Raw genomic sequence first — 576,716 nt, 5'->3', positions numbered from 1 at the left:
GCACTGCTTAACTAGAGCAGCTCAGGGGTGGCAGTGGTGTGCACTGGGGCCAGTGCTGGAACCGTGTCCCTGTAGCTCTTGGGGGAGGGGGAAGGGCTCAGGGTTCTGTGCGTGCGCTGCTCTTGCCGCTCCTCCAGGTACCTCCCACGAAGCTCCCATTGGCCGCGGTTCTCTGTTCCTAGCCAATGGGAGCTGCAGGGGGCGGTGCCTGGAAGGAGGCAATGCAAGAAGCATGACTCCTTCCCCTTTCCCCCTGGCTTGAAGGGGTGTGCTGCCAGCTGTTTCAGACAGCGGCATGGGGCTCGCAACACTACAGGGGGCAATCCCGCGGGTAGGCAGAGGGATGGGGGGGGCGGGTCACAGGCAAGAGTCCCATGGGCCACATGTTTGAAACCCCTGAGCTAGAGGAGACTGTGTGTCTGCTCCTGGCTTCCCTGTTTTTTATATAGGGACAGCTGAGGCCTGATTGGGGCATGGCCTAGCTGCGGCTGCTTCCCCAATCAGCCTAGTAGCTGCTTCCCCCTGCAATAGCCTTCTCCCAGGGCTGTCTTTATACCCCTCAGAGCAGGAGTGGGTGACCACCCCACTACAGATGCATAAACAGGGGAATCTTGAGTACGTTATTTTACCTCCATAGTTGACACTGGTGCAACTGCTACTGGAATATTGTGTTCAGTTCTGGCGTCTACAATTCAAGAAAGATGATGATGAATTGGAGACGGTTCAGAGAAGAGACCCAAGAATGATTAAAGGATTAGAAAACATGATTTATAGTGATCGTCAAATAGCTCAATCTGTTTAGCTTAACAGATAAGGTTAAGGGGTGATGTGATTACAGTCCATAAGTATCTACAAGAGGAACAAATATTTAATAATGAGCTCTTCCATCTAGTGGAGAAAGGTATAACGCAATGCAATGGCTTGAAGTTGAAGCTAGACAAATTCTGACTGGAAATGAGGCATACATTTTTAACAATGAGAGTAATTAAACACTGGAACAATTTACCAAGGGTCATGTTGGATTCTCCATGACTGACCATTTTTAAATCAAGATTGGATTTTTTTTCTAAACCATATGCTTTAGGAATTATTTTGGGAAAGTTCAATGGCCTGCATTATACAGGAGATCTGACTAGATAATCACAATGGTCTCAGCTAGCCTTGATATTATGAATCTATGTATGCAAGTCTGGTGCATTTACTTTTGAAAATATAACCCTCTATCTCACAATTATTTTTCCCCTGCATCACATGGCTCTGTGAAAACATTCACTAAGGAAGTCTTTTATCTTCACTTTGATGTTTTAGTTGCTCACATATCAGTGGACAGTGGGGAAGTTTAATGAAAGGCTTGAAACATCCATTGACTGGGCAAACCTCCTCAGACAAGGTCCTCATAATTAAAACTGTTCTTGGTATTTCAGGCATTTTAAATGGCAGATGGCTTCAACTGCCAAGCTTCTTCAGTAGTCCAGGCATCACACAGATGATTATAGCTAAAAGATAATATTAATCCCAGTTAGTCTGGAATTAGGGCTGTAAAGATAGCCTGCAGTCCTGCTAAGAAATGCCACTCCTTCAAGACTGATAAACTTGAAGATGTTTTCTCTTGGAGTTTTGCAGGCTTAGCTGCACTACAATCTCCACAGTTTCTGTACATAACTCCTTATGTTAGCCTCTCTTCATGCTGTATTTTCTATATCCCAATATTCCAGGAATGCCTTTATATCCTCCTTCTGCTGGTTTCCTGGAGATTTATAATCCTGATCCCCAAAATTTGGAACTGGATCTGAACATCCTGGATGTTTGGAAGTGACCAGATTTGGAACGTTGGTTTATGCCTATCTTGACCTTATATGTTTGCATTCAGCCGTTTTTCTTTTTTTAGATATGTCTTTGTCTAATTTATCTAGATTACTATTATAATTTTAAAGAATAATTCATACCATTGCCTGACACACTGTGAGATGTCTTTTTCATCTTCCCGTGACTCCTGTTTTCCATGCACAATATTTCTGTTTGCTGTGATCTTGGGTTTTTTTTATTCTAAGTTTGTACAACATCATTATTTTCATCCATTTATCTTGTTACCTTTTCTAACAAGCCATCTTCCTTCGTCCGTCAGGTTCTTTCTTTGCAGGTCAAGGAGTAGGACAATTGTTATGAATAGTCATCATGAAAGCGTGCAAAATTCAGAGCCCTCAAAGAAGCTCGTATAATGAAGGCAGAATGAAATGAGGTTAATGGAAAATGTCATACAGCTGCTTATGATAATAAGGCTGATGTACAGAAAGAAGGGTAGTTTGTTTAAGGGACAGGTTTAAGAATGAGGAAGTATGAGTTATGTTGTAAATAACTGGGCTACAAATTTACCCTAATTATGAGCTCAACTGTAAATAGTAAGTGTAAGTTCATAATAACCTATAGCAGCAAATGTTAATGGACAAAGATACAGAAGCAAGGCAAGCTAAATTAGTCCAAACAAAAATGTGTTAACAAGTACTGTGTTAAAATTATGACTGGTAAACAAAAGGAGTAGCAGACAGGAAATCAATGAATCAAAATTGGTGTTTCAGAAATTAGGCCTGCTGGTGGTCAAAACAGTGAGAGCATGGAGTATTCCACCCAATACGCCCTTTTGGGGTTCTTAAAAAGAAGAGATTTTGGGGAAAAATTAGTAGAAGAAGCAGTTTTCTGCCAACACCTGCTGCAGGGAGCTTTATCATCATGGCTGCCACCTGACCATCTCCAGGGACCCTGGACCTTCTTCATGCTAACTCTGAGAGATATCCTGACTGGGCTAGGCCAGAGTGAGGGACCCAGGGTAACACTGCAATCTCCACCGGTTATGGCTAAATCCTGAACACCATTGGGGATGTGAGCCTTCATCTCCTCCCCCTCCCCCTGTCTTTTTCCTTCCCCAACTTATTTGTTTTTTTCCCTATAATTTTGTCTTCTGTTTAATAAGTCTGGCTTAGCCATCCCAGACCACATGTTTTGCAATGTTGGTGTGAGCGTGTGACCAAAGAGGCAACTAAAAGCAATGCCCCAAACAGTCCAATGGTGGTATGAGTTTGCCAGGTCTAGGAGTGGCCGATAAGACCATGTGATTGGCTTGTGTTTCTCCAGCAGGGAGGTTGCAAGTGAAAGTAAGCACCGGAGGCAGAAGCTGCGTTTTCCATCTTTGCTGTTCTTTTCTCTCCCCTTTTGTGTGTGTTTGTCTTGTTTTGTCTTCTTAGGAAATGGGATTGGACTTTAATATTAATAACAACAACTCCAGCCCTTTTCAACTAACTTCTTCTCTGCTCCCCAGAAAGGACAGTTATTACAATCTTTCATACCATCTCTATGTCTGTCAAAGAAGGCAGGTTTTCATTGTAAAAACTCTTGTCCAGCTAAAGGAAAAGGGAACGAGGGATGTTGTTAAAATGAGAGCCTTATTTAATACTTCACATCTCAAATGCTTTAACAATTTTTCCTTCTTTTCCACATCTTTAAGAAAAGGTTACAAGGGTTTTTAATGGTGTGTTCACCGGGTTGCTCTGCAGGCTGAATTCTCTTTATACAAAACCCAAAACTTGTTCACATCTGTTTAGTGTTGGACAGTGACCGGATTATGTTAACAACTTTGTCTCTTTTAGGCCCAAATATTCCATATAAATTAATACAACAGTTCTATTCCACAGGCTTCCTGGGTGACCTTGAGTAAGTCACTTAGGTATTGAAAGGGTATTTGGGCACTTTAACACTCATTGAAATCAATGGATGTTAGGCTCCTAAGTCACTTTTAGGGTCTGGCCCTTAACCTCTCTATGCCACTGAGTCCTGATTTGTTAAATAGAGATATTAATCCTTTCCAAGATGGTGTTTGAACCACTTGGGGGCTAGGCCTATCTCTTTGTTCTATGTTTGCACAGCACCTAGCACAATAAGGTCCTGGTCTGTGTCGGGGGCTCCTAGGAATAACTACATTACCAAGAATAATAAATATACTAATGAGTTGTAAAGAACTAATAGCAAAAACATATCCACACCTATTGTAATTATGCAAAGTGTGGGCCATTGATGGTGGTTTAGAATCCTGATGGCTCCCATTGACTAGGACAATTGGTTGTAAATGACTCTGTTTGCTTGCAAGCCTTCCTGACCAGCCCAGGAAGAATGGAGGCTGGGGGAGGGGGAGTCTCACAGAACATGTGACCATGTCACATGATGCTGAAATCCATCTTAAATCTGGTACTTTTCCATTTAGAAGGAGGGGTGGGAACCCAGAGAGACAAAAGTTTCCCGTCTTGCACCAAAGCTATAAAAGGGGGTGGAACAGAACAAAGGGGGCTGCCAATCATCAGAAATCATGTAGTTATCACCTGAGCTGGAACTAACAAGGACTGTACCAGGAGAAAGGATTAGGCCCAGACTAGGAAAGAGTCTAGTCTGTGAAAGAAGTTTATTGGAATATCTCTGAGAGTGAGATTTACCTTGATTCAGTTTCTTAATGTATTAGGCTTAGACTTGCGTGTTTTGTTTTATTTTACTTGGTAACTTACCTTGTTTTGTCTGCTATTACTTAAAACTACTTAAATCCTACTTTTTATACTTAATAAAATCACTTTTGTTTATTAATTAACCCAGAGTAAGTGATTAATACCTGGGGGAGCAAACAGCTGTGTCTCTCTCTCTATCAGTACTATAGAGGGCGGACAATTTATGAGTTTACCCTGTATAAGCTTTATACAGAGTAAAACAAACCTATTTGGGGTTTGGATCCCATTGGGAACTGGGTGTCTGGGTGCTGGAGATAGGTGACCTGCTAAGCAGTTTTTGGTTAAAGTCTGCAGTTTTGGAGGCATGGACTAGACCTGGATCTGTGTTGCAGCAGGTTAGCATGTCTGGTTCAACAAGGCAGGGTTCTGGTGTCCGAAGCTGTCAGGGAAAACGGGCTCAGAGGTAATATCAGCACATCAGGTGACAGTCCCCAGGGGGTCTGTGACCAAATCTGTCACAACTATCTTGGATGGGTTTTGGCTCTTCCACTAACAATCTGAGGAAGACCATTGAAACGAAGATGTTGATTAAGAGGAAGATTGTCAAAAGCATCTATAGATTTTAATGACAAAAGTCAGCGGGACTTGTGCTCCTAAATCCTTTCAGGAGACATTTTCAATTTTTTTTAATATTAACCATAAATTAATATTAAAAAAAATTTGTTTCTGATTTTGGGAGAATGTCTAACTAGGACTTGCCTGTTCCTAGTTACAATCAGCCCATAAACATAACAGAGCAGTCAAGCCTTTAACCAAATAATGAACAGTATTTAATATAAAGAGTTTTTTAAGTTTCATGGAGAACTGATGAGAAAGGACTGGCTGTCCAGAATGGACAAGTTCCAACAGCAGCATAAGGTATGAAGCTCTCCCTAGCAAACTACAGCTAGAGATCAGCACCAGCCTGGACATGTAAAGTTAATGGCAAGTAATTGAAGCTTTTCATTTTGGAATTGCCTAAAGGACAAAAATCTACATTCAGTATTCATTAATCACTATTAGCTCTGTGCGAACTTCCTATCCTGTCAAAATATCAATCTACCAAAGCAGATATTTGCTGTACCTTGTTTCTTTTATCTGTACTCATTTGTCACATCCTGCTAAGCATTTTAATTGATTTTCATTTAAAGGCAGCCTTCCTGACACTAATAACTATAAATGCAGCCATAATCCTCCCTGGGAGAAGAAAACTTGAGAGTCAGATGTAAACCTCCTTCTCAAAGATTTTTCAACAGAGAGACACAAAGTTTTGCCAAAACTATCATTTGGCTTTGCTTTAGCAAAGCTAAGCCAGCACAATACATAGTTCTAGGCATTCCTTACACCAGGGCTGCCAAGAGGATTCCGGCGGCCTGGGGACTTCGGCAGCGGGGGACCCCCGCTTTGGCGGTAATTTGGCGGTGGGGGCTCTTTCTGCTCGGGAACCCGCCGCCAAAGTGCCTTGAAGACCCGCGCCGCCCCCCTTCACCCACCAAATTACTGCCGAAGCGGGACCCAGCACTTAGGCGGCGGTTCCCTCTTTGGCGGTAATTCGGAGGCGGGGGATCCTTCTGTCTCAGAGCAGAAGGACCCCCCCGCCGCTGAAGATCCGGAGCAGAAGAAGCTCCGGGGGCCCGGGCCCCGTGAGAGTTTTCTGGGGCCTCCGGAGCGAGTGAAGGACCCCACTCCAGGGGCCTGGGGCAAATTGCCCCACTTGCCCCCCCCAGGCGGCCCTGCCTTACACTGAATATTGTTCTTTTGTTTTTTAATCTACTAGGCAAAATGTTTGCCTGCTAATTGGAGTAACTGGATTGATCCTTTGTGCAATATCCAGGTACAGCGTTTTTCGCCAACATCAACATGGTCAAGAGACATCTACATAGAACACATCACCAGACATCAGCAATACCACGAGGGATGAGCTGGAGTTTCAATGAGAAATGCAGCGCGAAAAGTAACTGAAATACTTTCCCCATGGATTGTATTTCCCAAATGGACAATCTACCCTAAATGCTCCAATTACTGAGGGACAATCTACACTCATTCCTATATTTGCTTTCTACAACCAACTCTCTGTATAACTTTTCATAAATGATGTACCTGAGTATTCAGATTCTAATATTTAAACTGTATTGTTAAATTTATTCACCTTAATTTGGGTTATTGCTGATAATGCACTATATGTATTTTATGACTTTAAAAACAAACTTTGTATTTGTGGATAATCTAAGCACTTTACCCAGACATACAGACACTTTTCTTAACCTGTGTACTATATAATTTTTTTTTAACATTTGCCTTAATAAAATTTTAAAATTTGTTCATTGCCAAAACTGCAAGGTATTTACAATTAATTTTTTTACAGCTTCTAAAACACTCCAGAATTCAGCAGGAAAATTAGAAACCTCATTGCTCAACACACATGTTCTAACAGGATCTGCATCATATGTGAGCCATTCACCCAGGCTGAGGCTGCTATAGCTTAAGTGTTCTGGCTCTTTAAAGTTTCACACTCAAATACCATGCAAGGTGTTTTATATTTTATATTTTAAACCTCCAAGGTGTTGAGCTACAGTGTAAAGAGTTAAATTAATCTAAGTTACAAATCAGCATTTATTTCTGTCTTAGCCCATCTCTGTTCTGCAGGACCAGTTGACATATAAGGGAACAGTTTGAAAAAGTGGTGCACATACAAAATCTGTGATCAGAAAGTCTGTCAGCCCCTCCACTGGAGAGAGGAAGGGTGGCCCCATGGTTAGGGTACTAGCCTGAGACATGGGAGACTACTCTGATCCAGATTACTTGGGCAAATCACTTAGGCCAGTTTTTAAAGGTATGTAGGCATCTAAAACTGCAAATAGGCATCTAGTGGGATTTTCAAAAGTGCCTAAATGCCTATCTCAGTTAACAGAATTAACAGAATTATGTACCTGGGCACTTCTGACACTCTCACTGGGTGCCTATCTGCCTCTTTAGGCACCTAAATACCTTTAAAAATCTAATCTTTTCTCAGTACCTCACTTCCCATCTGTAAAATGGGGCTAATAACATTACCCTACTGCACATGGAGGATAACTAGTGCTTCCCTTCTGTGTGTCTGCCTGTTGTCTCTTGCCTGGCACTTGGATGGTAAATTCTTTGGGGACTATTTTTTTGTCTTTGTTTGTATAGCCCCTATTACAATGGGGTCCTGGTCCATGCTTGAGGCTCCTTGGGGCTACTCCTATACACAAAGTAAAGAATAATATATATATGATATATTCTTATATATTATATAAAAATAATATATATATTATATTTGGACACCATCAAATTAGGCCTGAATAAAGATTGGGAATGGCTGGGTCACTACAAAAAGTAATTTTCCCTCTGCTGATACTCACACCTTCCTGTCAACTGCTGGAAATGGGCCACCTTGCATTGGCCTTGTTAGCACTACAAAAGTAATTTCCCCTCCCTTGGTATTCACCTCTTCTTGTCAACTGTTGAGAATAGGCCACTTCCACCTTAATTGAATTGGCTTGTTAGCACTGATCCCTGCACTTGGTAAGGTAACTCCCACTTTTTCATGTGCTATAATATATGTTCTTCTTACTGTATTTTTCACTCCATGCATCTGATGAAGTGGGTTTTAGCCCACGAATGCTTGTGTCCAAATACATTTGTTACAGTCACTAAGGTGCCACAAGGACTCCTTGTTATATATAAATACTGTGTCATCAATCCCAAAGTTATAACACACTTAACTGAGATTTCAAAAGTCATTTAAAGGAACCTTCCATGCCATGTTGTTACAAGGGGAAGACTTGTAACAATCGCCAATATATGTCAATAATTCTTGACGCACAGCCCCATCAATGATGTAAGCGCACAGCAGAGCTTTTGATCACCTAAAGTTTTCCAACTACTAGTCTAACAATCATTTGAAAGCTCTAGTGGATTTGAATTACTTCCAATAGTTTAGAGGGACACCTTGAAACTTGGTGTTTCAAGCAGTTCATATGCCAACTGTTGATCCACATGAAGTGCCTCACAAATTTCACTTTGATTTTGGGTTTCAAAATCAATAACACCTGAGATTGTCTTGGTCTGGTATACAAGTGGAGAGATTTTACATGAAACCATAAATTGGCTCATGTTTGCAAATCTTTCAGTGAACCTGAGCTGAGTTTAATATTTTTAACGAGAGTCAATAGAAAGATTTAAAAATTTGAAATTTCAACATAATTTTGGTGTAAAATATGGAGAAAAAGTCACATTTTTCTGTTTTTTTGACCAGCTCTCTGTGTAAGGAAATCTAAACGATGAAGTTTCATGTAGTTTCACAGTGATTATATCATTCATCCGCTTACAGTGAGCATGCTTTAGCATTAGGATTTCCCTTGTCTGTCCAAAAATGATTTATTACAAATAAAACACATATCACTTTCTTATGCTGAAAGTAAGAAACAGAACATGTCCCTAAACATCTTTCCTTAAGAGTTACAAAGTAACTTTTAGATATTGTACAGAACAACATTGGGCATCAGCATTTTCTCCTTTCAACTCCCAGGCAGAAGTGAAAGTAAGCCGGTACGGTACGGTACGGCGTACCAGCAAGAGCCAGTACACTGTGCCGGATTGGACCGGCTTCCGTGGCCATGATTTAAAGAGCCCAGGGCTCCAGCTGCTGCGGGGAGCCCTGGGCCCTTTAAAGCGCCATTGGAGCTCCAGCAGCCACGCTTGGTGGGGATTTAAAGGGCCTGGTGCTCCTGCCACTGCAGGGAGCCCTGGGCCCTTTAATTCGCCCCTGAGCCCCAGGGCTCCCAGCAGAGTGATTTAAAGGCCCTGAGGCTCCCAGATACAGCTGTAGCCCCAGGGCCTTTAAATCTTGAAAGGCCCCACCTCTTCCAGTTGAGGCCACACTTCTTCATGTTGAGGCCACGCCCCCACTTAGGACTCCAGTGTACCGGTAAGTCCTTTAAGTTACTTTCACCCTTGCTCCCAGGATACAATCAGAAACCACTCAAATGCACTGTGCTCTATAAATATGCAAGTTTTTTTCCAAGGCCTTTGGCCAAATTCTGCCTATTGTTACATTCATGTAACCACACTGAAGTCGGTAGGGTTGCACATGTGTGACTATGGGCAAAACTTGGCCAGCTGCACTGATACAGCCTGGCTGCCATCTGAACCAGGTTTCCTCCTGCTTTTTGATCAGACCCAGGCCCAAAACCACAGGGAGCGTTTCAGACCTGACGATTTGTAGTTACACTTTCTGACATTTGGGTGAGTGAACTTTGGATTTGAAGTTCTAGTTCAGGCCCATTTCTAATGAGAATTACATCATTGTTGCAGATACTGGGCCAGATTCTCCAGTCTGCCAAGGCCACTAAGCAACAAAGAATGGCCTTATACCAGACAGAGATTCTGAGTGGAGATTTCCTCTGATGGTTGGGGAATCTACAACTGGCATTGAACTGGTGGATGCAGCATGGCTGCCTCCTGTGGTAGCTGTCACCTCACTCCCCGCACTAAGAGCATGTCAGGAGTAGCCTGGGGGCATATTGGAGATGGGAGAAGTCCACCATGCCTGATCTTTCCACGCAGCAGCACCAGCCTCACAAGTTAGGCTATGACTCTCCAATACATCTGGGCACAGCTTGGACATAGTGGAGAACTGGTGCCATTATTACCAATTATATCAACAGTACTAATAGCAAAAACATATTCACTAGTTTCAGAAATAATAATAAAAAAGACAGAAAATAAAAAAATATACATTGCTATTTCGCTTTGTTAACTATTTGTTCCACACCACATTGTTCTTCTAAAATAACTACAATCAGACTCTTTATTTCTGAAGTCCCAGCTGAATTTCAATAGGTTCTCTTTGCCTGATGAAGAGAAATAATTGTGTCCCTCTTGAAAAGATGATGAAGAAGACTCTTAAGGACTCAAAACAGCCGTCTGTCATCATACACTCTTTGAAGCCACCTTCAACAATGTCTCAAATGCCAGATCCACTTTCAAAATAAAGTTCTTTCTAGGGCTGTGCCTTAAAAATGTGTAGGGAATTGTACTATGTAGGGATTACAGTTAAATTAGATGCCTCTTTAGATTAGATTTTCCCCCCCAAAAAAACCCCATAATAAAGATCAAAGTCTTGTCTATGCATAAGAAGATGGAATTAAGATGTAGCATCCAAGTCAGATTTTACGGTTGAAGACACACACCAGGCCCATCCTGCAAGTTCCTTCTTGTACCCTCAAAATCCTATTACCAACCCAAAAGAGCTTCTGCTCATAGAGTGTGTCAAATGCAAGTGCAACAATCGTGAAAACTCATGGGGTGTAATTATTTTCAGTGATTGAAGAACACATTTAAAACTCAGTCAGTGGGAAATTCACTATTTCCATTCCCCAGGGATTCCAGTGACAACATTTTCTTCATTTTCCATCCACTTGAGGTCCCCCCAAAATCACCTGAACTACTGAGTTTATCTTGGCATCAATGCTTTGAGTTTAGCTTGGTTCAAGGAGTTACGTGCAGGAGCAGAGTTCCTCTATATGGAGTAACTTGCAGGGTAGGGGCCTAATATAGCACATTCAGGATTGTAATATTCCAGCACAATGTAGGACATTTGGGGACAGATTCTCATCTGTGAGGAATTCATGCTCAGTTAAGCTGAGGAGGAGTAAAGTGTCTCTAAGCCACCTGTAACAAAGTTATTATGCTGACTGGAGAGTGAAGGTTTTTTGGCTCACCCACTGACAGGCCCAAAAGAGCACATCTCCTCCCAGATGACCAGGCTCCCTGTGTGAGGAGCTAATTTTGAGAGGAGGCTACTGGGTATGTCTGTTCTTCCTCTCTCTGGAAGAGAAGGATATTGTTTAGCTAAAGCAATAGCAGGAGAGGGATCTGCCTCGGTACCCTCTACCAGTAATAAACAGGTGTAGCTCTTGGGTTACTGAACTCGTGTCTCTTTATCTTTATCTTGAGGCCTGTGTCTGTTTGTATTAATTTGCAATAAGTATTGATTGTAAATTTGCATTCCTTTCCAACTTCCGCCTATCCTGGGGCCCTGGGTCGATTCACTTGTGTTTGCTGTGAATTACTGAACAGGAGCCATTGTACTGTAACATGGCCTGAAGCTCTAAAACATTTCAATCAAAATGTCTTGACATTAATGTTTTATCCTTATGTTTGTAGTGTGGGTTTTTCCATAAGGGTATATATGGGGAGATGGAAAGGTCAGAGCTGGAAAGGCTCTCGATATTTCAAAGGACACTCTGTGTAGAGAAAGAAACTGAGTCCCTTCTTATAGGAGCAGGTAGACATGGTAGCAAGAGAAGGCATGGATGGAATGTGCCAAAAGGAAGCTTTGAGTTTTGTTTCAGTTTTAAGACAAACTAGTGCATAGGTAGGGAGATAAAGGGTGAAACAGCTTACAACAGGATAAATCTGAAAGGCCAGAAAGCCAGGTAGAGGTCTGTCAGTACTATATAATCAGTACTATAATGGGGGCTCTGGGTGCCAAGGTGGGCCACCCCTCTTGGCCCAGTGTGGGGTTGTTACACCCCATCACACAGTCATCAGGTTTTCCTGCTAATACAGGCAGTTGCAGCAAGCTGGGCTCCAGTCCCCTGTTGGGGCTGCGTAAACAAATAGTCTGTGGCCCCTGAGCCTCCGGGTTAGGTCTGACAACCCCAGCTGGAGTCCTGGCCCCCTTGGATGGGGCAGAACAATGACCAATCCGTAGCTTCTGGGCGGGGCAAAATGAACAAGCAGTCTATGGCCCCTAAGCATCCTGGCCAGGGCAGGCAGTAGCAACTGTGGAATCAGCCCCCTGGGCAGGGCAAAACAGCAGTCAGTCCATGGCCCCTGGGTGGAGCAAAACAATCAGGTAATCTATGGCCCCTAAGCATTCTGGTGGGGAAGATAGTAGCAATTGGGGGAATCAGCCCTTTTGGGAAGAGCAGACCAGCAATCCAATTGTAGCCCCCGGGCAGGACAAAGCAAACAAGCAGTCTATGGCTGGGGCAGGCAGTAGCAATAAGGGAATTGGCCCCCTGGGCAGAGCAAGGGTAAGTCCACACTAGGAAATTAGGTCAATTTTACAGAAGTGAATTTTTTGAAATTGATTTTTTTTACAGTCGATTGCATATGTTCACACTAAGCGCATTAAGTGGCTAACATCAACTTACGGAGCGGTGCACGGTAAGTAGCTATCCCACAGTTCCTGCAGTCTCCACCCTCCCTCCTTCGAAATAAAGTAACTATTGTTTTGAAACCATGCATTCTTTCTTTATTAATTAAAAAAAAATGAAATAATGGACATAGTAGCCCAGATGGGGTGGGGAAGGAGGGAAGGACAAGGCTACATTGCTTATTGTAGCCACATTAAAAATCAAACTATTTGAATGACAGCATTCTGTTGCTTGGGCCATCTTCAGGAGTGGAGTGGCTGGGTGCCTGGCGCCTCCCCCCCGCATTCTTGGGCTTCTGGGTTAGGAGGCTATAGAAAATGGGGAGGAGGGCAGGTGGTTATACAGTGGATGCAGCGGGGGTCTGTGCTCTTGCTGGCTTTCCTGCAGCTCCAACAGATGCTTCATGTCTGTTTGCTCCCCCATTAGCTTCAGCATCACGTCTTGCCTCCACTCTTCATGCTCACTTAATTCTTTCCTGGCCTCTGCCACTGAATTAAGCTGTGCCCTATCAGTGCGAGAGGACTGCATGAGCTCGGAAAGCATGTCATCGTAAGTACATTTTTTTCGCCTTCTAATCTGCGATAACCTCAGGAACGGAGATGATAGGGGGAGCATAGTAACATTCTACACTCTACGATTCTGGGGACACTGCAAGGTCACCTGTGCTGCTGAGTTCGCCACGCTGACCAAACAGGAAATGAAATTCAAAAGTTCCCAGGGCTTTTCCTGTGTACCTGGCTAGAGCATCGGAGTTCAAAGTACTGTCCAGAGCGGTCACAATACAGCACTCTGGGATAGCTCCCGGAGGCTAATACCATTGATTTGCATCCGCACTACCACAAATTCGACCCAGCAAAGTCGATTTTAGTGCTACTCCCCTCACCGGGGAGAAGTACAGAAGTTGATTTTAAGAGCCCTTTAGATTGACAGAATGGGGTTGTTTGTGTGAAGGCATTCATTTTTAAATCAACCTAATGTGGCTAAATTCGACCTAACCCCATATTGTAAACCAGGCCCAAAACAGCAACCCTTGGGCTGGGGCAGGTGGTAGCAATAAGGGAATTGGCCCCCTGGGCAGAGCAAAACAGCAATCAGTCTGTGGCCCTTGGGCAGGGCAAAACAAACAGTCTATAGCTCCTAAGCTCATGGGCTGGGATGTAGAGCAGACAGCAGCCATGCCTTGTGGCACGTGTGGGTGGTAGGGGAACCCAGCCCCACCCTCTCCCCGGGTTCCAACCCAGGGCCCTATGAAGCCAGGGAACTCCCCATTAGAGTTTCAGGCATCGGTCTCTACCACTTTCCCTGGGTCACTTCCTACCACAAGTTGCATCCAGCTGGTGGTGGCTTGGCTCCCCTGTCAGTCTCCGCAGTCAGTGAGTTGTCTGCAGCGTAATCCGGGTCCTTGGGCTCTACTACCTGAAGCGTCACAGGCACCTCTACAGGAGCCTGCAGTACACGTCCTTCCTCCCCCATAGCCAGCCCCAACTGAGCTGGGCTGCTTTCTTTTATCTGGCTCTTTCACCTGGAGCATGTGAGGCAGGGAAAGGGGGCGTGGCCTCTTGGGCCCACAGTGACTGGTCCATCCCCATTGGTCAGGTGCGGGGTTAGTCACTCTGTCACAAGCACATCATGTTCTTTTAAAAGTTGCATGTGACAGCCATGCCTGTTTTTTCCTCTCAGATAAACAGGGTTTTAGTTTTGTTCAGATGTCTAAAGAGTGAAGTCAACATTCTTAGGCAAAGTAACCCCAACCTGTTAGTGTCTGCAGAGCAGAGGTATATTTTGGTGCGCTCTATTCTAATTAGAAGGACAAGAGAAGATATCTAAACCTTTGTTTAGATTCTCTCTGATACACTCAGAGTTTAGAGAGAGACATATTAGCTGGAAACGGACAATGTTTATGGTCTAGAGTATAATTTCAGGCACAGCCCTGAACAAAGTGTGGTGTGTAAACAGCCCCACTTCAAGAGTAGCCCAAGGAGGCACAGTGAGTCACAATTTCCATCCTTCTTACTCTAGGAAGTGCCATTAGTAATTTACGCCTGGCCTATCCTAACATTAAATTAGGATACTCCTTTGTCCTGGCTCAGTTGCACTGGCTAGAGAGGTTTTTAAATTAATAAAATATATTATCTGAATAAAGGTTAATTTGTACCCTTCCTTCCTGAGCATCACACATTTAATATTTGGCAATGTTGTGCTGCTAGAGGCTCCAGGGAAAGCTCAGAGGAAAGAGTATAATTATTCTTATTTCTGAAAGGTTCACTCAGCACACTGCAGGATTGACTGTCCCCTTGATCCTTTAGTCCTTGTCCCTGACAGCCTGGAAATAAACACAGATGCGGTTTTAATTCCAGCTTACTGCTCTGTCCTCTTAATAATTGACCATGGACACACCTGTCATAAACAGATGGTTAAGGGTTAATGTCTCTTTTACCTGTAAAGGGTTAACTAGCTCAGTAAACCTGGAACACCTGACCAGAGGACCAATCAGGAGACAAGATACTTTCAAATCTTGGTGGAGGGAAGCCTTTGTCTGTGCTTTTTGGGTTTTTTTTTTTGTTCTCTCTTGGATCTAAGAGAGACCAGACGTATATACAGCCTCTTCTGTTCAATTTAGCAAGTACCAGTTAGAAGGCAGTTTAGTCTTTTGATTGTTTTCTTTATTTGCAAATGTGTATTTTGCTGGAAGGATTGTATCTCTGTTTGCTGCAACTTGTATTTGTGCTGGGGGGAGGATTCTCTCTAGTGTCTATAAGCTGAAAGACCCTGTAACATTTTCCATCTTGATTTTACAGAGACAATTTTTACTTTTTTTCTTTCTTTTATTAAAAGCTTTTCTTTTTAAGAACCTGATTGATTTTTTTTATTTCTTGTGTAACACCCAAGGGGAGGGGATCTGCACTCACCAGGGAATTGGTGGGAGAAAGGAGAGAAGGAGGGAGGAAAAGCCTGATTTCTCTCTGTGTTAGGATCACTGTCTCTCTCTCAGGGAGAGTCTGGGAGGGGGAGAGAGGGAGGGAAGGTGAATTTCCTCTCTGTTTTAAGATTCAAGGAGTTCAATCACAGGGATCTCCCAGTGTTACCCAGGGAGGGGAGAATCTGGGAGGAAGAAAGGAGGGAGGAATGGTTTATTTCCCTTTGTTGTGAGACCCAAGGGGTTTTGGGCCTTGGGGTCCCCAGGGAAGGGTTTGGGGGCCAGCAAGTGTCCCAAAACACTATATTTTTGGGTGGTGGCAGCTCTATCATTTCTAAGCTAGTAATTAAGCTTAGAGGGGTTCATGCAGGTACCCCATCTTTTGGACGCTAAGGTTCAGAGTGGGGAATCATACCCTGACAACACCTCTTAAACATTCAGGATACTGACGTAATAACTCCCTGGTGCAAGATCACTGGCTTTATCCTACACTGAGAGCCTTCATTCAGTCCCTCCAAACACGGCATTCTGGGAAACCCTGAAAGCAACTTCTGGGGTGTAGGTGTCAGCACAAAACCAAAGCTGTAATGGCAGGAAAGCTGCTGTGTGGACACAAAATGAGCCAAATAACCTATAATAAATAGTTAAGCTGACTGTGACTCTGATTACACAATCATGGCTGTAGCTGTAGTGTGATCAAGATTTGAAACTGGTGAGGGGAAGGGGAAAACCATAACAAAACCCCATAGAATCATTGCTTTTCACTGATTCAGACCAAAGCATAAATTATATATAATACCAGCAGACCTGCTAAGACTTAGGAACAACAGGCACAATCTATATTTCCAAAGATTTATTATGATTAATTATTATTATTTTATTATTTTGCTTTTCTGAGACTTGAAAATATTATTTTACAGTTTAAGGGAAATATATGTTTTGTTTCCCATTTGCTGTTTTTTTCTTCTCGAGGCTGGGCCAGACGGGAAAGGTGTGAGCACAACAGACAATCTACATAGACTGTAAGCTTGTTGGAGCAGGGACTGTCTTTTTATTCTGTGCTTGTACAGTGCTTAGCACAATGGGGTCTTGATCCAGCACTATAATGCAAATAATGTATAACAACAATAATAGTATTCTTAGGGTGAAATCCTGGCCCCACTAATTTCACAGCAGCCAGGATCTCACCCTCAGTCTTTTATGACCTTAATGGGGTTAGGACTCTGAATTTCCAAAGGATAGTTTTAGATTTTAAATTTGTTTCAAAAATTTGGCTTCATTCCAATTTTAAAAATCCCCTAAATTTCAAAATTATCTGAGAAAAGGAATGGTGCTCCCAGCTCCAAGACAGTCTACCTGGCAGGCTGCCCCAGGGCCATAGATTGTGGGAAATCCTGTAGTCGTTGGTCCTGGGGCAGTCCACATGGCAGTCCGCCCAGAGCAAGAGATCCTGGAAACCTTGGCTCCTCTGAAGCCTGACTGGTGGGCTGCCAAGGAGCTGGGCCGGGGAGCTGGCAGGAAATCAGGCAGGGTTTTGTCAGAACTTCAGTGAAATCGAATAATCTCTGCACAATGTTTCGATTTCACGGAATCGACAGTTCTAGTGGATAACTCATGCTAACTCTGCAGCAAAGATATGCTCTAAAAGTTAGCTGGGAACCTGGGTTCCCTTTTCATTGCCCTGCAGCTTCAGCAGGCACATTAACAGTATAGTCACATCCCTTAACTTAATCCAAAGGAAATGAGAGAAGTCAGTTAGGTACCTTGGGCACAGACTTCATTTTGATGCAGCATCACAACAGTATTGATGGCAAGTCTTCAGAACTGGGAATCAGGAGAAAGTGTTTGTGGGGTTTTCTATGTATAAAATTTCAGGAAAATATTAATTTTTATAGAAATTGCATCATCTTCAAACCCTGAAGGCAGATTCCAAATGTGTCAGCAGCTATAATCAATAAAGGAGGGTTAAATGAACCTTTAGGGTATGTCTCCACAGCAAAGTAAAACCCATGGCTGGCTGTGACAGCCAACTCAGGCTTGTGCTGTGGGGCTGTGTCATTGTTGTATAGACTTCCAGGGCTCAGGCTGGAGCCCAAGTTCTGGGATCCTCCCACCTTGCAAGGTCCTAAATCCCAGACTCCAGCCCAGGATTGGGAGTTTATACAGCAATGAAACAGCCCCACTGCCCGAGCCCAGGCCAGCCACAGGTGTCTAGTCACTATGTAGACAGGGCCAGCTTCAGCGTTTTTGCCGCCCCAAGCGTCAGAAAAAAAAAAAAGAAGCTGTGATTGGCGGTACTTCAGAGGCGGCTCTACCCTGCCGCTTCATTCTTTGGTAGCAATTCGGCGGCGAGTCCTTCCCTCCAAGAGGGACCCACTGCCAAATAGTTGGACATACTGCCCCTTTCCATTGGCCACCCCAGGCACCTGCTTGCAGTGCTGGTGCCAGGAGCCGGCCCTGTGCGTAGATAATACTCTTAGACATTCCAGCAGTGGCTCAGGAATTGACTAGTTACTCATCTCTAGTTGTCATGGTATAATTCCCCACTCTGAACCTTAGCATCCAAAAGGTGGGGTACCAGCATGAATTCCTCTAAGCTCAATTACCAGCTTAGTACTTGTAGCGCTGCCACCAGCCAGGAATTCCAGTGCCTGGTACACTCTGGACCCCCCAAAACCTTGCCCGGGGACCCCCAAGACCCAGTCCCTCTGGATCTTAACACAAGGAAAGTAAACCCTTTCCCTCACTGTTGCCTCTCCCAGGCTTCCCCTCCCTGGGTTATCCTGGAAGATTACTGTGATTCAAACTCCTTGAATCTTAAAACAGAGAGTAAAATTCACCTTCCCCCCTCCTTCTCTCTCCCCCTCCCAGACTCTCCCTGAGAGAGAAAGTAATCCTAACACAGAGAGAAATTAAACTTTCTCTCCCCCTTCCCTCCTTTCTCCCCACCAATTCCCTGGTGGATCCAGACCCAGTCCCCTGGGGTCTCACCAGAATAAAAAAACAATCAGATTCTTAAACAAGAAAAGCTTTTAATTAAAGAAAGAAAAAACAGTAAAAATTATCTTTGTAAATTTAAGATGGAATATGTTACAGGGCCTTTCAGCTATAGACACTGAGAATACCCTCCCAGCCTAAGTACACAAGTATAAATTAAAATCCTTTCAGCAAAATACAAATTTGAACTCCTTCCAGCCAAATACACATTTGCAAATAAGGAAAACAAACATAAGCCTAACTTGCCTTATCTACCTAGTACTCACTATTCTGGACATATAAGAGACTGTGTCAAAGAGATTGGAGAGAAACCTGGTTGCACATCTGGTCACTCTCAGAACCCAGAGAGAACAACAACCAAAAACTAACAGCACACACACAAAGACTTCCCTCCCTCAAGATTTGAAAGTATCTTGTCCCCTGATTGGTCCTGTGGTCAGGTGACAGCCAGGCTCACTAAACTTGTTAACCCTTTACAGGCAAAAGAGACATGAAGTACTCCTGTTCTATTAACCCTTAACTATTTGTTTATGACACTAGTGCACTATGCTTTATCTTCAGTTAATTACCCAGGGCTAATTGCTGACAATGAGAATGACAATAGCTTGGTTAGAGAGGCAAGGTTGGCAAGGTAATACCATTTACTGAACCAACTTCTGTTGGTGAGAGAGACAAGCTTTTGAGTTTACGCAGAACTCTTCAGCTTAAAATCTTGACTCTCTCACCAACAAAAGTTGGTCCAGTTAAAGATATTGCCTCAACCACTTTGTCTCGTTAGTATCAACACAGCTACTACAATACTGCACACAAGTAGGGTGATCATTTCTTAAAATTTAAAATTAGTTTTCCAGAGAAAAAATAAAGATCTGGGACTGATGTACAATCTCATGCTTCCTCGGAGCCTGCTCAGTGTTTTCCAGAACACAGGTCTTAAACCAGGTCTACTGCATGCTGCAAATAGGGGATTCTGCTACCACGTGATAGCCTAAGTGCTGCCCCTTTGCAAATAATATAAGCCTGATTACACAAACAGTTTTTGTGGGAACATCCAGTATTTTCAGGGTTTGTTTACAAAGGGCCCCTCAAGATTGGGAAGACTTAAGCTCTTTAATGAGAACCAAAGGAACAGATGTTCCTTCTCCATCCTCAAGGCAGAAGTCTGCAGAAGAGCTATGGATCCTTCATTGGCTAGCAGCATTTTGTTTACTCTGGACAAGGTAAAATGCTCAATTGTTTGAAACAACTTTGGACAAGCATAAACATACATCCCAATGAGGAAGCTGTCCATTTCCCCATCTGGGGCTTTATTTTTTAAACATAATGTAAAATAAAAAAATATGGCAGCATTTGCCATAGACAAAGCACTTGCATGCCTCCGGTAGGGTGTATTGCTCTCTGCTCTCTTGATTATTTTCTGCTGCATTTTGACTGCTAGCCTTTCAGTTGCATGAATCAGATTCAGGGAGTATTGGGGGTGGTGAAAGATTTGAGTGAATGGACACCATTTGACTGACTCCTGTATACATTTCAGCAGGATTTCTATTCGCCCAGGTAGCAAAACAATCCAGGTTTTTATGTTAAATAAACAAGATCTCTAAAATGAAAGAATGAAGATTAATTCATGGGCCAGATCCTCAGATGATGTAAATCAGTGTAGTTCCATTAAAGTTAACATGTGGCTCTTCATTTTTTTCTGCTCGTAATACAAAATAACCTTAATAGTATCAAAAAGTTGGGTTTAATCAAACACACAATTTCAGACCTCTTCACATTTTCCCCTTCCCAGACCTTTGGAGGGTTCAGTCCAAGAAAGAGTCAAACTTCTGCCCTTACATTGTTTCTGGGATTCTGCTAACATTTTAGCTTATTTGTACTAAAAAGTGGCTTTTTAAAAAAGAAATTAAAAATAATATTTCACACATTTATGGCACATTTCATCCAAGAATTTCAAAACACCTCAATCTGACAGGACTTCACATTGTCCCTATAATGTAACTAATTAGTATTATACGCATTTTACAGGTGAGCAACCTGGGTACTCCGAAACAATAAGGCTCTGATCCTGCAAAGGGATCTACCGGCACTGTCCTGTATGCAGGACTCAGCAGTAGGCAAGAGTGTTCCAATGTGCCATCTTGCTGCCCAACACCTTATCACTGGGAACAAGTCCTTCAGCCTGGATTAGCTCAAGATCAATTTGGAAACACAAAATCTCTTGAATGTTTAATTGACGTGATAGTTACAGTATGGACACACAGATGGATCAGTCAAGTGGCAGGGTTTCACAGATACAGCATGAAGCTCCAAACAGGAGAAACCACTAGCATTCTTGTTTATTTGGTCTAACCTGGGAAAAGGCTGATTTTCTCTGGAGTCTGTAAGGTCAATAGGGAACTGCAGCTGCCTAATGAAATACATGCAATCAAGGGAGAGTTCGCTTATCATGAAATTGTCTTTGATTATTAGACAGTGACTGATGGTCTCACTATGGTCTGGGAATGTGCATACCCCTCCACCCTTTCAGTGATTATTCTTGCTGTTCTCTTGGCCTATTGGCCTTTTAGAAGGAAACTTTGGTTTAAAAAAGAGTGAAGGTGGCCAAGTGTGTTTCATTTTCATTCATTTCAGGTACAGAAAGAAAACTCTCAAAGAGATATGCAGTCATTGTGCTTCAAAGTCCCCTTTGGCATGGTCCAATGCCCATTACAATCAATGGGAGTCTTTTCATCGACTTTCAGTGGGTGCTGGATCATGTACTATTCAAGGAATGATATTTTGGGCTATAAACCCCCAAATTTGTTGTCCCTCCGAAAGTGGTTGCAGAATTCATGCATTTTCACTGCTGTTCCTCCCTCTTCCAAGTTCTTGCTAGAGCTGCTCAGAAATGTTTTGATGGAATGTTTGCCCATTGGAAAATGCCAGTTTGTCAAAATCAAAATGTTCTACAAAACTAGGCAGCTGCCCATCCATCCTCCCTCTCTGCTTCCTCAGGAGCTTGCCTGGTGGGGAGTTTAGGAGTCAGGGCTCCTACACACCCAGGCTCCTTGTTCTTCAGCAGCCCACCTGACTGGTCACTGAGGAGTTGGGCAGCTGGCTCCCTGGGCTGCCAAGTCCCCTGGCTGCCTTGCTGTCTGGGCATCCAGAGGGCCAGCTGGAAACATTAAAAAAATCCATTTTGGGGTCTTCTGAAATGGACTTTTTCAATTATTTCCATTCAGCAGGAAATTTTGCATTTCTGACTTTTTGTTTGGACCCAGAATGATTTTTTGGGGCGGGAAATGTGAAATTTTGTTCAGGAGAGAAATTCTGATACCTAACCAGCTGTAGCACTTATTGCATTTCTCCTGGCTCCATTTTGTCATGCCTCACAAGGGATTTGAGAGTTTGGAAAAGCAGAATTGTCCTATGGCAAGGAGAGTATATATTTTTTCAGGAATGAGTGACCAAAATGCAAAAGGAGATATTTTATGAATGATTGGTAATAAAGGTACTGCAATAAACACACAGTTCATCAGACACTCGGGCATGAAGAATAGATCAGAAAGGTCCTGTTGATCTAATCTGGCCCTTAAATATAAAGTTCAGCCCATAAACCACAGTGTAGTCTCTCTTTTGAAACAAGCCAAATCATTAACAAGAGACTTTTATACTGGGGAAAATACCTCATCTGTCTTTCTTTTCATATGTCAGATCTTCAGCTGGTGTATCCAGAGTAGCTCCATTAACTTCAATGGAGTTATGCTGATTTACGCCAGCTAAGGATGTGGCTCGTACTTTTAAAACCATCTTTCCTGCCATTTTTGCTAACTACCAAATAAAATTGTTCTTTAAATGAGGGTTTGTCTCACAGCCTATCTCAACCTTTGTCTTGATCCTGCTATGAAGCCTGGTTTAGGCTGTGTTCCAGTCACAGCCATTTTCATGATAAACTCTTTTGTCATAGACCCAGAAGTGGTGACTTACTGTCAAGATAGAGCAAGTGAAGAAGAGAGAGAAAGCTCTCATTTAAACACAATTGCAAGAGCAGCAGCAGGCGAAATCGACATAAGAACTGGAATTAGAGTAAACTGCTTTTTGATTAATGCTCTTTTTTCAAGTTTATCCCAGTGTGAAAGACCATCCCTTTCAAACTTTGCCTCTTCCCTTTCTCTCATTTCACACATCCCAATTGTGTTCAAATGTTGCCTGTCCTTCCTCCAAAACATTTCTGAGATCAGTCCTTTTCTTTCTATCCAGATACTCTAAACTCTCATCCACTCTCATCATATACCGACTCCATTATTATAACCTCTTCCTTGCTGGACTCCCTATCATTCCCCCCACCTCCAGTCCATCTAAAATGCACTGCTGAGATCATCTTCCTTGCTTATTGTTCTGACCACATCACCTCTCCTCTTTGAACACTTCCACTGGTTTACAATGGGAAGTTGGTCATAACCCTAACTACAGAGTTGTTACTGGTGGCTTCCTAAGAATATGCTGAAGAATGCAGTTTTCAGAAGTGTATGAGCATCAAGAGACTTAAATGAACTTAGCTCATGAATGAGACCACGAACAAGCAGTGACCTTCGCAACACAATGGTTTGTTGCAGCAGCTGTATTAGACACAGCACTTTTACATTTAATTACCAGGCATTTGAAGCGGCTTCCTAATTTTTTTTTATACTGAGCAAGGGCTCGCTTGGAAATATACAATGTCTGTTTCATAATCATTGAAAGATTTAAGCACCATAGGAAATTAAATACAGAAATAAGAATTCATAAAATAATAATCACCCCAAACTGGTCATTTCACAGTTTAGGCCAGTGATCTGTGCTAACCTCAGTAGTTTTAATATGTAGATCTCCATCACTTGACCAAGGAAGGTAAATACCATTATCTTCATCCTACTGATGGAGAAAGTAAAGAGAGATGTAGTGACTAGCTCAGTAGGGGAAGGAGGGGTTAGATGGGTGGAGCCTCAGAGGATGGCAGGAAGCTTCATTAAGAGAAGGGGAGGAATTTTGGGGTGGGTGAGGATTGATTGGGAACAGGGTGAACTTCAATAAGGAAATGCGATTAGGGAGTTAACAAACCTTTGGATAGGACCAGGAGGCTACTGGGGCTCCCCTATGTGATTCCTGTACAGCTGTTTACATTCTGTAAGACTGATGTCATGTCCAGGGGGCATCTCTTCCTGATTCCTTACTGGGCCTTTTGGAACAATCAAAGAAGAGACTGTCTTCAGAAGATGCATCCTTGGTCTTACACTGCATCCAGACTACAGGAGTTCATGGAGTGATGGGCAGAGACTCATGCAGTTCAGACATGATAAATATATTTGGAAGTCAGGTACCTTGCTATCAAGTCTCAGTGCCTTGATTTAAGGTGCTCACAGCAGCTGAGGACACAAAAATACCAAATAGATTAAAAATGATACATTATATTTTGTACTTTTCTTCAGCCTCTTTCCTGAAGAGTAATGATTGCTAATGAAATGGACATACATTTTCATATAAGTAACAGTGCAGTTCGGAGAAACTACTGTATCCCAGACTCATGATTGGCTCCCTTTTCTTTTTCATTCCTTTTCATTACAGATGGACCTGAACCAAAAGCCCAGATTTGAACTCCTCCAGGAATTTTGGGACATTCAGAATCCCAGCCTGAATTTGAATTGTTGAGCATAAGCCCATCCTTAAAGCTCATAGGAACTGACTGAGCTGCTTTCTTTGTCCTCCACCAGTGGGTACAGCTAAGATCATTGCCAGGAACTTCAAAGAGGAAATCATTGAAATATTATTGTAGTTTAAATTTCCATTTTCCTCTTCATGAGCCATAAATTAATGTGATTCTGTTAAAAAAAAGTCTTAATTTAAATGTGGACCTGGGCTGCTGATCTTTAACTGACAACAAATGGTTCTTTATCTTGGCTTTTGATTGCCAAGATGTATTTAAATCAGTCCACATCTTTCATTGAAATGGCCCTTCCAGTCAAGCTGGTTTAATTTCATGCTTCACTTCACAGCCACAACTTCATTGTACACATACGTTTGTTCCCAAATCTAGCTCTTCTGTGAAATATATTGGCCTCTGCTACAGAATTGAGTTATGCAACAAAGAAAACCCCTGGAGTATCCTTGCCTAGCATTTCACAAAGACATGTTAACACTTAACATGGAGATCTCTAATTGACGGTCAGATTGCACCTTGTTTAGTGTGGGTGAGCAATAACTTGTGCAACTGTAATCATTAATGGAGTTCATCTGGATTTACACCAGTATAAGGAGAGTAAAATTTGGCCAAAACCAAACAGCACTTTTCCCTTCAGGTACTGAATTAATACGCTAGTTGATGTTGGGATACTGCAGTTTGTGAGGGCTTTCATTAGATGAGATGTAAGATCAAGGTGCCAGACATTTCCGGTTATTAAAGAGCCCATAAAATTTTCACATGAGGAGAAATGATAAGTTATTTAAGCAGAACATCCAGGTTATCTGGGTTACTAAAGTTCTTTATAACACCTAAATTCCCCCAAGTTAAATTGGTAATGTTCTCTACTAACTGTTCTGCTGATGTGAACTGTTAGGTGGTTGCTGTGTTTTCAGCAGCAGAGGCTGTATTTCAGCCATGGTGTCACAGCCTGCTCACTGCTATTGCACCCCCTCTTGGTCAGTCTGGGGAATAGCTGAATCCAGGTAAAAAGCCTCCTTTCCACCTCTTGGCACATGCACACCGTGCCTTCTCTTCCTGGCTCTCAGTCAGGCAAGATGATCTATGTTCATGGCTTAGCCTCTGGCCAAGTCACATGTGTCCTCCCCTTCCAGCGTATCAAAGTCTCTTTGATGAATAACTCAGGCAGTCTTCCCATTCACTGCCCAGCTGGTCCCACTTCCCCAGGCCTTCCCTCTACTCTAAGTTCCAGCTTAGGGACCCGCTAATCAGGAGCCTAGGTCTATTCTATTCTGCACCTTACTGCATTTTCCCTGAGTCTTTCCTAACCTTCTGGCTTCCACCCCCAAAAAACCTTCTCTGGGTTTGCTAGCCTCAAAACTCCCCTGCCAGGGAGTAACTGTAGGCTGCTTTAGGCTCTGTAGCCCCAAAACACACCACCCTTCTCCCACAGAGTCCTGTCCTTCCTTCCTTGCATTGCATTGCATTGCACAGCATAACACACCTGCTGCCAACTTCCTGTCTTTATAAACCCAGCCCAGCTCGTTCCTTCTCAGCTGGTGGGCTCCTGCATTATTCAGTCAGGGAATTACTGAAACCACCCGATTCCCCTCAGCTGTGGCCTGTCTGGTTAATTGGTCCCCTTCTTAGCCTACATTAACTTCTTCAGGGCTAGTGTGGAGTAAACACAATCACAGATGACTAAGTGGCTTCTGTATGTGTACTGCATAGGAAAGCACATCAGGATGAAGGGTGCTATATATGATCAAAGTAACAGTAAAGAGGTCATGAAATTTAGTATTTGAATTCACTAGTATCTGCTGTTGGACAAAGGGTCCTGGAGGTGGAAAGTCTCCAAGCAGGGGATAGGAGATAGGACTTCTGAAGTAGTCAGTGCTGGCCAGAGAGGGCACCTGGGTGCTTTTCTTCACTAATAGTCTCAATAGCAATAAGAAAGACCAGATAATCTATAGTATAATGGTATGGAGGTAAGAGAAGGGTTTTTTGCCTTCCTCTGCAGCATGGGGCACGGGTCACTTGCTGGGGGATTCTCTGCAGCTTGAGGTCTTCAAACCACAATTTGAAGACTTCAGTAACTGAGACATAGGTTAAGGGTTTGTTACAGGAGTGGGTGAGTGAGATTCTGTGGCCTGCATTGTGCAGGAGGTCAGACTAGATGATCATAATGGTCCCTTCTGACCTTAAAGTCTATGAGTCTATGGGCACAGGATACTTTTTAAATGCTTACAGTCAAAGCAGCCCTAGGCACCCCAGAACCTGTTCTTACAGGGGTCAAATTCTCAAGGGCCCCTCATTTCAAGCAGTGTTTCCTGGTGTTTTGTTTTCCCCCCAGCTTCTGGGAGATGCAAGGCCCTGACCTTGGGCCAACTCTGCATATACAGTTTCTGCTCTTCATTTGGTTGACTCACTGTACTCTTGTCTGTGACTGGCATCTCTGATCCCCTGCTTATAACAGACAAGGTTAGAGAGTTGCTCTGCCTATTGAGAGGGACTAACTGAGTGGTATATATATTCCTCACTCTCAGGTATACCCTGACATAATCCCACAAATTCATTCCCTTCAGTGAAACCACCGAGTGGACTGAATGAACACTAGGCTGTTCTACGAGTGAAGTCTGCATGACTGCATAAGAACATAAGAACATAAGAACGGCCGTACCAGGTCAAACCAAAGGTCCATCTAGCCCAGTATCTGTCTAGCGACAGTGGCTAATGCAAGGTGCCCCAGAGGGAATGAACCTAACAGGCAATGATCAAGTGATCTCTCTCCTGCCATCCATCCCCATCCTGTGACGAACAGAGGCTAGGGACACCATTCCTTACCCATCCTGGCTAATAGCTATTTATGGACTTAACCACCATGAATTTATCCAGTTCTCTTTTAAACACTGTTATAGTCCTAGCCTTCACAACCTTGTCAGGTAAGGAGTTCCACAAGTTGACTGTGCACTGCATGAAGAAGAACTTTGCAGTGTGATAAACTTTTCTAGTTTGTTGGCACATATGGAAAAAATAAGAACAGCCTTTGTTTCAATTCTTTAATAGAAGGATATTTCAGGATATTGTGGGGTCTGAATTTTCACATTCTTTCCCAACACTAACAGATTCCTCAGTAATGTAGTATGGTACCAGTCATTTGGCTAATGCCATAAGTTATGGCTTACTAACTGTAGTCATGACAAAGTGCATCATGAAAAATGTTAGCACAATCAGCTCATTCCATTTCCCCTCTGTTTCCCACCCCCACCCCCTAAGTAAATAAATAGATGCTGGGGCATATAGCGAACTATTAAACCAGCAGAGCTGGGGCTAAGTTCCACAGACCCCTGGCTCCCAGTCCATCGTCCTTCCCCCCTGCCATAATTAACAGCCCTGCTAAATGAAGTTCTCTCTTTGTCTGCAGAACAAGCCCCCTGCAGTACATGCTCCTCTCCATTGTCTTGCTAATGGGGCGCAGCCATTTCTAGGAGATGGACCTGCTTACAAGTCACTTGTTCCTTCTGCTCATTGTGCCATCTTAGTGGCTTTTCTGGTGATATGTGCCTGTATAGGTCAGGTCTCATCTGCTAGGCACTATCTGAATAGGTACTGCTATAATTACTGTTATAATAATTCTGGACTAGATCTTCTGCTGGTGTAAATCAGCACAGTTCCTTTGAATTCAATGGTGCTAAATTGGTTTATACCATCTGAGGTTCTGGCATGCTACAGTTTTAGGAAGGTCACACGTAGCCCTCTAGCCTTCTGCAGTTCGTGGTCAGGTAAAATTCTGATTGACTTCAGAGGGAGTTACATGCCTTTAAGAACTGCAGCATCATGACCAATGTGCTAAACATCACCATGTGAAAACAGGGGCTTTATTTTATGTAGCTGCACTCCAAAAAAATGATCTCTTATAGATGCAGAGTGAGATCAGTACTGTTCCTCATTTGCCTCTCTCTCTACAGTTCACACATGCACTGTTCAGAATCCAGTCCTCGCTAAAAGCCAGATTATTCCACCCTCCTTCATGCTTGAATGTTTATATCAGACAAAGTGAGAGAGTTGCTCTACCTCAGGGATCAGCAACCTTTGGCATGCGGCTTGCTAGGCAAGCCCCCGGGTGGGCTGGGCCAGTTTGTTTACCTGCCACGTTCACAGGTTCAGCCGATTGCAGCTCCCACTGGCTGCGGTTCACTGCTCCAGGCCAATAAGGGCTGCGGGAAGCAGCATGGGCTGAGGGATGTGCTGGCCGCCGCTTCCTGCTGCTCCCATTGGCCTGAAGCGGTGAACTACGGCCAGTGGGAGCCACAATCGGCCCCACCTGCAGATGCGGCAGGTAGACAAACAGGCCCAGCCCACCAGGGGGCTTACCCTGGCGAGCCGCATGCCAAAGGTTGCCAAACCCTGCTCTGCCTATTGGGAGGCAATAACTTACTTCCAAATAATTCCAAATGAGACTAAGGAATGACGTAGCATGAGTAATAGGGGCAGAATCTGGCCCTGAAAGATTTCTGTACTTTCTTCTTTGCTTTCTATAAATAACAAACTCTTTGTGCTGGCCTGGCATCTCTTCTCCCTGGAGAAATGGACTGACTAGAGGCAGTTTAATTACAGCCCTCACAAGACATGGCTGGGCAGGGAAGGTCATGCTGCTTGGATCTCAGCTTATGCTCAGTAACATCACAGAGTCTGGTTCTTAATAAACACTGATATATACCCAAGCTGTCTGCTGGAAGAGAACCTTTGAACAGGAATAGTCATTGGAGCAGTGCAAATGGAAGGGTCCCAATGAATGAAAGCAGAAGTCACCAGGGATTTCCCTATACACATCCCCTGAATTTCCCCAATACTCCCTGCCCCAGTTTTGTTAACTAGTTACATGCAGTGTTGCCAATTTAGTGATTGTTTGGAAATTTGAATTGAAATTGAAACACTGATACACATTTTAAAAGCATATAAAGTGATAAAATAGATGTATCTGAAAAAGTATAATAGATTTGAAAAGTATGAACATAGACTAGCTTCCTAATACAGCTGTTGTTTTTTATGACAATGTCAGTTGTCGGAGAAAAACTCAGTTCTCGCTTTTTGTTTGAGTGCAGCAAAATCAAATACTTTATTATTTCTCCAGCAATTGCAATAGAGGGAGGGAGTGTCCTAGGACACAGAGTCGCCCCAGTCCCAGACAGATCTCTCAACAGGTAAACATTACAGCAAGCATTTATACCTTTGTTACAGACAATAACAAGCAATAATACAGACAATAATAAGCAACAACTGCATTTTGTTTATACATAGGCCATCCTGCTATCTTATTTTTCTCACTTCTGGAAGGTGCTAGTCTACATATTTGGTTATTAGTGTAAGGTCGTGACAATTTCTCAGACAGTTCTTTTCCACTCGCCTCACACTATCCTCGCTTCTACAAGTCTCCACGTTGTTAGGGTTACAGCTGGCCTAACTCTTGCTAACAAACTGACATGCATTAAGATCCCCTACAAATCCTTGTCAATTCTTTCCCTTCTTCCACACAGTGAATTCATTTCGGTGATGTTGGCCAACCTAATAATTTCAAATGATGATTTGTAAGCAAAGTCTAAATGAGCTCTTCCTGACAGCTAGTGATTAGCTGGGGGCTGGAGGGAAAGGACCAGATTGTATTCAGGACCAGATTGTATTTACAGTCACACCAGGCCCACCTAGGTATCCAGCAAACAGAGCTGCGTTGCCCAAGTGATAGATTTTGGCAGGGGTTGGGTTACAAATCACTTGAATCGGGGGGAGGGTAATGAAATGTTGTTATTCTTATTGCATGAGTAAAAGGCAGTAGAACTGTACTTGGCCTGTGCTGACTGAGGGTATCAAGAGAGAGGGTGGGGACAGGTGTTTTGCTTGATGGTCTGCCTGAGTCATAAGTACTATTTGACCTGCCCCTCTCCACTCTTTAAAGCCAGAGCTGATTAGGCGCCATAGATAGTCTTTTGTTTTGTTAAGTGACCACTACAGCTGAAATCACTGATAATCAGGTCTAAGTGCTTATACTTGCTGTGGGACAGTGTTCCTGTGGAAGAGACAGCACCGTCTGCACTAGCAGTGAGGTTCCCCCACTGAGAGCTCAGCTGAAATTGATGAGAACTGGGTGGAACCTCAAGAGGCCAACTTGCAGAGGTCACAGTGGCAGGTGGCAGCAGAAGATGCCTGCGCAGGGCCATTGGCAACAGAGTGATGGAGTGAATGGTGGCACAACGAACAACACTGGCCAGAGTGAACAGTGAGCAGCTGGAGGAACGAGTAAGGTGCATTCTTGCCCCCAACCTGGCAGGTGAACTCATGGGAAAGTACCTCTGAACTCTGAGTCTCCACTGACCAAAGATAACACCGGTGAGTGTTAATGAGGCTGTTAAGAATGCTGGAGACACAACAGAGTTCATGCGAACAAACATGGCTGTGGCATCACACTTTCTATTTAAGCAAGAGATACCACACACTACAAACTGGAGGCTAATGTTAAGTGCATTGTCACTTGTTCATCCTGAAGTTGAACACTGGTTCTCAACAAGACCAGCAAATGCTCACTAACTTTCTGCAAGAAACTCAACTGACTGGCTAGAAGCATGTGGTACAACAGTGGAAGACTCAACAGTTGAAAAAATGAAGAACTCTCTCATCACATTCAAAAAATTTGCATACATGGCTGATGAATGCACCAATGCAAATGGGCATCAAGTATTAAGTCATTGTGTACATTATCTTGATGTCAGGGGTAGGACAGTAGATGCATTTCTAGATATTCAAGTTATAGAAGACCCATCAGCGGCATCTGTGACAACCCACATCTTAGAAGAGTTAAATGCTTGTCAATTGGACCCTAAACAGATGGCTGCTTGTGCATTTGATGGAGCTGCAAATTTTTCTGGAAGACATGGTGGAGTACAAGCTTTGCTCAGAGAAAAGTGTAACCCTAATCTCTCCAATACACACTGCAGAGGCCATCTACTTCAACTAGCTTTAGTGCAAGCTGCAGACTCTTCAACAGACATTAAAAAAGCTATAAATTTAATGTCTTCATTATATTCTTTTTTTTCAGCAAGAGTCCATAAAGACTGAATATTTTGGAAAATATAGAAGATACACTGGGACTGAAGTTCAAATTAGTCCAACCTGGGAAAACCTTCTGGCTTTCGCATAAGTGATCCTTGGTTGTTCTCTTAAAATTACTCCAGCCATTATTACTGGCTTTGGAAAGTATCTACCAAGATGGGATGGATTTTAGTAGTGAGGCTGGTGGATTACTTTTGCTACTATGGTCAGAGAAGACTATTGCCATTCTCTCTCTTGTAAATTGTGACACACTAGGGAGCGGGGCGGACTGACCTGTGAATGTCGTCTACTTTTACTGGGACTGTCTGCATGGGGAATGGGATAGGAGGGAGTGACTTTACTTGAGTGACGATACCTAAGCCTGTAACCTGAGTCGGGAAGGGGAGGGTGCCAGGTGACACCTTCTGCCCGGGAAACTGGACAAAGGCTGGAGAAGGAGCCAGGGGAAGGCTGGGTAAAACTGCTGAAGGGGGGTTTGCAGTTTGAAACAGTCTGGGAAAATGGAGGGAACCCCAAGGCTGGGGTCTAAGCACCTTACCCCCGTTCCCTCCGAGGGACTTAACTAAGGGGTCCTGGTTGTGTCTACAAGCTCTGTTTGGAACTATGTTCCTGTCATCTAATAAATCTCCCATTTTACTGGCTGGCTAAGAGTCATGGTAAATCACTGGAAGTGAGGGTGCAGGTCCCAGACTCCTACACACTCCGTGATATAAGTCTACTGTTGAAACCACTTGGGTCATTAAACAATGCCATCCAGGCATCTGCTACAACAGCAATAGAAACTGTCCAGCAATAGAAACTACATTTGGATCAACCAGAAAAAGTATCCATTGAAAAAGTACTTGAAGAAGCAAAGACTTCAGGCCAGAAGTTGACTAATGAAGGCATTTATACTGAAGCCTTAAGTGAAGAGAACAAGAAGTGTTTGTTAAGATAACTGAAAAAGTACACAGACTTGATTCTTAAAAATCTACCACAGTGACTTCTAGATTCTACTCAACCTCTATGTAGTTTTTACAGATCCCTGTCCTATAAAACATTGACAGTTGAGTGGAGTGAGGCACTACCAGCAATGGGGCTGCCATGTGCTCAGGACAGAATAGAGAATTTGAACACATAGTGGAATATCATATGATGAATGAACGAAGATTTGACTTCAACTTCTTTTTTATCATCACTAGTAGCTCGACCTGATCTTTATGCCATGTTGCCCGGAGTGAAAGAAGTAGGAATTCATCTCTTACTACTCCCAGTTGAGTGTTCTTTTTCATCATTGAATAGAATGTTGTGTTCTGAAAGAAGTCGTCTTCTGTCGGATCATGTGAATGAACTAATGAGCATATCAACTGAAGGAATGCAAGTACCAGACACACGAAAAGCTACCAAAGATGAACACAATGCATTCAAGAAGTTCATTAACAGAGTTGTACAAAATTATAACAAGAAACCAAGAAGGATTAGATGTAGTGCTTCATAGGAGGCTTGAGTAGCCAACTTTAATGTGTAATGATTTTAAAACATGAGTTAAATCTAATAAAATGGTCATGAAACATTTTTCAGTTTTTACTATCGTACCATACTGCCCATCTTCAGCCTCATGGTCTCATCCCTTATCGGCCCTGACCCCACTTCCCCCCGCCCTTGAATTTAAACACCTCCTGTAATTTCAATTCCTGGGGAAAACAGTGGGAGTCACTGAGTGTCTCTCAGCTCAGACTGAACATTCTCACAGCAGCTAGTGTGTGCCTGTAGCATTTGTGCAGATGATACATAGCAAAGAGCAGCTGGCAGGCTGTTACATTATTTCCTGTGACACAGAAATGATGTGGGGGAAAGAAAACTCAAGAAAAGAGCTCCTCTTTCCATTCTCAGCTGCTTACTCTGAAAATAAGACTGTATTGTTGGCTCACAACGTTGCTGTGCGAGTCTGAAGGTAACACCAGAATCATTGCTGCTGTGTTCTAATGTGATTTCCAGCTGAAAATGTTGATAAGTTCCAAGTGATGAAAGAAAGTAACAGAAATGTCTCAGATAATGTAACACCACAAGTGAGATGGTTGTCATCAGTGTCTTCTCAACACTAAAAATACTTTGTCTCCCTTTGATGTGTTCTTTGAAGTGCGGCTGGTTTGGATTTCTTGGTGTGCTGTGGTATGCACCTTGCAAATTGGAAGCTCATATTTATCAGCACCTCCTAGACAATACATTACTGAAGAATACAGAAGTATGTATTTTATGATTACACCGCAGACAACTACAATGCAGTGGTGATGTCTGCTTGCTTTCCTTGGTGCTTCCCATGAAATGTGATACTTATTCAAATCCTCTTTCCAGTAAGCGCATCTCCTGGGTTAAAGCAATGCTTATCACCAGCCAGAGTCATCTCTGGAGATCCCCTCTGGAAAAACTGCAGCATGTAAACATGCAGAACTGCTGGGAGGGATAATGTCACTGAATAAGTCTTTAACTCGCAACCAGAAAGTGAGACAACGCAGAATTCCTCTGGCATATGTTCCACTGTTTCTGTGGATACAGATTCTCTGATTTTATATGACAAACATTTCAGACCTATTTCTAATTTTCAATCTGCTGCATAAGCGATTTCTAGAATGTTCAACTATAATCTTACTTGTAGCCAGACCTCTGCGAAAGTGTCAGCTTTTTAAAAATGAGAAGACAGGATTTTTTTTAAAAATTGAAATTATGAATGCTGCTGATCATGTTATAAAAACGGTGAGCATGGAATATAATTTTTCAATAAGAATGTTTCCACAGAGAAAGCTATGCACATATGTTTTTCTGGGATGTATCTATTTTGGCGGTTGTTTCTGGAGTGACAAAGCTTCACTTTCCCACCTATTATTGTTTATTATGGTGTTTTTTAAAAGGACTCTCAACCAAGACCAGGGCCCCATTACACTATGAACTCTACATACATATTATAAGAAACAGTCTTACCCCAGATAGCTGCCAAGCTAAACGAACAAGACAGAGGGTGAGAGAAAGGAAGTATTACTATCCTCACTTCACAGATGGAAAACGGAAGGTCAGAGAAGTTAAGGGACTTGCCAAAGGTCAACAAGAAATCTGTAGCAAAGTTGGGAGCTGAAGCCAGATTTCCTGAGTCCCAGTCTAGGACTTTACCCATGTAGCCAACCTTTCAAGGTAGAAGTGGAGTTTGCTCTTTATTTTCATACTTTATATTTATCATATATGCCCAATTACTTCTCATGAGAAAGGCCTTCCCAGTATAAATGATCCCCACCTCATCCATTCCACCCTGTGGCAAAATGCTCGAAAAAGATGAGCCTTTCACCATGGCCCCAAAGCTCAACTAACTCTGGCTTTTTTGAGTAAGCTAGGCAGGTGAATTCCGGAGTCCAAGATCCTCTGATGAGCATGTCCCAGTCCCAATCCCAGTCCTCATATCTTTAAGTCTCAGAATGGTTGCATCATCTGTCTTCACAGAGATGCCTGCTCAGCCACAGCATGCCACAGGAAGGGTCTGTCATGGGGTGCTCTACTCACCACTGGATCGCCTCTTCGTGGCCACAGCCAGGGATTAGCTCTGCCAATCTGACTCCCCTTCCTGCAGATGTTCTCTCTCTCAGGACTCAACTGGTCCCCCTTTAGGTCTTGGGCTCTCTGGCCTAGTCACTGTAGTTTTCACCTTCTAGGGCAGGGCGTGTGGGAGGGTTGAGTACCAAAGCCTCTCTGCACCCATCATCCCAGGCAGTGTTCCAATTCCCTGCCCCTCAGTGATGTCACTTCCTCAGCGGCTAGTAGGAGATCCCTCCCCTCCCACACATACACGCACCCTCTTCTCCAGGTTCCAGCCTAGGGACCCTACAACCAGTCACTAAGGTCGGCCCTGTCTCACTCCTTACTGCTATTTCCCAGGACTGCTTCCTATGTGGCCTCTATCAGGTTCCTTCTCCACCTTCCTCAAGGTATGCAGTTCCCTCTAGGCCAAGCTCCATGCTCTCTCTAACCTCTAAGGGAATGACTGTAGACCTCCTCCCTGCCACCCCTTTCTGCCCTCAGCTCCCTGGCTTTATACAAGCCCCACCTGTTACTGTCCAAATGAGCTTAATCTTTTAATTAGTCCTCATTGCTCCTTGGTTTCTCTTCCAGTTGCAGTTTAATTGGCCCACCTAGGCATCTTAACCCCTTCAGGGGCAGATGTGGGGTGCACAGCCCATTGCAGGGCCTATGTCTGGCACTGAAGGCCAAGTGTGATGGGCCAAGTTTGGCCAAGGCAGAAGTCAGAAGTCCACATTTACACAGAACAAGTGGGCCCAGTAACCTATACTCCTCAAATGGAAGGGCTGCAACTAACAGGCTAGAAAAGAAACTATGGAGGAGCTTCAGAGCAGCTTCATACCTAGCCCTGGGTTGAGGAGGAATGAATTTCACCTTTCCAACTGTTCCATATTCTCCCTGTATAGACCCCAAATACTCACCAAATACGTTTTATGACAGCTGCCTTCATTATCCTCATCCCACTCTTAAATTTACACCCAAACTCAACCAAGCCAGTATGGGCCAAATCCTTACCTGGTGTCAAATCTACACAGTTCCATTGAGTTCAATGAAGCTACTCTGATTTACATTAGCTGAGGATCTGGTCATATATATCTTTTGCACATGCATTTGTCTGCTCTGAATTGGATATAAGACCCCTCTTCTCCCTTGCATGAATTACATGAATTAACTGTTTTTTAAAACTATTATACAAAATTGTGTATTGTGTCTGCAGGGGCCAGGCTCCAGAGACTGAGTCTATAAGGAATCCCTTAGTCAACTTTTTGCCAAAAAGAATAACATAGAGTAATCCCTTTTATTGGTAACAGACAGTGCAGCTCAAACAACAAAGGGATGAGGAAAAGTCTCTGCAGAAATGTAGAGCGTGAGATCTGTTAATTCTGGGGTGAAGTCTCAGGGAAAGGATGGACAAGAAACATGAGTTTGTTGCATAGACTAAGGTACATAGTTCAAGTTTATTTTGTTTCTTAAACTGATTAGGATATAGAAAAGTTGAAATGAATAAACATTTTTCCTCCCCAGAGCCTGCTGTCCTCTTTAGAATTGGGTGGAAAATGTTGAGGAAAAAGTAGGGCTGTCAAGCGATTAAAAAAATTAATTGCACTGTTAAACAACAGTACAATACCATTTATTTTAAATATTTTTGGATATTTACTATCTTTTCAAATATATTAATTTCAATTACAACACAGAATACAAAGTGTACAGTGCTCGCTTTATATTTATTTTTATTACAAACACTTGCACTGTAAAAAACAAAAAAAATTTTTTTTTCAATTCACCTCATACAAGTACTGTAGTGCAATCTCTTTATCATGGAAGTTGAACTTACAAATGTAGAATTATGTACAAAAATGCATTAAAAATAGAACAATGTAAAACTTTAGACCCTATAAGTCCACTCAGTCCTACTTCTTGGTTAGCCAATCACTCAGACAAGCAAGGTTGGTTACAATTTGTAGGAGATAAAGTTGCCTGCTTCTTGTTTAAAATGTCAGTTGAAAGTGAGAATGGTTGTTTGCATGGTACTGTTGCAGCGGGCATTGCAATATATTTACATGTCAGATGCGCTAAAGATTCATATGTCCCTTCATGATTCAACCACCATTCCAGAGGACACACATCTATGCTGATGATGGGTTCTGCTTGATAACGATTCAAAGCACAGCAGACTGACGCAAGTTCATTTTCATCATCTGAGTCAGATGTCACCAGCTGAAGGTTGATTTTCTTTTTTGGTGGTTTCGGTTCTGTAGTTTCTGAATCAGACCATTGCTCTTTTAAGACTTCTAAAAGCATGCTCCAAACCTCATCCCTTTCAGATTTTAGATGTCACTTCAGATTCTTAAGCCTTGGGTCAAGTGCTGTAGCTATTTTTAGAAATCTCACATCGGTATCATCTTTGCATTTTGTCAAATCTGCTGTGAAAGTGTTTTTAAAACAAACATGCTGTGTCATCATGAGACTGCTATAACATGAAATATATGCAGAAAGCAAGTAAAACAGAGCAGGAGATGTACAATTCTACCTCCAAGGAGTATAGTCACAAATTTAAGTGACACATTTTCATAATGAGCATCATCAGCATGGAAGTATGCCCTCTGGAATTGTGGCCAAAGAACAAAGGGGCATATGAACCTTTAGCGCATCTGGTACATAAATATCTTGCAACGCTGGCTACGAAAGTGCCATGTGAACGTTTGTTCTCACTTTCAGGTGACATGGTAAATAAGAAGCAGGAAGCAGTATCTCCTCTCAATGTAAACAAACTTGTTTATCTTAGCAATTGGCAGAATAAGAAGTAAGACTGAGTGGACTTGTGGGCTATAAAGTTTTATACTGTTTTGTTTTTGAGTGCAGCTATGTAACCAAAAAAAAAAAATCTGCATTTGTAAGTTACACTTTCATGATAAAAAGATTGCCCTACAGTACTTGTATGAGGTGAATTGAAAATTACTATTTCTTTTGTTTATCATTTTTACAGTGCATATATTTCTAATCAAAAATAATAATATAAAGTGAGCACTGTGCACTTTATATTCTGTGTTGTAATTGAAATCAATATTGAAAATGTAGTTAAACATCCAAAAATACATCATAAATTTCAATTGATATTATATTGTTATAAGTGTGATTCATTTTTTTGAGTTAATTGCATGAGTTAACTGTAATTAATTGACAGCCCTAGGAAAAAGCATTGTCAGTGAAATATTGAAACTTTATTTCACAAACATTGTCACTTTTTTTTTCTGTTTTCCAACTACTCAAGCCTAAAAGACCATAAATTACTGGTAGGGGAGAGGATATAAAAAACATAGTCATGGCCTACATTTTTGAAAAGCAACTAGATATTTTAGATGCCCAATTTGAAGTGCATGAAAAGGGCCTAATTTTTGAAGTGGATGCTCAGCACTTTCTCAAAGTCAGGCCCCAAAATAAGGTGTCTCAAGTTGGGTACCCAGAAACGGAGGCATCTAGAATCAACAGCCATTTCTGAAAAACTAGGCACAGCTTTTTATAATTGTGAGTACACCATTGTGTATGCGAAAATGTATGTATATATTTTTCACAAGCAATTACCATGTTTGTGCAATTGTAGTAACTATCTCGAGCAGTGTTTCCCAAACTTGGGACGCCGCTTGTGTAGGGAAAGCACCCGGCGGGACCAGTTTGTTTACCTGCTGCGTCCTCAGGTTTGGCTAATCGCGGCTCCCACTGGCCACAGTTCGCTGCTCCAGGCCAATGGGAGCTGCTAGAAGCGCAGCCAGTATGTCCCTCAGCCCACACGGCTTCCAGCAGCTCCCATTGGCCTGGAAAAAAGGGTTGTTCTCCTGAATAGAGGTCATAACTACTGCAGCAGGACTCACAAATGCCATAATTGTACATACACTTGCATAAAGTATTTAATATTCTAAAACTATGGTCCGTTCATTCTTCTCTAAGTACTGGTCTGAGTGTGGCCCAAGTCAGTAGAAAGATTGTTGAGTGGGTTACGTGAAATGAGCTGGTATTTTTAATCTAGGGCCTTGTTTGGAGGATGTCATCACAATTGCCAATTTATTGGCAGTAGCACCAGAGATACCTAAGGTTGAATGAAAGTGGAGACTGAACTACCATCTTACACCTAGAAGCAGGCTGACAAGGCGAGTAAACTACTAATGCTCATTTTGTATTATTCTGCTGGCACAGGACTTCAGTCTCTAGGGCTGTCAGTTATGAACATCAAATTTACTTTAACTAAATCGATTTCACAAAAAGCATACTTCACTGCAAAATAAAATCTAGAAATGAAAGAATGAGCAACCTAAAGTCAGAAAAGCAAATGCAGCTTGCCCTACTGAGTTGGTCTTTGCCATTTCTCACATATGGTGTATCTACACTACAAATGAAGGTATGACTGTAGTGCTGGCATGACTACCCACAATAGCTTTAATCCAGCTGGCACTGGTAACATCTGTAGTGAAGATGTGGCAGCATGGGCTTCAGCACAGGCTAGCTACCCTAGTACAAGCCCACATGGAATCCTAGTACATACTTGGGTTGCTTGACCATGCTGAAGTCTGGGCTACCATGTCTTCAATGCTATTGTTACCTGTTCTAGTGGGATTAAAGCTAGTATGGGTATGCCTACCTGTGCTACATTCACACCTTAATTTGCAGTCTAGACATACCATTAGGTAGAAAAAACTGCAAAACTCTCCTGACTGCACTGAATTTGTATAAGGGTCATGCATCATATAAAGGTTATGCATCACTGCAATGGAAGACAATGTATACTTACTTATTGCTCTTAAAAAAAACACATTATTTTTATCTAGCACAAACCATTGACAAAGTGTGAGAACAGAGAATGACCATAAAGACCTATTGACTCCTGTGTTTTGGGAAGAGAAACTATTTTATTGTTGACCCTTCCATAAGGGTGTCATTTTACAGTGGGAATCAAGCAGTGACCCACCAACTGCAAGACAGGAGTTGCATGTCTGTTACTCTGTGCGATTGAGTCATGACTCACGGCACATACACACCAACAAGTGGACTCCCCAGGTTCTCAATGAGCGAAAATATGGAGAGGAGAAAAGCTTTCCCACCAGCAGGCATTTATTTGGTGCCCTAGTGTCAAAACCTTCACATGCAATAATTCCCATGGTCTGCTTCCATGCCTTCCTTAATTGCTTTTCATTTCAAAGCTGAATTTGCAATGATGAGAAAAAACCATGGGGACAGCCCAGAGGGATGGAGGCTGAGGAATAACATCTTTCATCACGACTTGTATTATGATCCCTAGTATGACAAGTCTCTGCTGTTGAGCATCCACCCACGTCCTGCATATTTCTTAAAAATATATCTCTTAAATAGACAAAAACTTACAGCTGTGTATGAAGACTTGTGCTCACAAGATTCAAATGTTTTCCACATGCAGGGAGATGTGGCAGGTCTCAGCTCATATAGTATATTATGGCTTTTGAAGGACTGTGGGAGAGAGTCAATTATGAAGCCAGTTAGGAGACTTACAGGGTGAAAGTGTTAGACCCATTTAGACTCTGATTTAGCAAAACATTTAAGTATGTGTTAAACTTTAAGCATTCAAGTTCAGTGTGCTTAAGTGCTTCACTGAATAGAGATGTGATTACTCATGTGCTTGAAGTTACATATGAGTTTAAATGCTTTGCTGAATCAGAGCCATAACAACTGAAGTGGAGAAAACATTTGTAATACTACTTCATTCATTAAGGGGCAGATTGTGATGCTCTTATTTATGCTGGTGAAGTCAATGTGAGTAGTTGCTCACCAACTTGAGCTCCACAGTGTGGCCCTCAATAATTTACAAACACACCAGGAGAGAGAGAGAGAGATGGTTATCAGATAACAGAGCTTACCTTCCAGAGCAGCCTCAGGTCCCATGACCTTCGACTGAAACTAGAGCTGATCAGCATATTTAAAAGTGAAGCCCAAAACACTTAGCACTTTAAATCTTCAAGACACTTTTTACTCCCTAAGAAGGAGTCAAATATTCTGATCAGAGATGGAAAATTTGAGAAGAAAAACCAGGTAAAGAGGGAAGTCAGCGCTGGGATCAGCACGGAGAAGTTTTATTCCATAAAAGTAATAGTGAATTGACCAGGTGGTTCATAATGGGATAAAAATTAACAGTTGACTTCCACACACAAGCCCTGTTGCAGAACATGTGCTGAAACTGCAGTCAAAATGGAAATCGCATAGCTGCAAGTATGCAGTGTTGTTATAGCCATGTTGATCCCAGGATATTAGAGAGACAAGGTGGGTGAGGTAATATATTTTATTGGACCAACTTCTGTTGAAAACCAACTTCCTGTTGGAAGCTTGTCTCTCTCACCAACAAAAGCTGGTCCAATAAAAGGTATTACCTCACCCACCTTGTCTCTCTAATACCTGCAAGTAGCAGCCAAAATAGTGAGGCATCCACTAAAATAGTTCATTGGAACATTCCTACAAGCAAAGTTCGGTAACTTTTTTTCTTACTTCATTAAATGCCATTAAAAAAAAAAAAGCATTCACCCGCACAAAACTCCCCCACCAATATTTGAATCCATAGAGACACATACATTAGCAGAGCATTCTGTCCCAAAATATTTGAACTATATCTAATGATCCAAGAAAACATACTATTTTTTATTCTCTCCACTTAAATACATCTTGTTGACTTCACAAGAAAAGCAAGAGAGAATCTTGCAGCTCCCTATTAAGTAGCTTGCAATCACCCAACTAAGGACACAGGATTTCCCACGTTGGGCCAGATCACTGGTCCAATCCCATTCTTCAGACAGTACCAATATAGCACTTATGTAGGACAGAATAGCAAAATCAGAGATTGCTCTTCATATGGAACAATGACCACTGACATCAGTGGGAGTGTTCCATTGACTCCAATGCTCATTAGATCAGCAGAAGCTAGTGATAGCCACACTGCAGACTCATTATGTTGAAGCCACTAGCAATGGACTCATGAGCTGAACTCTTGAAATGCAGTGAAAACAAATATGATTGTATAATACATTGGCTTCTTACTTGGCTGTTTTTTGGGCCCTCAGCACTGATTTCATGGTGGCTATAGTGCTGCCTGCCACATCTCTCCTCCTCTTTCTTGTTTCCAGTGGATGGGCACTTCCTAACAGCCTCTGGCACCAGCTGGAGCATCTGGAGCAGAAATTAATCTTTTCCTGTTTTAAATTATATATTTAAATTTATGTTATTTTTTAATAGCTGGTTTGAAGAGAGCTGGAGCCAGTTTCTGGGCTGGGATGATATCCTCTGCTATATTTGGAGGAGGAACAGTTTGTGGAATGAAGAACTATATTTGGGTGGCTAGGGACTTCCATGATGCAACTGCCTACCCTCAAAATGAAGGGAGTCTATGGTGCATTATGGGATATGTAGTCCAACCAGGAGCCCAGTGTATAGAGGAGAATAGGAACATGACACACACAAACTACAACTCCCATGTGCATTTTGGGGACATTTTTGAAAAGTAATATTTCAGCATAAGGGCCAAATAGTTCAATTTAAATTTTTTTGCTGAAAAGTTAAAATATTCTGTGAAAAACACAGACAAATATATATATTTTTTCATATTTGTAAAAATTTTCTGTGTGGGCAAAAAAAATTCTGAACAGCTCCAGGTATTATTCCAAGGCCTCTGAAATCCATGAGAATATTTTCATTGGGTTTGATGGGCTTTGTATGAGACTCAGTCCCTCTCATCCCACTTAGGCCTACTGAGAGCTAGAATCATTATTAGAGCTGGGCAGAAAATGGTTTTTCTATCCCATAAAAATTTTACGTTTTCAAAAGTTTATCCCATGCCAGATTGGGACAAAAAGTTGAAATCTCAAGAAAAAAAAATCCCTAACTGAAAATCTGGGGGAAAAAATGCTGTTCAGGTCTATTGAAACAATTTATTTGATAGTTTTTGAAATATTTCATTTTCATTTCAACCATTTTAATCAAAAATTTAGTCTCATTAACTTATTTTTTTAAAACAAAAAGTCATTTTGAACTGAAAACTGGATTTTGTTCATTTTGAAAATGTCAAAAAGGGAGACTTTTCACAGTTTTGAAGCTTTTTTTTTTTTAAAAAAAAAAAGTTTGAGTAGAGAAATAAATCCAAACAAACCCTTTCCTGCATAGAGATTCAGTGTCAATGAATTGGCATGTAAGCCATGGTCCCATATCCTGTGGTGCTCTGCCTGCTCTAGCAATGGCTAGGCCAACTGGAGGTTGTTGAGCCTGCTACAGCCATGGCTAAAGGAGTTGAGGCTCATGCATTAAGATCCAGCAAGTCCCAAGTTCCACTCAGTGAGGTTGGCGTTATAGGTGTCTTTCAATGAAAAGTGTTTTGTTGAAAAAATCCTAAGCATGTTCCTACCTTGCTGATAGACACAGTCTATTTTCATACTTAGGTGAGCAGTCACAACCCTGGCTGATGATTTACCACCCATTTCTATTCAATTGCAGTAAGGTCTGTGACAATATTAAAAGAATTGTGCTGCTCAGAGCCAGTCACAGACCCTTTTATTTATAGCATGTATCTGTCTAAAAGCATATAAATTATTTAAAATAATTTGTACATAATCTCAGTCAAACAAAAGAGAGAGAGAGAAATATGTCTGGGTGCTGGGTGAGCCTGGGAAAATTGCAGAGCAGTCTTGCTTTTTTAGGGGAAATCAACTCTCTGGATTTACCCAACTCTGGATTCTGAGTCTGGAGTTGATGAAGGGAAAAAATAAGCATGTGAAATTGCTAGTCTGAGATGCACCAAGTAGAAAGAACTCCAAATGTGAAATATTTAATTATCTTAGCTTGAGAAGCAGGAGGTTCTCTCCCATAGGAAAGAATCTCTCCCATGTAGCTATCACAAGCAACATGTGGGAAGGAGCAGTGGCAAATAAATCAGATTGTCAGGCCAAAATAACTTCTGCTGAACAAAATGTTGCAGCCACGTGCTAGGTCAGTGGTTCTGAAAGCCAGTCCGCTGCTTGTTCAGGCAAAGATCCTGGCGGGCTGGGCCAGTTTGTTTACCTGCCATGCCTGCAGGTTCAGCCAGTCATGGCTCCCAGTGGCCGCAGTTCACCGCTCCAAGCCAATGGAGGATGAGGGAAGTGATGCGGGCCGAGAGATCTGCTGGCCACCCTTTCCGCAGCTCCCATTGGCCTGGAGCAGCGAACCGTGGCCAGTGGGAGCTGTGATCGGCCGAACCTGTGGACAGGGCAGGTAAACAAACCGGCCTGGCCCGCCAGGGTCTTTCCCTGAACAAGTGGCGGACCAGTTTTGAGAACCATTGTGCTAGGTGATAACAAGAAGAGATGGTGCTTGGTGAACACAGAGAGTTACAAACACACCTAGCAAACATGACTGCATGTCCGTGCCTGACTGGTGAAAAGATCTGTCAATCAAGACCTAGCCTGTCTCTAGCCACCTGTCAGATCACAAAAGCTCTTGCTATATATATTGATGCAAACTGGCTACTAATCCCAGATTTCTAAACATTTTATCACATAATCCACTCCCCCTTCTGTTCCTCTTCACTTCTGTGATGCTATTAGAAAGGAAAGAGTCCCTGAAAAGGGGTGTTGTAGATTTTCTGTGCTCAACAGATGCTCACTCTCATCATTCCCCTCCTTTCATCTGGCCACTGATGCTTAGCAACCAGAGATCAAGCTCATCTTGCACACACCGCGCATACAGCCTCCGACATCAGACCTATTGGTCATCAGAGGCAAATCACCAAGCTGTAATTTACTCTAAGTCTTCTCTTAACACATTAGTCACCCTGTTAGCTCCAGCTGTTTTGAGAGGTGCTGGATGGGCTTTTTAATTTTTTTCCTCTTTTAAGGCTTGTGATTTGATGCAGTTTCTCTTTCCCCTCTCTGGTGATAGAGCTGGAAATTTGGTAATAATCAAAGCGTTCTTGTCTGGGAAACTAAAATAAGGCAGCAAGAGTGGCTGCTGGACCCCTTTGAGACTGCTGAGAAAGAACTGAAAGGAAGTGAATCTTTACTCCAGCGTGGATGATTTCACTAGGGTCTTTTGGTCTCCGATGGAAGAAGCTTTAATTAGTAAAAATCACAGAGAGGTCAAGAGAATCCCAGTTACCACCCAAAACATTTAGTAAAGTTGTCATCTATTTGCTGTGGTTTGTGATTGACAGGGTGAAAGTCATGCTCCTTTTATTCATTTTGCACCAAGTTCTAGAAAATTTTACAATCTCTGCAAACTTAAGTAACAAGCAAACCTTGTGGCTAACAACCTTAACCCTTAGAATGGATGGTTGTCAGTCACTAACCCACTACTGTAAATAAGCTCCAAAGGACAGATCCTCAGCTACTGTAAATCAGCAAAGCAACACTGGAATTAATCACACTAGCTGAGGATCTGGCCCTCAGTGAAGCACTTATGTGTATCCAGGGACCTCACGAATTTCTGCTGAAATGGAGACACTTTTCAGACCACCACATAAACATAAATAAATGCCTAAAGTGGGAGTTCATAAGGTAAGGGAAGAGACGAAAAGCCAGTCACTCCTCAGAGGTATGACACTATCATGAGCCCATGTGACAGAAAAGCGATGGAAAATGAAAGTCAGTTTCTATTCTAAAGTCCAAAATATTAAGAAGAGCCGGAAAGATGGTCTCTTCAAATGACTGGAAATAGTAAAACGACTTTCCATTAAAATGCAAGGAGGCAAAAACTATGCATGACCCTGTGAAAAAGAAAAGTGATATCAGCAATAGAATCACATCATGTAGTAGCCCCAGATCAGAAATGGACAACATGGCAGATGGATACATGCATAGCACCCTAGCACACTGCAGAGCTATGTATTGGGTAGGTGCTTACATACTGTATCCACCACTAACAAGTGCTATTTTACACTCTTTGTGGTTTGTCCTGCCCAGAAAGTATTTTTAAAGGTGAATTTGTGTGTAAGGGAGCACCGAGGAAGCAAACTATAAATACTTTTTCTACCTCTGAGGCTGGCATAAAACAAGACTGATTAAAAAAGAAGCAAATTAAATCAACAGAAAGAGACTGCAGAAAGAATCACTCATCATGGAATTTGATTTGCACGTTTGCTCTAAAGTAAAATGCAGGGGGAAAAAAGACAAAAAGAAACAATGCAAAAAAATGCTTTTCACACAGAAAAGAAAAAGGCAACTTCTGTGTCACACTGGAAGGTGCTGCAGTTCCAAGTGCCCATGTGACACCAGACTTCAACTTTGAGCTTCGTGCTCTCTCTCTCTCTTCATCCACTTTCACTTTTGCTAATCTGCGCTGGGTGAAAAGTATATTTCCTCATTAGCACGAACTCTCTAAGCAAGAGGCATTTTGGCAGTTCTGTCCTTTGAGGAGAGAAGCCACTGGATTTTCCTAATGGTGCTGAATTTATTCATGTTATCTAGAAAAGGGAAGCTCTAAGTGACGGTTTCCTTCCTATTGTATGTCCCACCCGTCTCACAGAAACAGCTATTGATCTAGTTTTCTCCTGGCTTTGCTTCTTTCAGTGAAAACATTCTTCTGAAGAGAGAGCACCTGACTCATGGAAAATTCAAAACTGGTAAGTATCTTCTCTAGGGCTAGAAGTACTCACTAAGAAATGGGATCATCATTTATTTTTGAGAGAAAATTGACACAAAAAACACATCAATCAAACACCCTTTCTTTAAAGCTTTCTACCTTTCTTTAAACCTTTATTTATCAAAGGTAAGCTAGAAGTAATGTATTAGTTATACAAACACTGGGTCTGATCCACTGTTCCATCCAGGCCCCTTTAAGCCACTCCAGTGTCATAAATAGGCCATAAACTAGGTGGAAATTGCCCCCAGGGCAAACTCCAGCAAAAGAGGACTTTCTGGCCATCACAGAGCTACCAGAATGGCTTGACTGCAATCCCCCTCCTCAGCCCCTGATGGACAAGGAATTCTAGGAGCAAGGCTGGAGTCCACCACACTTTGGCTGTTCTTGGCTAACAGATGGCCACTAATGACTCATTGCTATCAGAGCATAAATTGAAGCAGATGTAAGGCCGTTCTAACTTATGCTGGAAGCCAGGCTAAAAACATGGGAGACACAAAGCTGGCTGAAAGCTGCCTTTGCCCTCACTCCCTTTCTTGCTCCAAGACAGGAATGGAGGAATAGGGAATTAGGCCCCTTTTGTTATTTATTTCATTCCAAAGAACAGAAAAGAAAACAAGACAACCTACCTTTTCTAGGAGGAAAAAAAATTCAGAAATGTTCAGACACTTAGTTTAAAGATCTAAAGTTTTTAGCAAGACACAGTTCTATGTTACTGCTGTCTAAGATTGTAAAGGTGCCTAAGGGAGTTAAGCACTCAAATCCTACTGAAATTGAAAGTGAACTGGGAATTTTGGAATTCCCAGGTGTAATGCTTAGGGCATTTTCAAATTCTTTCACCCCATTACTGAGACTTTCCAGAAAATATGGGCAGGTATCTCAGCCCAAACAGCTTTAAAAACAAATGGCTCCATTCTCTTGGTAGGAATGAGTTTCAGCTCACAGAGTTTCTATGGGGAGCATGAAGAAACCAGAGATTCTACAACTGTTAATCCATGGCTCTCTCAAGACCCACACAGATAGCAAAAGACCTCTGGGAAGCAGGACTGGATTAACTTTTTGTGGGCCCAGCACCAAACATATTTGTGGGCTGCCATGGAGGCAGTGGAGCATGGTGTGGGGAGGTCAGTCTCCAGAGCGAGGGGCCAGCCAAAGGCAATGGGGTTTGGCATGGCAGGGGACACTCCGCTCCGCCCAAAGCGAGGTTGCTATTTACAAACTGGCAGTTGCCAGACGCACAGTGGCCTGCCTGGCCCTGTGCTGCCAGCATGCCCCTTCCCTCGGGGGCAGGCCCATGTCATACCACACTGCTCCCCCCACCACCCCCCGACTCCCTATGGACAGAGGTCTCCTGGGCCCACTATGCCCAGTGCCCCCCCAGACCCACCCACAAATGCACAGCACCCTGCAAAACACCACCCCTGCCCGCAGCCCCACCACAACTGCCCCCACCCCACACACAGAACCCCCACTCCCTAGTGCCCCAACACACACAGATCCTCCCTGCCCCTTCACAGCCCAGCACCCCCCATACTCCCAAAACTCCCATACTGCCAACCCCCCACTCCCCCAAGCTCTGCCTCCTGGCCACACTCACCAGCCCTACTGAGAGGCAACTGTGTCTGCTTGGTTGAGCTGGCAGCGCAGCCAGGGCTGGTCCCCGGGCCAGGAATGGCTCCATCCCCTCAGGAGTGGCACGATCAGCCAGGCCAGGACCTGCCCCAGCTGGGTTCCCTCAAGACGCACTTGCCTGGAGGGCCCCAGCCAAGCCCACCACAGTCTCCCCCCCCCGTCACCCTCACCTGGCTGAGACTGGCCAGGCTTCTGCACCAGTCCCAGGTGGCTCAGCTCTGGGGAGACAGGCAGGGACCCACAGGTGGTGAGAAGCAGAGACTGCCCAGAGCCGGAGGTGCACTGGGGTCCGGCCAGGGGGCTGAGAGGGGCCGGGGGTGGGGTCAGGGAGCGAAGAGGAGCCCTCGGCCAGCTGGCGGGCAGGCCGAGAGAAGCAAGTGGTGAGCAAGGGGAGCCAGAAGGATCTCAAGGTGCAGTACAAGCGAAGCGAGTCGTGGCCCCTTCTGAGCATGGGCCCAGCTCCATGGAGCCACTGGAGCCATTGTAAACCTGGCACTGCCAGGAAGCAAAGAATATCTGTATGGGGAGCTCTTTGCCTTCACTTTGCCACTTGGTTCCCTTGGCTTCTGTCTGCTCCTGGACAGCATAGCTCTTTTAGCAGCTGTGCTTCCAGAGGTCACCCTATCACAATTACCCTCAGAGCCCTTCCTGACTGTGGCTCCACAGCACGGAAAGGAAAGCAACATAAATGAATACATCCTCAGGCTATATTAAATGGCAATGCTGTTTCTGCAGGCCTGGGGGCAAATCCAGAGGAGTCAAATTCATAGAATATCAGGGTTGGAAGGGACCTGAGTAGGTCATCTTGTCCAACCCCCTGCTCAAAGCAAGGCTAATCCCCAGTTAAATCAAATTAGTCCCTGTCCATCCATTCCAGTTTCATGAAGCTGGAATCCTGTAGTGTAGAGTTAACAGTGACTTCCTCAGGGTGGGCTTAAGAGGTACACTTGTCATAGAAACAGAACTGTCCCCTTCTGAAAACTTCAGTGAGGTAACACACCAAGGATGGATTTGGCCATATGTGATTAAAACCAGCACTTCTTGTTTTCACCCTTTACTCTTTGACATTTCAGCATAAAGCAACAAGCAGGGAAGAATCTTGCAGGAGAAGAGGTCAGTGTGCCTTGTACAAAGTGTGGACAAATAGTGACAAAGATGGATAGCCAAGGAAAGGTAGAACAGGGCAAAGTGTTCAACCTAAAGCAATGGTTCTCAAAGCCGGTCTGCTGCTTGTTCAGGAAAAGCCCCTGGCAGGCAAGGCTGGTTTGTTTACAAGGGATTAAGTGCAAGGGATTAAGGTTTAAGATTTATTTTGGGTGATACTTCAGTGAAGCATAGGCTTTGTGTGGCCCCTCAGCATGGGGTGAATTTCATCCCCTGTAGCACCTAGACATTTTACCTGACCACCTGTCTAGGGCAGTGATCTCTCCCTCTCTCTCTCTCACACACACACACACACACAAACACTTCCGCCAGACTGTCTCGGTGTTTTTTGAACAGTGATTGGAGATCCCATGGAGAGAATAACTTCTTGCTTTCAAACAAAGCAGAAAGCTGGATGCCAACCTCAAAGCAGCTGCAATTTCTCAACAGCTGGTTGGTCCCTTCCTGGTGGCTGTTAACTTTCCAGCTTTCTATTATAGCCCCAATGGGTGCAGTCAAGCCCATGGAGTCAATGGGCGATTAGCAGTCTGCAGGTTTTCATGGGTTTGTTGGAATTCTGGTGAGGATTACAGAAGAACTGAAACATTCTGGTTACAGTATTTGCTGTTATTCAGGAAGTAAATTGCTGGGATGTGAAAATGAGGTAGCATGTCTGATTGCTGCTCTCCTCTGAGATTACTGAGAGACAAATTAGAGGAAGAAAGTCTTAATAGCAATCCAATATGGACTATTTCACTAGATCTTCAATTTCTTACTGAAGATTTTTTTTATTAAGTGAAAATCTCCCTAAAGGTCAAGAAATTCCTAATTAACACCCACGTGCAGTATTATGCATTCAACAGCACTCTCAGCTATTTGCTGCAGTGTAGGCTTTCTTGAGCAAAACTACTTTGGGGAGTTCTCCTCATTGCAAATAAATTACAATATTTTAAGGCCTAGTTCTATAAATGGAAGTAATAACCTTAAAACAGACTTTTTAATGGAAGTATTGTATTAATTACAGCCCAATTTCAGGAGAGATTGTTAAAAGAAACTAAGAAATCCCATTTTAGGATATTTGGGGAATTTTGCCTTCAGTAGGACTTCACCGCATCCCAACACATATGCAAATATTTCCCAGATTATCCATAATATACCTGGCACTGCACACTCATCATGGAGGGGGCGGTGGATTCAGAAAGGGAAGCCAGAAAGCAGGCTGTACTGGTGTAGGGAACCATGGAAGACTGTGTTACGGCCTAGCTAGAGTAGTTTCGCTTTCTCGGCGGCCGGTCACTGTAGGACACGCCACGCCAGTTATAACCCACTCTTAACTGGTTAGGACCAGTTTGCATGGCCTTCGGCCAAGGGGTGGACACAGACTGTGGAAAGCCCCTATTTGCTTATGTATGAGTTGTGTTTGTATTCTGTATATATAGCTGTATGGTCCCAGTCCCGCCCTTGGACTCCGTACCAGGCCGAGCTTCGATGCGCTGGGTTCCCCACCTCCATGACAGCAAGAGTCCCAGTTGCGGGTGTGTCACTTTACCTTCATTAAAGCCAATAACTCACAGTGTGTGGGGGCCTCGTTCTTGCAGAGCACCCTGGGTAGGCCCATAGCCTCCCAAGAACCTTACAACTGGTGTCTGGACAGTACGGCTGTTGAAAGATTTCATTCATATGTTTTTAGGGTGATCAGATAGCAAGTATGAAAAATTGGGTGGGGGTGGGGGTAATAAGCCTCTATATAAGAAAAAGCCCCTAATATCAGGTCTCTCCCTATAAAATCAGGACATCTGGTCTCCCTATATGTTTTGTTAAATGCATGTGATTTGATACAATACCAGTCAAAATAAATGAAGAGAGATATATAATGGCTCCAGGGCTGGATTAAGGCAACATAGAGCCCTCGACACACCATGACATGGCTCTGCCCAATATCATGGCCTCATCCTCCCTTTGGAGTGGTCATAGCAGTGGGAAGCCTTTCCCTCATAGATTAGGGGCAGCAGAATGAGTACCCCGCTCTAAGAAACAGGAGGAGCAGCCTCAGGTATCGCTTCTACCAACCCCAGAGAGGTTAGGGTGTCAGCAGGAGGACCTCCAGTACTTATCCCAGGACTTGAGGTGTCTCTTCTGGGCTGGATGTGCTGGGCCTTCTGCACTTTTCTCTTCCAACCACTCATAAGTCCTTGAAGAGAGAGCCCCAGAACATTGAGTGACTGGGGCAGTTCACACAAATATTGAGGTTCTGATGCAAACATATAACCCAGGAGCCAGCACTCTAGGCAGGCACCATTAGTGTCTGTTGCCTTAATCTGGCCCTGATTGGCTCATTCCTTAGCTTTGGCTGAGGAGCACACAATGCAACTCTGAAGAGGGACTTAATGCCACATTTGCACTCCCATGACCCTGGGCTGGCTGTGTGCTGGGCTGGTGACCCTGCATAATTTAAAGCAGCCCATAAACTCTTCTAAATTTCATCAGATGTGAAGGGTCTATTAAAGCAGCTGGAGATTGCTGGGGTGCAGGCACACCCAACCATGCCCTCTTTCATCTTTATCCTTTATGCCTGCTGCTGGGAGGTTAGTGATGTGTGAGGCATTGCACCAGTTCTATGCCATTCAAGGATCATCTTCTGCAGAAGTGAAGCTCCATGGCTGGTTAAGCTAGCTTAAATATTGTGTGCATCTCTCTATTTTTCTCTTTCCTGATTAATAGTCCTTGAAATAAATTACCCACTGCAGCCATTTTTGAGTATTGAGTTTATCCAGACTACTATGCTAAAGGCTATGATAGCTTTTGCCTAATTAAACAGAGTTTGTTTTCCAGAAAGCTAGAATAGTAGGGGTTTCTGAAATGCAGAAATACAGCACAGAGCATCTGCAGGCAGTGGGAGAATTTTTTTTAAGTGTGAAAATCTGTAGGAAATTCACATCTTAGACAATTGTATTTACTGCAGTTGTCTTACTGAAGTCCTAAAATATACAGGGTGTGATATGGCAAAGATCTGTAGGGATGAAACTACATTTACATGTGAACATGCACAACTTATTGTTTTGGAGGTAGAAGTCTGGGAAAATATTGACTTTAAACTGCCAACATCAATGTAGAGAGAGCTTTAAAGGAACAGATCCCTTTTTGATGTTAGTTATGAACTATGTTCTAATGCTGGAGAAACCCAGGGAGCCAGGGCTCCTAGAATAAAAAGGACATAAGACAGAGGTGTTGAACTGCATAAGACACAATGAAGATAGGAATGATTCAAAGGCATTAAATGGAAGAAGAACATTTTAAAAAGTAATTAACAGCAGAAAAAAATCTTATTAAGCACCTCTCTCTATCTTTAGGCAGATACCTAAATATCTTTGAAAATCTGGCTTCTGCTACACGAGACTGCAAAAAGACATATATAACCAAAGGTAAAGCCATGGAGAATGTAAATCCAAGACATCTAGCAGATGAATACTGGGGCTGATTCAAAGCTCACTGAAATTAGTAGGAGTCTCTCCATTGATGTTGTGGGCTTGGATCAGGTCCTCCCATCCAATACACACAGAGGTGTGTGTTAAGTGAATTTGGAACCAATTAGGTCATCTTATAAAGGTCATTGTGCAATATCTGGAAATATATTTAAAGCAGAAAACAAAGGCATGTTCCCAAGCTTCTGCTTCCACTCTTTGCTTTCATATAGTGATATAACTTTTCAAATAGACGCAGGAGAAATTAGGAATATAGGAACAGCTGTAGCAGGCTTCATTTAGTCCAGTATCCTGTCTCTGGCAGTAGCCAGTACTAGAAGCAAGAAATTCCATAAAGGACAAGTATGAAATAAATTGACCATGCGGGAAATTACTTCATACCCCAGAGCAGTTAGCAGTTACCTGATGCTGAAGTTTCACAGGATGCCAATGAATAAGAATCCTTTTGTTTTACAGGGAAACTAATATTTATAATTTTGTTTGTCCCAGCTAAGCAATCGGGTATTGTGTTGTGGTTAAAGGAATGGCAACTGAAGAAAATGTTGCTGTGGGTTTGTAGGAAACTGCGACTGAATAGTCTGGCCATTAAAGGTAGTAGTGCCTTGTAGTCAGTCCATGTGGCATGGCCTTTTAAGGATTTGAAAAGTCCAAACTAAGGACCTAAATGGGATGTGGAGGGAGAGGAAGCAGTTCTAGGTACTTGGGAGAAAATCCCGCCACTATACCTTTAAGGGCCTGGGAGCCAGGATCCTTGCAGAGAGGGAAAAAATGTAGGCTATTATCAGACAGACTTTCTCTGCTGCCCCAAAGAGGCAGAAGCCCTCTGCTGGTAGGAGAAAGGCTGGCTGGCAAAGGGGCCTCGAGTGACCCAGGATCCCACGATTGTCATCATCACTACTTTCAGAGAAAAGGCAGGCTATGGGGCTAAATAACTGCAATACAGGTGGATGTGTCCCTAGAGCAGGAGAGCAGGGAAGGTGGTTGAGGGTGTATGTGATGGCAAGGGGATAGACATAAGAACATAAACATAAGAACATAAGCACGGCCGTACCGGGTCAGACCAAAGGTCCATCTAGCCCAGTATCTGTCTACCAACACTAGCCAATGCCAGGTGCCCCAGAGGGAGTGAACCTAACAGGCAATGATCAAGTGGTCTCTCTCCTGCCATCCATCTCCATCCTTTGACAAACAGAGGCTAGGGACACCATTCCTTACCCATCCTGGCTAATAGCCATTTATGGACTTAACCACCATGAATTTATCCAGTTCTCTTTTAAACGCTGTTATAGTCCTAGCCTTCACAACCTCCTCAGGTAAGGAGTTCCACAAGTTAATTATGCGCAGCAATAAGAAGAACTTCCTTTAATTTGTTTTAAACCTGCTGCCTATTAATTTCATTTGGTGACCCCTAGTTCTTGTATTATGGGAATAAGTGAATAACTTTTCCATATCCACTATCTCCACATCACTCATGATTTTATATACCTCTATCATATCCCCCCTTAGTCTCCTCTTTTCCAAGCTGAAGGATAGTTGTATCCAAAAATACATCCTTGTCAAATTTTGCTCTCAGTGGCAAATTTTGACATGATATGCAGCAGTTTATACTTCTTTGTTTAAAATACGATCCTATTAAAATGTTCATTCTGTATTGCAAGAACAGGGAGCAATTTCTGTGCTTTTCTCTCTTTTATTCTTTGGAAACTATACCATATTAGGGATAAGAGTGTGTCATGCAATGGGACTATTTGTTTCAGTAACTGACACGATTAGTGACATGCGGTAGGGCTACAATATCAGACATTAAACTCCTGGTGTATAAAGCACATCTTTCCTGTAACACTAGGTTCTCAAGGTTTATCTTTAGGGTTGAAATAAATGGGCCGTTTACAATCAGATCTTATCAGTATCTCATCAGCCATAAACAAATTGTGGAGAGGAACTTTTCCACTTGTAATATCTGTAAAGAACTGTTGTCTGCTAGGAAAAGCTAATGAAAGGACCTGATGTGAAAGCTTGCCTGGACTCAAAAGGTATGTTTACATCAGCCCATAGCAGTGAAAGATCGATAGATTTGGGCTTCCAGGACTCTTGTAGATTAAGACAGTGCTTTGAAGTTGCAGCTTGGGCTCTGAAGCCCACTCCCCTCCTTAGGGTTCACAGCCCAAGGTCCAGCCCAAGGTGCAATGTTTAAACATTTATTTTTAGTGCATTAGCATGATTCCTGCAAGCCCAAGTCTGTTGACCTGGGCTGGGAGACTCATTGCTGCTGGCTGTGTAGACATACTCAAAAAGGAATATCTCAGGAGACCTCTCTACCCAGCGAACACTTTATTAGGAGTCCATGCAATCCGCTAGCTTGCATTGCAATGTTAACTGACCATCATTCAGAGGGCCCTGATTCACCAAAGCACTTAAGCACATGCTTAACTTAAAGCATATTCTTAAATCACTCTCTATTCAGCAAAGCACATAAGAATGAGTTTAACTTAAAAAACTTGCTCCTGTAGTAAAATGTCAGCAATCCATATATTTGCTCATTATTTATAAAGTATTTACACAATGTAAACTTTGAAAATCAAGAGCACAAATTTTAACCATTTCATCTTATTTGTTTTACATGGAAAAAGAGCAGTGGTAATTTCATGGAATGCTGTGAAATGCTTCATTAAATGATGGGAGAAGGTCATAGAGAAGGGAGGCAGCACAGTAGGAGGTGGCATCATTGATGAGATTAAGAAAAGGGAATCTTCTCGTCCCAAATCCATTCCTCAACTCTTACAAACAACACTCCTCCACAAATGCCCAGCTGCAGGACAGCTCCCCACAACAACAGACCAGATCCTTGGTTCCCACAAAGCTCCCTTTCTGTTCCAAGGGATCTTAACTGGCAACTGCAAATTCCCCCATGCTTGCTTTGCATCATTTGCTCCTTTGCATCATTTGCTCTATTGTACAGGGTGGGTAGAAGGCACATGAGAGGCAGGATGGGGTGGAGGCAAAGCACAAAGCACTTTGGTTATCCTGGTATATTCGAACAGTGCCTATGAACCATTGCAGCCACTGTATGTGACAGCATCTCCCTGGTTTTTCTGACTTGTGCCAGAAAGCTGAATTGGCCCCCACCCAGCCTCAGGATCAGGTGGCTCCAATACAGTTTAGCCTCCCCCACACCAGCTGCACCAAGCTTGAAACAGTGGAGGATTCAGCCTCGAATAAAAATAACTTTATTTTGTGATTTTAAACATACCTAGTGTTATCTTCCAACACAAAGGGGGAGAATCATAATTTCATGCTTCATGAAATTTGAGAAAGAGCAAGAGAGACAGAGACATCAATCAATCAGATACTACAGTGGTGAGCACCACAGAAAAGACCACAAGGAAATTAATAAACCCGTGTTCTGTACAGGGCTTGAATAGTGTGCAGTAAATAAAGCATGACGACATTAGACAATAAGGATATAACAAGATATTGAATAGCTGCTCATTCTATTGTATAGAACATTGGAAAAAAATCCCTTTTCAATTTCTTTTATTGTTGTCTCTCATTTTTGAGTAGTTGGAGAAGTAGCTGAGTAGTCCCATTTTCTGTCTAGTTTTATTATATATCTATCCATTTAAAGTAGACACTATAATACTCTCTTTCCCAGGAACCACAGAGCCAAAGCCAGCAGGAGGGTTAGAGGTGTTTGATAAGAGAATCACAGGGAGCTAGTGCTCATTGGACATTGGATATACTGAGCCAGTTTCAGCCTATGAAAAGTTTGCTGTGGGGATTTTGGGGGGAATATACTACGGTGTCTGGATGTGGTGTGAAAATAAATTAAAGGGATAGTGGCTGGAGACTTTCTGTTACATAGGAGGAGGTTGGAACCTGTGATGTGCTCCCTCTAAAGCTGTAGTTAAAAGGATGGACATCCCGATTCCCCAGGAGGCTCAAGCTATTATCACCAAAGGACTCAGTCAATATGAAGCCCTGCCTGTTCTTTCTCTACCAGAGGGCCCATACAGTAAGCATCATGCTAGTATCAGCCCTCATGATTTAAGGCTGTTCTGCAGCCGCAGGTCTGGCAGCTTTGCCTGCATTGGCCCTGCCGAGTATAGAATTTGACACAGTTTCTGTGGTTCTTTCATGCTGTCACACACTGCTCCATTCCACCAATATGTCCGCCACACTGTTGAGTCTGGTAGGAAATAGTTGGGTTTTCAAATACAATGAGTTTGTCTTGACAGTTTTCAGTTTTCCTGTGGGAGTCTCTAAACCCTTTCATCTCCTTTATACTTTTGTATTTCATGTATTCAGAAAGGTTCTCCAATTCTGGCTCCATAGGAGTGCAGATCTAACATTTAATTTTCTTATCCAACAGTTTCCCCATAAGCACTGGTACTTTCGCAACAGGTCTGTGCTACACTTGTGACATTAAAGGGAAAACAATCCCACTGATTCAATGACAGTGAAATGTTTGCATAACAAAGATGAGACTGACTGATAGATCAGTTCAAAGCTTGAAAAAGGGAAGTTGTAGGGAGATAAACAGTCCAATAAAACATATAAGTTAAGCTATTTTTCTTTTCTTTTCTGTTTGTTTAGAGAAGAAAAAAAGCTTGCATGCAGTTACAAAGATCCAAGTCCTGATAAGATCTAAAGGTGCTGCATAGACATGGATGATTACATTGATGAAAGCAAAACCCTTTCAAATATCTATTATTTACAAATTAATTTCTTTGAAAGAATTAGAAAACAACCAAGATTGCCAGGTGAAAGGACTCAATGAACTTACATGAGAAAAAAAATTAGAAGAGAGTTATTTTTAAGTACCTTTTAATTTCATATAGAAAAATGTGCCTGATTTTCTTCTTGGACACAAGAAATCAACCAAAAGAAAGAGACTTACTAATTGCCTAGGCCTTGATTTGACGAGATACTTAAGCACATGCATAACTTTAGGCAAATGAGTAGTACCATTGACTTCAGTGAGATTATATATATGCTTACATACATTGCTGAATTTGTCTCTATTACCTGGGACAGCAAATAGTCATTGGTCTTATTCCTTAGAAGAAAGAGCAGCAAGATCCTGGAAGGGCTAACAGTTCTACTTGGCTTCTTTTTTGCACATTGGCCAGGAACTAGGTTAAGAAAAGTGGTTCCTATTTATTGTGCTTGATAATCATGCACAACCAAGACTGCCCTTTGAAACAAGTTCTTTCAAGATGAATGCTTCCCTGATAAAGCTATGGGCCACATTCATACCTGGCTTAACCCCATTGGCTTTGATGGAGTTACTCTAGCAATGAATTTGGCCTAATGCTTATAATGCAGAGTAGAAGCAGGAGAAATAATAAAACAGAGGCTGTATATATCAGCCCTCTCTGAAAGGTGATGCTATAATGAAGACTTTGCAGAAATCTTAACCTTTGTGTGGACACTTGGCTACGTCTACCCTACAGGATAAATTTGAATTAGCTTAAACCGATTTTATAAAACAGATATTATAAAGTCGATTGTGTGCATCCACACTAGGCACATTAATTCGGTGGTGTGCGTCCATGGTCCGAGGCTAGCGTCGATTTCTGGAGCGGTGCACTGTGGGTAGCTACTGTAAAATAATGAGGCCAATAACGTCGATTTGCATCCACACTAACCCTAATCCGATATAGTAATATCGATTTTAGCGTTACTCCTCTCATTTTGTAGGAGTACAGAAATCGATTTAAAGAGCCCTTTAAATCGATATAAAGAGCAGTGTAGTGTGGACGGGTGCAGTGTTACATCGATTTAACGCTGTTAAAATCGGTTTAACAGCGTACTGTAGATCAGGCCTTTGACAGGTAGCAAGGTCTGCTTTTCATTTCTCGCATGGAAAATTGGTTACACAAAAGTCTTAACATTCATGCTATTTTTTTATCTTACAATTTCTTGAGTTCTGTAACATGTTGAAAACAACCAACCTTTGGTAACATGACAGTGATAAGACATTGATGTAAAAGTATTTATTGACAGGCTGAATTTTTGGTTTTCCTTTGATGGGTTCCATAACAAGAAGATTGTTTTCATTACCATATAGCTACTAAGGGGGCAACCCAATTCTCCTTACAAAGGAAGAGCTCCCATCAAGTGGACAGGACATTTGCCAAAGAAATAATGGCTTGAATTGTCCCAAACTAATTCCCATTAAAGCCAATGGCAAGACTCCCATTGATTTTAACGGAAGTTGGAGCAGGCCTTACATGGCTTATTATCTTGGGTCTGGTTCTGGTGGTAGGGTGGGAGAGAGAACCTCACTCTTTTGGGTGACAAGACTCAGCTCAGTGATGCTTTTTGTTTAGTTGGGGTGTTTTGGCTTAGAAATGCCTAGCCTGTTTTATGGCATGTCTGCATATGTGTATAAACTAACATTGGTTAAAACCAATTTTTGCAAGCCCTTCATACAATACTCTCTTTTTCTTCTCTCTCCTCTTGCTCATCCACACAAAAGCTACAACTCATTGGCTGCCAATTGTACCACATTTCCAGATTATATCACCCTTGCCATACCCCTCCTTTTTTTAGTTGATTTTTAAATGCTTTCCTCCCCAGGGTGGTCTTATAAAGAGGCCGAAGAGTCTCAGTCATACAGAAAAGTATTCTGGCTTGAAAGAAGCCCTATGACAGATACAGTAAGCCGTCAGCTGTTAGACAAAATGGTGCTGGTTATAGGCAGAAGCAAATCCTGGACACCTTTCACATACCAGCTCCCTCAGAGGCCCAAGCACTAGAATTTTCCTTGGATTTACTGGATAGAAAACTAAATCAGTGTGTGTACAGTTCAAGGTTTAAAGAAGATTACAAGAAATTGGCTGTTCCTTTCCAAGTATGAATTTGAAATCAGAGAGCACTACGTGCATCGCCGAGGTTGTGAAAATACCAAGCCATTCCAATTTTTTATTTAAAGAAAGCTGTTACTTCCTACCACCACAAATAAGCAATGCATTCCTGTGAGGGCTGCATGATCTAGAGCAATTAGTCCTATAGACTAAACCCTCCATCCTTACCCAGGCAAAACTCCCACTAACTGCGGTATTTGGCTCGTAATGTGGGTTATCATCAAATCACACGCCAAAGAGAATAGGTGTAAGATGAATGGTGATAAAGAGCAGACCTTTTGGAGTTTGAGGGCCAGACCCTGGGCTGCCATTGCAGATGTTTTCCATACTCCTGCCTGTGCAAAGCAACCCTAGAGCAAGCATAGCTGGCCACAGTTGAATCACTCCAATGCATAGAGATCTTCCAATAGTATAGAGTTAGTTGACAGAGGGACTAACTAGGGCTACCCTTTGCTCCAGTATCAAGTAACCTTGCATGGTTATTGGCAGCCAGTGTAATATAGAGCAGCCTTAGAGCAGTTAGCCCCAACTCCTTAGTTTCACAATGAGCTCCTTGCCCTTAGACAAGAATCTGTACCTACATTTGGAGTTACACATCACATGTGTTTCTTGAGTTACGCTCTTTCAGAAAAGAGCAATAAGGTGCAAAGACAGGAAAGATCTTCCCTGCATCTTAATAATCTCTAATTGCAAGCACAGATTATCTTTTCCTGTTGCCTTATATTATCTCCACATAGTATGAAACTTTGTCTTTTAGTGCCTGTGTAAACCCAAGAGAGGCTGGTCACTTACAGTACTCACATTCACACCTAGTGGGCTCCTGCCACTGAATGCTGCTCTTGGCCTGTTGATAGAAGAAACCTCCATAAATAAATTTACATTGACTAGGGTAATTGTTGAGCCTCCCCAGTACACCCAAACTGTAGGATGCCAATAACATGCCAGGTGTACGGAGGCAAGCATTGTAGGTGCTTCAGGAGCTAGACCTTGTGTTTCCCAGTAACCATTCAGATGCATGGACTAAGTGCAAAGATGTTTTATTAGTCCTGTCAGGAAAGGGGAAGGTTGCAGATGCCCTAGGTACAGAGGCTTAAACAGTTCCAGTTCACACTGAGTGATAGTGGTTCTTGTTTGGGCTTTTGGGGGGCAGTCCAACTGAGAGTTAGGACTCTTCAAGCCTAGTGCCTGGGGTGCCCTTGCCAGTCCAGTCTCGGTTCCAGCAAACAGGAGCTTGTGGGCTTTCAGATCAAGCTCAGATAGTGTCTCTCAGTGGGTCCCCTCTGTGATGGATCTCTACCCAGTCACCACTGCTCCCCGATAAGTTCCACACAGATCTGCACCCAACTGTATGTCCCAGCCTGTTCCACATGTGGCTCTGTCCACAGTTCCTGGGGCTTCTCTCCAGCTCCCTGCTGCCATGCAGTTCCCACACCCCAACAGAACCTGGCCGCTTCCTGGTTTAGGACCATTTTGCTTATCCAGCCAGGGGAAAAGGAAATGCAGTGGGGAAGCTGCTGATGGGAATTTTAATCCCTGCTTTGCATACTAGGTGCAAATCAGCAAATGTACAAATTAATTCACACCAAATATTTCCAGATCTACAGTAAAATGCAAAGATTACTTAGTGATGGTTTCCATATAGAGCACTGAGAATATAAGAGTTGTAATTCATTCAAAAAATATTTCCTGTATATGAGTTAGTGAGAAAATATCTGTCCCGGGGGAACTAGTAAAAATCCCAGTGCTTGAGTCATTTGTAAGTGAACTGGACAAGGTACTTGAGACTGTAAAACAGACAGTCCTGCTGTGGCATTGGGGTATAGGTAGAAAGAATTAAGGCCTAATGAATTACCTTTTGAAATCAATGGAAAGGCTCCTCCTAGCTTCAATGAACATTTGATTAGGTCCTAAAGCAGGGGTCAGCAACCTACAGCACGCTCTGGGGTTCCGGCTGCTGCCCCATTGCCAGCCGGGGTTCTGGCTGCTGGCCCCTCTCAGTGCCCGCTGCTGGCCTCGGACCTCCAGGGAACCCCAGGCTGGCAGTGGAATGAGCAAGCCCGTGGCTGAGACCCCGGCTGGCTGGAGCTGGCGGCCGGAACCCCAGAGTGGCGGCAGGCTGAGCAGCTCAGCCCACTGCCAGCCTGGGGTTCCATTCACTCAGCCGGCGGCAGGCTGAGTGGGGCCGGTGGCAGGCTGAGTGGCTCAGTCTGCTGCCAGTCTGGGGTGCCGGCAACACTCAATAGGGTGCCAGCAGCACTCAGCCTGCTGCCAGTCTGGGGTTCTGGCTGCCAGCCCCGCTCAGCCTCCTGCCAGCCTGGGTGAGCAGAACCCCAGGCTGGTAGCGGGCTGACCGGGGCTGGTGGCTGGGATCCCGGCTGGCAGGAGCTTGCAGACAGAACCGCAGGCCGGCAATGGGCTGAGCAGGGCCTCGGATCCCTGTCTGGGGTTCCAGCCACCAGCCCTGCTCAGCCCTCTGCCAGTCTGGGGTCCAGCTACTGGCCCTGCTCAGCCCACTGCCGGTCTGGGGTTCCATTCACTCAGCTGGCAGCAAGCTGAGCAGGACCCGTAGCTGGGACCTTAGACCGGCAGCGGGCTGAGCGTCTCAGTCTGCTGCTGGTCTCAGGTACTGGTCGCTGGCACCTCTCAGCCCACTGCCGGTCTGGGGTTCCGTCCGCCAGCTCCTGCCAGCCTGGGGTTCTGCTCACCCAGGCTGGCAGGAGTCTGAATGGGGCCGGTGGCTGGGACCCCAACTGGCAAGGGGCCGGCAGCCAGAACCCCAGACCGGCAGCAGGCTGAGTGCTGCTGGCACCCCAGACTGGCAGCAGACTGGGCTACTCAGCCCTCCGCTGGCCCCACTCAGCCAGCTGCCAGCTGAGTGAATGGAACTCCAGTTTGGCAGTGGGCTGAGCAGGGCCAGCAGCTGGACCCCAGACCAGCAGCGGGCTGAGCGGGGCTAGTGGCTGGAACCCCAGACAAGGATCACACTAAATTGATAAGATCTGCATTTTAATTTTATTTTAAATGAAACTTCTTAAATATTTTAAAAACTTTATTTACTTTAAATACAACAATAGTTTACTTATATAATATAGACATAGAGAGAGACCTTCTACAAACGTTAAGATGTATTATTGGCAAGCAAAACCTTAAATTACAGTGAACTTGGCACATCACTTCTGAAAAGTTGCTGACCCCTGCCCTAAAGGGTGCTCTTTTCCATCTCTAACTCTCATGACTTTTATTAAAACCTCCCTTTTCACAAACATAGGGCCAAATTTCACCCAGAAAAATGGATGTACAAATCCCATTGTCTTCAGTGGGGTTTTTTGCATGCATGACTTGGGCCTGTTAAAAGTAAATTATAAGGAATTGTCTATGGGGCTTGTTCATCTTGAAGGGCTGTTAGAAACTTCGCCAAACATTACCTTTTAAAAACTGTGTCTGTTTAACAAATCAGCATGTGGATACACATACAAGATTTTCTTTTTTGTTATGTTGGTATAGTGCCTAGCAATAGGCCCTTGATTCATGATTGGAGTCTCTAGGTGCTACCACACTACAAATAATAAATAATTTTAACATACACCTACACTGTGATGAAGAAGTGTTAAAAAATATTCACTCTTTTCATTTACATTTGAATACACATAAGCCCACAAGAGATTTCCTATTCTTTTCAAGTCCAAGCTCTTCTTATTAGACCAACATCACAGATTTTCTTTTAAGATCATTTAGTTTAAACAGTGTCTGATGCATTGAACTAAAGAATAGCCAAGCGATATCTCAGTGCCGGCTTAAAGAGTAAAATAAAGGTGGTTTTAGAATTTGTTATACACTTAGCATTAGAACCCGTGGGAAACTGGAACGCACAACTATAATGTAAGATGTGACTCCATTTGCCCTGTTCAAATAAACATTGGCACTAAAATTTGAGATTTTTCTCATGTCATGGGAAGAGGCTGTAGCTGCTGAGTTTGCAGGGCCAACAGAATTTCTCCCTCTCCTTGTCTTATATCTCCCTCTAGTGGCTATGTTGCCCTTGTGACTAAGGCATCATAATTTAAAGAAACAAACTGACCTAAGATTTCCATGTGACACCTTTTATCCAGGGCCATATTTACACCATATGTGCTCCGAGGTACAGCATCATCAGCGTCGTCCCCTTCCTTCAGCTGACCTTCATGTTGCACACCGTTTTAGAGATGTAAGGCACCCCTAGAATGCTGACACCCGTAGGTACGTGCCTACTGTGCCTAACTGGAAATCCGGCCCTGTTTTAACTGGCCCACACTTCAGCCCTTAGCCTCCTAACTTCCAGGATGTGCTGTATCTTGTTCTTAATAACTTTCTCTGGAACAACAGTTATGTCTAAAGTTTTGCAGTAGAAAGATCGAATTATACATCCTTGAGTGATGTAAATTTGAGAAACAGGTCTATCTTGCCAGGATCAAGAACAAATAATAATTTTCAACAATAGGCATGGAAAGACAAGAAGATATATATGAAAATAGTTTTGTAATAATAATATAATGTTGCCTTTTTCCTATCCTGATTTCTTTTAGGATTAGGTGACGAACAGGAGAAGCAGAAAGATTATGATCTTAAACATCATGAACTTGAAAGTCGAACAGCATATCAGAACTGAACTTCCATCTCATTAAAGGGATAGAATGGAGGGGTAATTTTGACCTGTATCCAAGATTCCAAAGGAATAAGACTATTTTAACATTCAAGCTGCTTCTTTTCCCCATTGTACTGAAAGGTTGTGGGTCAGTTGCAGTGGACCAGCCAATACAATCGCAAAAAAAAAAAAAAAAAAAGTTGTACAGTAAAGAATTTAGGTTCTGAATAATTAATGTCTCTTGCTCTTTTCCAAGAATCTTAATAATATGTCCACCAGCATTAGTGATTTTGCATCTTTTCATATGGCCATACTCTAGCTAATGCCCAAGCAGATAATTCAACAAGAATAATTTATCTGTCAAATTTCAATTTGTTATTGTTTCATATGCTCCATGATATTCTCAACTGTATTTGTTATTCAAAACGATTCATTTAATTTATTCTTGACTGATGCTCAGTCTTCTAATGGTTCATAAATTTTGAATGATAAACGCTCAGAATTTGCAAATCACACTGTATTTGTTAATTGTGTGAGTTGTGATATTGTTTCTGTTATCTGATTCATAATTGTCAATGTTACAACTGAATGTGCAATTCAAACATCATACTGTTTTGGTTAGTTATATAAAGCCTTCAATCTTACAGAAACAACTCCATCAGATTTGTATAGCTAACCAACACACTGTAAATTTCATATTGTATGTTAGGTAGTGTTATTCTCCTTTCACAAATAATTTTGTATTAGTTCTGTAACTAATCAGCACAGCAGGAATTCTCAGTGGAGATTTTTACAACGGGATATACAGTTTGAAATTCACTTTTGTTAGAGCTTACAACTTGGGCTCTTGAATGTTTATAGAAAGCAACTGGATCCCAGACATGCTCAGATTAACATTTGCTTTTGAGTTTGAACAAATATCCAGGTCCCCCTGATCATCACCATCACTATTTGCTCATATTGTGCAAACCACTCACATGGGTGAGCCTCAAGATGTCAGCTTGTTTCTGCATCTCTCAATGAGTAGGATGCTCCCCACACAAGTTTCATTTCAAAGATCCTGTTTGACTGTGAAGTTTCATTGCAGCAGAGCAATCTAATCATACTGAAATCTTTCTAAATAAAACTCTGTCATCATTTATGAAGATGACAATTGGTTTCTAGTAGTCCCCAAAGTGCCGAGTGCTATACAAACTCAAAGGAAACACAAGCCCTTCTCCAACAGGCTTATCACATTCACACATCAGTACGCATTTGTACTGAGCATGCTCACTTCTTCTGCCCCAACAGAATTACCGCTATGGATAACATAACTGCAGCTGTGGTAATTTGCAGGATGATGTGAACACTAAATGGGGACTTTTTTTGTCCATCCCTAACTTGACAGACATCACAGGAGGCGGCTATTCCCCTTTCTTCCCACAAGAAGACATTGTACTTAAGTTACCTCATTTGCTGTTACAGTTTCTGCAGATATGATAGGAAGCCAATACAGTCTCTCTGAGTGACAGTTCATTGCACAGAGCACTATGTTCTGCAGCCACAGGGGGAATTTCCAGTATCCTCTGCTGTGCTATAACTGCTTTTCTGCTTCCGTTGTCAGAAACCTTGTCTACACTGTCACTCGGCGTACCCTTTATCAACAAGCGGTCACGAGTGCCGACAGTGGTTTAACCGCTGGTGCAGACAGAGGAAAACCACTCTCAGTACTGTGCCAAGAAGTTCTCAGTAGGAGTGCAACAGGGTGCACCACCACAGCCTCAGTTTGACCCCTAATTTATGCTTCTTGTTGGGTTGTTGCCAGAGCTAGTGGAGAGGCTCAGCGTTGAATGGACTAGAGAGGGAACTACCTCAAGTTCGAGACATGTTGGTGAGAAATGGGGAGGGTGAGGAGGAAGAAGCCTGTCTGTGAATTAACAAAGAATGCCACTCGTCCAGACTGTCTGGATGCTGAATGCTACAAGTTCCTCCAGAATAGGGAGGGAGTCTGATTTGCCTAAAACAAAATGTAGCGTTTGAACCATTGGTGTTGAAGAGAATATACCATTCAAAATGCTTGCTGCATATGTAACCCACACACCTCCTGGTCTAGGGCATCAACATCAGAGAGAGAGAGACAGAGAGGAGTCTGCTCGACAGCCTTAGCTAACAGTTAGTTGGCTTTTAGCTCATGTGGTAGAGACTCACACACTAAGCTCCAGAGGCCCCAGGTTCGATCCCCCAACAACCAGAGTCTGTCCATGTTACAAGTGGGGGCTCGTCTAGGATTTCAACTGGGAAGTCTCTGAAGCTTGGGTCATGCTTCCGCAGCTAGGAAAAGTATGTAACTCACACACCTCCTGGGTGTGGTGTTCTGTCCCATCTAGTGGCACCAAGACCACTTAGAGAGATTAATGAGTCTGCTCTACAGCCTTAGCTAACAGCCAGTTGGCTTTTAGCTCATGCAGTAGAGGCTCATGCACTAAGCTCCAGAGACCCCAGGTTTGATCCCACCCTCCAATAACCGGGGTCTGTTGGTGTTACACATACTGTACAGCACATGATAGCAGCACCTCTCAGGTTTTGAGGCAAGCACCCACAGCTCAGACAGAAGCCTGAGTGAATTGCAGGCGCTCATCTCCTCTAAGACTTTAGCAAGGTAAGTTATCCAAACATCATTTAATTTGACCACTGTGACTCTCAGACACAAGAAGCTGGACAGACCTTATTTATCATGGCCTTTCTCATGGAGGATGCTCTTTAGAAGGCAGTTGAATATTAAAATACCCATCCTTTCCTCAACTCAGGTGGATGCTTGTGATAAAGTTAGTGATAGGATATGAAAAATGACACTGAAAGGCCTGGAGTTTTTTTGGCTGGTGGATCTAGTTGTTCGCATGCACCTACTTCTCAGGACTTGGCTTGATTACAAAAACATACCTATGAACATATACATACAGACAGGGCCGGCTTTATGAACTGTGGGGCCCAATTCAAATATCTGGCAGCAGTCCGGGGCTTCAGTGGCACTTCAGCGGCGTGGGCGGGGGGGTCTGCTCTGGGGCTTCAGCGGCACTTCGGTGGTGAGGGGGTCTGCTCCAGGTCTTCCATGGCGGTCCCCCTCCCCGAAATGCCTCAGAAGTCCTGGACCATCCCCACCCCCACCCCCAATGGGTGCCAGATGAGTAAAAAAAATTTTTTTTAATTAAAAAGGCGCCTGGGGTGCAGGGCTCTCTTAGGTGTGGGGCCCAATTCCCAGGAATCAGGGGAATCAGCCTAAAGTCGGCCTTGCATACGGATGCACATACACTCACACCTGCCCACCCAGATGTATACATGAAGTCCAGTTTGATTAATATTTGTTATGGCATGCACATAACAAGTGGACCTAAATATGCTTTATAAAGCCATGTGAGACCTTGCCTTCTTGAGGAAAACAAATCCCAACCTTCTCTAAACACAAAATTCACTTGACCAGCGCAGCTGTCCTGTCTCAAGAAGAGTAGGTTTTGCCTTGTAGACAGCAACTCCATTTTAATCTTGTGCATAGACTAATCTCTTTTTAAGGTCCTGCACCTAATGAAGCTTAGCGGCATATGATTACTTTCCAGATGGAGTGCATTCCTTAACTGACTTGGAACCTTCCTCTCCTGTCAGAAAAAAACACTTCATTGTCTGGCTCATCAGGGCCACGTTACTGAGGTGTGGTCTGTCTTGGTTGTAGGGACCACCAAAAAATTCTAGGCACTGTATTACTCTGGTGTATCTCATGCAGGGCTGCCAGTGAATAAAGAATATAAGAATGCTCTTGGATTCAAAGTTAAAGCCACCTTCCATCCAGCCAAAGTGATCAATGGTCTCTGTTATAATTTGTTATAATTTACAATAGGTGAACCTCATGATGTTCAGAAGCTCCGTTCAAAAAAAAAAAATGCTGAAACTACTCTGCACTTACCCAAACTTCTGTGGTCACTAGATCCAGCTGGAAACTTCTCAAGACTGTGTCTGTTTGTGAGATCCCCAACACTGAGGCCAGAACCTCAGTCAGGACAAATAAGCTGTGAGAATTCCATTTCTCATGGTGTTTTGTTGGTTTGCCCTCTGGTCCCAGACCAAAGCTCAGAATGAGGGGGAATGAATTATTTAAAACTAGTTAAACAAAACTGATTTCAGCCTCAGGAAATGTTCCCTTTCTGTTCAGTTCTGGCAGAGGTTCAGGTTGTTCTTATTTTATCCAAACCGGTTTGCCCATCTTTAGTAAATGCTGCTTTCTCGTGGGCCAGAGGCTGCACTATTGAGTTTCAGCGGATATTACAGTCGTACCCTCTTTTCACCCTCTTCTGAATTGTGAACTTAATTGAACTGTTTTTTTGGCACTCCTCACTCCTATCAGCCCAGGGAATGAGAAAGCAGGATGTAAATTAAACACAATTGTTACACAGCATAGTGCAGCAGAGCATAATCATTAGGCCATTGACTGGCCCCAAAATTCCATTTGATTTATAAACAATTAGCTTCTAAAGTGAGTGGCTCACTAGTTTTGTTCTGTTGTGTTTTTTTCCTGGAGCTTCCTATTTGAGAAGCAACCCCTCCCCTTCTTCTGTATGTCCCTTTAAGTGCTAACAACACAGTCCAATTCATTCAGTTACTTTGCGTGAAGAAAAGTACGACTGGTATCGACCTGATGAGGTCAGTGAGGAGTTTCTCTCAGCCTCTGTCAAGCCTTCCCCTGACATTAGAAAGATGAGAGGCTGTGTCAATCAAATATGTGTTCCAGCCACAAATGACATTACTTCCTCTCAGTGGTTGTAGCATTGTAAAAAAACAACACACTTAATATTCATGTCTTGACTTGTTTTGGCTTAGAAGGGATTTTGCTCATACAAATGATATTTCACCACGTAAATTTCTCTAGTATGGTGAGGCAAGGCTGCATGACTTTTCAAGAAAATATGGTATTTCTAAAGTAAGTGAGAAACACAGGGCAAAGTCCCAGTATTACAGAATGTCTTGCGGAAACAAAAGCAAAATATTACTATACCTATGTGATGCTCTGTACCTTGGGGGTACACTTCACATACCCATGTTCATCTTTATAAAATGATTGTGTGGAATCCAGTGCAAAGTTTGGCATGTTGGGTGTCTTCGGAAGGCTCATGGTGCACAGGGCATTGTTGTTACAGTAATGCTAGAAGTGTTATATCCTTGGGGGCAACAGCTTTAGGAAGAAATCACTGGAGACACAGAGAGCTGTAAACCTTGGAGCAGCCATTTATCGCTACACATAGAACTAACCAACAGCCAGCCAAACAGGCTGGGCTATCCCCTAATAATCTGACTCAGTTGCCATAGCAACACAAGATTCTATTACCATGACAACCAAATACACAAGAGGTTATAATTTCATGTATGTACTTATGAGGCTGAAACTGTATCCTCATGGCTTAAAAAAGCCTTGGCAAAAACTCTCCAAGAGCAGAGAGGCAGTTCACACCTCATCAGGGCAGATATGGGACAAACCCAGCCCAGCCTCACAGAAACAAAGGACGCTGGCCTAGGCAGCAACAAAATAATCTGTTAGACTCTCGAGGGAGTCACCCCCCTTTCTTTGGTCAGTTTGGAACTGTGACAAGGTAATGCTCACCTGAATCTAAAGCGGGGGGAAGGCAAGGCAAGAGAGAAGAAAGGACAAGGGAAAGACATGTGCCATGCTCTTCCTCTCTCTTCCACCTACATCTACAAACACTTCACCAAGCGACTGAAGCATTGATCAAAGGGGAGAGCCTGGCTGAAGAGCAACCAGGCAGCCTAGGGTGAGAAGTATCTAAGTTTGTAAGGACATTGAAAGTGTTAAGATCAGTTTAGAATGTATTTTGCTTTTATTTCATTTGACCAAATCTGACTTGTTATGCTTTGACTTATAATCACTTAATATCTATATAGTTAACATATCTGTTTGTTTGTTCTACCTGAAGCAGTGTGTTTGGCTTGAAGCATGTCAGAGACTCCCCTTGGGATAACAAGCCTGGTACATATCAATTTCTTTGTTAAATTGATAAACTCATATAAGCTTGCAGTGTCCAGTGGGCATAAATGGACACTGCAAGACAGAGGTTCCTAGAATTGTGTCTGGGACTGGAGATATTGGCTAGTGTCATTTGGTAGCACAATCCAAGGAGCAGCTTACATGCCAGAGGCTGTGCGTGAACAGCCCAGGAGCGGGGGGTTCTCACAGCAGAGCAGGGTAAGGCTGGCTCCCAGATTCAAGGATTGGAGTGACCTAGCAGATCACCAATCCAGATAAAACCGGGGGGGGGGGGCATCACAACCTATGGAAAACATGCTTGTGTATATAATCATAAGTAACAAAGAAGTGTGGTATCGCTCTTTATGGACTCAACTTTCTCTAGCTGTAATTAAATTTGAGAGTGACACTCAGCTGAGATGTTTTGTTTGATGATCATAACAATATTTTTTTTTGTCATTACAGCCAGAGGAGTTGCCAATTTCCCGAAACATATAATGTGTTTATTTTAGATCAATCATATTTAAGGTGGCCATTAGAAAGGCCGAGTTATCCCAGAGCACACCCACTGGATGAAGTTTAGGGATGTAGCATTTTGGAGGGAGAAGGCATAGAATTGCAAAATCCTCTTACAGACAGTATCCCAAATTTCTTATTCAACAACCTGATCCTGCAAGGACTGTCTCCCAGGCACAGTACTTACTACTGTGGTAGTTCCATCAAACAAAATGGGCATGGAACTTATTACGCTGACTGTCCCCGTGGCAGTCAATGGACTACTCGCAGTAGTAAGCACTACATCCTTGATTCATCAAGATACTTAAACATATGCCTAACTTTAAGCAAGCAAATAGTCCCATGATCTTATCGTTAAGTATGTTCTGAGGTACTTTGATGAATCAAGTAAGTGTGGCATCTTTAAAAAATGGCAGGCATTAATCAGAGGCAATAAAACTGACTGGCCTACTAAGTTTAATAATAGTAACAGGATAAAAACAGAACTATCAAAAATGACTATTTCATAATGGAATTTCTAAAGTGCATGAGAAGAAAGGAGAGGTTAGGGTCTCAAACAAAACTCAAAGATCATTCTGAGAGCAGGGAATTATAAAAGCATTACTTTTGTCCTGTAGCAAGCTGGTCTCAGAGCTAACTTAGCTCACATCAAATATTAACTAACAGTTTTCTTAAAAAAAAAAGAGAAAAAAAAAAGAATTTAACTGAAGAAAAGTAAATGTGGAATCAAAGTGTGACAAGCTGTCTTTTTTTTTCACTTTGCTATTACATAGAACCTCTTCTTTCCTATTCTTTATCTGCATTTTGTTTATTTAGGCTCAGTCCTGTAATTTGATCCATGTGGATGGATTCCTGCACTACACAGATCACCAGTGACATCAGTGGAACTCCATGCTGGCATAAGGGTCCACCCACAAGGGTCAGACTGCAGGTTGCAGTCCTCTGCCATCTGCTCAGTCTCATTTTATGAAGCTGGCAGAATGCCACAGTCACAGGATGTGGTATGACACAGCTGTGCACCCACAGTCAAAACATATTTCCATGAGAGCCATTTCTACCGCAGTGTGTTTCCTTTTGAAGAAAATAGGAACTCTCCAGTCTTTTATAATTAGTTGATGGTGAGGTTTCTTAGTTTATTCACAGCTATTAGACTACAGGTGACCATGCACAGCTGTGGGTCTGAGCCAAGAGTCATCAAGCCCAGAGTCTTTCTGGCAAACTATGAATTTCCACTGTGGCATTATTATAATTTTCATTTCATTATTGAGAATGAAGTTTCTTTGTACATTTCCCCCAGTCCTGTAATTAATCATCTGAAGAAAGGAAAAAACCCTACAGAGAAAGAAACACCAAAATATTTGATTATCTCATATAGTGATTTGCTCATTCCACTGAAAATTATTATGACTGAGACAATGAAATAAAATGGGATCTTCATCCACTTGAACTTTAATTTTATTTCTCTTTATAGGTTCAAAGGGAGCATGTGACAAAAGCCTACAAGTAGTTATTAAAAAAGTGACTAACAGAGGGCTAGCTGTTGTGGGTGAAATAGAAAATTACAGTAGGATCTTAGCAACAACAAGGATAACAGTGGGTGAATCTGCTCAGCATCTTAGTTGTCTGTACACAAATACAGGTAGTATGGAGAATAAACAGGAAGAATTGGAAGTTTTAAGTACATAAGCTAAATTGTGACTTAATGGCATCGCAGACACTTGGTGGGATAAATCTCATTACTGAAATATTGGTATAGAGATGTATAGCTTGTTCACAAAGTACAGTCGTGGAAAAGGGGAAGAGAAATGGCATTATACATCAAAAATATATTCACTTGTTCTAAGATCCAGAAGGAGGTGCAAGGCAGACCAATTGAAAGTCTTTCAGAGAAGATAAAGGATGAAAAAACAGGGGAGATATTATGGCAGAGGTCTACTAAAGACCACCAAATCAGGAGGAGGAGGTGGATGAGGAATTTCTAGAACAAATAAAAGAAATATGCAAAACAAAATACCTGGTGGTAATTTGGGACTTTAACTATCCAGACATCTGTTGGCAAAGTAATATGAGAAAACACAAAATGTCCAATAAGTTCTTGGAATGTGTAGGGGACAACTTCTAGTTTCATGAGGTGGAGGAAGTAACCAGGGGGACAGGAATATTTTATTTGATCTGACTAACAGAGAGGAATTGGTTACAAATCTGAAAGTTGATGACAATTTGGGGGAAAATGATCATGAAATGATCGGTTTCATGATTCAAAGGAAAGGCAGTAATAAGAGCAGCAAAATAAGAACAATGGACCTAAAATAAACCAGATTTTTACAAACTCAGTCAACAGATAGGTAACGTCCCATGGGAAGAAAATCTAAGGGAAAAAGGAGTTCAGGGGCACTGTTAGCAGTGCTGGGTTTACAATGGCTCCAGTGGCTCCATGGAGCCAGGCCCATGGTGAGAAGGGGTCCCATCCTGCTCCGCTTGCACTGCATCTCGAGATCCCGCTGGCTCCCCCTGCTCTGCTGGCTCCTCTTCACTCCATGGCCAGACCCAAGGGCACCTCAGGCTCTGGGCAGTGTCTGCTTCCCACTACCTGTGGGACCCCACATCTCCCTGAAGCTGAGCCGCTTGGGACGGGTGTAGAAGCCCAGCCAGTCTCAGCTGGGGGCAGAGACAGCGTGAAGGGCTTGGCTAGGCCCCTCTAGGCAAGTGCATCTTGAAGGAGCCGTCCAGGGCAGGCCCTGGCCTGGCTAATCGTGCCATTCCCGAGGGGCTTGAGCAATTCCTGGCCCAGGGACTGGCCCTGGCTGTGCTACCAGCTCAGCCTGGCAGACACTGTCACTTCCCAGCAGGGCCGGTGAGTGCAGCTGGGAGAAAGGGCTTGGGGGAGTGGTTCTGTGGGGAGTATGGGGGGGTGCTGGGCTGTGAAGGGGAGGGGAAGATCTGTGTGTATGGAGACAAAATCAAAAAGAAGTCTAGCTTACAAAATGAATTACACCTAGCAAAGGACATAAAAGGCAAAAAGAAGAGATTCTGTAAATACATTAGGAACAAGAGAAAGACAAAGGAAAGTGTAGGTCTTGGGAAAAGAGACCTAATAGATGAAATCGAGAAGACAGAGGTGTTTAGCGTTAACGTTTAGGTGTTTATTTTTGCTTCAGACTTCACTGAAAAAGTTGAGTGTGACCTCATTGTCATGGGTGAGGTCCTATAGGACCGGAGAAGGGCAAACATAGTACCTACATTTAAAGAGTGGGGAAAAGGGGACCCAGGAATTATAGGTTAGTTAACCCATCTTCAATACCTGGAAAGATACTGGGACAAATTATTAAGTAACCAGTTTGTAAGCAGCAAGAGGATAATTGGGTTATAAGCAATAGCCAGCATGGATTTGTCAAGAACAAGTCATGCCAAACCAACTTAATTTCTTTCTTTGACAGGGTTACTGATGTAGTGGATAGGGGGAAAGGAGTAGTCATGATATATCTTGATTTAAGTGAGGCTTTTGACACAGTCCTAAATGACATTCTCATATGCAAACTAAGGAAATGTAGCATTGATGAAATTACTGTAAGATGGGTACAAAACTGGTTGAAAGACTGTATTCAAATTCATTGTTCACTGTCCAACTGAAAGGACATATCTAGCAGGTCTCACAGAGGTCAGTCCTGGGTCTGGTACAAGTCAATATTTTCATTAACTATTTGGATAATGGAGTGGAGAGTATGCTTATGAAATTTGCAGATGACACCATGCTGGGAGGAGTTGATAGCACTTTGGAGGACAGAATTAGATTTCAAAATGACCTTGACAAATCAGACAATTGGTCTGAAATCAACACAATGAAATTCAGTACAGACAAGTGCAAAGTACAACACTTAGGAAGAAAAAGTCAAATGCACAACTACAAAACGGGGAATAACTAGGCAGTTGCATGCTGAAAAGGATCTGAGAGTTATAGTGGATCACAAATTTAATATAAGTCAACAAAGTGATGCAATTGCAAAATATCATTCTTAGGTGTATTAGCGGGAGTATCATATATAAGACATTATCCCTCTCTACTCAGCACTGGTGAGGCCGTAGCTGGAATATACCTCTGGCCACCACACTTTAAGAAAGATGCAGACAAATAGGGGAAGGTCCAGTGGAGAGCAACAAAAACGATAAAAAGCTTAGAGAACCTGACCCATGAGGAAATGTTAAAAAAATGGGTATGTTTTGTCTTGAGAAAAGAACACTGAGAGGGCCCTTATAACAGTCTTCAAATATGGTAAGAATTGTTATTAAAGGGAGTGTGATCAATTGTTTTCCACATGCACTGAACATAGGACAAGTAGTAATCGCTTTATTTTGCAGCAAGAGAGATTTAGTTTAGAGACTAGCAAAAATCTTTCTAACTAGAAGAATAATTAAGCACTGGAACAGGCTTCTAAGGGAATTCCCCACCATTGGAGGTTTAAAGAACAGGATAGACAAATGCCTGTCAGGGATGGTCTAGGTATACTTGGTCCTGTCTCTGTGCAAGGGGCTGGACTAGATGACTTCTGCATTTCTATGATTCTATAAAAAGTCTATAGAAAGCTGGGGAGAGGGGAGCATATTCTATATTAGGTAACACTGATTCTCTTGAGAGAATCAAGGCTATGGTATTGTACTAGATCTTCGATTTGGCCCTGTCCATTCTGCACTAGGTCGTGCAAAGAGGATGGTGAGCTGCCTTAATAGGGCAACTGGGAAATATCTTTGCATTGGGGGATTCCTATATGACATAAAGTCAGTATAGCTGGTTCTATGCCCCCAACTCTTGTCCTTCCCCAAGCACAGTGGCATACTGGGGCCTCGAGAATACAATTCTAGGCAGTGCAAGTCTTAAACTGCTCTGACTTTTGCCGGGAATTAAATTAGGATTGTGAGGAGGTGGATGCAGCAGTGTGGTGGAAAGGAACTTACGCTTCAGGTGCTTCAAGAGGAGATCAGATGTCCTTTCAGATCTGTCCAATCAAATTTCCTGAAACAATCCTTACAAAACATTACATTAGTTTTACATGGACTGTTGTTTCAGTAATCAATACCCATTGTTCTAGCATCTAGCTGTTAGGTTATAACCAGGATAATCTTGCCCTAAATGTCCAAGTCTATTGAAATAATAAAAAACTACAATGTCGGACTGTGAATAATTAATAGTAACACTATTTTGGTAAAATCAAACTGCGTTCTGTTGCAGTATTGAAATCTAACATGACTGTAAGGCAGTATCATGCTGCACCATGAACAGCTTGATCACAGGAGTTCCTAGAGGATATATTAAATCGATTCCAGTTATGCTCATATAATTGGAAAGATAATTCTAGCAAAAATTCTTCTTTAAACTCTTTTGATCATCTTTAGAAAATAGAAGTTTAACTGACATCAAACTCTTTTCATACTAAAACCCTGCACTCACTGATTTCAAGTTAAGCACAGCCTTAACTCGTAAGGCTGAAGAACATACATGCAATTTTTGTTGTGGGTTCTTCAGTTCTTCAATGTGAGACTGGGATTTCCCCTTCTAGTAGAAGATTCTCAATGCAGTCTGACAGCTTTGGCCTTTCATCTCTCATCATCAGGAAGTGTAGAGCCTCTAGCTAGAATCAACACTGAATAGCAAATTTCTTGCTGATCCAGTAACAGAGAAAGCTTATTTGGCATTAGACTCTCTCCAGGAAATAATTATTTGACTATATCAAAGATTTTTTCCTCTAACACTGTATCAGTCAACCAAACTGTTGACTTGCAGAACAGCTATACTGGGCCAAATTTCAGCAAGTGGCCCTGTGACTCAGTGCACAGGATTGCAGCACCTCTAGGCCCCCATCCAATTGTCACAACATCGGGACAGAGGAGCTGCCGGGCCAAACCTCAGTGGCGCTGTGACCCCAGATGCCAGGTCACAATGCCACTCAGTTTGGGGCCCTCTCAGACAGGAGGTCGGGGGCAAACTCTCTCTCCTAGCAGTGATGGCAGCAGTGCACACTCCAAAGGAGGCATGTCTGGGTGGGTTGCGGGTTGATCGGGCTCTTGCCCATCCCTGTGAGCCACTTAGCACCAGAATAGCAATACTGAAGATGGAAAGCAAATATGCCTATTCTACACCTGTTCTTATACGTGTTCTAGTAGGCACCACTTTGTTTCTGGGCCACTGAGCAGGACCGGCTCCAGGCACCAGCGAAGGAAGCAGATGCCTGGGGTGGCCAATAGAAAGGGACAGCACTCCGTCTGTTGTTGGGGCGACACGTCCAGGTGTTTGGTGGCAATTCGGCGGCGGGTCCTTCACTCCCTCTCATCCTCTTCAGCAGCACTTCGGTGGCAGAGCAATCTTTTTTTTTTTTCTTCCCCGCTTGGGGCGGCAAAAAAGCTGGAGCCGGTCCTGCCCCTAAGGGCATACATACTCACCCTCACCCCCAAACCCAGCCATACACTAACCCTAAGGGCTGTAATTTGTTTCTTGAATTGTAAATGACAACAAACTAAGTGACTACAGAAGAGCCTTGCTAATAGGCACTTCATTAATCCCCACAACAGGACTCGGCAGCCTCTTTTCTTCTCACATCAGGAGCATCTTGTCTATGAGGAGAAATTTGGGGATTTTTTGATCTCTCAGACCTCTCTGCCCAGAACTCAGTGAGATCCCCTTGGGTTCTTAAACATAATTGGATTATAAATTTAAAATTGGATTGTGGATGTTTCTGTTCCTTTTATGCATAGTTAGGCACTTATTAAGTACTTTGGGATTTCCTGGCTGGAAGCATTCTAAGAAAACGAAGTTTCCCATAATCCAGAGTTGCCAGCAACTGGTTTTTAGTCTCACCAGGCCCAGTGGTTTAATCAAACTGAATGAATGCCTGCCTTCCCACTCCCATTTTTTTTGCATTCAGTTGAAGCTGACTTTCGCTACACTCTGCAAAAGAAGGGAATATGTGGGTAAACCAGCGTGAGGGAGAGCTTAGTGGTTTGAGCATTGGCTTGCTAAACCCAGGATTGTGAGTTCAGCCCTTGAGGGGGCAATTTGGGGATGTACTTAGGGATTGGTCCTGCTTTAAGCAAGGGGTTAGACTAGATGACCTCCTGAGGTCCCTTCCAATCCTGATATTCTATGAGCAGAATAGACTTGTCCTTATATCATTGCCTTTTTAATTTACCAAACACAATCCAGGCCATCCCATATCCTTCAGTGGAGAATTTGTTTGCCATGAAAATAGCAGGGTGAAATGCTCTTTCTTGCAGTCTGTTTTGCCTTTCTTTGGCACAGAGAAAATTGGCTTATGATTTCTCTGCTTCAGAAGGACAAAGGAGACAACAGCTTTCCCTCATAATTAGAATCATATCAAGAAGCCCACCAGAGAGGCCAAACAAGTTCTGCCAAACAAGCCTCTAGAGCAGTGGTTCTCAAACTTTGGCACCCTGAGGACCCCACATTTTGATTTAATTTTTCTCACAGATCCTCAAGCCCTGTGCTCAGTCCCAGGCCCTGCCCCCAGTTCATCCCTTCCCCCAAGGCCCCATTCCAACCCTTCCTCTTCCTTGCCTCTTTCTTCCCCCTCTCCCAAGCATGCCCCATCCCCACTCCTCTCCCTCCCTCCTAGCACCTCCTGCGTGCTGCTGAACAGCTGTTCTGTGGCCTGCAGGAGGCACTGGGAGGGAGGAGGAGGAGGAGGAAGAATTGATCAGCGGGGCCAGCGGACCCCAGCTTGAAAAACCCTGCTCTAGAGCCTCACTATCTTCACCAAATCTATTCACTGGGAAACTGCAAATACCAGCATAGTACAAAAATCAGTAAGAAGAGCTAAAAGCCAAACTCAGGAGCAGATGAGAGGCAGTCCTGGAGCACGAGGAGATAGGAACAGCATAGGGCAGGCAGAGCAAGATAAGCAGGGGGAAGGGACAGGATGTGCTGCTCCACAGGGGCTGATCCAATGTCCATTGAAATCATAGGGAATCCTTTCCTGGACTTTAATAGGTGCTGGATCAGGCCAAACAGTGTAAGAGCAAGTGACAGCTAACCTCCCCAGAGTAGCAGGGAGAGTTCCCCAAATGTTCAGTCCTGTGTGAGGGTGCCACAAAGCACCCTGTTGCCCTGCTCCCCTTCTCCTGTAGTATTGTGTGTGAATATTCACTGTAGATACTTCCAGGAGCTCTTGGTGAAACAGTGAGGCTCCATACTACCCTCTATCATATGCTCACTTGTCATGAAACAGCCTAGAGCTATATATTCAAATGTGGCTGCTCAAGTCTACATCTATATTATTTGGAGCAGATTGAAACTTATTACATTTTATTTCAAAATGTTGATGTTTATTTTTCTAAAAATATTAAATCCCAGGAAAAAATATCACCCTTCTGTTGACCACATCTAATATTATTCTACTGCTGATATGGGATATTACCATTTGGAAAAAAAATAAGCAAAAAGATTTGCAACTTCCCTCAGAGATAAGTTAAAGAAAGGTTTAGGTCCTAACTTTATACACTCTCATCTGAAAACTTTGACTAAGCTTAGTGAAGGTCCTTGATAACTAATTGGTTATCTAGAGACATAATCCGCTCCAGTCAAAACATCTTTGTGGTTTTATTTACATATTAGGGAGGGGAAAATATTATGAGTCAGAAGAGGAGCTCTCATTATTATGTATTAAATAAGAACCCTGCCAAAGCAGATAAGACTCCACACACATTGGAGTACTTCCCCTAAAGCTGTCTGCAAGGCGTACTGCCTGACCCAGCAGAAGCCTGAAACTGCCTGGTTATTGTCACAGGAAAGTGAGCTGTCATAACAGTAATATGAGTATTAATTGCAGCACTTTTGTCAGGTACATCAGTAAAGCGGTGGCTACCAGCAAAGAAAATCCCCCCAAAAAACTCTGATAAGGTTCATCTAATGAAACCTCCAAAGCTGAATAAAGAACTCAAAGGAGCTTGGGAATTTTTACACTGAATTGCTTGTGTATTCCCTGTCAGAGGAAAGTGTTGTTAAGCCCAGTCTTCCTAGTTTTTAGTGATAATATAACTAATACTAATGTTACAATATTTTCTGTTCCATTGAGTCTTCACCTTGGGAAGAATTACTGTGGTTAATGGATGGTGGGGGTGGGGGAGCTAAGGGTACTGGTGTGGGATTGGGATCCTATCACTCCTGGTTCAGGATTGAGGCTCATTAGTGGGTGTGGGTAGGTGTGCATTGTTTCTGCCTGTGTTGTGCCTGTTCTGTGATTTAAGAGGGCTTCAGTTTCCAGGGCTTACCATCTGGTGCCTTTCACAACCACTAAATTCCAGAAGAGATGAGAAACTCTGGAAGAAATTTCATAGGTAGCATTAATGTTCTCTAGGATTAATTCATTCATGTTCTCTAGGATTAGTGACATCATAAATAGAGATGTTTGGGGTTTTGTTTTTTACTTTTTGTCAAAAAAAAAAAAAAAAGAAATCAGGAAATGCCAGAATTGAGGCTGCTTTTGAGTGCTTGCCTTTGCAACCTTGATAACGTTCTTTTAACATAGTTTTGTGTGTGTAATTTCCTGGGTTTTTAAAAAAGAAATCTGAAAAAAACAGAAATTGCATCATATTGACACTCTTGAGACATCAGAAAAGTTAGACCTTTTAGATCCACCACACAGATCTCTGACACTTGAGCTAACGGAGTAAATGATAGCAGTAAGGTTGCATCTTACACATGGACCAGCACTAGAAGAGGATGAGACAGACACTTTGCCAGTAGCTTTCACAGATATTTGCTGACAGCAGAGGAATGGTTCCACTCCAGGCCCTGGAGGTGAGTGGTCACTAGTGGTTATAGAACATTCTTCCTTGGTGCCAGCCCAGACTAGACCTCTTGTGCCCTATTCCCTTCAACCTGTCCCGATCCCATTTCTGTATCTTTCCCACCTCTGTCTCTTTGTCCCAATCCTATTTACCCTGCCTACACAGTGCCAGTCTCCATTACTCAGCCTTTTCAGCCCAATCCCAGGCTCCTTGCCCAGCCAGTCTTAGTCTCCCGCTCTGGGTTTACTGTTCACATCTCAGTCTCTTCTCACCACTCACACTCTCTCTCCCTCCCCACATCCAATCCCAGTTTATTTGCCCAGGCAGTCCCTGTCACATTTTCTTCCCCTCCCCACCACTCAAGTCCCAGTCTCATGAGTTTCCTTGACTCAAGTTTCTCTTCCCTCCTCTGTCTTTTTGTTTCCTTTGCATGCAAATTAGATGGCTTCCTCCTCCATGCTGCCTGGGTGCCAAGGGAAAGGGTACAGGAGAGACAGACTTCCTGCTTTCAGTTCTGGTGTCTGACACCACACCAGCCTGGAGCACCTGGGAGAGACAATTACAACTTCTCTTTAGCCCTGGGCTGGAGCATGCACTGAGGCCCATTGCTCAGTGAGGAGGGAGAAACAGTAACAGGAAACTTGGAAATGGCAGAGATGCTTAATGACTTCTTTGTTTTGGTCTTCACTGAGAAGTCTGAAGGAATGTCTAACATAGTGAATGCTTATGGGAAGGGGGTAGGTTTACAAGATAAAATAAAAAAAGAGCAAGTTAAAAATCACTTAGAAAAGTTAGAAGCCTGCAAGTCACCAGGGCCTGATGAAATGCATCCTAGAATACTCAAGGAGTTAATAGAGGAGGTATCTGAGCCTCTATCTGTTATCTTTGGAAAGTCATGGGAGACAGGAGAGATTCCAGAAGACTGGAAAAAGGCAAATATAGTGCCCATCTATAAAAAGGGAAATAAAAACAACCCAGGAAACTACAAACCAGTTAGTTTAACTTCTGTGCCAGGGGAGATAATGGAGCAAGCAATTAAAGAAATCATCTGCAAACACTTGGAAGGTGGTAAGGTGATAGGGAATAGCCAGCATGGATTTGTACAGAACAAATCACGTCAAACCAATCTGATAGCTTTCTCTGATAGGATAACGAGTCTTATGGATAAGGGAGAAGCGGTGGATGTGGTATACCTAGACTTTAGTAAGGCATTTGATACAGTCTCACATGATATCCTTATCGATAAACTAGGAAAATACAATTTAGATGGGGCTACTATAAGGTGGGTGCATAACTGGCTGGATAACCGTACTCAGAGAGTAGTTATTAATGGCTCCCAATCCTGCTGGAAAGGTATAAGAAGTGGGGTTCCGCAGGGGTCTGTTTTGGGACTGGCTCTGTTCATAATCTTCATCAACAACTTAGATGTTGGCATAGAAAGTACACTTATTAAGTTTGCGGATGATACCAAACTGGGAGGGATTGCAACTGCTTTGGAGGACAGGGTCAAAATTCAAAATGATCTGGACAAATTGGAGAAATGGTCTGAGGTAAACCGGATGAAGTTCAATAAAGATGAATGCAAAGTGCTCCACTTAGGAAGGAACAATCAGTTTCACACATACAGAATGGGAAGAGACTATCTAGGAAGGAGTATGGCAGAAAGAGATCTAGGGGTCATAGTGGACCACAAGCTAAATATGAGTCAACAGTGTGATACTGTTGCAAAAAAAGCAAACGTGATTCTGGGATGCATTAACAGGTGTGTTGTAAACAAGACACGAGAAGTCATTCTTCCGCTCTACTCTGCGCTGGTTAGGCCTCAACTGGAGTATTGTGTCCAGTTCTGGGCACTGCATTTCAAGAAAGATGTGGAGAAATTGGAGAGGGTCCAGAGAAGAGCAACAAGAATGATTAAAGGTCTTGAGGACATGACCTATGAAGGAAGGCTGAAAGAATTGGGTTTATTTAGTTTGGAAAAGAGAAGACTGAGAGGGGACATGATAGCAGTTTTCAGGTATCTAAAAGGGTGTCATCAGGAGGAGGGAGACAACTTGTTCACCTTAGCCTCTAATGATAGAACAAGAAGCAATGGGCTTAAACTGCAGCAAGGGAGATTTAGGTTGGACATTAGGAAAAAGTTCCTAACTGTCAGGGTAGTTAAACACTGGAATAAATTGCCTAGGGAGGTTGTGGAATCTCCATCTCTGGAGATATTTAAGAGTAGGTTAGATAAATGTCTATCAGGGATGGTCTAGACAGTATTTGGTCCTGCCATGAGGGCAGGGGACTGGACTCGATGACCTCTCGAGGTCCCTTCCAGTCCTAGAGTCTATGAATCTATGAACAGTTTCTCTGTGGGGATGGTGTATGTGCAGTGAAGTCACAGACAGGAGCTGTGAGGGGATGGAGAATGCTCAGTTGCTCTGTGAAATGGCACATGTACTGTCTGGTCATCACTAGTAGTTGTCAGAGGCACCAGCATGCATGGTGAGGATGGAATCTTCAGAAATTTTAGCTGCTAAAATTGAAGTCACTACTGAACGTGTGCAAACTGCCATTTTTCAAACTTGGCCAAATTCAGACAGATTTCCAGGAGCATGGCAAAAGGCACATCTCTGAGCCAAAGGCCACTCAACACCTCATTCCAAAATAAGGGGGCACTAGAGTTTTTCAAAGAAAAGGTCAACAGAATTTTTGAACATGAATGTAGCAGTACCGACTCACCGCCATGGCACCTCCTGCTGGTTGTGCTGAGAATTAGATCTCTTGGACCACCAGGGCACCTTTTACTACAGGTGTCTCACTCGCCGTTATTTCCACTTCCTCTACCATTTGGACCCATGTCGTTCCTGGATTGCAGCATCCTTTTCGGGACACAGCGCTCTGGCTGTGCCCCAGCTCACTGTCTCCCCCACTTCAGGGGACAGGAAGTCCTTAGACCCTCCACTTGCCTCAGCAGCCAATTGCAATCTCTAATCTAGCTCCTGGCTTCAGGGGTAGCCGGTAGTCTGGATTTAGGCCACTCTCCTCATTGGCAAGTAAGAGTAAAGAGAGAGGGCCCAGGCCCACTCGTTACTCTGGGTCCCAGCCCAGGGACCCTATAGCTAGCAGCCACTTACTGCCCCTCCTCCTATTCTGGCTGCCTATCTTGCCTGGGACACTTACCCCATAGCCCTAGCACCTTCCCTGCCCTTGCTTCAAGGCCTGAGTCTTGTTATAGTCTGCCAAGATCTCCCCTAGTGCTCCATTATCCTGCCCAGCAGACAGTTCTTCCTCTTTTCCCTCCAGGGAGAGACTAACCCTTGTGCTGTTGAGTAGCCTTTATATATGGACTGCTCCCACAAGTCTTCTCCCAATTGGCTCTCCCAATAAACCCTTTCCTTATCGATGAGGTTCTGCTCAGCCTCTCCAAAGCTGCCTTAACCCTTCTCCTGCCTGTGTGGGGCAGCTGCCCCACCACAATGAACAAAACAATGTATTTTCCCCTAGCCTCACTGTTGGAAACAGCTGAACTATTTTGACTGAACTTTTTCAAAAACAGTCAGTCTGAGGCAGATGCCAAGCATGGAAAGCTTTAGCCCAAACAGTTAAAGTTTGGCAAAGTTAGCAGCAACTGAAAATAGAGTCTTACAAAGGGAAGCAGCAAAGAATCCTGTGACACCTTATAGACTAACAGATGTATTGGAGCATGAGCTTTCGTGGGTGAATACCTACTTCGTCAGATGCATGTAGATGAAGTGGGTATGAAGTGAGTATTCACCCATGAAAGCTCATGCTCCAATACGTCTGTTAGTCTATAAGGTGCCACGGGACTCTTTGCTGCTATTACAGATCCAGACTAACACAGCTTCCCCTCTGATACTTTACAAAGGGAAGTGTCAGATAACCTTTAAAATGGTAGAACTACCATCCCTGCCTATAATACAGGCCAGCAGGAAAATATATTACCTGTCATAATCTGTGTTTCTCCCACAACAGCTGATGAAATAGCTAGTACTTAGATACTGCAAAAAGTGACCCTCCTTGCTTATGTAGAGGTGTTTCCTCTCATCAGTTTATTTTCATCATCTCCTGTCTTCCTCCTCTTCTTGTGGAGGAACCCTTAAGTGTAAAAGTGTTAGGGCTTTCCTACACTTACAAGGCTCCAGCAACACAGCTACACCAATGCAGCTGTGCAGCTGTAGTGCTTCAGGGAAGAGCCTACCTATGCCGAGTAGAGGGCTTCTTCCATTGGCATAGGTAATGTAACTCCCCAAGGCCACGTCCAGACTAGGTATTAAAATCGATTTTAGATACGCAACTTCAGCTACGGGAATAACGTAGCTGAAGTCGAATTTCTAAAATCGAGGTACTCACCCATCTGGACGGCGCTGCATCGATGTCCGCGGCTCTCTGTGTCGATTCCGGAACTCCGTTCTGGTTGATGGAGTTCCGGAATCGATGTAAGCGCGCTCGGGGATCGATACATCGCGTCCAGACTAGACACGATATATCGATCCCCGAGCAATCGATTTTAACCCGCCGATGCCGCGGGTTAGTCTGGACGTGCGCCAAGAGGTGGTAGCTATGGTAGCTTCTCCCATCAGCATAGCACTGTCTACACCGGGAGTTATGTCAGTATAACTACATTGCTCAAGAGTACGGATTTTCCAGTTATACCAACATAAGTTTCTAGTGTAGACCAAACCTAATGTAGATCAAGCTTCCACTCACCATTACCCTCTGCTTGTTATCAGCTCTTTTATTTTTTCTAGTTTCATTTTCCCCTTCCATTCACTTTCTCAGAGCCTCTCTCATGCTTTGGAGGATATAATAAAGGTGGAATTGTGAGAAATGTTTCACTTGAAGTGAGAAAGAACTAGTAAGTGATGTTGATTTTAGTTTATTTTAGAGATGTGCCCCATCTATGCATTTTGTACCAAAATCTGACCTTTCGAAAAGTTTTACTGTGTTTAAATCCAGGGTTCTCGAGCATGTCCTTATATAAACAGAAGTCAGCTGCAATGTTTAGAACCAGATCCAAACTTTCCCAAAGTTCAGGGATGTTGAGATCTGTGCGGTTTTTTTTTGTTTGTTTGTTTTTTTTTGTTTTGGCTCATCTCTAGTACAAACTCAAGCAGAGGAGTAGTTCATTAGCACTATCTTTATGAATATTTTTACTTCATAGGGCTACCCATGAAAATTTCGAGGCTGTAGCTAACTGGAGAGTTTGAAGTTTGAACTTATTCAATGGAAGTATTCACACTGGGCAAGTAACACACATTTTCCAAATGTTGCTACCAGGCCCACTTCTGGTAACCCAGCAGATCACACATGAACCTATGTGAATATGCATGGGTGTACAAGATCACATCAAAACCAAATCTTACCAATGCGTTTGCAACAAGATCCAATTATAGGAAATGTAGACTTTTTGAAGCCCAAACTTCTTCACTCTTGAGAACTAAAGTGCCCGTGTAAATTACTTCTAACATCAAAAAATCAAAAGCTTGCTTTGAACAAAACTTCAAAGAGTTCATACAACTCTACATTAAAATTTGTGCTTGTTGAATCACTACATTTCACTGCCATTTTCTCTACTATGACATGTACAATGATAGCTTTTAGGCAAATGAGAAATAAGGGAGATAATTACCTGTATATTTTTTCTGAGGGATGTAGAGACGTAACCATAAGATAACTAATCATTTCAATTTTGGCCTACTGTACCTACATGCAGATTACTGTGACAGAAACCTGTGGTAGAGAGCAGAATGCAGATCTCCAGCTCTGGCCTGTGCTTTAACCACAAGACCATCCTCTTCTCAGTTTATGAAAAACACTAAAAATTCTTTGACAAAAGCACATAGACAAGAACAACGTGACACAGATGACTGCCAATAGGGTCACTGATTTAGGTTCAGCCCAAGTCTGAGGTAATTGAAAGTCATTGTCATTTGAAGCCTAGTTATTTGCATATATAAAATGAGTGGTCGCACTCCAATTCCTGGTAGATACTACCACCTCTCAAAAATGAACCCCCATAATTCACACTAACTTGAAGCTCATTGGCAGCCTCACCCAATCACAAAGCCAAGGCATATATCCCAGCCTCTGACATATTAAATGTGTGAAGTGATCCTCACTTCTTTTTTTTTTATTTTTGCTTAATTTTAGCTCCCTTTTTAAAAACTTCATTCATATCCAGAACATCTTCTTGGCTTTGTCAGAGACCTTTCTGTTTTTTTCAGTTTCCCTGAGAAATAAGAGCAGCCATTGCTGTGGGTGAAACCTCCAGGCAGAAGCTGTAAGGCAGAGGTCCCCAAACTGTGAGGCACGCCCCATAGGGGGGCAAGGAGGAATGTTTTGGGGGGCACAGCAGGGCCCAGGCCAGTCCCCATGGAGGGCAGGGAGAAAATGCCACCCAGCTGTGTTCCTGGCTCTGGCCCTGGCTGCTGGCACTGGCTCCCAGCCCGACACCTGCCCCCATCCCCAGCTGTGGCCCAAGCCTCAGCCCCCTTACCCCTGTCTGCATGCTCCCCTCTCAGAGCCACAGCCCCACTCCAGGTTCAGCTTCTGGGGTGTGGACAGGGATAAGGGGAATGCAAGATAAAAAGTTTGAGGACCGCTGCTCTAAGGAAATCAGATAGCTCAAGTGGAACTCAGCAGCTTCTAGGAACTGTTGCCAACCCATGAGCAAGAGAGTAAGAAAACCAACCTCTTTTCTCTTCAGACTTTCCAAAAGGCTATAATCATCACAGCACAGATGGCTGACACTGGAAGGTTTCTCTGGCCTCTAGTGGAGCTGACGCTATAGTTTAGTGCCATTCTAATCTCCACTGGCCTTATTGCTCTGGTTTGTTCTCTGATGGAGCCCAGCTCTATAGTTCTGGTCCCTGGAGTTCTAGCTCTATGGCAACTGAAATTTGGAGAGATGTGGGCCAAGGATTATACAAACATGAAACTACCCTCTCCTCCCTAGAATTAGCTCCCCACAGATGGGAATAAGGCACAAGGTGGTATGAGGTAACTTGCAATACCACTGTGCCTGTTCTGTGAATACTTGTTACCTGGACTGTCTATCTGTCTCCCTACACAAGCAACAAAACAACCACTTCAACAACAAACAGAAACTAAGCATAGAAGAAAATAGAGACTAGCAAGTTACACATAAAAAAGAAACTCAATGCTTACATAGTCTTCTTTGCCTCCCAGGGGTGGGTGTACAGTGACCTGGGAAGGCTTAAGTCGAGTGACTGTGACACAGGGAGAATAGACAGTTCAGAAGTACTTCCCTAAGTTTAGCGAGGGTGCTAAATAGGAAAAATCATTGGGGTAATCAGACTTTCTTCCTCTTTCTGGTTTCACTTATGTGAGTGAATGTCTAGTCTGATCTTGCTTGACACACTTGACTAGAGATAGCAGGGTATGTAGTGATAAGAAGGGGAAGTTAATGAATTTCCATGTTAGTCAAAGAGTTTATCAGTCCACCTCTCTGCAGTGAGAAATTCTGAAAACTCCAAAAGGATTTAGCAAATTCATTTTTCTTCCCATCCCTCTGCATAACCCTTTGGAAAGAACAGTGAGGTAGGTACTGTCTCCTGCGAAGAGTGACATAAAGGGACATAAGAGATAAAAACACACGTCAGCATAGGCACCAACTTCCTGAATTCCCAGGGGATACATGACCCCCATTGTGTCCCAGGCCCTGAGCCCACTTCACCCCTTCCCCAAGCCCCCACCCTTACCCTGCCTCTTCCCGCCCCTGCTCTGGCCCCACTTGCCTCTTCCTGCCCCTCCCCTGCCTCTTCCTGCCCTGGCTTCTCCTCCCTAGTGCCTCCTGCACTCTGCTGAATAGTTGATCATGGTGGGTGGGAGGCTCTGGGAGGCAGGAGGAGGAGCTGAGCACCCATTATTTTTTTCCATGGGTGCTCCACAGAGCCTGCACCTCTGCATCTCAGAGAATTTCCTGAGCACAGGCATAGAAGGACCTACACAAACCCTACACTCATTCATCCCTTGGCATAGAAGCATGGCAGGGGAGTGGCTGAAGTCAGGAGGAGGCATTTTGAGGTCAGACAGGAAATGGTTGGAACACTCTGTGCAATGGCTATTCTGGAATGCAGAGCAGCCCACTGGTGACTGTGGGGAAGCTTCTGTAGGCGAGAGCAGCCTATAGGGCTGCTCTAACCAATTACAGGGGATACATCAATCCGTGGAGCAGCCCTGAACCTGGGCAGCGTAAAGTTGTCTTAGAGCCATCTTTCTCCTCCTCTGTCCAGTTTTGCACTTTCTTGGGAGGCTCAGCTCAGAATCTGGTCCCACGAATACAAAGTCTTCCAAAATCTTTATGTTTTCTTAACAAAAGGGGTTTGTTTTGTATATGTCACAGTGACAAGCTGAAGAGGCTTCTTGTTAAATTTCTGGTTCCCTGAAGCTGAAGAGAGGGCTGGGGTACTGGACGAGTAAGCCTCTGCTTTGCTTACTGACCCCTGCCAGATGCTAATAAAAATATTTCTGAAAAGCGTTTTTGTTTTTTTTAGCCTTGGAATACACCATATTGCCCTAAGTGACAGATATTTAAAAAACAAAATATAAAAAAGTAAACCTCACATAACAAGCTCCTAAGCAAGGATATCTCAGACCAATCTATAAGATCTACACACACACACACACACACACACACACACCCCATTTCATATTACACAAGCTGACTCTCATGCTGCAAACATTTCCAGTGAATGCCTTTGATGGTTTGTTTGGCAGGTGATTTGCCACCCTCTATATAGTTGTGATACTGAGAAACATTTCACTTAAATGGAAAAAACAAACTCCTCAATCATCGATCCGTCCTCTCTGAAAACACATGACCCCTTGGTTACCATGTAGGGTTTATTCTGGCTTTGTACTGGCTAAAAAGGAAAACTTTTGTGGGATCTTCATGTTAAAATACTATCAGAACATCTCTGATATAGTATTCATAAATCACATTTTCAGTTCTGCAATCTTTTCTCTGTAGCCTTTGAAAACTAGAAATGTCAACTACTTTGACATGTACACAGTTTTGAATGGCTGTTTTTTTAAAAATAATTTGGAATTGCTGAATGAATCTTTTTGAGCTGAGTAAGGATTCCATAGTTTCTTGTCAGAATAATAATGAAGACAACCTTTTCCTTGGAGCATGGCTATGCATCCTCATTCCTGTGGGGTTTGTTTCCTTCTTGTCACACACAGACAGTGACACATTCTGCATGTCCTGGTTACAAGGCTAGCTGCGCCTCGCATTCCTTCTCTAGTGTCTCTGAGAGCAACACTTCAGGTCTGTGGTCTTGTGCCTCCACTTCTCTCAGAATGGAAAGCCCATAATTCTAGTCTTTACTGGAGCAAATAGCTCAAGTTAGTATACTTGAGTTTCTCTACTCAAGTTAGCCTAGATTGTGTGATAGCTCCTTTAAGGGTTGGTCTTTACTGCATTGTTTGTTTGGCCTATAACTCAAGTTTTGCCAAACCCAACTCCTATCAACACACAAAAATCTCTAGCTCAACATAAATAGTGATTTAAGCTCCAGCTAACTGGTCCATTGGGGATAGAGTCGGGCATTAGGTTTAAGCCCAAGTATTGCTGAGGCTCAAGACAGTAATTCAGTGGGGATTCAGCAGATAGTTACAACAGCTTTTCACTCAAACTAGCTCACATGGAATAACATGCATGTACCACCTTGAGGTAACTGTTGCAGTGAAGACACGCCGTTAGACAAGGTGCTGTGCTCAGTGCCTTCAGTACCAACTGTGCTTACCTAGCAGGTTCCACTAAATTCAGATAGCTGTGATTCTTCCCTTCAGGAGCCTGTAACTACTGGATTACAGTGACCCAAAACAGCCTTCTTCAAATACAAGTATTGTTTATTTAACCATAGGAAAAAACCATAAGAGAAAGAGGATTTTTAAAATAATAAAAGGTCTACATACTGCTCTATTTTATCTAGGGTTGTAGGCAGACCTTACCCCAAGTCCCTAACTTCTGGGAGTCTGGTTCTCAGACCATTCCCCTTAAATCTCTCTACCTCCCAGTTCTTGAGGGCCTGACTTTAAATCAAGCCAAAGCTCTTTGTTCTCACTTTCCCACTTCAACTTCACAAAACCAGTTTGATAAGCTCCCAAAGGGTTAAGCCAGAGAATCAAAGCAAAACACCTTTGCAGTATCACTCAAGTGTTTTGTAACAACCTCACAAGTATTTGTTGAGAGAAGTCTTATCTCAAGTCAGAGTCTTGCCTCTCTGTTTGTTCCCCAGTAGCCTCCTGATTCTCATAGGTCATCTTTGAACCATCTCCAATTTATCAATATGCTTCTTGAATTGTGGACACCAGACTTGGACGCAGTATTCTAGCAATGGTCGCACCAATGCCAAATATAGAGGTAAACAACATCTCTACTCCAACTTGAGGTTTCCCTGTTGTGCATCCCAGGACCACATTAGCTCTTTTGGCCATAGTATCACCCGTTCAGCTGGTTATCCATCAAGATTCCCGAATGTTTTTCAGAGTCACTGCTTCCCAGGATAGAGTTCCCCGTACTGTAAGTATGGCCTACATTCTTTACATTTACATTTAGTTATATTAAAACACATATGGTTTGCTAGTGCCCAGTTTACTAAGTGATCCAGATCACTGTGAATCAGTGATCTGTCCTCTTGATTATTTACCACTCCCCTAATTTTTGTATTATTTGCAAACTCTAGCAGTTATGATTATATGTTTTCTTCTAGGTCATTGATAAAAATGTTAAATAGCATAGTGTCACAAACCAATCCCTGTTAAAATAAACACAATCATTTTTCACACATGTACAAAGTTAAGGCTTTGAATTTATGCAGTAGAAAAAGAATAAGTGATGCATTAATTGAACTGTATGTGAAGGATCTTTGGAAATGGAAGTATCAAGAGTGAAAAATGCATTCCAAAACTAAAATAAATTAAAAAAAATACTAAAGACACATACAAATTAGTTACCAGGAAGAAACAATGTCTTATCTGCATGATCTAATTAGTGTCTGCAGGATATGGGGAGGTGAACAACAACTTCCTCTTCAGGGCTTTTGTCAGCTCGTGTTGGTTGATTCCATATTGCATCAAAGGAGAAAAACCACCTGTAATGTACAGCCTAAAATTTTGTTTGAGACATCACAAAGTACAATGCAGCAGGGTTGATTCCACATTGCATCAAAGGAGGAAAAAACCCTGTAATGTACAGCCTGAAATTTTGTGTGAGACATCACATGGAGTCCTATGCAGCAAGAATATGAGAGAAGACAAGCCTAGACAGGAACTGCTTGCAGATCATGCAATGTCTTAAAATGATGGAATAGGTACAAATTGTACATCACATTAAGTAAAAAGAAGGTTTGAACCTGTAATTCATGGATACCTTTATCCCTCAGTGATGGGCACATTTACAAATGTGGCCTCAATTATGGATGTCGCACATTCTTGGTCCCCAGTTTTAAGCTTTTAGGCATTTAAATTTTGGCAACCAAAAATTTCAGTGCCCAAAATTAGGAGTTACTATTAAAAATTTGACCACTAGGGCCCAGATCCTCAAAGGTTTAAGTACCTAACTCCCTTTGAGGAACTGGACCTAGTTACCCATAGAACAAAAGCAAGTTATTTCCTAAACCCTAGAGATATATTTGAGGAATCACAAAGATATATGAATCAGATTATGAGGGGAAAGCTCCTGAAAATGTACCTGTAACTCCAAACAAGGAGCTTTTGTCTATCTAAGATGAACCTGTGAAGTCTGGCTTTTCATGATAGCTCCTGTATTCTCACATGGGAGCCACCTTCAAAGATTCCTCTGCTGTCTCTAACACAACCATGACACACATAAAAATTAAATCAATTGGTGCATGGCTATATTATGTGTTTTAATAGACAAAGAGCAAACCTGGACTTTCAGTCTGGAGGAATTAATTTTAGAGGAGTGAAAGCTACAAAGAAAAGAACAAATATAAAGTGTCTGTGAGAAAGTACTCTGTGTGTGAGGCTTAATCTGAAACAATAGCCATCTTGAATGTGTTACGCTGCAAACAGCCATTACAAATACATAGGTGTCACAGACTGTTTCTGCCAGCAGGAGTAGTTATATGTGTGGAAGGACATGCGGGGAGGGATGGGATATGAAAGGGTAAGAGGAAGCTGAGAAAAAAATAAAATATTAGGTAAGAGAAAGAAAATAGGTACCTTGGAAACAAAATTAAATTAAATTAAAAATGAGAGTGAATAGTTATATGGGAAATACAGCAAGTGAGGGAAAAAGCATAAAATTAAGGAGAAATAGAGAATTCCAGATGAAAACTTTTATAACAGAAAAGTGTCAAAAAGGATGAGGTTAGGTAAAAATAGTAAGCAATTATTAAAAATTCTTCAGAATTTTAGAAAAACATTGGGAAAAAGCGGTTAAGGAAACAAAAGGGAAAAAAGAAAGAAGAACAAAAATCAGGAGTTATAGTAAGTCCCCTTGTCCGAGCCTAAATTATTTTATAGGGAATAGTGAATCACATAAATATTTCTGTAAAAAGAGGCACCCTCATACATGCCCTGAAAAAGCAGTATCATATTTTAAATGCTTTGCCCACATTTTGTCATTTGCTGCCTGATCAGAGTGTTGAGAGGTTGCTTGCTTCCTCAGGAAAGAAAGACACAGATGGGGACTATCTGGAAATAAACTGTTGTATTTGATAAGGAAGATGAACTATAGCACACTTCATACAGAAGGCTAACCTGTTACCATTTTGATATGATAAAAAGAAAGGAGTCATTTTACTTCCTGATTTTGTTCGCATCCAAGCCTAAAAATAGATCCTCTTTAATTTCTGCTTTTCACTACAGCAATCTGTGACTTCTGCCCTTCGGCATTTAACAATGATGTTAATCCAGGGTGTGCTCATATAAAAGAAGGCAAGAGCAGAGTTCATGTGAGGCTTCTGGCCAGAGCTATGTAGGGTGATGAGAAGTCATAGTTTTGTTTTTTTGTTTATTCTTTCAAACAAGATTAAATCAGTTGCTGACAGACATGAAATGAAACTCCACAAGTCAATTTCTGCTCGCAGTTACAGTGCTTTAAAACTTGGAGTAACTCCACTGAACTCAATGCATTTATAACAATATAGTCGAGAGCAGTTTTGATACTTTAAAAAGGAGGGCCAACGTCATACAGAATGGACAAATTCTCCTAGGTGTTTAGTCTGAAGGTGGACCAGACCAGTAGTGACTGAAAACCATTATAATCTGGCAGCTGTTTGGTGGCCTGAGTGCAGAATGAGCAGGCGACTCTTTCTTGTTCTTAAAACAATAGAGGTCCACATTACATCACAGTAGAAGCAAAGTGGAGCTCTTGCTGGCAGTGTTAGCAGAAACTTAGAGACTGGAGGTTTCACAACCTACTCGCCTCTAGTGTTGCTGTCTCCAGATCAGGATGTTAAGAGCATAAGAACGGCCATACTGGGTCAGACCAATGGACCATCTAGCCCAGTATCCTGTCTTCTGACAATGGCCAATGCCAGGCACTTCAGAGGAAATGAACAGAACAGGCAATCATCAGGTGATCCATCCCGTTGTCCATTCCCAGCTAAGGCAAACAGAGTCTAAAGACACCATCTCTGCCCACCCTGGCTAGTAGCCATTGATGGACCTATCCTCCATGAATTTATCTAGTTCTTTTTGATGGCTGGTATGTGAGATAGGAATTGTTGGACCATAATGGCTGGACATAGTCTCCTGTTTAGGCTGCCAATCCAGCACCTTTAACAAACACAAAATCTGCATAGAACTTTAGAAAGAGAAAAAAGGTTCCTTCAAGCGGATTGAATTTGAGATACATTTAACAATCTACTAAACCAGAAAAGTAATGCCCAATTTGATTTTCGACCTCACTGATACTAAACTTTCTATGGAAGCTGAGACTCATAACAGGTTCCTCAAGACATCATTCGTTTTGCTCTGCCTGTGGATGATCATGATAACTGAAAGTTCACAGACCTTTGAAACACCAGTCAGGCATATCTGAAATTCCATCTCAAACTATTTAAAAGACATTCCACTGGGTTTTGGAACACAGAAGTGTAACAGTCTTATTAACCCTCCTGGAACATCTCAAAAAATCTATATAGAGACAATTCTGCATTTATATGTATTCAGAAGGTGGAAGCTTTATTTTCTCATTCTAAGTGCCAAATTTGGCAATCATTTATTGAGGAAAAATTGAAATTGAAATCAATGGGAGTTTTGCTTGATTGAGTATTGCAGAATTGGAACCCTTAGCGTTAGGGGCATTTTCATGGAAAAAAACACTTCTTCAGAATCTTTCTGACCTTACTTCTTATTCCAATTCTCAGGGGATAATCTTCTGTTCTTTTTATGACATCTTGATTTGCTACAGTGACAAGTACTCTAGTATGACATCACAACAGGAAGATTGGAGAGCAGGCAGTAGAAGTAGGTGAATTCCCATGAAACAAAGATCTACTTCCTTAATTATTTTGGAAAATGAGGAAAAGGAAAATATGTAAAATACCGACTGCAATACAGAAGTGGAATATACATTTTCCATGAGGGATCAGCAGCTCTTTATGTATAGCTTCTGAAGATAAAACTGCCCAGTTTCATCAACTTCTTTCTCCCCATCTGCTAACTAAACTGGCCTAAAATAAGACACCCCAATAAATAGTTTTTCCTTGTTTTTGCTTTTTCCTTAGATTCCAATTTAATTTATACATTTCCTTATTGACACTGGTATAGCTGTTAGAGCCAAGAACTACCTACCAGGAAACCTGAGTTCTACTCCCACTCTGACTCAGTTTCCCTGTTTGTAAGACAAAGATAACACCCACATTCCTTATGTATCCCAAAATCCCTGGTAGAAAGGCATCATCATTTTTATAGAATAGGTCAGGCTGTTGGTTTGCGGCCCAAACATGGGATCACTTCTATGAGTCATCACAGAATAACTAGAGGTTGGGATTCATTTGCAATGAGAGTTGGATGTCTAAATCCCATTAGTAGTTTTGAAAAGCTCAACTAGACAGCCCCACAGGGCTTGTCAGAAAAATGTCACTGAAACAAAATTTTGACAAAAATTAGGGGGGGAACCGTTTCGGGGAGCGGCTGCTTATCTGGTCTGTTTGTTTTCAGTGAGTGAGAGAGGGGTGGGGAGGGGGGTTGGAACTTGCAAGCCAGCTACTGACACAGTGTCGGCTCCAAAAATCCACTCTCTCTCTCCCCCACGCTCCCTGTCACACTCTACTCCACCCCACTCCTTTTGAAAAGCACATTGCAATCACTTGAATGCTGGGATAGCTGCCCATAATGCACCACTCTCAATGCGGCTGCAGATGCTGCAAATGTGGCCATGACAATGCGCTGGTAGCTGTCAGTGTGGATAGACTGCAGCGCTTTCCCTACTCAGCTGTACGAAAACAGGTTTAACTCCCAGTGCTGTACAGCTGCAAGTGTAGCCATACCCTCAGACACAAACAATTTAATTCCCGCTTCCCTCTTCCTCTGGAGGGAAGTCAACTGCATCAGTCCCTTTCCTGGCATATGTCTGCTCTGCAGCAGCTCAGCTGCACTAACTGTATGTGTTGAGAAGAGAAGGGAGACAAAGATGATACACCTCGATCCCTCCTGTTTTCTGCCCATGGCACTCAGTGGTTTAGGCCTGGTATATCTACACTTCAATTCAGGGCTGGTGCAACCACTAGGCAGATTAGGGCACCAAGATTTGGGGGCACTGCCGCCAATCAAGATGCTGGCTGCAGATCGCAGACTGTAGGGAGGGAAGACATATATGATAAGAACCACACTCCCAATGAATTGCTCTCCTGCCTTCAGAAAGTCAGAGAAGGCCTTTGATTTGATTGCTGTGTTGATAGGTACATTTACATTTAAAGTTTCGAGTGTGGTCGCAGCGCCAGCGCTGGGAGAGAGCTCTCCCAGCTCTGCACGTACTCCACATCCTCTATGGGTGTAGCTTGCAGCGCTGGTAGCCACACTCCCAGCACTGCGGCACTGTTTACACTGAGGCTTTACAGTGCTGTATCTTGCAGCGCTCGGGGGGTGTTTTTTTCACACCCCTGAGCGCGAAAGTTGCAGCGCTGTAAAGCGCCAGTGTAGCCATGGCCTCTGTGCTGTCAGTTCGGTGCAGCCAGGGCCGGCTTGCATGGCATGCTCAGAGAGCGGGCTGCAGGATTTGCAGGCAGAGGCTCTGCTCCCTGGGAGAGAAGGGAGGGACGCCGTGGCTGGCAGCTCTGCGGACTCTCTCACATGGAGGAGTGGCTAAGCCGCTTTAACCTACCTCCCTGCGCCTCAGCTTTCTACCCTCCTGACCCTGCTTCGGCGTGAAGGCCACGCACTCTCTGCCTCACAGTCCTGCCTGCCCCACACCCCCATGCCAGAGCCCGAGCCCGAGCCCAGCATTCAACTCCCCAGCCCCGGCACAGGACGGACTCGTGAAAGCAAAGCAGGCGACACGCTCCCATTGCCCTGTTGCAATTGCACTTGGCCCGCTGCTGCATGCCAGGGACTGGAGAGGAGACTGTCCATTTCACCTTGCGGATCTCTGAATCCTACCCAGCCTGCCACTCCCCGGCCAAACCCAGATTTCATGTCTGCTTCCCTACCCCTTCCCAGCCAAACCCTATCCTCCCAGTTACCGAACCAGTCTGCTCCCCTTGCACTCCCCAGCCAAACCCAAACCCCAACTGACCGAATCCAGTCTGCTTCCCTTCCTTATCAAACCCAATTCCCTCTCTGATTGAACACAATCTGCTTCCCTTCCCCACCTAACCCGATACCCCACTGACTTAACCCGATCTGCTCCCCTTGCACTCTTCAGCTAAACCCAATCCCCCACTGACCCAAACCCATTCTGCTTCCTTCTCCTCCTGGCCAAACTTGAACCATCATTGACCGAACCCAGTTTGCTTCCTTTCCCCTCCCCAGCCAAACCCAATCCCACACTGACCCAAACCCAGTCTGCTTCCCTCACCCACCAAACCCAATCCCCTAGTATGACGAAGTATCTGCCATTCTAATTTTATAAAAACAATGAGGAGTCCGGTGGCACCTTAAAGACTAACAGATTTATTTGGGCTTAAGCTTTCATGGGTAAAAAACCCACTTCTTCAGATGCATGGAGTGAAAGTTACAGATTGCAGGCATTATATAATGACACATGAAGAGAAGGAAGTTACCTGACAAGTGAAGAACCAGTGTTGACAGGGCCAATTAAATCAGGGTGGATGTAGTCCACTCCCAATAATGGATGAGGAGGTGTTAATTTCAGGAGAGGCAAAGCTGCTTCTGTAATGAACCAGTCACTCCCAGTCCCTATTCAAGCCCAAATTAATGGTGTTAAATTTGCAAATTAATGGTGTTAAATTTGCAAATTAATTTTAGTTCTGCAGTTTCTCTTTGAAGTCTGTTTCTGAAGTTTCTTTGTTCAAGAAAAGTGACTTTTAAAACTGTTATAAAATGATCAGGGAGATTGAAGTGTTCAGCTAGCTTTTGTATGTTACCATTGTAACGGTCTTACATACAATTTAATGGTCTTACATACAACTAGCTTTTGTATGTTACCATTCCTGAAGTCCAATTTGTGTCCATTTATTCTTTTACATAGGGACTGTCTGGTTTGGCCAATGTACCTGGCAGAGGGGCATTGCTGGCACATGATGGCATATTTAACATTAGTAGACGTGCAGGTGAATGAGCCCTTGATGGTGTGACTGATGTGATTGGGTCCTTTGATGGTGTTGCCAAAGTAGATCTGGGGACAGAGCAGGCAACAAGGTTTGCTACAGGGATTGGTTCCTGGGTTAGTGTTTCTGTGGTGTGGTGTAGTTGCTGGCAGACTCCTTGTTGTTTTTGTGGATACAGACTAACATGGCTACCTCCTGGTACTTGACACCATGCAAGGCTCTAATTTTATAAATTTTATTAACAACAATAATTTGGTATTATAAAGGTAGAATAACATGTAGTAGATTTTGATATGAAAGAATGAAGGAAGGAAGTGACGGTGTATTGTGTATAATGTATGTGATTTATTTTAAGATCCATGCTATGTTGTGCAAAGTGAAAACAATAATGTCAACACTGTCAGGTTATTCATTTATTTTTATTAAATGTGTAGTTTAAATAATGAAATTAATAAATTTTCAATTTGTATTAATTATAATGAACAATGCCATATTATGCAGTATTCATTTTTGAAAGTTTATAATAAGCGATGCTCCGGCGGGAGGGGAAAGAAGGTGGAGTTTCGCCTAGGGCGCAAAATATCCTTGCACTGGCTCTGCTTCAGTTAAGCACCCGTGGCTGGCCAGTGTCAGCAGATTTAGACTTGTGGGGCTTGGGCTGTGAAGTTGTAAGATTGCAATGTAGATATTCATCTTGAGCTGGAGCCCAGGCTTTGGGACCCTCCCTCCTTGCGGGTGTTTAATTGCAGTGTGCACATACCCGTAGTCTCCTGAGGGCTGTAATATTTTGGTCTAATTCCAGGTGTTTAGCTTTACGTAGAGGTGGCTGGGTGGAGTTTAATAACTTGGGAAATATAAATCAGGGTGATCTGGAGGTCCAATATGGCTTTAAAAACTCTATGACTCTGGGATAATGCTCTGCCTGCTCCACAACCCTTCCCTCCTGCACAGGTGAGGGGATAGAAGCTCATTGGTGGATGCTGTTTTCCCTGAATCATGCTCTGTAATGTGGCTAGCACAAGTAGAAGTGCAGGGGAAGTGGTTAACACCTCTTTACTCCACTGTGTGGCAATCCTCACATGACTTAGCCTGTTGTCAGCTATGACAATATAAACAAATATATCTTTGCCTCATCTTGATCTCTTCTCTCTTCTAGTCGATATCCAGTCACCAACACCTAGACATTCCAGCCATACAGCCCTTGTTGAACTTTTACCTCCTTGGCTCATCTTTTTGGCCCATTTGCAGGCATTGTACCTTCTGAAAGCAGCTACTTTTCAGACACTGTGAGGAACAATGACAACAATATGTGCCAATGTCTCTAAAACAGACTTGAAAGTGGCACTCCGTTGTATCTAGTTTTGTGGGGAAAACACAAAACCATACTGGTCTTTACAGCTGGCAACATCCTTCATGTTGCCCTCTCCAGTGTTTCAGTTCGAGTTAGAATTTTCTGTTCTTTTTCAGGTTTCATAATTAACTATAGATAAATTGGAGGGTGGGTATTTTTCACACTAATATTTTTTTAAGTAATTACAATACTATGGTTTCCAAATGGTCTTACATTCTTGGGTTTATTTATTCCCAGTTCAATTCACTCTAACACTGGTAGCCTGAATGCCTTCTAGTATGATCCTAGCCAAACTTGCAAACCACGTCTGGCTGGGCTTAGTCAGTATTTGAATATAAAATACTCAATGCACACCTAAGCCTGAGGTTCTCATATTGCTTTTAGGTTTCTGATTATACAGTTTAATTTGATTCTAACCAGTTCAAAATGTAACTTCTTAGCTATTAGGATCTGGGCATGGTGGGTAGCACAGTAATAGCTCTGGTTAACCACTTCTTTTGTTTCATCTAATTTCCTTTGGACAATTCCCTTTTCTTCACCAGCTTTTTATGAGTCTTCTCTGTGATACATTGCAGCAGTCACCGCTGTTGGAGATCTTTTAAATAAAGGAGAAGTATGTATTTTGACATACATAATGTTTTTGACATTTGAATTTCCCCAGAAAACCTCAGATACTACTTCAGGTTTAAAGGTCAGCATGATTTTTACCGTCTGACTGAAGGATGAGGAAATATGCCTGAAACTACACAGCAAGTGAGTGGAGTTGTGTTAATTTAAATGGAAGATATGGGCCAAAGGTGTTAACATAACTCTGTCACTGTCGAACATTAAACAGCGTTAAGCAGGGTTTGACATACAGATACTTTAGCCCGCTAAGTACTATGGCAAACATATTATTAAAACTATTTTATTTTTTATTAAAGGTAAAAGAAAGAAGAAAACAGTTGAAGTGTTTGAAATATAAAATATTAAATAAAGCTTTCATTTTATTTTTTGTTCCCTATCCCTTTAGCTGGAGATAGTTTTAGAAGGAAAAAACCTCTGGGTTTGACAATTTCTTAGAAGGTATAAAAGATGGTAATAACCATCCTCTTGGGGACAAGAAAAAATTAATAGAGATGTGTTGGAACTGTTGTTGCTGCTGTCTGACCCTGTTTCTTGTCAGGTGGTGTTCAGGATTCAGCTGGAGCTGGGGGAATGCAGTAGGGGCAATGTCATCTGGATCCCTGTCTCTGCCCTGGAGGAGGTGAGGCCATCCTTCAGGATTAAGACAAAGAAGGCCTGGCGTTCCAGGAGCAGGGTGCCATTTCAGATTTAGGGGAGGGGAACTTCAACTGTGATTCCAGGGCACCTGAAAACCCTAAGGTTTTTGGGTTTTTCCCCCCTCCAGATAATAACTTAGAAAATAGCTGACAGGAGCTATGGGGAGGCCAAGGCAGATTTTGGAGTGGCTATCGCCTCCACAACCTCCCTCTAGGAAATGGTGGGGGTGGCAACCACGACAGTGATGCTTGCTCCAGTTGCCTCTGCCTGTTCTTTCATTTTCCCGTCATTTCTTTCTTTAAGGTTCCAAAATGGAGTGGTGGGTGGAAAAGCCCATCCAGTCAATATTTTGTCCACCATCCAGACATAATATTCAATAAACCAATTTTGTTTAAGTAATTTCCAGACTCACATTTTCTTGATTACCAAGCATGATCTCAACACAGTTCTTGAGTTAAATCAGTAGGATTTTTTATTTAGAGTAATATTTTTTTTCTGTTTGGTTTCTTCCACCTGTTCCCCATTAATAGTTATTATTTTAGGTTATCGTGATATTTTATGAACTTGCACTCACTTTTTCAGTTGAACTCACAATGAAGATAAATTTGTAGGTTAATTATCACAACAGTAGTACCTAAGTAACTCAGTTACCCTACTGGCTGGGCCTCTGTTCCAACTAAGAGTACTGTCATATGGGCCATGTGATGATTTTGTAGATTTACTATTGTAGAGCAGTCAACAGTCAAACTTCTTAGAATAGACTAGGGCTTAGAGAAGCCTGTATGTCGACACAAGATAATATAGATTGTGTTTAGTTTAGCAAATGATGGAGAATGATAAGTTCTACCTGTGTCCAGCAGCTTCAGTAAAGAATACTTTTTGTATTCATTATTACCATGATCTATTACTTGTCAATGGGGATACGTGGAAGTATACCACAGATTTTCAATAGTCCAGACTGGTTTTGTTCTAATCAATAAGAAGTGTACCAACAACATCCAAAAAGATGACAAAATGTAGAAAACAATAATCTTCAGAAAAATATAGATAAGAGACCAGAGAAATAAACTCCACACACAACTTTGTAGATCAAAGCTCTAAAACAAATCTATTGACCTTTTGTAGCACCCATTGCCTTCCCACTCAAAACTTATCCTCAGACTAAGGTCCTAAGAAAGGGATACAAAAAAAATGTATCAGGCCTCTGCTCTGCTTTGTCTATGGCTTTAGACCCCACCAATAATTCACATTTACTGGTATATAAAATATAAACATAAACAATGTTTTCTAGTTTCTTGTTCCTCTTGAAATTCTCCTGGATGATGACATGGGGCCCATATATGGTACTAAATCTTGGTGTGTTAATAAGATATGTCTTTCTCTGTATGTTCTTTACTCCTTTTCATTTTTTCTTAACTATAAGCAAAGGAGAGATACTAAATGTTAATTATGGAACTAGGTGGATAAGTAGGATAAAAGTAGAGAAAGCAGGTGTGGAATTGCTCTTTCTGTTGTCAGTAACCTGGAGTGTCTTCCATCCAGGCAATCATTTGGCTGGCTGCAATAATGTGGAGCGTTTTATATAAAGGAGACAATTTAGTGTTTTATGTAATTAATATTGTAGCCCAATTTGTGTTACTGAATCATATACCTCTCTAATCAGGGGATTTTGGAAAGTACAGGTTACAGGAACATTATACTGGAAAAATGAGGTATTATTCATAGATTTTTAGATTTTAAGGACAGAAGGAAGCATTACATCATCTAATCTGACCTCTTGTATAACACAGACCATAGAATGTCATCAGTTACTGCTGTACTGAGTCCAAAAACTTGTGTTCAAATTAGGGTGACCAGATTTCCCAATACTATTTAGATCGTCCCGATATTAGGGGCTTTGTCTTATATATGCAACTGTACCCCCACTTCCCCCCAAAAAAGTGTCCCAATTTTTAACTCTTTCTATCTGGTGGTAAGACTAGTTAAAAGTTCATCAGACAGTCAGAATCACCAGCTGAGTAGCCCTTCATTTGCATGCACGGTGTACAAAGTATTCATTTATTGGGTAGAAGTGCAGGATTCTAGAACTGCGAGGCTCAAGAATGGAAAAATTGGAGAACTGGAATATTGAAGACACAGACACACTTAGGAGAAACATCATCTATATTATTTCAATACTGTTACAGCGAATAAGCTAATAGCCATGTTTGGAGGTACTAAATGTAGGCTAAACAAGATGCTTTTTGTGAAAGTTTTAATTAAGGAAAGTTTAGTGGCTAGAAATGTGGTTGTTGTGGTTAAGTATGAACGAGAACAATTTGCTCCAACTGCATGGTAGTTTGTAGATAACAGAAGATGCAACTGTGAACCAGGAAGACAATAAATAAATTAATTAACATTTGTTATGGTTCCTTCTTCTGTTTAATCACTTTGCTTTAACTTTACTGTGCTGTAGAGAGTTTTCATTAGTGGGAAAGAAGATGCCAAAAATACTGACTTGTATATTTTTAACTAAGTTAGCTGATAGATTTTGGGTGAGGGATACAAGCTCTGGGCTGGAGAGGAGGGTTGGGGTGTAGGATGGGATGAGGAGCATAGGCTCCGGCCAGGCAGTGCTTACCTCGGGTGGCTCCGAAAGAGACCGACACATCCCTCTGGCAGTGGCTCCTTGGCAGGTGGGTCAGGGACTCCCTGTGCACTGCTCCTGCCTGCAGGCACTACCCCCACAGCTCTCATTGGCTGCAGTTCCCAGTCAATGAGAGCTGCGGAGTCGGCACTCGGAGCAGGGGCAGCACGTGGAGATCCCCTGCCCCCCTACCAGGGGTCGCAGGGACATGCAGTCGCCTCCGGGAGTGGCACAGAGTGAGAGCAAATAGGGAGCCTGCCTTGGCCCTGCTGGGCCGCAGTACTTTTAGCACCTAAAATCTGCCAATTTGGCTTCAGTGTCATCTGGGAGATAGAGGGAGGGGGAAGAGTTGAAGAAGGCAGTGGGAGGAGTTGATCTGCGGGTCCTGTGGAACCCTGGAGTACCTTCGGGGACTCTCGGGGGTTTGCAGACCCACGGACAGTGGGTAGCACAGGCTGGGGGAGGCTTTGCCTACCCAAACAGCTAGGCATGACCCTGCCCCGCTGTCATGACCGCTCCCTGTGGCAGCGTGCGGCTTCAGTCCTCCGGCTTCAGACCCCCAATGCTCCGCTGGTGCTGGGGCCATGTGCCTTCCTGCACTCAGGAGTTGGATTGCCAGCCCCCCCGGCTGGGGAGGCTGGGGCCACGCACCACCCACCCTACCACACTCCAGGGTTGGGGGCCTACCTGGGGATTGAGTCGATGGCCATGGTGGGGGTGGGTGGGTCTGGGCTCCAGTGGAGGGCGGGGATGGAAAGCAGGGCTCAACTCTGGCGGGGGGAGGGATGGGGCAGGTCCTTGGGCAGAAAGGGTGGGGCTGGGAGCTAGCTTCCTCCAGCTAATGGTTCATGCACCACTCATGCGTGGACCCCAATTTGAGAAACGTTGATCTAGACCATACCTGACAGGTGTTTGTCTAATCTGCTCATAAAAATCTCCAATGATGGAGATTTCACAACCTCCCTAGGCAATTTATGCCAATGCTTAATAATCCTGACAGGAATTATTTCCTAATGTCCCACCTAAACCTCCCTTGCTGCAATTTAAACCATTGCTTATTGCCCTATCCTCAGAGGCTAATGAGAACAATATACCTCCCTCCTCCTTGTAACAACCTTTTATATACTTGAAAACAGTTATCATGTCCACTCTCAGTCTTCTCTTCTCCACACTAAACAAACCCATTTTTTTCAATCTTCCTTCATAGGTCATGTTTTCCAGACCTTTAATCATTTTTGTTGCTCTTCTCTGGACTTTCTCCAATTTGTCCACATCTTTCCTGAAATGTTGCATCCAGAACTGGACACAATGTTCCAGCTGAGGTCTAATCAGCACAGAGTAGAGTGGAAGTATTACTTCTCATGTCTTGCTAACATATCCAAGAATGATGATTGCTTTTTTTGCAACTGTGTTACACTGCTGACTCATATTTAGCTTATGGTCCACTATGACTCCCAGATCCCTTTCTGCAGTACTCCTACCTAGGTAGTCATTTCCCATTTTGTATGTGTGCAGGTGATTGTTCCTTTGCATTTGTCCTTATTGAATTTCATCCAGTTTGTCCAGATCATTTGGAATTTTAATCCTATCCTCCAAAGCACTTGTGACCCCTCCCAGCTTGGTATCATCTGCAAACTTTATAAGTGTACTCTCAGTGCCAATATCATCAATGACGATATTGAACAGAAGCAAACCCAATCCCTTCAAGACACCACTCAATATGACCTTCCAGCTTGACTGTGAACCGCCGTTCTGGTTGGCTGGGAGGGAAGGACGCAGGCTGCCCTGCTGAGTTTGCTGCAGGGCGCTCCTCTCCTCCGTGCCACTGCCTCCTACAGGACGGCCGGACCAGTGAATCAAAAAAACTCCAAAAACAAAAAAAAAACCCGTGGCCATGCCGCCCTAGGATTGGGTGGAATGCCACCGTGTAGAATCTGCCTCCCCAAGCATGAGCTTGCTCAGCTGGTGCCTGGAGCCAGCCCTAGATATACCACATCTACAGCTTCCCCACTATCCACAAGGCTTGTTACCCTGTGAAAGAAAGTTATTAGGTTGGTCTGACGTGATTTATTCCTGAGAAATCCATGCTGACTGTTATTTATCACCTTATTAGCTTCTAGGTGCTTGCAAATTGATTGCTTAATTATTTGCTCCATTATCTTTCTGAGTACTGAAGTTAAACTGATTGGTGTGTAATTTCATGGGTTGTACTTATTTCTCTTTTTATAAATGGGCACTCTCTTTGCCCTTTACCAGTCCTCTGGAATTTCGCCGAGCTTCTTTTTGAAGATAATCTCTAATAGCTCAGATATCTCTTCAGTCAGCTCTTTGAGTATTCTAGGATGTATTTCATCAGGCCCTGTTGACTTGAAGGCATCTAACTTGTCTAAGTAATTTTTAATTTGTTGTTTCCCTGTTTTAGCCTCTGATCCTACCTCACTTTCAGTGACATTCACTGTGTTAGACATCCAATTGCTACTAAACCTTTGGTTGAAAACGGAAACAAAAAAGTTATTTAGCACTTCTGCCATTTCCACACTTTCTGTTAATGTCCCCCCTCCGCCCCATAGAGTAATGGGCCTACCCTGTCCTTGGTCTTCCTCCTGCTTCTAATGCATTTGTATGTTTTCTTGTCACCTTTTATGAGTCTAGTTAGTTTAATCTCATCTTGTGCCTGGGCCTTTTTAATTTTGTCCATACATATGTTCTTATTTTATTTTGTTTATAAATAAATTGTGTTATTTGTTTATATTCATCCTTTGTAATTTGACCTGGGACTTTTTGTAGGACTCTTTTTGAATTTCAAAAAAGCCAGGGTGGTCTCTTGCCATAGTTCCTATCTTTCCTGTGAATGAGATAGTTTGCTCTTATACCCTTAATAATATCTCTGAAAAACTGCCAACTTTCTTGAACTGTTTTTTCCCTTACACTTGTTTTCCATGGGATCTTACTTACCAACTTCCTGAGTTCGCTAAATCGGTCTTCTTGAAATCCATTATCTTGACTGTGCTGTTTTCCCTACTACCATTCTTTAGAATCATGATTTCTACCATTTCATATTCACTTTCACCCAAGCTGTCATCCACTTTTCTTCCCCTTCCAGGCCAGGCACTGACTTCAGATATAACAGGGAAGACTAACTGGGCCCAAAGCCTCTCTTTAATCTCTTCCGTGCTGGCAGGCAGTTTCTCCACTTCATCACAGCTCCAGTAAAGAAAGTGAAATAAAATTGAAAAACCTTATTTTTTTCCAAAATGGCTGATGGCATAAAAATGCACATGTTCAAGAACAGGGGACAAAACAGAAAGGAGGTGTGAAAATCTATACAAAAACATATGATGAGTAAAGGTATAGATGTATAATTACTGTTGTTTTTCTTAAAGCCCCTGTGACAGTCAGGATCCCGACCTCCCAGGAGGAGAACAGTGTGACCGAATCCTAAAGAATAAGCAATTGAATCAGTTGATTATATACAATGTTATTGTACTATAAAAGTGTATTGAGTAAGGTCTTATGAAAGCCAGTGACACAGGGGATTAATATCATTGTGTGCTCTATGAACAGGCTGTATATAAAGAGGTATGTATGTCTGGTGGTAATATGTATTTAAAAGATGTTGCGGAGGGAGCAGATCAACAAGTTTGCCCTATATAAAGGAACGTTGTTTTGCCTGAATCTCCATTGTGAAATGAGCAAGGTGATGACCGTAACAATGCAAGTTCATTTGCATCTAAGTTCACAGGAGCAACAAATTTAGAGAAAGGTGAGGAAGACAGGATGGCATAAGCAGCAAGGGAGAAAAACCTTCATCTGGGAATTCACTTCAAATGAATACATGTCAAACAGGGACAGCAGGTTTGTATAATTTTTGGTGGTACCCAGAATGGGTCCAAGTCCCCCCACACACACGCACACCTGCCTAATGTTCTGGGAGGGAGTCTGGGTGCAGACTGTGGCCTGGGGCAGGGGTTTGGGGTGTAGGAGGGGGTGCAGGCTCTTGTTATGCTTATAAGAAGAACAGGGGATCTTTTTCAGGGGAAAAGGCAATATGCCGCATTTAATAATTAGCATATGCTTTCAGTCACACCACACACACACACACACACACACACACACGCACACACTGTCCTGTATGCTTGTCCCTACCTGTCACCACAAAACCTTTTGGCAAAAATACATCATTTAAAACGTGTGTGTAAAGCTAACTAAAAAATGTAACACGTGTTTTGTACAACAAACAATGTGTATATGTTACATCCTAAAAAACAGTATTTTAAAAAATGCAAGTATTAGCCAACCCCAGTAAATAAATGTAAATGTAATACCCGTGTATTATATACTAGCAATCACACATACTATTTACCAAAAATAAAAAAACCCCCAAAGCACTATAACCGCCACCCCGGTTAATTTCTCTGTTCCCTTTAGCCTAAGTTGGCACAAACTAACTAATCACTTGTCAAAAACAAAGGTAACTCAGTTTTTACAACAAACACAAAGGAATATAGGGAAGCATGTCATTCAAATATTACATGCAAATAAAAGCACATTAAAAATGTGCTAACTCTAGAAAAAAAACCTAACGGCCTATCACTGGTACAATGTTTTTACAGGCTGGTTCCTGTACCTCTAAGGGCATATCGTCTATGTTTCACCCATTACTAGTTGTGTTAATATTGTCCTGTGTTTGCTTGCTAAAAATGTGTTGTATGTGCTGTTAAACAAAAAAAAGTTTGTTAAATTACAACCACAAGCTCAAATTGCCTCTCAGCATATTGCTATAAAACAATTGTATAAAATATGACCCACTCAAGAACTGAAAAGGGGAACATGTAACAATAAAATTTTATGTTTGTATTTTATATGAATTAAAATTAAAAAAATAAAAACTAATAATGTAGCATGTTTTAAATGTATTGGTGTATAATTTATTTATATCCTGCCAGCCACCCTTTTTAAATAGCTAAAAGGAATGGCCTAATGGGCCATTGGTAAAAATATATCAGCCAAAATGTGTGTCTGTGCTAATTTCAAGGCAGTAACAAACCTTTAAGGGTCACCAATTTGTTATAGGCTTAGCATTTTAAAATAAGCAAAAAAATGCCATAATTGTTTTCTTTTGCATTACAACTTAATGATCCTATTCAGAATGTTCTGTGTAAATACATTTTGTTTTGTGTGCAAATTAAAAAAATTTGTATGTTAAAAATTAAGTGTACAGGCTATTGCTAAACCAGGTGGTCTAGGGAGGAACTGGAGACTGATGAAAGGGCACCAGGAGGCTGCAAAACGCCCCAGTTGAAATGTCTGAGGAGGGCAGTTTAACGACTCTAAAACTGAGACAGGCACCTATCAATGGGGACAAAATAACTGTAATTAAATGCAGCATGTAATAACTCCCTAAAAAACTTAATAAAAAAAGAAAAGAAAAATGAGAACAATTTTAAAAAACAAGCACTTGTCAAAAAACAATGGATTACAGCATGATGGTGCAAAACTTATTGGTCCCAATGAAGGAAAATCACTATATAAACATGGTGCCTTGCCATGAAACTTTGGATTCATCCTGCCAAGACTTCCCTGGGGAATCGTGTCTCAACTGACAGAACCCATCTCCTCCCTACCTGTGATCAACCTAGCTGGCCACTAGGTTGATCCAAACTCTGGACTGGTAAGTATAACATCAACTGGCGGGACAGTGTGTGTGTGTGTGTAATGTGATTGAATGCATATGCTAATTGTTGTATCTTCAATAAAAGCGGCATACTGCCGTTTCCTTTGAAAAAGATCCAGTGTGTTTCTTATAAGCATAACACTCTGGGATGGGGTTTGGGTGAGGGCTCTGGGCTCAGGCAGGGGTGGTGGTGTGGGGGACGGGGTGCGGGGTCTGGGAGGGAGTTGGAGTGCAGGCTCTGGGCTGCGGCAGGGGGTTGGGGTGCAAGAGAGGGTGAAGGGCAGCTCCCAAAATCGACCCACGCACCCCTCTGGCAGCGGCTCCTAAGCGGGGCAGCCAGGGGATGTCCGTGTGCTGTTGCCAACAGGCACTGCCCACGCAGCTCCCATTGCCTGGGAACTGTGGCCAATGAGAGCTGCGGAGTCGGCACTTGGAAACACCCTCCCCCCTGAGGCCGCAGGGGTGTGCCAGCCGTTTCTGGAAGTGGTGAGGAGTGAGTGTGGGCAGGAAGACGCCTTAGCCTCACTGTGCTGCTGGTGGTGGCAGTGGCAGCCGGGGGCCCTGCAGGCGGCAGGCAGGGCTGGGAGGCACTCTGGAGGAGGTGCACAGAGACAGCAGGAGGGGCCGGGTAGAGATTTGACCCCAAACATTGGTGCCCCCTGGGCCCTGAATATTCCTGGAGCGCGGGCATCATGGGCCCATATAACTCGCTGCCCCTGACTTCAAAGGTTTACTGGCCTATAAAAATACTGGATACTCTTTCTTGCCTGGAAGGCTGGAGATGCTGGTAACTTGATGTAAATAAGTAGGCTGCTTAGACAAAGATTCCAACTTGCTAAAATTAAGTTTCAGTCACTAAGAAGTGTGTTACTTTTGTTTTATTTGTAACCATTTCTGTCTCTGTTACTCTTGCTTAGTATCACTTAAATCTATGCTCATTACTAATAAGCTTATTCTTAGTTTTACTATAAACCATCTCAGTGCTGTTATATTGAAGTAAAACATGAGTTCTCAGCCAAACTAACAAGCTGGTGTGTTCATTGTCTCTCTGGAGACAGCTTACTTAATTTCTGTGAGAGTCCAGTGACAAGGATTGGACACTGTAGAGAGATGGGAACTGGGGTTCACTAAATGTTATCTGCAAGGCAAGGTTAAGACTGGCAGTCTTGAGGAATTTCCTGGTGAGGCGAACAGACTGGTGTTGCAAGCCTGACACACAGGTTAAGCTCCAGCAAAGCTGTCTCTTGCTGAGACAGAGGGGTAGAACATTGGCTTACAGATCTGGATGCCCTTAGGAGAACATCACAACTCATCTCCTAGATTCATAGAATTAAGTGTGAGTCTCAGCTTTCATATTTAAAAAGTAAACTTTTAAGTCCTGATGGTTGCAGAGAAAAGCTTAAAACTGTGACCCAAGTGCATCCTAAAATCTAAAAACAAAACAGAAGACAAACAAAAGTGAGCTACTTTTTAAAAAAAAACTCATGATTTTTGGAGAAATCTCACAATTTTTAGGCCTGCCCCATGGGTTTCGACTACTTGGAGTTGGCAACACTCTAATCCCACTCATGACAACATCTTTAATAAACCAAACATTCAAAGCAATTGCACATGATAAAGTCATATCATTACAGAAATTATAATCACTGGTATGCGCCAATGGTTTGCATGTAAAACATCTTGGCTTGCAAAATAGACTTTGCATCACCTCTTTCATTGTAATGTACCAAGGGTGTTAACATTTTCATTACACAGTAGAAAATGCCTTTAGCATTTTTAATGCTATTGGAATTTTCTGATTGCTTGTAAATGATGCAATACAATGCCTAGATAGATCAGTAATATTTTCATGGCAGGAACTGTTGTCACAGTTCAGGGAAACTGCACCTCTATTCTTCCTCTTCCTTCCTCAAGGACACCCACTCTAGGCTCATCCATCACCTCTTTTGGGTGGAGACCTATGTCTCTTTCCCTCCTGACTGGGTGTTTTCCCAGGCTGCATAGTTCCCTGCTTAACACTATGATATCCCTGGCTAACCAGATTGTCTAAACCAGCTAGCGACTACGCTTTGCTTTCTCTTCAAAGGATATGAAAATGTAATAATAAGCAGTTATAAATTACCACAAAGCTCTTTCTAAGCAAGCACATTTCTTATTAAGTTGAAAGCATTCCAGAGAAAGCACATTAAACATAATAAAAGAACATACATGAATGCTAAAAGCTTACCAGAGATCACTCATCAGTGTTATGGGGCCTCAGTAGGCCAAAGTCCTTCCAACATTCCCCAGGAAGGATTGGGGCCTCCTTGTACAGAAGGTCCTGTCTTTTGCTGGATCAGAAAGAAGACTTTGAGTCAGTTTACACTCTGGCTATTTATCCAAAAGTCCTTTCTTTGTCTGTTGGTCTCCGGGGAATCCAGTTGGAACCAGTATATGCTAGGCTTTCCAGGTGGTGTTACATCTCTAAGGTGTTAGAGCCTGAGTTAATTTCCCTAATCTCTGTTCTTAACTTCTGGTGGACCTGTGGTCACCCTCCCCCATGGAATTATATACAGTCCTTGTCCCACAATAATTCTTAATACAATAAGATCTCACAAAGATAACTGCAAAGATTTGCTGAATCTGTCACACTTACTACAGATTTGTACAGCCCCTAGCACACTGAAGCTCTGATCTTGGTTAGGACTCTAGACACTACTGTAATACCAATACTACTACTAATAATAATAATATTGCATTTCCCTCCCCAACCATTCTTTCTCTTTTATCTCTGATTTTCTTATTTCTTATTTCTTTTCAAAATACCAATAAAACACAGAACAGATGTGCATTTCAGAGTGAATTGTGCCTTCCTCAGACTTAGTTTTGCACACTTGCTTTATAACAACTCACCAGAAATAATCACTGTGCTTTGCATTGACAACCATGCCTTACTAACGGGACTACCTGAAATCCATAAGCACCATGCTTGATTGTGTTTTCAGAATAGTGCCCTTTTTGCTTGGTCATAAGATAGTATGATGAAATTAGCTTCCATCGAGATTAAATTATTATATAGTCGGTGCAAAACTACTGTACTCAAAGACTAGTTATCAATGTTTGTCAAAACTGGAAGGGCCTGTCTTTGGTCTGGTTATTTTCATGAATGATTTGGATAATGGAGTAGACAGTATGCTTATAGTATTTATGGATGACACCAAACTGGGAGGGGATGCAAGCACTGTGGAGGACAGGATTAGAATTCAAAACAACATTGACTAACTGGAGAGTTGGTCTGAAATCAACAAGATGATTTTCAGTAAAGACAAGTGCAAAGTACTATACTTAGGAAGCAAAACAAATGCACAATTACAAAATAGGGAAAAAACTGGCAGGACCTGGGAGTTATCGTGGATCACAAATTGAATGACAGTCAACAATGTGATGCAGTTGTGAAAATGGCTAATATTCTGGGGTGTATTAACAGGCATTTCATATGTAAAACATGGGAGGTAATTGTCCCACTCTATTTGGCACTGGTGAAGCCTCAGCTGGAATTCTGCATGCAGTTCTGGGCACCACACGTTAAGAACGATGTGGGCAAATTGGAAAGAGGTGCAAAAATGATAGAAGGTTTAGAAAACCTGACCCATGAGGACAGCTTTAAAAAACTGGACATGTTTAGTCTTGAGAAAAGGTGACTGAGGAGCAGGGTCGGTGCTTCCACTAGGCAACCCTAGGCAGTCACTTAGGGCAGCAGGATTTGTGGGGCAGCATTTTGCCGCCCTCGGCGGAACTTCGGTGACAAGGGGGGTCCTTCCACTCCTAGTCTTCGGTGGAAATTAGGCGGCAGGCCCTTCACTGGCTCCGGGACCCGCCACCCCGAATTGCCCCGAAGATGCAGTGCGGAAGGCCCCCCCCCCCCCCGCCGCTGAATGCTCAGAGGATGAGCGCTGCCCCCTAGTGTGGCAAAAACCCTGGTACTTCTTCTGCTGAGGGAACTGATGATAGACTTCTAATATGTTAAGGGCTGTTACAAAGAAGACTGTGATGAATTGTGCTCCATGTACATTGCAGGTAGAGGACAAGCAGTAATGGGCTTAATCTGAAGCAAGAGAGATTTAGGTTAGATATTAGGAAAATCTTTCTAACTATAAGGATAGTTAAGCTCTGAAACAGGCTTCCAAGGGAAGTTGTGGAATCCCCATCACTGGAGGTTTTTAAGGACAGGTTGGACAAACACCTGCCGGGAATGGTCTAGGTTTATTTGATCCTTCCTCAGCTCGGAGAACTGGACTAAAATGAGTTCTCAAGGTCCTTTCTTGCCCTACATTTTTATGACTCTATGTATTTTATCCTCTCCGACCTCTCTATTTCCTGTCCATACAGAAGAGACAGTTTTGGAGCAAATGAAAAGCAGAGACTTTTTGAGCTCCTGCAGCTGTACATTACCTGCAGACTATCTTGCTTGTGATAAAGTAGCTAGTGTGTAAAAAGCTACTTGATTGAAAAAGGGGCTTCTTAAAACAAGATTGTAGCTTCAGAAAAAAATGCAACAACCACATAAACAAAAAAAAAAAACTACACTGTGGTGTGAAATGCATACAGCTAAGAATGAGTTTATTTCTCCCCCTTCTGTATTCGCATCGTCTAAAAAAATTTAACTTTAAAAAAAACACTATTTAAACACCATTTTCATAAATGAATGCTCTGCTGCATATAGATCTAATGTGGACATTATAACTTGGACCTTAGCAACATGTCTAAGGAAGTCTGTGGCTGAGCGAAGAACAGAACCCAGTCCAACTACAAAACCACCCTTCCCTTTTGTGCTCTCATAATGACTCCAATCCAAGAAAGCAATCAAGCACATGCTTAATTTTTAGCATGCAAATATTTCCAGTGATTTCAATGGGACCTACTGTGCTTAAAATTAAGCACCAGTTTTTGTGCTTTCCTGGAGTGGGTTGATATTTCCAAAAGCAGAAACAGGCAAAACAAGAATCTTGTGAGATTACCAGCTGAATTTTACAGATCCAAGACATCTGGAAAAGCAATGGATTTCTGCATGTTTTTTTGAAACTTTTAACATTTTCCCATCACCAGTTCTATGGTCTTTCTTGTAAATATCAGGCAGTAACACACACTTGCTTGTGTACTACACTTGAAGAAGAAACCCCTCTTACAAGTCCAAGGATCCACCTCTGCTTCTCAAGGTGAGGTTTTCCTTGAATCTGTAGACAACCCTGTCACTAAGAAATAAGAGAATTTGAGGCCGCTCATATAAACCATTTGTGGCCTTGGGTACTCCATTCATGATGACAAATAAGATCCAACATGTGGAATAAATCAGGATTTATTCTGGGGAACTTGACGAAAGAAACCATGGAGGATGAAGTAGTTGGCTTAACCTGCTTAGTTCTCGCCTACTGTGAGTTAAGGTTCTCTTTTGTCCATGATCAGAGGACAGATTGAATGTTAAGTTTTGCTAACTGTTAAATATTGACAGTGAAACAAACTATTATTAGTCACAAAGCCAGATCTAATCTATTATTTATCACTAAATAGCTATTGCTGTGATATCTACCCAAACATGTACAGAAATCTTAGACAGACACTTGAAGTTTTAGAAAGTTTGGTATTATGAGCTTAAAATGACTAATGCAGTGTCATAAAGTGAGTGTGATGGCCATTTTAAATTTCTCAAGAACTTTTTATTCTAACAGAAACCTCAGCAAATTGTCACAGCCAATCTGTTTTATTACATTCAAAGCTATTCTGCATTACACTACTTTTCCCATCCTAACAGTTACCTTCTTTCTGCCCAAGATGAGCTGAGCTTGTCTTTCTTTACATCCTGCCAATGTGGCTTCTCAGCTGGGTGAAGAATCACTGCACACCAGTGAAACATCATTGAAGGAATCCCCAGTCCATACAAATCACCCTATTTGTTTCTAATTAGTCCGTCTGTGAACTGTCTAAATTGAAATAGCATCCATATTGAATAGCTCTGTTACATTAAGGTCAATCAATGGTCTCATGCGGCAGCTGGTTTCTTGTAAAGATGTGCCTTTTTCAGATGACATTCTTGCACGGATCAAAATATTCTTAACCTTTTTGAATGACTGTATCTAGTAGTTTGCCCTTCCTTTTGTACTCTCATCTTATAGATTACACATGCAGCAGCGTGGAGGACTGCCCTGTCTTTTGTCTTCTACTTCACTCACTCCCAGGAAGATCTGGAATATCCTTAACCATTTCTTCCAGTCCTCTATCACAGGGCATAATTCAGGGCTATAAAAGGTTATGTGATTCCATTATATATCAGTGGCTAAAACCCACTGATTCAAGGGGCTGCTATTACATACATCAGCTCTTAAATGAGCTTGAATTCCTATGATTCACAGAAAACTGTTTATACAAGAAGTATTGCGCTTAGTTCCCTGGATATAGGGCCAGCTGTTGAAGTTGTTCACCAAACTATTTGTTCCTGCATACTCCTATTCTACTGGCATCCACTTTTAAAAGAATTTGTTCACACTGCTCTCAGGAAGTGAACAGAAATCAGGGGTCAGATGGTATGATCCTAAAAAGCTTTCTGAGAAACAAGAAATTACTGCTTGAACCATCAAAATAAAAGGGTTAGTTCTGGGTTTTTCCTCGGTGCTTTCAGTTTGATAAGTTCAGTTTTTTTTCTTTTTTGTTGTTTTTCTTCATATCCTGGTTTAAACCATTTTAACTGTTCATTTTAATTGGTCGTCATGTTACACCCTGGAAATTACTGTAGCTCACTGGTGGATGAAATTCCTACAGTAAGCAAGCCACATAAAGGTCTTAGAACTGAGAATTAAGGTGAATAGTGCAACATATCATATTTATCAAATGAGAACAGGGCCGCCCAGAGGATTCAGGGGGCCTGGAGTCTTAGGCGGCAGGGGGACCCCCGCCGCCGAATTGCTGCCGAAGACCTGGCACTTCGGCGGTGGGTCTCAGGGTAGAAGGACCTCCCCACTGCAGGTCTTCGGGGCACTTCAGTGGCGGGTCCCAGAGCAGAACAAGCTCCAGGGGCCCAGGCCCCGAGAGAGTTTTCCAGGGCCCCTGGAGCAAATGAAGAACTCCGCTCCAGGGGCCCCGAAAAACTATCGTCGGGGCAAATTGTCCCACCCTCTCGGCGGCCCTGAATAAGAATGAAAATCACAGAAAGATATTGTAGAAAAAAATGCATTCCTTGTCCAGGAAGTTACTAACCTATGTTTAGATGAAAAAAAGCATACTATAGATGAGGCATTTTCATGCTTCAGTCCAACACAAGAAGATTGGTGTTGTCACTAAAACACTTCACTTGGTCCCAGCAGATCTGGGTCCAATTCCCATCACTGCCACATATTGCTTGTGAGGTCTTGGACAAGTCACTTAAGGAAAAATTTCCAAAAGTGTCTAATTGACTTAGGAGCCTCAGTCTCATTTACTTTCAAAGAGATTTAGGTTCCCAAGTGCCTAGGTCGCTTTTGAAAATGAGACTTGGCTCCTAAGTCTCTTAAGAGACTTTGAAAATTCAACTCCCTTTTCCTCAGTTCCTATCCATAAAATCTGGCTAACAATACTTCCTCTTTCCCATTATTGTCTGTTTATATGTAATTTATTTGGGATAGGGATTATTTCTTACTATATATAGACACATCATTTAGTACAGTGGGGTCTTGACCTTGGCTGGGCCCTCTATGTTACCATAATACTAATCAACCTTTCTGTTTGTATACTTTAGCTTTTAATTTTGTCTTTATAAAGCACTTTGGGATCTTTTGGCAGGAAAAGGCCAATCTATATGTAGATGTATACTATTTTATTCTTTACTGTAATTAGATGTTTGTTTACTGTAATTAGATGTTTGTTTGAAGATTTGACCTTGGTTAAATAATGACATATTGCACTGAAGTTTAATGATAAATTAAGGTAAGCCCTACTTCCTGGTGAAAGGGAGAAATTAGTGTTCAATAAATTATATAAAAAGTACAAGAGTTCCTTTTTCCTCATTGTTGTATTGAGAATAAAAGTGATATTATCTTATCATTGACATTAATCCCTGAGTTGCCTGCAGTGCACATCTGAACCAGGTATCGAAGGAAATTCCAGAAGAGGAACCCTAGTGATTCTACCGTTTACACAAGCCTCTCAGCATGTGAATGTAGCAGGAAGACACTGAGGTGGCAAGGTACTTGTTTGTATGCCATAACTGTGTGCGCGTGTGGCACAGGTGTGCACCACAGTTGCCAACTTTCACACAGAAAATAAGCACCCCGACTTTCACAATAAGCCCAAAATCAAACTAATCCCATTTCAAAACAAGGCCAAAACATGCCAATCCCTAAGAACCCCAACACTCTATGTGACTAGATCCCCCCGGCGTGCAGTCTGGGACTGCGGTGGGCCCACTGTGCACCCCTGACTCTCTCCCGCTCCCTTGCACCTGATTGCCCCCCTCTTGCCCCTTGCTGAGAGCCGATCAAAAAAAAGAAGAAGCAACAAGCTACAACAAGCAACAAACTACAATCCAAAAACTAGCCAACAAGCAACTCACAAGCCAATTAAGCCAAAAACAAGCCCAATTTCTGCATTTTTTTTCACAGGTTTGGCATGTCTGGTGTGCACAGAGCTGTTCAGAAAACAGAATTTCCATCCTGAGGAAAGTTTCACTACACCTTTCTGTTCTGAATTGGATTTGTAAGTCCAAATATTCAAAAATATAGTGGAACAAAAATTCCAAAAAGTTTCTAATCAGAGGAGTTGAAACCAAATAATTGTGACTTTTTGATCAGAATGAAATGAAAATTGTTCTTTCAAACTGACATTACAACATTAACTGTTGATTTGCTTAGTTCTTTTTAAACCAAAAATCTGGAATGATTTGACATTTTATGGCAAAACAAGAAGAAAACTGTCATTTCATTTCAAAATGCTGATTCAAAACATACATTTTGTTTTGACGTTTCTTGCTGGAAAACTGAAATTCATCAGAATTGAGATTTTCCTGTGAAAAGTTTCTGTTTTGATGAAGCCACATTTTTCAGTGAGTAAATTTTCTGTATGGAACATTTTAGCCAGCTTTATGTATGTACCTGTGAGCACATACTGTGTGCAGATGATCCTCTTATTATGTAATACTGATGCCCCTGATATCCTACACAGGACTGATGTACCTGTTTTCTATAGGACGGATATCCTCTCTGCTTTATGAGCTATACCCCATTTGCCAATTATTGTTGCCATGTTAGGAGATGGCTAATAGATTGAACAGATAAATTTGGAGCATTGTTTTGCTGTTTTTTTTAATCTATTATTTCTTTATGCATCTAACAATTGTGATATCTTTGAAGAATCAGACAATGTGATCTGCTGAACAGACAGACATTGGTGAAAAGGGAAATCACATGTAAAAGAAGAATTTTAAAGCAATCTACTTGTGTCACTGAGGGAAACTTATCAGAAAGTAACCACATAGCACCTGTCTGATGACAACATAAACCCCTGACAAAGTAGGTATTCACCCACGAAAGCTCAAGCTCCAATATGTCTGTTAGTCTATAAGGTACCACAGGACTCTTTGTTGCTTTTTACAGATCCAGACTAACATGGCTACTCTGAAACATAAACCCCTGTTCCCTTTCACATGGCTCTCTTTTTGGTGGGGTATTTAATCATCTTATTAATGTTAGGTAATTTTTTTTTCCTTTTGAGTCTTAGTAAAATGCCTGCTTCACCCCATTAAGGATTAGACAAAGCAAAAGCCCTCCCTTGTAAAGGAAATAATTTTCCAATCAGCTGGTTATTTTTAATAGAAAGAGGTATGTCTGGAATATTCCTAATTGTGGAATGATCGTATTTTACCGGGCTTTACTGGAAAGCAAAATAGTCTAACTTACAGCTTCCACCTCCCTCTCTCTCTCTCTCTTTCAGTGTCATAGAGGAAGTGAATAAAATGGTGGGACCAAATGCTCTCCTCTAAATTCCCCTTAAGAATATATGAGATCATAATGGAAAAACAGACTGACATCAAGAGATATTTTCACAATAACTATGGTTTGATATTTAAAAATTCCACTCTGATGGATCACAGAAGACTATCTAGGCATGGAAGTTCCACACAGATGTATCTGTGCTTCATGACTGCGATCCAGGATTCTTGACACACCTTGGTCACTATATTTTACTATTTGTTCTGTGTTTGGAATTAACCTAGAGCATGAGTGTATTATACACATTTATGCACACATTGTACATTCTATAAACATGTACATATTTACTGTTAATATTAATTATTATTATTATTAGGTTGATGCCCAAAATCCAGAACCAGGCTAGGCTGCATTGTATCAGATGCTTTATGTATAATATTTGATCATGTCTGCCTCTCAAAATGCTTACAATCTAAAAGAGAGAAGATATAACAAATGGATGATACAATTAAGCAGACTGGGATGGGATGAGGTAGACAAGGTAAAAAATCAATATATGATGTGCAAATCTTTAGCGAGTCATTGGCAGTGATCCCCTGCCCAGACATTATCAGGTTGCTGAATGCGTTACAGCAGAAAAGGATGTTGAGGCGAGACCGGAATGAGTATAAAATGGTGCATTTACAGATTTTGATTGAGAGGTTTTTTTTTACTTGTCAGGGAAGGTCGGGGAGAACATGCTAAAGTGCTTGTTGGAGAAGTGGAGAAATGGATGCTGGAGGCTGGTGTCATTGGTGAAGTGAAGTCCGGAGTTGACTTTGCTCAAGATATAGTTAGATAGATAGGGCTACTTTGCCACTTGACAAGCGTTGTTAAAATTAATCCACAAAGCCAAGACATTATCCTCCTTCAAATCTGTCCTTCAACTCAGCCCTGCCATGATGCTTACAAAGCATATGATGATGAATTGATAGTTCAAACACAGTTGATGTGCTGTGACTGCTGGTCTTTATGTTAATCATCGCTGTCTCCCAGCGACTTTGTGCTGTTCCTGCCTATTTGCTGTATTCACCTGTTGTTTTATCATGTTTTTTTGGGCTCCAAACCAGCAACCAATTGCACATGGGTGCATTGTTGCCCCTGAATGGAGCCCCACTGACGTGTGCTCATGTGCTGTCAATTGCAGGATCAAGACCATCATTTGCAACAATTTGCAACACCAGGTATCTTTTTTTTTTATTATATGTATGTCCACAATATGGCTTCAATTTCTGCTTGGGGCCTCGAGGTATGATAATTAATAAATAATAATAATATTATTAACAACTCCATGTGAGTATACCGTATATAGATGTATCACTTATTCATTTCTAGATTTTTAAGTTAACTGGAAAACAAACGGTTTCTTTCCTTAAATGATGTATATATTGGTTCTCATGTTTTTAAATATTACAATCATTCAGGTTTTGAATTTGTTTTGTAATAGAGCTTTTATTTCATATTATCATCCCTTTAATACTTAACAGCTAATAAAAGACTAAGTGCATTAACTTTCTCTCTCTTTCATAATATGAAAAATTCCAGGTCAAACAACATTGGAAGTTTATTTACTGTGCATTTTCCCCATCGCAAAAACCAGATTGTATATGAAAGACAGACAGAGAATGACAGCAGGAAAGGAAATGCCTCTGGCATGGAATAAAAGGTCATAGAAATAATCCTATTTCCTCTTCAAAGATTACCTGGGACTCCCAAACTTTTTCTTCTTTTCTTGTTATACCGCTATCACTGTGTAAAAAAGGAACTTACTCCACGTGTTGCAATTCTGTGGTATTGCGGTGAAACAAAGTATCTCTTTACTTTCAGAGTTTACAAATATAAAGGCAACCAGTGCCTAGCTGTTGTCAGATCCACAGAACGACCACTTCCAGCAGCATCACTGAACAAGTACCACTGGAAAAGGTAAGAAATCCTTCTTATTGCTCTATGGTGGAGTATCTCTATACTGGGGCATCAGAGAGCCAGTAAGAGATGAAGTTAAAGGATGCTAGTTATATAAAATACACCAATGCAAAAATAAATAAAAGCTGAAGATCTTTCAGTTTATATTCTTGCTAACGTAAAATACCCAAGGAAGTATGTTTAAATAGAGCCAGTTGTTATTACATTTCTCTGAAGACAGGGTGGTTTAATATACTTATACATATTGAGGTATGTATACACTGTATAGATTTAAATATTTACAGTTAATAGAACTGAAATATGTATATTATCAACATTTATGTTTTTGAGTATGAATTACACAAACATACAAATGACATAGCCAGATTCTTAACCGATCTAAATGAAGTCAATGAAGATATGCCAATTTACATCAACTGGCCCATAAGATATACGTGTTGTTCATACATCCCTAATCACAGGGGAGGTGTTCATACCGTGATTAGAGCTGATCAGATAATGGGTGTTCTTTCTGATGACAATGTAGATGAAAATGAACAAAAAAAAAACAAAAACAAAAACAAAAAAAAACAACAATGGTTTTCCATGGAAATTTTTTACTTTTAATCAAAAACACCCAAACACTTCTGTTCTGAAAACAGGGAAAACTTTGCAGTTTGGGTTTTTGTTTGACAAAAATTCAAAAATTTCCACAAAAACTAGACTCTTACAACGAAAAATGTGGTTTAGTTCAATATCTGATTACACAAAACAACAGTTCTGATGAAAAAATTTCAACCAGTCTTAAAAGTGATGGGTACCAATACAAGAACCCAGGGCTTGTCTACACTGCCATCTAGTTCAAACTAAAGGGAGTGTGAATAGCAGTACACACCATAATGCTGCATTATAATACCCCTGCATGGATGCTGCAGGTGCAAACATAAAAGTCCAGAGCTCAGGACTACAGTAGTGTATTAGTTTCATCCTGTCTATTAAAAATACAGTACAGAGGAATGCATACAGTCTGAATCTATGTATTTAAGGTTTCAGAGTAGCAGTCGTGTTAGTCTGTATCCGCAAAAAGAACAGGAGTACTTGTGGCACCTTAGGGACTTACAAATTTATTTCACCATAAGCTTTCGTGGGCTGTAGCCACAAGGTGCTGTTTTATGTATTTAAGGTGTCTCAATGGGCACACATGCTCTGGCCACTTTTGCAAATATAGTTATTAACAATTATGTGTTATTCACTTTGGTAGGATTTTTGCCTAAGAAAATGCCAAATAAAATACTTATCCAGCAACACTCTTAAGCATATGCTTAATTTGAAGCACATAAGTAGTCTCATTGGCTTTAAATGGAATTACTCACGTGCTTAAAGTTAAGAGTGTGCTTAAATGTTTTCCATGATCTGGGTTTAAATCCCAAAGGCCAAATCCTACATACTTTATTCCTGCCAGGAGCCACATTTCTGTCAGTGGGACTCCTCTCATGAGGAAGGACTCCTGATATGACTAAGTATGCTCAGAATGGGGTCTCTTGACTGTAAAGTCCTTGGGGCATGTACTGTGTCTTCCTCATACTGTCTAATGCTGAGCATACTAATAACTCTCAATCAATAATACCAATTACTAGCCTTTTTCCAAGCAGGCTTATTAATTTTTCTTTCCCCTACCCTCCACAGATGTCTCATCTACTCTTGGTCCTACTTTCGTTATTTTCCCTTGCAATCCCTCTGGAAGCAAAGTGGAGACTGAGGGAGAATGGTAAGCAGTCTGCATTTACTGAAAACTATCACTGGTTGAATAATTAAAAACAAATGTACTAACAAATATGTTTGTGAATAAAAGCAGAGTTGCATTCACTACAATCCATGGGCTCATATTCTGAATTTTTCATGCGTATTTGGATAATTGCTGGGTGTTCATGAAAAGATTCAGGAGTCCCAAAAGTTTCATGAAGTTTAGCAACATGATTATTCATCTGAGAATTCACACCAGAAACTGCCTTATTCCCTATTCACTGTTCTCCCGTTTCAAGAGTTTCAGTCATGCAATCAGGAAGCAGAAACTGCATCTTGTGACTTAAGTCACAACCCACAAACAAGTAATGAAGAGCAAATTGTCAATGTGAACATTTCATAAAAATAACCCAGGCCTGAAAATATTTCATCCTGACTATTCTGAGCAAATAACTCTGAATATGAATTTATTCAAAGAAACGCAGAATCACTGAACAAATTATTCACTCACAGAAAATGGAGCTAAATTCAGGTGGTCATATTTAATCCCTTTACTCACATTGACCAGCACCTTAGTCCACAAGTATCTCCACTGATTTCAGTGGGATTTCACAGGGTGGAAGCTGGTATTCAACATGAGTAAGAGGATCACTGTCTTGCCCATAAAGAACATTATTTGTAATGAATATTTCAACCACTTCTGTTGATAGCTTTAGGTTATAAGACTATGCTGTGGTTTCCCTAAACAACATTAGGGGCACTTGAAACTAGAAGTTTTTCTGCCACAGCATAAAAACTACACCTTTGTGTCTTTGGGTACCTCTCTGGCATTTCCTGATGCCTATGCTTCTCGATACTCACCGGCAGATTGGCAAGCCTCTAGCTTCATGTATTTGTACATTCATGACTTTAATAAGCAGTCTCCACTGTATAATGTGATGAGATTCAGTGTCCTATTATTAGCAATGTTATCTGGCTTAAGCCATCCCTTTGGTAATGAAATCTCCTGCTGAGAAGCTCTCTTGGCTCATCGCTGGAATTGATGCTTTCTTCTAAGTTCAATTGTGGTGCTTCCTAAACCTTCAGTACAGGGGCGGCTCTAGGAATTTTACTGCCCCAAGCATGGCAGGCAGGTTGCCTTTGCATGCTGCGGGAGGTCCCTGGTCCTGCAGATTTGGTGGCATGCCTGTCGGAGGTCCGCCAAAGCCGCGGGACCAGCGGACCCTCCACAGGCATGCTGCTGAAGGCAACCTGCCTGCCGCCTTCGCGGCGACCGGCAGTGAACCCCCCGTGGCTTGCCATCCCAGGCATGTGCTTGACGTGCTACTGCCTGTAGCCGCCCCTGCTCCAGTAAATGTATTCTGTGTCCACTTGCAATGAAAAACACAAACCCAGAGGACACTAATGACAACAGGGGCTCATGTGTCAGTGGTAGAAGAGAAAGGCCAGATAGGTTACGTGGGACAATGGCTGTATTTGGGGAACTGGTGTCAGTGAAAGTGCAGAGGGAGGTTCTTGACCCTGGCAAGAATGAAGTGGATTCTTGAGTTCTACTCCTCATTCTGTTCCTGACTAGCTGTATGAATTTAAGCAATTTACACACACATATCTTTGGCCTTAATTGCTGCCCCCCATCACCTGGAAAAATCTAGCAAGAGAAGGCCGTAAGGAATTAAAATCCACTAAGATTGCTTAATGAAGTTTTCCTAAATTGTTCATGAAGGGGAGTTTCTCCCAGTCTGGAGCAAAGGGCTCCACAGAGTGACTGAGGAATATTCAAAGGGTCATGACTATCTGTTGGAATCCTTGTACCTCTGCTTTGGAACCATCTCTCCCCTAGCAGTGACTTCATTGGTACCATGCTGAAAGGGCAACCAGATTTTCTACAGGAAAAAATAATGCCGCATCAGACTGTGGGGCTTTAGAAGGAGGCAATACATACTCCTGGCTTTCCCTTTGCCCACCTGCCCACTCCCCAATCACAGATCCCTCACACTGCAGAGAACTCTCCATGGAATCCATGGGAGTACAGTGCCAGAGAGGTGCTTCACTCCTCGTTCTGTGAGCAAGGACTGAGATCCAGTAGTCCTTACTCATCAGAGGAGTCCCACTGAAGTCAGTGGGGCTACTTGCAGGAATAAAGTGAGTAGGATTTGGCCTTTGGGCTTTAAACTTGGATTATGGAAAATATTTAAGCACGTTCTTAACTTTAAAAACATGTATAGTCATGTTTAAAGCCAATAAGACTATGTGTGTTCTTAAAGTTAAGCATATGTAGGGAATGACTGGGCCTTCTCTGCCTTGATTTCCCTCTTTGTGAAATGGGGATAATGATATTAACAGCTTTGCAGGGCTGCGACTGTGTCAAATTCTCTGAGACTCTGATATGAAAATGATTTCTAAAGTGAAAATAACTCTGATTGCTCATGATGGTTTGGATGGATTTTTATATTTTCATTTAAAACCTGGAAATCTTTGCCAAAAAAGACAATGGGCCTTACTGTTGTTATTCATGCCAGTGGTATTTTGCCAGTAGTTTCAAGGACAGCAGTGCTGCGCCTAAGATGGAGCTTGATTTTACCAGCACTTTAAACTTGACTAACACCCAACATTTATTTCCCTATAGTGTATGTCATAGAGTCAGAGTGGACTCAGGAGGCACCAGCTGAAGAAGTGGAGCTCACCTGCAATTTATCTGAAGACCAACCTATGTCAGTCTACTGGATGAAGGATAAGTTAAAAATAGGAACTGACAAAACATTAGTCATTTCAGTCAAGGAATTTCCAGATGCTGGCAACTACACCTGTCACAAAAGTGATACCCATGAGATTTTAAGCTACTACTTTTTCCTTATTACTAAAAAGGACTCAAGTAGGCAAATATCTAAGTGGATTCTAAAAAGTTTTAAAGGTAAGATAATGGGGCAATATGATGTTTTTTTCATGTACAGTATGTGCCCTAACATCGCAAAGGAAAAAGGAACTCATTGGAAAGAACCACTGTAAATGACCAATGAGGAGGATTATAATCTTTAGCATGGTACATCTTCTAAGTGTTGTTCAGGCATTAAAGGGCAAATAATGCTCTCTTCTACATGGGTGCAGAGGTCCCCATGTGCAGCAGAACCAGGGAGCAGGATCTGGGGAGTCCAGCTATGTATGGGGTTCCTATATGCTGTCACAAAGGATGAGTTGGGACCATGACAAGAATCTTCTGATTCTTCCCATATGGAGTGGGGGAGAGCAGAGGAATGCTAAAGCTACTCTACCCTCTAGGCTGGAGCAGCAACCATGGAACAACTTCACAACATGTGGGGGAATGACTGTTCTTCCCCTTTGCCCTAGCAGCTCTCATCAGTGCCTAGCTAAGTCGTTCAAACGGCTTGCTGAGGAGAGCATTTGCCCCTAACTAATTCATCTTCATAAAGCAGAGATTACGTGTCTTAGCCTAAAACTGCTGCTGAGCCAGGATTAAAACCCAGTAGTTTGGGATCCTAGGCTCATGGTTAACATACTGGACAAAGATACATCTCCCAGAGCAAGATATCCATCTTCCTGTTTTCCGCTTGGACCACTAAACATTGTTAGAAGGGTGGAAACACTTCATTTATAGACATTATTCCTATCCTCATCATGATAAAACCATCTTTGAAATGTGTAGCAAATAGCACGGTGAGCAATCAGAGAAATGAAATCATTTATTGAAGATATTGGGTTTGTTTAAAACAATTGTTTTAATAGATGGGAAATATCCTATAAAAGAAGTGAACAATCTCCGGGAAACACAATGGCAACATAATCTCTAAGGGTCACTTTTAGACACCAGCAAACTTCCAGGCACTATTCAGCTGACGAGTATATTGTGCATTGTTTTCCTGGGAACAAAATCAATACCTGCCAGCAGGATTTTGTAGAGTTACTGTTTTATCTTACTGGTCAAACAATTATTTTTATAAAATATATATTTTTTCTCCCTCTTTCAATCTAGAGCCAAACAGCATGACATTTTTAAAATGTGAGGCAAAGAATTACTCTGGGATTTTCATATGCTCATGGAAGACAGAAAATGAGAGTCCAGATGTGAAGTTCACAATCAAAAATCTAGAAGGGTAAGAGCTTGTACTTTCCTCAGCCACTTCATTAGGATAATAAGGCCAGAATACCCCTCTTTGTCAGCATGTGGAAGGGATACTACAAAAATAGTTGGTCACCTATCGCATGAACTGGACCAGGGGAAGGCCACTTTCATCATTTGAGGATGTGGACCAGCACATTGGATATCCTCTACAGGACAGTCCCTTCTAGGCCCACCAAATTAGTGCATGGAAATCTGGTCAGGAATTAATATATCTTAGAAGTTTAAGAACTCCCATTGGATCTTCTCTGCAGATGCTGTAATGTAGCTGCAGAGTGATTCAGGCAGTAGAACTGCAGGCGAGGAGAGGAATTTCAGCCAGACATAGAAGCAAGTCATCTTGCAGAATCCTTCTCTCCAGATCCACTGGCTGTATGGAGTTGGGAGATCAAACACTATGTGCCCACAGCATTCTCCCGGTCAAGGACCCTGAGGGGAATACTATGAGAGAAACCTCTTGGGGATTTCCTACCTCCCACTCCCCTCCCATGGGTTTCTCCAAGGCAGGGAGTGCTCTGGCCCAGTGTTACTTTTATTTGTTAAAAGGGGAAATAAGCACAAAGCATAATTTGCTCGATGCAAAAATACAGTCAAATTCTGGTAGTATTGTGTGGTGTTATTTCTTATGGAAACATACTCAACTTCACTGTTTCCTTCAGCTGGGTTTGGGAAAGGGGCTGAAGAGTGAAGTTAGATATTAGGCCCTCCACACTAGTCAATAAATAGTGTCATTAAAGAAGAGACTGTCTTTAATTTATGCCCAGAACTCCTATTGACATGGGAGTCTCATGTACCGAGACATGCTATTTATGACACAGCAACATTATCTTGTCCAGTGACATGGTGTAATTGAAGTATCCGTAAGCAGTGCTTTATTCAGAGCTCTCCAGCATTTCCATTATCACTCTCTGCTTTGAATTCAGAACTCAAGAGGATGCGTCTGGAAGTGTAATCTGTGGAAGCCCTGTGCCTCAACGCTATGAACTAGAGACAACGTACACAGTCAGTTGTCAGAAAACCAACCACTGCCCATTTGCTGAGGAACACCAGCCCATTGAGATGTTCCTGGAGGTTATTGATGAGACACAATATGACAACTGCACCAGCAGCTTCTTCATCCGAGATATCAGTGGGTGGATCAGAAATCAGCTTTTATTTTTAAGTGTATAAAGCTTGTAGTGAATTCAGTGATCCTGAGGGACAATAGTGCTGATTAATGAATTTACGGCTCCAACAGTAATGGCTTCCCCACACTACCTCTATGTCACCAGTGTTTCTCTGACCTCACCTGAGAGCTGAGAGGGATTAATGCTTAGCCCATGATAACTGTATTCTAGGCTGTAGGCTTCCCTCCCCTTACCGGAGTAAAGAACAAAAATTGGCAGAAACTAGGAAGAAGTTGAGGCACAGGTGCCAACTGTTGGTGCTCTGTGACTCAAGCACCCACGGAAAAAAAAATAGGAGGTTCTTGGCACCCATGAGCCACAGCAAAGGTGGCAAGTATAAGAGGTTTGAAAAGGGGCAAGAAATGCTGGATGGGACCCACCTTCCCTTGAATGCCCACAGCATTTGGAGTGCTGCTGCTGCTGGAAGCTTCTGTCAAGTCAGGGAGCCACCAGCACCTGGACTGTGGCCCCGCCTGTGCTCCACCCTGAGGCCCTGCCCCCACTCAGCCTCTTTCCCCCGTAGCCCCGTCCATGCTTCAGCTCTTCCCCCCCCCCGATGCCCTGCACCCACTCCAAAAACACCCACAGGAGCCCCTCTAGTCCTTTGCATGAATTGGGAGTGCCACAGTACTAGAAGAGCCAGGCTGGGGAAGGCAGAGAACAGAGCCAGAAAGCAATCACCCTCTGTGGCAGGCTCCCCTCTGAAAAGTGCAGATTTCCAAGTGAATATCTGCATGGGTGCTTGGAACATCACATACCGCAGACATCTACTCCTGTATATCACTGCCCCAAAGGGGAGAAGGATCTTGGGTACACAGAGATAGGCAGATCAACCAGAAAGTTGCTGCTGAGCTCATCACACTGTCATGGGAGAAAGGGAGGTTGGCCACCACCCTGTGCATTCTGAAGGTCAGCAGAGTTTGAGGCTGGGTCCCTTCCCTTTGTCTTCTGCAGCCCTCTAAATCCCTTCATCCTTGAGGGGTCTTATAAGGGGAACTCTGTGAACATATCCCTCTTCCACAGGAGGGTACAATATAGTCCCTAAACCTCAAGCACACTCTTGGCCCTAATTTACTATGGTTTCCAGCAGCCATTTAACTGAATAATTGGTGCTAATAAAGCACAATGAGCTGATACTATGTAGCTAATGAATGCTAATGCAGTCTTTATTTTCTCTTGCAGTAAAACCTGACCCACCCGAGTGTGTGCATGTGGTTAAAAATGGCACAGTGACTTGGAAATACCCCAGAACATGGAGTACACCAGAGTCTTATTTCCCTTTGACATTTAAGGTCAACGCCAAAGAGAGAAACCCCAGCAAAAACAAGGTATTTTTAATGGGGAGTTCTCATTACTCTTAATGTGTGTATGATGCGGCCTTTTAAGAACTTGACCCACTTCCCATTTCATCTACACAGTAGCACCCAAGTAACATGGATTCAAACACTGTGAAAGCGGGTCAGTCTCAACATTTCAGTAGCAGGTTCAGTGATTCCTCTATGTATCTGATCTAACCATGTTGAAATTACCTAGTGATTTCAGTAAGGAACTTTGTCAGAGTAGGATTGGAGGGTTTGTAGTTTGAATAATGCTTTGGGACCCACTGCAATGAAAAGTACTCTGTTAATGTAGGATATTATTAGTATTTAGTGATGTTTTTACACTGAAACACCTCACTGGCCTTTAATTACCCATCTCAGTCATGTGCTTGTAGCCTAGATGTTTTTATGATATAACTCTCCAAGCCATCCTGTTATCTCTATTATGCTTTCCTCTTTTACCCTTCCTGCCCAACCAATTGTTTGCTTCACCCAGCTGTTAACTTGTAAGATCTCTGGGGCAAGGTCTTTCATAAACTATACGTCCATGCAACGTCTCTGGGGCTCTAACCTTGTTGAGGTCTCTAGATGCTAACCTAATATAAATATATAAATCTGCTATTGACATATTTTCCAAAGAGCACCATAGAAGTCATCTACCCCAATATGACCTATCTCTACACATGAAAGATAATCCTTTAGTATTATGTCTTTGCTATTTGCCCAAACTTCAGGTCTCATAGTCAGGGATCTTTCTGACCATGAGACAGTCAAAGTGAGTGCTCTACTTCAGGATTGTGCCAAGATGTCATGTCTACTATCCAGTACGGGAGAAAAGAAGATCTTGGTAGTGAGGTGGAGGGAGAAGAGAAAAACAAAGCCACACCCAGCATTGGACAGTCATGTTAACATGAGAAAAAAGTATCTGTTGATTTAGGATTATTAGGCTTTGTGGATCCTGAGCTGGGGAAAATCCACAACCTTTTCCTACACCAAGGACAAAGGCAGCCTAAGTTTTGCCACACTGAGTTGCATGTAGTTTGGTTGCACGTTCACAGTTCAGATTTGCACAGAAGAGCTCTTGCTAATAGAGTGAAAATCCAATGACTCATGCTCTCACACTACCCAAGAGGCCAGAGGATACTTTAGTCTTTGACAACTGCTTCCCAGTTTCCAGCAGCATATGATTAAGCAATACTAATTTTTAGGGAGACATAAAATAGATTTGTTTGCATTGCTAATGCACCCGTGCGGGTTAAACACAACAACTACTATGTGGCAATTTGCCCACAGGGTAACACCAAAAATCAGTGGCATAGCTAGGAAAAGGACCTGCCATCTTCTGTCTCCCAATCCTGGGCCTTGACCACAGAGATATACACTTGTAGCTATGAATTCACTTAAGAATAATTCATCAGGAAATACACACAAAGCTATAATATAGAAGTATTAAATAAAATCCAATTATATAAAATATTCGAAGAAATAAAAAATGAATATTAAAATTAAAGTATATGGTCAATCAATAAACTAAGGGCCCATTCCCACATTCCCATTAGAGTTCTATTGTAAGTGAAGTTAAGTGCAAAGATTAATAACAAGATAATATCCATGTGGGGCCATGAGTATGAGTCTACATTATGGCTTTTATCCTGACATTCTGACTTATAAGCTTATAAGAGAAAATAAAGCAACCTAAATGATACTCATTCCACTTCATGAACAGACCTAACAGGTTAAAAGATTACTTTGTTAAGTAAAAAATGAAGAAAGTGCATACCAGCAGATGGAGCCATCGCCTTAGTTATAGTTCTCGGTACCAAGGAAAGGCCTCATTAAAAATATAAAGGTACATGCTAGCTTTACAAGAGCTCTTTATAGAAGCTGCATGTCCACCAATGGTAATCACACTATGTAAGGACATGCCAGGGTATTTCAGATCAGTTTGATTCTACTTGTAATACTTTCCTTTCTGCAAAAACTTCCTCTTTGCTCTGATACAGCAGCGATAACTAATATGAGCACATTTTCATTTTTGTCACAAGATCAACTAGATAACTTTAACTTGATGTTTGAGTAACTTCTGCTTGACACTTACAATCCATTGACTGGACTATGTTTTTGTTCACAGTTTTATGATACTGATGAACAGTTCATTCACTTGGCAACGACAAGCAAGCTAGAGAAGATTTACATCCAGGCCAGAGATCGGTATTACAATTCATCTTGGAGTGACTGGAAACTCTGCAGGTAAAACTCACAGCACCATTTATCACAGAAGCAGATGTGACTTTTGACGACATGGAAGTAGTGGAGCTATGCTAGCTTATTTTTCTCAGATATTGGGGTTTTTTTTACCCCCTTACTACTGCCCTATTAGTAGTCCTGAGTGAAAGAAGTTGTTTCTTGAAATATCTTTGAGGGAAGAAAAGTCTATATAAATATGTGACTACAATGTCCAACACAGGCTATCATTCTCTTCCTTCAAAAGCCCTGGAGAAATAATTAGAATTCATTTACACTAGACAGGAAACATGTATCTAGGGTTCACCTGGAACAGTTAATGCTTAAAAGTACTCTCTGCCTAGCTAGGTATTTGTACTGTGTCCTTCAATGAAGTATATGAGTATAGGACTGCTGCTAATGCACTGCCAGAACATTGATCTTTTGTCTCCCTCTACTGACTGGTCTATATAAGAGTGTAAGAGACTGCGCTTGTGAACTTAGCAGGATCAAGTTATATTAGTAAAGTGAACTGGTGTGAGACAGATGCAAGCTGCCTCAGTCTAGTTCTTTTGGGTTAATCAATGATAGTTTTCCAGTAGAAACAGTCCTAAGGAGGCCCTGAAGTAGAGTTTCTTGTTTGTTCTAGGGGAATTCTAATTCTAATTATTTCCCCAGATAGTACCCTTTGTTTTGCTGAAAATGGAAGTCAACACTGTTGTCTTTTCGGAGGCAGGTCAAAGATATGGGAGTGATGGCTCCCTCAATGGACAAATAGAACAGGCTGGGGAAAAAATGGAAAAACTCTTTTCCTGTTTTTAATTGAAAAACACCTGGACTTCAAGGTGTTCAGGCCCACACTTCTGCATCACATGGAAGCACTTGTGTAACTTTGGTCACATGAGTAATCCCACTTAAATTAAATAAATAAAACTATACTGGTCATGTGGCAGATTTTCAAAGGTATTTAGGCACCTTAAGATACAGATAGGCACTTCTGAAAATGTCACCAAGCACCGAAGCAAGTTAAGTGCCTAACTTAAATTGAAATCAATGAAATTAATGGGAGATAAGTGCCTTGCCTACTTAGGCACATTGCAAAATCCTACTAGGCATCTACCTGCATCTTTAAATACCCTAAATGCCTTTGAAAATCAGGCTCTATCTTGCAGAATTGGGGGCCTGGTGTTTCAGCAGCTGAGCCAGAATGGCATAAATTTAATGGGAAGTGGACTGAAAACTTATGCCTGGGGAATGTTAGATAATTTTTGTCTCAATCTTCTTTGTCTTACTTTATAGTAACCAGTAAGAGATTTCAGGGAAATGACAGAGGGAAAGCCCCCAAGAAGAAAATGAAACAGACAAAAGACAAGAAGTTAAATATGAATGAGAGGAAAAACTGCATCTGAACATTATTAGGAAGCCGAGACGCATATATATACATATATTGTATTAGATTAATATGATGACAATGATTGACCCAGCTCTTTTATGGCACACACCAAGTCAAATTGAAATGTATATTTATAATTTTTTTGATATATTGAAATACTGTCAGCTACAATGCTTTTTTACATATTATAATATTGCATCTATATATTTATTTATGTATTTATTTATTTATTTGCTCAGTATGAAATGTTGTAATTTCAGATGATGATATTTATTAGCTGAATATATGTGTGTATTAATTTATACAGAAGGTCACTTACTGTGAAGACAATTTTTATTATTTAAGTATTTATTATTTATAAAATCTATTATTTAAATTAAAAATGCTTTAGCATGGAAATCATTGGCTGCATGAAGCAGCTGTGTATTATTATATTTCATGACCATATCCAGCATCTTAGCTGATAGCACAAATTTTAGCTTACAGTCCTTGAAATATTAGCTGCTGCATTTAGTCAGTTGTATTACATGTTCCCTTACATCATATTGGTGTTCAGCTGGAGAACATGGTAAATGCTGATGATGCTAATACTGTCAGAGTAGTAACCTTAGGGCCTGATCCAACTCTGACTGGAGGCAATGACTTCATTTGGCACTGGATCAGGCCCTGACAGATCTGTGTTCGATTATAAAGAGTACTACTATTGTCTCTCATGGATGGAAATGTGAGTTTTGTAGGCTATACTGCCTGCCCCAATAGTCCAACGTCTGCTGAGTACAATAATTTTCAATTATGCTTTGCTTATCTTCTATTTGTGACTACTGAACAGCCAATGCACCATTTTGAATAGTACCTTTTTGATGGCAGCATTCATTCAGATTTACCACATAGTAGACAATTAACTCACAGGGCATGTGGTTAAGAATCTGCAATCAAAATGGATGTCAAAATAGAATATTTAAACATTTAATTATGATGCATCTGATATTTCAGAAAGTTACTGCTAACAGATTTTATATGCAGCTGTCAAGTGTTTGACTAATATTTGGAGATTTGTAGAATAGTGTTTTACAATATTTTTATTTTTCATCTTACCACCATCCCAAGGTGTGCTAGGCTTCTTCACAGAACCCAAGGGAAAATCTGGTCCCTGTCCCTAATTACTTACTGTGTAAGGCCACAAATTCAGGAAATAATATAAACACGTACTATATTCATCCCATTTAAGGCTTCTTCCAAAGCCTGTTGAAGTCCTAGAAAGAACTTCGTTTGTGCACATGCTTAATTTTTGTCTGTGTTTGAAATGATTTAAAAGATTTAAACATTGAAATGGGGGGGTATCTGATATTTCAGAAATCAGTTTCTAACAGTTTCAGGTACAATATTTACTGATGTTGAGGGTATATATTTTGCTTTTGTTACTAATATTATTGATTTTAAGGTCTGCTGGTAAATTTTTGTCCTACAAATGAATTAAAATGCATTTGAAAAAAGTCTTAGTTTATTTGTGGTCTTATAGTATAAATGGTTAACACCACACTTACTATCTAACACAAAATACAATTTGTTTAAAACAAACAAAAAGAAGTACTACTTCACACAATGCACAGTCACCCCGTGGAATTTGTTGCCAGAGGATGTTGTGAAAGTTAAAACTGTAACATGGCTGAAAAAAAGAACTAGATATGTTCCTGGAGGATAGGTCCATCAATGTCTATTAGCCAAGATGTTCAGGGATGCAGCCCCATGCTCTGGGTGTCCTAAGCCTCCAACAGCCAGCAGCTGTGAGTGGACAACAGGGGATGGATCACTCAACAATTGCCTTGTTCTGTTCATTCCCTCTGAAGCATCTGTCATTGGCCACTGTTGGAAGATAAGAATACTGGGCCGGATGGACCATTGGGCTGATGGAATATGGCCGTTCTTACGTTATGTTCATTCATTACCAGTGCCTCCAAAACAGCTTCTGTTATTTTACTAAATCAAAGACCCCATTCGTAGCCTACAAGATTCCACAAGACTCCACAGCACAGTGACTGCTGGTAGTTAGCAGTCTGCTCCAGGACCTGTTCTGCAGATTGAGAAATTACTTCTGAATCTGAAGTTCATAGGCCTCTCTGGTCAGATTTGTGACTGAAACCAGGTTGATATAGATCTTGAGGTTTCTCTTGTTACGCTACTGTAGTGTTCCAGGTTGACTTGACATTTGTTCAGCAGACAGCAGGGATAAAACTCTGGCCCCACTGAAGAGAATGGGAGTTTTTCCATTGACTTCACTGCAGCCTGTATTTCACATATGGAGATTAAGGGCTTGATCGCAGTAAGGCCCAGACAAAGGCTATGATACTATACTACTGAGCTGGTAAGCATCCAGAGTTATGATCCAATAGGGTGAATTAAATTGAGGGGTCAGGCAGTCTAGGATGCTGCTGTCCCAGCTTATGCCACAGAAGAGTGAATAGCTGGTTGTGAGGAATATCATTCAAAAGCAGTCATGTCCGTGACTGTTCATCACAAGGCTCTTAAGCACAACTTGAATATGCCACTGCTTCTGGATGTAACTAAAAAATCTAAAATGGTTGCTGTGAATATAATGGACTTATTTTCAGAAATAACTGAGTAACCCTAGCATGTTGAAGTCATGTCTGGATATCAGCTCTAGAATTAGGACCATGGTCACTGATGACTCATCGATAGGGTGACTATACATCCCATTTTGGCCTGGACGGTCATTTTTTTAAGCCTTGTCCTGGCTGTCCTGACTTTTTTGGCAAAACTGTGCATTTGACCCTGTGGTGAGGCAATGACTCACAGACGCAGTGCCTCCTGCTGGCCATCTCGAGAATTAGCTCTTTCCAGCCCAGAGCACCCTCTGCAGGCCAGTGTCTCGCCTACTGGCCTCGTGTCCCTCCCAGACCCTGGTGCCCCTTTATCTTTGGGTGCTGCCCTCTAGCAGTGCCCCACACTCTGGGTCTCCCTTCCCAGGGGAATCCCCAACTCTCTGAACCCACCTTGCCTCAGTGGCTACTGTCAGTCATTATCTAGCCCCGACTCCCTGGAGCTGACTGCAGTCTGTAAACCACTCATCAGCAGCAAGGGGGTTAGGGCCTGCTGCCTTTGCCTATCTCTGGGCTGCCCCAGTACTTATTTGGCCTTTTTAGCAAGGCCTGCAGCCTGGGATTTTTCCTGGCTGGAGCTCCCTCTGCCCTTTCCCAGCACTGTTCCACCTCAGGTACGCTTCTCAATTCCCAGGCAGCCAGGTCCTTCTTTCTCAGGAAGCTAGAGAGAGAAAGTGTGTTAGCTTCTGGCCCACAGCCCTCTTATAAAGGTCAGCTGGACTCTGATTAAGCTGGCCACAGTTTGGCTGCGTTTCCCATCAGCCTACCTTTTCCCAGCTGCAACCCGCTCCAGGGCTGCTTTAACCCCTTCAGGGCCAGAGCGGGGTGACTACCCTGCTACAGGCCCATTTCTTCTTGCCAGCTGATCAGTTTGTTAGAGCAAATGGGAAAAATGCAGAGTTTTGCCAAAAAAGTGGGTTGCGACCCCTAGCAGGGTGCAGAGGAATGTGTGTGGGGAGGGAGAGGCAAGGGGCAACACCAGGCCTACATGGGAGGGAAGGCTCAGGAGAATGGCTCGGGCCAGGCCAGCCCCACGTGGGCAGGTGGCAGGGGGTCTTGGGTCTGCCCTGCATGCAGAGGGGGGCCTTGGGCTGGCCTTGTGCAGGCAGGCAGCAGGGAGTGCCTCAGGCCAGCCCCACCTGGATGGCAGAGGGCCTGGGATGGCCCTGTGTGGGCAGGAGGCAGGGAGGGCTCAGGGGAGGGCTTGTGCGGCTGGGGGAGGGGGGAAGGGAATTTGGGCTCAGGCCCGAGTGGTATCCCATTTTCCCTTTGGGAAAATATGGTCACTCTAGTCATTGAAGCTCTCCAGTTCAAAGAAGAGCATTATTAAGCAAAAATGACTGAGACTAGAAAGTGTAACATCAATAAGAGGCACACCTTAACTATATGTAATACTTCTAGCTCTACTTATAATGCTTGGCACTTACATAGCATCTTTTGTCCCAGGTTCATTGTTAAAATATTAGTATATTTTGGTATCCACAAGAGCACGATCAAATCATACAGAAGCATAAATAATATAATAATAAATATGTTAAAAGAATTTACAAACCAGCTGCACTATACTGAACTATTTGCCTAGGATTTTATCTTTAAGGGAATCAGAAAATACAAAAATGAAATCAAAACATCAGCTCTTATTTCCGCAGGTGGCTTTGCTCATACTGAAGGGCCAGTTAAGTCTGCCATGGATGGAATCCTCTTCTCTCACAGAGAAAGGATCCTTTCATCCTCCCCAGGGTGTGAAAGCAGGGAAAACTGACCTTCCTTTAGGCAAAAATCCAAATGATTCAGCATAGGCCAGTTTCTTAGGAAATACATAATCGGATTCTCAAACTACTCTGTTCCTAAATTTCTTTGAGTAAGGCTTTGCTACTTAAGGCTCTGATCCTGCAATTCATGACACATGGTCGGACTGCTGTATCCACTCACATGCATCAAAGTGAACGATAAGAGCCTGTGCTCTGGTCTACATACAAACATGCATAAATATAACTAACTGAGTTTTAACTCACATCATTTGAGTGTATTCTACTAACTGGGTGTACACAGACTTACGTTAAAACAACAAAAGGTATGAATTCAAACTGATTTAGTTATTTTGGCACAAGTTGAGGTGCAGACAAGTTGTAAGTTTTTATTTGCAGCATGCCCCCAACTCCTTCAAGCAACTTGCTGCCCCCAATTAAAGGCACAGCCAAATGAGTGGGAAGCATTCAATACAAATGGACTCTTTCTGGAATGCAGGAAGACAACATCCTCCCATGTGGAACAAAAATACATGGAGCTGCTAAATTAATGCTTGTAAGCAGCATACATGTGTTATATTTGACTTGCAGTGTACAAGAACATATATTAACTATTATGCAACGTGCCACTTATATGATGTTCTATCCACCCATGTTGTGTATATAAAATGATGACATACATTCATTATATATGAAATACATACTTTCTGTCTATGTGGGTTTGTCAGATCATATCAGACCCATTAGAGGTGATAAGCTTTCAGTCACTGAGTAATTCCTCCCCCTCCTCCCCAAGATAACAAGACACAGGGATAAGAAGGTGGAAAAGGTAATATACGGTAACAAAAGTATAAAATTATGGGACAGTACACAATTAAAATAGAGCTACATCTATTCAAAAGACTATTTAAGGTAAAATCTTGGTCTCATTGAAGTCAATGGCAAAACTCCCGCTGACTTCTGTGTGGCCTGGATTCCACCCCTAGAATCTAATACAAATAGTATATTTACCATAAGTTTCAATGATAGAGGTGCTAATGAGATCAATTCAGATACTTGAAAGTAACTGTACCAAATAAATATGAACTCTCATTCATCTACAAAAGATATTTTTTCCCCTGGCTAAAATCCCCCAACCAACCTCAGATCTCTCAGACCTTTCTAGTCTTTTACATGCATCTGAGGAAGTGGGTATTCACCCACGAAAGCTCATGCTCCAAAACGTCTGTTAGTCTATAAGGTGCCACAGGATTCTTTGCTGCTTTTACAGATCCAGACTAACACGGCTACCCTCTGATACTTGAGACCTTTCTAGGTTTGTAATAATAGTTAATGAGAATGAAGTATTCATTTTTATGCAGCTAGCAAATGATAAATCTAAATGTCAAATGTCGGTAGTAAGATGAGGTTCACACGAAGCATACTGCAGCAAACAGGAGGCCTCTGCAAAGCTTACCTGCTCCCTAAGATGAAGCATTATTTGAGTAACATGAATATATACTAGTTGTTTTTGCTGGCATTGATTCTAAGAAGTCTTCTCATGTGCTTAAAAGTACACGGGTTGTGCTGAATCAGGGCCCTAATGGATGCTGTTTAGAGAGTTAGCTTGTAGCTGTATTAAATTTTGAGGTTTTGCAGCTTGACATTATCTCACTTCAGAAAGTGAAAGAGATATAGACCTGCTTTAGCAATTGTATTTCAAAATTCAGGGAAACTCCAGAACTTAGATGATCCCTCTAGATTCAGTTAAAAATAACTAAGCCTTGTTGTTTTCAGAACCTGTACTGAAGGCATGTACTGCGAAGTGGCATAGAACAGGCATATGGAATTTTTGCTAGGGTAAGATAAATACCCAAACACTAAAAACAAATCTTTAGAGGAAACCCCCACTCCCACCCTCCAGAATGATCCTTTCTTTCCTTCCTCCTTTTCCACAAAGAAATTCCCACCTCACTTCCTGTCCCAGTTCAGAAGATTACAGACAAGAAAGAACATTTGTGATCTCTCTCTTGGTTCAGTGGATTAATGTTGTCATTGCAGCAGCCAGAAGAATCCAGAATTCCATACACGGAGCAATGAGGCAAGAGAACATAATGAAATGGGATTGAATTAGGGAGATTTCCTCATGCCCAAGTGCGGGGGAAGCAGTGCATTCTCTCAAGCTACAATTTCAAAGTTTCATTGCATTCTTGAGTGCCTTAGTCTTGCTCAAAAACTAAGCATAAAATGACCACCTTCCATTTTCCTCAGGCTTTGCTTATGTTGCTTAATGTTGCCACATGTCAATATCAGAGAGGAATCAGAGCAGAAAACATTTATTCAGAATTCTGCTCAACTTTGAGAGATTCAGTAAAAAGGGGACCCAAAGAAGGATCCACCCCCATTCCACCTTTTCCAAAACAAAACCTGATTGACAATCCAAACCAGCATCGATTTTAGTCAAATCCTATCCTTTGAGAATGTACTTTACAGAGAAGTGCAAAGAGATCAAAACTCAGAATACAGAAAACTTAGGACTTCTGAGAAATTCAGAACATTTAAATGAAGATGAAGCAAAAGGCAGCAGAAGTAAAGCGAATTTTGTCTCCCTCTACCTGTTGTTTGCTGCACAGTGTTTCTGTCCTTCTCCCCTCTAAGTAGGGAGTTGGGATCTGACAGGGTCTTTTACTTGCTCCACACTTTCCTAAAATAATCAGGAGCAATAATGTCAATTCACCAAACAAAAGGCCTTCAGGCAAAGCAGACAGCTTGCTGATCAATACTACTATTAATCTCTGTGCTCTGCATATGAGCACAAGTCGGTAAGACCCATGGTCATCTTCCACTTAGGAGTATTTTCAGTTTGGAAATGTATCCTGGGGTTTCTGTGAACTAATGGCAAACTGACTCTTGCAATGGTAAAACCCCAAGCCCTACTGTGACATTCAGGGAATAGGATCTTTTTTGGATAATACTGAATTTGTGATTGTGCAGTATCTGTTTTGTGATGATGTGTCCATATAACGCCAAATGTCAAGTCCTTTTTTTACTGCAGATGGACTCAAACCCAAATATGGGACCTAAACACTCAGTCCTCATTGAGCTGTGTGGAAGTTCAGATCCAGATCTCAACTCTCAAGCTCTGTTCCATCTGGAGTTTATACCAATATCGTAGAGCAAAGGGAGAATGATACCCATTCACCAGCAAATCATTACATTTTGATTTGTTTTAAGAAGCCCAAATGATACACCATTTGTTGCACTGGAAGTACTGAAGATTCAAGGAAGTGTGGGGGGATGCAGGGAGAAAGTTACCCTTAGTCTCCCCGAGAAGACAACACTAGATAAGGTGGTGAATACTGAATAATTTGAATAGTTTCCACCAGCTGTTCAATTCATCTATTAGCTCCTCTTTAAGGTAGTGTGTTCCTTCACCTGACTCACATAGTGATGTTTCTGGTCCTTGATTTGACAACTGAAACTTACTAGCATCAGAATAATGAAATATAAGTATAGAATGGCAAGTACTTCTGTGATGCTCTTGCTTCCATGAAAATGGTGTATTTGTGTGAAAAAAACAAAACAATCTTTTCCCAAACACCCGGGAAAACATTCCTAATGAGTGGATAACAAGCAACATGAACAAGGTCAAACCAAACAGCTGTTCAGAATTCAAATGACTGTTTGTAGGCCAAATATTTGCAGCTTTCAGCCAACATACCAGGCTTCCCAAGCTCAAAAAAACTGAACGCATGAAATTCACAAGCCAAGGGCCACATTCCATCATTTCTATCCACAGCTGTTGAACTGAACTCGTTTCTCAAATTTGGAGACACCAAATAATTTAATCATTAAACTCTCTTGGGGTGAATCATCTGGAATATGCCCAATGGGAACCAGTTTGTTCCATTGTAAATCCCCCTTCGGGGACTGGTGTACACCCATGGGCGTCAATAAGGCACTAGCAGCCACCAATAATGAGCCACCCTATTGAGTCACTGCTTTAAAGGTGCAACATGCTGGAAATGCAGTAGTTAGTTGGGAAATGGAGATTGTCTAACATGCAATACATCTCCCTTATCCACAAGATCCAAGCTCTGACTCCTGTGATGTGTATAAGTATAGGGGTAAACACATTCAGACAAGGACATTGCTTACAAACTGGCACTACCTAACAGGCACCACCTCTCTGCTCATGCCAATTACCATGTCAGGGTGATTTCACAGTCATGGTGACTGCTGCATATATATACGTAAGCTTTGGGTAGGAGATTTACTTAGCAAAGCACTGACTGATGTGAAAGAGACCAGACACCCAGCTCCACCATGAAGATGACGGGAGTCTTTTTACTCCTCACTCTGGCAGTTTTCTGCTTTTCTGGTGAGTACATTTTGTTATTTCCTGATATTCTGGAATAGCTGGTGATGGCCTAGTGCATTATCCCCTGGATGATGTAGTTAGCCCAGCCCAGTTTCTAGGCAGAGAGATGAGAGGGAGCCTTAAGGGACAGATGCACACACTGCTTAGGGGAGTTCTTCTTTCCAGGTATCAGTGCAGTAGCTTATTCTCTTTCCGTGCATGTGGAAGGAATAGTGGAGCCTGACCAAGTGTCCATGTTTAGATGCTGGAAGAGAGCTGCGCTAGCAAGTGAACTCTTGTGGACTACTTAACAAGCAACATCTCAGCATCTTTAACAAATATGAGCAAAGGGAACCTATTTCTTGCTGGTGGTGCAAACCGGGGATGTCTCCCATTCTGTGGTTAAAGGGTGAGTCTGGCAGTGAGAGCTTGATTGATAGAATCCTCTAATGGTTGGAGATATATTTGAGAGACCAGAGGGCTCCAGGCTACAGTGTGGTAAAATATTGAGCTGGTCCATCCCGCAGGAAATTCCAAAATTTCAAAATTAGTTTTTAACCCAAATTGGGACAAGAAGTTGAAATTTCCAATTTTTTTCCCCACACAATGGAAATTATGAACATTTTTAGTCTGGAAACATCAAACTGCCCTTATTAAAACATTCATTTTGAGACTATTGAAACATTATACCATGAATACTAAGTACAATATTTTTTATAAAATGTTAACTTTAGTATTACATTATATTTACATATGAAAGGTGAAACAAGCCAAGAAAATCGGAATGTACTCCATTTTGATTTTAAATTTATTTGGTATTTTTCTTTTGAAACCTTTCAGTTTTGACAAAGCGCTGTTTTCTGACAGAAAACTGTTCTGTCAATTTTTTTTTTATTGGTTTCAGTAGTTTACTACTGGCATTCTAAGATAAAAATAATGATTCTGTCTTCTGGATTTCACAGTGCATCTTGTCTTAGATTGCAAGGTTTTTGTAGCAGGCACTGCCACTCTCTTTGGGTCTTGTTCACAGCCAAGTACACAGCTGGCACTAAACAGTTAATAAAATTAATGACATCTTGCCTTTTAGAGGAGGTGGCCTGAATCTGATTCAGTTCCAGGATGATGCAAACATGGGATTTGGTAGTATACAAGAGACTGAAATTGATGCAAGAACTATGTGTAACTTTTGCTACTACATATTTGATCATTGGTTGTGCTAGACAAGAGAGTTTTGACAGAGATCTAAGAGTGTTAATTAATGTTGGGTCACACTCAACAAACTCTATGACATTGTAGTTTGTGAAAACCATTGACGTCTCTCACCTATTGGAAGCCACGACTGTTACAGGAGATGCCCAACATATACACATCCCAAGAGAAAGAAAACGGTGTCATTCCAAGAACAGCTGATTTCTTCTTTATAGTGTTATTATTTATATTAATGTTTCACTTGGAGGACCCAATTGAGATCAGAGGTGCTGAACATACATATAATAAGGAACAGACCCTGTCCCCAAGAGCTTGCAGTCCATATAGACAGGACAGATCCAGAGTGAAAGAAAGACTTTATTATTATCCTCACTAGTGACCTTGATACTAGACCTCACTAGTGAGGATAATAATGAGGAAATCAAGGCTCAGAAAGATTAAGTGACTTAAGAAAGGCCACAGAAGGAGTTTATAGTAGGACTAGGAATTGAGCCTGGGTCTCTTAAACCTCAGCCTGGCATCTTAACCATTAGACCATCCTGAGTTAACTGAGTAGTAAGCACAAAACTGACTCCCTTTAATCTTGCTTTGATGTGTTCATTTGACTGAAAGGGGCTTCGTTCCCTCTGATAGGCAAAAACTGTGCTAGATGCTGACACAGAATTCAAATATCCAGAAGTAAATAACATTTGTTAGTAGGCAAAAACTGTGCTAGATGCTGACACAGAATTCAAATATCCAGAAGTAAATAACATTTGTTAGTAGTTATAATAAGTCTTGATAAATGTATTGTATTCAACACTGAAAAACACTGCCATTATTTACCTCAAAGGAGGTAATATTTCATGAATGACCCACGAATACAGGAAACCTCTCAGTAATATTTACTAGCTACAGTTAATCCAAAGTAACAGTGGCTTTTTGTGGCTAGCATGGCACAAAGCAACCAATATGAACTGGTGAATCTGTCCCCAGGTGTTTAACTGAATAGCCTTCAAACATTTTGCTTCATTTGATCTTTTGTGTCTGTGATTTTGTTCCAGGTGCTGCCAGTCAAAATGGGAGCCAGGTGAGTTATTTTCCCTTGATCAAAAATAAATGGTTTGGAATGATTGCAGAGTCAAGATCTGTGGCAGGAAAAACAGTAAAAATTAAATGGGAAGTATTTGAAAGAGTAAAATACAAGAATGCTACAGGATCCAGACATGCAATTTTCATACAGTCAGACTAATAGCATTCAGGTCTAGATTTTTTAAGATATCTAGGCATTGCTGCACTCAGCATTGCAGTTCCAAATAAATTAATGTCCTAAATCTCATTTTTAAAAGTGACTTAGGCACTTAGGAATCTATATTCCATTGACTGTCAAGTGGGTCCCATATCCCAAACCATGTGCCTGAGAGAACTCCACTTACCTCCAATGATGTTCCAACCCCATTGAGGAGGCAGGAATAAAACCCACAAACAAATGCTGCACTCAACAACAAACATTTTCATCTGAGCAAAGACAAGCCCTCGGGTTTTACTGGGGATGATTCGAAGATGGGGCAGCTATAGGGAGTCACCTATACACATCCTCCAGCTAGTAAAATGTACCCAGTCCCCAACCCCTGAATATCCAAAATAATGCTCTCCAAAGTGATTAAGAGTCCAAAAAGCCACCCAGTCCCAGTCCCAAACAGAGTACCTTCCAACCCTTGCAGTGGTGCTGGGGCTTTAGTCCAGCGTGAGTTCGGACTGCTGCTGAGCTCTGGTCTCTAGTGCATGGACTGGTGTCAGTCTCCTTAATCCCTGTGCTGGCTGGGACTCCTCTGCTGTGTCCGGGCTGCTCTATCAGCCTGGCTACAGACTTGGATCCAGGTCAGCTCCTCACAGCCATTGCAGCAGTTCCACACCATTCAGTCACAGAGGACACCCTCGCCCCCATATGCCTGCCAGCTGGCCCAGAACCAATTAGTTGGCCTACAGCCAGTCCCTCATCCTTGTTGTGGAGTGACAGTTCCCCCCTCCAGTGAGAGGCAGGCTGGCAGCAGGAGGCCAAGGGTGGAATTTCCTCCCAGGCTCTAACTAACCAGAGCTCAAGAAGGTGGAGCATTTCTAGGGAGTGACTTCTTCACAGTTATAAAAAATGTTTGGGTGAAATCCTGGCTCCGTGATGGAAGTCAACATAAATCTTGCCACTGATTTCAACGGGGCCAGGATTTCATCCTTTGTCTGCATCTTACCCATCAACTAGGATCTTGCATTGTCACAGGTAAATCCATGTTAACTTCATTTAAGGCTCTGATCCAGCAAAGCACTTAAGGATATGCTTGAGTTCAGTGGGACTGCTCATATGCTTAAAGTTAAGCATGTCCTTAACTGCTTTACTGGGTTAGCAACATACTGAGACTTTATTTCTTGTGGCTCTCAACTTGTGCCAATAAAGCACAGCTAAGTCATGTGGTGCCAATCATATAGGAAGGGGTGATGGGGTTCTCCATCACTGCAGCTATCCTCCAGTTAGCATCAGCAGATGAGTAATCCAGAGAGATAGGAGGAAGAGTTTTCTCCTTAAACAGGGGCAATACAAGGATGAAATATTTAATAATCACGAGTCTTTCCTAGCGTCAGACGAAAATCCAGTTTAAATTGCCTAACCTGACAAGTTACAAATTGTGAGTCAAGCTTGGCAGACCCAATCTAGGCTTGTTTCACAGTTTGTAGGGCCTGCTGTCCTCCTGGGCCTTGCACCATTGCTCTGAAAACTAATACATTTGGATTCCAACCTTCAAAGAAAAGGCACTCCATCATCACAGGACCTCCCTTAAGAATAACCTGCTTCTAATCTCTAAAAATTCATACCTAGGCATTATCAGCAAAGTACCTCAGCTAGACATAGCTATCACAGTGGGTTTAAGGATAGAAATGGTTCCAAAGGTAACCAGAAGCCAAATCACATGGAGTTTTCAAGATTAAAACCATTACCTTGAATTCCACATGGGAGTAGATGAGAAGCCCATGGAGTTCATGTGTTTACAGAAGTAAGATCAGGAATGACACTTCGCTTGGTTGGAACCAGTATGGACCTTGAAGCTGGGTCAGGAGCTGTTCTGGCTTGGGAAGGATAGTTCTTTTTCTAATTCTGCCATCCTCAGTTTTATCCCCGGGTCCATAACTGATGCAGCAGTAAGGTAGATTTAAATTGGGATTCTTCTTTCTACAATTTCTTTTTATGTTTAATAGCTGCACAATTGAATGAGTCCTGCCTGCAATTTTGCCCAGCTAGCTCTTCTCACAGTTATAAGATGAGTTGGAAGCTGCTACTTTCAGGGATCCAGGAGACTGATCACCCTTTGAATGAATCTAACATGTCCTCAGGAACCTGACCTTCCCCACAATAAAGAGCAACTCACAACTAGGGTTGGTTGAAAACTTTTATAACTCACATTTTTTCAAAGAAAAACAAGATAATTTTTTCATGGGAGTTTTCACAAAACATGTTCCCATTTTCCCAGCAGCTCTACTCCCTACAGCCCTCTGTGTGTCCATTCCTTCAACACAGACAGGTTCGAAGGGATAGCAAACTCTAGAAAGATGTTATACACCTGGCTCTGCTGGTGGCAGATACTTCTCAGTGGGAAAAATTGGCTTGTTGTTTCCATTGTTTTAAATACTCCTGATAGATTGAGAGCCAGATCCTCAGCTGGTGTAAACGTGGGTAGCTCCACTGACTATGCTGATTCACACTACTTGAGGATCTGGCACAGGGAGTAGGTAACCCCATTATTATTGTAATTGTAGATCAAAGAAATGAGGAAGGAAATTTTAAATAAAATGACATTATTTTGTTTATAGGTTGACTGCAGTGAATTTAAGAATGTAGAGAGAGGTAGAGAGACCTACTGTTCAAAGATCTACCAACCTTATTGTGGCTCTGATGGCAAAACCTATAAGAACAAGTGTTCCTTTTGTGCAGCAGTCACGTAAGTACAGAAACAAGGAACTGCTCCTGAGGCATTAAAACTTTGAAAAGAATTGATTTTTCTGTCACTTCTATAGATCTTATTATCCCATAGCGTTGCCCCCATGTTCAGAATCTCTATGTGTTTGCCTATTTGCTCAGTTTCTATAGAGCTTCTCTCAGTAATGAGACCAAATTGATTAAAATACTGTTCACTAGAAGTCAGTGGAGAGCTCCTTATCTCAGCAGAGATTAGAGACTAGACAATCAAAAGGTGAGACCACAGAGCTACATCTCCCAAATGAGGCATTTGCTAACAAGAAATCTGGGACGCTAACAACTTTGTATAGGATTGATAAGTATTGGAAGTGTCAGAAGAGTTTACTCATGAAATAAGAATAAAAAGTCTAAACAAAAAAGAAATCCACTGTAGTTAGGAGCCCTCCTGTTTCGATCAGGGTTGATGCAAAGGCAGAGTATCATTCATGGATATAGTACGGGTGGTGGCCATCTTGCTGAAAATTAGTGTCAGGCTAAATTCTGTGGTCTTTTATGTGTGAAAACATCCCCATTGATTTCCCAACAGTATGGCAACCCAGGCTCATACAGATAGTGAACAAATTACCTTCCGGGCTGTTGAAGAACTTGAATAGGAGATAAAAGCATTAAACATTAGATATTTTCCACCATTTGTGAACCCAAGATGGCAATGTCTTAATTCTAGAGATAGGCAAACCAGATTGTCTGACATATGGAGTGACGCAACCTGTGTGCAAAACTTGAATCCCAGTTTCCACATTTAGTTAAAGTATAGTATATTAATTTAATTTTCTTGCAACTCTGGGCATTGTGGTTTTGTACAGAATCCTAAGAGAAAAAATTCTGCAACAAAGGAGGCAGTTTTTGCAATATTTCTGGCTCAACATCATAAGAGGAGATCCTTCTCTCATGAGATTTCCCATCGAAGTTTGAAGGCCCAAGGGGTTTGATAGTTCACATGAGCATCTATGCTATAATCTGTGAGGGGAAAATAGCCAAGGAATGGCTCTATCAATCTAGTAGAAAACTACAGATTCTTTGTTCACAAGTGGGTCAGTTGGGGACTTTAGTCTGTAACATCAAGTTTACTGCCTCTAATTTCTCTGTGTCTTCATTTTCTCCTAGGAAAAGTAATGGGACATTGAGTCTGAAGAAAACTGGTGAATGTTGAATGAATCCCCATTGTATCTGAGTCTGAAAGTCCAGATTACACTATCTGTATCCATTATCGGTTTGGATCATATCACTGTCTCTTGAGTTTACTTTATTAAACAAGCAAAGCAGGAGAAATTTTAGTCCATTGTTTCTTGTCAAGAAGAAGGGATTATGGACTGTAATGCTGTGTATGAGTTCTTTTCAGTATATAGAAAATAATTACAGAGCAGTAATTCCAGAGAACAAAAGATATAATACTGCTATGTTCATGATATACACACAGAGAAGTTAGATAAAAACATAAAATACCCTTTCTGGAAGGCTGCAATGTAACACTAACACTATTTGATATTTTTAGAAATCAGAACCCTAGCACACAAGAACCCCAAAACAGAGAGAGAGAAAGCAGGCTGCTTCCTAAAATAGAAAGGCTCACTCAACCTACCATACTCTAGGCAGACTCTCTGCAGACTGACTGCTGCTGGACCCCAATTACATGCTTTCTTTCAGAGCCATCTAGCATGCAAACAGGACCAGAAATTAAAGTGATAGCTTTGTCAAACAATCTCCACTTAAGTTTGATCAGTAGTGGCTCTTTTTCACCTCTGATAAGCTGGCTTTACATGTCTCATTTGTAGCCCTGAACAATTGTCTGGTTTGCTCTTATACTTTGGACTATTACTGCTTTACTGGGCTCTTGGATCGTTTGTTTTGGCTTTGTTTGTTCCCCTTTTCATTTATCATCTGTGAATATTCCAGGCAATGGGTTCACTAGAAGAAATGTTCATGAAAACTGAGAATGTTTAGCAGATTTTTTGCGGGTGTTAAGGGAAAGCAAATTTTGAGCTTGAAACATATCAGTCTGGTTCAGAATAAAGCACTGATAAAAACTGCAACAACATGAAAAAAGAGGAAGAGATCTCTCTGCCCTTATTCACCTTTTAAAGGTGAATGAATTTGGAAGACAGACAAACAGACAACACACCAAACTCCTCATTTGTCAATCCAGACCATCATATTGAGGAATCGGCCTTAGCACACTGTACAGTGCAACAGAATGACTGATGGTGAATTTCACAGTCAAAAGGAAGAGTTACAACTGGGCTTTGTGAATGGGGCACCTACTGAGAAGAGCACTAATAGATATTGAACACAGATCTGACAACCATCCCCATCGTGAAAATAACAGGTGTCTTTGTTGTCTTCACTATGATGATAATTTGGCTTCCTGAGTGAGTAAGTTTTGGTCCCCTTTGTTGTGACGAAAAGGCAACTGACAGTGTAATCATCTGTTGCTAACAAGCCTCAATTAACCTCTTCAAGGCCCCAGACAAGGAGAAGGAGGGCACATTAGTGACGGGAGCACATTCTATTCTACTCTAGGAAGTCCTCTCTGCTGGTTGGTGGGTCACCACCTATTACCTTCTCTATTCTGTTGTGAAGGCTGGAGCTAATTGGCTCCCAGGTGTGTTAGACTTAGCTAGAAAGTTTGGAGGTTGGCAGGGAGGAGCATCACTAGGACACTAAACTCTGGATACCATACTGAGCCCTTGCAATGATGTATCTGTAAACTAAGAATATGACCAACTTCTTCTTAATCCTTTTTTAAATGATTGGTGCAGAAGGAATGTGTCCTCTGTTGGTGCTGTGGTTTTAGGGTGAGGGTACTGGGCTCAAGGGGTGAGAAAGGAGGTTTATCAGATGGGTTTTGGTAAGTCATGTTTTCTTGTCTTATACCAGTTTCTTTGTTTGGGGGCATATTCCTTGGGTTCTGTTTTAGCATCTCCAAGCTTCCATCCTCCACTAAGGCAACATCTTGCATTTTAGAAAGTGTGAGTTAGTGCAAGACTGTGCATAGACATAGGTGCCGACTCTGGGTGCTCCAGGGCTCAAGCTCCCACAGAAAAAAATAGGGGGTGCTCACAACCCACCAGCCACAGCTGTTTGGCAGGGTGGTTGATCAGCTGTTTGGCAACTGGTAGGAGACACTGTGGGAAGGGAGGAGAGCAGCCCGTGGTGGGCTGGTGGCAGGCCTTGGGGGAGGGGGCAGAGAGGGGATAGGAAGAGGTGGAGTGAGGAAGGGGTGGAGCAAGGGTGGGGCCTCAAGGGACGGGACAGAGAGAGGTGGAACACCCACTGGGAAAAATAAAAGTAAGCACTAGTAATAGAGGAAAGTGGTAGCTCAGTGTAATATTTACTGTCATCTATAGGCTTTTTTGCTTCTCTTATGGTTTACAGCTACTATATCCAGCCACATATGAATAAAAAATGTTCAGCTGAGAATCGAGGGTGTTCATTCATTTTGAGTCATACACAATCTGTAATATTGCATATTGTGGAGATCATAAATATACAGAGCCCTTTGTCTCACATCTGGAACCTTCTGGAAATCCAGATTATTTAAGAGAGAGTTCAGCCTCATGTGCAGCCTTAGACATTAGTGCTGAAACAAGCTGAATAAGTGGCTAATTCCAAGAAGAACTGATTCATCTCTGGAAGCTGTTGCTGAGGTCATTTGAGACCAAGTGTTAATTTCACTCCCTGGAGCATATCTTGCCTATGATTAGCTCACTCCTGCAGAGAGGACATCCAGGAGAGTGCTGCTGTAAGGCTGTGGCATTCTGGACATTGCTTTGACATTATTTCAGAAGTGATTGAAGTAAAAAATAAAACCTAAATCAACATTCTGAATTCTTTGAAAGAAATATCTTTAGGAATCCACAGCTGGCATAAATCAGTGCAACTCCAGTGAGGTCAACAGAACTATGCTGTTTTATACAAGCTAGAGTGTGTCCTCAGAACCAGCTGCGCAAAAACTTCTAGTGGAACAGTAAATCCTGAGGAATGTTCTCTGTCCAACAATAAACAGATCCAGTCATTATGTACTAGAGTCATTTACAGCTCCATTCTCATCCCATTAGGGCAGAAATGTCCATGCCATGTTGTTCGCTGGGATAGGTTTCATTCCATTTTTTGATAGATGAGTGTTTTGAATTTAATTTCTCTCCAACATTGTATCATGCATGTCTGTGTGTTTGTTCCATGAATTGCCAGTCAGGATGATAAGATGAGTCCACTTATTACTGCTACTCATCTATCACATTTCCCAGATCAGTATAAATGGGTTGCACCACACTTTGGTTGAGATCTCTATGTATGAGAAACACTAAAACCAATAAGAAAAACTGGAAGGAATCAAGCAGGAAAACTACCCCAGTGCCATCAAACCAAGGGAGTAAATCGCTGTGGTCCAGCTATCCATGTAGTCAATACAATCTGTACTTAGACCGTATGAGATACAAAGCCAGATCCTCATCTGTCATAAATAGACGTAACTCCATTAAAATCCCCAAAGCTACATTGATTTCCACTAGCCAAGAATTTGGGCCACAGAGAGCAACAGAGAAGGGCAATGGGTACTGTTTATCTTGAATTTTCTCTTAATCTTACACGAACTCTTCTGGAGCTTTTATTCAATAGCTCTGCATTTCAGGGCCAATTCCTTGTATGTGTCAGCTCTGCTAGCTAGTTCATACCAGTAGAGTTGTGCCATATCAGATATTACATGTAACAGAAAAGGCTGTAGGGTCATCCCTTCCCCCTCAACCCTAGATAGTACTGAAACTCTTGTCCCACATGACCGTCAGCGGGCGAGTTAGTCAGACAGACAGGAGGCCTTGCTTTCTCCTCACAGGCAGAGAGGAAAAGAGGGAAATCTTGAACCTGAGTGTATAAAATTGGACCAGAATGAGAACCATTTATCCACTTCTCTGAACTGTGGAGCCATAGAAGAAACAGGTGGCAAAAATCATCTAAAATGTTATAATATTCTCTAGCTGGGAGGTGAACGGGGGTACCTGCAAGCTACCACTAGATGTCACTAATTGCCCAATGGTCTACCAGTCTGTTTGCAGCACTGATGGTAAAACATACAGCAACAACTGTACGCTTGGTGGACCAATCAGGCAAGAGCAGAAATAAATGACTAATTCTGAATGAAAAAAAATACTCTCAGAGCTGATCCACCCTGAAGCATTTATTTCCCCAACATGTGGCCACAAACCAGATGGTATATTTATTGGTAGCTTTTTGTGGATGGGTAGGTATGTGCTAGAGGGTGCAGGATTCAGCAATTTCTGTGAAGTTAAAATGATTCCACCAGAACAAAATAAGGCTGTTTCAAATTCATTATAGATCATTCCCAACCCAGTTTATGAAGCCTCTGCAAAGAGCTGTGTATCAGTTTTGAGCAGGGAGACAAGGAGACTTGGTTTTCCATCTCCTACACCTTGTAGAGTCACTTACACCAATAAAAAGTAGGGCTTGAATACTGCAATTTTGACTTGGTAGCATTTTGTATCCACTTTGCACTGGCTACATGACTATACAAGGTGCAAGGCAATGGAGAATCAGGCCAGGAAGAGGTGCCATAGGGAAATGAACCTTTTAAAAATGAGTGTACAGGCCATTAAATGCAGAGACTCATAGGCCAGCCATTTTCAGATATATTATAGAAAAGTGTTAATAGACCTTGGGCAAAACTTTGAAAAACAACTTAGAGATGTAGGAGCCCAAGTCCCACTGACTTTCAAGGAAACGTAAGCACCCAAATAACTTTTGAAAATAGGGGCGAGGCTCCTATGACACATAGGTGCTTTTGAAAATATTACCCCTTGACTAATTGTATTTTGGAATAAGATCTTGAAAAGCCTATTGTAACATATTTCCCCAAGAAACCATTGGTGCTGCTCTTTTCTTAAAACGCTTTTTAATCTCTGCTAGCATTACTGTGTTGATGACTGCTGGTGGTTACCATTTTGCTGAGAAATGATAGCTGTAGTAACCTTGGTTTTGGTTTTTGTCAGGCAGATTGTAGCTGGCTTTAGCTGAAATTGACTAGTAGAACAAAAGATTTAGGGGGAGACTTCCAGAGGAACAGAGTGGAGTCAGGTGCCCAGCTCCCACTGAAAATCAACGTTAGCTAGGTGTCTAACTCCCATTTGTGCCTTTGGAAATCTCCCCTCTAAATATTAAGCCATAATATCCAAAGGCTTCCAATACCAGAAAAACTAGATAGGCCTAGTGGCAGGAGATCAAAGGAAGAGCACCATCAAACCTCTATGTTGAGATTATTCAGTTGAACAGTATATAAATATTTGGGGGTCGAGGGAGAGTGGGGGATGAGAAGAGTGAACTGTTTTATCTGAAATTAATTTTTCCTTTATAAAAAAGTCCAGTAGAACGGTAGTAAAGAATTTTTTAAACCAGTCTGTAAGCTTCTGTAGCAGAGATATTAGCTATCCAATTGTATGGACTGGTTTAAGATTCTCTAGAAAGGTTCTCATTCTAATTCTGTGGGTTTTTAGTTCAATTTCTACAGAACTCTATTAATTTTATCCCTATTAAATTGTATAGGACTCATCTATAAGGGTTCTACCCTCAAATACATGTGCACAACTCTCAAAGTCCAGTTGCATATCTGAGGGCAAAATTTGGCCCATCATGTATGAATAAGTAGCATCTATTGGATTAGTTCACTGGAAAACTTGAAATGTTTAACTTACTGATTATACATTTAGATCATTCTCTCTCTCTCTTTCTGTGTTTCTTCTGCAGGGTAAGTTGTGCAAAAATTAACATGAGGAACCCTGCTGCAGGTCTGAGGATGAATGAAAGTGCTTTCACTTTCCACAAGCAGATCACCGCACAGAGACACATCTCTGCTCTTTTCAGGCTGATGGTGTCACTGTCTCTTAATTTGCTTGTTCAATAAAGCATACTAAGCAAAACTGTTTGTCCGTTTTCATTCAGAAAGGGAATGTGGTCTTTGATGTCTCCTACAAACTCTTTCCAGATTATTGGAAAAGCATTAATTAGCATGGCTGGTCAAGAAATTATTTTCTTTTTACAGTAAAAAATTTCAGGTTTATGTCAAAAAGCTGAAAACCCAAAGACTCTCATGTACATTTCTACGTATGTTGCAGATGCTGCTTATTCTCAGTCTGGTTTCCCTACAGTGGAAGAGTGTCTCCTGATGAAGCCGTGGAGCCAAAGACCGCAGCTGTCTTTTCCAGTTCTCCTGATGTTTGCTGCCTTTGTCACAGTCCTAGCTACAAGGCATATTTTAAAGCAGGCTAGTTACCCTTATCCCTTGCCAACACTCAGTATGAACCTGGTGGACCTTACTGTTCACAGACACAACTCCAGCACTTTTTGTCCCTTATGAGATTCCCCCCGTCTCGCCCCAGCCTAAAGTAGCTTTGTTATTACCTTGTCTCTAGTCAGATTACACGCTTACCTTAAAGTGGTTCTGGCCAACAGACCACTCTGCCCTGCATCTGTGGGCAGTTATAGGGACTCTGGCCCCTAGGCTGTCCTACCCTGAACGCAAGGGCACTGTAATTGATTCTGGCCAGTGGGCCGTACTGCCCTGACTGCAAGGGCAGCCATATTGTCTGCAGTCTCTGGGTTGTACAGCTTTCAGCCTAAAGACAGTCAGGTAGACTGTAACCATGTTGGTATCACAACTCCTCCACGCCCCAAAGGAGGACAGGGTGTGCATACCGTGTGACACGCTTCCTCACTTCCCTAGCCCCTCATCAGATATAACTTGGTACTAAGGAGAATCTGGCCCTGTATGTGTAAAAACAACTCCATGGAGTTCTATGGATCTAAGACTGGTGAGGTAGAGAATAAGGCCCTTTAGAGATGTTTTAATTCTCCCACTATCCCCTCTAACCTTTTAAAAATACTAAAAAGCTTTTCTCTTCAGCAGGGCCAACTACACAAATCAAATGCAGAGTTTCCAGGCCAGCCCACTGTGGAGAAGTTATGAATCAAATGAAAGTTAGGAACATTTTCAAAAAGGAAATGGACAGGTCAGTTTTCAAAATACCATAACTTTGATTCACCTTTTTTATTTTAACCAAAATTACAAGGAAAATGTTACCCTAGGATGTGCTCTACATGCAATATTTCGAGATCAGATTCCTGTTTTGAGAAGGGACAGTAAAAATCAAGCTTATAGTGGGAATCTAGCCTCAATCTAATGCTGCTTCATAGCAAACAGGAAGGGTTTCATGGAAGGCCACAAATCCCCCTTTAAAGAAAAAAGAAAAATAAAGAACTTTACAGAATTTACTTTACTGAACAAAGAAACAGAGATAGTGATGCAAACTGCAAGCGCTATATAGAAGAACAAATAGAGAATGTGCTTCTACATAGGGACTTTCTTACGGAAATTCAAAACAAGAAATCCATTTTTATGCCTTCTTTTTCTCATGACATGGTCCAAGGTGTTTTAAGCCAAGTTTTCCACATGTTGCCCTAAAAGAGAGACACACGGACAAAGAGATAAGACAAGACACAAAGATTTCAGTGGCATAGTCTTGAAGGGAAACCCTCTAACCTTTCCCACTAAACTTATGCAGATAACAGTAGTTATTCACATGGGCTAGATCAGATTCTGCCCTCACGTGTGCACACTGGCATTAAGGGGAGTTGTGAATGCATATTGACTAGAAGTTACATTCATTCAAAAATGCACTCTTTCCTCAACACTACCACATTCCCAAAGCAAGCGCACACCATGTAGGAAACAATCATGCCAGCATGGCTAAGCCATGGACTGTTTTTATGTTTATTGTACAGCTCCAAGCATAGTGTAGCAGCTAAGCTAATAATAATAACTTATTTACAATTTGCACTTTTAGAGAGCAACACTAAAGGCATCCATCCTGCTTAATATTGATGCTTTATAAGAAAGCACTACCATAGCTGAATAGCCCCAGGCACTACAGCTAGCACTAGTGATACTTCTCTGTTTGGGTGGGACTATTTCTGTAGGATTTGGTGAAGTGGTGCCTTATAAGGGCTCAGTTTTAAGCATGACGACTGCCTCCAGTGTTACTTTCTAAAATGGAAATTGTAAGTAAAACTTACTTTGGAACTATTAAGAAGATGCCATTTGCTTTCCTTGCGATACTGGACTCCATTTTAAGAAATGGAGATTTCAAGGTATAGAAATAAGTACTGAACTATGAAAACCTCTTGGGGCTGCAATAATGGGCTGGAAATGTCATGAGAAGAGGCCATCTTTAGCTCTCAGGGGAGATGAACAATATCAGCCTCTGTCAGGCTCCTTCAAAAGTTTTGCTTTCAAGTAGACTGGGAAGGGCAGAGATCGTAAAAACAAAAAATTATTATGAATTAAAAACAAACTTTCTCAGTAAGCTGATTGAAAGTCATGGGAAAAACATTTTCCAGTGAGAACAACTTTTTGTTCTTTTTCATAGAAAGTGGTCTCTATACACTTGTCGATATTCATTGAAAAACCCACATTTTTCAGTGAAAATAGATTTTTTTTGTGTGAAAATGTTCCAAAAAGTCATGTAAAAAAGTTTTAGTGGAAAATTTCCTATCAGCTATTACTCTGACCTTCAAAAAGTTTGATTCAGTTTTTGTGGAGGTTTGGAACATTGCTTATTGTCTGATGAAGAATCAAAGAAAGAGCTGATATCTTCTACCACTGAATAAGAAATAGAATTTATGAGAATAGAAAAACATTTTTACCCCTGAAATTACTCTGCCCAGTCAACTTCACTGTAGAGCGTCTGTTTAGAACCTCTTCTAGTCCCCCTATCTGGCTTCCTTCTTCATTTTTAAAGAAACTGTGCTGATATTTTCAGTCTCGAGCTGGTCAAAACTTTCTGCCAACACACATTTTCAATAGAAGGGTTTTCAATTTTTTTTGACAACCCCCCCCCCAAAAAAATCAAAATAAATTCTTGACAAAAATTGTTTTCACCAAGAACTTTTTCCGGGGGCTAGGGAGAACTATTTTCCAACCTGCTCTGTCTCATTTTATTCAGTTAGGTTTGCTCATTCCCAGTGCAAAGAGATTTCCATCCTGAGCGAAGAAGAAAATGAAAACATTTAATATTTTCATATGAACCATTTTGTTCAATTACTTTAGTTCTTTTAAAGCCAGATGGCAACTGATTACAGTACACTGCTACCTCAATATAATGCCACCCGATATAACACGAATTTGGATATAACGCGGTAAAGCAGTGCTCCGGGGGGGCGGGGCTGTGCACTCCGATGGATCAAAGCAAGTTCAATATAACACGGTTTCACCTATAACGCGGTAAGATTTTTTTGCTCCCAAGGACAGCGTTATATCAAGGCAGAGGTGTATCTGGTACTGAGCACCCACCAGGACTGGATTTCCAATTAGGCACAGTAAGCATGTGCTTACACACCAGTGTTAACTACCGTATATACTCATTCATAAGCCAAAATTATTTATTAAAAAAGGGAAGCATCAAAGAAGGGGGTCGATTTATGAACGGGTATAGAGAGGGGGGACACAGCCCCCCCAACAGAGGGGTCAAGGAGAGGCAGCACAGCCAGCAGAGCCAGAAGGGAAGAGGCGGGGCCTGAGTCTCTCTTCTTCTGGCCACGCTGCTCTCCCCCTGGCCTCCGAAGCAGCTGCAGCTCTGGGGCTGGCAGGCTGCAGCTGTGCTGCCCAGCCTGCTGGAGCAGCTCTGGCCAGGCCAGAGACATCCTTCCCTGGCCTGCCCTAGGTAAGGTGGGAAGGAATGGGATGGGATGACGAGAGTGTGGAGGTCTCGGGCTAGGGAGTGGGGCGTGGATGGGTTACACTGGGAGGCGTCATGTGGAGAGGTCCCAGGTTAGGGGTGGGGTCATTTGGGGAATGGTCACAGGGGTTACTCCCCTGACCCTCAGTTTCTCCCCCCAAAAAAAAATTCCCCACCAGTTGCTGTCCTGGCCTGTCAGGGTAAGCTGTTGGTGGGCTGGGACATTTTGTTTTCTTAGATTTACCTCTGTGCCTGCGGACGCGCAAGGTAAACCAATCGTCTCGGCCCACCAGAGGCTTATCCAGATGGGCCAGGAGCGAAAGTTTGCCGACCCCTGAATTAAAGGGTTGGCTTATGAATGGGTCATAAAAAATTGCCATTTTTACTTATCCATCTTGCGGGGGTCGGCTTATGATTGAATATATACGGTATGTGATTTTCTAGCCCAGTTGAGCTATTTTTAGCTGTCGATTACCGGAGTTATTTAGCAGTTGTGAGTTGTGGTATTTTGGGCTGTTTTGCTACCACTGTCCATGCTGCCACTGGCTGCACTGCTAGGGAGTTCTTGGGAAGGAGGGAGCCTGGCGGGTGCATTTTTTCCTTAAGTGAAAAGCCACAACATTCTTCTTGGAGCCAGGTTAGGAGGCAGAGTGGGCCACATAGAACTGCTGGGGGCTCCAGGCAGAGCCACATAGGGAGGCAGAGGGGACGCTGAAGATGCTTTGCCTCGGAGCACAAAAAGTATAAATCTGGCTCCCACACAGCTGAGTGCTAATAACACTGCTTTTCAGCCAGATGACTGCCAGCTGTACATTTTAAGAAAGCAGCTGGTCAGATTCTGACCCGTTTATACCATTGTAAGTTTAGAGGAGCTCTATATGCACTGGTATAACTAAGATCAGAGTCTGACTCAGTGAACCTGAAGAGAGAAGTGGAAAACTCAGGATCATAGCAGGTTTTCCTTTATTATTCCTAATCAAAGAAGAATCTGTTCTGGTCATCAGTGGGCAGGATTGAACCTCAGGAGCTAAATGCATGAGCCTCTAGTCCATGAGCTAAAAGCCAGTTAGCTGTTAGCTAAGGCTGTAGAGCAGCTGGCTCGATCGATCGATCTCTCTCTCTCTCATGAAGTTGAATCCATTTGGCTTTGTTACAGGACAGCTTTTCCATGTCAAAGCAATTGCAGAATAAACTTAAAAAACCTGGAAGCAGATGAGTAAATTGAGGGGTGCTGCTCCTATGGGAGGAAAACCCTTCTGGAAAAGGCAAATAGATTAGCTCTGAGTGGTGTTTTTATTACTCTGCATAAGCGGTTTATTTCAGTACTCACCTCATGGCTCTGCCAAAGTAACAGGAGTTTCTATAAGTTCTGCCATCAGCCGCACAGACACATTCTTGGACTGTGGGGCACAAGATAGGATCATTCTTTGGGTCATAATCACATTTTGTCTGCAAATATAATAATATATCATTTTAATTCCCTTTGCCATCTTTTCCTCCTATGGCTCTATCCTGACTTGCCAGTTCTCCTCTTTCTGCCTCTAACACTAATCTTACCAGGTCCCATGGCCATAGTGTCAGCCTAACTTGGGATGCTAGCTCTTTGAGACATAGGCTTTTGTCTTCCTCTTGATTGTACAATGCCAAGTACATTGACAGTGCTCAGTAAATAATAGTAATGTCGAGGGGGGGGTAAATCCAACATCAGAAGTAAGACCTGTTTCCCCCATCACCACCAGCAGAGCCAGACCTGTGAACAGGGGAACGACTCATGAACCCAGTCCATGCTAAGGGTGTATTTGGAGGAGTGAGGTAGTGTTATTTTTGTGAAGTAGTTCAGGTTCCCAAAGATGCATTTAACTGGGTTTCAAAGGGTTAAATGCTGCTCTTCCCACATCTCTCAAATTGGCAGCTCTCTGTTGGACCAGCAACTGAGGTGGCAAAATTGAAGGGATTTTTCAGTTACAAAGGTTAAAAATCTGAAAAAGCATAAAGGCAGGAGAAGCCCAATTCATCCTTTTCTCCTAGTGCACCAGCTGCAGACAGCATCTGTAACTAGGAAAGGAGAGTTAGTTCAACCAGAATAAGAACCAGGCCAGACCTCAATCTAATCCCTTATCGAGACTGACCCAATCCTTTAGTAAGGTGTGTAGTGCTTCCAATTAGTGACGGGCTCCTCTTAGCCCCATAGTGTCACTGTGAGTTAGTCTGGAAAGATCTTCCGCAAATTTTCTGGGATCCTACTGGGAAGGGAGTTGTAGGAAACATTACCTGGTTGCTGGGTGAGGGTTTGGGGGATCAGGAGTCTGATGGGGAATTTGGGTTGCAAAGAGGAATACTCTGGGTCTTTGGGGGGAATTGTGTCAAATGGACAGTGGGGATGCCGTCAAGGGAAGGAAGAAACTCCACGCAAGCCTCTGGGAGTATGTATGAGGTGACACAGGGAGAAAAGAGTGAGATGGGTCTATCAGGGAAGTTGCTGAGGAGGAGGAAAGCATTTTTGAATCAGGAACATCCTGAATTTTTGATGCGTATTGACAGTGTACTGAAGTGCGGGACACAAGAAATAGTCTTGTCCATTGCTTCTGAGGTCCAGTGAATAGGGCACTGGGCTGGGAGCTAGGAGACGGGTTTGAGTCCCAGTTCTACCACTAACTGCAAATCACTTCCCCTCTCTGCGTTTCATTCAAAACCCCTACTCTGTACGGCAGGGGGATATAAATGGTCCCCAATATGCCCCACCTCCACAGATTAGGGTTAAAGATTTTACCTTTTCTTTCCCTACATAGACACAGGAAGGGAAAAGTCTTTATTCTGGTTGTTCTGATTTATCTGCTGCTGATGGAGATGTAGGAGAGAGAGACTCTCACAGCCTTCTGTCTGATTTGTAACATGAACTGGCTGCACTGTACTGGCAGTAACTGGTCATTTGACTCAATGAACAGAAGAAGTCAGTCCCCAGTATCCAGAATCATGTGTAATGGGAAAAGATTCTTCCTAATAAGGTATATAGACAAACAATGATTTGAAATTTCAAACTCTCTCTTTGATATTTTCCCCATCACTTCCCTTCCGGTAGCTCTTAGATTCTCAAACAATCCAGCCAGGTATTGTATCACATCGAATTATGCATGGGAAACAATGGTCTGACCATGTACACCAGTGCAACTGAATCCCAGGGATTTACTCTCTCTGTTTATGAGTACCAAGGTAGTCCCTTTTTGATGATCCCAGCCTCTTCGTTAGCTATTTTGAGGGGGGAGATGATTCCAACACAGAGTTCATGATCACATAGTGCTTACAAGGGTCTCTTGAGACAAGGGAATGTGAGGGTTCAACAACAATAAGAGCTGGACTCACCTTGCCCTCATGACTGGCAACATCGGGAACAAAATCACAGACATACCAGATAAAAATGAGGGAAAACATTGGAAAGAAATTAAATGCAAAACATGCATCTGTCTGGAGCAAAACTGAATGCAGCTTCTAACCTAGCAAATACCAGGGAAAGCAAGTTCCCTGCACTAATGAACCACACATAAAGCTGTACGTCTTGTTAATAAATAATGGCTGCATTTAACGAAGTTCATTCTTCTGGCTTTGGTGATCCATAAAATGTTGCATTCCTAGCAAAATGCTCAGAAAACAATAACAGTTGCTAAATATTGTGTATTTTTTGGCTACTTGGATCATCTATTGAGTCTGAATATTTAAAATGAATGCTGTCACTGGTATAGTCTGTGACATCACAGCAAGTGGAGCAGGAACCCCAATGATGCCCTTTTTCAGGAGAATGGGATCATTACACACCACTAATAAGGGGAACCTGCAAGATAGTAATAGTCACACTAAATCTATGTTAACTCTCTGCTTTACAGGCATCTAATGCCCACTGAGGTCAATGAGAGGCTTTCCATTGACTTTAGTGGAGCTTGGCTCTGGTCCATATATTTTAAAAATGACATAAGGAGAAGATGGAGATAAGTCTATGCTAAGACACATAAATGCAAGATCTCACTTTGAAGCCCAGGAGCCCGAGTCCTGTTGAGGTTCCAAAACCTGGACATACTGTCAAACACCAGCAGCCTTCTCAACAAAGTGAAGGAGAAGCCTTAGACTGAAGAACTAATATATCTGAATGAAGAACTTCAGAGTGAAGTGCACTCCCACAACCTCCTTCTCCTTGCTTTTTGAGGCCAGGACAAGATTAATTAATGCTGGCAGGTGGCAGAGAATTGGGCCACCCCTCTCACTACAGGGGTTAGTAAAAGTTACTCACCAGAGCAGCAGAAAGCTGCCAGAATAAGAAGCACAATGACACCAGCTATCTTCATGGTGGAGACAGTTGCTGTCTCTCTGTTGAGTCTCTGCTTAGTGGATTTCTCTTAATAAATTCCATGAGTTGAGCTCACATTGTGTGTGTGCTCACATTGTGTGTGTGTGTGTGTGCTCACATTGTGTGTGTGTGTGTGTAGAACTCCAGATTCTTCTGTTTGATTATGAAATCACCCTAGTGGCTTGGTACTGCTAATGCAAACCAGAAGATTTTTGAGGAGCAGTTCCCAACTCTCAGGAATGCTTCCTTATCAATATAATTTCTAGAAAATCAGGATGAGCATAAGTTACATTCTTGATCTTTGCACCATGGAGCTTGTCAACAAGATTTATTGTACAATCAGTAATCCTCACTTCAATCCCACATGAATATTTTCATGGAGGTACATTTCAAAAGGAGCAACTCTACAGAGAGGACAGCAATTTCTTGCCATATTTACATCTTTATTGAGTCCCAGTCTCATGCACATTTCCTTGCAGTGGGGGGTTTACAATGGATTGAGTTATATTCTGATGGATTTATTCAAAATAATTTCACCATGAGAAATGGTTACCAAAGCAATTTGTTGGTATGACATTTATTTTCAAATAAAATTAGGATTTGGGTCAGCACTGGTGTATGGATGAAGTATAAAGCAGCAATTCTCTTGTATCAGTGAATGATGTATTCTACAAAAACATTTACACAACAGTTTGTGGTGTATTAGGATTTTTCAGAACATGTCAGTGAATGGATGAGAATGTGTTTACGTTGCATGGGTGAACATGTTGAAGAATACAGATGAACAATGATTGTTTAACATCCCATAAGCATCTAATGGAGACTGGCAATCAACAAAGGCCCTTCAAGTACAGTCTAATGTCACATAATGTCTAATTAATTTTTTTCAGCTCTTCTTCCCTGTAAAAAGATGTAATGGAAATGCAGGTGAAGAATGTGTTAGCAGGTGGCTGAGCCTATCATGGCGGACTGAATCCCTCTCACTCTTAGAAGCAAAAATGTGCAGACAAGGGAACATTATTTTCTGCAGGAAGCAGAAATACATCAAAAAGACATGGGAGGTTTGAGGTGTAAAATAAATATAGTAAATCCCAAGAGCATAAAAGCAATGAATGAGGAACTCCTAGAGGAACAGGGGTAAGAGAGAAGAGTGCAAGGCAGGGAGCTGGAGGAGCCTATCACAGCTCCCTGCTTCCCTGCCTTAGCCCTCGTCTGGGTATAAATTAGAGCAGTCTTGAAGATGTTTCAACTTGTGGCAGCCAGAAACAGAGCTTAAGGGGCCATCTGCCAGTTGAGCAAAGCTGGAGTGTAATGCATGTTGCCCCCCCTTGCCCCTCCCAACCTCCCATTGTGAGGAGGGTGGCATAATGCATCCAGACACATCAGTCCTCCCAACACTGGAGATTCCCTCATGCTGACAGAATCACCAGGAGAGGAGTTAGGGCCAGATTCCATCCCCTTTGTGCAGCAATGGCATTCTGACATTGGCAAAGAGATCTGAAAGATATCTGCAATTCACATAGTCACCTTCGTGCCAGGATCCAACCCAGAGTGAATTTTTATGGCTGAATAATAAACTAATTGAACGGTGGCATGTAGAATGAAAATACCAACCTAACTTTAACTGCTGGTATTGCAGTAGAGGAAAGTATGCCTTTTGTCCAGAAACAGAGGGGTTAAAATTTATAGCACTGAGGTCTTTACTGAAATTCTTTGAAAATCCAGTAAAGTTACTACCATCTCCCCAATCTGAGGGTGAGATACTGTAGATAAGGCATCTGTCCAGGGGAGAATTACAATGAAAAGTCCCTCCAAGTGCACCTCTAGGCCAATGACTCAATACTCCTTGCCCTTCTTGAAATTCCTCCTTAGTTATCTTGATTCGGTTACAACAAGTGACACTAGCTGGATATACACTTAAGGGGAAACCTCCCCAGTCACTAAACACTAAAATAATCTGTAGAAAGATAGAGAGAGTGTGTCAGTCAGAACCAATAATATCAACAAACCCAGCCAGGCACAAGAGAAAGACTCTGTAACAACCTGATACCAAGAACTAGTCCTACATTTGTGTGTGCATTTAGTGCTCATGAAAGATTGTCCTTTGGGCCATACCAGAGCAGATTCCCTCTCTATCTGCCTTAGCCTTGTCCTAAAGGTATGACCTCTAGGAGTGAGAGAATAATTCAATTCCTGTGCCACAGTCTGCTGTGCTGAGATTGCCAACCACGGTGTCCAATAGTTTTAGTTGTGCTGGCATGCTGGTAGTTTCTGTGATCAGGACACCTGCCCTTGAGGACGTGGTCTGAGACTCACCAAACTTATTTCATAATGGTCACAGAACAGCCAGCACATGGTAAGAACTTTGGGTCACTACTGACCTATGCTGGATTTAAACTGGGAACTAGGATGTAAATAGTTCGATAAGAGACCAGGCACTGAAGGAATAAACTGGACTGTGACACAGAGAAGGGTTACACAGCACCTGTAGGCACAATGTAAAAATCCATGCTAAACTTAAAGAAGTGACTTTGCAGAAATCCCCAAGCAGCACACTAAACAGATGTAGAAACCGGGGAACATGCAAATATTGACAGGAAGGGATGTTCCTTCAGAATTCTCCTGAAGAACTGAGCTGTATTGCAATACGCAACCATGAACTCTGTACTCAGAGCTGAGCTTGATTTTCCACAGTGTTGAGCACCCAAAACTCACACTGCCTTCAGCAGGAGCAGTGGATGCTCAACGCTTCTGAAAAGTAGGGCAGTGTAATGTGGCACTGTCCTTTCAACCAACTTAAAGAGTTCTAGTGACACTTCATGCCTTGGTAGAATCTTAGAATCACCTAAAAGCAACTAGAGACAATGGGAGCTAAAAGTAGAGGCAAATTCAGAAGTGCATGTAATGGAGACCTTTAGTGTAGCTTCAATGCTGACATGATTGGAAGGAAGAGTACATTATATTTTCTTAGATGAACCTGTGTATTTGTCCCAATAATATTAAGCAGATTTGTTTCCATTTTAGGTTTCTAGACATCGTTTACATTGTCTGGAATGACCCTGGCTCAGAATCCTTCACTGTCCAATCATTTCCCTCTTCAATTAGTGCCATTCTGTTATATTTATCATATAAAATCCTCCTTTTCTGAATCATCTTTATCCCCATTCTCCTCATCCCATTGTTCTCTCCCTCCCTCCAACCAATCCTGATACATCCCTTCCCACAACTTTCCTTTCCTCTGAACTCCCTTTTTTCTTATTATTGAGCCCAATGCCAGACCCTTCTTCATGCCCTCAGATCACAATCAAGTTCTCAGATGATCTCCTCCACCCTGAATTTGGAGACTCCTTCTGTTCTACCAGTTGTTCGTTATCATAATGATTCTCCTACCAGTCTCTCTTCCTTGTTCCCCAATCCAATTTCCTTACCTCTTGAACAGTCAAATCTTCCACTGCTGGCATTTCCAATGAATGTTAGGATGTCAGCAAATCCAGCAGTATCTGCAAGGTCATTTGTGGTCTTCCAGCCTGGTAAGCTAGTGTGAGAGTTTCCCTGGGTCAGAGGACTTAACTGCATTTTAAATCATATGATATGTGAGAGTTGAAGACAGCAGCAGACCTGAGCCAAATCCAGAATTCAGGACCCAAACTTTGTTTTTTGTGGATAAGGTACAAACTCACAAAAGGTGCCAAATTAAAACTCCTAAGTAACATAGGTGTAACCCGCACACCTCCTGAACGTGGTGCTCTATCCCTTCTAGTGGCACTGAGACCACTTAGAAATTAATGAGTCTACTACAGGCTTAGCTAACAGCCATGTGACTTTTAGCTTATGCATTTAGCTTCAGAAATCACAGGTTCCATCCCTCCCGCCAATGACTGGGGTCTGTCAGTGTTATATAGGCAATAGTTACAGACCAGGAAGACTGACTGGCATTACGAAGGCAATCCATAAGTATAGATCAGGAGATCGTTTGAAAAATTCTAGCTCTGATAGGTCCTGAATGGGAAAAGTTAGATCCTGTGAGATACATTTAAAATTTCAGCAAAGGTACAAGGGATAAAGGATTAGGAAGTGTGGGGGGAACTTTGTGATCAGTGAGTAAGCTGATTATGCAAGAAGGGGAGTGTGGATAAGAGGGTTGATGCAGATAAGAGTAACTGGATTCAGGGTGGATGTTCAGTGCAACTTTTAAGTACTTTATAAAAGAATCCAGTTTATTCAGTGCTAGAGCAGATGGTCAGTCCTCTTCCTACTTTATCTAAACCAGTCCCTCATCCCTACATTTAGATAGATCAACCAAGCCAAGAATCTCCTTGAAAACAATAAGAGAACTATTTGTTCAGCCACTTTCCTGTTCCATCACCTGTGGCCCTGCATTGTCCTGCCACTCACCTGTGTAATTAAAGCCTACACAGTCTTCATTCACTAATCACCAACATTTCCAATATTCAGTGGCTGAAGCTGGTCTTACCCTGTACTTAAACACCTGAATCAGAGTAGGCTGATTTTCAAAGGTGCTGAGCACCTTCAATTTGCATTGACTTCAAGTGGAGTTGCAAGTGCTCTGCCCCTCTGCAAACAGTAACAGATTTAAGAGACTAATAAGCCCAGGTTTCAAAATGTTGACCTAAGGTTTGGAAGGCATTTTGAGTTTCCCAGCTTTTAATTTGAGGAAGTCAAAATGCCAAAAGCAAAAGGTAAATCTGATCATGCAAAACAACTCTCGCATTTCCCACAAAGCCTGTTGATGCTATCTTATCACTGGTTGCCAGCAGCAAGAGGAAGCTTGAGACTTCATGGAGAAATATACCTGTGGTTGTCGCATACCATAGAGAAGATGATAACCTGCAAACCCCTACAAGTGTCTGCTGAAAAAATGTTGAAGCAGCAAGATAATCTGGACAATCAAGTCTGTGGAATGGAGCAATCACTTGAAACAAAGGATGGCGGGAAATGGAAAAACGATAAGTGACATGGCCGAGCTAATGAAACAATCTGTCAATGGATGGAGCCCAATGGTTCCTGTTCCAGGGTTCAGACACTGCAAAATTAACAGATATAGACAGAAATGGGCCTATAATAGAAGACAAAGGAAATCCCATTGGACTCAGAGGGCCTAATCCTAAAGTTTTAATACTGTATATTGAAAAAGATCCCATATATCAGTGGAGTATTAAATTGTTGCTTCTCACAATAATAATTTTCTCTTTTACAGCTATCCTAGATCTATAAGATAATACAAACACATAGTAAGAGACAGTCCCTGCCCCAAAGAGATTAGAGATGGACAAGAAAGATAAAGGGTGGGAGGCGAAAAAGAAGACTAGTGAAGTGACTCGCCCAGATTCACCCTGAGGGCAAGAAGCTGACTCAGAACCAGAAACCCCAAGTCTCTTGACTCCCAGTACACTGATAAGCTCCTGAAAGACAGCAAAGGCAACAAAAGAAGTTACCTACTGCACCACAGGACTGCTGCTCTGTAAAGTATTCAGACCTCAGTCCCACGTCTCAAGCTACAGGCTAATGAAAGGAGTTAGAATGGAGTTAGAATGGTGAAGCATAATAGTGTGGTAGATATATTCATTGCTGAGTTTGTAAAAATAGTATTTTGGGGTTCCTTAGTTCTCAGTGACCCCAGCTCAAAGGCCTGATCCTGCTTTCATTGTCATCAATAACAAACCTTCCTGTAGATTTAAAGTTCTGGGATACAAAGTCCCTCCGTTTACAACAAAATTTGTTTTTACCTAATTGCCAGTGCTGCAAATTTACTGTGGGATCTGAAAATTGAGCTGTGTTCCTTCTAGCTCATGCACTGTGGCCTGCAATAAAGACTCGATAGTTGCTCTCAGTTACACTCATTGTCTTCATCTTCACTCAACTACAGTTCTGCAACCCCATTAACTGTAATAGGTTGACACAGCTGCTACGGAGAGTGAATATTACTCCAGCAATTGGAACTTGATGAATATTTCTCCTAATGGTGTTAAAGCCAGCATAGAATCTAGCTGTGTCTCCTATAGCTGTACTAGCTCTGCTGTGCTAATAGGAGTAAAATGTAACAAAAACTATTATTTTGTTGATAAAGACAACATACATTATTATTTATTATTAATAATTACTACTACACAGTAGTGTCAAAAATGTGCTATGTGCTGTACAAATATATAGGCAGATAAATCCCCTTTCTAAGAGTTTATAATCTAAAAAGATTAAGCAACAAAAAAAGAGAGAAGCAAAGGAGTCAGAGTAATATAGGCATAGGTCTTGCAGGACTGCTTATAAACATGCATACTCACGTGTGTGACATCAACTGACTTCAGTGTCCTTTAGATCAACCCGAAAAGGAGCTAATTTAACGTAAGTATGGTCATACTGAGTCAGACCAATGGTCCATCTAGCCCAATATCCTGTCTTCCAACAGGGGCCAGTGCCAGATGCTTTAGAAGGAGTGAACAGAACAGAGCAATATTGAGTGATCCATCTCATCCAGTCCCAGCTTCTGACAGCTGGAGGTTTAGGGACACCCAGAGCCAGAGCATGGGGTTGTGTCCCTGACCATCTTGGCTAATAGCCATTGATGGACCTATCCTTCAGGAACTTACCTAATTCTTGTTTGAATCCAGCTATAATTTGACTGTGCGTTGTGTGAAGATGCACTTCTTGAATAAAAGTTTGCCATTTTTACATAGTCATTTTTTCCAAGCAGAACAGCTTAAACCTGCTGTTCAAATGCTGAGAGTGCCCTCATGCAGCCATAGCAACTGGAAAACACTTCTGATGAGGAAACATTAGGTCAGCACCTGTCATTGCTATAGGCAGAACATTATAAGATCCTGTTTTCAGTTGTTTGTAACTTTGCCAAACTTTAATCACTCGTGCTGAAATTAACTATCCTAGATGTCTGCCTCAGACTGAAATTATCTGAAAAGTTTCAGATAAAACACATTTGCCATTTACAACAATACAGTTAGAAGAAAAAATGTGTAGTTTTGTCCATCTTAAAAAAATTCATCGATTTCATTAAGAAGCCCCAGCTCCTCCATACTTTGGAGGAAGGCCTTGAAATTTGGTCGGGGAGGGGAGTGAGGAGGTTGCCCTGGTGTCAAGGCTGTGCCTTTTGCTGTTTCTGTGAAAATCTGCACAAATTTGACCAAGTTAAGAGTGTCTGAAAATCTAATTTTCCACATGCTCAGAAGAGGCTTGTTAGATTTGGCAGCTAAATTCACCAAAGATTCCATCTGCACTGAATATGCTCTGTCCTCTCACAACTCCTACACCCTGAATGCACAGCACATGTGTCATCCCCACAGAGCTTGATATTCCATTCAAAGGCTATGGAGCTGAGCAAGACTTTCTCTGCAGTTGCTGCTCCTCTCTGTTCCAGTGCTGAGCACAGGAACTGAGGTAAGGAATATTGTCTCTCCTGTGTTCTCAGTGCCCCACTTGCTGGCACTCAGCATGTGGAGAAGAAACAGCCATACTCCAATGCAGAAGGGTAAGGAATGTAGGGAGCCAGCAGGGTGAAGCAAATGGATAAGAGCAGCAGGAGAGGGGAAACTTTGGGGGCACAGAGAAAGAATGGGCTATAACCACTAGAAAACCTGTCCTTCCAGAACCTGGAATTGAATCCAAGAATCCTGAGTTTCACCATTCCTTTGCTTTCAGCAAATAGCTGTGAAACCCGCTGGCAAAGCATCCCATTCTTCACTACTGCTAGTCCACATCAAGGATAACAGCCTACTATTTCTACCAGTGACTACTCTAGCTCAAAAGGTAGAGGTTTATGCTGTAGATTTAACAGTCCTAATCCTGCAGATGACCCACATTGGGAGTTGCTATGGTTTCATATAATAGAATTTTTTTTTCAGTTTGTATTTTTAAAATTAGTTCATTACACTGAAAGAACAACGTTAATAGAATGTTCAAGTTGCTAAGTCAAGCCCTTAGAAGCTAAGAAATGCCAGAATTAAGGTCCCCTGTGCAACCTTAGTTCGTCTCCCTCGTGTGCATGCCTTATGATGCAGTCTCTAATTACATGATCAGATAATATTTTTTCCACAGTACCCTGCCTGATTTAGTGCACGGCATGGATAGTATTCTGGGAATGAATCAGGGTTGTATAGTGAATGAGGCAGTTGTCTGGAGGATCTCAGCCTTGTTTGTCCAAGAAGTTGGAAGGTGTGGGGTGATTGATGGAGGGAAATTCAGGAAGAGAAAAGATGGTCTCAGGGTTTACATATTTGAATGTCACCCTGGAGAATTGAATTGGATCCCTGTCTCTGTCACAGAGTTCCTATGTAGTGCTAGTCAAACTGCTTAAACCAGTCTCTTCACAGGAAGTTACTAATTTGTGTGTTCCTCATTCTCTGGGTGCCCAATATGAGATGCCTATGATCCGATTTGCAGATGTGTTCAGCGTTCACAACTGCAATGGACACTGATTGGAGCTGTACTTTGAACATATAAAGTACAATAAAAATGCTAAGTATTGTGAAAAATCAGGTCCTAGGGCACCCCAATTAGTGGGCACTTGTGGCAATATGGCCTGAATTTCTCAGTTCCTCATCACATGGGGATAAAGATACTTCCTAAACTCACAGTGATGTTGTGAAGATAAATTTATTAGCATTTGTGAAGCATTATACTGACAGTCTCTGTGAAGCTGATGGCCTACATCCCTTGCTTCATAGAAACACCCATCAGGAGATTAAATTTTTTTTATGCAGAGCAAGATTTGGATTGTGTGCTTTAAATAAGGCTATACACTTCTGTGGAGGATAAAAAAAATATTGCGCTTTCATTGAATAAGGAGGGGCCCTTTGGAAAATGTAGTATGTGATCATATAATTAAAGATTGCATAGACAATCTTAATTCTGGCATTTGCTAACTTCTAAGTGCTTGACTTTGCCACTTGAACATTCTTTTATTATATTTTTTGGCTGTGATTATATTAATGCTATATACCTGCAGAGTGTTCAGCCTCATCCAACACTTGAGAGTGTTGCACGCTGAATTATTGTAACAGAGCGGTCTGCCTCTTTAAGGTCCAAGGAGCAGCCAGCCCTGTTCTGGAAAGGAGCCAAGCAGGTGTGGGGAATCATCTGATCCAGCTGGACAGCATTTAGTGATTGGGGCTAATGATTCCCAGCTAGGGGATGTAAAAAGAGCTCCAGGGTACAAAGAGGGCTTGGCTCATGAGAAGGGTGGAAATGTGCTTTCCTGTGGCTGCAGCAGAAGGTTGCAAGAGGGTAGAAAAGCCTTATGGACACCCCTCCCCCATGCTAGGTGAAAGTCTAGTACATTAACCTATTGGAAACCTAAAGACCATGCAATCTTAAATGAGGAACAACACTGTTGCTTTTGATTAGTTTCTCTTCTCTTTTAATTTACCTTTTTTAGGGATTATACCGCTCCCTGAGAAAAGGGCTACTCTCTGAAAGGGGTGTGGCCAATTTTTGTCCTAAACTGGTCATGGGTCCACCACCGTGCAACTGAGTTTTGTGGCACGATGGTAGTCTGTGATGATCAAAATAATCTGGTGATTAAATTTCCCTGCCCTCTGTAGTCAGTCTCAAATGTGCCTCTTTGGGTAAAGTCATGACAATTGTTAGTCTCTGCTATCTACAGGATTCAGGGTCTGACTCCTATTTTCTCCATTTTTCAGGGAATGCTGTTGAGGAAGGAGCATTCCTCATTAGGCAGGACAGCCTCTACAAACTTTGTCTAGGTTTCATTTTCCATGACAAATTAGAAAGAGCTTTCACAATCAAAGGGGAAACATCTGACTTCTTCGGTGTCTATATACATGTACTCCGTTTGTGGAGTTAACTGTAAGATCATCAATAGAGCTGATCCCTAATCTTCAACACAGATTAAACCATTATCTCCAGCATGAAGGAAATCAGGGTCTTAATACTCTCCATTCTGGTATTTTTCTGTTGATGCTGCTTCTGGGCCCTGGAAAGAGTTCTGTCTTGACACTTGCTAATCCTCTCAAATCAAAGACAGATACTCAGGATAATGAATATCTTTAAACAGATTAGGGTGTAACTGAAAAATCAATCCAGATGCAGTGTAAGTAGGTGCAAGACAAAATGCTACAAAAATATGTTCTTTTGAAAATGAGAGAGACAAAAGCTGGATGAGGAAATATCTTTTATTGGGCCGACTTCTTTTGAAATGTCCTTCCAGGAATACCTTTTTGTTTAGTTAAATAGTTAAATAGTCAACTATGCTCTTATTAGTTACTATCTTACAGTCTAAATTTCCCATACACATAGTCTTAAGAGAAGTAAACCGTCACACAATAAATGTGCTGAATTAGGCAGCTACATTTGGATATTCTGCAGGTAGATTTAGTTTCATTTCTGTCCAGAACTTTACTTCTGTTGACCTTTCAGGGCTGCTTTTCTTGCAGATACTGCCAAACACCCAGGGCTAAAGTCAGTATTGCTCTTTCTGTTAATTATCACCTTCTGCCAATCTTTGGTTTAAGATAAATGTTTTGTGATAACATTGTGCCATGATCTCTGTTTTGGAAAAACACTAAAACCCAGGATAAAACATGGGTTCATCAAGTGCCATGACACTGAAATTGTAAATCCCTTTGATCCAGATACATGGTTTCTATACAGTCAGAGATTAATGTTTGTGACATAGTGTTTCATTAGTGTGAAATACAGAGAGCAACCAGGAGATGAAATAGTGAGAGGAATATCAGATAATCCTCAAGAATCCAGTTGTTTTCCATTCCTAAAAATGATTACTCTTCTCTGCACCCGATTCATTAACTAGACTTTTTTTCACCAGCTTGGAGAATCCTTTCTGAACTGGTATTTAGTAGTGTAGGCACCTTATTCTAGGTGAGAGGCCTCTGAACTTAATTGGGAGTGTTCCAGTGAGAGAGATCTGAGTGCTGTAATCTAGCCTTGGAGAATACAACTCTGTAGATAGGTGAAATCACCCCTGCGGCACCTCCTGCTAGTTGTCCTCGGGAATTAGCTCATAGCCAGCCAGGAGCACCCTCTACAGGCTAGTGATCTGCCTGTCCTCTGGCTCTATGTTCCTCCCTGGACCCCACTGTCCCTTTAGCTGGGGTCCTACCCCCTAGCAGTACCCCAGCAATCTGGGTCTTCCCTCCCTTGGGAACCCCATCCCCACTTTGCTTCAGTTTTGGTTACTGTCCAGTCTCCATCTAGCCCCCATTCACTGAGGCAGACTGCAGTATCAGCCACTCATCACTAGCAAGGAGGGTTTGGACCTGCTGCCTTAGCCTACCTCTAGGCTGCCCTCCTGCAACCCTCAGTACCTCTTGCCTTCTACTAGGCCATAACCTGGGGCTTCCAGGCTGGAGCTCCCCAGCTCCTCTACCTTTCCCCAGCCCTGCTTCACTCAGGTATCTTGTCTCTAGCTCCCTACAGCCAGACCCATCTCCCTCTACTGGCAGAGAAAGACTGTCTGGGCTTCTGGCTCATTGCCTCTTATAGGGGCCAGCTGGGCCTGATTGGGACCTGCCCACTGCTGAGCCTGCTTTCCCCCAATCAGTCCAGGCTTCTTGCCCCAGTCATAGACCTCTCCTGGGCTATTTTAAGCCCCAAAGGGCAGGAGTGGGTAACCACCCCATACAAACTCCCATGAGGCTTAGGGAGAGAGGGGCTTCTAGGAGATGCAGGGAGAGCATGCCATAGGTTCTATCTTGGGTAGGGAACTGAGATCCTGGTTAGGGGAGTGGAGGTTGCTTTGAGAAACTCTGTCCAAGTTAGGAGCTGCTGCTAGAAAGCCGGAAGCTACTGCTGAAAAACTGCTGAGGTTATTGCTGGGCTTTATTGCAACTAGGGTAACAACTGCTGTTGTGCCCAGAACTGACTGAAGTTGGCATGTAGTGAAAGCAGTGTGAGTAACCACCCGTTGTTGTTTGTGAAAGTGCTTGCAGGGGAAGGGGGACAGCAAGGTTACCATAAGGGGTCTGATCAGAGAGGGTATGTTCTTATTGTCTAGCCAGGATTACTGACTTCTGGTTAGAACAACACCCATTTTGCAGCTAGGCCCCTTGTTGCTTAGGCTGGACTGCTTTACTGGACCAACTGAGTGCTGTCTGTAGCTTCAGGATCTTCAAGTGCACCCATGCAACTAGCCAGTGCCTAGAACTCTGACATTAAGAGGAGTTCACGCACAGGGGCAGGGTAAATGGTGTCAGGGTAAATGTGAGTTGGTTATGTTTCAATTTACTTCTGTAAATGTATTTATTAATTGATTTTGTGATGTGCCTCCTGAGTTAAAGTGGCTGTTTATATCATGTTTTTCTAAATTGTTACGTAAAAGTGTGTTATCTACTGGCTATCTATTGTTTATAATTGTACTTTGGGATTAGAGCCATTTCATAGATTAGCTCAGTTTACCAAGGCATGCCAGGACCAGCTGGAAGCATTGACAAGATTAATGTCCTTTGTAAGTGAAAGGACTGCAGCAAAGGGGTGGCTAGAAGATTCCCCTCTATCCAAATCCTGGGATACTCAGGATCTCCTTTACTCTCAGGTGCCCAGGCACACAGGTGAGTGCTGCCTGCTCCCGAGTAACTAAGGAAGGAAAGAGGGACTGGGGCTTATAACAGTTTTACTTATCAGGGCTGATTTCTTGTATTTACTAGCTCTGATGTTCAGTTAATGCCAATGAAACTGAGCTGGGTCACATGTTACAAGTTATGGCCCTGATCCTGCAAACATTTCATATGACTAAAGTTACACATATGCTTGTGTGTTTGCAGGATCAGGACTTCTGTATGAGAGGCTGAGAGGGTCCCTCCTCTATCATAATTCAGCAACTCCTCTCCATTGTCACCAGCTGTTGATCAATCTGGATACACAGGAGTGTGACTTCCCCTTTTCCCATTGTGATCAAGAATAGTGAATGGGTGAATTCTAAAGTGTCACTTCCTGTCTTAAAGTGGAACTGGGGGCAGATGTTTAACTGGGTTGCAGCCTGGTATACATCTCCCAGAAAGTCAGACAAGATGTAAACCTTTTGGACAGGGCCAGCTCCAGGGATTTTGCTGCCCCAAGCAGCGCGCCCTCCCCCTGCACCAAAAAAGCCATGATTGCGATCTGTGGTAATTCAACAGGAGGTCCTTCACTCCGAGCAGGAGTGAGGGACCCTCCGCCTAATTGCCGCTGAATGCCTGAAAGTGCCGCCCTGCTCCGGAGTGGCCGCCCCAAGCACCTGCTTGATAAGCTGGGGCCTGGAGCTGGCCCTGCTTCTGGGGGCAGTCCAATCCCTGCCAATAATAATCTTGCTCCCAGTGATTCCATGTGACACCCAACGATAACCTATTGTTGACATGGAAGAGTACTGGGTGTCCCATATTGAAATAGGACACATGCAGAAAATTAGTATTTATTAAATCCTTGCCATTTGAAATAAGTCCCTCATTTCAGAATACCTGTTAATGTCTATAGCAAAACTAGGCTATTTGGGCTCCTAATTGAAGCACTCACATACCTGCTTAATATAAAGCACCTTAAATCCCATTGAGTTCAATTAATCTATATTCATTTACACCTGCTAAGAATCTAGATCTGTCTCTAATCTGTCCCCCTATTTCCCTCCAGGTCAAGTGGTAAACTCCATTTTAAGCATTATGACAAATGTTGAATATTTGATACTGCTGATCACTGAAAGCCCACTACCTAGCACCCTACACAACTCTAGTCTACCTCATCCTTCCTTGCTTCTCCATTACTTTTCAGTTGGCCCGGAGCAGCGAACCACAGCCACTGGGAGCCGCGATCGGCTGGACCTGTGGACGCAGCAGGTACACAAACCAGCCCAGCCCACCAGGGGCTTTCCCTGCACAAGAGGAGGAACAAGTCTGGGAACCACTGCTTTAGCAGATCCAGACTTATTCTCTGCTCATCCTATGCTTCTGATAGTATCACTGTCTCAATCTGCTTGTTCAATAAAGTAAACCCAGCTGAATTTTTTGTTTTTACTAGGGTGTGGGGAAGGGGTATTGTTTCTGATATCTCAGAGTAAGTCTTTACAGTAAACAGGAAAGAAAAAAGTTCCCCTTGTAGGATTGACCACGATGAGCTGACCTACGTTTAAACACAACTTGCCCTCTCTGCACTAGATGCAAAGTCTTTTTTAAAATTATTAGTTGATATGTGTTAGCTAACGTGCTTTAAAATGCAACCTGTTTTTCTAGTGTAGACATAGCCTGTGTATCAGAGCATAGTCCTGAGTGCTCCTATTAGACATGTAGCTTTGCTACTTTCCTGGTTCCTTGTTAGCCCAAGATAATTTTGGTCTCCTTTTGCTTTTCCACTCCATTTCTGCCAGATGGGTTCTGTTTGCTGATCTGATCATCTCAACTGTTCTTCAGTTCCATTCTAAAAGGAATGTATCTACCTTTTGATACATGGATGGTTCCATTGGGAGAATGACCTTGGGAAAGTCATTTCACTTCATTGTGCCTTGGTTTCTCCATGTGTACCATGGGGGTAATAACACTGATGATAATAAATCAGTTATCAATTTTTTTGTTTTAGGGTTGTATTAAAAATAGAAATGAGCAAATGAATATCAGCAATCCCTACTGGCCACCATTATCAGTTGGCAGCTAAAAGTTGGGCAGTGTAAACACTATTCCGACAAAATACTTCCACCCCCTAGGCCATGGCTACACTGGCGTTTTACAGTGCTGCAACTTACTCGCTCAGGGGAGTGAAAAAAACACACCCTGAGTGCTGCAAGATACAGCGCTGTAAAGCGCCAGTGTAAACAGTGCCCCAGCGCTGGGAGTGCGGCTCCCAGCGTTGCAAGCTAATCCCCATGAGGAGGTGAAGTATGTGCAGCACTGGGAGAGCTCTCTCCCAGCGCTGGTGCTGCGACCACACTTGCACTTCAAAGCACTGCTGCGGCAGCGCTCCCGCGGCAGCACTTTGAAGTTTCGAGTGTAGCCATACCCTAGCGGGGTTGCCATTGTCGACAGGAGAGCGCTCCTGCCGACAATGAGCCATTTACACTACCACTTGCCCCAGCAAAACTTTTGTCTTGGGGGAGGGAAAGAAGGGAAGAGGATTTTTAAGCACCTGTGAATGACAAAAGTTTTGTTGTTCAATTGCACCGTAGACAAAGCCTAAGGGCTAGTCTACACTGGCTTGTGTAGTCATGGCACAGTGCTGAGAGCTCTCCCAGCACTCTAAAAAACCCACCTCCATGAGGGGCATAGCTACCAGCACTGGGAACGTTACACTGGTGCTTTACAGCGCTGAAACTTGCTGCGCTCAGGGGGGTGTTTTTTCACCTCCCTGAGCGAGAAAGTTGCAGTGCTGTAAAGTGCCAGTGTAGACTTTAAGATACACATAGGTGATGAGGAAGGATCTGAATGAGAAGAGGTTAATTACTTCATAGATTAGCTCAGGAAGGGTATTCCATGTGAAATGGGCTATGTGGACTGGAAAGCACAAAGATGTTTGCAGCAGATTAACTGTCATTTACCTTTTACATTTTATAGAAATGTCCATGTCTTTATTCTTCACCTGTGGGAGAATTTCTGAGTAACAAGGCCTTGTTTAAAGGCATTACCCATGCACATTTTAAAATTTGAACAGTTAACATATATTTGAGCACCTTGTGACAGAGACTCAGGCCTTGGCTACACTGGAGAGTGGCAGCGCTGGTAGTGGCTTTACAGAGCTGCAACTTTTTCCCCGTCCACACTGGCAAGGCACACACAGCACTGTATCTCCCTGGCTACAGTGCGGGTTATACTCCACATGGACGAGAGGAATAAAGAGAACAGCGCTGGTGCTCCAGTGTAAACAGCGATTAATCTTACTATGCTGTAACTGACCTCCAGAGTTTTCCCATAATGCTTTTAACTAAAGAACTCTTTGTTTTGTTGTGAACTCGAGGCTCCAGGAGCTGCTTATCTGAAAAACAAAGACAGCTATTGTTTGCTCGAGCAAAGGCAGGCAGGGAATGTCCACAGCTAGTATTTGCTTGAAAAGAGAAACAGCTCGGCGGGGATGGGGAGGGAGTCCATCGGAGCAGCTGCTTATCTGGTCTGAAGGCTATTTGCATTTAAGAGTGAATGAGAGAGCGGTGGGGGAAGTGGTTGGAATTTGCAAGGCAGGGAGCTGACACAGTCGGCTCCAAAAATCCACTCTATCGCTCTCTCTCCCCCAAGCTCCCTGTCACACTCCACCCCACCCCCCTCTTTTGAAAAGCACGTTGCAGCCACTTCAATGCTGGGATAGCTGCCCATAATGCATCACTCCCAACACCACTGCAAATGTGGCCACACTGCAGCGCTGGTAGCTGTCAGTGTGGCCACACTGCAGTGCTTTCCCTACACAGCTGTGTGAAGACAGCTCTAACTCCCAGCGCTGTACAGCTGCAAGTGTAGCCAAACCCTCAGAACATTCTGTCCTTACTGGTTAGATGATTATTCTGTACTGGAGAGACAGCCATGGTATTATTACCATTACATTTTCTGTGTATACTTATATATCAAGTCCAGCATTAATTTGTCAGAAACTGAAAACACAAATGCAGTTTACACTGATGAACAAGAAAAGGTGCTTAGGCCTTGGCTACACTGGAGAGTTGCAGCACTGTAAACCCACCACCAGCGCTGCAACTTACTCACCGTCCACACTTGCAAGGCACATACAGCGCTGCATCTCCCTGATTGCAGCGCTGGCTGTACTCCTGCTCTGCTTGGGGTATAAGGATTGCAGCGCTGGTGATGCAGCACTGCTCCGCAAGTGTGGCCACCAAAAGCGCTGCAATTGGCCTCCAGGGTATTAGGAGTTATCCCAGAATGACTGTTCAGCCACTCTGCTCATCAGTTCGCACTCTACTGCCCTGGGCTCAGGCGACGGGTCCTTTAAATGCCCCAGGAATTTTAAAAATCCCCTTCCTGTTTGCTCAGCCAGGTGTGGAGTGCAATCAATCAGTGAATCTTTCCAGGTGACCATGCCTCCACGTGGCAAATGAGCCCCAGCATGGAGCAATGGCAAGTTGCTGGACCTCATCAGTGTTTGGAGGCAGGAAGCTGTGCAGTCACAGCTGAGCTCCAGCCATAGGAATTACGATACCTATGGGCAGATCTCAAGGGCCATGCTGGAAAGGGGCCATGACCAGGACGGGGTGCAGTGCAGGGTTAAAGTAAAGGAGTGCCTATTGCAAAGCCCGAGAGGGAAACCGCACTCTGGTGCTGCCCCCGTGACCTGCCGTTTTTACAAGGAGCTGGACGCGATATTTGAGGGTGACCCCACTGCCAATCCAATGACCATGATGGACAATTCAGAGCGGGAGTGGGCGGGGAGGGAGTTGAGGAAACCAAGAGTGAGGGTACTGGGGTGGGGGGAGACACCCCAGAGTCCCAGGAGGCATACAGCCAGGAGCTCTTCTCAAGCCAGGAGGAAGGTAGCCAGTCGCAGCAGGTGGAACTAGTTGGAGAAGGACAAGCAGAGGAGCGGGTTCCCGGTAAGCAGCTTTTAGTTTCAGGATGCAAATGTTTCGGGAGAGGAGGGAGGGGGCTGGGCTGCCTGCATGCATGCCTAGATGTGGAATAGCCCATTGATATGGTCTATCACGTCTCTGTAATCGGCCTCTGTAATCTCTTCAAAAGTTTCTGCCAGAGCGTGGGCAATGTGCTTTCGCACGTTTATAGGGAGAGCCACTGTGGTCCTTGTCCCATTCAGGCTAACTCGTCCACGCCACTGTGCCGCGAGGGGTGGAGGGACCATTGCTGCACACAGGCAAGCTGCATAGGGACCAGGGCAGAATCTGCATTGCTGTAGAAGACCCTCCCGCTCTTCCCAGGTTACCCGCAGCAGTGAGATATCTTCCAGGATTAACACCTGTGGGAAATGGTGGGAGAGTGTTCAGCGTAGGTGTCCCCTGCAGCATTTTGCTCTCCTCAACGCACAGAAACCCCATACACATCCCAGAAGCAATCATTCCCCCTTCCCAGGTTACCCACAGCAGCAAGATATCTTCCAGGATTAACTCCTGTGGAAAGTGTTGGGAGAGCGTTCAGTGTAGGTGCCCCCTGCAGCATTTTGCTCTCCCCAATGTACAGAAACCCCTGCACATCCCTGAAGCAATCATTACTCACCATTTCCTGCCTCCTGTGGGTTAGGTGCGCTCTGTTTGGTATGGGAAAAGTATGTTAAAGTGAAGACTGTTAACTCCTTCACTGTGTGGGAATAACTGTCTGGGTGAGATTATAAACAATGCAGCCTGTGTCCTGTTTTAACTGTTCCCATTTTTGTCTTTCGAACAGTGTCCTTGACTACTGCACTGCCCATATCATCCACTGGGCAGAGGCTACAAAACCTCAGGAAAAAGCCATGAAAAAGCAAAGAGGACATGCTTAAAGCAGTTATGGATCACTCTGCCAGAGAGAGTAAAAAACTGCAGGACTGGAGACAAAGGGAAAGCAGGATCCGCCAGAGAAACGCAGCGGCTAAGAAGAAAAGCACAAAGCAGCTGATAAGCATCCTGGCTCACCAAACGGACTGTATCCAGTCACTTGTAGCCATGCAGGCAGAGCACTACCGTGCCAGCCCCCCTCTCATCCCAAAGTTCTTTCCCTTGTGCCCCAATCACAGCTCCAAACCTCCTTCCCCAGCATCCAGGTTCTTACCACCACCAGCTGCCCCCAACACCTGTACGTTCACCAACCAGCCCTGAGAACTATGACCCTTACCCTCTGCACTCAGCCCCCATCACCATGCAGTATTTTCATCCTGAAGTGCAGCAGTCATTGCACAGCACTCCGGACAGGACATATTCAAATCTGTGACTGTACAGTTCACCACCCTACCCCCCTGCCCTTTTAGGTTCCCACAATGTTGTGTGTCTGTCAAGAAAGTTATTTTCTTTTCAATAAATGAATTCTTGTCTTTGAAAACAGCCTTTATTATTGCAGAAAGTGAAAGATACCATAGCCCAGGAAAGAAGCATGCACTGCAAATCATTTTAGGAAAAACAGATTCCTACTATTGTCACCACTGCACTTCACTCCCGTGCAAGGCACCAAACATTACTGTTGGTTTTCAGCCTCAAATTCCTCCCTCAAGGCATCCCTAATCCTTGCAGCCCTGTGCTGGGCCTCTCTAGTAGCCCTGCTCTCTGGCTGTACAAATTCAGCCTCCAGGCGTTGAACCTCGGAGGTCCATTCCTGTCTGAATGTTTCACCCTTCCCTTCACAAATATTATGGAGAGTGCAGCACTCGGATATAACAGCAGGGATGCTGCTTTCCCCCAAGTCTAGCTTCCCGTACAGAGATCACCAGCGCCCTTTTAAATGGCCAAAAGCACGCTCCACAGTCATTCTGCACCGGCTCAGCCTGTAGTTGAACCTGTCCTTGCTCCTGTCAAACTTTCCTGTATACGGTTTCATGAGCCAAGGCATTAACGGGTAAGCGGGGTCTCCAAGGATCACAATGGGCATTTCGACGTACCCTACTGTGATCTTCCGGTCTGGGAAAAAAGTCCCGGCCTGCATCTTCCTGAACAGGCCACTGTTCCAAAAGATGCGTGCATCATGCACCTTTCCAGGCCAGCCTGTGTTAATGTCAATGAAATGCCCACAGTGATCCACAAGCACCTGGAGAACCATAGAGAAATACCTGTTCCAATTAATGTACTCGGATGCCAGGTGGGGTGGTGCCAGAATAGGAATATGTGTCCCGTCTATCGCGCCTCCACAGTTAGGGAAACCCATTTTTGCAAAGCCATCCAGAATGTCCTGCACGTTCCCCAGAGTCATGGTTCTTCTTAGCAGGATGCGATTAATGGCCCTGCAAACTTGCATCAACACGATTCAAACGGTCAACTTTCCCATTCCAAACTGGTTCGTGACCGATTGGTAGCTGTCTGGAGTTACCAGATTCCAGATTGCAATAGCCACCCGCTTCTCCACTGGCAGGGCAGCTCTCAATCTAGTGTCCTTGCGCCGCAGGGTGGGGGCGAGCTCTTCACACAGTCCCATAAAAGTGGCTTTTCTCATCCAAAAGTTCTACAGCCACTGCTCATCATCCCAGACTTCCATGACGATGTGATTCCACCACTCAGTGCTTGTTTCCCGAGCCCAAAAGCGGCATTCCACGGTGCTGAGCATTTCCGTGAATGCTGCAAGCAATTTAGTGTCACACGCGTCAGGCGACTCGATATCATCGTCTGACTCCTCACTGTCACTTTGGAGCTGAAGGAATAGCTCAGCTGCCAAATGTGATGTGCTGGTGACAGTCATCAGCAAAGTCTTCAGCAGCTCGGGCTCCATTTCCCACAGAAATCACGCTGCACAGAGACTCACAATGGCGCCAAACATGGACAGAAAAACTGTGACTGCTGGGATGTGAAGCGATGCACCACGGGGCATTGCGACAGGAAGCAGAATGACCTGCACCCTTCCGTCCCCTTCCCACAACCCAAGGCGCCAAAATGGGACGAAGTGCTCTGTGGGATAGCTGCCCACAATGCACCACTCCCAACAGCGCTGCAAATGCTGCAGATGTGGCCACGCTGCAGTACTGGTAGCTGTCAGTGTGGCCACACTGCAGCGCTTTCCCTACACAGCTGTATGAAGACAGCTGTAACTCCCAGCGCTGTACAGCTGTAAGTGTAGCCATGGCCTTAGATCCCACAGCAATAATCTTGGGGGGAACTTCAGGTCTTTAAATCTGAAGGAAACCAAATGCCAACAACAAAAAGTGAGATCTGGTAGTATAAATTCTCTCAATCACAGGTCTCTGCTGTGCAAGGCAGCATGTGGGGGTGCCATCTGTGATGCAGTAGGGACTGTCTGTGTGGGGAGTGGGAGAGCAGGGGAGGACTTTAGGGGATGGACGATGCCAGGGCCTGTAACCTGAGCTAGGTAAGGGAGGGGAAAGGTCAACACCTTTGCCCGGGAAGGGGACAAAGGAAAGGACTGGCAGGAAGGAGGCAGTTTGAGTTTGGGTTTGGGGCTGTGTGGGCGGAATTCAGGGTATCCTAGCTAGGATCCAAGCACCCTGAAAGCCCAGAAGGACTTGACTAAGAGGTCCTGACTGTGCCTGCAAGCTGTGCTGTAACCTGTGTTCCTGTTGTCCAATAAACCTTCTGTTTTACTGGCTGGCCGAGAGTCACTGTGGGTCCCCGGAAGAGGGGTGCAGGGCCGGACTCCCCCACACTCCGTGACACCATCTTATTGCAAAGGGTCCCACAGCAACAGGATACCCTGAGCCTGTCAGGTCTCGCAGGGGATATGATTACCACATATACTAACCCAGTGAAGTGAATAAGTTGCAAACTCCTACAGCATTAGCTAAAGAAAAGTCTGAAGTGATGTCAGAGAAAGTAGACAGTTGAGTGAAGCAATAACGGTTGGTTCTGATGCAGGATGCTCAAAGGGGAAGGCTCCTGGTGCCCTTCTCTTCCTGTGCATCAGCATAACGTCCAGATTCAATCTGGCCTAAAAAGTCATGATCCATCTAAGGAACAACATACTGTAAGAAGGATGAACTGTGAAACACAATTGAAGGGCATCACATCTGTCTTCCAAAAGCCAGGAGTGTGTCTTGGTGCAAGAACTGAAAAGTACTTTTGATGGTGAGAACATAGAAACACTTCAGGCCATGCTGTCCTAACTACCATTCAATACACTATATTTTGCTAAATTGTAAGCCCCTTGTCAGAGGGTGACTGAGCTTTCAAGAAAGGTGGGATTAGTCCTTTTTATGACTACACAGTTGTGTCCAGGTTATGCCTAATGAGGGGTGGGGTAATGCCTGGGGTTGTAAAGAGACATGTGGCAGGCTCATAGTAAGGGAGTGCGGGGGAGGAAGAGAAATAAAGGAAGGAATTACAGAAGGGAAACTAGTGTCAGTAGTGGGCTATTGTCATGTGGGGGTACTCTGGATGTGGTGACCTGGTTACACCTCTCTATCTGTGTGTGAGGCATAGATGGAGCAGATAATGTTCTCTATACTTTGGCCTCCCTGTGGAGCCACTGTAAGAAATATGCCCACTGGGAGAAATAGTCTAGTTTTTACTAATGTTAATGTCTGTTTTTTAAATATATGATTTCGGGCATGTCACACATTTGATGCAGTTTTCAGGGAACTTGGTTGAGAAAGAAGCATTCTTCTGAGACTGGGGCAGACCCATAAATAGCCTTGTCGGGGTTTTATTGTCAGTGACAAATTAGAAAGTTTCTCACAATCAAAGTGGAGAATCAGACTTCTTATATGCGTTTACATAACCGACAGATTAATCTGTGGTGTAGACTGTGAGAGCCTCTATTGAGCAGAACAGTAACAGACTGAGCTCAAACTAAACAGCCATAAAGATAACAGATGGCCTAGTGCCCCTCTCTCTGGCACTTTTCCTCTGTTTCTCAAGTAAATAACGGTTGCTGCAGCCTCACAGAGCCCTGTGTCTGATACCTGTAGCCCAGGGATCGGCAACCTTTGGCACGCGGCGCACCATGGTAAGCCACCTGGTGACCAGCACATTCTTTGGCCTGCGCTCGCAGCCTCCATTGGCCTGGAGTGGTGAACCATGGCCAGTGGGAGCCACAATTGGCTGAATCTGTGGATTTGGCAGGTAAACCAACTGTCCCAGCCCGCCAGAGGTCTTACCCTGGCAGGCCGCACGCCAAAGGTTGCCAATCCCTACTCTAACCCTTGGGAAGGGTTTGATATTAAAAACAAGTTCCATAGAATGCTTATTGCTAAAAAGAGTCTGATTTCTTTTTGAAAGATGGGTCTGATTTTTAAAAGGGCCTCAAACTGACCTCCAATTTTGCATCCATAAATAACTGCATTATCAATTAATTGTGGACACCAATTATGGCATTTCTGTGTCTGATTTTGGGACTGAACTTAGATAGATTTAAACAAATAACTATTCCTGCAATAAACTTTGGATATAAAAGTATCTGTAAAATTGGGTCCTAAGCATAAAGCTGAGTCTCTGGCCAGTAACCCACCAGCAATTATTCCAATCCCTCTTGGTGCTGAAGGGTCCTGGTGCCAGGTGCTATGTAGTCACAGGTGAGGGGAGAGCTGACTCATTAGTTGAGGAATGGTAAACAATCAAAATGTCAATAGGAAACAATTAGAATATTATAGTAAACAATCAAAATTCCCTCCATGATTTACTAAAGTGACTGCAAATCTCCATAGCAACACACTGGGCTCCTTTTTCCTCTCACATTGCTATAAATCAAGAGGGATGCCAATGAAGTCCATGGAGTTACACCTGTGTGAAGTGGGTGTATATAACAGAACAATCAGGCCTCTGGTGGATTAATGCAGGAAACCTTCACTTGGTCAAGTTTATTGGGTTACAAAACTTCATTCAATCTTCCTACTGACAGAGTAATGTTTTTAACTCAATGTCCAACTGATATTTTCTTTCATTTTATGTCTTGTTTGTGTTTTGGTTCCAGGCGTTGCCAACCAGGATGATGAGTGAGTCCAGCTCATAGTTGTTTATTAATTTATGCTTTTCCTCAACCTGTGGTTGGTGACAACACTGACCATTATATCTGAGTTGGAAAAACACTAAAACTCATGGGAAAAGTGAGATGAATAAAGCAGCCAAAACTAGTCTATTGCCATAGGCATGAGAATAAATTTCTGGGATTCAGGTATGTGGGTTCCAGATATGTGAAAGTCATGGACAGTTGTTGTATGGGATACAGGCTGTGATTAGAGTGTGAAGTGCAGAGAGAAATAGAGGAGGTGAGATGTTAAGAAATCATGAAGCTTTTAAATGTTTCTAATTTCTGAATCTTGCTTGTTAACCAGAATCTTTCATCATCACAAGTGAATCTTTCTGAAACGGACATTTGATAGTTATGCATATGAGGCATATCTTCTGAGTTTATGAGCTCTGTTGTCCAGTTACTGCCAACATCTGGGTCACACAGTACAAATCATACACTTTAGGAAAGGCTGTGAGCATCATATGGAAACACTCCCATCCTTCAACTCCAACAGAGAATGATGAATCCATAGCAGTAGAGGGAGTGACTTGTCCCCAGTGCCACTGGGAGACCCATCTTTTCACACATCTTGTTACACTGGAAGAATATCTCAACCAAAGAAAATGGGCTTTGTTGTTGCTCATATTTAACTCCTCCTCCTGAGAGAGAGGAGTGGGGTTGACTAGTCTGTCTCAGAAAGAAAGTGTGTGGGGGGATGGATGATGCTTTGGTCTGACTGATACTGAATATACAGAGCAAGATCCTCAGTTCAAAGGGGTCTTAAACCTGGGGCTTGAAAAAATCTCTTCCAATGGGAAGAAGCCAACAGAGCTTGCTCTGTAATACCCACTCCTCTGCCTCTCTCCCCCCCAGTATGGTGGCCACAGGCTAGCTTTCTGGGTACTCTGAATTCTACTTTGGCATTGTGAACGTTCCATCACCTCTGCTCCTCCATTGTTCTTCTGTGCACAGCTCTTTTACCCTCGTTTTGGTCAGTTGAGGCTTAACATTTGTTCCACTGAAAACTACTCATAGTTTGACAGCAGACAGATGCAGTAAATATGTCAAGTGTTCCTGCATTGCTTCTTCTATAGCAGGGGTTCCAAAACTTGGTTTGGGGCTTGGTCAGGGTAAGCCCCTGGCAGGCCACGAGACACTTTGTTTACCTGAGCGTCCACAGGTATGGCTGCTCGCAGCTCCCAGTGGCCAGGCCACTGTTCCTGCAGCTCCCATTGGCCGGGAACAGCAAACCGTGGCCACTGGGAGCTGTGAGTGGTCGTATCTGCAGACGCTCAGGTAAACAAAGTGTCTCGCGGCCCGCTAAGGGCTTACCCTGAACAAGCTGCAAACCAAGTTACCAAACCTGGTAACCCCTGTCCTACAGAAAAGGAATCCAGTTCATGTTAGCAGTATTGCACTTTGTTCTCAAACTGTGGTTTCCCCCCTATAAACTGGAAAGATTGTGTGAGACATTGGAGACCAACCTCTCTGTTTCTCATATTGATAATTAATAGTCAATATGTAATAATTTGTTGATCATCAATAGCCAATTAACAGCCAGTAATTGATCAAATTTTAATTGTGGTTATAGTTTTGATGAGAATGATTGTCTTGAGTTTAGTTTTGATTAATAATAAAACTCAGATACGTCAGCTTTTAATTGGATTTTATTGATTAAAAGATAGTAAAGACAGGACATTACATGGAGAGGTCTACAATTACTTACAGCCGTAGAATACCTTCCCCTGTAGTTGTCTCTGACAACCTGCTTCCAGTCTGCAAATGATCTCTTCCCCCTTCACAAATTATTTCCTTGTTACTCCTTTTTCTTTACCACAATGACCCTTAACTACTTCCTCCTTTTGGTAAATACTTCTTCTTATCTTAGGTTATTTCCTAAGTCCTCTGTTCCCTTGTAACTTTCCAACTGTCTCAACACTTGGTAATTAGTCATTGTTTATTCCCTTATTTGGATCATTTTATTCGTTATGCATTTTGCACACATTTTGTGGTTAGTATTACTAAAATATCTGTTACAATAAGTTCAAAATACACGGTTACTGCTTGGTACAATTCCAGTCCTCATAGTTAGCCAAACTGCAAAGCATCATGGGACTTTAGCTCCCAGGCAAGTCTTAGATTTTTCCTTTGGCCTTAGATGGCAGGCCTTTTTTATGTTTAATCTCTCATGGCATGTATCAATCAGAGGAAACTGAAAAAATAGTCACTTCCCTTTTGGCTAGCAATCCCCAGGTAGCATCCATTGGGTTTCTTTCTGTCACTTAAAAAAACAAGAGCAAGAATGATAATTCCCAATAAAGGTTGGTATAGTATGATCTTATGTTTATATTAGGGCTGTCAAGCGATTGAAAAAATTAATCGGATTAATCATGTGATTAAAAAAATTAATCACAATTAATTGCACTGTTAAACAATAATAGAATGCCCTTTATTTAAATAGTTTGGATGTTTTCAACATTTTCAAATACATTTATTTCAATTACAATTCAAATTGTATAGTGCTTACTTCATATTTCTTTTGATTAAAAATATTTACACTGTAAAAAGCAAAAGAATAGTATTTTTCAATTCACCTAATACAAGTACTATAGTGCAATCTCTTTATCATAGAAGTTGAACTTACAAATGTAGAATTATGTTAAAAAAAGTATTCAAAAACATAACAATGTAAAACTTTAGTGCCTACAAGTCCACTCAGTCCTACTTCTTGTTCAGCCAATCACTAAGACAAAAAAGGAGATACTGCTGCAGATATTTGCAGGAGATAATGCTGCCTACTTCTTGTTTACAATGTCACCAAGGCATTCACTTGGTACTGTTGTAGCCAGAGTCGCAACATATTTATGTGCCAGATGCGCTAAAGATTCATATGTCCCTTCATGCTTCAACCACCATTCCAGAGGACATGCATTCATGCTGATGATGAGTTCTGCTTGATAACAATCCAAAGCAGTGTGGCCCAACACATGTTCATTTTCATCAACTGAGTCAGATGCCACCAGCAGAAGGCTGATTTTCTTTTTTGGTGGTTTGGGTTCTGTAGTTTCCGCACTGGGGTGTTGCTCTTTTAAGACTTCTGAAAGCATGCTCTGCATCTCATCCCTCTCAGATTTTGGAAGGCATTTCAGATTCTTAAGCTTTGGGTTGAGTACTGTAGCTATCTTTAGAAATCTCACATTGGTACCTTCTTTGCGATTTACCAACTCTGCAGTGAAAGTGTTCTTAAAATGAACATGTGCTGGATCATCATCTGAGATTGCTATAACATTAAATATATGGCAAAATGCACGTAAAACAGAGAAGGAGACATATAATACTGCTCCAAGGAGTTCAGTTACAAATTATTTAACACATTATTTTTTTAACAAGTGTCAACACCATGGAAGCATGTCCTCTGGAATTGTGGCCGAAGCATGAAGGGGCATACAAATGTTTAGCATATCTGGCATGTAAATATCGTGCAATGCTTGCTAAAAAAATTCCATGCAAACTCCTGTTCTCACTTTCAGGTGACATTGTAAATAAGAAGTGGGCAGCATATCTCCCATAAATGTAAACAAACTTGTTTCTCTTAGTGATTGGCTAAACAAGAAGTAGGACTGAGTGGACTTGTCGGCTTTAAAGTTTTACATTGTTTTGTTTTTGAGTACAGTCATGTAACAAAAAAAATCTACATTTGTAAGTTGCACTTTCAGGATAAAGAGATTGCACTACAGTACATGTATGGGGTGAATTGAAAAATACTATTTCTTTTGTTCATTATTTTTACAGTGCATATATTTGTAATAAAAAATAATAATATAAAGTGGACACTGTGCACTTTGTATTCTGTGTTGTAATTGAAATCAATACATTTGAAAATGTAGAAAACATCCAAAATATTTAATAAATTTCAATTGGTATTATATTGTTTAAGAGTGCGATTAAAACTGTGATTAATCGTGATTAATTTTTTTAATCACAATTAATTTTTTTTAGTTAATTGTGTGAGTTAACTGTGATTAATCAACAGCCCTAATTTATATATAGGGTAATGTCTAGAGAACCTAGAAACTCTACTTTCATGAAGTGCTTGATGAGAGAAGACTGTGTACATGGAGGAAGGAATAAAGCCTGAACGTTGAACTGTTTTGGTTCTCTCTCTTCTTATGCTTAACAGTGAACATATAGAGAGAGATTTAATCAGGAAAATAATATAACCTCTGAGGTAAGTGAATCTGGGCAGTGATACTTAGGGAGGCAAGAACCTGAGAACTGCTTAGACAGGATCCATCATTTTCCTCATCTGTTCTATTTGTCATCACTTTAACAGCTGCAGCATCCATGGGTATGTCAATGCTGAATATCTTGAAATAGTGCCAGATAGACAAGGATCAGATCCTGTACGACTATAAATCAACAGCAACATGTTGAATTGAACCTGGAGCAACTGAATGTTTCAAAGGGGGATTAATTCTGAGCTATGAAAGAAAGGTAACTGTCATCTTGGAAACTGGGGGTTGAAGCTGAACAGTCCATTTTAAGAGATTTGGAGTATGCTAGGAGATACACAGCTATCAGCCAATACATGCTGCATTTCTACAGCGCTGTTGTAGGGGTGTGAAGGAACCTAAAGGGTTTCTGCAACAATGCAAAGACAGTTTACAGAGTGGTTTATGGGGCCCATAATGAAGATTTCCACAAAAACCTGTACATTATCAGACTCACTGTAGTCAGTAGTTTTTTGTTTTGTTTTTTTTTGTCGTGCATCAACCCACAATGCTTATGAAAATGCAAAATTGTTTGGGACAAAAGATCAAGAGGGCAAAGGGGACGTTGAGAAAGAATGTATCATTCCAAGCACACTGGGACTTCCTCAAAAACAACTTGTTCTGGTATCCAGTATCATTGGTGGCTTTTGCATGTGATTTCCTAATCAGGATGGAGGTTCTGGCCTTGGGTATAAATATATGAGATCTCCCTCTGGGTGTACTGCATCTACTGAGCAGAGCGGAGCAGCTAACCTAGACTGAGCATCTCCACCATGAAGACAGCTGGTGTCTTCATGGTCCTCACTCTGGTACTTTTATGTTGCTTCTCAGGTGAGTACTCTTTGCTATAGCCTCTATAGAGCCATGTGTTTGCTGCTTCCTAGTCCTCTGGACTATTAAGGTCAATGATATTCTTGTTTTTATGAAGAATCCTGAGATCTAGTCTGTTTTGCTTGGACAGTAGACAATCCAGGGAACCATAAGAGTACAGGATAGTGTTAATGTCCTTTAACAAAATCTCCCCTCTCCCATGGTGCTGTGAAATGTACCATATGACAATTGGTTTCAATTAGAGATGGTGGTAAAACATTCAATATCAAAATATCAATGACGTTCAAAATTCCAAAAAACTTGGGGAAAAAATCAGCAAATTTTTTGGGGGAAATTCCCCACCACCACCACCTTCATTTTTCAACCAACTATAGAGAAGATAGACATTTTTCAAGTTTTTGAATTTTCAGTTTTTTAAAACATTTCTTATTAAGGCAAAGTTAAGATAAAATGTTAACATATTACATCATAAATTATTTATTAAGGATCAGGTTAATATTCAAATAACTTGGATACAGATGCCGTATGTATAACTGGGACATCAAATTTGTGAAAGGACTCGTTCCAAAAAGAATTGAAATAATTTTGTAAGATGTTACTGAGAAGACTAAATATTAAGGACCTGCTTAACATCCAATGACTTCAATGGATTCCTAAGCATTAAGTTAACTTCCTGGCTTATAATTTTCCTGCCTTATTCCCACTCCTGTGCACGACACATCATGTAGAGCACTGGATCCAGGCACTGAGAACTCCTAAATATTGCCAATGACTGAAAAGATTTTTGAATAATCAGGCTTAATAGAAGAAAAAAAAATTCAAAAGTTTTAAGGTGCTATTAGTTACCCTGCATCTTCAATGGAGCAGAAGGCCTGAAAAATATATAGTAACATTAAGCAAATGATAAGCTCTTTATTATATTTTCAGATGGTGCAAAATACCACATATAGCCCATTTATTGCAGAAAAAGAGTTCAATGGACATTTTTCTTGAATTAATGCTTATAACTTGATTTCCGTCACAGGGATTTGTCTTATTGTATGTTGAGTATCCATATTTTTTCTCTAGGTGTTGCCAGTGAGTCTTCGAATCAGGTTAGTCCAGCTCTTCCTGTTTAGTAATTTTCACTTTCCCCTAATCATAGTTAGGAATTGCATTGTGGCCAACTTTTCCATGTTGGAAGAAACACTAAAACAAGTGGAAAGTGCTCAGATATTAGTGATGAGTGCAGTCTAGGAACCTACATCTAACAGAGTAGTGGACAGGACTGGGTTAATCAAAAAGCAAAAATGACCCCAGATATTATCATTATTGGTATTAGTTATTATATATTGGTATTGTGGTACTGATATTTCCAGCTGGGGGATAGGAATAGTTATTTTGGGGGTGGATTAAAAAGTTCACTTACTATAGGAAAGAGGATATCCCCATGTGTTTCATATGGTCAGTTACTAAGTTTACCACACTGATAGTCGATAGTTCCAAAATGACCAGCATTCCTAATATACCGCTAAAAGAATTAACAATAACAGTTATCATCATTCATTCATCTATATGTCTAGAAAATTATATATTTACAGTTGCAGAATGATTGTAGTGCTTTTCCAGAACCACCAAAGGGCAAAACCCTTCGCTGTACATAGTGTTTTTCCTTCCATATGCTTTGTTAACTACACAATACTTATAGAGCATCATGGAAATGCAACTCTCACTTGGGCAGAGAGTAGTTCCAAACTACAAAGCACAGTGCACCAGAGGTAGGGAGGAGAGAAGTACTAGCAAAGACACATGGAAAAAATCTACTCTCACCTGTGTCACAACTGTTCTCCATATAAATGCCAGGGTTGCCTTTAGGGGGTAGCAAGCACAGCAGTTACCTGGGGCCCCATGCCAGAAGGGTCCCTGTGAAGCTACATTACTCAGACTTCAGTCCTGGCTGGCCGGACTCAGGGCCCTGGTCTTCAGCCCCAAGCAGTCGGGCTTCGGCTTTCTGCCCTGGGCCCAAGTGAGTCTAATGCTGGTCCTGTTTGGTGGACCACCTGAAACCTGTTCATGGCTCCCCGTGGGGGCCCAGACTCCTGATTGAGAATCATTGCTCTAATACACCCCAAACGAATTAACAATAATAGTTATCATCATGTATTCATCTGTATGTCTAGAAAATTATATATTTATAGTTGCAGAATGATTGCAGTGCTTATCCAGAACCACCAAAGGGCCAAACCCTCCTCTGTAAGACAGAGTACAGGCCTGTCTGTGGCACCAATGGTGTGACATACAACAACAAATGTTTTTTGTGCCTCGCCAAATGGTGAGTAAATAGATCAATATTTTCTATTAGTAGTAGTTAGATCTACTACGGCAAATGATAGAGGAATGCTGAAAACAAAGTGTGGTCAGAGAAGATTAATATCAGGGGTAGGCAACCTATGGCACATGTGCCAAAGAAGGCACACGAGCTGATTTTCAATGGCACTCACACTGCCCAGGTTCTGGCCACCAGTCCAGGGGGGCTCTGCATTTTAATTTAATTTTAAATGAAGCTTTTTAAACATTTTGGAAACCTTATTTACTTTACATACAACAATAGTTTAGTTATATATTATAGACTTATAGAAAGAGACCTTCTAAAAATGTTAACATGTATTACTGGCATGTGAAACCTTAAATTATAGTGAATAAATGAAGAATTGGCACACCACTTCTGAAAGTTTGCCGACCCCGGATTACTATGAATATATCTGTCTCAATCGCATATTATACATCCCATGTACTTCTGTGTAATTCCACAGTGATCTTATAAGATGTATAGCTGTGCAGGGACACTCATTTTGGACCTCTTTTTGTGTTTCAAGGCAAACTGGAGGCAGGCTTAGCTTACAACATGAGGAAGTTTGTATGAAAAAAGTAAAACCAAGTGTATTCTATTTTTCATTTACATAGTGTTTTTCCTTCCAAATGCTTTACTAACTACACGATATACATAGAGAATCATGGAAATGCAGCTCTCACTTGGGCAGAGAGTAGTTCCAAATTACATAGCACAGTACCCCAGATGTAGGGAGGGGAGAAGTACCAGCAAAGACACATGGAAAAATCCTACTCTTACAAAAAGTCATGGGATCTGTAATGCTGACTTAGAGGAGACAGAAACTTGGTATGCCAGATCTCATCACCCCCAACATAAACCCCACCACGCTCACTCCTTCCTGCCCCCACCTCTCCTCCACACACACATTGACTATAGGCAAGTGATTTGTCACCTTTGGAATAAAGAAGGGCTGATCTAACTGATAGTATTTCCAGGCAAAAAGATGTATTTCAGGGTTTCAGTTTAGAACACAAAGCCATCCCCTCCTCCTGAAAGCAAAATATATTCCAAATCCCAAGGCTGCCAACACATTAAAGAGGAGTAAACCAAGATGTTTATAAGAAGGAATTGTAAAACTCTATTAGTAGTATTCATGAAGTCTCTCTTCATATTCTTGTACTAATGAGAATGAAGTAAACAGTAAGTGAACTTTTTAATCCACCGCCAGAATAAGTATTCGTATATTTCAGCTGGAAATATCTTTACACTGTGAAGTCATTGACAGCAGTTGGCTCCAACCAGGTTCAGAGCTTCACTGTGTTATGGCACCAGATAAGGAGATGCTGTTCCTGCCCTGAAATGCTTCTAAATCTCCACTCAAATAACAACTTCTTTGTTTGGCAGATTGATTGCAGCAGATACCCACGAACAAAAGACCCACGCAAGATAGCCTGCCCACGGAACTTTGAACCTGTCTGTGGAACTGATGGTGTCACTTATAGCAATGAATGTGTGCTGTGTGTAGCAATCTTGTAAGTTCTTGGAATAATGGAATCAATGGAAAGAGATGCTAAAGATAGTTCTCTTGTATAAGCATTTTCTTTAAGCAGGGATATATCAATGTCCTGAGGTAGCTGAGTAACTTCCATATTCTTTTGACCTCTCCTAGTTATCCCCCATATTCCCAGGACACCATACCTAATATGATCTACTATCATCTAGCTTATGGGTTTATCTTTATGTATGCACAAAATCACAAATCCCAAGAATGCAATGGGAATCCATGGCTGGTTAACATCAGATCCATGCTCACTTCCATCGGGATGATGATCCTCACACCCCCAGTAACTTCTGAGATTGTATCAAAGAGAGAATTTGATCGTTGCAAATCATCCCTCTGAAATATTCCATATGTTCTTAACTGTTTCTGTAATTTCATAGTGAATTTTGAAGAGTGTTACTCACCAAATATACAATTTTATTAATTCACTGACAATAATTGTCTTCTCTCTTTCAACTTTTCATCCTGTAGAAATGGGGCTAACATAGACCTGGCACATGAAGGAAAATGTAAGGAGAAGGTAGTGGCACATTTCTCTCTTTTTTTGGTTATCACTAAAATTTACACTTAGCGCAATCTAAACATCAGTTACAAAAATGAGATAATACTTGAGCCAAAGATACATGGAAAAATCCTACTCTTACAAAAAAGGCCTTGGGATCTGTAATTGTCACTTAGAGGAGACTGGACCTTGATTTTCCAGCTCTCATCACCCCCAATACAAACCTCACCTCCTCTCCCTCCTCTTCACACTACGCCACACCACAACACAACACACCACACACACATTAACTATGGGTAACTGATTTTTCACTTTTGGAAGAAAGAACGGCTGATCTAACTGATAGTATTTCAGCCTCTGATTCCAGGATTTCAGTTTAGAACACAAAGCCATCCCTTTCACCTGAAAGCAAAATATATTCCAACCCCAAGGCTGCCAACACATTAAAGGGGAGTAAACCAAGACGTGTATAAGAAGGAATTGTAAAACTTTATTAGTAGTATCCAGGTAGTCTCTCTTCCTATTCTTGTACTAATGAGAATAAAATAAACAGTAAGTGAACTATTTAATCCACCACCAGAATAAGTATTCTTATATCCCAGCTGGAAACATCAGTACACTGTGAAGTCATTGATAAAAGCTAACTCCAGCCAGGTTCAAGGCTTCACTGTCTTATGGCACCAGATAAGGAGATGCTGTCCCTGCCCTGAAATGCTTCTAAATCTCCACTCAAATAACAACTTCTTCATTTGGCAGATTGATTGCAGTAGATACCAACGAATAAAAGACCCACGCAAGATAGCCTGCCCACGGATCTATGCACCAGTCTGTGGAACTAATGGTGTCACTTATGACAATGAATGTGTGCTGTGTGCAGAAATCTTGTAAGTCCTTGAATATTACTTTTGGAATAACTGAATCAATGGTAAGAGATCCTAAGAATTGTTTTCTTGTATAAACATTTTCTTTATATGGGGATATTTCAATGTCCTGAGGTAGCTGAGTCCCTGATTCACATCCATATTCTTTTGACCTCTTCTGGTTAACCTCTATGTCCCCAGGATGCCATAGCTAATATAATCCACTATCGCAGGGGTGGGCAAACTTTTTGGCCTGAGGGCCACATGTGGCTGGGGAAATTGCATGCAGGGCCATGAATGTAGGGCTAGGGCAGGGGGTTAGGGTGCAAGAGAGAGTGTATGGTGTGGGAGAGGACTCAGGGCAAGGGTTTGGGGGCTCAGGGCAGAGGGTTGAAGTGCAGGAGGGGTGTGGTGGGGGCTCAGGGCAGAGAGATGGGGTGCAGGAAGAGTGTGGGATACAGCAGGGGGCTCAGGGCAGGGGGTTGGGATGCAGGAGGAGTGCGGGCTGTGGCAGGGGGCTCAGGACAGGGGGACTCAGGGCAGGGGGTTGGGATGCAGGGTGCAGGAGGGGTTCGAGGTGCGGGCTCTGGCTATGGCTCAGCGCTGCTTACTTTGAGTGGCTCTGGGGTGGCAGCAGCATGCAGCGGGGCTAAGGCAGGCTCCCTGCCTGCCTTGGCACCGTGTCGCTCCCAGAAGTGGCCAGCACCATGTCCCTGCCGCCCCTGGGGGATGGAGGAGCAGAAGGCTAAACACGCTGCCCTTGCCTGCAGGTACCTCCCCCACAGTTCCCATTGGCCGCAGTTCCCTGTTCCCAGCCAATGGGAGCTGTGGAGGGCGGTGCCTCCAGGCGAGGGCAGCACGCAGAGCCCTCTGCCCCCTCCTGTCCCAGGGGCTGCAGGGAGGTGGTGCTGGCCGGTTCTGAGAGCAGCACAGAGCCAGGGCAGGAGTTTGCCCACCCCTGCACTATCCTCTAGCTCAGGGGTTCTCAGTCTTTTACTTTCTGAGTCCCCCTCTCCCCCCAACATGCTATAAAAACTCTATGGATCAGCTGTGCCAGAACTGGTTTTCTGCACACAAAAGCCAGGGCTGGCATTAGGGGGTAGCAAGCAGGGCAATTGCCCTGGGCCCCATACCACAGGGGGCCCTGTGAAACTAAGTTGGTCAGGGTTCAGCTTCAGCCCCAGGTGGCAGGTGTCCTGTGTGGTGGGGCTTTGACTTTCTGCCCAGGGTCCTAGTGAGTCTAATGCCAGTTAGGCTTGGTGGACACCCTAAAACCTCATCATGGCCCTCCAGGGGGCCCCAGACCCCCGGTTGATAACCATCACTTTAGCTAAAAGGTTTATCTTTATGTATGCACCAAACTACAAATCCCAGAACACAATGGGAATCCATGGTTGGATAACATCAGATCCATGCTGACTTCCATCGGGATGATGAGCCTCCACATTCCCTATAACTTGTGAGATTATACCAAAGAGAGAATTTGATCATTACAAATCATCCCTCTCAAATATTCCATATGTTCCTAACCGTTTCTGTAATTTTATAGTGAATTTTGGAGATTTTTACTCACCAGGTAGACAATTTTATTATTCATTGACAATAATTGTCTTCTCTCTTTCAACTTTTCATCCTGTAGAAAGGGGGCTACCATACGCCTGGCACATAAAGGACAGTGTATGGTGAAGGTAATGGCACATTTTTATTAATTATCATTAAAATTGACGTGTCTCACAGTATAAATACTGGGTACAAAAATGTTGATAACACTTGATAGATGGGAAAATGCCGCTCTTACAAAAAAGGGTTTGGGATCTGTAATGGTCACTTAGAGGAGACAGGAACTTGATTTTCCAGATCTCATGACCCCCAACACAAATCCCACCTCCTCTCCTTCCTCCCTGCTCCCACCACCCTTCCGCACACAGATTAATTATAGGCAACTGATTTATCACCCTTGGAAGAAAGAAGGGCTGATCTAACTGATTATGCTTTTTTCAGTGAAGCAGATGGTGTTTCTTATGACAGTGAATATGGTGGTGCTTGGAAACCATGATGATTGGGGCATTTGAATGATTTATTATACATCAAAGAGATGGGTTGGAAGTATGTCCTGTGTGGTAAAAGGAAAGCTGGGGAGATATGAAACATGGGTTCTATTCCTATTTATGTCACAGACTTTCTGCGTGACCTTGGGAAGGTCTTAAAATCTCTCTGGCCCTGATTCTGCTTCATGAAGTGGCCAGTTCATGCTACAATGGCAGCATAATAGAGATTAAAGATCCCCACAGAGTACTCCTGTATAAATGTTTTCTCCACACCCTTCTACATTGTTGGGAGGTCTTATAATATCTGTAGCCCTGATTATACTTCATGACATGGTCCGTTTATGTCACAGTGGCAGCATAAGGGGGTTTAAAGAGCCTCTTTACTCCCATCTCAAAGTTTTCTCAGCATAGTATCATACTAAAGTAATAACTGTGCGTGCAGAAAAGTAGGAATGGAGAATCTGACCCACTCTGACTTTTTTTCCCAATATGTAAAATGGCAATCAAATGAACTACTTCCTAGAGAAGCCTCATTGCTTAAAGAAAGGTGCTATGTTAGCTCAATAGAGTCTTACAACAGATGACTTATTACTCCCAACAATAAATGTGGTTAGAACGTTATATAACTACTTTTGCAGGATGATTGTGGTGGGTATCCAAAACCACAGAAGGGTAAACAGTTTGCCTGCCCATTGATTTACCGCCCTGTCTGTGGGACAAATGGCATCACATATAGCAACAAATGTATCCTGTGTGCAGCAAGATGGTGAGTAAACTTGTAAAGAATTTCTTGTCTAAAAGTCATTGCACATTTGGTGCAGATAATGTGAGAAAGCAGTTCCCAATTATAATGATATTGGGAGACCAGGTGTTAGTGGGACAAAGCACTCTTTAATGTTTTTTCTATGAACACAGGGCAGGGTTTTCATTGAAAGATCTGACTAGGTCAAACCTGTCCTGCAGATGCCAAGGACTAAGAATATGATGGTTTCAAACTGGAAAAATTGGCAAAACATGCCAGTTAACTGATCAAGATATTAGAGAGGATTAATATGAATATGTCTGTCTCAGTCAAATGTCTTGTACTATACAGTCTATTTCCTTTATGTTTTTACATGTGACAATGAGATGTTTTACTTTGAAGAAATACACATTATGCTTAATTTTTCTCTCCTCAAGGCAAACTGGAATCAACATTGGCATAAAGCATGAAGGAAGATGTAACCGCAAGGTAAATCTACACGTATTATATTAGCACTATATTTGCTTTTCCTCCCAAAGACTTAACAAACTACAGTATGTACACATAACCCCAGTCATGCAGTCGTCACTTGGGTGGAGAGCCGCAATGAATTTGCACACAGCAAACTAACCAAGTAGTAGGGGTGGAAAATATTGACTGAGGAGATATGTAAAATCTTACTCTGACAAAAATTGTAATAAAATCTTAAATGTTCATGCAGAGGAAAGAGGACCATCTGCTGATTCTGAGAGACCTACGCATAGTAAATGGTGGGGGGGAACTAAATTTATCTACCATGCAAGAATGAAGGACTCGGTGGAATTTTATCTTGTGAAATCTGAATCAAATAGATAATGTTTAGATTAGAAGGAGTTTTGGAGAAGTTGCTCATACAAGACTGTTGCATTGAGATCATTATCTCAATTTTCCCCTTGTTCTAGTTAAGCTTTTCTATGTCACTCATCCTAACAACTCTAAATATTGTCTCTCTTTCTCTCTCTCTCTAGATCAACTAACGGAAGAATTGGCATAACATAGAAAATATTCTGCTTCAGTATAAATGATAAATTCTTATGATTGCTTTATGTAAAGATATAGTTATCATTTGTCCTGTCCATCCAGCACTCCTGATGGCATTACCATCTTGAATTGGTGGTTCAATAAAGCAAACTTAGCAGAAATGTTTGCCTTTGTTCTTTTATCAGCACAAAACATTATGGGGTTGCTTGAGGGAATCATTGAATAAACAAGCTTTTCTCTTCATTCTCTATAAAATGAATAATCCAAAATTAAAAGAATCAATTTGATAATAAACGGGTTCTGGGATTGGATTCTAGGGGGGAGTCCACAGAAAACACACACAGTGGAGGACCTGAGTTAATATCAATCTTCCCCTGGAATCAATCCAGGGAGCTGCTGATCAAATAGTAATCCAGGCTGCACCCATACATTCACCTTTCCCTCCCCACCATCCCCTTAGATTGCTACATTTTCATCATTCCTTTTATGCTGGGTAAATGCTTTGAAGGTATGGACGGATTTCTGGTAACGAAAAGCTGTGCCTCCAAGATACATGCAACACTACTCATCCAAATTAACTTGCCAGCCATCCTTAAAGGTGAAGTGTGCATTGCATATGCTAAGGGGTATATTTTCATAATCCAAGAGAAATTAGATCTGTTAAATTGTTGATGTCCTAAGCAAACATCTAAAGACCTAAAATTAAAATCTTAGCAAGATACTTTCCTGTTCTGTCACAATAGAACTTGTTAAAAATCTTTTATTTCCAACATAATGGTCTTAGATTTCAGTTTTTTTAACGTTTTGAATCTGCTTTATATAGTTCTTGTATTAAATTGCTGTGGAGGTGGTTTGGGAATGGAGTCGTTTGATTCTGAAATGAACGGTGCCAGGAACACATCAAAAGAAATGACCAGGGATGAATGTAATATTAAATTCTTACCGGTACGGGGGCCGGCTCCAGCCCCCGGAAAGGGTGGGGCCTCGGGTGGAAGGGGCAGGGCTAGGGTGTCAACCTCCCCCAAACAGCCCATCCATGCTGCCTGGTCTCTGCCACCCAGAGCTCCGGGGGTGATTTAAAAGGGCCCAGGGCTCTGGCTGCTGCTGTGATAACGGCGGCCAGGAGCCCTGGACCCTTTTAAATCTCTGACCTAGGGCAGCTGCTGCTTTTGCGCTGCCCATTCCCCCCCACCTCCCGCCAGTGGCTGGGGGGGGGGGCAAAAGTGGCAATGATGTTAAAGTGCTGCGTACAGGCTCACACAGACCCATACCAGCCCACTTCCACCCCTAGAAATGACACCTCATTCCATGATGCTCTTATGCCTTTATAACAGCTGAGGGATTCCTGCACACAAACAACTTCAGTGATGGGAGACAGAGGTAGGACTAGTTGAAGATACAGTACTATGCAACCTCAATTCTCCAAATCTTATAGGAGGCCTGGAGTAAGTTTTGATAAGCAAGGTTGTGGATTTTTTATACCATTAGCAATTAAATAGCTATTAGGAGATATGGAATTCTGAGTAACAGATGTTCAGAGACTCAAGAGTCTACAAAATATGCAGAACATATTCTAGATTTTACCCCATGCAAAGTTCTGACACTTCTATCCCTCCATAGTAATTAATACTAATTCCCTCATGGGACAGTCCCATTTATCATTAGCAAAGGAGCTGTCCCCTTCTTTAGGACTATGTATTCTTCCAAGAAATGAGAAGTCAGAACATGTCATTCATAGGCAAGGGAGCTTCTGGTGAGTTTTCTCTGTAGACTCTCACTCTCACGTATTAGTCACTTTGAATTTCTGGCAAGAAGCAAGGCATGCAAATTTTGTTTGCCAAGTAAAGTTCGGTTCTTGTTCTATGTCTTTCCACATACTCAATATCCTAATATCCAGACACTAGCTGTATCTGCGCTTGGGAGACAGTTAGCATGTATGCTACGCTGGTGCCATCTAGTGCTGCAACTAATGTTCTGTCAGCAGGTTCTACATTTTAAATTTCTACAGAACAGCAACAAAGAACAGATTTCTTTTTTCAGCAGAGTCTACCAGCTCCTCACTGCTGGTTTTCGCTGTTCAAGGATGCAGATACCTCCAGTTCAGACCTTACATATCAGTGCTACTTCTGGGTTCATGGGAGCATTGTGCGTAGTGAGAGATTGTTTGTCTTTATGGGAGACTGCAGGTTCAACCACAAGTTTTCCTCTTAACCCACTCAGTAAGCAGGCCCCAACTCATCATTGTCATCAACTCATTTTGGCACCTCCTCCTTATCCTCATATACATGGTGAAGCACACAACATACCCCAATCACGTATAGGGAATTGAACATTTTATTAAAGCTAATGTTTAAAAAATTATGTAATACATAGTTTGAGAAAAGAGTGTTTGTACATCTGGGTATAGTGCTTAGATTATCCACAAATACAAAGTTTGTTTTTAGAAGTCATATGATACATAGAGTACGTAACCAGTAATAACCCAAATTTAGGTGAATACATTTAACAATACAGTTTAGATATTAGAATCCAAACACTCAGGAATGTCACTCATGAAAAGTTGTACTGAGATTTGGTTGTGGAAAGCAAAATATATCAGAGTGGAGATTGTCCCTCAGTAATCACATGTAGGGAATTAAACATACTACAGTCTAAATGAGTCTATACCCAACACTATTTTGCTTGCAGTCAGCCAAAGGTACATTCCACCATCCTGCACTTGCTCAATGTGTCATTAAGGAGAACAATGGACTAGCTCGCCCAGATGGAAAGAGGCCAGACATCTAGAGCACCTCGCCAGCGCATCCTGTATAAGTGTCCATGAATGTACCACGGTGTCCACAAGAGCTTATGTAATGATGGTATCATATCCTTTCCCATTAAGATACTCACTTGCTTCAAATGGCATTCAGAGGATGTGTATTTAGGCATGCCACCAATCACACCTCCACAGCTCAAGAACACATCCATGCAAACACCACAATTATTTCAGGGATATTTCCAAATTTTACAAACCTGGCCTCCAGCACAGCGTTAATTGCCTCATGAACTTCCAAGACTACTGAACCAGCCATGGATTTGCAAAGCCTGAAATGATTACCAACAGTTCTGTTAACAGCCTGGAGTTGCCAGCTTCCACAAGGCAATAACAACGTGCTTCTGGACCATTACTAACTCTTTCATCTGGATGTCCTGCCACTCCAGGACTAGGGCAAACTCCTGACATTTTTGGGTTCCTCATGGGAAAATCCTGGGCCCTTACTGGTCATCCCATGTTTCTAGCACAATGTAGTCCACCACTCTGCACTTGCAGTCCTGGTCCAGAAGCAGTGGACTGCATGGCTGGGGAGAATCCACCCTGAAATACAGTATTGGTTCAGTCCAAATCTCCATGTCCGCATGATCCCGATCTGTTGCTATACTTCCACGTGTTACTGCAAGTCACTGCCTCTGTCTTCTCCAGGCTAACAGCCACCTCTGAAAGGCTCACTACCATTTCCTAGCAGCACTTTCTGCAGAGACCCACCAAAGAAACACTGCCTTCATAAGAATCAGCAACTTTTGCTCCCAAGCAGAATTCATACCTTCAGCACTATCACACCACCTCAGGTCCCACCAGGAAATGAATTTCCCAGGCCTAGATCATTTCCACCCACCGTCCCCAGAGTGGGCGGCTAATTTGTCTCAGAACACCCTGTGAAAGCAAGCATAGAGTGACACAGTGAATTAGGGCCTGGGGACATATTGGATATGCACCTTTGTATCTGTATTATCTCTCACAACTAGACAGCGCTCTAGTGCTGATGTGGGACATGACACTAGCATTCAGTATAGACAATGTGATTGCGCTCTAATGAGTGAGGCTACTGTGCATAGACTAACTTGCAATTGTTTAGCCTGTTGTTAGTCTGAGTAAAGACATAGCCACAGGCTTTCCTACTGCACACCATTAAGTCTGGTTATTTTGGCCCTCTCTACACTGCTTAATTTGTACCAGAGCTGAGCCTCGGCACTTCTAGGCTTGGCAGTTCATAGCACCGGCACCTCTGGGCTTGCCACGTCACTTATGAAAGTAAAAAAGTTACTTGAGCCCTGGCACCTCTTGCATTACAAATTAAGCACTGCTTCTCTTGTGGTGGCTGGTCCACACATAGAGGTTGATGAACCTGCTACATCTGTTGCCAAAAGTGGTGAGCTCTTTAATTCTGGTAATAACAGCCCATGATTTTTAAATCCAGCAATTCCAGTTCAAGTCCCACTGCTGATAACCCACCCCGGAGCATCATATTATACATGCAGCATTTGCAGAGTTCCCAACCTAGCCAGGTCACAGTTTTCAAAAGTGGACAGTGATTTAGGCTCCCTCATTTTTGGGTGCCCAAACCTGAGACATTGGGTCTTATCTCCAGAGGTGAGAAGCACCGACAGCTCCCATTGAGTAGGCCCAATATGACTCATATTGCACACCCAAAATATAGGGCACTACCCAAAATCAGTGACTGCTTTTCAAAATATGGCTGTAGATTTTTAAGCTTTCCAGTGGATTATTTTGTATTGCATGCTACCTAATTTAACGGGCATTTAAAGTAAAATAAATACTCAAGTTGTTTGTGAAATTCTTGTAGGGCAGAAAAAAACTGATGTTTGTAAACAGGAATAAGAAATATCTATTTATAGAATCTCACAGTGCTAGGCTAGCCCTAAGGATTTTAGGAAAATTTGGAGAAAATAATCATTAAAATCTTCCAGTACGTAAGGGGGAGAGCTGCAAATCTTTGAAAAATACAACAAATTATTTTACTTTGGTTTTGCCTTAGATGTTACTGAAAGACAGAGGAGGCTTTCAGAGCAGTGAAATATATGAACAGAAAATTGAAACCTGGCGGGGCTACCCTCTGTGAATTTTGGAGAACACCTTGTATGGCAGGACTATCTCATTGCCCTACTTTTTTAGAAGGTTTTGGAGTACAGAGGGGAGTTGCAGATTAATTACTGCTGATTCATTGGTTCAGGTGTGGCTTGTTAGACACCACTTTTAATATAAAGGAGATGGGAAAAGGCTTCTAATAGACAGTCCAAGTGTTTAGGGGCAGACAGAATATAAAGAAGATAGAAAGAATCGCAGAAGCTGCTAAACCTGAGGAGTAGAGTTAGGCTTGAGTGGGGGAAGTGCTTATGGTATTAGTTTGCAGTTGCCCTTTTGTTTATAAATCAGCCCTCAGGAGGGTGATTTTTTTGATTTTCTGAGTATGTTGTTTCTATCTGGAGCTCGCTGGGCACTTTTCTAGCTTATATCCTGGCAAGGGGGAAATGTTCACAACTGATTTTTTTTTTTTTAACCTGCACAAAGTGTTTCCCCATTATACTGAGGGCCAGATCCTGACATCAACAGGAGTTGAGGATGTTCAGCATCTTGCAGGATTAGAGCTCTACAGCACATTTTCTTAACTTAATACACAGTAATGATTACACCATGGACACATGTATCATCTTAGGCCCTCCAGGGAGTTCCTGAGGTATCAGCACTACCCAGGCGTTCTCTCTGAATTCATTCTCTTGATCCATTTCCCTTGGTTTCTGAGTGATCTTACCCCATTAGCGATTTCTTGCTTCCCCCTTATCCTTCTATATTGTGAATGCCTCACATGGACTGTAGAGTTCTGTACAAAGGATGATGAGATAAGTGACATTCATTGAGTCCACAAATCCCCATGGCAGCCAGTCAAAACTGAACATATTTTCACCTACTGTCCAAACACTGGTCACACCAAATAACAATGTTTCACAAGCCATGACACACTCATAATGTGATTCATTTTGAAAATGTCCGTTAGAAAAAGGGGTCTTAAATATAAACCCATCCTGCTGAGTGTCATGTTTTGATGTAGGACCAAATCATAGTCTACATAGACTGGCTACTGTACTTCACCAGCCCATGCCAAGGAATCACTGATAAAAATGTACACAGTAGCAGAATTTTTCCAGTTTTGTGGCAGTAAACTGGAGATAATTGAGTGTAAATCTCTGCTGTTGATCAGAGGCAGGGTCACTCTGTGACACAAACTTTCCTCATACTTTCTGCAAATTATGTTTTGAAATAAACATTCCTCCCTGCCGGCAACTGCCTGCAGAGAAATTCCCATGTCAGTAATATCTTTTGCAGGTGATTTGCTAATTCAGATCACGAACCTGATGGCTTATATAGATATGCAGAACTATATATATCTGTGAACACGGTCGGGGGTTAATTGCAAGGATACCTACTCAGCAAAGTACTAACAGAATCAGCACAGACCAGACACCTGTCTTCACCATGAAGATAAAAGGTGCCTTTGTGTTCCTTTCCCTGGCATTTTGCTGCTTCATTTTAGGTGAGAAGTTCTCCCTACTCTGCATCTTGTATTAACCCAATGACAGACACTTCTGGCAACAGAAATCTTCACTATTAAATGATAATGTTTCTTTCATTTATTTTCTTAAAGAGAAAATGAAGGTAAACATTTTGAAAATTGGGTGTCTAAAGTTAGGCACTCAGTGCTAGATTTATAAAGGTTTTTAGATCCCTAAAGATTCAGCTAGGTGCTTTTGAAAATCTCACTAGATAGTTCTGCATCTTTAGGTGTCTAAATAACTTAAAAATATGGCCCTTAGGGCTTGATTTTCAGAAGTGCTGCACAGCCTAAACTCCTATTGAAGTCAATGGGAGCTGCAGCTATTGAGCATTTTTGAAGATCAGGCCCATAGACCCTAAATAAGTGGTCTGATTTTCAGAGGTGCTGGCCAGATCTCATTGAAGTCAGTGGGAATTACAGGTGGTCAGCACCTCTGAAAATTAGACCAGTAAGTTTGAAACTTTTGGCCTACAGCCCTATCGTCTATGTGAGGCGTGGCACTTTTTTGGAATTTGTGCCAGTGATCTTGGCCAAAATTTTCCCTCCCCTTCTTTGTGCAGTGTGATGTGCAGCAGTTGACTATTGCTTTCCACCCTACAGGTGGCTGCACTTCAGCACTAGGTATTGCTTGTAATGTTTCTGGGGATTGTATGGGATGAAAATGTAATGACAGGAATTTACATAGACTTAAATAATTTAGACATAACAGAAATCAACAATTTGCATTCCGCTATGGCTAAGCTAGTTTTTGCCATGTTTTAAAGTTCTTTTAGTTTCATTCTGTTAGATGTTTTAGTTTCACTGTGCTTCTCCTTAGCAGAACATAACTCCTAAAATAATCAGTTATGTGAAATAATAAAAACTGCTTATTAATAAAATTAATAAACAACCCATAAATGCCAGTAATATTAGGTGACGATGTTTGCTAAGTTAGAAAGTGCATTCTGTTTTACTACACACAGATAATTACATTTAATCTCCTTCAAAGATTTTGTCTTATTCTTTCTTTCCTATCCTATAAGCATCCTTACAGCTCCATAGTTAAGGGTTAATTGAAATTTGCAACTAAAGCAGGAATAAAATACCTTTGTTAGACACTTAAATGATGCAAATTATTTTTTAAAATTTACACACCTGCTCTTTTGGGATCATTTAAATTTTTTACAATAACTTCTAGGACACACTCTGCTAACTTTCAAGAGTCCATTTTAAATATTTCCTCTTGTAATGTCCATATTTAATATAAAGAAATATCTACAGACAATCTCAGATCATTGGCAGTATTCATATTTGTCTATTGATGTTTTTTTCAGGAGTCACCACTCAAGGTGGGAGTCAGGTCAGTACAGTTCTTCATGTTTATTAATAGTAAATTTCCTGGGATCTCTGTCTACAGACAACATTGTGGCCAAATTCTCTGTGTTGGGGAAACTCTTCTCTCCTAAAACTATGGGAAAAACTGGTTGCATCAAAAACTAAAACTATCCCATTGCTATTAAAATTAGAGGGTATACCTGCGATTCAGATAGATGGTCTCCACACAGTCAGACTGATTACTTTCATACACTATTTTAAATGACACAATCTCTGGTTAGAATGTGTGAGATACAGAGAAAGAATTGGGGAAATATTTTAAAATATGACATCTTAAACTTTGTCTGTTGCAACAGCGAGAAAGATTTCTCTCTATACCATATTTAATTAAAATTATTTACTTAACTGACTTGAAACTGTCACATATTGAGGTTCTTCTTAGATTTTAGCTCTGGGTCTTTGTCTTCTGGTTTATTGTCATTAGTCTCATTATGGCAGTGACTTGTAACTGTGAAAAAAACAACAATGACCTTCTCCTGTGAAATATCTGCAGTATTTTCCTTTTCTTCCAGCACAAATGAACTACTTTTTCCTCACCCCATTCTAGATTTAGGAAACTGTGAAAAACATTGCCCCTGTGTGCTTTCTCTTCTCAAAAGAACAAGTGAAGAGTGAAAAATGTCCACTCAAATGTCACCTTATTATTTTTGCAGCCTGGCTGCAGTACATACAAAAATCCAGATGGAACCTGGATAGGAGGCTGTCCAAGGAACTATGCACCAGTCTGTGGAACAGACGGCATCGCTTACAGCAATGAATGTTTGCTGTGTGAAAAAATCTGGTAAGTACTTTTATTGTTTCTTTGATAAAGTGAAATCACTGGTGTGAGCTACTAATAACAGCTTTTTCTATTGAAGTATTTTGTTCATAGAGGGAAACATCAATTTCCCAAGGTCTCTTATCTCTTATTATTTAATATTGATGTTTTTCTAATGCACAGATCAGGATGAACTGCCCTTTGTTTTGATTGTGTTTAATACCCATCTGTCCTCTTCCACTTACTTTCCAACATTGCCCAGCCCAGATCCCCAAAGGGACTTTTATGAATACTTAAAATGTCAGAGTCACTGGGACAGAGCGAGTAAGAGAATGAACCTATAGACTGGTAGTTAGAGCATGCAGCTGAGAGACAGAGTGTTCAGTCCCCCTGCTCCAATGACTCTTCAATTTTTTATCCACAGTGGAACAGCTTCATCAGGGGGACTGAGGGAGCCCTCATCAGAATATCCCACCCCTCTATAGTTAGAGCACCTCTTGAGAAGTGTGTGAGACCCTAGCTGAAATCCCTTCTCCCCTCTCAGGCAGAGGAGGGATTTGAACATGGGTCTCCCACATCCCAGGTGAGTATTCTAACTAAAGGGCTAAAAGTTATAAATTGGGGACCACTACCACTCCTCCAGATTTTGAACGGGACTTAATCCCAAAGGCAGTCTCTGAACATGCTTATTGGATTGGGCCCCATACAGGCAGGTGAAAGGCTTTCTTCCCCAGTTTGTCAATCACTCTGGGGGTTAGGTGGGTTTAGGAAGCAGTATGCATGCTGAGAGACAGAAACTTAAGCACCTAGGGATATTTATCCCTCGAAATTTAGGAACCCAGTGAGTTTAAGTGCCTGCAAGGTTTGGTGGGAATTTTGTGGATCACAGTGGATCCTAAAACTGGGACTTAAGCACCTAAATCCCATAGTTCAGTGCCTAAGTCTGGCATTTAAGCACCTAAGTTCCTTTGTGGATCTGGGCCCCAGTGTCTTCTTGATCTGCTTTATGCTCTAGTGAAGATGTTCATAAATTCCACAAATTACAAATCCCTGAATGTGGCAGGAGTGAGAGTAAGAAAAGGGACCACCTGGCTAATTTAAACCTAGCCAATGAGCACTACTGCTTGATAACCTACATGATAGAGAATGAAAATGAATAATGACTGGACCTTTGCCAGAAAAACAGCACGTGTGTTTCCTGTACTTTTTTTTTTTTAATACTCTCTGCTTCAAACTGCTTACCCAGTAATATATTTTGTTTTTTATTCACCTTTATGTAAAATACTCCTGCCCGACTTTATTTCTACTGATTTTACTCTTCCTTTTTTAAAATCTTCTGTTTTGTCATCTCTGAATTTTCTTTTCTCCAAACAGTTTAAGTGTATCTGGCTTAACTTCTTGCTATCAGATTTATCATTCTACACTGCCCCTTGTCCAAGGAACAAATGTCATTCCTGTGGGACAAAGCTCAGATGTGTACTTCTTAGTGGCTCAGTTCCTCCCATTGGGAAACTGGCTTTGCTCCACTGATGTCTATGTTGATTTGTAACAGCTGAGGACCTTTCCCCATGATCCATATGGGCTTTTACAGTCAGGGCCAGCACTTCTATTTAGGCGACCTAGGCGGTCGCCTAGGACACCAGGATTTGAGGGGGAGGCATTTTGCTGCTCTCGGCGGAAATTCGGCAGTAGGGGGTCCTTCAGCGCTACAGGTCTTCGGCGGCAATTCTGCAACGGGTCCTTCACTCGCTCCGGGACCCGCCACTGAAGTGCCCCGAAGACCGGGAGCGTGGAAGGACCCCCGCCTAGGGAGCCAAAAACCCTGGCGCCGCTCTTGTTTACAGTTCACTGTCATGTCCAGTAATGGCATCATTTCTCCAACTCAAATCCTATCTCTGCCACATACATTCCTCTCATCATGTCCTGTCTCTCCTGCCCACGTATGCACATTGTTCCAGAACATCTCCCTCCAGGGCATGGAATGTGCTACCGTTGCTGTTCCTGCTGGTCAGGGCCAGCAGACAGGTGTGTAAGGGAGTGTAAAGCTGCCGGAACTAGATGTCTTCTCCTCGCTGCCTGCCCTGTCGGGCTGCATTGAGAAGCACAGTAGGGTTGAGGAAGTCAGCAGGAGCAGTGAGAATGGGACTTGAAGGAGGGGGCTGTCATAAACAGATAGCTAAGGGTTAATGTCTCTTTCACCTGAAGCACCTGACCAGAGGACCAATCAGGAAACTGGATTTTTTCAACTTTGGGTGGAGGGAATTGAGTGTCTGAGCTTTTGTTTTCTGCCTGCCTGCTTTCTCTGAGCTTTGGAGAAGTAGTTTCTTTTTTCTAGTCTTCTGTTTCCAAGTGTAAGGACAAAGAGATCAGATAGTAAGTTATATGGTTTCTTTTCTTTGGTATTTGCATGAATATAAGTGCTGGAGTGCTTTGATTTGTATTCTTTTTGAATAAGGCTGTTTATTCAATATTCTTTTAAGCAATTGACCCTGTGTTGTATCATCTATATACAGAGAGAACATTTGTACTTATTTTTCTTTCTTTTTATATAAAGCTTTCTTTTAAGACCTGTTGGAGTTTTTCTTTACTTCAGGGAAATTGAGTCTGTACTCACCAGGGAATTGGTGGGAGGAAGAAATCAAGGGGAGATCTGTGTGTTGGATTGCTAGCCTGATGTTGCATTCCCTCTGGGGGAATAGGAAAGTACTTTTTGTTTCCAGGATTGGGAACAGAGAGGGAGATTCACTCTGTTTGGATTCACAGAGCTGGTGTCTGTGTATCTCTCCAGGAGCACCTGGAGGGGGGAAGGGAAAAAGGATTATTTCCCTTTGTTGTGAGACTCAAGGGATTTGGGTCTTGGGGTCCCCAGGGAAGGTTTTTCAGAGGGACCAGAGTGCCCCAAAACACTCTAATTTTTTGGGTGGTGGCAGCAGGTACCAGGTCCAAGCTGGTAACTAAGCTTGGAGGTTTTCATGCTAACCCCCATATTTTGGACGCTAAGGTCCAAATCTGGGACTAAGGTTATTACATGAGTGGCAGCCGGTGGGATGATATAGACAGAATCCAGAAGCCAGTGGAAATAGTTTATTTTTCTCTTCTCTGCTAAGGGCTTTTTAGCAGAGAGAAGCAGTTGGTTTTAAAAGGGAACCAGAGAGAATTTTTTTTTCTGCTCTCTCTGGCAGTTTGTGGCTTGCATGTTAAGGGTCTTTTGTCATGCAATAGCCCTCCCATTAGGAGGCAAGTACCAGCACTTATAGGCATGCAAATAAAGTGGTTTTTCTGGTTTCCCTTCATTGAACATTAGCTAGAGAGAGAAAAGGAAAATTAGCTAAAGGCACTGTTGCTAGGCAGACTTCAGGAGGCAACAGAGAACCTGCAGTTCAGAAGATAAACACCGGAGGGCACCCCAACACAAGAAAACAGGAACCATGACTTCTAAGGCAAAAATTGACGCCGAAGAACAAATCAAAGAAGCTGAACACAGGCGACAGATGGAGATGAAAGAAAGAGAAGAACAGATCAAAGAGGCAGCCTACCAAAGAGAACAGGCAGCCAAAGAGGCAGCCAAAGAGGCAGCACACAAAAGAAAACTAGAAGAAGAAGAGGTGGCCTACCGAAGGAAACAAGCAGAAGATGAGTTGGCCCACAGAAGGAAGCAAGAAGAAGAGGAGGCGGCCCACCGCCGAGACATGGAAAAACACCAAAAAGAAATGGAAAAACAACAAAAAGAGAATGAAGAGAAGGAAAAACAGAGAAAACATGAACTGGAGATGGCAAAAGCTGGGCTGCCTGTGCCAGCCAACCCTAACAACCCGGCGCCAAATATTGCTCCACAGCACAGGAAATTTCCCACCTACAAGGCAGGTGATGACACCGAGGCCTTCTTGGAAAACTTTGAAAGAGCCTGTCTTGAGTACAGCATCCCCGAAGACCAGTACATGGTAGAATTGAGGTCACAGCTCAGTGGACCTTTAGCAGAGGTGGCAGCTGAAATGCCTAAGCACCAAATGAATGACTATAAACTTTTTCTAACCAAGGCCAGATACAGGATGGGGATAACCCCAGATCATGCCCGTCGGCGCTTCAGAACCCAAAAGTGGAAACCAGAGGTGTCATTTCCCAAACACGCCTACTACATTGCAAAAAACTATGAGGCCTGGCTAACAGGAAACAACATTCAAACCTTGGATGGTGTTCCTGAAGACATCACGCGGTACATACAAGATGGAAACCCCAAGAATATCGCTGAGGCGGGGGAGATTGGAGCCAAATGGATGGAACTGGCAGAAAGCAAGAAAGCTACTGTCAAGGGGAACGATTACCCCAGGGGGCACACAGACCATAAACCCTACAACCGAGGACAGCCAAAGACCCCACATACCACCCAAGTAAAGTCACAGATACCCTACCCTTCAACCTCACCAGTCTCCAGTAACTCACCTCGGCCCAGTGACCCATCAGATGGAAGATGCTTTAAGTGTAATGAACTGGGACATATCAAGGCCAAGTGTCCCAAGAACACCATGCGAGTGCAATTCATTACACCACCATCACACCAAAGATCCCCAGGCCCGGATGCCTCTCAAATACCCTTGGAGCGAAGGGAAAATTTGAGAGTGGGCGGAAAGAAGGTTACTGCTTGGAGAGACACGGGGGCACAAGTGTCAGCTATCCACCAATCCTTCGTTGACCCCAAATTCATCAACCCAAAGGCCAAAGTTACAATTTACCCCTTCATGTCACAAGCTGTAGACTTGCCTACAGCTCAACTGCCTGTCCAGTACAAAGGCTGGTCAGGAATGTGGACTTTTGCAGTCTATGACAATTATCCTATCCCCATGCTACTGGGGGAAGACTTGGCCAACCAGGTGAGGCGGGCCAAGAGAGTGGGAATGGTTACACGTAGCCAAACCAGGCAAGCTTCCAGACCCATTCCTGTTCCTGAGCCGTCCACAGAGGCCCCGTCTGTGTTACCAGAGACCCAGACAGAGGTAGTGGACCCGGATTCCATGCCAACCACTGAAACAGCCACAGCACCTCCAGTCCCAGGCCCGGAACTGGAACAGCAACCAGCACCAGCCATTGCAACCCCATCTTCAAACTCAACGCCAGAGGGCGCCAGCGAGCCAAAACTGGCAGAAGCAACAGACAGCCATACCCAAAAGGCTCAGCCAGAGCCTGAAATACCCTCAGGTGCACCAGCGCAGAGCGGTTCACCAGCAACGGAAACAACCCCATCACCTACATCGCTTCCAGAGGGACCAAGCCCAAGTCCACAGTCTGAGGAAGAACTGGTGACCCCAGCCTCAAGGGAACAGTTCCAGACTGAGCAGGAAGCGGATGACAGCCTTCAGAAAGCTTGGGCGGCGGCACGGAGCACCCCACCGCCTCTCAGCTCTTCTAATCGATCCCGGTTTGTTATAGACCAAGGACTTTTATACAAGGAAATTCTTTCTGGTGGACACCGGGAAGAATGGCAGCCGCAAAAACAGTTGGTGGTTCCAACTAAGTACCGGGGGAAGCTCTTAAGCTTAGCCCATGATCATCCCAGTGGCCATGCTGGGGTGAACAGAACCAAGGACCGGTTGGGGAAGTCCTTCCACTGGGAGGGGATGGGCAAGGACGTTGCCAAGTATGTCCGGTCTTGTGAGGTATGCCAAAGAGTGGGTAAGCCTCAAGACCAGGTCAAGGCCCCTCTCCAGCCACTCCCCATAATTGAGGTCCCATTTCAGCGAGTAGCTGTGGATATTCTGGGCCCTTTCCCAAAAAAGACGCCCAGAGGAAAGCAGTACGTACTGACTTTAGTGGACTTTGCTACCCGATGGCCAGAAGCAGTCGCTCTAGGCAACACCAGGGCTAACACTGTGTGCCTGGCCCTAACAGACATCTTTGCCAGGGTAGGTTGGCCCTCTGACATCCTTACAGATTCAGGGTCTAATTTCCTGGCAGGGACCATGGAAAAACTGTGGGAAACTCATGGGGTGAATCACTTGGTTGCCACCCCGTACCACCATCAAACCAATGGCCTGGTGGAAAGGTTCAATGAAACTTTGGGGGCCATGATACGAAAATTCATCAACGAATTCTCCAATAATTGGGACCTAGTGTTGCAGCAGTTGCTGTTTGCCTACAGGGCTGTACCACATCCCAGTTTAGGGTTTTCACCATTTGAACTTGTGTATGGTCACGAGGTTAAGGGGCCATTACAGTTGGTGAAGCAGCAATGGGAGGGGTTTACGCCTTCTCCAGGAACTAACATTCTGGACTTTGTAAGCAACCTACAAAGCACCCTCCGACACTCTTTAGCCCTTGCTAAAGAGAACCTAAAGGATGCTCAAGAAGAGCAAAAGGCCTGGTATGACAGACATGCCAGAGATCGGTCCTTCAAGGTAGGAGACCAGGTTATGGTCTTGAAGGCGCAACAGGCCCATAAGATGGAAGCATCATGGGAAGGGCCCTTCACGGTCCAAGAGCACCTGGGAGCTGTAAACTACCTCATAGCATTTCCCAATTCCTCACTAAATCCTAAAGTGTACCATGTTAATTCTCTCAAGCCTTTCTATTCCAGAGACTTACAGGTTTGTCAGTTTACAGTCCAGGGAGATGATGCTGAGTGGCCTGACGGTGTCTACTACGACGGGAAAAAAGACGGTGGCGTGGAAGAGGTGAACCTCTCAACCACCCTGGAACGTCTGCAGCGGCAACAAATCAAGGAGCTGTGCACTAGCTTCGCCCCATTGTTCTCAGCCACCCCAGGACGGACTGAACGGGCATACCACTCCATTGATACAGGTAATGCTCACCCAATCAGAACCCCACCCTACCGAGTGTCTCCTCATGCCCAAGCTGCTATAGAACGGGAGATCCAGAACATGCTACAGATGGGTATAATCCGCCCATCTTCCAGTGCATGGGCATCTCCAGTGGTTCTGGTACCCAAACCAGATGGGGAAATACGCTTTTGCGTGGACTACCGTAAGCTAAATGCTGTAACTCGTCCGGACAACTATCCAATGCCACGTACCGATGAGCTATTGGAAAAGTTGGGACGTGCCCAGTTCATCTCTACAATAGACTTAACCAAGGGGTACTGGCAAGTACCGCTACATGAACCTGCCAAGGAGAGGTCAGCATTCGTCACCCATGTGGGGGTCTATGAATTCAATGTCCTTCCTTTCGGCCTTCGAAATGCACCCGCCACCTTCCAGAGGCTGGTAGATGGTCTACTAGCTGGACTGGCAGAATTTGCAGTTGCCTACCTCGATGATGTGGCCATTTTTTCAGACTCCTGGCCCGAACACCTACTACACCTGGAAAAGGTCTTTGAGCGCATCAGGCAGGCAGGACTAACTGTTAAGGCCAAAAAGTGTCAAATAGGCCAAAACAGAGTGACTTACCTGGGGCACCAGGTGGGTCGAGGAACCATAAACCCCCTACAGGCCAAGGTGGATGCTATCCAAAAGTGGCCTGTCCCACGGTCCAAGAAGCAGGTCCAATCCTTCTTAGGCTTGGCCGGATACTACAGGCGATTTGTACCACACTACAGCCAAATCGCTGCCCCACTGACCGACCTGACCAAAAAGACCCAGCCAAATGCAGTTAAGTGGACTGATGAGTGTCAAAAGGCCTTTACCCAACTTAAGGCAACGCTCATGTCTGACCCTGTGCTCAGGGCCCCGGACTTTGACAAGCCATTCCTAGTAACCACAGATGCATCTGAGCGTGGTATAGGAGCAGTGCTCATGCAGGAAGCAACAGATCACAACTTCCATCCTGTCGTGTTTCTCAGCAAGAAACTGTCTGAGAGGGAAAGTCACTGGTCAGTCAGTGAAAAGGAATGCTATGCCATTGTGTACGCCCTGAAAAAGCTACGCCCATATGTTTGGGGACGGCGGTTCCAACTACAAACTGACCATGCTGCACTAAAGTGGCTTCATACTGCCAAGGGGAACAACAAGAAACTTCTTCGTTGGAGTTTAGCTCTCCAAGATTTTGATTTTGAAATTCAACACATCACAGGAGCTTCTAACAAAGTAGCTGATGCACTCTCCCGTGAGAGTTTCCCAGAATTCAGTAGTTAAAAAGTGTTCTTAAAATGTAGAAGTCTGTTAGTTATATACTTAGGAGTATATGTAAAGGCCTATGTGTTGTATTAATCTGTTTATTTTCAAGTTCTAGAAGGAAATCGCCGCCAGTGAGCTTCCCCACTGTCTGCAATTTGGGGGGCGTGTCATAAACAGATAGCTAAGGGTTAATGTCTCTTTCACCTGAAGCACCTGACCAAAGGACCAATCAGGAAACTGGATTTTTTCAACTTTGGGTGGAGGGAATTGAGTGTCTGAGCTTTTGTTTTCTGCCTGCCTGCTTTCTCTGAGCTTTGGAGAAGTAGTTTCTTTTTTCTAGTCTTCTGTTTCCAAGTGTAAGGACAAAGAGATCAGATAGTAAGTTATATGGTTTCTTTTCTTTGGTATTTGCATGAATATAAGTGCTGGAGTGCTTTGATTTGTATTCTTTTTGAATAAGGCTGTTTATTCAATATTCTTTTAAGCAATTGACCCTGTGTTGTATCATCTATATACAGAGAGAACATTTGTACTTATTTTTCTTTCTTTTTATATAAAGCTTTCTTTTAAGACCTGTTGGAGTTTTTCTTTACTTCAGGGAAATTGAGTCTGTACTCACCAGGGAATTGGTGGGAGGAAGAAATCAAGGGGAGATCTGTGTGTTGGATTGCTAGCCTGATGTTGCATTCCCTCTGGGGGAATAGGAAAGTACTTTTTGTTTCCAGGATTGGGAACAGAGAGGGAGATTCACTCTGTTTGGATTCACAGAGCTGGTGTCTGTGTATCTCTCCAGGAGCACCTGGAGGGGGGAAGGGAAAAAGGATTATTTCCCTTTGTTGTGAGACTCAAGGGATTTGGGTCTTGGGGTCCCCAGGGAAGGTTTTTCAGAGGGACCAGAGTGCCCCAAAACACTCTAATTTTTTGGGTGGTGGCAGCAGGTACCAGGTCCAAGCTGGTAACTAAGCTTGGAGGTTTTCATGCTAACCCCCATATTTTGGACGCTAAGGTCCAAATCTGGGACTAAGGTTATTACAGGGGCAACTTTAATTGTCTTCTTAGCAGCCCTGAGAGTAGTGCCTAGTAGCCAGGAGGAGAAACCTTGCCCATTCCTTGCAGCCCAGCTGACTTTACAACTGAGATGAGCGAGAGAAATAGTGGAGCAAACCTGTGAATGCCATTCCATACACTTAAACACTGGCAGTTACATGAGCCTCTCAAGACTCTCTTCCATTGCTCCCAAGTTATCATTCTTGGGAGCATAGTATATTCTTCAGTTAGTATGAATGTGTAACTTCCAATAGTGTTGGTGTGGAATGTATTTTTATAGATTCTGACTAGGGTGACCACATATCCCGATCTTATAGGGACAGTTCCAATTTTGGAGTCTTTTTCTTATATAGGGTCCTATTACTGCCCACCTCCGTCCTGATTTTCCACACTTGTTGGCTGGTCAACCTAACTCTGACTTGGTTTCTTACTGAAGAATCAGACTACAAGTCCCAGGACACGCGTGGGCAGCCTGTGGATGTGGCTGACTAAGGAATATATAGGTTCATATTGGAACAAATGGTAAAACATATAATAAAAAATGTATATGAACATGACTGGCCCACTCTATTATCTCAAACTGTACAGTTTATGTTAATCTAACTAATTTAACAGCATCCTTATAACAGTTTTTACTCTTCAGGGTGACAACCGGGTACTTACTCATAATGGCTAATCTTTCTTCCTCTTTTCCAGGGAAACTGGAGTCCCCATTGGCATAAAGCACAAAGGAGAATGTTAGCACAATGGTAAATCCAGGGCTGTTATTGATTAATTCGGTGTTAGTTTCCTTTATTTAATGTGTGGAACAGAGGACTATTTGGAACATTTCAATGCTCTGGACTAAGGCATTGAGTTCATTTTGTCTGTGTTATAACTGTCTCTTCTCCCCCTCTAGGATGAATAATGGATGAATTGGTGTAAAGCACAAACAGGAGGTGTTGGAAGACCTCTGAGCAAAGACAGTCTCAAATCATCCTGTGCACCAGGGGTTCCTATTGGCTTCCCTGTGTCTCCTTATGTTTGTTCAATAAAGTAAACTAAAAAGGTTTTTCTTTTTATTTTATTTTTCAACACAAAGCAGTATATGCTTGGGGGTGGGAAATCATTAAATCAACAACTGATTTTACATATCAGCCTTTATAACATAAATAAACCACAGATAATAAAGTATGTTCAATAATGAATAGGCTTTGTGGTTGGATTTATCTAGATCTGTAGGAAACTGTCATAAACAGATAGCTAAGGGTTAATGTTCTTACACCTGGAAAGAAGTTCCTGAAACACCTGACCAGAGGACCAATCAGGAAACCAGACTTTTTTCAGATCTGGCTGGAGGGAAGTTTTGGGTGTGAGTCCTTTGTCTTGAATCTATCTCTCTCGGCTATGGGAGGATTTCTATTTCCTGCTTTCTAATCTTCTGTTTCCAAGTTGTGAGTACAAAGTTGGTTTGTTGTTTTGTATTTACATCTCTATAGTTGTTGGAGTGCTTTGAATTGTATTCTTTTGAATAAGGCTGTTTATTCATATTTCGTTTAAGCAAATGACCCTGTATTTGTCACCTTGATACAGAGAGACCATTTTTATGTATTTTTCTTTCTTTTTATATAAAGCTTTCTTTTTAAGACCTGTTGGAGTTTTTTCTTTAGTGGGGGACTCCAGGGAATTGGTGGGAGGAAGAAGTCAGGGGGAGATCTGTGTGTGTTAGATTTACTAGCCTGACTTTGCATTCCCTCTGGGTGAAGAGGGAAGTACTTCTGTTTTCCAGGACTGGAAATAGAGAGGGTGGACTCCCTCTGTTTAGATTCACGGAGTTTGCTTCTGTGTATCTCTCCAGGAACACTTGGAGGGGGGAAGGGAAAAGGTTTATTTCCCTTTGTTGTGAGACTCAAGGGATTTGGGTCTTGGGGGTCCCCAGGGAAGGTTTTTGTGGGGACCAGAGTGCCCCAAAACACTCTAATTTTTTGGGTGGTGGCAGCTTTACCAGGTCCAAGCTGGTAACTAAGCTTGGAGGTTTTCATGCTAACCCCATATTTTGGACGCTAAGGTCCAAATCTGGGACTAGGTTATGACAGAAACACACATAATGGAGATCTTGAGTCAATAGCAAGTTTCCACTGGGATCAGTCCACATGGATTGATGAAAATAGATATCCTGAATGAAGAAACACGAATTCCACCAACACACTTTGGCACAGACAACTATTAGGATTGCAGTCACTGACTTTGTTCCTGTGTTAAAATCTTTGAAGACAACGTATGACCATTTTTCAAGTCAAAGTTGTATGCTTGATCATGATTTTTACAAATGTGTTCATTATAATTTTTTCAGACATAGCTTATATGAAGAAATGTTATAGTTCTAGCTATTCGTTATTCAAAATTTGCTGCAAACTTGTGAGAATGGTCACTTAAGTCATACGTTATTGTTTCTGTCCCACACTAGTTAAACAAACACTTTGGAACTGTTGGCCAAATAGGGCCCGTTTCCCCCTGGAGCTTACCTAATTACACCAAGGAGGCACGGAGGACAAGAAGACGGGTACCACACCTTTATTCTCGTTCAGCTGAACGGGTGTTTCTTCTCGACTAGTGCCAGAGAAGAAGAACACACCTTTCATGGGCGAGATGAGCCCCTTTTATAATCAGCAACAAACAACTTTAGTTCTCATCCCGTTTACGACATTATGCTGACCTATAGATAACAGGTTACACAGAATACATGTATTATTTTGGGGAGGGGGATACAAGAGACATCTGTTGCGGATACATTTGTCATTTTGAAAGGAGTATAAGGTACATGCCTTGACCCTCTGGCATTAAATGTCTTTGGGGATACATGAGAAAACAGCTGCATATATTTACGTGTCAAGCGGGCCAATTAGTAAATAGTTGACATGGCTAAATATGAGATTAAATGCCTGTCCTATCCTTGATCCTCAGGTTCCTTTTATCATCCAAATCCCTAGGCCCATCCTTTAGCTAAAAGCAGAAGAGGCAGAAGCCGAAATCGCAGGCCTTTTTAAATCTTAGGCCTTTTCCATCAGAACTACTTCTGCTTCTCCTCCAAACAAAGGTATTGTGTCACAAACTGAATTTTGTTTCTTGATTAAAAGACTCTCTACAAACCCCAAATTCCTTTGCTGTGAATAGTCATATGCATAAGACCTTGCTCAGATGAATGCTTTGGGCAAATGAACAGAAAAGGACCTGTGCATGGGTGGATTAAAATCTGTAAGGGTACTGTGCACATGCTGCCAGCTGTCCACTTTCATGGGCTAAGTGGCAGCGTCTCTGCATCCACTGGACTTTCACAATGCACAGGAGAAAATCATGCACAAGCAGGATTAGAGCCAAATCCTCAAGGTAGGTAAGCCCCTCGCTGCTTTTGAGGATCTGGGCCTCTTTCTCTTTCCCTCTCCCCAAACAGCCTGGGCCCGGACACTGGAGTATAGATGTACAACACAATTGTGAGACATCAGCTCTGTGCCACGCTCCAACCTGGTCACCTGCCTACTCCCTGCTGGCCTTGGGCCCTGGGGAGCTGCCCTGCCCTGTACAGAGTGGGGGCTGGAGGCTGAGCCTGGCAGCAGTGGTACAGGAGACAGATAGGTTTGCTGGGGCCTGAGCCTGCTCGTCCAAGGCAGTAAACCTGGCCTCCACCAGGGAGTAACAGACTGAAGTGGTGCTGGGATTTCCCCCAACTCCCTCCCATCGCCCACACAGAGACGCCATTCGCCCGAGGGCAGAGAGGCCACACCTAAGATGGCGGCGATTGGGCTGCAATGAGAATATCCTAGAGGTGCCGCATCCAAGATGGCGGCGCGGGAAGGCCACAGAAAGGGTTGATTTTCCCCCGTTGTGGGTTCAGGGACCGGAAGCGTGGCTGACGCTAGCGGAAACGGAAGCGCTGGGTGGCCGGAAGTGTCTGTCGGGATTATCCCTCCCCTCCGCAGTCACAATAACAGGCGACACTGGCGGCCAGGTAAGGGGCGGTGGGGCTGGGAGGGGGAGGTTTAGGGTTACGTACAGCCGCTCTGGCTCGCTGCACACGCGCCCCCGGGGGCAGGAGGGAGGCGCTGGGCCTGGCCCAGTGGAAGGGAGAGCGGCGCGTGCCTCCTTTTCCTGGTGGGCGCCGCGGGCGGTGGCCGAGGCAGCGATCGCGGGCAGCGATGACCGTTGCGGGCGCTGGGGCTGGCGGCCGTTGGTGCGGGGGTTGGCTGACTGACCTCTCGCCAGGGCCTGCCGCTGGGAATGGGGGAAGGGGCCCTTTCCATCCCCAGCGACCTGAGGGAGACCCGCGATCTGGGTGACCTTTTCCCTGCTGGGGTGGGTCGCCTCTACCGTGTAGAGCGAGTGTCTTTCTCTCGCTCTCTCCCCTTCCTTTGGGATTTGCTTCCCCGTCTCCCCACCGTCACGTACTGCGCTGTAAGTGCATGAGGCTGCCCTGGGAGACCCTGCTTCATCCCTCTTGGTGCCGTGCTCTGCCTCATCATTCCAAACCTGGGCAGGTGGAGGTACTTTCCAGTTACTCTCCCTTTTTCCTTGTTTTTCTTCCTAGTTACTTCAAAGAAAGGGAATTAAATTTGAATAATGTAGCATCACAACATCAAACAGGCCTGAAAAATAGTGATGCCTTCTAAATTACCACCTGGAAAAGGTGGAAAAATCAACTTAGAGACAGGATGCAGTAGAAAACTAAGCTCACACAAAATAACTTATAGGAGGATGTCTCCTTCCCCCCCCCCCCAACCAAAAAAAAGTCTCCAAGCAGCAGACATATTTAATGTGAATATCAAAGATACACTAGGAGACGAGGATTGCTGATTATCTATCGTACATTGCCTTTTGCCTACTGCACTAAAAAATTTATAGGCATTCTTTAGGCTCAGCTTACCCCATAACAGGAATATCATAGTAGATAGCATGTGGCTATTGTCTCAAGTGGTACTCCTTAAGTAGTCCCTGGTGTCAGCATATATTTGCTCCCCTTATCTTCCAGGTCAGTGCTACTATGTCAACTGATAAAACCAAGTTTTACAATACTTAGACCAGCAGTTTGTTCTGGGTTGTATTCTTCTTTTCAAACTGTCAACAGAATTGACAGCTCACTGATTCTACAATTGCTGTTGTGTTTGAAATGGCTCAGTTTGTTTCCCAAAAGAAGGCTAAGTTGATAGTTCTGGTTGTTACAAATCAAAACGGAGTTTTCTAAACTTCTCAAGTTGAACACAGAAGTCACTAATTGAGAATATAACACATCAAACCATTGTTCATGTATTATCACTTTTTTTACCTTAACTATATTAAAATCAAGAAGAATAAAATTCTCTGCATTTTCTGCCTGCTTTGCTTAAATATCAAAGGAATATGTACGGATTGTTTAGAAGAGTCATTTGTTCTAAAACAGCAGAACTAAAATAGTGAGAATGTGTTAGTTTTTAAAACTTGTATGTAGAGACTTATTCCCTACAATCATTGCCTAATGGCCCATATGCTGCTCTATGAAGATTACATAGTTCTGGGTGACCAGGTATTTTGTGTCTCAGTGATGAGATCTAATTCAAAGCACAGACATCACCAGAAATGTCAGGAGCTGCTCATGTAGACTAACTCATACCTTTATATTTTCTGCACTGGACTCCCACAAGTGGAGGTGGCTCCTTTACTTCTCTATGGAGCTCTTCCCTGTTTTCCTCCTCCACTTCAAACTACTGACTTACCCTCTACTTGACTTAAATCTTCCTTTTCATGCGTTATCTTATATCAAAGCAGCAAAGAGTCCTGTGGCAGCTTATAGACTAACAGATGTATTGGAGCGTGAGCTTTCGTGGGTGAATACCCACTTCGTCGGATGCATGCACATGCATGTGCATCCGATGAAGTGGGTATCCACCCACGAAAGCTCATGCTCCAATACATCTGTTAGGCCTGTAGCACCTTACAGACTATTTGCTGCTTTTACAGATCCAGACTAACATGGCTATATCAGACACTTTTTTACCTTGAAATATCTTAAACTCTGTATAAAACTAAAATGTTTTCCATTCTCTGCTGCTGTCTGTCTGTCTGTCCTCCAACTGGAGGAATATGGTGAAATTCACTTGGAATCCATATAACATTGCAAAACTTGGATACCCATTTATAAAAATCTGTACCAAAGCCCTCCAGTGTCTCTGGATCCTATTTGGGAAATCTTGTCTTACAGATGTTCTGGGTGGCTCAGTTGGGATCCTAATCCTTGCCTGTTGGTTGGTAATAAAATATTTAGTTGGCCTGTGTGTTCCTCTTTTTATGGAGGTGTAAAGAGTGTGTGATTTTGTGGGCTGTTGTGAGAAGAGTACTGTGATCTTACAGTTACAGAGATGCTTATATTTAGAGGCTTTAAAAAAGGATCCTGTCACTTTAAAAATCATACAGTTAAAGTAGATTTGTTGCAAACAACCTTAATATTAATCTGACAATTTTATAAACTTATCTTCCTTGGTTATGTTATGAATTTACTACATGCAGTAATCTACCAGGCTGGGCAAAATAAATAGAATAATCTCTCATTTGTTTATGGGCCATTTCTAGTCAATTTCACTCTCATACACTTGAACAATGCTGCAATATTTCAATTGAAAATATTGTAACAGATGGATATATAAATAAACATTTCTGTTGATATTGGGATTTGTAAAAGCTAAGTTTTGTTACACCTACAGTATATGTAGGGCAAAATATGACTTAATATCTCTTGAGGGGAAAGAGGGTAGTATTACCTAGGTGTGCATTGTATGATTTCAGAATTTAGAATGCTGACAAATTAGCTATTAAATAAAAGCCTTTTCATCATTAGATCTCAGTGACATTCATAATGTTTTGAGGTTTTCTGTCTGATACAAAATTTACATTTGGTGAACACAGTTTTTCTCTAATCTGTTCTAAAATGCTCTTCATATGCCCATCGACCTGCCTTTGAAATATACTGACTTCAGGTTAGGACAGTTTATCAGTGCTAAACCCTTCAGTCCTTTTAAAATCTATTCTCCTTCATCTGCAACTTAACCAAAGAAGGAAGAGAACCAAGATCAGTTAAATGAACTGGTTGTCAGCAGCTGAAGACCCTAGGTATTGGGAATATAAAGAATGAGGGGAAATCATGTAATGTACTATTTGTATTGTGTCTATTGCTAGAATCACAGTAGAAATACAATATGTAGTTAAATGATAACGTTTATGTCATAAACCTAGTCCCAGATATGGACCTTAGCGTCCAAAATATGGGGGTTAGCATGAAAACCTCCAAGCTTAGTTACCAGCTTGGACCTGGTAAAGCTGCCACCACCCAAAAAATTAGAGTGTTTTGGGGCACTTTGGTCCCCACAAAAACCTTCCCTGGGGACCCCAAGACCCAAATCCCTTGAGTCTCACAACAAAGGGAAATAAACCTTTTCCCTTCCCCCCTCCAGGTGTTCCTGGAGAGATACACAGAAGCAAACTCCGTGAATCTAAACAGAGGGAGTTTACCCTCTCTATTTCCAGTCCTGGAAACACAAGCACTTCCCTCTTCACCCAGAGGGACTGCAAAGTCAGGCTAGTAAATCTAACACACACAGATTTCCCCCTGACTTCTTCCTCCCACCAATTCCCTGGTGAGCTGCAGACTCAGTTCCCTGGAGTTCCCCACTAAAGAAAAACTCCAACAGGTCTTAAAAGAAAGCTTTATATAAAAAGAAAGAAAAATACATAAAAATGGTCTCTCTGTATTAAGGTGACAAATACAGGGTCATTTGCTTAAAAGAAATATGAATAAACAGCCTTATTCAAAAAGAATACAATTCAAAGCACTCCAGCAACTATAGACATGTAAATACAAAAGAAAAAAACAATAACCCCTATTATTTTTATGATCTCTGTACTCACAACTTGGAAACAGAAGATTAGAAAGCAGGAAAATAGAAATCCCCTCATAACCGAGAGAGAGTAGGCAGAAGACAAGAACAAAGGACTCACACACAAACTTCCCTCCACCCAGAGTTGAAAAAATCCTGTTTCCTGATTGGTCCTCTGGTCAGGTGCTTCAGATACTTATTTCCAGGTGAAAGAGATGTTAACCCTTAGCTATCTGTTTATGACACGCCCCCCAAATTGCAGACAGTGGGGAAGCTCACTGGCGGCGATTTCCTCCTAGAACTTTAATCTAAACAGATTAATACAACACATGCACTGTTACATATACCACTAAGTATATAACTAACAGACTTTTACAGTTTAAGAACACTTTTTAACTACTGGATTCTGGGAAACTCTCACGGGAGAGTGCATTCGCTACTTTGTTAGAAGCTCCTGAGATGTGCTGAATTTCAAAATTAAAATCTTGGAGAGCTAAACTCCAACGAAGAAGTTTTTTGTTGTTCCCCTTGGCAGTATGAAGCCACTTTAGCGCAGCATGGTCAGTTTGTAGCTGGAACCGCCGTCCCCAAACATATGGGCGTAGCTTTTCCAGGGCGTACACAATGGCATAGCATTTCTTTTTACTGACTGACCAGTGACTTTCCCTCTTAGAGAGTTTCTTGCTGAGAAACACGACAGGATGGAAGTTGTGATCTGTTGCTTCCTGCATGAGAACTGCTCCTATACCACGCTCAGATGCATCCGTGGTTACTAGGAATGGCTTGTTAAAATCCGGGGCCCTGAGCACAGGGTCAGACATGAGCGTTGCCTTAAGTTGGGTAAAGGCCTTTTGACACTTATCAGTCCACTTAACTGCATTTGGCTGGGTCTTTTTGGTCAGGTCAGTCAGTGGGGCAGCGATTTGGCTGTAGTGTGGTACAAATCGCCTGTAGTACCCGGCCAAGCCTAAGAAGGATTGGACCTGTTTTTTTGACCTTGGGACAGGCCACTTTTGGATAGCATTTACCTTGGCCTGTAGGGGGTTTATGGTTCCTCGACCCACCTGGTGCCCCAGGTAAGTTACTCTGTTTTGGCATATTTGACACTTTTTGGCCTTAACAGTTAGTCTGGCCTGCCTGATGCGCTCAAAGACCTTTTCCAGGTGTAGTAGGTGTTCGGGCCAGGAGTCCGAAAAAATGGCCACATCATCGAGGTAGGCAACTGCATATTCTCCCAGTCCTGCTAGTAGACCATCTACCAGCCTTTGGAAGGTGGCGGGTGCATTTCGAAGGCCGAAAGGAAGGACATTAAATTCATACACCCCCGCATGGGTGACGAATGCTGACCTCTCCTTCGCAGGTTCATCTAGCGGTACTTGCCAGTACCCCTTGGTTAAGTCTATTGTAGAGATGAACTGGGCCCGTCCCAACTTTTCCAATAGCTCATCGGTGCGGGGCATTGGATAGTTGTCCGGACGAGTTACCGCATTTAGCTTACGGTAGTCCACGCAAAAGCGTATTTCCCCATCTGGTTTGGGTACCAGAACCACTGGAGATGCCCATGCACTGGTAGATGAGCGGATTATACCCATCTGTAGCATGTTCTGGATCTCCCGTTCTATAGCAGCTTGGGCATGAGGAGACATCCGGTAGGGTGGGGTTCTAATTGGGTGAGCATTACCTGTGTCAATGGAGTGGTATGCCCGTTCAGTCCGTCCTGGGGTGGCTGAGAACAATGGGGTGAAGCTAGTGCACAGCTCCTTGATTTGTCGCCGCTGCAGACGTTCCAGGGTGGTTGAGAGGTTCACCTTTTTCACGCCACCGTCTTTTTTCCCTTCATAGTAGACACCGTCAGGCCACTCAGCATCATCTCCCTGGACTGTAAACTGACAAACCTGTAAGTCTCTGGAATAGAAAGGCTTGAGAGAATTAACATGGTACACTCTGGGCTTTAGTGAGGAATTGGGAAATGCTATGAGGTAGTTTACAGTTCCTAGGCGCTCTTGGACCGTGAATGGCCCTTCCCATGATGCTTCCATCTTATGGGCCTGTTGCGCCTTCAAGACCATAACCTGGTCTCCTACCTTGAAGGAACGTTCTCTGGCATGTCTGTCATACCAGGCCTTTTGCTCTTCCTGAGCATCCTTTAGGTTTTCTCTAGCACGAGCTAAAGAGTGTCGGAGGGTGCTTTGTAGGTTGCTTACAAAGTCCAGAATGTTAGTTCCTGGAGAAGGCGTAAACTCCTCCCATTGCTGCTTCACCAACTGTAATGGCCTCTTAACCTCGTGACCATACACAAGTTCAAACGGTGAAAACCCTAAACTGGGATGTGGTACAGCCCTGTAGGCAAACAGTAACTGCTGCAACACTAGGTCCCAATTATTGGAGTATTCGTTGACGAATTTACATATCATGGCCCCCCAAAGTTCCATTAAACCTTTCCACCAGGCCATTGGTTTGATGGTGGTACTGGGTGGCAACCAAGTGGTTCACCCCATGCGTTTTCCACAGGTTTTGCATGGTCCCTGCCAGGAAATTAGATCCTGAATCTGTAAGGATGTCAGAGGGCCAACCTACCCTGGCAAAAATGTCTGTTAGGGCCAGGCACACAGTGTTAACCCTGGTGTTGCCTAGAGCTACTGCTTCCGGCCATCGGGTAGCAAAGTCCACGAAAGTCAGTACGTACTGCTTTCCTCTGGGCGTCTTTTTTGGGAAAGGACCCAGAATATCCACAGCTACTTGCTGAAATGGGACCTCAATTATGGGGAGTGGCTGGAGAGGGGCCTTGACCTGGTCTTGGGGTTTTCCCACTTTTTGGCATACCTCACAAGACCGGACATACTTGGCAATGTCCTTGCCCATCCCCTCCCAGCATGGCCACTGGGATGATCATGGGCTAAGCTTAAGAGCTTCCCTCGGTACTTAGTTGGAAACACCAACTGTTTTTGCGGCTGCCATTCTTCCCGGTGTCCACCAGAAAGAATCTTCATGTATAAAAGTCCTTGGTCTATAACAAACCGGGATCGATTAGAAGAGTTGAGAGGCGGTGGGGTGCTCCGTGCCGCCGCCCAAGCTTTCTGAAGGCTGTCATCTGCTTCCTGCTCAGTCTGGAACTGTTCCCTTGAGGCTGGGGTCACCAGTTCTTCCTCAGACTGGGGACTTGGGCTTGGTCCCTCTGGAAGCGATGTAGGTGATGGGGTTGTTTCCGTTGCTGGTGAACCGCTCTTCGCTGGTGCACCTGAGGGTATTTCAGGCTCTGGCTGAGCCTTTTGGGTGTGGCTGTCTGTTGCTTCTACCAGTTTTGGCTCGCTGGCGCCCTCTGGCGTTGAGTTTGAAGATGTGGTTGCACTTGCTGGTGCTGGTTGCTGTTCCAGTTCCGGGCCTGGGACTGGAGGTGCTGTGGCTGTTTCAGTGGTTGGCATGGAATCCGGGTCCACTACCTCTGTCTGGGTCTCCGGTAACACAGACGGGGCATCTGTGGACGGCTCAGGAACAGGAATGGGTCTGGAAGCTTGCCTGGTTTGGCTACGTGTAACCATTTCCACTCGCTTGGCCCGCTTCACCTGGTTGGCCAAGTCTTCCCCCAGTAGCATGGGGATAGGATAATTGTCATAGACTGCAAAAGTCCACATTCCTGACCAGCCTTTGTACTGGACAGGCAGTTCAGCTGTAGGCAAGTCTACAGCTTGTGACATGAAGGGGTAAATTGTCACTTGGGCCTTTGGGTTGATGAATTTAGGGTCAACGAAGGATTGGTGGATAGCTGACACTTGTGCCCCCGTGTCTCTCCACGCAGTAACCTTCTTTCTGCCCACTCTCAAATTTTCCCTTCGCTCCAAGGGTATTTGAGAGGCATCTGGGCCTGGGGATCTTTTGGGTGATGGTGGTGTAATGAACTGCACTCGGATGACCTTCTTTGGACAGTTGGCCTTGATATGTCCCAGTTCATTACACTTAAAGCATCTTCCATTTGATGGGTCACTGGGTCAAGGTGGGTTACTGGAGACTGGTGAGGTGGAAGAATAGGGCGTCTGTGGCTTTACTTGGGTTGTATGTGGGGTCTTTGGCTGCCCTCGGTTGTAGGGTTTATGGTCGGTTTGCCCTCTGGGGTATTCGTTTCCCTTGACAGTAGCTTTCTTGCTTTCCGCCACTTCCATCCATCTGGCTCCAATCTTCCCCGCCTCAGCGAGATTTTTGGGTTTTCCATCTTGTATGTACCGTGTTATGTCCTCTGGAACACCATCCAAGAACTGCTCCATTTGTATGAGGAGGTGCAGTTCTTCCAAGGTTTTAACATTGTGTCCTGATATCCAGGCCTCATAATTTTTCCCAACGTAGTAGGCGTGTTTGGGAAATGACACATCTGGTTTCCACTTTTGGGTTCTGAAACGCTGACGGGCATGATCTGGAGTTATCCCCATTCTGTATGTGGCTTTGGTTTGAAAAAGTTTATAGTCGTTCATTTGCTGCTTAGGCATTTCAGCTGCCACCTCTGCTAAAGGTCCACTGAGCTGTGGCCTCAATTCTACCATGTACTGGTCTTCAGGGATGCTGTACCCAAGACAGGCTCTTTCAAAATTTTCCAAGAAGGCCTCGGTGTCATCACCTGCCTTGTAGGTGGGAAATTTCCTGTGCTGTGGAACCATAATTGGCGAAGGGTTGTTAGGATTGGCTGGAGCCTGTTGCTTAGCCTTTTCTAATTCCAGGGTCTGGCGGTGTGCCTCCCTCTGGAGTTCTATCTGTCTTTTGTGGGCTGTCTCTTCTTCTTCTTGTTTCCTTCTGTGGGCCACCTCTTCTTCTTCTAGTTTTCTTTTGTGGGCTGCCTCTTTGGCTGCTTATTCTCTTTTGTAGGCTGCCAGTTTGATGCTTTCTTCCTTTTCTTTCAGCTCCACCTCTTTTTGTCTTTTTTCCAGTTGTTGCCTGTGTTCAGCTTCTTTGATTTGTTCTTTGGCCTCCATTTTTGTATTGGGAGGCATGGTTCCTGTTTTCTTGTGTTGGGGTGCCCTCCGGTGTTTATGTCTGAACTGCAGGTTCTCTGTTGCCTCCTGGGGTCTGCCTAGCAACGGTGCCTTTTTCCCTTTCTTCCTCTAGCTAATGTTTTCAATGTAAAGTAAACCAGAAAAACCACTTTATTTGCATGTATATAGTGCTGGTATTTGACTCCTAATGGGAGTGCTATTGTGTGACAAAAGACCCGTAACAGCTCCTTAATGGTTTCTTGCTTAATATGCAAGCCACAACTGCCAGAGAGAGCAGAAAAAAAAATTCTCTCTGGTTCCCTTTTAAAACCAAACTGTTTCTCTCTGCTAAAAAGCCCCTAGCAGAGAAAAGAAAAATATAATATTCCTACTGGCTTCTGGATTGTATCTATCTCACCACTGCCACTCATATCATAACCCTAGTCCCAGATTTGGACCTTAGCGTCCAAAATATGGGGGTTAGCATGAAAACCTCCAAGCTTAGTTACCAGCTTGGACCTGGTAAAGCTGCCACCACCCAAAAAATTAGAGTGTTTTGGGGCACTCTGGTCCCCACAAAAACCTTCCCTGGGGACCCCAAGACCCAAATCCCTTGAGTCTCACAACAAAGGGAAATAAACCTTTTCCCTTCCCCCCTCCAGGTGTTCCTGGAGAGATACACAGAAGCAAACTCCGTGAATCTAAACAGAGGGAGTTTACCCTCTCTATTTCCAGTCCTGGAAACACAAGCACTTCCCTCTTCACCCAGAGGGACTGCAAAGTCAGGCTAGTAAATCTAACACACACAGATTTCCCCCTGACTTCTTCCTCCCACCAATTCCCTGGTGAGCTGCAGACTCAGTTCCCTGGAGTTCCCCACTAAAGAAAAACTCCAACAGGTCTTAAAAGAAAGCTTTATATAAAAAGAAAGAAAAATACATAAAAATGGTCTCTCTGTATTAAGGTGACAATTACAGGGTCATTTGCTTAAAAGAAATATGAATAAACAGCCTTATTCAAAAAGAATACAATTCAAAGCACTCCAGCAACTATAGACATGTAAATACAAAAGAAAAAAACAATAACCCCTATTATTTTTATGATCTCTGTACTCACAATTTGGAAACAGAAGATTAGAAAGCAGGAAAATAGAAATCCCCTCATAGCCGAGAGGTAGTAGGCAGAAGACAAGAACAAAGGACTCACACACAAACTTCCCTCCACCCAGAGTTGAAAAAATCCTGTTTCCTGATTGGTCCTCTGGTCAGGTGCTTCAGATACTTATTTCCAGGTGAAAGAGACGTTAACCCTTAGCTATCTGTTTATGACAGTTTAACATTGACAACTTATGGTGTTTCGTAACATTAACCACCATAAAAGCAGCAAAGAATCCTGTGGTACCTTATAGACTAACAGACGTTTTGGAGCATGAGCTTTCATGGGTGAATACCCACTTCGTCAGATGCATATCTGCTTTTGCTACTTTTACAGATCCAGACTAAGACGGCTACCCCTCTGATACTATTAACCACTATGTTTGCAACAGATGATTTTGATAATAATTTCGTATTTTTACACACTCCTTGGTTGCAATTTTCCATGTTTAGTCTCAACCAAAAGATGAATTTTAGTTTGTGGAAAACTGAAGAAAAATCTGTTGTTGCATATTGTGAAGCTAGGAAACACATTTCCTACAAAACACTTATCACAGAGAAATGATAAAAGTTGACACTAGACATGTTAGAGGACACAGTCCACTTAAAATCTAATCAGCTTGAAAAAGTTAACTCAAAGTATTTTCGTGTCCACCTGCTCTGAGTCTTATTGCCACTTATTTGTTCTACAATCATTTTCTTGTTGTGGGAAAGACCCCCACAAATAGTTTTGTATTATTTGAATTAAATTGAACAAAATCTTTCATAAAAATAATAATTTGCCATCATGATCAGGAGAAAGTATAGGCCATCCAAAACTTGTGTATATCACGGTTTTGGAGTTTTTACACTGTTTTTCTTGCCGTCTGGAAATTCTAAACTATCATTAGTAAAATGTTTTCATCTCTTTCTGTTGAAAGTTAAATCCATGACAGAGTTAACTGGTTTAACAATGCTCTGTCAACATAACCATCCAGAAAACAGTCTTGAACTAAACAGCAGCAATAGCAAGGATGTGAACTCTTCCTACCTCATGCCATTCATCTCTGTGAGGTGTCAACTTAATTAGAGTTATTAAACATGGCACTTTTTCTTTAAAACCAGACAAATGAATGCAAAAACCGCTAACATTTGGTTTGGATTATTTCAGTAGAGAAAATACATCATCATTAACTCAGCCATATTGCACATTAGATATAAAATTATGGTGAAACAACATTTACAGACATATAATAAGATACAAATTTAACAATAAAAGTAGAGATTAAATGTATGCAGCATTGCTGAGTTAAGAACTTTAAGCAAGATTGTAAGAGCTTTTCCTTTTTAGGGCAGAATAGTACACTGAAATGTGTTCACTTTGGTTAGTAATTGTCTGTATCTATTTTTCCATGAGATGTCTTTGCTCATTGATATGTGGGTGGCAATTCCAGAGACATTTTATTGTTTTCTAAATTAGAAAAAGGCTACTACTGAAGCGATTTATAATTAAATTACTGGGATATTTACATAAGAGATCCAGGTGGTATTCTGTTTACTAATTTTACTCGGTTCAAAGAGACTTTCTAGTTAGTCTTCATTCATTTGCCTGGAATTTTTTTCCAGCTTCATACACAAGGCAGATTGATTTATATCTTGCCAGATCCACTTTTTAGTTGATTCTTTTGGATAATGACATTCTGGAGTTAATTTTTAGTGGCAGATTTTGTTGAGTCCTTCTGTAAACTAATGTTCATTACTCTGTACCCTTTCTCCTGCCTTTTGTCTTTCAGTTGCACTGAATTTGTATAGCATTGTAAAAATTGATCCTTTTAATCAGAAATCATTGCAAATATGGGGCCTCGACGGAAAAATGTGAAACCGTGCTCCGTGAGTAGGGAAGTCTCTGAAACTACCAAACTAGATGAGCCAAAAGATTATATGAACCAGCTCTCACATGAAGTACTTTGCCATATCTTTAGGTAAGAAGCTGTATTTTTTGTCTCCCCATCCCTTCCACTTTGGTATCTGTGAATAAAAATCAAATGACAGGCATTCAGAAAATAATAGCTATGCCACTAGTAGTTAGATGGGAGTTAAATTTAGACCTCCGTATTTGTGGATGAGGTTTTGCTGGACAATACAAAGGAGATGTATGAGATTTCTTTCTTGTGGAACTCTACCTTTATTTGTTTTGTTAAAACTAAGCACATAGGTGACACTATGTAAATAAGTTACCTTTCCAGAGAAACATGCTTCATATTCCTTGATATAGTCATGTATCCTGAAAACTAACTTATGTTAAAATTGCTATTAGGATCATGTAGAAGCAAGCAAAAGAGCGGAGAAACATTATATCTTTTATTTTTTAAGTTAAGTTTGACTAAAAAAGTCTGCAAGTGTACAATGATGACAGATAATAATTTGCCTTAGAATGAATATTGTATCTTTTTATACCTTGTAGATGCTTGTCTAAAGTTTGTCGCATAACTTTGTTTCACTTGTACAGATTCCTATACTATTAGCACAGCAATCTTGCTGTTCAACCTCTCCTACAGGTTTTAGACATGATCGTGTTCCAAGGTGTGCAGCCATGCACTACAGTGTCTCTGATAAATTCAGTTACTATGCATACATTACAGGAGATGCAGTGATACATATCTGGGTATATTGGAGCAGCATTGACCCTGCCACTGAGAGTTTTAATCAAATGCTTCATTCCATTTAAAAAATAAATGGAATACTCTAACTACAATTTTACAGATTCTCTTTGACTTTGAATAATGTGACTGGCATGTCAATAGCTTCCTGACAAGTTTAAAATGTCACACAGATTGCAAGTATGTTTGTGGGGCTAATGCAATGACAGCTGCTACTAAACAGATCCCAATTTACAATGAACTAGAGAATTAAAATGCACACTTTAAAGCTATAAAGTTTCCAGATCTTCATGTATGGCAACTTTGCAAGAAAGGAAATAGGTCCCTACACATTCTAAAGCATCACAAAGTCTCCCGTCTCTACCTCAGACCTGTATCGACATGGCAAGGCTACTGTTCTGTTTTTTACCTTAAATGCATTGGCTGCCTGATGAACAAAATGCTACCCCTTCTGCCTAGCCACATTACGTAGGTTGCTACAGTACTATCTGAAAAATCTCATTTGAATCCATTCTTTTCTAGATGTTAGGAATGTCTGGGTTTGTATAGTAATTCTTTGGATGTTCTTTGGTGTGAGAGAAAATGAACTAAAGTCTTTGATGAGCAGAGTTTCTTTCCATCCCAAAGGTACCTTCCCCTGCAGGATATCATGTGCATGGAATGCCTCTCCCGGAAGCTGAAGGAAGCAGTGACTCTGTACCTGAGAGTGGTGAAGGTCGTGGACCTCTGTGCAGGCCGCTGGTGGGAATACATGCCCACTGGTAAGTAGTACACTTCATGTGGGTATTATCTTAATGGGGTATTGATGAGACCTTGCTGAGCTATGATATCATTTATACACAGTCATATGGGATGTGCTTTTCGAAAGCAGCCAAGAAAGATGAGTGCTTATCGCTCACTGATTTTCAGTGGTAGTTGGTGCCTTCCTCCCTTCGGTACTTTTGAAAATCCTGCCTGTATGTGTGTTGAATACTACAGTGATGAAAATGAGGCTGCTCCGTAACAACTTGTAAATAATGTATGTTTGTTGTAAGGGGGTTTACTGTATGAATACGTGGAGTAATTCAAGAAGAGGCTGTTTGCATGCAGATAAGAAAGAGTACGACTTCATCTAGCCACCCATCTGCCAACACTTCAAGGTCAATGCAAGAGCCATTCACTTGGAGGTTCTATCTCCAACCCCTTGCTAAGCTCACCCATTGAATTTGTCAGGGGTGGGAAGAGCAAGCTTCTGAACAGCAAGACCTGCACTGGATTTAAAGATACACTCTTGGTGGGAGGGGTCGGGGGGGAGGGAGGCGGCGGAAGGAGAGCAATGGTGAGCAACACTCCAGAGGTTGCAGTGTCTGGAAAGTTAGACTTACAGGGGTTCCTGTCAGGAGGATGTTGAGATGAGATATACATGTATACAGGCTCTTTATTGTTTTTAAATCCTTTTTCTCTTGTATTTTGTTCCTATTGTTATGACTAATCAGTACTTTGGTTTAAGAAGGCTGTCTGATTACTGTATTCACTGCTGTTCACAGATTCTCAAAGGGAAGAACCACAGGTACCAAAACCCTCAGACCTGCTGTGTTAGCACCATTGATACATGGGGTCCTGTAGACCAGGGCTTCATGTAAGAGTGGGAGAATAATGAGATTCCCCCCAGGGGAAGGTAAATGGATGAGGCCTGACACTCATGGAGGTGCACCTAGAGAGACCTGAGAGAGGACAGAAATGCAGCTAGCCCTGTAGTTTTGACAGCTGCCCTGAAGGATATAAAGGCAACAGAACATATAGAATATTTGTTCGTAAAAGCTGGGGATGGAACCTATCTGTTATATCAGCTAATACCTCTTCTGGCATTGGGGGGCTGAGAATTATTTTTTTGACTATACACAGATAATTGCAGCATAAGTTCTGTCCATACAGCTAGATGTTTACTGTCACAAGAAATTCAAAACTTGTGTCCTCCTCATAGGTTTCACTGATTCCAGTTTCCTAACATTGCTGAGGAAGATGCCAGACATTGAACAACTCTATGGTCTTCACCCCAGGTACCTTGAAAGGCGCAGAGTCCGTGGTCATGAAGCTTTCAGCATTCCTGGAGTGCTAGAGGCCTTGCAGGCCTGCCCAAATCTGCTGGTAAGTGTGCAGGTTCAAAAGATAAATGCCTTTCATCAGTTGATATTATTATCCTTGATAAGGCTGCAGAGGAAATAGATGGTTGGGATAAAAAACTCAATGTTTTATTGTCTTGCTAGGATGCAGTAGTGTTGTGCATTTAATCCTTGTCTTGCAGTGATGGCAGCTGAAGTAAACGTTTACAAAATGTGCTGCTAGTTTACAAATCGGTGCGGTTTTTTTGTAGTTGCTTCAATGGGAGTTACAGATGCTGAGCATCTTTCAAGATCAGGCCATGAATTACAGCAGCACTGCAGCTGATTGAGTAGTTTCCTATGACCACTTCTGCTTTTAAGGCAAATGGCTCTGCAAATTTCAAGTGAATTAGTGCATTGCATCAAGCTCTGGGCATTACCGAGACGTTTACTTGGTTAACAGAAATATTGTTGCTTAATATGGTAATTGGAGCCTTGCCTTTGCTTATTGTTGTACTTTTATCCAGGGTGTTGAGACCTCTCATTTGGAGCTGGTGGAAGCCATTTGGACATACATGCCACAAGTTCATATTTTAGGGAAGTTCCGTAATCGTAATGGTGCTTTTCCAATCCCGCCTGAAAACAAACTGAAGATTCCTATAGGAGCTAAAATTCAGACGTTGCACTTAGTAGGTAAGAGTTTATTGGTGAAGTAGTTGCCTTAGATACAAATGAACTTTAAAAGATTTGAAATGCTGCATAATCTGGAACCTGTGTTTGACTCTAGGCCAGCAGAGGTCCAGAGCACAAACTCCAGTGTGACTGTGTTCACAGATGGTGGTGAACATAGGCGCCGACCCTGTGGGTTCTCCAGGGCTGGAGCACCCACGGAAAAAAATTCCCCGCCCTGCCCCCCTGCTCCAGCTTACCTCCGCCGCCTCTGTGAGCGCGCGGCCACGTCCTGCTTCTCCCCCCTCCCTCCCAGCGCTTGCACCGCGTAACAGCTGTTTCGCGGGGCAGGGAGGGATGGGGGAGGAGTGGGAACGCGGTGTGCTGGGGGAAGAGGTGGACCTGGAGCAGGGATTTGGGGAAGGGATCCAATAGGGGCAGCGAGGGGGCAGAGTTAAGGTGGGGAAAGGGGCAGGGGGGAGACGCGGGTATCCACCTGCACTGGAGAAAGTTGGCACCTATGGTGGTGAATTCCCAGTTCAAGAGCCCATAGTTTTTGAACTGTTCCATTTGCTCTTGGGGCGCCGTCTATAGAGATGGGTGTAAGTGCCCCCCATCAAAGTCAAAATCATTTACCCTGAGAGATGTGGTGTTAGACAATAAAAATCATGGACTGATTAGAGATACTGTATTAATGATTTATTACAACAATCTATAACCCATTTACAATCTCTACCCTTTTGCTTCTCCCCCACCCTTAATGACTGGAAGGGTATTAACAGGCCACTTCACTTGTATGGTCCTTTGAAATATGTGTTAACTACTTAAGCTGAACAATCTGTTCCATCCTGAATTCAGCTGTGACCACTCTGAGGGCGTGTCTACACTTAAAAGTCTTAAAAGACTGTAGCATTGCCACTTTAACACTTCAGTGAAGATGCTACTTATGCTAATGATAGGGTTTCTCCTGTTGGTGTAGGTAATCCACTTCCCCAAGAGGCAGTAGTTATATCGACCAGAGAAGCCCTCCCGTCAACATAGTGCTGGTTACACCAGGAGTTAGGTCTGTGTAACTGTGTCGCTCTGGAGGTGGATATTCTGCACCGCTGAGTGATGTAGTTATACCGACATAAGTTGCTTGTGTAGACAGACACAGCCTGAGGAAGTTTCTCAGACCTGAAGAAGAGCTCTATGTAAGCTTGTCTCTCAGCAGCAGAAGTTGGTCCAATAAAAGATCACCTCACCCATCTGGTTTCTCTAATTACCCTGAGCCATGGTCTACTTTGCAGAGTTAGGTCAAAGCAAGGCAGCTTTTATTGACCTAACTCTGTAAGTGTTTATACTAAAATTTCGCTCCCGCTGACGTAATTCTCCCACAGCACCAACTTAATAACACCACCTCCATGAGAGGCATAGAATCAATATTGATGTAATTAGGTTGACACAATGTCAGCGTAGACACTGCATTACTTACATTGACTGTTCCTGGCTTTCAGAAGCTATTCTATAATGCCCCACACTGACAGTTCAAACAGTGCAAACGCTCCTAGTGAGGACGTGCACAGCCAACACAAGGAGCAAACTGTAGACATGCACAAGCGATGTAATTAGTGTGACAGCTGTATGCCGACCTAACTTAGATTGACTTAATTTTGTAGTGTAGATGTGCCCTGAGAGATTCATTCTACAGTTGACATCTGAAAGTTTGTTTAATGTGGGACCTGATTTGATTTTTTTGTTCTGTATTTTAGGGGTAAATGTCCCTGAAATTCCTTGTATCCCAATGCTGAGGCATCTTTATTTGAAGTGGGTGAGACTCACCAAACCACAGCCCTTTAAAGATTTTCTTTGTATCAGCTTACGCACTTTTGTCATGAGGAACTGTGCAGGTAAGAGACAAGAGAATCCTTCTGGGGAAAGGATGCGTCTATATAGGAAAAAACTAGTACCTGTATTAATGATATTGCAACTGCATTAGTGCTAGACTACCAAAGGACACTAGCTCAGAACAGTTTTCATAACATGATGGTAAAAATGCCTTAGCCCTGTCTACCATAGCACTTACACCTGTACAGCTGCACCATTGCTGGCAGTTGCTGTAGTAAGTTTACTGAGTTTTCTAATGCAGATAAGGCCTTGGGATTGCCCATCATGCAGTACTCCAGAAACAATCAAAGGCTTTATTTTATGTTTCATACTGAGAAAAAAATATCCTGTGCTGTATTGAGTTGTTACATTAATAGGAGAACACCTCTAGTTCTAAGTTCTGATGACTTGGTGAACTGAACACGTGCAGGTCAGTGTATCTGATGGCTTCATTATTTGAATGATGTATTCAATATAATTAAATAAGCAACTTTCTGTGTATATGTTCCCTATCAGAAGATTTTTTTTCTCTGCAGGACCCACAAATTCTTTGAAATATGTCCCTTTAGTGACGGGTTTGGCTTCTGCCCGAAACCTGGAGCATTTAGAACTGGTTCGAGTTCCTTTTCTTGGAGGACTTATCCAGCATGTTGTAGAAGATAGCTGGAGATCAGGTATACAACTTCCTACTGCCTGGAAGAATAGAACAAAATTACCTAGGGCACCTGATGGGTAACGCTCTTATTCTACAGTTTGTTCTCTCACTAGTGTGCTTTTAGCTGTGTTCAAAGGGTGTTAATAATGGACTTCTGTTTTATTTTGGGTATTGTTTTAATCTTATATGTATAACTATATGCTTTAGTGACACATTTTTGTATATTAATATTGAAAACAAATAAAAGCTAAGTTAAATTGAAGTTATATATTTCTATAACAATGGAAACTATCAGACAATTGCTACCTTTTGACATGGCAACTAAATGTCAATCTTTACTGTCATTTCACTTTCTAGAGCAGGGGTGGGCAACCCGTGGCTCTGGAGAAGTTAATATGCAACTCCTTGTATAGACACTGACTCCACCCTTTCCTGTCCCCTCCCCTGAGCCTGCCATGCCCTCACTCCCCCACCCTCCTTTCCAAAGCCTCCTGCACACCACAAAACAACTGATCAGGAGGTGCAGGAAAGGGGAGGCGTGTGGCGCTGCCAGTGGGTGGGAGGTACTGGGAGCCCGGGATCGGGGAGCTGATGGGAGGCTGTATTACTGTGGCTCTTTGGCAATGTACATTGGTAAATTCTGGCTCCTTCTCAGGCTCAGGTTGCCAACCCCTGTTCTAGAGGGTAGAACTAGCAGAAATAATTTGGAGGAAGGTCATTTTTAATTTTTTTAAAAATAGCTTCTTGAGAAACTTCTGTTATGGTAGTCAGGGCTACCTCCTACCAGTAGGTGTCAACATAAGGAAGCTTATATTAATTTGCTTAAAAATGGCATGTATTCTTGTTGTTAATTGCAATAGTGCATTGGTAAAATAACACCAGGAAAGTGGCTAATGTTTTAATGCCACAACCCATTGACTAAAGTGAAATTTTGCTTTTCTTTCCCCTTATCAGGTGGTTTTAGGAATTTGCACACTATAGTTTTGGGAGCTTGCAAGAATGCTCTTGAAGTGGATCTTGGCTACCTCATTATAACTGCTGCACGAAGGTACTTGCCTTCCCCAGCCGTTGTCTTTCCTTTCTGGTTTCGCTCTCTTCAAATCACAATTGTTTAGGTAACTTAATAAATTCCCAGTGTTTGAAGAACAAGAAGTTTTAAATGTTTGAGAAAACCCATGTGAACTTTTACAATCTATAACAAGAATATCAGATGGCTAGAGGAAAGGACTGGGAATTACCATGCCTGGGTTCTATTATTAGGTCTGTCACTGACTTGTTCTGTGGCCTGAGCCAAGTCACTGCACTTTGTCATCTGTAAAATGAGTATATTAGTATTTTCCTCACAGGTGTGTATGAGGCTTAATTAGTGTTTATAAATTGCTTGAAGTTCCTCGCTGTATAACTGCAAAATACTGTCACTGAAGGATGCACGTATCCACTGGATTTCACCATTGTCAAATAAATGTTTTCATTTTACTGCCTAGAATGAAACAGAGACATTCACTCTGATGTTTTCTGTACTAAACAGTGCGTTGTTGCATCTCACCTTGAATGTGAACTGATTGCTTTTAGGTTGCATGAAGTGCGAATTCAACCTTCCCTGACCAAAGATGGTGTCTTTTCTGCACTGAAGATGGCAGAACTGGAGTTCCCACAGTTTGAAACCCTTCATCTGGGATATGTTGATGAGTTTTTGCTACAATGTATGAACATTTTTTTAAAAAAATTGTTAAATTACCTGCTGAGGGTTAGGGTTAGGAAAGTGCAAATTGATGGTTTTGGTGTATTTTTCTAAGACTTGCTTTTAAAAGAATATAAATAATTATTGCTCTTGTATCTTGTGTCGTATAGTCAAATATGTTTTTTCTGTGCCCCCTGAAACTTCCATTGTAACTGGGACAGAGATTTTGCTTTGTCTAATGAAAGTAATATTCTGGTCTTTGTGTCAAATGGGATTACAGTATGGAATTCAGAAAAGACTTATCTAAAAGGCTGCAACTTCTGAAGCGGCAGATTGCTGAAATCTTCTATTGTCTTTCTATAGGCAAAATGACTAATGGGGACTTGGTAAAGTATGGCTTGGCTGATGTGGTTGAAAATCCAGGAATCATCACAGACATTGGAATGAAGGCTGTAAATGAAGTATTCTCTTGCATCAAGTATCTGGTCGTATACAACTGCCCACATCTGCACAACCCAAACAATTGGATCACAGGTATTGAATGCTTTTGGAATGCTGGAGATACAGTGTGAATGCCTCACATCAGGAGGAAGATTTGTAGTTAAACTCCTTTCAGTAAATGAACATCATAATCCTGCAATTTAAGGAAACATTTGAGACCAAGAAATGGTCAGATATTTTTTTAAAGATTTGGTAGTTGAATGCCATGCCTTCTGTGTGTGTATATAATATATACGCACAAGCAGAATATTGTTAATTTGCACTGTAGATTGGGATAATAGTTAGGAATTATTGATGTTTGCAAATCAGTAAGTGAGAAATATAGTTGAATAGTGCATCATATAAAATAACATACCCATTTAATACTGATAGTCCAATTCAAAAGTGTTCACGATGCTTCATTGTGCTTGAACTCTGACTTTCCAGGACTACTACTGTCGATGAGTGTATTTTCATGTCTATTGCCGATTCTACTCTGGTCCCCTTTCCTGAGAGTTGACGAGAGTGCAAATCAGTGCTAATTATGATAGTGATTCCTGTGATGCAGATGCTTGTCTATTATGAGCTAGACTGAGACTACAAATGCTTTTCATATAGGTCGTGAACTGTCATTATAGATGTTGGCTGTATTCAGACTGGTTACAGAAAGATGAAAGTAACACAGTTAGCAGACACCTGAATTATCCCTTTCCCCAGTCGGCGACATTTTAAAAAACAGGTAGGGCAAAGAAAACCCCAAACAGAGAGAGCGCCCTAATAATGATGAAAGGTTTTCCATAATTCTGCTAACTATTCTGTCCCATGATAAACAAATATGGAGATGCAGACATTTAGAACCCCAATGATGCTGATAAATTTCAACTGTCAGAGCGGTGGTAATGAAAAGCTAACAGTCTCAAATCTGCAAAAATTCTAACGGGAGATAAAAGAGGCGTGCAAATCCTTCAAGAAGCATGTATCTCTCTCCTTCCACAGATCATTCAAGATGGACCCGGCTAGTTGACCTCACCCTGGTGCGATGCCATGCAATAAAGCTAGATTCTTTTAGTCAGTTCATTGAATTACTGCCAAGCTTGGAGTTTATCTCTCTGGACCAGATGTTCCGGGAACCTCCTAAGGTAAGTTTTGAGGTTTGTTTTTTGAAATTGTTGCTAGGGCATCTGAAACATACCAGAGTTCTGTTAAGGTACATGCTTTTTATAGTTATAATTAATTAAATAGTTCAGTGAATGACTTAAGAATATGATTTCCATGAAAGATGTTTCTCTAAAAGATATACTCTGAAGTTCTATGGCTTATATTATGGAGGTCAAACTAGAGTATCACAGTTTTCCCTGCTGGCCTTACGATCGATGAATCTGTGAAATGCAATGAAGAACAGTTGTATCCATTTGCAGACAGCAGTAGTGGTGGAATGTAGTACTAATGATTGAATATTTTGTTGTCCTCAGAAAAGAAGGTTTAGATGTACTGTCCAAATTTCTATTAGGGTTTTCAGTGCTATTTTGGGGTTGGTTTGATTTGGTTTTATTTTATTTTTTTTTGCATGAGACTTATTTTTGTATTGAGAGAATTACACATTGTGCTAAGTATTTTTATGATTTTGCAGCATGGTAAAAATGTGGTACTATTCCTTCGTGTATGTGAATACTTTCATATATAGATTATCTGATTTTTGTGTCTCTTCCTCATTCCCTTCCCCCCCCACCCCAACTGTTAAATGTCTTCTAATAACAATTTTCACAACTGTGGCAACGTACTAAATACTGCTTAATGCTAAGATTATTCCAGAAACCTTTATGTGTTTTTGGTTTTTACCAGAAAATCAACAATAGCATCATCTTAATATCTGTCCTCTGTCTAGGGCCCATCTTGCTCTGGAAAGGAAATTCAAACTTTTCTACTAGATTTTCTTTCATTTCTAGCTTCTCTGATACTATGACCTTGCATTACAACTTCTTACCATAAGAGTGTGCTATTGAACTTTACATTTTTAATGCCAGTTTAAAAGAGGAAAGGGAAAGGTGTAAATTTGGCAACTAAATATGCAATCTGTGCAATGTAAGTACAGAAAGTTTTGTGAGCAGATTCTTCTCCATATCTACACACATACTGCCCAACCACAAATATGGCAGTATTGATACAATGGTTTTGTATCAATGTTATGATACGTTGTTGAGATTTGAGATCAGTAATTTAGAATCTTTTTGTGTTTTTGTTTATTTCAGGGCTGTGCTCGTGTGGGCCTGAGTGCTGGCACAGGGATTGGTGTTTCATCTGCCCTAGTCAGTAATCAGAACTCCAACAATGATAATGATAACAACAACAACCACCAGAACAACAACAACCCCAACATCCATCACAACAACCATCAACACCCGAATGACCAGAACGAGGAGAACGAACTGCGGCAAGATGGGCAGGTGGAAGAGCAGCAGATTGCAGCTGAGGGTAACCACTGATCTTTTGTGAGCCTCTGAAAGAAATGGTCACATTTTGCATTGCCATTTGCACAGGACTGTAGGCAAAAAATGAATGTGTATTGAAAGACACTCTTAAACTGTATAGCCTTCAAACTATGGAGTTAATCTCCTCTATTTAGTATCTATCCATAAGACCAAACTTGATCTGCATATTAAATCTAATGGTTGATCTATGCTATCATAACAAGAAGTTATTTAAAGATAAACAATAATATAGATACCAGCCCAGCAGTTCAAAGATTACATACTGTACTGCTCCACAGAGAAATATTAATTTGTGATTTGAGCTCACTTGGTCAGGGTTGGGATTGCATCACGTTACTTTGTAACATACCATCCAGTTTGCCCAGAAATTATAAAAATGTTCTGGGGAAAGCAGCATAAAGACCTCAAGCAGATGGACTCGTCATGGTAATGCAAGGAACCTTTTCAGGATGAAGAACAGAGAATCCTGAAGGAGCCACTTCCTTCAGCAAATCCAAGAGTATAGAATTGGGCCCGAATCCCCTAGAAGTTACAGAATCAGTAATCTCTGAGAGGCTTCAGCATGACTGAGTGAGGAAATAAGGCAGCTACTGTTAGTGATATCACACCACTACAGTGCCTATCTGTGACTTCAGTGTGATTATCACTTGAAAATCCTTCTACATATATTGAGCTATGTGCTTTGGCTTCTTTTTCTTGACGGTTGATTTTTATTATCTCGATCTTTTCAGCACTGAATGATATGGAGGAAGTGGCACAGGATGGTGGAGTGGCTGCAGGAGATGGTCAGAATGAGGCCTCTGCTCATAATCCAGCAGTTATTCCTATGGATGTTGATGAGGAGCAAGCAGGTAATTCTGATCCTGGAAAGTACTCATTACTTCAAGATCCTTCGAGTTGCAAGATTCATTAGTTCAGTTTGACTCTATTCTGACTTGACTTTTCTTCAGCTAGACATGTGAGACATTTGAATTAATAGCTCTGGTATGGTGGGATGCTGCAAAGAAACTTGTGATTTATAGTCTGCTCTACAGTCCCCACTTTTCTGCAGTTCATTTGGTGAGGGATTATGCTTTTAAGGCTTAATTTTCATACTGCAGTGTAATGAGAGCGTCATAAGGCATGAATATTCTTACTTGCTTTGCCTTGTTCCAGCCCTTGCATTTATGGTCTCCCTCCTCCCACTGCAGTTTATGGACTCCTCCCCTTTGGGTGTGTTTTAGCCAGAGCATCTTTGCTAAAGCACTAATTTAAGTTGCATTAATGAGTTGCATCAGACCGTCTCAATTACTGATGCCAGCCATTTGCATTACAGCACGTTGCACTGTAGATATGCCAACAGCTTAAAACAAAACCAGGGTGTCTGTTCGCTGAAGTGTTTTTCCAAAAAGCCTCAGGAAATTTACTTTCATGCTGATGTTCATTTCTTGAACTATTCACAGGTACCATATATTGTGCCAGTTTGGTACAGCTAGCAGCACTCTGCCCCAACAGCCAGAAGCATGAGAGTTGAGCCCCTCAGAGAGCATGGGTTTGCACTCAGTGCAAACACTCTGGGATGTCACTGAGAGGAAGACTGCTGCACCACTAGGGGTCTTTTCTGCCCATCTTTGAGGGTTGCCTGGTGGAAGTTTAGCATCCCTTGATGCTCTTTCAAAAGGATTTGAGAATAATCCCAATGTCCTGGCTAACATTTGCGCTCCCAGAAACACAGATTCTAAGGGATCAGCACAAAATGCCTTTCAAATTAGCACCTTAGTTACTGCATTATCAGTTTCTCACTGTTGTGGAAATGCTTCTGGGATACTTTGAGTGTGAGGCATGTCATAGAAAACCAGTATTCTGGCCTATTGTGTCAGCCCTTTTTCTGATAGACTAGAACATCTTTTATTGTTTTAAGTGTGTTTTAATGCTGCATCTTTAAATCACTTTTGCAGCATTTGAGTTTTTATGCAGGATCCACATTAAAGAGTGCAGAGCTGGGCTTTCTATGGTATTCTCAAACTGTTGGAGAACTTCAACAGACAGGAACTATTGCATTATAACACTCTACAATCAGTGCTTGCCTTGCGTAATGAACTGTTAGCATTCTATTCCTGTTTCAGGACCCAGTGGCCTTCAGCCTATCGTAAAAGCTGCACCTATTACTGTCCATGACTCGGACAGTGAGGATGAAGAAGAGAACATGGGGTCCTCAAGAGCCTGCATTACTAACAGCATTGCACAGAGTTACTCTGATGGAGAAGAAAAAGTCAGAGATCCAGTGGAAACCAGAGAGCCATCAGGTCTGAAAGATTTTGTATGGGTTGGCTTATTAGTAAGGGCTGGATTACACTAGGCAAAGTCTCCCAGTTTGGAGACTGAAGCTTAAAAGAGCCCATTTTGCTTCTTTTCCATGCCTCAGGTAATGACTAGTCATACAGATTCATTACAACCTAGAATGGAGCAGTAGGATACATCCCCATAATGCTGCATTCACATGTGTGAAATGGGGACACACACCATAAATGCCAGAAGCATAGCTGCAGATTTTTGCAGGCACAGGACTGCTCGTACATATTTGCAGGTACATTCATTGCGTCAGTGGCTTACAGTAGACATCTGTATGTCCAGATTCGCAACTGTGTTGCTAATATGAGCTCTTTATCAAAGTGCCTACAATCACAGGTTGAAAAGTTATCAAGCAAATGCTTAGGGGAGGAGTAGGAAATGCTACTGCCATCTAATGGATGATGTAGGCTTCCTGGGAATGTCCTAGAGAAAGTAGTCCAGATCCGGTCTTTTCTTTAAAGGAATGTTATAGGTTAGGAATGAAGTGAATCCTCCCTTTTTTCAGTTGTCAGGCTCCTCTGCTTTGGAACAAGGCTCATTATTGTTACAGTCATTGTTTGTATTACAGTAACACCCACAGGCTCCAGTAAAGGTTGAGGCCCAGTTGTACAATGTGGAAAAATATAGCAAGAGACTATCCCTTTCCTGAAGAGTTTATAGTCTAAAAGGCAAGACAGACAATGGATAGAAAGGGAAACTAAGGCACAGAGAGGTAAAGTAATTTGACAAAAGTCACACGGTGGCTTTGTGGCAGAGATGGGACTAAAACCCAGGTGCTTTATCCTGGGTCTGTGGTGCCTCTCCAGAAAAACAGATCACTTGAATAACATTTCTGAAGTCTTCATCTGCTCACTCTGAGTAGGACATTGGTCCACGTGTCTACGCAAGAGGAGGAAGTAAACGTTGAATTATACTCTGTATACAGGAAGCCAGATAATTGACATGAAGTACATATGGCCTAGTTCTTCTGGGGCTTGTAGCCTATAAAGGGTTTAGCTAACTGAACAGTATAATAATAATCCTATATTGGATAGAGCTGAGTGGCGTGTTGGCTTAATGTACTCTACTAGCCTTTCATTTCTGCAGATCTGAGCGCACATCAGCCTTAGTTCAGAAGTGAGATTGAATTTGGTGGCTTCACACTAGTAGTTGGTGCATATCTGCATCTCAAAATTGTTAGTGATTTAGTACTTTCTGACAGGACTAGTAGTTTCAACTCAAAGGAAGTCCCAGGCAAGCTACAGTGTAGTAATGAGGTTGGGGACCCAGAGCTGAAATAGCAGGGGATAGCTACAAGTCAGAATTAAGATACATTTGGAGAGCTGTTTGCAGAAGCTTTCCCAGTGATACCAGTGCCTTTGGGAGCTATCTGGTCTAGTACACTGAGCAGGGAGCTGGGAGCTAGATATTTCTGAGCTTTAATGCTGGTTTTGACGTTGATTCTGTCTCTATCCCTCGTAAAATGGGAATACAGCTTATCTACCATACCTCACATGTAGGTGTGTAAATTAATGATTGCACAGTGCTTTGAAAGTCTGAAGCACTATCCGTTCTAAATTGTCATTTAATCCCTTATTTTCAAGAGAACTAAGAATTGCTACAAATACATTCTCATATCATGTTCTTGCACGTTGGGCTTTTTAACCAGCGAGCTGCCTCCAGAAAGCCCTAGGATACATCCAGCAAATGTGTACCTCTTGATGTGCCCGGTACATCAGTTCAGATGAGCAGCTCCAGGATATTAGAGAGATTCAGCTGCCGATGGGATAAGTGTTTACTTCCCACCACTTCAGAATAAGTTCTAATTCAAAATATTGGTTGTCACTGAACTCCCACGAGCCTTTGCTGCTGAACTCCTGGCTGTCTACACTTCTAGGTGGTGTCCTACCGCGTACTATTCTGCATGTTGTCCATATGCATTTATTGAAACCTTGCATTCACTTGCTTTGTTGTTCTTTCATGCTTTGTTACTGTATCAGCAGTGAGCGGTAAAGGCAAGACTCCATTGCGGAAGAGGTGCAGTGCCAACCAAGTGGGCCAGGTGAAGCAATTCCATGCTGAGGAGAGCAGCTGTGAGAAAGGCTGTCAAGTGACCAGTGAGCAGATTAAAGCAGATATGAAAGCAGCCAGTGACATGCCTGAAAGGAATAAAATCAAAGATTCTTACCCAGGTTGCGTTAATGCTGCTGGATCGACAGGGACCTCCAACTCTTGCAGTGCAGCTTCTTCAAGCCCTGATTGTGCAAGGACAGCTAATAGCCACTCTGCTGGCACCAGTCCAACAATTGCAGATGAATCCAGGCAGTGTGTTTGCTCCCCTTGTAAGAGCGAAGGCTCCAATGAGAGAGACAGTGAGGAGGGTGCCATTTGCTCCAGGTGCTCCTGCTCTAGGCAGCAGGAGCCACAAAGTGGGTGCTCTGATGGGGAGTGCCCATCCACTAGTGGTGCCTGCACTAGGAATGGACCAAATAGCACTGGGTCAGATTTTTCACTTAGGACGCTGCCAAACTGTGGGTCTCCGGGAGAGGCAAACACCGAAAGGACTAATGGGAGTGTCTATGGGATTGCTGGTGAGGAGGAGAGCACTGGCTCACAGCCAAGGAACTATGAAATGGAGTATAATGAAGATTATCCCCGCCGGCCTCTAACAAGAGCCAGAAGCAAACTGTCCCATGTACCTCTGTTGTCTGAATCAGGTATGGCCTACACTTGTATATTTTACTTCAGAGTTACTGTTTCATACTAAAGCAGCAATTATCAAATAAAAGAAGCACTCATATTTTAATAACTCAATAATTCTGCATGCTTGTAAATAAAAAGTTTTGCTGATTGACAGAAGAGCCAAAGAGTTGACATTACTGATTTATAAGTTTCATAGCTGCTTGTGGTCACACACATATTTCTGCAAGTGTGACCATGATCTCCATATTTTCTCATATGTTTTCATGTGTGTCATGCATATATGGTAAGATTGGAACAATGATTGATTTATTATTTTGAAAAACACAAAATTGTTGACAGCTCATCTTGGTGTTTCTGTCTTTATAAGCTATTATTCACTGAAACATAAGAATTGCTCCCCCATTCAAGAATTTCTTCTGTGAAAGAGGAAGCAGGGGCGCTCAACTCTTTGCCAGAGGAAAAAAGTTGATGAAATAATTGTGATAATTTATCAGCCAGTAAGGCAAAATGTAATTATTACCCAACCTTAGTAGTATACAAACACACACCTGCATAATGGATCCCACTTCCAATTGCTGAGGCATGAATAAGAGACTGAAAATGCATTTCTCATGAAACTGTTTGCATGATATCCAGAATGCTAAAAGAACTCATCTAAAGAGATGGCACAAAGACTAAAATTTGGGATGGGGGGAGGGAACTTGCTGGCATCTTCTATTTCTTCACTGTACGTTAAGTAAGGTTTCTCTGTCCAAGCTGCTGTTGATTCCACTTCTCAGTCTGGGCTGGCACTTTTCAAAAATATTTTCCACATACCCAGAATTCCTATCTGGGAGCATCTAACAAGTAAAATGGACAGAAAACAAAGATGTTAATTATAGAATCATAGACAGTGGAGATGGAAAAGATTTATAAATCCATATCTCTGCCAGTGCAGAATTGATTTCTACAGTACGTTTTCAAGTGTTTGTCCAGTCAAGTTCAATGTCCCAAGGGCTGATGAAGCTTAAATCACTTCCCTTAGGAGATTACTCCTTAGCCTAATATATCTCAGATTCAAAACATTATCCTCATATTCATCTTGAATTTTCTATTTCCTAACTTGCTCCATTATTAATAGTAATGGAATGAAATCATTAAAGTATATAGTGCATTGTGTGCGTGCCAGACAGGTCTTTGTCTCAATTAAGGAAAGGGTCTGTTTCTTCTGCATGTTAAGTATCTTCACATTTTATATTTCATGGCATAAGCTGATTGCCTGCAGAAGTCAGGAATTATTTCCTCCCCCCCCCAAAAAAAAAAAGAAAAAAAAAAAAAAAGGAAAGACAACCACCAGCAGCCACACAAGTGTGTGCACATCTATGCTCTTGTGCAGCATTTGCCTGCTCTGAAGCATTAGGTGTTGGCTAATGCTGGAGGCAGACTCTGTCTTGATGTACCAGTCTAATCTGGTGTGGCCCAGGCCCAGATTCATGCTGTTTATGCCTGGACATATACAACAGTGAGGCTCCATCTGTCTAGCCATTATAGTCTACTTCCCTCCTCTTCCCCCATGCGGGAATGTAATATTCATTTACACTCAGTGCTAAACTTGAAAATGGTTTGTTACGAAACTGAAGAGATTTTCCTGTAATTGGTTTGAATAAACGCATTGAGATTCATGGCTCTTTATTGTTTTGCCTGTGAGTTCCAGAACGAAGTGACATTGTGGTTTTTGACATTTGTAACAAACTTTTATTTATGAAAGTGAATCTTCTATAATTGTTTGTCTTGAGTAATTGTTTAACATTTTCTCAGACATCCAAGTTTTAACTTTTTCTATTGCTTAATATGGTAAAGAGTGAAATAATCATAAAAATAATTACTAATACCGCAGATAAGCTGGCAAAAGGGAAAAAACCTATTGACTTGTATGATATTCTAATTACAGTAAAAAGCATCAAGCAAAACTGGTTTTGTCATTTAATAAGCATTTTATTTGAAGCTTGTCTTAGGTTTAATTTATAGCTGAAGGCAGTATTTTGGAATTACATCCATGGTAAGCCTTTTGAAGAAGAGATCTTTGCCTGGAGCTGTACTGTGCACAATTGAACATACATTTGGGATGTTTTTCTTATATTACAATAAGTGAATATATTCCTGGTCACATATGCTATATGTACTGTCATTAAATCACACTGGATGATGGTTCATATGTACAATGAATTGCTTATTTCGATTGTAGAATACATTTTTTCATTGTTATATTTCATCTCCCACAACTACGGGACCTCTAGAAAGGATCCTGAATGCTGCAGGCTCAGTTAAAGTTTGAGTGGCAATTGTAACTCAAACTCCTAGCCTTTGAGTTTGTCTCAGCTGTAACATTATCAAACAGGCCTTTGTGTTCAACTTTCTTTTTTGTTTTTTAACGGCAGTATAACTTTCCTTGACATTGTCTCAATGTCTTAACATCATGTCCACAGACTTGCATTGGTATCACCGTGAGAACTTTGTAACTGTGCCACGGTGAATAGAGAGAGAGCGTTGTCACACAAGGGTAACTTACAGGCCATCCTCATTAGCAGGTTATCCAACTTTAGGGGACACTCTCAAGATTAGTCAGCTAAAAATCAGTGCCTCTGTAAATGTTAAATTCATCTCTTCATAGTATCCTGAAAGTAGCTTCATTGTTTTTTGTAAGTGGAGGCACTAGAATATTATTAGATTAAAGAAAATCTAACTAATTTTGACCTATAATATTAAAGTGGTGCCCAGGTTTTCCCCCCCTCCTCTGATTTCAGGAGTCATATTAACTATTTGTCCACATTCTGCCACCTTCAGTTCTTATTGGCTGTACTCTTGTAGGCATTCAGTAAAGTAAAATTTACACGTCCCATTCTCCTGAACACTTAGAAACATGGGACTTGCCAGAATGGATCCGACCTGGGGTCCATTTAGTCCGATGTCCTGTCTCAATAGTGGCCAGCAGAGACACTGCAGAGAAAGGTACAAGAACCATGGAATAGGCAGATGTGGGATAATCTGCCCATCCTCCTCCCCATATTAGTTCTCATCCTGATCTAATAGTGAGTTAGATATTGATTTAAACCCTGGGTACGTCTACACTACCCGGATCGGCGGGTAGCGATCGATTTATCACGTGTAGTGTAGATGTGATAAATCGATCCCCAGTCGCTCTCCTGTCGATTGCTGAACTCCAGCAGTGCAAGAGACGGAAGCAAAGTCGACGGGGAAGCCGTGGCTGTCAATCCAGTGCCGCGAGGACGCGAAGTAAGTAATTTTAATTCGATCTAAGATACATCAACTTCAGCTATGCTATTCTTGTAGCTGAAGTTGCGTATCTTAGATCCGTTTCTCCCCCCGCCCCATGTAGACCAGGCCCCTGAAGCATAAGGTATAAGCTCCATTTTGAAATTTGTTAGCTTTAGCAATTATAACCTTTACAATATTCTTGTCATCCATATAAATGTGCAATCCTTTTTCGAATCTTGCCAAGTTCTTGGTTGCAACAAATAGCACAGTTTTATTGTGTGTGTTGTGAAAAATGCTTTTATCGGTTTTGAATTTGCTACCCATTAATTAGTGTCCCGTTCTTGTGTTTTGAGACAGAAGCTTCTGATCTACCTTCTCTAGACCGTTTATTATGTTATATACTTTTATCATGTTCCGTCGTCTTGGTCTCCTTTTTCAAGTAAACAATCCTGCTTGTCTAGTCATCTTTCTCCAAGTCTTTCTAATTCTGCAATATCCCTTTTGAGAGGATTCTTGTAAATGTCACTTTCCTGGAGATGTGCAGGCCTGGGAAAACACTAAACTTGAGAGTATGTGGGAACAAAAACTCAAACATTTGGCCTCTTTGGCTTGATAGCATCCCTTTTAAACTTCCTCTCCATTTCAAAGTATCAAAGGGTATTTCATCCTTAGTGAAATATTAATCTATTTTATTTAACTCTCTCACAGGAGTGTTGAAAAACAATTAATCTTTATAAGGTATTCAGTTCTGGGATGGAAGGTGCTATAGAAGTGCCAAGTGATGGTAGGGTCATTTGTTATTACTGTGTCCCTGCAAAACCTTGAATTTTAAATTGCAGAGAGAAACCTGCCAAAGTGTGAGGTCAGTGTTTCCTCTGAAATAGTTGTCACTACTAAACCAGTGTAGGAAGCTGCTGGGCTCCAAACTCTGCTTTATGTGTTAGTGTCATCTGCAGCATCAGAGATGTGGCCAGGAAAATGAGGTGGAAGCAAGCTTTCAAATAGTTTGTTGATTTGTACAGTTAATTATTGAAAAGCCTATCACGGTTCTTTTTATTTTTCCAAAAATTTCCAGTTCTCTGTGGGGAGTGGCGCATTGTCTAGTTGTTACAGCAGAGGACTAGGATGTAGGGTTCTAAACCTGGCTCCCTGTAAGACATTGGACAAGTGATTTCAGCATCCTTGCCTTGAAATGGGGAATTATATTTACTTTTTTCATTTGAACAGACTTGGACATTACATCTGAAAGTGGTGGTGTTGCAGTTGATGGGTTATGACCCCAGTTGCTAGACTAGAGTGGTCCAATGACTACACTAGTGGGGCTAGAGCATATGAGGCTATTGGAGGTCCAATTAGGAAATGCTTTTGCTTTTCTCCTGGCTGTAGCTAAGTACAGAGGAAAGACTTCACTTTAATTTTCCCTTTTGGTTTTTTTCCAGAAGTGGCCAAGCCGAAGCCTCGACAAACAATGAAGCGGAAAAGGACCGCTGACAAGTCAACAAGCACTAGTGATCCTGTTATTGAGGATGACCATGTTCAGGTGAGGCCTCTTTCACCATCTGCCACAGGTTCCCAGCCAAGAGGCTTTATGAACATATGACTCACTACAGGCTTGTTTTCACTGCAGAGCTCAGATTATAAACTGAGTTTGGTCCCTAGCTCAAGTGCCATCAACACACACTCATCCTTAACTCAAGTGCAGTGGTGTTTGTAACTCAAGTTGGCTGGCCTGAGAGGGAGTAAATGCTAAAGCTCAAGTTAACACAACTCATCAGCTGCCCACACAATTGCTTTGTAGTGTGGACTCAGGATAGAGTGCTTCTATCCCTCCAGTGTCTTCCCACAATTTCTCCGATATGCCCAGAAAGGACAGACAAGCTCTCCCACTATTCACTGGGAAAGCATTCTTAGAGCAGTTCAGCTTACTACAGCGCTAAGAACCATGGGATAGTGCTGCCCATGTGTGGGTGCAGTGCCAGGGTGGACACAGTAGCTCAAGTGTTATTTTGTAATGTGATGCTGTTACTCAACCTAGACTAACCTGAGGAATAAATTGAGTGTCGATAAACTTGCTAATACTCTGCCATGAAGATGTAGCTTAAGGATACATCTATACTACATACTTCTTTCAGCAGCATGTAGTATACATGCTCAGCCCCCTTAGCTTGGGCATAAATAGTAGGGTAGATGGTGAGGCACAACTTAGGCAAGTAAAGGCATGCCTGAAGGGTTCAGGTATATATACAAGTACATACCCGACATGGCTCTCTACTCGCCCAAGCCACACCTCCACATCTATGCTGTATTTTTAGCAGTGTAGTGTCCCACTGCCTGCCCTCAGCTGGAGTCTTTCCCTGCTGCAGAAAAAGGCGGCAGCAGTGGGAAAACGTTGGGCAGCTCCCCGCTGCTGGAGCCCTTCCATGCCACAGGGAAAGATTGAGGTAGCTCCCTGTTGCTGGATCCTATTCCCTTAGCAGGGAAAGGCTCTGGCAGTAGGGTTTCTCCATTCCCTCATCCCGCCAGAGCCTTTCTCTGTTGCAGTGAAAGGTTCCAGCAGCAGGGAGCTGCTGACAGTTTTCCCTGTTGCCCGAATCTCAACACAGGTATAGTTACACGTCGCAGTATGGACACAGACATGTACACGACACTCCTCTGACTCTGGTGTGTTGTGTAGACATAGCCTCAGTGTGATTTCTTATTTCCTCTCTTTTATAACTAGAGGTTCTGTAAAGGGCACAGAAGTTACTTCTGAGTATGAGAGTTGTTCCTCTCAAAATAGGCTCTGTTTTAAAACAACACTATTATGCTGAAAGTCATTTTTTGTTCATTCTGCAGTTACAATTAATACATTAGGTCACTACAGCTGAAAAGTTAACCAAAAACCTACTTTCTCTTTTTTTTTCAGTATGCTCACTCTGTGCATTTGACAGCACTTTGTATGTCATCTGTCTGCCAAACAGATTCTTCCTTGCTATAAAGATCATTACAAAATTTGCTAGATTTCTTTTTTAAATTGTCTTCCCTTAATTTTATATTGTTAGTGCCCTTCTCCCAGTCCCTGCAGTGTTAAAAGTGACTCTGCTCATATCCCTTAGATATCAGAGTTTACATTTGCTTTTTCTTTAGTTCCATAACACTAATGTCAGATGTACAGGATTGCATGAGCTTCAGAGACTAAATTTTCTTCTCACCATCTGAAGTTTTCCTCTTAGAGGCTCCTTGATGAAAGGTAGTGTATATGGAATGTCACACTGTGATTCTCTGTACCATATCTTTCTGTATTTATACAGAAGAATAAGGCTCCACAACTGAGAGTCCCAAGTCAGCCCAGTTTTTAGAATATGGCTCTAAAGCCTAAATACGTTTTTAGATTGTTTGTTTGTGAGAGATAATACAATAAGATTTTGGGTAGTAGGGAACTTGAGGTATTTTCTATCAAGTCAATGCTGCTTATAGGAATTGTATTGACGCTTTGTGGGTCTGAAAAATCTCTTATTTTTAACTCATTTTGTAACCATGCTGATCAGCAACACAAGTCCTGCTTTTCCCTTGCCAATCTGTTCTGGGCAGAGGCCATTATCACACTGGACAGTGTCCCAGAATGAATTTTCTCCTAGCATATTTACAACAGAGCTGCTTTTCCCATTTTTGGCACAATTTTTTATTTCTATTCTGACTTAATCCTTTCAATTAATTTTGTATTAATCCTATCCTGTGGATTATTTTTTAAATCTTCACCAGGTGCTGACTTTGAAATCCAAAAACCTTGTTGGAATCACGTTGACCAATTGTGGAATAACAGACCTGATCCTGAAAGATTGCCCCAAAATGATGTTCATCCATGGTATGTTATTAATGTCATTGGTACTCATAGCCAAGCCTAGTCTTCCATTCTGTTTTTCCCCAAGAGCTTGCCACCTTTTCCATCCACAGTGAAAATACTGGAAACATTTTAAAATATTCTCTTAGGAGCTATCCACCAGCCTTTTGCTTACTCTGTATTCATCAGCAGCTAAGCTACATGCCAGTTTTACTCAGAACACGGAGTAGCTGTAGGAAGCATAATGAAACATGTCATGGCTTCTCAGTTTCTGAGTTCCTTATTTCTCTAGCTGCAATAGATTTAATAAAGGTTAACACTTCAAACAAACAAGCAGTATTAAATAACAATCATAAGGAGAGACCTGTCCAGTAGACAAACTTTTCTTGGAGTTAATCAGATAACTGAAATTTAACTAAATGAATTTTAGAGTGTTTTGTTTTCCCTGTCACTTCTTCCTGGTTCTTTATAGTTCTCCCTGCAGTTATTTATCTTACACAATAGTGTTTCCTTCTTGAAGTGCTGATGAATTATAAAAATCTGTATTGATTAATGGCACTTGGAGTATATTATGTGCCGCATTCCAGTCTTCTCTGATTAGTTCTCCCTAAATCATCAGGTCAATTGTTCTGTTTCCTTCAGCATCTACAATCAGTAATAGAGTTGTCTTGTCTGAATTGATGACTCTCTCACCAGTCTCCATGAAGTCATATAAAACAAGAACGTGTTTAATTGCAGAGATTAGGTTTATCTCAGAAGGCTAATCAAAGCGCACATTTTATTTTAACTAATCAGCTCAGTACTGATGATCCTGACATGACAGCAAGGAAGAGAACTATATTAGCCCAGTATATAGTGCTTTGCTTTCCTCCATATTACAGGTGGCGATGTGATGCCATGATTAGAGGTAGATTGCTCTAAAATAAGCACACCCTCAGCTGATTAGCTGTGCTCACCCTTCAGTAACTGCCCTTTACATATATATGACTCATTTGCCTAATGTACCAAACAGTCTGCTTTTGGAGATCCCCTTAAGAAAATTCAAAGGCCTTTTATGTAGTATCTTGTTTGCTGCTGCTTTTATAGTTTTATTCATTTGTAATTTGTAGCTACGAGATGTCGTGTACTAAAGCATTTAAAAGTAGAGAATGCACCGATTGTCAATCGATTTGACTATGCCCAGTGCAAGAAATTAAACATGGATCAGGTACTAGATCAGATACTGAGGATGCCACCAGAGAGAAACCGGATCATTTACCTTCGTCCAATGCAGCAGGTAGTTTTAATTTAACCAAGACAAACTTTGAAGCTGTGTTCTTATTCTTTCACCTATGCTTGCTTTATTATTTCTACTTACTGCAAGATAAATAAGTGTGGGCATTACAGGAAAATCATTCTCCTAAGACCATACCACCATCAGCTTCTTTCCCTTTTAATGCTTTCATTGCAGGATTTGAGCATCATAAATTAGTGAATTTATTACTGTCAAGTACTGTCTCCAATGCTAAGTTCATTGCATTAGAAGACTATACGTCAACTAAGTAAGGTGCTGAATTAATGCTGTACTAGTAACTAGAGGTTACATAATATACTGCAAAAACAACTACTCTTTATGTACACCGCTACCCCGATATAACACGAATTCGGATATAATGCGGTAAAGCAGCGCTCCGGGGGGGTGGGGCTGCGCAGTCCAGCGAATCAAAGCAAGTTCGATATAACACAGTTTCACTTCTAGATTTTTTTGGCTCCTGAGGACAGTGTTATATCGGGGTAGAGGTGTAGTTGCATAGTCATTTTCCTTTATGACTGGAAGTATGCCATAGGCCCTGTGTGTCTGGAATAGTTTGGTGACTATTCTGCCCTCTCAAGTTCAACACCTCTACTTAGCATTAATATACTGTTTTACATCATCAAAGCAGACTTTAATCAATCTGCCAATATTGCAAGTGTGATGCAGCAGGAGAGTGTTAGCAGGGAGCCTTATTCCCTGCAAGGGGAGGAAGGTTTGCTATAGATTAACTAGAGCACCTGAAGCCAATTAGAGCACCAGCAGTCAGTCATGTGATAAAAACCCCCTGCTTCAGTCAGACGGTGTGGGAGTTGGAGCAGGAAGGTTTGGCTGGAGCAGAGAGCAGTTTGAAAGAGTTGGAGCAGAGAACAGTTTTGAAGAGAGACCAAAAGGAAAGTTTGGAGGAGTGCTGCGGTGGGCTGAGAAATCCAAAAACCCTAGGTAAGGGGCACCTGGCTTGTGTAGAAGGAGGGCAAGAAGCCCCTTCACAAGCTGAAGGGCAGGAGAGGGAAGCAGCCCAGGGGAAGGAACCGCTAGTTCAAGTGGTTCACCACAAACCTCAGGGCCCCTGGGTTGGGACCTGGAGAAGAGGGCGGGCCAAGGTCCCTCCCTCTCCACTCCCTTCCTCAAGGACAATAGTGGGGTAATTAAAATAATGATTCAGAGGCAAGCAATAGCACCCTGAACCTTCCCCAAAGAAGAGAAGGCACGAGACCCAGCATAACAGTACCGGCAATTGGCCACACAAGGTAGTTAACATAATAGTATAACCTGTGTTTACATGTGGGAAAACCAGACACTGAGAAGTTATGTGACTTGCCCAAGGCCACAAAGTGAATAAATAGCACAGCTAAGACTAGAACTCAGAACTAGTTCTTTGATTAGTTGATGTGATCATGCTGCTTGCTTAGCAGGAGCACTCTGAATGTGAAGTAATGTTTCCTCTTATCAGTGGTATTGGAATAGTGGAATATTGGTTGGTACAGAAGACTATATTCTGAAGAACTAGATCACTGTTTGCAATCCAGTTCTTGGTTGCAGTGGGTGCATGATAACACTGTGTATAAAAAAACAAAAAAAACTTACACCAGGGCCACTTTCTGTAGGAATGAAGGCATCTTTGATCACTGTGTTAATTAAACTAGTAACATGCAATTACTAAATCAGACCATTTTACTGATTTATTCCCTACAAATCCTGCAATGCGGCATAAGGTGCATTGGCAAAGCTGTGCTATGAAAATTGTATAGTGGATCTTCCCACTATATTTTAACTCTTTGCTAACATTCATTTTTTTTCTCCTTACACTTTGCTTCCCCCTAAAGTGGGGAGTATTGGTCAGATATATGCTGCTGACTCTAAAATCACCTCTTCTCCTTTCTCTTGGTTGTAAGTCCTGTCTGACTTTTTCCACAGGTCGACACGTTGACTCTAGAGCAAAAGATATTTAGTGGTCCTTACCCATACCACATTTGCATAATTCATGAGTTCAGCAATCCTCCTAACGTCCGCAACAAGGTGCGCATTCGCAGCTGGATGGACACAATAGCAAACATTAACCAGTGAGTATCCATCTATCAGTGCTGAGCCAATAGATTAATATAGACTCAGTATATTATATTGGCCAGATAAAGGGGTACCCTAACGCATGGGATCGCTAATGTGTAAATGATGGGATGAGGAGAATTCAAATAATATTAAAGGTTCCTCCACTGGGTTGTTTTCCATATGTAAAATAGTACAGTATTCTGCATCCATCTCTAGTGCTACACTAACACAACTGTAAACTGTAGTGTTTTGCATCTTTGCTTTAGAATGCTGTAGCATTCTCTTAAAGGGAGGCCGGGGGAATATCTTCTAATCTTGTCTCTCTCATTGTTAAGTTCATTTTTTTTAAAAAGAGAGACAGACAGATGCACGCAGACTGACTCTAGTAGACAGAACTTTAGTTTTGGGGGGAAATAGAAATAATGTGCAAGGTTTCCCCAGCAACAAGAAATTATATGTAGCAGCACCTGTCCATCATTTCAGGCCAGGTTTCCTTTCTTCTTACATTTCCTTGGCAAAATTAGAGAGGGAATTTATTTAGCTCTAGTTCTGAAGGACAGTCCCCTACAAACAGGAGGCATCACAAACAGTTGTTTTCCATGTAGCAGACATAGACATAGTCTTTTACCTAACCCCATGTCACATATAGTTGCACTCAGGAGCCAAGGGATTGCATACTGCACCCAAGTGTGTATCTTACCAGTGTGTTTCTATAGGTTCAGCCCTATTAAATCAGAGGTCATGTTGTTTCAGGGTTTCCAGTGTGATTCCTGTCCCTTTTTGTAACATTTCCCATTACTGCCACCTGTATTTTCTTCCTTCCTGTCTCCAGAGAGCTTATTAAATATGAGTTCTTCCCTGAGGCCACACGAACTGACGAAGACTTGAAGAAATACACCAAGTACCCTTGGGGGCGGGATATTTATACTCTAGAAGGTGAGTATTACAGGGGGTTGGAGGCTAATCTGTTGCAAAAGCAAATTATTTCGTTTCCTCAAGAAGTTGCTGGGGAGAGGAAAAACAGCTGGGGTAAATATGCCTTCTGACTGAATACTGGAGGTCACCTGCACACCAGGAACTGAGACTGGCCCTTGGCTTGCTGCCCTCAAGCACTGCAGTAGTTGATGTGGAATTAAAAACGTAGTTTGGAAGTGTTTGAGATGACGGTGTGGAAATGGATAATAACTATCTCAGGAGATGACAGAGTTCTGGCTTGGACAGGTGTTGAATAGAGCATTCCCAGGCTGAGGAAGTTCTTTGCCTGTACCAGTGTGGTATGCCTGCCTAATAAAATTGGATTGTTCCTGGTGAGACGAGAAGCACTGGCATTAAAAAGACAACAGTATTTCTTCAACAGATCCCGCTATTTCCCTTTCTTTATTTCTTTTAGGCATTGTGGATGGAGCCCCTTACTCTATGATTACTGATTTCCCCTGGCTGAGGTCGCTCCGAACAGCAGAGCCAAACAGCTATGCCAGATATGATTTTGAGGATGATGAGAGAAGTGAGTAATTGCTGCCGTAACATGTAGCTTGGATTCAGGCTGTGTCTTTTTAAAAAAATATTTTTCTAAACTTTGCAAGAGGTATTGGGCATAGAGCTGTTTCATGGGGAATCCATTGCACCAGGGGTATTTCCAGACAGCTGGTTCCGCCCCTTCTATACCCCCAATAGGTGATAAGGGGACAAAGTCTGGCCCTTGATCTGGAAATGAGTCCATCAGTAGTTATGGAAAGAAGGTTAATCCAACCATAATGAAGACCATTTAACAAAATAAAGTGACTCATAGATGCGTGACTTTACTTTATAACATGTACACATGGGAAAAGATCACCCTGTTTTAGTTGTATGGAATGCATTTTAAGGCGGCTATAAAACGTGTATAGTTAAATGACTTGGCATTTTTTGACAACCAGATAATCTGTGGTCTGTCTTCAGCAAGTTCCTGAGTTCTCTGGTGCCATATCATTGGCAAAACTGATTCACCTGATAAATCTTAATAGTCTGAATCAAAGTTGATCTGTATTGTTTTTAACTGAACAATGAGAAGACACCTTTTAACATCAGGTTGTACATCTACAAAACATTCAAAATTGAGGCTGTAACTTCATCCCTAATTTGCCCCTGTTGTCTAGACATTTCAAAATATATGATTTTAAACCATGATCTACCAACAGGGGTCAGCAACCTTTCAGAAGTGGTGTGTCGAGTCTTCATTTATTCACTCTAATTTAAGGTTTCGCGTGCCAGTAATACATTTTAACATTTTTTGAAGGTCTCTTTCTATAAGTCTATATTATATAACTAAACTATTGTATGTAAAGTAAACAAGGTTTTCAAAATGTTTAAGAAGCGTCATTTAAAGTTAAATTAAAATGCTAATCTTACGCCACCAGCCTGCTCAGCTTGCTGCCAGCCTGGGGTTCTGTTCACCTAGGCTGGCAGCAGGCTGAGCAGGGCCTGCGGCCGGGACCCCAGACCTGCGGGGGAAGGGGGGTCAGGGCAGAGGGCTGGGGGTGTGTCGGGGGTTCAAGGCAGAGGGATGAGGCTGTGGGGATGCAGGGCAGAAGGCTGGATGTGGGGCGGGGGGTTCAGGGCAGACGGATGGGGCTGTGGGGATGCAGAGCAGAAGGCTGGGTGTGTGTTGGGGTGGGGGAGGGTTCAGGGCAGAGGGCTGGGGGATGCAGGGCAGAAGGCTGTGTGTGTGTGAGGGGGTTCAAGGGTCAGGGCAGAGGGCTGGGGGGTATGGGGGCTGTAGGGCAGAAAGCTGTGTGTGCGGGGGATCAGGGCAGAGGGTTGGCGGTGTGGGGGGTGTAGGACAGAAGACTGAGTGTGGGGGGGGTCAGGGCAGAGGGCTGGGAGTTATGGGGGCTGCAGGGCAGAAAGCTCTGTGTGGGGGACGGGGGTCAGGGCAGAGGGCTGAGGTACTTGGCTCGTAGGGGTGCTCCCAACCCCTTGCCATGAGCCGCTCATGGCAGGGGGCTGGAAGGGATATGCCCTGTTCCACCCCCTTCCCCAGGGCCCCATCCCTACCTCTTCTCTGTCTCCTCTAGGGAACTGCCTGCAGGCTGTTGCTTTTCCTCCCTCCCCCTCACTAGGGCCATCAGCTGATTGGTGCAGGGAAGGAGAGGGGGCGAGGCAGGAAAGCACCACTCTGGGGGGAGAAGCTTGGTTGACGCAGAACCAAGCTTCTGCCTCCTGCCCCCGCAGGGGAGAGCAGTGGGCGGGAGGGCTGAGTGAGGCTGGGGACTGGGACCACGGCAGGTGGCTGTGTGCCGCTCAAAATCGGCATGCGTGCCATGTTTGGCACATGTGCTGCAGGTTGCCGAACCCTGATCTACAACATCTAGGCACATAAGGGTAAGTTGTTAATAAAACCTACCTTGTATAGTGCTTTTCATCAGTAGATCTGAAAGTGCTTTCCAAATTTGGTCAGTATTATTTCTGTTTTACTTCTCCATCCCCTCAGAGAAACTGAAGCACAGAAAGGGGAAGTGACTTACCCAAGTAGGCCCATGGTAGACCTGGATATTGAACCCAGTCTCCTAGGTCCCAGTCCAGTGCTCCAGTCATTAGGCTAGGCCAAAGTTTAACTGCAGTAGCATTTGTGATTGTTTTTCTACTAAACAGGAGTTCCTGTATGAAAGTTCAATCTTAAAACAATTGAGACATTGGGGGGGGTTAATCAAAAAGAAAAACCTCAGACACAATTTCTTCTTCTTATGCCTGACTAATGGTTCTTAGACTTTCATGCCCAAAAGGAGCATTTTCTCTGTGCATGTTTTACTTTCCAGGTAAAGGTTCTTTACATTCTGACTGTTAGTTCTAACACAGATTGCTCAATTTGTGACTTTCTTCATAGCAACTATCTATGCTCCCCGGAGGAAAGGACAGCTATCTGCAGACATCTGCATGGAAACAATAGGCGAGGAGATCTCAGAACTGCGCCAGATGAAAAAAGGTGTTTTCCAGCGGGTGGTGGCGATTTTCATTCATTATTGTGATGTCAATGGCGAACCAGTAGAGGATGATTACATTTGATTGGATCCCACGGTGAATCCCTGGGCCTCCCTAACTTCCGGTTGGCACTGCCAGCAAAGAAAGCAGATGGATCCATTCCTACTGCCTTAGTACACTAAGGTGTCTTGGAAATTGTGTACTTCGCAGTTGGCCTGACTCACTTTGGTATAGAATATGTAGTAAATGTATAATGAAATATAAAAATTGTATACTAAGACTTGTACATAAAGGAAACAAAAATATTCCTAAAGCTGAGACTTTATTTCATATGTTTATACAATTTAATTTAAATTCCATTTTAATTAAGGTAAACAGTTGGGACAAGGTGAAAAAGTTTGAATTTCTTAGCCCATACAATTCATAGCAGTACATTTTTTTTGTTTGTTACAAACATAACCCCATTTGCTGTGTTCAAAAGAGTCATTAGAGTCTCTCTTAATCTGTGCCTTTTTCTTCTTGAGCATCTAAGAGTCCAGTCCAAGTAAATCTGTTGAACACAGTCTGTGTGTCTTGTGTGCATTTTTGGGAGCTTGGGGAGGAACTAACTTAAAGGGGCTGCAAAGAAGGGCAAAATCTGAATGGGAGGATCCATGTCACTGATCCATAGGAAGTTGTAATTATTCATTTCCTTTTTAAAAAAAAAAAAAAAAAAGCTGTGAACCAAATTTCATGTTTGAGTGAAATTCCAAAACATTTTCTAGCATTATTTATTTCCTCATTCAATAATGTATATGGTGCCTCTTGGAATAGGAAAATAAACCTTTATTAAACCTTGGGTCCACTTGCTTTAAATATAAAGCTCCATCTGAGATATCTAACTGAAATCTATAATGTTCCTGTAATTCCAGAAGGTAGAGGCCCTGTAATTACTGGCAAATGGCTGACAGCACAGGGTTCAGCTGGCTTGAATTATGGAATCAGAAGCCCCTTTTGAATCACTTTGAACTAATCATCCCTCTGGCTGCTTCATGCTTGCCCTTCAGCCGCGCTTTTTTTACAGATGCAGTAAGTTGTACTGTTGTGTGATCCCCTTAACAACCACGGAGACTGTCCTGGTTTTTACTGTATAAACAGACTGCCGTCAGTTTCGACTGTATCTACATGTTCCCTCTATGGTTCCAGCAGTAAGAGCCAGAATTTTGATTCTGTTGTACACAGTAGATGCACTTACTGAAGTAGGGCAGGGTAGGGCTTGAACTGCATTAGATGTTTGTCATAATAGATGGAACTAAATAGAGAAAGTATCTGAACATTTCCTCAGCAGAAACTGCCCCATATACTTATTTTGCAATGCAGCAAAAATATACCTCCTCTTCCAAACAGGAATTATTCTGAACATCTCTTCTGGCATTCAAACAACCCTCAACCTCCCCTCCCCCCAAAAAAATCTCCAAACTCCTCACCAGAAGCAAGTTTCTCACCTGAAGAAGAGCTTGGTAAGCAGGGAAGGTTGTCTCTCTCACCAACAGAAGTTTGTCCAGTAAAGAGATTACCTCATCCATCTTGTCACTTATTGGTACATAACGTAAGCTAGCTTCTACAGCAGGGGTAGGCAACCTATGACGTGTGCCAAAGGCGGCACACGAGCTGATTTTCAGTGGCACTCACACTGCCCGGGTCCTGGCCACAAGTCCAGGGGGCTCTGCATTTTAATTTAATTTTAAATGAAGCTTCTTAAACATTTTGAAAACCTTATTTACTTTACATATAACAATAGTTTAGTTATATATTATAGACTTAGAGACCATCTGAAAATGTTAACATGTAGGACTGGCACGTGAAACCTTAACTTAGAGTGAATAAATGAAGCTTCGGCACAGCACTGCTGAAAGGTTGCTAACCCCTGCTCTACAGCAATAGCAGGCTAAGAAGTTAATGGAGATCAGTTAAGGCATGATCTACATTTAAAGTTTTATTGGAATGACTGTCAGTACAGGGTGAGATTTTGCCAATAGAAGCTTGAGTGTAGATGTGGTTATACTACTGTGAGGTGCTTTATGTTGGTTTAGAAGATTTTGCTTCACCAAACTAAATTAAGCATTTTTATACCCATATAACTGCCTATGCTAGGGACATTTTGCCATTTTAACTATGCCGGCAAGGTTGAAGTAGTAAAACTTTCCCTTGTAGACACACTACTCGCATCTGTGTTACCATGTTTGCAAAAATATTTGAGGGGCCCCCGCTACCACTTAAAGTGAATACATGTGGTCATTGGATATCCACAGGTCTCCAGTTCAACAAGTGGAAGCAGCAAAAGATTTTGATCAATTAATGTTCTCCACAATGGGTGTAAGGAAGTGCATTCCTGTGCTTTTCCAGCAATGAACAGTAAACAGTAAGTATATTTTACACATTAACTGTACCTCTAGTCTGAGCTCGATTAAGTTCTTGCTAAATCACAAACTTGGTCTCTATAGTCTGTTATGCATGTTTAACCAAACATACTCCCGTGAGGCTGAGGCTAGGGTCAGACAAAACAAAATGATTCAGTATAACCCTTACTAGCTGGGTTACCAGAATTCTGGGTCATTGGCATGCACAGTTCAAATTTGGTGAGGGGCAGAGCCAATGTTTAATAGAATCATTGCTACTGCAATATGGCAATATATTTCTGGAGACTCATTCTAGACAGCCAGATACCATCTACTATTTTCTGTCAGTTAAATCTTGGCCACCTGAGGAATTTGTGTGTACAAATGTATATACTGCTTTGCCCTTATTTAGTCAACTTTTTCCTCCTGGCAAACTATTAATGAAACTTCACAGTACTGCAATAGGTAGGTTATACCCATTTTACACATGGATCAGTTGAGGTACTGGGGTGTTTAAATGGCTTGCTCAAACTCACAGTAATTCAATGCCAGAGTATAAAATAGAACCCGCGAGTATTAGTACCATCCTTGTGTTCAGTTATGGACTATAACAGTGGTTCTCAAACTTTAGCAACCTGTGGACCCCTGTTTTGATTTAAAATTTTTCATGAATCCCCCAAGCCACTTCTCAACCCCAGGCCCTGCCCCCCTCCCCACCCCACTCTTCACTTCCTCACCTCTTTCCACTCCCTCCCCTGAGCATGCCCCGTCCCTGCTCCTCCCCCTCCCTCCCAGCACCTCCTGTATGCCGCTAAACGGATTTCTCCAGCGTGCAGGAGACACTGGAAGGGAGGGGGAGGAGTTGATCAGTGGGGCCCACAGATCCTCAGAGTGTCCAAGGACCCCAGTTTGAGAAATGCTGGACCATAACAATTGATGATTCTGAATTTCATCATCTGAAATTGAGCCAAAGGATATTTAGACTGTGGATATTTTCCTACTTGACACAGGAGCCTTGTTGCTTTTGTCATTTAAGACTGCTAGAGAATATAGAGAGGAAGCAACTGAACAGTGTCCCTGTAAAATACATGAATATAAAATGATTAGGGATGTTTTTTCCCCAGCTCTACATTTTAGGAGAGCAAACCACACTACACAAGTATTTGCCAGCAGTTGCTAAAATTGCCCAGCAATGAAATAGTTAATTCATCATTAGGTTTCAGAATCAACCCTGCAACTAGCTGAATGGGAGCAGTTTGCCTCTCTCAGCAACTAGCTGAATGTGAAGCTGAGTCCTGTCATCGCTCCTTGACTTCAGTGGATTACACCTATGATGAATTAACCCATTCACTACTGCATCAATTCACCATCAGGAGGTTTTCTTGTTAATTGAAATGGCTACAAACTTTTTTCTAATGAAAAGAGATGGAATGTTGTTCAGGGCCTTTGCTACTTACATGGAGCACTGGAGAGTGAGGGGTAAGATTTGTATTTGTAAAGGTTTCTCTGACACCAGATCAAGTACTTCGAGAAGGGACGGATAGTATTACTGGGGAACGGACTCAGTCACAGTGTTCAACTGATCGTATAGTAAACCAGCCTGCAAAATCTAAGGGCTTGTCTACACCACCACGTGGGGCCGATCTAAGATATGCAACTTCAGCTACATGAATAGCATAGCTGAAGTCGACATACTTAGATCTACTTACCATGGAGTCTTCACTGCGGTAAGTTCACAGCTGATGCTCTCCTGTCGACTCCGCTTGCGCTTCTCATTCTGGTGGAGTACCGGAATCGACAGGAGAACGCTCAGCGGTTGATTTATTGTGTCTATACTAGATGCAATAAATCGACCCCCGCTGGATCGATTGCTGCCCACCAATCTGGTGGGTAGTGTAGACAAGCCCTAACAGAAGCGAAGCCTGGTGTTAAGATGGAAGTGGAACCATTTCCTTTATAAATGTGGTATTCAACCCTTCATTTTTAGGGCTTTGAAGCTGAATGTGCCTAAATTTTTAGTCTACCAGCTGCTTTTTCCCCCATCTCAGGATTTCAGCAAAACTTGTCTTACCATTCATATTTCAGCACTCCAGTGACCTCACATTGAACATTTCTGGAGACTGACTGTATATCTGCTCCATCTCAAATGGTTAAACACGTTCACTCTCCCATGGGCTGGGCAAGTGGTCTCTAACTTATCACTGCTTAATCAGCTTTAAAAAAATAATCTGATAGTTATATTAAAACTTGTCATAATTGTATCAGGAGAGGATGCTTCTACATTCCAGATACAGAAGCATTGCACATGAAACTTCCAGGAGGTGCCTGAAATTTAACATCCCAAAGCCTCTCCTTGTTCAGCCTCTTACGTCTCAGCTACCTCTGGCTGATTGTTAACCACAAACATAAAAATATATGATCTTGTGTTGCAAAATGGACCCCACCTTCAGGTGTTAGTTGTCAAAACACAACCACCAAATGTACCACTTGCAAGCTGCCTTATCACCTTGACTTATCCGCGACTGAATGGTTAGTGTAAGTTGTAGCCATCTCAGTCCTAGAATATTAGAGAGACAAGGTGGGTGAGGTGATCTTTTATTGGCCCAACTTCTGTTGGTGAGAGAGACAAGCTTTTGAGCCACACAGAGCTGAAGAAGAGCTCCTCTGTGACCTCAGCCACCCTGTCTCTCTGGTTCGTGTAATGTCCAGTTCAGACACTAGATGTAGCTACTCTGTAAAGCTTAGTGATCTATAGACAACTTTAAAACGCTCTTCTGCATAGACATTCCAACCTGCCTGTTAAGCTCTTCACTCTTTTACATACTTTTGTTAACATCATTCCAATGACTTCCTAGAAAAGCAGTGCAGTTCCTGCAGAAGCTGCTTTTCTTTTATCCCACCATCTCCTCTCCTGCCTGTTCATTACACACATTCCTGAGAGATCAGGACAGATCTGCCCTAGCTGGGCCGTTGCGCAGTTACTGCTAGTGAAACTTGTACCTTCTGCTTCTGTGAAATGACTAAATTGGGCCAAATCTGAATGGTGTGTAAACCTAGTGTTGACTTTAGTGGAGTCATCTGGGTCTAATGAAGGGCAGAATTTTGCTCCTCATCCTAATTTCTTTGTCTTCCCACCCAATCCCCAGAATTCCCCAGCTTCCAGCCAATTGGTTTGGAATACTGGCTCACTCAGCCTCCTAAAGGCTGTTTCAGGAGCACCTGATATAGAAAGCAAAACTTCTTGCAAAATTTCAGAAGCTTTGGTTTCCTGGAATTCAGAGGCAAATTCGTTGGCAGCCTTGGGCCTGGTCTACGCTGGGAGGAGCAATTGATCTAAGTTACGCAACTTCAGCTATGTGAATAATGTAGCTGAAGTTGACATATTCATATTGACTTACCGTGATGTTTTCACTGCGGTAAGTCGACTGCTGCCGCTCCCCTGTCAACTCCACCTGCGCCTCTCACGGCACTGGAGTACAGGAATTGATGGGAGAGCACTCAGGGATCAATCACTGCTGGCCGATCCATCCAGTAGTGAAGCCCTCTCAGACAAGCTGAGGCTCGTCATAAGATACCTAGTCACAGTGAAAAATTAGGGTATGTCTACACTGGAAGAGTTACAGCACTGGCAGTTACAGTGCTGCTCAGAGAGCGCTGAAGGGAAACTGCTGTTGTGTGTTCACGCTGTCAGCTGCCTGCACAATAGCGTGTTCACACTTGCGGCAGTATTCAGAATGGTGCACTCTGGGCAGCTATCCCGCACAGCCTCTCTTCCTCTTCTGCCGCTAAGAGTTGCGGGAAGGTGGAGAGTTGCGGGGCATCCTGTGTCCTGTCTCAGTGCCCAGTGATGTATTGCTTCGTATCCCAGCAATCCCTGTGCTTCTGTGCCAGAGGTGGGCAGACTACAGCCGGTGGGCTACATCTGGCCGACGGGACCATCCTGCTCGGCCCCCGAGTTCCTGGCCCGAAATGCTACCCCTGGCCCCTCCCGTGCTGTTCCTCCTCTCCGACAGTCTCAGCTTACATGCTGCCAGCACAATGTTCTGGATGGCAGGGCGTCGAGCTCCTGGGGCAGTGCCACTGCAGAGCCCGGCCTGACCCAGTCTCTGTGCTGTGTGGTGGCAACGGCAGCATGGCCTGGCTCCAGCTGGGCAGTGTGGCTGTAGCGCTGCCAGTCACCGGTGCTCCAGGCAATGCAGTAAGGGAGCGGGGGGGGGGTGAGTTGGATAGAGGGCAGGGGAGTTTGGGGCAGTGGTCAGGAGGCAGGGGTGTGACTAGGGGTCAGGGTGGTCAGAGGGCAGGGAACAGGGGGATTGAATGGGGGCAGGTGTCCTGGGGGGCAGTCAGAAAGGAAGGGGGGTTGGATGGGGCCACAGGGGGCAGTCGAGCAGGGTTTCCAGGAGAAGTCAGGGGACAGGAAGAAGGGGTGGTTGGATGGGGCAGGAGTCTCAGGGGGCCATCAGGACTGAGAGGAGGGGTTGGATGGGGCAGTGGGGGTCCAGGAGTGGTCAGGGACAGGGGAGTTGGATGGGGCAGGAGTCCCAGGGGGGCAGATAGGAGGTGGGGGCTGGGCCACAAACCCCTCCCCTAACTGACCCTCCATACAGTTTACGAAACCCAATGCATCCCTCAGGCCGAAAAGCTTGCCCGCCCCTGTTCTGTCCACATTTCGTGCCATCTTTTAATGGTTTGTGTACTGTGCGCCCTGCCTCTTCGGTCTGCAGGAACGGATCCCACACTGTTGACCAATATGCTGCTTGCTCTCACTAACATGTCACGAGTGGCAGTGTAGTTATTCCTTAAACTACAAAGGCAAGAGGAGTTCAACATTGATCTTGCCATGCGTAGTAGCTACGACATGAGATTGCTTGTGTTCATTATGGAAGATCTCTCTCTGCTAAGGGTGAGCAGGGAATCAAGGGAGGGTCTTCTCCAAGACCATGGCTTCTGCCCTGGCCCTTATGCGGCTCGTCTGTGCGCAGCATTGGTGTCCCCCCCCGCCCAGTGATGGCAGAGTGGTGCAGCAAAGTTACCCTTTGTGGGGCAAGAAACAAAGCAGCTCTGCCGAAGAACCTGTGGCAGTGGATTGCCCACTATCTCCACAAGACTTTCCTGGATATTTCTGAGGGAGATTCCCTCAGAGTGAGGGAGACAATCAACAGCCTGTTCCACCGCTCAGACTACGCATGTGCTGGTACATGCATCATACAGACACACACAAGCCTGCTTTCTGCAACTCTCCTGCCCCCAACAACTTGTTTCAGCGATCCCCCAAATCAAAGCCACTTACCAGGGGCCTTCTCTCTGATTCGCACTTTGCCAGACTCCAACAGCTGTGACTGGCTAGCCTCCTCTGGGGTAGAGAAGAGCTCCTGGCTGCATGTATCTCTGGCTTCTGAGTTGTTCTCTGCCTCTGAGTCCCCCTCCACATCCTCGTCCAACATTTCCTCCTCCTGGCTCGGTCCAGGCTTGACTGGCACGCTAGCTACTGAAGTATCCACAGTGGTCTTCGCAGTGGAGGTGGGGTTGCCAATGAGTATCGCATCCAACTCTTTGTGAAACCAGCAGCTCATGAGCACAGCACCTGAGCAGCGCTTTGCCTCCGGCGCCTTTTGGTAAGCATCTTGCAGCTCCTTCACTTTGACCCTGCACTGCAGTGTGTTCCGGTCATGGTCCGTTTCTGTCATGCATTGTGAAATCTGTCCATAGGTATCATAATTCCTACAGCTGGAGTGCAGCTGGGAATGGACAGCCTCCTCTCCCCAAATGCTGATGAGGTCCAACAGTCGGCACTGCTCCAAGTGGAGGATCACCTTTTGTGTGGAGCAGGCATGGCCACCTGAAAAGATGTGCTGAGACCACTGCATGCATCGCCGAGCAAACAGGAAGGGGACTTTCAAAATTCCAAAGGAATTTATGAGGTGGGGCTCGCGGTTGCTCACCTGAGGGCAGGGCAATGGAGTTCAAACCGGTGACCAGAGAGGCGAAAACAAGCATTGTGGGACACCTCTCTGAGGCCACTTGCAGTGCTGTAATCAACCAGTGTCTACACTGGCACTGCGGCACTGTTGCAGAAAGCTGTACCCCTCTCGTCGAGGCGGTTTTTTTCTTTACAGCGCTGCAACTGCTCAGTTTCTGTGCACTAAGTGGCTTGGCAGTGTGCACACCTGGGGATTTATACCACAGAAACTTGCACAGAAACTTGCCCGTGTAGACAAGGCCTGAGTTTCATACTAAAAAGAACAGTTGCTTTTTCTCCATTCAGAAGCCCTTTCAAGGAAGTGGAAAGGAGTAGCAGGAACACACTCCATTTGTACAGATGGGTCCCTAGCCCCTTTCTGATCTTTGACAACCAGCAAAGAACAACCTATTACAAATACATACTTAAATTGAAAAAACCCTCTGAGGATAAACACACCGCACAGCTCCTGTGTTAACTGACATGGAAATCGATCACATCCCTGTACTGATGTTTAAACAATTTGATTCTGAGAGGTCAACAGAGCTACAGCAGACCAGGTTCTGTGTTTACACATCTGTGCTTGCAATGTGTTATGTCTCAGATTTCCATCATGCCAAGGACTAGGTAAACAGTACTAATTTCAAGACAGAGATTAAAGTGGTATCTAAACACCTTTGAGGCCTTGCCGTAGACAGTTGCTGGTTTGTTTTTTTAATGTTAATACTTTTCATGTGTTTCAAAACGATTTGCTCTAGGGCTGGGCCAGGTGAGCCACTTTGAGATCTCTGGGCCAGATGTATATTGCCATATCTCCACTGAAGTTGATAGCAATATGCTGATTTACACCAGATGAGGGCCTGGCCTTAAACGGGAATGATCAGGCTCTTTGCTCTGGCTCTTCACATTTTAAAACATGGGTGCCTAAAGTTAGGTATCTAAATAAACAGCCCAATTTTTTTAGAGGACCTGAGCACCTACGGCTCCCACTGACTTCACCAGGGAGGGGGCGTTCTGGTGTGATTCCTAACTTTATTTGCACTTCCCCTTGGGTTACAAGTTTCTTTTCAGTTGTCAATTATGACAGTCTCTTGTCACTGACATTTTCCCTTCTCTTGGAGAGAGTTCTATCAGATATTTGCTCCTCCTGGGCCTCTAGGCATCTGTACTCTGTTTGCCTTGTCAGACCAAAAATAAGGGGTACAGATGTGTTGCAGGGGAGGTGGGGTGAGATATGTCTTATCCCTCAGTTCTTCAAGTCCTTCAGCAAATGGTCAAGCCCAAATGATATTTTCCCTCAGTAAGTAAAAGACCCTTCCCTTCCCACCCTGGATTCCAGTAGGAGTTATCTGCCCTCAGAGTCCTTGGCACAAGAAGCCGCCTGCCGTTGATGCAGATAACAGTGCCTAATGACCCTGCCCTGTTCAACTTTCCTGGAGACAGAGCAATCTCCTGCTGGGGCTTCCCATTTCCCTTGTTTGCATGCTGCAACTCTGGAATGAGCTTTGAAATTCATTTACAGCCCACTTCAAAAACTGTGATTACCCTGGTGTGCATAAAAACAAACCAAGCTGCTTGCTGGAGTTTGAAGGCAGCTTGGCAAATATTAAACCTCATGGGTAAAGTAAAAGTGATTCCATTGCATGGTCCTATTATCCCTGACTTTCTACCTCTTTGGGAGGGGTCAGGGATATTAAACAGAGGAAAGAAGGTCCATAGAGCAGGACACCAGCCTAGGATGTGAGAGCGTCAGCTTCAAGTCTTTGCTCTGCCACAGACTTCCTGTATGACCTTGGGCAAGTATCTTAGGCACAGATTCACAATGTTATTTAAACTCCTAACTTCCTCTAATTTCAAAACGACTTCAGGATCCTAAATATGTTTGTGGCTCTGGGCCATACCCTCTCTGTGCCTCAGTTTCCCATCTGTAGAAGTGGGGTCAGTAGCACTGCCCTACTTCACAGGGGTGTTGTGAGGATCAATACAGTAAAGACTACAAGGAGTCCGGTGGCACCTTAAAGACTAACAGATTTATTTGGGCATAAGCTTTCGTGGGTAAAAATCCCACTTCTTCAGACGCATGATGTTTTACCCACTGTCATAAACAGATAGCTAAGGGTTAATGTCTCTTTCACCTGAAGCACCTGACCAGAGGACCAATCAGGAAACCGGATTTTTTCAACTTTGGGTGGAGGGATTTGAGTGTCTTTGTCTTTGTTTTCTGGCTGCCTGCTTTCTCTGAGCTTTGGAGAAGTAGTTCTACTTTCTAGTCTTCTGTTTCTAAGTGTAAGGACAAAGAGATCAGATAGTAAGTTCTATGGTTTCTTTTCTTTGGTATTTGCATGAATATAAGTGCTGGAGTGCTTTGATTTGTATTCTTTTTGAATAAGGCTGTTTATTCAATATTCTTTTAAGCAATTAACCCTGTGTTGTATCATCTAAATACAGAGAGAACATTTGTACTTATTTTTCTTTCTTTTTATATAAAGCTTTCTTTTAAGACCTGTTGGAGTTTTTCTTTACTTCAGGGAAATTGAGTCTGTACTCACCAGGGAATTGGTGGGAGGAAGAAATCAAGGGGAGATTTGTGTGTTGGATTGCTAGCCTGACTTTGCATTCCCTCTGGGGGAATAGGAAAGTACTTTTTGTTTCCAGGATTGGGAACAGAGAGGGAGATTCACTCTGTTTGGATTCACAGAGCTTGTGTCTGTGTATCTCTCCAGGAGCACCTGGAGGGGGGAAGGGAAAAAGGATTATTTCCCTTTGTTGTAAGACTCAAGGGATTTGGGTCTTGGGGTCCCCAGGGAAGGTTTTTCAGAGGGACCAGAGTGCCCCAAAACACTCTAATTTTTTGGGTGGTGGCAGCAGGTACCAGGTCCAAGCTGGTAACTAAGCTTGGAGGTTTTCATGCTAACCCCCATATTTTGGACGCTAAGGTCCAGATCTGGGACTAAGGTTATTACATGGTGGCAGCGGTGGGATTAGAATCCAGAAGCCAGTAGGAATATTATATTTTTCTTTTCTCTGCTAAGGGCTTTTTAGCAGAGAGAAACAGTTTGGTTTTAAAAGGGAACCAGAGAGAAATTTTTTTTTTCTGCTCTCTCTGGCAGTTTGTGGCTTGCATGTTAAGCAGAAGTCGTTAAGGACTATTAACAGTCTTTTGTCATGCAATAGCCCTCCCATTAGGAGGCAAGACCAGCACTTATAGGCATGCAAATAAAGTGGTTTTTCTGGTTTCCCTTCATTGAACATTAGCTAGAGAGAGAAAAGGACAAAAAACACTGTTGCTAGGCAGACTTCAGGAGGCAACAGAGAACCTGCAGTTCAGAAGATAAACACCGGAGGGCACCCCAACACCAGAAAACAGGAATCATGACTTCTAAGGCAAAAATTGCGGCCGAAGAACAAATCAAAGAAGCTGAACACAGGCGACAGATGGAGATGAAAGAAAGAGAAGAACAAATCAAACAGGCAGCACACAAAAGAAAACTAGAAGAAGAAGAGTTCGCCCACCGAAGAAAACTAGAAGAAGAAGAGGTGGCCCACCGCCGAGAAATGGAAAAGCACCAAAAAGAAATGGAAAAACAACAAAAAGAGAATGAAGAGAAGGAAAAACAGAGAAAACATGAACTGGAATTGGCAAAAGCTGGGCTGCCTGTGCCAGCCAACCCTAACAACCCGGCGCCAAATATTGCTCCACAGCCCAGGAAATTTCCCACCTACAAGGCAGGAGATGACACCGAGGCCTTCTTGGAAAATTTTGAAAGAGCCTGTCTTGGGTACAGCATTCCCGAAGACCAGTACATGGTAGAATTGAGGTCACAGCTCAGTGGACCTTTAGCAGAGGTGGCAGCTGAAATGCCTAAGCACCAAATGAATGACTATAAACTTTTTCTAACCAAGGCCAGATACAGGATGGGGATAACCCCAGATCATGCCCGTCGGCGCTTCAGAACCCAAAAGTGGAAACCAGAGGTGTCATTTCCCAAACACGCCTACTACATTGCAAAAAACTATGAGGCCTGGCTAACAGGAAACAACATTCAAACCTTGGAAGAACTGAACCTCCTCATACAAATGGAGCAGTTCTTGGATGGTGTTCCTGAAGACATCACACGGTACATACAAGATGGACACCCCAAGAATATCGCTGAGGCGGGGGAGATTGGAGCCAAATGGATGGAACTGGCAGAAAGCAAGAAAGCTACTGTCAAGGGGAACGATTACCCCCGGGGGCACACAGACCATAAACCCTACAACCGAGGACAGCCAAAGACCCCACATACCACCCAAGTAAAGCCACAGATACCCTACCCTTCAACCTCACCAGTCTCCAGTAACTCACCTCGGCCCAGTGACCCATCAGATGGAAGATGCTTTAAGTGTAATGAACTGGGACATATCAAGGCCAAGTGTCCCAAGAACACCATGCGAGTGCAATTCATTACACCACCATCACACCAAAGATCCCCAGGCCCGGATGCCTCTCAAATACCCTTGGAGCGAAGGGAAAATTTGAGAGTGGGCGGAAAGAAGGTTACTGCGTGGAGAGACACGGGGGCACAAGTGTCAGCTATCCACCAATCCTTCGTTGACCCCAAATTCATCAACCCAAAGGCCAAAGTTACAATTTACCCCTTCATGTCACAAGCTGTAGACTTGCCTACAGCTCAACTGCCTGTCCAGTACAAAGGCTGGTCAGGAATGTGGACTTTTGCAGTCTATGACAATTATCCTATCCCCATGCTACTGGGGGAAGACTTGGCCAACCAGGTGAGGCGGGCCAAGAGAGTGGGAATGGTTACACGTAGCCAAACCAGGCAAGCTTCCAGACCCATTCCTGTTCCTGAGCCGTCCACAGAGGCCCCGTCTGTGTTACCAGAGACCCAGACAGAGGTAGTGGACCCGGATTCCATGCCTACCACTGAAACAGCCACAGCATCTCCAGTCCCAGGCCCGGAACTGGAACAGCAACCAGCACCAGCGATTGCAATCCCCTCTTCAAACTCAACGCCAGAGGGCACCAGCGAGCCAGAACTGGCAGAAGCAACAGACAGCCATACCCAAAAGGCTCAGCCAGAGCCTGAAATACCCTCAGGTGCACCAGCGGAGAGCGGTTCACCAGCAACGGAAACAACCCCATCACCTACATCGCTTCCAGAGGGACCAAGCCCAAGTCCACAGTCTGAGGAAGAACTGGTGACCCCAGCCTCAAGGGAACAGTTCCAGACTGAGCAGGAAGCAGATGACAGCCTTCAGAAAGCTTGGGCGGCGGCACGGAGCACCCCACCGCCTCTCAGCTCTTCTAATCGATCCCGGTTTGTTATAGACCAAGGACTTTTATACAAGGAAATTCTTTCTGGTGGACACCGGGAAGAATGGCAGCCGCAAAAACAGTTGGTGGTTCCAACTAAGTACCGGGGGAAGCTCTTAAGCTTAGCCCATGATCATCCCAGTGGCCATGCTGGGGTGAACAGAACCAAGGACCGGTTGGGGAAGTCCTTCCACTGGGAGGGGATGGGCAAGGATGTTGCCAAGTATGTCCGGTCTTGTGAGGTATGCCAAAGAGTGGGAAAGCCTCAAGACCAGGTCAAGGCCCCTCTCCAGCCACTCCCCATAATTGAGGTCCCATTTCAGCGAGTAGCTGTGGATATTCTGGGTCCTTTCCCAAAAAAGACACCCAGAGGAAAGCAGTACGTACTGACTTTAGTGGACTTTGCTACCCGATGGCCAGAAGCAGTCGCTCTAGGCAACACCAGGGCTAACACTGTGTGCCTGGCCCTAACAGACATCTTTGCCAGGGTAGGTTGGCCCTCTGACATCCTTACAGATTCAGGGTCTAATTTCCTGGCAGGGACCATGGAAAAACTGTGGGAAACTCATGGGGTGAATCACTTGGTTGCCACCCCGTACCACCATCAAACCAATGGCCTGGTGGAAAGGTTCAATGAAACTTTGGGGGCCATGATACGAAAATTCATCAACGAATTCTCCAATAATTGGGACCTAGTGTTGCAGCAGTTGCTGTTTGCCTACAGGGCTGTACCACATCCCAGTTTAGGGTTTTCACCATTTGAACTTGTGTATGGTCACGAGGTTAAGGGGCCATTACAGTTGGTGAAGCAGCAATGGGAGGGGTTTACGCCTTCTCCAGGAACTAACATTCTGGACTTTGTAAGCAACCTACAAAGCACCCTCCGACACTCTTTAGCCCTTGCTAGAGAGAACCTAAAGGATGCTCAAGAAGAGCAAAAGGCCTGGTATGACAGACATGCCAGAGATCGGTCCTTCAAGGTAGGAGACCAGGTTATGGTCTTGAAGGCGCAACAGGCCCATAAGATGGAAGCATCATGGGAAGGGCCCTTCACGGTCCAAGAGCACCTGGGAGCTGTAAACTACCTCATAGCATTTCCCAATTCCTCACTAAAGCCTAAAGTGTACCATGTTAATTCTCTCAAGCCTTTCTATTCCAGAGACTTACAGGTTTGTCAGTTTACAGTCCAGGGAGATGATGCTGAGTGGCCTGACGGTGTCTACTACGACGGGAAAAAAGACGGTGGCGTGGAAGAGGTGAACCTCTCAACCACCCTGGAACGTCTGCAGCGGCAACAAATCAAGGAGCTGTGCACTAGCTTCGCCCCATTGTTCTCAGCCACCCCAGGACGGACTGAACGGGCATACCACTCCATTGATACAGGTAATGCTCACCCAATCAGAACCCCACCTTACCGAGTGTCTCCTCATGCCCAAGCTGCTATAGAACGGGAGATCCAGAACATGCTACAGATGGGTATAATCCGCTCATCTACCAGTGCATGGGCATCTCCAGTGGTTCTGGTACCCAAACCAGATGGGGAAATACGCTTTTGCGTGGACTACCGTAAGCTAAATGCTGTAACTCGTCCGGACAACTATCCAATGCCACGTACCGATGAGCTATTGGAGAAGTTGGGACGTGCCCAGTTCATCTCTACAATAGACTTAACCAAGGGGTACTGGCAAGTACCGCTAGATGAACCTGCCAAGGAGAGGTCAGCATTCGTCACCCATGCGGGGGTGTATGAATTCAATGTCCTTCCTTTCGGCCTTCGAAATGCACCCGCCACCTTCCAGAGGCTGGTAGATGGTCTACTAGCTGGACTGGGAGAATTTGCAGTTGCCTACCTCGATGATGTGGCCATTTTTTCAGACTCCTGGCCCGAACACCTACTACACCTGGAAAAGGTCTTTGAGCGCATCAGGCAGGCAGGACTAACTGTTAAGGCCAAAAAGTGTCAAATAGGCCAAAACAGAGTGACTTACCTGGGGCACCAGGTGGGTCGAGGAACCATAAACCCCCTACAGGCCAAGGTGGATGCTGTCCAAAAGTGGCCTGTCCCAAGGTCAAAGAAACAGGTCCAATCCTTCTTAGGCTTGGCCGGATACTACAGGCGATTTGTACCACACTACAGCCAAATCGCTGCCCCACTGACCGACCTGACCAAAAAGACCCAGCCAAATGCAGTTAAGTGGACTGATGAGTGTCAAAAGGCCTTTACCCAACTTAAGGCAACGCTCATGTCTGACCCTGTGCTCAGGGCCCCGGACTTTGACAAGCCATTCCTAGTAACCACGGATGCATCTGAGCGTGGTATAGGAGCAGTGCTCATGCAGGAAGCAACAGATCACAACTTCCATCCTGTCGTGTTTCTCAGCAAGAAACTGTCTGAGAGGGAAAGTCACTGGTCAGTCAGTGAAAAGGAATGCTATGCCATTGTGTACGCCCTGGAAAAGCTACGCCCATATGTTTGGGGACGGCGGTTCCAACTACAAACTGACCATGCTGCACTACAGTGGCTTCATACTGCCAAGGGGAACAACAAGAAACTTCTTCGTTGGAGTTTGGCTCTCCAAGATTTTGATTTTGAAATTCAACACATCACAGGAGCTTCTAACAAAGTAGCTGATGCACTCTCCCGTGAGAGTTTCCCAGGATTCAGTAGTTAAAAAGTGTTCTTAAAATGTAGAAGTCTGTTAGTTATATACTTAGGAGTATATGTAAAGGTGTATGTGTTGTATTAATCTGTTTATTTTCAAGTTCTAGAAGGAAATCGCCGCCAGTGAGCTTCCCCACTGTCTGCAATTTGGGGGGCGTGTCATAAACAGATAGCTAAGGGTTAATGTCTCTTTCACCTGAAGCACCTGACCAGAGGACCAATCAGGAAACCGGATTTTTTCAACTTTGGGTGGAGGGATTTGAGTGTCTTTGTCTTTGTTTTCTGGCTGCCTGCTTTCTCTGAGCTTTGGAGAAGTAGTTCTACTTTCTAGTCTTCTGTTTCTAAGTGTAAGGACAAAGAGATCAGATAGTAAGTTCTATGGTTTCTTTTCTTTGGTATTTGCATGAATATAAGTGCTGGAGTGCTTTGATTTGTATTCTTTTTGAATAAGGCTGTTTATTCAATATTCTTTTAAGCAATTAACCCTGTGTTGTATCATCTAAATACAGAGAGAACATTTGTACTTATTTTTCTTTCTTTTTATATAAAGCTTTCTTTTAAGACCTGTTGGAGTTTTTCTTTACTTCAGGGAAATTGAGTCTGTACTCACCAGGGAATTGGTGGGAGGAAGAAATCAAGGGGAGATTTGTGTGTTGGATTGCTAGCCTGACTTTGCATTCCCTCTGGGGGAATAGGAAAGTACTTTTTGTTTCCAGGATTGGGAACAGAGAGGGAGATTCACTCTGTTTGGATTCACAGAGCTTGTGTCTGTGTATCTCTCCAGGAGCACCTGGAGGGGGGAAGGGAAAAAGGATTATTTCCCTTTGTTGTAAGACTCAAGGGATTTGGGTCTTGGGGTCCCCAGGGAAGGTTTTTCAGAGGGACCAGAGTGCCCCAAAACACTCTAATTTTTTGGGTGGTGGCAGCAGGTACCAGGTCCAAGCTGGTAACTAAGCTTGGAGGTTTTCATGCTAACCCCCATATTTTGGACGCTAAGGTCCAGATCTGGGACTAAGGTTATTACACCCACAAAAGCTTATGCCCAAATAAATCTATTAGTCTTTAAGATGCCACAGGACTCCTTGTTGTTTTTGTGGACACAGACTAACACAGCTACCCTCGATACAGTAAAGACTGTGAGGCACTCAGACGGTAACGGGGGCCATATGAGTACCCAAGTTAGAGCTGGATGCGTACTTGGCAAGTAGGCCATAGGGATAGAGCACTGAGCCACAGGAAGAGGCAGCAAGAGAGCATATATCTGATTGCTGCCTCCAAGGGTGGCATCATCAGCTTCACATGGGAGGAAGATGGACTAACAAGCAAAACTAAAATGCATTTGGAGCATGGAGAGCAGGGGAACTTGGAGGGTGATCCCATCCCAGAGACAGGGCCGGCTCCAGGTTTTCTGCCACCCTAAACAGCACAAAAAAAAAAAAAAAAAAAGCCACAGCAGCACGATTGCACCACTCCACTCTTTGGCGGCTGGGCCTTTGCTCCGAGTGGGACTGAGGGACCCACCGCCAAATTGCTGCCGAAGACCCGGACATGCCACCCCAATAGTGGCCGGAGGGCCGGCCCTTGGTATTGGCCACCCCAAGCACCTGCTTCTTGAGCTGGTGTCTGGAGCCGGCCCTGCTCAGAGAGACCATGAAGTCTTTGTAGGGGTGGGGCATCTGGGTCTTGTTTAGCCCTAGTTTCAAAGGAAGACTCTTATTGGTGCCAGAAATTGCCATGGTCTCACGTCCTTGTCCACAATCTCTACACTGTCTGCTGCGTCTGCCATGCAGGAGCCACAATCATTAGCTGACTTCAGTTTAGTCCTGGTCCAATGCATTGCATGTGTGGGTATGCCTGAGAGCATGTTCATACTCAAACCAGGGGTCATAGAGAGCTGCACCTCCAGCTCCCCAGAGTCCTGATGAGCCAGACAGCTGAGGTGAATGTCTCTCTCAGAACTAAGAGAACTAAGTCACCACACCCATGCGTGCAGGGAGGAAATTATATTTGCTGTTGTCTGCAGAACCTCCCCCAAGCTGGAAACAATTCATTTGGCAGAGCAGAGATGAGGGGCATGGTAGCACATGCCCAAACCCAGCCACCTTGTCTGGAAATGAGAGGTTTTCTTCATCCTTGAGGGACTATTTAATCCTTATTCATTTCTCTTCATAGGGGCTGTTCATTCAGAGTGGGTGTTTTCAGATGTAGTCACCCTTCCAGAGAAGCCTGTGGGTAATACTGAAAACTTCTGCCCTTTAGCAGAAAGCCTCAAGGCACTTAATTTATAAGGCACTGTCTCAAAAGCTTTGATTCATCTGATGCTGGACTCTCAGCATATGCTTCATTGTGCTGCAGCCCTTCATTTAATAAACAAAACAAACAAAAGCAATTCCCAGTCCTTGGGAAAATGGCCACCAGGAGGAACAGCTGCTGAGGAATCAATGTGTTTGGAAATAAATTTTTCCCCAAACTCCGAATGAAATGATTTCCAGAAAGAAGCATGTTTACAGAATGCATACTATTAATAGCTGCAGAGGAGCGCAGGCCTCTGCTCCCACAGCATACACGCACAGAAACTAAGACATGGTAGAGCAGTCAGTTCCTTCCTTTACCCTCAATAAATACCCCCATATCCAAAGTTTAGATCCAATCTTTTAAAAATATTAGCTGCAAGTACTGAACATCAGGGCTTTAAAAGGGCAGAGTAAGAAGGAAAGTCTTTACTGCAAACAATTATTTTTACCTGTGCTCAGTAGACAAGCTGTCAAACCTGTGACCAGAACAAGTCCCTGGCTGGGTTAGACTTGTGCAGACAGGGCATTAGAGAAGAGTGGTCAGGTTCTACAGATCCACCCATGGCCCCAGCTACCTTGGCAGGTGCTGCAGTTACACTATGGGGCACTTTACACAATGTAAGGGGGCACCAGATGAATGGCTGTGCAAGGGATTCAGAATGTCCTTACTCTAACCCAATCCGAAGGTACTTGAATCCATGCTGAGCAGCTGAAGGATTTTTGAATGGCTGAGAATAGAAAAAGGGAGGGACAGGGATTCGTATCAGTAGTGTGATCCTGCTTCCATTAACATTGTACCAGGGTAGCTTGACTCTAAGGGCCAGGCAGCCCTGTTCAATGATCAGACTCAGCTGGGAAGGGGTCAGGTGATCCTTATATAGGGCTGGGAAAATACAGTTGAAAGGAGCTGCAAGTGGGGGAGGGGCTTCTGTAGCAGACTCTGAAGCAGTGGGCTTGAAAGGAGGGTATGTCCTTTTAGCATGGAGAGAGGCAAGGGGGAAAGGCTCTAGTAGCTGTAGTCTTGGGTAGGCAGAAAAGGTGTGTTTTGTTTGATATTTTTGCCTAAGTTTTATATTGAAGGTTTAAACTGTGCCCCAAGAGTCTTTGAGCATAGTAGTGACTTGCCTTTCAACTGCTCTAGGTTCTAAGCTACCTTCTCCTGACTTCCAAACCAGCCTCTGCAGCTCTACTTCCACAGTGCTGTGGAAGTGAAACTGAGAAACACAGCAACAGTGATGAAAAGTGACCAAAACTGCAGCTTCAGTGTTAAATGAGGACTTAAATTCCATTTGCCAGCTCAGAAATAAAGAGCCTTGCGGCCATGTAGGTCAGGAAGGTTGGTAATCAGATACAAAGATCGTTAGTCAAAATTCTGCCTGTTCTACTAGTGGCCAAAAGCAGGGCAGGCTCTAGCCATTTCGCCGCCCCAAGCACGGCGGCATGTTGCGGGGGGCGCTCTGCCGGTCGCCGGTCCCACGGCTCCGGTGGACCTCCCGCAGGCGTGCCTGTGGCTGCTCCACCGGAGCCGTGGGACCAGCGGACCCTCTGCAGGCACGCCTGTGGGAGGTCCACCGGAGCTGCCTGCCACCCTCCCAGCAACCAGCAGAGCACCCCCCGTGGCATGCTGCCGCAAGCACGCACTTGGTGCACTGGGACCTGGAGCCAGCCCTGGCCAAAAGTCTCACAGCTTGACATGAGCTGGTGGGTTCAGACAGAATAATTCATGGAGGGTTGGTGCCCATGTCTCAAAAACTTCCACCACAACTGGCTTTTGATGAGGGCTTTCATTGTCTGCAGTGGCCAGGCAGGTGTATTGGCTGGGGTTTGCATGGGAGAAGCTTGCATCACTTTTGCCTGTGCTGTACTTGTACGCAGTTTAAACCAAAAAAGGCGTCAGGTGCCTAGGCTGTTTTCTGGCCTCTCTCACTGCCCCTAAATTAGTTTTAAAATACAGAAGTGCAACATCTCTGTCCAAGAGACTGAGAGACCAGCACCCACTCCACTGCCTTTCACAGCACATTGGGTCAGTCAGTGTGACTGATGTAGGATGTGCTCAATTCTGTATGCCAAAAGGGTAATGAAGCAGAAAACTCCCTGTGTTCTTTGTTCGTTGTGGCTTCTGCAAGATATGCCCAGATGGCCACAGCTTGAACATGTGTGTACAGATGATTCTGTTACGCACCCTCAGACCACTAGCTGGCAGCAGGGATGGCGGTAACAGGTGAATCAGCTCTTTCAAAGAAAACATTTCCCGAGGGTGACAGTAGAACCCAGTTGTGGGAATCAATATGGATTAAACACATCTGTTTATTAGATGTCACAGGCTGCTAGTGTTAATCCACTTGGTGGAAAGTAGATCAATCCTGAGCTGATGACTCTTGCTCAGTTATTGCCAGCTCTGTGTCACCTGTGATATCTTTGAGACCATCCCAGCTGGTTTCTGGCTTAATACATATAGGTGGACAAATCCTGGATCATATTTGGGGATTGAGTTGGGACATTAGGAGTGTGAGGATCACCCTGTTGGTGTGATCTGTGACCCACAGCTCTTTCAGTGACATCCTGTTTATGTCTCTAGTGCCGTTTGTGGCAGACAGGGGATAGGATTCAGCTGCAATGAATCTGAAAAGGGATTTGTTACTGAGACTACTGGACACAGACAGGATCCTGTAATTCTCCTTGCTTCACTAACTTGCTGACTAGCTGCTCACAACCCATGCTGTTTAATGTCACTAGCCAGGGTTTCCCTAAGTCCTGGCCTGGAACAAGCAGTCATGGAAGGGGAATGCGGCGTATGCCACAGCACCCAGAAGGGCGATGAAGTTATTTATTGTAAACCAAAGAAGACTGGTGCGTGCACTTCTTGGGATCTCTAAGAGATAACAATATACCTCTTGACGACTCTAAGGTCATCTTTTGTCTTTGACTATCAATATGGTATCTCCTAAAGGTTCTCTTACTCTGTCACCCACAATATACTGGGACAGGGGAAGTGACTTTGGCAGTCAGCCTATTCCCAGTCTGAGTAAATATAGCATGGGGGATGTTTGGTTTTTAAATTAATTTCAATGGCTTTAGATGAGTAAAAGAAGAATTGAAAAACAAATAACAAAACAAATTCTGTAAACTGTCAAGGCAAATAATGTACATCAAAATAAATACCTCAGTGCAAAATCCTGAGAACGCATCAAGTAACAAAAATATATTAGAAAGGCTAACAGTACTAGAGGATTTCCTTTCAGCATATGAGGCTTATAACATATAATATAGAACTAAACTCAAATGGAATTTTTAATCAGGTAAATTTGAGTTAAACTAGACATGGTTATTCAATACAAAATCCCTTTAAGATTAAAATTGAATCACATTAATAAAATGCTCAATGAATAAAGATAATACTCTTCAGTTCAGAGGGATTTAAGATAAAAAAAATCAATGAGCTAAATCAGAACTTTTTTTTTAATTGATTAGATTATCCAGTAGAAAAATCCACAGAATTAGGGATGAGTGACACAATAAGAAACAGAGAGAGCTTTGTCACTCCAATGCTGTGGCAAAGGCTTGATCCTGATAATCACTGAACTCAATGAGAGTTTTGCCATTGGCTTTAACAGGCACAGGTTTAGGACCTAAGAAAATGTTCTCCACCTCTGCTGTAGTATGGGTGAAGCCTCAACTACTGGGGCTCTTCTGGGTGGCCAGTAACCTGATAAATCTGGGCTGCCTCCTCTAAGAAACAACCAACTGTGACGAATTTTCCATCTACATGAGGGATAAAATTCGACTGGATTTGGACAGGATTGGCTGATTCCATTGTGAAGGATTAAGTGAGGCAGGAGTCAAGGTAACATTTACTGCCCCTTGGGTTTCTTTCTTCCGCCTGTTGCTCTGAGACATTTTTTTCAGGCCGCTCTGGATGTCTATTCGATTGTAATAGTCACAGTCTTTAAGTCAAATGATTTCCAGATCATTGCAAGTAATTCTGAATAACAAACAAATTCAGTCATTTTAAGATGGTGATCAGAAAAACTTCAAGCTGAATAATGAAGTGAAATTTATCTAGTAGTTTATTGCTTATTTGCTCACCTCTAATTTCCATTCAGTGGACTTCAGGAGCAGCCAGAGCAAAATAAGTGCTTAAGTCAAGGGCAGCATATATGATCATCAGCTCTCTCTCATTCAAGTGTTTAATTAGTTGCCTAGCTGGTCCTAAGCATTTCAAGTATACGTTCTACCTGGTAAGTGTCCTTCGTTGAGGCAGCCACTCCTGTACAGTCAAAGTTTATAGACAGGATAATTGACTCTTTAAAACCAAGATTTCATATCACACAGAATCAAGTTAACTCTGATCATGGCTTTAGTAGCTCACATGCATCCTCTGTAAGGAAGATATAGCATGCAATGCTGCAACACATCAACAGAATGAGTCCAAAATTATAACCCATTGGCACACAAGATTGTACTGCACCTAGCACTATAGGGGAATGGTCTATGACTAGGGCTCATAGGGGGTTACAGTAATGCCCATAAATAAGTACACAAACAGCAATAATAATGCAAGCTTACTAACAGCTTGATAGCTCTGGTGGCCAGTGGATATTCTACAGCTCCGGCAATCCTCACATAGCTGGCAAGGTAGAAAGATGGCTAAGGGTCAGAGTCCACACTTAGATGAAGGCAATATGGTGAGGAGATTAGAGCACAGAGAAGGTGGTCTGCCATGTGCACTAGGTGTTCTCATCTTTCTATCTGAAGCACTGAGAAGTAGCTTATGTATTTATTAGTGGGTGGGTGTAATTTTAGGCTTTAAAAAGCAAAACCATAGGGAATAATACATAATCTCATTGGAGATATATGTTTATATAGATATGCACACATATACACCCCCCCACACACAACTTGATATCAGTTATTTATATCATATTTCAATTATTTTTCAGGTGTTGGTGAATTTTAATGGTCAAAAAAGGTTAGATATGGAAAGTGTGGAAGAGCTGTATAACTGTTCCCCAGACAGCTCTGCCAATATAATTCAGTCCCAATATCTGGCACTATCTACTATTCCAGTCCTTCCACCACAGCTCAGCCAATACACTTCAACCCAGCGGGCATAGAAGAGCACAGAATATTGCTTTTATGAAGGTCCTACATACTTTTCTTGGCCAAAGAACAGCGGATTTCTTTCTTTCCTCTGTTTAGACAGACACCATATTCTGCAACTTTAACATGGGTCAAATGTTGGGCTTTCAGACCGCTTGAAAAGGAGTCTATACTTTATTGTAAGCTATATTTCTGATGGTTCCCTCTTAGGTACCCCTCTCCTCCCTTTTCATTCATTGCTCTGCTCCACAATTAACAGCTGAGAACATATATTCAACCCTGAAATAATAGTGAGGGAGGAAAGTCGGATGGACATAAATCCCCAGAAGATTTCATCTCTATGTATGATGTTTATTAGATAGTTTGCTTGGCTTGCAGCCATGTATCTGTATATCTCAATAAGGAATGCAGCCTCTGACTGTCTGAAGTGCTGGCATTTACAGAGCACGTGTCATCTAGTTATTGCCTCATGTCCCTCCTGACAGCCTTGATCATCTGTTAATTAATGTGTATGGCCTCTCCTCCGCACTCTGCCTCAGAGCTTCCATTTCGCAGGCACCAATTTCTTCTTATTTGGGGTGTAGTCATTTATTGTGCTTCTACATTTCACCTAGAAAAAGCAACACAGCAAAATGGTGACTGAATTCGGGGGGCTGTGTTGACAACAGAGCAATCCTCTGAAGATGGGTAGTTAGCAATGAGTTGAGCACCCAACTTCCTATTAGTTAACTGTGATGCTAGCCCTTGACCTCTGGCCAAAGGCTGGAGATAGAAGGATCTAACAGTCAGAACTACAGTGAGGTTCACAGTCTACACTTCAGGGACTTATTGCATGCCCAAGAATGCAAAATGATGCAGGAAGGTAAATTTTGCAACGCAGCGGTTTGATGGTTAGTGCTGAAGTGCATGGATGAGGCAGTAAAGAATTTGGTCATTGGTTAAAATGCAAGAATGCATTCTTAGTTTTAGAACGAGCATGGTAGAAAGAAAGAAAGAAACTCTCGTCTCAGCTCTGTGATGTTCAGTGAGGTACTCTGAGAATTGATACTAGCCCTACAGATCAGTATTGCAAAATTATACCTGTCCTCTCACCCTACATAAATCGTTTTTTGAAAGGAAGAGCAGTAAAATATCATTATTTTTAAAATATCATGCTGAGCAAGGGAGTCATAGTATTAGAGCAACCTAGGATGTGTACATAACACAGGAGAGGGATTCACTGGGAGATGAAAAAAGTGTGTTTTGGAGAGGGGTCTGAAGGAGGTTGGCAAAGAGTGAGAGAAGGTCTCGAAGCACCTGGAAGGATAGCAGACTTCTTAAGGATATGGAAACTTTAAGGATCTCTTTGTGTAACCCATGAGCTCCCCAGTATTTACTAAGCTGAGGTCCGATTCTCCCCTGATTTGCATAGTCACAGGCAGTGCAAAGCAGGTGTAAAACCATACCAACTTGCTTGGGTGGCTTTTTACACTAACTTTGCACTGGCGTAAATGACGACACAGGATGCCAGACTGGGGAGAATCAGGCCTAACACTGATTCACTAGATAGCAAATGCGGAAACAACTTCAGCACTCTAGGCCAGATGCTTAGATGTCATAGATCCATTGTCTTCAGTGGGGATCTGTTGATTTACAAGCTGAGGATCTGATCCTCTTTAAAAAATTGGACCTTTCTGACCAGTTATAACATGCTATGTAGCCAGCTTGATTTTTCTAACTTTTGAATGTTGATTTCTTTCCATAACTGGTGATGGAAGTGCTGCCCTGATGTTTCGGGATGATTGTTACAGTCACTGAGCAGTCCAAAGCATTTGGAATTCATGTCTTTTTGCCTCCTTCCCCTATCACGGCATGGTATAATTGTTCAGAACTGCATAGCTTTCCCACCAAGTGTAATAGCACTAACCAGAAAGGCACTACCTCTCACAATGCATCACCAAGAGGTGCTTGTCCAGTTGGGTCATCTCATGTAAATACAGTGTAAACAATGCAAACAAATTGGAGTGAACTAGACAGTAATATACATAGAGGAATTTTATTTTTTTCAATGGCTGATGCATTACACCTATTCAGCACCATACTTCTGCAATGCTGAATCAGATTGAGACCAGGTCTCCAGGTCTGTGCTCCAAAGTGGCATGGAAATCACTACCCTGAATGGTCCACAAACCACTGAAGTCAATCAATGAGCAGCAACTGAAATGTCAGAGAAGTTAAAAAACAAGGATTGAGACCCCCTGTTCTTCAGAGAAGCACTAGATTGCTTTGGTGTTTGAAAATATGATTTACTTCGACTACAGAAGAGTTGCTGAAACTATTGAGTAGTTATAAAATAATAGCTGCCAGCTGGCTAGTGACAGGTTAACTTACATGAAACCTCTTGCACTTTGGTACCAACCAGTCATTGGCCAGAAATGACACAGATCATGGACACTTACGTTTCCTAAATGTACTAAGAGGTTTTAGAACAGGAGTAATTTTTGTTTCAGAGCAGCTGATTATTTTGGCTCATGAATCAAATGTCCCATTGAGAACCCCCTTGGACATTTGCCATGAGTAAGACAGTGTTCAGGATTTTATTTTAAATTAAGATGAGATATACTGTTAAAGCACATTAGAATACATTAGAAAAAAATAACACTCCGAGAGCAAAAGAAGGAAAAATGAAACTCCATTGCACATGTCACCATGCTAATGGTCTCATCTCACTCACAAAAATCTTCCACTGATCTTTTTCAGTGCCTTTTTATGGGGAAAGAGAAAAAGGTTTACTTGGTTTTTGTTTGGTTGGTTGGATTTTTTTTGTTTTGTTTGTTTGCCACTCAGGGCCAGCTCCAGGCACCTGCAAAGGAAGCAGGTGCTTGGGACGGCCAAAGGAAAGAGGCGGCATGTCCAGGTCTTCGGCAGCAGTTCAGTGGCAGGTCCCTCACTCCCTCTCGGAGGGAAGGACCCGCTGCCGAATTGCCCCGAAGAATGAAGCGGTGTGGTAGAGCTTCTGCCAAAGTGCTGCCGATCACGGCTTTATCTTTTTTTTTTCCCCGCTTCGCTGCTTGGGGCGGCAAAATAGCTGGAGCCGACCCTGTTGCCACTGAGGATGAATGCAGGGTTCCACCACTACTTGGGCTACTGTCACAGAACTGAGTCCTGCAAACACCATTCACACGAATAGGTCCACTGAGAACTAAATCACAGGAGTAAAGTTGCTTGGGGATGGTCTTCTCAAAAGCACTCAGCAGTGGCCTAACACTTCTCTCATTGAAGTCAATGGAAGTTGTATCATTGACTTCAATGGGAGTAGAATTAGGCCAATCCTGAGCACTTTTGAAAAGCCACCCCTACACAAGCATGTGATTACCGAACTGGGCCTTTGTGATGAACCAGTATTTATCTCAAATTGTGTCTCTCACACGCTTTCTTAGAACATCTTATATTTACTGCCAGTGCCCATAGTAAAATATGAAGTGTCAAAGCCAACAGCTTTGTGCCTGCTGCTAACCTCTTTGGGTTTTCTAAATTAAAATTATTTGGCTCTACCATTTCATCTAATTAGGGCTGTTCCTGGCCAGTGCACTAATGATTTTTAAAAGAAAAGGATGAGAAACTTTAGCATGGAGTTTTTCCAAGTTCAAAGAACATTTCACAGAAGTCAAGGATAATCAGACACCCTGGTTGGAAACCTGCTTGCTGTTATCATGCACAAAATCCTCTTTCTCAGCAGTACTTTTTCTTTGTTCAAAGCAGGTTGTTTTTACAGTAGATACCTGTCACATAGCAACAGAACATTTAATAAAATAATATTTATATTTATATGTTAAACTCCCATGTTTTAGAAGCTTAGAATGGAAAAAACACTTCTTTTTAAAAATAATAATAAATAATGTCAACTTTTTTTCTTTACATTAAAAAAAAATCTATACATGATTACACAATGTAACAAAATACATTTCTGTTTTCCAGGCTAAGGCCGTCATCTTTGGGTTAGATCTTCATCTAAGATGGTTACAGGCCCACAGTGTAGAACCTGCGTATTTCCCACTGCACGAAAATCAGACTCCCAGGGTTCCTAGATCTACAGCGTTACCTGTCATTTACATGCAAAGGAGGAAGCTGCCTACAAGGAATGTAGTAATATCTGCATGCAGGAAGTAGCTAGGATATGAGATTACTGTCAAAGGACAGATGCATAGGGCAACATTTGAAAGTTCTGAAGCTTGTTTTTTTTAAGCCTCACAGGTGGAGTGGGGGAGGGGAGGGAAGAAAAAGCAAAACACCCAAGTAGGAGTTTGTCTTCCAACTGTAGCTAGAAAAGCTCTTTAGATGACATATATTTATCAACATGGCACTTAGTGAGCTATTACAGACTGATATTCCCTAAGGACTTTGTCTCTTGATCAACCTTTCTTTTACAGGCGGGATGCCCAAAGTTTGCCCAAATAAGAACTACTGCATCTAATCGGTAGAAAATGGGGCAGACTGCGACTACTGTCTTCTGGCTACTGTAGAGCAGCACTTGCTGGGACTTGCAGTCTCTGTGGGCCATGTCTCCATATCAAAGATTATATATGTCTGTGGGCTGCATTTTAGATCCTCATGGGCTATTTTTGCTCATTGGCTCTTTTACCAGAGATCTTGGTCAGGACCCTCACTGGAAAGTATCTACAGGAAAACACTGTTTCCCTTGATATTGTGCGGAACAGGGGGAACTGTCAGCTCACACTGATAGATCTCACCATTGAAGATAACTCAGAAGGAAAAGAATTCCTTTTCTTTTCAGAAAGAAAATATAAGCACTACGTCTCTCCTGACAGCACCATGTTAGGCGTAGGTGTGACCTTGAGCAGACAAAGGAGGCATTTACTGCCGTTCAGCGTTACAGTTTCAAGTCAGACTTTGAAATCTTTAAAATCACAATATTGTGGCCACAAAACAAAGAGGCGGCATGCAGCAAAAAATGGCAGCTGGCGAAAAACCATCAATCTTAGTGTGGGTATGTGTGTGCAAGGGCTTGCATGTGTGCTCTTTGTGTACAGGGATGGAAGTCTGCACACCTCTGTAAAGCACTGACATTAAGGCCCTGCTGCGTTAATAAAGTCCAGACATCCTCCTGCAGCAGCAGAGAGGTCTCCTCAATTGTTCTGCACATTGCGTCTCCTCCTCGGCCTCATCAGTCACCATATTCATGCTGTTAGCCATTCCTATCAAATCAATACAGGAGGCACCAGGGAAATGCAGACAAATGAGCTTGCATTAGAGTCCTGCTGCCCCAAAATCATCTGGTGTGCAGGTGTGTGGTTCCTCTGCCAGGGTCTTCATTAGAAACAGGACTCCTGGGATTCTGGGTCATTGTGGATGGGAAGCTTCTCGTGTTCCTGATGATGCCCATTATGTAAAACTGTGTACCTAGGAGGGGAGAAAATCAAAACAAATAGGAGTCACTAGAGCAAATTAAAAAGGACAGACTGAGCCTTTTCTTTTCTCAGAAGAGTCTGAAACCTAGGCAGGTGTGACTTCAGAGTGCTCCTAATATCCCATTTCTCTGCTCCACCTGCCAAGTAAAATGTAAATCCAAACGCTGTTCATGATGGCAGAAGATGTCTGTGACCATAATGTTAACCCCAACCCCTGCAAAGTAGGAATCTGCCAGTTCATGTAGAACTGAGCTATAACAAGTACCCATGAGGAACCAAGCTAATGAATTAGGAGACCCGGGACTCTGGGGTGGATGTTGGTGACTGAGTTGTCAACACAGAATTGAATCTCTTTAAAGCAAGTATTAAAAAATCACTTTGCTTTGGCTTGGAATGTATGTGTCCTTTAAAGTGACACAGAGACCAGCCCTCTGATTCATGTGAACCATGCACTAAAAACAATTGATTGCTAGTAATCTCAGTTCTTTTAGTACAACTGTCCTGAATACTGATCATTTCATGTCCAGTCAGATCATTGCCATGCAGGATTACAACCTCCTGGAGACTCCTGAAATACACACACTTTCCCAACTGAAAAATGAGAGCATTCTGCAAACCAAACTCCACTTCATAGTCACAAATTATTGATTTCCTGCAGACTCTGGGCCCTAACTGATGGTGCTGTAAATGAAGGATGGGGGAAAGGACCTCCATCTCTGCCTCTTCATCCACTATCTGAACTCACGCTGCCCTTCTCAAAACAGCTTTATCTACAGCAAGTGGCGTTGCTGGCTTAGGCTGGTGGAGACCCATTGTTTCTGTCTGTCCTAGTAAAAGGGATTTGGAGTGCAATGCTTAGTGAAAAGGAGTAAGTGTGAGATGATTGGAAGGCTCCCCAGCAACTGGTGCCAAAGTGGCTCATGCAAATCCTTGCAACACTTCATATCTAATAATCACTCTTCCTTGCAAGAATCCAGACTCTCTCCAAAATGGAATTGCTGCACAGAACTAGAGGGGGAAAAACACTGTTCACCGAAGCAATTAATTATAATGACTTCTCAGGTGTCACCTTGTGAGGCCAGATGTTCAAAGCAACTCAGCACTGCATGTGGCTCCAACAAGCTGGCATAGTTGATGCTGCTCCACGAGAAGTGGTTGCTATGTCAAGGGGAGAAGCTTCTCCCATCAACACAGTGAGGTCTACATGGGGGGTAGAACTACGTTGCTCAGGGCTGCGGATTTTTCACACTGCTGAGCGACAAAGTTTTACCGATATAGGTCTGTAGTGTAGATCTGGCCTAAGTGTCCATGTAAACAAGCCTTTATTCCTCCTCATCTGAAACTTACACATCTGAAACTGTAGAGTATAAAAATATTGCTCAGGCATGCAGGAGTGAAATCAGGAAGGCCAAATCACACTTGGAGTTGCAGCTAGCAAGAGATTTAAGAGTAACAAGAAGGGTTTCTTCAGGCATGTTAGCAACAAGAAGAGAGTCAAGGAAAGTATGGGCCCCTTACTGAATGAGGGAGGCAACATAGTGACAGAGGATGTGGAAAAATGCGGGGGTTTTTTGCTTCTGTCTTCACGAACAAGGTCAGCTCTCAGACTTCTGCACTGGGCAGCACAGCATGGGGAGGAGGGGACCAGCCCTCTGTGGAGAAAGAAGTGGTTCAGGGCTATTTAGAAAAGCTGGACGAGCACAAGTCCATGGGGCTGGACGCGCTGCATCCAAGGGTGCTAAAGGAGTTGACGGATGTGATTGCAGAGCCAGTGCCCATCTTTACAAAAGGGAAGAAGGAGAATCCGGGGAACTACAGGCCAGTCAGCGTCCCCTCAGTCCATGGAAAAATCATGGAGCAGGTCCTCAAAGAATCAATTCTGAAGCACTTAAGAGGAGAGGAAAGTAATCAGGAACAGTCAGTATGGATTCACCAAGGGCAAGTCATGTCTGACTAACCTAATTGCTTTCTATGCAGAGATAACTGGCTCTGTGGATGAGGGGAAAGTAGTGGACATATTATCTTTGACTTTAGCAAAGCTTTTGATACGGTCTCCCACAGTATTCTTGCCAGCAATTTAAAGAAGTATGGGCTGGGTGAATGAACTATAAGGTGGATAGAAAGCTGGCTAGATCATCAGGCTCAACAAGTAGTGATCAATGGCTCCATGTCTAGTTGGCAGCTGGTATCAAGCGGAGTGCCCCAAGGGTCGGTCCTGGGGCCGGTTTTGTTCAATGTCTTCATTAATGATCTAAAGGATGGCATGGACTGCACCCTCAGCAAGTTTGCAGATGACACTAAACTGGGAGGAGTGGTAGGTACACTGGAGGGTAGGGATAGGATACAGAGGGACCTAGACAAATTAGAGGATTGAGCCAAAAGAAATCTGATGAGGTTCAACAAGGACAAGTGCAGAGGACGGAAGAATCCTGGAAGAATCCCATTGCACTGCTTGAAACTAGGGACCGAATGGCTAGGCAGCAGTTCTGCAGAAAAGAACCTAGGGTTACAGTGGATGAGAAGCTGGATATGAGTCAACAGTGTGCCCTTATTGCCAAGAAGGCTAATGGCATTTTGGGCTGTATAAGCAGGGGCATTGCCAGCAGATTGAGGGACGTGATCATTCCCCTCTATTTGACATTGGTGAGGCCTCATCTGGTGTACTGTGTCCAGTTCTGGGCCCCACACTACAAGAAGGATGTGGAAAAATTGGAAAGAGTCCAGCAGAGGGCAACAAAAATTATTAGGGGGCTGGAGCACATGACTTATGAGGAGAGGCTGAGGGAACTGCGATTGTTTAGTCTGCAGAAGAGAAGAATGAGGGGGGATTTGGTAGCTGCCTTCAACTACCTGAAAGGGGGTTCTAAAGAGGATGGATTTAGACTGTTCTCAGTGGTACCAGATGACAGAACAAGGAGTAATGGTCTCAAGTTGCAGTGGAGGAGGTTTAGTTTGGATATTAGGAAAAAAAATTTCACTAGGAGGGTGGTGAAGCACTGGAACGGATTACCTAGGGAGGTACCTTCCTTAGAGGTTTTTAAGGTCAGGCTTGACAAAGCCCTGGCTGGGGTGATTTAGTTGGGAATTGTCCCTGCTTTGAGCAGGGGGTTGGACTAGATGACCTCCTGAGGTCCCTTCCAATCCTGACATTCTATGATTCTATGAAACAATTACCCAGTCCTAAAGTGCATGTTTAAAAAGGAATATGATCAGTTCTTCTACTTTAGCATGCGTGAACAGGGGAGGCAAATAGCATTAGACCCAGGATTTGTTCTTATAACACTCTAGCCACAGAATGTCTAGAATTGCACACGCCTCTGTGCAGAGTAGGGCTTTTGGATGCATGTACTAAGTACCTATCCGTTAGGGCCTGTGTAACAGAAAAGGGCCTAAACCAAAAGCTGGGATATGAACACTCCCAAACTTTGGGGAAGACTGGCTCTGGATCTAAATTTGTCTGGGCTCAAGCTCATTTCTAATATATCTATCAGCTGTTTTAACACTGATCATTATGCATGTGGATATAACCATTGAAATAGCTTACCAAGGGATGGGGTGGATTCCCCACCACTTGAAATCTTTAAAATAAAGATCAGATGGCTTTCTAAAAATATGCTCTAGCTCAACCACAAGATACGGGCTTGATGCTGGAATTAGTGGGTGAAATGCAATGGCCTGTGCTAGACAGGAAGTCAGACAAGATTAACATAATGGTCCTTTCTGGCATTAAAAATATAAGAACAATTTGCAAAGACTTGATTTTTGTATATTGTGCCAAGTCAGACTGAACATGTTTGTGCAAGAAGCTCTATCAAGGAAACATCAGCAAGCCAGGATCTGTGCTACAGCTGAGTTAAGAGAGACCATGTGCTCTGCGAGCAAGGCAGCCATGCTGCAGAATGATGCACAGTCTGTTCAGCAGCAGGAGAGACAGCTATTGAAAAGTGGTTTCATACAAGGCACCCAAAGGAGGCAGCATATCGTCCATCTCTGCTTGTAGTCAGAAAGGATTTGTCCATGTTCTGCATTTTAGCAGAAGGTGCCATCTGTACGAAAAACGTGCAAGCTAAAGAGAAATTGTTAGCGTGCTGTAGAATCTCTCAGGGCAGAAATTTATTTTCATGTTGCTTCTTGTGCTTGGTCCAAAAATTCCAACTGTTTGCCATCTGTGGAGATGGGCATATGGGGGAGGGAGCAGCATTCTGTATCACAATGAGCAATCATGCCACAGTGTGAAAGCTAAAACAAGGGAATAATAGATGTTCTGTATTATTAACGCTTGGGAGATTTCATAAATATACAGCCTAAGGGCTTTTCCACTGGTGGACTACTGTGCTATGTGGTGGTTTCTCAGTGGTTTCTCCTTTCATATGACACTTCAGACTGCTTAATTGTTACAGTGCTAACTTTAAAATCCAGATGTAGAAGATTATAAGGCCTCGCCCTTCTCAGATTACAACAGTTTATTCAATCTGCTCTCTGGGATTATCATCTTCACTTTACAGGCACAAACATTCACAGAAAGCACATTTCAAATTGAAATGCACAAGCATTTGTGCAACTGAATTTGACATTCACTCGCACTTGAAGCACTTGTGGGAAACAACATGCCATGTGACTTATCTCCCTGATCACTACTAAGCCACACTACATGGATGCTGAATAGTCAGGATAAATGTGTAAATCTGAGGAAATCACAATCAATGAACAGAAAAAGAGGCTAAACTCATTGAGTAAATTATTCACTGCAAATTATTTGCTCAGCTCTACTACCTACAGTGAGTCTCTAATATGGGACTTTTAAATGCTGGTATATCAAACTCCATTAGAAATAGCTCCCTATCATGTATGAAGCTGACTCCTCCCCTAACTCAGTGAAGAATGCTTATTGCCATTTCATTTCAGACCACAAACAGCATCACCCAGCAATAATGCCTGATAAAGTAGAGTCATTATTACCCATAAAGGACCTTCTGCCTTAGGCTGTTTGCATGCTTGCAAAATGGTATTTTAATTGTGATAATGACCAATTTGGAGATAATTGCTTCTGCAGCACACACTGTTTCTGACAGTACAATGGGCTTTTTAATTAAATGGTTGGAATTAGCTTTCAGCACAGTTGAGGGGACTGTTTGGATAAATCCTTGATGGATTCATGATAGAAATGAGGAGGCTGTGATCCTAAAATATCTTGGGAATTCACCAAATACAAGGAAAATAATCACCAATAAGATATAACTTTCTTGCAGTTTCTCCCTTCAACTCTCAGCTGATCACACCCTCCCCCCCCCCCCCCCCCAATGATTTGTACAATTAGGGAAGCAAAGCCAAGATAGTTAGTAGTTTTTGGCTCCCCCCAGGTACCCTGTGCTGCAAAACAATTCCCAGAACTGTGGAAGTCTGTTGTGCTTGCTTGTCCCGCTGCTTCCAATGGGAACATTGAAGCTTGAATGAACTAGTTAGGAGGCTCCCTACAGAATTATCTGTCATCATGGTGGGTGAGTCTAGGTGATTGTTTATGGGGCTTTACAGTATTAAAACCAAAGCAGGAAAGAAGCCAGTAGAAGCAAAGGTGGGCATCTCTGCCCTAGAAGAAATGCCCCTGGAAAGCTATCTCGCCCAGGTGACAGCCCAGGATAGTGTGTCACCTGCAAGAATTATATGAGCTAACACTGGAATGAAGCTCAATGTGCCATTGTGCCTGAGCTTCCTGGATGTGAATTCTAGCCCTGAGCCCAACATTAGAGCCAGGATTTGTTCTAGTCAAAGGGTCAAATTCATCCCAACTCCCATTCTGAGTATGGACCAGGGACTGGGGTAAATAGTGGCTTGACACTTTTGCACCTCCTCTTTCTGGGGGCTGCTCTTGATAGTGGAGCACAACATAGAGTGCCAGGGCCCTTCTAGCAGGCAACACTAGCTGGAGAACAGGAACGTTTCTGTCCCCATTCCCTGGCATGCCCCTTGTGCCTGGTCTCTGTGAGGGTAGTATAAGGCTAGCTATGCTGACACTACCTGCCCAGGATGCCCCCTATACCAGGGGAATTCCCCAGCGGCCACATACAGCATTACAGCATTTTACACCTGCAGAGACAATGTAAAAGCACGGTAGAACAGTTATGAATCAGTGCCCTTAACTTTAACAATAGTCCGGGCCTACCCCTAGCATTCATATCCATCTCCCATCTCAAGGACCCTGGCTTGATTCAAGTCTGTAATCTTACATTAAATTAACCTTGGTGGCTACCGCAAGGACGTGGGGCCGCTCCACACTCAGAACAATGTCACGAACAACGTGCAAGGATTTGGGTTGCATTAGCAGGCACAGCACATGAAAAACTGGTGGGGAGTGAAGATGGCCCCTGCTGGCTGGAGCTGTCTCACTAATAGACTACAGAAGGGAACTCATGTGTGGCAACTACCTGCACTTTGAATAAACATTGGGCTTATCACTGGCTCCAGTCTTGTTAACCTTTACAAATAAAAATATTTATTCCCAAAGTGTAATAACAGCAGAGGAAAAAATCTGAAAGCGAAATACCCAGAACACTCCAAGCATGGCAAAAGCATCAATCTCAGCCTTGCTAAGGACAGATTGATAGAGAATAGCTCAGCCTCCCTTAACCTATTCCTTGTAGTGCAGCCACATCTGCTCTCCGTTTGCTAATCACCCCCAAATCTGCCGGTTCACAGTATCAAGTGCTTGCTGAATAGGAAACTTTATTTTCAATTCCCGGGAGCCTGGTTTCTGTTGTTGTGGCGGGGAAACATTTGTGGAAGACTTATACCAAATTCTGCAGGTACGTACAGACTAGGCTTGGAAAGATTTGATTTGACTGGGGGTTGTTAATTCTGTCCCCCACCTAGAAAATGAAGGAAACCGTTTTTCATCATCAACATTTATAGAGATAGATAGGGGGTTTTCTTTTATCCCTTGAGGGTAGTAAAAGTCTCTGTATGCGCATGTTTGTTTTGTGTTTGTACATGCATACTTTTGCTTCTCCACGTACATTGAAAATTTGTGTTCTGCATGTAGCTGTGTTAGTGTATGTCTGGTTTTGTGAGTATCTTCTTGGGGCTGGTTTCAGAGTGGTAGCTGTGTTAGTCTATATCAGCAAAAATAACAAGGAGTCTTTGTGCCACCTTAGAGACTAACACATGTATTTGGGCATAAGCTTTCAGGGGCTGGAACCCACTTCATCAGATGCATGGAGTGGAAAATACAGGAGCAGGTATAAATACGTGAAAAGATGGGAATTGCCTTACCAAGTGTGAGGTCAGTCTAACGAGACAACTCAATTAAAAGTAGGATACCAAGGGAGGAAAAAGACCTTTTGTAGTGGTAATGAGAGTGGGCCATTTCAAACAGTTGACAAAAAGGTTTGAGTAACAGTAGGGGGAAATTAGTATGGGGGAAATTAGATTTAGGTTTTGTAATGATCCAACCACTCCAAGCCTTTATTCAGGCCTAATTTGATGGTGTCCAGTTTGCAAATTAATTCCAGTTCTGCAGTTTCACCTTGGAGTCTGTTTTTGAAGTTTTAGTTATTGAAGATTTGCCACTTTTAGGTCTGTTATTGAGTGACCAGAGAGATTGAAGTGCTCTCTGGGTTTTGAATGTTAGGATTCCTGATGGCAGATTTGTGTCCATTTATTCTTTTCCATAGAGACTGCCCAGTTTGGCCAATGTACACGGCAGAGGGACATTGCTGGCACAGTTGCACTGCTGTAGCTGTTCAGTGTAGGCACTCACTACAGCAGTGGGAGGGATTCTCTCTTCCACTGTCTACACCAGGGGGTAGGCTGGTTTAACAACATCTCTCAAGGCTGTGGATTTTTCACACCCCTGAGACACATAGCTATGCCAATGTAAGTTTTCACTATACACTAGCCCCTAGTACATAGTAAGAACATTCTGTCTGCTATTTAATACACCTGTTTAAAAATAATCTGTCCCCACCTTGGGCTTTGGGTACCAAGCAAATTTTAAATCTAAACTCTAGGAGAGATGAACATATTATTATTTGCAGCACTGTAGCACCGGATAGAAACCCCACTGTGCTGGGCTCTGGCCAGACATATTAAAAGACCATGTCTGCCCTGAAGGGTTTACAATCTAATTTAAGACGTAACAAGTGGGTGTAACAGATGATTGGAGTGGCTGGAGGAGGGAGGTTCAGCTTAACTCTCCCAGGAACATGCAGTTACATAGACTTGCTACATGACAGTTAGCAGGCTTCAAGTTAAAATACATTTTTAAATAAACCAGAAATAATAGTGATCTCAGGGATCCCTAATGAAGCTTGGTAGCAAATGCAACCAGCCTTTCAGCTGCTTCCTGCTCCGCCTCTGCCCCTGCACTCTGGGCGCTCAACACAACAGCAGCCTTGTATCATTACATTTAGTTCTCCATCTGTGCCCTGAAAGTATTTGCATTGCATCAGTGAAGTACTAAAGGATCCTGCAGCTGTGTCATAGCTGTGGGTAGGAGTGATGCTGATTCCTCTGGTGTTCTAACTGATGAGTGGAGGAACAAAGGTTTCAGCCATTTCTCTCCTGATGAGGGCTGTGAAGAACCTGTCTGATGAGAGAAGCTTCATTTTGGAACAGCTTACCAGCTTAAGGCAGTTAAACTGGGCAACCCTCAAACCCACCTAGTGTAATGGACTATGCTAATTGCTATGGAGTTGTGTGCTGAAGCTGAAGTGGGAAGCAAATGCACATAAATAGGGTATGCTAAGGGGGTTGGAATGTAGGTAACACTCAGAGCTGGGTCAGTACAGACCATTGCAACTTAAAGAGGCCTTGACACTGCACCTCTGTCTTTATTTTTGTTAGATCAGATCCTGAAGTCTTCATATGAAAACTAGTGGCACAGAAAGCTCAGAGACAAACTAATCCAGAAGATCTAAAATGCACATTATTGTCTGTCTGAGCAGAATGCCCAGTAGATGGAAGAGTTGAAGCACCCCACAAAATTACGAAGAGGGAGATGGTGAAATGAGATTTCAAAAAAGGAGCCTGGTTGACAGATGGCCACTTCCAATTCCAGTAGGAGATTCCAAGGAGCCTCTGCTATTGTCAGACATGTTGAGAACCCTGTCACTGTGGGTAGATAAAGGCAAGCAGGATGTCCTTAAGCAGGATGTCCTGAAAGGCAACAGAGATAGAAGCATCCCGAGGATGCTGAAAAATTTGAACACCTAGGACTTCGTCTATGATTAGATCTTAACAGATTCAAGACGATTTAAGTCCCAGCTACATTATGCAGACAAACTGCAGTAAGAGCAGTTTGAGTGAAATCAGAACAAGAGGGAAGGTGGGCAGGTTGGTGGCCATATATCACTGGAACCTAGCAAACAAGGTGAATCAGGAGTTGAGGGCACCTCTTAGGGTTGAAAACTGTGTTGGTCTAATAACCTTTTATGCCTGCCTTTTCTTAGGAGACTGATAAATTAGAACATAAGAACGTCCCTACCGGGTCAGACCAAAGGTCCATTTAGCCCAGTATCCTGTCTTCTGACAACAGCCAATGCCAGGTGCCCCAGAGGGAATGAACAGAACAGGTCATCATCAAGCAATCCAGGCCCTGTCATCCATTCCCATCTTCTGGCAAACAGACATTCCAGGCTGGTCCATTGTGGCTGTTTACAACACCCCTTTTATAGCAATCACCCAATATAGTGTCTGTTTCTCAAAGCTGTTCCATTCTGATGCATTGAAAGAGAGAGAGAGAGAGATAGAGAGAGAGCGAAATAACCCTTTGCTATAGTGCATCAGGATTACAGTGAACAATCACTTGGCAGCCCAGAGTAGGTTATTTTAATGGATACATCATTCTGAAATAAGCCTTCCACCATCTGTTTGGCCTCATAATTACAAATGCAAACAACATAATTCACAATTGCAACATAAAAAAAAATAAAATAAAAAAATAGAGATGTGATTTAGATGATTGTGTAAGGTAGTTATTCCAGGCCATCAAGCATCTGTTCTGCTTTATTCCTGTTTCAGGCACAGGTGGAAAACAGCCTCTCTGATTCTTTATTTTGTAGCAAATAGTAATTTGCAATGTGTTTTCCTATAGTAGTTACAGATGTAGTATGAAAAAGTAGGGAAGGTTTGGGGCAGACAACGTGATATATTCATGTCTGCATTAGTAGTGGAGTGAAGAGAACCATTTAGGCTGTGCTGAAGCAGAGTGGTCCATGAAGCATTCTGGGCAAGGACACAAGTTTATCCCAACCCCAAGTGGAAAAAGTTGCAAAAGAATTAGAAAGGGAGAAAGGCGGGGGGAAGGAAAGAAACACTTCACTTTTAAAAGTAGCATTCCCTATGTTTAACGGTGTTAAAGGAAACACAGTAACTCCCAGAGATCCCAGGATGTGTGAGTGGGGACTTCAAGGCAAGGTTAAGCAGCCCATGGCTGTGTTATCTTTCGCAAATGACTTCTATGAAGCTGGAAAAGGGACAATCAGCTGCTCCACCTCCAGCCTACTCATTCCTCTCCCTGCTCGTTTATCTCCACCTTTCCTCCCAGTAGATAACTAGTTAGATAACTAGTTCCTTACATACCATAGGATGAATTTCACCAGGCCCTGCTGACTTGAATTCCTAGTACTTCTGTTCACTTAATTCTCAGCTGTGATACTTAGAAAAATGCCTGGCAAAAAGCTATGGAGGAAAATTTTCAAAAGCACCTAAGTGACACAGGAGCCTAAACTGCATTTTCAAAAGCACCTGAAGTCGTACTGACTTTCACTGAAACTTAGGTTCATCTAAGGCCCAGATCCTCCAAGGTATTTAGGCACTTAACTCCCTTTGAACTCCCAGTGACTTTGAGGATCTGGGCCCTAAGCCATGTAGGTTCTTTTGAAAATTTCACCCCGACAATATTGAAGAAATAGTTACACATTCCAGATTTCTTCAGGGATGCAGAATATACAAGGTATACTCCTTACTCCTGTTTAACTGTGCTGGTCCAAAAGCAAGCAGAGTTTGCAGTAGATTAGAATAATAATATTAATCACTAATTATCTGCACTCATGTAACATCTTTCATCCAAGGACTACAAAGTGCTTTTTAAAGATTAAATGATACTTACCTACTTACTCTGATGTAGATAACAATTATTTTCTCTATAAACAGATGGGACACAAAGATGTGAAGTGGTCACACAGGGATTCAATGACCAACAGTTCTGTGCTACACTCCCTAGACCACTCTAACATATAGAGAGACAAGGTGGGTGAGGCAATATCTTTAACTGGATCAAGAGACAAGCTTTTGAGCTTACACAGAGCTTTAAAGCTTTCTTCTCTCACCAACAGAAGTTGGTCCAATAAAAGATATTACCTCGCCTACCTTGTCTCTTTAATATCCTGGGACTAAGATGGTGACTACAATGCTGCATACATTGAAACATATCGCATTTGGAGGCTGTGTGTGTAAGGAGCTAAGAATCAGGCCCAACTGATTCTTTAAGTTACATCAGGGAAAATCCAGAGTAATTCCTGTCTATGTTACTTGTATGGCCTCCATCTAAGTTCTGCACAATCTTGAATGTATTTATACTGTAAGTTATAACATCCAGTTAGATAGGGACGTGCTATTCTCCCCATCTAATGGGAGGGGAACTATGGCTCACATAGACTAACTGGCTTGGCCAAGGCAACACAAGAAGTCTGTGGCAGAGAACTGAACCTGAGTCTCTTGCATCCCAGGCTAGCACCCTAACCTGTGGACTGTCCTTACCATATTTAGAATTAATTTCCACTGATGTTAATTCTATACCTTAATTTTGATTTGCTTCCCTCTTTAGTCACATGTTCTTTGGTGATGAAGCTGCTATGAATTTTTCATTAAAAACAGAAGCCCCCTCCGTAGCCTATATTTGTGGTGTTATGCAATGGAAGTGAACAGCAGTCATACGTGATTAAGATTTCATTTCAATTGCAATATGTGGATTTACCAGCCGTAGCAACCTACATGGAACCCAAAGAGTGCAAACAGCAGTGACTTTAAGTCCTGGTAGGTTCTGTTACTTTTTGTTTGTTTGTTTGTTTGTTTGTTTGAAATGCAGGAGTATGCTTAATCCCATTACCAGGCTGGGGTTAGAATGGAACGTTCTGTTTGATCAAGTACGCAGCCTAATTTGGACAAATTCTTCACCCATTTTGTTTTGAATTGACATTTTTGTTCTTTGCCAACCAGATCAAAAAGAAAAATTCAGTTCAAAAGGAAACAAAACGGAAAATGGAAAATATTCAATGCAAATTGTGAAACATTTTGGTTAAACAAAAACTGCACTTTTCATGAAAAAAAAATCTTGCTAGAACAATTTTGACTAGCTCTTTCTCTGCACATTATGGTATAATTACAAATTAGCCTTCAACAAATCCATCTGGGAAAATCAAGATTCTACATCTTCAGGCTATTTACTATGGCACTAATTAGCAAGGCACACCTTTCCCCTTATGGCTCCATATGAGCAAGCATTACAGGGCCTGTGGTAAGGAAGATGGAGAGCAAAAGTAAAGGGATAATTATAAAAATAGGTAAAACAAGACAAAAAATTCACCTCACAACCTATTCCTATTGGCCTAATGATATAAGAAGCTCCATCACCAGGCAGAAGTTCCAGTTCTTCCTCCACATTTGGAGGCATTTTTAATCTGTGGGTCCAAACCTATTTTGGAACATACTAATCACAGATGGTTCCCATGCTTATCACTGCTCTACTCTTAATAAGTGTGTGGACTTCATGGAACAAACTGGCTTCCTTCTCTTTGCAGGCTCAGAATGGAATGACTCAGGTCTCCAGCTAGGGAAACTGAACCGCCATATTTGGGCAACAGTTGAAAATCGTTACAGGATGTTAAGGAGGACAACACCACCTACTCTACCCCTTGAAATAGTGACTCTGCTGGAAAAAGATTTGGGGGTTGTGGTGAATAATCAGCTGAACATATACTCCTGTGTGACAGGGTGGACAAAAGAGCTAATTTGACCCCTGGATGCATAAACAATCTCGAGAACAGGAATAGAGAGGCTATTTTACCTCTGCATTTGGCACTGGTGTGACATCTGCTGGAATACTGTGCCCAGTTCTGGTGTTCACAATTCAAGAGGGATGTGGATAGACTGGAGAGGGTTCAGAGAGAGCTCCAAGAATGATTAAAGGATTAGAAAACATGCTTTATAGTAACAGGCTCAAGGAGTTCTATTTAGTTAGCTTAACAAAGAGAATGTTAAGGAGTGACTTGATTACAGTCTATAAGTACCTACATGGGGAACAAATATTTAAAAATGGGTTCTTCAATCTAGCAGAGACAGCTATAACACAATTCAATGGCTGGAAGTTGAAGCTAGACAAATTCAGACTGGAAATAAGGCACAAATTTTTAACAGTGAGTGTAATTAACTACTGGAACGACTGACTAAGTACTGTGGTGCATTCTCCATCACTGCATTTTTTAAGTCAAGATTGGAGATTTTTCAAAAAGATCTGCTCTAGGAATTATTTTGGGGAAGTTCTATGGCTTGTGTTATACAGAAGGTCAGGCTAGAGGATCCCAGTGGTCCCTTCTGGCCTTGGAATTTATGAATCTCTGAACCCACTGAATACAATTTCTTGGGTGAAATTGAGCTTGCAATTTGGTTCTCATTCTGCTTTTTTGCTGATGTGTTAATGTTGCAGAACATCTTAAATTGATCTCATATTCCCTGTTGGTAACCTAGCTAACATTTCCAGTACAACTGCTCTGACTGTCCTTCTGTAAATTACTCATTTATCCTAACTTCAAGAGAAAGAAAGATTAATAGATTCATAGACTCTAGGACTGGAAGGGACCTCGAGAGGTCATCGAGTCCAGTCCCTTGCCCTCATGGCAGGACCAAATACTGTCTAGACCATCCCTGATAGACATTTATCTAACCTACTCTTAAATATCTCCAGAGATGGAGATTCCACAACCTTCCTAGGCAATTTATTCCAGTGTTTAACTACCCTGACAGTTAGGAACTTTTTCCTAATGTCCAACCTAAATCTCTCTTGCTGCAGTTTAAGCCCATTGCTTCTTGTTCTATCATTAGAGGCTAAGGTGAACAAGTTGTCTCCCTCCTCCTGATGACACCCTTTTAGATACCTGAAAACTGCTATCATGTCCCCTCTCAGTCTTCTCTTTTCCAAACTAAACAAACCCAATTGTTTCAGCCTTCCTTCATAGGTCATGTTCTCAAGACCTTTAATCATTCTTGTTGCTCTTCTCTGGACCCTCTCCAATTTCTCCACATCTTTCTTGAAATGCGGTGCCCAGAACTGGACACAATACTCCGTTGAGGCCTAACCAGCGCACAGTAGAGCGGAAGAATGACTTCTCGTGTCTTGTTTACAATACACTTGTTAATGCATCCCAGAATCACGTTTGCTTTTTTTGCAACAGTATCACACTGTTGACTCATATTTAGCTTGTGGCTCACTATGACCCCTAGATCTCTTTCTGCCTTACTCCTTCCTAGACAGTCTCTTCCCATTCTGTATGTGTGAAACTGATTGTTCCTTCCTAAGTGGAGCACTTTACATTTGTCTTTATTGAACTTCATCGGATTTACCTCAGACCATTTCTCCAATTTGTCCAGATCATTTTGAATTTTGACTCTGTTCTCCAAAGCAGTTGCAATCCCTCCCAGTTTGGTATCGTCTGCAAACTTAATAAGTGTACTTTCTATGCCAACATCTGAGTCATTGATGAAGATATTGAACAGAGCCGGTCCCAAATTTTGGTTTCTAATTTGTAATCTTTTGTGTTTCTTTGCATGATTGACATCCTTTCACTCAGAGACAGACATATGGTTTATAGAAGGTGTGTTTGTTAAAGCCCTTTCACATACACACCTGTAATTCCTTAGGATCTTCTTTGCCTTCTGAGTTGTAAATTCTTAAGGAATTTCTTTTAAATGGACCAAAGCAGCAACGATGTTTAAGTGTATGCAAGAGCTAGGAGACCACTATAGAGCTATTCTGTTAGCACTCACTGATGTTTAAGAATGTATTTCCTTTAATCACATGTATGCTCCATTTTGCTCACTTCCTATGAACATTCAAGCATACGTTTTACTCCCACAAATGCTTGAGGAAAGTAAATTTTAAGCTAGAAGTGCCAAGTTGAAACTCTGCTAGTGCCAGTATTCGGACTGGCTCCCTGCATCTGCTTGGGAGCTAAATTTGTCTGCCTAGCAGACAAATGTCTCCATCCTCTGCTGCCATGACTATTTCTCTTCATTGCATACTGATGGTCAGTAAGCATATTTTATATAAGTCGCTGCTTAATGAGGCAGGAGTGCAGGGTTCCCTTACCAGAGTGCTGGCAAAGAAACACAGGGGCAATGTGCTTCAAACCTGACCCTGACGGATCATTTCTATGGGTGTGGACAGTCCAGCTTGGCCTCTCAACGAAGATTGCTAGGCACTGCTGCCCCCCTGCCACAGACCACCATCAGCTCAGGATTAAACAAAGACTGTGAATGGCTTGCCAATTACAGAACCAGTTTCTTCTCCCTTGGTTTTCACACCTCAACTGCTAGAACAGGGCCTCATCCTTCCTGATTGAACTACCTCATTATCTCTAGCTTGCCTGCATATATATACCTGCCCCTGGAAATTTCCACTACATGCATCTGATGAAGTGGGTATTCACCCACGAAAGTTCATGCTCCAAAACGTCTGTTAGTCATTAAGGTGCCACAGGACTCTTTGCTGCTTTTACAGATCCAGCCTAACAGGGCTACCCCTCTGATACTTGGCAAAGAAACAGTTAAACAAGTCAGATTAGTATCTGACTGCACCCTTTGTAGCTAGAACCATACATGCACATAAGTTATACTCTTCAACAGTCAGCAAACAAATCCTACAATGGGATACATCTCGACAACGGATACACAGCTGGTGTGTTGAAACCACAGCTTATCCAGGCTGACCAGTATGATCACATTCTTTCCTTGTGCTCCCCACCTGTCTGTCTTTATCCATTTCTTGTTTCTTGTCTTATACTTAGATTGGAAGCCACTTGGGGCAGGTGCCATCTTTTCATTCTATGTTTATATGGCCCCTAACACAATGCGAACAATACCTCGGGCAACACCAGTATGTCCCTGAAAAGATTCAAAATTTCCTAAAATACTCCAGTCAAGTTTGAAGGTATATTTGACTGGCTATTGTCTCCTTAATATTTTTTTAAAGGAAAGAAAATGTATGGTTTGGGCCTAAGCAGTGCACAGTGGACAGTGTGGTGCAGTGTGTAAAATGTACATAAATATAGTCAAAAATGCAACTTTCACACTATTTATTAGCGAAACTCTTCCTGAGTTCTCACTTTGCCTGTCCAGCTTCAGCTCCAGTGGACTGGCTTTACATTAGCTGCAGTCTGCAGGCACATTTCAAGACCACATCCAGTCAGACATGCACAATCCCATGGAAGTTAGTGGAGTTATACCGGGTGAATCTGGCTCCTTGAGTTTTGTCTGTGTCCAAGATACATCAGCTTAGTTAGGTAAAGTAATGTGATTTATACAGCTGAGGACCTCACTGCATCATGTCAGGAAGTGAAATTGAAGAATACAGTCTGATAATTGGGTGGTAACTTTCAGGAGATCCAAACTCAAGAGTGGAATACAGGATGGGGAATATCAAACACTTGGTGGTGAGTCTATAGCCTCCAGCTAAGGTGACCAGATGTCCCAATTTTATAGGGACAGTCCCAATTTTGGGGTCTTTTTCTTATATAGGCTCCTATTACCCCCAACCCCCTGTCCCGATTTTTCACATTTGCTGTCTGGTCACCCTACCTCAAGCCCAATCAACAGCACTGGAGTGAATTTTAGAAAACATAGGTCACTGAGCCTCTTTTTCCTATGTTATATGGCAAAGCTCACTGGTTGGGAGGAGTGAGCTGGATTGTGAACCTCAGAGACTGAAGTTCTTTATTTATCCACTGGAGAGGTACAGCATGGTCAGCAATAGTGCAAGTTTGCCTGTACTGCCTCTCTCCAATGTGCTTCAAACCTGACACAGATCATTTCTATGAGTGTGGACAGTCCAGCTTGGCCTCTCAACGGAGACTGCTAGGCACTGCTGTCCCCCTGCCACAGACCCCAGGAGAGAGAGAGATTTATCAAAAACAGGAAACTAGTTTGAGACAACCGATGCATTTCATGTGGGTCAAGACGGTGGCAGTGACTTACAATCACTACAGACAGGACTGAGAGGGCAAAGGCTCTGCATTCCATTATCTCTGCTCAGCAGCCCAGATCCTCATGCACGATGCTATAAAGTCTGGTTCCACTCAGAATAGTCAAGCTGAATAATAACCTTCTAGGAAGGCAATTGTATGTTTTATACACCATGGAAGTGTAGAAGAAGAAGAGAAAAGCATGAGACTAAAACTATCTGATCTTAACCCTATTTACAAATACTGACTATGCACTAATAGAATAGAGAACAGCTGAGCTCTTAAATGATTTCTTTAAAGAATTTGTTAAGAGAAGATGATCTTGGAGTTAAGACACTGTTCTGGACTTTAAGGGAACTTGGTTCAGTTCTGAGATCTGCCAGATTTTCTGTGTGACCTTTGGCAAGTTACTTAATTTCTCTGTGCCTCAGTTCTTCATCTATAAAATTGGGAAATTAATACTTCCTTTGTCCATCTTGCCTTTTGAGATTGTAAGCTCTTAGGGCTAGAGGCTGTCTCTTGCCACCTGTATGTAAAGTAAAGCACAATTTGGATATTGTCTTGGTTGGGGTATTGAGGTGCTATTGTAAGAAAAAAGAATTAATATAATAGTTTATTCCAAATAACATATGTAGTTTACTTTAAAATGTTTTGCTCATGTAAGATGGGACTAGGCTAAAATACCCTTCAGTACAGTACAGTCAGGCTGTATTAAGTAATTTTTAAAATTCCAATCACTCTACTATTATTTGCTAAAATTCCTCCTGCCTTCATTTGTAAAGTCAAGTATATGTTTCCAACTAGATAAGGAACTGGTATTAGATTATATTTGTGCAAAAGGCCTTTGCTGCAGTTATCTAAGGGCATCTTCCTCATAGTTATGTTTCTCATTTTCCTCCTTATCATCATAGAATAGGAAATACTTGCATCTAGATTACTGAAGTTTCTGAAGTGTTGAAAATTTGCTAAATGGGAATGTAGAGATGATTGCAGATGTATATATAAAGTCTCAGTATTTAGACTGTACATTTAATCTGTTTCATCTAGCAGTGATTCTTTTTTTTTCAATAAATGGAAATAACTATGGAATTATGGCTGTCTTTCAGAGCAAAGATTTCAGCATGAATTATAGCCAACAAGTTCTTCCAAAGGTCAAAGTTTTGGGGAGAGAGGCAATAAGCTCTTGCATGGAATATGTATATAGCAGCAATGAAAATCAAATGCTTGGTTCAGTTCTAATTTGCTTTATTGGCTAGCAAGGCAATAAACACCTCTCTCTGTCTCTCTCTCTCTCAAACACATATACTCTCTCTCTCTCTCTTTGCCTCATCAAATGCTGGATCCCATTCCACACTATAATAGTCACACTGCAGGTATCAAACACAGCACTACTTATAAACCAGACTCATTTTAAATCTACACCCTCCTGCTGAGCACAAATCGCAATGGTAGGTGCTCTCAATGCAACAGCAGCACTCTCCAGCTGCCAGCCCATTTGCCGGTAACAGCATTTCACATTCCCTCCATCACCAAGAAGCCTTCAGAATGTCAGTTGTTTCAGACCTCACAAGATGTGAAGACACGCCAAATACAGGGTTCTATGGCCTTAGACCTCGACCCTTCCCTTGTTGAAGACAAATGGAGTTTTTCCATTGGCTTCAAGAAGCAGTGGACTGGGCCTTCAAAGTCCATTCCTTGTTGATCAGTGATTGACTGCTAGATGTGACATTGCTAAGGTAGGCCTGGTTTGATTTCAGATGACAGCAGTAAATTCGCTTTTTCTTGTGACCTAGAAGAGATCTGAACTCTCAAATCAAGCCTGTGTGCATGTGTGGCTTGTACATCTGCATGTCTGCTCTCATTGTATGCAAATAATCTCTCTCTGTAATAGGCCACGGAACATATTAAAATACTGTTAGTTCAAAATTTAAATCCGCATTATCCAGGGGAGAGAGCACTCAGGAGGGTGGTTGTGGGGTGCAGAGCTTTTTTCCTCTAGAGCACTTGTTTGAATCCAGCCCAGGTCAGCGCCACGACTGAAAGCAATTAGCCATTGATGGCTTGGTTTGGTGGTCTTTGTCAAATGAGCCACTGAAGTACAGTTGTGTCCTAAACAGAGAGGTGTCCACATCCCAAAATGCACTATCACTGTTGTCATAATTGCCTGCCTTGTTGTCAGCCACAGAGAGAACAATGACTTGATGAGGATGAAGGCTCAGCACCAAAACACGGTCCTTCAGAGGTAGAAGAAAGGAACGTTGGAAGCTTTTGCTGCTATTGTCCCTGTGCTTAGATAGCCCATTAGTCTGATCTGTTATGGTGACTCCCATGTTCCTATTCTGTGCCTGAGCAGATGACTACATCTTACAGAGCTAGCAAACGCGGCAGCTTTCACCAGCTACTTTAAAAGTAATCTGCCTCATTTTCCTAATGACAGTTTTGATTCCCCTGAGAACAATAGATGCTGTGTTCCTCCAGCACATCGTTAATACATTCACCGCACACCTCTCTTGACAATAACTAACAATTTATCTCTCACCTCTTCATAGATGAAAGGAGGAAGCTCCCAGACAAATCCTACAGACTTGAGATGCTAAAGAGTTCCAAAAAAACTTCAGAATTTGGGTGTTTACATGAACACAACCTCTGAACATTTTGGCCTAGATCCTGAAAGGTATTTAAGGTCCTAACGCCCATTGAAATCAATGGGAATTAGGAGCCTAAATACCTTTGCCGATCTGGGCCTTTGAGACTTACTCCTTGCAGTTCACTATGCACCATACTCTAGAGTCTAGCTTGGAACCTTAATCAGCTAATTCAGCCTGAATTCTCCACCTCCATTTACAGTGATGATGGTGGCTCAGTACCCCTCAGCTATTGGACTATTGCTCTGTGAGTTGCAGATGGAGGCTGAGTGGATTTCTTGTGCTAAGCACCTGAAAGACAAATCTCTATACAGGCTGAGAAATGATGATGGAGAACCCCTTACCTAATCAATCATTGTTCTCTTTGTATTTATAAAGAGCCCATCACCACGGTGTCCAAGTACCAATATGATAAAATACCAGGTTACATTGTGTTGAAATATATACATTTTTTAAAACATGTTAATATTTTAATTGGGGATTTTGCTTTTTGTTCACAGCTGCTCAGAGGATCCCAGTGGGTACAACTGCAGAGCCTCATATCTCCTCTCAGCCCACGTCCAAACTAACACGCGGCATCGGCGGGTTAAAATCGATTGCTCGGGGATCGATATATCGCGGAATCGACATGGAGAGCCACGGACATCGATGCCGCGCCGTCTGGACGGGTGAGTACCTCGATTTTAGAAATTCGACTTCAGCTACGTTATTCACGTAGCTGAAGTTGCGTATCTAAAATCGATTTTAATACCCTAGTCTGGACGTGGCCTCAGAGAGCAGTAGGGGGTAGTTGGATGAGATGGAATGATTGGTGATTTTTGTCAGAAGTAAATCCTGCTGAACAGCACTCAGGAGCATAATCATTCTCAGTGAAGAGAACCCTTCCCTAACTCACTCCTTCTCTGACTCATACGTTCCTCATCTTAGACATTAGAGATGGTAAAGACCTATTAATTCATCCAAGTCATCTCTCTGCCAATGCTGGATTGTTCCCGAAAGCACACTTTCCATTGCTTTGTCCAGTCTAATTTCAGATGTCCCATGTAGTGGTACTCCACTTGAGAGACTATTCCATATGGACTTCAGAAAAGCAGACTTTGACTCCTTCAGGGAACTGATGGGCAGGATCCCCTGGGAGAATTACATGAAGGGAAAAGAAGTCCAGGAGAGCTGGCTGTATTTTAAAGAATCCTTATTCAGGTTGCAGGAACACACCATCCCGATGTGTAGAAAGAATAGTAAATATGGCAGGCGACCAGCTTTGGCTTAACAGTGAAATCCTTGTTGATCTTAAACACAAAAAAGAAGCTTACAAGAAGTGGAAAATTGGACAAATGGCCAGGGAGGAGTATACAAATATTGCTCAGGCATGTAGGAGTGAAATCAGGAAGACCAAACACTCACACTTGGAGTTGCAGCTAGCAGAGTTTCTTCAGGTATGTTAGCAACAAGAAGAAGGTCAAGCAAAGTGTGGGCCCCTTACTGAATGAGACAGAGGATGTAGAAAAAGCTAATGTACTCAATGCATTTTCTGTTTCTGTCTTCAAGAACAAGGTCAGGTCCCAGACTTCTGCATTGGGCAGCACAGCATGGGGAGGAGGTGACCAGCCCTCTGCAGAGAAAGAAGTGATTCAGGACTATTTAGAAAAGCTGGATGAGCACAAGTCCATGGGGCTGGATGCGCTGCATCTAAGGGTGCTAAAGGAGTTGGTGGATGTGATTGCAGAGCCATTGGTCATTATCTTTGAAAACTCATGGCAATCGGGGGAGGTCCCAGATGACTGGAAAAAGGCTAATGTAGTGCCTATCTTTTATAAAGGGAAGAGGGAGGATCCAGGGAACTACAGGCCAGTCAGCCTCATCTCAGTCTCTGGAAAAATCATGGAGCAGGTCCTGAAGGAATCAATTCTGAAGCACTTAGAGGAGAGGAAAGTCATGCCTGACTAACCTAATTGCCTTCTATGACGAGACAACTGGCTCTGTGGATGAGGGGAAAGTAGTGGACATGTTATTCCTTGACTTTAGCAAAGCTTTTGATACGGTTTCCCACAGTATTCTTGCCAGCAAGTTAGAGAAATATGGGTTGGATGAATGGACTATAAGGTAGATAGAAAGCTGGCTAGTCGTCAGGCTCAATGGGTAATGATCAATGGCTCCATGTCTAGTTGGCAGCCAGTATCAAGCGGAGTGCCTCAAGGGTCAGTCCTGGGGCCGGTTTTGTTCAATAGCTTCATTAATGAACTGGAGGATGGTGTGGACTGCACTCTCAGCAAGTTTGCAGATGACACTAAACTGAGAGGAGTGGTAGATACACTGGAGGGTAGGATTAAGATACAGAGGAACCTAAACAAATTAGAGGATTGGGCCAAAAGAAATCTGATGAGGTTCAACAAGGACAAGTGCAGAGTCCTGCACTGAGGGCCAGGAGCACCACCAGCTTTTTTGGTGCCCTAGGCGGTGGAAGTTTCTGCCCCCAAAATGCTGCCCCTGACAGAAGCGGTGGAAGATCCCGCCCCCAAAATACTGCCGATGACCAGGGCAGCCAAAGATCAGGCTGCTGTGGCTGCCGCCCCCCAAATATTAGCACCCTAGACAACCACTTAGGTCGCCTAATGGATTGCAATGGCCCTGCTTAGGGCAGAAGAATCCCATGCACTGCTACAAACTAGGGACAGAATGGCTAGGCAGCAGTTCTGCAGAAAAGAACCTAGGGTTACAGTGGATGAGAAGCTGGATATGAGTCAACAGTGTGCCCTTGTTGCCAAGAAGGCTAATGGCATTTTGGGCTGTATAAGCAGGGGCATTGCCAGCAGATTGAGGGACGTGATCATTCCCCTCTATTTGACATTGGTGAGGCCTCATCTGGTGTACTGTGTCCAGTTCTGGGTCCCACGCTACAAGAAGGATATGGAAAAATTGGAAAGAGTCCAGCAGAGGGCAACAAAAATGATTAGAGGGCTGGAGCACATGACTTATGAGGAGAGGCTGAGGGAACTGCGATTGTTAAGTCTGCAGAAGAGAAGAATGAGGGGAGGATTTGGTAGCTGCTTTCAACTACCTGAAAGGGGGTTCCAAAGAGAATGGATCTAAACTGTTCTCAGTGGTACCAGATGACAGAACAAGGAGTAATGGTATCAAGTTGCAGTGGGGGGAGATTTAGGTTGGATATGAGGAAAAACTTTTTCACTAGAAGGGTGGTGAAGCACTGGAACAGGTTACCTAGGGAGGTGGTTGAATCTCCTTCTTTAGTGGTTTTTAAGGTCAGACTTGACAAAGCCCTGGCTGGTATGATCTAGTTGGGGATTGGTCCTGCTTTGAGCAGGGGGTTGGACTAGATGACCTCCTGAGGTCCCTTCCAACTCTGATATCCTATGCTAATGGATGTCACTGCTGAGAAACTTATCCTGCTCATCATCTTAAATATCCCTGAGCTCTTTCCATCCCCATTACTCCAAGTTAGGTTCCCTGGTCCGGACTGGCCAGTTCTGTACCCTCCTCAGGTGTTTATACCCTTCAGACCTTCACTCACACATGGCTATCATATGCCCCCATTTTCCATCTCAGGCTATTCCTGTCCACTTTAGCAATAAGTCATGGAACTTAGGGACTACGATCCTGGGTATGGCACAGAGAGATAGTAGAAAAAAGAAGATCCAGAGGATGAAGTCAATCAAGAGAAGGTGACTTTTCCTACTTCAGATATGCCAAAGCTCTTCCTTTCTGCAATGTCCTTTTTCTGTTATGATATTTAATGTGTTCATAGAAGTAAGGCAATCAGACCCTGCACTACTATTATGGCCCTGACATCACTGAAAGAAATACTAGTGTTCAGGGATCTAAAGCCATTTTATCATTATTCACACCAGGGAGAGTTGAAATGTTGGGGGGAAGGGGAAGGGGCCATCTAATCTACACACTACAGGATCCAAACCCATTCTCCTCCTCCTTTTACATTTACATTTCTCCCTCATTAGCATTAAATTTGGAGTTACATTGTCTACTGTGATTACCTGTGCATTTAGTCTATAGTTCATTTTTGCACCATAATTAGCACAGCACACATAGCAGGTATGATAATTAGCAGAGTAATTAGGTCCTCGGTAGTGCTCAGCAATGTTAGAAATACACAGCATCCCATTATGAAGGATTTATTGCTATCCACACATGTGGGATAGTTCACAGTAGGTTTCTTGTAACAAGATGTTTTAATTACTAAAATATAAGGAAGAACCAGGAAGAAAATTCAGATAGAAGACTATGAATGTTCTTCATAACAGGGGAGCTTGCAACTACCATCATTAGATCTTTCATCTGCTTGAAAAAAATATAGTCCATTTCTAAAAGCATTTAAGTGGTGACAAAAACAACTGATGTTGATTCCTCATGGAATGGAAACATTGCATTCCAAAATAGTTGGCTTCCCAGAGACTCAGACCATGAAGGCCAGTACTATGCCCACAGTGCCTGGAACTCTGGTTACTTAGGGCCCTGTCCAAGAAGACAGTTAAGCTTGAGCTGTTTGGGAAATATTTTTTTTATTCTTGCAAAAAAAATGATAAAAACAAAAACTGATTTTTTTTATTCAAAAGTTTTTGGAGTTTCATAAAAAAATGAATTGTAAAAGTTTTTTTTTTTGACAGAAACAGAACATTTGTTTTGTTAAAATCAGACATTTCAGAGGGAATTTTCCATTTTGACACACACACAAAATTGAGAAGTGTTTTGAATAAAAAATGTTGACCAGCTCTAGCCTAAGCATGGGCCTAACCTCAAATATAAATGAGACCCTTATAGAAGATGAGCCTAATATAGTGTTTCCCCCAATCCCCAAAGGGATGGTAGCCCAAGTGATCTCTCTTACCGTGTCTGGTCCCCTACCCCCATATACACATCCCTTTCCCTGATAGCTGATCCTCATCTTTCGCTTAATTAAACATAATACCAAAATAAAACAATGAATAAGTATGTTTTTAGTGCCCAAGTTTTGACATATTGACCTTCCAGGGAGGATCCTCTCACCAGATTATTTCTCTCATTCATTCACTGGCAAGTTAATGGCAAACTGTGCACTAGCTGCCCTTCAAGGATGCAGTGGGGAGCAATAGGAAGTGATACAGGTGGCTAAATATTTGTCACTGTGTGCTGGGATGTAACATCCCCCCTGCCATTCATTTTCATATGATTCAGTGGCTAAGTCTAGACATGTTGTGTTAAATATATACACTCCCAAACATCCTGGTGTGATGGCCCCTTATCTGAATACAGCTCTCCTAGTCCTCGTAACACTGCTCTAGAGCATCTCCTAGCAAGAAGCCCAGGCAATTGCTATGTGTCAGTCTCACCAGTTTTTCCCAACAAGGTCAGGGGGTTCACATAAATACACTTTTATTTGTGACACTAACCCAGGAAAAAAAACTGCCCCCAAATCTTTCTAGCAGGAGCTGGTTCTGGCTCCAAATACCATAGCAAAAAGAGCTCCCCCTCTTTAGAAAGTATCCAGTAGAGACCTGTTAATGTCACGCACAGACTACCTGAATCAGTCAGAACTGAAGGACTTCTCCTCAACTGGGGAGCAGTGAGAGAGACAGACTGAGGACAAGCTGCACGGGAGTGAGGGACAGCCAGTCGGGGGCTCCAAGGGAATGGACAGCACAGTCACAGAGCTCTGTTTATCCTCTGGGGGTCTGGTGAGAAAAAAGAGCAGTGGGGCAGGCCATTTTCAGATCCACTATTGCACATGTTGCCTGCAGACTGCAATTCACTCTGTAAGAGTCTTGGTTGCATTGGTCAGTGCATTGATTCTGGCCAGGGGATGAGGTAACTAGGCCCATTCAGAATGTCTGGCAACCAGCTGAGAGGAACACATACACCAATCCCCAACAAAGTCATCTCCCTTCCCTGCTCTGGCATGACCCTCTTTCTCCAGAAAGTCTCCTTTCCATACGGAAGTCAAAGGTTCCTGAAGTCCTTTCATTTAGCACCTGGAGCTCTGATGCCACGGCATGCTCGGGGTGCTCGTGCTCGTGTGCGGAGCAGGGGTGAGCTGGGGTGGGGGGGCATGCCTCAGGGGCAGAGGGTGGGGGTTGGGTGCCTCAGGGCGGATGACGCGAGCTGCTTTGGGGGGGGGCACAAGATAGAAGTTTTGCCTAGGGCGCGAAACATCCTTGCACCAGCCCCGAATGTAGTAAATTACGGCCAAAGGCATGAGGTTTAACATTACCAGCAACTTTAAATTGAGTGTCTGTTTAATATCCTGCAGTACACTTGTTTTGTAAATAATGCCCATTAGACAATGCCTCCTTCTGCAGTTTAAATTATGGTGATTAGCTACGTAGCTATCTCAGGATCAAAGAAACACTGTGTGACCTCTGTTGAAGCAGGCAACATGATTATTATTTATTATAGGTTTCAATAGAATTTAATTCTCTGGGTTTAAAAAAAAAAGCTAGCCTTAAATATATATCAGGGTCGGCAACCTTTCAGAAGTGGTGTGCCGAGTCTTCATTTATTCACTCTAATTTAAGATTTTGCGTGCCAGTAATACATTTTAATGTTTTAAGAAGGTCTCTTTCTATAAGTCTATAATATATAACTAAACTATTGTTGTATGTAAAGTAAATAAGGTTTTTAAAATGTTTAAGAAGCTTCATTTAAAATTAAATTAAAATGCAGAACCCCCTGGACTGGTGGCTAGGACCCAGGCAGTGTGAGTGCCACTGAAAATCAGCTTGCATGCTGCCTTTGGCACATGTGCCATAGGTTGCCTACCCCTGATATATATCTATATATCTATTCTCAGGTCATTAGAAATGCATATGAAGAAATGTGTGCCCATTATCGCAACTACATGTGCAAGCCAAGGTAATTGCTTGTGTAGCTAGACATCCAGCTGGTCACAGGAAATGACAGAGTTACCATTATTGCATTCACAGGTAAAGTGTTCATTTATATGCACATACACCTTTGCTACAAATCTGAGACTTCACCAAAAAAGTAGAGGATGCCCATATAATATATCTTCATTTAGAAACCATGGCTTTGTTTAAATTCTATTACTTTACTCTGCAGCTTGCACAGTAAAAGTTATTAAAGATGAGTACCTGCCAAATGAATGCATTTGGCAGTGTCTAATGAGCATTCACTCAAAACTATGCTTTGCTTTATGCTAAATGACAACATTTGAAAGGTTTCCTAAGCAAATTATTTAAAATGAGAAATGTACTGACCTGGGGCTCAGCGCTTACAGGACTGGGCCCCACTTAACAGACTAAGGACAAAATTCCCACTGACTTCAACGGAGCTAGGATTTCACCCTTACAGAGTAAACTGTTACAAGTGCAACTGAAATCACCTGAGAATGAAGTGACTATTAGATTACTAAAGCGAAAGAGACAAGCTTCCAAATCTGTTAGGGCATAAATGTGTGGGGTGCTATATGTCAGAGGGTGTGTCACAGAGCCCCACAAACAGCAAAGCAAACAGCTGGGCATAGTTTGTAAGCTTCATTCTGATGTCAGTGATTTACAACGAGGGAGCGAGTGCATGCACAGGAGAGTAGGTTTTTTCCGGAAACAGATGAATCTAGATCTAAACTGAGTGAGTTACCTGGTCATCAGGGAAGGATGAAAGGGCCAGGATGAGGATCATGCTGGAGCTCAGTAAATCCTGGAAGCAAGAGAAAATTGAAGGGCTCAACAGAATCAGGAAAAACAACACAGCGGAGTCTCATTGGATTCAAAGGCCAGATTCTAACAATTACCACAGTAGAAATTACTTGCTTAACTCAAAAGCAGCAGCTCCCGGATTCGCAGCCATCAGAAGTAGCAGAGAATGTGCTCCCTACATCAGCACTCTGCCCTAGGCAATCAGTGATTCTAGTCCTCTAAAGTGAATTCTATGGTTCTGTAGCAACACCACATGCAGAGAGGGAGAGAAGCAGAAAACTCTGCAACGGTGCTGATCAAACACAGGAGAAAAAAATTCCCCAATACTTCATAAATATTTGGTCTCTGATTGACTCAATCATAGTTAGCCCATTGGCATTCATAAAGCTTTAGAACTAGCCTGAATGATTCAGGCAAATACATATTTTCAGCCCTATTTAAGTAACATATCAGTTATATGAGTAATGTCCATATGACAGAGAACAACCCACTTGCAACTTGGGTATTGAAGTCTGAATACTGAATTTTAAGATCAAATAGTTAATGAATAATCCAGAGGATTGTCATTCATGTGCCTGTTATATTCATGGGATATTTTAAAATACCAAATAGATTCTCAATTAATAGTATTCTGTAAATACTTTAAGATGCAACAAATAAGCCCAAATTCACCAAATTTGCATTTGGCAAATTCTGTTTGATCAGCCCTACTTTGTAATAAATCAATAATCATTGTGAGGCAGAAGTGCAAATTTTTCTACAAAGAAAAAAGTAGTGTGAATTTAAGGACAAGATATAAATGCTTGAATAACGTCTTTTTAAAATTAAAACTAGATTAGTAGTGTGGGTTTCATGTAAACTCTAAGGGGTGAATTTTCCCTTTGATCCATGCATGAAACTTCCATTTTGAAAAGCACTGTCAGGATAAAAATGATATATTTAAAAGAAATTCCTTATCAATCACATTGCTAGTAGCAATTTAGTTAAACCTAGACAATTTTTTTTAAAAAAATCTAATTGATTTTTCATCAGTTTATACTGTTTTTATTACTTATTATTTGCATTTCCTTCAGTCTGAGCAGTGAAACTGGATTGGTTAGTTTCACTTTCCGGGCCTGATCCTCAGCTGGTGTACATCAGTATAGTTCCATTGAAGTCAATGGGCCTACACAAAGTTTCATCGACTGAGATCTGTCCTTCTGTTGTGGTCAAATTCCCTAACTGGAACTCATGTGCTATTACAGACTTTGGGCTTCCAAATTGGCAGTATGGTTAGAATAAAAACAAAGTGTAACCACTGCAATAAAATATAATCCTGAAAACATTTCCAGAGGATTCACATTAGGCTTTGTAAAACCTGTGAAAAGACTACATTTTTGGACCTAGAACTTCCTGGTTGTATTCTTTTACCTTTTAATACTAAAGGGAGTTAGAAAAGTGCATTGAAAGGATACTTGACTTCACAGTTTGATTCCTAAAGTCCAAATAATTTTCCCTACGCTGTGCTTCTATGACGGTGATTCCTCTGTCCCCGCCAATTAATGAATCACTCTGTTGCAGATGACTGCTTGGGACTTTACTGTGCTGTATGTTATTTGAAGACCTTCACCAAACCAATCAGAGTTTATTTTTTCTAAGTCTCAGAATAAGATTTATTGGACTATCTCAAAGCTCAGCATGCTCTGGTGTGAATATGAACTTTAAAGCAATATTTGTATGTGTGAGTGCAAATGCAGGGTATTATAGCAATATAAATGTTGACATTTCATGACATCCTTTAGAGATGAAGTCTTTCTACATGTATGAGGATTGATCCAAGCAAGACAAAAACAGCAGCCTCCCCCCTCCCCCACCCTCAGTGGCCTGTTGGTTTATGTGTCATTTTATAATTTCAAGTTAACAAGAAACCAAATAAGGTAGAATTGCTTCGGGAAGCAATATCCTGTTCTTCGATTTTCTTAGGGTTTCTGTATTTTCTGCCTCTGAGAGAAGACAATCCTCTCTCTAAGCCTGGTCTACACCTAAAACTTAGGTGAACCTAGCTACATCACTCAGGGATGTGAAAAATGTTGCTCCCTGGACAATGTAGTTAGGTTGATCTGACCCAAGTGTAGATGTGGCTATGTCAATGGAAAAATCATTCTGTTGACCTAGCTACTGCCTCTCAGAGAGGTGGATTAACTACAATAACAGAAGAACCCTTTCCATTGATTTAGGAAGTGTCTATACTACAGCGCTGCAGCAACACAGCCGCACTGCTGTAGAATAGACATGCCTTCATTCCCTGTCTTAGTCGGACAGCTTAATGATTCTCCCATTGCTTACAGAACCTTGCTCAGATTTAGCTTTGGCTGTATTCTGAGACAGCAAGAAACAATAATCAATGACAGTCAAAACAGAACTTTGCAATTTAGCTCAGTAGTCTCAAATCTAAGTGATCTTAGACCTTTGAGGGCAACCAGCTGTCTGTTATTTGGAGAGACAGACCTTACTTTATGCTTACTGTTCCCCGTTCTAGGTCAAGCCAATACCAGATGAACTTTGCCCCTTATTTTAGAAATAACCATTCAAAGGATCATAAAAAACAAAAAAACAAAAAAATGAAAAAAAACATTATGAGGTGCAGCCCCTTTTTTATCGGTACAACACATAGCACAATGTGACCCTGTTTCTTGAGTGGGGTTCCTAGTTGTGACAGTAAAATGCATTCTAAGATTTTTGCTATTCTTTTCATACACTTTTCTGTTATTATCTTGTAGATACTCATCCTAAGTCCTCTGCTTACACATCCAGTCCTTGGCCTTGTTCTATGTTTGAAAAGTGCCTAGCACAATGGGGTTGTGATCCATAGCTAGAGATCCTGGGCACTATGTTTATTCAAATAAATAAATGATGATGATGGTGGTGATGATTATGATGATGATGATCTGGGAAAATTGAAGAGACACCCATTCTCTCTAAACAGGAAGTGATTCATTCTAGAGCAAAGATCTCCCTTTCTGCAAACTGTGTGTGGTTTATTCTGGAGTACAGAGGCAAGGTGTAAAACTCATTTCCTTGAACCAACACACAATGGCCCTCATCAAGTCTTGAAGCCTTTGTTTGTGTCCAGTGTATTATCAGTTGCTATTTATGAACATCCAAATCTAAATATTTACATCTGAATTCATGAGCAGAATTTAGTTTACATCTGAACTCTCATATTTTAGAATGGAATAAAGGATAGGTCCTTGGGCACCTAGCTATGAGATGTGATCAAGTTTATGCAGACAATTAAATGAAACCTACCCGAATGTCTCCCAGGATGTAGACAGCATCAGCACTCAGCTCTCAATTTAAATTTTCTAATTTTAAAGCATAACATTATAACATAGACAGCCTTGACTTTCTGCAATTGTCATTCACGATAAAGGACGATGATGGGGGAACATGAGAACAGACAACAAAATGTGTGTGGGATCTGACCATCAAGAAGGGAGAGGAATTATTTAGAGAGACCATGAAGGTAGAATTAGGAGTAACGGAATTAAAATAAGGAGGAGAAAATGTAAAGTGAATATTAGTCAGGGGAGTAAATTCCCCAGGGGAATAGTGGAAGCGTCATCATTTTGGACACTAAAAAAAATGTATAAAGGGGAACAACCTACATTGGCACTGAGCTGCAGTGGAAGACCTAACTGGCCTTTCCAACTCTAATTTCTAGGATTCTTTGAACTAACAAAATAGGAGGGTCCAGATCATCAGCTGATGTGAATTGGCCTAGCTCCTTTGAAATCAGTTGGTGTAAACTGGCAAGAAGACTAGAGATCTTTTGGAGATGTTGAGAGACAGCGGGCTGACAGAGAAGGAAAATTCATTATATCCCTTTATGTTCTTGGCTTCCAGCATTGCAAATAAATGAAAACAGGGGTTGGTGGGTCTTTCACCTTAACATGGCAGAGGGGACCAGGCAATTAAAATGTTCTACATCTAGTAAACTATAGTTAAAATAACATGAAGGTGGAATGACAAGGAAGAAGAGAAGACTGTACGTTCACTGTAAATACTAATGCTCTCTCCTCCTTAGATCCCATGTGTACAGAAAGAAAAGGCACAACAATGTGAGGGGTGGGGAGAGAGTTTGAGGCATTAGTTTTCCTGTCCTGGCATCAATCAAGTACAAATTCTAAAATTCTTTGTCCTGAATTTCCTGTATCTTCTAGAGAATCCCTAGCTGAATCCTCACCACGTCAGACTGACCCTGAGCTTGTAGCCAAACTTACACCCTTCCTGGGGTCTGACTTTATGATGTTTCTCAGGCCATGGCTACACTAGAGAGTTGCAGCGCTGGTGAGGGGGTTACAGCGCTGCAACTTAGGATGTGGCCACACTTGCAAAGCACGGCCAGCGCTGCAACTCCCTGGTTGCAGTGCTGGCTGTACACCCGGTCAAGCCTCGGGTGTAGCGATTCCAGCACTGGTGATCCAGCGCTGGTCAGCAAGTGTGGACCCCACCAGCGCTTTTATTGATCTCCGGGGTATAAGGAGGTATCCCAGAATTCCTGTCCACAACAAACCGGAAGAAAGGGAGAGCTCGGAGTTCAGCCAAACTGCTTATTTAAAAAACAAACACAGCTCCTGTTTGCTGAGCGAGCGGAGGCAGGCAGGGGAATTACTTTGGAATGTTCACAGCTGTTTGCCTGAAGAGAGAAACAGCACGCTCACACGGCAGAGGGGGAGTGGGAAGTCCATGTTGAGCAGATGCTTATCTGGTCTGACGGCTATTTAGGAGTGCATAATTTGCGTTTAGTGAATGAGAGAGGGGTGGGGGAAGGGGGTCAGAACTTTTAAAATGATTGAAGGTAGGCACTGTGTGTCTTCCAGTCATTAGAACTTGCAAGGAAGGGAGCTGAGAACAGTGTCAACTCCAAAAATCCATTCTGTCTGTCTCCTCCACGCTCCCTGTCACATTCCACCCCACCCCCCTCTTTTGAAAAGCACGTTGCAGCCACTTGAATGCTGGGATAGCTGCCCACAATGCACCACTCCCAAAAGCGCTGCAAATGCTGCAAATGTGGCCACACTGCAGCGCTGGTAGCTGTCAGTGTGGCCACACTGCAGTGCTGGCCCTACACAGCTGTACGAACACAGCTGTAACTACCAGCGCTGCAGAACTGTAAGTGTAGCCATGGCCTCAGTAACATTCACACACCATAACATCTGTCTAAACTTCTTCCCTGAGCCTGGCTGTTCCTAAAGGAATCTACTCTAGCTCCTTTATTCTCCCTCTTGTCAAAACAGACAACTCCCACCTCCTTTGTATTGTGGTGGGAGCTAATTAGAACCACTAGCCAACATGATTCATCACTAAGTACTTTGCATCTTAATAGAAGGTCTTAGATCCTGAGTCTAGAGTGAATTAGTAGAAGAGCTCCACTTTCCTACAGAGGCTCAGGTAGGTCACCCAACCTCCTATAAATCACATACTTTTCAGTGCAAAGTTAAAACATCTCTGTTCACAGTTAGGAGAGGGAAATATAAACTTCTTTAAGGATCAATTACACACAAATTTCAAACAGTTCTTTGGGTCAGAAGAAGCCATGAGTACAGCATCTAGCCTTTTTCCTTATACCGTTGTAAGGTCATTTAATTATCCCAGACTTCACTGATTGGTCCAAACTTCATTATCTCCAAAGGTAGTTATTCCACCACTTCCTTTGGAAGATTATCCTACTTCCAAATAATTCTTACAATTACACAGATTTCCCTAACGGTGCAGAAGGGCCCAGTCCATTCTCCCTGAAAAGTGGGCCTTACTTTGAAAGAGAAATTGGAAATCAGATTTGCACCTAAGTATCTAGTGCATTCTAAGAATGATTTGACTGCAAATTACACAAGAACCTCTTACGGTTTCAGTCGGACTCAACTATACTCATCTCTGATACCATCAAAAGGCAGTTCAGTTGTCAAAATTAAAAACTTCTTAAATGTTTAAGATAATTCAATCATTTTATACTGATGTATTAAGCAGTGACAATGAATACAGGCACAGAATCTCAACTGTTTCCAAGCCAAACGAGTTTTAGTGCATTCCATTATTTTAAATCACTATACAAGGTCTTAGACTAGTGAGCAACAACAGTTGCAAAAGTGTGGGTTTAGCGACTAAAACTAAGTATTAGACTGCCAGTAAGAAATCAGGAACTGCGAGCCTTGGAGCATGCCATGCAGATGTGAAAACAATACATTACTGGGAGAAGTCAGTCTGACCACTACAAGGATGATCGGTTTCATCAGTCCAGAAGGAAACCACCATTAGTAAGGCAACACGGTCCTGGTAGATAGATAAAATATGGAGATTATCTTTCCATACATATTCTATATATACACATTATGTCTGCAAAATCAGAAGCTCAGAAAGAAGCATAATATTAAATCCAGCAAATAAATTGACCATAGAATCATAGAATATCAGGATTAGAAGGGACCTCAGGAGGTCATCTAATCCAACCCCCTCCTTAAAGCAGGACAAATACCCAACTAAATCATGGGAATTAAAATTATGATGGCATAATTATCTTTGCTGCACCAAGAAGGAGAAGCACTGTTTGCTCTCAGCATGTTCCAGGAATGTTTTAGGCCCTGATCCAGCAAAGCACATTTGAGCACATGCTCAACTGTAAGAGTTGGAACATTCACTTTAATGGCATTACTCACATGCTTTAAGTTAAGCACGTTTATGTGCTTTGCTAGGTCTGGGCCTTCGCCATTATGGGCCTGATCTGGCAAAGTGTTGAGAGCCTCCTTGGAGATGCTCATCACTCTTAACTCCCATTCACTTCAACAGGAGTTGAAGTTGCTCCACACCTACTAGGAGGGATTGCTATACAAATATTGCAAGGCCATCTCAGAGTTACACTCCAAGCTTCCTATTGTTACTGGCCACTTATAACAAAATACTCTCCAGGATTTAATAGTTAAAGTGTTTTACAGTCATCATCTTCGTACTGTAAACACTTCACACAGTTTAACGTCACCCAAGTATTTTAAGACCAGCTGATAATAAACATAACACCAGCTCTTACTAGTTGTGTTTATGTGATGAACAGACAGTTGTCTGTGCACATTAGATTTCACACAGATTTGCACATTTGAAAGTATGTGGGGAAAAAAACCTACAAAGAGCAAAAGCAATTCACCACTAGGCTGTATAGTCTAGTGCCTAGAGCACTGGATTGGGACTTAGAAGACCTGGGTTCTATTGATTGCTCTGCCATGGGCCTCCTGGGTCACTTTGGGCAAAGTCACTTCACCAGTCTGTGTCTAAGGTTCCCCATCTATAAAATGGAGATAATAATACTGACCTTCTTTGTAAAGCACTTTGAGATCTACTGGTGAAAATACGAGCTAGGAAAAAGGCTCTGATTCTTCTAAGTGCCGAGCATCTCCTGTGAGATGCAGTGTGCTCTCAGGACTTGAACACAATGAAGAGCAGCTGGTTGTTTATGAATCCTGGATTAAATAAACCTTTCTTTGGTATACACTTTTTCTTTCCATTTTTGTAAAATTTAGCTTCAATTCTGCATGTCAGATTTGACCAGGAGCAATGTTTTGTGGTGGTGGTATTTCTGAGTGGGGCAAGAGACAAATTTGAACTCCCCTTCTTCTAAAATAAGAAACACCGACAATTATTATAATTGTCTGTCATATCTGAATGCTCCAAGATGCACTAGCTATTTCCAATCACTGAGCAGCATTAGTGACCCCTCATGAGTAATCATTCTATTATGCAGATGAATGTATTGCTTTTAAACTAAAAGATGAGACAAATCATGGACCCAATTGATCTATGTGCTGACATCAAGCATGGTTTAGAAAGAAAAACTTATTTATATTTTGGGAGCTCTTCATCTCTCCTTCCATCTTCTCTATAGCCAAGCTCTTAACATGTAACTGCTCAATAGACGTGTTTTAATATTTGCTTATCAAATCACAGAGATTTATTGGAACACTGCAAGTACCAACTCTAGCACATGCAGGCAGGACTGAATTTCCTGCTAAAAGCCTCAGATCAGATACAACAAAATAACAACATACAAGACAGTCACTTATTACTAAGTTAAAGATACAGTACCATCTACTGAGCGAGGACCTGTCTGCACTGATCATTACAATATCTGTAGTTCACCAAGAATGTAGTTGTATTCTGGGGCAAAACACAGTTCATTGAATAAACTTATTTTATGAGGCTGCTTTTCTAGTGTTACTGAACAGCATGTTCCTGATATATAAGTAATGAATTCAGTGTGTCACAGCTGCTTCTCCTAGCCAATAAAAGCACTCCTTAGTTTTGTCTTCTGTAGTTGTAAATCATTTTGCCTAATTAATCCTAATTAATGACTGTAGGCAATTTCTCGAGCTCAGTTATCTGTTTCTTTAATTACAGTAACATATTGTACTGTGTCCTCTGTTTGACAGGATGTTCTGCACAAGAGTTTCACCCAGGATGTTCTGCACAATAGTTTCATCCAGCAAATAAAAGGGTTAATTAGTTCTCAGAATAAACACAGAGTCTAAATTAGAGTCTAAATCAGCTACTGTGTTCATATTAGCCAGAAGTGCTTGGACTCATTCATCATTAGCGATAATTATTGTTGTTATTACTTATCCAGTATAGAAATATACTGCCTAGCACTATGGGGCCTTGATTCCTCTAGGCTCCATTGCAATACTAATAGTAATAATAACAATAAAAATGAATAAATGTTATTTATGGACAATCTTAAATGATATGGATGATCACAATAGGAGATACAGAGATTGATGATGTCCAGAAAAGTTTGGTGATGATATAAAGCTACAGGTTGGCTTGGCTAAATGTGCATTGGCAACTGTAAAGAGGGGTAGACTGGTACAGTCAGAGGGCATATAAGCTAACAGAGGTACTATCCAAGATATTTCTCAGCATGGCCCCTACAGATTCCTTGGGATAACAGAACTATTACAACATAAGAAGTCAAAGAAGAAGTGAGGAAAGAATATTACAGACTAACAAGAACTACTCTAAAGACAAAACTCAACTTGAATAATTTGATCTGAACCATTAATACATGGCGGATACCGGTAGTACAGTACATTACTGGAATGATCAAGAGAAATCAAAAGGAGAAGAAAAAAACTTGATATCCAAACAAGAAAGATCCTGGTGATGCGTAATGTCATGGATTTCATTCAAGACATGGACAGGATGTACCTCCAATAATGAGATGAAGGAAAAGTTTTGATTTCTGTGGAGGAAGCAATTGACAGTGAATAATATAACATCAACATATATGAGGATTCAGCCAAAGTAAAAGATTATCTGGTTGCAATAACAAGCAATGGCTAAGTGTGATCCCAACCCCAGAAAGCATCAAAGAAAAGAGATGCAAACTGCCAAAGAAAGATTCAAAAGATTTACACAGAAATCACTGTACGGGCAGTGGTGGAGACCCCGCACATTCATTAGTGACTGAAGATTAACAGATTCATGGATTGTAGAAAGAGACCTCAAAAGAAAAGTGGAGAGTCTCATGAGTGTACCAGAGCAGTCCTTAAGGCTTAATTATGTTCAAAACAAAACTGACTGAAAGAACTGTCCCCTGAACTGCAGAACTGAAAAGGAAGAGACCATGGAGCATGTACTGAGCACCTGCAGGTGCCTGGCTGGCAGAAATACATAATTAAGTTGCCAAGTGTCTGCACTGGAGTCTCTGTGGCAAGCATGTATTTAAACAAACCATGCAGTATTATGACCACCAAACTGAAAGCACTCTAGAGAATGAAAGAGGTTATGATTTTACAGGATCTGGCAACTGTCAAAGACCAAATGGGGCAGGCAGACAGACTAGACCTAGTTGTAGGAAAGAAGTCAAAGAAGATCATGCTGATTGACATTGCCAGCTCAACAACATGTCAGGAGTGCAAGACATCACAATGCAGGATCTGCAGGAGACAGCACTCTGAGGCACTTTTAAAGAAAGTCAAAGGAAAAAAAGGGCATTTGAGCACCTCAAATGCAGGAATTTTGCAGAGAGTTTAACAGAACTCCTGACTAAAACCTACAGAGTTGGTTTAAAGTCAGGATTTACTGGGGACTCATGGGGATAAATTTTAAATGTTTAAAGATCCTGTATGTTGTGAAGGCTAGTTATTAAAAACTCCGTACAATGTAATTTTGAAAGATAATAATAATAAATGCATATGGTGTTGGTCAGATAAAACACGTGGCCCCTGCCCATAAGCTTATAATCTAAGGCTCCTATCCTCAAAATCTTCACTCAGGCAAACAGCCTCATCCCTGCCTTCCTCAGCCACATTATGACAGTGAGTCTGACTCTTCATTCAATAACACCGATGCAAAAATGGACTAAGCCCCTCAACCTCAACTGTGTTCCATCAGTGTAAAGCTGGTGTAAGATCAGAATCAGCCCACTGTGCCACTGTCACTGGCAGGTGATCAGTTCAGTATCACTGCAGAAAAGGAGCTCCTCTCCCCGGTGGACTGCCAGTTCTAACACTGCTGGAATGACATGAAATCAGCAAACTTGATAACCTGACCTATAAAAAAAAAGAAAAAGCACTGATATTTCCCCAGGCGGATGTTCAGACATCTGTCCTGTGTAAAAAGAAATAGTTGCTGGTGATTTTTCTGTGGATAGTTGCTATTTGTTTGTGTTTTTTTAAAAAGCCCTTGCTGATTACTTGTATTACGACAGTCATGAGATGAGTGACCAGGAAAGAAAAGTGAGTCAGCAAAAATGAACAAACCAACAAAATCCTTGCACAAGGACTGGTCTAAGCCAAGGCAGCATCACATCTGTTAGCCCACAAAATAAAAGGATCCATATACATGACCTACAGCCTCTGTGGAACTGGGGGAGTCTGGTTTTGATATCACTGAACAGCAAGACTGAGCTTCATTGCCAGCAGCCATGGGAATAAATCCAGAGAAGGTGTGAATTAAAAAAACACAAACCAAATACAAGTATTGTCCCTGTGATAGAGCTCCCATGTGATGTTTGCTCCAGTGCTCTTGCTTTTATCTGAGCTAGAATCTCTATGGACAGAAAGCCAGCGCAGAGCAATGTTACTGACACACAGGCAGCTTATAGATCAGCAATCTAAAATCCTAGTTAGTGCTTAATAACAGATGACACAGAACTGAATCAGGATTTATGTCTCTATGTGTTTGCTAGAAAAAAGACATTTTGGTATGCGAAGGCCATTACTTAACACTCTTCCATCCTGAAAGGTACTGAAGGTGGTTCACTGCCCCACTCCAAGGGAAGTCAGTGTAAAGAGACTTTTTTACACTTTTTTAGCCAGGGGTGGATTCTGGGTCAATGAGACAAACCACTTCACTCCTTTTCTACACATCAACTCTCTCTTACAACATTCACTTATTAGCTTTGCTCTCCTGAACTGCCACCATTTAGAGAGTCAGAGCTGGTGGTTGCCCAGAACATACCTGAACAGAGAAATATGAGATTTCTTTCCTCTTTATTTCCTCTGCTTTGTTGGATCTTTTAGTTTGGTATACAACAGGGATAAAGTTCCTGGCATTGGAAATTCAGCTTTGTGTTGCCAATTATTCTCTTGTACAGAAAGTATTAATCCTTAACCAAATGATGCAGTCCCTACCCTCACAGTAGCCCAACCCATTCACTACTTCACAGGTGTAACTCCAAAGGGGATATATCCTACCACAACCTGTCATTATTTTGTTGTCTATCTCGTCATGACTGCAGGTCTCATGCATTCTCACACCATACAACTAGAGCTAGGCAAAATGTTTCAGATAAATATTTTATTCATGGAAAATGCAGTTTTGAGTCAACCAGAACTAGTTGCAAATTTGTGTTGATTTTGGCAAAAAATTGTTTTTAAATTTCAAAAAAGTCAAAGTGTTTTGTTTCAATATTTTCAAAATGAAACAATTTCATTTTTCATTTCAAAATGATGTTTCATTTCAAAAAAGTCAGTGTGTTTTGTTTTTTTCATTTCAAAATGATGTTTCATTCTGAAATTTGCCTAAATTTAATTCTTGGCTCTTTCCTCCTCTCCCCCCTCCAAAACAAACAAACAAACCCATTTCATTTAGGGTAGATCTTCACTTCTCAGAAGTTTGGTTGGGTTCAGGTACAAGGTTTTGGTTTGTACCCATCTCCAGATACAGACATAATGTTAGGATATAACTGCATTTTAAATCAGTTTCACACACATACAACACCATAACTATGCAGTTGTGGCCACATCTGTCCCAGGATATTAGACAGACATGGTGGGTGAGGTAATAACTTTTCTTGGACCAACTTCTGTTGGCGAGAGAGACAGATCTCTTCCTAAGCGTCACAGCTAAATCTAAGATCCACTTTCAAAACACAAGTCTGGAAGCTTAAATTCAAAGCTTTGCTAGATGCTAGAAATTAGGGTCTTAATAAAGACACTGGATTTATGGCTTATTATAACAGTCTGTAACTGTTGACCTCCCTTTTTTGTCCTATGACTACAGGTGTGTTAATGGGTCACTTCACCTTGAATGGTCCCTTAGAATATGCGCTATTTATGCTAAACTATCTGTTCCATCTTGACTTGCTGACATGCTCTAAGGACAGTTCTACACTTAAAACGCTGCAGTCGCGCAGCTGCACCAGTACACTGAGCCACTGCAGTGCTTCAGTGAAGACACTACCTACACTGCATGGCAGGAGAGCTTCTCCTATCAATGTGGATAATCCACCTCTGTGAGAGGCAGTAGCTATGTCAACAGGGGAAGCTCTCCTGTTGGCATAGCACTGTCTACTCTGGGGGTTAGGTCGGTTTAACTGCATCGCTTAGGGGTGTGTATCTTTTATACCCCTGAGCGATGTTGTTATAGTGACCTAATCTCCTAGCATAGACCTGGCCTTAGCACCTTTTCCAGGCCTGAAGAAGAGCTCTGTGCAGCTTGAAACATTGTCTTTCTCACCAGCAGAAGTTGGTTTGATAAAAGATATTACCTCATCTGCTCCCCCTTGTCTCTCTAAAACTATAAGTAGACAGAGCCAAAGCATCATTACAGGAAACAAGCTCTGCTGCGGATCGTATGAGAGGTTCCTATTCATTGACGAAAACTTGGCTTGTTTTCACAATATTTACTCTGTGCCAACACATTCATTCTCCTGCCACAGGTTTTAAAAATCTCTGTATTGTTCCCTTTTTTCAATTATAGAGCTCTGTTATCATGTTCTTCTGACTTTACTACACAATGTATTACTGCTATCCGTTCACCAATAAAAATGTAAGAAAGCACATTATGGATTGTATTGAAAATCAGACTAATCTATAGCCACAGAAACCTGATTGTTTAAGAAGAGCTCTCTCTCTCTCTCTCTCTCTCTCTCTCTCTCTCTCTCTCTCTCACACACACACACACACACACACACACACACAGAGGAATATACTGTGCCATAAAAATAAGTTGCTGTGGTAAAGAAAATGCGCACAATAGGATTGATTTGCCATCAAACATCTTCATGGACTTGCTGCTGCTTCTTGCATTGATCAAAGAGGTTTGGCTTCACAATGAACCTCTAGGAATGCAGGACACTTGTTTTTTGCAGGTTAGAGGACAGATGAGAAGATCCTTGGAGATTCAAGAATGAGTACTGTGGAGGGGGAATCCGTCCAAAGCAGCATGATGTTCACTCACATGTCAGGATTTGACTTCATTTGGGGAGAAAATCCAGCTGGCCCATAGCCCTTACAAGCATAAATGCTGATTCTCCAGTACATATGGCAGTACCATTCAAAGAGCTATGACAATGATACTGTTTATAGCTCTGAAAATGGCGCTGCCATCTGCACCATGCATGCAGCGGTTCTGCTCACCAGGAAGCGAGGGTTCTGTAGAGGGACAAGTTCTTGGACCTGCTGTTTTATTATGCTAAAGGGTGGCTATGGCACAATGCAACCAGTGGAAACTGGAATGAAACAAAAACACCCTCTATTCTGTGAGAAAAATCACCCTTCCAAGCTCCTGTTCTGGTTGTCTGGAGAAAGGAATGATTGGGTGACACAAATTGCACATTCTTTTAGAGTTAACACTAGAGCTGGCACTGAGGATAGGACTGGCATTTTTCCTCTTCCTTCCATGCAGCTTCAAGGTGCTGTGTGGATGTGTGCTCCACTCTACTTCGTTGACTAGCATGGTTAGTAAATGCTGCACAATATTTGGACATTTATTCACACCCCCACACAAAAGCATTCCTGTGAAACTTCATACAGTGTGCCACCCACAATAATACCTACTGAATAAATCATCAGGCACAATTTTTCCAATTAATCCCATTGGGCTGCTTGTGATGAAGTGTGGCTAATTGTTATTGTACTTTTGAGCAGGAAGCCAGGGCTCAGCTGTATTATTTGCAGTTGGTCCTCAGTAGCATCCATTAGATCTGAAGTCTTTCTTGATGATACTGTTTGGAGAATGGTACATGCATTTGTGTATCTGTTACCAAAGCAACTTCTGATCTGGAGCAATTGCTGTGGGATGGGGAGCTATAGCAAATACGAGAGTGCATCTCTCCCGCACTAAAGAGCTCTTGAAAGTGGGGAAAGAGACAACACCAAAGTGGGAGCTTTAATTCATCTAGGGCAGTGGCATCTAACCTGCAACCTTCAAGGGTGACTTTGGTAAGGAGGAAGTTTGTATTGGATTATGGTGTGAGTTACAAATACCTTTTCTGCTCCGTGCCCTTTGATTCTTAGCCAGAAGTATTTGAAACCTCCTTATCACTGTGGGGAGAAGGTGGGGGCTCTGCTGCCAAGGCATGCAAATCCCAGGAAGAGCAAGACAGGAGCTTGACTGGCTCTGCCTGAGCTTCAGGGAATACCTAGGAAATGATGACTCCTCTCCCCAGTGCTGCCTTACCCAAGGAGAGGGGGAAAGGGAGAAGCTGCAAAACAGCCACCAGTTCTCACGGGTGCCAGGTTTATATAATTTTTGACGGTGCCCCAGAATGGGTCCAAGCAGAGCTGTCCTGTCCATAGGATGGACCGGGGCAACAGCCCTGGGCCCCACTCTTCAGAGGGACATGGGGTCCAGGGCAGCCTGGGGTGTTAGTGCAGGGCCCCCTAAAGTGCAGTAAGCCCAAATACTGGTGGAGCTGGGCCCACGTTCCTAAATATTGGTGGAGCATGGGCTTCACGGGCCCATATAACTCTCAGCCTATGCCAGTTCTAGTCTTTGAATCTCTTCCCCCAGCCTAGGTTAGACCAGCTGATATAACTTGTGCCAGCTGGCAATGGTCTCCAAGGATTCATATCCTAACTGGGGGATAAATAGAGCATCGTGTATCCCGCCCCTTCCAACTCCCTGACATGTCTCTGTGCTTGGACTGATAAGAGGGAGGGAGGAGTAGAGGCTGGCTATGCTGGCTCTGCGCTCACTGGACACTCTCCATGCAAGAGAATCCCCAGCAGATAATTTGTTGGGTGGTTTCTGCTCCTGGTGCGCTCCCAAGTGGCAGCAAGGATGCAGAACAGGGCAGAGAATCTACCTGTAGTACTGTATTTAACCCTCAGGCTAAAAAAGGATCTCAAGTGTGATTCTGGTACACCCCGAATATTTGCAAATCCCACTGAAGCCAAAAGGAGGGGCTCAGGATCAGGCCTTTAGTTAATTACATCTACATTCTCCCAGGGTTATATATGTAGGCTACACAGACAAAGACATTCACTACAAGGTACATATTCACCTTAAGTTTCATAAGCCGCAATGCATACGTCAGTAACTCTGATTTTAAAGCAAGTTTAAAGCAATGGCTAAAATTTATTTTAGGAAGCACATTTACCTTTCAGAAATACAAACTACTTCAGTTTCCACTGACAGAACAATTTAAAATGCATTAAAGAATGACCCCAAGTTGGGGGGGGAAAAGGGCTCTGCGTGGGTTTGAACATGAATTTCTGACTAAAATTAATTGCATCCTTAGTTTAAAGACTTGGGAACACTTTTTAGTTCCATGGTAGATTCAGGGAATATTCTCAAGCAGGGTACAGTACTTTCTGTATAAATACTGCACTGCATTTACCCTTTCAGACTCCTGGCTCTGTCAGACAGTGATTCTGTTCTCTATGTGATATTTCAAGGAGTGTGCATCCACCTATAGCACTATATAATAAAGTTTACGGGGGGACAGACCTGTTACAGCCCCACTGTTCTGCTCTGGCTATGCAGAGTCATAAAGCTGCCTGAACCAGCTAATTGGAGATTTTCCTGGTGCAGGACAATCCCCAGATGGATTCACTCTCTCTTGCAGGTCCTAGTGCAGGCAGTGTGCTGTTCTTAGTGCATAGATGTTTTAGGGATAGCCCAGGGTTGAAGATCCTCAAACAACTTACAGCCAGGGTCTGATTCTTGACTCACACCTGTTTTACAGTGGTGTAACTGCACTGGCTTTACTGGAGTTAATCCTGGGTTAGACCAGTTTAACTCAGGGGAGACTCCACCCCACTGTGTCTGTTTCAGCTATTTACAAGGATGCAGTGTATCTGTTTAGAAAAAAAAATCTGACCTACCTTAATTTTTTCCTATACTTTTTTCTTAATTTCAACTCATGCTCAATGAAAAATTAAATTAGTTAAAACTGCCCTTCTTCAGTCTGAGACAGAAAGTAGTACGTGTACATTCCTTCAAGCAGTTAACTAACCAACCCTTTTCTCAGCGCTATGTACACCCCTCCATCAATAAAACTGGTGGCACAGAGAGAGAAGTGAACGTTTATCCCTACACATGCATGGTTACAGATAAACACATGTATTCATATACACCTTTGCCACATCCTCACCGCTCGCAGACCCATTTAGACCCAAGCAGGATTACTTTCACAAACAACCACTCGTACCCATGGACTCACAATCGTTTGCACACAGACATACATACATAAATGTAATTTGGTGGAGCATTTGGGTCTCCCAGTTTCTTTTCCTTTCTGGGATTTTTGCTGCTTTTTTGCTGGTTCTGACTGATTAATTTCTAGCAGAATTATTTGTGTCCAACCAGTGACCCAAAATAGGTTTCACCAATTTGCACCAAAAATCCCATCACGACTGGGCTGAAAGTTGCCTTCGTAACTTCCAGCCACAGCCTTCATCCTATCTGCAGAGTATATTTTGGCTTGACAAACTTCTAATTATTTCCCACCAGGGACTCTAAACCCAAGACACCTGTTTTCCTGGTCACAACAAATTGCGACTGAGCAGGCTCTATAAAATGCCACGCAGCCAAAAAAAAAGAAGAGCCATATCTCCCCTCCCCTCATCACCCTTCCCCACTGCCACCTTTCCAGCCTGTCACAGTTAATCAGTTCATCATAACTAGATATCTCAGAACAGTTAATTCCCTTCTGGATGAATCACTTGGTTTGGAGATTGCCATGGCAACTTAAACGTTTTTCTGTGTCGGGGCCTAATCAAAGTGATGACTTTGAACTCGCTGACAAATCAGGGCTGGTTTTGACAACAGCAAATTGTGAAATATGCTTCTGCTTTAACTTCAGTTCTCACAGTGCCATTATCAAGAGAGCATCCCAGCACAGGAACCTGCTTAGCTGATGAAGCCATTGGGCCAGATCCTCAGTTTTGTAAACAGATGCAGCTCTACAGAAGTCAAAGGGTTTATGCTGATTTTGCACCAGTTGAGGATCCAGCCCATATAAGTTCCATTCTCTTCTCTGAAGCCTTCCTCCCAGCCACCTTCCCTCTTGCAAGACTTTGGCCCTGATTCTCCCTGCCCTGTCTGTAACCATTTATACTAAAACTAAGACAAAACAAACCCCAATGGTAGTGTTTTGGACCTACTTAGCACAGGAGTAAATGACTTCACACGGCAGTGGAAATTCAGGCCCTCTATCTACGGCTAGCAGGACAAATGACAGCAAGACAGCTGGGCTACCAATTGGCCAGTGGGCTGTTACTCAAGTCGGAGAGAAGGAAGGAAACTGGGTATGCTTTTCTCTAGATCCCGATCATGGTGGCATGCATCCCCTGGAGCGATCTGTTACCTTGAGCCCAGCGTCACTTGGCAGTGGAGGGAAGCAGTTGAAGAAATACTCTGCTAAAACCCAGGCTGGAGTTGAGGAGTAATGCACAATTCTTGGGAGAAGAGGAAGTCCAACAGAAGCGTAATACTCACGCACCAATGGCTAGCAGGAATGAGACTCATCCTGAAAGCCTCTGAGCTGGATTGTGCTCTTGTATGAGTGTAACTCCACTGACCTCAGCGCAGCTCCTCCTGATTAACGCCAGAGTGAGGAAGCAGAGAATAAGACCCTGGATTTCTTGTGCTGCTGATGACAATAGTAGATGTTTACAGTATTTCTGTAAAGATGATGAACCCTTCTCTGGATGCACTGAGCTGTACGAGTGGTACAAAGCAGCTCTAAAACTGGCTTAACTGGCCTTTTGAGAATTCCCTACACATTGGGAAACCCTGGGGTGACACAGAGATGCTGTCAGGGCTCCTATGTCACCATTTTCTCAACCTTTACTGGTACAGCAATGTAGCTGGGGAATCTCTATCCCCTGGTAATATCTGCCTGTCCTAACAGCCTCTTGGGGGTTGTGGCCGGTCAACATATATTAGAGATGCCCACAGGCTGCTCTAACCTATGCTGGGCGCCTTCTGGGCCAAAGTGGAATAGCCACAGGATCCAGGGTCTCCAAATGGGACTTAGAGCTACTGCCTTTTATTACCCCTAGTTTTATGGCTCAGCCACATCAGAGAATCTGGTCTAAGATTTTTTCTGTATAACTGAGGGGCCCTTTTAGATTTCCTTCAGCAGACTCCAGTCTCCGGTGGGTGAAAAGGAAGTCAAACAGCTTGAAGGTCAAGAGTTCTCTCTGTTCACAGAAGACATTTTTCAAAGAGAAATAGTAAAAACTATCAGAAATTAGATGAAATAAGAATTAAAATTAAACAAATAAAAAAAACCCAACTGGAAACAACCCAAAATGGAGTTGAGCTTTCTTTTCTTTTCTGGTTGAGATAATAATTAACCCCAGGCAGGGAGCTACCAGAGGACTTAGGCGTTGCAATGCTTTAGATCCCTTGAAAATCACTGGTATCCACAAACCCTGGGCTGGCCGCCAAGGCTCCCTGTACAATGAATGGGAAGACTGAGAAAAGGATCCACAAAAGTGATTGTGCTAGGCGGCTCCCCACCAAAGCTAGCCATGGGGAAAATGCCAATGACTGAGTGTGTCCTATACCCTGCATCTCTTATAGTCCAGGTTGCAGGGAGGCCCCTATCCCTGCTTGCAGCCCACAGCCAGGAACCCCTATCTCGTGGAATCAGATGCCTCAGTTGTTCTTGCAGAGAGGGAGTTTGAGCTAGGGGTCTCCCACATCCTGGATGAGCATGCTAACCTCTGGCCTAACAGTTATAAGGAAGACCTAACTATACACAAACCAGGTAGGGGGAAGGAGACAGTACCCTTCATTATAACCTTGGCCCAGTGGTTAGGGTACTTATTGGGGGTGTATGAGACCCAGGTTCAATTCTCCCCTCTGCCTACTGTGGAGAAGGGTTCCCTACCTCTCAGGTGAGCTCCACTCTCTGGAGTATAATCATCCAATCACTATTTAATATGAAGTAGAATGGCTTCAACATGTGAGGCTGAGGAAGAGCCACATCGTAAAGTCCCATAGGCCAGTGGTTAGAGCACTCACCTGAGAGTAGAACTGAACTGGGATTTCTAATATCCTGAGGGAATGCACATACCCCTGAGCTAAAGGTTACTAGGGAGTCCCCTTTCCTCCTGGACATCTTGTGTGGAGTTAGTAATACTCAGAGCATACCTACTAGATTGGGTCCCACAGGCAAGACAGGTGTTCTGCCATCTAGTTTCACCTGGTCTGAGGCTCACATGGGGGCTTAGGTGTGAGACAGGCACATGGATGCCTGCCTGAGAGTGTGCATGCCCAGAGACACGTAGGGAACTTTTATAGCAAAAACTTAGGAGTCAAATGAGTTTAGAGTTGGGCGGGGAGTTTGTGGATTGTAGCTGTGCCTAAATCAGGGCCCCAGGTGCCTAAGTCCCTGGGTCCGGGGGTTTGTATGAAAAATGGATCACCACCTCATACACATATACTGGAGGTGCAAGGTCATGAGATTCTAGAAGGAGTTACACACAAGTGACACAAGTTCTTGGGAGTTTGTCTGTTGTCTCTGACTGTCCCTGCTGGAGCCAGTTATTTCATCGAGAGATGAGACTGCAGCAGGCTTATATGGAGACTGTAAAAGAGAGGCCTCTAAATACTTCTGGCAAAAATCCCACTATCTGCTACTTTCATGCTCCCTTCAGTCAAGCTGCTTGTGAGAACCCCAGGGCCTGAAAATATACAATGCATCATGTGCTGATTATGTTACTCTCTGTGAGGAACTTAGGCTGTACAGCCATTTATTAGGAAATTAATGGAAATGACAGTGTAAGAGATACCAGGGTCAGGGAGTGAGACCCAAAAACTCACATTAGGGTTCTCACCAGCAACTTGTACAAGAAGGCAGTGGCCTTAATGATTAGGAGAAGGGTTCTCGAACAGGGTCTGGCAAGGAGAGGGTTAAAACCCTCATTCCAAACTGCCAGCCATCCTCACTGTGTGCTAACATGGATGGGTGCAGTAGCAGGTGCTCTATACAGAAATGTTAATTTGCCTCATTGGCAACAGGCACCTGATTGCTGAAGGAAGGAAATAAAAGAGCAGGGATGAGGTACTAATAGCAGAGCTGGGAAGGGGGTGGGGAGTATGGTACAAGAAAGCTGTGGCTAGCACAATGCTAATACCAATTTTTTTTTTCTAAAGCTCAGTTATACAGGATGCACCTAGTATATGATGTAAGGGCATTACAGCAGCTAGTTCTAGCAGTGATAATAAGAGTAGGTATGTTCGCTGAAGCCAGCTTGGCTTTAGCTTATATAGATTTGGGCTGCGGAAGCCCTGTGGTTCTCTTCAAATTATAGCTGATAGAGGCCTTTTATTCTGCAGGTGATCTTCATTTTCTGTTGTATGTCTGTCATTCTTCATTACCTAAAAAAAAACAAGCCATATTTCTCTCCAACCTGGTTCCTGAACTCCAGAGTGAGACTGCAAACTCCCTTATATCATATATGTGAAGTTCAGCCCAAATCAGCCATAGTGGGAAAGCTGAATGCAGCTGGATTCATTAATAATCACCTCTTCAACATGGGGTCTGGGTGCATGTATCTCCTGGCTGATCTGGCTAAAAGCTGATTGTTTGTGACCACTGAGGGCATGTCTACACTGCAACTGGGACTGAGCCTCCCAGCTCAGGTAGATAGACTTGTGTTAGTGGGGCTTATGCCAGCACGTTAAAAATAGCGGTGTGGATGCTGTGACACTGGCAGAGGCTCAGGCTCGCCACCTGAAAACAGAACCACCCTGGCTCTGAGCTCAGCTGACTAGGAATTCTTAAGCACAGTGAGGGGGGTGTGGAGTTGTTAATTTCCATGTCAGAGCAAAGAGGAGCTGAGCTAATAATTAGTTAACAATAATAAAAATAATAATTTGACACATTTTTCCTCTCTCTGTCCATGGAAAAGGCTGGCAGAGACAGTGGGTGCAGAGGCAGGAATTAAAGTGTTTGTCAGGAACCATCTGACGTTAAAGCCTGTTTGGAAAGAATCTTTCAGAGTGAGGCCTAAGGAGCCCGGGTGCAGTTCTGGCAGCCTACCAACTAATTAGGGGAATGTTCCGTGATCTCTAATAATTAGGAAGCACTATGTAAAATACCTGACCATTAATCTCAGTGGTGCTCAGAAGAGAATCCTGCTTAGGCCGGAGTCTGGTCACATAGCATGCCCAGGATTCTCTTCTTGTCCCTTAAAAATCACAGTCAGACAGAGTGCAGTGGTGATGGGGTCAGAGATGCTGAAAGTTACTGAGATTTTTCTGGCAACAGGTACTTTATAAATTCCACAAAATGAATCCTGCTGGTTAGAGATGGAAATGATTGGTGTAGCCTCCTCATTCTCTCTCCCTCTCTCCATCCTGGTTGGCCATAATAGGTTTATTCTCTGCTCTAATGCTTTATACAGTCCACTCCCAAATATCCACTGTTATGGGGTTTTCTCTACTGCCCTTGGGGAGACTAGTACACCCTCTAATGAACCTCACTGAGAAAATTTCCCTGACATTCAGCTTAACTTTTCCTTCATTTCTACTTACAGCCCTTTACAGGAAAAAAATCCCTTTGCCAAATTGGTCATTGCACCTTTTAATTCCTGCAGCAGAACTATTCTGAAGTGGGTGAGAAAAACCTGACACGTAGCAATGGAGCAGCTTGCTGCCCTGTTACTTGCATATGGTGCTGTCTACCCAGAGGCCTCGCTAGGTGAAATTACAGATGGCAGACACAGATATTGTATCACCCAAGTCACACTGCCGTATTCAAACAACTATAGATACTGGCTTGGATTTTCTTTAAATTTAAACTATGTCAAAGATTCAGTAGACATGCAGGGATCATAAGGAAATCCAGCTAGAACATGTATTCCATTTGCTGATATTAACATCCAGCAGCAATACCCACCATCAGAATAAAAAAAAGTATTGAAGAAAGAGGGATTAATCCCCTACCGGCCAGAGTCCTTTTCTATTCACTGGGCATTTGAATTCTTCTTAATCAATGGGCCACTGGGTCCCTTGCTGTTACTCTCTTGCTGTCTGCTGCTGCTGCCACATCAAAGTCATGCAGGATATCATTATTTTCCACTAGCTTATCCCACCTGTAGTAACTGTCAAGGCCAAGCAAAACCAGGCTATTGCTCCCTGTAGCGGAAATTGTCCAGTGGGTTTGAGGTGACAGCTTGCACTAGGACAAAACTCCTGCCTTCCCTAGTGTTGACATTGTGTGTGTTGTTGTTTGGGATGGTAGGAGGCACAATTCTCCCCAAGGTTAGTTACTGTCATCAGTACCAAGTCAGAACCCTAGTCAGAACCTTGGTGGAATTCACTGGGTAAGTTTCCTGAGTGTTATATCTGGCAGAGCAAGGGGCTTAGAAAGATTTTATGTCTAAACCAGAGGTTCTCAAACTGTGGTCCATGGACCACCAGTGGTCTGAGAGCTCCATTTAGGTGGTCCGCGGATAGATCCCTCTAAGGTGCGTGCCTGGGCAGCTGCACGTGACAGAATGAAGGGCCATCCACCTAATTAGTGGAGCCGATCAGGGGTGGCTCCACTAATTAGGTGCCTGGACCCTGGAGAAGACGCACATGTAAGGTGAGGTGGTGGCCTTGGGGGCAATAGGGGGTAAGTGGGAGAGGGGCAGTGGGATGAGAAGAGCGGGTGAGGGCTATTTGGTATGTGCAGGGCTGCGGCAGCCAGAGAAAGAGGTGGCTTCCCCAGTTCCAGGGCTGAGGCTGCCCTACTCCTTCCCAGGCCCAGCTTGGGGGCTGCTGCGGTGGGGGGGAGAGGGCACATCCATCGAATTAGAAAGGGAGACTACTGATATTAAAATGAGTTGTGTGCTTTTATTTGCAGCAGAAACAAAGTTTTGGTTTTTTTATATAGTGCTTTTATCCAAAACACTTTACAATACTTAGCTAATGGTATAAACAACATTTGGAAAGATCATTAAGTGGTCCGCCGAGACCCTCAGCAATTTTCAAGTGGTTTGCAAAAAAGTAGTTTGAGAACCACTGATCTAAACACAGATTAGTATGCATAGTGCTGTACAACTCTGGCATGCAATTAATATCAGTCTGTCAGCTAAAGCTTTGTCATCTTTGTTATTCTTTTGTACAGCACATACTGCAATGGGGCTGTGAACTACCATAATATAAATAATAATCCTCAAAGTCAGAAGAGTACCATAAAAAGAATGCATCCTACCCTTTGTATTGCCAAAAATAAGATATTTGCATACAGGAAATGACACACAACATTCTGCTATAACTTCCTGACATGATTTATTTAAAGTTTCCCCATCAACCCCATCCCTGGTAAGCCACACAACAGGGGAAGTGTATTAAAAAGAATAATAAACGCACACACACGATGCTACAGTAATAAAAGAAAAGACTTACAGAGCATGTTCAGGGTTAGACAGGAACTGGTCTATTGCAGAACAGCAGGAGGAACTTGGAGATAGAAGAACAGCCACTTTTAATGCAGACGGGAGAAAAGACAGACACAGTGAAGGGGTAAAGAGAGAAAGGAAAGAAAACACAGACATGGTTAATAGGAAAAAGACCTCCAGCTAACCTGTCATTAAACACCAAGAAATGATGTTAAAATAACCTCAAGCTCCAAATACACCCCCATCCTCAAGGGAAGGGAAAATCTCAGCTAATATTGATGGAAATTGGGTCAGAGGAATTAGGCATATCATGCATCTGAGGAAGTGGGTATTCACCCACGAAAGCTCATGCTCCAAAACGTCTGTTAGTCTATAAGGTGCCACAGGATTCTTTGCTGCTTTTACAGATCCAGACTAACACGGCTACCCTCTGATACTAGGCATATCATGTGGTTCCTTGGTAAATAAACCCTTTGAAATGCTCAGGAGGGGAGGTGTTCCATCTTGCTCCACAGGTATTCTTTGTCTTCTCACTCATGCTTTCTTTAGCAAAATAGCCCCACATTTTCTTTTTCCAAAAGTTCTCAGGATTGCTCCAAGGAGGTCTAGGTGGATATTGTGATGTTTATATGCCCCATCCCGCACACTAGTCACATGACCAGAATCATCTGACTGGAGAGGATGGCATATATCCTCCATGATTATATCTCTTGGCTGAGTCTATGAAAGTGACCTGTCTCTGTTAAGGGAGCAGATAAATTCCACATCTACACACAAGGCTACATATCAGCCTCCCCTCATTCCCACTCATCATAAAGAGCTAACATGTCAGCCTCCGAGAAACCGGATTTATGGTGGAAAAGTAGACACATCATTATCTACAGAACTTGGCCCCTTAGCTACCGTCATGTCCCAATCCACTTTCTCCCACTTTGCGGAAGAGGAAGAAGAATTGAGATTATTTTTCATTGCCCCTTGTCTAGCCAGCAAAGAAGAAGCAGAATCTTTCTAAGGCCTTGCCTACTTGGGGAAAGACACTGTGTTAGAAAACCTGACATCAAGCATTACTCTATGTACCTGTGTAGAAAAGGATATGCTGTGCTTTAAAACACATTAGTTGGCACCAACACGAGCTAGCATATTTTTTAACATGACTTGTATGAATTGATATGTTAGTTAACCCTAAAGTTAACCACAGCCAGCTAATATATTTTAAAACACAATTTATCCTCATCCATGCTAAGCATAAAGCATTGTTTAACACTCAGTTACTTAATGTGTTTTCTAACATTTTCCCAGTACAACCCCAAACTGGCTTTCTTCCCACTGATGGTGCCATCGATATTCCCACCAGATCACCAGGGCAAGAGACTTACTCCAGTTAATTTTTCCAAACACAAAGAAAGCATGGAAAATATCATCTAAAACCCCACACCGACAGTTTCCCGCATGTTCAGGTGTTTTAACGCCTAAGCAGCTTATAGCAATGTAATGCAGTACCCAGCCAGCTGCATGGGGCTCGGAGAAGGAAATGGAAGACAAGATACCTGAGTGACTTGCATACATGGTACACTCTTGCATACCCCGCTTTGAATATCCAATTGAGGTTCAGGTTATGGGAAGCAACGGTGAATGAACATAACCTAATGTCAGAATTCCCATGTTTTATGGTGAGTATTCAAATGAGCTTCCTCCATTTAGAAGCTCACCTTGTAATGGGGATGCTGCCAAGAATCTGCCTGGAAAGTCAGAGGGAAAATCCCTTTTTAAGTGTATAAGATTTCATTGCTTTTTTTTTCTTTTGGTTTTCTTTTAAATCCACTACTTTATTGGGAAATTTAAAAATCAAAAATAGCAGTGAGACTGGGGGTGGGTGGCAACTGGGATAAGCCACTGCTTTTCCCTTCTGGCCACAAAGTTGTCTGTGGACCTCACACCTGCCTTAGTGTCTGTCTTCCTTCTATGGCTGAGGTGATGTTTCTAGAACAGATGGACTTCAGAATGGCACCAAAACAACTTAACCTTTCTTTGACTTGCTTTTTAATTAATTTCCCTGAAGTCAGTGCCATTGAGTTGGTTTAACAAGCTTTAATAGTGATGTAAGTAGCATCCTGGGCAGTGCTAATGTAATTCTCCTCTGTGAATAATTGAGCTTGAGGAGGAAAGCTACCAGAGGCTCAGCTGACCACAGGCGCTGTCTGCCTGGTTCTGTGTTATTTATGTGTAATGCAGTTGGACAAAAATGGCAGTGGTAGAGAAAGATGCTCAGGATGCTGCAAGAAAGGACAGGTGAAGAAGCCAAGTCATAGGTCTCTCAAGGTCCAGCTGTGCTAAATGGGGAAGGATGGGGCTGCACGGCAAAGGGAACACCAGCATGGTTCTACTACCTCTTAAGCTTAGGGACTGCAACCTGGGGACCATTCTTTATTGTACATCCCAGTTCTGTCCATAGTTTTGAATATTCTAAGAGACAGGTCACCTCTTCTGTTCCTTTCAAATAGCTTTAGATTGATTTTTCTTAAAAATGCACATGAACTTTGCAAATCCATAAGCACCTAAGTTTCAGAAAGGCTAAGCACTCACAAATCCATCTGAAGCCTCTGAAAACCAAGGCCTATCCGTTTATTTTGTTTTTAAAGCAAATACTTCAATCCTCTTCAGAGCTGGAGGGAAAATGTCAGCAATGCCCACAGTCCTATACAGTAACAGCAAAGCAGTGTGCACTGCTTAACCATCACGAGTCACTCTACAGTAACACACCACTGCGAGCATTCTGTGTTTAGAGACAACCGAACTGTTACAATGACAAATCAATATGAACATGTGCATGATATGAGGCATATTATTCTAAGGAAACCAATTTAGCTTCTCACTAACAAGGACTTGTTATAATTATAAACAATAATGGGTAGAAACCATTGTAATAATACTTGCCAATGTGCATTTTTAGCATCTTTTAAGTATTCTAAATGTATTGTTATATTTCAATAAATAACTTGTCTGTATGTATAATGGAACCTTCTCCAATAAGTGAACCAACCCGTGGAGATACCGTGCGCAGCGTTTCTGTCTGATCTTATAAGCTAAACTGGGCAGTATTTTGAAGGAGAGACTTTCAGTGAGTGCCTAGGTACAGCAGTAGGTGATACTGATAATTTTGAGAGTTGGAAGTGAGTATACTGGCTGAGTTACTGCTGAACAAATGACCCAACGCGGTGCTAGGCATCACTATGCTATTGCAGGTGCTGACTTTTGGATGATTTCAACTGATCTCATAGCCACCTGAGATTGTTAAAGATACCATGGTAACACTTTAAATGAAGGTGTTTTTTATAACTGCTTTATCCTTACCTATAAATGAAATCTCAGTGCAGTTACTCCCTTAGTGTATTATAAAGTATGTTATAAAATGAATTAATAATAAATGCTTAACCAATTATGCAAAGGCAATCCGTTAACAAAAGAAACTATAAGGCATAAATTGTACTGAACCAATGTATATCTTTAATACATGAACTTAATCTGTTATTGCTCTCCAGTATGCTACAAAGTGGCTTAAACTTTACTAAATAATAAAACTATTTATAGAAGTCTTCTTAACATAGGGTGCTACCTATTTCATGGTACTTTTTTTTTTTTGTAAATATATAAATGTTAGTGCGTGTATCTGGACAAATTCCACTTCTGATAATATTACTCTGCCAATTTACAAACTCTCTAAAATAATAAGTGAATATGTTTTTTTCCTTCACTTCCTGTCTTAAACTGTTGTGTAGTGTTGTGGTGTGCAATTAAACAGCTGTCATGTTTCACATTAGAGTTGGCTTAATTTCAGTAGCAAATAAAGTGCTCCCTAAATGTAGCTTGTCTATTATTCAGTAAAGAGCCCTGTGGTCCCACAGCACTACAGAAATTTCAGTGATTACCTAGCAGTGAATTGAAGGCTTATCACTGGGTTTCAAAGCAGTGTGATGCTCCCATGAGAATGTCATGATGGCTATCATACTTATTCAAAGATCAAACACTAAGAAAAAAACAAGAGAGGATATAAAATGTTCCATTTCCTGTGCAGGGACAGACTCGGGTCAATCTGACAGCCACTCCTTTGTGTCTGCAAGGCTCTCTAAAATGTAGTCTGATAACATTACAGGGGACAGCCAGCACTAGCCAACAGTCAGATACAGGGGAACTGACATCTAGGAAAACAGGCCAGTGACAAAGTTGACTCTTAGGCTATGTGTATACAGCCACTAGATATCCACTGCTGTGCAAATGTCTGGACTCGGGCTGTAGCCTGGGTTGTAGGACCCTGAAAGTGGGAGGGTCCCAGAGCTCGGGCTCCAGCCGAAGTCTGAAAGTTTACACTGCAGTGAAATAGCCTCACAGCCTGATCCCTGTGAGCCCGAGTCAACTGGCACTGGGGCATAGCTAAAGACAAAGAAGCAAACTCTGCTCCCATTAACTTCAGTAAAGACCCAGATTTGGCCCAGCTGAACATGTCTTTAACCCTCCTGATAATTGATAAAAAGAACTCATCCAGCTGTGCTATGGATACTATCTCCTCTACATGTGGAGAGTGCTGTACAAGCCACACTTAGATTCAGACCAGAAATAGGAACACTTGACTGGAAAACAGGATGTGCGGGATCTGCTGTCTACCCCCTTATTTTTCCAAGTGGATTTTCATTACAGAGACATGCGCACAAACGGATGTGATTAATAAAAGAAACTGTGCTACTGACAGACATTGTAAGCAATTTGGTTCATAGCTATACACAGACTGATGCTATTTGACATTCCTTTCCAGGACTTTAGTATATTTATCAGATAAAGCAAAATGCTCTTAAGTACCTTGTTCTGTCTTAGCTAATGTTCTGCTCCATTTTATTCAAGGAGCCCTGGTGAATGGCACAAATCAACAGACTGTGAACTTCCCTACAAGTTACATCTGTAAGAACATCTCTCTGAGCTACTTAACCGTCAAGCAAACTCAGCAGCACTGCCTGGAGGACACAGCTGTGTACGTAGCTGCTAATATGGTCACTTCCAGGAAAGTGCTTTGATTAGATATAAAGTTATTTTAATTTTCCTCCTTTGGATAGAAAATGGAACTGGAAAAGAAAGATAGATGCAGTATACGAGAGGTCACAATTACATTCTCTGTCCCCAGAATGGTACTTTTAGAAAAAGGAAAACCACCTCTAAAATGACCCTTAGCTGCCCTGGACTCAGGGTGGACTTCCAGCCCATACTAACTGATGAGCTGCTGTCTGGTTCTACTGTTAATGTAACATTGTGGCAGACTCAGGACAGCTAAGGCTTTGGAGGTGCTGAGTGGTCAGATTTGGGGTATTGATTCTTGGACAGAAGGGGGAAAGGTAGTTAGATGTTTGGTACCTGTATCCTGTTTGCTCTAGGAACAGCTCTTCTCAGTGTGGTAGGGGAAGGAATCAGGCTATTATGTAAAATTAGAAACCTTCTTTGCAAAACAGCAGCTGCTAGGAGCTGTGGCCAATTTTTTGTATATTAAGGGCATCACTGCGTCAGGGAGGATTCAGATTCATGGGGAGGGAATCTAAAAGAGCACAGATCTGTCAGTAGCAGGGGAGCTCTGGAAGATGCTTTGGAATGAAGAGTAAGATCTGGGCACCTGAAGAGAGGCTGACTCAATCTATCTCCCCTGGGCTTTCTGCAGAGTTTACCAGTTAACCTATTGAAAGCTTGCTTGAAATTACAATCCATTTTTCAATGAGCTCTGGGTTTGATCATCAGTAATTCCATCCTGGGGTCAAATCCTGCCCTCCAAAACATAGACAGAATTCTCATGTAGGTGAGGACTGGAGTCTCCTGACAGCTGATTCATCGAGGCAATCATATGGAGATGAACTATTCTGAGGCTTCAATTCCTTATCCTCATCCCCACCCACCCGGACAATCCTTCATGCTGCTTGCCCCCTCCCCTTCCTAGTGCCTACCACACCTGTGATTTATATTTGGGACAGGAGGGGCCCATGAGCATCTCCTTCTAAACAACACGCCAAAGATGCTGCTGTGGATTCCATTTTGCAGAAGGAAGAGAGATGAGATATTGAGTCCAGCTCAGCAGTAACAACTCTTGCTGCCACAGCCTAGTTATGAATGAGTCCCAAGCCTATTCACTAGTGCTGGGTTTATTATACACAGGAGCACGGTACTTGAATATTCTACAGCGTTTTTCTCTTTGTCTCCATACCTCCATGCATGCGTGAATGTGTGCACAGCTTGGGTGAGCATGCTACAACTAGAGATGGGTCTGAACCAGAACCCTGGGTCTGAAAACACCTTCAATTTGATGGAACTTTATATCTGCATCTAAAGTTCCTCTTTCTCCGGTAAGTATAATGGGAAAAACTGAATCCCTAGATAGGAGCACTCCCCAAATTTTCTGTATGTCCAAAATCCAGATTGGCCTGAATGTAAAATTCAGATCCAACCTATTACTATGGCTTATGAAGATTAAATATATACACACATGCACGCACACACACACACAGCCTTTATGTGTGTGTGTGTGTGTGTGTGTGTGTGTAGCTATCTATCTATCTATCCAGGCTCTGTGTGTGTGTGTACGTGTGTATATGTGTCTATTGAATTGAAAGAAAATGCAGCAGCTAGCACCATAGTATGAGTTCCTTTCTATTGCATCTGAAAGCCCAGAAAACTCTATCAAGTTTCTGTCTCTGAAATGTCCTCCTCACTTGATGAAAGAAACCCCCCCAGAAAGAACAACAATCTGCTTGAGTCTGTCACCCAGCCATCAGCTTGTCAGCTCCTGATCCATTAACAGGACAAACCAGTGGCCTTAAGATAGCAACAGAAACTCTGGGAACTGCCCAGAAATAACTCTCCATAATGAAACAGTTTGATTCCAGTTGTCTCATCCTGTAAGACAGAATCTAAACTCTCTTTCCTACTGGCTGCTCACAGCACAGCAATTGATGGAAGATGTATGTATCTTTAGTAGGAAATACTTAACATCATTTCACTCCGAGTAGGTGGCAGCTGCGGAAAAACTAACACGCTTTTTATGGCCATAGCTCTACATATTACCACACCTCATGAATGATCCTTCAGCAAAATCTACCTTCCCCCCACAGCTTCTTGCAGCTCTAGTCTGTTATTGATTATTTTTCATTATTGACATTAGAGACAGCCAATCAGGAAACTGAGTTTCTGGGAAATGTTGTTTCTTCTAATCCAAACAAATGAATCTCATGTCATTTCAAACTTCCTCTTCATTTGTCCTTCCTCTGTTCCTCATTTGGGTCCCACAAGGTTGAAGCTCCTATCATACACACTTCTCAGTGTTATTGTGGGAGAGAATTGTGTTTAATGTCAGCCAGGACTTACTGGTATCTTGCTTACTGACATCCCTCATGATCTTTCTGGGCTCTTTCTGCCTATGATGACAAATGTATATTTGTATAACAGTGATGAAGTTACTAAAAAAAACTTTACACTCGCTACCATAAAATCTAGTGTTACTTTTCTCCCAGAACCTGCAGTGCAAGTAATTATACTTGATGTGCAATGCTAGCAACATTTCTACGCTTCAGTGATCTCCTGGGAAATTCATGGAAGATGATTTAAGGGGTAGAATGTGTAGGCTAGTTTCAAACATACAAACTCACGCAGTACTAAGGCTCTAACTTGTTCTCTGCTAACTGCGCTAATATAGACTTCCTGTGCTAGATATCATGGGTGTGAATATCAAGAGGGTGAGCAACTTTTTAGATTGATATAATTTTTAACTATGCATAATAGGATGAAATTAAGGAAAGAGAAATGTTAGGATAAACACCAGGAAAAAAGTTCCTACCCATGAAATCTATTACAAACCATGGAACAGGCCTCCTCACCCATCCCACAGGAGGTAGTAGAACTTTCCTTGTTTAAATTAGGCTGCAAAAAAAATTACTGTAGGGACCAATCCAACTTTGGCCAGCTTGGGGTTAGACTAGAAATTCTTGTAAGTCTTTCCCTTCTCTAGTATCAATGGTTAAACTTCATCATTTAATTATGGTAGTGTATATATAGACATTTTCCAAACACTCAAGAAGGATGGTCCCTACCCAGAGGAGCTCATAGTCTAGCTTTAACAAAAAATGTAGTAGGCCTTGAGACAGATCACAAGGTATCTGAGTAATACCTTGCACCATAAGTAGCCCCACTGACTCCAATGTGACTTCAAGATCCTATTCAATAGGCCAGATTCTCTGGTCTGCTAAGACTATTGTTCCATTAAAGCACTGCAGAGCTAAGTGGCCTTAAATTGGCTGGAGATGACAGATGGGCCATTTCTTGGGGAACTCCACCCACACCCAAATAGAAAGCTGGTGGTGGTAAAAGGACAGGTTCATAAACAGAATAGGGAGGGGAGAGTATAGGCCTATGTTGTGCCGGAGCTGGACACCTGAAGCTGTAAGCAGCTTCCGCTCTCCATTCTCTGTGACTGTGAGGCTCGGACAGTGTGGTGAATCAAGGCCAATGTGAATGATGGCATCACAATCTGGCCCTAGAGGAAGTGAGTTTCTTGCAAAATAAAATGTAGTTAATTATTTTTAATCTTGGTTCATTATCTCAGCCAGTTCTCTTCATAGGCTTCACAGAGACAAAGTACTTTGGTGTAAGTTCTATCTGAGAAATACTTTCATCCAGCTCATTAGCCAACCGGTTTACAAGGCATTCACCACAAAGAGAACTGGAAGGAACAGATGGGATGCTGAGCGGGCTTTGCAACTTCACCTTGAACAAATATTGACTCATATATTGCACTGAAGGATTATCTCTTTGATGTCTGGGCCAGCACACGGTGGGCAATGAAGAGTGATGAACTGGGTTTTCACTGCACCAGAGAAAAATTCCCAGCACCTCTGACAAGTTATTTGAAGTCATTTCAATGGCCATTGCTCATTACACTTTGGACTTTCATTCTCCAGATGCTCCCTTTCCAAAATAATAGAAGTTATCAGACTTCACAAAAGGCTTTTTATCCTTTAGATCTGAATGTAAAGTCAGGTATATGCAGGTAGCAATTGGATGACTTCAACAGCTGGAGAAGGGCCAGCCTCTATATGTTAGGTGAAGGGTTTTTCCCACTTTTGGAAAATAATTAAGCAATTTCACACATATATTGAGCAACCTATTATCAAAGGTTCTGGAAGAGCTTTACAGACACTAGTTTAACCCTGAACCATCTCAGAGGTAGGCAAGGAATAGCATGCCCATTTCTGCAGATGAATAAAATGAGACACTCAGAGAAAAATGCCTAGTCCAGGGTCACACGGTGAGTCAGTTGCAGATTTGGAAGAACCCAGTGTTCTGACTTGCATGAGTCCTTGTGCTACCTCCTAGGCCATAGTCTTCCTTCCTCCTCCGCCAGGATGTACCTTGGGTGTTACAATATGCTTCCTGTGGAATTACACATTTCACACCCAAAGAACCTCTGACTATGAATGCAATGAATGCCAAATGCGGTGGATTGATTTGACTTTCACTGCAAAGATTTTCCCATTAGTGAATCTACTGGTCTACGCTTTCTATTGCACTCATCACCCTGGGATCTGAGCACTGGGGAGCAGTGTTCACCTTATTAGATGTAGCCCCTTAGTGGCAGGACTTTCTGAGGCTCAGAGCCAGTACAAGATGGATTAATGCTGCAGGAAGTTCCTATCTTATTTGAGGAAATTATTTGTCAGAGGGCTGTGCTACATGGATTCTCTCTTTAAGCTGATGTGGACTTAATTTATGTAGCCCATGCAATTCTGATTTTGAAGGGGTATGACAGGCAAATTTTTCCCTCGGTCCTTCTCGTGAAGCATTCTTTGTGTTCTCCATTGGAACTTAGATGAGAGCTAAATTCATCAAATCTGTCTAAGACAAAGGTTTTATTGTATCAGGCAACCACAGAGGACACTTGCACATTTTCCCTTCAGTGATCTTCTGGCTAAATAACATATGGCAGATTTACATACATTTTACCCATGCCCCAGGAGCCTTTCCTACTTCTGAGTTTGTTAAAACCTTGCATGACCCGTTTAAAAACAAATAAATCCAACAAATATAACACAGACTTTTATTAAAAGGCCTTTACCCAACTTAAGGCAACGCTCATGTCTGACCCTGTGCTCAGGGCCCCGGATTTTGACAAGCCATTCCTAGTAACCACAGATGCATCTGAGCGTGGTATAGGAGCAGTGCTCATGCAGGAAGCAACAGATCACAACTTCCATCCTGTCGTGTTTCTCAGCAAGAAACTGTCTGAGAGGGAAAGTCACTGGTCAGTCAGTGAAAAGGAATGCTATGCCATTGTGTACGCCCTGGAAAAGCTACGCCCATATGTTTGGGGACGGCGGTTCCAACTACAAACTGACCATGCTGCACTAAAGTGGCTTCATACTGCCAAGGGGAACAACAAGAAACTTCTTCGTTGGAGTTTAGCTCTCCAAAATTTTAATTTTAAAATTCAACACATCACAGAAGCTTCTAATAAAGTTGCTGATGCACTCTCCCGTAAAAGTTTCCCAAAATTCAGTAGTTAAAAAGTGTTCTTAAAATGTAAAAGTCTGTTAGTTATATACTTAGGAGTATATGTAAAGGTGTATGTGTTGTATTAATCTGTTTATTTTCAAGTTCTAGAAGAAAATCGCCGCCAGTGAGCTTCCCCACTGTCTGCAATTTGGGGGGCGTGTCATAAACAGATAGCTAAGGGTTAATGTCTCTTTCACCTGAAGCACCTGACCAGAGGACCAATCAGGAAACCGGATTTTTTCAACTTTGGGTGGAGGGAATTGAGTGTCTAAGGTCTTTTGTTTTCTGCCTGCCTGCTTTCTCTGAGCTTTGGAGAAGTAGTTCTACTTTCTAGTCTTCTGTTTCCAAGTGTAAGGACAAAGAGATCAGATAGTAAGTTATATGGTTTCTTTTCTTTGGTATTTGCATGAATATAAGTGCTGGAGTGCTTTGATTTGTATTCTTTTTGAATAAGGCTGTTTATTCAATATTCTTTTAAGCAATTGACCCTGTGTTGTATCATCTTAATACAGAGAGAACATTTGTACTTATTTTTCTTTCTTTTTTATATAAAGCTTTCTTTTAAGACCTGTTGGAGTTTTTCTTTACTTCAGGGAAATTGAGTCTGTACTCACCAGGGAATTGGTGGGAGGAAGAAATCAAGGGGAGATTTGTGTGTTGGATTGCTAGCCTGACTTTGCATTCCCTCTGGGGGAATAGGAAAGTACTTTTTGTTTCCAGGATTGGGAACAGAGAGGGAGATTCACTCTGTTTGGATTCACAGAACTTGTGTCTGTGTATCTCTCCAGGAGCACCTGGAGGGGGGAAGGGAAAAAGGATTATTTCCCTTTGTTGTGAGACTCAAGGGATTTGGGTCTTGGGGTCCCCAGGAAAGGTTTTTCAGGGGGACCAGAGTGCCCCAAAACACTCTAATTTTTTGGGTGGTGGCAGCAGGTACCAGGTCCAAGCTGGTAACTAAGCTTGGAGGTTTTCATGCTAACCCCCATATTTTGGACGCTAAGGTCCAAATCTGGGACTAAGGTTATTACACCATTGGAACTTAGATGAGAGCTAAATTCATCAGATCTGTCTAAGACAAAGGTTTTATTGTATCAGGCAACCACAGAGGACACTTGCACATTTTCCCTTCAGTGATCTTCTGGCTAAATAACATATGGCAGATTTACATACATTTTACCCATGCCCCAGGAGCCTTTCCTACTTCTGAGTTTGTTAAAACCTTGCATGACCCGTTTAAAAACAAATAAATCCAACAAATATAACACAGACTTATATTAGCAATGCAGACGGCAGATGGAGAAAGTCCATGCTCAAATGGAATAGAGAAGGAGGGAAAGTCTATGTTGAGGTGCTTAGTGGTGAGGAAGGTATTGACAAATGCATATTTGTGTTGCCAGGAAGTGGAAGGGAAAGGCCATGATCAGATCCCTATAGTGCTCTGCTACAAACAAAGAAAACACATACAGTTTCCAAGCTCCAAACAGCTTTTGAGGTAATTGTTTTTCCTCTCCAGTTACCACGCTAAACACAGGGCTTACAACACCCAGGAAGTCACTATGAGAGCCTATGAACTTGTAGTGTTTACCATCCACTAAGGGGCCACATTCTTCCTTCACTAGGGAGGAAAGCCTGGGAGATCTTTGTGAAATATTCCCAGAACAATTCATATGGCATTTGATTGAATTAAGCAGCTCTGCAAAGTCCCCACCTTTCCCCAGAGGTGCACTCAAAATGCATTTCCTTCAGCAGCGAGGAAGAAAAAGAGTTTTTAAGAAAGTCAGCCTAAAATTAAAGTGCACTTAAATGATTAGTTCTAAGTTTTAGATGTAAGTATGTCTGCAGCCACAGTGAATAATATAACAAAAGTAGCTTAGATTTATATAACACCTTTATGCCTAAGGAACACAAAGCACTTCGCAAATGTTGATATGGACTGTCCAAGAGTTACTCTGTCCAAAGATGAAATACAGCAGCTTCTGGGGAGCAAGACTGATTAACAGTGCACATCAAAATTATACAATGATATAGGGCAGGAGGCAGGGCAGGTGCAAGGATGTTTCATGCCCTAGGCGAAACTATCCACCTTGCCCTCTCCCCCCCGCGAGCCCTGTAGCAGATCTCCATCCCCATCCCCGATGGCAGCTCCCCCCAGCCCAGCGAGCCATGCAGCAGCTCCCCATTCCAGCTCACCTCTGCTCCACTTCCTTCCTGAGCACGCCATCGCCGCTCCACTTCTCCCATCTCCCAGGCTTGCGGTGCCAATCAGCTGTTTGGCGCCGCAAGCCTGGGAAGGAGAGAAGCAGAGCGGGATGGTGTGCTCAGGGGAGGAGGTGGAGCATAGATGAGCTGGGGCAGGGAGTTCCCCTGTGTGCCGGACTCCCCTCACCTCCGCGTCTTACTGGCTGCAGGCGGCCCTCCCCACGCCCTTCTGCCCCAGCTCCCTCCGCCTAAATGACGATGACAACGACCGGGGTGGCCGAAGATCCAGCCGCCATGGTCGCTGCCGAAGGACCCGAAATGCCGCCCCCCAAATACTTGCGCCCTAAGCAACCGCCTAGGTCGCCTAATGGGTTGCACCGGCCCTGGCAGGAGGCAGAAAAGATTGCCGTATGCAGTTGAAACTACAGAAGGGGGATGTAGGTGGAATTTAATTGGGATACCAAGGCTAATACCACAAATCCCCCTAAGGGTCTGATCCAAAGCCTCCAATGGGCTTTGGATCAGAGCGTAGATCTTCAATAAGTGTTCACATCTCAGGGCAGGAAGATGCCTTTTGGGCACTGTCTTGTAATGCTGGATGATGTTGAGCCACTCCACCCCACAGGAAGCTTCAGGAGATGTTGAGTGTAAACTGCATGTCCAACAACACACATACATAGTTCCTATTAGTGTCAGTGGGAGATATGGTTTTAATGGAGGGGAGACCAGACTCAAGCATAGAGCAAATCTCCACACAACCACTTCCTTATTGCCACACTGTCCCTAAGCTTCAAGCATTCTGAGTGTTGTAAGAGATGTGCCATTGGTATAGGGTTCATTAGATATAAGAAGCCCAGCTATGGTGCCCTTGAATGAAGGAGAGAGTGAGAAGCGCTGTGTACACATGGAGCTTTGCATATAAGGAGCAGCATGTGCATTCCATTTGTGCCTTGTGGCTAAGCCTGCATAAATATCTATCACTACAATAAAGCTGATGTGGGGAACAGGACTGGAATGAAATTATACAATCCAATAATGGTACTCAGCTGATGTTCTCTAATCTGATTTCACTTGAGCCCTCCCCAATACCAAGTTTTTCCAACAGCTAATGTCTTGCCTTTTCATCAAAACCTCCAAACCAATTAAAATTACCACTCAAATAGCTTTCCACAGAACAGACGCTTTACTGTCAGGAGACCTAGACAGATGCAAACATAGTACTGAAAAGCCAGTTTACTTTCATTCAGGGCAGTGTCCCTGTAGACATGTGGGCTGCATCTTTGTGCATTCTCTCTGTCAGCTAGTACTTACATCAGAAACACAGCTTGTGGCAAACATGCAAGATAGGAGGAGCAGTAGATTCTCTGGGCTTTGTGCACGGAGATGCTGGGTAGAAGGAAAGTTGATGGGAGAACTGAAGTAGCTGCCACAGGTTCATCTGTAGCGATGCATTGATGAAACACCTGGGAAATAGCTACCATTATTCTCCAGCACTCCATATGGAAATAATCATCATACTACATGCCAATGTTTCCAAAATGCAGGAGACAAATGATTCATTATGCAAACTGGTCAGGCAAAGCAGAGAGCATTGGGAAACAGTTGTGCATGTGAACAACCGGAGAGGTTTAATTTACAGAGACAACATTTAATTTAAGTCAAAGTTTACATTTGAATCAGGGAGACAATGAAATCAAACCAACAAAAATTACATATAAAATAAGCCTTGGGCTGCTTGTTAATCTACAGCAAGAGCAGCCATTCCCCTCTTTCCCCTTCACTGTCTCCATTTTGCTTTTCATAAACACTGCCCTTCTAATCAGGGCTGCCTTCCAACAGAGCTGGACAGGCCATTGTCAATGTAAAGATACCACATTATTCTCTGCAGGCTTCTGCAAGCCACATTATTTTCTATTACTCATAAATGATAGACAGATTAATTGATGCTTTGCAGAAAGCCACTAGGTTGAGCCAGGAGCTCGGGGGGTGTGGGTGTCTTTGATGATGCTATTGGATGCAGAATGGCTGACTACAGAACTCGAATTGAGCAGAGAAGGGAGCTAGAAACAAGAGCTGTTGCAATGCACTAAGCTTCTGAAAATGCCAATGGAGCATCCTAATTGCTCCCTGAAGAAGGGGCTTCCAGAGGAACCCAGACACAAAGTGAATCATACAGCAAATCAGGATATAGGTGGATGTCTCTAGTGGGATGCACAGCAAGAGGTAGTCTTAGAACAGAGAGACAGTCTGACCAAGGATTCACAGTGTCACCTTGCAAATATATTGGCTGCTTTCATTACCCAAAGCATATACTGTACAATTAAAAATAGACTTGAATGTATTGAAATTACAGTTGCTCCCAGGACCGAGGTACACTGGGCGTAATTTTGCTTCTCCTCCAGAGTCAAACTGACAGACTAAGTAGAATTTCTGATGTTAATCGTAAATCTTATCTTCTGCCACATAACAAAAGAGGTTGTTTCAGGACTAATCTGTTTTTTTAAAATACAGACATATTGATAAAAGAGATAATCTTATGTAAAATAAAGAATATTGTGGTATTTTAAAGCCATAATCCATTCCTCCTTGTATAAAATAAGATAAATATCTTCATTTAATTCAGTGCAATTACAAGAAGCTTTTATCTTATCATAAAATTCTTGGCTTTTTCTGATGATGCATTTTTAAGCTGTGCACCAGGCCACAGCACAGCCGCCAGAGTTAACACTGTCCAGGCTGGCAAATCATGGCCCATTATAAGAAGGACTCCCCACCAACAAGGATATAGCTCAAATACTGGTATTAGCTCAGGAGCCTGGAGGAGAAATGACAACTGTAAATGGGCAGAGCATTTCAGAACAGGTACACAGCGGGTGTCTCACTCAGAACAACATGAAACCAGAGTTGGCATATGCAGTCTGTATGTTACCTGCCTAATGCAGGGCTTCACTGGGCTGGTGAATGCGTCACACAGATGAAGCAGCACAATTGTTGCACAGGTTCCTTAAGTGACCCTATCAATGTCACTATAACCCGACAATCTGGATAAGCCAGGGATGCTACAGGTCCCCCAACAGGGGATGAATGCCAGTGAACATTTGAGGTCTGTGGGAAGAAGGCTGAACCCCTTCCACACTCCTTTTCCTGAACTTTGCAGGATCATTCTAAACAACCAGCAAAAGCCAAGATGTGTTTGAGATATTTTTAAAAAATGTAAGAACTTTTCAGGTTTAAATTTTGCACCAAAACTAGAAAGAAAAAAAAGAGGTGTCTGGGAAACTCAGCCTAAACTTCCAGGTTGACAGCTGTGTAAAGAAAAATTAGCACCTCAGCTTTTTATCTTGGGTGAACCCAAGTCCAATAAATCGATTGCAATTACAGGTAAAAAGGAAAGATTAGGCAAAAGCTGCAGGGAAAAAAAAAACCATAACAAAAAAATAACTACAACCTTCCCTCACCCCGATACTGGAGGGTTTTTGCTTCAATGGTTGTGAAATCTTGTCACCCACTCCAAACAAAGGATTAAAGCACAGCTGTGAATATATTTCACACATTAAGCACAGCCTCCTAGAATCAATTCTTCAGTACAATTACTAGTCACAAAAAAATCCCCAACAATTTTTCTTGCTTTGATTTAGCAACGCTACAATTCACACTCTTTCCATTCTAGATATGGTTCCAGTCTCCTCTCTATGTAGCACTGGTCCCGAGTTCTTGCCTTTGAAATTTTGTCTAATGGCTGGCTTTTACATGAAGGCATTTTGAATTAATGATCCAGCATACAGGCTGGCTAGCCTGGCGGTAATATGTAATGAACCTATAGCTCAAAGACACCTCACATACCAGCGGCCCCACTGACTTCTTCTGCTCCATTCCACTCAGGTTAAACTTCAACAGGTCTGAGGAAGCCTGTAAGATGTAGCTGGTGTGCTTGTTAAACAACATAGGCCAGATCCTCAGCTGGTGTAGATCGACATAGTTCCATTGAAGTAAACAGAGCTAGAAGAGGCTGATTTACACCAGCTGAGGATCTGGCCCCATATGTATTACTGGCAAATATTTCTTTTTTTTTTTAAGAAGGTATTTTTCTTCCTAAATACACCTTATTATATGAAGCAATTAAAATGTTTATATAATGGTGGGCCTGCCCTTTTTCCATTGCTCCCAGCTCTCCTTTTTAACTCGTCTGTGCTAACACTGAAAGGGAAGCAGCTAAATGAGAGCTCAGAAGGCTGCATGAGACAGAACTCAGTAATGAGAACATTCATCGAAGGAGTGAGCAGGGGTACGTCAGGCAGGGAAAAGCCACTGGAAACCTAAAGGACAAGGAAAGAAGCCCAGTGCTGGGTGAGACAGACAACCACTTCTAAACGGTCTCTCATGTCTCTTCTGCCTCACTGTCTATATCTCCATGTATGGTTCTTCCCATTGTATGCACATTCTGATCATCACAAATACCCTTGCTCCAGATTGGTTTCACACCTGCAGTCTGACAGCCCTTTAAAATTGACTAAATGTGCTGCTTTTCCACCTAGCTCAGCAAAGGGGGAAAAGAGAAGGGCAATTATAAAGAGGGTGTTGATTGAATCTTAAATTTAACTGTCTTTAATACTGTACAGAGCACACCTAGTGCTCAGCTCCTTTGGTGTATGTGCAGTTCTCTTTTGGTTCTGGTGAGGGGTTTCTCTGCTGTCGACTCATAGATTTTAAGGCCAGACGATGTCCTGCATAATACGAGTCATAAAATCTCACCCAGTAATTCCTACGTCAAGTCCATCACTTCTGTTTGAGCTAGAGCATCTCTTTTAGGAAGAGATCCAGTCTTAACTTAAAGCCCACCAGTGATGGAGAACTGACCACATCCCTAGGTAACTCGTGTCAAGGGTTAATTACCTTCAGTGACATTTATGGCTCTTCATGTTCTGCCTTTTGATCCTATGTTTAAAGATCTGCCAGTCTCAGCATTTATGAAACTTACTTTAAAAATCTTGTATGAGGGGAATGACTATGATGCCAAAATGTAAGATATAGTGAGATGCCATGTGTCCCTGAGAAGTTGGAATGTATGTTTTATAGCCAATATTGGAAAAACATTTTTTAAAATTACAAGAAATCTCATCAAATAAACTGCAATGTTTTTCTTCATTTTATGTCTAATTACCCCTTAGGTTTTTATAAAACAAGTCTTCAGAGTGGAAGTTAAAGAAGATAAAATCAAAAGCAATTTTGCTCTTGACTAAGGTCAACCTAAAATTAGAAATGGAAACGGCCTGTTAAGTTATTTAGTCTAGTTCCCCTTCTCTCACTCACATTCTCCTCTGCCCAATGCAAGATTGTCCCCCTACAATATATTTTTTTCAAGTGCACTGCCAAGCCTAGGTTTAAATATCTCAACCAATGTTATTACAAGGCTACATTTACTACTGTACTATCAATGCTTAACCTGAAGGAGAAAGACTGGGCAAGGAGAACAGCTGTACAAAAAGAAATTTATTTAGGGCCTGATCCAAGTTCCATTAAAGTCAATGAGAGAGTTTTCAGTGATATTAATGGGCACTGGGTGCAGGCCATAAACCTGTATATTTGTGCTCCCTCTGCTATTAGTTCCGTTATTTGTAGTTGCATAGAAGCTTTCGCTTTCTATTATCTTTTCTCCAAATAATGGGGCTGAATTCACCATTAGCATAAGGGTTTTTTGTCTACCAAACAGCAGTTAGGCAGCTGGTATACTCAGACTTATTGTCTATCACGCTGATCAATACTGTGTCATTGTCTCCCTGTGCTCCCCCATGTGTCTGAATCTATGTGTTGTCTCTTGTCATATATTTAGACTATAAATGCTTTGGGGCAGGGACTGCATCTTTGCTCTGTGTTGTACAGCACCTAGCACAATGGACTGGGGACCCTAGGTGCTACTGCAATACAAATAACAATGAATAATAATAACTGGCAAACACATATCCATTGAAGTCAATAGAGCTGAGCCACTTTTGGCAGTGAATGGCGTCCATAATCCTGCACTTATGACAACACACACCTTTACACTGGAAATGACGTTGCAGTGCCACAGAGAAATGTGCTGTGAGTATGGAAATGTGCTATACCAAACGTAACCTCAAAACAAGCTTTATATGATCAACATGAAGGGCATTCTTCCCCCCCCCCCCCAGTGGAACTTGCCAAATGCTAGGTTCCAACAGCTGTAACCGAACAAAGAGCTTTTATGGCCATATCTGTGTCACTTCCTTTCTGCAGAGTTATAGGGTTAAGAATGATCAGTTACTTATAGATTCATAGATTTTAAGACCAGAAGAGACTGTTGTGATCATCTAATCTATTCTCCAGAATAACACAAGCCACAGAACTTCCCTGAATTAATTCCTTCTTCAACAGCTGTAGTTGAATTAGAGCAGATCTTTTTGGAAAACATCCAATCTTGATTGAAAGCCCACCACAACCCTTAGTACGCTGTTCTGATGGCTCTCTCTTAAACAATTGTACCTTATTTCTAGTCTGAATTTGTCAACCTTCAATTTTCATCCATTGTCATATCTTTGCTAGATTTAAGAGCCCTTTATAACCAAATTTCTGTTCCTTAGGTAGTTATAGACTGTGATCAAGTCACCCCTTTACTTTCTTTGATAAGCTAAATAGATTGACTGACTGCCTCAACTGTCTCACTATGAGGTATGTTTTCCCATTCTTTAATTTTTATCACCGCTCTTCTCTGAACTCTGTTTCAGCATCTTTCCTGAACTGCAGACATCCAAGCTGGATTCTGTATTACAGGAGTGGTCACACCAGTGCCAATCCAGAGGTAATAAATCTCGTATTTCCACTTGATAGTCCCTGTTTATACATCCAAGGATGCATTAGCCCTTTTGGTCACAGCATTACACTGGAAGCTCATGTTCAGCTGATTATCCACCTCTCATTACATTGCCAGAGAACTGAAACCGACAAACATTTCCAAATTAAACCCTGGAGGGAAATGTTCTTTATCATCATTAAATGTTACAGTTTAAATAAGCTTTTCCTTCTTTTGCTCTATTATTTTAAACTGACACCAGATGAAAACGGAGAGATATAGCAAATCCTAAATTCATGCCGTGTGTTAGTAATTGCATCTAAATTATGTTCCCTAAATCTCTGAGCTCTGTGTTCACCTGATGCTCATGCTATGATGAAATAAAGAAAGCACTAAACCACCTGAGTCTGCCTTGTGTAATGATTTTGTGTGCTTCAGTTATCAGCCCTTCCACATGCTGGGTCATGAGGGCTTCACTGAGAATAGAACTCCGGACGTTCTGCTAAAACATAAACTCTGCCAAAGGAGTTCTGTGAAGAAATCTCCATTAGCTATAAAAGAGAAGGAAACCTATTTCTCCATGGCTCTCCAGCCCCTAGAAGGCAATATGATAACATACTTGAACAAGTCGGCAGGGCGCAATGGTGCATAATCACACTTAATCGGCCCAATAAATTACAACAGCACATAAAAAAGAATTCTATTTACCTAGGTGGAGAAAAATAGATCTCTGCAACATTACATGTGAAAAAAACTGGAGAGGTTGCAGTCCATTTTAATTTGACAGATGAATCAAAATAGTACTTTATCAGCTTCACTAATAAACCAATTAGGTCTCTAATACCCAGTCCATAAAGTTTCCTTTAAAAATCATTTTTCAAAGAGGAATTAAATAGACACACACAAAAAAGCAAAATTGCTGGAGGGTGGGAGATTTCATAAATGTGGCTTTTCTCAAATTCTTGGGTCAGGTATTTCCTCAGTGGGAATAGTGGGACTGTAGTCGGTTGGTTATTTTATGTACTTTGCAAACAGGTGAATTACATGTTCAGTGGATTTTATCATTGGGAAGGTCACTGCTAGAAGATAATATATTACACCTCCTAGAGTTCCATGGGCTGTGATCATATCAGATCTCTTAAGCAGAGCAAGTTTACTGCTGATCATGTATGGGAAAACATCCATGGAAATAAAGTGTGCTGCAGAAAGCATTGTGGCTGATTCAGAATATGACAATATCCCATCCATAGTGCTAAAGAACATCGTGATCCTGGAGGTACTAAAGCTACTTCTAACAGATGTAAAGTCAACGTTTCCACCATCTGGGGTCATTAAAGTTTCTGTGGCAGTTTTTGCAGGAATTAGAGGTGTTAGCCCTTGTGACCTGGTCAGATTCCTTTGGGCAGCAACATTCTGCCCAGCTAAGTTCTCCTTGGGTATCTTTACACTGTAGCTGGGAAGAAGCCTCCCAATGTGGGTAGACAGATGCACACTAGCTGTGCTCAAGCTAAAAACAAATGCAAAATGTGGAATGAATTTTTTTTATTTGAACTTTGTCATACGCTTTTTCTACCATGACCAACCCACTCTTGACTGGGTGTATTCCTGAGTTTACTGCATTGCCTAGTGGAGGTGCCCTTGCTACATTATCCTATCCCATGCTCATCAGGGATAAGCGGCAGCAAAACTTCCAGTAACTTTTGGAGGACTGGTTGAGGTGCATGTTGCCAATTGACTTAGTGCAACAGAGCCCACCCTAGCAGCCTACAAGCTAAATAGTCACTCCAAAATTCAAACAGCATCAGGGGTCAGCTTGTTGGCGTAGGAGCAGCTGGTATTTACCAGCAAGCAGGAGATACTGGGTTTGACTTAATCTTTCATCTCTCAGCAAGGGGAAGATCAGAACATTTAGCAAGTTTGTTAAAGCAAAGCTGCATTCTGTACTGAAAAAGCAAAATTTTAGTTAAAGAGAAATCTTCCCCCATCTCTGGTAGAAACCGTTGCACCCTCAAGATAAAATCCAGGTTCTTCTTGAAGTGTTCAGATATTCTATTTTCAGCATCATAAATATCACAGTGGGAATGTAGCAACTTGCTGGTCAGATAGACTGTGCACAACACATTTCCCTCTCCAGAAATATTTGCCTTCCAGTTTATATAGTGCATAATGGTAGTTTTTCCTAATTTCTGTGTGTGTGAGAGAGAGAATGAATGGGTGGAGGAGGCATGTTTTTTACTGTACAGCAAAAAAAAGACCAAAAAATTCTTCTCTACTGTTATTCTACTGGCTTCCATGGAATTCTAACGGGGGTGGGGGGCAGGAGGAGGAAATTGTACGACAGTATCTTGCACTCCTGGGGACTGTCTCTTTTTAGTTACTTCTTGCAGTCCAACCTTTCTACTAAGCAGCTGTTTTGGTGCTTATAGACATCTGAATTTTATGAGTGAGAGAGGGAGACAATGGAGGAATAAGTCATGCTACAGGTTAGCTCATACCTGAGGCTAATGCACTTTCCCTGACAAAAAGCACCCATGCTGTCAGCTTGTCATGTCTCAAGGGACAGCCCTGACCCTGGAAAGCTGGAGGAGGCAAGTGACCAGAAAAGAGAGAGGCTGCATTTGAAAGGCTGTCATCTGAAGATACTCAGGGTGTAAATCTCTAGCTGTTTGGGAATAAGGAGACTGTTCCCTCTGATCCTTAGTATAGCCTGATCCGTATATGGGAGAAAACTCTGGTGCTTCCAGACCTTGGCTAAATGGCAATGAATGCATTTTAGTCCAACTGCTAGCTGGGTGTCTGTTTAATGCCCAGTAAAGTATAACAGACAAAAGTAAAGGGAAGCTGTATAGGCAGAAGTAGGGATTTCTAGCCACAAAACTAGAGTCCTTGAAAGACACTTCTCAGTTATATCAGAATGCAACATAATGACCCATTTTTAACTAATCTCCGGATTTCCTGATTCAAATAGCATCTCCTGAGTACAAAATCCTACCAAAGCATGTACAAATGCATCGTTCCCCTCAGCTCTCTGGCTACCTTGTTAGAGAAGACTGGATTGACTAAGTGATGCGCAGAGCACACTGGTATCATTCAGCGAGTGCTATTACCAATTTGTGCGTATCTGGATGGAAAGAAGCAAATTTTCAGACTTAGGCACAACATGTACAGACCCGGGAGCCTGTGTGTGCAGGCTTAGAAGAGTGGGGCACCGCTACCTAATGTGCAGGTGTCATTGCTTGCTTGTGCTTCCCAGTTTTGCAGGCACACTCATTCTCTCTGGACACACTTGAAAATCGTAGCCCTAGATCTAATTCCATAAAAGAGAGTGAATCTGTACTTGGCCATAGCCAGAGAGATAGTGGCTGGGAGAGTTGAGGGTAGAAAGGGAACATGCCATCAAGAGTGAATTCCTGTGAGGACTCCTCATTAGCACAGCCTTTATTGCTATGGTAATTACCCATCTGTTTAAAACTGTTTAGAGAAATGAGTAGGAATTGTAATTCATCCCTTTCAGAGTCATGTCTGTATTGTTCTAAAGCATGACTCTCAGGAGAAGTGTGGAGAGCACAGATGGTGCCAGACTGGAGCAGGCACAGTCCACAGATGGCACCATGAGAGAACAAGCAGATTGCAGGTGCATGGGTGTGCACAGGGAGAAAGATGTACTATATGCCTTCTGAACCGATTTCCTTTCCTGCTGCTTTGGCATGTTGCTTCACCTTAAAATCTATCTACTGGCTTCCCCTTACCTTCCACAACAATTCAACCTTCTCATCTTCACCTGCCAGGCCCCACACGGTTCTGCTCCTGCCTATATCTCCCGGTCAGAATTACAGGGATAGGTGTTAAGCTACATGCCTTTATCTATCCTGGGGAGGAATTCCATAATTCTCCCATCCTTAGATCGAGCCCTGAACTACAGGACCCTGTGGATAACCCATAATACCCAGCAGGCCCCACTGGATTCAGTTCCTGAGACTCTTTCTTCAGGAGGCTGTGACCAAGCAGATGTCTTAAGAGAAGTGTTGTTTATTTTGAAGTAGGTAAAAAGAATGTATAGAAAAAGGTTTTTAAAACAATAATCGACCCACATGTCTATCTTACCTACAGGCTTATCATTCCCTGAGGGTAAGCTAGGTAGGCCTAACATCTTCAGACACCCTGGGAAGTCCCTGTGTTTCAGCCTGGTTCCCCTGAACAATTCTCTCTCTCCCAAAAGAGAGACCCTTTTTAAACAGCTACAGTTCTTTTGTTCTTCTGTATTTGTGGGCTTTGGCCTTTCTGGTCCAAATCAGTCCTGTAGGCTCATCAGAGACTGAGCCAATGGTCTGGCACTGTCCCATAACAACTCTCAAGTGTTTCCTGAGGGGTGTCTTATCTTCTGCCATTCTTTTTCTGCTGGTATTTCCTTATAACTAAGGCTATGATTTAGTCACGGAGGTTGCGGAAGTCACAGAATCCATGACTTCCGTGACCTCTGTGACTTCAGCCTGCAGTGGTTGGGAACTGCAGGGTCCCCTGCCTCCAGCTGGGTCAGGGAGCTATGGGGTACCCCCACTGCCTCTGGTGGCCCCCAGAGCTCCAAGTCGCTGCAAGTGGCGAGATAATCCGCAGCTCTCAGCCACCACAGGTGACAGGGTCACCCCCAAGCCCACGGCCACCACAGGTGGCGGGGAACCCTGCAGCTTCCAGCTATTGTGGGGGAACCCCCACAGCTCCCGGCCCTCTGCTGATGGGGTTACCCCGCACATGGGAGGTGGCAGCATCCCACAGCTCCCAGCCCCCACAGGCAGTGAGAGACCCTCAGAGCTGCAGGTGGCAGGGGTACCCCGCTGTCCCTAGCTGCTGCAGGTGATTCCTAAACCCTGCACAGCTGCCCCGCTTCAGGCAGCGTGGAGACCGGCAGGTCCCCATTTTGTCAGATATATTTTTTGTAAAAGTTAGGGACAGGTCATGGCTTCCGTGAATTTTTCTTTTTTGCCCCTGACCTGTCCATGACTTTTACTAAAAAATATCCATGACAAAACCTTAGCCTTACTTATAACCCCGTGTAATACAAACCCAATGCATTCATACAGTTAGCATCCCATTAACCAGGTCAGTATACAGTATTCCTAAATTAAATACAGCTCCAAATCAGTCATACTTCCCTCTTGTTCCCTTTGCTCTTCCCTCCTCACTGCCTCTTTTGCATCCTTCTCTCTTCCTCAATTCATGCCCTTTATGCTTGGGTAAAGTCTCCCTCTTGTGCCCAAGCAACCTCTCTCAACTCCTTGAACCAGACATCTTCCACAAAGCTTTTCAACAATGACCCCAGTTAGGTTCTTACATCACCTCAAATTCATACAGGGACCCAATGTGCTGTAGGTGTCGGTATCGCTGAGGCTGTGTCCCCCCTATAGTCTAAGAATTGGCTTCTCCGGCTGTGCAGTGCCAAGCATGATATAGGTTCTTGGTAAATATTGCAGGATGGGGGCACAGCCAGAAACATCAGAACATATATAAGCAGACAGACCAGTACTAGAGTACACCTGGTGTGCGGGGTAGTGCTATACCTACAAAATGTATTGGCAAAGAAGAGCTCACTGAGTACTAACCCAAGTGTAGATTGGTTCCGACCAAAGCTCAACTGCTCAGAAAGGACTTGGTGATTGTGGGGAGGGGAGGACTGTGTAGAATGTTAGTGCCACCCTAAGCAGAGGAACCCTTCTTCAAAAATATTTGTGTGAGGAATGGGGAAGGTGGGTTGGGCATTCAGAGGGCACTGAGAAGGTGAGGTGTCCAGGCACCATTGAATAGGCATGGTGAAGGTATGATACTAGCTATTTGATGCTCCAGAGCAGCAACGCCATGCAGGTGAAACTTTATCTCACAGCACCAGCTGGTATCTCCATGATCACCAGAGCACAAACAGAGAAGAGGACTGGTGCGCTGGGCTTCCCACTCCACAATACTCACACATCAGATGCTCTGGACTGGTTGGATCTGAATTCTGCTGAGACAGCCAGACTCCTTTCACCTGACTTCATTCTTCCACACAGTTCTCTATTGCTTTGTCTGTCTCTTTAAATCACTCACCCTTTAAATCATTCATGTCTTGGGTGTAATTTTAATTACTGTGTGGAGAGACAAAGATCTGCTCTCCTGGAAATTAATTTATTGCCAAAAACTACTGAGCAAGTCCCATCTTATTACAATGAGGACTAATTCTCTTTCAGTAACTCTTCATATCTCAGGGTATGTCTACACTACCCACCGGATTGGCGGGTAGCAATCGATCTATCGGGGATCGATTTATCGCATGTAATGTAGACGTGATAAATCGATTCTCGATTGGTCTCCCATCGACTGCTGAACTCCAGCTCAGCGAAAGGCGGAAGCAAAGTTGACGGGGGAGCCGCGGTGCACCGCGAGGACGCAAAGTAAGTAATTTTAATTCGATCTCAGATACGTTGACTTCAGCTACGCTATTCTCGTAGCTGAAGTTGCGTATCTTAGATTGACCCCTTCCCCCGCCACCCCAGTGTAGATCAGGCCACAGATACTTCTCCCGGCAATCAATCCCTGGAGAACCACAGAGGGTACACTCAAGGTCTATCCACTTTAAAGGGGTGTAATTTGGTTTGCATAGCATGCAAGGGAGGGAAAGTTTGTAGCTAATGGCACAGAGGGAGACTTCTCAGTTGGATGTAAGACATAATGCAATCGATGGGCCAATGATCTCTGGAGATGCAATCAGGTGCTGAGGCGGTTCAGGGCCTTGTGAGATTGAAGCCATCTTAAGGGCACGACTATTGTCAAAAATCACATCTGAAAAGAAGCAAATTAGTTCCCTTCCACAGCACCAGCATCTTGAGATTTATTTATTCCAACCAGCAATCAGCCTGTACAATTTGTACAATCTTGCTGCTTCCTCTCCATTGCGATGCAAAATTCACTTGGAGGTGGCAGAGACAGCCCTAACAGCAATGGTCTCCATGCAGGAGGATTTACAAGGAAGGTCTCAGAATGGTTGTCTGACTCTGAAAAGAAACCCCAAGAGGAGGAAGGAGCAGAGAGTAATATTTCCTCCCCTGAGGGAAGGAAATGGCGGCCTGCTGATTTAAAAGGACTTACTGTGCAGGTGTTTTATTTATTAGTTTCCATAGTGTTCTATTGCATAGTCATATAATTCTCAAATGTGTCAGCCCCTTCTCTCCATGTGTGCAATAGCCTGTTGCACAGTCTCCCATCCACCACTGCCAAGGCAGACAAAAGGACAGGAGAAAAAAAGTGCTATTATTCCAATTTTACAGATGGGGAATTGAGACAGAGAGACTAAGGCCATGTCTACACTACAGGCATTACAGACACAGACTACAGTGATGGAAGTGGGTTTTCCGTTGTTGTAAGAGCTTCACTTCCCTGAGTGACAGCAGCTAGATCAACAGAAGCATTCTTCCATCAGCCTAGCTGCATCGAAACTGCCTGTTAGGTCACCAGAGCTCCGGCACTCAGGGGTGTAGATTATTCACACCCTTGAGCACTGTAGCTATGTCAACCTAAATTGTAAGTGTGGACTAGACTGAAGGGACTCGCCCAGGGTCACCTGGGAAGTTTGAGCGATGCACCTGTATCAAGAAAAGAACAGACCCAGGGTGTTCATCCAGCACAAACATGGGTGACTGTTGAGAGTAGAAGACATTCAAAGGAATGTATCTGCCTGGATACAGATACCTGGTTAATACCCTTTGCATGCAAGCTTCTATATCACGCAGCAGGGTCCGTCTCCCCAACCCACTCCAAACAGACCTTTCAGAGGGATTGAAATACCATTTCATACAACAGTTCTCTCTTTCTTTTATGGAAATTGCAACCTTTTCCTCCCAACAACCAGGCTGGAATTATTTTTACGCCTACTGAGTTCTAAGCCATATAATTGCTAAACTTTAAAAACCTGGACACCTGAGAAACTGGTGACAACAGATCAACTGTCCAAACAGCAGAAAGAAAGCACTGGATCAAGATGACTTCAGCTTTATAGAAGCAATTATCTGTGGTCTCTGCGGGGGGGCAACTGATAAGGCTACAGCACAGTGCTAGGCATTAACTTCTGCATGGAATTCAAAAAGTTTTATACAGCCTTGCTGTTCTGAGAATGGAGCAAGGGGTAGGTGGGTTATTTATTTTCTATATATAAGAACCAATGGTTCATCATTTTCAGAGCCTGTATTTTCTCCTTCTCCCTTTGCTCTTGTTAGAGGAAAAACATGACTTTGGATGGCTTTGAGAAATAAGATCAGCAGCAGGTGAGGAGACTTCTCCCCAGTGGAAAGAGAACAGACACATTATTTGGTCTGCTTTTCTGCAAGAAAACTGATGGATTTATCATTTTATCCCATCTGAGCTCACCAGAGTACAACCCTTTCTATATGCTCTATGTCCAAACAGTACCCAAGACGGAGAAGGATGGTGCAGCTAAAGCACAGAACTAGGAAACAGAAGATCTAGATTCTGTCCCTAGTTCCCCCATTAACTCACATGGCGACCTTGGACAAATCTATCCTCCAGCCTGTGTGTTTTCTGCCTGTCATGAGAATGCTAACCTCGCAGTGTGGGTCTGAGAATTCATACCTTCACTAACCTGCCGTGAGACCTTCTGACAGAGGTAGCTGTAAAGTGGAAGCATAAAGCATTAAAAGATCATGTGTGAAAACTATTCCCACAAGACCTCCTGAACACTCACAGCATCAGAGGTGACTTTAGGACCTCCACATCCACTGAATGTATGCGAGGGGTGCGGCAGCTCTCCTTTTGCCCATTTTCCAGTCTCCCTCCCTTTCCACAACACAGAAGATAGCAGAGCCTCTACTGGAATTCAGAGCAGGATGCAGGAGTACCAAGGAGTCTAAAGCCCTCCAAGGTTGAGGGGTGAGTGTTTCAAAGGCAGCTAGAGGGTTGATTTCAATGGGAGTCACATAGCAAAATCCCCAGACAGCTTTGAAAATCTCAACCAAGTTTCCTATGGATTATGGCAGCTACCTCTGGAGAAGCAATGAAGGAGTCTGGATAACCCATCTGTGGCAGGGTGCTGGTGCAAAAGCACTTAATTAGCCCCTGCTCAGCCAGCCCCAATCAGGAGAAATAGATTAGGGCTGCGGAGAAGTCTGGTGCCTGGCTCTTAGAACTGGCTGCACCTGCGGGCCTGAGAGTTCACGGACTATAAAGGCTGGCTGGCAGCCAGAAGAAGGGGGAATGGTCAGCGGAAGGTTAGTCTCCAGGCTGAGACTCTGTGTAGGAGAGGCAATTGTAAGGCCTGCAAGCTCTGTATATACTATATCACTGGTGGTGGGAGAACATGTGTAAATAAAGCCATGGGTGCTGCAGAACTAGAAGCCTCTCTGAGCTTTATTGGGGCAGCCAGTGGGCCCCAGGAACAGGGGCGGGTAGAGGACCTTGTTACACCATCCAGAACATGGGAATGAGAAGAGATGACTTTAATGAGAGGAAACAGACATGGGTGCACCTCGGTCCCTCCTGTTCTCTGCCTGTGCCACGTAGCAGTCTCATCCCCTGTGGGCTGTAGCACTTTGGTCTTATTTTGTTTGTTGGGTTTAGTGCGTGGGTGCTGGGTGGCAGAGCCGGTGCTAGCCATAAACAGACTAAGCAATTGCTTAGGACCCTGAGAAGCTCCAGGGGGTGCCCTATTTGCTCTTTATGATAAGAACTTGCCTATTTTAGTATTGTGGTATTGGTGGGGCAGGGGTGGGAATATTCTTGCCTAGGGCCCCCAATGATCTAGCACCATCACAGCTGGGCAGTGTCGGTGGCCTGTGACATACAGGAGGTCAGACTAGATCAGTGACTATCAACCTTTCCAGACTACTGTCCCCCTTTCAGGAGTCTGATTTGTCTTATGTACCCCAAGTTTCACCTCACTTAAAACGATTTGCTTACAAAAATCAGACATAAAAATACAAAAGTGTCACAGCACACTGTTACTGAACAATGGTTTACTGTCTCATTTTTTACCATATAAATATAAAATCAATTGGAATGTAAATATTGTACTTACATTTCAGTGTACAGTCTATAGAGCAGTATAAACAAGTCATTGTCTGAAATTTTAGTTTGTACTGACTTTGCTAGTGCTTTTTATGTAGCCTGTTGTAAAACTAGGCAAATATCTAGATGAGTTGATGTACCCCATGAAGACCTCTACATACCCCAGGGGTATGTGTACTCCTGGTTGAGAACCATTGGACTACATGACCTGGTGGTCCCTTCAAGCCTTAAACTCTATGACTAAACCTAAAATCACTGCAATCATGAAAAATTACCTCTCTGACTCACAAAGCACTTTCAAAGTCACATAGCTTTCACCACAAGCCTTAATGATTGAGAATGAACTCCAAACAAATTGCAGTTTAGTGACAACACAGTCATCCAGCTCTCTAACAACAATTTTTCAGAAACATTGTCTCCACAGTATGTTCAGTCCTGTGCAGTTGATTAGACTTTCCCAACAGAGATACACTTATCAGCTCATTTTCATCAGCTCTCCTAACGTAAAAGTGACCCCTTGAACACTTTCAGGGCTTGTCAGCTCTGATCATTGCTCAGTTACATTTTCATCACAGCCACATTCTGCAAAATTATGGAACTTGTTCTATGTGGAAATACCACTGATCTTAATTCTTTCAACAAATAATTTCTGAATCTGCAGTTCACTAGAATTGTGAATTGCAAATATCACAATTAAATAAATAATTGATGCTGTAACTTGAGTAGCTAACTCAGGTAAATGACAAATTGTAAAGCACTTATACAGTGTGAATTCCACATTGTAGAGATGACTGCAGACTTTATAATTCACAGTTTGCACGGACACTGCTTGAATTTTGCAACTGTATGTATAGTTCAAAATTAATGTAGGTGAAAATTCAGACATTAAAATAAAAATGCACTTTGGAGGAGTATTTGTTCTAGTAGAGCTCAAGTGCTCATATGCTTGCAGAAAGCAAATCCCAAAGGGTTGTAATATGATCAAATAAAAATGCACCTTCAAAGCTGAATGAATAGCTGTACAGAATTTTATTCCCTCTGCACACACAGTTCTAGTTTCAGAGTAGCAGCCATGTTAGTCTGTATCAGCAAAAAGAAGGAGGAGTACTTGTGGTACCTTAGGCCTGGTCTACACTACATGTTTATACCGATTTTAGCAGCGTTAAACTGATTTAACGCCACACCCATCCACACTATGATGCCCTTTAAATCGATATAAAGGGCTTTTTAAATCGGTTTCTGTACTCCTCGAGAGGAGTAGCGCTAAAATCGGTATTATTATATCGGATTAGGGTTAGTGTGGCGCAAATCGATGGTATTGGCCTCCGGGCCATATCCCACAGTGCACCACTGACCACTCTGGACAGCTATCTGAACTCGGATGCACTGGCCAGGTAGACAGGAAAAGCCCCGTGAACTTTTGAATTTCATTTCCTGTTTGGCCAGCATGGAGCTCTGATCAGCACAGGTGACCACGCAGAGCTCATCAGCACAGGTAACAATGCAGTCTCCTGAGAATAGAAAAAAAGCTCCTGCATGGACCACACGGGAGGTACTGGATCTGATCGCTATATGGGATTCAGTGCTAATAGAACTCCGTTCAAAAAGACGAAATGAAAAAACGTTTGAAAAAATTTCCAAGACCATGATGGAGAGAGGCCACACCAGGGACTCAGTGCAGTGCAGAGTGAAAGTGAAAAAGCTCAGACAAGCCTACCAGAAAACCAAAGAGGCAAACGGAAGGTCTGGGGCAGGGCTGAAAACATGCTGCTTCTACGCTGAGCTGCATGCAATTCTAGGGGGGCTGCGCCACCACTACCCCCACCCCTGTCCTTGGATTCCGTGGTGGGGGTTGTAATCTCAGCCATGCCTGAGGATTATGCGGACGGGGAAGGTGAGGAGGAGGAAGAGGAGGACGAGCTTGCAGAGAGCACACAGCACTCCGTCAGCCCCAACAGCCAGGATCTTTTTGTGACCCAGACGGAATTACCGTCCCAGCCCTCCCAACCCACTAGCCCAGACAGTGAAGCCATGGAAGCGACCTCTGGTGAGTGTACCTTTGTAAATATAAAACATGGTTTAAAAGCAAGCATTTTTTAATGATTGATTTGCCCTGAGGGCTTGGGATGCATTCGCGGGCAGTAAAGTTACTGGAAAAGTTTGTTAACATGTCTGGGGATGGAGCGGAAATCCTCCAGGGACATCTCCATGAAGCGCTCCTGGAGGTACTCCAAAAACCTTTGCAGAAGGTTTCTGGGCAGGGCAGCCTTGTTCTGTCCACCATGGTAGGACACTTTACCACGCCATGCATGTAGCAAGTAATCGGGTATCATTGCATGACAAAGCATAGCTGCGTATGGTCCCGGTGATTGCTGGCATTCAAGAAACATACATTCTTTATCTCGCTCTGTTATCCTCAGTAGAGTGACATCATTCATGGTAACCTGGCTGAAATTCAGGAATTTAATTAAGGGGACAGAGATGGCCCTTTTCCTACAGGGGTGTTTGCCTGTTGCTTACAAGAAATCCTTCCTTGCATGTAGCCAAGCAGGGGGAGGGGAGGAAGGATAGCGCTGAGCTTTCTCCCGTTTGGCTAGCAGGAATCTTCCCAGCTACCAGCCACGCGGGGGGAGGGGGGGAAGGAGGGTGATTAGCAGTGATCTTCCATGATACCAGCCATGCGGTGGGGGGAGGGGGTAAAGCGATCATCCCAGAGAATTGGAGGGGGGTGGGGGTGGCTTCTGAGAATGGAAGTGAAGGCTGCTGAAGCCAAAAGACAATGGCTTACCATGGCCGCATGCAAGCTGAATTCTGATGCCCAGACCTGTGTCTGTGAGATCTGTAACACCAGAGCCCAGGCACTCAAAATTAAGATGCAAAATGCGACCTTGTAGTGAAATCACATGTGCTGTGTAAAAGTGAATAGTGTTGTTCACTGTGAAAGAGTATAAGCATTGTTCTGTAAAATGTATCTTTTTAAATACTTCTCTCCCTTTTTTCCCTCCCTCATGCAGCTGCACATTTTTCAAGCCTCCCTACTCCATCCCGAAAGCTAGCTCAGATAAGGCGGAGGAAGAAGAGGACGCGAGATGAAATGTTCTCGGAAATCATGGAAGTTACCTGCAATGAAAGAGCTCATCTGAATCAGTGGAAGGACATGGTACCAAATTACAGGAAAGATGCCAGTGAACGTGAGGATAGGAGGGACCAACATGAGGAGAGGAGAGACGCTCGAGATGAGAGGTGTAGGCAGGAAGATCAGCAGTGGTGGAATGAAATGCTGGGGCTGCTGCGTGATCAAACTGACATCCTCCGACGTCTGGTGGAGCTTCAGGAAGAGCAGCGAGGTCACAGAGTGCCGCTCCAGCCCCTGTGTCACCACCCTCAGTACTCACCATGTTCCATATCTTCCTCACCCAGACATGTAAGAATGCGTGGGGGAAGGCCTTGTGCACCCACCCACTCCACCCCCGTGGACAGCCCAACCAAAAGGCTGTCATTACATTGAAATGATTTTAGTGGCCTTTTCCTTCCCTCCTATCCTCCTCCCAAACCGCACCTGGGATACCTTGTCAGTTCTCTCCCTCTTTTTATAAGAAGTTTTTTAATAAAGAATACATGATTTTTAAACGATAGTGACTTTATTTCCTTAAGCAAGCTGTAATCGAAGGGGGAGGGTGGGTTGCTTACAGGGAATGAATCAATCAAGGGGGTGGGGTTCATCAAGGGGAAACAAACACAGCAGTCACACAGTACCCTGGCCCGTGATGAAACTCGTTTTCAAAGCTTCTCTGATGTGCACCGCTTCCTGGTGTGCTCTTCTAATCACCCTGGTGTCTGGCTGCGTGTAATCAGCGGCCAGGTGATTTGCCTCAGCCTCCCACCCCGCCATAAAGGTCTCCCCCTTACTCTCACAGAGATTGTGGAGCACACAGCAAGCAGCAATAACAAAGGGGACATTGGTTTGGCTGAGGTCTGATCGAGTCAGTAATGTGCACCAGCGCGCCTTTAAACGGCCAAATGCACATTCTACCACCATTCTGCACTTGCTCAGCCTGTAGTTGAACAGCTCCTGACCACTGTCCAGGCTGCCTGTGTATGGCTTCATGAGCCATGGCATCAAGGGGTAGGCTGGGTCCCCCAGGATAACTACAGGCATTTCAACATCCCCAACAGTTATTTTCTGATTTGGGAAGTAAATTCCTTGCTGCAGCATTTTAAACAGAGCAGTGCTTCTGAAGACATGAGCGTCATGAACCCTTCCTGGCCATCCCACGTGGATGTTGGTGAAATGTCCCTTCTGATCCACCAATGCTTGAGTGCTTGCAGCACCATGGAAAAGTACCCCTTGCGGTTTACGTACTGGGTGGCCTGGTGCGCCGGTGCCAAGATAGGGATATGGGTTCCATCTATCGCCCCCCCACAGTTAGGGTATCCCATTGCAGCAAAGGCATCCACTATGGCCTGCACGTTTCCTAGAGTCACTACCTTTTGTAGCAGCAGCTTAATGATTGCTTTGGCTACTTGCATCACAGCAGCTCCCACAGTAGATTTTCCCACTCCAAATTGATTCCCGACTGACCGGTAGCTGTCTGGCATTGCAAGCTTCCACAGGGCTATTGCCACTTGCTTCTCCACTGTGAGGGCTGCTTTCATCTTGGTATTATGGTGTTTCAGGGCAGGGGAAAGCAAGTCACAAAGTTCCATGAAAGTGCTCTTACGCATGCGAAAGTTTCACAGCCACTGCGAATTGTCCCACACCTGCAAAACTATGCGGTCCCACCAGTCTGTGCTTGTTTCCCGGGCCCAAAATCGGTGTTCAATGGGTAGAACCTGCCCCATTACCAGCAGGAGCTCCAAAGCACAGGGGCCCGCGGTTAAGAAGAATTCAGTTTCCATGTCTTCATCACTCTCACCGCCACGCTGCCGTAGCCACCTCCTCCTCCTCACCTGGCTTTGCAGTTTATGGTTCACCATAGACTGCACGAGAATGTGTGAGGTGTTTACAACGTTCACGATCGCGGTGTTGATCTGAGCGGGGTCCATGCTTGCAGTGCTATGGCATCTGCACAGTTCACCCAGGAAAAAAGGCACGAAACATTTGTCTGCTGTTTTCACTTAGGGAGGGATGAGGCTGTACCCAGAACCACCCGCGACAATGATTTTTGCACATCAGGCACTGGGCTCTCAACTCAGAATTCCAAGGGGCGGGGGAGACTGCGGGAACTATGGGATAGCTATGGGATAGCTACCCACAGTGCAACGCTCCAGAAATCGATGCTAGCCTCAGACCATGGACGCACACTGCCGAATTAATGTACCTAGTGTGGCCGCGCGCCATCGACTTTATACTATCTGTTTTATAAAACCGGTTTATGTTAAATCGAAATTATCCCGTAGTGTAGACGTACCCTTAAGAGACAGTTCTAGTTGTGATTGCAACTTGTTTCCATCTAAAAGCTATTCAGTAGTATGTTTGTGGAGGGGGAAATTTGGTGGTCTCATTCAAAGTCCCAGTGGACAGAGGACCTTGGCACTGATTGGCAAAGAGATGAAGAACTGAATGAGCACTATGGAAACTGATGTCTGCTGGCACTCCAAGTGCTGATTTGTGATTAAGGCACGTGGTTAGAGTGGCATGCACTGCCTGGGTTATGCCTAGACCCTGGAGAAATTCAGTCTTCTAGGACTACAATGCTATTATCTTTCATGAGAACACACACACAAAAGGCAATAAAATCTGTCTCCAATTGTGTCAGTTTGTATTTGGTGAGGGAAACATTACAGTGTTTTTAGCACACTCTGATCCTCAGAGTGGTTTTTTTTTTATTCCTAACATAAATGTGAAAAATCCTAAAATGGCTCTGTCAGAACATTTTGACACTTAATGTTGTCAGAAAAATAAAACAATGCATTCTTTGATGAGAAAACATTCTTAAAAGTCAGCTGCATCCCAGAACAACGTTTGTGTCTCATTTTAAACAAAGACAATTGCACCCCTTGCATCTGGAACCTCCAGTCCTCCTTAGAAATTCATTAGATGCACAGTACTCAGCGAGAGTAAAATGGTTTGGATGGGGAGGGAACAATGTGACCCATGAAAATTCTGAGCCAAGTGAGGGTTGAGGAATCTGATGTGTATGAGACACCCATTCCCATGAACATTGTCATTCACGCCTGCTTTCCTACTGGGTTGAATAAATTAAATCCCTTTAACCAAACCCTGAAATTCCCTGAATTTTTGGAAGGACTCAGCAAAGGGTCTACTCTAACTTCTGCCATCACCGACTCTAGTAGAATGGAGAAAACAGCTGACATTCCCCTCTGCTGAAGGACCCGTAGAAGTTGTCAGAGCCCCATAAATGGGAGATGTTAGCCACAGAAGGATCTTTGGCTCTCTATTCTCGCAATGTGTTGATTCAGCACACCCCCTGCACATCTTCTCCAAAGGGGCTCCTATGAAGACTGGGACATAACCTAGAACAGCTCCAATCCAGCAGAAAATTCCCTGGTAGGGCATCAATACTCACCAGCCAGGGTTACCAGGCTGGTGAAGAGAGGTGTAAGTTAAGGCTTGGGAGAATGTAGCTCACTGAATTTATCCTCCTTCCTTGCTGATAACAATGTGCTTTGTGTTTAAAACAAAAGTGTTGATGGAATTTAACTAAGAAATGCTTTCAGGAAAGAATAGGTGCCCACAGATCATAACTGGGCAGATTTCTGTTCTTAAACCCCAAACCTCTATCAGCATAAATGTATGCCACTGCCCATCCCCACCCTGTGGGGAATGACTGGTGCCTGCCTCCCTCAGTTTAGAAAGCTGAGGAAACCAAGAGGTAATTGGCCTCTGAAGCACTGGTGTGCAAACCTGTGCAATTGGTTCCGATATTTCATTCACATATCGGGGGACTTACAAGAGGGCGAACACAGGGAAAGGCAGGATGCAGATAGAGAAGGTTGCAAACAGAAATAACTCTTCTGTGATCTCAGCTAAGATACAGAATCCCCTTTGTTATAACCCATTATCCTTCTCCAGCTCTAGTGTTTTCCCTTGTGATGATCTTGTGTACATTTCTAGCTCTGCAGTGATTGATTTTCACCATGCTCTCTCGCTGCAGGACACAGCTGGGTCCAAGAAGAGTTTGATGGTAAGAGACCATTGTGAGGATTGACTGGGGTGCTTAGTGCTGGAGATAGGAAAATCACAGGCAACGCATCCCCGTCAATCATGATGAGCTTCCTTCACAGCTCCCTTTCCCCCAAACTCAAGTCATTATGCATTGAAGACCCTCTGGCTTCTATGCTTGGTAGTCAAGTGTCAGATCTCTGTACCCACTGACTAAAACTAGATGCAGGTCTCTCTCCCTTCCTCTCCAGACCACTGTGCCGTCCTCAGATTTCTGCACCTTCTAAATGGCAGAGCCACTGGCTAGTCCCAGGAGTGACAGGTCTAATAAAACACTGAGCCTCACAACAGTGAAACACCATCCAGCACTACTGTAAGACCACAGTCTTTTCCCTCCCAATGACGTGTTTACAACATCCACTGCTATAGAGCCCCAGAAAAATGACTGACTTGCTTATGGTGGACTGGAGAGGTTCTTCAAAATGAGCAATGCCAGAGACAGCCTGGCTGCTCTGTAAATCCTCCTTCAGCCTTTGGCTCATCCCTGAGAGCACTGCTATGATATAAGTAACAGCTCACACAGCAGAGTGGCACAGAGCCAAGGCTCAGTTACAGAATGAGGGCACAAGGAGCTTAGCCCCGGAAACCCAATTCTAATCTGCAGAAGGTATTTTTAAAAACCCTTGTTAGTGGCCTGAAAACCTGAAAAAAGGGCCTTCTTGAGTGCATGAGTTACTGTGCTGAGTCATTCCCCTCTCCCATCCATTATACCTCAGAAACCCATTCCAAGATGACATGGATGTTTACAATAAAAATATGTCTGAGACAAATATCCTGATGGAACCCAGTTTGGGGGAGTTCAGCTTCGGAACTGAGCCTCCTGGCTGTAGATAATAGTCACTTGGGCATTACACTCTGGGAATTAGAGCTGAGAGCTGTTAATTACTATACTCCCCAATCAACACACCACTGTGTTGTGGAGGTGCTGCTTACATCCCCATTCATCAGAGAATAAGAGGAGCTCACCCTGACATTCCAGGGAGCATTGATTTTCTCGTTCTCCCATATAATTCCACCACCCACTTCCCCAACCCTCTGACAGAGAGTCAAAAAGGGGTGTTTTACACACAGCACTTTCACTTCCTCCAGAGAATCATCAGGTGCCTGATCTTCACCAGCCTACCTTATCCTGCTCCCAATCTCAAGTGCCCAGCAGGGCATGACCCCTTATCTGCTCCAAGCTCTAAGCGCAGACAGCTGTTCACAGGATCCATAGGCTTAGATCCACTGACTAGAATGGAGACATTATTAGAATACATTAGCTGGAGGCCATTCGCTGCCTGTGAACATGACAAAAAACACAGGGTAAACCATTACAATGACATGCCATAGAATTAAGGCCCCTGGCATTGGTTTAGAAAATGAAATGTCTGAGATTTTAGAGAAAGGAATGATAGAACATAGAAAGATAATGGCTTTTTGCTAACCAGAGAGAGGAATGACAGCATATCAGTGGTGTTAATTTTGACCGATTGGGGTGAAACATTTAAACTGAGATGCCCCTTCAAAAATGTTCACATGCCTGTTGCACCTGCATAATCTCTTCTGTGCACACAGAAATCAAGGAATTGAACACAGTGGCAGGCATGCCATTACCTGCTCTGTGCCCACAAATACCAGGGCGCAGGCACAAATCCAGATTCTTCAGGTGCTCCTATTGCACCTCCTTTGGAGATTTAACACTTCCCATGCCCTAAGAGAAGAAGAAATCTGCCCTTCAATAAAAGCCCACTGACAACAGTGAACTGCTTTCAAAAGTACTCTCTGCTTTCGAAGTACTCTGCTGCTTCTGAGGAGCACTCACCTTAGCACATGTGTTGATCCATTGATAGTGGTGGTGGAACAGGGGACAGTTTGCCCCAAGATGGAAGGCCTTCGGTAGCGTTCGTCCCCACAGCACAGAATGATGAGGAAGGCACGTCTGAAAGACTTGTTCAGGAAGGCATACAGGAAGGGGTTCAACCCTGAATTGATGTAGCCCAACCACAGGAAAGCTGTCCACAGCTGCTCAGGTACAGTATAATTTATGAACGGGTCCACGACATTAGTGATAAAGAACGGGGCCCAGCACAGACAGAAGCACCCCATGATGATACACAGGGTCTTGGCAGCTTTGGTCTCAGTCTTCATACGGTGAGTGCTATGCTGGTCGGGGTGGTGTCTCCCCTCTGTGGGCGCCCCTGCACGCTGGAGGATCCGGATCTGGCGAGCGTGCTCCCTGGCTGTGATGTAGATCCGGTAGTAGGCCAGCACCATCAAGAGGAATGGAATGTAGAAGGCCACCACTGAGCAGGTGATGGCGTAGGGTTTGTTGACCAGGAATACGCAGTAGGTTGAGTTGGAAGCCTTGTTGAACTGTCTTTGTTGTATCTGAAAGAAGAAACAGGGACAAAGGACAAAAGAGGTTTATCACAGCTTCTCCGATAACAAGAATCACTGAGTGCTTTGGTCACTGTGCCAACTCCTCCACCGGCTTCTGCTTCTGTCTATCTCTTCCTTCTCTCTCTCATCTCTCCACTGTCTTTTGTGTATGTCTCATCCATTTGCTCTCTCTCTCTTATTTTCTCTCTGGGTATGTCTACAAAGCCTGGGTCCGTGGGGCCTGGATTTGTGAGGTGTTTCCAAGCCTATACTTGAGCATCCACACCGTGTTGTAAAAACTGGGTTTACAATGGCTGGACCTGGGTCTCCCAGCCTTGCTGATGTGTCCACTCTGCACTGCACAGACCTTTTCCATGGAGCAGGGATTGGCATCTCTGACCTGACTCCCCCCCAGCAAGGTCCTTGCTGACCCGAGTCAGACTAATTTATGTGTGGACGAAAGGGGGAGTTAGGCTCAAAACTGAGTCATAGTCCAGGATTAGCGTGTAGTGTAGACATACCCTGTGTGGTCATCCTCACAGAATTTGCTGCATTGTGGTTCTTAAGCCCTACTACTCTGTAGTTAGTGTTACAACTTCAAACACTCCAGAGATGATCTCAACATGGCTATCGAAAATTTACTCCCTCCCTAAAATAGAGACCAAGGAATGTAGATGGAAAAGAACAAACCCAGACAGGAAGTGGAGGGAGATAAAGGAAGGTAACCCATTTACTCTCTGCTATTTACACATTATGCACCTGTATCCTGTTTTAAAGTTAAGATGTCCAAACTGCCCAGCCAAGCTTCATGCTGGGAACAAGAAAGGAACCTGAATGAAATGCACGCTCTCTATAAAACAGAGCAGACTGCAGCCAGTCTCTTCTTTCTACTATGGAAGTGTGTCCCATAGAGAGTTCCTGTCCATGTGCAGTGTTCCATCTTGAGCCAAACAGACTGTAAGTCATCTTGTGCTGGTCTACCACATTAAAGAGGAGGAGAACTGCAGGCTGTATCATATAATTCAGAGGGCTGCATGTGGCCCAGGGGCTACAACAGAGGCACCCACTGGTGAAAGAAAACCCATGAGAGAATGGAGGAAAGTGAAGTATGTGGGTTTTCAGGGAAAGGGAATCCTCTGGGAGAACATTCCTGCCACAGAACAGTAGCAGCATCAACTCCCTTGATCACGTAATGCCTGTCACTATGTGTCTGTGTGAGAAGTACCTCTGCCTCTCATTTTCTCTCCTGCACTGATTTTGACAAGACAGCGTGTGAATAACCCCTTCTTGTTCTTTAAAGCTGTGGTCAGTGTCACATTGGTTTAAAGATGGTGAAAAGGAGCTATGATGTGTTGTCACACAGTCATGTCTGAGCCTTCTGGAAACCGTTAACCCCTTCCCCCCCGCCCGGTGTACTGCCCGGGGTGCACCCAATAAACTGTGTGGAGGATCAATTTAAAGACAATAATGAGGAGTGGTGGGGACTGTGCTCTGGTATGTAAAGGGTCGATGGCAGAGAAATAAAAGCGAAACCTTTTCTGAAAGGACACAAGCAGAGAAGTCGATGGAAAAAATCAATAGGAGAAGAAATGATTCCTTTAATCATCCTTAAATGATCCCTAAGCCCAGCTGGAGGAATCTTTGCGCTTATCGCCCAGTCAATTCACCTGACAGATTGCCCTTGGTATCCAAAGGGAGCCTACAAGTTTTAAAATCTTCTTTCAGGGTTTCCGATTTTGACTGCTCTGAGATTCACATACAAGGCACTAATCCCAGGCCCTCTTTAAGTGGCTCATTTTTACTCTATTTTTTTTGTTATCATTAATTCCATTATCTACGTGCTGGCAGGATGGAGAGTGACTTATGGCTTTTATGCCCCATGCCCCACAACAGAGGTTCTGAAAATAAAGCCAAAGGGAGTGGTATAAAAACTGACTACCAACTAGATGACCCACCTGGTGGGGAAGGTTTCCCCCCATCCCATCAGTGCGACACTGAAAATGGAGTGTTGGTGGGATGAGCGAAAAAAGGCAAGAGAAGCAGCACCCTTCTTGGTGGCACATGTGCAGCACTGGTGAGTTAACCCTCATCTAAACTTCTGACTGAGAGCTGTCGCTAGCTCTGTGACATGCTCCTCCTGAAAGCCCTAGCGCACCTTCACATCCCATGGAAATCAGTGGTGAAGACACGGCTTAGCACCTCTTAGGATCAGGCCCATGATTTCTAAATACAAATGTCTCCTTCCATAGATTTCAGGGAAATCATGCCATTCTTACTCAGGCAGATCTCCCACTGGACCTAAAGCAAAGGCATCATCTCCATGGCAGGCACCCTCTAGGCATTCAGCAGCACCTCTACAGAAATATCACTGAGTTTGTAATTCAACACCTCTCTTCGTCAAGTCTCTGTGGACAGAGATATTTGGAAGAGAGGAGGGCACTTTTGCTGCAATCACTGAAGGCATTTCACATCAAGCAATCGGAATCATAGTTATTACTCACCAAGTCTAATATACCAATGCTATTCCAGCCTTGCATTATAGGGAGAAAAGAAATAAATGTCGGGATAGTCCAGCACCCTCCGAGCATTAGAGCAATGCGCAGTGGTGTCATCTTATTCCTGTAAACCAGAGGCTGGCAGCAGATAGCATAGTACCTACAAGGGGAAGGAGAGACACTGCTCAATAATGGAGATCGCTCCAGGGCTTTTAAAGACAAAACAAAAATACAGTTTATGCAACCTTTTTCCTCTCCTTTTTAAAAACAGAAACAGTGTCTTGTTTTTTATAGCTGCTTTTCATCCAAGGGTCTCAAAACACTTTAAAAGCATGAATGAATGAAGCCTCAACATTTTCCTTTGAGGGAAGTCAATATCACTCCTTTAGAGGTGAGGAAACTGAGGCACAGAGCAATGCAATGACTTATCCAAAGTCAGAGAGCAAGATAGTGGCAGAGCCTCTAATTTAGCACTGATCTCCTGACTCCTACTCTTGTGCTTTAGACACTGAGCCATCTTCCTCCTCTTAATGATGATGAAGAGCTAGTTCATCTGCCTTCAGTTCAGCCATTATTGAGATGGGTTTTTTTAAAACTTCAGGACAATGGACCTGGTTTTGGGGGGTTGAAGGGGATGGGATAGCAAAAGCAGTACATACAAATAAACAAAGTATTTCATATTCACGAAAATGTCTTCTATAAAATGTGACCATATTTATGCGACTCCCTTGGGGTTTCCTCTTCTTAGCCCTCTTCCTGTCTTCCTTTCTGTCACTAGACTCTTTCCCTGCAGCACTTAAACATACAGCCATGAGGGCAGACCAAAAGTCTGTCCTGGAAAACTGATGATTTTCCATTCTCTGCCCATCAGAGAGGTTCTCTGAGAAATTTAAGTTCTTTCATACCCCTATGTGCATTTAGCATTCATATAACAACATGATACAGCACTTTTCTTTCATAGATTTCAAAGCACTTTACAAAACAGTATCACTATTTCCCTTGTACACATGGGGAAACTGAAGCAGGAAAGGGTGCCTTGCCATGCCCAAGGCCACTTAGCTGAGTGAGTAGAAGACTGACTCCCAGCCCTCTGTACAATCGACGTGTCACCTGGAGTTACCCATCTGCTTCAAGAGAACTTACCTATTATCTGCCTAAAAATATCCCCAAGGCACCATCCAGGCCTTGAACTCTAAGTCAATTTCCGAACTTAGTATGTGCCCATAAACAAAGCAGTGCACCAGCCATGCCACTAAGCTGCAGGTTTATGTTGGGCCTGATTCAGCAGGGTTTGCTTGGGCAGTACTTGCCCTTAATAAAAGCTCTTGTATGATATCTTTGATCCATGGTCTTGCTGGTCTTTGATCAACAAATTGCCTAGGGAGGTTGTGGAATCTCCATCACTAGAGGTTTTTAAAAACAGATTAGACAAATACTTGTTAGGAATGGTGTAGTTATTATGTTGTCCTGCCTTGAGAGCAGGGGACTGGACTAGGTGACCTCTCGAGGTCCCTTCCAGTCCTACACCTCTATGAGTCTATGAATCTCAAAACATTTTCCAAAGCTGCAGCAGGATTATTATCCTTGCTTTTCAGAGGAGAAACTGAGACACAGTGACTTGACCAACGTCACTGGCAGAGCCAGGAACAGACACCAGATCTCCTGACCCCTAGTCAAGTGGTCTATCCAGGCTGCTTTGCTACAGAGGTCTCTGCAGTTTGTCTGGATTGTATTTGATGGAGTGGGAGGAATCAAAGCCAAGTGGTGTCAGTATATAGATATTGGGATGTGGACTGATAGAGGGCAATATAACCACAATACCAAGGAAAGTCCCCAAGCTGCGCCTTTCACCAAGAGAACAGATAAGGAGTAAATTGAATACTCAGGCGACACAACATAATTTCTTCCTTGACCATATTAGGCGAGATTAAGCAAGCACATTTGCAAAGTGACTTTTTATGTGAAGTGTTTGATAGCTCTGCTCACAAAACTGCACTAAAATCTCCTTTAGTACATTAGCCATGCACTTCACAAACTGGAAGCATTTGCAGATGAGAACATTTTCAATTTGCTTTTTAAAGTCCCTACGGATCCAGCAGATCTGATAGCTCTTAGAAGACTGCTCCACAGCCTGATTTAACTAGACAAACTTCTTTATTAGCCTGAAAAGGGAATAGAGGATCATCAGGGGAATAAAGGAATTGCCATAACAGATCAGAGCAGTGGCCAAGCTAGTTCAGCATCTTGTCACTGACAGTGGCAAGTCCAAGCTGCTTCAGAGGAAGATGCAAGAATCCCTGCAGAAGACAATTATGGAGTATCTAGCCCATGGGGGAAGGGGAAGAGAGAGAAGCGGGGAGAGAGAGTTGATTCCTAGGTGGCAAAGGAAATGTTCAGACTGCTGTGCTGCCTGACAGGATGCTACTGTGGGAGTAACCTGTTGTGTGGTGTTTCTGCTCACTGACAGGAGGAGCTGCATCTCAAAATGACTTGAGACGTCTTCTAGTGAATTTCAAGGAACCACAGTCTCCAGGATTACAACAAGCCCTTAGCAAGTAGGAAAGACATGACCCACCATTTGCAGAAAGTGTCTCCTCGTATCAGGGCATATTTCTAGGGTGGAGTAGTGGTGGTTTGACTGGTATATTTCACTAGAACTGGTTGAGACACTTTGACAGAATCATATTCTGACAGAACATGTGGCTCCATCAAAATCAATATACTTCATGAAATCGGGTCAATTGTCCAGGAAAAAAAGTTCTGACAATGTCCAAACATCCCATGTTGGTGTTTTTGGAATGAAACATTTTGATTTTTTGTTTTGAAATGAATTTTAATTTTAATTTTTGTATTTTGTGTTATATTTTGAAACATTTTGTTCAACCAAAAGCACTTTTGTTTTTATTTATTTAAGAATGTTCCTTCACAAAGAATTTTGAAATTTTCTGTGTTTATTCCAATTTGGCATGAAGCCACATTTCAAAATCTTGAAAGCCTTCACTTCCGTCCTCAGCCCAGCTCTATAGAATAATCCTCATTAACTGAGACCAAGGATGTGTTTCTTCACTCAGAATATTGGATCATCATCAGTGAAGTTAATTATGGGTGTAGCATAATACCAATTTGTATTTATGTCATGTCTTTAACCCAAATTTCTCAAAGCATTTGACAAAGGTGGGTAATTATAAGTATCGTCTGCTTTTTACAAACTGAGAAACTGAGGTGCAGAGCAGAGACATGAGTGGTTCAGGGTCAGAGACTGTAAATGGCACACTCAGGAACAGAATCGAGGTAGAGCTAAGTGAAAAATGCACAAAACAAACAAACAAAACCCTATCCCTGAATATTTGGCTGTAATTTAAGTGAATTGTTCTGACCGTGTTTGCACCCTTCTAGGAACAGGTGGGGAAAGAGCATACTCCTCAAAGCACCTGATCTAAAGCTCACTGAAGTCAGAGGAAAGGCTCCTGGTGACTCCAATGGTCTTTGGATCCGACATCCAATTGAACAGACAACTTCTGATGGAAAATGACCATTAAAATCACATGGAAAGGTACTGCAGGACATAAAGTTTCAGTCATGAGATTATAGACAGCTGTAGTGCAACAGCTAAACTTAGCTTCTGAGGGGGACAGTAGGTCCACATGTGCAGTGCTAATTATGAGATGGCAATGTGCCGTTTTGTGATTGTGGGTCACTGAAGCACACACACAAATGTTGAGTCACAATTGGGCAGTGCAAGAGATCCTGTCTCAAGAGTGTAACGCCTGATGCACTCTTCAAATCCACACACCTGAGCGCAACTGACGCTTGGGGATGTGATGTGCCTACAGTGATGGAAGAAATGTTGCTATAGGCTGTGTCTACACTACAGGTTTATACCAATATAGCTACAGCACCAGAGCTATGCAACTATATTCCCTGTAGGGTAGACATGTGTTAAATATTTACACATAATAACTTAACTATAGGAATGCTGTATGTATTTTAATATTGAATGGGCAATTATGGTTTGGAAGAGATATTTTGCAGATCTGGCCTGCAAAAGTTCAGAATCAGTGCTATGTGATGCAGCAACGGTATCTGGGAACACATGGGATAAGAACACTGCATTTAAGTAGTTACCTTAGAATAAAAAAGCCATGAAAAATAGGAATAAACCATGTCTGGCTACCAGCGAAGAGAATTACTTTGTGTAAGGCTTGATGCTGAAATTGGCCTAATCTCTGAATGGAGGCAAGGGAAGGACACCTGTGACCATAGGCGCTGACTCTGTGGGTACTCTGGGGCTGGAGCACCCACAGAGAAAATATGGAGAGTGCTGAGCACCCACCAGCAGCCCCCATCGGCTCCCCTCAACCCCCCACCAGCACCTCCCGCCCGCCCGCCGGCAGCCCTGTGGATCAGTGCCTCCTCCTCCCTCCCCGCACCTCCCGCCCAATGTAATCAGCCATTTCGCGGCATGCAGAAGGCTGGACAGGAGGGAGGAGCGAAGACACAGCATGCTCGGGGAAGGGAGTGCAACGGGGCAGAAAGAGGTGCGGTGGCAGTGGAGCGGGTGCAGGAAATGGAGAGGCCTGGGGCAGAGCAAGGAGTCGAACACCCCCTGGCACACTGGAAAGTCGGCTCCTGTGTCTGTGCCAGTCCACTTTGAGTGCAATAGCATCATCCTAAAATGTGAGAATAAGAAGTAGCAATGGCCAGGACACAGTGAATACTGTAACCATTGTTCTGAGGGAGTCCCTGACTTGATTGCACAGGACACACCAAGCCAGACTTAAAGAGCAAACATCCCATTTCTATATATTACATCCTCAATTGCACAAATAATATAAGCTATGCATGTTAAAAGATGGTTTCCATAATGATTTCACTTGCAATAGCAGATATACTTTATCTAATATATCCTTCTTCCAGGGTTGGATCCAATTCCCATTAAAGTTAATGGAAAGGATACTAATCAGCCTGATTCTTATTTACATTTAACATCACTCTAGCAATGTAATGGGGCCTTAGTGTAATGGAACTCAATCCTGTTTACTTTAATGGGAGCTAGTCTTGGGCCTTAATTTACTAGGAGCAGGTCTTGAGTTACCGCTAAGGACTGGTGTGAGCTTTAGGTCATTCTCATGGAGTGAGGGAATAAGAGATGTTCCAAACAGACAAGAGGGTCAATGTCAGCCTTAAAAAGGGACAAAATAAATACTTTCTTACATAAGAACAGCCATACAGGGTCAGACCAATGGTCCATCTAGCCCACTATCCTAACTTCCGACAGTGGCCAGTGCCAGATGCTTCAGAGGGAATTAACAGAACAATCTGGCAATTTGGAATGTTCCATCCCCTGTCGTCCAGTCCAATCTTCTGGCAGTTGCATCCCTGACCATCTTGGCTAATAGCCACTGAAGGACTTCACCTCCAGGAAATTATTTAATTATTTTTTGAACCCAGTTGTACTTTTGGCCTTCACAACATTCCATGGCAACGAGTTCCACAGTCCGACTGAGCACCGTGTGTCTCTGCGATAACCAGTCAGAATACATAACCTCGTGCCATGTTTACTGTAGCTTATTGAGGCTGGGTTTTCCCCATTCTCTGTGTGCTTCTGTGCTAAGGAAATAAACAGTTTGACCCTTGAGATCAAACAGGCATTTCCAGTAAAGTCATTTACTTCTTAGTGAGACAGATGGTACTACTTTGGGCGCCATTTACAACAGCCTTTGTGTCACTAAGTACCAGGGACACGGAATGAGATCCTTTTTTTCCCCTGTCCCTGAAGAGATGCCTACTAGAAAGTGCTGCTCAGTGCTGGATGGTTGTAGCATTCAGCAGAAGCAGCTTTATAGCAAACAATTGCTGAGTCCAGACAGAATGTGGTTTTTGCAGAGAAGGTAAAAAATGAAAATAAATAAATAAATGGGAGAGAGAAAAAGAGAACTCAAAAATCTCTCTAGCAATTAACATGTTGAGTCAAGAGTAGTAAACTGATAAGGAAATCATCAGGAAATGTTTCCAATTAACGATGTTGGAGAAACTATTCATCCAAGTGGTTCCAGTTGTTAGCTTTCTGAACCTTTATCTGCACTGCAGCTGACAGCATTACATTGGCTTTTGCATGTTATTAAAGGGCTATTAAAATAAAAATTAGGAATGTAAAAATAACATCATAGGCTCTCATATTTCTTCCCTCTCAGTGATTCCACAGGAATATTTCTCCACATACATGTCAAAATGTGATTTTTTTTCTAAATGCAACTGCTGCACACTTCACCTGGGACTGGAAAGTTAAGTTGGGTCCCTTCTGCTTTTCATCATCATTATCAATAATAAAGGTTCTGCAACCAGAACATGGATAACAATTTTACAGATGATGTGTGAGGCAGAGAAGAATCCAGCTCTCTATCCCAGGTTCAGGTCCCAATGGAGGTAATATCTTTTACGGGATCAACTTTTGTTGGTGAGAGAGACAAGCTTTTGAGCTACACAGAGCTCTTCCTCCTGACTTCCTCCTTAACTTCAGTGAGATTCATATCTGGTTACATCAGGGATGAATTTTGCGCCATACTTCCTAGCTCCCAGACCTATACCCTAACCGCTAGAGAACACTGTCTCCCTAACTCTGAAGGGATGCTGACGTACCTCGTACCATGGCCATAACAGTTTGAGAGCTATAAATAAACCCTCATGCTTCGGGGCATAAGTCAATCATTACCTACCTGGGGTTAAGAAGAAACTTCCCCAAAGGGCAATTTATTGAACAAATTGCCTGTTCTGTGGCTTCTTTCACCTTCTTCTGAAGCTGCTAGTACAAGCCACCATCAGAGATGGAACACTGGACTAGCTGAACCACTAGTCTGATCCTGTATGCAATTTCTGCCATGTTCCTATGTCTCTAACCAATGGGTATTGGCACGATCAGCTGAGCACATAAGATAAAATATGAACCTCACAAAATCAAAGTGTCATAAGAGCAAATGTGTCCTGTTCCTGCTTGTGGGACTCCCACTTTTCTGGCTGGCTACCAAACAAATCAAGCCACGAAGCAGACATAAATGCTGGTGAAGTGTGAGATGTCCCCTGTTAACAATACCTTTGTGCCTAACAGCTCTCAGTGCTCCACAGAGAGGAGACATAGATCACATTCCCTGGAAGCAGGAATCGTCTAACAGTAAACTGTGGAGACCGCAGAGAGGGATTGTGAAGATGAAGAAGAAACAGAAAGGAAAATGCCCCTCATTTCTCTCCATGAATTTCTGCTGCAGAACACCGAAGCTGTCATGCTGGCCCAAGACTGTGCCAGGGAAAGCGATATATCCTGAGTCACGGGTGCCTGCTGCTATCATTTAACCCAGTGTTTCTCAAACTTGAGACGCTGCTTGTGTAGGGAAAGCCCCTGGCGGGTCAGGCCGATTTGTTTACCTGCCAGTCTGCAGGTTCAGCCCATCGCGGCTCCCACTGGCCTCTGTTCGCTGCTCCAGGCCAATGGGAGCTGTGAGAAGTGGCGCAGGCTGAGGGACATATCGGCTGCCGCTTCCAGCAGCTCCCATTGGCCTGAAGCAGCGAACCGCGGCCAGTGGGAGTTGCAATCGGCCAAACCTGCGGACATGGCAGGTAAACAAACTGGCCCAGCCCGCCAGGGGCTTTCTCTACACAAGCGGTGTCCCAAGTTTGGAAAACACTGATATAAGCTATATAGGAGTTACTTTGCCCTCACGACCACTTTCCCCCAAAAAACCCTGCAAAACCAAAGGAAAATGAAAATACAGTGCCTGATAAGCAAACCAACCTTCACAGGATGGCCGTCTTAGTTACTGCAAAGGTGCCTTCGCCTGCTAGGCTCACAGAAGGGAGAAAGGAAAATGAAGGGGTTCTGCATATTCGTGACTCAGGCTGGCTGGGAGCATTGTGGGGCATGGAAGTAGAAGGTGTAGATCATGGTGTGTGTTTGTACAGCACCAACCACAGTGAAGCCCTGATCTTAATTAGGGTCCCTGGGCACAACTGATATACAAAAAATAATAATAATGTAACAGACACTCCTAGGCCATGGAGGTCTGTTACATTATTACTTATCCCCAGGGTTTCTAATACAATTTTGTTTGAGCTGTGCATATCTATATACTATGATGAGGATTGCTCCTTAGTTACAACAGTCAAGCACTTATACACCCATCTCTACTAGGCAGGCTGGTCCATTGGCTGTTCTTTGTATTTTAAATCTGCTGATGTATTGTCATGTACATATACCATGCATGTACCACGTGTTTTATGAACACAGTTAGACTGAGGAAAATGTATTGCATTTCCATTTGAATCAATTAAAACAAAAATCCTCATAAAGTGTCTGGGAAAATAGTAGCTTCTTGCTGAGAGGATAGAAAGTTTGTCACTTTTGTTTATTCTGCCTCCATACTATCATACACCATGCCACATACAAGCAGGCTGTGTACACGGTGTCTGAACACCCTTCCATGGCAGTATTGCTTGCTCCGATCCTCTTTGTATAGCAGGGTAGGACCAATTTATGTTCACATTATCCTAAGAAGGCACCATGTTCAGCCAGCATAATACACCAAGGCACAGCAAAACCTAGACTAATGGTCACCTGCCAATTGTGCCCCAACAGCCAGGAAATTCCTGGAGGCTCTCTCCATATGGAGTGCACTGGTTTATGCAGCCATCTTGTAGAACAGTTAGAGAAAGAGCAATCCCATTGGAAAACTCTTCTTTCCCACTTGCCTGTGTCAAGTAAATTTTTTCTTTGCATGTCACAACTTGTGTAATAATCTGGCTACTTAAGAAACCCTGTTCTTTGCATTTGCAGTTTTTTGTTTATTTTAGTCCAGTAAAGGACAAAAATTCACACCACCCTCTCAACAAAAAATCTGGAGAAGATAAAGTTTTGAGTCAATAATTCCACTCCCATTTGAAATCTAAAAAGCAGCATCTCGACTTATTTATGCCAATGTAAAATTGGATCAACTTTTATTGATTTAAGTGGCTTCACAGAGGTGTGAGATCGTCCCCAAGTTACCAGATTCTTCCATTTTTGAGTAAAACAACCTCCCCCTTTCCCTGCAAAGCTAACATACATTACGGCCCCCCAGTATTCCAAATAAAGCACTTGTCAATTCCTGGTCAAGAATGAAGATGTCCAAAAATGATTTCATCTAACAAAATGAAAACCCTTGTTAGAAAAATAATGGCCCTCTGGTGTCAAGATAATTATTCTGGGGAATAATCCTAAAGAGAACAGTTAATTGGAGCTGGGTAAATTTAGCTACTAATACAAACAAATGCATGTTGCCAAATGGAGACAGAAGACTCCACCGTAGTCCCTTGGGGGAAGGGGAGGAAATTGGCAGCAATAGCAGCAAAATATATTTATAATATATCTAGGGATTTTGTAAAGATTAGTAAAGGACACTGTTTCCCTCAAGCTGTGCCATGACCAACCGCTCTGTTATTTTTCTTTATACTTTCAGCCCTTGAATTCTGCAGCCATTGCCTTAATTCTCCTAAAGAGCAAAGAAAGTACGGAGCTGAACGCTATTATGGAACATTTCTAACATTACATGTCATCTCTTCTTCCCTTTGTAAATGGTATTCATTTACTCTACTTTGCCCTCCTCTTTTCCCCCAAGTTTCCATTCTCTTTTCACACAGGTTATGCTTCAAGTGAATGCTGTAAGAGGCAGGGTTCATTTGTAGCTGGAAAGGGGATAGGGAATTTATAGACTGGTTTTAAATGGTACCAGATGGAAGGTGTGCCGTACAGTCAGATCGCTGATCATTACTCACTGGTACATGTTTAAAACAAAATAACTCTCCAAAAATAACCCACTTTCAGCAAGTCGGAAACCAGATGATTCCCCAAAGCACTATCTATTAAGCTGCAGTGTTATGAATAAGCTGCTTTCTAACTTGCTTTGAGAAGGAGATATACTGTCTAGAGGTCGGTGTGCAAGGAGTTCCTGAGTTCTAATCACAGCTCGGCCACTCACACCCTCTTTGGGCAAGTAACTTGACCTCTTTATGCCTCCCTTTTCTCATCTGTAAAAAAAAAGATCAATGCTTACACACCTACCTACATTCCTGAAACCCTCAAAATCAACCTGTTATGAAGGGGGAAAAGTCTTCAGGAGACATTCCATTGAATAATACTGACTTCTCATAGGGCACATTGCACTTTAAGGCTCCAGAACGTCATTTCCTTAAGCGATTGTGTTAATTTAATGTTTGAACATTACATTAACGTTAATTAATGTTTGCACATGGCACAAAGAGCAACTGTCATTCTACTGCTCCAACACTCCCCAGGCATATCTGTTTTGCCTTAGCATTTATTTAGCAGTAGGAGACCACTATTACATGACATGTTTCTATTCCATTAACATTAGCTCTTAATATACATACACGTCTGTTATGCGGCATGCTGTATAGCGAACCTGCAAATGTTTAGTTGGGGCAGTGAGACGACATATCCGGTGCCTAACAGAAATTTAAACTTGGATGCGGATTTAGCTGACCGAGATACCGGCCAAACAATATTGAAGCAGTGCTTGCAGGCTAGGTGCAATGACCGAAGTTATTTTGGCTCCACTGATAGGGAGAGTATGCCTGCTGTTCGCTATGTGGGTTCACAACCTGAGGTTCTTGTTGGATCCCCACCTGCTCCAGGCTATCCAAGCAGCATCAGTGGGTTTTTCCCCATCTGTGCCTAGTGAGAAGTTTTGGGGTGGGACCTTCCTGTTTTTATTCTCTCCAGGGCATTCCGTGTAGGGGCTTGCTCCTGACAACCATTAGGAAATTCAGCTAGTGCAGAGCAGTGGCCCAGTTGCTTAGTGGTGCCTCCGCTGGGGAGAGCTCTACACCTGTCCTCCAAATCTACACTGACATTCAATTCACTCCCCATGCAAATGAAGAGGTTGTTTTCAACTTATAAAGCCCTAAATGGCTTGGATTCTGTCTTCCTATGTTGTGCCCCTCTCCACGTGGGGTACAAGGGCAACTGGGCAAACAATCCCTGGGTTTAAACAGGAGACAGCTTCTGGCAAAGAATCCTCATTAAAGGGCTCTTGACTCTGGAACTTGCTTCTTCTTTGGTCTAACAGAGCCCAGGTCTGCTGGTATGTAGGGCCCATCAGTTTTCAAAAAGGAGTTGGCTTGCAAAGGCATATATGGAAGGAGCTAATTGCTAGTCCTAGTAAGTTAATTGTGTTTGAAAGATTTTATTATTTCTCCTTGGTCTCTTTGTAAGTGATGTCATTGTTTTTATTGTACAGACATCTAAAGCAGGTGGTTAGGCATACATAAAAAAATACTAGAGATAAATAAATATTCAGGTCTAATTCTCTCCCCAGCACAAAAGAGATGATCAAACAGCATAACCCAATGGTAAGAAAATCTGGATTCAATTTAACATTGAACTTCTGACACATTGTGAAAAACAGTTTATTCCAAGACCATTCTGCTAGTCTCTGCATTTCTCTGCTCTTTATATTTTGTTGCCAAGGTCATGTCATCTGTTTCTGTTGCTTCCCCACCTGAAGGCAATGCCAAACTCATCTGAGTATTTTTCAGAGACAGTAATGAAAAGAGATACAAGATGTTATCAAATAAAAGTCTTGTAAAGCGGCACCTTTCGCCCTTTCCTGAAGTGATCAACAGAATGACTTTCCAAAGTGGATTCCGAGAATTAGCTTAACAATGCTATTTCCTAAAAAATATAAGTATGCCTATAAAATAAACAGAAGGCAGGGGATTTATGAATCACAGAAAAATACTGGCTAGAAAAATAAACTCCAGTGAAGTCTGAATGAATGGAATAGCAATAGCTAGAAACAATAACAAGAGAAAAGTGCTCCTGTCAAGAGAATCTTATAAGAAAAGAGGCTCAATGACATGTGCCAGGACATAATCTGTGTTCATGCAGAACCTAGCTGTCAGGGCTGCTGAAATGCCAGTGATAAACCGTGCCTAGATGCTAGGCTGAGTCATACTCCCCTGAACAGAAATCCTGGCACTTACGTAGCTGCTGTTATCTTTTCAGTGCCGTCCCTCATGATCACCTCATCTACTTGCAGCTCTAAACACAATTTCATGATTCAATATTCTCTTGGGAAAAAATGATAAATTAAACATCCACATCTTTGCCAAGAAACTTTAAACCTCAACTTTGAGAACACACTGGTAAGAGATTAAGCAAAGGAACATTGCTCTAACTAGAGCTGTGTGGAAGATAGAAGTTTTGTTTCACTAAGGATTTAGAGATTTCAAAATCTAGCTTCATTCCAAATTGGAGAGAGAATCAAAAATCTCAAAATTCTCTGGGAAGGAAAATTCTGAAAAAAAACTTGTTTTGGGTCATTCAGAATGTTTCATTTTGACAACACTGATACTTTTGATATTGATTTTTATTTTGTTTTATGATACTTATATTTATAATATTTCACAGGGTATCAGAGGTTCATCAGCGTTTATTTTGTATAACACAATACAAAATGAAAAGTCATTTCAAAATGAAAAATCATAATATGTCATTCTGAAAAAGTGGGACATTCTGATATTGTCAGAACTCTTTTTCTGGGTCTTTTGTTCAGAACCAAATTCCAGATAAATTGACCTGATTTCATGAAGCTTTTCAATTTTGACAGAATTGCACATTACAATGTAAAAGGTTCCATCTAAGTTTCTCCAACAGCATCCAAGTGAACATTTTGAGTGAGACTGAAGAGCCAGCTGAAATGCCTGCAGAACCCTGCAAAGATCATACCACTTAGAAACCTTTTCAAGTCTCAATTAATGTTTGTACAAGGGAGAGGAAATAAGGGTTGTAAGCCTGAAGGCCAAGTTCCAGGTGAAAGCTTTAGAACTGTGATTAGAAATCAGAAGCTTTTCTGAGACTCCTAGATCCCTTCTTTAACAACAAGTGTTGCACGCACAGTGCATTTGGATTACACAATGGTGGGTCTGTCCAGTCATTAATTACTATTAGAATGCATGGTACGGTGTACATATTTCTTTTAGTCTGTAGCAGTCCCACAATAACATTTTGTGGTCTTTCTGCAATGATTAAAAAGAATCTGAAATGAAAATATTAAAGAATTTAAAGGAACTGGTGGAATTCTTTTAGTGGTTTCTATTAAAAATGTGTGTGAGAAATGGGCTTTTTACCTTTCGCTTCTGGAACAGAAGTGAAGTGACACTGAAATTTCCATCTTGCCCAACTCAAGGGGCTCCCAGATCAAAACATTCACAACTGGCAAATTTATTTCAAGGGAGAAACACTTCTCCTGGGGTAGTCCCAAGAAGGTAGTGGCAAATTTAAGAGTAGAGAAATACAGTTTGCAGCCCCCAAGTTGTCAAATGGATCCATGAATCTCAGTGTTTTCACCAATTCCTAGTGCAAATTTATATTGTTTTTCTTGTAAGGGAAGTTTGGAGCAGGAGCCAACTTTTTGAAAGTGAAGGTTAATTCATCTCTACCAAAAGTCATAAAATATCTACGGACCACTTAGAATGCTCATGAACATCAGGAGTGATATCCTGGCTCCGTGGAAGTCAATGGGAATTTTGCCATTGACTTCATTGCTGCCAGGATTTCACCTTAGGGAGTTTAAAACACTCCTTGCAGCCCTGCTGCAGTGCTTTCACAATATCCTCTGAGCAAGGAGAGCTGGCACTATGCTGGTAACACCATTACTACTACTGCACCTGTATCCATGTTATACCCTAAACACAGTTACACATGTTCCTCATGTAGATGGGGTCCTACAGCAGTCTTTGCTTTCCCTTTGCTCTTCTGTCCAAACTCCTAATATGGGACGTGGAGAGGGAAGCCTGAGGATTCATTTTAATCAATGAGCTGTGTACAAGATAAGCCAAATAAGAAGTCGACGTTCATATCCAAATCTTGAATGGACATGCTCATGAGGAAGTTAATGTGCTTTTGGTCTTTAATCATTTTGCCCGGGGCGCATGAATGGTTTCAGGCTTTTTAATCTGCAAATGGCATTTTGTGCACTGGATCACCATTGCCTATTGTAGCACAGATGGGTTGGGGATATGGGAATTTCCAGATTTCCGGAAAGCTGCCAGATCACATTGATGAGTCAGTGACACACAAATACAGTGTAGATGATGGCAGATAATGAAGAAGGAAAGTCTCACGACACAAAGGAACACAGAAATTAGAGATGAAAAAGACTTTCATATGGTCATTTTGGTTTATCCACCTGCCATGCAGGAGTGTTCCCTGCAGCACACTCTGAGGCACATTATCCAATCTGCTTTAAAATGATTCCAGCACGAAGAGGGTGCAGCAGAAAGATGCTACATTTTTTAAATTGCTGTAATAAGTTTAATACAAAAATTCAGCTTCCATCACTCCTCTCTAGAGAGAGGGAGAAGACTGGAAAAGAGAGACTCAGAAAAAGGTTACTCTGAGGAGAGAGGGCTGGCAAATTGCTTTCCCTGACTCACTTCCATATTGTTTTTACTTGTGGCAGTTTAGAATAGTTCATCTGCATTTCACTAAACTTAGGTATCTGGCCAGAGATGTCTGATGCATCTCAGTAGTGTTGCGAACCTAACTATGGAGAGGACTCCAGTATCCACTGCCATGTGATTTCCTTTGGCTGTTCTTATAGGTGGAAAGGCTATACTGACACATCCTCTCACAGAGGATCTGCTCACTAAAATAGGTGACTTTGTCCTTCATCAGCTTGACAGCTGTTATTCTTGGGACTGGGACTTTTACAGAATAAATAACAGTCTCATCTCTGTAGAATCTCATTGAATGGAAACAGCTAAAAACAGCTAATTTGATTATGAATTCTCCACTCCTCACAAGCCAGAATGTCCTCTAGTCTCTCTCAGATGAGACTGTCACTGTAGGGGAGCACAGGGTTTATTGAACCCATTCGCATTGGGACACATAACATGTTGTGTAAAAAATATTAAGTGAAACCTTGGCCCCTTTGATGTCAATGGCAAAACTCATTGATTTCAATGAGGTCAGGATTTTACCCATGGAGTCAGACCAGGTAACTTTCCAGGTGAATTCCATAATGAGATCTAAGGGGAGGGAGAGGGGCATATGTCATGCATAGACAGAAAAAATCTCATTATCCTATGGCAAGTCCAAGTACCTTTGGAGAAGAACAGCATTGCACAGTGCTCTGGTGGTCATGGTACAGCCTGTAGTGGTCACTTCTGTAGCAGGTATTTAAAGTCATTTTGAAAAGAGAACCAAGATAATTACAATGCCAGAGAATTACTTGGAATTCTCAGCAGACACAGGACTTGTGCCATGGAAATGTCAGTCTCTCTGCATGAAAGCATCGAGCGGCAGATAAATGCTGTGATAATTACCAGTGTCAGACTGTATTCAGCAGCCAGCCTAGAGAGCTTACTTCTCCTCACCTCCCTCTGATTCAGAGCAAAGCACTTCACACACTGTACACAGAGCAGCACGTGTACGGAGGGCAAGAGAGAAAGAGTGTATGCCCAGAAACAGCAGCCTAGCATCTGGCAGTGACCAGCCTGACAACACCAAAAAGAAAGGAGAAGAGCTGTGACCTTCTGTTTCAGTCTTTGCATCTCTATGTCCTAACTCTCAAACATGGATAGAATTTCAGCGCACTCATAATTCATTTAGTTTCTGAGTGCCTTCTGGTTCTTCTCAAACAATTACACTGCTGTTTAGTCTAATATTTCCCTGTGACTACATATTATGGGATTTCTCCTGGGGCTCTGCTGTTTATAACAGTTTATAACTGCCAGTGAGTTCATAAGCAGACGGTTATAAGATTTTCTAATGATTTTACTGTGGCCCATCCACTTAGGGTGGCATCCAGCTCCTGAAATTTGCAAATCCCAAGGTTTCCAAAATGGTTCATTTCTCTCCATCAGTTCTGCACTTGGTCTAGGCGACTTTGACTCTTTAACCAGGAATATATATATCCTTTTTCTATTAAAATTTATTTTAAATTCTAAAAGAATAAGAAGACTATTCTATGTAAGTGATAGGTTGAAAACCACACTATATGAAATTTGCAAAACCAAGATACTAACTGTCTCATGGAAGTACAAGCCTTTTTCCTTCTGTTCCTTTGGCTGATCATTTAAATAGAATGGTCCTCTTTCTGACGACCTTACCATTTGGACTGCTGAGTACCCTCAAATCTCACCGAAGCCAATGGGAAGCTGATGGGTATCTTTACCATGCAAGATGAGGCCCTCAGTCTGGTAGTTCAGTCGGGGTCAGGATGCACCATTCCATAATGTTTAAGGGTGGTGTTTTCAAAAGAAGTGAGCACTGGCCTAGTCTGTTTCCACTGAAGTCAATGAGTGTTTTACCAGAACAGAGTTAGGCCCATGCTGAGTATTTCTGTCTCTCTCACCTTAAATCTTCAGATAGTTATTTGAAGTACTTCATTTCAGAATGCATACACAAATGGACAGTCCCAAAGCAGATGTATCTGATGAGCTAGGCACTGTACAAAAATGAAGTACAGTCCCTGCTTCATAGGCCCCATCAGACTGAATTCACCAGAGATCCAGTGGGGCTTGCCTTTTATACTTGTTTATACATAACTGCCACAATGGAGGCCTGATCCTAGGGCCTCTAGATATCACCATAATACACATAACAATAGCACTGTAAATAAACATACAGAGAGACACTCTGCAATATGCAATAACTGCACTGAATTATTGTACTGCAACAGCATCCTCTGCATCTACTGCCAAATTAGTGGTACCCATCACTTTCACATGGTTTCAGTGCTTGCGCTTCAGCCTTGTGATTGGAAAAAGTCTGTCATCCCCTCCCCACCCCCATCTTTAATGATGAGCTTCAGATCGGTGCCCCAAAAAGTGGTACTACTGAGCTCCCATTTCTCTTTGTGCTGGTCCAAACCCCAGTACTCTGTGATACTCTATTTGTGGTATTTTCCATCATATGAGTAAGGGTGGCAGTTGCCACAGAGAAGTTGTTAGATTAGGATGACGAACTGCTACCTTCCAATTGTCCTCTTTTGACTCCCCTTCGCTCTGTTAACTCTTCTATTAACCCTCTTGTGGAGTAGACACAAGAGCCTGGGGTCTACATTAAAGGAGTAAGGCCTTGATCTTCAAAGAGAGGCAAGAAACCCACAGTGAGGAGAGATCCCTTTTCACTGTTGATTGTCTCAGAACTTTTTTCGGGAGGGAGCTGAATGGCTTTGGTGTTCTCATGTCTGTATGACCCACTGGGTTTAATTAAATGCTGGAGGATTTAACTCGCTAACTTGGCAAATGTTTATCAGGAGTTTCAATTTTCACAGCTCAGTGCCCAACATCTGCTTGATTGATAATCAGCTAAAAATGGAAGCCTGTGAACCTCCCTGAGGTAATGAATGTCTCAGGTGGCACCCTCAGATTTAATGCTTCATTTTCACAGGCCAGCTATCTTGAATTCCAGGTCGTGTTCCAAGACAGAAAATATGTCTTGGCTATCAAAATATCCTCTTCCATTTCATTCAGATACACTATTACTTCACTTGCCATTCTGAACTGCTGCACGGGGTTGCTGTGTAGTGTTAAACAGCTGCTGTGTCCCACCCCAAAGAAAAGCCGCATTTTAGTGGTGAATTCAGCGTATTAAATATCTTGCAAAGTGTGTAGGTGGCTTTGGAATCTTTGAATAAAAGACTACATAAATATTAGTTGTCCTCACAATTAGTTGACGTTAAATATTAGTTGTCATTAAAATAAAAAAAGTTCCTCTCTCCTTCTCAGAACCTAGAATGTAAAACTTCACCCTTACTTATTAGTACATCTGGTCCAAAAAAAAAAATCTCAAAACATTTTCTGATGAAACCACAATGAAACTTTTTATAGAACATTTTTTATTGAGGTCAAAACAAATCTATGGTAGTTTTTCAATGAACAAATGGAAATAAAAAATCAAAACATACTTTTTGGAGAAAAAAATGACAGTGAAAAAAGTTTTGATTTTTAGGGAGGAGTTTATTTTTTGTTTTTGTAGAAAAAAAAATTTCTTTGCAGGAAATTTTGAAAAAGCAAAAATATTTCAAAATATCCTACCAAAAAAATTGCCTTTTTTTTTTTTTGCTAAACCAGTTGTACTTATTAGCCATCACCACAACTGAAGTTTAAAAGTGACCATGGATGCCTTGGAATAACAAGCATTATAAACATTATGTGCTGCTGTTCAATTTTTTCTACAATCTACTAATAATATGCCAAAATATATCATACATTAATATAATTTTCATCTGGTTATACAGCTGCTAATAATAGAAATAGTAGTACTGAACTCACTTTAAACATATGTCAAGGAGACAGCATCGTGAATATAAAGCTGGATAGTAATTTGGTTTATCTATGCCTGGTGATGTAAGATTCGTTATAATAAATCAAACTAGTTGCTAATCAGGTCTGAAATCCAGCCTCCAGACCAATACCTAATATTTCAAAAGAAGACAAACTCCTACTAAAAGTGTACCAAGTGCTGCACCAAGAAGGAAAAGCCCTTTGTGGCTGCTGGGAATCTCTTCTGTAATACATGTTTTAAATATCTCTTTTTTAAGAAACAGAGGACAAGGTTCTTGCAAGATACTGAGCCAGAACCTCAGCTCCTGAAGTCAACAGAATTTACACCAGCGGTGATGAGCTCACTCAATATAAATAATACCTTTCTTCAACTCTTGTTACACTGATGAAGCTTCAGTGTGCTCTCTCCATTAGCTGTTACAATAAGATGTTTACAGCTGTGCTATACATTATACAACATATTCATACATGCCTCTGAGCTGAGAAAGAACCCTTGGAATGTTACTTTTTCTTAAGACCTAGTGGTGTCCATCATGACAAAAGAAATGGCTGGCAAAAACATGTACCTGTACATGACTTTCTGCTCATACCTGTCTAGGGAGATACAGCACAGGTGAAGGATTGATGCTGTGGTGAGCAGGACATCTAGAGATGTTCGGACCAGGCAGAACATCTCTCCATAAATCCAGTTATCCTGAACCAGCTCAATAGCTCCAAAGGGCATCACCAGCACCGACACCAGCAGGTCCGCAAAGGCAAGTGAGACAATGAAATAATTGGTCTTGATTTTCCTACAAGACATATATTAAAAAAACTTCAGTGGGACTTTTCAAAGCAGGACATCCCATGTGCAGATAGACCCAACTGTTCACTAAAGGGTCCTCTAACCTACCTCTGAACTATTTTAAACAGTTGTCCCTAATTACTTTCCTGGTTTGGGGGATGATTGTTCAGAAGGTCCCTGCATGACTGCATGGGTGTTTCTACCTGTGCACACAAAAGATGCAACTAGACATGCACATGCCTGTTTGTGTGACCAAACTGGCATGTTATATGCACCACTTTCCATTCTGTGTGTGCAGAATGCAGCACTGTGCACATACAAATAGACTCAAGTTGAGTGCATTTTCAGTGGCTCTTAATAAAAGTTAAGAAAGCCCCAACATTTTCTCTTGTTTTCCTTGTGCTCTGTAGCCTCTATATTTGATTTCCTCTTTATCCCACTAATCTTACCATAAATATTTTAAAAAGTATCAAGCCTGGGTGTGTCCCTCTCAAACCACTCATTTCTCAAGCAGCCACAAAGAGTCAAGGCTCATCTTCTGCAGCTACCAGAGTGTATTAGGGGCTGTCTACGCTTCAGTCAGAAGTGTGACTGCAGGACATAGTCATAGAATATCAGGGTTGGAAGCGACCTTAAGAGATCATCTAGTCCAACCCCCTGCTCAAAGAAGAACCAATCCCCAGTCAGATTTTTGCCCTAAATCCCTAAATGGCACCCTAACAACCCTGGGTTTAGCAGGCTAACGGTCAAACCATAAGCTATCCCTCCCCCTCCTCCCTAGCCTTACCTAACCTAGACTTTGATCTAGCTAGTGTAAGTCTAACAGCAGTGAAGCCACAGCAGCACTGTACAAGCCCACCCAGGATCCTTGGTATGTACTTGAGCAGTTAACCCATGCTGTTACGGCTCCACTGCTATTGTTATTTGTGCTAGGTAGATCAAACCTAGCTTGGATATGTCTGCAAGTGTTGCAGTCTCACCTCTGATTGCAATAAAGTTGCACTCTTAAACACACCTTCTTCTCCTTCCCATCCTGTTATTCCCTAAGGAAAGTGGGCTCTAGCAACCTGCGAAGAGTTTCAATTTCAGAAGAAAAGTCATTTTGCTTCTGGGGAAGCCCTGTTCCATCTGAAGATGATAGCAAAGTAGGAGATGGGGCAGAACGGTAACAGCATAAAAGGCCTGGGCTTCCAGGAGATGGATGAGCATTACCCAATAGGAACTTCTGACAGGATAATGTTGAAGGTCTGGGCTTTCAGAAAATGGGTTGGTCACAACACTGACTGGAATATGTCTTCTAAGGCATGCAGGACAGGTGGAAGGAGAGCAAATGCCCAAGGAGAAGTTGGGGGAGGACTGAGAAGGAGACTTTTGTGAAACACACAGAATTTCCTCAGCACCTCCAGTGCTGCACGCAGCCTGATTAGAGCTAACATGCCAGTATCAGGATGGGAGCTCTCAGAAGCTGACAGTCAGATGACAAATTGCTAATTAGCAGGTCCCCCAGCTATTACTCTAGCAGGGAAAACACTCGGCTTACCATATCCCTGTCCAATGACTGAGTGAGTCTCACTAGACTAGATAACCTACAGGCTTTATCATGGAAGCAAAGTCCACATGTATGACTTGTTTGTCCTCTTCATAAGTTGTACACTATTAGGTAACCTGTTCTACGGGGAGAATTAATAGGGTTTAATAAAACTTGGTCTCTAATTTTATTACCTGCATGTTAATCATTACTCATTTGAATTTTTCTTTCAGTTTTTAGTGAAGACAGTTGAAAAAGGTAACGGCTACATGATTAGACTCATTGGCAGAGCTGTGTGGAAGCTAAGGGCTGGAGTAGCAGGAAGTACTGCACGTCAGGGTAGAGCTGCATTAGCAGAGCTGGGGCAGGTGGGGCTTTGGATGGAAGAAATGTGGATTTGAAGTGCTTTTATTCATGTGCGTGGAGGTACAATCGCAGAATCCAAAGGCTATCAACTATCACTAGATAAAGCATGTCCCGTCTTGGCTGAGGTTTTGAAAGAAATCTCAGAGGGTGCCCAAATGTCTGTTGTGAGCTGGGTGCCTCACTTCTTTAGGCTCCTTTGTAAACCCCACTGTATGCCCCGCTGCATCCTGGTAACACGCTAATTGTGACAGACCCGGCTCCTGCTCCCTGCATTTTTCTGACATGTTTTGTTTAAAAGGAACTGGAATAGGAAAGGGAAGGCGCTGTAATGCTTCTCCAGCATTCCCCTGTTTGGCTTTCTGCAAGTGATTTATCTGTTTTTGATGCCTGGAGTGCTAAAAATATAATGATTGGATAATAAAATGATCACACTTCTGCAGTATAAATCTGAGGCCAGACACATTGGGAACAATTTCAGAGTCTGACTTTGCCATGACTTCAGTGGTGGGGAGAAGAAAGGAGAGAGCGTTCTTTATCACAGTGTTTTATGTTCTTAGCTGTCTGGGTTTGGGCTTGGTTTGTTTTTTGCCCCCCTTGCAAATTACCCTGCCGTGTCCTCGTAAAATCTCTCCTAAAGGAGGGGACTGAGTGGGCTTCCATGCTGGCTCACCTGAGCTGCCTGTCTCTGCATACTGCCACCATCACCAGCAAGTTCCCCAGGATGGCCATGAGTATAACCGCCGAGATAAAGGTGAGCAGTGCGATCTTCTCTGCCACGCTGAACCCCTCACTCGAACTGGAAACCATAAAAAGAGAATGCATCAGAGGAGGGCAGGGAAAATGAGGGTGTGTTGAGCCACAAACTTTCAGCAAATAACTTCAGGCAGATGCATGTGTTTAAACATCTCTTTCTGATCACAGTTTCCTCTGAAATCTGCCTCTGCACCAGACATGTACATATATATATATAAATACATTAATTTCTTGCTTATGGAAAAGATATGGGACACGTATGTGTTCTGGATTTTTCAGAGGAAAGGTTAATATGTAGAATATTTGCAAATAGTCTGCCTGTTCTTGTTGATCGTGGGGCTAAATAAACTGATCACAGAGAGCTATTTTTTTGGGTGCTGAACTTGGAACAAAAAAGGTCCAGTTAACATAGGTAGGTGCTCAGCACTTTCTGAAAAAAAAATTTTTAATAAAACCTTTTTTTTAAATTGAAAAGCTTTTTCTTATTTTCAAAATGTTCAGTTCTTTCACCAAAACTGAAAATTTCAAATTTTAGAATTGTGAAATTTTGTGTTTCTGTTTTTTTCCTTTTAGTCACTCTTTTTATTCCTTTTTTCCCCACTACAATAGAAGGAGTGGTGTCCATGTCATTGTTCCTTTACTTTTTACTGTTGCCACTTCGTAATTTTTCTAAAGTTGGAAAAGTTTTCAAAAATTTGCTAAGTTAAGATTACATTAATATTTGCCCTTGAGCCAGGGGTTTGAGCAGGAAACACCTTTTCACAATGTAGGAATAAAATAGTGTATCTTCCCCTAATGTACAGAACAAGGAGGATTTAAAATACAGAATGAATTTTGAGAGAATTTTCAGATAATTGAAAATCTGCCAATTAGTTTGAGCCATAATAGTTTTTAAATGGTCCCTCAAAATTTTTGTTTCTTCACAGGTAACTTTTTCTAGGATATATCTACTAAATACATTTCTGATTTATGAAATTTGCTAACTGACTCCTTTCTAGGTTGGCAAAAGCTAAACTTTACTGATGTACCAAGCCTTCTGGTTACACCACTTCCATATTCTTTCTAATGATTACCAAATATCTTCATCATGGAATCTATGTTGTCACTGAGTGCATGCTCCACAATCTAAGCTTTCATTTTGAAAAATTTTCAGTACTTTGATGTGCACTACTAAATTGAACATGAGTGTGGCAGAGAGGATATTAATGTGTTACTGTGCTGGAGTGTCATGATGGCAACAGGCTAGTGCTTGGAGTGTTGTCTTAACTTAGGAATTCCTTGCTTTTTAGTGTTTTTATCAGGAAATAATACCTGTGCGCCCTCAACACTGAGTTTAGCAAGTTTTTGGAGTGAAAATATTTATAAGTATATGAGGGAGAAAGGCGAAAAGATGCTCTGTCTTCATCACAAATCCTTTATACTTGCTACATAGAGGTATTATACTCAGTAGCATAGTCGAGGGTAAACCTAGTAAATAGAGTTTACCCACTTCTCACTTGGGGAATATAGTTTAGTTTATTCACTACTACTTCTTTTTTTTTTTAACCACACCACCATTGGTTATACTGTCTTGCAGCCAGTTAAGCTAGGTTACAAAACAAGTGCAGAAGATAGTATTATAACTAGAGCTGGGGTAAAAGCAACCCTTAGTTTTGTACACCCCACCCCACCCCCAATATTTCCCTCTCACACACCCATCAGAAAACATGTGATGATGTAGCTTTTAACAGCACAGCTTTGTATGCTTTCCAGATGGTAGTTACAGCAGCAGGAATACTGCAGTCTTTTACCCAAGGAAGAGGAGATTTTGGATGTTGGTGCCAGTGAAACCTCAAGAGCAATAAAGACAAGGTTTTCACCAATCTGTGCAGAGGGTCAAATTTAACTACAGGTGAGGTTCAGCAGGAAAATTTTGCCAATTAGGAACTAAAAACCTTTCACGTATGCCCAAGGCAAGGATGGGGTTTATTCAGCACCTGAAGGAAATTACACTTAATTAGGACGATGTCTACTGAACTCGGCGCAACTTCAGTGAGGGCAATTAAGGCTTAGAGAATCACCAACATGTGTCTCTTGCTCCATTCAAAAATGCTGACAAGCCTGCACTGTAGGACAGTTACAGTTTTGTAGCATTTGTTGAGGAGCTGTGCTTCCAGCTGCCATGGGTCATTGGTTCTTGGACAGCTGCTGAAATGAGTGCTTTTGTTTTTCTAGTCCCTGCGATTATACTCACGTGGCTCTTAATCACTGGCTGCAATTTGGCTAATTCTGTCCATGGACACTCCCTCACACCTCCTGTGCTTCCCTCTCTCTGCCCCACTTTTGAGACCACTCGTAGCATGGCCAATACTAGCTCCTGGCAGCTTTCCACCTCCGTAAACTCACCCACCAATTCAAATCTAGACAAATGTTACTATTTACTGCACTTCTCACTCGTTAGTCCATGGTTTGCACAGGGCCAGGGGACAGCAGGAAAGACTGTTGATGGATAACCAAGCTGATTAGTGTAATCTGAACTCCTTGCTCCTTCCTTCTAACCCCACAATCCCAGGCCCTCATCCATTATGAGTCAGTCATCATGTGGATAATCTAAGAAAAGGAGTGTTAAAGAAGTCGTCTGATTTCTATCCTTTGACAGTCTCCCTCTCCCACTTCCCTCTATTTACATCTGATTTGAAAGAATTTATTTGCCATAGACATAAAGGTTTTCCTGACAGTGTTAGGAGAAAAGATGCTGGTAATTATGACAACTTAATCTGCCTTGCATCACTGCACTTTAGAAAAGAACAAGAAAACAGCTGATGAGAATCAGTCCCTGTCTGATGTGAATTATGCAAAACTGGAAAGGACAAGGTAATTCTCCTCTTTTGGAGATGCATGGAACTCTCTCTCCCTCTTGTTTGATACTTCCACAAATGGCTAATGCACAGCTGAGGAAGGTTATGCACTTGCCAAACACAAGTTATGTTGAGCAAAACTGCATGTTGGAACACCCAACCTTGTTAATAACGTTCCTCAGCAGAGGAAGACACGGTGTATATTTAGGGGGGAAACAAAAGACAACTTCAAAAGCAGGTTTTACAGCCACAGGCTCACTTGCTGGGAACACAGTGGGACTAAAAGCAGCCAGAAACAACGGGGTTGCTATGATCAAAGGCACCTTGATTAGGGAGCTGTAATTGTGCCTGCCTGAATGGAGTATTCATAATAGACTAATGGTAGCTCAGTGGCTGCATCTGTGAAACAAAACGTCAGGCTGCATTGAATATCTCTATACAAAAGATGTTCCTTTTCCTCCTGGGAGAGGGTGGCAGTACATGCTGTCACCATGAAGATGATGATGAGTTAATTTATACAGTGCCATAGTTGTTCATGATGCTAGGTTTTTTGTTTGCTTTTTTCAGAGTTGTCTATTTCATCTCTCTCACAGTCCCTCCTTCTTTCCTATATGGTGCCCATCATCATGATATCAGAACACTTCTCCACATTCTGAAGTGTACATATGAAGATATATGTATTTCTTTCCTCTCCTGTCAGCAGAGACAAGGCATTAGCTGGTTGGTTTGTGCTGCTGGTGTGGGAAGAGGAGGCTGGAGGAGTGGGCCTTGTATTTTGCTCTGAAGGTACCAATGTTTGTGATCATTTACCGTCCTTTGGGGTCACCTCCATCTTTGTGAGCCTACCTGCTGGGAGTTTCACCCTTGTGAGGGACGGTTTTACTGACCCAGTGGAATGCAGCTGTCATGAGAGGCCTTGATGTTGCAGGATCTTCCAAGAAGTTTGGACCAGTCCATGGAGGACTTTGAGACCTTTAATTATTTTAATAATGTTCACCAGGGAGCTGTGCAGAGTAGAACCTGAGGACAACGGGCTCTTGGTGGCCTGTGTTAGTGGGCAGCCAGGCTGCTGGGTTCTGAACCAATTATAGCTTTTAACAGGCGTTGGTTTCACTCCTAGATACAGAAAAGGACAACCGTCAAACCTGGATGTAAGAAATCCATGCATCACTGTGGCTAAGTCTGAATCTAACACTAGGGGGTAGTCATCCAGAAGCAGTGAACAGTTCAGGTGGACACCCAGGCTATGGACTCTCTAAGGCATGGTGATGCTATATAGAGGTGGTAGGTTCTTCAAAGAGCATCCCTCTCCTCATTAGTATTGCATCAGTCTTTCCAAGTGTGACACTTTCTTGGGGTACCCAGGACTACACGGGTCACCTCATTACTCCACCCTCATTTCAAGCATGAGGTAGTCTTCCATGTAGCAGCTGGAATGACACACAACGATTAGGAGGTGTAATGTGAGCTTCCATTAGACTTCCAAAGCAAGACCCTTTTCAGGTGAATACTATGACAGCAGTGTGGTTGGAGTAGTGAGTTTGCCAGACCTGCTGTTACAGAACAGTGAACCCTTTGCTAGCTGGTATTGAGGGGTTAACCAGCTGCTCTTCATAAAGGATATTAGTAGTGTCTAGGTGACGTGAGAGGTGGGCCCTGGCAATCTTCCCACTTAGCTTGCTCAGGAATGGGAGTGGTGGATCTGCTTACAAGAGGGGGGATGCTGGGCAGTAGCTGGGAGAGGCCAGTTGTGTTGAGTGATGACACTTTGAGTACTGGCTGGACCACCATGCACTGTAGGTAGACTTCTCTCTGCAAATGAGGTGTTGACAATCTCAGCTAGTAGGGGTGCCACATGCTTTTGAGTGTTCTTACTAGTAAGGAATGGCAAGGATCATTCAGGGCAGTCGGTGGTCACTCAGTTTTCTGCTGTGATTCTAGCCTTCCTAATCCACGAACAGACCAATTCAGAGAGGAAAGAGAGCAATGGACCTGTTCTCTAACCCCCTCCAGCTTTGGGCTCATCTGCAGAAGTCATCATGGCTGAACTGACACCAAAGGAATACCCCACAATGGAAGACAAAGATATGAGTTTAACTGGTCATAAAATTTTCTGGAAATCCTAAAAGAGGCCTGGACTGAGCCATAATTACTAGGAAATCCAGTGTTGCCAACTCTCATGATTTTTGTCGAGAGTCTCATGATAATTATTGTTTTCCTTAAAGCCTGAGCTCCTGGAGTCAAGTGGATATGTGATGATTTCAGCCTTCATTCCTGAAGAAAAAGTAAGTTTCTAATCCTCATGCCTGTGGAGAAAGCTTCAAAATGTGACCCCAGTGCACCCTAAAGGCTCAAAAAGCAGAAGGCAAATAAACAACCTCTCCAAATCTATTATTTTTATATAATCTGATGATTTTAAAGCCAATCTCATATTTTTTAGTGAGACCGACTCATGATTTTTGAACATTTGGGGTTGGCAATACTGGCAATCTCACAGACAATGTTTCAGCATCAAGAGGTAAGCAGATCTGCAGAGCTCCAAGAGTCCAAAGGGCACAGTTAGAGGCTCACTCCAAGTGAGGACTAGCAGGATATTGTTTCAGGACCAGACTGCGAGCTGCTGTAAATTGGTATAGCTCCACTGAAGTTGATGGAGTTATGCTTCTTTAAACCAGCTGAGGATCTGACTTTTCCATTCTAATTTTTGAGGATGTGGGAGGAGACATGTGTCCTCATTGGTGTAGAAACACAATGTACAATGGGCAGAGAAATGCACATTTATTTGCATACATCCACGTGCACTCCCTACATACACAATAATTTTTGACTTGCCAGGGAGAACGTATGAAATTTCTACAGACTATTCCCACAAGTTGTGTGATACTGTGCCCCTTAGGGAACATAAGTAGAAGCATGTATCATTGAAGACACAGCATGAGTGCTCAACCATGGTACATTACTGTGCATGTGCCTCTGGAATAACCCATTGTCAAATGGGAATATTTGTTAATTATGCAACTACAGTAATTCAAAGCTCTTCATAATGGAAAAAGTGGATATGGATGTAAATTAAAATCAGTGGTTTGGCATGACATTGTTTTTCTCAAATCTAAACATTTTGCTTCCTGAGCATGCTTGCTTGTTGAATACTGTGGAGATTGAGGAGTCTGCTGTTATCAAGGAATGACGTTCAGACAAAATAATTATTGGCTAGTAAAAATATAGAGGATACTTAAGGAAAAAAGTGAAATGCTGATGCTGAATGAATGTACAAAATCCCACATACAAGGAGATACTAAAACAGTTTTTCAAGTACATTGTAAAAGCTTATATCTAGTTATTAGTGTGGGCTGGGGTTTTGTCTTCTATAATTATTTGTCAAGTTCAGTTCCTAGTTTCTTGTAAACACCCAATGTTTTCCAAATGACACTACATGCTTTCATATATTTTACCTAGCAATTAGAACATATGGATTAGTCATGCTGTATTAACAGTAGTATTTATGCCATGGGCTCCCTGCTGTTATAATGGTTCGGAAGTGAATTGGTTAAAATCTTTAAGAATCGTTCAGGCATCAATACTGCACTGGAAATGCACATGTTGCTCTTCTGCATTGGAGTCAATGGGACACCTTACAGAAGCAGGACTCTATGCAAGCAGAGCTTCCAAGGAGTTCCATAGTGAGCTCCACTGATAGTGGGGGTCTGCCTGCATTAAGTCATTGCCAGGATCTGGCCTTTAGACATGAGAGTGGGCTACTGTGAAATAATTACAGCTATACTTATTATCCAATTTAAGGCTTGGAGAAAATGAAAGATGAAATGAATGTGATTTCTGCAAACACAAAAGGAGAGAATGAGAATGAAGGCACAATAGGATTTACATTTCCAGGATAACAGAGCACAGCAGACAAAGTGGGGGATTGTAAAGACAACTGGGAGCCATTTTAAAACAGGAGAGAAAAAAAATCAGAATACAGAGGAAGAAATTATTATGCATCTGAAGGAGGTGGTCAGGGACATTAATAAATACCTTATAAACAGGATATACTATGACCCTCATTGACTCACTGAGGATGATGAAAAGATTAGGGTGATGTCTTGGACTATAACTGATTTCACAAAGACCTTCAAGCTTTGGGAGAATGTATGGAACCAGATTTTTTTTTAAAAGAACCTCGTTTTTGCACTCAGGATCTGCAGTTGCATTTCACTTAAATATTTGAATTAATAAAATGAGCATCCAGTTATTTGCACCCACAGTTATTTCCAGGAACAAAATCAGAGGCTGAATGGAAATGCTTTTTAAATTGGGACGTGTTCCTTTATGAGTAAACTAATGACCTGTGTCTCAGTGCAGAAACATTATAATAGAAAAGTAATTACTGGACCTATAAATGTCAGGCTCTCACAGTATATATAACCCCGCACAAATATTAATTAAGGTCAGCATTCATTTAGCATGATATCTTTTCTGCTATGTGGTGTCCCACTGAATCCAGTACATACTTTCATGAGTTATACAGCCTGAGCTATCCTCCTCCTGCTTGTGCACATGGCAGGACCATATCTAATGGTTTAAAATGAATTACACATTTCACTTCTGTTTTAGAAACAGATTTGGATGAATTAAATTATTGACAAGGCACAAATAAATGACTTTACATGCAGCAAAATAATAAAATCATGCTCTTGGTTTATTTGTTTGGGGTTTGTTTCTCCCTTAATAATTTGAAAAAACAATATTGCTTTTTTCTGATGAAAGTTCAGGAGAGGACTGCTGGCTGCCTGGCTTCCACTGGATGGTGTTTGCTGCGGAGTGGGATATGAAGAACATTATTCTGTAGCAAATAACATCAGATAAAGCAGAAACAAGTATCTTTCTATTGAAAATCCATCCCCATCCAGCAGTACCAGCAAATCATTCCCATCCAACATCAATTCCATAGGCTGTGCCAAATAGGTCTCAGCCCAGTTCCTGTTGGATTAGTGTATGCACCACAAAACCAACACTGTTAGAGCTGATGGAAATGCTGCTCATTAACTTTTTCCTGGTGGAAACCGATGTTTTGTCTAAACCAAAAAATTTTGCAGAAACATCAATTTTGTAGGTCCAGGAAAAGAGTGAGTCTGAATCTCGACATCCCAGGGATAAGGGTATGGCCTGGGGTATAGGAGACCCAGGATGAAGTCCTTGAGCTGCCTCATTTGGAGTGATCAGGGAGGAAAAACCCTGCTCTGAATTAGGTAGAGCAGGGACTCGAACATGGGTTCCCCATATGATAGGGCAGTGTGTTAACCACTGGGCTGTAGAGAGTCTTGTTTCAGGAAAGGTTGTATGTTCCGATGCATAATGAAAACCGATTTTGAAAACCTCAACACACTTTGTGAAACTGAATTATTGTTTTCTGGCCAGACCTACACACTAGTTTCAGACGAGGAGGCCAAGGAGGCTGATCCCAGTCACTCAGAATTACAGATGGTCTCTCTGTAATGGGGATGAGACACCCGGATGGGGCCATACAGGTGAACCTTGCATTGCCACTGCACAGCCTTTACCTTTTCTTGACTCTCATCCTGTCGCCTTTCACCACTAATAACGTCATTCAGAACAGCTCTCCCCTACAGCTGGGAGAGTGCTTCCCAGCTCAGACAGATAGACGCAGACTAGCTCTGCTTGAAGTAGCACCCTAAACATAGTGTAGTTGGGGGCAGTATGGGCAGCAGCTTGGGCCAGACCCCTAAGCACAGAGCTGCAAGGACCCCCTGGGTACGTACTCCGGCAGCGAGCCCCAGTTGCCCTACACACAGTACACTGCTATTTTCAGTGTGCTAGCTCAAGCAAAGCTAGTGTGCGTCTGCCTGCCCAGGCTAGGAAGCACATACTCAGTTGCAGTGCAGATGTGCCCTTCAAAAGCCATAATCCAGCCAGGGACGCTCATGTTGTTTAGTATCAGAGGGGTAGCCGTGTTAGTCTGGATCTGTAAAAGCAGCAAAGATTCCTGGGGCACCTTATAGACTAACAGATGTATTGGAGTGTGAGCTTTCACGGGTGAATACCCACTTCATCAGATGCAACATTGGATGCATCCGACGAAGTGGGTATTCACCCACGAAAGCTCATGCTCCAATATGTCTGTTAGTCTATAAGATACCACAGGACTCTTTGCATGTCGTTTAGGTCTTTAATGACTGAGAAACCCAAGCTGGAGAGTTGGAGGAGAGGGAGTATATCCTCCTCTCACGGTGTCAGGTGGCAGAAGTGACTGTAACTCTTAATAATGCTGATATGCTCATTCTGATCCACCTCTGACCATAAGGAGACTGGGTGTCTCTAGCTAGGACCAGAAGAGAGAGCTAAGTAAACAGCCAAATGACTAATAATAAATGCTGCAGATGACGAGCTACAGCAGCACACAATAATGCTGCAGTATACATGCCTGGTGGACCTGAGGAAACTCAAAAACTTACATATTATTTGGGAAACTAATTTATGTCCAGCCCCAAGCTGTTGAAAATCATTGATGCTATGTGCCAGCTGTACATACCAGCTTAGCTAGCTGGACCAAAAGCTAAGATGTCTTATAGGATCAAAGCTTTTAAATAGCTGCTTAACACTGAGAATCAAGTACCAAGAAAAGAAGACAGATTAGTTAAATGCTTTTAAAAATGCTTTGTGTGGGATGTGTAGTCAATCAAGTACGTGCTAATAACACTGTCTCCATTTAGACATCAGGTGGGTACAGGAATGGCTGGTGCCCTGTGGGGCCCTCCATATGCTCCCACAGCAATTTAACCCCTAGCTAATTAACCTACAGAGGGAAATATGAGCATCTAACATGGGTTTGAAAAATAAAATTTGAATCTGGGTTCATTTCCCCCCACCTCTCAGATTCAAGGTGCTGGTTCAAGACCTGATAGAAATAGAGAGCTCCTGGGTCACATCCTCTGCTGCTGTAAATGGGCATAAAACTCCCTTGTAATTAATGGACCTTCATCTGTTTACACCTGCTGAAGCTTGAAAATTTTGGCCCACATGCCCTCACATCTGACTGCACATCGTGTTCCTTATTTGTACACACCATAAAGTGCATGGGGGATGGCTGCAGTGCTCTGTTGCAGTATCCCTTTCTTTTTTGTAGGTATTGGGTGAAACCAAAGATCAGACACCTCTTTATTCAGAAATGTCTTGTCCCATACCTAGCTCAGGATTCCTTCTTCAGAAACTCACCCATGATATCTGCCAAATGATACATTTCACTTTAATAAATCAGATAGAGGACAAAACAAACAGAGAGAGAACCCCACCAAAGTACACCTACAATCAGAATAATGTGATTATTCTGTATAATCAGAGTAAGTGGCTCCTGTCCATCCCATCCCCTATGTATGCCTAAAACACGGAGAGCTCTATATTAAAAAGATGAATACCACACAGCTATGCTAACTAGATCAGATATAATCAACCATGTTCTTTTCCTAGCAGTGTTCCCATTAATTGTCATTATTAATCTCAGACCCAAGAGGCAAAATCTGTTCAATTCTTTAGACCAAGAATGATGATAACTGACTCTGTTTCAGACTCTGTTCTCAATTAGAGTGGTGTAAATCCAGAATAACTCCATTTACACCAAGTTAACTGACATCACCATTCTCTCTCTCTGGTATATAGATATACACACAAATACCCTTGTCTCTTATTTATCTCAGAAAAACAGGGAAATGAATGTATTTGATACACATCAGTGGTATAAGCTCATTTTGGATGATGAGAGTGTTTCAGATAGTCAAGATTCAGATACAAGAAAACTGATAAACAAACTGAACTGTACATGCTGTACATACACAGAACAGTCTCAACGTACTGTTTAATGTATCCTGTTGTAACTGGGTGCACTACTTAGACCCACTGAGGCATCTCAAGCACAGAGTATTAGTTTTAACGATTGAATTGCTACTCTTGTGACTTTAAGTTAAGAAATCTACAAAGTTGCACTGATTTAACGAAATTAAATCAGTACAAACTTCCATGTGTAGACCAACGCTTAGATGATGATGTAGTTTTCAGTCTTTTAATTTCCATTGCAGTTATTTTTGTTGAGGGAAGGAAATAATTTTGCATGGTTTATAATGAAGTTAGTATCTTTATAAGACACTTCAGTATCTTCTGCCTGGGATTTTTAAAGGTGCTTAAGGAAGCCAATGGAAGTCGAGAGGAAGGATGGTCCAGTGGTTAGCGCCTTAACTTAGGACCTGAGTTCAGTTCAAGGGCGGCTCTAGACATTTCACCACTCCAAGCACGGCGGCATGCCGTGGGGGGCGCTCTGCCAGTCGCCGGTCCCGCGGCTTCGGTGGACCTCCCGCAGGCATGCCTGCGGAGGGTCCGCTGGTCCTGCAGCTTCAGCATGCCTGTGGGAGGTCCACCAGAGCTGCAGGACCAGCGGACCCTCCACAGGCAGGCCACCAAAGGTGGCCTGCCTGCAGCCCTCCCGGCGACCGGCAGAGTGCCCCCCGCGGCATGCAGCCCCAAGCACACGCTTGACATGCTGGGGCCTGGAGCTGTCCCTGGTTCCATTCCATCCTTTATAACAGACTTCAGCTGCGCACGTTATAGGATAGTAGCTTTACACTGTAGAAAGCAGGCTTATAACAAAGAGCTGTAACATGGAAAATCTGTATTTAAATTAGAACTGGCTAGAAAAATACCTATGAAGCTGTTTTGTTAGTTTGCCACTATGGTAAAACTGAAACATTTCACAGGGACCATTTAATGTCACTGATGTTCTTAAATGGGTGGGGATGGGGTGGCAAAGCCACTCTTTCTGTCTGAGATCACAAGTTCAAAGCAGGCATTTTTACAATTATAAAACAAACACATTTTACCTTGTATCATGGAATATAGGCATTGTAAGTGAGATTAACACATGCAGCAATTTACAAGCATTTAATAGAATCTAAACACTAAACACGTCCTTACCAGTCTAACACCTATCTTGAACAATAGTAACATATAGATGAACTGGTCTGGTTACCAGCTATGAATTTGTCAGTGCTCAGCTGACACCTATAGAGCTGGCATCTGCTTTACCAGTGTCACAACTTCTATTTAGAAATACATCCTAGTGAAATTGACATCAAGGTATGTCATTGAGCTGAAGAAGCTCTTTTGCCTCTCTGACGGTTTTCTGTGCCAGTCTGTGAAAATAATCGCCCCGCCCCACGCCCAGGTAATTATTGATAAGAACCCAATAATAGCAGTTCTTATTTTTAATTTGTCTGAGGGAGACAAGGTGGGTGAAGTAATATCTTTTATTGGACCAATTTGTCTGACAGCACTGAGGTCTTGTTTTCACATCAGAGTGAAGCCTCTGCTCACCTCCTTGTTGAAATCTTTCAGGTGGATTATTAAGAATTTCAAATAAAAAAACATAAAAGTCGTGTTCAGCTCTCCCAAGATACATTTGCAATTAGAGGTATTAAAGGAACAAGTGTTCAGGAAGAGAAAGACAGTGTCAACTTAGCTATTACGAGATCTGTGGTGTGTGTTTTTCTCACTACCAGTTTCTGTTCTGGACACAGTGGGACACACACAGCTATCAGATGTCCAACTCCTAATGTTTCTTGGACAGACTCCCAGTTTCAAGAGTTCAGGTGAATCAAACTGGTTCTCACTGTCACTAGCGCTAATGGAAGATTTGGCACAGAGAGGCTAACTTGTTGATTTCAGGAAGGTCTTTTATTTGAGATATTCCTCATAAAACCATATAGAAATCATTTCACAACTCATTCATTATAAGATGATGACAGGAAGTTATTTTGTCTCCTTCCCTCTGAAGACCACAGGGGACTGTACGTCCTATTGAGTTTTAAAGCATGATCCATCTGCATGGCTAGGGTTCGCGTGTTCAGCCTCTCAAGTGCATGCAGCCAGTTAACCAAATGCTGCTTGATTCACTTCCCAATGGACTTGCAAATTTCCGGACCTTCCAGAAAATGCATCACAGATACGAAATACGTTCCTTGCACCCAATCTGCTACCCAGATCCTGTTCCAACACAAACCTTTTGGGAAAAGGAGGAGTCTCCCCATCTAATACTGCTACTTTTCTGAAAACCCATCTGCTTCCCTATACAGAACAGAGCCCAGCAACACAAATGACTGAGGTAGCAGTCAGCGATCTGCCAGAGAACAGAGCATATATTTGTTACTGTATTGCCTAAGCGAATCCCACCTTTGCATTTAGGCTCAGATGTCTGTTCCTGCTCGGCCACCTGACACAAAATCCTGGACTAGGGCTCTGTTGTTTTGTTTAAACCTTGATCTTACCCCTGCAGCTTAGTACTCGTTCCTTCTGAATACTTCCCAAACCAGCCTCATCACAGATCTCATGCTCAAATTATGTAAACAGGAGGAGAAATCAACTAACAAGAACAGGCAGTGGGGCCATCAATCCCGAGTGAAAATATAGCAAGAAGGGCTACTTTGCATGTTATTGCACAGTGATTTTGAACGTCAGGTTGTGATTTACATTGGTAAAGACGTGCAAGCCTTTCTGAAGGGAATTCTTCACACTATTATTGTTTTGCAAATGGAGTTCTTCCCTGAATTATCCTAAATAATCACTTGTCTAAGGATCCTGGGGACAAGCATCGGACAGAACAGAATAAGTCCAGCAGAAAAGACAATACACATATGTTCTAGAGAAATCATGTGAATGAGTGTGTATAATCTACAAGTTAAACCGCAAGACTGGGAGTTGGTAGCAATGGGTTCTCTTTGCAGCTCTGCCTCGCACTGATTGCTTTATTATTTTGGACAAATAACCATTCTGCAGATTAGTTTTCTGATCTGTAAACCAGGGATGATATTAATTAAAAAATGAAAACAAAAAACCCACTGTTTGAGGAGCAGTGTCAGATGATGAATGAGCACAAGGAAGCAAGCAGTTGCTCTGTGGTCTCCCACTGAATTCATTTTAAGTTTGATTTTTAACAGCCTGGAGCTGACCCCTTGCACATAAATTGTGCTAAAACATGTTGGTTAACATCCGTTCAGGATTTCTGGCCAGAGACTGAGAAATCTGCTCCAAGTGAAGTGAAAAAGAAGAAAACTTAGCCAAGTGTAAAGGGAAACCCTCGAAGATACAACCTGCAGCTCCACAATGGCACGGTATTTAATAGATGAATTCCCCAATAGAGATATTAGATCAGCAAATTTAGATATTAAGGTCTCCTCCAGCCTGGAAAATAAGACAGTGGGCATTGTACCAAGAGTGGAAGACAACTCTGGAACCCTACTAGAAGTTGATGCCTGTCGAATATAGAGGATGAGAGGTAAAGATCTGCGAATGGAGGAAACAATGAAGGAAGTGCAGGAGCAGAAGAGGGCCTGGGGGATTGAGGAAGAAGTGAGGATGTGCATTTCAGATGAGTTTGTGTGCCTACATACTCCCATGGAGCTTTGAGATTAAAGGACTCATGTATCATATTTTCTATCATGGTCAGGTAGTCGATAGTAGGGTGACCAGATGTCCCGATTTTATAGGGACAGTCCCGATTTTTGGGTCTTTTTCTTATATAGGTTCCTATTACCCCCCACCCTCTGTCCCAATTTTTCACATTTGCTGTCTGGTCACCCTAGCCAACAGTATCTTCTCATGAGCATGCTGCAGCCTCTGTTCTTCAGGAACTCAGAATGTGACCAGGGAAATAAAGTTTAAAAGACAATACAAATCAAGGTCACATCTAGACTCTGAGCATGCAGAACCTGAGTGTGACTAATTTTAAGGGACATATACAATATACTAGACTACGAGTCTGAGACAAAGCCCTCTGAAGGGAATAGGGAATAGGACTCTTTCCAGTGACTTTAATGGACATTGGCTCTGGCCCTATGTCAGTGGTCCCCAACCTTTTCGTCTGGCGGGTGCCAGATGAAGGACCATGGAGGAGTGGAGCATCCGCCGAAATGCCCCCAAATTTCTGCAGCGTTTCGGTGGTGACGCCTCTCGATGACGTCACTTGTCAGCAGCAAGTGGCATCATCAAGAGGCGTTGCTGCCGAATTTCTGCGGCATTTCGGCAGCGACGCCTCTTGATGACGCCACTTGCCACTGACAAGCAACGTCATCGAGAGGCATCGCTGCTGAAACGCCTCAGAAATTCGGCAGCATTTAGGCAGATGCTCGACCGCCGGCCAGGATGCGGGCGCATTTAGATGCCCCCGCGGGCACCGCGTTGGGGACCCCTGCCCTATGTGAACGCCAGACCTGCCTCTTAATTATACAAAATGGCACTGAAAACTCAACCACTTAAACTTAATCCTCATCCTTGGGGAAGGGACAGGCCCAGAGCCAAACAAAGCGGGTCCAGAGTCAGGATGAAGCATTGCGAGCTGTGTGCCACCTGTAGTCTCCATGGGCCACAACTGCAGTCTGCTCAGATCAGTTAGGTGCTGCCCTCAGGCTCCTGGCAAGTTGCTAAGGTGCCTCTTAGGCGGGCAAAAATTGGGCACCCATGGCCAAAAAGATAAGGAGGTGCTGCCAGTTGCAGTCACTTTGTGATTAACTCCCAAGAGTCATAAGCCTTCATTTCCTCTTTTTAGCTTTTGCCATTTAAACTGTGTTACTAAATTTAATAAGAGGGTTTGGGTGGGTGAGGGAGCTATGTCAGTTTACAGCTTTTGAAACAAACTCCCAATAAACTCAGGCTCCCATTAGATCAACTGCTGTTTTCAGTGCGTCACTAGATGTAATTTCAAACAAAGATCCCTGCATTGCTGCAGGGAGACAGCGTAATGAGGGTTTTGAGCATGACTTGAAGGAAAAAGAGCGAACAATATGAAAATACAAGGCGGCTGCTTGGATGAGACCTAAAGCTCTTGGGCTCGAAAGAAAAAGCTCATAGAACAGTAGCTGAAGTACAGAAAATAAAGAGCAGATACTTCATTGCAGCTGCCAGATCAGCCTGACCACCTTAGCGCCATTATTGCCCATAAAAGCCAATATTGTTAATAGTGGCCGTTCCAGGGCCAGATGTCTCCCTTCCTGCCCTAGCAGCAGAGACCAGCAGGCTGTGTTTTCTGCAAAGAAGCTATGCAAAGGAAGGGCAGTTTTAAAACCTGGCCCTAGTCTTACTGGCAGAAGCTGGCAATGGACTGCCCCTCCCCAGCCAGAACAGCCTACTCTTTCAGCAGAGATTGCCCCTGTGAGCCCAAGTACTTCGGAGAGATTGCAGCTGCTTCCCTCGTGGGCTACCCGCTGTTCAGGAGCCCAAACTAATTTAGTCCAAAGTTTTCAAAAGGTTTTAGAAAGAATATTAACCTCAGCTGGCTGGATCCTCCTGGCCTTTCTCTGCCAAGCCAGTGGAAATTCCCATCAAAGCAAATGAGGGCTCTGACTGAGTAAGCAATGAATATGAGCCATAGACTAATGCCCCGTTGTAACTATATTCCTGAAAGGGTAGTGGCTAGGTTGCTGGACTTGCCATCCCCAGGTATAAAAAGCATAAGGGACTCTTGCAAACATGGGAATAAATTCTGTCTTCAGGTTACCCAGGCCTTCCCCCTCTCCCCTGATGCGCGCGCGCACACACACACACACACCAGTTGCATTGGGGGGTGTAACAGAGAACAGAATTGGGGAAAGGGGAAGGTGTATAAGAATGAAGTCCCATCACACCATCAATTGTTCCTTGGGGAGTTCACGTTTGGATTCCAATATTTGTCACAATAGCCAGCAAAGAGGCGCTTAAGGCACAGAAGTTACAGGTGGAAAATGGCTGTTGTAGTATTGCGGCCATGCCCTTGAAATTACAGGTTATAGTGCCCCAAAGAAGAGATCAGATATAAAACAACACTGCACTTGAGTTTAGCCAGTCTCATGTCATGGGAAGAAAAGGCCACATTTTCCACAGAAGAAAGGCCACATTTTCCAAAATACACATTCTTAGTGAAATTAATCTCTCAGTTATGCTGGATTTACACTAATATAACAGATCAGGATTGCGCCCTATAAGTCCACCTTCAAAAATGCACCCACAACTGGACCCTCAAAAGCCCACATATGTGCTTGCAAACTTCCGTTTGGCTTGCAGTTACCTGGTTTGTACAAACAGCTCAGGCGAAGCTGGGTGCAAAAACAGCATGGGCATTTTCACGAGCACACCTTTGTCATGCTCCTTCGTGAATCTGACCCAGAGAGTTTACATGGTCAACAACATTTTCTCTCTTTTGGAAGTGGGGGATGGAGTATGCAGAATGACAGAAAGATGAAGAAAGTTCCGCTATAAGATTTCAACACACACAAATTTGGCTATGCAGACAATTTTCTGTCCTGTAACACTTTCCCAGACACCTCAATGTTCTTTCTTTATCTTGATCTACACTGAATTAACTCCCAAACTGCTGAGTACCCCCTGAAAATTTCATTCCCCCAGGATTTTCTGCATCATTTCAAGACAGCGGGGCAACTGTTCAGAGGAATGGCATTTTTAATCAGGCCTTATCATTAGAGAGGCAGAGACTGCTGTTCAGAGGACACATTATGCTAACTACTGGGCTAACAGATGCAGCAAGATGATAAGTTACTGTAGTAAATGGCCTCCTTCTACACATTAGTAAGAGCAGCAGACAACATAATATTTGCCAGACCAGTACGTCATATGATCAATGATTCATTGCCACAGTATATCAGGGGCAAAATAAATAGTGGAAGCATTCAATTGGGTAAGACAAATGAGTGTCAATCCCATATGCACGGTGTGTGCACTTTATTTTAAGGAGACAGTCCACCAACAGTGCCATATATTATCCATACCAGGCCAATAAAAAGACCTATCTGCCATAGATATCTGATAGGCCAAGTACATGCAACCAGAACTGGGTTTTGTGAGGTATCATTCATATTCAAGATATTGCAAATGTTCTTTCCAAACCAGTAATTTAGATACAGCCAGTTCAGTAACTTCCCAGACTGATTGGGGCACTGCAGTAGGCGTTCTGCACTCAGCAGTAGCTCACTGCAGCTTTGGACATTACAACTGACTCTACTAGGAGAGAATCATTTCCAGAACACTGGGCTTGTCCCCCTGCACTTTTCCAAAAGCCCTGGGAATTTTAACTTCAATGTGAGTAGATATGAGACAGGCAGAGAGCCATCAGGTTCCCACTAACAGCAATGCCAGTGCACTTTAGTTTTGTCTTGTAACACTACCAAATATTCCAGACCTGATTACTAGATACAGCATTGTCAATGTAACTCATTCATGACCTGTACTAGATCTATTAACCCTGACCTATGACCCATACTGCTAATCAGGTCCTGAGCTCCCACAGAACCCTGCTTATGCAGTTCAATCCTGAATTGCAGTGCCTCTTTCTACTGCTTTCCTGGGGCCCTTTCACAATTTTACCAATGTCCCTTAATCTTAACCTACAGCAGGTCTTGCTATTCCAGTCCTGCACTCTAGTGCACAATATTTTCCAATAAACTCCAAAAATCTCCTCTCCCCCCACCGAATCTTTAACAAGAGACAGCTGCGATTATTTGCAGAGGCACTGAAGTTAAAGAAAGACTGCACTATCTGATATGGCATTAAATTCTACTGCTTAAGTTACTCTGTATTTGTGTTAGATTACAACAAGAAATCTTCCCAGATAAAAATGTCCTTGTTAAAGAGTCAGATTGTAAAATTTAACATTGCTATACCTCCCAATCCAGGATACTGAGGATATACAGATGGATCAGGGAGAGATGCCCCTCTGACACATATTCACCCTGTAAATGTATTGCATGTATACATGTCTCTCTAGTTCCACAGCTGTTGTCGGTGAGCACTCTATTAACTTGCAGTAGTTGGAGCAAAGCTTTAAAATTCCATTAATTAAGAGTTAGCGGAGGTGTTTGGAAAGACACTCTGATAAATATAGAGCTATAAAATGTTTCCCTAGAAACTGAGAGAAAAGTTCAACAAGACGAAAAGTACTCTGGCTGATACATTGTGCCATTGCACTAAGCCATACCAAAGCTCTGCAGAGAATTCAGTGTAGACAGCATTACACGCTGCTTTATTCAGTTAATAAGGATTTTAGACAGACAGGCACAAAAATATGAAGCCACACATGACACACAAAAGCAGTACAGTGGTGGTGGTGAATGCGTTGTCATAAGACAGAGGACCACGTGCTGTTAGAGACGGCCATCACCTCTACTCTGTTCATAGGTTTAATATACCTTTCAGTCTCCCCACAGTTTCTGTACCTGTGCATTAGTGCAAATTAATCATGCTGCTCTTTTGTGTCTAGACTTTCACAACTCACCTTTCCGCTTCCTGGATCATGGGCCCAACACTCGATCTCATGGTGGCCAATTACTCTGGCACTATTGCCAGACTCTGCCAGTGGTGCAGTACAAATGGCCAAGCCACACCTAATAATTTGGCCCCATGTGTCTACACAACACACACACATACACTATTCTCTTGGCAGTGTCAGTGCGGTGCCTCATGTGGGGCCAGATCCTCAGCTGGTGAGAACTGACAGAGGGAGTTTTGCCTCAGTAAGGACCTGCAGGATTGGACTTTTAGTTTCCATTTCCTCCTCTTTCCACTGGCATTTCCTGCCCTTCCCACTGCCACTTTCCTTAAGAGATTCTGTCAATACTCTTATCAGTTTAACAATTTGAACAAGAGGTTAATGTCACTGGAACAACACTGAGGAATGCAAATATCCCAGTCTCACCTAATCATGCCTCTGGTCCCGACAACCCTCCTGCTAGGAAGACAGGGTCCGAGAAGGTAAATGTAGCAAAAGGCCTACTAAATCAAGTCCATCTCCATGCAAGCACTGGATCTAGTGCCTCATCCCCAAGAGAGGATGCAGCAGGGGTTACAGAATGGCTACAACTGATCTTCACTGGGAAAGGAGCCTGGAGAGAGGGAGGAAGAGCACCATGCTGGTCATAGTTTACAAAACGAGAGACACAGTAGGTGAGGAAATATCTATTGGACCAACTTCTGTTGGTGAGCTACACAGAGCTCTTCTTCAGTCATTTTAGCTTGGCATTTGCCCTGATCTTGACTAATGCACCTAAAAAGGAATCTGAGCTGAAAGGCTGAGAAAAATTATATTTTAATGACTTCAACTGAAGCTAGCAAGGGATCTACAAAAGGCCCTTTGTGTTCTAGGGACATGCTGCAAACAGTAAACTGTGATTCCTGGAAAGTAAACATACTTCACTGTGTTCAGATAACTTTAATCTAAGGGCTTGTTCCCTTCCATTAACCCATGAAAGTACGTAGCTTCTCCAATCATCCCTCCTTCAACCCAAGTCCATTTTCTGCCTTACCTGCCACCATGTGTCTCCTTTCCCTTCTGAGTCTCCGCACAGTGTTTCTATCTAGCCAGCTGTCTCTGTGTTCCCTCCTGAAGGCAAACATAAAGTCTGAGTGACTACTGGAACGTGCTGTGATCCTTTGACCCTTTGGACTAAGCCTGAGGTGTTTCAGGAGAGGAAATAGGCTTGTTTCATGCCTGCCTCTTCTACTCATTGAGCAGTGCTCATATGAATACCCTACTCACATGTGCGAGTGACGTTCCATGCAAGTAAGGGTGGCAGAATCTGTCCCTTTGTGCCTACTCACCTCTTATTGTGACTCTGTGTCCCTCTTTCCCAAAGGATTAGACTGAGAGACGGGTCTGAGTCCATCCCTCTTCCTGCATCTTCTCCATCTCACTGTAAAGTTGTCACAGTGATCCGTGGCTAACAGTAGACAGCTCTGCTCATGCACCTTCTTCCATGTCCACTTGCCACCTCTTCCCTACTTTTCCTACAATACCTCAATAATCCTACCCATGGCATTGCTGAAGTAAATCTCTTCCCACTGTTACAAGTGAGAAGTGGCTGCATTGGCCAATACAGTGAGGTTCAGGAACTGGGACTCATTCTGACCAGAGACCTGACTCTCAGGGGATGTGGGGCTGCAGAGAAGGTCTTCTCCTTCCTGGATTCCTAAGTGCTCTGAAGTAGCTGATGTGCAAGAACACACTATGCCAAATGGTGGGGCCAGCCAATATTGATTTTTTTTTAAATGAACCATCTAGAGGGATGCTGTCTGGTTTAAATAACAGAATATCACCCTTGCTTCCAAATAAACAAAACTAATTCAGTCAATTTGGTTCCCTGTTCCTTCCCCTTGATTCTCATTTCTCAAAGTCGGGATGAGATTAATGAACCATTTGCTGTATTCCTAGCAGGCTCTGCATTTCTCAGCATGCCCTGATCTGCAAAATACCTTTCGCAACTGGCTGTCAGAACTTTAGCTGATAATACGGAGAGTTTGGGAACAATTAATATTATCCTAAAATTCAGTTATTTCAGGTACTTGATTTCAAAATAAAAAGCAATTATCAGCATGACAAACCCAGACGGCTTCTCTTTTGTTTATTTAGTAAAGGGAATCTACCACCTACGCAAGGTGCCATGGGAGAGTTTATGGAAAGGCAGTGAACTCTGTAGCAATGTAAGGCAAAAGATAATTCCTAAATAGCTCTAAGTCCTCAACACCTGAGAAAAACAACAGACCTTTTACATAACTGTGTTCAGTAAACAGTATAGCTGTGATCACACCCTGAATTGAAACCAACTAATTATAACACTTCGCACTTCATCTGAAGATTTCAGTGTGCAGGAATAGAGGAATTGCTCTACCAGATCAGCCCAGTGGTCCATTTAGTCCAGTAATATCTCATCTCTGACAGTGGCCCAGCACTAGCTGTTTCAGTGGAAAGTGCAAGAAACACCCCCATTATAACCTGTCTATAGGGGAAGTGACTTCCTGTCTAACCTGTCTATAGGGGAAGTCAGGGAGCTGTAAGTGGCTGGCAAAATTCCTTCCTGACTTAACCAACCATTCCTTCTGGAGCTAGGACTAACATACCTTGCTGTGATTTAGCCCCCTGCAATCCTTGTGTTCCTGACTTACTGCTGCATTTCATTTTTCCCTACCTTCACAAGTCTAGCTGGACTGCAGAGTTAAGTTTATGATTATGAAATTAAACGAATAAAACAAGTTAAACCACATAAAAAAGTGTGCCCTGGAGCTTGAGGTTTGTTACAGATGGGGAAACTTTGGCCCAGTTGGATTCTGTGATTTGCCCAAGGTCACACAACGAGTCAGTATCAGGGCTGTGAAAAGAACTCGGGTCTCCTCATTCCCAGCCGGGTGCCGTACCCAAGGGCCGCAATGCCAATAGAGATACCCAGTGCTTCTCCCTCGACATGATTATAAAGAAGACATTCTACCCTTAATACTTGAAATGTGGTTATATGTAGAGTAGTGAGCATGTTCTACTGGATGCTTATTCAATGGAAATCTGTCAGCTAGAGGCAGTGTTTGATCAGTGGTTCACAGCTTCTTGGGGACAAGTGGACCAGTTTACCAGACAAAGCCCTAGGCTAGGCTAGCTGGTGTCTGCAGCCTTCCAGTCGCTCATGCACCTCTAACTCACATCGGAGCTGGTGCTACTTTTGGCTGGGGGAAGGGACTTTTAAAAGTCTTAAGCCAGCAGCCCTTGAGCTGTGTGATCTGCAAAACATTTCCAGGTAGTCTACAGATTAAAGAAGATGAGAACCAGGTAGTTGAAGGTTGAAGGGCAAGAGAGCAAGTCAGTCCACCGGGGAAACTTTCCCTTAAAAAGTGGCCCACAAAATGAAGGAGCTGAAATCCCATCCACCATGCATGGTGGATTAGAGCACATGCAGTTGTGAGAGACAATGCCCCAAAGCTCAGCACAAAGACTACATGTGGGAGCTTAGAGTGGCACTCTCAAATATCTCTGCCCTAGGAAGTATGTGTTGACAACCCACATAGCTGATGACATTTAAAGCTGACACTGAATCCTGATGATTATTCAGAAGACCTCACTAAGTGTCGCTTCAGCACAATCGCAAAAACAAACAGCTAAGGCAAGATCCAGAAATGCATGGGCCTGGAGTCCAATGTGGCAGCAAAGTGGTAACTGGGAGTGTTTGATTGAAGTGATCTGTACAGTAATTACTCTGAAGCAATCGATAGACTGTGTTAAAAGTCTAATTGGTTCACTCTAAACTAGAGCTGAGTGAATAATGGATTTTTCAGAATTTGGAGCAGAACCAAAAAAAATTAGAAAATAAACTGGTCTGATTCAAACCGAAACCAAAAACACTGTTTCGAATTGACCTAAACATTTTGTGTGTGTGTGTGTGTGTGTGTGTGTGTGTGTGTGTGTGTGTGTGTGTGTGTGTGTGTGTGTGTGTGTGTGTGTGTGTGTGTGTGTGTTTTTAATTGACCAAATATGAAAACAAAATGCCATTTCATAATGAAAAAGTCAAAACAAAACATTTTGAAATGGTCAAAATGAAATGTTTTGACATTTGGGGTGGAAAAATCAGGTATTTTTTCAGCTGAAATTATATATCAAATTCAACCTGAATTCATGAGTATTTTCAGGTCCCCCAAAATGCATTTTTTGGTGAAACTGTATTCCCTGAAAAAAAATTCTCCCAGTTCTATTCAGAACATTTAGATACCCCAAATAGATCACTTCCTGAAACCTCTCTCAGTTTTTATGGCAACAAATTTCCCTTCGTTTTGAGGAATCCTCTTCCACAAGATAGAGGCAGCCAAACTGCAGCTATTTTCTCTTTCTCCCTCCTCCTCTTTTTCTATTTGATTTTAAATAAATTGATACATAAAAGCACAAGACTTGCAAAGGATGCACAGCAATAATGAGATAGGTTGCTAGGCAACAAGTGTCCATTTAGGGGCTGAATGAATGAATGACAAGCATCAGTGCTGAGAGAGTGGGAAGGAGGTGAGTCCGACTGACAGTCAGCCAACGTCAAACTGCTCAGACTGCCCAAAAGATTTCACCACTCCTGCATCCAGATAATGGGGAGGAGAGGGGATGCATTTGTTTCTTATGAGTCAAACAGCAAGTGGATCAGTGATGAGCAGTTTTACTTTATCCTGGCTAGCGGGAACACTACCGAGTAAGATAATGAAAACCTCCGAAGGACTGGGAAGACTTTCAAAGACTCTCTTGGTAACCCCATTCTTCAGTGCTTTCTAGGCAAAGCACATTTGCTGCCCAGACTTGCAGATGCTCTAAAGAACTAGAGAATCCCCCTTCCTGCAATGCTAAACAAACAGGAAGAGTTGCACTTTCAGAGGGCCTGGTAAGATGCACCACCAAATTCTGTAGGTGCAGTTCTTGGAGCATGGAATCTCCTTTATACATACATGCAAACTGAGTTGTTATGAATATACTTGGCCATTTTATGAGCCAACTACCTGATTTGCATGCAGATATATGGATGAGTCCACAGATTGTGGCTTCTTTTTAAAAAAAATTAAAATCCAGAACATGTTCTTCTCCATGTTGTAACAGTTAGGTCAAACTCTGATCCCAAACTTCTTGGTGGTACCTCGTTAACAGGCTGCATATAATGAATGTATCCAACAACAACAAGCAGGACACAGTACGTTGAAAAATCCTGTGAAATATACATCTAAAATAGTTGCCAGTTCCTTTAGTTTTCCACCCTAGAATTAGAGAGAAGGGGTCTGCTAATCACATTGACAGTGATAAATACAAGTCACAAAAGAGAATGTCAAAAACTCATTTATTTTCCAGCGATATTTCTCTCACTTTACATCGCAGCTCTGCACAGAAGCCTTCATAATCTATAATGACCTTTTCATTCAAGTAAAACATTCTGTACAACATTCACACAGCTGATTCTGACTACCTGGCTTCATGCAGATAGGGAGAGACAGACTCTGTTCTTTCTCTAACGAGGTTCAGTATCACACAGGGTATCTTGCCAAAGGCTTTGCTGCTGGAATCTCTAAGGTCCCCATTAGGAAGGTACTGCCTAAGTACATGCCTAACTTCAAACATGTAAGTAGTTCCATTGAATGAAGTCAATGAGACTACTCAGATGATTAAACTTAAATACATGCTTAAGGGCCTTCTGAATGAGATTAAAGGACAAAATTCTGCTTTCAGGAAGTTCTGTTCCAATATGCCTGCCTGCTATCCATCCATCCATCCCACTGTCATCCATATGGTATCAGAGTGCCTCTGTAGAACCTGCTCCCCCTACATGTGTGGACTTTCTGCTGGATTATCTGTGAGTGGCATTGGGGGACTGGAAGTCAGGATTTGTGGGTTTTAATCTCACTGATTTATTATGTGGCCTTGAGCAATTTTTAAGAACTAAATTTGGAAACGCCTTGCTTCTGTAAAAATGTTCTATATGTTACTTCTGAGTGAAATAACTAATCTAATTTGAAATCGGGGGAGCATGGAAATATCAGCTATCTACTGGTAGCTGACAAGCGAACCTCTCAAAAACAAATCCCTTGGCTGGAGATTGTGGAGTTAAAACAAAAATACATTCCTGAAGGGAAGTGCTGTGTATAAAACTTTCCAGCATAGTGTCAAATTAAGGGCTTTGTTGTATAGTTCATGAATCAACCCAATAAGAACAAAGGAAAAAGAATTCATTTTTAAGTTATAAATGAGAGTGAGATTTGACCCCAGTGTTTGACATATCAAACCAAATGCAAAACAGTGAACCAATATGTATTTAGGACAGGTTTCAAATGTCCATAGAAAGAGACAGAAAATTGCATTATGCTGCGTTTTAACATCTGAATGACAAGCAGGTTTAAATAATTACTGAGTGAGAGAGAGAGAGCAATCTCTCATCAGAGATCCTTTCACCGTTCTACCTGGATGAGACAAAAATTGCCTCAGCACAAAATAGTTTTCAGGAGATAATGTACTTTGGGAGAGCATTTCTGTCACACTTAAAGGGACACTTTCCACTTATTTGGACTACAAATTTTATTCTAAAACATTTTAAATGGCAACAGAGAGAGTCAAGGTTCTCACAACATCTAACTCTGATAGCAATGAAAATGCCGGGGGGTGGGGGGGAGGGTGTATTTTTTGTTTTCAATTCCAAGGAAACAGTCTGTCTTAGCATAAACATTTCTCTGCAGTGGGGGAAAGCCAATCAATGCATTTTATAATTATATGGTAAAAATGAGAAAGTAACCATTGTTCAGTAACAGTGTGCTGTGGCACTTTTGTATTTTTATGTCTGATTATGTAAGCAAGTAGTTTTTAAGTGAGGTGAAACAAATCAGACTCCTGAAAGGGGTACAGTAGTCTGGAAAGGTTTAGAGCCACTGGTCTAAATAGACCATTAGCCTGATCAAATGTGCCCATTCCTAGTGAATTGCAAAAAGCTAACAACAAGCCTAGGAGGTGAAAAGTTTCTTAGGGAGTTTTCATACTTTTTCTTCTATTAATCAATAACGAGGAAGAGTTTTCTGATGTATTCAAAGGAAGGGGAGAGAAGATGGAGGTAACACGATAGCACTCTAGGTATTAGCACTACAATTCCCCTTACAGAAAAAGAACAGCAGTATAAGCACTGTGCTGTGTTCCTGGCTTGGCAAAGCCAAAACAAATTTCATTAAGCAAAACACATTACCTCTCGGAATCGATTGCTGGGTTATAAATGTGACCTGTTCAGTATTCATTAAAACACTGATTTCCGAATACATTTACAGAGTTGCACAAAGCTGGGGGAGGTCGACTGATTGCAAGCCAGTGGAGGAGTTAGTGCTTTTTCTGAAGTGATGAAGTTTCTGAGTCAAACCTCAAGTCAGTGACAGTCTTTCCATTGACTTGAATGGGCTTTGATCAGGCCCAAACTGACGAACTCTGGGGTGTAAGGTACATGTCTTACAAGGATCTCTCCCAGCTGACATTAGTGTGAGTTGTGCACAAACCAAGGGCAGAATGCTGCATGGCCGTTAGAACCCAAAAACTTAATTTGCTATATTAGAAAGTGGGTGAGAAGCAAAGATATTCTCTTGGGTGGGGTGGCAGCCCCCAAAATGAAATCTGTTGTGCACAGAAATTGCCTGAGAGAGCTAATTACCTCCCCTCCCTCCTCCCACCCAGCCAGGGAGAAAGGAATGTATTTGCTGAGGTGACCAGCATGCCCCATTGCCACCAACCAGGAACTGAGATGACAGCTTTTCCTGATGGCCTCCTCACAGGTAAGAGAGCTAAGCAAAGCGTTCTGCTAGGGGCCCATCTGAATAGCCTCCAAGAGAAACCATTCTCACATCAATCCCAGTGGAAAGGGAGGACAGGCAGAGTCTCTTCGGATATACTCAGCTTCATGCTTTCTCCCCTTCTCCATAATCCAACCATACAGATGTCAAGTATTACACACCAGGGGCATGATTCTCCTGTCATCAACACTGGTTTTCCCTGATGCAGCTCCAGTCACCTCCACGGAACTACTCATCATTTGCACCATTGCAAGTGAAAGGATACTCGGGTCCCCAAAGACAAAATATCTCCCCTCTCATTCCACTTTTATTCAACTCGTTTATTATTCAACTAATTGCTAATTTAATATAGTGGAATCATGCTCCCAACTCCCCACATTACATATCTATCCCCGCACTAACCTCAGCTCGATTCTGCAACTCACTACTCATCATCATGACTAAGGCTTTTGAAACACTTATGCTCTCTGTTAGGCAACTCATTAGGGAAAGATTCCTTGGAAAATGAGTGCAAATGCATTTGATCTATTTGATTTTAATTGACAATTGATCTGTTCTGTGGACTTTCCCAGGCACCTCTCAAGAAGGTGTCTAAGCATGGTAATGCAGAGGACTTTTTCAGAGTAATGCTGCATTGAAAAATAAACTGAAATGCAGGCGATGGAAGAGATATAGAAAACAGATTTTAAGAAGATTGTGGAGCACTTAATTCTGGATACCTCTCTCAATTACTTGTATCAGAGGGGTAGACGTGTTAGTCTGGATCTGTAAAAGCAGCAAAGAGTCCTGTGGCACCTTATAGACTAACAGACGTTTTGGAGCATGAGCTTTCGTGGGTGAATACCCACTTCATCGGATGCATGTAGTGGAACAGGGGCAGGTATATATGTGCAAGCAAGAAGCAGGCTAGAGATAATGAGGTTAGTTCAATCAGGGAGGATGAGGCCCTCTTCTAGCAGCTGAGGTGTGAAAACCAAGGGAGGAGAAACTGGTTTTGTAGTTGGCAAGCCATCACAGTCTTTGTTTAATTCTGAGCTGATGGTGTCAAATTTGCAGATGAATTGAAGCTCAGCAGTTTCTCTTTGAAGTCTAGTCCTGAAGTTTTTTTGCTGCAGGATGGCCACCTTAAGATCTGCTATTGTGTGGCCAGGGAGGTTGAAGTGTTCTCCTACAGGTTTTTGTATATTGCCATTGCTAATATCTGTCCATTTGTGTCCATTTATCCTTTTCCGTAGAGACTGTCCAGTTTGGCCGATGTACATAGCAGAGGGGCATTGCTGGCATATGATGGCGTATATTACATTGGAGGACGTGCAGGTGAATGAACAGGTGATGTTGTGGCTGATCTGGTTAGGTCCTGTGATGGTGTCGCTGGTGTAGATATGTGGGCAGAGTTGGCATCGAGGTTTGTTGCATGGATTGGTTCCTGAGCTAGAGTTACTATGGTGCGGTGTGCAGATACTGGTGAGAATATGGTTCAGGTGGGCAGGTTGTCTGTGGGCGAGGGCTGGCCTGCCACCCAAGGCCTGTGAAAGTGTGGGATCGTTGTCCAGGATGGGTTGTAGATCCCTGATGAGGTGTTGGAGGGGTTTTAACTGGAGACTGTATGTGATGGCCAGAGGAGTCCTGTTGGTTCCTTTCTTGCGTTTGTCTTGCAGTAGGAGGCTTTTGGGTACATGTCTGGCTCTGTTGATCTGTTTCCTTATTTCCTCGTGCGGGTATTGTGGTTTTGAGAATGCTTGGTGGAGATTTTGTAAGTGTTGGTCTCTGTCTGAGGGGTTAGAGCATATGCGGTTGTACCTCAGTGCTTGGCTGTAGACAATGGATCGTGTGGTGTGCCCAGGATGGAAGCTGGAGGCATGAAGATAGGCATAGCGGTCGGTAGGTTTTCGGTATAGGGTGGTGTTAATGTGACCATCACTTATTTGCACCGTGGTGTCTAGGAAGTGGACCTCCCATGTAGATTGGTCTAAGCTGAGGTTGATGGTGGGGTGGAAACTGTTGAAATTGTGGTGGAATTTTTCCAGAGTCTCCCTCCCATGGGTCCAGATGATCAAGATGTCATCAGTGTAGCACAGGTAGAGAAGGGGTGTGAGTGGACGAGAGCTGAGGAAGCGTTGTTCCAGGTCAGCCATAAAAGTGTTGGCATATTGTGGGGCCATGCGGGTGCCCATAGCGGTGCCACTGATCTGGAGGTATATATTGTCATCAAATTTGAAATAGTTGTGTGTGAGGATAAAGGCACAGAGCTCAGCAACCAGTTGTGCAGTGTCATCATCAGGGATACTGTTCCTGACAGCTTGTATTCCATCTGTGTGTGGGATGTTTGTGTAGAGAGCCTCTACATCCATGGTGGCTAGGATGGTGTTTTCTGGAAGGTCACTAATGCATTATAGTTTCCTCAGGAAATCAGTGGTGTCACGGAGATAGCTGGGAGTGCTGGTGGCATAGGGTCTGAGTAGGGAGTCCACATATCCAGACTGTCCTTCAGTGAGAGTGCCAAGGTCCAAGATGATGGGGCGTCCAGGATTTCCAGGTTTGTGGATCTTGGGTAGTAGATAGAATAATATAGAATAGAATTCTACAGCCCACTTCCCTCAGATCTCACTGAGGAATACACTAAGAAACTGCACCATCTACTCAGGACACTCCCTACACTAACATGGGAACAAATCAACATACCCTTAGAGCCCCGACCAGGGTTACTCTATATATGCATATATATACCTGCCCCTGTAAATTTCCACTACATGCATCCGACCAAGTGGGTATTCACCCATGAAGCTCATGCTCCAAAACGTCTGTTAGTCTATAAGGTGCCACAGGACTCTTTGCTTCAATTGCTTGTGGAACTCTGCCTTTTCCCTCAGAGTCAGCAGTGCAGATTCAAGGTCTATCAGTAGCAATCCCAAATTCCTACTCTCTGATCATTGTTTGGTGGCTTTATGTGAAATGAGTTTGATGGGGTCTCAGTCCACACAAAACAGCACTGCCATCGAACTAACTGGCAACCTTGTGGCAGTCCTATCAAAGAGGCCAAGTGCTATATGAGCCACGGAGATTGAACTGCTATCTCAGGACTACAGGAGGAACTTCAATTCAGGATGGGCTACACTGGCAGGGAGAGAGAAAGAAAGGTACTCTCTCCCCCAAGAGTACCTCAATAAAAATAGGGAACTTCAGTTTCCAGGACTGTCATTCCAGCATTTTACTCTAGCACTAAATTGGCACAAAGCAATCACAGCACTAATTTTCCTCTTGGGGACACCAGTTTATGCCAGTGTCTCTGAACTGACTTCATAAGAACGGCCGTATCGGGTCAGACCAAAGGTCCATCTAGCCCAGTATCTGTCTACCGACAGTGGTCAATGCCAGGTGCCCCAGAGGGAGTGAAGCTAACAGGCAATGATCAAGTGATCTCTCTCCTGCCATTCATCTCCATCCTCTGCTGAACAGAGGCTAGGGACACCATTCTTTACCCTTCCTGGCTAATAGCCATTTATGGACTTAGCCACCATGAATTTATCCAGTTCCCTTTTAAACATTGTTTTAGTCCCAGCCTTCACAACTTCCGCAGGTAAGGAGTTCCACAAGTTTACTGTGCGCTGTGTGAAGAAGAACTTCCTTTTATTTGTTTTAAACCTGCTACCTATTAATTTCATTTGGTGACCCCTAGTTCTTGTATTATGGGAATAAGTAAATAACTTTTCATTATCCACTTTCTCCACATCACTCATGATTTTATATACCTCTATCATATCCCCCCTTAGTATCCTCTTTTCCAAGCTGAAGAGGCCTAGCCTCTTTAATCTTTCCTCATATGGAACCCTCTCCAAACCCCTAATCATTTTAGTTGCCCTTTTCTGAACCTTTTCTAGTGCTAGAATATCTTTTTTGAGGTGAGGAGACCACATCTGTACACAGTATTCGAGATGTGGGCGTACCATGGATTTATATAAGGGCAATAATATATTCCCAGTCTTATTCTCTATCCCCTTTTTAATGATTCCTAACATCTTGTTTGCTTTTTTGACCGCCTCTGCACACTGTGTGGACATCTTCAGAGAACTATCCACGATGATGCCAAGATCTTTTTCCTGACTTGTTGTAGCTAAATTAGCCCCCATCATATTGTATGTATAGTTGGGCTTATTTTTTCCAATGTGCATCACTTTACATTTATCCACATTAAATTTCATTTGCCATTTTGTTGCCCAATCACTTAGTTTTGTGAGATATTTTTGAAGTTCTTCACAATCTGCTTTGGTCTTAATTATCTTGAGTAGTTTAGTATCATCTGCAAACTTTGCCACCTCACTGTTTACCCCTTTCTCCAGATCATTTATGAATAAATTGAATAGGATTGGTCCTAGGACTGACCTTTGGGGAACACCATTAGTTACCCCTCTCCATTCTGAGAATTTACCATTAATTCCTACCCTTTGTTCCCTGTCTTTTAGGCAGTTCTCAATCCATGAAAGGACCTTCCCTTTTACCCCATGACAGCTTAATTTACATAAGAGCCTCTGGTGAGGGACCTTGTCAAAGGCTTTCTGGAAATCTAAGCACACTATGTCCACTGGATCCCCCTTGTCCACATGTTTGTTGACCCCTTCAAAGAACTCTAATAGATTAGTGGTGTTATTAGACTTCAGTGGTGTTATTCTAGGTTTACCTCTGTGTAAGGAAGAGGATAACCAGGCTCTTCATTTTTAGAATAAAAATCAAAAAATAATTTTTGAATAAAAATCTAGGAGCAGATCCTCAGCTGCTGTAAACTGACTCCTGCCCTCCTCTCTCCCCATCCCTACCCTCAACTTAAACAGCTCCCTCAGGTTAGGCTCTGACTTGTGACATGTGGGAGATGTGATACAGAGCTTAGTAATGTTGTATTACACTGCTGTGGGTTTAGCTGTGGTGGCTCCACATTCATAAAAATAACAGCACAAAGCTACCTAACAAAGTATACTCAAGGAAACCCAAAACCAAATATTGCTGCAGTAGCAGTAACCTAACAATACAGGCAAACAGAAAAATCTGACATCCCGCAGCTTTGCAAACACGCTATGTTATTATTGACCTCCTGCAGCTCCATAGCCAGAAGATCTGCAATGTACAGTATGCCGCACGGTTTCTCCTACCTCACATTAACATCAAGTTCTTCCATCACAGGCAATAGGCATAGGTAGCTGGGAGTTCAGCGCCCATAGAAGAAACCTGGTCCTGGAGTGGAGACAGCAAGAAAAGATAATTATAAGTTAAATGGTCTGACCTTTGTGTGCTTTCCCCCATTGTGGAAATGCCCTTATATTGGCACCGTTGCCCTGTGCCCCTCTATCCGGAGTTTGCTTGAAAAGAAAACAAATAAATAATACATACAAATAAAACCAATGTGGCTTTAAAACCTTTATATAAGAGAGGAATTACTTGCATTGCCCACATGGAGGAAATGTAGCTATTTATGATAACACTGAGATATACAAACCTATGCGTGAGAGTGAGTAAAAAACAAGTTTAGCTAATCCTTCTGTGGTTTTGTCTTTATTATTATCTACACATATATAATCATGTGTGTATAGCACTTTAAAGACAAAGGGCAAAAGCCCTGGCTCCTCTGAAGTCAATGGCAAAACTCCCATCCATATCAGCGAGATCAGCTTTCACCCAAAAACACTGGGATCAGATTTTGATCTCATTTACACTGGTGTAAATGTAACATGCACTGAGTCTTTGGCCTGCTCTAGTAGCTGGTCCACATAGAAAGTTTACAGGCCTGCTACCATTCTTACCTAATGCATTAGTCCTTTAACTCAAACAGTAGACGCTTGTGATTTTAGATGAAGATAGCCCAGGCTCAGTCCCTGCTGATGACCGAAGTTGTCATATACATCAAGAGCAACTCAATTAAAGTCATTTACACAGTAACTGACCTGGAGCGATGTCACTGAACATAATTGAGTTACTCTGGATTTACTAGTATAACAGAGATCAGAATCTGGCCATGGGTCCCTTCCTCAAGCTACAATCTAAGGGTCAGATCCTACAAACACTTATTCACTGGACTAATCTTAGGCCTGGTCTACACTGGGGGGTGCGGGGATCAATCTAAGATACACAACTTCAGCTACGAGAATAGCATTGCTGAAGTTGACGTATCTTAGATTGAATTAAAATTACTTACTTCACATCCTTGCGGCACGGGATCGATGGCCGCAGCTCCTCTGTCGACTTTGCTTCCACTTCTCGCGCTGCTGGAGTTCAGCAGTCGACGGGAGAGTGATCGGGGATCAATTTATCATGTCTACACTACATGCGATAGATTGATCCCCGATAGTTCGATCGTTACCCGCCAATCCGGCGGGTAGTGTAGATGTACCCCTATGCTGTCTGGCCCAAGGTTAGATAAGACACAGCATGGTAATGAGAGAGATTCTAGACCAGGGTTGGGAATGGGATACAGGCTTACGGGCCATCCCCATACTAATGAAATGAATGCTTAGACTCCCATTAGCTTCAATGGGAGCTGGTCCAGATCCTTAAGCACTTGGTTGCTCTCTTTACACCTCATGTTGGTTTCTTTTCTTTTTCTGTAATGTCTCCAAGTTGAGCTGAGGCAGGAGAGAGGGGTTATTTGTATCTGTCTGTTTGCTGAGCCCCTTCTCCATAACCTCCTGGCATCAGATGCCTTTATTTATTCTATTTATTTGCAGGTTTATATCACACCAATAATCATATGTAGCTAGGCAGCAAAGAGGTTACTAAAAACAAACACAAACATCAGCACAGTAGGTGATGCAGTCGCAATCAGTCAATGCCTAAAGCAGACCCCTGCCCTGAGGAGAGTAAATAAAACTCAGTGGAGCAATCAAAGGCCGCAATGAAGAAAAAGGCCTCCCAGACTGCCCTAGGACTCTCAAACTCGCCTGTGGAACATTGTCAGTAGGAGCTGCTCCCTAAGGTACAAGGGCATCCAGCTGAGAACACTCAGTCACTGGTCATGGAATGCTGAGTACCTTTTATCAATGGCAAGAATATCTCAGTGGATCCACTTGCCATGCCACGATCTTGCCTAAAAGCTTCTCCCATAACTCAGGGGAGCTCGCACTTCATAAGTCACCAGTATGGCCTATTGTTGCATAGTCTTGTGAAAGGAGACTGCTTTGCTTCAGTCTATAGTTGAGTGTAGCGAGGGCTTTCCCTTTCATCTACACTCCTGAGCAGTGGGCAGAATCCCATTCCCTGAAAGAGAGAGGAGGTGTGGAGTCAGGTGGTGGTTTGCAGGGAAAACACATTGTTCCCTGATGCAGAAAACAGCTGCTGCAGCTCCTGCATTTGCTACCCACCTCCCACCTATTGATATGCTGCCCACCTCTATTCTCTGCAAACAGATCTACACCTACATTGCATGGCTGATACAGCTACGGTTTGGTTGGAAGTACAGACACAACCTGTGTATATTTTCCCATGTGACTCCTTCAGACTCCAGACCCTACCTGCATGAACTGTCTGTCTCTTTCTTAGTGCTGCATTTTCAGTTAAGTAACCTGTTTGCTGAAGATTTCCCACTATCATGAAAATAAAACAAAAATCTCATGCAAGAGAATACATCTCCCCAGCACAAAATACAAACATGGGAATTCACAGCATGAAAGCTTATGACATGTATGTATCATATAGAATTGAGTAATCAAGATTCAGTCTCCTAGGAGACAGCACAGCAGGATTTAACCAGATATTATACATACAGGCCTTCTGTACACTTGGGAAGTTCAAGTTCAACATGCTTCCTGAAAGCCTTTCAAAATATCCCACAAGCCACTGCTTCAGGGAGCAATGTCCAAAATTACAGAGCTAGGTACCCAGAAGACTGTATAACTGCATTAGCATAGTGCAATGACAGTGTAGCTATGGGGGAACTTCAGCAAGAGACTTGTATCCAGAACAGCACACCTTGTTGTTTTTGCAGATGTTATTCTCTATGTTCACATGAAGTACAGTGTCATAGGTATTCTTTCACAGCAGAAAGTGTGCAGTTCACTAACTCCAGATGCAAAGGAGATCTAGTCCACCTGGCATTTAGGTCATTTATGCAGGGCCGCCCGGGGGGGGGCGGGGGCAAGTGGGGCAATTTGCCCCAGGCCCTGGGCCCCACAGGGGCCCCCACAAGAGTTTTTTGGGGGTCCTGGAGCAGGGTCCTTCACTTGCTCTGGGGGCCCCGGAAAACTCTGGTGGGGCCCAGGCCCCGGAAAACTCTGGTGGGGCCCAGGCCCCCTGAACTCCTTCCACTCCTGGTCTTCAGCAGCAATTCGGCAGCAGGGGGGTCCTTCCTCCCGAGGACCCACCGCTGAAGTGCCAGGTCTTCGGCAGCAGGGACCCCCCCAGGGGCAGCTCTAGGTATTTTTCGCCCCACGCACGGCAGGCAGGCTGCCTTCGGCGGCACGCCTGTAGGAGGTCCACCAAAGCCGCGGGACCAGCAGACCCTCCGCAGGCATGCCACCGAAGGCAACCTGCCTGCCGCCCTCGCCGTGACTGGCAGAGCGCCCCCCGTGGCTTTCCGCCCCAAGCACGCACTTAGCGTGCTGGTGCCTGGAGCCGCCCCTGGACCCCCCACCGCCAAAGACCCCAGGGCCTCTGAATCCTCTGGGCGGCCCTGCATTTATGCCACCAGAACCTTCCTGATGCTACCTTCTAGATCCTCTACAGGAAAGAATTCAACAAATCCCTCCCAGCCTCTTTAGTTAACTAGCCAATCTTGTTTGCCTATGACAAGCACATCTGTGATGATCCCTGCTAGTGTGTTGATGCAATTCTCCTGGCTTATGCTCTTCAGGTGTTTTGCAACAAAGCCACCACAAGAGATAAGTGTCACAATTCTACCCCAGTTTGTTACTCCATCATTGAAAACATGGGTTGCAACAGCAGTCACTGACTTTAGATCCTCCTCATTCTTTATGTCTACTTTCCAAAGCATCCCTTGGAAGGCGATCTGGTGCTCCTCAATGAGGCCACTGCCAACTGTTGCTGTCCCATCAGTTCAGTTAGCAATGGTTCAGTTACCTGGGGTAGATAAGGCCACACATGACTGCTCCTGTGACCAACTTGTCCCATTCTTACTTTCCTCTCCAAGTAAATTTCCACTGGCCTCAAAGGAATATTGCATAAATCTGAATCTCAAAGCTGAATTCTGCATTAGACTTCTGTTTAATATTCTTTTTATAAAAACTAAGTCATGAGAATTTTCCTTCAGGGCAGATTGGCAGAGGCCTTAGAGGGTTTTTGCCTTTCTCTACAGCATGGGACATGGGTCACTTGCTGGAGGATTCTCTGCACCTTGAAGTCTTTAAACCATGATTTGAGGACTTCAGTGGCTCAGACATAGATTAGGGGTTTGTTGCTGGAGTGGGTGGGTGAGATTCTGTGCCCTGCGTTGTGCAGGAGGTCAGACTAGATGATCATAATGGTCCCTTCTGACCTTAAAGTCTATGATTCTATGACTCTAAGATGTCTTTACCACTTACGGATGTCCCCTGAACTTAGCAAATTCCCCAATCTGGTATATTTTTCACATGCTTTATTTCTACAAATAAAGGCAGCAAGATAAATCCATAACTATGGCCCCAATCCTGTGAGTGGCTCTATAAGAACAACCCCTTTCACCATGCAAAATAACTGGCAGGATCAGGGTATCAATTTGTAGGCTGGGATCGAGTTGGCCAGAGGATGACAATTCCGTGTTGTGTCAACTTTTGAAGTTTCAAAATTTATTTTTGTTCCACATTGGAATGAAAGCAAAACCTCCCAAACATTTTTGATTTGTGTCAAAAGCCACTCGATAAGATCAGATTTTCAGTTCTCCCTCCCTATCTCTCATATCAGAAGTTACCAGTGAGTCCTTGACCTCAGAAAACCCTCTGGATGAAAACTTTGTTAAAACCTATACATCTCTGTGAAACATTTCAAGCTTTGGAGAAACAGTTTATTTCAATGAAAATATATTTTTGAAAATGTTCCCACCCACATCTAGCTGGGATGTTTAAAGGACTAACTAATTTTCTTAGGGTTCTTTGAAAATCCCTGTCATGAATAAGAGACAAGGTGAGAGAGGTAATATCTTTTATTGGCCTGACTTCTGTTGGTGAAGGAAACAAGCTTTTGAGCAACAGAGCTCTTGCTGTTCAAAGTTTGTTTCATTCACCAACAGAAGTTGGTCCAATAAAAGAAATTACCTCACCCACCTTGTCTCTCTAATAGTCTGTGACCAACATGGCTACAACAACACTGTCATAAATGAATAATATTTTTATTTTAAAAGAATAATAATACAAAAAGAAGTCAATTGAAGAGGATTGCAAACTTGGCTGGAAAAAGCAAGCAAGAAGGTGGGTAAATTAGTTTCACTTTTCACATGAAGTTCACACTGACTTAATGTTAGCTGGAAATAGTTTTCCTATAGCATTGCAGAGTACAGCCATGTGAATACATGGTATTGCTGTAATTATAAAGAAATTAATGATTTTCAACACATGGTAAACAAAATGTAGCATGCCCCAGTGACTTTAATTGGTATGAATATTAATGTAATTTCTAATAGTATCAAAACTCCATCTTGAGTTAACAGAAATGAATATGCTTCTCTGAGAATCAATTTGTGTGTTTGCTATAAGTGACCCAGTGCAAAAAAAATTGGACTAATTTCTAGGATCATGTCTTCAAAATGCATTCTAAACTCTTTCAGGGCTAGATTGGAGTTACAGAGTTTAAGGCCAGAACGGGACGGACCATAGATCATCCAGTCTGACCTCCTGTTTATCACAGGTCACCCAGCACCCACACACTAAACCCAACAACTGAAATTGGACCTAGAATTAGGTTCTCTCTTGTTACGAGTTTACAGAAAGCTTAACAGAGTGTCACTGCTATAGTGCTACAGTAATAATATACAGTTTCTTGGGATCAATGGAAAGAGAATGGGAGTTTAGATACACGCCCTGGAAATTACTCTGGAAATTTACTGTAGGTGCATGTTTAGAACACACCTCTGGCTCAGTACTGACTAAAGTATACTGAACAGTTCAATCTTTACGGGCCAAACCCTGAAGTTGTTACTAAGCAAAAACTTCTACTGAAGTCAAGGGTGTTGCCTAAATAACTTCTAAGCAAGGAAATTTCAGGATTTGGCCTTTAGTGATAATCCAACTTCCCAACTGGTCCTTCAAATGACACTTAAGATCAAGGTCCTGGTCATTTCTGCTCATTAAAGACTTCATGGCACATTTTGTAGGCATAGGAGCTCTGGTGTCCTAGCCAATTCACTTCTGCCTCCCTAAAATTTCACCCACCGTTTCAGTCCAAAATAATATCCTCCTTCCTTTCCACTCTTAAAGATGTGTGTGGATTGGCTGTTGTGATCTGCAGGTGGAAGCTGATGGAATGGTTCCTGCAGTCAAAGAAGGGAGAGGAGCCTCCTCTAGTTGGCCTCAGAGGATGTTAAATATGCCTAATGCCTCCTTCTGCCAAAAAGATAAAACAACTTTTCATCTTCAAAGAGCTTTGAATAACTCCAGTATGTTCCAATAACCCATTTAGTTTGTAATACAAACTGAATTAACTGGTTAAGGGGAAAAGTGCATGTGAATGGATCTGATACGAACTTTGTTTCAAATTAGCTCAGGTGCATTTTTACCCTTGGCAAGTTAATTCAGATTTGCATAACTGGCAATTATGAAATAATCTAAATAACAAACAGAGCTGTCAGTAAATGGTAGTAATAACATGCCAACTCTTAGCTGTCACCCACCATATGGAAACAACAAAGCACTGTTTGAACATTAATTCTGGTTAAAATTGCCCCTGAAAGTGTGGGGTCTTCTTCCCATTTTACAGAGGAGCAAACTGAGGCACAAAGTGGTAAAGTGACTTGTCATCTTAGTTAACACTGAAAGTCAGTGGTGGAGCCAGGAGCAGAACCCAAAATTCCTGAGTCTCAGCCCTGTTCTCTAAACCAGTGTATTCTGCAGAATTGATGTTAAAAGTACCATCCAAGAACATCTATCGTCCCACTGCTTTAGAATCATTACACATGCTGCCTTTGTATGCCAGTGGAAGGTAAATGGAAGGGGTGGTATCAGTATTTTAAAAGTCGTTACTGACTTGTTTTTACTGTAAAAGCAGCAAAGAATCCTGTGGCACCTTATAGACTAACAGACGTTTTGTTTTTACTGAAATCTCCAAAGAGAAAAAATCTGAAAGAATTTACCTTTATTCTTTAGAACTTGCCCTCTGTCACAGACAAGAGGAGGAATCTGTTCTTTGCTACAGGGACAAAAAGTAGCTACGAAAAATAGCTTTAGTAGCAGGAAGTTACAGAATTGCTTCACTGTAACCTACACTGGTTACAATTCTAAGTCAAAATGTAAGTGTGGGTGCGTGTAAGGGATAAATTGTTACCTGCTTGTGATGCTCCTGCCCCCCAATGTCGCTTTGCTAGAGCAGCAACTAAGAAATTATTTGGGAATCATTTTGAAACATGCAAAGCTCTCAGTTTCAGTACGAGACTCATCATAGATCTGTGATCTCTCAACATGACCAGATCACAATGAAGAAAATTCTCACCAGAGTAAATGATTCTTCAGTCCCAAATAGCTTGAGCGACATTTAAATTGTTCACAATGTCTGTAAAGTATATTTACTTATTTATTTGTATGACCATAGTACTTAGGATCTTCAATCATAGGCCCCCCACTATGGAAGGTGTTGTACAAACACAGAACAAATAGCCTTCCAAAGGGAGCAGTGGAGGCAAAAGACATATCTGGCTTCAAGACTAAGCTTGATAATTTTATGGAAGGAACGGTATGATGGGATAGCCTCATTTTGGCAATTAATTGATCTTTGCCTATTAGCGGTAAATATGCCCAATGGCCTGTGATAGGACACTAGATAGGGTGGGATCTGAGTTACTACAGAGAATTCTTTCCTCGGTGTCTGGCTAGTGAGTCTTGCCCACATGCTCAGGGTTTAGCTGATCGCCATATTTGGGGTTGGGAAGGAATTTTCCTCCAGGGCTGATTGGCAGAGGCCCTGGGAGTCTTTCGCCTTCCTCTATAGTGTGGGACATGGGTCACTTGCTGGAGGATTCTCTGCACCTTGAAGTCTTTAAATCACAAGTTGAGGACTTCAATAGCTCAGATATAGTCACGGTTTGTTACAGGAGAGGGTGGGTGAGATTCTGTGGCCTGCGTTGTGCAGGAGGTCAGACTAGAAGATCATCATGGTCCCTTCTGACCTTAAAGTCTATGAGTCTATGAGCTACTTCTGCCCTTTTTAGTTCTCATTTGAATGTTAACTTCAGGCATTTGTAAACCCTTAAATATGCAAAGTCCATCCAAAATTGTTAACTACTTGCAAAACCATACCTCCTACATGAAGATGATTTTCGGTCTGCAGTTTGTGGGGAGGAAAAAGGTGTCTGACATTAAGGCCCAATCATACTTTTTTCAAAGAAAGCTTCAAATATTTAAAACTTACAATTTACAATAAGAAAAAGTCACACCTAGCAACTAATCTACCAAGATGGAGCTAGGAGCATAATTATCTTAATAAGTAAGCCATCAAAACCCAGGAGTTCTCCTGAAAATGAAAAATGGGCCTTAACTGTAGTGCTGCTATCCTGATAAATAAGATTCACATAAATAAAAGAATATAGCATTCCACTGAGTCAAAAACCAGACTTTTTCCTGAGTAAACAGCACATTTTTCAGACATATTCTACATCTATAATTGGATAATTCATCCAGTCAAGAAATAATTTATTTTTCCCCATCAAACACTTTGATGAAAACACTTCTTTTTTTTCCATCAAAATTTTTCTTCCACTTTTGGGGGTTTTTGTAGAAAAACTGAAAACCAAAAATTTCACTTAAAGCAGAAAAATTTAGAATTTCAGTTGGCAGGATTTAAGTTCTTCAATGGCAATTCTAAATTTTTTGGTGACGGGAAGTTTTTGTTTAAAATGTCTGTTTTATCAAAAAGTCATTTTCCATAAACAAAAGTTTTGACGGAAAATTATTGACCAACTTTAATAGATCAGTTTATGCAGGTACACATGTGAGAGAGACATATACATTCATAGTACACCCACACCTTTAGTACTGCATGCAGTTCTGGCCACTGCATCTCAAAAAAATGTATTAGAATTGGAAAAGGTACAGCAAAGGGCAACAAAAACAGGTAGGGTTATGGAACAGTTTTCATATGAGGAGAGAGAAAAAGACTGGGACTGTTCAGCTTGGAAAAGAAATGATTAAGTAGAGAAATGATAGAGATCTATAAAATCATAAATGATGTGGAGAAAGTGAATAAGTAAGTGCTATTTACTCCTTCACATAACACAAGAACCAGGGATCACCCAATTAAATTAATAAGCAGTAGGTTTAAAACAAAGGAAAGGAAGTACTTCTTCATACTACACACAGTCATCCTGTGGAACTCATGGCCAGCGGATGTTGTGAAGTCAAAAAGTATAACTGGGTTCAAAAAAGAATTAGCTATTTTCATGGAGGATAGGTCCATCAATGGCTATTAGCCACAATGATGAGAGATGCAACCCCATGCTCTGGATGTCCCTAAACCTCTGACTGCCAAATGCTGGGGCTGGATGACCAGGGATGGATTACTCAGTAATTGCCCTGTTTTGTTCATTCCTTCTGAAGCCTCAGCCACTGTCAGAAGACAAGATACTGGGCTAGCTGGACCATTGGTTTGACCCAGTATGGTCATTCTTATGTTCTTATCCATATGATAAAATTGTGCAATTGTGTGAGAAATTAATTTGTCTTATACCTTTTACAATCTTACCCACGTTCTGCCCTCTAATCTATTGCCCCCCAAGACACATTCCAAAATTCCTAACTTCTGAACACCTTGAAAGAGTTTGTCTCCCTCTCCCCCATTTTAAATCCAGCTTTCACAGAAATATGACTTTCCCCCATAAATGTGGAAACAGACAACATTCAGACCTGAACCAGTGACACATTTCAGGTCCCATATCTCTCAACTTTTCAGGGCTAGGAACATCATCAGTCTTAAAGCCCCAAAAAGGACAGATTAGCAACACTCTAATGGATACAGCACTTCCAGCTAGCCCTGAAAGATCCTGATGTACAGGGTCTTAAAACAGTGACTTCATTAGCTATTTCAGGTCATTCTTTCTATTTCAGGCCAGCACATCCCTAAGCCTGTGCCTCTTCCCGCAGCCCCCATTGGCCTGGAGCAGCTAACCATGACCAGTGGGAGCTGCAATCGGACGAACCTGAGGACGCGCAGCTAATCAAACCAGCCCGACCCACCAAGGGGCTTACCCTGGCGGGCCGCAGGCCAAAGGTCGCCAATCCCTGCTTTAGAGGTTTCTAAAATAGGACTAGTTATCATTTTTCTTTCCCTCTTAGTCCAATGTGATTGGTGCATTGCATCTAGAGACCCTTCAGGGATATGAAAAGAGCATCAATAATATTTTTTAAAATTCTTCCAAACAGTTTTACTGTAAAACATACAACACACGTAGAATACAATGTGGTGTGGTATTAAAGGGTTTAATTGATGCTCATTTAGGATGACCTGTATGACTTGCTTTGTCACTCACGGATAATGCATCCTTTCCAATTCATGCCACTCATATACTACACACCCCATCATGTATCCTGCTATGTACAGAAAGTATCTCTTCTGTTATCCTTTACAGAGATTCCCTTGGCATGATACAGCCCTGTGGGTTCCTGTAGCCCTGCCAAAGTAGCTTCTTCTTCCAAATGTTTAATTTATAATGGATCATGAGTAGTGTTTCTGCATTACAGAATCTGCTCCAGCTGCCAACAGAAATGATTATGGAAGCCAAGATCACCTCCTGCCTTCTCTCATGAAGCCAAAACTCTATCCACCTCGAGCTATCAGTGAACAAGCCATGCTTAACCTGATCCAGGAAGAATGCCTCTTTTCCAGATCCTGACTCCAGTTCCACCACATCTGCATGCCCTCCTCTTTCAGATATCTTGTTGCTGGTTTGCACTGGGTCAGGGCTGGGATGCATCTCTTCCACCTGTTGGGCACGCCTGTCTAAATGAGTCTTGTTTTATTTCTGATGGGGGACTTCCAGACTGTCAGAAGCTGTAATGAAACAGTAAAGACCCACTCATCTGAGTGATCCACTTAAAGACAACAGCTAAGGAGTCATCTTTCCTACTGCCCTGGGCCAATGCTCAGAAAAACGTTACTCCTGAGCATCTACCACCTAGGGGTTAAAGTAAGGAGGAGTGCAGTTCTACCTCCTCTCTGGATCTAGCCACTAAGTACATAGCGAGAACTCTCCCTGCTTGGCTTGTGAGGTGAGAGCTCCTCCTCCTGTTTTAATTAACTATTGCTGCCGCCTAAGAGCACAATGTAAATGCTTTGTCCCTAACCCTCATAGGCTGCAAAGGAGACTGGCAGTGATTTGGAGGAAAAAGCCAACTGTCAAGTGTGGGCAAGAATACATTGGAGACAGTGTTGAGGTCATCAGAACCCACTCAGCTGGCCAAAGCAAGACCCATTGTTGAGTCAATCATCTGTCTCACTCATTCAGCACCATGGCAGCCCCACCCCACTTCACCCCCCCCCCCCAATGCAATTTGCATCAGCCCCTTTGGGAGAAGGGTGAAGAGAGAAGTCCAAGAGGGGAAATATTTGGAAAAATAAATATATCTTCCCTAACGAACAGCCAATTTACAAGAAACCACAGGAAAGCTTTATTCAGAACCCTTAAGAAATACAAACTATCTTCTCAAAGACTATGAAACAGAGTGAGAGAGAGAGTCCTGCCCAAGCCAATCATGTTTGTTAGGAGTGCTTCTTACCTCTCCTCATCAAAATTACTTAGTTTGCTGCAGCAACCCTGGCTGCTCCTACCAATAACTGCCCTTGGTAGCATGGCTCTGCCTGGCAGAGAGCAAAATGGCCCACCCATCATACACAACAGTAATAGCTGAGCCAATCCTGTCAGATATTTCTCTTGAGAGCTGCTGATTAAGTGAGACACTGCTACATTCTGGATCCAATTTCCTTCCATCCCACTCAAACGCTTCTAATTCCACATTCTGTCACTCCCGAGGTGCTGACAACAGAAACATTGAAACATATTACTGAAAACTTACACCTGAGTTTCCTGTTTGCTGGATTATGCACTTTGATCATTTCAGACACGTTAAAGAGAGCAGGCTTTCACGCTGAGTGAAAAGTATCAAAACTCATTTTCATTTGAGCCAGAGATGGGCTGCCGCTGCAGCATTCAGAGACAGATCTGGATTTTAACATCCCTCTCTCCCTCTAAAAGATTAATTCAAGGGGAGCTAGAGATGAATGGTAGTCTTGTGGTTAAGGCACTTAATCTCTGCGGGCATCAGTGGAAATAAACATAATAACCCTCCTTCTCCATACCTTTTGTCTGGCTTGTCTATTTCAATTGTAAGCTCTTTGGGGCTGGGATTGTTGCTTATTATGTGTTTGTACAGCACCTGTCACAATGGATCCCCAATCCTTCGCTGAAGCCCCTAGAGTCACTGTACCACAAATAACAAACATTAATAATGTTTGGATCTGGGGATTTGGTTCAGCTCCCTAATCAATGTAGAGGCCAGCTGCAAAACTAAAGGTGGGACTGAACCAGAAGTCCTACATCCCCATCCTCACCACACTCAGGGCTAGTCTACACTAGAAGCGCTAGAGTGGTGCAGCTGCATGTGGTGATGACGCTCTATGCCAACGGGCGAGAGCTCTCCCACTAAGGCAGCGCTGTTCACACCGGCGCTTAGGTCGGTGTAACTTATGTCGCTCGGGATGTGGGGTGGCTTTTTCATACCCCTAAGCAGCATAAATTATACCAACATAACCTGTAGTGTAGACAAGCCCACAGGTTTGGGGGTGTGAATTTAGTTCAAGTCCATCTCTAGCTCTAACAGAAAAACAGAAGATGGGGATGACTGAGGCATGTGAATAGCCTCACAACCCTCTCCCCCATCTTCATATTACAGGAGACTGAAGTTGTGGGGTAAGGCTCACCTGACCCACTCCCTTAAGATCTTTCTTTTGAAACATCCCCACTAAATTATTTTTCACTTTAAAAAACAAAACACCTAAGTTCTACCTGTGATCACAAAAAAAAAAAAAATAGCCATCCCATAGGAACGAGTGAATGGATGCACTCTTAGCTTCCTGTTTTCTCGGGGCCAAGTCCCCCAACACAGAGCAAATAGGGCAAGAATTCCAAGACTGTATGCTAGACACATAAGAAGCATCTTACAGGCTGATGTAAGCTTAGAATTATTACCACACTGGTGTGCTGTCAACTGCCAAATCTCAGCAAGTCATCAATTGAAGCCTTTCCACAGGCATATTCAAATTCTCATAGTTGGTAGCAGAAATCTTTGCTTTTTGTTTGTGTGCAGAGATATACAGATTTAATATGTGCTAGTGATATTATAACACTTAGAATAAATATTTCCCTCAATTTCATTTTATCCTTTAAAATTATGAATTTGAGAGAGATGTTTATTTTGGAGTTTTCATTAGGGATGATAGGATAAAAACCTCAAACTCTCCCTGCATTTGCAGCCAGAGTTGGGATTCTTCTTCATTTCCTGTGCTGAACTCTTGTTTATTATAATGTTGCTGTGCACTGTTAAAGAGCTGCTGTGTTTCACTCCAGAGGTGTGACATTGACACATGACAGGATCCCTGTGTACGTATCATCCTAAGTTTGTTAAAGAGCTTTGGATGGAAAGCAACTCTATATGCGTAATGTGGTAAATTGTTATTATTACTTATGATATTCCAAAATCCACCATTACTGTTTGAAAATTATTATTAAAAACAGTAGTCAAACTGCTCTAGCTTATCTGTGGATTATAGAATCATAGACTTTAAGGTCAGAAGGGACCATTATGATCATCTAGTCCGACCTCCTGCACAACACAGGCCACAGAATCCCACCCACCCACTCCTGTAACAAACCCCTAACCTATATCTGAGCCATTGAACTCCTCAAATCATGGTTTAAAGACTTCAAGGTGCAGATAATTCTCCAGCAAGTGACCCATGCCCCACGCTACAGAGGAAGGCAAAAAAAACACCAGGGCCTCTACCAATCTGCCCTGGAGGAAAATTCCTTCCCAACCCCAAATATGGTGATCAGCTAAACCCTGAGTATGTGGGCAAGAGTCACCAGCCAGACACCCAGGGAAGAATTCTCTGTAGTAACTCAGATCCCAGCCCACCTAACATCCCATCACAGGCCACTAGGCTTATTTACTGCTAATAGTCAAAGATCAATTAATTGCTAGAATTAGGCTATCCCATCACATCATCCCCTCCATAAACTTATCAAGATTAGTCTTGAAGCCAGATATGTCTTTTGCCTCCACTGCTCCCCTTGGCAGACTGTTCCAGAATTTCACTCCTCTGATGGTTAAAAATCTTCATCTAATTTCAAGCCTAAACTTCCTGATGGCCAGTTTATATCCATTTGTTCTTGTGTCCACACTGGTACTGATTTTAAATAATTCCTCTCCCTCCCTGGTATTTATCCCTCTGATGTATTTAGAGAGGGCAATCATATCTCCCCTCAGCCTTCTTTTGGTTAGGCTAAACAAGACGAGCTCTTTAAGTCTCCTTTCATAAGATAGGTTTTCCATTCCTCGGATCATCCTAGTAGCTCTTCTCTGTACTTGTTTCACTTTGAATTAATCTTTCTTAAACATGGGACACCAGAACTGCACACAGTATTCCAGATGAGTGCCTTGTATAATGGTACTAACACCTCCTTATCTCTACTGGAAATACCTCGTCTGATGCATCCCAAGATCACATTAGCTCTTTTCACGGCCATATCACAGGATGCAGGAAAGGTAGATGCTGGATATCTTTCCAGGGATCATATCAAGATCCAACTGCCAGACTGAGCTTGTGAATATTTTAGAAAGATCAAGATGTAAGAGGCTTAACTAGTGAAGAGAGGAAAGAAGAAAATATTGAGAGCAATGGAAGCATGTGGGATGCTAACAGAGACATAGATGGGCATTCTATTAAATCCTTTTGTTTCCACTCATGCAGTCACAGACTATTACTGTTCCCTTATCAGCAACAAGGATTAAAAGGAACATTACAATGCAGCTTTCCAATGAGTCAGCCTTTGCTGGAAAGTCATAAGGAAACTTCAGAGCTACTGTACAGCATTTTGGTTCACTGACATTTGTCATAAACATTATCGGCAGTTTATTGTAAATTTCCCTTCCTTAGTATTACCAGAGTAACTGGATGGCATTGCAAGGTGAATTGCAAGAACATCCATGCAGATAAACATGTTCAACAAGTCAAACAAAAGATAGGTAGTAACTGCAGTCAATTACATGTATTTCATTTTTTAGCTGGAAAAGAAAACATCCACTGCAGAAACGTGGAATGAACGAATTAAGAGAAATGGAAACATTCACTAGTTAAAAAATCTAATGGTAGGTATTGAAGAAAAAATGGAGCAAATGAGACGAGCTAAGTAAAACAAATGACTGATAGCACTTTTAGTACATCAGTACCACATGTATATGTACTATAACCCAAAGCTCATTGCAGTTCAATGTAGCTGTATGTTGTTATCTTGTATAGCTGAGAATTTTGCTATTATCAATTACCTGTAATAAATTATTATTTGGTAAAACATATATTTAAAATGAACTTTACTCAGAGACAGCCTTGTGCCAGAGGTTAGTATTGCAAAAGACATTCTTGGCCAAATGCTGCTCCCCCCGGCACAGATGTGAAGGTGGAGTAACAAAATTTCCTCCAGATTTACACCAGTATAATCTGGTCTATTGTCTATAAAGCAACACTTCCTACTAGTCAACGCTGGCTAGAGAACAGAGAGAGAAAGCCGGGGAATCTCTCACTTAGACTGAAGCGAGCATCCGTCCTGTCATGGGAACACAAATATGTTGTTCTAAGTGTGACGAGTGATAATTCCAACAATTGCCACACTTGAAAGAACAGTTAATGAAAATGTTACCCTAGAGCCCAGAGTCACCCACAGTCCTGCCATTTTAAAATGTATTATTACTGTTATTATTACTAGTCTCCCTTCCGGCTGTGCAAGCAGTACCTGTCTCCTTTCCTTTTCTGATATAGATTCTGATTCACACACTGTGTCAAAAACCCCTCTTCATAGCTCTGCCTCACCAGTGACAGAAAGGGGAACAAAGAGTTAAGGTAGATCAGCAATCCTGAAGGAGTCCTGATTTCACTTTCCACAGGAGCACAGACTTCACTGCAGAGCACATGACTTAGTTCAGTGGTTCCCAAACTTGTTCTGCCGCTTCTGCAGGGAAATCCCCTGGCGGGCTGGGCCAGTTTGTGTACCTGCCACGTCTGCAGGTTCGGCCGATCGTGGCTCCCAGTGGCCACAGCGGCAGCTCCCGCTTCCAGCAGCTCCCATTGGCCTGGAGCAGCAAACCGCGGCCACTGGGAGCCGTGATCGGCCGAAGCTGCGGACGCGGCAGATACACAAACCAGCCCAGCCCACCAGGGGCTTTCCCTGCAGAAGCAGCAGAACAAGTTTGGGAACCACTGGTTTAGTTCATGTTTGCACTTTCCCTCCTATTAGCACCATTGCCAGTTTCTCGCCATATTCTTTACTCGTAATACTGGACGCATACCCCTTTCCATCAAGATGCCATGCATGACTGCAATTTTGTAGTGCTGTAATAATGTTAACCTGGGTCTTTTGTTATCATTATTATTATTTATTTGCATTACCATAGCATTTAGGAGCTCTAATCATAAAGCAAGACCCCATTGTGCTAGCTGTTGTACAAACACAGAACATTTCTATCATTGTCCCAAGCTAGATTAGGAGCTTGGCAACCAAAAGCAGGAAATAAACTCAAGACCTTTGGCTTGATTCTGTGAGGTGTGATTCATCTTCTGTGAGGTTCTTGAGTTCACTGAGTTGAGTGGGAAATGACAATACTTAGCTTCTTATAGGACAGGCCCTTGGAAATATCTTACAACATCTCATTATGAGACATTACTTCAGTGGAACTAAACTGAATTACATCTGTTGAGGTTCTCTGACCCTATAGCTTTAAAAAAGAACATTGGCAATAATTTAAGCTCAAAGTTTGAACTGTTTAAAATTCATTTGCAATCTTCTTGTAGCTGTGTTGGGGCCAGGATATTAGAGAGACAAGGTGGGTGAGGTATTGTCTTTTATTGAACCATCATCTGTTGGTGAAAGAGACAAACTTTCGTTCTTCTAGTCTGTGTAAGCGCGAAACCTTGTCTCTTTCACCAATAAAAGTTGGTCCAATAAAAGATATTAACTCACTCACTTTGTATTTCTAAAATGCATTTATTAATTTTGGATGACCACACTGATAATTGTGTGTTTGGGGGCATGATTGGATGGACAGCTTTGCAGAAGGAATTATCTTCCAGATGCTTTTCCTAAGAATTCTTCTGACATCGCTATTATTGAATTGTAAAACTGCATGACCTCAATGCTAAATATTCTGCATCTTCAGTGAGTTTTTGTTTTTTGAATGGATCTTAGCATTCAGTTGAGATAAATCCCCAAAGCTCTGAGCCATGGTACATGCAACCAACCAGACAGACTCACACTTGTGCACTTCTTCACCCTCCGTTACAAAATAACAGATTCTTATAGACAGAAAATTAGGTGAGCATAATCTTACAAAGCCATTCTGTTTGTAGTTCACTTTATTTAAACTAAAAGAGAGTGGGGAGAATTAGCTGATCAGGGAGCTAAAATGATCACGAACCCCAAACAGAGCATGTCTTTCTCCAGAGCTATAACAGAGAAAGAGAAAAATACACAGAGGTCTGTTGCAGATAAAAAAATATGTAAGCAGAAAATCTGTGGGGTATTTTTTATGAAACTTATATTTTATCATATACTTCTCTGATCCTTTCTGAGAATAGAGATCCTTCCAAATGTTTTCATAGCGAGGACTGTTGTTCAGTCATTGTAAATACTAATAATTTGGAGGATAAATGGCTACGGGAAAGCCTTGGTGTTATCTGCCCATGATCAGAGAACAACAACCATACTACACAATATTTCCTAAGGGGAAGCTGTTAAGATGGCATCATGGGCTCAGTACTCAGACCCTAATGTGGCCACTTTGTACTGGTCTGGCATCCAGAAAACTGCCCTACAAAGATTCCACTGATGCAGTGTCACAGGGTGAGTGGGCCATTTAAGGGACTGCGGCTCAGCTCACCTTCCCAGGTGAAGGGAATAAGTCCTAAGATCATAGAGTAGCAGATTGTGAAAGCTAGGCCTGCTGGGAAACAAAGTGTAGCCTGAGTTCAGGGAGCAAGAGATGAGGAGAGAGCAAAGGGGCTCTCCTTAGCTCCTAGGCAGAGGATCTGGGAGTGCAGTCCTGCAGAGAGCAGGCTAGAACGCAGTCTGTCAGAGAAAAGCTCCAGCCGAAGGGAGTGAAGAGACTTTCCTTAATTCCCAGGCAAAGGGCCTGGGGACAGGGACTGAGACCTGCAGGGAGCAGATAGGTTCCTGAAGGGGATCCTGGGTCAGGGGAAAGGGCCAGATTTATATGCTGAGCTCTTATAGTGAAGCATTAAAACTCAAACCCTTAAGAACAAGGATTAAAATCCCATGGCTGCTAAGTGTGATGCACTGGCCAGAAAGTGAGTCTGCTGGCTTATATATGGGCCATTCCTCCGCTGGTGTAAAACCAGTGCAGCCAGCTCTGTGCTGCCCACTCCTCCCGCTCTCTGTAGCAGTGGAGAGCCACAGGTCAGCGGCATAGCCAGTGGCAGGAAAACTGGAGCTCCATGACCCTCAACCAGCACTGTAGTTCCTGCAAGACCACTGCAGCTGACATAGCTTAGAGACCCTTCGATCGCCAAAGGACTCAAGGTCAGGGAAGACAGATAGTGCATTAGAGTCACCTTCCCCCTGCCAAGCCAATTCTTTTAGACTATTCAAAGGGTATGTCTACACTACGGGATAATTCCAATTTTACAGAAACCAATTTTAGGAAACAGATTGTATAAAGTCGAGTGCACGCTGCCACACTAAGCACATTAATTCGATGGTGTGCGTCCATGTACCGAGGCCAGCGTCGATTTCGGAGCATTGCACTGTGGGTGTTATTCTAAACTACCCACAATGAAGTTATTCTAAAAATCCAATGTACCTTTCACTCACAAAGGAACAATCCTTCAGCTCTTTCCTGGGATGGGTAAACTGCAGGAATCAGCCTTTACCATAGGACATGATTTACAAATACAAATAATCATGAGTTCAGCAAACAGATGGCATTCAGATAGCTATCTCTAAATACAGGCTGTGTCTTGCAAACCTTCACTCTCTTGAGTGGCCCTTAGTCATGCAAATAGATCCATTCAATGAAATGAAGCTAGGTGTATGACTCAAGTCTTGTGAAGTTAGTATTAACTTATTAATTTTGTTTCAACTTGGCTTTATTGCTGTTCAGACTGGTTAAGGTTTCATAACACCTAGTTCTTTTAATCCATTGATTTCAACGCTCTTCACAAGGATGAGTCAGTATCATTTTCCAGCTGGGGAAAATGAGGCTCAGAGAAGGGAAGCCATATGCCCAAGATCTCACAGTATATCCAGGGCAGAGCAAGAAAGATAATCTCAGGATTCCTGACTCTCATTCCAGGGCTCTCTCCAGTGGGCCATACTGCCTCTTCTTGCTGAAATTAATGGGAGATGCACCCATATATATATTTTGCATGGATGGCTAATCATTTGAAATAGCAGTCTAGGCAATGGTTATATCTGGCCGCAGGAATTAAATATCTGGCAGGTAAAAATGCAGCATGGTTTATTCTCAGTTTATTTCAATGAATGACATTTATTTCTCTGCTCTTAGACAGTACATGCACAGGAATGTACACTTCCATGAAGGCGAGTTTTTCAAATCTAGCTGCAAGGCTAGCTCAGCATAGGATTCTAATAACTCCTGGAAAAGTACCTTAGTTGGTGCAACAATCTCAGTTATTTTTTTCAGTGCTTAGGCCATGTCTACACTTACAGTTTTGCATCGCTGGTAGTTACAGCTCTGTTCGTACAGCTGTGTAGGGCCAGCGCTGCAGTGTGGCCACACTGACAGCTACCAGCGCTGCAGTGTGGCCACATTTGCAGCACTTGCAGCGCTGTTGGGAGTGGTGCATTGTGGGCAGCTATCCCACAGAGCACCTCGTCCCATTCTGGCGCTGTGGCTTGAGGGAAGGGGAAGGAAGTGTGCGGGTCTTTCCGCTTCCTGTTCCAACGCCCCGTGGTGCTTTGCTGCACTTTCCGAGCAGTGTGGCACCATTGAGAGTCTGCAGCGCGATTTCTGAGATTTCTGTTACAAATGGAGCCTGAGCTGCTGAGGACCTTGCTGATGAATGTTGCCAGCACATCATGCATGGCAGTGGAGCTATTCCTTCAGCTGCAAAGTGACAGTGAGGAGTCAGACGATGATATTGAAGCGCCTGACGCTCAAGACACTCAATTGCTTGTGGCAGTAACAGACGTGCTTAGCACTGTGGAACGGCGCCTTTGGGCTCGGGAAACCAGCACTCAGTGGTGGGATCACATCGTCTTGCAAGCATGGGATGACGAGCAGTGGCTGCAGAACTTTCGGATGAGAAAAGCCACTTTCATGGGACAGTGTGCTGAGCTCGCCCCTACCCTGCGGCGCAGGGACACGAGACTGAGAGCTGCCCTGCCAGTGGAGAAGCAGGTGGCTATTGCAATCTGGAAGCTGGCAACTCCAGACAGCTACCGATCGGTGGCGAACCAGTTTGGAATGGGAAAGTCCACCGTTGGAATGGTGCTGATGCAAGTTTGCACAGCCATTAATCGCACCCTGCTAAGAAGAACTGTGACTCTGGGGAACGTGCAGGACATTGTGGATGGCTTTGCACAAATGGGTTTCCCTAACTGTGGAGGGGCAATAGATGGGACGCATATTCCTATTCTGTCCCCACCCCACCTGGCATCAGAGTATGTTAATCGCAAGGGGTATTTCTCCATGGTTCTGCAAGCGCTTGTGGATCACCGTTGGCGTTTCACTGACATTTACTCAGGATGGCCTGGAAAGGTGCATGATGCACGCATCTTTCGGAACAGTGCCCTATTAAGGAGGCTGAGGGCCGGGACATTTTTCCCAGACCGCAAGATCACAGTAGGGGATGTCGAAATGCCCACTGTGATCCTTGGAGACCCCGCTTACCCCTTAATGCCATGGCTCATGAAACCGTATACAGGGAAGCTTGACAGGAGCAAGGACCGGTTCAACTACAGGCTGAGCCGGTGCAGAATGACTGTGGAGTGTGCTTTTGGCCGTTTGAAAGGGCGCTGGAGGTGTCTTTATGGGAAGCTAGATTTGGGGGAAAGCAGCATCTCCGCTATTATATCTGCGTGCTGTACCCTCCATAATATTTGTGAAGGGAAGGGTGAAGGATTCAGTGAGGAATGGACCTCAGAGGTTCGACGCCTAGAGGATGAATTTGCACAGCCAGAGAGCAGGGCTACCAGAGAGGCCCAGGAAAGGGCTTCAAGGATTAGGGATGCCTTAAGGGAGCAATTTGATGCTGAGAGCCAACAGTAATGTTTGGTGCCTTTGCTGTGCTCCTTTCTACCTTGGGGTACAATATTTACCACTTCCTGCAATAATAAAACGTATTGTAAAAGCCATAAAATCCTTTATTCAAAGTACAGTACATAAAAGGCCAGGGGGGTTAGGGTGGTGAACTGTACATTCAGAGGTCTGAATATGTCCTGTTTGGATTACTGTTCAATGTCTGCTGCACTTCAGGATTACTATGCTGCAGAGTAATGGGGGTGGAGTGCACAGGGTAAGAATTGTAGTCATCAGGGCTGGTAGGTGATCGTACAGGTGTTGGGGGCAGCTGGGGGTAATAAGAAACTGGCTGCTGGAGAAAGATGTTTTGTGCAAATACTGGGGAACAAGAAAGAGAGCTTTGGGAGGGGTGTGGGTTACCACGGTACAGATCTGCCTGCATGGCTACGAGAGACTCGAAAGGAGTCAGTTTGGCGAGCCAGGAGGCTTATCAGGTGCTTTGAGGTTTTTTTAGTAGCCAATTCCTTTCTCCTGCTTTCTGTTTTCCTCCACTCATACGTTTTCTCTCTCCATTCCTGCGTCTTCCTACTTTCTCTGTTGTAGTGAATCATAACTGCTTTGATCAATTCTTCTTTTGATTTTCGCAGATTTTTTCTCAAGTTCTGCAAGCAACGTGAGGCCGGTGATCCGGCTGCATTAGTCAAGGTCACTAAAAAAAACATAGATAGAAACATGTAATACACAGAGGCTACATTGTTTATTATCACACAGTGAAGGAGTTTTTAGACTTTTTGTAGCATCCTTCCCACATACCTAACATAATACAGAGAGGCCAGGGAAGCGAAGGCATGGCGAGCAATGGGGTGAGTGTTTCTGCCCCGACTTCACCTGGGAGGGGGAACTGACTGATGGCTCACTGGGGTTTATCTGCACTGGTTACAGGAGGTAGCTGGTGTCCTGCACAGGGGACAGTAGTGAACAGGAAGGTGGCGAGCTGCTGGTGGGGGGGGGGGGCGGTCCGCGTAACTGCCGGCCTGCTGGTGAGCGGGGGGGAAACGCACAGCTGGGCTGGCTGCCTGCTGGAAAGGTGGGGGGAGAGACCGGAGCGCACCGCAGGGCTGGCTGCCTGCTGGAAAGGGGTGGGGGAGACCGGAGCGCACCGCGGGGCTGGCAGCCTGCTGGAAAGGGGTGGGGGAGACCGGAGCGCACCGCGGGGCTGGCTGCCTGCTGGAAAGGGGTGGGGGAGACCGGATCGCACCGCGGGGCTGGCAGCCTGCTGGAAAGGTGGGGGGAGAGACCGGAGCGCACCGCGGGGCTGGCTGCCTGCTGGAAAGGGGGTGGGGGAGACCGGAGCGCACCGCGGGGCTGGCTGCCTGCTGGAAAGGGGTGGGGGAGACCGGAGAGCACCGCGGGGCTGGCTGCCTGCTGGAAAGGAGTGGGGGAGACCGGAGCGCACCGCGGGGCTGGCTGCCTGCTGGAAAGGAGGGGGGGGAGACCGGAGCGCACCACGGGGCTGGCTACGTGCTGGAACGGGGTGGGGAGACCGGAACGCACCGCGGGGCTGGGGGGGGACCGCGAACCTGGCGCCCTGCACTCAAGTATCCCTAAATTCTCAACAGGGTTTCCTACTGCCAGATATATCACTGCTGCGTGTTACCTGGGAAGAGAGGGAGGGTCTTCTACAGCAATGTGGATTCCGCCCTGGCCCCTATGCAGCTTGCCTGTGTGCAGCCATGGTCCCCCCACCCCTCGTTGCACAGTGGATCGGACGAGTTAGCCTGACCGGGACAAGGACCACGGTGGCTCTCCCTATAAACTTGCGAAAGCACATTGCCCACGCTCTGGCTGCAACTTTTCAAGAGATTACCGAGGCCGATTACAGAGACGTGATAGAGCAAATCAATGGGCTATTCCACGTTTAGGCATGCATGCAGGCAGCCATAACCCCAACCCTCCTCTCACAAAACATAAAAATCTGCTTACCCCGAGCACGATCCTCTGCTTCTTCCTCACCAGCAACTTCCAGCTGCTGCAACTGGCTAGCCTCCTCCTGGCTTGAGAAGAGCTCCTGGCTGCATGCCTCCTGGGACTCCGGGGTGTCTCCCTCCACACCAGTAGCCTCACTGTCGGCTTCCTCTACACCCTCCCCCACTTCTCCCTGCTCTGAACTCTCCATCGTGCTCCTAGGATTGGCAGTGGGGTCACACCCAAGTATGGCATCTAGCTCCTTGTAAAAACGGCAGGTTGTGGGGGCAGCTCCTGAGCGGCGGTTTCCCTCACGGGCTTTGCAGTAAGCACTCCTCAGCTCTTTTATTTTGACCCTGCACTGCAACGTGTCCCGTTCATGGCCCCTTCTCAGCAAGGACTGTGATATCTGCCCATAGGTATCATAATTTCTCCGGCTGGAGCGCAGCTGTGCTTGCACAGCTTCCTCACCCCAAACACTGATGAGGTCCTGCAGCTCGGAATTGTTCCATGCTGGGGCTCGTTTGGAGCGTGGAGGCATGGTCGCTGATTGATTGAATGATTGATTGCACTCCACACCTGGCTGAGCAAACAGGAAGGGGATTTTTTAAATTCCCGGGGCATTTAAAGGTGGGGTCAGCTGAGCCCAGGGCAGTGGAGTGTGCATGATTACCAGAGAGGCTTCTAAGGTATGCTGGGATACCTCCTTATACCACGGAGGTCAATAAAAGCGCTGGTGGGCGTCCACACTTGCTGACCAGCGCTGGATCACCAGCGCTGGAATCCCTACACCCAAGGCTCGACCGGGTGTACAGCCAGCGCTGCAACCAGGGAGTTGCAGCGCTTGCCGTGCTTTGCAAGTGTGGCCACATCCTAAGTTGCAGCGCTGTAACCCCCTCACCAGCGCTGCAACTCTCTAGTGTAGCCATGGCCTTAGACTTTATATTACATGCCCCACTCTGTTGCCCCCTGAGTGACCATCTGCAGCAGGTGAGGTGACAGTATCTCTTTGTGTGTTGTTGATGCACTGGGTTGCTAATTGTCTGTTTATTTTACATCTGCAGGGCGAGATACAGGGAAGACAATGACCTGAAAATTCAACAGGACTAAACATCAAAGGTCTAATAGTAATAAAAATGTCTGAGCCAGCCAGAACGCAGCCAAAGTCCCAATGAGATGCAAACAGATTGGGGACATGTGATTACACCTGCTGTTCCAGTTGTGATGTAAAGTTTCTATTGCTACACATAATATGAGATGTGCTTGGGAAAGTGTTTCTAGGTGTAATCTAGAGACATACTCCTCAGGAGAGATATCATATCTTCATTCCCATTGGGAAGTACAATATAGACCCATGGTGTTATATGCAGGTTATTACTGCGATTACTCATTGTAATTATGATGATGACACATCACAGAACTGGAAGCCAAGGACTCCTGTGCTTCTAATCCAAGCTCTGACAAGGACTCCCTGTTTGGTCTTGAGCAGGCCACTTTGAGTCTCTTTTTCAGTCTCTCTGGCTAAAATAGAGATATTTGTACCTGCCTACCTCATAGGAGATGGGGAAGGTTAATTCATTGTCCATAGACCTCTGTGAAGATGAACTGCTCTCTAGGGATGCTGATACATAGTCAAAATCCTTGAGGATTTGAATGGAATTTGAAGCAACAAATTAGTCTTGGTAACAGGGTTTGGATAATGAAGGGAATTTTCAGGATCCATGTCTGTGAGCGGTTTCCATAATGGGCTTTGGGTTGCAAGAGGGATTTTATTGGGGGGAGATATGAGAGACTGGTTTCAGAGGTTCCTGCAGTTTTTTCTGCCTTGACACCAATAAATCTGATCCAAGGGACATAGATTTAACTACATTGTGAGGGTGCAGAGTCTGGGGCTCCATTCCATTCCATTCCCTCACCCTTTCCACGCATATATTATATAGATTTGCAAGGACAACTGTGCAAACTGCCCTCTTCCAGCTCCCCTGCCCTCAAATGCCCATCGCTGGTGACATTACTATGGCCATGTTCTTTGAAAGCATTGACATCAATTCAATGTGTGTTGGGTTTGCCAATGCTGATTGTGCAGAGCAGCACCTAGACCACATTGATGGAGATTCCCAGTAGAGAGAAAAAGGAGGGGTGAGGTAATATCTATTGGTGAGAGAGACAAGCTTTCGAGCCACACAGAGCTCTTCCTCAGGTCTGGGAAATGTACTCCAAGCGTCACAGCTAAATGCAAGGTGGAACAGATTATTTATAGCACATATTCTAAGAGACCGTTCAAGGTAGAGTGACTCCCATTGGCAAACATCAGAGGGGCTGCCAAAACCTTAGTTATTGGGTGCACAAAGCTGGGCTAACTGGACTATAGGGCCAGTTTTTAATCATACCGAATAACACAGAGAAATGTCTCAGTGACAGTGAGAACTGTTTGCATAGCAGACAAACAGAGACATTGTGCAAAAATATTTCTACAGCCTCATCAGGTTTCTGCTGAACTTGGCCAGGGGAAGAGTCGAGATCTCTGAATACTGATGATATGCTAGAACAGCATGTCAGATTGAGGTATGTTGGCTAAACTGTGGAAGGTCCAGGACTGGAAGGGCAGGATTCAGAAGCATTGGTAGAGCTCTGAGGGGATCTGAGGCTAGGAGGACATAAGTTTTTACATGTCAGGATTGAGTGGTCTATCCAGGAGTAAGATGGATGGAATTTACCCAGCAGTTACTCAGCTGCCTCTACCCAGAGCTATCAATCCTTCATTTTCTTAAACATAGAAATTCACTCTAAAAGGAAAAATACAACAACAATCCTTGAACACGTAGCTGATGTTGATATCAAGCATCTTTCCTTCAGTGATAAAGTACTGAAAGCTCAGAGCCCATCTAGCTAAGATTTTCAGCCATTCTCAACAGAACTATGGAAAGATAATTCACACAAAAGCAGCTACAGTGACAAAAAAACCAACAACCCACAGATGTAAAATATACACCTATGCATGAGAAATATAACTTTATTATTTTCCCCATTGTAATGAAGGAGGAAGAAGGATACTCCTTTGTAATCAGTGAGATTTGAAGCTCTTTTCAAAGGTGCTTTGTTCTCTTTAGAAAGCACTTTGGAGACTGTGTTCAAGATTTCATGCAAGTAATGGAGAACTAAGTGCCACTTCAAAACCTTAACTGCCAGAATAAATAAGGAAAAGAAAAGGAGCTTGCACGTCCCCAAACACTTCTCACTGTGTCTGATATATTTGCTCCTCCACTTGCCCTCAATATTTGATGACTTACTGATGGCGTGGGTATGAGGTAGCCAACAGAAACTGAGTCACTAATTATAGCACGACCTGTTGCTAATTGCTGTTTGACTAGCCCCACTGTTGCTCTGTATTATGCTGAATAAATAGTATTCATTCTTCTCTCAGCAATGTTTACAGATTGTAATTTCCCACTCAGCCATGCCTCGATGCTGTAAACAATCTCCCATTAAAATCAACAGCCTGCTGTCCAGCAAACATTGCTCAGTCCAAGCCACGCTGGGTGTGGGAGCTTTGTGTTACCTATAAATAGCAACTGATGTATAAATATGCTAAGTGAATGTGACCACCACCTTCTTGGCCTGCACATGGGGGAATGAACCTGGCTTCTCCAGTGCTAAACACATGAGCTGCTACAGCTAAAGAGCCAAAAGTTCTCTAGCAGGATGATGTAACTATTCACATCCTCTGTGGCGGAGCACAGCAAGGGTCCTGTAACACACACTCACCCATGGGTTGCATAAACATAAACAGATAAATAATTATAGTCATTTGGAAGTTGCAACTACTTGTTATCCTGTGTCAGCATAGAGGGCCAGATCTTCCTCAGCTGGTGCTTCACTGTGGATTGATGCCAATGTACACCAGCTAAGGATTGGCCAAAAAGTGCTCCTTAACAGAGAATTGTCCAATTCTACCTATCTAAGATACATATATGGCCCCCATTACCGTAATAATCTTCAATGTGCGTATCTTCACAACACCCCTGTGTACTAGAAAAGTGCTATTATCCTCATTTTACAGATGGGGGAGACTGAGGCACACAGTGACTAAGCACATTAATCCTTCAAAGGGCATTAACCTAAAGCAAACTAATTTGGCCACTTTGCTTCTGAAGAAGAGCAACTGACTAAGAGTGTGGCTACACTTGGAGGTGTGCAGCGCTGGGAGTTACAGCTGTCTTCGTACAGCTGTGTAGGGACAGCGCTGCAGTGTGGCCACACTGACAGCTACCAGCGCTGCAGTGTGGCCACATTTGCAGCATTTGCAGCGCTGTTGGGAATGGTGCATTGTGGGCAGCTATCCCAGCGTTCAAGTGGCTGCAACGTGCTTTTCAAAAGAGGGGGGAGGGGGAGCACGGGGGAGAGAGAGCGAGTGGATTTTTGGAGCTGTCAGCTCCCTGCCTTGCAAGTTCTAAGGACTGGAACATACACATCACCAGCCTGCAATCATTTTAAAAGTTTCGAGCCCTTCCCCCACCCCTCTCTTATTCACTAAATGCAAATTATGCACTCTGAGCTCCAATACGGACTCCCCCCTCCCCCTCTGCCCTGTGGCTTCTCTACTCAAGCAAACAGCTGTGAACATTCCAAAGCAATTCCCCTGCCTCTTCTCCAGCAAACAGGAGCTGTGTTTGTTTTTTAGATAAGCAGCTCCGGTCTTCCGGTTTGTTGTGAGCAGGCATTCTGGGATACCTCCTAATACCCTGGAGGCCAATTACAGTGCTTTTGGTGGCCACACCTGCGGAATAGCGCTGCATCACCAGTGCTGCAATCGTTATATCCCAAGCAGACCAGGTGTACAGCCAGCGCTTCAGCCACGGAGTTGCAGCGCTGGATGTGCCTTGCAGGTGAGGACAGTTACTCAGTTGCAGCGCTGCAACTCTCCAGTGTAGCCATGGCCTAAGGGGCTAATGCACTTTAACTTCACACCTTCAGTTAATTCATCTTAACATTCCTGAACATCCCTGTTCAGAGAAGCCCTGTATGACAAAGGCAGCAGAGAGCAAAAAAAAGACTCTCCTGAGGTAGCTAAATGCTTGCTTACCCGGAATTATTTGGCTAGGAGATACCTGACACTAACAACTTGGAGGGAAGAGTGATTGTACTGATATTTGGTTTTGCAATAAAAACTATCAACCTCCATTTTCTGTCTTAAAATACAAAACATAATTACATAAAATAAAATACAGAACATAAAATACAGAACATAATTTCTTCTTCTTACCAAACTGTTGAAAACGAGAGCTGGGTGAATACTGCCCAAAAATTCTACAAACATGCACTCACATTTTTAAACAAATGCTCTTTGACTGCATTCATGCTCCTTTTGGGCTCACGTGCCAGGAATATTCTAGCAACCCAATTTATTGTCAGGAAAGCTCATGAAAACAGCAAATTTCAGTGAATATTGGACAATATGCATAGAATGCAAATTTGAATTGTGACTATGTATGCTGGACATCTGATTCTCGGGATTAAACAGGAAAAAAAACAAATAGCGTATGACCTGCACCTCATATCAAACTTACCAATGAAGCATAGAATTTCAATTACTAAAATGTTGTAGTGAATGGTCTATAGATAAGGAATTATTAGAGAAAAATATTACATGGCTAACAATTATAAAAGATCTGGAGCATTCTACTAGGGGAAAGAAAAATGGAAGATGGCAAGTTTCCCTTACAGGGACTTTAAGTGGAATTCACACCTTGTTCCGAATGCCTGCAGTACATTCCGGCCAGGACCCTTTCCTGATAATTGTCTCCATGGTTCAGTTCCGGATCAAACAAAGCAGCAGCTTCGTAAGCAGTTTCTGTGTGCAAGTTACACATTATGAATAGGGCTTGATTCACTACTGCTCTGCATCTTGTGTAGTTATTTACACAAGTGCAAAGTGGGTTAAAAATGCTACCATGTGGTTTGGTGTCATTTTGCACTCCTTTTGCAGATGTTGTGAATTAAGACACAGTGTCCAGGGTAGGAGAGAATTGGGCCCATAGGAAACCAATACTACTTGAGACTGCCTTAAAAAGCTTTTATATGGGTGTTTGAAAAAAAATGTCTATTTCACTGCTAATGAAACAACCGGTTTTTACTGATATTTATGCAGTCAGCAGTGAAGTAAACCAATAAAAATCCATTTTTGAAGGAGCTGAAAGGCACAAAAGTTGCCAAAAAATAAACACAAACCAAGAACCAGAAGCCCTCTCCATGGCCCAGTATGCATGTCCTACTCCCAAACTAGGGGAGCGTTTAATGGGCCACATTACAACTGGCTAGATGTGGCCTAGTAGTAATTCAAGTAATATCTCTTGTTCACTTACCTTAGTTATAAAAGAACAAAATCCACTGAAACCTCCAAATCGTAATATATGAAACCTTGTATTTCTGTTACTCTCTCCTTTTCTTCCCCCAATTCCACCCCCAATTATAATTAGGATTACCAGATAGCAACTGTGAAAAAAGAGGACGAGCGTGGAGGGTAATAGGCACCTGTCGCTTTAAAAACAGGACTTCTGGTCACCCTAATTATATTCAACACCAATCTGCCACATCTTGTCCCTATTTAGATTGTGAGCAGGGCCTGCCTTTTATTTATGTTTCTGTGTTTGTACAACACCTAGCACAATGGGTTGTGGTCTGGGGCTCTACTCTCATGCAAATACTAAATAAATACTAATGGAATGAACTGGCTATTGTTTATATCTATCTTTATCTATGCACCACTCTTCTCTGAGGGTTAGATGTGTCAAAGGCCCTATGCCACTAACAGCTAATGGAGATTCTTGTTAAGCAGTGGGGACTGAGAAAGAAGGTAAATTAATTATCTATGACCAACATTGCAGATGTTTTGAGGGATGTATGTGTAGGGTGGTAACATGGATGGTAATTTCTCTCTGACTCTCATAGCATCTCTCAATCCTGGACCGAGATGCAGTACTTCTAGAAAGCAAACAGCCCCTCCCTGGGATGGGATCCCATCCAGGAGGAAGCATTAGGATTACCAGACCCTGAGATCACTCAGTATAAAAGATAACAAGGGGGGGGGCAGGGAAGAGAACTTGCAGAAACATTCATGCTATAAATACCTTAACGGTTAAAGGGACCTGAGATAAGGAAACAAAAACCCATTTACTGGGACAGAAAAGGCTTGATGTCTGCATTTTGCCTTTTCTGAGAACTGCCCATATGAGCGAGTGTGACGAAACACAATCCGCCGCTTGTTTTAATGTCCAAACAGATTTCAGTGCAAAATGTTCCCCAAACTGTCCTGCAGGTCCAGGTTCTCTCCAGAAATTGTTTGGTTTGGTTTTTTTTAGGATTAATTTTCCAACTTCCTTGAAGCTTGATTCATAATTTGTTTGCTCGAAGTCGCCTTTGCAATCCTATTTTTATAGGACGTGTTCACAACAGTATTTCTAATGCAGCAGTCATCATTGTATCTAGGTGCTTGATGATGAAATGGTGGCTGTAAATTCCATCTGGTTCCTTAGATTTGGGACAAGCATACCTTTCAAACTAGAAGTGATAAAAGTTGCATCTATTGCTGAAAGTTGCATGGCTATACCATGAGGGATATTTTTACAAGTTCTCTCTAAAGACTCTGAGATTTTAGGCTTCTTCCTGCAAGATGCTGGGCACCTTAAATTCCCACTGCAATCAATGAGAAAAGAGGGTGCTCAGCACCGTCTGAGATACTTCCCTACCGCTGGTGAAAAGTAAGTCAGAAAGAGGCTCCGTTCACAGGACAACATTATGAAAGTCAAGAGGAGAATAACTTCCACTGTTGTAGGCTGTGTTGCTGTAGCTGGATTGGTCCCAGGATGTTAGAGAGACAAGAATGGGTGAGGTAATATCTTTTATTGGACCAACTTCAGAAAGGAGAACTTCTAGAAGAGGAGAATAAGTCCACTTGAGAACATCTCTTGTGGTCTACAGAGAGGCAGTGTGGTCCAGTAAACACATGGGTGGCTATACCACCTGTTACTGGTGACCTGGGCAAGTCACTTCCCCTTTCTGTGCTTCTATCCTCTCCTCTCCTGTGTCTACTTGGAACATAAAATCAGTGACTGTTTCTTACTATGTGTTTGTAGAGCGCTTAGCGCAATGGGGTTAGAGCAGAGATTCTCAAACTGGGGGTCGAGATCCCTCAGGATGTCGCAAGGTTATTATATGGGGGGTTGTGAGTTGTCAGCCTGCACCCCAAACTCCACTTTGCATCCAGCATTTATAATGGTGTTAAATATATTTAAAAGTGTTTTTAATTTATAAGGGAGGGGTCACACTCAGAGGCTTGCTATGTGAAAGGAGTCACCAGTACAAAAGTTTGAGAACCACTGGGTTAGAGACTCCAAATGCTACTATAATAAAAAGACCCGTAATGATCTTCCACTCAGCAAAGGAATGTACCAGACTCCATCTTCTCCATGTCCCTGGTCTGCCAGCAGAACACAATCTTACTGATCCTCTCCATCAGCAGTGCAAGATGAAAGGGAACAGATCTCACTGCCATCTCAGCTACAAATCTCTCAATACTCTTTGCAGAGTGTGGGCCCTACCTGCTGAGGCTTTGTGGGTCGGGAAGTGTCAGCCTGATTTGATGCCAGCCCTGCAGTTAACAGTGACTCACTAAGAGGTACAAATCCTTTCAGCTCTAGGTTGCTACTTCAGAGCTGAACCGGGCTGGAGGTGATTGAATCCTTCCTAACTCAGCTGGTTTGTGCAGTGGCCTGTATGAACTGAATGGTGGTGTTTGGGGGGGGGTTGCTTTGTTTTTTTCTCAGTTCAGTTCTTGCGGCTAGAGGTCTGCATCACAAAAGCTGCCATCACATTACAGAAGAATTAGCATCTTCATTGGCAATCTCAGCAGAAAGGTCACAGATTAAATGGACGATGAAGGTCTGAACTCCCTTATAACCCTAGGGATGGGTGGTCCATTCAGGTTGCTGTTGAGAAATGGTGGAAGTGGCAGGCACATTGGCATTATTGTGCGGCTAAGAAGATGCATTCACCCTCCAGAGCAGACAGTGTAAGCCCCTTCTCCCCAGCGAAGGACACGTCAACATTTTAAGATTTGTTTTTCCCTAAAGATGGCAGCCCTGTAAACAGAGCCCACTGCAGAGAGTCCATGAGCCTATTTGCATAGCTCAGTAACATGTGAGTTATTTCAGCTTGCATGGTAATTTGTTACTTAGTGCAACAGGGTCGATGTTTAATCAGATTAAGGATTTAGACCAAAGATCAGTAAATGCCATAATAAAACAGCAGTTTTAAAAAGAATACCATCAGCTTGCTTTGTAAATAGAACAGAATGATAAAAGCTATGAATCAAGGCATTAATCTGCAAGGACGAAAATCACTAATTATAACCTCAGAATGCTAGGCTATGAAAAGCCATTATGTTACTCCTGTGGGAATTCTGCATCAAAAAAATAAAAAATCTGTGCACAATATTTTAAAATTCTGCATTTTTTGGTCAAAATAATGCAATATAATCCAGCTAGTTTCAATTATTTTGGTAATTTTTTTAAACTACAGTACAGTGGATGGAGAATGGGAGTGGGGAGCAATGGAGGAAATCACCAAACCCCCTCTGTCTAATAGTAATGTAGCCAGTATTGACCCTTTACTTCTAATTATTAGTCAACAAATATATGCAGCCATATGCTCAGTGTTACATCATAGGCTTTTGAAGAGCAAATGAGGGTTGGGGACTCAAACTCATAATTTATACTGGGTACTGACCATCTCCAAAAAACTCAGTCGCAAATAGTTCATGGAGCACATTTTGATAGGAAATGTTTTCAGTCCAAAAATTTAGACCAGTTCTAATCACTAAAGCACCATAAGCATTTATAAGGCCATACTGTCCTTTACCATAAGGCTCCTTTACACCACTCTGGCAATGTAAAGGAGACTTAAAATTTTTACACCTGTTTTATACTCCTGTGGGAATTCACTAACAACAATGGTAATAATTCACTAAGGAGGCAGGCTGCTGCATTCTCCTCTGCCTGAGGGAACAGAGCCTATCCCATGCCTACCTCTTCAGAAATACCCCCAAAGCCCTACCTCTCCATGCCGAGCATGCTGCTATAGCGGGCGAGAGGCACAGAATGTCTCTCTCTCACACACATGACTACCAAGACCCCTCTCAGGTGGTGATTTACATCTCTACTGGCTGCTCTGCGTGCCCAAGCCAACCAGTCTGCACTGCCAGGGAGTAGGCACATGACCGCTCTTGCAGCTTCCGTTTGCTTCCCCATCAGAAGTCATTTTTCTGCAGGTATGCAAAAAAATCTGCAGAGGCCATGAATTCTGCGCACACGCAGTGATGCAAAATTCCCCCAGGAGAAATTATGTATCAGTGCAGGTAAGATATCTGCACATATGGTCTGGTTCTAAGCCAAAGTCCATTAATACCTTTTGCTCCTTTGTAATTGCTGCACACTTGTTTTTGAAGGGATACAAAATCCTACTTTGGGTAATAGCTTCAACAGGAGTGCTTGACCTCATTGATGAGCTACTGGATCCCAGCAACTGTACACAGATAGAGAAGACTGGGAGGAAGGAAAAAATGGGAAAGAAAGCAGCAGCAAGCATTTGGGGATTCCTATTCTCAGATCATTAGCAGTGCTCTCTCACATACCCCACCATGCTCTACAATGTGTTATCCAGTTCCCTCCAATCTGTACCGATATAATTGTCACGGGAAAACAAGGATGAATAGACAATTATGGAGTCATTGGGCTTAATCTTGCCCTGCAACAGCAGCACAAAAAGGACTCTAAACTGCCTTAAGCAAGCAATTGAGAATTCCTGCAGGATGAGGGCATGTAGGTGGCATGACGGGAAAACCAGGAGTTGGGACCAAAATGCACAGAGTTCCACCTGATCCTGGGCCAATTGAATGACTCTAATTGACATAGCGCTCTAGCTGCTCTAATGTATAACAGAGACTAAAGAAGACCAGGCTAGCAAGGTGTGGAAACGTGGCATAACTGTACCTCTGCCACCTCTTCTCAGCCCTCAGATGGGACCAGATCTCAGATGCACCTGAAGATGGAGCTTGTTAATCCTTCTTTTCCTGTTGTGGTTTCCGTAGTATAGACAGTGGAAACCTCTTTCCATGTGTCTAGCTAAAATAAACTAGAGGAAGTTGTGATGCTCAAATGGAGGGATGAGCTACAGCAAAAATAACCTCTTACATGTAAGCAAATGCAAGAAAAGTTATACATACACACTGAGTATTATTTCTCTGCTTTCTCTACTTTGTTTTCTTATCTTCTTTATCATATTCTAAGTTTATCTAATTTAGGTTGAAAGCTCTTCAGAGCAGGGACTATGGGTATGGCTACACTTTAAATTTCAAAGCGCTGCCGCGGCAGCGCTTTGAAGTTTGAGTGTGGTCAGAGCGCCAGCGCTGGGAGAGAGCTCTCCCAGCACTGCACGTACTCCACATCCTCTACGGGTGTAGCTTGCAGCGCTGGGACCCGCGCTCCCAGCGCTGCAGCACTGATTACACTGAGGCTTTACTGCGCTGTATCTTGCAGCGCTCAGGGGGGTGTTTTTTCACACCCCTGAGCGCGAAAGTTGCAGCGCTGTAAAGTGCCAGTGTAGCCAAGCCCTATGTCTTTTTTTTTCCCCCAGTCACTCTGAAGCACATTGTAAAGCTATTTATAATCAAGGTATTTTGGTTCTGAACCTGCCTTTGAAATCAGCCTTGATTTCTTTTGAGGACACTAGAGTCAGCCACAGCAAATACAGTGCCTCAGTTACAGGGCCAGCTGCACCTCTGTCCCCTTTGTGGTATCTCTGAAGGCACCCCCTCAGGTGTCACCCCTTTACCTAGCATCGGGTGAAATTCCACCAGTCTGCTGCTCTTAGTGCTGGACTGCGGCCAGCACCTTGGGCTCCAGCACCCTGTTGATCAATCGTGCTTGCCCCACAGGTTCAAGAGAATTCAGATTACAGTGATTCTTCCCTTTGGAAGCCTGCAACCAGTGTTGTGCAGTGACCAGACAGCCTTCTTGAAACCAAAGTACTGTTCATTTTAACAGTAAGAAAAAGCATTAGAGAAAGAGGATTAACAATATGCAGGCTACATTCATGTCTATGTTACCTAAAGCCCTGACATTCCCTGGTGGCAATCTAGACAGGCCAAACTTTTTCCAGACACCTCAGCAGGTGGCTACATCTTAGTCCAATTCCCCAAAATATCTCCCAATCTCTTGAGAGAGAGTCCCTTTTAATACAGCCAGAGTTTCATTGTTCTTGTGAGCTGGGCTTCGGCCTTGCTCATCAAAACTAGTTCTCTAAGTTGGCTGGAGCAGGAAGTAGAGAATTTTTAAAGCTCATAGTTCAGACATTGTCTCTTAACTCTTAAGTGTTTACTGAGGGGTGACTTGTCTTGAGACATTCAGAGATTCCAAGGCCAGAAGGGACCATCTGATCTAGTCTGTCCTCCTGCGTAACACAGGACACGGAACATCTCCAAAATAATTCCTAGAGTGTGTCTTTAATAAAGCATGCAATCTTGACTTAAAAAATTGTCAATGATCAGCCATCACCCTTGGTAAATTGTTCCAATGGTTAATTACTCTCGTTGTTAAAAATGTATGCCTGATTTCCAGTCCAAATTTAGCTTCAACTTCCAACCATTGGATCAGATTATACTTGTCTCTGCAAGCCTGAACAGCCCATTATCGAATCAAACTGTAATCAAGGAACCTCTTAACCTTCTCTTTGTTAAGCAAAATAGATTGAGATCCTTGAGTCTATCATTGTAAGGCGGGTTTTCTCTTTTTGTAATTAGAGTTTTTAATTTAAGTCATTTAATTTAATTTAATCAATCATTTTTAAATTATGGTTTTTCTCTGAATGCTCTCCAATTTATCAACATCCTTCTTGAATTGTGGACACAGTATTCCAGTAGTGGTCACACTGGTGCCATATACAGAGGGTAAAATAACTTCTCTCCGGCTACCTGAGGTTCCCCTGTTGTAGGCAACCAAGGATTACATTAGCCCTTTTAGCAACAGTGTCATACTGGGAGCTCATGTTCAGCTGATTATCCACTCTGACCCAAAAATCTTTTCCAGTCACTTCTTCTCAGGATGTGGTTCTCCATACTACAAGAGAGAAGGAAGGGGGGATGGATAGCTCAGTGGCTTGAGGACTGGCCTACTAAACCCAGGGTTGTGAGTTAATCCTTGAGAGGGCCACCTGGGGATCTGCAGCGAAATCAGTACTTGGTTCTGCTAGTGAAGTCAGGGGGCTCGACTTGATGACCTTTCAGGGTCTCTTCCAGCTCTATGAAATAGGTATATCTCTATTTTTTTAAGTGAGTATGGCCTGCATTCATTGTTCCTTGACATATACACTTACATTTAGCTATATTCAAACACAGATTGTTTGCTTTTGTCCGGTTTGCCAAGCAATCAAGAGCTCTCTTTCAGTGACCAGTCCTCTTCATTATTTACCAGTCCTCCAATTTGTGTATCATCTGCAAACTTTATCAGTGAGGATTTTGTGTTTTCTTCTCAGTCATTGATAAAAATGTTAAATAGCACAGAGCCAAGAACCAATCGCTGAGGAACCTCACTAGAAAAATACCTGTTCAATGATGATTTCCCATTTACAATTACATTTTGATAACTTATCGGTCAGCTATTTAATGTGCACCGTGTTAATTTTATATCATTCTGTTTTTTTTTCTAAACACAAAGTCATACAGTTCCATGCCAAAAATGGCTTACAGAAGTCTATTACATCAACATTATTACCCTTATTAACCAAACTTGTAATCTCATTTTAAAAAAAAAAGATATTCTTTCCCTTCCTGCTATTTTTCCCTGAAAAATCTTTCCTATTAAACTAAATCAACTTGTTTACACAGAAAACATATATAACCAATAACCAGGTCAACATAGAGCGTTAATGTTATTACAGAACAGCTTGAGCACCGTCAAATATGTCACTGAAACAAATTAAGGTTAAGAGTCAACCCTCCTTTCTCCCTTAGTTGGGAAATTCTCAGTTAAGATGCCCAAAGGAAAATTTTGTTCTGCCCCTCCTATTCCCAATCCCTCCAATCCTGGGACCAAAGGCACAAGGTGGGCCAAACAATCATTTCCATCTGAAGGCTGTTTAGTGGCCTTAATGAAGTCAATTTGTCTCAGTCCTGATGCCACTGAAAAGATATTTCTGTCCCCCAAGGTCACAAATTTACTACATATTCTTGGGGGCAGTTTTAGAAGAAAGATTAAGGGAGCTTGACTCACCCTCTCAGTTGGCATCTCTTGGTCAATGCTGGGATACCTTGGTGGAGGGTTTGGTGGTAGAGTCGTCCATTACCTGTACTCTGTACCCACACTATTTTCAGGACTTCTGGACTCATAGCTGGAAATGAGGAGAGAAGACGCTTCACTTACAAAGCACAAAACAAGTGAATTTGTATTAGGCCAGAAGGCCCAGACTGACTCCTGCGTGCAGCACAGGCAGTTCTTTAGCTTTTTCTCTAATGAAACTAAAAGCCCAACTATATTAGCATAATCTAGATAGTCCATAGAAATCTGGCACTTGAACCACACGAGAGGACCAAGGACTTCACATACACTGAAACCATCTGGCAAATATTTGCAGCTAAAAGGTAAGTTCTGTTTCACAGCTTGATGGTAGGAACAGCTCTGAATGCTGCGTGATGAGCGTTTTAACCTGACTCGCACAGTGTCAGGGCAGCAGCTTGTCTTCCGTGGGAACCCCAAGGTGTATTATTACTCGCCTGTTAAATTGCCAGCCAGTGTCAGAGCACTCAGTGCACAAAATGCCAGAATCAACTATCAGAGTCCTTACACCTTGCTCTAGTTGAGTTTATAATTCTCAGTGTGCTGCTTGGTTCTCACAAAGCCCCTACACAGTGCAGGCACTTCCTTGCCAAAACTTACCCCAGTGCGCTAGGCAAGCACTTTTCAGATTCAAACCCCTCTGTTTGTACAAATGGTAACAAATACAATAAATACTTCTGCAGCTTTTACGGGCTCTTATTGTTTAAGTGTTACTCCACAAACTGAGGTAAACAAACATGCACTTTGGAATCATTATGGACCGTAATATTTATGAGCTGACCTTCACAAGCCATCTATGCCTTTAAGACTCTGCTGTTAAGTACAGTTTAATAAATATCTTCTGGCCAATAGCAAGGGTTACATTTTGTAGGATTTTGCCACATAATTATATAGAGGGCTCTTAAGCTAGATTCATTGGGGGTGATTACCTATCTGATTACAATGAAGCAAATCAGCAGCAATTGCACTGAAGTCAATGGAGTTATACTGCTGTAAAACCAGAATGAGAAGAGATTCAGGCTCACTGACTCCTGCCCCACCCTCTTGGGGAAATTTTATAGGAATTCAAAAGAGAGAGATGCAAGTAAGATGCTGAAGAGCTAAGGAAACAACTTCTTAGCATATGCACAACATGCCTCGGGGGGCACGTGACCAGGATTCACCACCAGATTTGGTCCGCTGGTTGGATCATTAGCTTCCCTGGCCTGGGCAGGGTACTGACAGGGAGTGCAATGTGAATGCTGATCCATGCACCCCTAAGGCATCTTAGAACATGAACTGTACAGATGACAGGGACTGGATGGCCCAGGGACATAAATCATCAGTTCAAATGTGGCTCCAGTTAGTAGAGATTAGAAAGTCATTCCCATGTGAAGGTTGCTCAGTGACCTATGTCAGCTGAGTTGGTGGTCTCAGTCAAGATCCCAATCAATGGGTCCACATCCTCTCCCTGCCAAATACCCCATGACAACTGAGGGTATGGCTACACTTGCACTTCAAAGCGCTGCCGCGGCAGTGCTTTAAAGTTTCAAGTGTGAACGCAGAGAGCTCTCCCAGCACTGCACGTACTCCACATCCTCTACGGGTGTAGCTTGCAGCGCTGGGAGCCATGCTCCCAGCGCTGCTGCACTGTTTACACTGAGGCTTTACAGCGCTGTATCTTGCAGTGCTCAGGGGGGTGTTTTTTTCACACCCCTGAGCGCGAAAGTTGCAGCGCTGTAAAGCGCCAATGTAGCCATGGCCTGATGTTTGAATTCACATGCAAAAGCTTTTGTTAGCATGAAGTTCAGGTTGCAGGTACTCAGCAGTTCCCATGCCCTTCCACACCGTGAGGGTTTAATATCCAAAATACACAGCGTTAAGGTGACACTTACCACCCAACATGGGCCCGGTCCCCATGGGGACTGTAATAGTACCTGAGAAATTCAGAATATAACTATATTTTATCCCTCAGTAACAAAATCTGCTAATTTCTCTGTGCTCCCCACAATTCCAAATCTTATTGACACAGCACAGTGGATCCTCACAGTGGTCCATGCAGCACCATTGATCTGGGGAGTACTTAGTGGTGGCAGAGATCACACTGGACAAAGGGACTGAGAGAGGGTTAAGACACAGTGATCTTCCTGAGGATCTGTTTATTAAAAAGGGCAGAGTTAAGGTTGTGTGGGAGTGTCACCTTACCTGCACATTTCTGGGTTTTTCATCATCTGAGTTTTGGGAATTAAGCTCTCATAGTCTGGAAGGGCATGCAGAGCCGAACACACTAAGTACCTGCATTCTTATTGCCATGTTAACAAAGTTTTTACGAGTGAATATTCACCAGGTTGACATTTGATTACTAAAATATTTGCTGATCCCTATCTGCAGTATGAGTGATGCGTGTCAGTCAGATAAGCCTAAAGCAGTTAAAGAGGTAGTGGCTGTGGCAATACTGGAGAATGGAATTCTGAAGCAAAGACAGATCCGTGGGTTGGTTGGTTGTGACACATGACCAAGGCCGGCTCTAGGCATCAGCATTCCATGTGCTTGGGGCAGCACTTTTCAAGAGGCGGCACAACGGCTTTTTTTTTTTTTTTGAAAGCTTGGGGCAGCAAAAAACCTGGAGCCGGCCCTGCACATGACTCAAAATGCTTCTCAGGCTTATTAATAATTTCAAAGCAAGGGGAGGCCAAGTTCAGGGAATAGAATGCAAGTCTGGACTGTGCTGTAGAGGGGTTGAGTTCTCACTTGTCCACTTTATAGTTTCAAGGAATACGGACTAGGTCCAAAGGAATTGGATTGGATCGAAATTCCACCAAATTTCAAAGGAGTTAGATTGGGTCACAATAGATGATGGGAAATTCCAGTCTTGATCTCTCAAATTAACTATGTCAGATTCAAGTAAGACAGTGATCTTCAAACTGGGGTACATGGGCTCTCATCAGGGGGTCCATAAGAAAAATGTTGTAGTGGTAGACAACATATTTTATTTCATACAGAAATTTTCAAACCATGGTGCGTGCCCCCATAGGGGATGTGGAGGAACATTCAGGAGGGCAAACAGCTCAGCTCACTTGAGTTACAATTTTTGGCTGTGCAACCCCTCCTTCCCCCTTCCCCTCCTCAACCCAGGCAGGCGAGGTGGCCTGCTGAAGTGAGTCAGGGGGTGGAGATGGCGCTCCCTCTCTGAGCTGCCTGGCATCTGCCACTCCCCCCCCCCACAAGAGTTCCTCCGCTCCCTGCTGAGAGGGGTGCACCCCAAAGTTGAAAATCTCTAGAGCTGTTGCTGAATGGAAGGCTGAAATCTGGGGAGGAGGCACGCATCACCTCCGCCTATCTCAAATGAGGGTACACAGTAAACATTATTTGGAAAGGGGTACGCAGCCTAAAATGTTTGAAAACCACTGAAGTAACAGATAATCATCTGGGGGAGCTTGCCAAAAGCAAAGGGACATGAAGATCTACCAGCAGAAGCTTCTTGAGCTGCTCTGGCTCCCATGTCTACTCTTATGCCTGGTCCCCATGTCTACTCTTAGGCCTGGTCTACACTGGGTGGGGGGAAATCGATCTAAGCTATGCAACTTCAGCTACAGGAATAGCATAGCCGAAGTCGACGTATCTTAGATTGAATTAAAATTACTTACTTCGCGTCCTCGTGACAAGCTATGGCTCCCCCATCAACTTTGCTTCTGCTTCTCGTAGAGCTGGAGTTCAGCAGTTGACGGGAGAGAGATCGAGGATCAATTTATTGCATCTACACTGCACGCGATAAATCGATCCCTGATAGATAGATCACTACCCGCCAATCCGGCGAGTAGTGTAGACATACCCTGAATGTTCAGAATTCCATGTCTTTCATGGTACTGGCCTTCTGGCATATGTGCCTCGCTGTAAGCTCAGAAGTGAGGAGCATGACATAAGACCAATGTATGAGAAATATATAAGTTGCATGTATTCAGGTCATCATTACAGCCACTTTAGGAGAAAGGCAGATAAGTGCTACCTCAGTCAAATGGCTTCCAAAACCCAAAGCCAAACAGCCCTCACTGTCACTTGAAACTAATCATTTGTCATTATGCGTGGGAAAAGTTCTCAGGATGAGATTTGTCATTTTCTTCCGTTAGATTCTAATTTATGTAGTTCTGGAATAGTTTCAAATAGTCTCTACTCCCATTGTTAAAGGTGTTTATACTCAGAAAACATTCCCAATCCCCAACTGGGATATATATTTATAGGCACATGTGCGCGCGCACACACATAATTTGTTTAAATTACCCTTCCCTTAAAATCTCCTCCCTGGCTCCAGCACAGCATTTTCTCAGTGGTATCTTACCCTGCCTTTGAGAACCTGTTCCAATGAAAAAAAATCCATCACCTATCTCTTCAGGAGGGATTCTCTTCTCCCACCAATGTGATAGCAGTGCAAGTTGTGACGTTGACATAAACTATGACCGTATAGATCATTGTTGCAACCACTGTTATATATTTGCAGCAAATATTGTACAAAGGTTGTCATGTGAGGTGTCTATAAAAAGGTTATGATTTGCTGGGTATGATTATGCTATCTGTATGTGTGTATCATTTTTGTAGTTGACATTATGAGTATTGGCTATGTACTTAGAATCAAAACACATCGAGATACAAGTAGCCTCAGTGAAGCATTTGGTCAGCTTCTTGAGAAAGGACTATTCTCAGTAAGTGCCCAATCAAGAAACACTTAACTGACCATGAACTTTGGGAGATGCCAATCCACATCTGAGTTTTCCTGGGAATGTTCCAACTAACATGTAAACATTGGTGTAGGCCTCTAAAGGACTGAGTCATGCATGGACATGTGACTTGCCCACGTGACTCCAAACTCCATCTTGCTGCTGTGATTTTCCACAGTAAGAACAAATGGGTGTCCTTCCACAGGGTAGAGAATATAAAAGGCCCTGGAAACCCCTCCATTTTGCCTTCAATCCTGCTTTTTACCTCTGGAGGAACTTTGCTACACTGAAGCTCTGAACAAAGGACTGAATGACCCATCGAAGCTGTGGATGTACTCCAGAGACTTGATTTGAACCTGCTCTTTATTCCATCACTGTTACAAGCCTGAACCAAGAACTTTGCCATTACTGTATGTAATTGATTCCATTTAACTATTTCTAGCTCTCATCTATATTTCTTTCTTTTTATGAATAAACCTTTAGATTTTAGATTCTAAAGGATTGGCAACAGTGTGATTTGTGGGTAAGACCTGACTTGTATATTGACCTGGGTCTGGAGCTTGGTCCTTTGGGATCGGGAGAACCATTTTTCTTATACTGGGGAATTGGTTTTCATAACCATTCCTCCCCATAACAAGTGGCACTGATGGTGATACTGGGAAACCTGAGTGTCTACAGGAATTGCTTGTATGACTTCTGGTTAGCCAGTAGGGTGAGACCAAACTCCTCTCTGTTTGGCTGGTTTGGTGTTCCTTAACAGTAAAGGAAACCCAGCCTTGGGCTGTAACAGCCCTGTTCTAAGTAATTTGTCCTGAACTGATACTCTCAATTGTGTTCCGCCAGAGGCAGCATCATTACACAAGTCCACTGACTTCACTGGAGTTACTTCTGATTTGTGCCAGTGTGAGAGAGGCAAACAGGTCCTGCATCTCCACTGTCTTCATGTCTTCCTTTGAAAATAATTCGAGGATGATGCTCTATTCTGGCTAATACAGATGCTTAAGTGCAATGTTCTTTTATCAGTGAGGGAAGATTAGAATTAGTTGAATCATTTGTTGCAAATGGAGTCCTTTCTACTGGTCGCAGATTTCTCAAGCGCCAAACCAGGTTTCTACAAATGTGGTGTTTACTCTCTCTCTCTCTATATATATATATATATTCCCCCCAATGTTATTCTAACAAATTTCATTCTAAGTCTCATTCTTCCTTGGTCACTAAAGGCCCATTGCATGGTTTCTGCTCCTCAAGCACCCATGACAAAGGAAGGGTGAAGAACAAAAGATTCTGTGAGGAAGTGTTAGCTGCTGTAGCACCCTGGTCACTGAAGTTGCTACAGCACAGAAGAGGCTAAAGTCTTGATTGGAGTCAGTCAGTACATTCCTAATAAAGATTCCTGACACTTGGTGTCAATTGATGGGCTCATGAGACAATTGGGTCAGTAACGGGTAGATATATATCTGGGAGGAACAGCAAATCATTAGGAGCTCAGAGGGGGAACTGGGAGAGAAGTTGTGTGGCACATGGGGTATACTCTAGTAAGAACTGAAACTGGTGATTAAATCTACATATGGTAAAAAGGAAAGAGCCTGGGGTGTTTGTGACTGAGGGACCTGAAAACAGGTTCGGTAGTATAGCCCAATCTTTAGATTACAAATTAATTATATGGATTACTTAAGAAGCCCCAGTTATTTCTTTGAGGAGTGACAGGTTTTCATCCCAAGATCAGGCCCAGTGTTATTCAAATTATTATATAGTTGGGAAACCCAAAGTGCGCAGTTGCAACACTAACAAACTATAGGAACTCTTCTACAATTAAAAATAGTTTATTAATACAGTTAGCACAGTCACAAACACCCCAACTCAGTAAGGTAGCTAGAGATACTACAGAATGTACAGCTGCACACTCATATACTCCTGCCATCCCTTGCAGAACAATCTTCCTCATCACCAGCGGACATCATTCTGGCACCTCACAAGGACTACATCTCTCTCTCTCTTACCGCCCCCCTAGGCTGCGATGACACTTTTATAATATGATATGCTGACGACACTATGTGTGATGCATATCAGCAGGGGTATTTCCCTTTTTCCTTATTTGTATCTCTTTACTTTATTTTGAAATATCCTTCTATAGGTTACTTTATTAGTGATCTTAACATATACATCATTTAGTTACCATGGCCCTCTTGTGGATGTAGCTCATGTACATCAGTTCATTGCCAGGAACCTCTTCTGGCTGGGTCTTGTTCCTGTGGTCAGAAACTCCTCTTAAACACTATTTCCAGCTCCCCAGTATTTGGGGTTTTTATTGGGCCATGTATCTGCGCAAAGTTTATTTGTTCAAAGTTCATAGACCTAAAACCTTATGCTAACTTGCTGAAGCTAATGTCTGACAGGATATAGGCCTGTAGGTTCCTTGCATTCCTGCTGAATATAATTGAAAGAAGTGAATATAATACAGGCAAGCTAGCCTACTGGGACAGATTCTGTGAAGTCCACTAGATATCTCACTTTGCCAATCTACTTAGTGGTTGGTATGCAGGTGTTCTGGTGATGAGCAGCAGTACAAACCCTAGGACATATGTTAGGAAAAGTTTGAGCTATCAATCTATATTTAACAGGAGACCAACAAATAATGAAAAATAAATATTGCCCTTTTCACTGAATTTTCAGATGCATAATTATCAGTGCTTAAATATGTAAAGCTTCCAGGGTTCCTAAACATACTTCTGAATCAAGTGACCTCTGGAGTAATGGTAAACTAAACTCATTGCCTTTATTCATGACAATATTGGCAAATCACCTCTCAGCCACCTCTGAACTCTTCACACTTGGAGCATCTAAATGATTCCAAATGGTATTTTCACACATAGAATCTAACTCTTCAGCTCCTAAAAGTAGAGTCTGTTATGACTACTTGTCATAACTATAAAGGGAAGGGTAACAACCCTCCTATATACAAATCTATAAAATTCCTCCTGGCCAGAGACACCACAACCCTTTTACCTGTAAAGGGTTAAGAAGCTCAAGTAACCTGGTTGACACTTGACTCAAAGGAAGAATAAAGGGACAAGATACTTACAAATCTTGAGGGAGGGGAAGGCTTTTGTTTGTGCTCTTTGCTTTGGTAGTGTTTGCTCTTGGGACTAAGAGGGACCGGACATCAATACATGTTCTCCAAATCTTTCTGCACAAGTCTCTCATATTTCAAACTTGTAAGTAACAGCCAGGCAAGATGTGTTAGTTTTATCTTTGTTTTCTCAACTTGTATGTGTTCCTTTGCTAGAAGAAGGTTTATCCCTGTGTTGCTGTAACTTTAAAACTAAGGCTAGAGGGGGTTCCTCTGGGCTCTTTGAATCTGATTACCCTGTAAAGTTATTTCCATCCTGATTTTACAAAGATAAACTTTACCTTTTATTTTAATAAAATCCTTCTTTTAAGAACCTGATTGATTTTTCATTGTTTTAAGATCCAAGGGTTTTGGATCTGTGTTCACCAGGACTAAATGGTGAGGGTATACTCTCAAGTCTACTCCAAAAAAGGGGTGTAAGGACTTGGGGGGGGTGAAGGAATTAGTCTCAAATCTGCCCAGGAAATGGGGGATTAGGGACTAGGGAAATATTTGGGGAGAAGGCAGAGTTCCAAGTGGCTCTCCCCTAAGATTTGGAATACGCTTGGCGGTGGCAGCTTACTGTTAACCTAAGCTGGTAAATAAGCTTAGGGGGTCTTTCATGTGGGTCCCCCCATCTGTACCCTAAAGTTCAGAGTGGGGAAGGAACCCTGACATTACCTGATACCCTCACTTGAATAGTACAGAGGTCTGTATATCCTTCCAGTTCATTTTACAATAAAGCACCCTTTAAATAATCATGCAGTGCCCCTCTATTTGGGAAGATGCTGTAGTTCCAGCACAACATGAAACTGTCATTTAAAAAAAAAAAGTTGAGCAACATGTAGCCTGCACAGCTGTAGGGAGAGTGGGCTATATTTTGCAAGTCAGTTCAAATGCAAATGTCTCTCAATGACATATGATTTCCTGAATTCTCCTTCCTGTTCACCTGATGACTCTGAGGTTTTATCTGACATCTCCACTGATGCATCTTGTAGGCTTTTATAATCTGTTTTACTGGTGTGCTAAGGGCGTTGTATCACTTGCAGCTAAGCCGTATCTAGTTATTTTATATATGCTGTCTGTCCACCCTTATATGAGGACTATACTAGAGATATCATCAATGATCCATAAAGTATTCTTATAATACTATTATCCAGCAATGTCCATGTATTGTAATGTAGGCATTTTACATTGGCAGGTCAAAGGCTTTTAGAAGTCCTAAAGGCTCATGGTTTAGGAGCTAGGTATTTTGTAGCCAAAAATCTATTTTTCTTTTATATCTGCTGTGGTTTATGTTACTCAGCCATTAGTAGTGGTCTTTTTTTTTTTAAATGTATTTATTTTGTAAAGAATTTTGAAGCATTTGTCTGGGGAATAACATTTCCATAAAACTACATGGACTTGGTAAAAAAAAATTTAAGAAAAAACATTAAACCAAATATTTGGCCTAAGTGAGCTTGACAGGGTCCAGTTAATAAAATAATAAAAGAAGAAGATGTAGTCAAAATGTTCCAGATTGTTTTTAACAAAATGAGGGTCAATGTTTTATGCCAAAATATTTGCAAAAAAAGTTCTTGGTTTTAAACCAGCTCTAAATAAGTGATCATACTAATACTTTGCACATGATCCCACGGTACATCTTCAAAGCACTTTACAAACATTAAGGGACTCAGCCACATGGCTGCCCTGTGACACAGGTCAAAATCATTATTCCCTTCTTACAGATAGGGAATCTGTGTCACAAACAGAAAGTATGTGGGAGAGCCTAGTGGGAATAGGACCCAGGATGCCTGTTTCCCAGTCATGTGCTCTATCCAGAAGAGCAGCTTTTCTACATCATTAAGTGATGATCCCTCCTCCAGTCATAGCTAGAGCCAAATCCAAAAAAAAACCCCATCAAGTGTCAGGGGAAAAAGACTAATTATGGACTGTAGAATTAGTAAAGTGCACCCTATGCAATGGATCCTACTTTAACAGCTTTGTATTTCTGTGCTGGTCAGATCTCTTAGAACCCCACTGCCAGACAGGAGTGGATTCTAATTTAATCTGAACTTTCTTCAGAAGAGATACTTGGGGACTCCACTAACCACAAGCATTCTGTCATTAGTCTGAAATTCCACCAGAACAGGTGCATCTGCTCCCTCTTAAACTACTGGCCTACAGCCCTGGTGTGATCCCAGCTCTGTTCCACCTTGAGCTAAGTTGTTTAAGGCTGACACATAACCAAGAAACTGAGTCTGCAGTAGGCAAAAAGAAGTCTAGTCTGAAATGCTGGACTGTGTTACTCAAGTGTTTGTACTCCCAAGAGATATCAACCGAAAGCCACAACGTTTCTTGGAAGCATATTTGTTGTTTAACTGGATGCGTGAGGGAACACACTATGCCCTAGTGAAGGCTAACAGAGCCAGAATCAAAGTGCCAGCTATTAATATGCTGCTCTTCCTGCGAATAAGTAGGCTAGTGTTGTTTTGAATTTAAAGGGGAAATAATATGGCAACAAATTAAATGAAGTGGGACTGCTGTGCTGACTGCACACGGAGCAACAGTTGCAGATAATTAATGCTGTGTTCACCACTCAAAATCCCCACCAGGACAGCTCTTTCTGAAAGCACTGTTCCATTACTCTCCTCCAGTTTAATATAATGGCTGCAAAGACCCACAAACTGTGGAGTTTTCAGCAGATAGAACCAACAATCAGATCTCTTCCAGAGCTGGGGGCACTTCTTGGAGAGGGGGGCAAGTTTTTAAATCTTTGTATAGACTGAACCGCATCTTCTCCTGTGATTTCAATGGAACTACTCAAGGAATAAGGTACTACTAACTGGAGGAAAGGGTATCAGAAACTGGCCTGCTGTAAGCGCTGTATCTCTATCAGCTTCTTTGCTTCCTCCTTCTCCCCATCTCGTCTTTTTCCCATATTGTTGAAAACCTACCTCATTGAAAGCAACAGATCAAGTGTTCAACTTTCCACTAGCCTGACAGTGAATTACATCATGCGTTACAGGGTGAGGTTTGGATGGAAACAGAAGTTTCAGCACATTTAGTTCAAGTCACTTGTCTATTATGCAGAAGAACCATTTGTCTCCTAGAGCTGATTGTGAATTGCTTTGTTTTGTGGAGATAGATGTCCTGGTTACACCTGAAACATTGATTGTCAATTCAGGCTTTTATCTGAAGCAGTTGCCTTTCTGCCTACTTTTCATAACAGCTAATCAGCCATTGAGATACCTCTGGTTCTCCTGCCTTTTCCCATGCTGTATGTGCTGGGTAAAGAGATCTGATCTAGGGGTATGGCTACACTTACATTTGTGCAGCGCTGGGAGTTACAGCTGTGTTCATACAGCTGTGTAGGGCCAGCGCTGCAGTGTGGCCACATTTGCAGCGCTGTTGGGGGTGGTGCATTGTGGGCAGCTATCCCACAGAGCACCTCGTCCCATTTTGGCGCTGTGGGAAGGGGATGGAAGGGTGCAGGTCTTTCCGCTTCCTGTTCCAATGCCCCGTGGTGCTTTGCTACACATTCCAAGCAGTTTGGCACCATTGTGAGTCTGCAGCGTGATTTCTGTTACAAATGGAGCCTGAGCTGCTGAGGACCTTGCTGATGAATGTTGCCAGCACATCACGCATGGCAGTCGAGCTATTCCTTCAGCTCCAAAGTGACAGTGAGGAGTCAGACGATGATATTGATTCGCCTGACGCACAAGACATGAAGGCCTTGGCTACGCTCACACTTTACAGCGCTGCAACTGGGGTGTGAAAAAACACCCCCCTGAGCGCTGCAAGATACAGCGCTGTAAAGCGTCAGTGTAATCAGGGCAGCAGCGCTGGGAGAGCGGCTCCCAGCGCTGCAAGCTACACCCGTAAGGGATGTGGTTTACATGCAGCGCTGGGAGAGCTCTCTCCCAGCGCTGCCGCTCTGACTACACTCACACTTCAAAGTGCTGCCGCGGCAGCGCTCCCGCAGCGCTGCCAGGGCAGCGCTTTGAAATTCCAAATGTAGCCATACCCTAAATTGCTTGTTGCAGTAACGGACTTACTCAGCACCATGGAACGCTGCCTTTAGGCTCGGGAAACGAGCACTGAGTGGTGGGATCACACTGTCTTGCAAGGCTGGGATGACGAGCAGTGGCTGCAGAACTTTCAGATGAGAAAAGCCACTTTCATGGGACTGTGTGCTGAGCTCGCCTCTACCCTGCGGCGCAGGGACACGAGATTGAGAGTTGCCCTGTCAATGGAGAAGCGGGAGGCTATTGCAATCTGGAAGCTGGCAACTCCAGCCAGCTACCGATTGGCGGCGAACCAGTTTGGAGTGGGAAAATCGACCATTGGAATAGTGTTGATGCAAGTTTGCACGGCCATTAACTGCACCCTGCTAAGAAGAACCGTGACTCTGGGGAACGTGCAGGACATTGTGGATGGCTTTGCACAAATGGGTTTCCCTAACTGTGGAGGGGCAATAGATGGGACTGTTATAAACAGATAGCTAAGGGTTAACATCTTTTTCACCTAGAAAAGTAATCTGAACACCTGACCAGAGGACCAATTAGAAAACAGGATTTTTTTAACTCTGGGTGGAGGGAGTTTGTGTCTGAGTTTTTGTCTCCCTGCTTTTTTCTCAGCTATGAGGAGTGATTTTTATTTTCTGCTTTCTAGTTTTCTGTTTTCAAGTTGTGAGTACAGAGATCATGTATTTACATGTCTATAGTTGCTGGAGTGCTTTGAATTGTATTTTTTTTTTAATAAGGCTGTTTATTCAATATTCTTTTAAGCAATTGACCCTGTATTTGTCACCTTAATACAGAGAGACCATTTGTATGTATTTTTCTTTCTTTTTGAGACCTGTTGGAGTTTTTTTTTGGGAAACTTCAGGGAAATTGAGTCTGTACTTACCAGGGAATTGGTGGGAGGAAGAAGTTAAAGGGAGGTCTGTGTGTGTTGGATTTGTTTGCCTGACTTTGCATTCCCTCTGGGTAAAGAGGAAAGTGCTGTTGTTTCCAGGATTGGAATTACAGAGGGTAGACTCCCTCTGTTTAGATTCACAGAGCTTGTGTCTGTGTATCTCTCCAGGAGCACCTGGAGGGGGGAAGGGAAAAGATTTATTTCCCTGTGTTGTGAGACTCAAGGGTTTGGGTCTTGGGGTCCCCAGGGAAGGGTTTCGGGGGGACCAGAGTGCCCCAAAACACTTTAAATTTTTGGGTGGTGGCAGCAAGTACCAGGTCCAAGCTGGTAACTAAGCTTGGAGGTTTTCATGCTAACCCCCATATTTTGGACGCTAAGGTCCAAATCTGGGACTAAGGTTTGACATGGACGCATATTCCTATTCTGGCACCACCACACCTAGCATCCGAGTACATTAATCGCAAGGGGTATTTCTCTGTGGATCTCCAAGCGCTTGTGGATCACCGTGGGCGTTTCACTGACATTTACTCAGGATGGCCTGGAAGGGTGCATGATGCATGCATCTTTCGGAACAGTGCCCTGTTCAGGAAGCTGCTGGCTGGGACTTTTTTCCCCAGACCGCAAGATCACAGTAGGGGACATCGAAATGCCCATTGTGATCCTTGGAGACCCCGCTTACCCCTTAATGCCATGGCTCATGAAACCGTATACAGGGAAGCTTGACAGGAGCAAGGATCAGTTCAACTACAGGCTGAGCCGGTGCAGAAATACTATGGAGTGTGCTTTTGGCCGTTTAAAAGCGCGCTGGAGGTGTCTCTATGGGAAGCTAGATTTGGGGGAAAGCAGCATCTCTGCTGTTATATCCGCGTGCTGTACCCTCCATAATATTTGTGAAGGGAAGGGTGAAAGATTCAGTGAGGAATGGACCTCCGAGGTTCGACGCCTAGAGGCTGTATTTGCACAGCCAGAGAGCAGGGCTACTAGAGAGGCCCAGCAAAGGGCTGCAAGAATTAGGGATGCCTTAAGGGAGCAATTTGAGGCTGAAAGCCAACAGTAATGTTTGGTGCCTTTGCTGTGCCTGTTTTTCCCTTGGGGTACAGTATTTCTCACTTTCTGCAATAATAAAAAATGTTTTAAAAGCCAAGAAATCATTTATTCAAAATACAGTACATAAAAGGGCAGGGGGGTAGGGTGGTGGACTATACATTCAGAGGTTTGAATATGTCCTGCTTGGATTGCTGTTCAATGCCTGCTGCATTTCAGGATTAATATGCTGCATCGTGATGGGGGTTGAGTGTATAGGGTAAGGGTTGTAGTTATCAGGGCTGGTAGGTGAACGTACAGGTGTTGGGGGCAGCTGGTGGTGGTAAGAACCAGGCTGCTGGAGAAAGGTGTTTTGTGCAAACACTAGGGAACAAGGGAGAGAGCTTTGGGAGGGGTGGGGCTTACCACAGTACTGATCTGCCTGCATGGCTACGAGAGACTGCATACAGTCCGTTTGGCGAGCCAGGAGGCTTAGCTGCTTTGTGCTTTTCTTGGTAGCCAATTCCTTTCTCCTGCTCTGTGTTTGCCCCCACTCATGCATTTTCTCTCTCCAGTCCTGCAGCCTCTTGCTGTCTCTGGAGCACTGATTCATAACTGCTTTGATCAAATCTTCTTTTGATTTTCTAGGATTTTTTCTCAAGTTCTGTAGTCTTCGCGCAGGCGGTGATAGGGCTGGAGTATTCAAGGACACTTAAAAAACAGAAATAGAAACATTTAATACAGAGGCTACATTGTTTATTATCACAGTGAAGGAGTTTGTAGACTTTTTGTAGCATCATTTCCACATACCAAACATAGCACAGAGAGGCCATGGCAGCAAAGGCATGGCGAGCAATGGGGTGAGTGTTTCTGCCGTGACTTCATCTGGGAAGGGGAACTGCCTGAGGGCTGGGGTTTCTGTGCATTGGGAAAAGCAGAGAGCAGGTACTTCGGGACCTGCACTGGGGAAAGCAGAGGGCAGATACTTGGGGACCTGCACTGAACACGCATCACTATATTTTCAACAGGATTTTCTACTGCCAGATATATCACTGCTGCGTGTTACCTGGGAAGAAGGGAGGGTCTTCTACAGCAATGTGGATTCTGACCTGGTCCCTATGCAGCTTGCCTGTGTGCAGCAATGGTCCCCCCACCCCTCACGGCACAGTGGCGTGGAAGAGTTAGCCTGACCGGGACAAGGACCAAGGTGGCTCTCCCTATAAACTTGCGCAAGCACATTGCCCATGCTCTGGCTGCAACTTTTCAAGAGATTACCGAGGCCGATTACAGAGACGTGATAGGCCAAATCAATGGGCTATTCCACATTTAGGCATGCATGCAGGCAGCCATAACCCCCACCCTCCTCTCACAAAACATTTCTATCCTAAAAATAAAATCTGCTTACCGGGAACACGCTCCTCTGCTTCCTCTTCACCAACAAGTTTCAGCTGCTGCGACTGGCTAGCCTCCTCCTGGCTTGAGAAGAGCTCCTGGCTGCATGCCTCCTGGGACTCCGGGGTGTCTCCCTCTACCCCAGTAGCCTCACTCTCGGCTTCCTCTACACCCTCCCCCACTTCTCCCTGCTCTGAACTCTCCATCGTGCTCCTCGGATTGGCAGTGGAGTCACACCCAAGTATGGCATCCAGCTCCTTGTAAAAATGGCAGGTCGTGGGGGCAGCTCCTGAGCGGCGATTTCCCTCACGGGCTTTGCAATAGGCACTGAGCAGCTCCTTTACTTTTACCCTGCACTGCAATGCGTCCTGTTCATGACCCCTTTCCAGCATGGACTTTGATATCTGCCCACAGGTATCATAATTTCTACGGCTGGAGCGCAGCTGTGATTGCACAGCTTCCTCACCCCAAACACTGATGAGGTCCTGCAGCTCGGAAGTGTTCCATGCTGGGGCTCATTTGGGGCATGGAGGCACGGTCACTGATTGATTGATTGATTGCACTCCACACCTGGCTGAGCAAACAGGAAGGGGATTTTTAAAATTCCCGGGGCATTTAAAGGGCGGGTCACCTGAGCCCAGGGCAGTGGAGTGTTGTGAAACGATGAGCAGAGTGGCTGAAAAGGTATGCTGGGATACCTCCTAATACCCTGGAGGCCAATAAAAGCGCTTTTGGTGTCCACACTTGATGACCAGCGCTGCATCACCAGCACTGGAATCGCTACACCCGAGGCAGACCAGGTGTACAGCCAGCACTGCAACCAGGGAGTTGCAGCGCTGGCCGTGCTTTGCAAGTGTGGACACAGAGTGAGTTGCAGCGCTGTAACCCCATCACCAGTGCTGCAACTCTCCAGTGTAGCCATGGTTTCACTTTTCTTTTGTTTGGTTTTACATTAAAGAATTAGGGAAGATTGCTGAAAAATGTTTGTCGGGACAGTAGCTGAATTTCATGTTGTTATCTGCTGTATGTATGTATGTACGTACATGTCTTTTACAATAAAGAGAAAAAGTATGTGATTGGTGACTGGCAGAAAATGTGTTGCTATAAAATATCGCACTAATGATTGATATCAGAAGTTTTTTTTAAAAGCATTTAGAAAATCGGCAAGAATAAAATATTCCTGTCATTAGGAAGAAAAAGGAAAACTATTTTATAAAATATTTTCATGTGGCTGGGCTGACTGTGTTTTGACCTCTCTTTTCAATGTGATTCAGGCACTTTAATGCAAAACTATAACATTGATTGCCACTTATGATAATGAGCAGCTCCCCCTCACCAAACATGCTGAATCATGCTGCTGGGGGGTGACAGCATGGGGGCAAAGGGAAAGGAGGAGCTTGCAGAAGCAGTGCATCAGCAGGAGCAGCATGAATAGGATTTTAACCTAGTGTCATGCACTAACAATGGCCTCATTGCTTCTAACTCACAGGGCAGGGCAGTTCTATCCTTCAAACCTAAATTGTCACTCAATGAATTTTGAGTATGCCTTAGGGAGCAATGGGACATGCAGATAATTACATTGGTGTAGCAGGGAATATTTGCACCTGCAGTTCTATGGTGGATCTTTTTAAAGAGCTCGCTTGCAAACAGGGCTGGCTCTAGGTTTTTTGCTGCCCCAAGCAAAAAAAATTTTGGCTGCCCCCCCCCGATCCCAGTCCTGGGCTCCTTGCCAAACACCCCTGCTGCCCCAGCTCTGGGCTCCCTCTTCCCCCCTCCCCATTGTCTGCCCCCCCCCACACACACACCCCTCCTGCGGCCCCAGCCCTGGGCTTCCCCCCCCACCACCACCTGTACCCTCCTTCTGCCGCAGCCCTGGGTCACTGGTAACTTGCTCCCAGGGCAGGTCATTCAGCAGAATTTTAGATGTGCATGGAACACAGACAGGATTGGTCCCATATGGTTACAGAGCTGCAGTAAAGTGGAACAATTTTCAGCTTGTGTGATTGGAGGATATCTGGATGCAAATTATAAGACTGTCCTCCATAAAGGAGGAAAAGTTGAGGTGCCTTTATTCTTTAGTTCCACTCGCTTTCTATGAGGAATTTGCCAATACAATATCACTGGTCTTCCTTTTAAAACAAAAAAAACAAACAAAAAAAAAAGGCAATGGCTGTTGAAAATAGCCATTCCAGTCCTAATAACCACTAGGAAGCATTTCTTGCGCAATTTTATCCTACTTTTTCTACAGCAAGTTACAGTGGATCAGTATATTTGATTTGGAAGAAATGAAGCAACAGCTACCCAAACGGAGCTTGAGCATGCCTGAATTTTGAAGTGTTCAAATCTGAAAGGCAGATGCTGGCGGGGGGGGGGGGGGTTGCTGTGGCTCCGCAGGGGAGCACGGCAGCATGTATGCAACAGCGTGTCTTGCGCTGCGTGGAGCCAGACTTGCTGGTCTGAATGGCACGGTAAGGGAGCTGGAGAAGGGGTAAGGGGTTCGGGGGGGCAGTCAAGGGATAGGGAGCAGAGGGGGTTGGATGCGGCGGAGGTTCAAGGAGGCAGTCAGGGGCAGGGAGAAGGGGGGTTAGATAGGTCAGGGGTTTGAGGGGCAGTCAGGGGACAGGCAGCAGTTGGATAGGCATGGGAGTCCTGGGAGGGAAGTTGGGGGGGTCCCAGGAGGGGGCAATCAGGGGACAGGTAGTAGTTGGATAAGCATGGGAGTCCCAGGGGTTTGTCAGGGCACAGGTAAGGGATGGAGTCCTGGGAGGGGGAAATCAGGGGACAAGGACCAGCAGTGCTTAGATAGGGGCGTGGGGTCCCAAGGGGCAGTTGAGGCAGGGGTCCTGAGAGGGGGTGATCAGGGGACAGGGGGAGTTGGATGGGTTGGGTTTCTGTGGGGGGCAGTCGGAGGGAGTGAATGGTGGTAGGGTGGGGCTACCCTCCCTCCCCGTAGAGTGTCCTATTTTTTGACTGTTAAAATATGGTATCCCTACCCTTCACAGTGCAGCTCTCCACTCACAGCAAGCTGCAGCATGGAGCTCAGCTACCTCACTCCCTCCCCCTTCCTTTTCTGTTGGTAGTGGCCAAGGAAATGCTGGGAAATATAGTTCTTTCCCTGCTCCAGGGCGGGCTCTATAGGCAGGGAGCTAACCAAGGAACTACAGCTCCCAGAGCCCCTGTTGGTTCTCAGGATCCCTGCCGCCCCTGAAAATGGGCTGGCACACGTAGGTGCTTGCTTTACTGGTGCCTAGAGCTGCCCCTGCTTGCAAAGAATATAAAGGGCTTGTCTACACCAAAGCTGGAACTGAAGCAACCATACAGGTATCATTCACACTTTTGTTCTTTTGATGCAAGTCTGTATGTGGGCACTACTATTTTAGTTATATTGAAATATGCTTTTAATCAAAAATAAGAGTGCCCAGCCCAGGAAGCTTATGGAATCCCATCATTGGAGGTTTTTAAGAACAGGTTTGACAGATACCTGGCAGGAATGATCTAGGTACACTTAATCCTGCCTCAGTGTGGAGGAATGGGCTAGATTACCTCTGGATCCCTACATTTCTATAAAAGTCTATGACACAGACTTGCACTAAAACTATTACTTGCATCCAATTTAGCAGAGCTGGTCAAAATATCCCCCTGCCCTCCCATAAGCATTTTGGGGGCTTTGGGGATTTTGACGAAAACCTGAAAAAAATACTGAATTTTGACCAAATAGGCATTCTTAACAATAAATGTCTGAATGAAAAATTTCAGCTAGTTCTACAATTGAATTGTTTCCATGTATACAAGCTAAAAAGGTTTTCAAGCCAGTTAGAGAGGTTCTGCATTCATCCTTTCCCATAAATACATGGGCTTTCCTATTTACGGAAGCATGAGTGCGACTTAAATCATGTGTAATGGGCTCTTTCTCCCATTCCTTTCAATCAAACAATTGCCTCTGCTGCCAAAGAGAATAGAATTGGCAGTGGGAAAAGGCTTGAGAAACAGACCGAGGCCCTGTGCCCACCAGGTGCAGTAATCAGTGAGCATCTTTTGGTGTACCCAAGTCAAGTTGCACCAGAGCAAAATGCAACTTATTGCTTCCTACTGTTAGGGTTACCAGACAGCAGCTATGAAAAAACAGGACAGGAGGTTGGGGGTAATAGGCACCTATTAAAAAAAGGTTGGGGCCGTCCGTTTAAAAGCAGGACATCTGATCACCCTACCTACTGAAGACAGACAAAGCTGTAATGTAATAGACAGGCCACTAATGGTTGAAACTGGGGCAATTCCCCCATGTAGATAAGACCCGTGATAGAAATGCCACTAACAAAACATTATGACCTAAAGTTGTATCCTTTCCATATCCTGTTGTAACTCCATATAGACATCAAGTACAGACTGTTGCCTCTCAAATACTTGGGGTGGGAATTTCAAAAGCACCTAAGTGACTTAGGAGCACAAGTTCCATTGAAAGTGCTCCTAAGCCATAGACATTTTAAATTCCCTCCCTTGTTCTATTCTAATACTAACCTTCAGCCAGCAATGTGCCTCACTATGAATGCAGAAATGGCTGCACTTTCCTCCATTTTTTTCCACATGCACATGATGAAAATATTGTCAGATTTGTTTCAGAGTCAAGCCCATCTCAGAGTAATTTGATCCTCGGAAAACAGAGGCTCTACCTAGAACAGACCAAGCACCTTCCCCACTGAATCACAAATTCTGTCTCCATCAATGGAGTTTGGATGCAGGGTAGAAAATGCAGTGACGTAGTTAGATAACCCTAGCCCCATGCACAGCCAGGTGTATCTAAGCTCATGTTTAAAAGTGAACTCTGGCTACCTGCTAATAAATTGTCACCTGCTCATATGTGGGCAGTGGTGAGTCTGTGTACAACAGTCAGGATTGCCCAGGTAGCAAAAGTGTGTCTTTTGGGGCAATACTTTTTCATCGTTGGAGACACACAACATAACAGAGTTGGGTTATAGAGCTAGTTCACAACACCACACAAATGAAGGCCCTGATGCTGCTAACAGATCTTGAAATAACTTTACTCATGTGAGTTTAATGAGATTTCTCAAGTGAGTAAACTTAGGTTAGCAGGTTTGAGTCCCAAACAGGAATTTTCACTCACGTTGTTCACTTTATGGATGGCACATAAGATTCAGAGGGGTAGCTCTGTTAGTCTGTATCCACATGTACCATAAATTCATGTGCCAATATATTTATGCCTGTATCTAATTTTCACTCCATGCACCCGAAGTGGGGTTTTTACCCACAAAAGCTTATATCCAAATAAATCTGTTAGTCTTTAAGGTGCCACTGGACTCCTCATTGTTTTCATATAAGATTGTTACTGTTCATTTATCTGATACAAAAAAATTGCATACAGCTTAGTCCAATCCAGGCAACATCAAGACTCAGTGCAGCGATCGTGTTACCGGTGAGAAGATCCAGGTAGAAGGAGAAGAAAGTAGAAAAGGTGTTCCAAGCATTGGAGGGGGTGAGGCAGAAAGAAAAGGGCATGAATGCGAAAGAGTGGGAGAGCAAGAGAAAATGAAAACAGATGTAAGCAATGAGGTATTTAAAATGCTTTTTCAGGTGAGGAATTTGTTGCTATAAAAACCAGGAAGCCTCTGAAAGAAAGGGGTGGGAGGAATGTACAGAGCAGCAATGAGTGTAGATTGTCCCTCAGTAATTGAGAATTTAGGATGGGTTGTCCCTATTACATCCTATTAGCATCTTATAAAGATCTTCCTTCTTCCTCTAGGAGAGCTCGCTCACCCAAGAATTCACCTTCCCCATCATGTAATTACATCCTGAGCTAAAGAGGAAATCTCAAAAGAAATATTTCTTTGTTGATCCATTTTCATATCCCAAGGAGCCAAGAGATCTTGGCTCCAAGGTGAAATATGCAGAAGAGAGGTTAAGAGACTAAATTTCTTCACCTGGACCCCTCACATGACTAGGCTAAGGGCTTGGCTACACTTGCAAGTTAGAGCACATTAAAGCAGCCCTGGGCACCCTAACTCCTGAGGTGTCCACACTGGCAAGGCACGTAGAGCACCTAGACTCTGCAGCTGGAGCACTCTTGGTAATCCATCTCCACAAGAAGCATAAAGCTTGCTGCACCCTGGCTGAAATGCCCAGGCGTTAGCATGAATGAGGTGTTGCATTACCGTGCCGTGGTTGCCTCCAGAAACGTCCCATAATCCCCTGAAGTCAAGTGGCCATTCCTCTCATTGTTTTGAAATCAGCTATAGGTATGTGGATATCCCCTTTCAAAGCTCCATTTCTGACAGCCAGCATGCTTATCTGCTCGGGGACAATGCAAACCATTAGTATGGAATGCTGCTGGTGTGAGTGTGTCAGAGGGAGAGGGGGGTCTGCTGCTGTCCAATTTCCTCCTGGCACAGAGTGTGCCCCCTCCCACCACCATGTAGAGAACAGGAGAAGCCTCCACAGGGGCTATATTGGGATGGGCTGGAAGTAGGGTTACCAACTGTGGTTGGATGAATCCTGGAGGTTTCATCACATGACATTATCTTTATTTGAAGATCAGTCTTTAATTCCTGGAGACTCCAGGACAATCCTGGAGGGTTGGCAACCCTAGCTGGAAGTGAAGCAGAGGCAGTCCATGGATAAGCTATTGAAGGCAGGAGACATGTTAGAGGCAGGAGGAGCTATGGCCAGGGCAGACCTCCATCCCCAGCTACCCCAAGGCACACAGGAGCTATGAGTGGAGAGTGCTGTGCTCAGCAGCCTCAGAGAGCCTTAGCTTGCATTGGGAGCCAAACTGGCCCCCACAGCCCCAGAGTAGAGGAGGTGAAACTTGCTCCTCCTCCTCTTTCCCTCTGATAGATTCTCAGCCAGCCCGGCCTGCAAAGATCCTGGCCAATAACGATAGCATCTGACGTTCACATGGCAGCCTTCCTAGATTGCAACACGCAAGCATGAAGCTGAACAAACTGCTGTGCAGTCCACACAGTACACAGCTATCACCACAATTACACTGGAAGGGCAGCTGCCAATGTAGCGAAGCGCAGTCCCTGTTCAAATGCGCACAGCGCCACCGGACTGCATACCAGTTTAAAGCAGGAAGCTAAGAATACTGCGAGCAGTGGTGGGGGGCAAAACAAGGAGGCAGAATACAGAATCTGAAGGAACATGGGGTTAACAGCCTGACATTTACAGATCGCAAGTGATCATGGATGTCAGGGCCTGTTTTACAATTCATGCAAAGAGGAGGAAGGTCAGACCTGCAAGGAGCAGTCTGGGCCTGTGAGTGTCTGTGCCCTGGAATGTGTCTCAGCAGCATTCCCAGTTTGATTCAGTACTAACAGAGCATCCTGTATGTGATACTATTTTTGCCTGGAGCTTGAACTTAAAGTGAAAAATGGTAATCACCATATACAGTGTTTGTCATTTTTCTTTTCAAAAGTCATTGGGGTTCTTTTTGTGGTGGTGTTTTTTTAAACATGCCTTTTTTGTCTTAATCACCTAAAAATGTTCTGGCATACCAAGCCCTAGGCTTTGAGTCTCTCTTGGGTTTCCTATTTTTGGCTCCTCGAGCTATGCTCTGATTGTTTAACAAAATAAACTAGTAATAATAAACAAAAAGCTGTAATAATAAATGTCCTGGGACCCAAAAGGTTATGATGGGGACCAGCCGTTTGCTGAAGGGGAGAAACACTGCCTTGGTCAAGAGAAGGAACTGATGGGGAGGAGAAAATAAGATGCAGAAGAAGAGAAGGGGTTACAGAGTCAAATGCCCCAGAAGACTTCAGGACTTCTGTCAGTTGGCATAGCAGAGAAAAAGCGCAAGGAGTGAATAAATGAGTGATCTAGTCAATTTGAGGTATTGGGTTTGCTGCCAGCCATAGGTGGGAGAGCTGGGGCTGCTCACCTGATACCCCCCTGGGTGGGGAGGCAGCAGCTAAGGGAAGAAAGTGGGAGGAGCCTTGGTTCCTCCTTCATCCATCCCTTTCCCTCCACACACTTACCAACTAATTCAGTATTATCTCCAGACTACCAGATTGACTAAGAGGGATATGGACTGTTGGAACAAAAGTAGTAGTATTTCATTTATCCAAGGATGGCAAAAGACTCTGAAATATTAACTAGGCCTGACACCCACCTCATCCTCCATCGGTTAATGTTCATTATCCCAAGTTTTCAGATATGAGGGAGCAAGTTAGATCAGGGAAGTGACACTGCACATCAGTGACAGAACAGGGATTGGAACCCACAACTGCTTATCTAACCACTAGGCAACACCTGCCCTCTCCAGACCACTACAGCCTTCCTCTGCTTACCAACAGCTTCCATACAGTATTTTCCAGACTGTACCTGATAACTGTAGTAAGGGGAGGAGTGTTTTTCTTCTAAACGGAACAAGGTTTCTCTTACAATAATCAGTGCATGATTCAATGTAGCCAGCAATGATTCTTTTTTTTTTTTTAAACCAAGAAGCTTCTCATTTGTAGGAAGTAGGAGGACCTAAAAAGCTGCTTTCTATTAAGATCATCCTGAGAAGGTCCATGTGGCAAAGTGCAATTGGTAATTATTTTTTCCAGGTGCATTTCAGACAACCCTGCAGTTCCATGTGCAGCAGCCCACACTGTTGTATCCAGCCTCTTTTGCCTTCTCATGTCATGTAATTTACCACAGTCCACATGCACCTGTTTCAGGAAACATCCGCAAATCAGAACTCTACCTCCCCCCACCTCCCGCGAAGAAGAAAAACCTCAATGTATCTAGGAGGAGCTAGTGAAAGAATAAAGGGCTCTAACTTCATTTCAGATATTAACTTCTCCCCTACTGGCACCCAAACTGGGGCAGCAGGACCATTGGAGCACTTAACCTTGGATTAATAAGGATTCTCTGTGCTGACCTAGATCAAACATTCCCTAAAATCAAGACTTTGTGAAGATTTCACAGTGTCCTTTGTAGTGCCCAGAATAATCAGAGCCGTGTGCTATCTAAGGCACTCCTGATCCTAGAAATTGTTTTGTGAGAACACAAGCAGATAAGTATCCGTTCTGACCAGACCCCTCAGCCATTTGAGGTTTTCCCATCACTTCATCTGAACTGATCCAAACTTCTTGGATCTAGAAATTGACTGAAAAGGCCCTAAGATAGAATTTCTGGCAAAGTCCCCAGGCAGTTGCTATTCCAGCCAAGTCTGAATATCTCCTGATATTTCCATCACATCCAGTCACAGAACTGGATGGGACTAAGACAAAATCCTGACAATGTACAGTAATAGAGGAATACTTTTTAGTGTGCTGGCTGAGACTGAAATTATTGATGTGGCCCGTTGAATCAAAGGGGCAAGAAGTATTAGGGGAAAAAGCCAAAACTGTGTTCCCAACTTCCTATAGGCTGCCTGGGTACACAGGCTAAACTACAACTCTACACAAGTATGCATTAGGCACATGGCCTGGTTCTAGGTGGTGTAAATCAGAGTGCCATACAGATTTTATGGAGCAATACAATTTATATCAGCTGAGGATCTGACCCATAGCATCTGGGGGAGGTCTAGGTTGGCTGTTAGGAAACACTATTTCACTAGGAGGATGGTGAAGCACTGGAATCGGTTACCTAGGGAGGTGGTGGAATCTCCTTCATTAGAGGTTTTTAAGGCCTGGCTTGCCAAAACCCTGGCTGGGATGATTTAGTTGGTGTAGGTCCTGCATTAAGCAAGGGGATTGGACTAGATGACCTCCTGAGGTCTGTTCCAACCCTAATCTTCTATGATCTAAGCAATCATTAAGTCTCCAGGAACCACACTGAAATGGTCTTTTGAATCAAACAAGCAAAAAAGAAAAGCCATGTTATGAGAGGTCATTTGGGTCTCTTTATTCCTGCTGTCTTTTTAAGCACTGAAAGTTACACGTCGTTGACTGTTCTCACTGGCTTACATGTAAATGGGAGAGCTGGTCAGAAAATGGTCAGTTTGTCAGCTCAAGATGTTGATAAAAACATAATCAAATCAGTTTCTACTAAACTTTTCTACGGAAAAATTCAGATTTTTTGACAAAAAATTCAAATACCATAAACTTTCAGTCAAACAAAATATTTTGGTTTTCAGCTGAAATTTTTGATTCAGAAATGCTGCTGCAATGCCTCATGCAATTTGTAGTTTGGGTGCTTCATAGTCCTATTTTTGTCTATAGGCCAAGCTCCCAGCTCAGGTTTCATCTCCCAGCATGCACCACATTCTCCCATCTTGGAGAAGGGAGGCAGTCTATGGTGAATCAAGGGAGATGTAGTCTTGCTGGAGGAGAACCTGAACCATGGAAGGACATGGGGCAACTGAATTACTGTTCCCACAAGGCACTGTGGTAGCATGTCCAAATTGAAATATTTCAGTTTTCTGGTGTGTGAGGGTGTGTGTGTTTTTCCAAAAAACCAAACCAAAGATTAGATACTTTTCACAAAAGAATGTTTAGTTGAAAATCCAGTTTTCTGTCAAACACTTGTGATAGGAAATTTTCAGTGAGCCTTAGTCAGTACAGCATTACAAACAGATCTCAGCAGAGATGGCCAGGCAGTGTCAGATCCCTACAGAGATTAGTTGTGTAGAGATGACGAACCGACCCAGCTGCAAGTCAGGGGCACTCATTTATAACAATTTTACTTTATCTAGCTCCAGCAGGATAATAATTCTGATCAAAATCAGCATGCAGCACTTAAGTTTGGGGGGAGGGATAGCTCAGTGGTTTGCACATTGAATTCACAACCCTGGATTTAGCAGGCTAATCCTAGTGGGGGCCATTTGGGGAACTGGGGTAAAAATCTGGGGATTGGTCCTGCTTTGAGCAAGGGGTTGGTCTAGATGACCTCCTGAGGTCCCTTTCAACCTTAACATTCTATGATTCTTATCTGTCTGTCAGGGCCAGCTCCAAGCACCAGCCAACCAAATACATGCTTAGGGTGGCACTCAGGTTTGTTTTTTTTCTGGTTCATTGGGGCAGCACTGGAGGGGTTTTTTTGTGTTTCAGTGCCACAGTGCTCAGGGGGAGCAGGGCTTCAGGCAGCCTGGCGCTCAGAGGGGGACAGGGGTTTCTGTGCCACAGCACTGGTGGGGGGTACAGCAGGGCAGCGCTCACAGGGTGGGGGGTACAGCAGGGCAATGCTCTCTTTTTTGCTTGGTGCAGCAAAAAAGTTAGCAGGGCCGGCTCTGTCTAGGTATTTAGAAAGCCCTGACCCCCATGGTAACAAAAAATACAGTGTCTGTTCTGGAATGGGAATTTCCCAAGCAGTGTATGCTGGCACAGGTGTTCCTAAGTGGTTTCATCTTTCATAATTATTCTAAATGATCTCAGTCATGGCTGTGTTGAAATGTTAGCACAGACCCCATCAGCAACTGTGTTAAAATTTTCCTTGTCGTACCCAGCTCCAGTTCTTCCCCTTCATTAAAAGGTGACTATTGCACCAATAATCCCTGTGACCTTGCTAGTGTGAAAACAAGAGTGAGGTGACTTCCTTCACTTATAAACGTGAACTCTAGGTGCTAAATCTTTGAAGCCCGGAAGTCACAAGTCCCACAGGACTAGGGTAAAATCCAGAGATACACTAAGCAGCTGCAATCTTCCATGAGAACTGCAAGTTCTTGACATCTCTGAAAACCACACCATTGGGCCATTCAGTTAATTGGTGGGGTTGCCTGAGTAAGGACCTCACGATTTGGTCCAATGGCAGATGCTAGAGAAAGACAACCAGAAATTGGGGCTCCTTTATTTCTGTCTCAGAGCTTGGTGAAAGATGAATGAAAGGATTGTCCAAAAGAGTCTTTGGGAGGGTGTCCCATACAATGTGTAACACCTGTGCTGTCCTACTATTATTTGCCACCCATACTCAGACTGAATGGCACTGCATGACTGCTCCGCACTCAGTGGGACCAGCTGTAGAGTGAGCACCCTTATGCTGAGCAGTGCTGTCAGTATCAGGCCCCAGGAGAGAAGATTTTAGGAAACAAATTCTCACTTTAAAAAGTATTGAGAAAATGGAGGGAAGAGGAGACAGAACATTGTTCTGAAATGTGGGTGAAGTAAAGCAAAAGTCTCCGAGAGTGGTATATTAATAAATCTCAGCCTTTTTGGATTTCAACAGGCTGAAGCCTGGGATCCAAACTGTTAGCCTGAATGCTAATTCTATGCAAAAAAAGCTTTCAAATCCCCTTAGAGACTTGTATCATTTAGTCAGTTTTTAAACTTGCCTGTTTTCATGGATTCAGCTCTTATATACAAAAAGATCTTTTTTTAGCAAAATGTAATTTGCAGGAAGCTAGACCCTTAATCTGGACCCAATTCCTTTTGATTTCTTATATTTAGGTTAAGGTTTTGAAGAATAATTGCTAAGCAGAGTTTTTCCATGAAGTGTACATTTACCATCCAGCCTTTACAGATCAAACAGGATATCGCTGTAATCTTAATCAAGGTCTATAGATAAATGTCCCCTTGTGATGGCTTTACAGTGCAAATGCAAGCCTGTGGGCATTCTACTATCATACTTCTAAAAGAAAAATCTTTTAATTGTAGTTGAGGTTGCTAAGCACAATTTGAAACACACATTATCACTGAACACATCTGTATAAATAAATAAAACTGGAATCCACAAGTTAAGGTTACGTAAACAATTCTGGCACCAATCTTAATACACAAATAGCCTGAAACAGAAAAATTCTCTGTGGCTGGCACCCAAGCAATCTCAGCTTTGTCCCTGTATTTTTATTACTACGTTAGAGCTCAATCCAAAATTTAACTGGTTTTGGAATTTTTTTTTTAAATCTGATACAGTATGATGCTAGGGTTCTGCTGTTTCATGTGAAAAGCTCTGGGCACTGTCTGCAATAGTTAACAGTTTCTCTGCCAGCTAAGCAAAGTTTCTCCTTAAGTAGCAATGCTACACCTGTAGCCATCACCCTCAGCTTACAGTAGGCCATCATGGCCAAGGTAATTAACTGTGAAATCACATGCAGAACACTGTGCTCTCTCACTGTCCCTTGAAAACAATTCTAACCTAAGTGCACCTCTTTACATGGGGCCAATCCTCAGCTTTGGCCAAAGTGCAAGCAGGGATGCAAAGGTAGCTTATCTGCCACTCTCAGCTGTTAAGATAGTGTACATTATCACCAAGAAAGGCAAGATCAAAACAAACAGCTTAAATTAAAACCCTGAATTGTGCTCTGAGAAAGATTAGTAACCAGTGCATTCCCTGGAGCACAGTGTTCTCTCTCTGTAGTATCATTACATAAGCAGTGTTGTTACATTTTGCATTAGTTGATGTTTCATAGTAGTTTTGAGAGAGACAAGGTGGGTGAGGTAATGTCTTTCATTGGACCAACTTCTGTTGGAGAGAGACAAGCTTTCCAGTCATGGAGATTTTCCTGTCTGGGAAAGGTACTCCCAGCATCACAGCTAAATGCAAGGTGGAACAGATTGTTCAGCATAAGTAGTTAACGCATATTATAAGGCACTATTCAAGATAGAGTGGTCCATTAACACCTCTTGAACAGAGTGTATATAGCACCTTCAGTCTAAGGATCTCAAAGAGCTGTACAACCATTCCTGACTTTAGAAAGGGCTTGACTTCACACAGCAGCTGCACTGCTGTAGGCCATGTCTACACTAGTGAACTTACAGCTATACCAATACAGCTGCGCTGCTTTAAAAATTGCTCATGTAGCCGCTCAATGCTGATGCGAGAGAGATCTCCTGTCAACATAATTAAACCACCCCCAATGATCACTATGTCAGCAGGAGAGAGTCTCCCACTGACAGTGCTGTCCACACTGGCACTTCTGTCAGTGTAACTCATATGGCTCATGGGGGGGGGGAATTCCCCCCACACACACCCGAGCAAGGTAATTTATACCAACGAAAGTGCTTGTGTAGCCAGAGCCTTAGTGAAGATGCTCTTACACAGATGGGAGAGCTTCTCCCGTCAGCATAGATAATCCACCTCCCTGACAGGTGGAAGCTATGTTGGCAGGAAACGCTGTCCTGCAGACATAGTGCTTTCTACACGGGGGTTAGGTCAGCATAACTATGTTGCTCAGGGGAGTAGATTTTTCACACCCTAGAGCAACAGTTTTACTGATATAAGTCTGTAGTAGTGTAGACCTGGCCTTAGTCTATCATGGTGCTCTGAGAGGGACTTGTCTTTCTGTCTGTCTCACAGAGAAGGAATGGTGTAAGCAGATTCTGCCATACCACCACCACCAACAATCCAATTGTCATAATGCACTATTCCCACTCCCATTTCAAGTCAATGGAAAATCTCCCATTGGCTTTGATGGTACAGAGTCACTGAATCCCGCTTCCATATTCACACAGAGGATGAACCAGGCTTTCTAACCTGTTTACATATTCTTCATGTCTCCTGCTACATCACAAGCAAGGAAACACCCTTCAGCACTAGAGCTGCTGACATCTCCTGGAAAGCTTGAGAAAGAATTTAAAGCCAACCCTCAACTCTCCTTCTCCATGAAAATGAAGGCATCACCACCTCTTGAGGATGGTGACAGGGAGTAGAGCATTCATCGCTGATCTTGTGACAGCCCCTCCTCTGCAAATCAGTTGTGTCAATTAGGCTACATCTACACTACAAGCAAGGCATGTAATTCCCAACTCTCGTACACAGATTCATGCTAACTCTCAAGGCACTAATGCGAGGGTAAATAGCTGTGTAGCCACAGCAGCACGGGTGATGGCAGCAGCAGCACAGCTTAGCCATGCTGAGTACATACCTACCGGTTTCAGGTGGATTTGTACTGGCATGGCTAAGTTGTGCTGCCACCGTCACTGCCTGTGCTACCATGGCTACACTACTATTTACACACGCAAGCCAGAGGAGACCTAGCACAAGTACGTGCATGCGCATGGGAAGTCACACCAATAGCTCATAGCTTAGATGTAGCCAAAGGGATATTTACGCATTGTCCCTTGGGTCAAATCAGCCTGATGCTAGAGGCCAATTTTGCAGTCTCTCACTTGGATGGATGCCTGGATTCAGATCTACCCCTGCTCTGTTCTGCCAGAACCCTGCTGCTTCAGTGTTCCTAGTCATGCATCACAAACTGAAGACGACAAATTCTGGATTCTTCACTCAGGTTTTGCTTTGCTCAAAAGTCCATTAACGTCAATTAAAAGTTTTGTCTCAATAAGAACTGAATGAAACCTCAGTATGGACTTTGGCCCCTAGAAAAGAACATCTGACTTCCCAGAAGTACGACTCCCCCACCTTTATCTTCCCCCTCAAGGTCTGGACAGTAGGAGACATAAGGATGTTCATGGATAACCTGAGCTTCTCCCAACCACTGATGGATATGGGATTTCTTATTTTTAAATATATGGACATGACTGGGAAATAACAGGTGAATTCACAATTGAAACAAACAAGACTGAGTTAGGGTGAAAATTGGATTGGAGGAGAAACTGTCACCTGCCACTCCAAATGCTCTGTCAGGCTGTTAGATGGAAGTAGAACTGGTGTTCAAGGCAGTCATGGTGGAAGGGATTATTCCTCCTCTAAGAGCATTAGTGGGATGGGAGCAGGACCCACAGACTGCTGGTTGCATGGCATTTGGGGGAACTGCTATCAGCTGCCAATGTAAAGTCAATGGGAAGACCATAGGAGTTTGTGACTAACCTAAGAAGGAGGGTGGTTAAGCATTTAGGGCATTAGCTTAGGACATATGAGACTCAGCTTCAAGTCCCTGCTCTGCCACAGTTGTCCTTGTCCTTTGGGCAAGTCACTTTCCCTCAGCTTTTAAGATACTGGTAATAGCACTGCCCTCTCAGAGGTTGGGAGGATAAATATGCCAGACTATGAGATGCTATAGTAACAGGGAGTCATAAGGTAAACATAACTAAACTATGCTGCATTTATCTATGTGACAGCTATGCCTTTGTTGTCCATCTAGTGCACCTTTGTCTCTAATGACTTAGAGGTCTTAACAGGCAAGCCACGAGTTTGTGTTCAGGGCAGATTGTCTCAAAACATCTCAAAACATATCCACAGTGCTCTCTCCCCTGGGGACTATTCTTGTAGTAGCTTAGTCCTTTATCTAATAGGATATCACAGCAGTTCTCAAACTTCACAGCACTGCAACCCCCTTCTGCCAACCAAAACTACTACATGAGCCTGGGCCCCACCATCCTGGCTGAAGCCCTTGGCCTTCAGTTTCAGCCATGGGTGGCAGGGCTCACGCTTCAGATTCAGCGCCAGGCCCAGGCCCCAGCCCTGCTGAGTCTAACACTGGCCAGGGCAATCCCATTAAAATGAAGTCTCGTCCCAGCCCACACAACTGGAGAACTGCTGGTTCTAATATGACTATATGGTTGCTCTTTGTGTATGCAAAATCATTAACTGAGCAGTTCGTCTGGGAAAACAGCACAAGAAAAAGGAAATCTCCTACTTCCTTATGATCCATATTTTCTTGTAATTTATCATAACCATGTTACTCTTGTTTTATTAAATGTAAACATAATTGTTGACAGTGCAGCTTGTTTTCTTATGTAAGCCATAACAGAGAAGGGATCAGATAAGAGACTGCAGCAGAGCTGCGGTTGGTACACTGTACAGAAAGTTACATGCCCATAAAAACAAACCATCAAGCAGTCTTTTAATCAACTCATGCCATCTTCCTGGAAACAGTTAGGCTGTTCACCTAATAGTGGAAGAAAGTCTGTTTCTCTGCACTTCTTCTACATGCCCCTATAGTAACTGTCAGGGTGGATTATTTACCCTGGCTGCTGTGGAAGAACTTTGTGAGCCATGGGCTGGAGAGAGAGAGTGTGTGTATATGACAGATATAACAAGTCCATGTGAGACAGAGATAACAGGACTGAACTCATGGCTGACTTCAAATTGCAAAGCAGATAAAGGCAAAGAGGAAAGGAACTTTCACAGCTTCCCCTCTGCCACACCCGAGTCAGTAAATGGTGTCAAGGAACTACCATTTACACAGCTGATTGGTGGCTTTTCCATTTCACCTTCCCCAAACTTTCCCACATCCCTCTGGCCCAACCCAGACAGGGGAGGGAGGAGAGAAAAAGTAGCCCTCTTTGCATCACAAATGCCAGCCTCCCCCCCAAATGTTAGATCCCAAGCGAATCCAACTCAGCAAAAGCCTCACGCATGCTGCAAACAAACATTTTCAAGTCTCCGCAGGAAACTCCAGAGCTTTGCTGTCAATTTGTATTCTCTTTCGTTAGAAAGAATGTCCTTTCTTTCTTTCTGAAAACCACCAGGAATTATGAGCAGTGCCAGCAGACCTATAAATTCAGCCACCTGTCAGCCTGTGACACCCACACTCTGCTCTCTTTCCTGTTCATGCAGTTCAGATCACTGCATGCCCACCATTACCCACATCAATAGCAGGGTACTGCTGCCACAACATAGAATGCTCTCCATTTCAAAGGCACATTCAAGGAGTTTTGCAACATGTAACTATGATGCATTTTGAAGTAGACCGAATTAGATTTTTTTTTTAAAATATCCCTGTGGCTGGCAGGGGGTTGGCATGGCATGCTCCAGAGATTCTTTATGAGTGACCTCAGCAGGTGGGACAGATCACCTAGACCTGCTGTTATTTTGGTAAAATCTTAAATTCAAAGCAGTGAGACTTGATATTAAGGTACATGACTATAAGCGTTATTGATCACATCTAGCCTATAAGGGTATTCACACAGCAAAGACTAAACTCCTACAATCCTTCCCAGCATGCACTAAGCTCCGGGTAGAGCCTGGAATTAATTCTCATGGGGACATTTTTTCTTTGTTTGTCCCTAAACTGTTGCAGTTCCTAAATCCTCATTTATACACAAAACTGCACTAGTTTAACTAGAATTGGCTTAAAAGATTTAGTTAAACTGGTGCAAAAACTGCTGCATGGGCACCCTTTAATCCATTTAAATCTGGCTTAAATCCTGATTTAAAAAAAGTGTCCACAGAGGGGCTTGAACCCCTTTAACTAAACTTATTTTTAAAAACACCCCTTTAGTTAAATGGGAGAAATTTTGTGTTTAGAAGGGGCAACATTTTCAAAAGTCCCAGTGTCATTTAGGAGCTTAAATTCCATTGAATTTTAGTAAAAACAGGCTAAGTGCCTAAGTCACTTTAAAATGGGACTTGAGTTCTTAAATCACATGGACACTTTAAACTTTTGAGAACCAAGGATTAAGCAGATGATTTAATGAACCTGATTCCCTTCTCACACATGGGTATATCAGGAATAATTCAGATAAATCAATGGATTGACAGTGGTGTGAAAAGAAAATGTGTATATGGGCCTCATTCCAACATCTTATTAGCACTTTAAGGACACATGAGTTGCTTGGCTAAACAAACAGCAACCATGGAGAATACACTACTAGTAACTGTTCACAAGTATTAGGAAGGGGTAAACCTCAAGGAGAGACAAGTCTACTGGATGTCATTAAGAATCAAAATGTAGCTTATGTATCAGGGCAAACTTCCTAATAGGGATGTGTAGGGGGCTGTTAAATAAAGTCTCAAGAGAAATGATGGACGAATGTCATTGGAGACGCTTCAAACTAGACTAGATAAAGCCCTAGAGAACAGACTGTGGGGTAGAATCCTACCCTAGGCCCCAGCTGGAGAGTGAGAGGAGATTGGAACCAGACAGCTACTTGGGCTTTATTCTCTCTAATTTCTGCAATACTAGGACAGCTGTATGCTGCATGTAAGTTGGCCAGATCCTAGACATATGCTGATTTACACCAATTGAGAATCTGGCCCATTTCCCCCCTCAGAGAATTCAATGCTCAAGGAGTTAAGTGACTAGCATCCTCAAAGTGTGGTGCCTAAATGTCTTACAGCTGGACAGTTCTGAAAGTACAGTGGCTTTGAGAAAACAGCCTTGCCTCCTGGTGGAATTCAAACTTATCACAATGGAAATTTTCAAAGCAAGCCCCCCATGTCATTAAGAGACATAGAAAGGGGCCTGTCCTTGGTCTTTCTTTGCTCTTGATTTTAAGATTTGCTTCCTTTACTGAGTGCTGCTGTCTGAACCTGGGTGTTCAAGCAACAGGTTCCTGAACAGAATCCTCCTGACCCCCATGACGCAGCCAGGAATCAGATGGCAGCATGGGAGTAGAGGGGAAGAGAAGAGATCAGATTTCCATGGAGCAGCTGCTATATCCTTCACCCATGAAAGCTGTTTTAAAGCCCAAAGCAAGCTGACAAAGACCCTTTTGCTGAGCTGAGAAATGAAACAAACATATGGGGCTGTTTTGTTTGTTTGATATTTTATAACTAGAAACAGATTGCCAAGGGTGCAGTAGAGTCTCCATGACTTGGAGTCTTTAAATCAAGGCTGTAGGAATTTTTTTTAAAAAGCCACCAACTTCTAGTTCAGCCATAAACTGTTAGGCTACCTGCAGAAGATACCGGGTGCCATTCTACGGCCTCTTACACAAGTTAGACTAGATGACCACAGTGGTCCCTTCAGGCATTTAAAACAATAATAAAAAAAAAATCAGAGGCTCCGACTCTATATTCACATTGCTTTCTGCCCCTAAAATGGCTTCATTTCAGCAGTCAGTGATGTGATCTCTGTCTAGATAGAGAAGAAAGTGTGTAACTCACATGGCTATATAAATAAAAGATGACGATTATATCCAGGATGGGATTTTCAAAAGCCCCCCTAGGGAGTTAAAACACCCAAATCCCATTGAAATTAATTGCCTCTTAAAAATCTCCCACTCCCCCGCTATGGTTGAGTAGATAAAGTCTGCCCCTGTGCATGTAAAAAGTACTTAGATTCAGACAAAGTGATGTACATTCTAATTCCATGAAGGGAATGCAGGCCAGGCTACTCCTAATCCTGTGTAAAGCAAAGGCAAATTTGACTCTCCATACTGGGGGATGTAGGATAGTCACACTTACACAGCATACAGTGAGGGAAGAGGCACAATCCATTGCAACCATTGAGACTGGATGATGCTAAACTAGGGATTACAGACAACTTTCATGCAGGTGGACACGTGACTCATTGTAGGGCATGAGTAGGGTGACTATATTTCCCTGTGCTGAATAGGGGACACCTGCTAAAATTACTCATATTCAGGTGAGTTCAACAGCAATCAATTGTACAAATGTTTAAAATTAACATCAAGTTGACTGAGCCTCTGTTAAGGAAATATTGAATGCGGATTCTTTTTATTTACCTTTAAGGCTTTAGGGGACACACACACACACACACACACACACACCTCTCTGCCCAGTGCTCTGCACTCTCCATGCCTGGCTGGGCCCCCAAGATGGACCTGCCTCTCCTGGTACCTGGCACCCAGGGCCGGCACTACCATTTAGGCAGCCTAGGCAATCGCCTAGGGAGCCAGGATTATTCGGGGGGCAGCATTTTGCCGGGGGGGTGGGCAGCAGGCGGCTCCGGTTGACCTGCCGCAGGCATGCCTGTGGAGGGTCTGTTAGTCCACGGCTCCGGTGGAGCTGCCGCAGTCATGCCTGTGGACGGTTGGCTGCTCGTGCAGCTCCGGTGAACTGCCCGCAGGCATGCCTGCGGCAGGTCCACTGGAACCACGGACCCTCCGCAGGAATGACTGCGGCAACTCCACTGGAGCTGTGGGATCAGCGCGGGGGGGGTGGGGGTGGTGAAATGGCTATGCACCTAGGGCGCGAGAAACCCTAGCGCCAGTCCTGCTGGCACCATGTCTTTCTGAGGCAAAACACATGTGGGGGGGGGCCCATGCAAGGTCACATGCCCCCCTCAGATTTCTGCCAGGGTTCACACCAGAATGTGGCTTGCAGAGTTCATCACCCTCATCCCCCCACTGCTACCATGAGACTGGAAGCAGCTTGTCCCTTCCTGCCTGCAGTGTGTCAAAAGGCAGCTAACACCTCCACACTGCTGCTGACCACCCACATGACAGGAAGCAGCTAGGTTATCTGTCCCCCACCTCCCACTACAGCACAGGCAGAAAGGAGTTAAGCCCAGGATGCATTGTGCACCAGGGCCCAGGGAATCTTACTGCAGGGGGTCAACGAACCCAGACAGAGAGGTGGCTCAGCAGAGGAGGGTGCCTAGAGGATGGAGCAACCCTGTACTCCCTGGTGGCAGGACCTGGGGGGCAGGGGCACAAGGAGATTGCTAAGCACCTGCCCCAGGGGGCTGCTGTGGACCCTACAGGTTCAGGGCAAGAACAGGCTGAATGTTGTTTTCCCTCCCTCCTGCCACTCCCAAGTTTAGTGGAGGGGTGGAGAGGCTTCCCCATGCCAGCACTGTGCAGGGCTTTGGCACATTCAGGGCTTGACTCCTCCTGGCCAACACCCTGGGCTGACTTGGGGCTAGTTCTCTGCACAGTGCTTGGAGTGAGATGAGACATGCCCTTCTGAGGGGGGGCTGGTGAAGGGGGGAAAATATGGAGGAGCAGCTGGGCTTGGGGGTGAAGGGGAAAAGCTGGGAGAGGACAAGCACATGAAGGGCCCTTGCCACCAACCTTCCACACTAACCCTCATTGTTGAGCACTGGATCCCCCACCACTAGGGCCCACCAGTACTGATGGTGTGGGGGGGGAGGGGGGAGGGCAGGGGAAGGGAAAACAAACACCAGAAAATATGAGAATTTGCCTGTTTAAGAAAAAGTCACGACACCTGCAGGAGGGCTTAAATACAGGGACATCTGGTCACCCTATGCATAAGCAGTTAAATATTGGAACCAACTTCATGGTTGCTCAAACAAACAAACAAACAAACAAACAAACAAACATTCTCTTTACCTCTGGTATTTCATGGTGTGTAGCTCTCATAGCCAGAGGGTCCAAGATCAGTAGGAACAGCTGCATTTTCTGGAGTTTTAGGGCTGATTTACCAACGATTAGTGCCAAATTCACTTTTGGTCCACTTGGATACTTATGCTGGAAAAGGTTTCTCATGAAGAGAATGACAGAGGGACAGATTCAGCTGAGTTGTAAGCCAGTTTTTGCCATGTACATCCTGGCCCAGGGCCCTGATGGCTGGTAGTTCACCTGGGAAAGAGGCTGCAGCAGAGGAGAGCAGGTGCAATCCACCCTACCAGGAAAGTGGTCAATGCTGGCTAGATGGAGGGCACCAATGTGTGTCCTCTCACAGTTTTGACCCTGCTTCCCAAACTAACAGCTCCTGTACCTGGTAACACCACCTGACCTCTTAGATAAACACTCTCCTATGGCAGGGGAGGGCAAGATCAGGACCTCTTTGGGCCAAAGACATGTAATTTACATCTCCCTGCTTGTGTCTTAGTGCATCCCCCACTCTCAGGCAGACTTTCCATCCTCCGAACTAAAGCACGAGTGTATCATAACACACAGCACTCACATAATCACTCTGCACCAATAAAGCCCTTGTAAAGATTAATTGATTAAGCTTTGTAAGCATCCCAGGGAGGGAGGCGATTATGGTCGTTGCCACTCTCCAGAGGAGGAAGCTTCCCTATTAACATCTCCTTTTTCAGTCCCACTGGATTAACAGTTGACAAACAGTTAAACATCTGATTTCTCTCAGGCAACAAGTGCAATACGGAAAGTGTCCAATTGCCCACCAGATGTCAGATCCTCTGCAAAGGAAGAGCTGTCCAGGAATATATTTCCTGTGTAAAAATCTTGTCCTGCTTTCCTCAGAGCTCCCCTATGTAAGTGAGAGGCTGGGACAGGGCTGTCAGTACTTCACAATACCTTTAAAGAACAGTGACCCCAAGCGTTCCACAGAAGAGCAATCCTCTGCCTAATCCATCTCCATAGCACCAGTCTAGGCTCTGGATCTTATCTGCCTCTCTGTTCCTTCCATTTTGCAGCCTCTGCCTCTTCCCTAAGAATAGTTGCATGAAACCAACCTCTTTCCCTGCTGTCCTTTTCAGCCGAGTTTTGTGCTGTTGAAAGGCTCTAGAATCACAACCACAGAGGCTGAAGTCCACTAGCCACAGAGTAGGTACAACAAAGGCAGTGGCAGAGGAAGCTCCCCTCCCACCCACTGTCCTATCACCACCCCTGCCCTGAAGGGATCACTCTAAAGTGAGAAGAACAGTGGAGTCTCTATGGCCAAAAAAAAAAAAAGTCCTCAAAAGCTTTTCATTTGCTCCCTAGCTTGCCCTCCCTCAACATCACAATCAGTGTGGTGCAATTGTGGTTTCTTGTGTTTGAGGGTTATGCCTTTGGGTGAGAATTAAACAGCATTTACAAGTCATTTTTCCTTAATGGCTCTTGTCAAAGCCACTGTCTGCAAGCACCTGGCTGTCAACTAAATTTGCCAGGTTGGTGCCCACATAGGAGTGGGGCCTTTGGAGCCAAGAGGAGCAAAACGATCTTTCAGGCTCCCGCAAGGCATGTGAAGACCCCCCCAGGAGCAGCTACTCCTACCCCTGGGCAGGCATTTGTGAGATGCCCCATATGCTGCAAACATTTCTGAAGATGAGCATTTGTCCTTGGTGGTATCAGAATTTTGAGGTATTCCATCTGTGCTGGATGTCCCCCAGCACATCACACCAGCAAATGGGACATTGGGTGGCTAAAATGTCCCATCTTTTGCTTTGCTAATCTCCATGGGCCTGCTTCAGATACCTTTACTCCAGCTAGTAGCACCTTACTGAGTCATCCTGCTGATTTCAGTGGGACTGCTAGAGGTGTAAGGTATCACTTGACATGAGGAAGGGTGCCAGATTCTGTGCTCATGCAATATAGCTGGGCTCATTTATCTTCTTAAAAATGCTTAGTTTAACATTGCACAAAACCTAATAAAAATGCTAGTCCTGGCCACAAAGCAAAGCTCCAAGGAAATGTCTAAAGTGAAGTGTAGTGCCAGGGGATGAAGTCGGGGAGGTCTAACCACTGCCTGAAGTTGTTGCTTTTTATTCTCTCTTTCCAGACACTTTTACATGTGCTGTCTGGAAATTCTCACAGTGAATTACACTTTCAAACTGGGTTTATTATTAAAAGGAAACAATTTCCTTCTTCAAATACTGATTTCTGTCTTTTATTCACCTTCTCCCTTGATTTAAAATGAATCACTGGTGCCATTTTATATCCAAATCCTCAGCCACTTTAAATTTTTCTTGTGTCTTTTTCTTGCAGATTTTTCAGCTTCTATAGCCTGTGTCTTATGCAGGAAGCCAAACCAGATGATCTCTATAGTCTATGACTTTATGATCTCTGGATGAAATTCTGGATCTGAAGTCAATGGTAGAACTCCCATTGACTTAAGTGGGGCCATGGGCTTCACCCTATGAATCTATGTTCTATGGAATCTATTTTCTGAGCAATAGTTACCCACCAAAAAAGGTGGAAACCCTCTTTGGATCAAATTTTCATTCCTTTTCTAAAGAGACTGGGCCATATTCCCACCTAGCATAAATCAGCATGGCAGTAAGCCAAATTACATTAGCCGAGCATCTAGCCATCATTGCATATAGCACAAAAGGTATCTACTACCAATGGGATGGTTTATCTGGGAACCAGAGTGCATTAGAACAAGGAAGATTTTGGTGAAACTCTACAAGCTATGTGTTCTCACAATCAGGTTCCAAAGGGATTGTAACCATTTCCCCTTTCTTCACGGGAATGCTGGGAAGCAGGGCACAAAACATAGGAGAGGTTGGCCAAACCTCTCTTACGAGATGGTATCACAGTATGGAAGAGGCCTAGAACCCCTGTTAAAGACAAACACGTTTCATGCATCAAGACTAGAATACAAAGAATTTCAGCAGAATGTACATTTTGCAGCTTGTCACAGCAGACATCTCATTTTGGCTTCCCGGGCCTTTGCTAAGCCTGGAGTCCAGCCCTGAATTATTTAAACCCTTTCGAAGGGCAGAGGGGGATGAGTTTCAAGTAACATTTTGCAAAATGCACACAAGAAACGAAACATTCTGCCACTTCACCTGATTTCACTGATATCAGGTGCTTTTCAAACCTTTCACCCCTAAAGAAAATTTTATGATGGAAACAATGACTGCTGTAACCAGCGCAGCAATAAAGTGGGCCTGTGTTTCAGCAGATTTCAGTAAGTATTTACTCTGCAAACTTTCTAAAAGTGAGAGACTTGTATGAAATAAAACTGGATCCCCTTCTGCTGCTGAATTACAGACCTAGGGCCCAATCCTGTACGTGCTTGCCCAGCCAACGAGTCCCACCAAACTATGCATTCCTGTCATGAGGGAGGACTACTCAGATGAGGATCCCAGAGCAGGCCACCAGGAAATCATAACTCATCTCTGCAAGGTGCTTTATGTATTCATTTGAGGGAGAATCAGTAGGACCTTTATTAATGCCTACACTGCTAGAGTGGCTGATTTGACATTTAAAGGGACAAGGTCAAAATTTGTCCAAGTCACATTTTATGGACATAAGTGTTATAATCTGATAAGTCTTCTAGAGTTTACTGGCTAAATTCAGAGGTAACGTGATGTAATAATTCTCACAATAACCCTGTGAAGGAGTTAAGTCCGTATTATGCCAATAGAAGAAGATGACAGGACTTGCCAAAGGCAGCAGAAGTCAGTGGCAGAGCCAGGAGTTCTGATTCACTGCCTACCTCTACTCTGTTAAAGCCTAGAGAGAGGACTGTGGTTGAACTCAAGCTGCTAATCTGAATTAAAAGTGGAGGTGCTGAGTCTTCACAGCTATTTTAAGCAGAGTTAGCTAACCTGAATTACACACTTTTGGGGGCGGGGGGGTAGCAGACATTCTTTGACTCTTCCAATGTGCAATATTGGTGTTCTGTGCTCCTGGCACCAGACTACATTTAAATTAGTGTGTAGCACCTTAAAGAGGTGGGAATTTTCTCACATCAACTTTGGGCAAGGCACAGGTACAGGATCTTTTCCTTATTATCAGCAAAGTCCCTACAGTTTGCTAGTTGGCTTTAAGGGAACCTACTTAGCCGATGAAGCAACAGACTGCTGAGATAACTGATGGTGTAGAGCCAGGCAGTGGGATCCACCCAGACAGTGGGGACTGCTAGCGGAGACAAAAATGCCAGCTGCCTGCCCAGCCCCTCTTCAAAGTGCAGCATCAGATCTGTCTCTATGGGAACTGTAATAAGTGCAGGACTTCTCTTTACCATCTCAAACTGAGAAGAAAAAAATTAAGAAAATAATGAGCTTCTCCACGGTGATGTGACTCTGAGCAAACTGAGTTAGAGCAGCTGGAATGAGCAAATGCCTTTTTATTGACCCATGCTGTCTTTGCATTGCTTACTCGAAGCTTGGATGAATTCTTTGCAAGATAACTGATCCAGCACTTGCTGCTGTGAATCATGTTGCTGCAGCATTAACCTTGAGCACTAGCGGGTCTGCACTCTAGTCTTGCTGGCTGTGACTGCAGCTTTGCCCTGTTTTTTTTTGGCTGGACATCTCTTGCACCCTACCAAAGATCACCATAGGTCACCAAGTCAGAGGTGTGCAAGGGAGAGGATAGGGAGTCACAGTGGATGTGGGAATGGGAGGATAGGTGTACAAGCCTGACAGTCCAGGTGTGATTTTCAGAGCTGCTGAGCCCAAGCAGCTCTGATTAACTTGAGTTGGAGCTGTGGGTGTGGAGCACCTCTGAAAGTCAGGCCATATGATGAGGGGTACAGCAGAGTGGGGTGGAGTGAGAAAGTGTGTGTAGATATACCAGCAGAATGCTGAGCACAGAACATGTATAAGCCCTGTGAAATACAGGGCCTGATCCACAGCATATGAAAAAAATCATTAGAAAGACTCCCATTGTCACCAGTGAACCGGCTTTGAATCCAGCCCATGCTGCACAAAAGAAAACATTTTAAACTGGAAAGATTCATAAAAGTAATTAAAAATAAGTATTTCTGAGTCAGACTGCAGCAGGGATACAAGGGGGAAGTCATTCCTGAGCAGGGAACCAGCACAAGGCCAATTGCCATTTTGCTCCACCCCAAAAGCCTTCAAAATAGGGCATGAGTGGGGCTGCAGTGGTGCATCTGCTTCATGGTACCCCCTCTGCATTGGGGCACTTTCATCCCTAGAGAACAGCTGTCACCCTGCACCCAGCCTCCATCACTGCTACTTGCTGATTGCACCTCCTGCTATTTTCTGTAATTGTTTCCCTAATTACATAAAGCTGGCAAAGTTCAATTTGTCTTTTCCTCAAAGTAATTTGCTTTCCACTGTACACTGCTGGATTTGTCTCCTAGTGTAACCCATGTGTCTGCAGCCACTATTATTCATTTGGCTTCACTGCCCCTCCCCCCACCCCAAATGATATTTGTTAAAATAATAAGTTTAATGAAATTACACAATGTGACCAGATTAAAGTCAGCTGCTTCAAAAAAATATGGGAGTCAGTTTAATTTTAGCCAAACTACTGACTGTCCCTTCTCTACCTCCTGGGGAGGTAACCTACATCAGACTGCACCTCATGATGCAAACACTTGTGGAATGTAGAGGACCAAGGCATTTGCAGTGGAAGGTGTCATGAGATTAAAGTGCACCCCAGGGAACAGAGACTAACAATGAGACAAAGGGGAGGGGGAAATAGAGACCATTACAGTATTTATTTTTAGCATGAAAATGTATCAGACAGGATATTGCCACAAGTCCCATTGACTTCCATTGAGCATATGGGTCTAAACCTAACCCTAACAGAGAGATACTAATTTACACCAGCTGCGACTTTGGTTCTAAATGTGTAAGAGATTATATGGAATAGTAGCAGTTGCAGTTGATAGGTCACAATCCAATTAACTGGACACCTTCCTACCTTTTAGAATCCACTTCTTGCAATAATCCAACTCAAAAATTACTACCACCACCATGTATGTTATTTTCCTACACAAGCCATAAAGGAGAGGGCATCAGCTAGATGAGAGCAGAGCAGAGGCAAAGAAAGGGTGTGAGTTAAAATATAATTGCTCTATCTTTTGATAGTTATTGTCTAATGGAGGGCATATTTCCATTTCTCCTAATTCTTGTCCCACTGCCTTTCTAAGCAAGGCTTTTTCCAGCAATAGTGACAATCCAAAATAAGGTTTCTAAATAGGCATCTGTCTGTTTAATTTCAATATACAGCACAATTTCCTAGAGCCATGTTCCTTGGAATCTGGGGACCTCTGAGACCAGATTTGTTTTAAGTTTGAGACATTACCTAAAGAGCTGAACAAAGGAATTTAAGTATTGTCACAGTGGCTCATACTATGATACCTTTAATCTACTACCCTATCTAACAATGGCCTGTACCAGATGCTTCAGAGGGAGGTGCAAGAAAATCTGAAGTGGAGAATTATGGAGTAGTCTAAGAAGCTTCTTCCTAACCCAAAGGAAGGTAGTAGGTATGGTAGATTAAACTAGCTAGGATTACAATTGCTGGGAGGTATTATTCATATAAATCATTACTAAACTCTTCGGGCCAGATGTTCCACTGGTTTAAATTAGCACACTTCCATTAAAGTGGATTGAAGTTATGCAGATTTACACCAGCTGTGGATCTGGCTCCTTGAATCCTACTAAGGTCTTTGCTCAATAACACTTTGTGCCACTGAGTTCCACAGGCTTATGATGAGTCATAGGAAGAAGTTTAAACTTTGTTTTAAATTTATTGGTTTAACCAAGTGACCCCTCTTTACTGGGCTATGTACAGATAAAGGACCATCTCTGCCCCAAAGAGCTTAAAATCAAGGGTGTTGCTTCTGTCACTTTTATTCATGTTGGTTAGTACCTGACTCTGCAAGCTGTCCTGTAGATTTCCAAGGGACAACTCATGGAGTGCAGGACATGAATAAGGGTAGCACATGAGATCCCAAATAGGGACAAGTGGTGACAGGTGGATGTAGACCATAATGTGTGTATGTGGGGCAGGGCATACACGACACCAGCACCACACCAGGGCAATGGATACAGGAATAGAATCAGCATAGTGCACTGTCCGGAGACTTCCTAGGGCAGGGGTCGGCAACCTACGGCAGGCGTGCCAAAGGTGGCATGTGAGCCAATTTTTGATGGCATGCAGGGTGGGCAGAGCTGGTCAACCAACCACCACTCTGGGGTTCCCACTGCTGGCCCCTTGCCAGCCGGGGTCCTGCCACTGGTCTCACTCAGTGCCCGCTGCTGGCCTGGGTGAAGGAACTCCAGGCTGGCAGTGGGCTAAGACACTGACTGGCAGAAGCCAGCAGCTGAGACCCCAGAGTGGGGGTTGGTGAAGACACTCAGGCCATCACCGAAACCCCAAAGCTGGGCAGGCTGCCCTGCTCAGCCCGCCGCTCTTGGGTTCCAACTGCTGGCCCCTTGCCAGCCAGGGTCCCCTGCAGCCCCACTCACCTTGCTTCAGCACAGCCTCCCTGCCAGACAGGGTCAGGCCTCCGACCCTGCTTAGCCCTACCAGCTGCCAGCTCCACTCACCTCAGCTGCCGATCTGGGATTCCAGCAGGTAACAACTGATCACTCAGAACCCTGTGTGCAGCTTAAAGTATTTGAATACGTGCCACCAGACATTGAAAAACTTAGCAAGGAAAAGCAATGGCAAGGATCACACTAAACTAATAAGATCTGCATTTAATTTAATTTTAAATAAAGCTTCTGAAACATTTTGAAAACCTTGTTTACTTTACATATAGCAGTAGTTTGGTTATATATTAGAGACTTAGAGAGACCTTCTAAAAAAAAAAAAAAACACATTAACATGTATTACCAGCAAGCAAAGCCTTAAATTAGAGTGTATACATGAAATTTTGGCACACCACTGCTGAAAGGTTGCTAATCCCTGTCCTAGGGTATTTTGAATAAACGAGCAAGAGATAAAAAGTGAGAAGATAGTGGTTCACTGATAAGTCTTTGTTTACAAAACCATGATGATCAGAGACAGATCTGTCCCTAGTAATCAACTATTTAAAGGAAATTGGCAAGATAAATCATTAGTTAAAAACCAACTAACAGGCATAGTGTATGCACATTTTTCTATGAGACAAAGGATATAGTGCTAACTGCTGAGGATGGCATGAGTTCCCCCTCCTGGAGGAAATGCTACAGGGAAATTTGATCAGTGGTCCTTTCAGCTTTTAAAGCTGAGAAGAGATGCAGCAGCCAAGCCTGTTTGTGGGCTTTAGGTGCTGTACAATGTGTACTCTTCAGTTCTTGGATACTTCACAGCCTTATGCAGAATGCAAGGCTACCTTCATTAGAGACTGAATCTCAGACTGCAGCCAGTTCCTTGGAGTGTATTTGGGAACAGAGTCATCATTCAGAAACAATAAAACCTAGTAACCTTTATCAAAGCCACTGCACAGCCTCCCCTATCCCCAGCAATAGCAGTCAGCTGCCAGAGTGATTGAGTAATTAAATCTTTCCTTGTCCCCTCATTAAACGCAAGATAGTCACAAAGCTTTGTCCACTCCCTTCCATAAAGGGAGAGAAATTAAGTCATAATGACATCACATGCTCAGAGCCAACCCAAGCCAGCTGCCATTGCTTCATTTCGGTGCTCAGACCAGATAAACTAGGGCTTATCGGCTGCATCAGTGCAACTAGCAGAAAACAACTGCAGCTGCAAATTTTAATTCCACAGGAGTTTATGAAGTTTCCATGGGGTAAGTTTGTTTTGGAGCCATGGAAGATGCCTCTGTGGTTAAAGAAAACTGCCAGTTCAAACTCAAATGCTCTCAAGCTGCTCTCCAGAAGGGGCTCATGCGCCAGTTATTCAGTCTCTCTCACAAAGACAACATCCAAGGAAGGAGACAGTCACTCTCTCTTCCCCAGAGTCAGATCCATGAAGTGGCCATGCTCTTAGGACAGGATCGAAAGCCCACTGGAGTGAATGGAAAGACTCTCACATGGAGTTAGTTCAGGTCCTTTGTGATGTGGAGTCTAACTAGGAGGAGTGTACTAAACCCTTCCTTCCATCACAGGAATTTGCTATGAGCACAGGTTTGCCTGATCACATCCACACGCCATGGAAGGCCCTTCTCTGTGGATGTGACTGTCAAAGCAGAAAGCTGTTTTAATTGCAATAGCACCATTACTCCCCAAAAAACATTGATCCTTCCAGCAAACTACAGCAATTCTAATAGAAATCTATTTAAATGAAGGTTACCAACTCCAGCAGAGCCCAGCAAACCCCTCTTTCTCTGCACACACTCCTTGATACACCATCCCTATTCTTTGCCTCTGCCGCCAGTTGGCAGACAGTCATAAGTGCCTCACTCCTTCAGATGGATCATTACTAACAATTCCTGCTGACTGAGAAGAATATTAGCGTAGACACATTCAGTGACATCAAGTCAAGGGTACAAAGGGAGCTTGCTATAACAATTGCTATAACCTGGGAGGCACATGGACACTATGGTGATCGAAGGTAGTACAAAATGATGACTAGAGAGATCTCCTTCCATCAAGTAGTACATGCCATATAAAGTTGTACTTTCCACCTTCTACTGCTTTGTTATTTAAGTAAGTCTTCTGGCACCATATAAGCGATAGACTGGATTTGTAGGCGTTTGTGCCCAAAATTAGACACTAACTTTGCACGTGTAGTTGTAGGTATTTGCACAGACAGTCACTAGTTAGACAGTTTTCCCTATGCATGTACAATCACTACAACTGTAATTTTACAAGCAAATTATGTACATAGGTTCTTACATGTGCAATTCTATAAACCTTGACCAATGAGATCAGATCAATTCTTTCTTGGTGTAACACCACTGACTTCATTGGGTTTACCTGGCAGATACATTTGGCCCATGACACTTAGAGATTTAAGAATTACACTAATATACAAAGTCTAGATTTTGAAGTTGCATACTGCTAGTAATTATCTTCCAAACACGTGGTGATTTGCCGTTGTAACCTCAAAATAATAAACTTGCCCAGGTAACATGCGGTGGTCTCTAGCAGGTAATCAGAGATTGATAACATGGTTGTTCAGTATTCCCCTGAGCCCCTCAGTCTAAAAGTACTTGTCCCCTCTGGGGTGTTTTGGGCAGAGAGGGCAATATGTTGCAGTGAGTTAACTGTTAACCAGTCTTTGACAAAGTGCATTTACGGAGGCGATACAGGTATTTTAAAGCCAGGAACAACGGAGAGCCCTTAGAGGCCTATGGCATTCTGATCAATGACAGCGCCCTTCCTCACGGCTCTGCTACACCTCCTGCTTCAGCGGCAAGGAAATCAACCTGCGTTTAGGGCTTCGCAGCCTCCGAAAGCAAAGCGATGCACCAACTCTGCAACGTTAGGCTCAAATAAGAATAGAAGCCGGAGCGCAAGAAAGAGGGAGACACCTTCTCTCCAACTCCAGTGTCACTGCTGATTAGCCCTTTTCCCGGGGCTTGCACCAGCCAGTCTCCTGCACGGTCATCTCCCTAGTCTCCGTCCAACTAGAACGGGCCACTTCTCCGCACAGTCTGGTCACTATTGGTGCCAGAGCCGTCTCCTCTACAGCCCTGGCCTTCCCCTAGTTCTCCGCTTCATCGACCCTAGCCCTGCCCTCAAACGCCGGCTGAAAACATCGCCTGGCTTGTGCTTCGTCGCTCTCTCCCTCGGTCGTTATTTCTCTGTATTGTATCCTCCTGCAGTGAGTCAATCGGGGGATGCGCTCGTGGTTCGGAACCGGAGCTACAAAGTGGAGTTGTCTTGTCGCAACTCTTGGAGGTGGAAATGCTCCAGGAGCGCACGGGCTCTGCGCCCTGCCCGGAGCTGCCCTCCCCAGTGTGAAAGGGACGCGGAGCTGACACGGCAGGTGACGAAGTTCAAAGTCTGCCCCCGTGGGAGAGCTCCTGTCCGCCGCACCGCCACAGACCTGTCACCCCAAGGCTAATTCGGAGCAAGTGCCCCGAACAGACTCCGCCGCTGCCTCCGGAGCCGCTCCGCCCCCACCCCTGCCCCGACGGCCCTTCGCGCACCCCGGGGGGCGGGTCTCCGCGGGCCGGGCGCTCCCTCAGGGCCCCCGGAGGGATCGCTGCGGGAAGGGGGTGCACCCCGGCCAGGGCAGCGCAGCGGCGCCTTACCATTGCCGTGTGCGCAGCCTGGCCCCCCGGGGCATGGCCCCGCTCCCTACGAGGCCGTCCGCATCCTCCCGTCGGCTGGCTGCTTCTCCGGGGGCCGGTCCCAGAGCCCGCTCCCCTCCGCCGCTCTCCTCGGGCAGGCGCCTCTCGCTGCCCGCTGGCCCCGCTCCCGGCCCGCCACGAGCAGCTCCTCCGCCGCCTGAGACTAAGTCCTGGCGGCTCCGGTGCCGCCTTTCAAACCCAGGCACCCGCGGCGCGGCCAATCAGCGCCGGCCCGCTGCCTCCCCGCCGCGCCCGCCGGCAGAGCCAGGGAGGAGCGGGCGGGCAGTGGTGGTGCGGTGCGGGGATCGCGCACTCAGCCGGGACCCTCCCTCTGCGTGTCCGGAGAGTGTCAGCTCTGCTCAGCCGTCACCCTACCGGGTCACTGTCCGGGGGGAGTCCCTGCCTGCCCGCAGCGTCCTGCAGGCAGCTTGGCACTTGCGTCCCGGCTCTCCTTCCTTTGGAGGATGTGCCTGGCGTTTCTGTACTAGGGAGGAAGATAGACAGACGGACACGGTGTAGCCAAATCGCCCTAAGCCGGGGCTAGATCTTCAGCTGATGTCCCTGCCATACATCGACCTAGCTCCATGGCCTGCTGAAACGCGGGCCTCCGGCTCCACAGGCTCCTGCATCAGCATCTTCGGGGTGTTGGGAACTTGAATCTAAATTCTGCTCTGAATTTTGAAAATACTCATTTAAATATGGGGTTGAGCCAAAACCCAGATGTGAGCACCCTAAACCAGAGTGTCTTCACAATCCCAGATCAGGATCCCAGGGAGGGCTGCCCTCTGAGCGCATCCATAACGGGGAGTGCAGCTTTCAAACAGGAGAGCTGTAAGTGCTGTTCTTCTCTGACCTGGCTGGAAAAATATGACCCTCAGGCTCCTGTTCACTATCTCAGTGGTTTTCTGACCAAATCTGCTCTGTTTGCCAAGGAAATGATGTGTTCTCTAATGCCGGCCCTGCAGACCCAGCCTGGGTCTGTGTATTAAGCTGCAGTCTTTCCACCTATCTTAGCATCACCAGTATCTCCAGCTCTCCAGGACATATTAGAGCCACAGCTACCTCTGTGTAACTATATGGTCTTCAGATTACACCCTAAGTGAAATCTGTGCAATCACATTTCCACTAACAGGCTTATCCAGCTGTGACTGCCTGGAATTTAGTAACCCCTACTGTTGATCATGCACAAGATGGATCAGAATCCAAAGCCCACTCTATCTTTGTATTGGCCCTTAGGGCAGAATCAACTAGTTTTTACTATGAATGTCAGCAGATAGGACTCTGATACTCGACAGACCTGCTCTCATTGTGTAAGTCCCAGGGCCTGCTGTGAAATCAACCCCACAAGTTGCTTAATTGAGTTCAGGTGGATGCTATTGCAGGATTAGAGTAAAAAAAAGGTGCCATTTTAACACATGCATTCTTCAGAGTAGGCCCACACTATAAAAGGGTGTTCCAGTCTTTCTTCTGAATGCTCAGTGTGGCCTTAGGTTGGGGCATAAAAGGGCTATTTACACCAAAATGCAAATTTAGGCATCTCAGTATGGGAAAATGGACAGCCTATAAAGGTGCCTGTGTTTATGAGAAAGGCTGTCTACTACATTACAGCACATAATGGTGGTTGAACTTTTTCAAAAATACAACAAACATCTTTCACAGAAAACCCTCATTTTTTTCAATATTTCAGCCTTTCCCTTTTCCAAGCCATTCATAGAGTGATTGAGATTTGGATGGAAAACTTTCAACAATAGTCTGTGAAAATTTGTCAGCTTTCTCCACCAGCTCTAACAACCTAGTTGCACAAAATCTGACACACAAGGCCACCATACAGTTTATTTTTGTTCATTACATACATTTATTAGATGTTCATCTCTTTAGTAATGAAATGCAAGATTAAGAATAATAATTAATAGTATATTATGCATTAAGAAAACTATTGGCAGGGTTGGATCCAGGAAGAAATGCCGTCTCTAACCACAAACTTTGGTCCTACGGCACAGGCTGTATCCATTGGTCTATACCGGCCTGAGAGGAGCCATCCCAAAGTTGAAGGTTAATTTTAATGAATTCTCAACAGAGATTTCATTTAGTATCTTCCCAGTACTGGGAGCTTTCAGTGCCGCTTGTGATCATAGCTTTTGTTATTAATATTAAACCCACTTCTCTTTGCCTCAGTCTCGTGGTTTTAGCTCCTACTGATAGAACATGATACTGCTGTACCTGCACACACACACTCCACCTCAACACACACCCCACTCACTGTGATCTCCTCCTCCAATGGAGTAGATACTTCCATGGCATACTGTCTGACAGTCCTGATAGCAGCAGCCTTCCTGCTATCACAATTATTCAGAGACAATATCAGCAACAACTACCATGGCACTATTGTGCGTAAGTGTAAGTCTGACAAAATAAAATGATAAACCTCAGAGCGTATAGGTCCCAATCCGGCAACATATTTAAACGCCGACTTAACTGTAGCATGAGTAGTGCTGTTGAAGTCAATGGATTTACTCACATGCTTGAAGTTAAGCATATGCTTTGCTGGATCAGAAACACATATACAGTAGAACTGCAGAGTTACAAACACCTCGGGAATGGAGGTTGCTCATAACTCTGAAATGTTCGTATCTCAGAACAAAACCTTATGGATGTTCTTTCAAAAGTTCACAACTGAACATTGACTTAATACAGCTTGAAACTTCACTATGCAGAAGAAAAATGCTGCGTTCCCTTTTCTTTTTTTAGTAATTTACATTTAACACAATGTACTGTACTGTATTTGCTTCTTTCTTTCTTTCTTTCTTCTGCTGCTGCCTGATTGCATATTTCCAGTTCCAAATGAGGTGTGAGGTTGACTGGTCAGTTCGTCACTCTGGTGTTCATAACTTTCTACTGTAGCATAAATCAAAATCACTTCTATCTGCCTATGTTCTGATACTGCAATCAACATTGTGGTACATGAGATCCTGTCCTCTTTCACCCTAATCCATCACACTAAATTGATGACTGGGGATTGATGAAATAGGGAGTTGGAACTACATTAAAGAAAATCCCTAGCAAACACAGCTTTGTTGCATCACAGCAAAATACTCTGAAAGCTCTGATCCACTCTCTTGGTCCCTGGATATTGTTAGGGAAATACACTTTTTTATTTATATTTTATTGATTTATTTTCAAAAATAAGAGAATAGGAAAGAAGAACAGAAAGATAAAGGGAAATACATTCTGAAATCCTGAACCCCCGGGTTTTAATCCAGAAATTTTGGGTCTAATTCAGACCCAATGATGGAGATTCCACAACCTTCCTAGGCAATTTATTCCAGCGCTTAACCACCCTGACAGTTAGGAAGTTTTTCCTAATGTCCAACCTAAACCTCCTTTGCTGCAATTTAAGCCCATTGCTTCTTATGCTATCCTCAGAGGTTAAGGAGAACAATTTTTCTCCCTTCTTCTTGTAACAACCTTTTATGTAGTTGAAAACGGTTATCATGTCCACTCTCAGTCTTCTCTTTTCCAGACTGAACAAACCCATTTTTTTTCAATCTTCCTTCATAGGTTATGTTTTCTAGACCTTTAAGCATTTTTGTCGCTCTTCTCTGGATTCTATCCAGTTTGTCCACATCTTTCCTGAAATGTGGAACCCAGAACTGGACACAATACTCCAGTTGAGGCCTAATCAGTGTGAAGTAGAGAAAAAGAATTGTTTCTCTTTTCTTGCTTACAATACTCCTGCTAATATTTCCCAGAATGATGTTTGCTTTTTTTGCAATAGTGTTACACTATTGACTCATATTTAGATTGTGGTCCACTATGGCCCTCCGATCCCTTTCCACAGTACTCCTTCCTAGGCAGTCATTTCCCATTTTGCATGTGTGCAACTGATTGTTCCTTCCTAAGAGGAGTACTTTGCATTTGTCCTTATTGAATTTCATCCTATTTACTTCGGACCATTTCTCCAGGTTGCCCAGATAATTTTGAATTATAATCCTATCCTCCAAAGCACTTGAAACCCCTCCCAGCTTGGTATCATCCGCAAACTTTATAAATGTACTCTCTATACCATTATCTAAATTGTTGATGTAGATATTGAACAGAATTAGACCCAGAATTGATCCCTGTGGGACCCCACTCATTATGCCCTTCCAGCATGACTGTGAACTACTGATAACTACTCTCTGGGAATGGTTTTCCAACCAATTATTCACCCACCTTATGGTAACTCCATCTAGGTTGCCTTTCCCTAGTTTGTTTCTGAGAAAGTCATGCGAGACAGTATCAAAAGCTTTACTAAAGTTAAGATATACCACATCTACCACTTCCCCCCATCCACAAGGCTTGTTACCCTGTCAAAAAAAGCAGTCAGGTTGGTTTGACAAGATTTGTTCTTAACAAATCCATGCTGACTGTTACTTATCACCTTATTATCTTCTAGATGTTTGCAAATTGATTGCTTAATTATTTGCTCCATTATCTTTCTGGGTACTGAAGTTAAGCTAACCGGTCTGTAATTCCCTGGGTTGTCCTTATTTCCCTTTTTATAGATTGGCACTATATATGCCCTTTTCCAGTCTTCTGGAATCTCTCCTGTCTTCCATGACTTTTCAAAGATAATTGCTAATGGCTCAGATATCTGCTCAGTCAGCTCCTCAAGTATTCCAGGATGCATTTCACCAGGCCCCAGTGACTTGAAGACATCTAACTTGTCTAAGTAATTTTTAACTTGTTCTTTCCCTATTTTAGCCTCTGATCCTACCTCATTTTCACTGGCATTCACTATATTAGCTGTCCAGTCACTATCAACTTTCTTGGTGAAAACTGAAACAAATAAGTCATTAAGCACCTCTGCCATTTCCATATTTTCTGTTATTGTTTTCCCCACCTCATTGAGTAATGGACGTACCCTGTCCTTAGTCTTCCTCTTGCTTCTAATGTATTTGTAGCTAGTTTGATCTCGTTTTGTGCCTTGGCCTTTCTAATTTTGTCCCTACATACTTGTGTTATTTGTTTATATTCATCCTTTGTAATTTGACCTAGTTTCCACTTCTTGTAGGTCTCTTTTTTGATTTTTAGATCATTGAAGATCTCCTGGTTAAGCCAGGGTGGTCTCTTGCCATACTTCCTATCTTTCCTACGCAGTACAATAGTTGGCTCTTGTGCCCTTAATAATGTCTCTGAAAAACTGCCAACTATCTTCAATTGTTTTTTCCCTTAGACTTGTTTCCCATGAGATCTTACCTACCTTATCTTATCACGATGGGTATCGACGTCTTGATGTCTGATTGATCGGAGTAGAGTGGAAGTTGAGCACTACCTTGCTACAAAACTGTTCATTGGAGCCCAGCACCGTTAGCTATACTGAAGTGCATTCTATAAAGTGGGGTGGAAAGACCACTGCAGATAGGAGAAAGAACACAGGAGTCTTGTACCTTGGAAGCTTCACAAATCCTAAGGACAGGGAGTGCTGCATGCTAAGACGTCATGCTTCTTCGTGTATTGCATCATTCCTTGTTTTAATGCAAATCGCCTCCAAGACTATAAATGTGTCCAGCATGGACATGAGGCCAAAATAGTAATTCAATTTTTTTTTAAAGAAAAACTTGGCAGGGTTATACAGAGCGGGAAAGTAGAGGGGGGCATTTTTTCCTCTGTAATAATAAATCAAGGATCTCGTTTTAAAGAAACTCTATATGATTCATTGACACTGAGTCACAATCAGTCCTCAATGGAATTCTGTCTTTGCTGCTGGGGTTGTAATTCTGATGACATTTTGCATGACTGCTGGCTGTGGTCTCAATCATAGATATCAGAAAGGGAGATAAAAAAGCCAAGCCAGCCAAGTCAGTTTTATGTGTGCAGCACAGTCCCTTTGAAAGCAGCACAGTTTCCTTTGTCCGGTTACTGGGGTTGCTTTCCCTCCCCAAAAAAGCTGAATATATGAAGTTTCATAGGATTATATGACCTATTAGATCCATTCCCCTGACTAGAACACAATTGCACCCTCATTTTTAGTCCAATCTAAGATTAAAATATTGAATCCATTTTAAGATTTAGTACTTCCTTGCCCTCTCACTCCAAAGCAACTGTTTGGAGGCTATCTCTGAATAGGGTTTGTTCTTGGACCAGTCATATGAGTCCAGGCCCAAGCTGCAATGTCCAGATCTGGAATTTGAATACTCCAACATTCAGGGCTGTTAGAGTTCAGCTGGGTTTGGGATTAGTCCAATAGAAAGAGATGAGCCATTTGCAAAATGTGGATTTAGTTCTGGGTTCAGATTTTGAACACCATCAGAGTTCAGGAGTGTTGAGACCCAGGATTCTAGTTTGGGACCAGCTCAGTCCTTCAGGTGCATTACAGTCTCTGTGCTACCACTATCTTCTTTTCTATACTTTAGCGGTAGTAGTAGTAGTAGCAGCATTTCTTTGTCATTCCAGGAGCACACACAATATGCTAGGTGCTTTCCAAAGAGAAAATAGGGCACAGTTCCCAGCCAACAGCTCACAGTCTGCAGAAAGAGGGCAGTGGAGTGGTCCAAAGCACAAGTGGTCAAGGTGGTGAATGGTCATATGTTGGTGATGACGGTTAGAGTAGCACAAAGCGGTTTTACTCTGGGGAAGTGGCGCTTTGGGAAACAGCCCAACCAATTTGCCTTCAGTGTTTGGGTGCAACATTTTCAAAAGACGTGTTGATTCTAGTGAGGTGATCAGAGTCTGAGGAAAAACAACTCTCCCTCCATAACTTTTATGTGCAGTAACTTAGGTGGATGTGAGGTTTCAAGGGATGACAGAGCTCCCATTATCTCCTCTATCCAGGTATCACCTTTACATCGGATACATGTAACTTCATGGCAGCTTTTCTGTTCCTGGTGCAACGAGCTCATTTGTTCTCATCAGCAGCATATCTTAGATCAAATTAGATTGGACCCAAATACATTCCTGATACTGGTGAGGGAGGGTGCTGGGGGGAAATACCTTTATTTTTTCTTAATTGTGTTGCTACTTTGTCTCCACTGGCAAGAGTTCAGTTAGTTCAATGCAGTTTTCTCTCTTGGTCAGTTACTCTTTCTTGACCTGGACCTTTTACCAGCTGTACCACAGGTGCTTGATGTGTGCTTAATTTACATGTGTATACTTGGAGGGCAGAGTCAGGTTAGCTTGCATGTGTGCGTTTGATATGTGTGTGTGATCAGTGTGTGTGTGCAGTTTGTGTGATATAAGGTAGATTATCAGAAAGGTCACTTTCTTCACACTACCTTAGCATGACTTGTCACATTTTACCCAGGAGAAGAATTAGCTGTGGTAATTCATCATACTGTATTTGTAATGCTATGTGGAAATACAAATCTAAAATCCAAATTTAGAAATGCTAAATCCTACCTTTCTGCTTTAAAGGTGAGAATTTGTATTAGTTTTTAATAGTGTATCAATAATTATTCATAATATATACCTTGCTTTTCATTAGTGGCTTCCATCTGAAGGTCGCAAATTATTTTATAAGCATTAAAGAACTAATCCTCACAGTGGTGCTTCAAAAAGTATTTATTACCTCAAGAGTATAAATGAGGAAACTGAGGCATCAAGCAGCTGTGCCAGGGTCATGCAGTGAGTTACTGGCAGTGCTGGGAACAGAACCCTGAACTCCTGTCTCCCAGAGTCCTGTAGTCACAGTGTTAAATATGTCTAATACATAGTAACAACATTTTCTTTCTTTCATTCTTTGTGGGAAATAAATTTAAGATTCCCTTGTTCTCCATTTACAATGTGTGAATAGAAAGCAAGCCATGTGTCAAACAACCCATTAGGAATGTATGCACTGGGATAGGGGGTTGTCAGGGCTGATAAACAGATCCTTCCTAAATCTGAGGAGACCCTCATATCTTCCAGCCGGCAAACATTGTGCTTATATGTCCCTCCAGCTCATTTTCTGCTTTCCATCCTCATAGCATGGCATTGCTAGGTAATGTTGCTAGGCAGCATGTATGCAAATAGGTGGTCAGTCACCGTTTTGGGACAGTACTGACTTTAAACACATTTTTTTTGTCTTTTTGAACATGCCAATTCAGTTCCTTTTAAAAATATACAGCTCAGTGAGACTAAAGAGAGAAGATGCCGCAGGGCATGAGACCAGATGACATGTGGAGGTCTCTGTGCTATTTTGCATTCCTTAGACAGAAAATATGTCCAATAAGGAGAGAATTCTTCCAAACTGCTGCAAAGTTAGAAAAAACCAAATGCCTCACAGTTTGTGCTTTAGCAATACCTGGCACTTACTAGAACCCCTTTCTGCCAAGGACCTCAAAGTGCCTTACAAACACGAATTAATGAAGTCGTATACCTCCCCACTCAATTTTATAGGTGGAGAATCTGATGTACAATTAGTTGTACTGCAGTGATAGCTCTGGTATCAAATGTCAACATCTGTCAAAGAAAAACAGACAATCTTTTCACTTTTTTTGTGAAAGATTTGTCTCTTTTTTCAACCAGCTGTAGCTAGAGGTGTCGTATTACAAATTTCTCGTTACCTTTATATCAAGGCACAATTCATTGCAGGGGTAAATAGGTATTGCTACTCCAGGTTAAAAATTCTCAAATGAATGTGCTATTTCTACACTGGGACACCCCGTATGGTGGGGCATGTTTCCCAAAATTACAAGTTTTGCCAGAATGTTGGGCAAAAGGGTGCAGCTGGGTAAAAAAAAATTTCAGCTAATAGTTTATTTGCCCAGCCGTGAAGTTTCAAGGTAACTGAACCTGTTTGTGAAATCCGGTCAAATTTGGTGAATAGTTTCAGCTGAAAAAAAAAAAAAAGAATTTTCCCCAGACAAAATCAAAGTGTTTCATTTCAAAACAAGGGTTTGAACAAGGGTATGTATCTAGAAATGACAGCAGGGCTGTGTGTTTTATGGGTAGACAGTTGCTGTGTGTGTCTGGGTGTGAGTGTGGGTGTATGCCCACACAATAAGGTTCCTATCTGATCCTGCGCATGTGCAGACGGTGCCTCTCTGGCTGTTTCTGTGAGTGCACATGCCGCTCATGCTTTCAGAGTGTGTCCATGTGACCTGTGTGTGCATGCATTGGGCGTCCCTGAGAATGCATATTGTATCCCAGCACCCACCTTACCCTCTGTACTTCAGAGTGATGAATTCCATCCTACAGATCCAAGGGCAATTAAGCACTCGCTACCCTAGCTTCTCCATTCTCAAGGCAGCAAAATGTAACCCTTATGGTGACCGGTGAGAAGAGGTCAATCTCTCCAAAGAGCATCTAGTGCACTCAAGCCACCAACCCTTCCAGGTTAGATTTTCTCAATTCCACATGGAGTAAAAAAAGTGGGGGGGATGTAGGGGGAAGAATAGTATCATAGGCACTTAAAAAAGTGAAAGAAGAAAGGGAGAAAAGGTTTCTGCATCCCACACACATTGTTCTCTTTCAGCTGCTAGCTTGTTAAACACCCTGTTAGCCGGCTTGTGTGAGTCACGCAGTGAAATGAAAGGAGCCCCCACAGTGCCAACTCGGATTCGCTCCTTAGCCAGGAAAGTTTGCTAAGAGCTTTGATTTTCAAGAGAGACTTTAGCTGAGTTTGTTTTGTCTATGTTCCCCTGCAGGAAAGTTTTCATTTAGGAAGAGGTTTGGTTGGGGAGTGTAAGACCTGGTCTACACTATGCGTTTAAACCGAATTTAGCAGCGTTAAACCGATTTAACCCTGCACCCGTCCACACAACGAGGCCCTTTATATCGATATAAAGGGCTCTTTAAACCGATTTCTGTACTCCTCCCCGACGAGAGGAGTAGCGCTGAAATCGGTATTGCCATGTCAGTTCAGGGTTAGTATGGCCGCAAATCGACAGTATTGGGCTCTGGGCGGTATCCCACATTGCACCATTGTGACCGCTCTGGAAAACAATCTGAACTCGGATGCACTGGCCAGGTAGACAGGAAAAGCCCCGTGAACTTTTGAATTTCATTTCCTGTTTGCCCAGCGTGGAGCTCTGATCATCACGGGTGTCAATGCACTCCCAAATCCAAAAAGAGCTCCAGCATGGACCGTACGGGAGATACTGGATCTGATCGCTGTATGGGGAGATAAATCTGTTCCATCAGAGCTCCATTATAGAAGATGAAATGACAAAGCATTTGAAAAAATCTCCAGGCTATGATAGACAGAGGCCACAGCAGGGACTCAGCACAGTGCTGTGTGACAAGCATAACGGAAAGCCAAAGAATCAAATGGACGCTCATGGAGGGTGGGAGGGGGTACTGAGGTCTCCAGCTACCTCAGTCCCTGCAGTCTCCGAAAAGCATTTGCATTCTTGGCTGAGCTCCCAATGCCTGAAGGGTCAAAAACATTTTCCCGGGTGTTTCAGGGTATATGTCATCAATTTACACCCTCCGCCCCCACCCCTTGAAAGAAAAAGGGAAAAAAAGTTTCTCACCTTTTTTCAATGTCACCCTATGTCTACTGCATGCTGCTGGTAGACGGGGTGCTGCAGCGCTGAACACCAGCATCCCCTGTCATAAACAGATAGCTAAGGGTTAATGTCTCTTTCACCTGAAGCACCTGACCAGAGGACCAATCAGGAAACCGGATTTTTTCAACTCTGGGTGGAGGGAAGTTTGTGTCTGAGTCTTTGTTTTCTGTCTGCCTGCTGTCTCTGAGCTTTGGAGAAGTAGTTTTTGCTTTCTAATCTTCTGTTTCTAAGTGTAAGGACAAAGAGATCAGATAGTAAGTTATATGGTTTCTTTTCTTTGGTATTTGCATGAATATAAGTGCTGGAGTGCTTTGATTTGTATTCTTTTTGAATAAGGCTGTTTATTCAATATTCTTTTAAGCAATTGACCCTGTATTTTGTCACCTTAATACAGAGAGACCATTTGTATGTATTTTTTCTTTCTTTTTTATATAAAGCTTTCTTTTAAGACCTGTTGGAGTTTTTCTTTATTTCAGGGAAATTGAGTCCGTACTCACCAGGGAATTGGTGGGAGGAAGAAATCAGGGGGAGATCTGTGTGTGTTGGATTTGCTAGCCTGATTTTGCATTCCCTCTGGGTGAAGAGGAAAGTGCTTTTGTTTCCAGGACTGGGAACGGAGAGGGGGAGTCACTCTGTTTGGATTCACAGAGCTTGTGTCTGTGTATCTCTCCAGGAGCACCTGGAGGGGGGAAGGGAAAAAGGATTATTTCCCTTTGTTGTGAGACTCAAGGGATTTGGGTCTTGGGGTCCCCAGGGAAGGTTTTTCAGGGAGACCAGAGTGCCCCAAAACACTCTAATTTTTTGGGTGGTGGCAGCAAGTACCAGGTCCAAGCTGGTAACTAAGCTTGGAGGTTTTCATGCTAACCCCCATATTTTGGACGCTAAGGTCCAAATCTGGGACTAAGGTTATGACATCCCCTTCCCGGTGGCAGATGGTACAATATGACTGCTATCCATCGTCATCATCAGCCCGTGAGTGCTCCTGGCTGGCCTTGGTGAAGTCAGCTGGGGGCACCTGGGTAAAAATGGGAATGACTTCGGGTCATTCCTGGCAGACGGTACAGAATGGCTGGTAACGGTCTTCATCATAACAACTGGAGGTTGAGCTCCATCAGCCCCCCCACCCTTTCATGTCTAAAGAAAAGATTCTGTACTGCCTGGACTATCATAGCAGCGGGAGGCTGGGCTCCTCTCCCGCCCCTCACCCTTTAATGTCCTGCCTGGACTATCATAGCAGCTGGAGGCTGCCTCCCCCTCATTTTATCTCACTAAAAAGTCAGTGTTTCTTATTCCTGCATTCTTTATTACTTCATCACACAAATGGGGGGGACACTGCCACGGTAGCCCAGGAGGGTTGGGGGAGGAGGCAAGCAACACGGGGTGTTGTTACAGGGGCACCCCCTAGAATGGCATGCAGCTCATCATTTCTGCAGGCTCTCTGGGGCTCTGACATAGAGCGACTGTGCTCTCTTGTTCTCTAGTACACTTGCCCCATATTCCAGGCAGGACTGACTCTATTTTTAGACAAAACATAAAGGGAATGACCCAGGGAGTCATTCCTATTTTTGTCCATGCGCCCCGGCCAACCTCAGCAAGGCCAGCCAGGAGCACCCATGACAGCAGCAAATGGTACAGAATGTCTGATAACCGTCATCTCATTGCCAATTTACAATGGCATGGCAGATAGTGCAATAGGGATGGTAACCGTCTGTGCTACCTTGCAAAGGCAAATGAATGCTGCTGCGTAGCACTGCAATACCGTATCTGTCAGCGGCATCCAGTACACATATGGTGACAGTGACAAAAGGCAAAACGGGCTCCATGGTTGCCATGCTATGGCATCTGCCAGGGCAATCCAGAAAAAAAGGGCGTGAAATGATTGTCTGCTGTTGCTTTCACAGAGGAGGGATTGAGTGATGACATTTACCCAGAATCACCCGCGACACTGTTTTTGCATTGGGATCTCAACCCAGAATTCCAGTGGGCGGGGGACACTGTGGGAGCTATGGGATAGCTACCCACAGTGCAACACTCTGGAAATCGACGCTAGCCTTGGTACATGGACGCACACCGCTGAATTAATGTGCTTACTGTGGCCGCGTGCACTTGATTTTATACAATCTGTTTTACAAAACCGGTTTATGTAAAATCGGAATAATCCCATAGTGTAGACATACCCTAAGTGATAGATGGGCAGCAAGGGGCAAACTCTTGTCCAGCATTCTGCATTCCCTGCCAGATATTCAACGAGTTTGCTTGTTCTAGTCTCTCACAATGCTGGTCTTGCTGTGTCCAGCTCCCATTCTTTTCAATGGAGATTCTCCATCGGTCTAGAAGAACTTCTCAAGACTTTCCACTGTGCAGGATAGAGAATCAGGATAATTTAATTTGGGTATCTGTGAGTGACATTCATCCCTGTGAAAAGAGCCAGCACAAAGGGCTAGATTCTTTGCTCATGCTGGTGGAATTGGGAGTAACTCTACTGAAGCCAATGGACTGACATCCATGTAAAAGTGGCATATGTGAGAGGAGAATCAGGCCCAATATTTTCACCAGGCCTCTGGTCAGGAGTGAATTTCAGCCTCTGTAAATATTATGATAGACCCAGACCAGTTGTGAACAGCAGAGTAGTCAAAGAGAGATATACTGGCCACTGGATAAGCAGTTTTCTGTTCCCTGAGTGACCAGAGCAGGGGCTGCTCCAGGGTAATGAGAACATCTGACTCCAATTAACCTGCTAAGAGTCAGGTGAGGCATTTAAGCACCTGACTCTAATTAAGGCCCCTCTGATGCTATAAAAAGTCTCACTCCAGTCAGGCCAGAGGGAGCCAGAGGAGAGGAAGTGCGTGTGAGGAACTGGGAGCAAGAGGCATGCAAGAAGCTGAGAGTGAGTAGGCATACAGCTGGAGGACTGAGAAGTACAAGTGTCATCAGGAGGAAGGTCCGGTGGTGAGGATAAAGACGGTGTTTGGAGGAGGCCATGGGGAAGTAGCCCAGAGAATTGTAGCTGTTGTGCAACTGTACCAGGAGGCACCCTAGACAGCTGCAGTCCACAGGGCCCTGGGCTGGAACCCGGAGTAGAGGATGGGTCTGGGTTCCCCCCAAAACCTCCCAACTCCTGATCAAACACAGGAGGAATTGACCTGGATTGTGGTTTCTACCAGAGAGGAAGGTCTCTGGGCTGTTTCCTGACCCACGGGGTGAATCTGTGAGGCGAGCAAATCTGCCAATAAGCGCAGGATCCACCAAGGTAGAGGAGGAACTTTGTCACAGTATGTAGAGAGAGGTTTGCATGGGGGTACTGACCTAAATCCACAACCACTACCCCTTTAAACACTAAGTGAAGAAAGCAACCAAATATAAGTGGCCAAACCCAGATCACAGTTCACATCATGTATAACTATATGCAAGTGTGAATAACAGAGGCAAGTGAATCACATTCCCAGGCCATTGTGATCACCTATTCTGACCTCCTGTATAACACAGGCCAGAGAACTTTCCCAGAACAATCCCTTTTGAAACATACATAGGTAATGTTTTGTATTATAGCATAGGTATGTAGACATTCAGACGCAATGGTAATGAGCAACATGAAATGCCTATGAAATACAATTTTGAGTTGATAATGGGGATAATGAATTTGTGCAAAGCAACAGTGTGATGCCTCGGACTTACCACTCTGGCGCCTCCTGCTGGCTGTCTTGGGAATTAGTGCTGCTCAACAGGACTCCCTCCTCTGGTGGCCACGTCACTGTCACTTTTGTTCCTGGACCCACGCCACTCCCAGAAATGTGGTGTCCTCTTCAGTGACACTACTCTCCAACTGTGCCACACTTCATGTTCTCCCCTTCCAGGGGGACCTGCAATCTCTGTCCAGCCACTCCCTCAGTGGCAACTGCAGTCCATTGTCCCAGGGCTGCTCCCCATGTGGCTCCAGCACCCTCTTCTTCCCTTACATCAGGGCCTCAGCCTGCAGGCCCTAGCAGCCAGCCAGGAGCTTTCTCTAGCTCCCCCGGTCCCTGCTTGCAGCACTGCTCTGTCCCAGGTGCTGGCACTCCTTCTTCCTTCTAGGAGCCTGGTCTTCTCCCCTGGAGCTCCAGTGAGTTACTCAAGCTGCTGTGCCCCACAGCTCTTCTTATATGGGCCTTCCAGGCCCTGATTGGCTGCTCCTACCAGCCCTTCTCTGATTGGCTGCCTCCTGCACAGCCTCCCTAGGGCTCTATTAACCCCTTAGAGCCCAGTGTGGGGCAGGCACTCCATCACAAACAGAAAAGTTGAACAAACTACGTTATTATTTTAAGAGAATTTTTCTTCCTGCAACAGATTTCCTGAATAAAAATGCCAAACAATATCTAAAAATTAAGAAAAAAGACTGTAAGAAATCATAGTAACCTCGCAAGATTTTTCCATCCCTTTATTAATTGAACTAGAACTGTGCAATCCTATACAAAAGAAAAACATTACTAGCTGCAACTTTATGAGGCTGCTTTTTCAGCCTTCACCAAGGATTATTTTTATGAGTTTTACCTCTCTTTCTGGTCTCAGAATGCCCACAAGCTGTGTGTGTGTTTTTCTACTTCATTCCTTCTCTGAAATTGTTTAATAGAACACAATATTATTTCTCTTCTCTGACTGGGAGAATGCAACAATTATGACAAGGCTCCTAGTACAAATGTTCACAGAAAGCAAATGTATTTTCTGCAGGTATTGAGCGAGGAAGCTTACAAAATTCTTCCTATGAGCATTTGCAAAGGTAAAGCTCCATCACGCAGACATTAGAGGAACTTGAACACAGAAGAGGGGGTGGAGGTGAGCACAGATGAAAGGAATTAATTTAAAAATGTAAACAAATATGTACTGAAAATGTCTTACAGTATACAGTAAATAATATGTACATTGTGCAGGCCTTGTCTGTGAATGTGAATAAGAATGCAGGTGCTTCACAATGTGTGTGTGTATGTGTGTGTGTCTAAGGGTGTTCAAGTTCAAATGTGAATTGAAATAACTAAAATTTTAGGCCAACATTTTCTAAGTTAGGTGCGTAATCTTACTCTCCTTTATTTAGGTTACTAAACAAGTTGCTTGATTTTCACTAGTCCTGGTGATAATGGGAGGTGCTGGATAACCAAAACTTTTGAAAATTAGGTGGCTTAATATGGATTTAGGAGCCTAACTTCAAGCACTGATCCTTGGTCTTAAATGTGTTCAAAATAAGGAGAAAAAGATGTGACTTTCCTTTTCCTGGCTCTACTTAACACTCTGCCTTCCACTTCTCTCTTTCTCTGAGGGGTTATCTCTTTTCTTTGTTTGCTTTCTATACTTACATCCAGATTTCAGTGAGACATTCTATGACTTGGGGGAGCATACTGTAATCCCCATATTCCTCATTTTCATATAATCTTGATCTTACATATAAAGCATGCCTTGTAAGGTATCAGGGGAAAGGTTATGATCTGCTGAAAGTCATTTCTCTAGCCATATATGTGTATCCTTAATGCAGAGGAAGTTATGAGAATTGTGCTGTATCGTGGTCACTAAAAACATGCTGTAAGTTGAGGAATCACCAGATATTAGCTCCCCAGAAGCAACAGCAAGGAAAGTAACCAATGCCCAGGCGGGGTGTCAAACAACCCATCGTCCAACAAGGGAGCTACAATGCAGTGACTCACCTGCATGAGGCCACATGAGAGGAATTGCTCAACCTTGCTTGGAGAGACTCAGCAATACCCCCCCAGACATGCCTGGACTTGTGCTCCCCAAGCACATGAACTGAGGATATAAAACAGACAGAGTGGACATATACTGGACCCTTCTCCTGCCCCCACTTTCACTGTAAGCAACTAAGACACTGAGAAGAAGACAGGACTCCAACAGAGGGAATTGACCCACGTTTAAGGAAAAAACCTGTATATAAGGACCGCAATATACAGCGGTGTGAGAAAAACTGCTTCATCTAGACGTTGCCCAGACTAATAGGGTTGAGAGTTTAGACTGCATGCTTGTATTTTCTTTTCTTTTGGTAACCACTCTGACTTTTTGCCTATCACTTAATATCACTTAAAATCTACCTTTTATAGTCAATAAATTTGTTTAATTGTGTATCTTTATCACTGAGTTTGTATGAAGTGTGGGGAAAATCTGCTCAGTTTTGCAAAGGCTGGTGTATGTCCACTTTCCATTGTTGAAGTGGTGAGCCAATTAATAAATTTGCACTGGCCAACTTGAGCAGTGCAAGATGGTATATTCCTGGGGTACAGTGCTGGGGACTGGAGGGATTTGGCTGGTGCCTTTCTCTGTGTGATTCATGAGGGGTTCTGGGAGCATTCATGCAATCTAGCTGGGTATGGGGATCCATATTCAGTTGTGCTGAGTGATTACAGCTCCTGGAGAGGTTGTTGCTGGTGACTGGCAAGGGGCATTGTGAGAGACAGCCCAGGCTGGGGAAAGTTCAGGGAGCACAGTCTCAGGGTGTATCCCAGTCCCAGGCTGCATCCCTAGAGGGATCTCATCACATTCAGATCCTCAAATTAAGGTATTGACAATAGTTTCTGTAGAAAGTCTCTCTCTCTCTCTCTCTCTCTCTCTCTCTCTCTCTCTCTCTCTCTCTCTCCAGACCTCTAAGTAAAAGAAACAAAAATATAACGACATTTTGAAAACCCCTAAGGATGCCTTTAAATTGCTTTTCTATACATACAAATATCATGACTGTAAAATCCTGGGAGCTTCCACAGTTAGAAGCACATGGGGGTGTGTATCCCATTGGAGAGCTGGGAATCTCCCCTTCCATACTCCAGTTACTATAGCTGCAAGGCAGAGAGGCAGGATGGCCCAATGGTTTAGGGCACTAGCCTAGGACTTAAGTTCTATTCCCCTATGCCCCAGATTTTCAGTATGCCCATAGATAAGTCTCTGTGCCTCAGTTCCCTATCTATAAAATGGGTTATGAAAGAACCATCCTTCCTTGCAGGGGCTTAGTGAGAATAAATACCTTAAAAACTGTGTGCACTCAGACAGATAGAAGCCATATTGGTGCCTAACAGAGACTAGTGCAGGACTGAATGTTGCCCATCCTGCTTCAAGCCATAGCTGTTTTGGGGAGAAAAAAAAAACATTTCTCTGGCAGATGCTTTTTTGCTTTTCAGAATGGTGGTAGTTTGAGTCACTAAGAGTCTGAGTCCCAGGAGCGATAGACTAGTGAGTCAAGATATACGATAAATGTAATTTATCATGTGCCCCAAAATGTATCACATACTTATCAGGACCAGATAGGTGGGAAAGAGAGACAGAGTGAGAGATTAGAGCTGATCAAGTTATTCACTGCAGTTAAATTGGTTTATACATTTAACCCTTTATTGCTCTTTGTCAGTTGTTGGGAAATGGAACTCACTTTCCATAGCACCAGTTAAGGCAATGGAAGGTCTCCCGCTGACTTCTGCAAATGTTGGCTCGTGCTCTTAATGCCCAGTCCTGCAAACACTAAGGCACCTGCTTAACTTTAAGGAGTGGGTCCATTGAACTCAACAGGACTACTCATAGGCATACAGTTAAGCAGGGTCCTATTTGCTATTCAAACCTGTTCCATTTATAGTTTTAAGGAAAAACAGCCTACTTTGCATACTGTTCACTTTTAATAATTTGCTATGTGTTATTTGTGGGGTGGGATCAGTCAGCTAAGTAACTTGATATTGTTTCTGCCCCCTGATTGGGTGCTGGAAACTTTTGAAACAGAAGAATGATGAATGGCAAGTGGTGAACAAATAGCAATTAGTGAATACTCTTATTTGTGCACAAATACGCTTGTTTGCATGCAACTCCAGAATGTCAGTGTGAACAAAACTGCCAACACACAAATGTTTGTGAATCGTAACTGAAAAGCACGATGAACGTATAAATCAAACAAGCACTTGGAATTTAAGTCAGCGTTCATGCATTGGTTTTGCAATATAGATAATCTCTAACAGGTATACTTATGTAAACATACATTAGTTCAAATAGCTGTAAGTATTCTATATATAATCTACTGTATGTATCCATACCACACACAAACACACATATATACATATGATTATAGCATATATTTGATATAATGTACATATTTATGTATGGCACATGACCTAACCTGCAATGAGCACTGCAGAAATGTTGCCCAGTGTCCAAGGGTCTGCTAACATTTTGTAAACTTTTCCAAACATCCCTTCGCCCTAAAAGTTTCTTCTTCCACAGCCCCAGATTATTTTGCACTGACAGGCCAGCAACTATTTCTGTTGCAGATGGCTGTAAATTGTGTTATGGACTGAACATGGTCCTTTGTTTCCATGGCAGCAGTAAGAAGATTCTACTTGTATGCTCCCCTATGATTAACATGCAAACAAAAATAAACTAGAATAGTGACTTAATTCTTCCCACTCTGTGACCTCCTTGTGGAAACTTTAATTTTCTGAGCTAAACCTGGAGTTTCAGGCTTCCAGTATAGCTACTCCAGCTGATTTTCTTGTTGTTTAAGCTATGTCTAATAGGGTGACCAGATGTCCCAATTTTGTAGTGACAATCCCGATATTTGGGGCCTAATGTTATATAGGCACCTATTACCCCCCACCCCCGTCCTGATTTTTCATACTTGCTGTCTGGTCACCCTAATGCCTAACCACTGAAACTACCAGCTAAAGGACTGCACCAACTTGTTTTCCAGAGGCAGCTGTGCCACCTTGCCCTGCATGAGCTCAGTTAGTACTTGAATGGGAGATCACCTTCGAAATGCCAATTGTGCCAGGAAATGGTGGTGGTTATTGAGTAGGAGGAGGAGTTTTTGAGCAGACAGCTCAGTATGGCATGAAGAAGTCTGTGTTGCTAGAGTTTCTGCCTTTTGGATGAGAGTTAATGGAGGGCCTAGAGCTGGGAGAACTATTCATAGTCATTTATCTGACTAGTGTAGCCCTTTTGTTCTGTTTCTGACCCACCAGCAGTCTAACAAAATAAAAGTTCTTCATTCAGAATTGTTTAAAACCTTTATGCAGGACAGGCTCCAGGGTTTTTGCTGCCCCAAGCGGCAGGGCGGAGGGATGTGGGGGGGGAAGCTGCGATCACAATTGCGATCGGTGGCACTCCAGCAGCAGCTCCACCGCGCCGCTTTCTTCTTTGGCAGGAATTCAGCAGTAGGTGCTTCCGTCCGAGAGGGATCCGCCGCCGAATTGCCGCCAAACAGCCCAACATGCCACCCCTTCCCCTTTGCTGCCCCAAGCACCTGCTTGCTGGGCGGTGCCTGGAGCTGGCCCTGCCTTTATGGAAACACATTTCAGCCTACCGGTTGTTTGAAACCATCTCTGATGATTGCATGCTAATTTGCATGTGCAGTTTCAGCAAATGTGCACCCAAGTGCAGCAACTGCATGCATGTATGGTAAATTACAGTATATGTGTAATGGGCTTTTTAAATGCACAAACATGGTTATGGTTGATGATTCAAAGTATACGTCTTTAATAAAAATTAAATTTTTTATAATCCTATCAAAGATTATTCTAAATTCTGTGCAACAGCTCAGTGCACTAGGGGTACTAAATTAAGGCACTCCCTTCAGAAGTCTGGCATCCTTTGCTATCTCTAGGGCCTGATCCTATAGACCCTTACTCATGTAGGCAGCCCTAGACAACTAGTGATCTAAGTGAGGAGCAGGCCCCACAATCAGTGCCCACTACAAAGAATTAAATTTCATCAGATCAGAGGCACTAGCCTCAGTGATAGAATTCCTTCACTCCTTGTTTTAAACTCTCTGCTATTTGGCTTTCAACATTCAATAACTTCTGCATTATTTTTCACTTATCCTTTCTGTGCCCTGCATGATTATTTGCAAAATAAAAGGCAGTGCTTGAGTGACCTCAGTCTGCCCTTGATGTGGTTTTCCCGGTTTCAGACTAAATCACTGGGCCACTCCAATAGGCTGGGCTGGAGGAAGAGGTACCGCAGGAGAGGAAATCACAAGTTCCACCACCAGCAAATTTAGGGCCTGATCTTGCAAGCCATCTCCATGCAGAATGAGTCCAGTGGGAATTCTGTGTATAAAGGGCTTTCGGGAATAGGCCCTTGTGGCCCACCCCATCCTTGTTTCTCTAACACTCAGCTTTCCACACCATGACAAAAATAGACACTTCGAAAATTGCACTGTTGATGGCTGGCAGATGGATGTAAATTTGTAAGTAGCTTTGGAAAGATCTGCATCCAGCTGTCTAGCTACTGTTGCCCCATGCCAGATCTCATGCCCTCTCTGTAACCTATACCCATTTGCTCCAGCTCTATGGGACATAGAAATACATACCCTGCCTAGCTGAGATCTCTCCAAGTAATTGAGTGTTCCCACTGAAGCTGTGGCCCCAGTGTGCCTTACTCTCTAGCTGTATTGTTAGCATTCCTCAAGGAACTCAATAGCTCTAGGAGACTCTGAACAAGTGAGTCTTTTAGCTAGAGAGAGCGGATGTCTGTATAAAGCAAAGTCAAAAGAAAAGGTGCTAGTGGAGCTGCCTTCACACCGAGAAAGAGCTCACAGGAGCTCACACCAGCAGCAGAACATCAAGCCCCCGTGTGCAAACATTTCCTCTTTGAAGATTCATTTCTCCCAACAGGGGTGTGAATAAAAGAGTGGTATGCCAGCATTACTGCATAATGCCTGAACAGATCCCTTCCTTCAAATGTCATCTGCTTAGCCTCTCCAATAGCAGCCTACACTGCAGGGAGCTTCCACACATTGAATTCTTAGCTTCAGTCTTGTTCTCCTTCCTCCTCACACCTGGCAAAAGGTGAGTATCTCTCTCCTTAGAGTGCCTCAGCTGAAAGGAGCCTCTGAGCTGCTTTGATTATACTGCAAGCCTCTGCCAGGGCAGTGGTGAAAATGGTGGCAGACATAAGCCTGTGGTAGGTAGTTTGTTCCTTCCTTCAGTGCACATATCCTGACTCAACAGGCAGTAGCACCAGGAGGGCATTGTCAGGCTAGATATCCACTATCACCTTGGAGGAGGTGTATTCAGTGTCCCCTCAATGCCTAATCAGGTTTAATGGTGCTCCCAGACAGTAGCACTGGCTGTGTCACACCTCAAGACACTTGCAATATGGGCTGGATGCTGAACTTTACAGCCCCAGGCTAGCACTGGACGAGCAGCGCCCCCAGAATTCCTCAGTAGGACAGGAGGTATGTTTAGTGGTTAGGGCAGCAGAATGGCCACTATTCCCAGTTCTTCCACTGACTCACTGTCTCTGGTTACCTTCTCCAGACCTCACGGAGAGGTCTGTGAAGCTCATGTGGGCAAGTCATGTAACCCCTCAGTACCTCAGTTTCCTCATATATCAAAGGTTTATAGTAGTCTTGATACTCACAGAGGGGAGCTGTGGCTTTGGTTATTTAACATTAGTAAGGTGCTTTGAGACCCATGGATAAAAGGCAGCTATAAAAGAACAGAATATGTCTAATGAAGTTGTAGTCTCAATTTTGCTTTTCTTTGTGGAAAAACTGTGGGGCCCTAAGCAGAACTGGAGAGGACTACGATCCCAGAGTCTGGTTTCCTAGCATTAAAAGGCTATTGCCAATACAGTCTTCATTTACATCAGATAATAGCTCTCAAGGCCTCAGGATTCATGAAGCTCATGACCCTTTCTTTGTATTATTCTTAAAGGAGCCACAGTTCTTCTGAAAGTTCATGTGTTGCCTCCTTCAATATCTCAGCGATAACTTTTAGCCTAAGAAGTCAACACTTTTCTGTGTTTGACGAGGTAAAGCAGCAATGCCACCCTTTGGTTCGCCAAATTCATGAATGTCTTGCACTTTGCAATCTCAGCCTGTTATTCCCTTCCTGGGCGGTGGTCAAGTCAACCGCTATCTTTCTGTTGCCAAGAGTTGATCACCAGGGTTAGAGGAACAATATCATAGTGTGTTCTGATGGTATTTTTTGTGACTCTTCTGAACAATCCCTGCACACCTTTTCCAAAGGACTTCTTGTTGTATCTCCTTACACTGCCAGGTGATCACGTGGGATCAGTTCTGGTCGTCCCATCTCAAAAAAAGATGTATTAAAATTGGGAAAAGTACAGAGAAGGACAACAAAAATGATTAGGGGTATGGCACAGCTTCCATGCTAGGAGAGAATTAAAAAACTGGGTCACTTCAGCTTGGAAAAGAGACAACTAAGTGGGGGGAGAGATGATAGAGATCTATACAATCATGACTGGTGTGGAGAAAGTGAATAAAGCAGTATTATTTACCCCTTCATATGATGCACAAACCAGGGATCACCCAATGAAATTAATAGGTAGCAAGTTTAAAACAAACAAAAGGAAGTACTTCTTCACAAAACACATGGGTAACCTGTGGAACTCATTGCCAAGGGATGTTGTGAAGGCTAAAAGTATAATTGGGTTCATAAAAGAATTAGATAAGTTAATAGAGGACAGGTCCATCAATGGCCATGCCAGAGACAATCCTCATGCTCTAGGTGTTCCTAAACCTTTGACTGACAGAAGTTGGGACTGGACAACAGGAGATGGGTCATTAAATATTTGCCCTATTCTGTTTATGCCCTCTGAAGCCACTGGCACCAGCCACTGTCTGCAGACAGGATACTGGGAGACAGACCATTGGTCTGACCCAGTATGGCAATTTGTGTGCTCTTATGGCTCAGTGTAGGACAAACACTGACACAGTTTGTGTTGAGGATTACACTTGTGTTGTGTTTTTCCATCAGTGAGAGCTGGAAGGAGGGAGGATCTTGCCAAAAGCCACCTTATCCTTTTGCTCTCTTCATGTCAAAACAGCAGCCTGGACTCTGGTGAGAGAAGGAATGTAATGTGATTGGTTGGCTTACGTCCAGTATACCATCATACACAATGAAGGGGTTGGACTAGTTCTGTCTCTGTCTCCCACCCTCTCTGACAGAGAAAATAATGCTCACAGGAAGAATACAGCATTGGAAAATCCCAGAGGAATCCTGACCTCGAAGTCTTGTTCTCTAAACTCCAAACATTAAATCTCCCAGAATTATTTATACTTGTCTTTATTTAAATATCACTGCCTCTCAAAAGAAAAAAAACATTCTCAGACATATGTGCACACAGTAAACTTTCTCTCATGCCCACACACTCTCACACAAACATACCCACTCACAAAACAAATGCACACACACACACACACACATCCCAACACACTCAACACCTTCCCACCTCTTGTGTACATACACACACACACACACACACATTTCTTCTGAACCTTCTATGCAAAAGAAAGTTCTATTCCCATAACTGTCCTGTGCCATGTAGTCCTCAAGACAAGACAAGAGACTCTGATGATGTTTCATTTCAATAATGAATACATTTAGGGTGAAATTCACCCCATTGCAGAGGGCTAGCATGTGTCTTAAGTCCCAGAACAGGTCTGACCACCACTGCATGGGGGTGAACTTCACTCTCATTGCCTGAACAAGGTAGAATAGATGGAATGAGCCTTGTAAGAGCTAGCTGAAAGCTTAGGGAAGATCTGGCGCATGTGGTTACCAACAACACTTCCCAATATGTGGCCAGTCATCCGTAACTCTCTGATAGTTACAGAAGAAAAGTTAATTGCAATGCCCTTTGTCTGGCAGTGATGCAAATGCTTGGTGTGACTAGCAGCTGTCAGTGATATTTTAGGACAGAGAGAAAAGAAATAGATGTGTTTTACAGGATGAAAATTTTCAAACAAAGAGGTTTTCTCCATAAGAAAATGGCAGCTTCATTAAAACTAAATTTCTCACCACAAAAATGATCAATGTTGTTGAAATGGTTAATTTTTCATGAAAAATTTGATGCCTTTTTTTTAATTGTTGAAAATATCACCAAAAACATCTTCAAAATGGTAATTGACTTTTCACATATACTAAACAATTGGAGTTTTGGTAAAAGAAAACTTTCCGTAACAATTTCAAGTAAAAATAATTTAAAAAAAATTAATTTCATACATTTAAAGAAAACAAAACAAGAACCGGATCCATTTCAAACACTTTGCAATGAAAACAGCTTGGACATTTAAAAAATGTTCAGAAAAATAGCTTTGCACTTCTTCAAACAGCACTAATGGCTTGTGACATTATTGAGATAAACTGTGAGGTTGTCGTGTGAGATGGCTATAAAAAGGTTAAGATTTGCTGGTTATGATTATCCTGTTTGTATGTGTGTATCATTTTGTAGTTGAAATTATGAATATTGGCTAGCAACTTGTATCTCAATGTGTTTTGATTCTAAGTAGCCTCAGGGTATGTCCAGACTACCAGCCGTATCGGCGGGTAGCGATCGATTTTTTGGGGATCAATATATCGCGTCTCATCTAGATGCTCCCGTCGACTCCAGAACTCCACCAGAGCGAGCGGCGGTAGCGGAGTCGACACGGGGAGCCACAGACGTCGATCCCGTGCCGTGAGGACCTGAGGTAAATCGATCTAAGATACTTCGACTTCAGCTACGCTATTCACGTTGCTGAAGTTGCGTATCTTAGATCATTACCCACCCCTAGTGTAGACCAGCCCTCAGTGAAGTATTTAGTCAGCTTCCTGAGAAAGGACTACTCTCGGTAAGTGCCCAGTCAAGAAACACTTAATTAACAATGAACTTTGGGAGACACCAAACAGCATCTGAGCTTTCCTGGGAATGTTCCAACTAACATGTAAACAATGGCATCGGCCTCTAAAGAACTGAGTCATGCATGGACATGTGACTTGCCCATATGACTCCAAACTCCATCTTGCTACTGTGATTTTCCACAGTAAGAACAAAGGGGTGTCCTTCCACAGGGCAGAGAATATAAAAGGCCCTGGAAACTCCTCCATTTTGTCTTCAGTCATGTTTCTTACTTTTGGAGGAACCTTGCTAAAAACTGAAACTCTGAACAAAACACTGAATGACCCATCCAAGCTGTGGATGTACTCCAGAGACTTGATTTGAACCTGCAGTTTATTCCATCACAGCGACAAGCCTGAACCAAGAACTTTGCCATTACTGTATGTAATTGATTCCATTTAACCAATTCTAGCTCTCATCTATATTTTTTTCTTTTTATAAATAAACCTTTAGATATTAGATTCTAAAGGATTAGCAACAGCGTGATTTGTGGGTAAGATGTAACTTGTATATTGACCTGGGTCTGGGGTTTGGTCCTTTAGGATCAAGAGAACCTTTTTTCTTTTATTGGGGCTTTGGTTTTCATAACCATTCCTCCCCATAACGAGTGGCACTGGTGGTGATACTGGGAAACTGGAGTGTCTAAGGGAAGCGTGTGTGACTTGTGGTTAGCCAGTGGGGTGAGACCAAAGTCCTCTCTGTTTGGCTGGTTTGGTGTGCCTTAGAGGTGGAGAACCACCAGCCTGGGGCTGTGACCAGTGGCGTAGCCAGGTTCTAACAGGGGGAGTGAACCCATAGAAAAAGGCGCCACCCAACATATCAAATTACTAATTACATACTTTTAAATTTGTTATACCTATTTACTTTGTACTTAAAATAAAAATACAAGAATGATCCAGCCACTGAAGGGTTTGCACAGCTAGCATTTAGCAGGAGAACATCCACAAACTCAGCAGCCAGACGCGGTGCCTTGGCTAGGAAGCCAGAAGAGGAGGTGGAAGAAAAAATAAAATAAAAACCGATCGGGTCTCCTTTGTCCCCACCCTCCCCAATCTGAGCCACCCCTCCCTGTAGCCCAGAGCCATCACCTGGACATCTCCCAGCCATCCTGGCACCCAGGCACTACCCAAGGCAAAGCACAGCCCGCCCATGCCCTGAGATGCATGCGCACAGTGCTATTTCCAGGACAACACGCGATCCTGGAGAAATAACACCATTCAGTGCCCTGGGGGGTGGCTTGGGACTCCTGTGCTCCGCAGGGGGACCTGGCTAAGGCAGGAGAAGGCGAAGGACGGGGGCCATTAGGAGCAGTTACCTTCAGTCCTTGCCCGGTCCTGAGCGCTCAGTTGGCAACAGTTCCTCAATAACCTGGAGCGGCAGCAATGGCAAGCTACTGCCATGAGCCTGCTACTCCTCAGCCCTCACCCCCACCCGCCACGTGGGGGGCTGTGCCTGCCACCCCTTCCCCTGCACCAGCAGAGCCCACCCCTGCCTGGATGGCGTGCGCCAAGCAAGACTTGGCTTAGCAAGCCAGGCAGCTGCAGGCGGGTGGAATCCTCCTCCTCATCATCATCATCACCAGGGAGCCAGGCAACCAGCAGCCGCCTGCAGCCCTGGAGCGAGGGAGCGAGCCGGGCTGGGCATGTGGGAGGGTGGTGCGGAGCCAAGAGCCAGCCGGTGGCTGCACGCAAAAACCAGCTCCAGAGCCCAGTGCTGGTTGCGCGGATGTTCTTTTGTCAGCGCATTTTTGTCATGCATTATTTTGTCGCTCCACCCTTTAAAAAATTAAAAAGGTACCACTTTTGGAGAATGTGCTCAGTGAGAGCAGCCCCTCCCCCTGCTCCCCCACTAGCTACACTGCTGGCTGTGACTGCCCTGCTCTAAGCAATTTGTCCTGAATTGATACTCCTAGTTGTGTCCTGCAAAAGTCAGCATCGTTACATAGCTATATGTCAAAATCTAGATCCTCACCCAGTGTGACACAACAGTTTATAACATATTTTAGCCCTGTCTATACCAGCCCAAGGAAACCACCTAAGTACCTGTTAAAACACATTACTGAGTAACACGGTCAGTATCACCAAACCCAAGCGTTCAAAAATCACGAGTCAGGTCACCCAAAAAATCATAAGACCAACTTAAAAACAACAAGATTGTTTACAATAATAAATATAGGGTTCTTCTAATTTGCCTTTCAATTTTGGAGCCATTAGTGGTCAGATTTTCCTGCTTTTTCCCACAGCCATGAGGGCTAAACACTTACTTAAAAACACAAACCAACAATTTTCACATAATCACATGACTCCATGAGCTGGGGCTTTAAGAAAAACACCAAATATTATGAGACTCATGATGAAAGTATCAAGATGTGGTGAAACTGCATGGTTTGACTGGAGGGACAAAGCCAGACAGAGCTGTGACACTTCTAGTGCTGCTAATCAGAGCTGTCCATTGCACCCTGCCGCACAGAAGCTCACATGCCCCAAACACACATGAACTTAGTCACTGGTTTTCAGGGCTAGACAAATAAAGCTCCCCTGAGCAGCTGTCCTTGGCTGTATTTCCTAGTACCGGTCTCATTTTAATTGTCCTTTTTTGAACCGTTTCTCACTTTTCCAGAGACCAACGAAGGGAGAGATGGACCCCTTTTTATTTCACTTTCAACAAGCTACAACAGTCCCCTGCCTGGACGAGGGGCGGGGGAGGTTCATTTTATGACAGATCAATTGTAGCCAAGCTGTTTCATGTCCTGTTTTGCTTGTTAGAATAATGACCTCGCTAGACATTCCCTGGCTGGCTGAACTACAGCCCAGTGACTGCTGCTTCATGGTCTCATTACTGTCCGGTACTGTGTGTCTGATGGCAGTTAGCACCCAGGAATCCAGTCTGCACACACAGCATTCTGCTACCAGCCACACACCGCTCTTCCCTCGTGAATGCTCTCGGATTCCTAGCTCATCTCAGTTTCTCTCCCCTTTACATCTTAAGTAGCTCTGTTCTCCTGTATTCTTTTTCACCTACAGGGTTATTGCCAGGGAGACTGTTGCTCACATAAGTTACTTATATCACCAGCTACATGAGCCCTGAATCATTCAGGAATGGGAAACCCACCTCCCCAGTCATGCCAGAGGGGTCGCTAAACAGAGAAATACCTGCTCGAGTTTCTAAAAACCCTACAACCTACCTAGGTGCCATGTACCCCCACAGTTATATGTTCTTGCACCCATATGTACATGGGCACATCAGTACAAGAATATACATGAAAATACCTACAGACGTGCACACACACATGCATGCAGATAGATACGCACACACATTCAAGCATGTATACACATGCACACAAACCCCTTCTTCCAAGCACACACACTCATGCACCCATGTGCAGGAAAACACCCTTCCAGTTCCTCATCAGAGAGTAAATAACAGCAGTGGGTTTTTTCTTTGCATTTTTTGAATACTGTTTTGCACTTTACCCTTTTTCCTCTTTTCTCTGTCTTCCCCCTTTCTTTCATCTCACTCTCACTGACAATGCCTGGACTGCTCTTTCCTTTCCTGCTCCCCACCCCCTCACCCCCAAACAAATACCTTTAGTCAGAACAAGTTCCTGCTTTAAGTACCTTCTTTGGAGGACTTCCATAGTCTAGAAGCTGGTTGATGTATTTGTAGAGTGAGTCCAAGGAAATCCCTTCTCTAAATTCTCTCATCCCCCATTTTTAACACTGAGAATAATTAACCACTGTAATACTTTACCAGTGGCTGTGGTGGATTCGCCATCACTGGCAATTTTAAAATTGGGATTGAATGTTTTTCTAAAAAACAGTTCTAGTTCAATCACAGCTATTAGACTTGAAGCAGGAATTAACTCCGAGAAGTTTGCCTGATACAGGAAGTCAGACTAGATTATTACAATGGTCGCTTCTGGCCTTGAGATCTATGACTCAGTCTCAAGTGTCCACCGACTGCAGAGCCAGGTTATGACTTTTCCCTTCCTTACACATGTGGTCTGCATTATCATTTGCTCAGTATCTTAAGAATCACCACGATCTGTCTCACTTCCCAGCTTCAAAATCAACCTGTGGCATGAGCTACAACCTGGCTAATTTCATTTGGCTCCTGAGATGGCTCAAGAGCATGATTTTACTGCTGCTGTGAATGTTATTGGGGAACATTAGGCCAACCCCTGAGTTGACAGGGCACATATTGCAGCCCCTCAGTGGACCATGGAAGACTGTTCCCTCGTAATAGCTACTTTCTTACTGAACAGAGCTACAAGGAACCAAACAGCTCCCTAGACTGTCCAGCTCAGATGACCAATTTCTCCTAAGCTGGCAGTCTGATGGGTAGCTAGCTCCCTTCCCTGCAGCTCTGTTCAACCGGAACTAGGCTCTAATGGGACAACCAGTCTGCAGGGATGGAGAGAGAAGCACTACAGCAGGGACTGAGGCAGTGATGAGGCTGCAAAACTCTCTCCAAATCCCTGTGCTTCTTAGAAGTTCCTTGGCCACCTTCAGGTGGTATTGGTGCTACTTGCTCTTGGCTCCTTTGGCCCCCGGAGGGCTGTGGTGTGAGACTGGGGGGAATTACCCAAGTTTGTATGTCATTATGGATCCTGCAAGTGCCTTTTTCTTCCCTAAATGTTTTTTTTAACTGTCTTTATTGGTTTATATATTTATTATTATTATTCAGTGATTCACATCCTCCAAGGACATCATAAACCTGAATTATCCAGCCAGATGACTGCCACCGTCATGAGTATACAGAATGTCGTGCTCCCACCACTACTAGGGGTTCTAGCAGCTTCCTTTCTCAGTGCTGTGTCAGAGCTGAGCCCTCTGCTCATGATGTGGGCCCTCCTGATTCCCCTTTCCCTTCTTAGCCCTTTGCTTTTCCTCAGTCTCCTGGGTGATCTCTGATGGAGGCACCTGTCATGGTATAACCCCCACTCTGAACCTTAGCGTCCAAAAGATGGGGTACCAGCATGAATCCCCCTAAGCTTAATTACCAGCTTAGATCTTGTAGTGTTGCCATCAACCAGGACTTGCAGTGCCTGGTACACTCTGGTCACCCCAAAACCTTCCCAGGGGACCCCAAGACCCAGACCCCCTGGATCTTACACAAGGAGAGTAAACCCTTTCCCCCACCATTGCCTCTCCCAGGCTTTCCCTCCCTGGGTTACCCTGGAAGATCACTGTGATTCAAATTCCTTGAATCTTAAAACAAAGGGAAATGCACCTTCCCCCTTCCTCTTTTCTCTCCCTGTCTCCCACCAATTCCCTGGTGAGTACAGACTCAATTCCCTTGAGCCTCAACAAGGGGAAAAAAATCAATCAGGTCTTAAAAAAGAAAAGGTTTTAATAAAAGAAAGAAAAAAGTAAAAGTTGTCTCTGTAATTAAGATGGTAAAGGTTACAGGGTCTTTCAGTTTATAGACACTAGAGAGAAGCCTTCCCCCCAGCACAAATACAAATTAAAATCCTTCCAGCAAAATACACATTTGCAAATAAAGAAAACAATCAAAAAGACTAAACCGCCTTCTACAGGTACTTACTATTTGAACAGAAAATTAAAGAGCCTGTAGGTACGTCTGGTTACTCTCAGAACCCAGAGAGAACAACAGACAAACAAACAACAGAAAACGAAGACTTCCCTCTACCGAGATTTGAAAGTATCTTGTCTTCTGATTGGTCCTCTGGTCAGGTGGTCCAGGTTCACTGCTTGTAACTCTTTACAGGTAGAAGAGACATTAACCCTTAACTATCTGTTTATGACAGCACCAGCCCAGTTCTCCCTGACTGTTCAAAACATAATTGCCAGCAGTTGAGCGTGAGGTGGTTCATTAGCAAACCTCGGGGATACGTCTCATTCCGATCCTCTGACTGGTATATATTCTCCTTTGCCCAGCTCTTCCTTGGTTGCACTATACTGACCTGAGCTCTGTTGCTCCTTAAATCTCTATATGTCCTTTCTTTGTTTTTTCCTGCTAGAGATCATTTTGTAAAAGCTCTTCTTATGCCCCTCAGCTTCTTCAGCTGATGTGAACTGATTCCGCTCTTCTGCTCCGTTTACCTTCCCCCTGACAAGCTTTCTCTTTATGTCTTGCCTATGGCTTTCTCACTGTGACCAGCCTTTATGGGGATGGCTGCAGTAGCACTCAAACACCAGAACCTGGAAACTTGCTTTCCTCTTTACTAAACGATCCCAAGCAACACTGGAAAGTTTCATGGTTCAACCCAGGAGTCACAAAGCTCGTCAGGACATAGTGCATTTGAACAGTGCTTCGCAGAGTACACGTTGCCACAGGACTGGTCTATTGGTCTGAGCACAGTACTGGAAGCCAGCAGCACCTGAGCTCTGCAGCCTTGGGAAAGGTCTTGTATTGACTAGGATTTGAAGATGTGTTGTCCGTGTGTGTTAACTGATGACCATATTGGAGCCTGGGCTTCAACTTCACTAGCTTAGCCTGTGTTAAAGTCTACACTGGACTTTAGAATGTGTTCATGTATACTAATGCCATCCCTTGAAATCCCAGTCTAGACAAAGCTTTGCATTTTCTTGCCACTTCTCCAAGTGATAGAACATTTCAGGAAGGGCCAGCAGCTCTTAGATGCCCTCCCAGCAGGGCAGCAAGGAGCATGTGTGCTTGCCTCTGCCAGGCTTTTGCAGCGAACCTGTACCAATGATTGACCTCCTTAAAATGGAATTGTTTGACCATCTTTAGCTAGAAATACTGTTCCTATGATAAGGAAAAAGGGAACTACAGAATAGCTTTACCCAGTGGGTCCCTTGAGTGCCATCAGGCTGTGAAAATCTAAACTGACTGATGGCACTTTAAGGAGTAAGGCAATGACTTACAAATAGATGGGAACCGAATCAAGTGCACAGGGTCCATTTTCATTAATCGCTCAATGGAGAAGTCCAGCATTATCTTTGATTGCAGAGCCTGTGCGGGGCAGCACAGGGCCCCGGAGTTGCAGTGGTGAATAAAACAGGGACATTTTGTTCAATCTCCTGCTCCTTTCTGTGATTGAACGATGGGAAAAGAACAACAACAAAGTGGAATGATTTGACTTGGCCTGACTCATGGCCAGGCAGGAATGCAAAGGGTGGCAAACTGTAGAACTAGTCAACTAACAAAATAACGGTCTTGCTGATAGATTCACAAACTGGCTGATTTCACTCTGCTGCTAATATGGGGCTCACAGAATTCAGACCATAGGTATTCATGACCTTGGTTGTATATCTTGGACGCATCAGGGGTTCAGCCCCCAAAAATTTGTCCTCCCGAAATTCATACTTTGTTTTGTTTTAGTCCATTTTGTTTTTCCAGTAACCTACATCTTTTTTCCTCTTTCAAGTGATGTTAGTTACTATGGGAACCACAATGTGATTCTTAATGGGTGGAGCTTTGCGTCATCTATAAGCCTAACATAAAAGTCCAGCAAAAGGAGAGTTTGAAATGTAGTCGTTTGGTTGGGGGATGCAGGAGTCTGTGTGTAAAAACACGCAGTGCAGTGCTGGCTCTCATATAAAGGGCATTGGGGGCACAGCCCCACCAAAATAGCACCCACACCAAAATAGCACCTACATATTTTGTATGTGTGTGAGACTCACAAATCTAAGGAATGCCACAGGCCATTCTTTTCCATCACCCCCGAGGCACATGTATGATAATTATATACAAAGTCTGAGTTAGATGACAGTGGGGCTTGGGGCACTGGATTCACAACCCAAGCCCCAGGCTGTGGTGACCATAGAGCGCTCTAACATGCTGCACTCTAATTGCCCTGTGGAGACCCTGCTGGCACATTTTAAAACATACCTTGCTTGCATTGCTGTAGTGCCATTTCAAATAGGACTATGTTAAAGTGCTCGAGTTACCTTTTAGTTTGTGCCAACACGTTACAGTCCTCTACAGTCACTGCAGCCTGGGGCTTGCCCTGTGAGCAAAGGAACCAAACTAAGTAGTAGGAGCAGCTGCAGCTGCTGGGTCCCATCGCCACATCAATTCTCCATGAGCAGTGCTGCAGGCCGGCTTAGTGAGAAAACCTTTGGGAAGGCAGGAACAACACACCAGACCAAATAGGGGCTTGACTCTCCCGCAGCACCAAGCAGGCTCCAAGCATTTGCTGCATCTGCTTCTCGAAACAAGCCCCCCTTTCAAGCAGCAGCAGCAGCGGCCAAAGGGCATAGCCTGCTGGGTGTTCTGGGAGAGTCAAGAATTTTTTTTCTGCTATGCCTCACCTGCCTTAAAGTTCAACTGGCACCACTGACCCTGTGCCTGGATTTCCAAAGTTGCCTTGACCCAGTTTGTAGCTAAAAGTTTTTGTATGCACAGCCAACTTATATGGTCAAGCAAATGCATTTGTTCTCCCCAGTAGGGCAATTCAATCTAACCTGCATGCAGAGACTTTTTTTTTTTCTGTATGTACAACTTTGTGCCTGCAAGACTACAGGTGTATAATTTAAAGGCCACTTCTGAAAATGTGTCTGGATGTGTCTATTCCTTTGTTTCATGGAATGCTGTGATGCCATCTCAATGTAGCTCGAGGGGAAAATTAAACCAAGGTTTAAAAAGCACGGGCCATTCCAGGAAAACCAACTCAGATACAATTATTTTATGTCCTTTCAGTATGACTTGGTTTAGAGGATGTGTACCTAGCAAGCCCATTGCTTTATCATGGACCTTCCACTGTTCTGTTTCACACCACATGCACATTAATCTTGATTTACCATCACTCCTGCCAGGCCTCATGTATGCTATTGGAGACCACAGATCATCACAATACTGTGTAACTAATGGCATTGCTACAGTTAGTGCTGTTGGTACCACAAAAGTGAAATCTGCATACCCATTAAGACTCCTTTTGGAAACAGGAAGAAAACATTTCTCTCTCCTCACTCGTCACTGCTGCTTTCCTTTTATGTTTAAGGTCAATCACTGACTAATGCTGATGTGACTCTGCCATTGTGGTCTGCTGCCAAGGTGCTTGGGAGATAAGACTCGGCTTATCATGTTCCAATCATAAATGTATCTGTGCAGGGATAGACACTCTTAATAAGAAATGGGGCGGTTGTCAGCTGCAATGTAAGTGGCTGCTCAACAGAGAACTCCCTGTCCCAGCCTTGCTGGAGCTAACTTGTCACCATGGTCCGCATTGATGAACTAGAACTAGAACTAGTCAAAAGTTGGAATTTCCATCCCACAGGAAATTCTGGTCTTTTCTGAGATTTTTTAATTTGTCCCAAATTGAGACAAAATGTCAAAATATCAACAGTGTTCCTGGAATGGAAAGTTCAGAAAATTTTAATTTAGAAATGTCAGAATATTTCATTTAGGTTTTGATGAACCAGATCAGAATGTTTCATTTTGTTTCCTTTTGACATTAGTCTGTGTTTCCCACAGCTGTCACAGTGCTTCATGGGAGTTGTGCATAGAGCATGTGACGCCCTCATTCCCCTCTGTGGGCCAGGCTATCCAGCTGAACAACATCTCCCCTGATGCACCAGGGCCAAAGACCTTCCATGATGCTGTTCAACCCAAGAGGAGACTATAATGCAGCATGGGAAATGTAGTTCAGCTATGGACCCTGGCCAATAGAGGAAAATGGAGACTTGAAGCATACAAACCACAGCTCCCATGAAGCACCACAGCAGCTCAGACAGATACAGATTAATGTTGAACTGATCCAAACCAAAACATTTTGATTTGATTAGACAAATCAAAATTGTTTCAATTCTGACTGACCAGAGCCAGGCTGGCCCCAACCAAAATATTTCATTCAGATTTTCCTGACAGAAAATTGAAAAATGTCAGCAAAAATCAAAATTTTCCCATGGAAAATTTCAGTTTTGCAGATATTATATTTTCCATCAAAAAACAATTTAGCAGAAAACTCCCAGCCAGCTGTAGCTGGAATTAAAAGGGAATGGCCCAGCAAATATGAAAAAGGCATGATAATGGCTTCATGCTTATACATGTGGTGCATGGGCCTCCCATGAAATGGGGAGTTTGGACAAAAAAGCAGCTTTCAGAGACCTTGCCCTCAAAGGACAGTCTCTTTGTGTGTACTGCCCTATGTTCTGAAGCTGGAATGCTTCCAACTTAGTATGTCAGTGATTGATTGATGTGCTGCCACTTGACCCCTGCTGTTCTGGGGATGGGTTTCCATGAGAAATCCCAAATCATACAGTTCAATGAATGTCCACTGTTACTTTTCTAACTGACCACCAGCTTGCCGCAGACACAACTGTACTGAGCTGTCTCGTATCCAAAAGTTTCGAAGCAAGGTGCAAATATGAACTGAGTGTCACACACTCCCCTCAGATAGGTAAGTATCATTACCGTTATTTTGCAGGTGGGGAAACTGAGGCACAGAGGTTTGGGCATTCGTCCAAAGCCACAGTCAGTGGCAGAGCTGGGAACAGAGCCCAAGAGTCTTGTCTCCCAGGCTTGTGCTCTATCCACTTGAAACCCTGCCTCTAGATCACCGCTTTGCTGAGTTAAATGAACACACATTGGCAGGGGTTGCTACAGGGACGTTCATAGACACCAAGTGGTATTTCCTTTCCACTCTGATCCAAGAGGAAAAAGTGTCTATGTTTCACTGGCTAATTATAACAGGTTGGATATTAGGAAAACCTCTCAGTCAACAAGTGTTGAGGCACCAGCTTGGAAATGGTACAACTAATGAACTAGTTACCAGACTCAGGCAAACGCCTGCAGGGTGAAAACTGTGTGTGTAGTATGTGTTTGTGTGTGTCTATGTGTGTACCACTAATGACACAATGAAGGCAGCAGTTTCTGCTAGCAGCGTGCGTTATGGCCATATGGTGCAGCGCATGAATTGTGCTTGTAATTATGATTGTAAGTAGACTACATCCAGGGGGCACCATCCATGAAAGGAAGCCTTCACTCTGAGCACTGTCTATGATAAAGACATTACATGCGTTAAAGGGCCCAGGAACATGTCTCTTAGAAGAGAATGGACATTATTCATGTCCTAGCCCAGAGACAATACTTCTTCAGGAGGGGGCATTGGCGTTCAAACAACCAAGCGGAGAAATTGCTCTACATAATAAACCCTTTGTACACATAGCAACATCCATGGCAAACAAAAGCCACAGGTACAGGGTTCTGTTTCAATTTGTTTCCTAGGAGCGTGCACACAAGCAATGTATTCTTTCATTTGGATCCAGACTTGATGGCTCAGGCCTAGCTGATAGGCCAAAACCAGAACCCAAATGCTTCTGAAGTTTGGGGAAGCTTGTATTTTAATCATCCCAACTATGAAAGTAGTGCTTCAGCTTTTTCTTTAACACAGTACAGCTATGGCATCTTATGTACGTCATAAAGGCAGCTCTGTCTATGTCTTCAAGCTCTGTTCAATATTCTGGAGTAGAAACTAGGGAAGGGCTTTGTCTTGGTTGATTAGGAAACATTTTTAATGTGGCCACTGCATCAATTTGATCTTTTTTGTGAATGGATTTTTAAACTGAATGGCATACGCACCTCATGCTTCAAATGGGATCTCTTTTTAAACTGAAATAAATATATGAGAGAGAAAGAGTTTATTCTTATAAAGAGCAATGTTAAAAAATTGCAGAATAAAACTCCTTAATGAAGACACTAACACCCAGCTCTCCCTTAAGCTTGGTTAAGCTGCATAAGGCATTCACTAGACCTGGTTTGAAACACACCCAGTTAGCTTTCCACCTGAAACTAGTCTTCATCATCCCAAACCAGGGTCCAATGATTCGCTAATCAAGCACTAGGATTGGTCCCCACGTCTTCCCCTCCTCCCTCCCCCCCTTATAAAACTATCACATTCCAGCTCATGCTCTCCCAGTTTTTACTGATGTCAGTTCCTAGGAAAAGCTTCTATGTATGGGGGGGGGGAGTAAATCCTAGGTTGCTAGGAGGGAAACAATGACTTTTTAATTGAAATTAGACATGGGGCAATAGATCCAACTTCTCACTGTGTTACAAAACCAAGCCCAAGTGTAAACGCTGCAGGGAGAGGCTCTGAGCAAAAAGCCCTAAGCAGAGCAGCCACTTCCTTCTGCAATTGGTTTCTCATCTGTTTTACTGAGGGGAAGCAAAAACATATAATCCACTATGACCTTTGTTCCTTAAACTCCCTACAAGAGAGAACTTTAAGTGGCTAAGGGATTTAAACCAACCCAGGTGCTGCCTGGGCATAATTAGCAGTTGCACTGTTATCAACCTGTTGTAGCTCAGAAAGCTTTAAAGGATCAGCCTCCCTGTTTAACAGAGCCCTGGTGTGTTCATGTAATTTTTTTTTAGGGTAAGTCAGGGGACAGAGAGACTAGCGACAGGCTGAGCAGCACCAGAAAGAGTAAAGCTTTGTTCTGATCCAAATCCCAGGGGTCTGATCTGCATGACAATTCAGAGGGACTACAGGCCTGATCCAATATGGCAAGTCCTATGTAAAGCTTCAGAGAAAGGGCCCTGATGAAATGCTCCTACAGTCCTTTTGGTGTTCTTCATAGTAGATCAAGGTAGGGCTCTGTGATAATGGAAATAAAACACATTCCTTTTTGACACACATAGGCCCTGGATCTCTAGCTGCCAAGTTAGTAACATAGTTGACTAGCGCCACATAGGGTTTTCCTAAATTCTGGTCTTGGCTGTCCAATTGTGGAAAGGTCTGCTGACTATACCATGCCCCTGTTATGTTTGACGCAGTAGCTAAGACTTTAATAGAAAGTTCTCTATGAAGGGGTCCTGCCTAACACTTTACCCAGATGCTCCATGAGTCCTAGCAGTGAGAGAGGCTGCCTTCAGCTGACTGTCACACAGGTTCAGTCAGGACTAATGTTCCAGCAGCAGGATGAGTGCTAAGTAACCTTTACACGCTCCCTTGTATCTGCCAAGAAATGCAGGAAGCAAGGGAAGCCTCACTGATTTCCTAGGGCACTGATAATAAGCTAATCCTTCTTGATCATTGCAGTTCATCCATCCTCCCAGTGTGTGCAACCCTCCTCTGGGATGTTTCCAGCACAGAAGCATGAAGACAGGGAAGGGACTTGCATAGGAGCTGATGTCAAAATGGCCAATGCCCTAGAGCTACTTTAAATGCACAACTCAGAGATCCTGAGAGACAGCGAGTAATGTCAGAGCCAAACTACCACAGTGTTCAGTACCCACAGAATTTTCCCTGGGATGCCTTACAACTAATAGGCCACACAATTTGGGATCATAGGCCAAGTGTCAGAGAGAGTCCAGGAACTCCAGTAATTGGTCACTGGGGAAATGGCGCTATGTGACTCTTACACACATTTGCTGTGAATGGAGATCATTTCCAGGCTCCTCTTTCAGAGATGGAATAAATCACTCCCCGGCTGAGAGAGGCCTGCTCGCCTGATAATTCCTGAGGCCGGCCCTCTCTGCAGAATGAGATTTGTTTCTGCATGGTCTGTCTCTGCATGCAGAGGTGATTAATGGTTCAGTTATTAATGTGCTAGAGTGCCAGCAGCAGACTTTTCCCTTAGGAAGCAGTAGGCAGCCCCACGGGCCAGAAGGAAGGGAGCTGTTCCTCTCAGACACCCAAGCAAGGTGAATCTGTCACTCACCAACACGTAAGGCCTGTGCCCTATCATGGAGATTTTCTAAATGGAGCTGAAGCTACCATACAGTCATGAGATATTTAGTCTTTTTCGGTGTCAATAGGGCTGCAGTTCCAAACTAGGATGACCCTGCTTTAACCTGGCTTCCTCTTGTGTCCAGGGGGGTTCTTTCGTTCAGTCTGTCCCCAACCCCGCCAGTGTTACCAGCCTCAGCCTTCTGGTTGTCTGCTTCCCCAAAGCTACCTGGGTGCCTTCTTTCATGCCACCCCCCAGTACGTAGCACACCCTTCTCGAGAGAGGTCTGCAAGATCGGTCCCCCCTCTGCCTTCAAATCCCTGCTGAAGACCCACCTCTGCCGTGATCCCTACAGCAAGCTAGCCAATTAATAGTAGCTAGGCTGGGTTTAATCTTAACAAAACAATACACCATCGAGATACCAAAATGTGGGCGCTCACGGCCTTCACTACTTTACCCCTTCAGCTGCCCTTCAGCTGCCTACATCCAGCCTCTTTTAGATCGATCTCTTCAGGGCAAGGCTCAGATCACCTGTTCTATTTGCAGAGCTCACGTTATCTGAGCTACTAGAAACATACAAATCAGTATCATGAGTAAGTTGGGGCTCTCTTTCTCATCGCATGATCAGGGACATGTGGAAATGGAGGATTAACAATAAGGGCATTCCCAGCAGTCAGGCTTAAAGCAGTGGTCCCCAAACTTTTTACCTCGTGCCCCCCTTTCCTGCTGTTCATGCCTGCCCCCAGCCAGGGCCAGGAGTGGAAACAGAGCCCCTGGGGTGGGGGAGCATGGACAGGGATAAGGGTGCTGAGACTTGGGCCATAGCTGGGGGCGAAACCAGGAGTGGAGCATCGCGTGGGGGCTGAGGCCGGTAGCCAGGGCCAGCAGCTGGGGCCGGGGCCAGGAGCAGAGCTGAGTGGTGCTCCCTCCCCATCCTCCATGGGGACTGGTGTGGGCCCTAGCCACGCCCTCCTCAAACGTTTCTCCATGCCCCCCAGGGTGTGTGCCCCACAGTTCGGGGACCTATGGCTTAAAGCCAGTGAGGGACTGGGCTATTGCCAAGCTCAGTTTCCCAAACTTCCCCCAGTGAAATCTCATCGCCAGCTCATCTCCCATTTCCCTGACTGAGAACAGACGACTTCTCCTTTCTAAGGGCAGTTGTTGATGCATTGCTGTGAAATACCCATTCAGCATTCAGACAAGTATATTAGACTCTCTGCTTAGGTAAACATCCATTTCCTATAGCAAACCCCTATGTGGACCCCTAGGCTGACAACAAATTCATCTGTACTATACTGCATCAAGCTTGTGCCCATGAGTTATTAGGGCTGTTTGTTTCCTGCTGTGGTTTTATGATCCCAATGGGTCATAAATGCATTTAAAGTCTAACTAGGACAATTTAATTTCCCCCATAAAGTGGTCATGTAAGGAAGTAATGGCAGTGCTGTTCCAAAGGGGAAAAGGCTGTGTTCTTGTTACAAGAGACAAGATGCCACTAGTCTAAAGACTTGCTGACTCCTACCCGCCACCCCTCAGACGCATGGAAGAGCTACCTCATTAGCTGATGTAACCTCCTTGGAAGAACTGCTCAGTGTTCCTGCTGGGAAAAAACTGGAGAAAAAAACACCGTTTGCCAATGATCCATCCCAGATTTTATGTTGGACCCAGGACACGCTGATCAGGATTCTGGGAGGGGCAGTTAGGATCCTGCAGATCCCCCACTGGTGTGGAAGTTTTCAGTCAAGTTAATTGAATACTGACTATGCATTACTTCAAGTCCCTGGCTACATGACAGCTGTGTGTGTATGTATGTGTGTTGAGGGGGGACTTTAACCAATTCAAGGGAGGCAATAGACCACACAAACAAATTATTCTGATAGAACAGCTGACTGGTCTCCTTTTCTGATGCCTTTCAGCCAAGACAGTTTCCTGCCAACCTAGCACCTGGGAGATTGTCTAGCATTGAGTTCTCCTGGGCTGGATCTTTCCCAACTTTCATTCTCCTGTCTCTGCTCAAATAAGGCAAGGAAAATGATTGCATGTTGAATGAATGGAAGGTGTTGGAAAATTTTTCATAGACATCTCACTAAAGGAAAACTATCATGGTACTCGACAACATCAGGCCTCACAGCATGTATCATAAGAACATAAGTACGGCCATATTGGATCAGACCAAAGGTTCATCTAGCCCACTAACCTGTCTTCTGACAATGGCCAGTGCCAGGTGCTCCAGAGGGAATAAACAGAACAGGTAATCATCATGTGATCCATCTCCTGTCTCCCATTCCCAGCTTCTGGCAAACAGAGGCTAGGGACACCATCCCTGCCCATCCTGGCTAATAGCCATTGATGGACCTATCCTCCATGAATTTATCTAGTTCTTTTTTGAACCCTGTTATAGTCTGGGCCTTCACAACATCCTCTGGCAAGGAGTTTCACAGTTTGACTGTGCATTGTATGAAGAAATACTTCCTTTTGTTTATTTTAAACCTGCTGCCTAATAATTTCATTTGGTGACCCCTAGTTCTTGAGTTAGGAGAAAGTAAACAAGGAAGTGTTATTTACTCTTTCTCCACACCATGATTTTATAGACCATCAGGGACATCTTAGATCTCCCAAAAATAAGCATCAACTGCTAGACCTGTCTCTCCTTTCCCAGGACAGGTAAGCAGTTTACCCAGGATGCTGCTTACCGCGGAGGTACAGATAAGAAGGAGGGCTTCATTATAGCCTGCCCAGCTGTCCCTTGTCTTATTCTAGAATGACCTTAGCCCTCTGTGCTCTTTGACCCTCACTTCTCCCAGGCACTGTGTAAACAGAACACTCCCTTCTCTTTGTGCCCAGGAGAGCAAGATGCTGGGCCATTCTTCTGTTCTACTTAAAAGCGTACCCATCCTCCGCAACATGTGGTGGTGTCATACTGAAGTGCCACATCCTTTCCTTGCTCTAAGGAAAGATGGGTACCTAGGATTCTGGTGCTATTGCCCAGATCCACTCCCATGCTATCTGAAAAGGGCATATATTTGAAAGGCAGCATGATGCTATTCACACTCAAGGAACCCAGACAAGCTGTGGTTTGTGCTGGTTATGGTTAAGGCTACCTTTATGTCATGGAGGTCATGGAAATGACAGAATCTGTGACTTCCAGAGACCTCCATGACATTCTCTGCTTCAGCTCCTGGGGGCTGTGGGATTCCAGCTGGCAGCCAGTGGGGCCCAGACAGGGTTCCAGTGACAGGCAACAGCAGAGACAGGTGGTCCCCTGCAAGGTTCCAGTGACAGGTGACAGACTCCTGGTGGGGCCCTCCTCAGGGTTCCAGGGATAGGTGACAGCCTTGTGCCCGGAGATGAGGGGGAGCTCCTTGGGTGAGCAGCTGGGGATGTCCCGTTTTCTCTTTGGGAAACATGGTCACCCTGCAGCTCCCAGCTGCCATGGGCAGAGCTTTCCCCCTCTCCCCACCCCCACAGCTTCCAACTGCCCTGGGCAGAGGGGGAACCACACAGCTCCCAGCCACCATAGTGGCAGAGGAAATCACAGAGCAGCAGCAGCAAAAGTCACAGACAGGTCACGGCTTCCGTGAATTTTTGTTTATTGCCTGTGACCTGTCCGTGACTTTTGTTAAAAATAACCATGACAAAATCTTAGCCTTAGTTATGGTACAAGTGCTCCTGATTAAGATCTTCACCATGCAGGGAAGTTCACAGCTCCCCTGGAGTCTCTGACTTCTTTTCCTGCTGCTCTTTGTGGTGGGTACCCACCAATCACTTTGTATCACCATCTTTGAAGGGCTTTGTCTCTCCTCATGTGAATGATGGCAGACCTCAACAGCTGAAGCTTGAAGGCATTTGTCTCCCCAAGAACTGGAAATCCCTAAGCAACACTTACAGTGTAAACAAGACCTAGTGATTGAGCAAACTCAGGTTTCTAGCTATTGCTTTTGTTTATTTAAAGCAAAGGAATCAACCTGGCAGTTTGAGGTTTTGCTGTTTGGCTTTGGTTGTTGTCAAGGAATTGATAAAGGGGATAGATTAGTGTGTTGGGAAGAGAGATGGCCACTCTATTAAATACACCCACCCACCCATCCACACACACTGTCCTTATCTGCTATTTTTATTTTAGTCTGTCATTTGCTTCCTCATGTTTACTCTGTGTGGTATCCTGTGAATAAAGCCACCCCGGGCTGTGTGTGGCACTTAAGAGCTAGCACCATGACCCATCACTCCATGCTGTGAAAGAAGGAATAACACAACTTGTGCCATGAATGAACAAACCAACCTTTGTTCACTGAAAAGCCCCTCTCAGCAGCTGGTCCAACCCCTGACATCCTACCTCCTCTTATCTCTCATTTTGACAGATTTTCTAAAGTGGTGAAGGGAACTAGTACACTCAGTGCGTAATCCTACCTTTTATCTGGTTTTCGGGAGGCAGTTCTTGGCTGGTTAGTGCCTTTGGAATTTTGTTATTTTCTCTGATACATTTAGAGCCCATTGACTGTGAGCCAAGGACATTTTGGGTGTGTGTTTCTCTTGAAGACCCATTTTTTGTGCAACTTCAGTGAATGGCAAAGTCCTTGAAGGGGAGTTTGCCCTTACCTGTGCCTTCACCATGACTAATACATCCGTGCTGGTCTTGTTGTACAATCTGAGAACCCAGAGGGGAATTCTTCTCTCAACCAGCTCAGAATTACAGCAGTACTGAATCCTCCAGTATTCACTGACTAGACGGGGCCTTTCCATGGACCTGGGTGGGAGGCAGGGCTTTTCTGCAGACCCTGGCAGGAGCTGGGGCCATTCCTCTGATTTTAGACAGCTCTGTCCTTCTTAAATTCAATCCTATGCACGTTCCTATCATCATCATCCAATAACAGATGCCCCAGGACTTGAGGGAGCTGAATCTGTGCAGGCACCATTAACCACATCCCCTCTGCTGTTCTCCAGATCTGCCAGCTTTCCTTGGGCAGGTTTTACCAGGAAATGTCTCCTTAGCCCTCTGACAACTAGGTAACCCTAGATAAGGGCAGGGGAAACAAAGGAGGTAACTGACAGCAAACATCCTCAACACAGAGGTGCTCTGGAGGAATGTAGTACTGAGTTCATGCAGGCACACTCCCTCTGGCTGCACACCCAGCAAGAGGAGGCGGGGGAGGAGTGTTTAAGATGGGAGAGTCCATCTTTCCTTTTTAGCCTCTTAACATTATATAAGCTATTACACAAAATATTCCCTGTTGTACTCAAGTACCCTGCTGATGCTAGGGGTGGATCCATGGGAACACTGAGGATCTCCAGACATTTCTCATAAAAGCATGGACGTTTGACCCTGACCAGAAATTCCATTCCCCTAGTGCCACACTGCTGTGCCTGGCTCTGTGCCCTCCCCGCTGAGGTGGTAAGTGAAGTGATTGCTCTCTGAGAACCGTCCCTAGGGAAGGTTTTGTATCCATAGCATGCTGCCACAGGGGAGGAACTCTATTGAATTAATGGTGGGTCATTTACAGGGTCTCCAACTGGATTTGCACCTTCAGGTCCTCCTCACATTGGGCCCTATCCAAGTGCCATTGATGTCAGTGAAAAAACACCTTCATTGACTTCACTGGGAGTTGGATCCAGGCCGTATGGAAGCAGCATTTGCAGGGGCTGTGCTGAACTTGTCCATCTGGAAATGTAATAATTTCCCATGCTATTCATGCTAATTATGATTTAGAATTGAGCCCAGTTTTGACGCAAATCTGAACATTAATTAAGTGTATGAGATAGTGGTGGTTGGATCTATGATTTTGGTCAAGGCCCATTGCCCCCTTTTGTTTACCCTGGCAGTGAAGTAACAATATAAAAATCTGTACAAATATAAATCAGCTAACAAAAGGGCTAATCAGATCTCTGACGTTGCTAAGGAACAATGTCCTGATTAGCCAATGACATCTTATTCTGATGCTATCATGCCTCTATCTTGTGTTTCATTGACTGAGTGTTGTATCAATCAGTAGCCAGCTGGGGAGCTTGGCTGAAATGTTTGCTGCTTGGAGAAGATTCCTGCTCCCCTGCTCCTGTAGCTGAATGTTGCCTGTTAATAAAACAGCAGTAATGTTTCTATTCTGCCTCTGGGCTCTAAACTCAAGAAAAGTTACAGTGTTTGTAGAATTCTTTTCAAGTTTATCCCAGCATAAAATTCATTCCTTAAGAGACTCCCACCCTACATTTCAAGGTGCCTGAACCAAGTCCTTTTTTTACTGTGCTGTCCAGTGGGAAATGTGCCTATTTTTCAGTACTTTAAACTCACTACATATTTGTGTCTTCAATACATTAAAGGGTCTTACTCTAGCAAAGCAAAACACCCCCAACAAATCGTAAATCCTTTATTTCCTCCCACGATAATAAAAGGAAATCAATTGTTTGCAAATTTAACTCAAGAAGTGAATGCAATTATTTTATACTGCACTGGAGCATGGGGAAAATATCACTCTAGCAAGATCCCGCATGACAGATGAGAGAGAAACACAGTTCTCATGGATCTCTACATGTAATGCGCTTATGCCCTCTGGTGACCAGCATGCTCTTAATGTCAATCGTGCACCAGGACTACAGAATAAAATACCCACGCAGAGTGAGGTGAGGATTTATTTTTTTATTTTTTCAAAGGAGATGACCAAAGAGGGAAAGAACAGGGGAGGCACTTAGCAGAGACATTGTAAATAAATAGGGCCCTTATCAATAACAGGATTCTGTGTCATTGTGCATTACACTGATCATTTTACTAGCTCTTTCCAAATGTTTCTCATAATGAGATAGGAGCATCAGAACTGCCAGACTGGATCAGACCCAAGGGCTATCCGATCCAGTATCCTGTCTCTGATAGTGGCCAGTACAAGATGCATTAGGCAGATGTGGGTCTGACTTTAGGTCTCATCCTGATCACTGTATCCCTGAAGCATGAGGTTTAATTCAGATCCACCATTCATTCTAGACCTGACTCTCTCATTGTGGCCCACTGTGCCCCAAAACAGTACCCTGGAACCCCCATATTCACCACTGCCATATAATTATGATATTTTTGTACAAAGTATGCCTTGTGAGGTATCATTTTAAAAGTCTTGACCTGTTGAACATTAATATCCTCTTGGATTGTATAAGCTATCATTGTATGGGAAGTTATGAAGTTTTGCTATGTGTGTGTTACTGAAATATGTTGTAAGGTTGGGAACACCTACAACCAGCCTTTCAAGTGCAACAATGGAAGAGCCAGACGTTCTGACGACCCATGAAAGGAATCCACACACCCAAGGACTATCCCAGGAACCATGTACAATCGAGACTTCTCAGCGATAGCACACCGACAATGGAGAATGCTTGACCCACGTCATATCAAAGGCTCTTTCCAACAAGCTGGAAGAAGCTATAAAAGAGGGAAAGTGACATCATCCCCTGGCCTCACCCCCCCCCACACACACACAAATAAACACCTGGAAGCACATCTGGAGGAAAAAGACTGAACTAGGGTGGTGATCCCAGGCTAGAAAGGAGCATGTATATTAAGGAACTATACCATCTACCAAGGTGAGACACTGCTTGATTCAAATCCTGTCTAATTTATAGAACTCAGACTGTGATTTTACTTTTATTTCTGAGGTAGCCAACTTTGATCTGCACGCTCATTACTTATAATCACTTAAAATCTATCTTTCTGTAGTTAATAAATCTGTTCTATATTTTACCTAAAACAGTGCATTATGGTTGAAATGCTTGGGAAATCTGCTCAGGGCTGGTGCACGTCCACTTTCCTTTGCAGAAGTGGTGGACTGGGTAATAAACTTACTCTGGTCAGGATTCTAACAAAGGCAAGACAGTACAGCCTGGGGGTCCTAGTCTGGGGAGCTGAGAGAATTGGCTGGAGCCTCTTTATTGTTGGTTCATGAGTGGTTGGCAAAAGCAGTCATGTAAGTCAGCTGGGTGTGTCTCTGCTTGTGGATGTCTGTGTAAGTACAGTACCTACCTGACAGAGGTTTGTGGCTTAACAATAACATCACAGTATGGGAGGAAGCCCAGGTTGGAGGGACAGATGCTGGTGTAAATTACTATCCAAGGCGAAGGGCAATGGAGAATTAGGCCAATGCTTGTTGCAAATGTAGCAACAGAGCTTGTACATTTTATTTTTCCATTAGAAAAGGTCATTTCATTTATACTGAAATTTCTCTCAGGAATGTGTTTATTCTGAGGACATTTAGTTGTGGGGGAGAAAAGTTGAAAAAAAAGCATTTCAATAAGGCCCAAACATAATGGTCAACATTTTCAGAATGGAGCATCTTAATTTTTCATTTTGAAAGACTTTTCATCTAAAATTTTCTTTTATCAATGGCCAGTGATGGGACATTAGAGAGGGAAGGCTGTGAATTACTACAGAGAATTTTTTCCCGGGTATCTGGCTTGTGGGTCTTGCCCACGTGCTCGTGATCTAACTAATCACTGTATTTCGGATTGGGAAGGAATTTTCCCTCAGGTAAGATTGGCAGAGACCCTGGATGGTATGAGTGGCATATCAACCACACCTTCAGGGAGGCTAGCCCCCCGTCCCCACTCCTTCCACCCCAGGCCCTGCTCCTTCCACCGCCTCATTCATCAGAATCCCTCCCCTCCCATCCACCATGGCCAGAGGAGCCCTGGTCAAGCTGGCCCAATGCCTGGGCTACACTAGCCAGCCCCAAGCGCTGGACCAACCCCCAGACATGCTGGTTGGCCTGAGCTGCCCCAGCCATGCCAGCCAGCCCCAAGCTGTCCTGGATTGCCGGCCGGCCCTGAGCCACCTACTGGCCCAGGCTGCCCACTGGTCACCAGCCATACCCCAGCTCCAGGTTGCTGGCCAGAGTTGAGCCTCCCCTGGCTTTGGGTGAGAGGGATGGGACTTGGGGCAGAGCGGGAGCAGGGTCACAGCTTGGGTTAGGGGAGATTTAGCCTTCTCTGGTCTTTGATACCCGCTATCCATGCAGGAGGGGTTTTGCCTTCCTCTGTGGCATGGGCCATAGGTCATTTGCAGGTTTAAACTAGTGTAAATGGTGGATTCTCTGTAACAAGAAGTCTTTAAACCATGATTTGAGGACTTCAGCAACTCAGCCAGAGGTTAGGGGGTCTATTATAGGCGTGGGTGGGTGAGGTTCTGTGGCCTGCAATGTGCATGATGTCAGACTAGATGATCACGATGGTCCCTTCTGATCTTAAAGTCTATGAGTCTATTAAAATTAAAAAAAAAAAGCCAAAATCCAAACAAAATGTTTCAACTCTCCCAAATGATTTTTTTGGTCAGAAATTTCATTTCATGGGAAATATTTGAAATTCTTTGTTTTCGTTTTGATTTGGAGCAGAACAAATTTTGAAATCCTGGAATTCCCTGCAAAATGGAAAATTCCAGTTCCCACATGGCTCTATGCATTTCTTGGTTAGCAAATCATTTGTGAACCAAACTTGGTTTCTGTTGATGCTTAACAGGCTATTAAAACTTTCAGCCTGTCAGAAGTTACCTAATTAGTTTTAACTAATAACTTTCAGCCTGTTAGATGCGATTTGGTATTTGTGCTGCATGACCGGTTAACTAAATCATGGGCCATTGTGCTTCTCTTCCCTGATGGAGTAAGTGAGTTTTTAAAAAGGAGAATGATGAATAGCAAGATGTTTTGCTATGAATTGTGATAACATTAGTGAAATTCTTGAGATTTGTGAACATTGTCATGAATGCTCAGTAGTATCTGCATGTCCATATGTGATACATAATATGAACCCATTAATTGTACTGAGTTGGCACTGGTGTTTTTGTTTGTATAAATAGTTGTAAATTGGGTTTTTGTTAACAAGGCAACCAGCTCCACTTTCCTGGCTGCTGCTGAGAATTCAGGGAGTAGGTAAGCACCAGAAAAATCAATTGCAGCCAACAAACCTCTATAACAGAGGAATAGAGACCCCTTCTGTCCAAGCAGGTGAAATTCAGTGGTTGTGGTGGTTGATTATGAAAGCATCAGAGTTCATCAAAACATGCCAAGTATTTTTGCTGGAAAATTTGAAAACTTTTTTTTTTCTTTTTATCAAATTTTCTTATGAAAAAATTTCCAATTTTTTTTTTTAAAGACCAAACCCCCCAAAATGTCGAGTGCTCAAAACAAGCCTTTTGGTTAAAAAAAAAATTGTTTTGGTTTTTCACTTTTAAACAGGAGCAGATTTACCATGAAACAAACTGTGCAGTGGCACAGGGCCCCCAATGACAGGGGAATCCCCAAAATGCAGGACAAATATCTAACAACCTGCCCCCCCCAGTCCCGGCTGATGGCGCAGCAGGGCTCAGGCAGGCAGGCTGACTGCATGCCGCTCCAGGAAGTGGGCAGCTGCTGCCATGTCTCTGCATGCCCCTGGTGGGGAAGGAGGGGGGGCAGCTCTGTGCACTGCCCCTGCCTCGGCAGCACATGGAGACCCGCTCCCTCCCTCCCCACAAGGGGCGCACAGAGACGTGCCAGCAGCGGGCTAAGGCAGCTCCCAGCCTGCTCTGCCTCCCTCCCTCCACACTGCTTCACATCTGGAAGTGGCCGGCATGTCCCCTGGGGGGAGTGTGTGTGTGTGTGTGTGTGCTGGTAGCTTTGGGAGCCACACCACCGGAGGTAAGCGCCTGCCCCCCTCCCCCACCCCAACCCTCCCCCAGCTCAGAGCCCACACCCTCCACCCAAACTTCCTCCCAGCCCACCCCCTGCACCCTTTCCTGCACCCCAGCTCCCTGCTCCAATCCAGGTACCTCACTTTATTTTCATTTACTTCCCATTCCTTATAATATAGGAGGATGAAAGAGAAAAAATGAAAAATGGGGAGGGGGAGATAAGCGAGAATGTTCTTTTTCTTGGCTGGGTCCCGAAAATGAAGCTGCGCACAGGGCCCCACTAACTCTAAATCCACCACTGCTTTTAAAGAAAGGAAAATTCCATCAAAAATGATTTTTTTCCTCTGAAAATTTTCATTTTTACAGAAGCCATATTTCATTGAAATTACTGTAAATTTCTACAAAAAAAATTCTGAGCAGTTTCAGAAAGCATGTACATTCATTCAACATCCTAAGGGCATAAGGGGTATTTGTTGCACAGCTGCATACTCACCTGATGGGTAAACTTGAAAACTGAACCCTTTAAAATGCCTTTTCCATTCTCAGAGTTTGTCTATTATAACATGGGGAATATGACGGGCTAGCCTAGCCCAAACCCCAGAGGCTTAATGCAGCAGCCAGTTAGTCCTGACCTCTAGAGGAAGCCCAAGGGAGAACATCTGAGTGTGAGCTGGAGTCCTGCTCACAGGTCTGTGTGACTGTTGGTTGTAACTGCTGTGTGTGTTTTGTGGCATCTGTTCTGTTTGGACTCTATAAATTCCCATAAAGATGTCCCTGGAGAAAAGGGACTGAATGCTGTTTCCCTGGTTTATTTTGGGGCTAGGAAAACAGTGCGCCAGCCCCCAGGGAATTAGTTCCAAACAACTATTGCTGATTAACTCCATGTGTGGAAGCCCTTATTCCAGAATATAAATCCCTTATTCTGAATTAGTTTGATCTACTTCAATCCACTTTGTAAATACTCCCTTACTTCAGAATAAGAGCAGCCACACATGGAGTTAATCAGGAATAGTTAATTTGCTTTAGTCACATCTGACCCTTTTCTGGATTAACTTCCATGTGCACCCAAGCCTTAAATGCTGTTTTGTGGTGACGTGGCTATTCCTGTTGGGTACTTTCCCAGCAGTCAGAGATATTGCCTCACAACTGTGGCAACAAGAATAGCAAATGCCCTTTTGAGCAACTTCACCAGGGGACAATATTCCATGGCAGGTTTTTAGAGGGGAGATGTATTTAGCCAGCTGTCTCACTTGCACTTGCTCAAATGGAAATACAACCATTTTGTGGTTCCCTACAGCATCTATCACTGCTGCATGCAGTAATGCTACATTATATGAAAACACAGGTGTTCATATTTTCTAGTCGTTCAGCCGGTCTGACCCATTCAAAGCCGGGAAATTCAGAACTAGGGCTCCTCAAGTCATCCAGACATTGCAGGGCTGCAATTCTGAAACCAAATGACACTGCCCTCTGGCTCGCTTTCCCCCTTCCCTGTTGCATTGTTTCAGCGCTCTGGCTTCCTTCTGTGAAACCCCATGACAACTGACCTCTGGTCTCATGAGGAACAGGGAATACCTTTGCGACAGCAATGACAGTGTACGTACATCTCTGTGACCATGAGCTACCTGAAGGGAGATCCTCTGCATCTCCCAAGCTGCTTCTCACCAACCATCTCACCTCAAAACAGGAGCAAAGAGAAGAGAATGCATGAGGCAAAAAGTTTCAAACCTGTTTCCTAGTCCTCTTCCTGGATTGTATCTTGCTCCCATTGAGAAGAGACCTAGATAATCCACCCATGCTGTTGGTCCTTTTTATCTACCTCTGCCTGAT

General features: G+C 43.3%; 7 protein-coding genes and 1 long non-coding RNA gene across 18 annotated transcripts; 6 read left to right on the top strand and 2 right to left on the bottom strand.

Annotated features, from left to right (window-relative positions):
• Positions 1 to 46,257: 46,257 nt before the first annotated feature.
• Positions 46,258 to 64,628, top strand: LOC127055696 (uncharacterized). Its single transcript, XR_007775571.1, has 3 exons — positions 46,258 to 46,341; positions 46,470 to 46,522; positions 64,228 to 64,628. It is a non-coding gene; the product is annotated as an uncharacterized LOC127055696 (long non-coding RNA).
• Positions 64,629 to 122,812: 58,184 nt separating this feature from the next.
• IL12B (interleukin 12B) lies at positions 122,813 to 131,743 on the top strand. Its single transcript, XM_050962820.1, has 6 exons — positions 122,813 to 122,894; positions 125,496 to 125,780; positions 126,858 to 126,978; positions 127,928 to 128,133; positions 129,353 to 129,498; positions 131,621 to 131,743. Exons 1-6 carry the CDS (start codon positions 122,813 to 122,815, stop codon positions 131,741 to 131,743), a joined length of 963 nt encoding a protein of 320 aa, XP_050818777.1.
• Positions 131,744 to 141,738: 9,995 nt separating this feature from the next.
• On the top strand, positions 141,739 to 153,873 carry LOC127055666 (serine protease inhibitor Kazal-type 6-like). Of its 2 annotated transcripts, XM_050962897.1 has the most exons (5): positions 141,739 to 141,831; positions 144,063 to 144,088; positions 146,857 to 146,984; positions 148,127 to 148,161; positions 153,773 to 153,873. In XM_050962897.1, exons 1-5 carry the CDS (start codon positions 141,777 to 141,779, stop codon positions 153,775 to 153,777), a joined length of 249 nt encoding a protein of 82 aa, XP_050818854.1. In that variant the 5' UTR covers positions 141,739 to 141,776; the 3' UTR covers positions 153,778 to 153,873. The 2 variants fall into 2 exon arrangements, with proteins under 2 accessions (XP_050818854.1, XP_050818853.1); XM_050962896.1 differs by lacking the exon at positions 153,773 to 153,873 and having other exon boundaries at positions 148,127 to 148,227.
• A 1,200-nt stretch (positions 153,874 to 155,073) lies between these two features.
• On the bottom strand, positions 155,074 to 168,827 carry LOC127055669 (serine protease inhibitor Kazal-type 6-like). 4 transcript variants are annotated; one of them, XM_050962900.1, is made up of 4 exons: positions 162,041 to 162,092; positions 161,119 to 161,144; positions 159,089 to 159,207; positions 155,074 to 155,482 (listed from the first exon to the last, which is right to left on the bottom strand). In XM_050962900.1, the coding sequence occupies exons 1-4, from the start codon at positions 162,090 to 162,092 to the stop codon at positions 155,419 to 155,421; spliced, it is 261 nt and encodes an 86-aa protein (XP_050818857.1). In that variant the 3' UTR covers positions 155,074 to 155,418. The 4 variants fall into 4 exon arrangements, 1 of the variants encoding a protein (XP_050818857.1); XR_007775524.1 differs by lacking the exons at positions 161,119 to 161,144; positions 162,041 to 162,092 and adding exons at positions 157,004 to 157,064; positions 168,700 to 168,827 and having other exon boundaries at positions 155,388 to 155,482; XR_007775523.1 differs by lacking the exons at positions 161,119 to 161,144; positions 162,041 to 162,092 and adding exons at positions 157,004 to 157,064; positions 165,523 to 165,641 and having other exon boundaries at positions 155,388 to 155,482.
• Positions 168,828 to 190,594: 21,767 nt separating this feature from the next.
• Positions 190,595 to 199,838, top strand: LOC127055635 (ovomucoid-like). The gene is made up of 9 exons (XM_050962855.1): positions 190,595 to 190,685; positions 191,754 to 191,779; positions 194,401 to 194,528; positions 195,029 to 195,077; positions 195,816 to 195,943; positions 197,559 to 197,607; positions 198,606 to 198,733; positions 199,147 to 199,198; positions 199,717 to 199,838. Exons 1-9 carry the CDS (start codon positions 190,628 to 190,630, stop codon positions 199,723 to 199,725), a joined length of 627 nt encoding a protein of 208 aa, XP_050818812.1. The 5' UTR covers positions 190,595 to 190,627; the 3' UTR covers positions 199,726 to 199,838.
• A 6,204-nt stretch (positions 199,839 to 206,042) lies between these two features.
• LOC127055671 (serine protease inhibitor Kazal-type 1-like) lies at positions 206,043 to 218,300 on the top strand. Its single transcript, XM_050962901.1, has 5 exons — positions 206,043 to 206,100; positions 207,435 to 207,460; positions 208,149 to 208,276; positions 218,059 to 218,111; positions 218,261 to 218,300. The coding sequence occupies exons 1-4, from the start codon at positions 206,043 to 206,045 to the stop codon at positions 218,102 to 218,104; spliced, it is 258 nt and encodes an 85-aa protein (XP_050818858.1). The 3' UTR covers positions 218,105 to 218,111; positions 218,261 to 218,300.
• A 2,972-nt stretch (positions 218,301 to 221,272) lies between these two features.
• Positions 221,273 to 263,859, top strand: FBXO38 (F-box protein 38). 3 transcript variants are annotated; one of them, XM_050962535.1, is made up of 22 exons: positions 221,273 to 221,347; positions 233,124 to 233,312; positions 234,618 to 234,751; positions 235,954 to 236,117; positions 236,599 to 236,764; positions 238,492 to 238,629; positions 239,143 to 239,280; positions 240,216 to 240,309; positions 240,834 to 240,964; positions 241,306 to 241,476; positions 242,419 to 242,561; positions 243,672 to 243,894; positions 244,643 to 244,762; positions 246,017 to 246,196; positions 248,225 to 248,938; positions 253,619 to 253,719; positions 255,921 to 256,023; positions 257,109 to 257,275; positions 259,208 to 259,353; positions 260,172 to 260,275; positions 260,730 to 260,843; positions 263,202 to 263,859. In XM_050962535.1, the coding sequence occupies exons 2-22, from the start codon at positions 233,185 to 233,187 to the stop codon at positions 263,378 to 263,380; spliced, it is 3,558 nt and encodes a 1,185-aa protein (XP_050818492.1). In that variant the 5' UTR covers positions 221,273 to 221,347; positions 233,124 to 233,184; the 3' UTR covers positions 263,381 to 263,859. The 3 variants fall into 3 exon arrangements, with proteins under 3 accessions (XP_050818492.1, XP_050818491.1, XP_050818493.1); XM_050962534.1 differs by having other exon boundaries at positions 248,222 to 248,938; XM_050962536.1 differs by lacking the exon at positions 221,273 to 221,347 and having other exon boundaries at positions 233,214 to 233,312; positions 236,030 to 236,117; positions 248,222 to 248,938.
• Positions 263,860 to 289,172: 25,313 nt separating this feature from the next.
• HTR4 (5-hydroxytryptamine receptor 4) lies at positions 289,173 to 525,630 on the bottom strand. Of its 5 annotated transcripts, none has more exons than XM_050962750.1 (8): positions 525,529 to 525,630; positions 477,400 to 477,517; positions 407,402 to 407,527; positions 404,644 to 404,844; positions 385,718 to 385,871; positions 382,660 to 383,225; positions 358,129 to 358,280; positions 292,329 to 292,403 (listed from the first exon to the last, which is right to left on the bottom strand). In XM_050962750.1, the coding sequence occupies exons 2-7, from the start codon at positions 477,513 to 477,515 to the stop codon at positions 358,130 to 358,132; spliced, it is 1,314 nt and encodes a 437-aa protein (XP_050818707.1). In that variant the 5' UTR covers positions 477,516 to 477,517; positions 525,529 to 525,630; the 3' UTR covers positions 292,329 to 292,403; position 358,129. The 5 variants fall into 5 exon arrangements, 4 of the variants coding, with proteins under 4 accessions (XP_050818708.1, XP_050818707.1, XP_050818710.1 ...); XM_050962753.1 differs by lacking the exon at positions 477,400 to 477,517 and adding an exon at positions 439,598 to 439,679; XM_050962752.1 differs by lacking the exon at positions 525,529 to 525,630 and adding an exon at positions 439,598 to 439,679 and having other exon boundaries at positions 477,400 to 477,475.
• Positions 525,631 to 576,716: the final 51,086 nt, after the last annotated feature.

This window comes from Gopherus flavomarginatus, chromosome 7 (assembly GCF_025201925.1).
Source record: "Gopherus flavomarginatus isolate rGopFla2 chromosome 7, rGopFla2.mat.asm, whole genome shotgun sequence".
Taxonomy (NCBI): Eukaryota; Metazoa; Chordata; order Testudines; family Testudinidae; genus Gopherus; species Gopherus flavomarginatus.
Note: the sequence above shows the minus strand (reverse complement) of the source record. Positions and strands in the feature narration are given on the sequence as shown.

Coding starts and splice junctions, on each gene's coding strand:
- LOC127055671 (XM_050962901.1), top strand. CDS start 206,043: ATGAAGATAAAAGGTGCCTTTGTGTTCCTTTCCCTGGCATTTTGCTGC. Junction 206,101..207,434: donor ATTTTGCTGCTTCATTTTAG/GTGAGAAGTTCT, acceptor TGTTTTTTTCAG/GAGTCACCACTCAAGGTGGG. Junction 207,461..208,148: donor CCACTCAAGGTGGGAGTCAG/GTCAGTACAGTT, acceptor TTATTTTTGCAG/CCTGGCTGCAGTACATACAA.
- IL12B (XM_050962820.1), top strand. CDS start 122,813: ATGTCTCATCTACTCTTGGTCCTACTTTCGTTATTTTCCCTTGCAATC. Junction 122,895..125,495: donor GTGGAGACTGAGGGAGAATG/GTAAGCAGTCTG, acceptor ATTTCCCTATAG/TGTATGTCATAGAGTCAGAG. Junction 126,979..127,927: donor ACAATCAAAAATCTAGAAGG/GTAAGAGCTTGT, acceptor CTTTGAATTCAG/AACTCAAGAGGATGCGTCTG.
- LOC127055669 (XM_050962900.1), bottom strand. CDS start 162,092: ATGAAGATAGCTGGTGTCATTGTGCTTCTTATTCTGGCAGCTTTCTGC. Junction 161,145..162,040: donor TCTGGCAGCTTTCTGCTGCT/CTGGTGAGTAAC, acceptor GTGATTTTGTTC/CCGATGTTGCCAGTCATGAG. Junction 159,208..161,118: donor TTGCCAGTCATGAGGGCAAG/GTGAGTCCAGCT, acceptor TTATATTTGCAG/ACAAAATGTGATTATGACCC.
- LOC127055635 (XM_050962855.1), top strand. CDS start 190,628: ATGAAGACAGCTGGTGTCTTCATGGTCCTCACTCTGGTACTTTTATGT. Junction 195,944..197,558: donor GTGCTGTGTGCAGAAATCTT/GTAAGTCCTTGA, acceptor TTCATCCTGTAG/AAAGGGGGCTACCATACGCC. Junction 198,734..199,146: donor ATCCTGTGTGCAGCAAGATG/GTGAGTAAACTT, acceptor TCTCTCCTCAAG/GCAAACTGGAATCAACATTG.
- FBXO38 (XM_050962534.1), top strand. CDS start 233,185: ATGGGGCCTCGACGGAAAAATGTGAAACCGTGCTCCGTGAGTAGGGAA. Junction 240,965..241,305: donor TGATGAGTTTTTGCTACAAT/GTATGAACATTT, acceptor GTCTTTCTATAG/GCAAAATGACTAATGGGGAC. Junction 260,276..260,729: donor GGATATTTATACTCTAGAAG/GTGAGTATTACA, acceptor TATTTCTTTTAG/GCATTGTGGATGGAGCCCCT.
- HTR4 (XM_050962750.1), bottom strand. CDS start 477,515: ATGAGTCCAGAAGTCCTGAAAATAGTGTGGGTACAGAGTACAGGTAAT. Junction 385,872..404,643: donor TGCTGTATCTCCCTAGACAG/GTATGAGCAGAA, acceptor TTCCCCTTGTAG/GTACTATGCTATCTGCTGCC. Junction 358,281..382,659: donor GGATCAACACATGTGCTAAG/GTGAGTGCTCCT, acceptor GCTATTTCCCAG/GTGTTTCATCAATGCATCGC.
- LOC127055666 (XM_050962896.1), top strand. CDS start 141,777: ATGAAGATGACGGGAGTCTTTTTACTCCTCACTCTGGCAGTTTTCTGC. Junction 144,089..146,856: donor CCAGTCAAAATGGGAGCCAG/GTGAGTTATTTT, acceptor TTTTGTTTATAG/GTTGACTGCAGTGAATTTAA. Junction 146,985..148,126: donor TCCTTTTGTGCAGCAGTCAC/GTAAGTACAGAA, acceptor ATTTTCTCCTAG/GAAAAGTAATGGGACATTGA.